At 35.1% G+C, this 576,716-nt stretch overlaps 1 protein-coding gene across 5 annotated transcripts; it reads right to left on the bottom strand.

Annotated features, from left to right (window-relative positions):
- Positions 1–215,651: 215,651 nt before the first annotated feature.
- GRIK2 (glutamate ionotropic receptor kainate type subunit 2) lies at positions 215,652–572,332 on the bottom strand. Of its 5 annotated transcripts, XM_071446488.1 has the most exons (18): positions 572,189–572,328; positions 566,605–567,009; positions 455,783–455,950; positions 451,595–451,852; positions 435,629–435,810; positions 431,793–431,846; positions 428,659–428,832; positions 383,782–383,925; positions 382,310–382,417; positions 375,372–375,485; positions 366,945–367,151; positions 352,301–352,524; positions 308,111–308,229; positions 304,185–304,402; positions 254,919–255,144; positions 235,076–235,326; positions 226,875–227,052; positions 220,412–220,573 (listed from the first exon to the last, which is right to left on the bottom strand). In XM_071446488.1, the coding sequence occupies exons 2-18, from the start codon at positions 566,717–566,719 to the stop codon at positions 220,560–220,562; spliced, it is 2,754 nt and encodes a 917-aa protein (XP_071302589.1). In that variant the 5' UTR covers positions 566,720–567,009; positions 572,189–572,328; the 3' UTR covers positions 220,412–220,559. The 5 variants fall into 5 exon arrangements, with proteins under 5 accessions (XP_071302598.1, XP_071302589.1, XP_071302607.1 ...); XM_071446497.1 differs by lacking the exon at positions 226,875–227,052 and having other exon boundaries at positions 215,652–220,573; positions 572,189–572,325; XM_071446506.1 differs by lacking the exons at positions 566,605–567,009; positions 572,189–572,328 and having other exon boundaries at positions 451,595–451,871; positions 455,783–455,944.
- Positions 572,333–576,716: the final 4,384 nt, after the last annotated feature.

The raw sequence follows: 576,716 nt of genomic DNA, 5'->3' as shown, positions 1-576,716 counted from the left end.
TATTTAATTAATTTTAAAAAATTGTGGGACTTGGTCACAAAATGCAATGAAATAATTTAAAGTTAAGCTGTTTTGCTGAACACACAAGAGCAGAAGCATTACAGAAGTAATTTATCTGAATTATTGTAGAAGACAAAATATTTTGAAACTTTCTCCCTTAAGAAAACAAAAATATAAACTATAATACAAAAAGAAGACCCATTTGGCTTTCTAAACAGTTTATAGAATTGTAGCTGGTGTCCAAATTAGAAGATATTGGAAAAGCCACATTGTATATTCTGAAAGTGTTAAAGTATTTTTTGGTCACAAGTATTAGAGTGTGTTTTAATTTTAGGTACTTCATTATACATTACAGTATATGGTACTATTTCTGCATTTTGATGGAGGCAGGGTTTGTTATATTTGCTCCCCATAGTAACATCCAAAACATTCCACTTTGTAGGCAACAGCCTAGAACAATTATTTCATCTATTTTTATTACTTAGATATTTCAATTTATCTATTTTTCTAATAATATAAATAATTTTCTATAGGTCCAGTATGTAATTATATTCTATTATTATATTTAAATTAATTATACATAACTTATTATAGAAATTATTGTAGAAATAATAATAATGCACAACACAATAATAAAGATCAATCTTCTGTAAAGTCAGATGAATGAAGAAATAGGAACAAATACTCAAACCTAAAATGGAGTATGTTGTAGGTGTGTTTTGTGCCTGTAACATGCATTGCAGAAATAGTATTTCCACTAATAAGTAGTGTTTCCACTAATATTCTTTTTCTCCTTAAATATATTTAGAATGATTCACTAAAAAAAAATTCTCTTTGAAGAATGCCAAGTTTTTAAACTTGGGGCAGAAATAAAAGTTAAATAAACAAATATCATTATAAATGCTAAAATGTGGGAACGTTTACATGTTTAGAATATGCATATATCTAAAATAAAAGGAAAATATTTTTGAAAACAGCATGAAACAACCTCACCTAAATTTTTGAACTGCATAAAATGTTTGATCTAATGTTTTTAAGCTATCCCTAATATAGTTCTAGTTCTATGACTAGAAAGGGATGCCTAGGTTGAGAAACTTAATATAGCTTTTCAGTTTATAGGAATCTTGAAATTATTTGAAAATAATTTTCCTGTCGTAGTTGGTTGTCATGGATTTGAGATCTTTTAATGTTTACAGAATTTAGTTGGCAAAACACTCTGCACTAATATCCATTTGGATGATTTACCAAGCAGCCTCTTTTTTATGACACGAAAGTAGGATTGCATAACACACAAATTCAGGACATTATGGCAGTGAACATTTCTGAAAAGTTTTGAGGATATATCAAAGGAAGTTACTAGTTACAACTATGTCCTTTAAATAAAAAAATATCAAAAAACTTTTAAAAACATTAAAATATTTTCTTTAAAAAGGCTGAGCATGTACACAAGATGGTTTTATTACGTTACATACAATCTGGTCATGTCCCTTTACTTGATGGTTAGTCTGTAAAAACAAATAATTGGAAAACCTTAAGATGCTAAATAGGATTTAATGCCTTATAACTCACAGATACAGGCGCAGCCCCAGACATACTGTCAGTAATGTTGTTAATTCTTTAATTTATGCAACTTGATTCTAACTCAAGGGAAAAATAACAACAACAAAAACAAACAAACAAAACAAAAAAAAACCAAAAAACTCCACAACCAAACAGATATTTCATATGTTGTTAAAAAAAAATCAAAATGCTGTCATTGCAAAAGCATTTGGATGGTAAGAAATTCTATCTAGGCAAAGGCAGGGCAATAAGTGAGAAGCATGTGATCATCTGACTCAATTAACGATGCTAAATTTGGTAAATCTCTGTGTAAAGTCAGGTCTATACTATGAAAACAATGTTTTTAGCCTGTAGACAGTAAATCTTTCCTATCTCCAATTATTTCTACAGCCCAAAGGCTTACATATGCACATGTATTTCAGGAATGATTTTGTGAGATTTGCAGTGAGATATGTTAGAGTCTGTCTTTCAAAGGAATTCTTTATGGAACAAGGATAGCAACATGTGCCCATCAATAATTAGCTTCTGTTAGGGACTATTTTTAATCACCTGGCAAATCTAGGACACCTGCAAGATCTACAAGTCCAAGATGATTCTTAGTCTGTACTGTTACTGTCACTTACAATTTGCACATTCATAGCAAAGCAGCATTTACTGCTTTGGCGAGCTACTCATTATGAGGAAAAGGCTTCCAGAGAGCTGTGTTTGGAAGAGCAGCCAGGCTGGGGCATAGGGTGTGTGAAGTCTTTACCAATGCTGGTTAAACATGACAAGAAATTATACACCTGGAAGTGGACTGTGTGTCTTTGAGAATCTCAGAATATAGGCATTGACTTTTACCTTTATATTATGCTTATCAAAAAGGTAACTAGTTATATAAATTGACATAGAACTGGAATTCGCTTAATACTGCTTGCTCCTGCATTCTTCATTCTCTGTTTTCTGCACTTTCCTTCATTCCTTAAAGCACAGAGGAGTGGATAGGTGTAAAAGTTTCAGTAGTTAAAGTAATAAGTTTGTAGCTAGAAAACAAGCATTTTTAGATCATAGAGGAACACTTGCACCTCGTTGAATGGAGTTTCTACAGCAGTTTGGTAACCAGTTCCCCTCAGCAGCTTCACAGGTTTCAGAGCCTGTTTGCATCCTTTTGCAGGGTAAGGAATAAAAAATAACCTCACGTTTTAAATTAATTTTAAAAAGTATTAAGCATTTAGTTATAAAACCTGATTTCAATTATTTAACATGCAAATGTCAATCTGTTCAGAGACTTGGTGGATGGCCACTTAGCAATTTGAATTATCAAGATATTAAGAAAACCTAGGGAAACATGCTAAATTCCATGCTAAATGAGGACAGGACATAAGAATTGCATTTTCTGTGTTGTATCAATTTTCATAGGGTGCCATGAGTCAATATTGCAGGATGGAGGAGGATACACAGGGAGAGAATTATTCACTAGGAGATGAGAGTAAAGGAAAAAAAAGAGGAAAAAAAGGAAGACTCCACATGCATAAGTCTTAATGATCACAAGAATTCAAGATTGCTCATCTCTTGAGGAAACAAAAAGTATCATTATTCCAAATTGATACTTGGCAACAGCAACAAAATTTTTCAGATGCACCTGAATTTCTTCTGCACATAATTGAAAATATTACAGTTTCAATTACTTCCATATTGAGGTTTTGGGATGAAACATCAGAGGCAAGAAACACAAACAGTTAAGGACAATAGTCATCCCAGTACAATATTGCCACTTAAAATAGTTACCTAGCAACTTTTCAAAGTTACTTTTTCCTTACAGCACAAAGACAAGATCAACAGAATAACTCAAAAGTCAGCTGAACCTTGCCTGAATCTAAAAACCACTCAACTCATAACTAATATGTTTTGACCTGTGGAAAAGTCACTGCAAAAAAATTCTCATACTCCTTTTCTTTGAAAACACCACTTTCTAAGAATAGACATTATTTTTTCCAAATAAATGAATGCATGTCTCATATCACTAGATCTAAGAATCAGGACCAATTATGATTTACATGAATTCAGAATACTCAGGACTTGAGAGAGTACTGAACAATTTGCTGTCAGTCTAGACTGAGACTAGAGTGCATAATATAACTAAGTAAATTAAAAGGATGAATGTAATTTTCAAGTAATTGTTTATAAATGAGGCATTGACAGAAAAAGTACTATATATTGCTACTATAGCTGAGAATAATTCAGCTTTCACAACAATGTCATTTCCCTGATTCTGCAGTTTTAGAAAAAGAACTATTCCTCTTAAATCCTCTATCAATACATACTCATGCAGAATATTGATCCCTCTAGCTGGACAGCACCCCGCAGGCTAGAAGCAATTTCACTGAGTGCATAGCTAAGGAACGAGAGAGCTGTTGAGAATATTTGAAACTTACAATAAGGAGCTGAAATTTTGAGTAGCTACAGCTCTAAACACACATGAAAGGATTAGAAAAAGTGGGACAAAGCCAGTCCAGCTAATAAGTGTACCTGTCTATACAGTACTGACATCACTGCTGACAGGGAACAGGCTTTTTTCAGCTTTTCACAGTTTTGAGACTGGACTTGTAGCTTTTGTAGCCAGAGCATCAGTTGCCTAATGAGTAGGAATCTATGACTGGAAAATGGCAAACATTGTCACAATTTTCAAGAAGCGAGGGAAGAATGTCCCTGCAAACTGCAGGCCTGTTAGTCTCAGTTCAGTGCCTGGTAAAGTTATGGAGAACATTGTTGTGGCAGGTATTGAAAAATACCTTAAGGACAACTCAGTCATCCATCACAATCAGCACAATTTCATGAGAGGAAAGGCCTGCTTATCAAATCTGATTTGCCTTCATGACAAGGTAGCCCATCTAGTTGACTGAGGGAATCTAGTTGATGTAATCTGTCTGGATTTTGGTAAAGTTTTTGATACAGTCTCTCTCAGCATCCTTCTGGATAAAATGCCCAGCCCACAGCGAGATAAACACATCATGCTATGGATGACCAGCTATCTCATGAGCCAAGCACAAAGGGTTATAGGGAATGGGGTGGCTTTGGGCTGGTGACCTGTCACTATAGTGGAGATCTTCAGGGCTCTATCCCTGGCCCTGTGCTCTTCAACAGCTTCATAAACAACTTGGATGCAGGACAGGAAGGGATACTACCCGAGTTTACAGATGATACAAAACTGGAAGGAGCTGTTACTCCTGTAAAGGAAAGAAGGCCCTGCAGGGAGACCTCAACATATTAGAGAACTGGGCAATCACCAACCATGTGAAGTTGAACAGGGCAAAGTGCCGGATTCTGCACCTGGGATGGGGTAAGCCTGGATGCATGGATAGACTGGGGAATGGGAGGCTGGAGGACAGCACTGGAAAGGGACCTGGGTGTCCTGGTCTGTGGCAAGTTGAACATGAATTAGTAGAGCCCTGGCAGCCAGGAGGGGCCAAACATGTCCTGGTGTGCCTCAGGCACAGCATCGCCAGCCGGGCAAGGGAGGGGATTGTCCTGCTCTGCTCTGCGGCAGCCTCACCTTGAATATTTCACGCAGTATTCAGCAAATCCTGTGTTTCTGTGGCTACCAACTTTATTTTAATTTGCTCTTGAATGTGGTTCCTGTACCCTATTTGTCCAATATGCCATAAGGCTGTTCTACAAGGGAAGAGAACGCAGCAGCCAAGGTGATCACAGCATATTAACTGCACCAGCTACACACGAAGAGTGACCATAGCAGGTTCTCTCCACCATCTGTGACAACTGAACAAAGAAAAGTAACAAGTCCAGGATCCCTTGAGGAAGCTCAGTGACAGTGTCCAGATGAGCAGAAAACACACAGCAAAATAAATTTAAATGGAGTTTGTGGGATGTGAGCAGGGGGAGGGAAGGTCACAAATAAGGCATTTGTAGTCCATGTTTTTAGAATAACAGATACGTATATTATTTTAATTATATTTAGATATTGTGTTGAGACTTATTACCATTGCAAGTGAAAAGAAAATAGGAACTCACTGTATTTTGATTAAAGTCAAAAGAATTTCAGTTAAAATTACAATGAATTCCTGGTTTCATATATAAGATGTGTTGCCCTTTTTGTGCATAACAAGTTTTTTAGTATAATGCAAACAGGGCTGTTTGCATTATAGCACAAACCCATTCCTTATCATTCCCCACCCCTCTTTTTTCCATTATTTCTTGCAATAGTTGCACAGGCACATTCACATATGAGTGTGTGCTTATATTTTTTTCTAAATTTTTAATATGTCTGCATTGCACGTGTTATAAACAAGGATGGAGAGGCAGTAAGAATTTTCTTCAATATTGAAATATTGGAACCGAGCTGGAGTGAAGGGAGCAGGTATTCAGCTCAAAATACAAAATACCTTGAGCTACAAACCACAGTAGTAGCCTCAGCTGGTTGGGAACATGACATAGTGTTGTTCTTCTATTATTTCTAGAGTCCCATATTGTTGTTATTAGATTTCTAAAGTCCATACCTCTCTGATGTATTCTCATGGCTGCAGATCTTCACAGACTCCTTCTGCTGCATGCTGTTCTCTCTCAGGTCAGGGCTCCTCCAAGGCTCTCCCCGACTGGCTTACCCACCCCCTTTTATCCCGGTCATCTTCATCAGTTACAGCTGCAGCCCAATTAAGGACATCACAGCTGCAGCCCATCAAGGGCAACCGGGACCTCTGGGGCAAAGCCTCTACACACATATTCAAATACATTTCCTCTACTATATTTCCCCCTTTGTTTTTACTTAAGTTAACAGTTGTACAGATCTTCAATTACAATACATACATTTCTCCATGACTCTCAGGTCATGCATAACACCCACACTTTGTCGCAGCTCTTGGCCACCACAGCTCTCGGCTGTCTTAGCTTCTACCAACTATCACCACAGCTCTTGGCTGTTCTGTCACAGCTCTTGGCCGCCACAGCTCTCGGCTGTCTTATGTTGTCGCAGCTCTTGGCCGCCACAGCTCTCGGCTGTCTTATGCTCTGCTAACAATCACGTCGGGATCACCACTTGTTATTCTTCTATTACAACTCCCTGACCCAAAGGCTATGTTCCGTTGCAGCTCTTGGCCACCACAGCTCTCGGCTGTCTTATCTTCTGCTAGCAACCACCCGTCGCAGCTCTTGGCCGCCACAGCTCTCGGCCGTCTTATGTTGTCGCAGCTCTTGGCCACCACAGCTCTCGGCTGTCTTATGCTCTGCTAACTATCACGTCGGGATCACCACTTGTTGTTCTTCTATTATTTCTAGAGTCCCATACTGTTGTTATTAGATTTCCAAAGTCCATACCTCTTGGGTGTATTCTCATGGCTGCAGCTCTTCACAGGCTCCTTCTGCTGCACGCTGCTCTCTCTCTCAGGTCAGGGCTCCTCCAAGGCTCTCCCTGACTGGCTAACCCACCCCCTTTTATCCCGGTCATCTTCATCAGTTACAGCTGCAGCCCAATTAAGGACATCGCAGCTGCAGCCCATCGAGAGCAACCGGGACCTCTGGGGCAAAGCCTCTACACACATATTCAAATACATTTCCTCTACTATAACATAGAACCTGAAACAATAGGTGTGGAAAAGGTTACACATAAAAAAGGAGTTATATGAGTTAGAATCCTGGAGAGGAAAGATATATCTGCATGAAAAAGGTAGATTGAGACAAGAATTAGAAGCCTGGAGAGAGGAAGCTGGCATAGGACAGAAAACAAAAGATTAAAGGAATCTTTGATTTTTAAGGAGGTCAACTTGAGACAATTATAATTCAAAAGAGGGAAAAACCACAAAACTGGAGGTATGGGTAAGAAATAATGGGAGACAAGCAAATTTTTTACCAGAAGTAAAACCTGGAAGTTTGTGGTAAAAACCTGAAATTCACTCTTCAGCTCTTAGGAGAAAGTTATAAAAACATTGGCAGGACTTTTGCAGTTAGTCTTCATTCTCCAGCTTACAATCAGTTGATATCTGCTTCTATTCCTATGATTTTTATTAGCTCATGTAGTACAGACCTTTGCAATGCATCTGACCATCCTGATGAATGCAAAGAAGACAGGAAATACATAACTTTGTTTTTAGTTTTGAACTTGAAACCTTTTTAGGACGAAGATTATGGAGGTTTTAAAGTCAAACACTCAAAGGTCTGTAAGACTAATTCAACACCCTTGTATATAAATACTATCAATACATACTTTAAATATGCAATTTTTTTTTTTGCCTTATAGCCTTATTCAGTCTATGAAATTGAACGGCATTAGGTATCAGTGAGGGTTGTGTAGGTTCTTCCTTATGCAATCTTGCTTAAAATCTCAAAAGGTCTTCATCTTTACCTGTCAAAACCACTACCATTAATTTGCACAACTTGTTCTTGTTTACAAGTCAGCATTGAGACCCTCTGAAAATTTAATAACACACTGATCTAGGCATTTTTTTAAACTCTTTAGTAAGAGTTTCTCTGCTGCACACTCTGCATACATGCTGAAACACAGAATATACCACTATTTTTCCATTTCTGAAACTGAACGTTACTAATTTTATATAATACATAAAATTTTCTCATAATCAAATGGGTTAGAATTGTTTTCATAACTTCCATTGAACCATTAAATTAAATTCAGATGTTATTTCATTAATTGATTCAGTGTTGTTTCTGATGTCTAATTAAATTTAGCAGAGGTCTCCTTATACAAATAATAATTGTCAGTTTATATCAGATCTAATAGAATTCGATGTGCAAGTACTGTAGACAAAGCCCTGTTATGATCTTATGGTTAAAAGTGTACAACATGAGCTCTTTTGTGGTGCCAGTTGTGTCCTGTGGTACCTCAGGCACGGCATCACCCCCTGGCTGATGGAGGGGACTGTGCTGCTCTGCTCTACACTTGTGTGCCTCACCTTGGGTACTGTGTGCAGTCTTGGGGGCCACAATTAAGGATACAAAGCTATTAGAGAGGATCCAGAAGAGGCTATAAAGATGGTGAAGGGCCTTGAGGGGAAGCCATAAGAGGAGCAGCTGAAGTACCCTGGCCTGTTCAGTCTGGAGGAGACTGAAGGGAGACCTCATTGCTGTCTGCAACTTCCTCATGAGGGGCAGAGGAGTGGCAGGCACTGGTCTCTTCTCTCAGGTGACCAGTGACAGAGCCAGAGGGAATGGCCTGAAGTTGTGTTAGCAGAGGTTTAGGTTAGATATTCAAGAAAGGTTCGTCCCCCAGAGGGTGGTTGGGTACTGGCAAGGGCTCCCCAGGGAAGTGGTCACAGCACCAAGCCTGACTGAGAAAGAAATGTTTGGACAATGGTCTCAGTCAGATGGTGTGACTCCTGGGGAGTCCTGTGCAGGGCCAGGTGTTAGACTTGATAATCCTTGTGGGTTCCTTCCAACTCAGCATATTCCGTGATTCTGTAAATTATTAAGTTTGTACACTCTGCTATGTCAAATTCTCTCATTTGCTTACAACAAAGTGTATAGACCCAAGAAATGCATGCAATCAAGACTTGTTTCTCTTTTCAATTTGTTAAGCCAATCTTTGGGGTTTTTTTAAATTATGTTTTAATTAAGTTTATAAGAAGTGATGAAGGAGTAGTGTCATCTGAGTTGATGTAACAGATTAGTTGGCATTTTCATGATCCCTATCTATCTTCCTGAGAACTTTATTATAGACATTATTGTCTGTGGAAACAAACATATTACATTCAGTCTGAGCCCCAAATGTCCCAAGCATTTGATTAGTAATCTTGGCTAAGTGTCATATTTTTCTAGCATTAGATTTAGTCTATTCTGGTAGAATTCCACTGTTTTTATATTTATTAAAATTGAAATTGGAATGCTATAAACTTTTATCTTCTTTTTCTTTCTCTCTTTAGACTGCATGGTATAGCAATATCTCTAGAATGTTCCACAAAACTGGCAAAAAATGGAAGGGAAAAATTTCTAATTCCATCTGCCTGCCTATATATGTTTTAGTAGAGTAGTATAAATTGTGTATGATATTCTGTCAGATAGATATGAATTTTCTAGATATTTGTACATATTCACATAGCTAATCATGCATACAAGTACAAATCATACACATCTGTGCACGGAGTCTGACATATAACCTCTCTATTTATACAGTTTCAGGTTTCTTGATAGGAATAAAATTAGAACACCTGTAGAGGACTTTCCAAAGAGAAATTAATCTCAATGCAAATATATGAAATAAATTATTTTTTTTCCTACAAAAACTGATCTTTCCTTAAAGAGGTCTCAGTTTTGAAATAAGGCTCTGAAGAGGGTCATTCAGACTGGAGAAGAGGAGGCCAAGGGGAAACTATTGGCCTCTACAGCTGCCTGAAAGGAGCTGTGACAAGGTGGGGGTTGGTCTCTTCTCCCAGTCGAGCAGTAACAGAACAAGGGGCCATTTCAAATGTCCATAACTTCAGGGGAAAATAGATAGTGTAAGGCACTAATTATCCTCACAAATTTGTGTGAAAAATTTTCTGTGTGTGCAGTGGTATGTAAGTTCTTTGTTTCCTCCTCTCATAATTGTATCTTTGGCTGTGATTTTAAGAAAATCCTTCTATTAAAATGTTCAGCTGACATAGCTTGACATACTCTATCGCAGAGAAATATATCAGCCTGAAGAATATAATATACATTTCAAAAGCTGTTGTTTACAAACCTTGTATGCTTCTTGTGGCTCTCTTTCTCTACAGGTTTGTTAGTTGAGGACATTTGTCCAATGCTTTTAAACCCAGATTTTGCACTGTATTGTACATAACCTTCAGCACTGACTGCATTCTCCTGTTCTGCTTCTAAAAATTACTCTCATTCCTAAAATACATAAAACTTTTCACAACATGTTTATTGGCAATCTGACCTGGCAGGAGACCCTTTCATTTAAGTGGTTAATGCTCAGTCTTTCTATACTTGCTGCTATATTGCCAGGTTTATTATTATTATCTTTTACTAATAACTGAGAAAGACTTTACATGTATAGTGTGCATCAATAGCTACCACCACCAATAAGCTTGTACCAAAACTCATCTAAGTAATTTTTTAATTTATAAGGAAAATCACACATAGTCTGCCTAGATTTTGGACTTAGCATAGAAAAAAATACTTCTCTGTATTTGCAATCTGTATTTTTGATGGAATGATTCAACAAAAATTTATCATTGTGAATCTGTTTTCACAGAAAATCAATTTGCTACTGCATCCAATACTTTTATCTTTAAAAAAATCTGGATAAAAACTCACTTGAAGACAGTTTTTTAAGTGAATCAGCCTGTTATAACAAAAACATTTCATAGTGTATGAAATATTTTATGAAAATCAGCATTATAATAAAAAGACACATATTTGGTTACAAATGCTTTTCTGTATGATTGATCAGAAACCAGTGTGTACACAAATCAGAATGAGCTCTCATAGACATATAAAAAGAGTGTTAGATACTTCATAACACGTAATATACTTCACAGGATGATGTAGGATATTAAAAAGATAAATCAGCTGCATTCTTTCAAGTCAAAATCTAATGAGATGATTTTCTGAAGAAGTAAAGATACACATTAAAAGAGTATGAGCAAAATGAGGAGAGGATATTGAATAAACAGAATAAATGACAGAATAAACTAGGTTGGAAAAGACCTTTGAGATCATGGAGTCCAGCCTGTGACCTAACATGACCTTATCAGCTATAGGAGAGGCAAAACCTTTCAGCTCTTGAAACAAAAGCAGGAACATAAAATGACCTTCTGGTCACCTTTTATTTGATGCAGCCCAGGATAAGGTTGGGTTTCAGGGTGGCAAATGGCATTGCTTGGTCAAGACAAGCTTCTCATTCACTAACACCAGGGCTGGCCTTCATCCATTCTCTGCCCAGCCTGTACTTGTGCTTGGGATTGACCAAACCCAGGTGCAGGACCTTGCACTTGGCCTTGTTGAAATTCATGCATTTTGCATGGTCACAACTCCCAGTGTCGTCAAGGTCTCCAGCCATGACATCCAGAGGGGAAATAATCAATTGTTGATAATGATACCTGAGAAACATTGAAAATGAAATCTGTCTTCTGCTTCTGCTCTTGCAGGGACAGCTCTCAAGTAGACTGCTAACTTTTATTCCCAGAGTACCATATGTGGAGCTAGAAATGACTGCAGAATATCAAAATTATCAGTAGGAGACATCCTTCTAGCTGCTTAGAGTGTTTTTGACTGACATGATGAAACAATAAGGACAGAGTTAAATAACTGAAAAGGTAAACATGTTTTCTTTTGGAAAACATATTTTGGATTGCTATATGTAGGTCTAAAGAGTAATAAGGAGGCGGCACATAAAATTTCATATGCAAAAGATTATTGTCTAAAATAGCCATATAGTAGTTATTTGTGATTTTCTGTGCTGAAAGAAGATCAGAGCAAGTGAAATAGAAATAAAAAGCTATACAGTGTTTTGAAAACATTTCTTTCTTATACAGCAATTTGAACAAGCAGCAAATGAGGTCACAAGGGCCATATAATTGAAAATCAGGCTATTGCTGTAAGATAAACAAGGTTAAAGTTGGAAAGCACGTAGGATACCATTATTATAATGTCATTAAGTTTGAAATGCTGATGGAGTTCTGTAGAGGGGTCAGTAAACACAAAGATATTGCACTGTAAGAAATGCTGACTTGAAGGAAATGTGAAACAAGTTGAATAAAAGTGGCCGAAATTCAATAATTCATGAAAAAATCAAGAGTGGAAAAGGGAGAATCTATTCTTGGTAGGTCACATTAGGAAAAAAAAAAAGGAAGAAAAAGCCATGTAAGCATAAATAAATGCATAAAGTTAAAAGAGCAGCAAAAACAATGTGGTCAACCCAAAAGTTTAAGTCCCTGTGTGACTGAGAACTGCATAAGAGAGAAAGAAATCCCAGAACATTTAAAGGAGCTCGAGAATGTTTAAAGATACTGAAAAAAATTGGACAGAGCAAAAAGAAATTACAATATAAACTTCAAGGCATATATAGAAGAAATCTCAGTTATTCTTTGTAACAGGTAAGAAGAAATAGTTGTTTCTCTTAAATCACCATAAGTATAGAATAATGTTGCTGAAGTCAATACACTTACTCCAGATTTACATCAAGATTTAGAAGAATAAAGCTGGTCCTGTCTGATAGGTACAACTGATTACCATTTTAATTAGGGCCAGGGATATGAGAAATCACTTTCTATGAAGTTTTTGAAGATCAACTCTCCTCTATAATTGTCATTGCTGACTTTTCTGCCTAATGGGAAGAGACGGAAAAAAAAAAGAAAGAAAACAAAAAACTTTGTCATTAAATTTTTCATTGGTATTTATCTTTTTGCCTCTTTGCTTCCATTATTAGTATCCATTATTTGTCTTATGGTCTATTATATATAAGATAAATAGATTTTCTTTGCAATCCCTGTATATTTTAGTCATAGGCTGAGATTGAAGTCCTTTATGTTGGCAATCCTAGGATGTACTAAAATATATTATCTCAAGAAAAATTAAACAAGACTGTCTTTCAAACATAAATATTAAAAAAACTAAAGTGACAAGTATATGACCTCACCCTTTAATGTCACTAATGTACCATCACTAAGCATCGGATATGAGAATTGTAGGGATTTTTAGGCAAGGCTGTTCAGGAGAAAAAAATCTTTGATTTTTCAAGACTGTCACAGGACCTCGTGCCAAGTGAAAGGAAAAAATGGAAGTTGGTTTCTTAAATTAACTTTTCATCCTACACTTGTAATTTTGCTGCTCTCTTGAATCAGAGGGATGATAGATGAATGTATCTATTCAGCCTGATTGACCCCAAGGCTTTCACTGACAATTTATATCAATATTCACTAGAAAGTTCCTGCATAAGCTAAATATATGATGACTATTACCAGTTTCATCATCCAAGGAATTAAAAAAGAGAAAATGTGAAGGAAATGTTACAGAAATTTTGTAGCTGGCCCTAAAACATTTGAATGTAATTTTTTTCTTTCCATTACAAAAAGAACCCAAATGAAACAACAAAACCAATTGTTGTACCAACCGCTGAGAAAATCTACTTCTGGTTATGGAGAGTATTGGTTGGAGTTTTGCATCCATATTTCTAGTAGCAGGAGAAAAAAGGTTATGGGTCATGTCCTTTATCAGTAAGATTGATCCCTGCTGTGCTGTCAATATGTAGTTACTATTAATCTTTATTTAGATGAAGTCAGTCGTATTTGTAGTTCCAGATGTTATCAACTTGCCTGATGAATTTGGATGTAATAAAAATGTTAGAGCCACTCAAGAGACTACAGATATGTCACGTCACAGATGGAGTGACACTTTTAAGAGAGAAGTAGCAATATTTCTATTGATATGAAGCAGATATTTAACAAAGTTTGGAAAATGGGAAATGCATCAGTGATCTAATGAGATTTCACTGTGAGGTACTGTCACCTACTGCATAAAGGACAGTCAGACAAAACTGTCAGGGAGAGCCTTCTGCCAAGTCATGAGGTTCAGAAAGGACACCCTTGTTTTCTAATCTCCTTCTCAGAGAGGAGTTTAGGTGCAGCTGGATCCAGACTTAGCAGAACCTTTGTCAATTGTTTATGTCTAAAGGATTTTATGTGCAGAACCAACCCTTTATAGTACTTAGTTAAGATTTAAAAGTTCAGTATGTTATTAATCACTTACTGATAAGCTGTTGCAGCAAGGAATCTCTTAACCTCAAGAGTAGCTTTAAGAGGTGTTACTCAAGGTGTGCTGACTGCTGCCAGGTAAGAAATCCTAATGAGCCCCCAGCTATCCACTATTTATAAAGAAAATTAATGGAATTATATCAGTATTTGCATATTTCCTACAGAAGTCAATTTTCTCCAAACTTAAGAAGTGCCACAATTTGGTGGACACATTGCTCAAATTAACCTTTGACTATTGTGCCTTCCCCAAATCCACTTTGTGTCTGGTGCAACCATCATGACCAGATTGTGTCCATTAAGACTGCCACTGGTGGTCATCACTTGAGCAGGGTTACAGGAAATAAAGGTCAGATTGGCATGGGGGAGGCAGGGGAGAGGACAAGGACAACGGACACAATCACAAGTCATTGGGTCTTTCTAAGAAATAAACTCTTAGAAAAGGGACATCAACAGGGGAGCACATTCATTGTTGTGACATCTGTCTTCCCAAGTAACACTTATGTGTGCTGAGGCCCAGCTTCCCAGGACAGCTGCCTGGGTGTCACACTGACCAAAATTCTCTTTTTGCTGAGCTTGGCTACGCATAAGCTGGTACACTCTTCTGGGCAGATCAGGTCAACTGTCCCAGCCATGCCCCCTCATGCTTTTTACCTACCCTCAGCCTACTTCCAGGTAGCATGGAAGAATGAGAAATAGAAAGGGCTTTGATGTTGTTCAAGCAATGTTCAACAATGAATAAAACATTGGCTTGCTATCAATGCTATTTTGGTCATAAATCTAAAGCACAGCATCATGTGGACTGCTGTGAAAAAATGTTAACCCCATTCCAGACAGACCCAGAATAAGTTTTTCCTCTTTTCCATGCTGATCAGAGACTCAGAGCAATGGTTTCCCCTGAATTACAAGCAGGATTCAGTATGTTGCAGTATGTTGTGTCTTTTTCTGAGATTTAGTACATAAAACATTTTTTTTAACAAAGAATACTGTGAATTCAAGACTGAGGCTTTCATGTATTGATCTCTGAGGTTCCTCTTTATTCTCAAGGGGAAAAAATATCCAAGCCAAACAATCTGCACTAAATCTGACATGGGAAGGTGTGAACACTTATTCTCTCTATTTTTCCTTTCTTTAGTCTGCTTCATGTCCTATTATGAAACTCCACGTAAAATGGCTCCACTTCACGTTGCACTATTAATAGTCAATTTTTGTTCAAATTACCTAAAGAAATAAGGTTAATGTGAAAAATAAGTGATTATTATAGTACATCAAGGCTGAATTTTTGTTGACTTAGCAATATTAACTTAGCATTACAAATTCATGTATTAATGAAACATTTATGACAGGAAAATGTAAATTTCTGATTCTCTACAATCTAAACCATTTTCAGACTTCTTTTTTCTTCAAATTTTTCTTAATCAACTGAACATTAGAAATATTTTCAAATGAAAATGAAAAGCTGAAAGAAAAAAGCTATCAAATCTAACTTTTCTATAAATCAGAAACTAATGTACTGCGCTCCTGTGGAGACCCATGTTAAACTGCTGAGGTCAGAATATGTTTCTCTCTGTCTGGACTACACTGTTGCATGTTCAAACTGTTTTCCAGATTATCAGTCTGAAAATCTGTTCCTCATGTTTGAACAAGTCATAGTCTTGTGCTGCTACAAATGGGTTTGCAAGCACACACATTTGAAACATTTTCAGTACTGTGACTTAACATAGTCTGGCATAACTTCTGTTTTGTCTGTAAAACAAAAACAGTGGCAAATGATGAAATGGTCAGGTTACAAAGAAACATAAATCTTTGGTCTGTCATTTCATTATACCCTGGAGGATTCCTGATCTCACTCTGTATCTGTCAGATGACAAGTGACAAAAATCTGGACAGCAACACCTGCTCACTGATTTCCTAATATACATAACAAATTCCATAATATAGTTCAAAAGCTCCAGCACTCAGAATTCAGTATACTCAGAGATCACATTTATAAATGTGAACTACTAAAGGTACTTTGTATATTGATTTTGTGTCAGTCAAGGAAATATAATGAATACTTACATCAGGGATAAACCTGTTTTACCAATCCATAGTGCTGCAAGTATAGAACCATTTTACAGAACAGTGATATCTGACACAAGCACTCTAACCTTTCAAAGGCTAAATTGTCAGCAAGTGCATCTGTTGGAAAAAAGTGTATCACACCATTACAGTCTCTCATTTCTTTGAATTTGACATCCATAAATATCTAGGAAGTGCTTAGAGATCCAAAGCAGCAGAACCAGTGACAGAAGATTGGTTAAGTAATAAACCCAAGTAAGGTAATATTCACAGTTCTATGTTTACTTTCAGTGAAATTTAAGAACTCCAGACTGGTTAAAAGTAGAAGCAGTTTAGGATAATCACCTCTCTGCTACATTATTGTTTTCTTTAAATTTTGTTTATTTCACAAACTTGTTCTTTTAGTTCAGAATTTCTCTCATGTGGGTTCCAGCTGCTTTGTTCAGCTATCAACCCTAGTTAGATACAAAGCCAATGAAATCTTAAGATACAACATCTGGAAATCAAATGGATTGCTACTTCAGATTTTTAAATTTTTTCAGTAGAAGAACATCAGGCTGAATTATTTTAAAATAATTATTAATAAAAATATTTTTTCTAGTCTAAAAATTCTTTTTATATCTATTTTCTTTATTTATTTGTCTTTACTTATTTGTTGATTTCTCTTCTCTACATTACTTTTTATCCTTAGTTTGTTTTCTTCTTTTGCCATCTGTTTGTTGTTGTTGTTTCTTTAAAAAGTACTTTATCACCCTGGAAACTCAAGCATTATAAAGTCTTGGCCAGCTAAAATACAATTTTCAACATGTTTTTTGTCAATTGCTCTCAACTTACATAAAGAACACCAATTAACAGAGAAGCCTATGCTGCCTGTCCCTTTCTTTTAAGGGTAGCCATACAATGACCCTTAGCAAGAAAATTATGATTATGAGCATATGGTGAAAAAATTTAATGTCTTACTTATTTCAAAGCCTTTCTTATTACTGCTATTAGTAGATCCTGCTGGATGATCAAGCAATAAATCATTTGACCGTGTAGAATTCATAGTCCTGTAATTGATCTTTTTCATGTGTTTTCAGATAAAACTGTGTAATACTTTCTAACTAAAGGTAAATGAGTAGATAAATTACTTATGTCCTTGAGGGAGCACAGCTGGAGAAATTGCATTCAGGCAATATAACTTACTTTCCCATCTTTCCCCTTTTTTCTTTACTTATAAGGGTAAAGGAAAAAGAGACACATTGGGGAATGAAAATTACAAGGAATTGCTATGGGTTAGACTATTTTCTATTTCCATCCACTTCACATCAGAAAAAAACCCCTTTAATTTTGTAATAATATTTTCCTATTTTATAAAGATGGCAGTGCAGTGGATGAAACAATTATACCTCAGAGGACACTAAGATCTAAATTTGGTTTTTATTTATTTCATTGATTTGGCTACATTAATATTTCTAGCAAAAAAATTGCCCCCTGGACTTCAGTGTCCAGAACAATAAATCAATATCAATTTCTGACTTCTCTGCATATTTAGATTTTATATATGCAGAGTGTTATAGGAATACTAAATGCTGCAAAAAAAATGGTTTGGCACAATATCATGGAGGAGCATTCTTTTTTATTCTATCTGAAACAATTAATATATTTGTAACCTGAGACCTGGAAGAATAATTCTTACAAATATTATTTATAGAGATGCTGGTGTACTCTGGGAAGACTTGACCCACCCAAGTGGTGAATGAACTGCAGAAACAATAAAAATATAGACCAGGCTGAAGGGAATTCCTACTCAATTATATGTAAATAAATGCACATAGCCTGGGAAACAGACAGAAAAAGCAACAATCAAAGCCTGACTTCTTTAGGGCTTTTTCAGGGAATATAGGTAGGAAAGACAAGTAGGGAAGTTTCTTTTATGTGAAAAGAGCAGTTCAAACAAAAAGTAAGCTGCCATGTAAGACATATGAGAGGCAGGTGAGAGCTTGTGAACTAGCATCAGGCCAGATGCCAGAGAAGGAACTCAGGAAAACTGAGCTGTAAAAGTCACAAAACTGTGAGGTGAATCTCCTGGATACTGTTAAACATCAAACTTGATATGTCTGAGTCTGAGTATAACGACAGGAAGATAAGCACATTGCCCTCTATCTACCAAACAAATAAAACATCCATCAAGCCAAGCAAGCACTGAAATAAATGGGTTTCTGGTTTCTTATTACCCACTTAGTAGTTCCCAGATCAGGTCCTAGTTTCATCAGGATTGGGTTCAGCTTACTACAATTAGAGACAATCCTGACCTCAGCAGCACCAGCTGCCTGGTACTAGGGAGCAGGAGAGAACCTACCCAAACCTGCCCACTTTATTGCTCCTTTTTTCTGCTTTATTTGTAGTGCAAGAAAATCGCTCTTAGCTGAAGTCCTTACTGAAGTTAAGCAGAACATCCTTCTGTAGTATTCTGTACACATGTATTTTCCATTTCCTTTTTCTGAGGCCACACATTTTATTCATTATGTGCCTTCCCTTCTGCAAACAGTTCAGGTTTAATGTTGTCCAATGCTAATTCTGAAAAAAATGCTTTACCTGAGAGAAAAGCAGCAATAGATCCAGAATTCACTCTTGTTTGTCCCAGTGGTTTCCAGTTCTCCAACAATTAAATCTTCATTTTTTCCCCAGGAGATGAAAAATTTCTGAGAATGTGCATCAAAACTAAAATAAAATGAGGAATACAGGATCATAGACATGAGATATGATGTAGTGAAGTATACACACTGCCTCTTACTAAGCTTATATTGCTGTATCCATCAGTTCCTATTAAAATTCCCTGACAGAAAAGTCATCTATTAAAAATGCAATTTTTTAAGCATTTTTTGAAGCAGATATTACAGCTGGTATAAATCAAGGTACCTCTTCTCATTTAAATGGATGTTCCAGATATAAATTTGTAAAGCTGACTCCTCTAGATAAGTCACTACATTTGGAAATATAGAATAGGCTGTGATTTTACTTAAACAAAAAACATATGCAAGAAACATATTTCAGTAGCAGACTTGAACTCTTCAAAATACAGAAGGGAAAATGGGAAGACTATTTAAATGCTTACAGATGCTTAACAGAGGTTATTAGTTATCAGATGGTATCATGGTGTATCTGCTTTTATTTTTAATTTCCACAAGGTTATCCTTGCTAATATTGTACACCAGTGAATATGACATGTTTTAATTTTGAAAACAGTTAAAAGGGACTCAATGGTCTTAAGGTCTTTTCCAAGCAAAAGAATTCTGTGATTGACTACCCTTAATTATAGACATGTATCAAAATCATAGCAGTATGCTTAAATAAAAAAAAGTTTTTGCTACAGAAATTAGATTTTAAAATACAGTTTACACTCACCATTTTTTAATTTGAAATTAATTTTTTAACACTGTCACTTCACTCAAGAAAGCTGAGTTGTATCTTTTTATTTCTTTATAAAATATTTCTTTATAAAATATAATATTTCTTTCTTATAATATTTCTTTATACTATTTCTTCTTTTCTTATAATATTTCTTTATAAAATATAAAATATCTTCAATCCTCACACATTGTTAGCTTTCACCTATCCAAGGCCATAAATTCACCTAATGTGTTGCTTATTCATTAAATACCTGCCATCAGTTCAATCTGGAATCAAATAACCAGTAGAGAATTTTTTCCTCTTCTCAAAATATGCTGAATCATTAAATTTATTGAGAAGTACTTCAAATTATGTTAAAATATTTTCATTTTTATTTAAATTCATTTTAGTACATGGTTCTGTGGTTTGGTTTTAGTTTTGTTTTTTTGTTTTTTATTTTTTCTTGTTTGTTTTTTTGTTTTTTACAAAACCTGGTAATGTAAATTTGTGAGGAAATCTGTACATTTCAACTTAGGCAGATATTTGCATACAAATCTGTGTCAGAATCAGACAAATCCTATGTACTGAACATCTGATTTTTGTCAGTTACACAGTATTCTGTCAATTTTAAAAGTCTTTGGTAAGTTTTATAAATTTGAGGACCACATCTATGCATTTCCCTCCAAAAAACCAAAACCAAAATGTAACCAACCAACCAAACCAAACTAAACCAAACCAAAACCAAGGAGCCAAAATTGCGTTATTTTTCTAATTTATTTAACAGAATGTTTTCAAGAATCTGGAAGATCTGAGGATAAGATAACCAGAAAGAAGGTTGAGAAGTATATGTAATTTATGCTATGTCTAAATAGCAATCATCAAGGGAAAAATGTGTTTTTCACTTCAGATGTGAGAAGTACTATGTCCACTGACTCAAAGCTGCATATAAACTTACTGTCTGCTGAAATAGCTCATTATAGATTCAGGTCTTGTCTTGGTACTGTCCATGTGTCTGAATTACCCCAATGCATATGGCATCTGAAGACCTCTTGAAAAATTCATGGAGTGATCATTTTGCTACTTGCTTGTTAGAGAGAACAATGACTTATGACACAGTCACCATTATTTGCAGTCATTTGCCTCTTCATTCTAATGTGAAGCCAGTGCTACCCCTAATATAGAAACTCATTAAAAGTTCTGGATGTTTCTTGTAATTTAAAAAACAGCTATAATCAGCTAAAAATCAAAAAAAATCATCAACATCCTTCAACTATTTTGCTGTATTTCTGCTTCTTGTTCCAAGTCATGATTCAGCTGCAGTTAAATCACTTGTCAACATTTGGAATTTTGGCAAAGAAATATCACTTAAATGCTTTCAGGCTTCATTGTGCTGCATTGTGCTCTGTCATTAAAAAATATGGAATTCAGATATTAGATCATATAGTTGCCTCACATTAACAGTATATATTTCAAAATGGCTAAGAAATAAATAGTTACTATGTATAGCCATAGCAACCAACCAACCAACAGCAACAACAAAAGTACTGAAATCACTATTTATATGTAGGTTCCAAAAGGGAGAGAAAAGCATGCAAATAAAAAAAGTAAACCCAAAATACATACCTTTTTTCTTCCTTAATTTTCCAAATTTCAAAATTCTAGAATCTAGATCACAACTTTTTTTTTTTTTGTAAATTGCTATGGTTTATTTATAATCATACGTATGGTTAATTATTTTAATGACATTTTTCTTTATAACTATCAAATATTATTAATATTCTTCATTGCCCTCTTATTAAATGGTAGATGTTATAGTCTTTCAGACTCCAGATTTCCAAACCCAAGGTTTTAATTCAGCTTTTGCTTTGCAAAGTCACAAATAGCAAGTCCATCAACATTAATTTGTTACATACTCCTTTCAGAGCCACCAATACCTATGCAAAGTTCACTGCAATGAAAGAAAAATAATTAGGTTGTGTGTTGTTACTCTTGTGAAGTGGCATTGTATTTGGTAAAATAAAAACTACTCCAACCTTACAGTTGGAAAGTGGTCAGGGAAAATCTCTCCATCGGAGTTCACCTGGTCAACTCTTTTGTATCTACATGAGGGACGCCCTTGTTGCACTTTTCCCTTGCTGGAAATACATTATGTATTACAAATTGTTATTGCAAAGAGACACTCTTTCATTTTAGCCATCCCTTTATATTTTTACAGTTGTTGATTTCATCTTTTGGAGTAAAGTGGAATCTTTCATAGAGTGTCTTATATGCCTCTGTATTCTTGATTTCACTCTGTCTTCCTGACTCACCCAAGATATGACAGCAAGAAGATAAAATATTGGGTTAGAAGTGGTCACTAAATACCCGAGGAAGGGGAGCTCTTTTTAGTTGTGTCACAAGAGTGGAAACAAAAACATGTAATGTTACATTCTTTAGATAAGCATAATACTAAAAATAAATTATAATGCTAAAAGATGCAAATCACCACAAACTTCATTTTTACTCAAAAATCTTATGAAGAACTGAGCGATTTTGATGTATTTCTACATCAATATGAAAATTTCAATATTAGAAACAAGACTAAGGAGTTTAATAAGAGATATTTCATTAAACACAGTGGAAGAGAGAGCTCCAGAAATGCATTGCACAAATCTAAGGATGCTCCCACTTGGCATGCTTTTTTGTAGGACACCTATTAAACTGACCACTCAGGTTGGGAACAAAAATGTGTAGACATACATAAGAAAAACATCTTATTCATTATATTACTATGAGGTCCTAGCTGCACGCCTCTGATTCTTCAAGTTCCTGTGGTCTATCAATGTCAGATCTCAAAAGAATCTTTTGCAGAGACAGATTCTGAGCTACTATTCAGTAAAAGAGGAGAATAACTAAGGAAAATACACTTCACAAGTTAATATTTGGTCACATATATGAAGGCAAACGGTATTTTATTAAGGAAATGTAGACACAGCCTCTCTATTACAGGTTTCTGGAAATAACTTCTTTTAAAATCTTTTTTATTGCAAAGACAAAAAAGGGCAAAATTGGTTAGTCAGAATAGCTAACGAGTTGAATGAACAGTACATCCTTAGTGAAATCTGTCTGAAATAGTGTCAGGTAAAAAAGCACTTATAAAACCCCAGTAAAATATTTTTAAATATCAGAGACATTCATAGAACAATACTTGATGAATACCTGATAGTTATAATGTCAACTGAGACAGAACAAAAGTACATTGAAAAAAGGAGTAAGTGAGTAAAGAAATCATATGGGCTTTTATCACAAAACATCATGATAATTATTTTCATGGGTGAAGTTCTTTCAGCATTAGAACTACAGAACTAAAAAAGCCCTGTAAACCTTTCAGAGAATCAAAAACTTCCTCAGAATGCAAATGGAAAGGATCTCTGAAGACTGTGTTGTCCAACTACCCTTTTGAAACAGAGCCAGCTAAAGTAGGTTGTCCAGGGCTGTTGCCAGTTGTGTTTTGAGTACTCCAAGAGCAGAAAACCTCACAGTGCAGCCTGTTTCAAACACTCTCACAGTAAAAAAAAAAATAAAATTCTTATGCTCAAGTGGAATTTTCTGTATTTTTGTTTGAGTTATTAAGTTATTAAGCTCTTAGGGAGTATCCAAAGGAGGGGTATGAAGATGAAGGGCCATGAGGGGAAGCCATATGAGAAGCGAGTGGTCTTTTCACTTGGTCTTTTCAGTCTGGAGAGGAGGAGGCTGAGGGGAGACCTCATTGAAGTCTACAAATTCCTTGTGAGGGGAAGAGGAGCAGCTGGCACTGATCTCTTCTCTGCGGTGAAGAGTGACAGGACCTGAAGGAATGGCCTGAAGTTGTGTCAGGGGTGGTTTAGGTTGGACATTAGAAAAGCATTCTTCACTCAGAGAGTGATTGGGCACTGGGCTGATACAGGGAAATGGTCACAGCATCAAGTGCCTCTGAGTTCAAGTGTTTGGACAATGCTCTCGGGCACATGGGGTGACTCTTGGGGATGGTGCGGGGCAGGCCTGGGCGCTGGACTCAGTGATCCTTGTGAGTCCCTGACAACTCAGTATATTCTGTCATTCTGGGGTCCTGAGTAGTTCATGAAAGTCAAACACTTTGCTTCCAAAAGTAAAAGAATATTAATTTCACTTCTTGATTGCTCCTGAAGTATTCGTAATATCGTCTTAGTAATTTTTATGTGATTATTCTGAATGAGTTCTAGTAAAAGACATGCATCAGTCTAACTTCAAGCTTACTGCAATCAACATTTATCATTATAAAACACATTTCTATTGATCATAACTTTGGAAATATTTGGCATTTGAGAAAAAAAATAATCTATCATCAATTTTAATAATTTCTTGCAAATACCAATAAAAATGCCTATTTTCTAGAACAGAGGGAAAAAATACAGAATCTTCTGAATACAGAAAAAAATTTTTGGACATTGTCTCTATGTAAAGCTCCACTTTTGGGCTGTTTCTAACTTAACTTCTGTTCAATGTTCTTTCAATAAAATCACCTTTGCTGTCCTGAAAATGTACACAAATTAGTAAAAGGTATTCCTTGGAAAGTTATAATGAATATATCACCTCAGGAGAGATTTCCTTGATGTCAGAAATTATTATCTCTGAGCCTTATCCCAGTGAATTTTTCAAGGCTTTTATTTCAGAACAAAGTGTGAAAATATCTTATTCAAAGAACCACTGAACTGGGTTCTTCTGGGAAGTAATAAAAGTAATTGCATAAATATGGATTTAGCGAATATACACATACTGGAAATTAATTTTCTGATTTTTAAGACATTTATGCATGACCTTAAAATATCCTTTGTAGTATAAATTTTCAATATGTATGTCTAGAACAACTCAATAGAAAACCTGTCCCTGGCTGATAACCAGACTTCTCAGTCACTTCATTTGGTCTCAAAAATACAGTCAGGCTATTTTTTTTCAACTTACCTAACAGACCTTAAGACTTTTGTATTTTGATCCCTTCAGATGACTCAAACTGCTGATGATTGCAATTTATGTTCTGTTTGGCTGTGAAGGAGTATGATGCTGAACATGGCTAAATTCATTAAATTTTCACGTCTGGTTGCATACACTTTATTTAATCCAGCTGAATTCTTACTTTAGAACTTCCTTTAAATTGAGAACACAAAAACATTGCCATTTGACCCTTCCATATCTAATCTATTTAAATTCTGCAAGAAAGTGATTCTGTATCAGATTAAAATTTATTTTGAAAAAAGGTATATGTAAATAGCAAAACACTACAACATCTGGTGAACGTTGTAACAGCTCCTCTATTTTAGAAGATGTTGAAAAGAATTATGACTTTAGGTATGCATTACCCTTTGATGATTATTGTTAGTTTAAACATAATTGTTCCATATACAAGCACTATACTGCACTGTGAATTGTGATTCACTTTAACTGTGGGAGAGGAAAAGGAGGGGAGAAAGAAAAAAGAGAGTAAATGAGGGCAAAAGGAAGGAATGAGGGATGGAATAAAAAAGGGAAAGGAAAGAGGGGAAAAAAAGGAAGAAGAAAGAACAAGAAATACTGTAGTCTCACTATCAAACATTTTATTACACTTTCGTTACTCTAATGCTGCATCTGATAAATAATTTAAAAAATAGCACCTTTATGACCTTTCATCTTTACATACTAAGCCAAATACTTTCATTATGAATCAAGGCTTGCTTGTTGCAGAGTATTAGGCCGCAAACAAAGAACAGATGGAACATTTCAAGCACATAGGCATTACGTGTTGCAAAATAGCTGTTAAAAACTTTAGGAAAAAACTTATATGAAATTCTCATATTGATAGTTATTTCTAAGATTATAGGGACAGAAAAAAGGAGTAAACCTGGTACTGAATACCTGACAAACTGAGTCCTGCTAAAGTTGCAACTGAACTCTGTTCCTCTGTTCTTTAAATATCACAAGAGATGTATTTGGGTTGTTTTGCTGGTGGTTTGGGGTTAGTTGTTTTTTTTGGGGGGAGAAGGAGTTTTAAATAGTTAAAATTAAAAGTTTGAAATATTTTTATTATCTTTACTTCCAATTTTTAATGGAGATTTTCTCAGTAGGCCACAGTCTTACATACAAACAGAATTGCAAGTTATGAGAGATTGAGATTTATTCAGTGCTTTGGCTTAGCTTAAGTTTTTGGTTAGACAAGTTTATGAATCAATGGTAAAACCTTTATTTATAGCACTGGGGCTTTGGGTTTGAAGTGTCCTAGATAAGGATTCTTTTTGTTTGTTTATTTTGTTCTAAACCAGAGCAAACTGCAGTTCATAAATAACCCCTAATAGACATTGAAAAGAATTTTTTTAGAAAAGAACTTTAAATAAATGTATGTCAGAAATCAAAAACAATCAGTGTCATTCATTAATCCACTTTTCTAGCATGTGTCTAGAGCACTCAGCATGGAAGGTAGAGATAAATTACTTAAGGGCTTTTGATTAAGGAGTTTTGATAAGGATATTAGAAAGCTGTAAATCCCCAAAGCTCATCTTATTTGCTTGCATAGCTGAGCAACTCTGGTGAATGTGGTTTTGTAAATATGTGTCTCTGAATTACACCAAGGATCCTTTACTTAAGTTCCAGATATTTAATCTTTCTGAATTTTCATTTCAGCCCTGGAGCTCTTCCAAATCTTATGATAAAATCTGTATTATCTTATTGTTTTCATTTTCCACCTGTTGTTTTTTTTTAATATATATTAAATAAGATATTTTTTGGTTAATTTTCCTGAATCAGAAGAAGATACACGTATCTATTTATTTTCAGCTTTTGAATGAAATTTTACAGGCGGAAAAATAGTTCTCTGTATATCTGCAAGGGCAATTCTACATCCTCTCAAAATCAACGACCTTTTTCCTTGCAAGAATAACTTTGTCTGATTAGACCATTTGACTTCCGAGGGTGCTCTAACTATAACTTTACTTGAGTATGGAATTGTTACTGAATTCTATATTGTAAAGTTAGATGACACAATGCTCTGTGTGTGAGACTGTCTCGTTAAAAGGATTTTTTTCTTTAAATGTAGCCTAAAGGGTTTGTGGTTTAAGAGACAGGGAAAAAAAAACATTAGAAAAAAAGCCCCACTGAGTTCCAGGGCCAACTACCATTTTTATCTTTTGTTTTCATTGTTTACCATAGCCTATCAATTATGCTTACTCAAAGGTTGATAAGGTTTGTGACTTCAGGTTGCCTATGACTTCATGCAGGCAACATTTATCAGATACACAAGCTTGACAAAACCCTGAGATTTTTACAGTAACAAGACTATTCCAAAAGTTAACTTTATGATCTCTCAATATGTTACATAGCATGTATTCATACTTGAAGTGGTATAGATTTTCTTAGATTTTCTTAGCAGGAAAAGAACTTTGTTCTTTAAAAGAAGATGGCTTTCAGAGGTACCATGTTCTTCCCTTAATGCTAAATACGTATCTTAACATTTTTTTCTTTTTTCTTGGTAGTCTAATTACTGCTAAGGGTAATCTCTGCAACAAAAATTGTAGGAGGAGAGAATATAAGAAAATAAAGATAGTGTAGAAAGTAATCTTACCCCTCAGGAGTTGCACCTGGGCCAATTGTCAAAGATGAAGAACAGGCCTGACTTTAACAGGCCACAGCTGTAACCAATGAGAAGAAGATGCTATAAAAGAGTGGGGTGCCTGGTTGAGAAGAGAACTGGAGTTTGTTGGCTGCTTTGTGAAAAAGAAAGAGTTAAGGGCTTGGAGGAGTAGCCTGTGAGGAAACACTGAGAAGATATGGAACTTTTGTGCTAAGGAGATGACAGTATGGAACCCCTGCAATAAGATGACAGCAAAAAGTTGTTTTATTAAATCAAAGAAAAGGGATTTACATCTGCAAAGGTGTTGATTAAAAGCTAGTGAGTAAAAGTCAAATATATTGTCTCTAGTAATTGACTGATTTAGCAATTTATAAATACTGAAACAGTTAAAATAATGGAAAGAATAGAAAACATCACTGCTATGTTTATGTTCAGAGGTTTAATCAATGAGTTTGCTTTCTTAAGATTCTTAAATTTTTGGAGCTCAGATAAGTGCGTCCCAGTGTTTGAAGCAGTCTTTCTTGGGTGAATAAATTTCAGCTGTCATCCCTGAAACCAACTCTTAATAGAGAAACTGATGGTAAGCTTTCTCAACATTATTTTCAGTAGTTTCACCTTTCTCAAAGATCCTCATGAGTTCAACCACAGATTTGTAAACTAATAGATTTCAAACTAGAAGAAATTCTCAGTCTTCTAGTCTGACCTCTATATTAAAGACTTTGGCATTTCAAGTCACTTGGTCTAGAACTTATTGACTGAGAAATTAAACAGTCTGTATTACACAGATCATCATAATATATCTTGTTTTGTTTTTTTTTTTAGTTTTGTCTTAAAACTCTTAAAAATGAAGGAACATTCCTGTTGTTAGAAGTCAGTATTGTTGTTATCATTACCATTATGTTTCTTACTATATTGTGAGGCAAATAGGTCAATTATGGTCTATAATAGTAGGATTGCTAGAAGAATATGACAAAAAGATGGTCTAAGATGAAAATAGTCAGAAATGTTCTGTTCTTTTCAGGTTTTTGATAATTTTATTGTGACTGAAACTAAAAATGTGCATGATATTAAAAAAATGTTTCTACAGCCACAGGTAGGGATCCTTTTCAAGATATCCCCATGAAGGAAACCCAATTTTCTTTGTTTTCATAGGACCAGAACACTAGCAGGTGTTCAGTGGTGCTGCTCTGGGACTAAGGAAAGGTTAATTAGCTGTTTGCTATTTTTATATTAACGAAGGCCATGTTGTAAGTCACGTCAAGTCCAGATGAAGTTGCACTTAAGATTTTTTATATCTGGATATTAATTTCATTAGTGCCATGATTTTTTTATCAGTACCAATTTTCTCTCTATTCTTTAGTTTGTTTCACGCTTTTTCTTTTCTTACACAGAAATATGTATTAAAACTGCTTCTTAAAAGTTGATTCAAGGAATATAAGCAAGGGGAGGTCAAACATACATGAATTTTATTTTAAAAGTCTCACATATACCCATATTTGCTTATTGTAGAGAGAAGAAATTCTTTTCTGTGTCTTCTGTTACATTTCAATATTCCTACAAAACATATCCTAATCTCCAGGGAAAAAAAATAAAAGTCCATTGTTGTTTTTCCTTCTGTTCAGTAAGAATGTTGTATTCAGCTCAGGAATAATAAACACTTTTTTTTATTGGTATATTAATAGAAAGGCAAGCAAGGCATACAACATGAAAAGGTCTGTGCTGAAGCCTACAATACACTTCTCATGGTATCAGGTACACTTCTCAGTTTTTTAGGATATCAGTATATCATTATATTAGAAATATATACAGGTATTTACAGGGAAAGGTTCATAACATTGTGGAATTTGAATTCTATGTATATATTAAGGTCCAGCCATGGGAAATTTACTATTTTTTTTATGTATTTAAGAACTGTTGAAAATGCCATCTATGTCTGCTTAGGAGTTTTATCAGGGCTACAATGCCATCAGGACACAACTCCTCACTTATTGACACTTTAGTCTTGCTATTGATCAGGAATATGACAAATAAAAAGACCTAAATTTAAAGCAAAATTAATGGTTTGGGATTAGGTAATTTCTAAGTGCACTTGAAATTCTTCTTCTGCCTGTTCTTGTCCAGTGCCATCTGCACAGCTTACACAAAGCTATCATCATATTACACTGAAAAAAATATTCTTTAACCTTTTTTCTCCTGTAAAACAATAGTTAAAAAAGCACTCTTATACCACATTCTGATTATATCGTCCATTTTTTTTTCTACAACAGGTAAGCATTTTCTTATAAAACATGTTTAATACCTCTTCCTGTCAGAAGAGAGGAATTATCTTTTTGATAAATCCTTTTTGTCTTTAGAAAATTAGCACATTTTACTATGTCTTTACAGTTGTTTCGTCAAAGATACAGAAAACAAAGAGATGCTAAAAAATTCAGGAACAAGCACATCTTGTGTCTAACAACCTAAATGGTTTTTAACACAACATATTTCTATGAGAAAATATTAGCCAACCAAAGTATTTTTTATGTACTTCAACCATTTTACCATACTCCATTCTGTTTTGAGATAGACTCATGTTTTCATGTTTGCTTGTTTGCATATGTGTTTACAAAATCTAGGGTTATTTCAGTGAAACTGAATATTTCTTTGCAAAAACTTTGAGCCTCATCTTAGAAATATGATTTTTTGCTTAAAATCCATCTGCTCTTTTTGAAATGTAAATCCTGCAAATTAAAGAAAGGAGAAAAAGAAAAGTACTGCAGAAGAATCTGAAATATTCAAACATTTAGAAACCAGGACTATAGAAAACTTATGACCACAATTGAAAGTATAGTTAAATTAATATGAGATCTAAAATCAAAATGAAATATTTAAATGCACTTAGCAAGAAATATTTTTCCCTAAAGCATTTCTAACACATATGGAAACAATAAGTCATAGGAAGGAGGAATAAGATGTATTTTTTTAACTTTGCAGTTGATTTCTGAATTAATAAAACCTGATCTTTGGGACAAAATAAGTTTTCCTTTATCATTCTGTTTGCATTGTATGTCTGAGTGGATTCAGATGAGAAGTAGGCATTTAACTTAAGATCCAGACATTCACACAATCTATTATTTTATCTACCAAAAAAGGGCATCAAAAATGTCATCCACCAGATAAGACTTGCTGTTTGATGGTTGTATTAATATAAGAGTATCAAGCCATATTTTTTCAATGGAAAATACTTCATTATCTTTGGGTGGGGAGGAAAAGCTAGCAAATAATGGGAATCATTTAGATGGTGATTTCAAGAGATACAGCAAGTCTTTTTCTTATTTTGTTTAACATTATAAAAAAAAGTTCAACCCTATTTTTCAGCTTTTACCAACATTAGCAATAATAAGACTATATTTATTTTTTGAACCAAAATATCAGAAATGTGTATGATAATTTTTTAAATTGAAATCAAAATAGTAACTTTATTGAAGAGAGCAGGTCATGCATGAAGGGACAGTTTGGAATTTAAGTGTTATAAACCAAATTGCTTTTCACATCCATGCATCTATTAAAGGTCTCTGTAGAAATGTAATTTATTTATGAAGTCTTTTCAATTTCATGCATTCAAATATTTTTAAAAAATTTGAATTCTTCTTTGAAATAAGGTAAAGCAAATGAAAAAACACCCCACAGATCTGTTTGGATCTTCAGGGCCTCAAATAGTAGGCCTTTTGGATACAAATAATGACTCAAGTAATGCAAACATTTCAGGCAGTTCTATTTGACATCAAAGATTGTCCCTAATACCTAGAGTTAAATAATTCAAATTAATTATTATTGAAGGAACATGTGGAATGAGATTACCAAATTTTGGTTTAGTTTCACAATTTTACTGCCAGTGAGAATTTTAAATCTCTGTAAGCATGTGTAACATCCTTAGCTTTGCTCATTAATTGTCCATTTACAAGTGTACCACTTTTGGTCCTTTTTACAGTTATCTTTTTTAAAAGAGAAGGTAATTAAGATTAGAGATTCAGTCCTATTTGTTGATGTTCAGTCTGCATATTTCATATTGTATATTTTCCTATTTATTCTTCCTGATACCAGTATGACTTGCTGGTTGTACTGCAGATTTGTTTATTCTACCACAGTTGCTTTTATGAAGCTAGCACATCATACTTTACATGCATGAATAATAGTATCTATGATTACTGACTTTTCAAAAAAAAATTTCCCAAATATCTTATCAAACACATTCTATTAGGAAGTAAGTCATGCTACAATGGCATGACATAAGAGTTTTGATTTAATTACCCTGCTTCTGAAAAGACTTAATTCAATTTAGTGATACTAAATAGTTTAGGGGATTAATATTAGCTATGTGTTTTACATTTCTGAATTTAAATGTGTCTCATATCACAGAAAGATGGAAGCTAATGTTTGAATATAATTTGATGACCTATCTGAAATAAGAACTGTAATATTTAGTAAAGATAGTGATACAGCTCCCTGTGGCAATTGAATGTTTCAGAATTTTTAAATTGTTTTTTTCTTACCACACATATTACTAAGAACTTGGACACATTATTGGTGAAGAATTGACACATACAGTATCTAAAAGAAGCATTTGAAACCTAGGCATAAAATTTGCATGCAGAGGTCAAGAGGTAAATTTGTTTTGACTGATAACAGCATGAGATTTAAGAGGAAGCCACCTACAATGTCTTATCTCAGTGTTTCCACCATTCTTAGGTTGTAGAAATGCTGTCTTCAATGGTCCATCAGCACCAACTCTATTCAGTTTATCAATAAGGGCAAATTTGGAGCAAGAATAACAGCTTTTAAAATTTTATTTTTATTACCTATTCTTAGTCCCTTAAATTATTAGTGCAACAGGACTCCACAGGAGATCTGAAGGAGAAAATTATTTAAAGGTGGAGGTTTTAATTTTTAGGCATAATATCCTCATAACATAGGATGTCATGGTTCAGAAATACTATGATGTCACCATTTACTGAAGCAGGAATAATTAATACCATTCAGAAACAGGTAGGACTGTGGCCAAAATGTTATCCATAAGATCTTGCATGTTATGCACTAATATGCTTACAAAACCCAGAAAAGCCTATGCCTTGTGAGTCAGTTAAGATGTGAAACTTTTAATGGTAGCCTCAGCTGCATAGTACTTTTAAAATATATCCTTAATTATATGTCTAGAGTATCAACTTTGACACAGTTTTCTTCTGTTTGCTTTTTTTTTTTTTTGAAAATCTGGACCTGATTTGTAAATTTTAACAATATATAATCTTAAAAAGAAATAAGTCTTCCTACTGGAAAGACTTACCTCAAGTTCAGAAGCTTTTTGAAGATGTACAACCAGACCTTTCTCCATTTAAAGGCTATTAATGTGTCGGTTGTGAAATCTATTCACTATTGAAAATGTCAGTGCATCATTTCACTACTCAGAAGTAAAAGCTCTTTGTAAGGCTTTCCTATTATACAGAGTATTATTCATTCCAAATAACAGGGGAAGTGGGCATTAAATTGTATTACCCAGTTCAAAGTAATTGTTACAGAGGAAATAAAAAGCCATAGGAACATAGGAATTGCAATAATGGATCAGACCAGTAGTTTATCTAGCCAAATATCTTAACTTTGACAGAGACTAAGACAGAAAAAGATACTTTTTAGCAGATGATTATTGAACAATGCTGCCCACAGGAGAATTTTAATACCTTTTTTGTTCCAGTCTGGCATATACTTAAAGTTATTTATTACAATAAAATAAAAGAAATACCAAACCTCCTTCCCTTTATTAAAAATCACCTTACATTTCTTTTGATAACTAGCTTTTATATATATAGTCCTCATTACTATTTTGTGTGGATATTATTCTAGTATGCAGAGGTTACCGCCTGGATTATGATCACATTTCATCATACATGTGTCCATATTTTATGATCTAATTTTTAATTTCCATCTTTTGCAATAAATTACAATCTGTCACTACAAAGCAGATTTTAGGTGTATTGTCAGGTGCTTCATTATGTTATTTAAATCAGAAAATACTATTCTTGCTTGGTATTTTCTAAGGTGTCAATACTAAACAGGAATGTGATTTGAATAAGTGTTTTCTGGAAAAATACTGAATTTTCCTTCTCACTGAATACAGGACACAAAAGCATCAAGGTTGTCTCTTGTACATTGCACAAAGATGAGAAATATCCAAGTTATGGACTCAGGAGCTGGGAAAGGATTCTTAGGGAAGGAAATGAAATGGCTTCTATGTAGGGATCTGACACAGCTGGTACACTGAACAACCACTGTGTTTGAAGCACAGCTGGGACATAGAAACTGGAGGCATCCTGAGATAATATCAGTAAGGGTGAAAGCATGGATGTGTAATGGGAACTTGTAGGAGCATCATGGTTGGGACAGCTGGAGACGAGAGGTCTCTGAGGCCAGGTTGTGGAACTTGGGGTTCATTGCGAAGGGCCTGGGGGCAGGGCCCTGCTGGGAGCTGCCAGGCACAGCTCGGAGCAGGACTGAGAGAAGAGAGGGGGAGAGAGGATGAGAGGGTGAGAGAGTAAAAGCATAAGAGAGTAGTAGTGCAAGAGCATAGAAAAGTAAGGGGGCAAAGTTCTTGTTACAATACAATAAATCATCTTCTGTGTTGGATATTCTGATTCTTGTTGCAGTGTGTTTTGTTAAGTTATTAGGTTGGTTTGTTCCATTCCCCTCCTGTCTGAAAATGGTTCTGCCCCAGTTCTCCCTTCCCGCCTTTGGAGCTGTCTGTCTTCCTGGCTCCACCCCAGCCAACAATGTATCCCCTAAACTCCGCCCTGGTTTCCCTGGAAACCCCTGTATTTTTTCTTCTGATCCCTCCCCGGTACCCCGCCAATCACTCTCACTCCCCACCCTTACTGCTAGAATGTTCCAGCAGGGGAGTTCGATGGTTGGCTGAGGAACCGGGGTCCCTCCCCAGAATGTTTCCCGTTGGTGCTGCCCACGTGTCAATCCCTTGGACCCCGCTGCACCCCCATTGGCCCAATGCCTGGCACCTCCCTACCCCTAAAAACCTGTTGTCAGCCCCCTCCCCCGGTCTTCTCCTGTCGGTCCCTCCGGGGTTCATTAAAGCCTGGATTAAGCCACAGTTGGAGTGTGCCGTTTTCTTTCCGCTGGCTGCAGCCTTTACCAGACTCGGTCCTGCACAAGGTGTGCCTGCAGCCGCAAGCTGGGCACTGCCTCAGGCGCTGTCCCGAAGGCAGCTCTCGGGAGAAGGGCCCCCTCGTGCTGCTGGCAGTGCTGGAGCCAGCCGGGCGCTGACAATTCAGACGCACTGCTGCAGATTCTCACTAACCAGTCTAGTACAATATATGAATTCAATAGCATTTACATACAGCCTATAAGAATCTCTACATTACCATACTGTGTTGTTCCATTTTAAACCCTAAAAGCTCCTCTTTGGGCCCCTTCTGCCAAGCTGGTAGGGTCTGCTTGGGCCCTTGGATCTGCCTGCAAGCAGAAGGTCTTGCTTCATCAAAAGGGGATTACCTTTAGCTGGCCATACATTTGTTTTCCTGTTGTTCAGTAACTAAGGGATCTCAAAGCTTGCTTTCGTTTCAATCTTGCTTATAGTTTCTATATTCTCAAAATCTTTTGCCAGGCACTCATATTTATAAAGCTTTCCTGTTTCATCTTCCCCAACAGTAATTTATCACCTCAAGAGGCAAAAAGTAGTCTGGCAAAAGCTGAAAATATTCTCAGAATGGAAGAACTGCTATCTGTCACTAGCTGTTCGAACTGTAAGAACAGGAAAGTAATCTGGAAAAATAAAAATTGGTGTAAAAAAAACCAGAAAAATTCTATCATCTATTGTTAAAAAATAAAAATTATTAGCAGCAATTGGCTGCTCTCCTATAACCTTTTGTGTTATAGGACAGCATTAAATAATATAATTTAATTTTTTTAAATCCAAAATGGAGCCTTTGGCTGAGAACTCCCCATTCTCCCTATGCTTCCTAATTCCAGTTATGTTCTTCGCACAGTGATGAAATCTTGTCCTAGAGAGCAAAATAAGAAGGAATGTGTTTTAAAACATCTATAAGCATGTGTACAAAGTACAAAATTGTAGACAATTTCCATTCACTCAAAGTTTGATGCAGAACAGATTTTATGCAGAAATTTGAACACTCCTGATCTATCTTAGTTTTGTAGTCATGTCAATATTCAGAAAATTAAATTTTGTGAGCCATTGCCTCAGTGACAGAGAAAAAGAGAAAAACACAATCTGAAGCTGGTCTTTATGACTTTAATTCTATGTCACAAGACTTCTTAATGCTCATGCTGATACATAGACACTTCTCCAGAAAATGCTTTTCTTTCATATGTCCATAAATAAAATTTCCTGTCAGCTGAACTTCAAGATGCAGATAAAGTCTGATAAATGTGTGCTGGCAGCTCTCTCTATAGAGAGTAGCAGGCACAACTTTCCCAAGCATTGTCCTGGGGAGGGCTGCGAGAAGATTAAAGAATAAGAAACAATTTTTGTTTTCATTTGTTGCACTTGTTTTTGTTGCTGTGGAGTCAATGCTAATTATTACATGGCATTATTACCCATACCATGATATAAAAGTTCAATTTTTTTTAAGACTACTAAATTTGATGCTTGATACACAAGAAAATGCATACTTGTCTTCTGTACAAATGGATACCTATAGGTTATATGAATAGTGTATAAATTGTATAAGGAAAAGGACAAAATTATATAATGTCTGAGAAATAGTATTTTAGTAATTTATAATATACCTACAAATATTTCAAATTGCCAGATCAATCAGTGCTCTCAAAAATACATTCTGAAAAACAGGTTGGGATTTTTACACTTTTCTTTTCCTACCTGTTTTTTTTTTCTTCTAGCAATAAATGCCTTACATATACTTCCTATATCCACTTATTTTAAAGTGTTAATTGTGTTAATTTGGGTCTTAGAATTAAAGAGAAGATCTGAATGCTTTGAAATGATGAGATGGACCATGGAAGGGAAGAGACTGCAGCTATACTTTCCTACATTTGACAGTAAAAGTGGATCTGGTGTGTTAGACTCCTAAAGGTCTTAGCATTAGAACAATCATCAATCTCCTGGAACAAAGCCATCTTTTCAATGGATTCCTAGCATTTAGGTCACTTAGAATGGGATTTAGAGACGTTTTGTCCCTGGATCACAAAGAGCTAACACTTGCTTCTCAGCTCTTCCAAGAGTTTGCCTTCATTTTGTGCGGTCAAGACTTTTTTTTTAATTCTAACTTTGGGCAAAATGACAAAGAAATAAGGACCAATTTTTTAATAGAAAATCTAAATATTTCTTTTCTGGCCTTTTCTCCTCCAGCTTGTTCAGTAGTGCTTTTGACTGGAATGTGTCAAACATTCCACAAAATGACAGACATCAGAGGCATAATTGCGACAATGTCCAAAATCACATTAGGATCTTCTGTTAATTTTCAGAATTAGACTATCTGAAACACAGGGTGAAAATCCATGAATGCATGATTGCTATCTGTGGTCATTTACAAGAAAAACTGGAAAAATAAAGGTAGTTTGTAGCATGTTTGAGTTTTTTTCAGAAAAAATTGTAACAAGCAGACTAAGTGTAACAGTAATTACCCTTGAATGATCACTAGCTCTCCAGAAAATTAGGCTGTGCATGCAAGAGTAAGTATACATCAGTTTCAATAAAAAAATGTGTGGTCAAAATGTATTGCACCAAATATCTTTAAAAATGCAAAGGATAATCTTAGCAAAAGTTTAATGGAAGTAAATTCCAGAAGACTAAGCAATAACAAGAAAACTGGGGCATTTGGTTTTTAACCATATTTGATTTCTTTTTTGAAATGCAACAGGATGAAGAAGAGAGAAAAAAAAAATATTCAAAGACAAACCAAAAAGGGTAACACCTGTAAAAGAAAATACACATGGCTACTAAATGAGGGAAAGTGAAGGTGAAAGAACTGTTCATTTTTCACCCTGGTTATTAATTATTTGTCCAAAGTTTTATGATGGAAGTAGCATCTTTAAGTGTTCCTCAAACCAAAATGTAGTTAATTTTCCTTCACAACTGTTATTTCTCAAGTTTTGTCACTGAAGTGACAAAAAACTTTTGTCACAAGTTTTAACACTGAAGTGTTAAAACAAATACCTGGAATTCAGGGATGAATAATACTCTTTGAATTCAATAGAAGTTTTACATTTTGCATCATAGGGAATAGAATCCTGGGCCATAGGTAAGGTAACTACTCTTATTAATCCTTTGTAAAAAATATTGATCAATATAAATATTAATAAACTTGTTTGTAATATTATTAAGCCTTTTCTCCTACCTGATGAAGATATTTTCACTGAAACATTTTTATAAACCCCTGGGCACCTTACTCAATAATAATTTTTCCAGTATTATGATTTTTGGCTACACCTTTTCAATACTTGGTCAACTGAATGGCACACTGCAATAAATGTTGTTGCTTCAAGCAGCAGACATTATAAACATGACACTAAAACTGTTACTCAACATCTATCATTCCATTTATATTCATTGCAGTTTTTATGGCACTATCTGCTGCATATCACTTTGTTTCTTTATAGATCATTAGGATATTTTTAAAAAAATTTCTGATATTTTATATATTCCACAATAGTCCAGGAAGATCTAGCTAGTCCTCAGCAGACTTGTCTTTCTGCTTCTAGACGTGATTAAGCATTTAATAGGGGAAGAAGTTAAAATAAACATTAAAAAGCATTCACTATAAAATTATGTAATGGCACATGTCATTCTAATTGTACTCTTGTGATTAAGGGGAGGTACTGGATCCAAAACATTTTCCTTTTTGGCTCTACAATTCAATATATGAGAAAAAAAGGAGGAGAAAATTGGAAAAATTAAATATGAAAATAAGGAATGCAGCAATAAGAGTTGGAAAACAAAAGCATTGGTATATAAGAACATTCTTACATAAGGAACATGGAAGAAGGGATTTTTCTAAGCAAAGAAAAACAAAAAAATTGCAGTATAGACTAATATAAAATAATAAATGCTGTAGAAAAAAAAGTAACTGGTAATTTTAGTCTCCCTCTAAGAATCTCCTTTACTAATACCATATAAAGAAAGGAACAATTAATTAAATTAAATTACTTCCAAACAGAATCAAGGAACTACTTTTATCCCATGAAGAATAGTTTTAGTTCAGAACTTAGTTTTTACAGGATTTTTCTTAGGCTGCACATTCAGTAAGTGGGAAAAAATGCATCACTTTACACATGGATGCCTGTGATGAATAGATTGACAACAGTCAATGTTAAAATCAATTTTTGGAACACAGCTCAGGCTTAATTCTTTCAGTCTTATACTAATCCCTAAATATAAAGTTCAAGAGGTGTCCACATGCTGAAACAGACCCCTGCATAACCACCTAGTGCTGGCTTTGCACCCTGACCCTGAAATGCGGCTACGAGCCTTTGTCAGTCACCAGTGTAGATATTTCCCCTGCTTTGGGGATTACTCTTAAGTGGAACCTGCTGTTCCATCTACAGATCTTCATGAACTATGTGCTCTGCTTTTTTAACAGGCCACAAGTGAGCATCAGCATTCAACGTGGGCTGTGCTGCTTGCCTTGACCCAGCCCCTGCACTCTGCATGGAGCAAAGGGAGGGGAGACTCTTCCTGACTCATAGGCAAGATGAATGTGTTCATCTAGAGAAAAAAAAAAATTATAGTGAATTTGAGGTGGGAAAATAAAATCAGGAGACAATGATATACTAAGGTTTTACAGAACAGCAATGTCTGAGAAAGAATATCTTCAGTCATTATAAAACAATAATTTCTTAGAAGCCTGTAAAAGTCTGGAAAGAGTTTGTTGGCAGCAAGCAACTCATTGGAAGTTGTGAAATTGAGAAGTCCTCGAGGAAAATACCCACCCTATAAAAGTTTTGTGCCTGTTGTGTCTAGCCTGCTCACTTTTACACAAAAAAGTTACGTGCAGATCAAATTGAGTATCTGATGGACTGGGGACATTAACATAGCTTTGTTCGTGTTTTTTATGGTTGTTTTGTTTTATTCTCCTAAGTTCTACACTTTCCATGCTAGTAATTGAAAAAAATAAGGAAAGGAAAATAAAATACTAAAATTGGAGCATCAACTACCCTTCTATGGTTTTACTTTAAGAAAGAAATTTTTACTTATCTGAACTAGTGTCCTTGATCACAGGATGGTACCCTGATTGTAGTTGATTAACTTAATAATAGTTTGTTGTTCTGTCTTTTCTTAAACTTACAACAGAGTTGGGGGTGTTTTATCATTCAAAACTTCACAATAATTGCAATTTTCCATCTTGATCTCTTGCTTTACCATCAACAAAAGTTAAGGTTATGTTTTTCCATAGTCTGACTAGTGGGATAAGGAAAATTACTAGTCCTGAGGGACATGTAAATCAGTAATCTAGAAGAATTGCTGTGAAATAAATGCTATAACACTCTTTATATAATTAAATTGGAAAGTTCAAGCTTTTCCACACTCCTAGCTTCAGTGCTACTACCAACTTCATTGGTTTCAGCTTCATCTCAGTCACAAGACCAGCCCTTAAGCAGTATTTACTAATTCCCAAACACTCAGCATCAAAGAAAAGTTACAGATGTAATTCTAAATAGCCTTGACACCCTTGTTTGCTGCCTGAATAGCTGAAATAAACAGGCAGACTGCCAAATATTTCTCCAGAGTAGTTATTTCCCTTTCAGCTATATAATTTTAATTTACATGGAAATCATTGATACTTTAAAGTGGTGCTTGTCCATCAAGTTTGTTTATTTCCTAGCTCCCTAACGTCTTTTTAATATAAATCCAAGTCATTGATTGGTTGAACAAATGTAATTGACTCAAACAAATGTTTATCAGATTGAGTGTCTCAATTCCTTCTGAATTGACTGAAGTCCATCCCATGAAGACAGATGCATGCCAGGCATAAATATATTCCATTGAGCAGTATTCCACTGATTTCACATTATACTCTTCTGTATAACATGGACTGAGTCGTGTGCAATTATATTTCATGAATGTTTTTTCATTCATTTGGATATTCCTGGAATTGTAAGATACCGGTGTTTAAAAACAGACAGAACCTATTGAAATTGCATTGGTGAGACTAACATGTCAAATAGCTATCAGATTTAAAGTGACAGAATTTTACTGTAGTTCATTGCTCTCGGCTTTTTTGCTTTTTTTGTTTTTCCATTCTTCATTTAGATACTAGAAACAGGATCAAACTGATGAAATACCCCTGAATGAGTCATTCAACACTACTTTTGCTGTCAACAGGGAGAAATAAGCACCTTGGGGTGCTTTGTGTCACCCTAAGGTGGAGACCCATGGAATATCATATAAATTACTCTTTTGAAGTCTTTGTCTTTCTCCATCCACAGTAAGCAAGGAACTCATGATGACAAGCACAGATGTCTGCATTACAGGCCTCTCAAAGTAGCTTATTCACTTCCTGTCTCAAATGCCTTCAGAAAGATGATTTTCAACTCCAGCTGAATATATAGAAGCCAAGGAGATCAAAACGTTCTGATCAGCAGGATTAGATACCATCCTAAAACCAGATTTTTTAATTTTCCTCTTACTTTTATCTCAATATAATGAAAACAAAAGAATCTGGATCCTGCAAAAGAGAACAATGATTCTGTAATATTTTTATTGGCAGTGCTAGTGGTGCTGAAGAATCAGCATGGTAGAAACTGGGGGGGAAAAAAAGCAGAAAAAGGTTCACTGTTGTCATGAACAAGGTCTTTATCTAAAGCCCTGTTGATTTTGTTTTTATGCAAAGTTACAGATGTGTTTATATGCACAAATGTAGATTACATACTCTTACAACTCATTAAAATGCATGGTGTAGTTGCAGACACATAAAACTAGAAGTTCTCATACCTCAAACAATATATCTCTTTCTTTTTTTTTTTTTTTCTAGTTTTTATTTTAGGTTACAGAAGGACAATCTTTTTAAATTCCAAACCACCAGGGACAAGAATTTAGTAGGGGACACCATTTCTTGTTTTCTTATGTTAATATTTCTCAAGATTTTTTAAATGTTCACAAAATCTAAAGATCTTTTATTATTTTTATTAATACATAACAGGCAGTATGATATATCAAAATATCACAAACATCTTTGAAAAGCTAGAAGATTTTAACCATAGATCTTAGGGAATAAGACTAATATTTATTAGCTCTGCCCTGTTTCTTTCAGATGTTGCTGTTCTGACTTTGCTGGCAGTAATAGTTAAGAGGATAAACACCGATGTTTTTACAAGGAGAAATAGAATCAGAACATATTTTGGCCATTTACTCCACATTTTAAAGGCAAAATTATCTCATTTATGAAATCTTTTCTAGCACTGCACTGTGAAATGAACTTTTAGTTTACCTCTACAATTCATATTTTGAGTTAATACTTTTGTTGAAGCTGCAAAGAGTATGCAGCTCAGACTACCATTGTTGATTCATTATATTCAAAGGCTGAAGAGAAAGATAAACTGTTCTAAGAAACCCATATCTAAAATTCCACAAGTGCCAAAGTCTATCTTCCTTAATAATTAAATGGAGATATAACATAAAATATTAATAACATTCACAGACAGGAACACCTGCTTGGATGTTTGTTTTCCCTTGGTTGCAGTAACTAATCTTATCCTGCTGTGCAGGCAGGGTTCATTTTACTGAAAGGTTTGCTTACATGTACAGAGGCAGCAAGTGGAGCTGTGAATGGTAGATTATCAGATTTTATATTTCAGAATTTAAATGTCTGTAGTGGCACCTGAAAATTTGAAATAGTTGATATTAAAATATTTAAAGTTCTCTAAGAATATACTATTTAACACTGCAGGAATTAACTCAGTCTAGCCTAAATCTGTATTTCAGCAATCAGCCTTATTCGGAAACTTTCACAGGCTTTCTGATATGGCTAGGCAGGGTTTTAGTACTCCCAGGAGTGGACTAATTATGCAGTAAGCCATAATTAAAGGCATTTACTTCCTCTCCCTGATCATATAAATGTTTTTATATGAGTTTAGGAAGGCCATATTATGGAACACAGACATAAACACCATTAATTTAAAGCTTAGCTGAGGATGTTTTTCTCCCCTAACCTCTGAGGTTAGTGTGTATGTAAATGCAAAAGACTTTGAGGTTAGACATTACAGCATAGACAGGTCCTCTACTATCAAAGTCTTTAGCTACCTTAAATAATGTACTTCCCTTTTTGTAGACAATACTTGAAAAATATCAGAAAGGTACCACGCATTTGTCTCAGTGGTATCCATTGTCAGGTGGTGACAAAATACTTCGCAATTAATTTATACCAGTGACATCAGAAATCACAAGAATAAAAGCCAATTACTTATATTCTTTAAGTAAAATAATTTTAACTCTAGAGCTAGTCAGAGAATGAGAAAACATTAATGTACACTTGATTCAGCAAAATTATTTCAGAGGCAAAATTTTCTGTCTGCAGAATTAAACCCTCAACTGTAGTATGTCTCCCCAGTGTTCAGCAGACCGATGCCAAGACTTACTTGCTGTAGATCAACTACACTGACTTTAAATACAAAGCCTCAAGGACAAATTTCTAATTCCTCATCCAATCACAAAAATACAAAAGCTTATTCCCACAGGTCTCTTGTTTTAAAGTGCACCATTGTGATGAGTTCTGAATGGGGTAGGTGAAGAAATTCTACATGCTCTTAAAATTCAATGATATAACCAGATTTGAAAAATTAATGTTGTGGAAATGGAGCTCCATTATTATTTCTTTTAACAAAGCTAAAGTTTGTTAATAGTTTTCTGATAACCTAGAGAAGTAGGGAACTTGTCTCATTTACTTCCAAGATTCAATTTGGAATTAATTCCACAGAACACCCCAGGGGTGTTTAGATTTTTTTGCAGAAAAGGAGTTCCATCCATTTTCACTGCATCAGTTCTTCAAACTGCATTGCATAATTAACAATCCGTGAAATACATCTCCCCAAAAAGCTACAGATACCTGACTCTGAAGTGTATAAAGAGCACAAACAAATCTGAAATAAGACTGTTTCACTGTCCTCAATAATTCAAACACATTTAGTTAATATTTGATACATGCCCTTTTATGATGGTCTAGATGTCAATATACAGTCAGTTAGTGAGAAAAAATTAAAGTAAACACACAAACAAATTTAAAAAAAAATTATCACCCCCCCCCAATTTTTTATCAGTGTTACCTTTCATATCCCTGCTTATAAAACCGAAATGTGCAGAAGTGTGGAACAACCAGGAGGAAAGATCTAATGGTTCTTAGATATATAGCATTTCTCTGTCTCCTTGCCAAGTCTCTATTAAAAATTTTTTTAAAAACCCAAAAAATTCACATTATCATCTTCTAAAAGCCATACTGACATTTACAAAATTTTCCTTACATATCTCTGTAGATGACACTAAAAATACCATAATTACTTATTATAATAACATCCATATATATCTTAAGTAAAAAAATTGAAATATATGCTGAATGCAGAAATCTTGAAGGAATGAATTCTACAGGTCTAAAAACATGTCTCTATTTATTAAGGTTTAAAATTTTATTCTTGATTCCTTATTTCACAACAGAGATTCACTGATACAGTCAGTGGAAAATATTTTCTTCTTCCCTTGACCCTGTAAGTGTGACTTTCTCTTCTGCCGTACAGCAAAGTCGTAGACCCGGTCAACTAATGATTTGATCAAAATAAAGTTGTGCCAAAAGCTTCAGCTCTTTTGAAGGGTCCCAGATATCTAGAACTGATAAATGCTTAATACACTACCAGGCAGATTAAAAAAAAAATCATTCTATTCGTGTGTCCAGTTAAGTGGAAAACTGTTATTTCTGACACCTGAAATGAACATATATTTACAATAAAAGAAACAACAATTCTCACTTCCACTGAGGATACATCTGAAAGCTCTCTCTCATACAGCTATCCATTTCTTTTTCCAGAAGAAAGAAGTCAGCACTTAAAACTTTTTGGCGACCTTTTTTTGACAGAATATGATGGTTCTTTTGGGCAAACTACACACTGTAAAATATCTGGATTGTCTAGAACACTCTATTTTATTCTTAAGTCCAAGACATACATCTTCTTAATTCATGTAATTTTCTTTATTAGAATAAAGGTTGACAGGTTGTTTCCCTGCTGTGGCTGGTACCATAGCTACTTAGGAAGCATTTTTTATGTTTACCTATCTAGTGAACAATTCTTTGCTGCAGAAAATTGAAAAATTCTTCTTCTTCCCCTAGGTCTGTTCCCATAAGGAATGCCTTGAACTAGACTTCATAAATATTTTCCATTCATGTTTGCTTCAAACCTATGAAAAACCTAATTCATAGAACTGCAGAAAGGTTTGGGTTGGAGGGGACCTTACAGGTCATTTAATTCCAACCTCACTGCCATGGGTAGGTACACTTGCCTCTAGATCAGATTGCTCAGAGACCCATCCAACCTGGATGCTTCCAGGAACAGGCTACCCACAACTCCTCTGGGCAAGCTGTTCCTGTGCCTCACCAGCTTCAAGTAAAGAATTCCTTTGTTTTATCAAACCCAAACCTACTGTCTTTCTGTTTGAAGCCCTTCCCCCTCCATCATGTCAACTGCACCACACAGCTTGGGTGTTGCCAGCAGTTGTTTATATTGTAGGGTTTTTTTTGATTTGTAATTCTTAATTGTTCGTATTTTATGATTAATTCTGTTTTGAAAGTTGGAGTTATCAACCTATTGGAGTGATACGGGTTGATTTTTTAGCCGCAGCCTCCTCTTTTGTATATCAGAGCTCTGACCTTTATAGAAGGAATATTAAGCCTAATTTTCATAGTAGGTACATTACCTTGAAAGCCTCAGGTTTACAAACATTTATTCAATGCAATAATAACCAAACTAACTAATAGTTACACAATACTTTTCATGGATACTTAGAATTTCATTTACCTTACAATTAAATGCAGGTGGGATCACCTCTACCTTTTCTACTAATCAGAATATTTCACCACAGATAGCTATCATTTCAAATCAAAGCATAACTTTCAATACTCAATTTTTTTCACACTTATGTAAAAGTGTGAAATTGCTCAAAATTATTCCATTGAATAAGATGCCTCAGAATTCTGAGATCTGTAAACTTGTCTAACTGATAAAAAAAAAAAGTAAATGGACAAACTTAAGTTTTGATATAAGTGGTTCAAGACAGCACTAAAGAAATAATCTTTCCTCAGTGCAATCCAGAGCTAGCACTATTCTGTTAACCAGCAGCATCCTAAAATCAATTTTTCAGTTACATAGTTTAATGTATCTGAAAGGAAATTCCTTCAAAGCCATCACTGTTCCTATTAGGCATCCATCCAAGAATTATTTTTGTCATTCAGCAATAAACCCAGTAATATATTCTAGAGTGTTTAGTCATGGATTTTACTGTGTATAACAAATCAGATTTCTTTTTCTGCCTAACCTGTAAGATTATACTTGCCATTAGAAAGTGATTTTCTTCTTTCTATTGATTTAGAATGATAATTAAAAAACCATATGCACAACACATCAACTTATTTTACAAACAGATACACATCTACTTTGTTAACACAGAAATAATCAGTGTAGATCCTGAACTGGGCATGTATTTAAACAAAATTTCCCTGGGATATAGAAGCCTTTGAAATATTATTCCTTGAAACATGACTGCATCTTATCAGTACTTATTGTAGATAAGTGACCTTATAATCCACTATTTTTTTTACCAAAATCTATTCATAGATCTTTACTGAATAAGACCAAGCTTCTAGCAAGTAGAAGTTGAGCAAGAAATTGCAGCTTCACTTTGTTGGTCATTTTTAAAGAAGGTGTTCTTAGAATATCTGAGTCTAAGCTCTATGACCATACATTTTCCCACAAATAATTGTAATTTATATTTATTAACCTAGAATATTAAGGCAAATGCAGATATTTTTTAAGGAGACAATATTATGCAAGTTTCCAGGGTCATCCATCCACTAACTCCTTTTGTACCTGTTTGGGTCAAAGTCATTCAGATGACATACTGAATAAGATTACAGAAAATGTTTTATGTGATACTCATTTTATTTTCTATATAACCACTTCAGAATCCAAGCATGAACCTGATAAATGTAGAGATGATCAGAAAACAGAAAAATGCAGATATCTGTGGTCACAGCACATCAACTAATTAAACTATCCTGTATATTTTAGATCAGTAGTGCATTTTAAATTAGTAATTGCATTTAAGATGTGTAGTTCTATGAGATTATTATGGGAAGCACTGCTGATTAAATGTCATTGCACAGCTGAAGAACCAAATTATGCCATTAGGCACTTCATCCTGTTTAAAAAAAAAAAATTATACTGTCTGTGTAGCATGACAACTACCTTCAACAAGAAATCCAAAAAGGGCTTCCTAAAACTCACAGCACACACAGGAGATGTGTTACTTATTCTGGGCATTCCAAGTCTTTATTTCACCATCTGTTATACTGTGCCTGAGTTTAATAAGAAATTTTGCAGCTTGTTAAATCCTATAATCCTGAGAAGTTTCTTATATAAGGATTAACCTTTAAAATAAGCAATATGGAAAGTGGAAGAAATTTGATAAAGGAAGAGAGAAAGTGACTACATTTTTTTACTTATCAATGTCTTAGTAGAAAGTTTCCATGAACAGAAAGAAAGATCTTAACTGGAAAGAATTCAACAAAAATTAGGTGATTTTACTGTGAATTGAAATAAGTGATAGATATTGTGCTTCATCCTATCTTTAGCCATCTGGGTAAAAGAACTCCAAGACAATGATTTCATGCATTACATTTTTATTTTTTTTAATAAAGATTTCGTTAGTATCTAAAACCTCAGCCCAGGAAATCTATGAGCTGTAAAATACAGGAGGGTCAGCAAGAGCACTGGACTGGCAGTCAATATCAACTCCTACTTGTTAGCTTACTCCATTTCTCTGGGATTTCTCTACTTAGTTCTCTTCCAAATAAAGCTCTAAAGAGTTAGCTAGCCTTCTGAGGACAGCTGTGACATAGGGCCATTTTACCTCAGTGACAGGGACTTTTATGGCCCCTTTATTTATATTTTTTAATTAACAGTATAAAACCATTCTAAAGTGTCTTGCTAATGTAGCTGAGAGACTGAAACAGAAAAGGAAAACTGAAAAGCATAACCTAACATTGAAGTGGCTTATCCTTTGATTTTTTCCTATTAAATTAAATAACATTTATTTCTAGTTTAATAGAATAAAATACTCTCTTGGATTTACATTTCTTATCTAATGATTAAGAGTCTGTGTGACATAAGTAACACTGCTTCTCCCTGTTCTGGGAGACTATGAAGCTACATTACTGAAGTGCCACTTGTACAGGTTTAGGACTACTCACAAGTGAGAGAAGGATTCTTCAACCAAGCAGACATGGTCTGGCATATCAGGACTGTGGAGGGGAGTATGCCACAGCAGATGTAAACCAGAATTTCCTGGCAATCATCACTGCCTCCCAAATCTCTCCCTCCAGGTAATTTAGATTTAATGGATGTCCCCATGCAAAAACAACTGTAAATTTGTTCTGTTCAATTATCAAACTGGTAAAAGATTTTTCTCCTGTCTTTCCTCCCCCAGAAATTTGAATTTTTAATGGTGAACCTAATGGGCTGAAGACTTCTTTTTATCATTATTTTCTTCTCTTAGTGGGTTCTGCTAGAATAAATTATATGATGAATACTCTAGGAAATTCCCTTGTCAAATCAGAGTGGGACCCATATTTGAATATCATAATTCATTTGCATTGAACTTTACACTAAGAACAAGAAAGAAGGTAAAATCCTTACTGCTGTGAATCTGTAGAAAACATGTCTGTGGAGAGAGACAATACAAAGAACAGGATGTTGACCCCATGCTCACCAGGGAATCCACAGCTAAAAGCAAAATCAGCAGTAAGTCCAAACAGTAGAGTACTTATTAAAAAGGGCAGGGGAAAATTTTGGCACCCATACATCATTACTGGAAAAATTCATTCAAGGGCTTAAATGCGTCCTGCAGCTTCCAAAGATTTTCCTGTGAGAAGTCACAGCAGCATGCCAGCATGCTGAGCAGAAAGGAGTGAGTGCATTACATATGGTCAGAAAAAAGACAAATCAAACTGAAAATTCAAGAGAGCACAGCCGGATGCACACGCCAGATTGCTCAGGGACTAAACAGTTATTTTAAGCAATGATGAATAGTTCCAACATTTGGCAGGTGTATTTGCTGTGGCACATCTGATTTTTGTTAACAAGACTGTGTTTGTAAAAGAATCCAGAGGAATTTTATGTCCATATATCATAAAATCTTACAGTTTTATAGCCCCTGATATAGTCTCAGGAGAGCATACTTTAAAAAGCAATAGACAGACTGGTCATTTTATATGGGAATTTCAAGTGAAGGCAAAACTTCAATGTAAGTTTTACCACTGACAAAACTTACAGCACACAAATCTCAGGGAATAAAGGTTTAATAATGTAATATAATTTAAATATACTTTGGTTCTGTGCCCAGATAGATTGAATTCTTCGTGTCCTTTCACTAGAAAATCTTGGCTTATCTTCAAATACAAAAAAAAAAAAAAAAAAAGGAAAAAGATTATTTTAGTTTCAATACCCAGTTTTTTAAAGAATTTCAGTTTCACAAAAGATTATGTCTATTTCAATTCTCCACCCCTTTTTTTTCCAATACTGTGACTGAGGGCGTAACCATAATGAATAAATTCTGAACTTGGTCATAAGAACTAATGACTTTTAGACTGATTTCTCCTTGAAAAAAAGACTGAAACTCAGGATATCTTTGCCCTTGTAAAATCTCTAGCCATAGCATATGCCAAGTTGGAAGGGGCCCACAGGGATCATCAAGCTTAATTCCTGTCCCTGCACAGGACCATCCCCAGGCTTCCCTTCTTGAGCTCAGTCGGGATTGCTGCTGTGACCCTTCTGTGGGGAGCCTGTTCCAGGGCCCAACCACCCTCTGGGGGAAAAACTTTTTCTTATATCCAACCTAAACCTCCCCTGACACAGCTTCAGGCCATTCCCTGGGCTCCTGTCACTGGTCACCACAGAGAAGAGATCAATGGCTGCCCCTCCTCTTCCCCTCACAAGGGAGTTGTAGACTGCAATGAGGTTTCCCCTATGTTCTATAGATTTCCACTTTCTTTCAAATGCAATATGGGTGCTATTAGGAAGAAAAAAAATAAATTCAGCAGGAAACTCACAACAACTGAGATCCCATTCAGGCTTTATAGAAGGTGTAGAAGGAAGCTTGAGTACTCTAAGTCAGTAAAGAAAAATAGATTTAGAGCATTATGTCATGGTAAACAATACTGACACATACTGACTATATCATATCCAGTAGCCAAGCTTTGATTAAAAAACAAAAGCAATCGTATCTTTATGACATTTGGAAAAAGATCGACTTGAGAAGAAAAATCAGGTAATGTATAGGATCCCTGTTAATTCCTAATTAATGTTGCTTCTTTGAAATTGGGATGTAACATTACCATCTCTTTTCAAAAAAATTATGGTCTCACAATTTTCTGTGCCTTTTTCTGATCTCTGCTTGCAACTTATTCTTCACAAATGGTAATAAAATTATATTGCCAATCTAATTAAAACAAATTTACTTATACAATGTTAGATTGAATTTTATTATATCTGTTGTTTCTGAATTTTCTGTGGTTCACATTTGAGAAAGCAAGTAATATCTGTAGCTCTTCAGGAAGTTCCAGTACACAGTTTAATAACTAAGAATAAAGGTCTAACTAGATATAAAAAGGGGGGAAATGTAATTTTTGAAAATCATGGAAAAAGAAACATAGTGTGTGTTTTTAACTGAGACAAAATTTGGCTTCTCTATTTGTAGCAATTTCCTAATCATCCTTCAGAATACCTTTTTACTTGTTGGCAAAGTGCAAAGCATTTCCCCATTTAAGGAGTAGCAATCCAGACAAAGTGTTTTGAAAATAGATTTTATTCCAAATGTCTGGTGATAGAAATAAACAATATCTATACTAGCATTAAATTTTATTTTTAAAAGAGTATGTTTTGAGAAGTAGGCTATTTCAGTAGGTATATTAAATTTTGAGAAGTAGGTTATTTCATTTTAAATGTTTATTTATTAAATCGATACATAGCACTTTAACACTTAGAGGATACATGCCATAAGCAGGATTACAATATACAACTCCTGTTTTCCTCAGGAAAATAGGTAGATTTAATGCAAGGTGTCAGAAGGAGTAGATGATCAGTAATCTTATGGTATATTTTAATGAGTTATTTTCCTGACTACAATGAAATTTAAAAGTTAAATGAAAAAGGTATTCATTTTATAACTGTCCATTTAGGCTTAGCCTTAGACTTAGATGAAAACACAGGACAGTGAAGAAATTTAAAAAAGAAAACTAAGGACTTCAGTTAAGCAACTCACTGGCTCCTTTCTTGAGGCAACACCTTCTATCTGGCCTGAAGGCTTTTTATCCATAGAGATTTCCATGCTTCAGGATGACATGAGAGAAGTTCCTTATGTTTCAGGAATTACACAAAATTTCATCTTTTGGATGAATTGGATAAAGGCAATATCCTTCATAAGGAAAATCCTATAATAGTAAGTAAATTTTAAATATTATGGGATATTTTGTCCTAAAGTTTCTATTAAAAGCATATGCTACAATCTGATTTGTAGTACCACTGCTTTATCAGATCTTTTTTATCTGATCTGTGAATCTCTTAAAAAAGCAATCCATCATGGAAGTGTGCACTAGCTGTCCACAAGCTACATCTGTAGAGCTATAACATAGCAGTATCATTTTAATTATGTGTCACAGAGCATTGGCTGGCAAATACATAAACTATGACTATAGATGACTAAAGGATTCTGCGATAAATGAAAGTCACTCTGGAAAATAGAGACAGACGTAGTAGAATAGTTTAAGGATATGTATCAAAAGTTCTTTCCATTTAGAAATACCTCTCTGAAAAAAACCTACATGACAATTTGAACAATTATACTTTCCCTTTACATTGGCCTGTACTCTACTTGTATAGCATCTATGGAAATTTGCTTTCCAACAGACATACCAAAAAAAATCTAAAATTAGGCAGTAAACATAATGACGTCATTTATCAATTAATTTAGCATTCATCAAAAGGAATCTTTTAATTTAATTTGTTTGACTTTGCCTAGGTCCTATCAGACTAAAAACTAACGTCATTACATATATTTATCTTTAAAATATTGAAGCTACAGAAATGTTGACTTGAACATTCTCAAAGCAAAAATGCCAAGTTATTAGTTCCTAGATGGAACATCATCCTTTGTATAAAAAGCCTCTGAACTCCTACAACTGCGGAGCTATACTGAATGAACCATATGCTTATCTTATATAATCACAGCAGCATTCAGATGCTATTCCTGTGAAAGGAGTTGGTTCTTACAAGGACACATATATAAGTAATACCAGCAGTGAGGTGTGCCTCCCCCCAGCTAGAACTCTTTATTATGAAAACACATGAGACTTTTGTGCAGTTTTAAGTAAGAGGCCATCAGACCAATGTGGTGTCATCTGTATCTCACTTTCTTACCCCAACTTTTACAATGACTTAAATTTAAAAATTAAAATTTCCAATTCTTACATGTAAAATTGATGACATTTTAAGTAATGGTACTCATTCTCATTTTTTGAGGGTTTTTTTTGCTGTACCTGTGGTTCAATACACAGGCATCACTGAATAGGAGTGTACTATGCATGGATACATAGAGAGCTAAAAAGTTTATTCATGGTAGTTTTCACAGTAGTTAAATTTCATTAAGTGTTGAAAGATATTGAAAAGAGAATAAGTTTTGTTGATAAACAATTTGACATCTTGGAAGTTAATTCACTTAGGTGTGAAATGTATAATGCTGTACCTTGCTGAATGGCTAATCTTCATTGGCCATCCTGAAGCATATAGCAAGCAGAGAACTTTTTTCTCTGTTCCGTGGCCATAAATAAAGTTATCTTCTTTTTCATAATTTATGGAAGTTGAGTGATTCCAGCTTCTATTTTGACAATCTCAGTAAATTTTTCTTGTGATGTCACTTAGAGTTGTATATATCATAAGACTCAGAAGCTATGAGTATAGCTCCTAGAATTTTGATGGATGACTGTGAGCAGAAATTGCTCATATTTATATCTTCATTTTCAATTCTGACCTCATAGGCTGTGTAAAATTTAAGGAAGGATTCTTATGGTTGTTTTCTCATTGAACTAGAATCTTAAGTATGCTTTCCTCATATGTATGTATGTGTGTGTATACATATATATATATATATATATATATATACACATGTTAATATATAAAAATAATAAATGCGTATTAAATAACTTGATTTTTTTTCTATATTTGCAAGTGCACCAAACCTGAACAACTTTTCTTCTCTTTGTTTATAAAAATTGACTAATGGTGTTTCAAAGTTGTATTCACCTGAGGTAAAGACAGATAGTTCTGAAGTGTTGCTTCTGCTTTGTTCTATTTGTTTTGTTCTGTTTGCTTTTTTCTATTTGTTTTGTTCTACTTGTTTTTTTCCTCCTTCCCCCACCCCAGGGATGAGCATATCTTTTTTTAATTCTTTCATTTTAGGGTTTGACTTCACTATTCTAGTGAGCAAGCTGTGAATTCTAAAAATAGAACCTTCTTTGTTGAGCACATAGCTAGTTTTCTTGGAGATTTCTGATTAGAGGTGACTTTGGGTTTTAAGACCACCAAAATTTAAGAGACAAGAACCTGAGAAGATGATCAAGCAAATGGAGGCAAATTCAAGTATAAAACATTTAGCCTTAGAATTATTGTAACATCAAAAGAGATCCCAATTTACCCTGAATAAGACTGAGAAACCATGAAGATATAATTCCAGAAGTGTCAGAAAATCTTTCAGAGAAGAGAGACCAGAAAGCAGAATGAAAAAAAGATATAGGAAATAAAAGCTTAGAAAGTAATGGCAGGAAACTTTTACTCATTTTCTTAAAAGGTTAAGCAATGGAAACAAGAATGGATTTCGGAACTGGAGTCAAGTAAATGGAAAGAGGTAGACAAAATCCCACAGGATTTTGAGCATCTATAACCTTCAGATATTTCCATTATACCCAAGAGAATAGCAAATCCTGCTTCTTCAAGACTTGATAGCACATTGTATCAGGTCTGGTCAGATTCCCATTGACATTTTTAAACAATAGTGGCAAATGTCATGGATGGGAAAATTTTTGTACCCTTGAGACCTTGAATTACTTATACCTCATCTACATAGAGTGCAGAGTAAAAGCCAGTTGTTCAAGAAGTCCTCTCACAAGGTGATAAGGGGAAATTGAGAAATATTGGGTAGAGAAATGAAAAAAAAATACCTGAGGAACATTTATCTATTCATTTATTCAGCTTTACTTTTTTGATATATGGGGTAAGAGTTGAGGTTCTGTGTTCCTCTTAAACTCTTCTTAACTGATATTCTGTTCTAGAAGAGATTTTAACTTTTTTGTTTGCTTTGTGTTTTTAAAAAACTTTTATTTTCCACTAAGCTGACTAAGTAAATGATCAAGTACCTAAACCTTTCCTCCTTGAAATTTGATGACCTTCTTAGGAACACTTGCACATGAATTTATGGTTTTCCCCTACCATTTCAGTCTTGAAATCCAAACATTCAAGATGCATAAAGTAGTGTTTTGGAAAAGCTGTTTTTCAAGTTGTTGTCTAAAAACTGATTCCATCTATATCTGAGTGCTGGGAATCATTTTTGTTTTCCTCTATGTTCTTTCACAAATATTTTATTTCTTCATGAATATGGAAAAACAAGTTTCAGATGCTTTACGGGGAAAAACAAAGGTTCAGCAAGGTTTGACAGTTCAACAACAATTGTGTCACATTAAAACTTTGCTGTAGTAGGGGATCATGGGGCTGTGTGTTTGTACAATTCCTGATGAGAGTTCTGTGGAGACATATAAGCATGCAGATGTGGGTGAATGAACATGTTGAATTTACCTTTTTATGTATTGATATGTATTATGGTACTTTGACTTCTTCATAGCCTCTAAGTCCCTAAACAGCTGGATGTGATTGTGAAGAATATATCCATTTTTCTATATGTAAATTATAATCTCTGTGTGTGTGTGTGTTCATAAGTATAAAATTACCAAATAAGACATGGAAAATAAAAAACATTTTTCTTGTTCCCTTGTTATAGCACGTTCATTTAACATATCCAGTGCTATCAATCTGTTGTTTTGGTCTTTGTTTGGGTTCTTGCAGAACAGCTTGATTAATATTTAACATATTGATCATCACAAGTATCAGTAGGCTCTGCAAGCGACTCTCACTGAATTCAGTAATTTAATGCAGTTTTCTATTTAAATAATGCTGGTTTATTTTGAGCAAGATTATGCTCAAAAAACTTTTCTGAAAAAAAAGCTGTGATATGTTCTTTCTTAAAAATTAGTAACCTTTCACAGATTTTCTGATGAAGTTACTCTCTGACTATATATATTTAACATATAATTTATTTCTTAAAAAAGGAATTCTAGTAGTTCTAATACAAGTCTCATTTTTCTAATAAGAATTCTAGAAATTACAGGACAAACAAAACTCGCATCAAGAGATTAAATCTTCTCCACAAGCAGAACTCTGGCTCAGCATGAATAATAAAAATATAAGTTTTTATCCTTTACCTGCACAAAGTCTGTGTAGGCAGAGTTATTTTGCTGCATCTTTATGCAGGTCAATTTAGTAGTAAAATTACTTTTTTTTGCAAATTATTGAACTACCTAGAGCTATATTGGCCATTTGAGAAACATGCAAATGCCCCTTAGCTGGTGTTACCTTGATTTGTGTCCCTTTCACTTTTATAATTTCTTAGTATAAATTCATTCTGCTTGAGTACACTGTTCAGGACAAGAGTTAAAAATGAGGGTGACTGATTTTTTCTGTAACTGACAGGTTTTCACTGCACATATATATTTTAGTATAACTCAGTGTCCCTTTCCTAAGCAGTGGTACAGTTGACCTTATAAATTCCATTAATAGTATTAAAATAAAAATATTGTTACAATCACTGATAAGAAAATCTCTCCTAAAACTCTGTCAAAATGAATATTTTTAAAAGGTTCATTCTGAAAGCAAGTGGCCAATAATTGACATTTATTAATAAATTGGAGTATAACTAAGGGTTTTTTTGCATGTGAAATTGGAACCAGTATTCTCACTCTCTTACATGGACTATATATATGCATTACCTTGTTAAATCAATTACTTATGACAAATATCTAAATAATTAGCTGTCATAGGTTTCTACAGGACATCTAGTATTTTTCTCTTCACTGGAAACTTCTCACACATAAAACATAGAAATTGATTTCTCACATGTATTATTTAATTAGGAGAAAAGAAAAAGTATGATTACAGCATTTCTTGATGTGAAAAAAAGAAAAAGTTGAATCTGTAATGCATGTGTCCCCAGGTCTGAGGTTCAGACCTTACACCAATATAATACTTTTTAGAAGTTACAAAATAGCTCATTAAGGGTCAGTGGCTCCTATGTTAACTACTTCCTGGCACAGAAAGACTGAGAAAGCATTAATTTATAAACCTGTGTGAAAATTCCTTACAGCTTTAGTAGCCTCTTCATTGGATCTCATCTTGGAACCATGTACAATGTACAACACTCAGAAAAGCAAAAAGTGGTGGCTCATTTTCTAGTGTCACTTGATTCATCTTTCTTTAGAATGTGAACTTTGGTGAAGAGATTAAAATTATAGCATTTCCATAGAATAAAAAGCTTTCACCAAACTTGTGTAGGAATGATGGAACTTTGAAAGAAGCTTTTGAATTAACTGAATTATGTAAATGAAAAAAGTAGATTATAACAATTTTTCTTACATTTTTAACCTTCTTGATTGCAATCATAATTAAAGGAGTATAGATGAAAAATAATTTAAAACATACAATTTCTTCAATGTTTTAGGGGTTTTTTTTTAAATCAAGTTTACCTGAAATGATTGCATAAAGCATTACTCATTTTTTTTGAGAAAAATTTTTGATTTTTAGATCATTGTAGGATGATTCTGCACTGCATACTACTGTATTGATAGGTCAGCAGCTCTTTCCTACCTAAAAGGAGATCTTTTCATGAACATAATTTTTTCTATATATTGCACATTTTAACAAGGACTAGAACCTAATTATCTGGACCACACTGTTAACATTTTAAAAGTTTATAGGATAATAAAAATGTTCACATATAGAATACATATCTAGATTAGATTTTCCTGTTAAATATTTATTTCTTTCCACTTATTTTATATTTAATCAACTTCAGTGGGCTGAGATATCATATATTAAATTTACATGCAACTATTGTAATATCAAAAAAACACCCCAATGGCCATTTGATAGGATTCCTCACAAGCTGTCACTGGTGAAAAAAGTTCCACTAAAATTCCACTGAAAAACTTTACACACTGTTAAAAAAAGGCAAGAAATAGGCCATCTCTTAACTTAGTTAATCAATAGGAAAGATTGTCTTTTGATGATCAATCAATGTCAACTGATGATCAGTCAAGATGACAATTTTCATGCATTCGAGTACTGAGAGGTAAAAAAAAAGACAAAGGCGAAACAGCTCCTAAATATTCTTTCTATCAGTTCTAGAACAAATTTTAGGCAATTTACATGCAGACTGTGCAATATAGACCTCATTGAAAACAGTGTGGCACTCAAGAGATTCTCAGTTACAGCATCTGTCTGACCATCACACTTGCAGGGTTACTCTGCATGTCTAGTCTTATATATTTCCTTTGCTCCTTTCCTGTTACTCATGACACCATCTCCTTATTACAGTGTAAAATAGCATCTGCCTTCTAAAAGGTCCGGGAGAAAAAAAATGCCTCAGATCATTCCTCACGAGGCAATCCCATTTAATATAGCAATATTGAGTATGGTCCATATAGCTTGGTGAAAATTTTAACCTATGGGTAAGATAAGGAACATCTAATGACCGTGATTTGCATTCAGGGGGTTTTGTAATTAAGACACCTCTTTCAATAAATCACCTGAGACTTAAATAGAGGGGTTTATTCTTCCATTTGCAAATCAAAACCTGTGTTCTATTCTCAAGGAAAATATAAGAATAATAATATTCAATTAATATTAATTAATATATCAATAATTATTTATATTAAATTATTAATTATTAATATTTAAGTAGTAATGGTTAATGACAATTAATATTTTCAGAGAAATTATTGTATATCAGATCCCATTTTGGTAAGAAATGGCAACCATACAATTTGATTTTTTAAAGTGTTCTATGTTTCTCTTCATGATTTAAAAATCAATACTATTACTTTAGTTTTGTTTTTGTTTTTTTTTAATACAGATTGAAAACAAAATAAAGTCTCTGGTGTACTGTGGATGTAAGATGTACAGAATTAAAACATGTGCAGTGAAGCCATCAGAAAATAGAATCTTCCCTCCCAATAACTCTCTATTATTCTAATACATACTTCAGGTCATAACTGGTTGAGGCTCTGGAAGTATTTTCAGGTTGCATGTAATATAGGGCTAAAATATATATCAGATTCTAATAAATAAATTCTAATAAATAAACTATTGACATTTTGAGTGCAAGCTCTAGTGATACAAAGAGCTACCATTACATAATAAACACCTCTGGTTTTATTGTAAAGCTGGGTGCTATTTCTTCATTGTAACATATACTAAATAGAAGTTTTATTTCTATTATGCCTAATAAATGAAGTGAAAAGACAAGGAAATGTTTTAAATGAAGTGTATTATAGAGATAAAAAATAAAGAAGATCAACTAAGAAGAAAAATCAGTATGATATTTTCCACATAAAGTGAATTCATTCAGAAACAAAGAAACTTGAAAGGAGCTGACTGTAGAAAACTCAAAGGTATTTTCTGTTCCCCAGGATATAATCTCTCTCCTTCCTTCCCAAGCAAAACAAACAAACAAAACCCTCTGTTATGACACTGTACTAAAACAACATTTGAATTCACTAGCATACCATAAATAATCTAGCATCACTCACAACAAAGCAGCTGATGCAGCTGTGTCTGTCACAACTGCCATTAATTTTGACAGGATTTCTGCACACAGACTGCTCACTGTGTTGAGGGTCTAATGTTGGTAAACTGTAACTTGCTCATTGCAATTATATTTTTTCTAATTATATTTTTCCATGTTCCTCAATCCTATTTCTCCATTTTCTTTTTCAATACCAGTTTCTATGGAAACTGCAATGACAAGCACATGAATGGAGTTTAATGATGTCAACTAGTGCTGCCTGAAATCATTGTATGTAAGAGATCAAAATGTACGTTATATGTGCAACATTTTTCTTTCTTAAGTAACATCAGTGCCTGCATCTTCCAGTTAACTTAAATGATGCTCTGTATATACAGCTGACAACATTCCATGCATCACAGGTTGTAAACTGCAGATATCTGTTCCTGGACAATCAAAGCCCACGTGCTGGAATTGCCCTAATACTACATTATGCTGCAGCTGCTGCAGAGGCAACTTTGCAGCACTCACTCACTTCTGCAAGAGTTGCCTGCACAATAACATTTTTCCTTCTCAAATCTGATGTTACAGAGGGGTTACTTCCATCACTGATGGGCTCAGCCTTGACAGGACGAGTCCATCTTGGAGCCCTCAGGCACTGCTGGACATGGGGGAAGCTCCTGGCAGCTCCTCACAAAAGCCACTCCTGTAATCCCCTTCTGCAACAGAACCTTGCCACACTGCCCCAATGCACCAAGGTAAATGAAAATCACAGCTTGTTCCATAAAGTGTTTGGTTTTTTTTAATCTAGATACATAGGAAGCACTGTGCAAAGTAGGTGAAAAAGTGTTAAAGCTTGAAAAAAGATAAATAAAATTAAAAGGTGAATAAGGAGATTGATAAATAGGAAGAAACTTTGTAACTTTTTTTTTTTTAATCACATACATAATGAGCATACTACAACAAAACTATTAAAATACTATTTGGAATTTTGAATTATTGAGATATTTGTGGCTTTACTTTTTCAGGATTTCTAGCCTCCTGGGTATATTTAGAAATGTTTTCCATCTGGTTTTAAATGGCAATAATCCAGTTTCAAACCTGCTATCAAAAACATTTTCTCATATCCCCCAAATCCTTAGTTATTTTTTATCTTTAGAAAGAACCAGAGGGAAAAAAAATAAAGCAACAAAAAACCAGGAGTGATCTGAAAACCCATGGAGAATAAAAGAAGAGATCTCATGGCATGCTATGTTTAGCAAACGTCTATTAGATTTTACTCATCTAACAGCAGAAATTTTGTCTTAATTTCAGCCAAAAAAAATATACCAAATTTGTATGACTATTTTTCCTGTCCCAACTTTTGTGCTTCAATTTAAATATTTACTTACTTTTCTTGTTTCTCTACATATATGTAAAAGGAATAAACCATATTAATTTCAACTTTTTTGCAAATTTCAATTTTGCAAAATTAACTGAGTCAGAAGCTTTTAATTATATTTATTTTAATGAATTGAAATATGTTGTCTAAAAATCTTAAAAGACTGACTATGTATTGCTTGATTAGAATTCTTCTTGAGCATGGTTTTTCAGAACTGTACACAGTACTCTGCAAAGGCTTTACCAATGTTTTGTAAAATGATATTGATGCTTTCCTGTATCCTGGCCATGAATATGAGCTTTTTCCATATTTTCACTTTTTTCATTCTTTTCTGTAAAATGATCAATAACTTCCACATCATTCTTTTTTTTTTTTCTTTTCACAATCAATTTGTAAATGGGTCATCAAACAATAATTATCTGCCCTCATCTTGTGGACAAGTGTAATAACTCCTAAATCTGCAAAGATATCTGATTAAGAGATGCTGACTGAACACAGTCCTCCCTGCTAAAAATAGCTTAAGAAACTTTGAGTGTTGTTGACAGCAGAGTTAGCACAACTTGCTTTCCACTTTGGATGATTATTTAGGCAAATGAAATATATTTGCAAGATACTTTTTTAATCAATTACTTTTCTGGTCTTCTCACTAGGTGAAAAAGCCAATCAAGTATATAACAGCAACAGAGCAAAACATTACAAAATTAAACTTAAAAAACTTTTGAAATGCTGAAATTGTCTTGCTCAAACTTAGTTTGATATTCAGTGCCACTGAGAAAGATCTACCTGCTTTGTGAGGCAGGAGCATGTGGTGGTTCTTCACCCTACAAGAGTGATTACCTGGCAACTAAACCTAACTTAGAAAATGGAACAGACCTATTGCACATGGAGACTTCCCAAACCACTTCAGTCTGCAATGACATATTGAGGAGGATAAAGGAGCTCCAGGGGAAATATTGCCTATTGCTATTAATACATCAGCTATCTGACCATATCTCTCACATATAGCTCTAATGTGTCTTTTTACAGTGGAAGATGAATTCAGGTGTGAATTTCTATAGATAGGAAAGAAAGTGATAATTTCTGCTTTCTGTGGGTTTGTGGGCCTGCAGATGAACAGAGGGATAGTGAGGATTGGGATTTAACTGGAAGCCACAGATTTCAGCAAGATTATATTAAGACAGGACTGACAAACTGGAAAACCTATCTTACTGTTCTAAATTTGAAAAACAAGTTTTGGCAAGTCAGACTAGATGAGGAATCATCCAAAGTGCACACTTTAGTACACCCTGGGGCAGATATATGTTTTCCCATCTGCCTTTTGATATAAATGAAAAATTGAGACTCATGATACATTAAAAAAAAAAGATCAATGAAACATTTGGAGATACTGAGATTTTCCACATAATTGCCGATGACATGCTTATACTAAAGGCAATTTGGGCAGATTACATTGAGATGCTAAAAAAGCTTAAGTCAAGATCCTAAGGATAAAACATCACTTTCAATTCTATTGATCCAGTTTTTGCTAAAAAATTATGTGTAAAGAGAAGGCTCCCACATGAAAGAAATAAAATCTGCTGGCAGAAGTGTTTGAATCATGAACTAATGGATATTACCATAGGCATCACACATAAACATTGGAATCACAAAATAATTATGAAGTATGTCAGGTGTATGAAAGTTTCCACGAGAATGTAACTGCACAAACTACATTAGATGAACATGACAAAGTCCTCAATCAGAGATTGCATTGACATTCTCCCTTACTCTGCTTCTATGACTTCAACAGCCAGTGGCAATTCAAGCAGATGTGTTGTATTTTAAAATGTTTATCAATATAACAGACCCAAATATTACCTTTGTTTCATAAACAGATGAGTTTATAAGTTCTGGTATAAAAAGAAGACTATGGAAAAACTACTGATCACTGGTCTCCTCACAGGAAATGTTGTTACTAGCTGATTCTAAGCAGATCTGAATCACAAGTAACTCAAAGACATTTTATTTGAACCTCTCAAAAATTTGATTCCAAATTCAGATGTCAATCTGCTGTATTTATTGTGGACAAATAAAAATGCACTATGAGGAGCTACAGAATAAAACTGAAAATATGACAGATGTGTATTCACTGTCCACTTAATAATTTTTTTAAAACACACTGAAGCACACATGGAAGTGTTCTGTGATGTAAAACTGTTTGGTGATCTCATAGCAGAGAAGAAAATACAGATGTCTATGCAAACTATAACAACAGTCTAACAGCTTGAATTTTCAAAGGTATAATTTCATTACAATGTCACAATTATTTCTAACTGAAATTGGTGCAAAATGTTATATGGTTTTTATGGGACACATCTGAGTACTTACAGAATGAAAGCTCAAGCCAGGAAAATAATATATTGGGGCTAGGTATGATTTACATTCAGCTGAGCTTAGGTGTTCAAATTCTATGCCAGAAACAGAGGCCAAAGTTGAATGTGAGTTTCAAAATATGCATGAGGATTCATTTCCATGCCATAAGGTTATTTCAGGGTGTGCCAAAGGACACTATGCCCCCTTAAAACAGCATGGTCAAGTTAGGATCAAACCAAGGCTCGTGAGTTTTGTTGGCTTGGGGAGAGTGGGAAGGAAAGGACAGGACATAAATTTGGATATAAAAAAGCTGAGCAATTGTAGGAAATTATGAAGAATTCTAAAGAATAGATACTTCTAAGAATGCAGAAGCCCTTCTCATTTTTGTGTCACCATGATACCTACATGCCTTTCATGTTATAGTTAGCAGTCTGAGCAGCAGATACTTCCTCCACTGCAAAACATTTCTTACAAGGTTTCACATAAACAGATGATACAAGACAACAGCTTATGGTATATGGCAAGTCAGGAGATAAACAGATTAAAAAAATGAGTAATTATATAAATAATGTAACTTGCTCAATATTAGGAATACTAAAAGGTATTAATAATGGATATTAAGATTATTTTCTGAATTCAGCCTAAATTGAGACCATTTTTCAAAACAACAGACAAGCTAAAGGCTTGTCCTTTCCCACCCTTTCCCACCTCATTCAACTGTTTCTTTCCTCAGAGGTTTTTTGGCATAGATGGTTCTTATTCTCGTTAGTGTCTTCTCAGTAAATACCGCAAGAGAGATGTAGCAGCTCCTCCAAATATTAGGATTACTGGTTGGTGTATAGTATTTTCATTCTTGTTCATGTCTGGTTTTAAATTAACATTGTACCACAGAATTAGGTTGCGTTTTCATATGATGCTACTGCAAATATCTAATGCTTTTCACTACATGAAATTGTTTTATCATATTTCATCCCAATAAAAGATGGATTATTGATTAAACAAGATTTTAAAAATACTTTTAACATTGACTGATTAAAAAGGAGTATTGATTTTAAAATTGCATACATTTAATTAACTTATTTTAATAAGCTAACTTCAAATGTCTAGATTAATTCTGATTTCTTTCCTTAAGTCAAAGAGACAAAATTGCTACACAGCACTAGCTTGCAATGAAGCAATAACTAGGTGGATTTGATGGTGTTTAAATTTATCACAATAAGGAATCTAAGTTTAAGAATTACAAATTTTTTTCATATTAATATATTAACAGATTAAATAGCATTATACTTTACTCTTAACATAAATGCAATACGAAGAAAAAGGCAGTACTTTGGGTTATCAGTAAGAGTTAGAATGTCTTTCCTATTTAGTTTTTTAAGTAAAATCTTAAAAGGAAAAAACCCTTACATTTCATATTTAGTTATCCTAAGAAATGCATTAAGTTGAAAATTACACAATACTTTGAAAAATGGTTAACTTAAACTTAAAAAAACCCCAAAAACTCTACATATCCTTGTAACACGTTGCAAGGAATTAAATGGTGCTGTGATAAAAGTAGTACTTAGGTAAATTAACATATGCAGATGAATCTTTAATTAAATGCACAGTAGATACTGAATTATTAACTAAACTTGTTTTCAATTAATTTTAAATATAGAACATTGTATTATTTTCTGATTTTCACACCCTATTATGGCAGCGAAATTGGTGTGAAAGCTATGTCACAAGAATAATTATGACCTCTAGTATTTCCAAAGAGTAAGACATACAGTATTGTGGTGGGTTACACTTAGCTGGCTGTCAGATGCCCCCTAAGCCACTTTCTCACTCCCTCTTCTCTTCTGAAAAAGGGGAGAAAACAGGTGAAAAGTCTCAAAAAGAAAGCAAAGAAAAACACTCAATTACCATCACAGGCAAAAGACGCTTGAGTGAGGAAAAATTAATTTAATGCCAAGTAGAAATGGTGTAGGATGGTGAGAAACAAAGACAGAAATAAAAACATCTTTCCCCTACCCTCCCCTTCTTCCCAGGGTCAACTTCACTTCTTTCTTCCTGCCACTTCTATCGCCTCCCTGTCTGAAGGAGTGGAGGGGAATTAGGGATGGAGGTTACAGTTAGTTCATAACATTTTGTCTCTGCTGCTCCTTCCTCCTTCTCACTTTTCCCTTGCTTCAGTGTCAAGTCCCTCCTACGTGATGAAATCTTTCACAAATTCCTCCTGTATGTATCCTTCCCATGTGCTAGAATTTCCCAGCTGCTCCAGCATGGCTCCTTTCCATGGGATGGAGTCCTTCAGAAACAGACAGTTCCAATGTCGGTCCCACAAGCTGTAATTCCTGCCAGAAAACCTGCTCCTGCATGGGCTCCTCTCCACAGCCCAAGGGTCCCACCTGCTATGGTGTGGGCTCTTCTTTTTTCTAGGGCATATCCACCTGCTCCAGTGGGGGCTCTTCCATGGCTGCAGGGAAATAGTTGGTTTGCACCTGGAGCACAGCCTCTCCCTCCTCCTTCACTGACCTCGGTGTCTGCAGAGCTGCTTATCTATCTGCTGTACAGCCATTTTTGCCCTTTCCTAAATGTTATCGCAGAGGCACCACAAGCATTCCTGGTGGGCTGAGCTTTGATCAGTAGTGGTTCCGTCAAAGACCCTGCTGTAACTGGCAAAATAAACTGCACAAAGAGAAAAGACTGACAAAACTGACAAAAAAGACAGTAACATAATACAACACAACATAACATAACATAACATAACATAACATAACATAACATAACATAACATAACATAACATATGTAAAAACAACCCACCATTTTCCTGTGTGTTTCACCTCTTGGCCTCCCCCTGCATATTACCAGAGGTAGTATATTTTAAAAGCTATTTTAACTTTTGTGTTTTAAGGTGTGTGAAATACATACTTTCTGTTCTAAAGGACCATTGCTAGAAGTTTCTCCTTTTTAAATAGTAGGCCAGATGTTTAACTGGAGAATTCCTAAGTGTAAGTTTGGTTGATCTTTTTTTTTTAGGAAATTGAAGGAAAAGGACTTATATTTTCCAGATATCTTTATTTCCTTTCAAACTAAAAATATTCTCAGATATAGTAGAATACTATATCTAAGGGAAAAGGCAAAGGCAAATTATTTAAATTAAAATAGTGGTGAAGACTACCAGGCATCCTCTGCACAGGCACAACATATTACCCTCAGAGATTCAGAGATATTTGCAAAGTTGCCAACACAATTGACAGTGAAACCTGAGAGAGCAGAGGCCACTGATAGAGAATTAATTTCTACAGCTTTCGTTTTTGGCACTCAGAACCTATTGCAAGAAAAAATAAAGAAAGAAGTGGTATGGCTGAAACAGAATGCTAGTATCAAGACCATTGGAAAAAAGTGTGACTAGGTTTTGATTAATATACTTTTAAAAAACTTTTCAAAAGTTATGCTAAATCACAGAATGATAGAAAAGTCTAGGTTGGAAATGACCTTAAAGATCACATAGTTCCAGCCCCCCCTATTTGCCTTTTATTTATATATATATATATATATATATATATATATATATATTTATTTATTTATTTATTTATATATATATATATATATATATATATATACACACAGTGTTTTGGCTGCAATAGTACTTCAAGCTAAGCAGAGTATTTTGATTAGGAACTAATTTATTAATTTAGTGAACACATTACAAAACCATGGCTCTATGGATGAACTAACCTGCTGCTCTGGAAATGCCAGGACGAAAAACTTAACTTTCCCTTTCTCCAAAATAAACTTTATATTCTTTTTTTCCTTTGTAAAACCATTATTAATCTCAGTCAAATGGCAATGAAATTCTTTCAGAGATGCTAGACTGCTTAATTTAGATAGAGAATCATTGATTTTAAGATCTATTACATGCCCTGAAAAGCAATAAGCTTAATGATACACTATGGATATTGAAGAGTATGATTGCACTCATAATTTAGACTATGAGTACAGCTACAGTATGGGAAAGTTTTCCCTTAGTGATAAAGCATCTGACACAGTAGTGTTCTTAGCTCTCTAAACTAACTCTGATTCCTGTTGGTATCTGAAAAATAATTCATAAAATGGTAACAGAAAATAAAGAGGAGAAAAAAGTGTTGGAAAAATCCAAAAATATTTTAAAAGGGAATTAGAATGATTATGTAAGTATACAAAAGAAAAACAACACAATGAAATGCTGTATGATTGTGCTATTCCTAACTGACAGGTAGGCTTTTCTCTGAAGAGAGTCAGGGTTTTGCTACTTTTATGTGAGTGCTAAGATTTCTCCATAAGTTTCTAAAAGTGATTCAGAATAAAATAACCCTAAACTCCTTTTGTTGGTAAATCAGTTGAATGCTTGAATTACACTCCATGATTAAATACAATTTATATAATCACAAATACGATGTTTCAACTGAAAATAATAAAATTTAAAATAATAAATTAATTGAGAAACAGATGTCCTCTGAGCTTTTTTAGCTCAGTAATCTTTGTCTCCAAAAGGTAAATCACACAAAGAGAAGTTAGAATCAACGCCAGTCCATCAAGCTGCTAAAACAAATAAGGAAAGGAAACCTTAGACATAATTCACTATTCTGTTATTCTACTTTTATACTAATGGAATCCACAGGCTTTTTTCCTTGTAGACATTTCGAAACTGGCTTAATTTATTAGCTATTCCAGTAGACAAAGCATCATAAACTACAATCACCAGCAGTTTCCCAGAATATCCATTCCTTGGAATACATAAGAACCTAATGTTTTAATAGAAACTTTCTCAACTTCTGTGTTTTAAAGGCAATTCACAGTCACAAATTCAAACAAAATAAAAATTCAAAATTGGTTGTCTGTGCATTATTTTTATCAATTTTAAACCAAACATGAGATGGAAATTTGACTTACTTATCTTTTATATTCTTTACTTTTATTATTTGGAAAAATTCACTGTCCTCATAAAAAGTTTGGGTTACATCTGAATTACTGTTGCAGCATTGCTTGTATATGAAAGGATCAAGCCATTGTGCCTTCCAAGTGCCTTGTACCAAGTCCTAGATTTATTGTTCTCCTCACATGAACACACATTGTATCACCAGCTGTCTTCAGCAAGACTCCTTCTGGTTTAGCCAACAGAGAATGATTCTGTGCTCCTGAAAAATGTAAATTTCAGTACTTAATCCTCAGAAATGTAAGTACTGAAACTCTGTATTTTACCAAACATAAAATGACCGTGTATATTAAGAATTTTATTTGTGATGGGCTCATTCTCAGCTGTCATTAGTGTCAGCTGTCAGCCAGGAAGACTGTAAGGATCTCTGAATGAAACTATAAAAATCTCTCCTTCATCTGCTAGGAGGCACCTGCGCTCCTATTTGCCATGCTTTCTACAAGTTAAACACAAATTTTATGTGCAGTTTTTTCCACTATTCATCAAGAAGTGAATTCAGGTTATTGCTATAAAAAGTTACTCAGTGGATAAACTCCTTGTCAGTTAAACAAAGGATTGTATTAATTCTGTCAAAGTATTAATTAGGCATATTATATTTTGGTTTGAAGATATGAAAATATGAAACATCTCAGTCTTATTAGAGCTGCAAAACTGATTCCACATGGAAACACCAATTTAAGTCTCATACAAAATTTATTCTAATTCTTATCATAGTGCATTGTATGGATAAAAGAACCTCACTGTCATCTCACTCAATCATCTTGAGACCCTATAAACAGCAGCATTAAGTGAAACCTTTTGAGCTCTTCAGGACCACAGTGGGCTGCAGCAGCACTTTCCCCTGAGTGAGATGCCTCTCAGAACCTTTTGGAGAGTTTTTAATACTCAGAGCACTGTTGACTGATGACAGAGCCTGGGGTGATATCCTCACTTCTCAAGGCTGAACCCTTCACCCACTGAGAAGAGCCAAAGCATTACATGTGAACATTTCTCTGACTCTCAAGTAAAACTTTTCAAAATAATATCTTTGTATGTAGTCCTTAATGTCTGTCTGTGTGTGTATGTGAAAGGATGAAATATCTTATAATAGGTGTATCATAAATATCACTATTTTGAATCTATAGTAGACCACAATACAGTTGTAATAAAACTTGTTTTATCACTTTGTAAATCAGTCAGTGGTTAAGTGCTGTTCTTAGGGACACATGTAATGGCACTAAATGGCATTCAACACCTGTGTTTTTTGCCTTAAATTCTACTCATTTTTGTAGCATATTTCTGCAATATTAAAACTGACACACACCTCCCACTAGCCACCCTGACAGTACAACAGTACAACAAATTTTACACCGAGGAGGGGAAAAAATTCACTAGAGATATACAAGAAGTTATTTTAGTCATTAAGGCAGATCTTTCTGGGAGAAACACTTCATACAAGTTCAAGTTCAAACTTTAGCATCCCTTTTGGAAAAAAAAAAACAAATAAGAACAAATCTGTCATTGGGAATCAGAATATCAGCTGTAACAACACTCCCTTACGAATCTTTGCTTCTGAGAAAGACTTTTATAGTTCCACCATACCTCAAACTCCTGTGAGGCAATTTGACAAGTGATTTCCAAACTGTCAAGACTTTTAACAGGAGTATGGCAGGAGCAGATGCAGTCATAATACTTTGCAGGAAATTTAAGTATTTTAAGCAAGTGAATATCTGTAGGCAGGTGTTTTACAAGGATTCCATGCAGTTTAAGTGAGTATTGAAAGTGCCAAAATTCTAAAAATTAGACATGGAATAAGAAGAACACTTCAATTTCAGAAGTCAATAGATGTTCTTTAAATTTTATATAAGATTTTTCTTTTTTTGCTTTATCTTGATATAAGCTTTTGTAATCTGGCCATTAATATCTAGTGACTTTCTACTTTACCTGTCCTATTTAGATAACTCAAAAAACCACTTCTCTTTATTTGAAGTATAAAAGGGATTAAAATCAAAATGGAAATTCAATTTTGGGCATGGATTGAGAATGAACTTGGAGGACAATTCGAACTTGAAATGACAAGAGGAAACGTAATTATTCATAGAGAAAAGTAATGGTTGAATCATTGGAAGAAAGAGACAAATTTAAAGGAAGGAATAAGAGACAAATTAAAGGAAATAGGTTTTGCTTTGGAAAGGGCTTTTTCTGTCCTCTCTCATCTTTTTTATCCCCTTCATCACTCCCTGATCACAACTTCTGAAAAGTCCTGCTTCCAAATTAAAAAAAAAAAAAAAAGAAAAAGCCCAAAACCAAACAAACAAAAAAACCCCTAAACCAAACAATAAAACCCAACCCACCAAAACCCAAAGCCACTTTTACCTGATCTTTAATAAGGCATATTATCCCCACATTTTTTCTTTTCTCTGTTTAACCATATTTACATGAACTTCCTCCCGTTAAAACAAAGTGAAGCTTTAGCATTTTGGCAGTATTCAGAGCCTTTGGTCTTTTGGATGCAGGCTTCAAAATGGAAGTCACGATGGTTAAGACATGAAACAGTCTTTTGAACTATGTTTGCTGCTAATCCATCTCTTTGTGTATGTACATAACCAACAGTGTCAGATGAGGATGGAGGGAAGCATCATGAAAAGATATAATTTTCACCTCCATTTGCAACTTTTCAAAAAGATATCACTTAGCAGCATCTTAAAAAACAAGTGTTAGACAAGGAAATTAAAGAGATCAGAAATGGTAAGCAATTAATAAGGGCATTTTAATATACTTTCTATGAAGTAGGAGAATTTTGATTTGAGGTTTTATTTTGTGGACCACAGAATCACAGAGCTAAAGAATGGCTTGGGTTGGAAAGGTCATTGCAGAACATCTGGTTCCAACCCCCCGTGGCATGAGCAGAATCACCTTTCACCAGACCAGGTTGCTCAGGGTTCCATCCAACCTGGCCTTGAACTCTGCCAGGGATGGGGCAGCCACAGCTTCTCTGAGCAACCTGTTCCAGCGCCTCACCACCCTCATAGTAAAGAATTTCTTCCTAGTAGCCAATATCTAAATTCACCCTCTTTCAGGTTGAAGCCATTTCCCTTGCCCTATCACTAGACAGGGAATTTTTTGTAAGAAGTCTCTGCAGCTTTCTTGCAGGCCTCCTTTAAATATTATAGGTCTCTCTTCCTTACTAACATCCCTTTTTGGTTGGGATACCACTGAATATTACACTGTCTGCTTCAAAACTTCTAGCTCAGAAGCCGGTTGTGATATCCAGGGAAAATCTCTTCTAGTTGGTTTTTGAAATCAGAAATAAACACTGTTGGAAAATAAAAAATTACATTAATAAAGTTTGCATTATTGGAAAACAAAACAAAAAAATATATAAATCGGGATGTATTTAATAACTGTACAAAGGCAAGGAAAAGGGAAAGGAAAAGGAAAAGGAAAAGGAAGAGGAAGAGGAAGAGGAAAAGGAAAAGGAAAAGGAAAAGGAAAGGAAAAGGAAGAGGAAGAGGAAAAGGAAAAGGAAAAGGAAAAGGAAAAGGAAAAGGAAAAGGAAAAGGAAAAGGAAAAGGTAGTACTAAAATGCAAATCTACCACTTGTTTCAGCCACACATAGCTTTTAAAAATTGGCATATCTACGTTAAAGCAACAAAATAAATTACAAAACAAAAAGCACAGTTACTTTCTAAGGACATCAACAGTGTGAAGAAGCACCTACCTGCCTCTTAAGATAAGGAGAAATCCCTGAAAATATGAGGATTTAAATACCATCTGATAATGCTTTTCTAATCTTCTGAGATTTTTATGCATATTAAGGTGAGTTCTGGGCAAAGATATAAGTTTGAAACAGATACTTAAGCACAGTTTAACCATCACAAACATAAAAGAAATAATGATATTTATCTCAATTGCAGTGGTTATGCTAGGGAAAAGATAACTACACAATATGTGGTACACAAGATAGGGCTCAGGCCGTTGTTTGGGACAACAGCATTCCAGGAACATGTATGCCTGGAAGTGAGCAGTTTCAGGGTTCAAATGTCAACAATATTCTGAGTTAATCTTTTTATGACTCTATATTATTGTGATCTAGTTGCAGGAGGATTAACCTCCTGAGGCAAATCCAGAACAAATGAATTGCTAATGAATTTCTGAGCACTATATGCATCAAGCTAGTGATGGTTGTCAACTATAGAAATAAAGATTTGCTGTAAAGAATGTTCTAAGCAGAAAAAATCCAAACACACAAACCAAAAAAGTACCCTCAAACCCTCACACACTTAGCTATGCCATTCATTAGAATGATGAAAGAAATTAGAACTTTCTTCAACAGTGTAGGTTGTTTAGAAAACTCAATTGAAGATAATGTAATAATGTTGCCTTTATTTCAAAGGCAGTAGTCAGTAAATAATAGAACCAATATTGTTGATACCCTTACAAAGATCAGGGAAAACTGAGGAGAGAGTTTTTGAAGGGCTCCTTAATACTTTTCTATAGGGTGAAGGTATTTTGGATTCTTTTACTGAGGAAAACAGGTTGCTGGAAGGAATTTAAATATCTGCTGTGAGGGACCCTCCCTTCTGTCACAGAAATTGCTTCTTTGTGGCATCAGGCTTCTGCGTCAGGCTCATGTTCAAACAAAATAAAAGTATCTTTAAATGAAGAGGAAGGTCTCAGATTAGTACTCCAAGAAGCTGAAATACAGGACTCTGTGCAAAAGAGTGGAGAAGCACTTGAAGATCTGAATAAAAATGCCAAATACCTGAACCATACCACACTTAATTTACAATGCTTTCACTTAGCTATGCACTACATGAAAGGTACAGTTAAGTAGGTAGATGTCCTCTCCTTCAGAGCAGACTTCCAGCAACAAAACAGAGAGGTTGAACAAAAAAAAAAAAAAAAAAGGGATCTACATTCTGATAGAAATATTAAAAGCAAAGAGACACTTAAATAAATCTTGATAAAATTAACTATCTCTCATTAGAAGGCAGTAGCTCCAGAAAGCACCTAAGCAAAATGCAAACTGCAAACTAAATTTTAGAAGTGCTCATGCCCACCTCTCTGACAGAAGCCTAAAGAGAAACAGATATGTTTGAATAACAAGAAATGTTTAACCCTGAGATGGGGTAAGAACACAAGACAGGATGAACAATAAAGAAAACAATAATGCCAATCACTATGTGAACAAAGTCATTGAAGATAAACTACTTCTAAGATACCTGACAACAGATGTTATCTCAGAAATACCTTGGAAATATCCTGGAGCTGAAGCATATGCCAGGAAAGAAAGTGTTTCTTTAAATAAAACCTCAAATGTTGCTGACCTAGTTAGTATTTGCTCTCCAAATTTTGCCACTTTTATCAAAGCAAAAGGAAGAGTCCCCTACATACACATCAATATTCATTTTAATAGTTAAAAAGTCTGTTTTTTCTGTGAAAATTTTCTTGTAGTTTGGGATGTGAGGGCTGAGGGGGTCTCTGCTTTCCTTAGTATTGTTGTAGAATTTGCAATTGCCAATACATCTTCGCCTTTTGGTTTCCTTTTGCTGTAGTGAGTTTATGATAAGAATCAATATTTATTTCTGGCAAGCTATGCCATTTGATGACAGGTGGCTTTAGTATTCCTGGATCTATTTTCTGAATTCTGTGAAGCTGAGGTGTCATTTTTTCCTACTCAGGAGAGTGAAAGGAAGCAACACTTTTAATATGCAATTCTGGATTATAACTGAAAATTGTATCCACAAAAGGAGAAAAACAAAAGTTTCTACTATGGCTATTTTAACAGAAGACAACCAATAATTTTCCAGGAATGGCCTTAACACTACTGATCCTGATCCTGATCCTGTGGCAGTAGAGTGCTTGCTATCTGAAGGTCTCTTCCAATCTTTATTTCTGTGATTCTGGAAAGATTTCCAGAATAAACATGTTTGGTTTAACACTTTGAAAATTTGAGGGCTGGAGAAGGTTATATTATTTTTCAGGAGATAACTAAACAGTTTATGACAAGTATTTTATAAACACAGGAATAAAGGCATCAATTTCTTGGCAGAAATGTTCATCCACTCCTTTAAATGAATAATTTTGAAACTATTTCTGGTTTCCTGTACACACTTGTGTGATAAAAACTCCTCTAAAATTTGTCATCTGCCATTTCTGTACCCAGATCGGATAATTAAATTTTTTTCAATTATAAATGTATAGACTGATAAATGCTCAATAATAGTTTGAAATTAATTATAAACATAGATTGGTAATTTAGGTGTAAAATAATATATGGATAAGCATTCAAAGTTCAGAGCATTTTCAAGATCACACTAACTAAATAGTCTGAACCCATTATGTGAACACATTAAAGACATCAACTGAGGTGCAGATGAAAGAGGCAATGACATTACCTTCCACTTTTGAACTTGTTTAAATCACTTGAAGTAGAGAAAGATTTCTGTGAGGTAAGAAAAGTATGTCAGGGAGAGGAAGAGAGGTAAAATGCAAATAAATATCTCCCTAGTCTAGTAAGAGGTAGAAATTTGGATTACTTTCTTTTATCCAGCATTTATTCTTTTGGGAATATAAAGTTTTGTGATCTTTCCTAGTGCTTGCATTTAGTTATAAACTCTGGTCAGTGACACAATGGCACCTTTCCATAACCCTTCTCCCTATTTATATTTCAACTGTTCATATACCATATATTTAATAGTCATGAGATAAAATATTTACACAAAAACAGGCACAAGCCTTGCCACCCCTTAAGTGGGCTCCATAATTCCTGGGCTGGTCCTAATCATAAAAATTAATATTTTTCTTACCCTCTCTCTCTGGCTTGGGTGAGGCTTTCATGTGTTTCATACAAAGCAGAATAACAGAAAAGAACAAGAAAAATTCTCTGATCTACTCATAACCTCAGAATTACAGGAATTGCTGAAACAGGTGCATTTGGGTCCCCTCAGGCCATACTGTCTCACACAGTATGGCTATTAGTTAACATTTAAAAAAAATTCTCTTTCTAAAGTGAAGAAAGGTTTTGTCCCAAATATATCACCCTGCCTCCACCTGCTTCAAAAGGGAATTCTGCCTATGAGTGTTTGACATGTGAGGCTCTTTGCCAGATGTCAACAGAATCTGAATGACAGACTTCAAAAGAATTTTAACAATAAATTTTGATTATTTTATCTAAAAATAAGAAATTACTGTGGTAAAAGAAACCAAGTGCCTTGCATCTCTTATTTCAGTTACAATTGCTTCTGTACTGCCCTGCCTAGAGGTTTTCTAGTACCTATCTCATCGTAAAAATGAATATTTCTTGACATTGGCTTTCTGCTCCAGACAAGATAAATTTAAATGCATAATTTCAAAAATCAGTCTACACTTGTGTCCAAATATCTCATAATTTGGTAAAGGAATTTCATGGACAACATGGTGAAATTTGAGAAATACTTCTGAGATTTATACAAGAATTTAGGAAGCAGAGGTAGAGTTTCTGATAGAGATGAGTGTTCTGCTGAATCTTACAAAACTCAAGGTAGCATTTAACTCAGGAATCTCAAAAGGATATTCAAGAACTTCTCTTAAGGCATGTAATTAATGCTGAGAACCTTCAATTCCTGAGTAAATCTCACCCTCATTTCTCTGTTTACCTAATCCTCCTTTTCAAAAATCTGGCATCTAAATATGCAGAAAAATCTCTCAATAAATCATAAAAATATTTCAAAATCAGCAAAATTGCATAAAAATAAGCAATATATCCTCTTTTATATTCTTAGTGCTTGAGAAAATGTCATTTCACAATGATAGTGTGAGTCTGAAATAGATGGTTGATTCATTTGAAGTTATTTTGGGGATTCTTTTTGGCTGCCCAGTTACTTGCTGAAAAGAAAAAACTGAGAATGGAGATTCATAAAAGGGATGTGTGGAAGGTGCTGTTGAGTGTGGCCTTCCAAATCTGAGATACTATCAGTTTCTTAGTTAATTGAGTGCCATTTTTGTACTTGCTAGCAAAGAGAGACACACCTCTTTCAGGTTTCAATAATTTTCAATATCAGCTGCATTAATATTTTCATTATCTCAGCATAATTTTCTGTTACACCTTCAGCTTATGAAATAAGTTTATTGCCCTCAACTTACAGATATGAAATCTATTTATATAGAAGGAATAGAATGGTTGGGTTGTTTGTTTGGGTTTTTTTTTCCTTTTTTTTGGTAGGCATACCTCCTTAGCTGTCATGACAGAAAAGTCACAGAAGTATTTTTGATAACAGACTTTCAGCTTTTCACTCTTCATTTGACATTTTGAGATGTCATGTTAGTTTCTTTTATGCTTGATAGACACTGTATTTCTATTTTAAATTATTTTAAACACCCTGAAATACTTTGGTATATTTCAGAGTTGAAAAAAAAAAGTTAAATAGTTACTTTAAATGATTATGTCTCAGCAGTCCTTGAAAAAAATGAATCTGCCTTTCTGACTGTCTGACAAGTTGCTTGAATCCTGCAGGGCATATAACCATTCCTACCCACATTGTCAGTGACAGCAGCCTGTAATTAAACTATTTGTTTGCATTAATTGCAAAAACTTCACATGAGTTTATAATTCCCTGCTGAAAGGAATGGTTTTCCACAGACAAGATAATTAAGTTTCACATATCAGACAACTATGTAGCTATTTATTCTTTTCACATACACCTTTGGCCTTCACTTCAGCTGAATACATTACAGGAGGTTTCAAATATGCTCAAACCACCATAAGTTAAGTGAAAGCTTTGTTTTGTGTTCCCAGTTGTCAATAGATAGTTTTGGTAGGGCTGGCTTTTGTGTGCCTGTGTTTGCTGCAGGAGAGCCTTCTTTCAAAAGTGACAATTTTACTATAGAATGCCTTTAGATGAAGAACAAAACCACTTCATTTACACCTCAATTGCATTTTTATCACCATTCCCTTCCTGGCTGGTGCAATTGCTTTTTTACTGTACACAGTTTCTGGTGTATATCTTATGCAACCCAATGAATTTCATGATCTTTTTGAAGCAATTTAGTGAAAGAGATTAAATTTTTTTTTAATTTGGTGATACATGCAGTTATCTGACACCTGCAATAGACACTGAATTGTCACTCTGCAGACTTTCATTCTTCTTGCTAATATATTTTTTTTCCTCAGAATCTCACTTAGGTATATTTAAAAAAAATTATTTCTTTGGATGATCAAAATTAATTTTTTTTAATTTGATTGCATCAAATCACTTCAAAATAAGCAATTTATGCACCTGAGACAGCAAATAATCATTGCTGGTGATATCAGCTAGATTATGAGATCTGGGTAGCATATTATTTCTGTTTTCTTGAGATAAATAAATACTAAAACTTAAATTTTCACTAGTTCCTGAGAAATTATCCACGAAGACTGGGAGAGCAATCTTCTTGTGGACCAGGATTTCCTGTAAATAATTAGAACTGAAATGATAGAGAGGCTGTTCTTCAGAAGCCTAAAGCTAGAATCTAAGTGAGAAAAATGAGAATTTCCACTCATCCAAAAATACAGATAGGTACATCCTTTTATCTAAGTAAGAAAAGGAAGATAATATAAACTGGAATTCAAGCAGAACTTTAAATAGTTCTTGTGAGAACTTTAATAAAGTTCTTGTGAGAACAAGAAATAATGAAAGGTACATAATCATGAATTCCTTGTCTTTAAGAATTATGGTTAAAGATAATAATCACACTCACTTTGTCACATTTATATATAAATTTCCTTTTTACTTTCTGATTTTTTCTGTTACATTTCAAAATACTTCCCATAACAGTATGTTTTAATATTTACTGAAAAAATAAAATTGTATGCAGATTAGTGATATAATTATAAAAAATAATAAAAAATTCCAGAAAATTACTGCATTTCTTCAAAGCATTAAGATAGATTAGAAGTATTTCCTTTGGAAGGTAGCTACAATGATCATCTCATCCAATTGCCTGACCAATTCAGGGCTGAACAAGTTAAAGTTATTAAGGGCATTGTGCAAATGCCTCTTAAACACGGGCAGGCTTGGAGCACCAATGACCTCCCTAGGAATCATCTTCCAGTGTTTGACCATCCTCGTGGTAAAGAAATCCATCCTAACATTCAGCCTAAACCTTCCCCCTGCAGCTTTGAGCCATTTCCATTCCTGCTCCCCTAGGCTTTGTTGTGATTCAGATTTGATGGTGTGATTCAGTGTGTCAAAGAAGCCAGATCATTCAATCATGGTGTGCAGCTAAAGAAGCCTTTTTCACCCATTAAAAAACATACTAAACAGGGCATAATTAATATTTCTTTATTTTTATCCTAGACAGGCTTATTAAAACAAAATCATTAGCAAGATGATTGAAACATTTTGTAATATTGTTCTTATTTTGGTTGATATACAGTTATTTTCCTTCATAGCAATTTGTATGGCATTGTGCTTTGGACTTGTGATGAAAACAATGTTGGTAACACAGTGGTGTTTTTTGTTATTGCTGAGCAGTGCCTGCACAGCCTCAAGGCCTTCTCTGCTCCTCACCCCACCTCACCCCAGCAGCAATAAGCTGCCATTGTGCAAAATGATCCACAAAAGGGGACACAGCAGGGGCAGCTGACCCCAAATAGACCAAGGAGATATTCCATGCTATGTGGCATCAGGCTTGGCAATGAAAGCTGAGAGGAAGAAAGGAGAAGGAGGGGACAATTGGAGTGCTAGCATTTGTCTTCCCAAGTGACCATCATACTTGGGGAACCCTGCTCTCCTGGGGGGGCTGAGCACCTGCCTGCCAATGGAAAGTGATGAATGAATGAATTTCTTGTGCTTTTCATGCATACACAACCTTTGCTTTCCCTATTACACTGCTTTTATTTCAACCCAGTGTTATGCTTTGGTTTCTCTCCTCCAACCCACCATGTGAGGATTGAGCAAGTAGTGGTGTGGGACTTAGTTGTTTCTGGGGGTTAAACCATGAAGAACAAATTTTAACATCCTAACAGCAACAATATATGGTTTTTAACACAACATAAATACAGCATAAATATTTCATTAATCTGTAACTTCAAAGGGATACATTTGGGATAGTTGCACAAATGATGTACAGGTCAGCTTGCTAGTAATATCCTCAATGCATAAAGGATAAAGAATAGATAGGAAAGTTGTCTGTGGAAACCAGGTGTTATGCTGCAGATTAATCAGAAATGATGTCTGGTGAAATCAGAAGAAGTTCTGGTCCTAAAAATAGGGTGAACTGTATAAGAGCAGATGAAACTACATCTGCTGAAATTTTATATTCTAAGGAGTGGGGAGAGGAACCCAGAGCCCAAAGGGTGAGGAAGATCCCACTTGCAGTACTGCATCCAGCTCCAGCATAAGGCCTTGGACATATTAAAGCAAGTGCAAAGGAGGATCACAGAGGTGATCCCAGTCCTCCCAGCAAAAGCACTCATCACAGGGAAAGGAAAAAATCTGTCTGCATTGTTCAAGGTGTGAGGCTGTCTTTCAGTCTTCTCAGCATCTTAGGTTAACTGCTGTCCCAAAGAGAAAAAATATTAGAGAGAACAGAAGATTGGATAGTGAGTGTTCTGTATAGGAATATTTCTTATGGATTTGTGAAGCAGATGTAACCTACTCAAAAATCTATCTGGATTGGTGTTAGATGTTAAAGTAGCAGGGTTAGTTGCTTGAACAGAGGAAAGCAAGATTTTGTGCCATAAACAAATTACAAAACATAAATTCTGCTTTGTCCTACCTTGACTTCTGCTAGGAAAGTGTCCTGCTTCTCACTCAGACAAAGAATTAATCCACCAACATCTGCTATCTATCAATAAGAAAATAGGAGTCCAGCCATATTGTGCAAAGTTTTCCTTAATAATATATACCTCAGGTTGTTTGTCTGGGGCATGAATTGTATTTCACTGCTCCCTATGAATTACTCAGCACAGAGCCCTGAAAACAAACCTGTCTTTCCCTTCTCTTGCCCTGATGAGCAATTAGCAATGCAGTGGGCTGTAATGGAAATTACAATGGATGAGGATGGCCTTTGTAACCCAGTGGGACATGAAGCATGAGTAAAGACAAAATGTTTTTTACAGGGGTTTTTCACATCATTCAATTCAAATGCAATTTTTTTAGTTTTCTGCTTCCAGTTCTCTCAGTTGTCTTAGGTGGGTAAAGGATTCTGTCTGTAAATTCAGCTCCTATTTTACAAAATCATATTAATTTCTCATTGCTGCATTTCTTTGTCATCCTTTAACCTTTTCCTTCCTTTCCCTTCCACATATGCATCTTCCCTTTCTGTCAAGAAAATTGAATGCCTACCTTCTGGGAATTGAGTTTTATATTAGAAAAGCTTGCTTAAAGTATGTCTTTCATAGAAGCATTCAATTAAGAATTAATAATGGACCTTCTCTCTTAATTAAATATTGAATGCTTTTAAAAATACTTAATGAAGATTCAGAGATAAATTCGAGTCTATGTCTGATTAATCTGAAGCTGCAAAAACTATATATTATGCTGTAATAAATGTTAGTTTTAAGAAAATATTAATTATCTTTTCAGTTAAAGTTGCAGTCAGAGAAAACTGAGCTTAAACCAAAAAGACCATACTAAGTTAAAGAATTTCATTAGCACAAGCAAAACTTCAAGTTATTTGGTACCAAAAAAATCCATAAAATCTACATTTGCTAATGTTTTTGGATCATCTGTTGGAGGATCAGGTGGATGTTGAACTGAGCATCTGACATTTTAAACTTCTAGAAGACCAAAAAACATCTGGTAATTTTCAAATTGTGTGGTTCCCTTTGCAAATGTTCTATATAAGATGACAGATGTATTATCTACAGAAATATGAATAAGGAATTTTCAATTTGAAAATCTTGTACTCACATTAAGGACATACATATTTGAGATTCCTTTTATTTTAAGAAACACATCCACTTTCCTATTTTAAATTTGGTTTAGATATAAAATTTTAGTTCCTTTGTGTACTCATATTTTTATATTGGCTTTATACTACATGATCAGTGCAAATGATAATCTAGAAATAGAGAATGATACATCCCACTGTGTGTGCACTCAAATTTATTTCTTATTTAACACAGTTTACATTGCTTTTGTGATTATAACACCAAGTGCAAAAAAGTACCACAAAGAATCCCATAGACAAATATATGTGCCACTCTTGGAGCCAAATTTAAAATAATAGCTAGTTATTAAATTGTCTCCTGAATGGGTAGAAAAAAAATAAAGCTACTGCTTTACCAGGCAAAAATCATAAATATTGTGATATGATAGGAGCAAGTTCTTCTGGGTTAAAATAAGTGATTTTGTTTCATAAAATATTGCACATATATTAAAAAAAAGGAAACAATATCAAGAGAAGACATTATCATCAGTGTATACCTGTAATATAGATATCAACATATTCCCATAGAAATATTTAAATTAAATTTTTAGTATTCTCTTCTGCAGGTAAAGATTATTAAGTAAGAAAACTGAAAACCTCTTATCTCTTGTCCTGGTTTACTCCAAGTTAACGTCTGCACAAGAGTTCACATTAGATTCGAATGGAAGGTGCTCTTTTTTAATTGTGATCAAACTCTGTAAGAGACATAAATGGCTACTCATACTGCAGAATAAGATTTCAAGATTGCAACACTTTCTAGGGAACAAAACAAGTGATATAGTCATTAATTCAGAAAAACTAAATATATGCATTTAGAAGAATAACAAACGAGGAATATTTAGTAGCAGAAATTAGTATCATATAACAATGTTGATACTCAAGCTGCAAATCAAGTACTTGGCTTTTGTTTCTCCTTGAACCTACATTAAGCCTGTATAAAAATATGGCACAAAGTTCTCAATGTCTCAGTAGAAAAGATAGAAAAATCTTGTATTGCAGAGCATTCAGCATGACAAAAATGGATAGAAAAAATGTGCAACAGCTCTGGAAATAATTTCAAAACTTTTCCATTTTCTGCTATATTTGATGTGTTCTTGTAGGAATGAAATGATTCAAAGGAAAGATCAGCTGTCATTATTCAAATATATATTTGTATTAAACTTAATATTTGGGTTATACTAGAATCAAATTAAGAGTTAGAAACTGATTTAGGATGTTAAAAGTTAAAAGCATCTTAAATCCCTACAGGAGTAATTTGGGAATCGATGTCTTTTCCTACTTAAAGACTGTACATTAGTCAGCATCATCTATATTTTAAGTTAGGGTTATAACAGTGTAAGGGAGACTTCTACATTTTTTCAATAGCCTGGATTTTCTTTGAAAGAGTTGTATTTATTTTTGCTTTTTGACTCTATGTGTCACCAACAAATTTAATTTTTGCTGTTGATAAGACTGTAGGAATTAACACCATTTGGCAAATGTGTCTCTTAAACTTCACTGATGACATTTAAATTATGCTAACAAATAAATCATTTCACTTTTCAATCTCGCTAGAGACTATGCTTTATACACACATTTTGTATTATAAATCTTTTATCACTCTGACATCAATTGAGATGCAGCCCCTGCTGAATGGTTAAATAGAAACTTTGAGTATGTAATGAAACTCTTTTATGTCTTTCAAGTTGCAGTACTCTTACCCTGCATTTATAAGAGTAAAGTGTCATCTTAACCTTCTATAATCCCACTGAGATATAGTTATATCCATTTGCTAATTTTTTTAAGTGACTGTGTTTAAAACATGGAGGAGTTTTTGAGTAGGGTTCAGTGACAGAATTTAATATAATTATAATTTCTAAAATAAGAACATTTAAATAATTCTATAACATAGCTTTTGTGATATACTGCTTTTGAATTGTCTGCACCTTACAACAATTTGACATCCTCCATCATATCTATCTAGGTTTCCACTGAGTAAGCAAAATCCTATGCCACATGACTATGAAAAACCTGGAAGAGGCCTTTGTCTAACTTTAAATTTCAAGTGACTGTCAGTGCCATTAATTGGAGATAAGAATGCCTACACAGAATTTCAGGCTGCAGGGGAACATGCGTTCTTTCAGAATTGTTCTATATCATAATTATCCTGAAGTGAGCAATTAAATCTAGCAATCTGGAAAACCATTCTACAAGAACAGGTGGGTGAGCTGTGAGATCAAAGTAAGAAACCATTGAATAGAGACAAGAAGTGTCTATTCCCACAAACTGATCCACAGAGTTTTGAGAAGTAATTTTATTTTCTGTCACTCAATGGTCTCAAAATAAAATTTACAGGAAACAGAAGTGTTACCAAAGGCATTATTTTGGAACAGACACATCATTTTGAAAACTCTTAGTGGTTTTGAAGGCAGACATAAAAACAGGATAAAAAGGGTATTGAGGAAAAATACAAGATATATTTAAAACAGTAGAAACCTGACAAGAAACAGTATGCAGTATTTTAAAGCTTAAGAACTAACAGTTCATTTCATTGCAAGAGTATAACAAGATGATTGTGCTCAGTGACAATGGACCTGAGAGATTTCCTGCTCTATCACCTCGCAACATCAGGGATGTTTGCAGTGACACTTGAAGCACTGCAGAAGTGGTGGTGGTGTTGCTTTAATTAAGTCACTAATCTAACAGAGGAGCCTAATAATTGTGTCTGGCCCCATGAGCCAGCCTCCAGTATGGGATAAGCACATGGATTTGATTATCACAATAACAAGAGAACTGGTAATGTAAACAGGAAGGAATAATAGTGTCAGCTATGGTGTGAGTTCTCCTGCAAGGTCTCTCTAGGTTCAGGCTCATTAACAGTAAAACACTGCCTCCTTCCTGGCCTTCCTGTGGGTCACAATCTTGGCAACTGCATTTGGAAGACAGACTGCAGCACCAGCCCACACATAAAATACAGAAAGACCACATCATGAGATATATTTTATAGGTTAGGCCAGCAAGTTCATAGGTTTACAATCAGCCAAGCTTATGCAGAGACACCTGAACTGCAAATAACTGAGAACAAATTGGAAGGAAGCAGTAACTGACAGGAGCAAGAAATCCAAAAAAAAGGTGGCTGAAAATATTTTTTCCAGGTAATATTTTCCTTGGAAAAATGAAATTCCTTAAGTATGCAAATATTCATAAAAGCTTATGGATTTTTTTTGGTGGAAAATTTGTATAAAAATATTATTGTTACTTTTGTGTTTCATTTCAATGTTAAATAAATTTGCTTCAATAAGATAAGTAGACTTTATTTCATTGTATTTATTCTGAATTCTTTTTTCAGATTATATTTTAAATTACATAATATAGATACATTAGGTATTTATATTAATTATAGCATTTCAGTATCATTGAAGCAATGCTTTTCTAAGATAAAAATGACTATTGAAAGTAGATGATTCAGCATTGTCAAAACTCTAGAGCAGAACATCATCAAACAAATGTTTAGAATTTCTACTTTAGAAGTTTTATGTTCTAGTTTTTCTTTCTAGTTTTGAGAAGGGTAACCCAAAAATACCAAATTATCAAAATTTACATCAAAATTATATTTTCATTTTTTACAGAAATTTGTAGATGGCAAACAGGGAACAAAATAAGTAAAAGATGTTACCTTTTCATGCAGTATCAATGCTGTCTGTATTCAGGTATATTGAACTGTCTTCAATCCTGGAGAAAACTTTTTGAATTAAAGGAAAGGTCAGCAGGTATTATGACAGACAGCAAATTGTTGTTGGAGGCACTCAATTCAGCTATATGGGGACTTCATAAATTCTTGACAATCCATATGTATAAAGAATTTTTTAGGTTTAATTTCTTTTGTCAGAATGACTCTTACTTCTCACTCTCCAGTCACCTTGCGTGAAGCTTAACAGTGTTTATTTCAGGATCTTCTAAAGCAAAGTTTCTAAAAAGGTAGGAGTTAAGAATGCATATTTTTCAAAGTGATGTTTTTACCCTCAGAATGTGATGAGGACTTGTACACCTCAAGAATTTATTTGCTTAGCTTTTAAATAGAAGGTTTCATCACCAACAAACATGCTTCAGTTTATACTTGGGAGCCAGCTAGGTGTAAATTCTTGAAGAAAATGGCAGAGCCAACTTTTCAGCAAGACTAGGTAGGCCACATACAATGACGTTTGTCTCAGGGTTTAGAGGCGTCAAATGTCATTGTATGTGGCTTATCTATATTTAAGACTGTTTATTTCTGACAAGCATGTCTTTCTAAATGTGAAATTTGTGAAAGTCAGAACATAAATATTAAGATAGAAATTTATGAAGCATAACTCCATAGTCAGGTTATCAGTAAATTAAATATTAAAGGAAAATATCTAACTTTGGGTTAATTATTCTGCTAGTATGATAACAGAAAAAGAAGGAATTCTGCTCTTGTTACATAACAAAAAAGATCCTCATTATCTGCTAGCAGGAAGTGAGTTTCCAAAATGTCTTAGCCAAAGCATGTATTTGGGCATAATGATCAGACAAACATTGTCTGTCCTTTTTCTGGAGTGTTTCGTTTGGTGAAGAAATAAAATCTAGATTTTCCTGAGAAATATATTTTAAATACTACAGTTTAATGAAAAGAGATATGGCTGTTCATGTGTTAACTGAATGTTGCCAGCATATGAATTGAGGATAGGATTGTTAAAAGACTCTTGTTTTTTTTGTATTCCATGATGCAAGTACCACACTAGTAATCTTCTAGACACATGCAAAGTTTAAGGTATATATAAAAGTTTTGTAGCCAGAGTAGAGTCAGGGCTTCCCATCAGTGGGGTAATGTTTAATAACTGAATTGCTGAGATAGATTTGGTTCTATTGATGGTCATTACTGGGGAATGTCTCTTTAGTAACATTCTGGAAATGCCATTTTTCAGGGTATTGCATGTACTGAAATCTGGGGACTTTAGGCACAGAAACTTTGATAATCTCAGATGCCAACAGATTAAATCAAACCTTGCCTGGATGCCTCTTCTGCTGAGGATATAGTTTATAAAGAGGACTTAAACAGATATGTCCAAGTCTTTATCTCATGATGGGATGCAGCGCACCAATCCTCAAGGTAACACTGTCATTTCCACATTATATAGCTCCACATCACATTCCAACTCTAGTTTAGGTGTGGAAGCACTATGGGTGGAACTGCAGCATCCATAAAATGCTGGAAAGCCATCCTTAGTAACTAGAATATTATCACAACTAAGCTGTTTGCTGGAGCAGTCTTTTCCAGGGACAGTTAGGGTTACTCTTTACAGCACTTCTCTGTAGATACATTCTACATCACTTAGATGTCCTGGAAAGGTAGCTTTAGTCTTGTAGCTTTGTGTAGGAGGGAATAATTTATGTGTGAGCTGTTTATGCTTGAATGTTTCAGTGGGAGAACTTCTCTTTTATAAAATAATGTTCACTAATTCAATTATAGAGCTCTACAAACAGTAGGATTGCCTTCCCTTTTCACAGTTAGAATGCCAAGATGCCTGCAGGTAGATAGGTATGTCTGTCAGTGATCAAAGCACCCAAGGTGCAGAAATGTGCTTCAGAATAAACATTTCAGACCTTGAAAGTCGACAGAGTTTAACAGCAAGATACAGACTATATGCCCTAGGCAGCTAGTTTTGGTATTGAAACACCTGAAAATCCAGCACTCTTTCTGGGCAGTACAGACCACCTTCTTTAATTATGTGGCCTATCTGTTTAGTCAATGGCAAAAGATTTGGTTCATCGAAGAGGCAATTTTAAATAGCTGAGTTCCCTGGTTTTTTCATTGACTGCACACAGGGCTTGAACTCTTTGACAGGAAAGATCAAGTAGGAAGCTGCCTGCTCAGGGGCATATTCTGAGTCTCAGGGCACAGACCTGGAGCTAAAGAACAGGAACCAGCCTGCAGAGACTCTTCTTTAGATTGCTTCATCCTTAACTAAGACCAAGGAAAAAAATTCACTTTATTAAAGTGTACAAAGAACTTGAGGCAATGTTACTGCTCTGTACAAAAGCCAAGTTGACTGCACAAAACCACGAAAGAGTCGAGTTTCTCAGCATTAAACCTCACCTCCCATTTACCATCATTTGAGCATATTATTCAGGCAAGCATGATATAGAAGATAGATACTGGGGTGCATGTTCCTCCATATTCTTTCTCCTTCACCCACATCTTGAAGCTGATATTGTGTAATGAGAAATGCAAGTGACATGGGGCTAGGCCAACAGCAAGCAAAGGTGAAAAGAAGGGTAAGACTGGTAATCTGCAATTAGGAGGTTCCATTCTGGTAAACAAAACAGAACATAGTTCTGCTCCCAGCACTGCTTGTGAATTTTCTATCAGAGTCATTGGACAAAACCCAGAAATAATATGAAGGACTAGAAAGTGGTTCTGAATAGAGGTTTCTGTGCTTTATAAATAAATTCATGTTGTCTGTCTTTTTAGACATACTTAAAGAATCTTTGCCAACTGGAGTCCCTCTGAGATTCAGGCTGAGGCTCAACACCTCCCTTTCATAGATCTCAAACACACAAAAGCTTTGTTGTCCACGGTGCAAGTGCTTACAGGGAGAGGCAGTGAAAGGAACTGCTTTAGGAATTTTTTTGAAATCCCATCTTTTCCATCGCACCTAAGTTCAACTCAAGCAGTCTGATGGTTTGCAAAACTTGTATTGCTTTGTTAAAGTGTAACTCCATGTTTTTTTCTAAAAATGAAGTCTAAAGAGACTGTTGAGAGAAAAAAATCAACTTGCACACATTCCCTGTATCTGCATGCTGGGCACACACTGTGCATTGGTATCAAGAGGAAAGTTGCACTGCATTCATGCTTTCTTTGTAAGAGCAGAATTACAGTTTCTTTGTGCTTAGAAGCTCAGGGATTAATCTCTGGCTAGCTGGATGCAGACAGTCTGGGACCCTTTGTAGCAGACTGCAACCACATCAGGGCTGGACAGATATTTGCTGAATGGAGCAGCAGTTTGTACAGGGGTGACAGCACAATAAGGGATGGTATCCTGCTCTATCACCTGCAAAAGCTTTCAGGGAACAATGTGAGCTGAAGTGAGAGCTGGGTTCTCTCAGCATTCCAAGGGGACCAGTACAATTTTGTTATGTGCAAGCCCTTACAATTTTCATTGAGACATCATTTTTACTTCATGTTTGTATTCATTCTCTCAGTCTGTGAGGGTAAATATTGGTTGCACCACTGTGTTACAATTTTCATATCATTTCTAGCAGTTAGACAGCTCATTGGTTCACATAATAACCTCTTTACCACGAGAAACCTGACCAGACCCACTACTAGCACATCAATAAGTAGGCAAGTATAATCTTTTAATCTCACAGCCAGTAAACTTTTTTATGCTGCATCCTTTATTCTATCAGAGCACTAATATTGCCTCATAAGAAGGTGGAAAAGTAAATAGTCTGCCATGTGTCACCACACGTGTCAGCAGCCATCAGCTCCCTAAACAGCTGCCCTCAAACAGAATGGGTTGGAGTATATACACAGCACACTATCCCCTTCTAAAGACTTTCCTGAGCTACTTTACACATAGCAATATTTTTCAAACACCTTATAGATACTGCTCCACTTCTGATTAAGACTACATTTTATGCTGTGTATGCAACCAGGCACAAAAAAATCATATGATGATGATGAGATTTTGTTGATACTTAGCACCCACACATCAGAGATTAAATCTGTATTTAAAGTCCACTTACTTGTCTTTACAGAGGGACATCTTCCCTCAGTAGTGATAATGGAAATGGATTGGAATTCCTGTCTTCAAGTTTACTAGTATTTCTAGATATTTACTGGTATTTCTGTGATCACATACTATGTGTGTGGCAGAGTTACATAGCAGTGTGTTGTCTGTAGTCTGCACAATTTTTATTGTTCTAAGACAAAGAGTGAAGAGGTAATACAAAGAGGGAAGGTTTTATTTTCTAGATGAAGAGAGACAGGATAAGCACTTTTATATAAGTAGCACTACCACAATATATGCAGTTTTGTCTGGAAGAGTTTACAGTGTGGATGTAACATTTACAGAGTTCCAGCTAGTATCAAGTCAGATTGATAAATTTAGCAAGCATCATGGCATCAATTTGGGTCCTAAAGCAGTATATGACGATTTGCATAATGTTACGGCAAAATAAAACCTCATCTTTCTGAAAGTACTTTCCTAGGAAAAGAAAACACAAGGGTAGTGAAACATACTTCAGCTAACTTACTATTTCCTTAGCTCATTACAACTACTCAAATGTGGTTCATAGAGAAAGAACAGTGAGAAAGATATTCTTCCAAGTGAAAGACTGACCTTGTTATATCCTTACAGTCTACTGGAAACTTCCTTTATTCTTTCTGTAGGCAAATCCAAATATAGTCTGTATGCAAATGAAGGGAGAAATGAAGTACACAAGGTCATATTCCACTACCTTTCCCCTTTTGGAGCATTGCACACATCATCAACGTGTGATCTATCAAGAAAGGTACTCTGCTATACTCTCATTTCTCTCTTTACTAGGTTATAGAGGGAGGAAATGTTAACTGTGGCAAATAAAAGGCCAAAACCACCCCAAAATTTTTAATATGGGTTTGCTTTGTTTGCTTTTGTGTAGTTTTAAGAACAAATAATCTATATGACTCGCAGCAATAAAGAGCTATTTGCAACATTTCCGGATTTCAAAGTTCTGATAAAAAGGGTTTGTCTGTAAGTGTGTCTGAACTTAACTCTCTTCTCCTTTTTAGTATGCAGTAGGTCATTCACATGTTAATCAGCTCTCTGCTTTCCAAATTTTGATTCTGCTACAAAACTCAATTGTTCTGATGAAGGCCAGAGGTCTGCAGATTTTGCACTCAGTATAGCCAAGGATTAGCTTGGTGACATTGTATTAGAAACTATTCTCCTAAAAATGGAGCTCTTTCAGGACACAACATCAGTTGTAAATCTGGTGGTTTATCTGTGAGACAATGGGTCATGCCAGGACACAATGTAAATTTAGTTTTGCATTGATTGACAAGGTTCCTTAAATGTGTTATTATCTTGTTCTTGGACACTCCAGCCTTTTCCAAGGACATAAAAATTATTTAAAGGGGTATGTTCAATTAGGACATATAAACAAAAACAGGAGCTTTTTTTATCTTTTTTATAATTTTTACTGAAAATAGAGATTGAGGAAATAGAGAACAGGCAATTGGCATTATCTCTACTGTTTTTATTCACCATTTATTTGAATATTTTTCAAGAAAATAAATAATGTGAAAGCAAAATCTATTTTAGCAATGTTTTTATATCACCTGTTTTTCAAGGGAATATGTGCTTGCAGGCATTGTAGTCAAATTTTTCCACTTGGAAGTCTAGGATCTTCTACTGAATTTCCTAACTGAGCCCTACAGTTTCAATTTTTTTTTTTTTATTTTCTAGTGGGAAAATAAAATTATTCTGTGACATTTCACTCCCTATGAGTTATGCTATGAGGTCAAAATAGATCTACTTGACTTAGAGAAAGAAAGTAAGAAAGAAAGAAAGACAGAAAAGTTATCCAGCTGTATTGTTCGGAGGATATATTGGCATGAGTTGAAAAACATTTATATTTAAATGAAAAGCACTCCTTTCATAAGAAGGTCTGATCCCTCTACCCCTCAAATATTTGCAATAGCTCTGATAATGCTAACAGCACTTCTCTCGGTCTTGTCAGCAGTGCTGACTGTGAGGAGGTCCCCGAACACCACTCCCCTTGAGAAACATGTGTACAAACACAACATGACTGCTAAGCCAGCTGCCCAGCAGCTAAGAGAAATCCATCTCTTAAAGGGTTTCTCTTAAAGCTGAATTTCATTGCCCAGTTTCATGTAAGCTTACAGCACATGAAAGAAAATATTGGAGCCATCTGTCTGGCATATGTAAAGCAGAAAATATTTGTCTTGTATCACACAAAAAACCACTTTTTAAAAAAGTTTTATCCTTAATATCAGATCTTGATAAATTTCTGGAGTTTATGATGTCTCTTAGAAAATGTAGTTCTAAAATCTCTGTGTAACAGGGTATTAAAAGCAGTATACTCAAAACAGAGGAGAAACTAGGAGAAAGGAGGAGGTGGGGAATACAAGGCAATTGAAAGAAAAAAAAAGAAGATAAATCCAGAAGATTTTTTTTTCTCCTATCATCTATTCCTAAAGACATTTCCCTTTGTGAAAGAAATGATTTAGTACTAAAATATGGGCTAAAGTGATTCCAACACCCAGGTTTAGGTTTTTTTTTAATTATTTTTGGAGCAGTATTTTAATTAAGAAACCAAACAGAATCCTAATTCATATCTAATGAAATGATACAAGGATAAAAAAGCACAGGGAGACTGGATAGAGGATTCAGTTCCTTGTCTTACTGTTCTGTTTTCACAGGAAACAAGATATTACTTCAGAATTATACAATGTCTAGTGAAACTACAAGTAGTTCTGTATATATAAATTATTAATATCCCCTTTTTAAACTATTTGGTTGTTTGGTTTGGGTTTTTTGGGGATTTGTTTTTATCACTAGCTCAAATAAAGAAGTTTACTGAGAACATAGCTACTATGGGGAAATACTAACACTCAACAGAAATCATCCAAAATGGAGAGAACATGAACAAAAAATCGTTTTTTAATTGCAGTTTTAAATCTTATTTTGTGTGCCTGTCACCATCTCAAAACTACATATGCCACTAATTGATTTTATTTAGCACATACTTAGTAACTACATTTGGTGTTTAAATCACCTAAGTCACCTAGCACAGAAAAACAGTGATTGGGTAGATATTGTGGTGTATCTCTGGATACTTCATGGCAGACCACTAAAAAGGGTTATTTGCTACTAAGACATAGCCACCTAACCTTTATTTGTAAATGTGTGGAGTAAGATGCTTCATCCCAACCAGCAGCTGGAGACACAAGTCCTCACTCTGCCATCCTAGACACTTCTATGGTCTCTGGAAATCACCCACCTGTGGGCTTGGGCACTCATGCATCAGGTAACATGGATGCATCCTATTTCCTACTTATTCATTACTTCCTCAACGACAGCAAATTCTAATTTTACCAGTTTCATGTAAGTTTTTCGTTCTCTTTTCTAGATTTAATAGCAAAATCATAGATTTATTTCATAAACTTAGGGTAAAGTTATAATGTAATTATATTACATTATAATTACACTCCTGTAATCAGATTAAATGTGTATGTTTATATATGTGTATATATAAAAATTCAGCACTAATTTAAATTTAATGGGACTTCCTCCTAGCACATGTGATACTTTTCACCTGATCTTTCCTATATAGCTCAACTTCATCCTGTAGAATGCTGTAGCTCCTTTGAATAAAATAGATACTTTAGAAAAATATCTGGTCCCAATCTATAGATAGTCCACAAAAAGAAAAACAAAGAAAAATTAGCAATATATAGCAATATCACAATAAAATGACAAAGACACGTTTGCATTTAATCCTCTTCAACAAAATAACATCCATTGTACTTCGACCCTTCCTCTTTTTGACAAGGTTCTCAGCTGTAACTCTATTTAGTTATGAAAACAGCCTTGTAGTTTTTAGCTAGATAAATAGTAAAAGATGGCACCAGTTTTGGACAACTTTTATCAGCTTGTTATGAATCTGAGGATTCATGAACTCCATCAAAAATTGTGAATCAGCAACTCTTCTGCTAACCATCATACACCAAAAAAAACAAAAAAACCCAAAACAAACAAACAAACAAAAAAAAACCCAAAAAAAAAAAACCCCTCAGTCAGTGTACCCAAGATAACAGGTGAAATCCAAACACAATCCTGAGATTAGCTCAGTTGGTTATAGCATGCTGTTAATAGTGTCAGGGTGGTGGTTTGATCCCTGTATGTGCCATTCATTTAAGAGTGTGACTTCACTGAACTCTAGCTTGAACAGATATGGTCACCCTGTGTGGGACAACAGACTGTGGAAGATCAGGAATGGGGCTGCAGCTGAGCCTCATCCCTGGTGGGATGCAGCTGTATAAGACAGGTGGAGAGCATTGAAGGAGAAGAAGCATGGAATACTGATGTGTATTGACCAATAACGAAAGAGTAAAAGGGCACACAGGTGTTATGCATGTGAGAGAAATGGTATAAAGGGTTAGGAGGAAGGAGGTGGTGTTGGTGGAGCTTACAGGTTGTGCTGTGAGAAGAGGGAGTTAGTGGTACAGCTTGTGGAATTGCAACAGAGAAAAGGCAGAAGGCTTTAATAAACTGCTGATGCTTGCTACCATCTTTGAGTCCAGCCTTTTGAGCCCATGCTCAATCAGGGAAATGTTTTTAAATACGGGGCTGATGCTTGTGTCAGACCGGAGTCCACTGTCAACTCAATTGGTGTCCCATGTAAGCAAACGACAACAACCCTGATCAAGCAAAAATAACCTAGGCCATATCTATTTATTTTCTTGAAAAGATATATTTCAGTAATTCTTCTCCTCCAGGAGTACTGTCACTAATAAGGAAGTGTCCTTTTAGAGAATTCAGGAGTATCTTATAGACACCTCATTTCTTTGTACAGTGAGGCAGAATTACGATGAAAAGTTTTAGTGAAAGTTAGCATTTGTTTTATGAGATTTCCTTTAGTTTCTTCTCTCTCACTGACTGGAAAATAACATTTTACAACATATTGCTTTCTTCTGTACTTTTATTTGAATACATTGGTATTCACACTCTCTACAAATACAGAGATTACATCTCACCCTTTTTTTTTTTTTTTGGACTAAGATTTTTTTTTTTAAGACCTCTGTTCCCTTCATAAACCATGAGTAGTTTTGTAGTTAATGAATTATCAAGAGGAAAGTGGGAGGGAAGGTAGAAAACTCAAATTTGTAGTCAGGCTTTGCTTTCATTTCCAAAAAAGTTATATTCATAATATTCTACTGAGTACAATTCCAGTGTATAATTACTTTAAATCACTCTGAAATAAAGTAGTTCAGGTGAATGGCTGAAGCACAAACCCAACCATAACTATTAGAAAACATCATGTTTTTGCAGGAAGAAAACCTCTTGACAGAATTCTGGGTTCCCAGAGACATAGAAGTTCAAATTAAAAGGTTCAAGGCAGAAGACCTGTACATACAAAATATGACCACCTGTTTCTTGCTATCAGATCTATGACTGAAAAATAAAGCTCATGATCCGATGCACTGTGTCACACTCTGATTATATCTGCTGCTCCAAACCTAGTATGATTAACTCTCATGTGACAAGAGCTTGAGAAATCAAATGCACACATGTGTTAGAAGGGATATGTGTCAAGAGGAGTAAGCGTTAGTTTTATTACACAGGACACTAGACTTAATTTAAAGAAACTGAGAAGTCACTGAGTAACTATGAATAAAGACAGTTGGGTCTATGAAGAAGACAGAGCTCTTAAAAAGCAAAAAAATTAAGATTCTTGGTAAAAAAAAACAAAACCAAAAAAGATGAGAGGTGATTTTTGTACATAAACCATTTTTGCCCATTAAATGCATGTAAAACTCAAAGTACAAATTCTTGGGTCCTCTTCCAGACAGATCTATTAATGTCATAAATGAGGGCTTTGCATGTAAGTTCAGAACCTGTAGTGTTTATGTATGCTATTGAAGGCCATGGGGAACAGCCTAAAGAATTCCAGGTTTGATTTCTAATGAACTATCATTAGTGTACATAAATAAACATATTTGTTATGATTACTTTCTGCTCACTGTCTATAACTGAAGAAGACAAAATTATAGTGAAAGTCCTTTTACTTGCTACTCTAGGAATGAAAAAGCAAATGGAATCTTTTTGGTTTTTATCACAGGAGAATAATGTAGCTAATTATGATTATGCATTAAATCTATCTATAAGAAATTTATGGTTCTGCAAGTATTCTCTCTCAGAACTTTTACTAGCTTAACTTATTTACCATCATCATTTTCCCTATAAAAGGTTTGCTGTAGTTTCAGAGAGCACTTCTAGGTTTCTAACTGCCTCACGACCTGAAAAGTAAATTCAGCTTAATATTTTAATGAATAATTAAGAACTGAAATATGATGCTGCTTGTATTCCTTAGTGTGCATCTATTCATTAAAAAAAAAAAAAAATCCTGCTGTCAGGAATTGCCTTCATATTTGACTTTTATACAATCGAGTGAGCCACCGGTGCTCAGCAGCCCAGATGGAGCAGCGGGAGGCCTTGTGTGAAACGTCTCACAGCAGATTACATTATTCTCTACATGGAGAGCTGAGCAATCTGTCATGCCCCTTTAAGGCTTTTACTTAGCAGCTCTGTTGGCTACTGCTTAACAGTGGCAGAAACCTTATTCCACCTACACTTTGGACAGAGGTTGCCAGCTGGGAACATATTTACAGCAACATAGGGGACACGATTTTATGGAGTCCTTTTGCACACTCTCAGAAACAGACTCTCTTTATTACTTGCTTTCTTAACTGTGTTTGGGGATCTAGCTCCAAATACATTATTCATAAAATGGTTTATATGTGTGTGTTAAATCAAATGTAAAGCTTCCCAGGAGAGGAAAATGTCCTAATAATGTATACTTATTATGGGAAAGGACATTACTAAGGAAAAGCTACCATATTTACATCTTTTAACATTACTCTAAGAAGCTCAATAGAAACTGGAAGGTTGAGAAAAGTTAAGAGAAAAAAACAAATGACTAGAATTCTAACAATTTGTTAGCTGAGTGTCTTTGCAGCTCAGGTTTACAGAAGCCCTGGGTTGTCTCTTTTGCAACTGCAATGAGAAAATTACAGTTATGAATGTTTTTGAGACACTAAATGCATGATCAGTGTTTATTGACACATTTTTAATGGAAGAGCACTAATCCATCTAAAATTCATAGCTCATAATCTGCACAAATAATTGTTTATTATCTGTTTATCAGCGAAGATTTGCTGAATAGCCCCAAATAAAACACATATACTACTTACATAGAATAAAACCAATATTTAAAATAAGCTAATAAACAAGAGGGATGATGTTGGCAACAACTTAAGAAGATCTTTGGACTATTGAAATTAATTGAATTCAGTCAGTATTTTTTCAATCCATCCCTGACCTGCTAGCTTACAATGGAACTAATATTCCATTTTGTTTTGCAGCTAGTAGAACGATTTAGGAACTGCATAAAACTGTGCAACTTTCTTTCCATATATATTCAAACTGTCAATGTTACCCATGTGTTTTACAAGCACTATGTACATAAAGATTAATAGACTTTAATCAACCGGTATTGAAAAATAACAGACCTTATTAGTGTGATTTCTTCTGTGTTCAATGATTTCATATAATTTTTAATAAAAGTTTTTGGAGAACTACTGTGGACTGAAATTTATGTTAATTTTAAAATATGTCAAAATACATTTCTATTTAATTATGCTTTGACTAGGAAGAATTTGTGAATGAAAATAAGCTAACCCATACTGTACAAGAGAAAATACAGTCCCTGTGAGCACAGGCTTAGGCACCTATACTTTAAGAAGCAACAACGACTGTTAGGACAAAACAGGTTCTTTTGGACATTAATTTCTTCTGTAAGCATGATTCAGATGTCAAAACTTTCCCGTTTTTAAAAGTATAGATCTATTAGAAAATGAATCTCCAATTCAAGACACATATAAGTTCTCCAGCTTGTTACCTGTGTGTGTCACAGTGATGCTTTCCATTAGAAAACTATTTGCATTATTAGTTCCACTCTGCAGAATGGGAAGAAAGGTCAAAACATCAGATTGCTAGTTTAAAATCTGAGGAAGTCTGCAGTAGAAAACAAATTTTAATCCAAATTTCCATCATGGCGTTTTAGTACAGTAACCACTGGAAAATCTGTCCTCCCCAGAAGTTCTTTCCTTACAATTTCAATAATTTCTTCCTGCCTGAATTACTAAGGGCATTTGAAGTCTTCCAGCTTGTCTTTCCAAAACTTGATTTAACAAGGAATGAAAGAAACACACTGGGATGAAGGGCCTTCAGAGGCACTTTTACACAGGGCGGTAGCATATCTGTTGTAGCTCTGCAGTGGCTGCAGTCTGCTTCACCCTCACTCTTAATCTTGCATCCAAATTTGTCCTAAAAAGTTCTGTGTCAAAATTACTTTCTCAGCTCACAATGGCTGGAGCTTTTTCATGTGCATCTGCGAGTGTGTGTGATCTTGTAAGGAAAAAAGAAAGAGCTAAGAGCAAGAATGTGGAAAATTTAACTTCTGGTAGAAGCAAAGGGAGGAGGAATACTGAATGAGGAGAGCTACCAGAATATATTTGCAAGGTTCAGGAAGTAAAACTTGAGTCCTTTTCAATCAAATCATCATAGAATGGCCTGGGTTGGAAGGGACCTTAAAGATGATGTAGTTCCAACCTTTCTGCAATGGGCAAAGACCCCTCTACCTATACCAGACAGCTCAAAGATTCATCCAGCTTGATTTTGAACAATTCAAGGAATGGGACATCCACAGCTTCTCTGGAAAATCAGTTCCAGTGTGTCACCATCCTCACAATTAAGAATTTCTTCCTCATATCTAATCTGAACCTACTCTCTTTCAGTTTGAAATGATTTCCCCATGTCCTGTCACTTCATGCACTTGTAAATAGTCTCTCTCTTCCTTTCTTGCAGGTGCTCTTCAGGTGCTGGAAGGCTGCAATTAAGTCTCAATGAAGCTTTCTTTTCTCCAGGCTGAACACCCCCAATTCTTCCATCTTCTCTTCGTAGGAGAGGTGTTCCATCCCTCTGATCATTTTGATGGCCCCTGTCTGGAATTGCTCCAACTGGTCCATGTCCTTCCTGTGCTGAGGACCCTAGGGCTGGATGCAGCACTCAGGTGAGGTGTCACCAAAGCAGAGGGACAGAATCACTCCCCTCAACCTGCTGGCCATGTTTCTTTTGATCATATGACAATAAAACAGTATTTCTGCATCCTATTCAAGAGATATCTAACAGATAAGTAAGTGGGGTGCTTTTCATCAGTTGCAAAACTGAAAGTCCAAATAAGGATCTCTCCTGAAGATTTTCCATTTTTATCAGAAAAAAAATCTGATGGTATACATGAATGTTTACGTCCTATTTTCTGCTTCTTGGCACTGTGGTCTTCCTTCTGCTACTTCTGGTAGAAAAATAAGTTCTTGTTACAAATGCATGATGCTGTATTTCAAAGGACAAGCCAACATTAGGCTTGCAGGCTGTATTAGTAAGGGCAAGGTTAAGTATGTTTAAAGAGATACTGTCTATCAGTCTGAACTGAATTACCGTGAAGATGTTGGATTTCTGCCTGGAGACAAAAAAGCAGTTAAACTACCTATTCAGCTACACTTGTATGTATTAGCATTATAATATGTATTAGTATGTATTGTATGTATTAGTCTTATTATTAATTGTTTGTGTTTGTTCATTTGGTAAAAATGGGAAGTTAGAGACAATTCTTTCATTTCGTAGTAAATAAATAAGTGAATCTATAATCTCAAGTCTACTGGGTAAACTCTATCTCTCTGATGACAGAAAATCTGTGATCAAACTACAGCTATGGATTCTGGCCATCACCTAGCAAAATGTATTCAACCTAAAAAAAACATTACGAAGTTTGTGCTTTGATTTCAAATAGAAATAATGCAGAAAGATGACTGATTATCTTTTCAGAATTATTTATCAGTTCTTAAGGGAAATTTTTAATGTGCTTTTGAGGACATATTTGTTCTCTTAAATGTCTGACTTGCCTAAGGTAATGATCTCTTCATTTCAGTGACATTTCAATTTGTTGGGTTATGATTTAATTTGATGCCTTCTGCTTTTCTTATAATGACAATTAGTGAATTATTTTTGTTAACCTACTCTATGCTAATTCATAATTTGCATTGGAGCTGCATTGTCAGCAAGGCTGTAGCATATCCTCCTTGAGCTGATTATAAAGGGGTTGTCAAATTTCAGTGATCAAACAGCAAGGTTATCCAGGCTGCTTTACACTTCTGATACAAATAATCTGAGAAGCATGTTAGGGCTTGACTCAGAATTTTGTTCAAGCTTTAAAATACAAAGTAATCTTTGGGACCAGATCCCTGTCCTTGTATTCAAGACTATTTAAGTCAGGGAGCTGTCTAACTAGAAATGGACGAGGACTTCAGAACCTGCTTGCTTTGAAAGTGTGAATGTTTAGACATTTATAGTTATCCCTTTTGCCATGGAGCGGGTAACTTGGTAGCATACATTCTAGAATTGTGATAAAATAGAATGAACATAAGGAAGACAACATCCACACGCTTCCATGTCTCCAAAAGTGTCTAGCACCACCAGAATACTTACATTTATCTTCTTCATTAGTTCCTCACTCTTTTTTTTTTCCTCTTGCTTACTTGCACAGCATATGGGAGAGGGTTGAATTTATTCTTGATTGCATAATCATTATAATTAGTCCCTCACCTCATCAGCCAAGAGGTTGTACAAATAACCTCCAATTTGCTATCCACAAAATGGATGATCTCAGAATTTTTCTTTATTCAAATGCTGCCATTATCATATTTCATTACAAAGTTGTCAGCTGCTTGTTTTAAATCCTGAGCTGTTCCAAGTCCTGGCACTCAGGAACAAGCAGTATTTGCTCTGAAGGGCTGTGCTGTACCATAGCACAGTGTACCACCAAGTCATTCAAGGCAGTAGGATCAATAGCTTGGTTAGTGCTGAAAGCCCTATATCTACATTTTTATATCTACATTTTACATTGTTTCCATGTTTTACCTCAGACAAGATATATCCTGTCCCCAAGGATAAACAGTCCTCCCCATGTAACTGATTTGAAGCTGTCTGAAGGACCAAACATGTCTCAATGGGGTAGAACTACATTTGTCCATCTGAAGCAGACATCCTGGTACAGTTTCCTCTGCAAGATATCTTCTTTGCAATCTTTGAGGCAATTCTGGAAACCATCCAATCTTCACTAAGCATAGCGATTTGCTTTAAAACACTTTGATTTGTTATTGAACCAAAACCCAGATGCAAATACGTCCACAAGTTTACAGATCATGTTATAACCCTTTTAGTGTTTATTGTAAAAGCACTAAACTTCTCAGCTATAAATTCTAGAATCAGAAGGCCTTACTTCTGAAATACTATATTTGTTTAAAAATTTTCCAGTAATTGATACAGACGTAGACTTTATTTTAAACTGGGATATTATGGTATATTTTTTTAAGTCTACAAAATATTTTAATCCCTCTATTCATCATTGTATCTGTGTTGAAAGTTCACTCTTGAACAACTGGATAGAAACACTGCCTTCATGGAAAAAAGGCCTAAAAAACACATTAATTTTTGTCAGTAAGGAAGAAATAACTACTCAATATTCTGTCCACACCATACAACAAACAAACAACATATGTTCACAAGAAATAATGGTGTGAACCATTAGTCACAAAATAGTTCACACATGAAATATATTAATTTTCAAAGCTGAGATAGAGTCTAAAATAAGATAATTAGTAATACCACCTACAGCAGTGAAAGAAAGTTCAGGAAAGTTCCAGATAAGCGAAGCAACTGAGCAAGAGAAAGCCTTAAAAAGAATTCAGAAGAGATCATGACCATGTAAAAGCTGCACTAAAAAGTGCACTTACTGCCTTTTCTCACTAGAGGGGAGTAAGTCTTAATACTCCTGACAAGATGCTCTGCAAGTGCACTGGTTGGAGAAAAGGTATCAAATGTTTATCGACACCTGAGTATGTTTTGCCATGTTTTCAGGACTACTTATGCACTTAATAGTACTTCACACAGTATCAAAAGTGCCACAGACCTCCACAGTTTAGCTGGAGGTCTGACACTAGTGGTGTCCCCCAAGGTTAAATATTGGGCCCAAGCCTTCATGACTTGGAGAAAGGGGCAGATGCCTCCTCAGCACATTCATTGATGACACAGAACTGGAAGGAATGGCCAATCCCCCAGGGTGCTGTGAAGGGTGCTGTGCCCTTCAGAAGGACCTTGACAGGTTGGAAAAAAGAGGAGAGGAACTGTCTGAAATTCAACAAAGGGATATGCAAGGTCCTGCTCCTGGGGAGGAATAACTCCATGCATTGCTACAGGCTGGAGACTGACCTGTTGGAAAGCAGCTCTGTGGAGAAGGACCTGGAGGTCCTCATGGACCATGGACTCAAGATGTCCATGAGCCAGCAGCCAAGAAGGCCAATGGTGTCCTGGGGCACTTTAGGAAAACCATTGCCAGCAAATCGAAGGAGGTGATGCTGCCCCTCTGCTCAGCTCTTAGTGAGGCCACATCTGGAGTGCTGTGTCCAGTTCTGGGCTCCTCAGGAAGAAAGAGACTTGGAGCTCCTGAAGCAGGTCAAGTAGAGGGTAACAAAGATGATTAAAGGACTGAATTATCTCTGTTACAAGGAAGAGCTGAGACAGCTAGGCCAGTTCAGAAGAGATGACTGAGAGGGGACCTATCAACATCTATAGGAGTCTCAAGGGAGGGTGTCAAGAGGATGGAGCCAGGCAATAGTGTGTGTTCCAAGCAATAGGAAAAGAGGCAAAGGCAGAAACTAATGCATGGGATGTCAGCATGAGCAGGAGCTTCCTTACTCTGCAAGTGACCAAGCACTGGAACAAATTGACCAAAGAGGTTGTGGACTCTCCCTCACGGGAAATATTCAAGAACCATACGGACACAGTTCCATGCAGAGTGCTCCAGGATGACCCTGCTTGAGAAGTGATGTTGGACCAGACAATGCACTGGGGTCCCTTCCCCTTCTGTGATTTTGTGGTAATTGATATGAGAGTGCAGTTGAGCACAAAGCAAAAGAGACTATGCTCAAGTTGAGCACTGACTACACAGTTGTTTGCACCAAGATTGAATAAGACCTTATGCAAAAGAAACCTCCTTCCTGTTATAGATTCTATTTCCTTATGATATAGATGTACCATGATCCACAAGGTCACTGGCAGCTATGATTTTCTCATGGGGGAATGGGAGAACCTGTGATTTTACTTCCTTTAAAAGCATTTGGCTACAAATAACACTAAGAACTACAAGTAAAAAAAAAGAACAGAAGTGGTTTTTATGCAGTAAGTCACTCATGTTGAAATTTTCTGCATATTCCCACTAGCATTCTGCTGGGAAGAGAGAAAATAAAGGAATCCTTGCAAATAATTAAATATCATTAATTAATTATGGGGAAGGCATGGTAATGTACCTCCAGAGTGCAAGTGCATTGCATAGCTTGCTAATTTTGCTCCACTCTTTTTGTTGGTTTTTCTTTGATTTAGTTACAGGGTTTTAATTTGGGTTTTGGGGATGGGAGGGGGTGGTATTGTTTGGTTGGTTGGTTTGGTTGCTTTTTTTAGTTATGGAATTTTTTTTTGTTTTAATTTTTACACTTTGTGTTCAAGCCTGGATTGTCTTTTAGTTTTAATTGAATCAGTGTATTATGATTAAATGCCTCAAAAAATCTGGATTTATGAAAAAGTCACAATATTTAGGTGTAGAAGAGTGTGATATTTACTAGCACGAATCACCTTTTGTCCCTTCCTGTGAGCAGCCTGAAAGAGGAGCTCCCAGAATTCCCATAGCATGACAGACACAGCTTTTGTCACTATATTCCCACTGTTCTTACCAAGACTTTCACTGAGTTTCATATCTAACCTCCAGCAAGATGTAAGAACAGCATTAATTTGCTTCGTCCACACAAATATGTATAATTAATGGTTCTAAAGCTTCATATGCTTAACCATTGGATTCCCAGAGTAAGATAAAAGCAAGCCTTTGTGTCTGCTTCTGAGGAATATTTTTTTTCTTTACAGTCTTTGCAAACGAATCCACCTTTCTAGTAAAACCATTCTATAACATATTTCTTTGAAAAATGTGAGGAAAGTAAATAAGTGGTGGCACGGCATAGCACAAAGAAATTCAAGTTTCTGTTAATAGCCTCTATATATCAGTTTGAAAGTGTGCACATTGCACTGAAGTTCATTTCAGAGGAATCCTGTCTTGAAGTAGTATTTATACTGAGCAGCTGGAGAATGAAGAATAAGAAATAAGTGAATTTTGGGTTGCTGTATTTGTTGCTACAAGAACTAGGTTGATTTAGCAATCAGATAACAGAAGAATACACAGAAGAAAGTCAGAAGCCAAATCATAGTCAGAAGTAGCTATGATGCAAATTACATTTCCTTTGGCTCCGTCAAGCAAAAGTAGCTTATTTGTAATGATACTAGAATGGTAAAACTTAAGCTGTGATCAAACAGGCAAGTCATCTTTTTAGAGTCCATTTTTCCTCCCAATAGTAACAGAAGCAGGAATAGTATGCTTGCAATGTAAAGAGGCTTTTCCAGTCAAGCATGTAAAGCAAAATAAAAAAGAACAGCTTTTCAGAGGGCAGGAACTCGATTTCTGTATATTTAGATTTAACCACCAATTTCAAAACGATCAAGTTCTTTCTTAGTTTCATATTTTAACATCATGAACTCTGTTTACAGAAACTTCAGTGAGATGATTAACATATATCCAAGTGGGCAATGATCCAGAACAGAAGGCACTGGTCAATATGAAAGTAACACCAATGTACTGTCAGAAATCTTCAAGAAATTTTTGGATGAGAATAAATTTCTTGTCAATCTCAGATGAGACAGAAACCTTTGAATGAATATCACACAGGTTCCCAAAGAGATTATAGCCTCTTGCAATCATTAGAGCTCAAGACTCAAGATAAATTACAGGTTAAATTTTGACATGAAGTATGGATTAATTTCAAAAAGACTGTAATTTTCATTGTCAGTTCTTTTCTCAAAATTTTTGTCTACTTCGTAAATATGGTTCTCCTCAAAGTATTCAATTCAACTTCTCCTCAAACTATTCAAATCTCCTTTTCCATGTTTATATATTTGCAGAGCAAAACTGAAGTCCAAAAGGCCTCTGTTTAAAATGGGTTTTTTTAGGAAAATGCAGATGTTATTAACACAAATTTTGCATTTGTTTTTCCACTAATCCCCAAACATATACATAATGTCTGCAGTTTTAGAGCCAGACTTCAAATTTGGTGAGATCTCTAGAGATACTATTGATGTTTATGAGCTTGTAAAAAATACAAGAGATACATTCTGTATCTTTCAGTGTCTAATTGAAAAACTTGGTCAATTACTTCCTTGCTATATTTAATGGGGATGCCCTCCCTATATTTATATTAATCCTCCCAACGCTCCATGAACAAAAGCAAAAAAAAAAAAACATTCTTAATGCAGCAGCATATCTTGCAGTAACTCATGAATTTCAAAGCACCACATGCTTACAGATCTAGCTAATTAGGCACTCAGACAATGCTAAAGCAAATCTCAGTGTGCAAGGAAACAAACATGTGAAGTGAAACATATTTGCCTCTGTTCATCTATTTGTCTTGTTTTGCTCTTCTCCTTTTTCTACCCCTCTGACAAGCTGCTCTTTTTCATTTTGTTTTTCATGCTTGACTGGAAGTGCCTACTTCACGTTGTTACTGTACTAGCCACACTTCTGTTATTATTGACAAAACATAAGCTCTTTTTACTGCCTTGTCTGTTTGGTTGTAGCTTAGCTTCTACCAGTCTAGTATCACTTCAGTTAAGCTGTCATGTTAGAACTGTCTGCACCTTCAGAAGCTGCTATATCCAGGGTATTAGCCAAAGTACTATGTGTTTGGGTTTGAAACTTTTGCAACTTCTACCTGGTTTTTAAACAGTAAAAATATTTCAACTCCATAAAAAATATAAAGCTTTTGTTTGGTTTCTGAATGTTCCCAGACTCCTCATGTCTAGTCAGTTTTTCAGAGTTTTTGTATCATTCTTTTTTTTTCTGTATCACTGCTGCTTCCATATGCTTGAAATTATAGTTGAAAATTTCCTTTAACAGAAACATTCACAACTTCAAGAATTCCCCAATTTAATAAAAGTGAGCCAGCAAGAAAAAAAAATCCATTTAAATTTACATTTCCTGCTATCAACAGTACTGTTCTGAATAAATTTGATAATCCATATTCTCTTCCCATACAAGCACCTTCTCTTGGTCTGCCATACAGTTAGAGAAAACTTTGGTGCCTGAGAAGCTCTGCCCCATGACAAGAGAACTTACTGTCATCATTTGTAAAATAAATTTCTGGATATAGTTAAAAACATGATGTATATTACCTTTCTTCCAGGGAGTTTTATGATCCTATTGCACTCAGAGTTCAAAATACAGTTTTGGATAATTAAATGGCATCAATCTGGATGTATCTAAATGGTAATCAATCAGCCAGGGCTGATTTTCAGGTCAGAGGCTGGGCTTGGCTTTCTCTGTGGATGCATTCTTCTCCCCCACCCTTGTTGACTCCTCCCTAGACCTGAGATAACTGCACAATAGTGTTACCTTCATCCTAGCTCGGGTTGCCTTAGGCAGCTTAACTCACAGTCCAAAGTTTCCCCTCAGGAAGCAGATTCAGGGAGGGGTGGGCTTTGGTGCTCATAGCTTCTTTGTACACTTTTACCATTATGGGCAAAAGTCCTTCCTAACAATATTTAAGCCACTAAACACAACATTTCAGTCTCTCACAATGAGTGATCTCCCTGTCTATCTCAGCCTATGAGCTTCTCTGTCATATTTTCTCTCCCATTCTCCTGAGAAGATGGATAGGGCACCTTGATGGGCACCTGGCAGACAGCAAAGGTCAATCCACCACAGTGCCAAACAAAGTTAACTGGATAAATTTACCACATGGAAGAACTTTTATACTTTCTTCTCTTCAAAAACTTCACTTTCCGCTTGGATTTTAGAGGAAATCCAAGTTGTCTTTTTCTTTCACTGAATGTCTAAAAATTGGTATTACTTACTTTTATACTTTAGCTAATTAAAATTCTGGACCTGTTTGTTCTTTTTATTTCCAATTTGCACATTACCTGCATTGATTTAAATTGTGCTAACTATCAAATCCTTCCATAAAATTCTGTCATTTAAGCAAATAAAAATGTGACATCTATAATTTCTGAAATGCAATTTGTGATTAGATTTAATTTTTTAAAAGTAAATTAAGTTGAGATACAGGTTATTCTTAAAGTATATGTAAATATTTTCATTTTATTATAAAAAGTAATTATGTTGACAAGCAATATGTTTGAAAGTGAAAGTGAGGTTATGAAAAATTAATGTAATCATTGAACTGCTTGATAACTCTTGAAAATGTGATAATAAAATAAATCAAGGAGATGTCATTTTGCAGAGCAGAAAAAGCAAGGTTTGGGCAAAAGTAAATGTAAGAAAATCAAATGCTGTTACGAAAAAGAAAATGCTGACATAATCAAATATAATCTTTAGACATTTATTTCTGGCAGACATATCACATACAATTCCCATACTTATGGGCCTGGAACATTTTACCAAAATAAAATTGCTTCAAGGTGATTATCTGGAAACATCCATTGGCTTAAAACGGTCCATTAATGCTTCCTAAATGCATGTTCTGTCATGAACCTGAGCTTTCTTAAGTGATCTTATCAATCAAATTTTTCACTCATTCCTAGATGTCATGTTTCCAGACCTGAACTTCAAAAAACTCATAGAAACCCAAAACAGAACCAAAATCAAGCTCCTGCATAAAGTCCATATATATCCACAGAGAAGAGTTAAGAAAGGTTCAGCCCATGGTGGCAGGATTGTTTCTACAAAAATATAATTTCTTTTTGTTGAACCATAGAACTGTAGAATGGTTTGGGTTGGAAGGGACCTTAAAATGGGCAGGGACATTTTCCACAAGACCATGTTAACTCAGAGACTCATCCAACCTGGCCTTGAATACCTCCAGGGATGGGGAGTCCACAGCTCTCTGGGCAACTTGTTTCAGTGCCTCATCAACTGCACAAATAAAGGATTTCTTCCTAATATGTAATCTAAACCTGCCCTCTTTCAGCTTAAGGTTGTTCCCCCTTGTCCTATCCCTACATGTCCTTGTGAAAAGTCCCTCTCCAACCTTCTTTTAAGCCCTCTTTAGGTACTGGAAAGCTGCTCTTAGGTCTCCCCCAAAGCCTTCTCTTTTCTAGGCTAAACTGCCGAACTCTCTCAGCCTGCCTCCACAGGAAAGGTGTTCCAGCCCAGTGAACAACTTAGCAGCCCTGCTCTTGACTTATTCCTCTAGGTCCATGTCTTTCTTATTTTGGGAGCTCCAGCACATCAGACAAAGGTGGTGATGTTAAAACAAGCAGTCATTCGGAATGTGGAAGGCACAAGATCTGTGCTATGCCCACGCTGTGAAGCCATATGTCTCACATCCCAGGAAAATGTGTAAGCAGAGAGGAGTGAAGCACACTCTTCCTGTTCAAACTACATATAGTAGATGGAACGGTCAGAAAAGGAGGAAAAGGGGAAAAAAGATCTAGTAGCTGTGCAGTTAGGGCAGTTATGTTCAGCTCTCCACACTCATGTTTGAGAAACTTTAATCCAATTATTTAGATTAAAACATATGAACAATAAGAGTGAAAGGAATGAAAGCACTACTTGTCCCTCTAAGCAAACCCAGAGTGTTACATAAAAATTAGCCTGCTAATGTCTTATACACCTTCTGAAGCAGCTCCATTTTCATCAGCCTTACAAAATAAAACTAGAAGGGGTACATCTATATGGCTATATTTAGGAAAGCAATCAGGAGCTTTGATTAAGAATCAGCTCTTCAGTTCTGAAGCCTAGAATAATTATATTGTTTCTTTTTAACATTAGACACCCCAGACCACAGACAAAGAGCTCCACATTTGATTGCAAGGAAACATGCCAGCACTGAGGAAGGGTGGGGAGACAGGAAGCAGCCCAAGGTCTAAGGCCAGTCTGCAAACTCATCTTCCCTGCCTCCTGGCACTGAAAAGCTGAGGGGAAATTGAAGGTAAAGGAGGAAGTAAATAATCTATGCCATTTTTTTGAGTAGGACTCACTGGATCAAAGACAGTGTGGTACAAGCGAGATGAGATACTTTGTCCCTCAAAAATGCAGCTAAGCTTCCCAAATGCATGATAACTGCCTACCATTGGTTTTTATATATAAAGCAAAATGTAATTGCCCAGAATAGAAAAAGAATTCTTTTTCTGGTAGAGAGCCAAAAATTTTCATGGAGGTCAAGACTTAGAGACAGCAGAGAATATTTAACATCAAACAGGCAAAAAAGCCTAATCTTCATTAATACTAGAACAGTGCAGAGGGTTATGCTATCAGAGCTCAGGCTACAGTCCCAGTGTTACTAGAGAGAAAATTAAATATTCTTTTCCTTGTAAATTGAAGTATCCATATCATATGGCATGTATTTAAAAATATGCATGTGGTTATGCACTTTGTAGGCAGCTCTAAATCTTGAAGTATGACAGAGTTTTTAATATTGTATATCTTAGTGTATGTACTATTTAATTGACTCTAGACAGTTAGTGATTGATGAGGTTGTATCTTACAGGCAAAACAATATTTAGTGTTACCTGTAGCTGAACTGTGCTGATCAGCATTTTATTACAGACATTGTTTTTGGCAGAACAATTTTCAAAAGGGAAAGAAAATTAAAGATAATAAAAAAGTAACAAAGGGTAGAGGGGAGCTTGTTAGACATGGATGACAGGGAAGTAACTCTAAATCTTTTGAAGAAAATTTAATTAGAATATACATACAGAAAGAGCAAGGTTTGATCTTTCAAAGGATAAATGACAAAGGTACTATACTTCAGCCATGCACTGAATTAAGGACAAATCTTCGGAAAGATGAATATAGAAAAAGATGGAATAGAGGATAAGAAACAGAGAATAAATAAGTACTATAATAGTTACAAATGTTAGGGAATAGCACCTCTAAGATTTTATTGGCTCCATTTTAGATGTGACTGAATGTTAGTTATGACTTTGAAATTTCAGGAAAATATTATAGTCAGTACAAATGAATGGGAAATGAAATAAAACAGGAAAATAAAAATGTTCATTTAAATAATTCAAATAAAGCAGAGGAAATAGAAAGAAGGAGAGATAAATCAGAATCTGATACATAATACAAAGGATGTGGTAGCAACTACTATAATTATGAGCGTATTAATAAGCCAACTCAACAACACTTACAGAATTACTGAACCACAGAATCAACTAGTTGGAAAAGACCTTTAAGATCATTGAAACCAACCTATGACCGAACACCATGTCAGCTACACCATGACACTAAATGCCACATCCACTCTTTTCTTAAACACCTCCAGAGGTGGTGATTTCACCACCTCCTTGGGCAGCCCATTCCAATGCCCAATCACCCTTTCTGTGAAGAACTTCCTGATGTCCAAATTAAACCTCCCCTGGAGCAGCTTAAGACTGTGTCCTCTTGTCCTATTGCTGTTTTTCTGGGAGAAGAGACCAATATCCTCCTTTCAGGGAGTTGTAGAGAGTGATAAGGTCACCCCCTAGCCTCCTCTTTTCCAGGCTGAATAACCTCTACCTCCCTCAGCTTCTCCTCAGAGGACTTCTGCTCCAGATCATTCATTAGCCTCGTTGCCCTTCTTTGGACACACTCCAGCAGCTCAATATCCATCCTAAACTGAGAGAGCCAGAGCTGGACACAGCACTCAGAGCAGCCTCACCAGTGCTGAGTCCAAGTGAAGAATCACTTCCCTCATCCTGCTGGCCACACTGTTCCTGATACAGGCCAGGATGCCGGTGGCCTTCTTGGTCACCTGGGCACACTGCTGGCTCATGTTCAGTCAACCAGGACCATCATCAGGAGATTTTCCTAGCCTGTCCTTTTACTATCAATATATAAAAACATTTTTATTATCCTTTATGGAATTGTCCAGGTTAAGTTCTGAGTTTTCACCTCTCCAATTTTCTTTCTGCATGACCTAACAGCATCCTTAAATACTTCCTGAGTTGCCCACCCCTCTTTCCAAAGGTTATATACACCCTCTTTTTTCTTTTTTTTTTTTTTTTTCACTGAGTTCCTGCAAATGCTCTCTGCCCAGCCAGGACAGTTGTTTTTCCCACCAGCTCATCTTTTGTCACATGAATTGATCCGTGAGGCAATCTTCTTGTTGCTAGACAGACTTTAAATTTAAAAATTCCCTGTTCTGCCACAAGACACAACATTACTTTTCTACTACTTATTCATCATTCCTACTGCTTGTTTCTTAGAGTCAAGGTAACATTTTTGTTGGTTTTGTATAGCATTTTGACAAAAAAAAAAAGATGGAGGACTTAAAAATATAGCATTGAAATACTATATCAAAGGTATAATCATCCTGGAACTGGATCTGGGAGCTGGAACTGACCAAATTAAACTCATTCTTGGATATCATGATTCTTTCATATTTCCCCTGTTATGGGAGGAGATTGAATGTCCTCTCTGCTACCTACTTGGGATCATAGACTACATTTGATTGAGATTTTTAATTAAGCAGTGTCTGTGGTAGCTCTATTATGAATTCATTAACATGTCAATAATAATAATATTAAGCAGTTTTCCCTCCTGAGAGTTCAAAACACTTAGTTAAGAGGGTAATAAACACTAGTATTATTTTAAATGTGGGTTAAATACAGCATAAAACATTGAACTGACACGCTGAATGTCAGAGTCGGTAATAGAGAGGCGGATAAATTCTGGATACACTAAACCTCAATTAAATCAGAAACACTGGTTCAGATTCCCTCCCAGGGCACACTATGCCATTTTATTATAGGGTTTCACTCTTTTTAGAAGTTTGCCTTTGAAATTGAAAATTACTTGTCATTGGACTAATTAGAGAGGAAACTAGTAGCTGAATACAAATATTAGAGCTAAATATTTCTGTATTGAAGGCTGCTGATTTCTTTGCACATTTTTTTGTTGCATATAAAATAATGATATAAGAAAATAAATCTGTGCTGCTGAATAAAAGTTAGCTTGCAGCTACAGAGAATGATTGCTTCTTCTTCAGGAATTTAATTCTATTTTGAGTCTGCCACAAATGTTCTGTGTGATCTAGAACTACCTTTCAGCCTCACTGAGATGCAATTTTTCTGTAAGTAAAAATTTTTAAATGTCTCTGAGACAGAAATAGAATTGTTAAAAATATTTTGGATCAATTGTTTAAAGGTTGCATGATATTTTTAGCTAAAACAGTGCTTGTTTTGCTTAAACAAAAAGGTTGCATCAATGCTACCCTATCTGCCTCCATAGATTTTGCATTGTTTAGAGATCTTTATTTTTCTTGGTCTGGTTAACACAAACAGACATTATTAATGTAGTTCTGTCAAACATTATTTGGAAATATTTTTATTATGTGATTTGCACATTTAAAACTGTATATATGTATTAGAATTTAGAGTAGATTTGTACAATAACTTGAGTGTTGCTAATGTACCATGAATATCTGAATATTGTTAATGCAATGATAGCAAATGTCACAGTCTCTCTTTTTGTAATTAAGTCACTTGTCTTTTATTTATATAATTATGAATTTTTCTTCTTGTCAGCTAAAAAAATATAGGGAATCTTTAATGCAAACAACTATGCCTGTAATTATGAACCTACAACACTGTGTTGCTTGTTTATCTTTGTTTTATCTTTACAAATAAAGATCAGAGGCACAATCCATAACTTAACCAAATATAGCATAATACCAAAAGTTACATCACAGAAAAATAAAAAAGAGTGACTGAGCAGAGAAAAATAACAACACGACCATGCAGAATTATAACAATAAAGAAAAATTATTAATAAGGTAAATTATAACCTTATTAGGCAGTCATTAATCCCCAAATACTTGCGAAGCATTTTCCCCATGAAAAATTGATCTGAAAATTTTTCATTACAGAGTTCCTTTCTCTACAGCAGATTGACCACTGGCATAATTTGGTCCAGCAGATCTTTATTCTGATTCTGAATGCAAAATAACAAAGATTTATTATTTCTTTGCCAGGTGAATGTGTATGCAGCTATATGAATTCAGGTTTTGTCCAAGTTACAAGTTTATGTTAAAATTGATTTTTAGGAGTCTTTTGACTGAAAGCAAGGAAGGACTTAGAAAACAGTTTGAAGGAGTATTATGCATTCAATGAAAAATATTTTTAGAGGAAATCTTAGTTTAGGCAATCTTGCCCTTATATATTTACTGGGGTTGAGAATACTGAACAAAAAAAATGTATGTGATGCTGAAATTTTACATCTCTAAACCATATTTCTGACAAGCTGGCAAATTAGTTTAGAATTAATTAGGACAAATAAAAAAGCAACATTCCAAAAGCTTTGCTGGCTTTTTCCTTTTTAAAGAGAACATTGGAAATTTAGAGTAATTGTTTGTTCCCAGGCCTAGAGAAAAAGCCAAGAAAATATTCAATGTTAATGAATCTTTCTGGAGGAATACAAGCAAGCCCATCATATATTGTACTAAAAATTCAAATTATTATTAGGCCTTAGTTGGTTGACCTATTTTTTTAAAAAAAAAAACTTGTGGGAAAAGTACAAGCCTGATGATTTATGTGTACACAGTCAATATAACAAGAAGCCATAAATATTTTCATAACAGAATAAATCTTATTAATATGCCTAACATTAATACAACACCAGAGAGGATATTTCCAACATGAAACATCAAGAACACAACCAAAAAAACTACAAATATATTTGGATCTTTAAATCTGTGATGGCTGTTGAAAGAGGTATTGGAATTTGATCTATATTAGGAGACAAAGAAAAGAGAAGACTAATTTCTTATCAGATAATTTTGTATCATGTAAATTGTAACTTTGCTTTAATTGTTAAACTGAAGTATTGCTGTTTAACGTTTCTTCATCATTTTTACAGTACTCAGATGAAAACTAGAAAGAGATTCTGCATGATTATACAGCATTTTATATACTGGCAGTGAGAACAGGAAGCATCAAGAGTCACAAGCTCTCTTGTATTTCAGCTGAGAGCTTTTGGATATAAATATAAATCTCCAAATACTAGTGGTGGATGCTTTGTGAGGCAGTAAAAATTGCTGCATACAGTGCATCATGAATGGAAACACAGGCCATAATTCCAACAGGACAGCGCCAGTCAGGGACCTTCAGATTTCCTCCTACTTGCCTCTGACAATCATCTAGGAGAAGCCTAAAGCAACGGGATGGATATAAAAGCATGTTTTTTTTTATAAAGAATAAGCATCTTGGTATTTTTGGGGTGTGTTTTTTTCTTTTTTTCCTACGTCTTTTAAAACACTTTTTGTCACTTTGACAAGTGACTTTAGAAGGAATCAATAAGTAATGCTTGGACTCAATGGTCTCCTTTCTTTGATTCGAATCTTCTGGCCTATTTCCAGTTTAAATAAACATTTTTCATACACCTACTAACTTTTTCAAAGACCCTTAAGAGGATATTCAGTCACAGAGCAGTGAATGGTTACATGCAATTGTCCACCAAAACCTTCTTCAGGAAGATCTAACCTTCCTGAACCCTATAAGATTTTCACATGCCCAGAATATTTTCCTCAGTGTCAGTTTTCCCCATCAGCAGCTCTGCATTCTCTTTATGAGAACACTGAATTTTTTGACCTTGACAGGATATACCAAAAAAATATTGTTTGATTCGTCCCTGCAAGAATACTAAAAGGTACAGGCAGCATATGTTAACATGAACAATATGGGTTTGTTACTGATCCTGAAAATTGTCTGGTATATTGCAAATTAGAAAAAGTCCAAAGAGTAGTGAGACTAAAACCTGGTTGCTTCCTTTTTTAAAAATAATGTTCTTATGACATGTTTCCTGAAAAACTGGGATCCAGCCACTACACTGGGCATTTAGAGTCATAGTCAGCTACACGAGGTTGAGTACCATTGAAGAAAACACCTTCTTCCCAGTGGCTGCTTTGCACAGTGGGAGACTGAACCCACTAAACTAGACCTAACTGTCATGCCAAGCAATTTCAGTGGCAACCCTAAAAAAACCAAACCTAAACAAAACAAAAACCCACTACACATCTTCTGAAGGTGTAAACACTGCAGGAATTTTCAAGGGAAAAAAAAATCCCATGATTAAAGACTAGGCACAAGAAAATTGGATACAGAAGAAAGACACAAAATGTGGGGGTTTTGTTAAAGGCTTTAAAATGTTCCCCATTGCACAAATATTTCTATTCTCTCTATTTAAAAAAATTCTTTATTTTACAAAAAAATTGCTGTCTTTGAAATTAGCATTTTTCAAGTCAGAATAGTAGATTTTAGTGGTTTCAACTATGACTGGAAGCAGACTGATACAGTTCATAAAATCACTTAATAATTCTTCACTGTCTCACATTGCACAAAATAAACTAGTTACAGTAGAGAGTACAGCAAGTTTGATAGGTTAAGAAGAGGGCCATGAGATAATACCTGGATGTTATATGTTATTTCGTTTAGAGATAGGATTAAAAAAATATTAGTCATGTCTAAACACTGAAATTAAGTTTCCACAGGACAGAACAGTGTATAAGTTAAAGTCTATCCTGAAAGCATTTCTAGTTCATGGGGGGAAAAAAAAATACATTCAGGTTTCTATTTCACTATAACAGTGACTGGATAAACAGAAGGAAAAAATATCTGGTGTCAGCATAAAATTTTTAGAAAAAAACCACAAGCAACTGCTAAGCTTTGTGTCTGAACTTTGTTATCGACCAAAAAGAAGTTTTTGAAACCTTCAATTAAAAGGGAAACCATTGCTCAGGATTACAGGAAGAGATTATTTTCCTCAGTTTGGAGAGAATTAGATTTGGGAGCTGATCAGTCTGTGTAAAGTGAAGGGACATGATCAAAATATGAAGTAAACTGTCTTTATAATTTGGAGGCCGTCACTGAGACCATGTGGACTTGGGGACAGCTTGATATGACATGCTTTCCCTTTACCTATCCTGAGGAAGGTTTATTGGCAATTCTCTCAAACTCTAGCTACAAAGCATGAGATTGCTATCTTAGATGCACAAGGTAATACACAAATAACTCCCGTCTGTCCCTAACATTTCCTAACATGCCAAATACCAGGGATCACTGATTGCAATGGAAATGCGCCGTGAAGTGGAACAAGGTGTTTAAAACAAGCAATTTCTTTTCATTACACTGACCTCTACAAATGGCCTCATATCTTCATTAGCAGCTCAGACAAGGTAGAAAGCTAGTTTTGCTTTGGAAGAGAAAATAAACTATCATCTTACACTCTCTCAGTGCCAATAGGAAATTCGGTCTCTTGGTTCATGGTTAGATATGCAAAATGGGCACAGACCCCAACATATTAGGCATGGTGGCACCACTAACCAAATCAAAGGGTAGAATGGTGCCTGAATGTGCTCATGTGTTTGAGCTGTGGGTTTTTTATAATAAAGTTAAATGCACCTGAAATCTTTTTCAAAGGTAACACCTAACCCTTGCTAGTAATAATTCTTTTCAATCACTCTTTTCTAATGAAAGCAGTAGTCCCATAACAGATAAAATGTCAGCTGTGCTCATGACAATGTCTGACAGCCAGGACTCCATCGGAAAGTGTAGCACTTTTTTTTTCTGGCCTAATTAATTGCAGAATGGAATCTTCACCCTCTTTGCCCATGTGTTTTGGAATATGGAAGATATGCTTTTGACCACTTCTGCAGAAGACTGAATGGATCTTAGATCTTCCAGTTCCTAGGTGTATTCTGCAGACATTATGCTGCCATATAGAAACTGGAATCTGATTTTTAATAAAAAGCCCACAGAGGATCAGCACTTGGGACAAATTAAGGGAAAAAAACCCAATCCCAAATCCCTAAGTACTATGATTTACATGCATATTTATATATATTTAAAAGCATAAGATGAAAAAGCATTAACATATAATATTCTTTTTCTTACTATTTTTTCTCCACTCATCTTATTAAAAAATTGACCTATTAGACAGTATTGACAAAGATGGTGATATATCATAATTACTCCTGATACACACTTTTTAATGACAAAAAAGTAACTATTTTCCTTTCGAAGCTAGTCACTGTGTATTATGATAAAAAAGCATTTTATAAGATTCTATTTGCCAAATTTTATTAAAAACAAGAGAATGTTCTAAATAGTCTCACTTTCTGCAAGCAAAATGGAAAAAGTACTCCAAAAAAATAAAATAAAACAAACACTCCCTAGTCTCCTTCAAAATGCACCAACAAATCTCCGACACGTGTGAAATGTGTATTCCAGCACAACATAATCATGGTTCTCACTTGCACTTTGTAACCAAGGCAAAAGAACCACAGGGAAATTATACTCCCTGTTTAGAAGTTTATTTCTCTATAATAATAAATATTAGTTCAGGAATTCTTTAAAAAATATGAAATACAGTTTAAAACAAATCAGTTAATAAAAATTTTTGGCTGGTGGAAATTCGTATAGCTCCACTGGAGACAAAGGAACCTATTTATATTAGCTGCAGATTTCGTTATGATTTGATATTCAGGGAGCTCAGTGATGACAGAGCTGTAAGGCAAACAGTGAAACAGATGAGAGAAAGGGGGAAGTAAGGAATGTAAAGGCATGCAGAATACATATTCATGCTGGTAAGGCATATCATCTGTCCCTCCAGAAATCCCAGTGAGCACTGAGAGGCCACATGGCCATTGGAAACACCTAACATACCTGCTGAGAACTCACTCAATCTCATTATAGTCCTTCCTGAGCTTTGTCTGCCTCTCTCATTCCAAGTCACAGAGTGGGACAATTATCTAAGCATATAACGGCGCAGGACCTCAGTCTCGCTTTGGGCCCTGTCAGCTGATTCGGTTCAGACCACAGCAATTAAAGTAATCATGAATTAAATATTGGGCTGGAGGTAAGCCTTAATTCTCTGAGTTTCTGCTTTATCATGCCTGGAATTTTTATGCAAATTAGTCTTCTGAAAAAGCAATACCTGCTAATCCAGAGAAAAATGTGTGCAGCACTCTTCCTGTTGAAAAAAAAATTAATATCCTCATGCTTGTAAGAGATTACTTAAAATGTTGCAAATACTGATATGAAAGCACTCTGTTCAAAATCCATTCATATGCTTTACAGTATGTTTTTCTTTCCATTTACTGCAATGAGATGGTAGGATAGGACTTAACACACTAAGGGAAATTTCAGCGTGCCTACAGATGTCAAGGGCAAGTAATCATGTCAGCTCTGCTCACAGCTGGAGCTGGCAGATGAGGCTTATTAGTACATCCCAGCTGTACATTAATGCTCCTGAATGCAGCTCAGAATGGAAACCATTTTATGACTACTGATATAAAGCAGGTATGCTACTCTATGCCAGAGCATATAATGTTTTCCAATGATCATTCCATGCACCTTTGAGTCCCACATAACTCAGTCAGCATACTCCTACCTTAATTTAACACTCCAAGTAGCATCTTTAGTATCAATTACTTGGTTTAGATTGGGAATCCACAGTTGTTGATTGTCACAGCTGTTATTTTCATGGATGAGTATACTTTATTCTTCAAATATGTTTTTGAAGATTCATAGTTCATATGTTATAAAAAACTAAAATATACTATTAAATCTTATTTTAAAAATTAAAGTTTTTTGCATTCAAGTTAGTTACTAAGTGGAGATGTCATACCTAGTATTACATGTTGCTAGGGAGGAAATCTTTCTCCTGTGAGTTCAATACAGCTAAGAACTTCCATTCTTGAGTATAAGTATCACTATTTCAGAACCACTAGGCTTTATCTAACACAAATCAGGCTTATACTTGTTTCTGTGTTTGGGGAACACAAACTGCCAAAAAATTGTGCAACTGAGCAAAACCATTTGCTCTCCATAGTTTCTTTGTGAACAAAAGAACCGGTTTGGCAGACAAAATCCTGCTGGTGGTTCTTCTCCTGGTGGAAGTCACAGCAGGTTGACACAGAATCTGCCTGCAGCTGTACTTCATAAGAATCTATGATTATAGCTATTTCCATCATGGAAATAGTACACTCACAGGTGTAAAATTAAGAATGTCATACAAACTTTTAGAACAAGATCAGACATTGTAACACTCCTAAAAATCCAGGGTGTACTTGTGTTTATTGTCTTCTTCTCAACCTCTCACTGATATTATAAAGAACCTTCAGTAATTTACTTCTCATTTGAAATTGCCTCCATGTAGCTCTTACCCTAGCAGCCTCATGCATTCAAGCCTGATGCACAGAGACATTATTAAAGTCAAAATCATAAAGCAGAAGTAAATAAAAACTCTGCAATTAAATTTTTTAATTAATTGTTGAAGACTTTTATTTTTGTTCACTTACCAATTCTTAAGCTCAAACTTTTCTGTTTCCATAGGTTGTGTGGGTGGACCTGCATTTTTAAAAAAAATCCTATATACTTTTTCTAGGCCACTATGTCAATAGTTTAAAATCAAACCCCTCTGCTCTTTTGAAGCTGTTGTCAAGGACTGGAGTACATTAAAAGGCTTTGCAACCTCTCTCACCCACTCTGCACTCTAGGTGTTTAACTAGCTCTCAGATGTGTTGAAATTCATGTTTTACATCATGCTGGGATCAGATGGATGTAAGCTTTACTATATTGAAGCTCCAGTTCTTGCCCTAGATCCTTGTCTGATCTATAAGAGCCAATCCAACACACCTGAGCCAAGTACCTTCTTGATTCTTACCTTGTGACATCGTTTCCTGGCTTGACCTTGGACCTGTCACATCCCTGAAAACATTTCTGGTCACTTTGGACTGTGGCTGAGCCTGGTTATCATCACTGGACTTGCTCTTCTTCCCCTGTTTGTGTGCTGTTAAAAGGCATCAGTTTTGCCTTGTCATGTGGCTTGCCTTCTCTTTCTTGTTTTTGCTGCAACTTGGCATCCAATATATGGATAAAAATTTAAATCTGAGGTGGTTTTAGCTACTCATTGGGAAAAGTAAAGCATTGCTTTGGGTTCCTTCTGAAAATAAAATAAAAAACTGAAAAACTCATTCAAATAACATCACAGATTCAGAACATCTGATCTGCAAAAGATAAATTGTGTTATTTTTGTTCCAGTCAAAATTGATGGATGGCAACTCACCTTTTGACTGACTGACCATCACTTGTATAATCAATAATACACATGAATAATGGTGATTTGAGGGCTTAAACTAAAACACACAGAAAAATAGCAAAGTGCCTTTGTATTTCTCAGGAATTTATCTCACAATAATGATTTGTACATTTGAAAAACTCTAGGTTATCCAATAAATTATGCAGATATAAGTTACATCACCAAAACTAATAACCATTGTTCATGTCCACAGTCTTATTTTACAGACAGAGATAAAAAATGCTGTTAATAAATATAATTGTTAACAGGAAAAAAAAAAAAAGAAATTAATGCATATAAAAAAAAAATTTCCTAGTAATTTTTATTCCCAGTATACTTTTGTCTATGCCAGCGGCACTCACACATTACTCACACAAACGCAATAAAAAATGGAAATTTTGAATATGTCTCATAATTTCAGCATATAACTACTGAGGATTTTTCCATTGCAGAGTTCTGTACTGGAGAGATTGCTAATAAGAATATAGACTCTCTAAAGAACAGCAGTGCAAGATAGTATAATAACAATGAAAAGTATGCAATTAAAATTTTCATTCTATAAATTCTTTTAATGAAATTCTCAAAGAACTACAAATGGTGTTAATGATCTTAGGAGTTTTTCCAACCTAAACAATTCAATGAGTCTATGAAACAAAAATATATTATGTCTGACAATACCTCCTTGTGTTAAAAAACTTTATGATCCTGTTAGCAAAGACAGAAATGATGTATTAAGTTGACTAATTTACTGTATTTTCTGTAAATAGGTAATGATCTCATTTTTTAAAAAAAAAAGAAAATATAAACACTTTTAAAAATACATTTGAGGAAACTGTTCTCACAAACTCCATAACTAACATTACAGGTTCAAAGGTTTTTAGGATATTTATATTTGTGTTTAAACTTCTTTATATTTTCAGTCATGAAGTTTATTTATCTCTAGTAGAGGCAGAAGCCTTCTTATATATACTTTCATAAAGTGTGAAAGATTTTACATCAGCAGTGAAGTAGATAGATTTTTGTTCACACTGAATTGTGAAAGGGTTGAGTGGAAAAAAATGCTTCTTTTAAATAACCTATTCTTTTAAAGGTATTGAAATAAAAACTACAGAAAAAAAACCATAAGAATATTTCATTTTTACATTATTCTAATTTTGTGGACCCACAGACAATAAATGAATTATTTCCTTAAGTCCTCCCAAAGAGTGTCTGAGACAGTTTGTTGTCTAGAACTCAAATAAATTTTGAAGTTTCATATTCATCTTCTTTTTGGACTTCTATCACTATCATATTGTTTGCCTCTCAACTAATACCTCTTTTACCATCAGCAATAAAACACAGCTTCAAAACCTGGACTCCTATGGCTCTTGGCAGCATTTTTAAAAGATTAATTTAAGAAAATGGGAAACAAAAGAGCAGCTGGAAAAAATCAACCAACCCCTTCCTCACCCTTAAAATTAAGGGGGAGATTTAAAAAAACTCATATATTTTGGAAGAAAATTATGTTTAATTTGTATGAACTGCATATTCGTTTGAAGTAGTCTGTTAAAGCCTTTACTGTGCTCTGAGTGTTCAAGGTGAGTGTAAATATTAATATGTTGTGATGACTGTTTTATGGCTTTTTCTTGATTTTAATAATAAGTTTTTCAATATAACATTTTTGTTGTGATATTAATATTTAAAGAGCATTTTAAATTAAATGTAATGGAGCTAATTATGAGAGAAAAAGCATTGCCTAAATCTGCTCTTTAAAAAGAAGACATACACTAGGAATTATATATTTCTTCCCTATGCATTTTTTGATAAATTTTACCAGCTTGAAAACTAAAAACATTTAGATAGAAAGGCTTTTAAAGTTACTTTCTTCTGCCAGATTCAGAACATGTGCCTCAGATAATAAATAAAATGTGTTTGGTACATTAATTCAATTTCTCATACTATTGTAAAATGTCCCTGTTAATGACATGGGAAGAGCTCTTTTGTCATATTAAATAGATAGAGACAGATGGATAGACAGACAGATGGACAGATAGATGGATGGATAGATAGATAGATAGATAGACAGATAGATAGATAGATATATACATATATACATACATACAGACATACTTAAATGTAATGTATTTTTCCAGTAACACTCTGTTCTTAACTGTGAAGAACAGAACTTCCAGATACTTTATTCTGCTATCTTGAACTTGCCTCTTATAAGGTCCATTATATATTATAAAATCTGTGAATGATGTAATGCATTTCTTCAAATTAAAGAATTTTACCCAGCTTAGCCAATAAAACAAAATATGTCTGCCAATTTCTCCATTAAAACCTTGCTGATAAGTCTTACTTAAATTATATCAAACTTCAAATTTTCTAAAATGATTCCAAACCATGGCTATGCATAGAAATAGAAATAACTAATAAAATGTAAGTTTGAAATAACACAATGGTTGAATTCAAGAGATCACTGTAATATTCCAAACAATTACTTATTATTTTTGAAACCTCAAACCTCAATTTCCAAATGAGTTGCAACATTTTCCGTAACCATGGTCATAATTCTAAGTGCTGCTCCTTCCAGAGAACCCAGAAACTTAAGCTAATTACTTAGCAAGTAAGAAGTTTTAACCCAAGCATAGAGGAGCAGATGCTATGCTCATTTTGTTATGTCCTATTATGCCTGTAAGAACCCATAGTGCTGAAGATGTATGAGATGGCTTTCATTTTCCAGATGATTAGTCTTGCTAAGGGCCACAAAAAAAAAAAAGAACTTTTATACTTTCTATATTTCTGCATTTGTATGAGTTGACTTGGTTTTGGAAGGAAGGAGAAGCCACATCATGAGTGCTAAAATTTGTCTATAAAAAGCATCCCACCGGAATTCTTAGCAAAGTCTTTATGTCAAGGACATGACATTTTAAAAACAACGTTTCTTTCTGAAGCTTGGGAAAGTTCAGATTAACTTGATATTAAAAACTAATCACCATTTCAAAATAGAATTGATCTAATTGAAATGAGAGGCCTATTCCCTTCACACTATCCTTTAATCGGAATTATTCCCTAGAATTTTGAAGATCACTACACTTGTCATTTTTAGCAGTGTGAGTAAGGGAATTACTTGAAACCTAAGTGCAAACTGACCTATTTGACAAATTCAGAAATCCTTGCAATCTGTAACTAAATTGATGGTGAGGCAAGGTACAGAATATTTAATAAGTTAATAAGATTACATTTGTGGATTCAATTACCAATGGATTAAAATACAGATATTTTCACTTCTGAGAATTACTGGCAGACAGTATTATATGGTCATTGTGTTTTTAACTAAAGCTGTTAGAGAACATTTTGATAGGAACACCTCTGGAAAAAAAGTGTGTTTTCCTAGGAAGAGTGAGCAGGTTTCATTTTATAAATGCTTTTAAAATCTAACCAAAAAAGCTGCCTAAAAGTGAGGGCCTGCAGGCATAGTCATTTAGCTAAGTTGGTTTAATACCACGGTATATATGTCCCAGCTTTTGAGAAAGATATTTGCTAGAAAACCAGTGATCCAAGAGTTCCAGGCAATTAAAAAAATGTTAGGATATGCTCTTATCATTTAAGTTAAGAAAATAATTCTTGCAAAATGGAAATGTGAATAAGAGAACAGCTATTACTTACAGTCAAATAGTCAAAGTAGACCAGATTTCTACCTGAAATAATTCAGAAAAAAACAGTAACATACCATAAAAATAAGTAAAGGATAAGAAGGAAGGTTATATACTGAAACTCAAACTACAGAAATATAAACCAAATTAAATCTGGTCTGAAAATAGAAATCTGACTGAGAATCTGTGTCAAACTGTCTCACAGCTATTGATATTAGAAAATTATAAACACTTCTAAATCAATAAGGCATGAATGCTACCGTGCACAAACCCAGAAAATTAAGAGCTATAACAAGCAAGATTAATTTATAAACTAAAAATCAGAGAGGATTTTACAAGCATGTGACAGTCCTTTTAGTACATTAATTTGAAAATCTGATAACTGCCAGAGTTTATATGTTCCTTCAACCTTTCAATGAATAAAGGTTTAGCTCACCAACCTGTTGTATGGCATGAACTCATAGCATGGATTAAATGATAGTAAGGTTTGCTTTGTCTTTGAAGGAGTGATAGTGACAGCATTACACTGAAAAATACTACAGTTCTCCAGATTTTAACATTGACAAATACAGCATACTTTTTCATGCTTTGCTACCAATAAAGCACAGTACAGTGCACTGCACTGTCAATTTATTTTTGCAAATATTGAGAATATTCTTTCTCAATATTGAGAATATTCTTTCTCTTAACAGACTTCTTATACATGGATTTTTTTCTGGCCCTTAGGTGTTTTATGTATCTATTGCAATGAATATTAGAAAAATAAAATTTATCTGTCTTTTAATCTTTACTCTAGAAAAATTCAGAAACAAAAGCTAATGTAAATTAGAAAAACTAATCAGCTAATTAGTTATCTGTGGAATATAATTTCATAATAAATTATCTCATTCTGAGATTCCCATCAAGATCTATCAAGGCTTCAGGAGGTATTCATATTTTGAAGATTTTTATGTAATTTCTGTTCACATAATCAAATTTAGCAATGAGGTAATTAACTTTAAGGTTATGCACTGTTTTAAATTAGAGCATACTATCATGCAGCAATTATACAATATATTTTGATCTGGATTAGGCTTAAAGCAACTATTTCTGAAAATGTGATGTGAGAGTTTCAATTTTATTAGATTTGTAAATACTTCAGATGTTGATAGATATGATGGTTTGACCTGTTCACAAAATATTATACCACGAGAACTTAAGACAGGGGGTGAAAGAAAGTGCAATCTTAACAGTGAATTTTCACAGAAGGCATTACATTGAATAAACTACACTAACAAACAACTGTTCTTAAAATTTGTACATCCCACACAGCTAAATGGGTCATTCTTTAGATTGATGTTGCCTGTGTCATCATCCTTTATGCCACTTCTGTGTATAATTTTAAAGAAATCTGAATATCTTCTCCAGAAGAGCTGGACATGACTAATGTGGATCATTATACTTCTCTTTCTTTCTCTTATCTCCCTAGAGAAGTGTGGCTGTCATAAGACATCTCCCAGTTGGATGAGCTGGTATTTTTTTCTCTCTTGCATTTTAAGCATGCACACTACCATTTTTATGTGCTAACATTTGTGTAATGTATAAATGTGCTGTACAACAAAACCAAATCTTCAGGTTTGAAAGCCATCTTATCCTAGCCTACTTAATTTGTCAAAGGAAGTACTAGCACCACAGACTGCAATCTTTCATTAGTACATTGACCTCCTGTGAGTAGTCACTAGCAAAAATGAAGGTAAATGAAACCATTTTATATCTTAATAAGAAGCACAAAAAAAAATTAGAAAACTGATATTAAATTAAATGTTATAAATTGTTTCCAAAATAACAAGCTTTTGTCACTATTTTAGTTTTCACTTAAAAATACAAAGTTTTTATTGGTTATTTAAAACTATATATTATCTGATTATCTATTCATAAATTCCGAGCTGAACAATGTGAAAATTATTTGCATCAGGACAATCATACCTGCTCTAAAAGACAAAGAGAGAAACAGAAGAATAATCATAAATAGCTAAATAAAGGCAAGACCAAAATTTGAATGAACAAGTATGAACAACAGATTTGCATTGCTCATTGTGAGACAAAATATGGAAAACGATAAAGATGACAAAAGCATTAAATGGATTTTGACACCTATAATTCAGAGCTAAGCAACATGCAGACAAATATCTGCAGGATTTAAAACTCCCAGTCAGAGTAATGTTCCATGGCTCTGGGAACATAAATAGTTGAATCAGGCTACATATTACAGCTGAATTACAGAGATGACCAAGACAGAGACCCCAACCACCAACCACAAAGCCATTAAGTTTGTTCATGGTAGAATAAATTAACCATCAAACTGAACTCGGAAAAAAACGTGAATTACTAATACTAATATATAAGAGATGAATCTTGAGAATTTACACTCTACTGTGGGATTTTATGTTTTCTCTCTAGATATTCCAGACAACATGAAATAACAAAAAGTCTTTTAAAGCACTGCTTTAAACTAGGTAAAAGTTGTACAGATATAATAGAGGTTCAAATAGTTTAAGATTTATTAAAAAAAAACAAACCAACAACCAGAAGTAAGAAAACTCCCCTTGCTAAATTATTTTTGTATAACTCTTCTAGCAAGCCAAATTTCAAATAATTTAACTACTTCTTTATTTACGTCTACTAACATAGTTGAAGTTATAGAAGCAAGATGTTATGTACAGAGCTTTATCAGAACCATGTAATTTGAGACCAGTTTTGTCTCCCAATACTGTAAACTAGCCCAACCACTAAAGCAAAATTTCATTGTACTGACATTTTCTGGAAGGCACATAGCTGAGACAGATGACCCAACCTGACAGAAGGGATAATTCTTACCATGTGCTGTCATATTTAGCATAAAGGTGGGAGGAGAAGGAAGGAGGGGGACATTCAAAAAGATGACATTTATCTTCCCAAATCACCATTACACTTGATGGAGCCCTGCTTTCCTGGAAATGGCTGAACACCTGCCTGTCCATAGGAACTGATAAATGAACTTCTTGTTTTGCTTTGTTTGTATGAGTGGCTTTTGCTTTACCTGTTAAACTATCTTTGTTCCAATCCCGTTTTCTCATTTTTACTCCTCTGATTCTCTCCTCCATCCCACTGCAGAGCAAAGGGAGTGTTAAACCATGACATGAGCGGAGCAATTTCTTAGATTATCTTTATGAAAGTATCTTTTCCCTTCTGGCAGTTCTCTGAGTAAACAAAGTCCTATGAGGAAAAGTGCCTGCAGATGGGAGGCTCTAGTGACTGTTGGTAGAATGCCTTATTTACCCCTCTCAGTCACGGGGGCAGGCTGAAGGAGATCCCTACCCAACATCCCTTAGGTTACTCTTCCCTGTTATCTTGACCTTGAGACTCAAAACTGGCAAATCTCCTGGCATAAACCTTATAGTAGCACACACGCATGATACAAAAAAGTCCCTGAGTAAAACATCTGCCTGATATTTGCTACACTTACAAATAAAATTCCGTTTTCCACTTAATGAATAATTTTATGAAGGAAAAAAAAAGCTGCCAGAAATATTCATAAAGAGTAAAAGCATAAAAGCCTTAGAAGTGCAAGAAGTAAACTACAGAATTTTATGTAGCTTGCTGTAAGCAAAGACAAACTTGATATTTATGCTGAATATTTCCAGGGGAATAAAAATATCTGAAACCCCACAGAGAAATTATAGAATGTGTCTCTCTCTCTTCAGTAAGTAATGAATATATAAATTGTTGAGCACACAGGTAAATACTTTGGGGAAAGCTGTTCTCTCCACATGGAATATTGTCCTAAATTGGAAGTGCCCTGGAGCAGGGTTATTTTTTTATCAGGTTATTGTATTTTCTGTTTAAAACACCAGTTGCATGTAGCTTATTTTAATAGTAATAAAGTTTGTTTTTTTTACTTTCTTTGCAAAGCTCTTTGAAATCTGTTGATGAAAAGTACTATAGGAAAGCCAGATGCTATTATCGTTATTATTTTACATGTAATTTAAATGAGAGGAGTTCACAAGGAATTATATGTTGTAATATATTAACAGTTAGAAGCAGAAAAATGAGGAACTTTGCAGGGAATTCTACTCCACATCTACAGAGAATTATTAGAGGAGAGGAGAGGAGAGGAGAAGGAGAAGGGAAATAAGTAAGCAACCCCTAGTGATTTTTCCACACTACTTAAGAAACTAAGGGGTCTCTCAGGGAATTATTTGTCTGCATATATGATAAGATAAATTTTGTAAATTAAGTAAGCATTATGGTACACAGGTCACTTTTAATTAGTTCATGTGAACACACTTCTGTTGTAACCATTTCAGGAGGGATCTAAAGAAAGAGATCATTAAAAATACAAAATTATTTGGCAAATTCTATTTAAACAAGATGCAATCAGTGTAACTTCGAAATTTATAACCAAGAGATTTATAAAAAAAAAAACCAAAAAAAACTTAACCAGATGCAGCACCTTTCTTTTTTCCTTTTTTTTTTTTTTAACTTCACTGGCACGATTTATTTCTGTGAAAGAACAGATGTTTCTTCTATTACCTCAGATAAGATTTGCTGAGAAGTGTTAAAAAGTGATGGTTATAGTAATAGCAAAAATATTAAAGGAATGGTCAACAATCAACCACAGTGAAAGACAATGGCAAGTATAGATAGCAATTTTCTCTATTCAGAAATCCAATGGCTGGAGCAAGAGTATGGAAAAGTATTACAGAGGTGCCTAACAGGAAAGAGCTGAATAGCAATTTCAATTTAGTAAATTGTGGGCAAAGCAAGTTCATGCTTCCGAGTGTTAGCAACAAGCCTCAGGTTTTAAGAAAATAAATAAATATAACATACTGCAGAAATGACCAAGTTGTCTGGACTTGTTTGATCTCTTAGCTCGATTTTATGCGTATTTCCAAATAATTTAAGAAAATTGTGCTGTAGTGCCAACTTTCTCTATTATGGGTTTGCAATTGTCTAATTTGGTCTACTTGCTATGGTAAAAAGGTCAGACCTATTGCTTGTGCTGTGATTTTGAGATTTTAAAGGCATATTATTGTCTAAATTCCTGCCTTTGGTTTAGTTTATTTCTTTTGCAACTGTAGGGTTCTCAGCCTAAAATAACGCACACTCTATAAAGATAAAATGAAAATGATCTTACAGGTTTACATAATCTTAGTACCTTAGTGTAAATAAACCAAAGGTGAATACAGTGTGTAATTTGTTAGCAAGTGTAGGTTGAAAAGTATAACCACAACCCTGAGCAACAATCCTCAAGAATGAGAAGCATAAAACTTCCTGTCAAAGCAGTAGATGTCTCTGTAAAAAAAAAATAGGGGTGCTGACAACGTGCCAAAACAGCATGTGAGTAGGCTGGGACTTATATCAGATAAAGGAATATAGGCCAGAAAGTCAGTGCAAAGCAGTTTTAGTTGGATCAAAAGAAATTGCCTCAAGTTGTGCCAGAGTAGATTTAGATTAGATATTAGGCTAATTTCTTCATGGAAAGGATTGTTAAGCTTTGGAACAAGCTGCCCAGAGATGAGGTGGAGTCACCATCCCTGTAGGTGTTTAAAATCTGTGTTGCTGTGTTGCTTAGAGAAATGGTTTAATGGTGTATTTGGCAGTATGATTTTAATGGTTGGACTTGAGAATCTACAGGTCCTTTCCAACCTAAATTGTTTTATGATTTTATTCTGTACAATGGCTTCTCTATCACAGTAACAGAGAAGATCCTGTTTAAATAGACTGACAGTATTTACCTGAATGATCAAGTAAAGACAGTTCCAAGACACAATCTAATCCTGATTGATGGTCAGCTTAACACTTAGCTCAGTCAAGAAAATTAGCAACATAAATCACTGGGTTCAGTCTCAGGTAAGTAAATCGGAAATCTATCATCAAAATAATACAGTTATAAGGAGGTTTTGAATTAACTACACCATATAACAGTCTTCAAAAATTAAGATGTAGTTTTTGTCCTAAAGACTTTATGTTTCATTTCAAGGCAAAGACATTTCCCCTTCTTCTGTGTAGATTACCTTCCTTAGTCTAGTGTTTCAGATAAGTCATAAATTTGATTTTTAATTTTTTTTCCATACCGATTACAAGTCTTTGAATTAACTCTCTTCTTGGTTTTATTTCCATCAAATTTATTTATGGTGTCTGTTTATTCTTTAGTAATGACAAAGCTGTGATAAGGCTTTGACTGCACACAAAGTCAAATATATAGTTGAAACATAGTCTGAATCATTTCCAGCTGAATGATTTCTTCAATGTGTGATTCCATTGCACTGCAGATCCTGGCATGCTCATCAATCAGCCGCTGTTTGAAGTTACCATTCCCCTGGGAAAAGGAAAATATCATATGAAATTGTTTGAGTGAGCTGTTCTGTCTGTCTCTGTGCTTTCACAAGCAGTCAATCTGGGAGTGGTAATGTTGGGAATCAGAACACAATGCTCTATTAAGACAAAAAAAAAAACTAGTCTGAGATGCAATGAGATGATTAGGTCAAATAGGCAGAAACAGAGTATGCATTTAAAAATAATGCATATTTTTTCCTGGCACATTATCTTCCTTATTTAGTATCATTGGATTTTTCACAGTTATGAGTGATCACAATCACAGATTTAATTTGGTGAAGTAGCTACGATAAATGGTTTGTATCTTCCATTCAACCATTCATAATTGCTACATCTATATAAAAGAGCATTCTAGAAGTTGAAAAGTCAGGCAAAGAAGAGCAATCTGAAAATTAAAATTAATTTTGTAGACTTATTTCAAAATTTCAAACATTTATATGTATTTTATGATATTGTCATATTTTTCTCTACCCTCTGCTTCATTTTGTAGAAAATAAACATTGCTTGCATGCACCGGATAATGCAATAATATTTTATATTTTCATTTAAAATATTTTTGCTCAAAGTATAGTTTTAGGGTTTACTTACTGGACACTATTTCAACACTGTTCTTATTGCAGATTATCAATTATCTCCCAGGGTGTTTTGAACTAGTCTAAGCACTACGGTATTACAACTTTTTAAGATATGTTTGGTAGATGAAGGAGCAGCATAATTTCATTTCATAGCTGGAGATCCAAAATAGAGGAAGATTGCTACATTTTGTGAAGGAGGCAGCTGGAACCTCTTATGACTAAGCAATTTTCATTATGCAGCATGTGATATGTTCAAGGCACATGTCCCTTTGTTTTTAATTGCTACTGTGAATATACAGCATTTTCAGCAATTTGTTGTCAAAGATCTCACATTTGACAATTGTTAAAAATGGGTGACCATTTTCAAAAATTGTTTTTTGGTTGCTCACTTCATATTTCACGAACTGTCATGCACATCAAATGAGAATTTGTCCCAATTTCCTTTTAAACACTGTATAAGTAGAGTATCCTTTTATCAGGAGAGGACTTTAGTCATTGCATACTTCCCAGGTTCTTAGGGACAGTGGCAACTGCAACCTCCAACACTGTTTTCTTGCTTTATCTACATCTGTCCTATGCAATGAAATAAATGCAAAAATATTGTTCCACTTTTAAAAAAACTTTTCATCATTTTATTAACACCCAAAGTACCTTATAATCTCACATTTTTCAAACTTTGAGTTTTCCCATATGTTCTTATGCAGTTTCTAACTTTAGATCTATCTTTTTTAACAATATTTCATTAAGATACCATCCTATTACATTGAGTGTTACCAAGTGAACAGGTAAATAACAGTAATATTATCTACTATGTGAATATTATAGAAGCATTTTGCCATTCTGTTTCTCACCTACATCTGATAAGTAAAATAATTTTAAAACAAATGGCATATTTCAAGGTACTTTGTTCCATCCCTAGAATTTTTTTCATTTATGTTTATAAAAATTTTTAAACATTTAATTGAAATCAAATTCCATATTATTTCACTGGTGAACAGAAAGATATAAGCATTGCTTTTCTTTCTTTTCTCTTCCAAGGGTTTTTTGGAATGTGTGGAACAAAACATGGAAATTCAAAGAGAGGAAAAGCACTGTAATCATATCTTGAATGACTCAACTGAAAGACTTGGGTGATTAGCACAGACTAAGCTAATATTGCTCATTTCTTATATCAATATGCAGCTCACTCAGGACAAAGAACAGCCTTGGGACAGAAAAAAGTGATTGCAGAAAAGCCCATAAAAATAATCCTCAAGCTGTATTACACGGTCATTTTAAGTAAATAAATCTCTCAAAAACTCTCTTTTTAATCTATAACCTCAGAAGTTTGTTGTGAGCTGTGTTCATTTGTAAAACTAGCAATTTCTGTATCAGAAAAAGAAGTAATACACAAACATAAGCTACAGAAACTTTGATATATCTTGTTTATTTTACACAAATGTTTTTAAAAGACAGACTTGATGGAGAGAACTTAAAAAATCAAATTTCTATAGAAATTTATCTGTAAGAATTGAGCTGCATGTGGTGTCAGTAACACAAAGTGCTTAATTTCCAAACTGATATACTTTAAGTCAGTCAAATATCCATCAAAACACTTATATCTGCTCCAATAAAACACACATTCTAACTTTTGTGTGTATTCATTAAGTTGAATATTTGTGTTATTCCCTAAACCAATTTTTTTTTCACTCAGTCTGAATTGTGAAATTAAGAAATATAATTTAATATTAAAATTGAAACAGAAACATAATGTAATATTAAAAAATAGATGATTCACCATTTATAAATAGAGAAAAATCAGGAAAAGTTTGATTTCCTAGCTCCTTGGAATGGCAGGTAGTCAAGAAGGATGAGATAGTTTTGTTTGTTCAAAAGAGATTATATGTAAATCACATCAGAAAAGTGAAGGTCAAGCTGCCCAGTGTTTGGCAGAAGTAGAGAATGAAACCAATAATTTTGTTACAATAAAGCTAAAAAAAAAGGAAAACAAACAAACAAAAAAAACCCCAGAAATATAATTTTTTAAAATGTATTTGTAGGAGAAAATTTTGTGATAATGATAAATTTGACTTAGTCATTACTTCAGAAAAAATAGGCAAGAAGGAAAATATGCCTGAAAGTTAAGAAAGTTAAAAGTTGATGAAGTTTTATTAAGTTGAGAAAATATAACTTCTTCTACCAAAATATATGAGTATTTTTATTGCTTCTTTTGTTTTCCATAACATAGTTTACCTTTGCACTAGCTGTCAGAGCTTTTCAACATTTTAGAGTGCACAATGCAGCACACCCTGAGCTAGAATATTTATTTTTACTAAGGTTTCATTTGTAAAAAAGTTTTAAAAAAGGAAGATGTAGAAAGAAAAAGAGGTGCATTATTTAACAGATACTTCATGCACAATTTATGTGGTAAAACTCAAAAATTATAGAAAATAATATATGATATGGAAATGATATTATGACTTTAAAGCAGTTTTCTGAAATAACCAGCTATTTGTTTTACTTTATTTTACTTGGCTGAAGTAGAGTATGTTCCATGACTAATGTAAATACAAAACATGTACTGCAGGAGATATTGCAATTGGAAGGTTTGCTATAAATTCTAATATGGTTATGATAAGAAGCCTGGTTATGACCAGACTTTTTTATCTGATATTTTACTTTTCCCTGTTGACTGTTGTGCTGCTGTTATAATAGCTGTCTCTCAACTCCTGATTACACAATAACTTCCATTGCCATATGTTACAAACTGTGCAGACATCCTTCAGGTGAAAATACCAGTTTGTCCTATATCTCCAGTTACAGTTCAGCTGGAATCATGCTTTTTTATTGTGCCAGAAGAAATAATTCCTAGATTTGGAAGAAAGATTACAGTTATATTTCAGGTTTCAATAAACAGCAATTTGGAGTGGGGCTTCCTTCAGTACCCAAGAATGTGGTTGGCATTTTACTCATCACTTCATCATCTCTAGATTCAGAATAGCCCCTCATTTACTCCCAAAACATTACATTGTTCTGCTGTTTGTCATAGTATTTAATTCTCTATATCCTATACTGAATCTCAGAATAACCTTACCTTATTTTGTTATTTCTAATGTCTCATCTTACTATCAATTTATTATTTCTTGTAATCGGTATGAAATTTAAAAAAAAAAAAAACAAACTAGGTGATGACACTATTTATAATTAGCAAAGGAAATGGCATAATTTCAACCACTCTAACTGTTGCTAACAGTTTGTGACCACTGCAAAATATTAACTTTCTAGTCACTGCAGGCATGTTACTTAGGAAGCGCAAAAAACAACAGTTCTTGTTCATTTTGGTTACATATAATTAAAAAATTATGGACAATTTATGCCTCATTCACAATCAATTTCTTCCATGTAGGTCAAATTACTATTTCTGGAACCAGAAATCCTAAAACTATTTTAATGTCATACTTAGTAGCTAAATTCATGTCTAGGAAAATATTATTGATTTTTTTTTTTTCAAGGGTGGTCTTAAATATTTAACAGCAGTACTGTATGAACAATATCATGTGGGTCTTTTTGGTTTATATGTTCAGATTTTTTGTGCTCAAAACAAGGAAATAGTTATTAGAATCCACTAGAGGACCCTATCTAAACATCAAGGAATGGTTTTAATGAGCTCTAAACACAAATTTTATTGTAAGAGATGGTAGAGGGTCTATCCAGATAGAGTAAACAAGATGTGCATATATAAAGAAAATCTTTTGTCCTTCAGGAGAAATTTCCTTTAAGATAGTGATAAAAGTATATTTTTGCTTATTTTACTTTTTTTCTTATCTGATCAATTACAAATGGGTGAATAACCAAGAAATAACCCTTGTATCTATTTTTTTTTAATGATTAATGAAGGTAATTATAAGTTACCACAATCCATTGCATATACTTTTTTTCCATAAAGAACTGTTTGCCAGTAATTGAAGAATATGAGATTTGCAGTTTTTGCTGAATGTTGGTATCTGTTTTCCTATTTAGTAACAAATTTTGGACCTTGCAGAAAGGAAAACATAATAATATGTATGAATCCTCAACCACACAGAATGTGATATCTAAACACCAGCACTTTATAAAATAGCCCTTTTACATTTGGAAAAATAGAATCAAAGCCACAGAGCAGAAAGCAAGCCATGGTCACCACTATAGTGTCCTTCAAGAGTTGATTCTTCCTAGAGAGAAGGGTCATTTATTAATTTAGCATCTCACTTTGGTTCCAGATGGGAGAACATAAAGACAAATGAATGAATTAACATATTATAAGTAGCAGCTACTGTAGCAGAGCACTGTTGTCATTCACTATGCATGGGTATGGGCATGGAATGGATGGTTCTATACTGATATATTCCTAATAATAGCGGGTTCAAAATTCATGCAAAAATTTTAAACAGATCTTATGGTGAGTGTCTGCTGTAAATGTCACCACAGCATGTGCCTGGGAAAACAACTGTGAGAAAACACAGACAAGTACTCCTAACATTCACAGAAAGATTCCATTAGAGGGGTGAGTTTCTAAATGAATCAGAGGTATTCGATTCCATAAGGAATAACATTATGAATAGCAAATAGAAAATTAACTAGTATTTTGAAGCTTCAAATAGATTCAGGTTTTAAGGATTTTTTTAACTATCAATGAATCAACTCAAAACAACATATTTTGGTTTTTTTACATAGTTTGTATTTTTTTCAAACCTCCTCTAATACAGAACTTGTCTGTGTTCCTTTTTATATAGCATAGATGTTGTTAGAGTAGCTTAATCAATTTTATGCCAAAACTTATCTAGGCTTTACTAATGCCTTCAACTGGAGTATTGCATGTTCTTTGTTCTCTCAGAGCCTTGGTATGAAGGGTTGGAATGACAGCATACAATTTCATACTTACAGCTCAGTCTTTTAATCAGTTGTACTTCAGAACTGTACAAGTAACATAAAATTTTCTGCTGTTTTAAAACATCACAAATGCATATGAAGATAATTACTTGCACAGCTATTCAGCAGTTTTAGTATCTTCTCTGCAGAATGCTTTCTTGTCATAGCATAGTCCTGTCAAAGTTTAATGCTTCGAATTCAAGTATATCATTTTAATCTAATGCACAGAACAGCTAATATTTCAAACATTGTGATGTGTGCACTGAGACAGAAATGTGTAGCTTGTTTAACAAACCATCTAGACTGACTAGGCTCTGTGCAATTATTTGACAACTTAAGTGAAAACTCTTAAATTTGTGTTATGATTTTTTGTTGTAGGTGTTTGGGTTTGTTTCTTTTTTTCTTTTTTTTTAATTAAACAAGGTGAACTAATTCAACAATACTCATCTTGGCTAAGGAAAATGCATAGTCATGCACCCAAACAATAATGAATGTTAAGAGAGAAGGGTTTGAGGCATGGTTTTCTCTTCTCTTTGCTTTCTAAAATAGCCATTTTAATAGGAATGAATTTTAGCATTCAACCTGATAACCTCTGATTACAATATTGATTTTCTGTAAAATCTTAGAGTCTGATCACAGAGGGCAATCCTTTCCATGATTCTGATTATGAATGTCTAGCTCAAAACATTACTTTTTGATAGGAATTCCCTGCCTTTACAGAACAAATGTAATCTGCCTTGTTTTTACCCCTTAAGACTTATATCTACAGAAACAAATATTAGCTGACAGACATATTATGTGTCAAGAAAGTATTTAACAACTTTAGTGCCTCTACTCATTACAGTATAAGTTTCCTTTCCTAAGCCCACATCTCAGTAATGGATAGAAAAAATGTAATAGATGTTTTTCTTGTACCAGACACAAAATAAGAATTTCAATAGAGCTGAAAATTCCCTCCTTGTTAGCTCTTATCTTTCCCCTTTTTACACTGCAACTGATTGTACAGATATAAGGAAAAAAATCAAACATTACAACCACCGTCTCCTCAAGTGACAGCCCTGAGAGCTGTTAGTTTTCTCTTCTTCTGAGTTGCAGTATTTCGTATTGATTGACGTACAGACAAGCATGTCAAAACCTAGCACGTACATGGGCTAAATTCATGATGTTTTCCACCTTTTGCTTGTTGTCAGTTTGATCTGTACTGAAAGGACCATAGAAGCCACTTATCCTTCTATTTGCCAAAGGGCATCTGTGCTGTTCGTTTACTTGGCCTTGCAGAGATAAATTCAACTTGCTACAACTAATAAAACAGCTGTTTTCTGGACATCATTTGTAGAAATAAATGTAAGTTACATCACTGTGCTATCCATGTATAGCTGGTAATATTGATCTAATATATAAGGCACTTTTCAGACAACTGACATAATCAGTATGTAAAGATTATCTTTTCAGACAGATTCCTCTTAATATATTTTGAAATCACTTAGAGGCAGACTCAAGAGGCAAAGTGGATTTCATGCAGGCTTTTACCAATTGTTTTTCTTCTATGACTGAGAATGAAAAAAAATATAGCAAAAAAACACTTCAATAATATTACTGAGCTTATGTTCCATAGCAGCATATGAAAGCATTGAATGCATTTTCTTTTTTAAGAATGAGAAGTCCATATGTTCTTTGTCACATGGAAGGAAACAAATGGAATGGGAAAAAAAGATAACAGTTTATTGCTGTGAAATCTCAAAATTATGGCTTTCAAGAAAATAAAAAAATAACAGCATAGAGGCTGTACTATACATGGTGGAACAAATCCAGCACTAGATTTTGGGGAGTGATTTTCTTTAACAAAGTAGGTAGATGTTTCTTGTAAATTTTGACTTAAGTACTTCATGGAGTATAAAAAGTCTGAAAAACACCACTACAGTATTTTAAGTATTACCTCAATTTAAATGTTTCTTATTTAACTTTTCATATTGCATAAGTGATTTTGAAGGGAAATAAGACATATTTCATTCAGAAAGCATTGAAACAGAATACTACAGTACCACTTCTCATTCCTCAGCTAAAAAAAATTTTGTATAAAATCTCCATAGTGTTAAAAGCACATTTTTCTTTGCACTGATCTATGATATTATTTATACAACAAGGGCTGTACACAAAGGAAGCTAAAACACATTTCACATCTCTAGCACTTCAAAAAAATGCTACTAAAATATAGCATTAACTTTAGTACATCTTGATTTTACTATCACCTTAAAAACACACTTCAGAGGTGTCCATCTTTTAATCTTCAGACAAATAACTCAACAAGAAAGTTTCCACATCAACTGGTATTTAGAAATTAAATTTTCCAGTTAAGCAACAACATGAACCAGAGAACTTCTCTTGACAGTGTCAAAAAGCAGAATCATAGAATTATCTAATTTGGAAAGAAAGTTTATGGTCTTCAAGTCCAACCATTAAACTAACACTGTCAAGCTCACCACTAAACAATTTTTACTTTTTTTAAGTAACACATCTACATGTCTTTTATAATCCTACAGGGATGACGACTCCACCACTTCCCTAAGTAGCCCATTCCAATGCATGACAACCCTTTCAGTGAAAGACATTTTTATCACAATATCCAAACTAAACCTACCCTGGAGAACTCAAGACCTTTATCTCTCATCCTGTCACTTTTACTTGGCAGAAGGGAGCAACACCCACCTCACTACAACCTTCTTTCAGGCAGCTGCAGAGAGTGATAAGGTCTCTCCTGAACTTCCTTTTTTTTTCCAGGCTAAACTCCAGCTCCCTCAGCTCCTTCTCATAACACTTGTGGTCCAGACCCTTCATCAGCTTTATTGCCATTCTCTGCACCCTCTCCAAAACCTCAGCATCATTCTAGGGGCACAAAACTGAACCCAAGATTTGATGTGCGGTCTCACAATTCTGGGAACAATCACTGTCCTGGTCCTTCTGGCCAAACTATTTCAGACACAAGCCAGGAAGCCATTGTCATTCTTGGCCACACGGTCACATGCTGACTCAGGTTCAGCTGACTGTCAGCCAACACCTGCAAGTCCTTTTCCACCAGGCAGCTTTCCAGCCACTCTTCTCCAAGCCTGTAGTGTTGCATGCAGGTCTTGTGACCCAAGTACAGGACCTGGCAATTGAGCCTTCTACACCTGACGGTGGCCCATTGATAAAATCACCAATTGTGAAATCCTGTTCCTTCAAAACAAGAACTTGCTGCAACTGAAACATTCAGCTTGCACCAGAATGGGAATTTGTAAATGCATAGGAGGGTCTCGTGAAGAGAGGAATTCAATATTTCTCTTAGAGAAAATGTGCATGTTCAACTCTTTTAACTCATCAGGCATTTATATACATACTTCTAGAAATATCACTTTTTTCACCAAGAAGGAATTTTAAAATTCTTTTTATGACTTTGACACTTAATTCATTAATGTTATTTAAATGCAAATTTTATATGTGCAAGACGATTACTGAAGCTTGGTTTTATTCCAAGTTATTCCACTGGGCCGTAATGTATGCTTTAAGACCAGTCTATTTAGACAGTTTTAGGATCTATGTAATCACACTGAATAATTCCAATTCTATTTGTTTCCTTTGAGGTTTCTCAAACACTTTGATGCATTCTACTTTTCTATCTTATCCTTCAAAGTCACAATGAATTCCCATTAGAGGCATTGTAAAAATATATCCTCAGGGTTATGATTTATTCCTAGGCAGATTGACTAAAACTTAGTTTTCTTCTTTTCCTATCTTACTATTATGCAATGGGGATTTCAAAATTCTAAGTCTCATTGGCTTAGTTTCCAAGGGTATTTAGGAGCTAACAGATCAAAATACCCAATTTTTAAGCACTTGTCCCAGGGATGGAATCATGAAGATCCCTATATGATTCATTAGTGAAGTTAGATATCTTAAAATGTTCTCCATAAAAATGTGCATATAGGATATTTGCAATATAGGGATCTATACCCACATTAAGTTCCTTTTTCTCTATTTTAAGAAGACACAGTCTGTGATTCTCATTTGTCCTGTGCCATCAAAACTATTCCATCTTGCTCGTTCTGGATGCCAGGATGAACATATTTGATATGTATTGAAAATGTTTTTATTTTACATATAGTAACATGTATCAGTCACCCAGTAAGGGCAGGCTGCTAGATTTTAATCTTGTGATAAGTGTCTTCAAGAAAGGCATGAGAAAGACTAAAAGCTGTATTTTCAAATGTTTTCCTCAGCATTTCATTGACTGACTTTCCTTTGGCTCACAGATGCTCTGTTTATCTTTATGCTGGTGAACAGAATGGACGAGGACTAACATGTGCATGACTAAATTGTCATTCTTCCCTCACACCCACCTCATCCACACTGTTTGGCAGGAGCACCAGGAATACTCTCAGCTCTCTTCAAAAACTTTGCTCTTCTCCAGACTACTTGGCACAGCCTGGGAAGGCATTAGCTAACATGAACCTAACTAGCAGGGATTATTTTAATGGTTAAAGACTCATCATGTACCCAACTACATGCCCTGAGCACCAAGTTTACTAGTGTGACCTGTATGATCTAGGATGAAAATGCAAGACCTCCTGATTCTCAGGGGAAGGTATTACCCAACTAGGAAGAGTTGCCTCTTATTTTCACCACAGCCTGGCAAGTTTACTCCTAGAATCAGAGGCAGGTGGTCTCTGGTTGGTGTGACCCTTCACACCACTCACCTTTACCTAGGAAATAGATGTGAAGCTGATTTGCTGTAAAGAAGAGCCAAAAAAAAAATACAATCAAGCAAGCAGCCAAAACAACTCAGCTTTCTCACATTTTAGATAAATGATGGAATGCAAAAGAGAAATTTCAAACCATGTTTGACTAAAAGCCTTGATGAGAAATAATCTGAGAAATACTGATTTTATGAATCCTAACGAGGCATGGGCAAGAGAAGTAAATCAAGTTATCGGGTTACAACTGACAAATTTTTAGCCATATTCAAAGCAGGAAAGTCAGTGCAGCAGATAAGACTTTCACCATCATAGGTCTGTGCAAACACCTATTTTCCAGTGATCATAATTTTGTCCATAACTTCAGCTTAATATAAACAAGGCCCACCTTCCTTATTTCAGATTAATCTGCACTTAAAGCAGATCTGATGAAGCCTTCTGCTATATGAACACACCCAAGTAGGAGAAGGATAAATGTGCATACTACTTGTGCTCTAATGCCATAGTTCAGGAAAAACTATCAGTTCAGGAAGAAGTTCAGGTGTCTGGGAAGAGTGAGTCACATATAAATAATGTGTATATAAGTAATGAGTCACAAAATGAACTGTCTCTGATTGTCTTATAACATGAATAACTTTGATCTGGAAGGCAGCTACTCTTTTCAGGTGCAGACAGGGCAAAGAAAACATTAGACACTGTGGAAAAAGTTATGTAGAGAGTGTTCTAAAAAGCTGCACAGTGCATGCTCCATTTCAGGAAGATACCTATAAGGGGGAAAAAATGTAGGAAACATAATACAGAGATTGCTGGTCAAAATGTGAAATATTATGTGCATTGAAAAACCTCTGAATTAACATTTACCAAAAAGCCCACTGTGATTAGAGTAAAATGCTAAGGGAAACATGCATGTAATACATATTTATGACCTTAGTGAGAACCGGCTCTATTAACTCGAGTACAGATGGTCCGACATTTCCGAGGGAAATATTTTCATTGAAAAGCATTTCACTGAGTCTGATTGCTTTGATTGACTCATCTCAGGTTTGACTACATTTTGCCAAATCAAAGGCAAATCCTCTAGTCTTGCCAGGCTGCTCCAGAGCAATCAATTTACTGCTGCCAAGTTTGGCAGATCTGGGACCGATCACCAAGAATGATTCCAGAGCAGGGAATCTGAAAGTTTTGATTGTCAAAAGCTGGGACAGGTTCACACAGCTTATTTGTTCTGGGTCAGTCAACATGATGAATCTGCCCTGGAAGCAGTTGGCTGGTGTTCCCAGTTCTGGCATGGATTGTCTGACAACTGAACAATTACCAAGATCCTGTAGCTTGCTTGCTAGTGTACACACACCGTGGGGCTGATGATTTTACTAAAACCTCCATTCTGAGAGTCAGAGAGGCACAGTGCCAAAAAGCTCTGAAGGGCTCAGGCGACTCTTAGTCATTGCTAGCTCTATGTAAAAAAGCCAGGACCTAAAAGCCCTTATGGGCTTCTCCATTCTACATTTCAAGTTTGTCTGCATGATGAAGCATACTGAAGACTTCCAGAGCTGCTTAACAATGTTATTTGTCAATTCCTCTAGTCAATATTATCCAGTGTCTTAGGCTCAAGTGCAGCATTTTTGGAAATTCTTCTTTCATAGATAGCTATATGTACATATATATATATAGATATATTTATATATATTTACATATACATGTATATATGTGACTATATATAGACACACAGATATGGATGTCTATATATGCACATGCAAAGGCCTACCTGGAAAAAAGATATTTTGTGTTTGTGTTTTTGTGTGTGTTTGTGTTTGAATTTAATTCCAGGAAGCAAGTCAGTCCAAGGGATCCAGTGATCAAGAAACCATTAAAAAACATAATATCCACAAATGTCACACTTGTTAAGAGAACTTAATGAATGCAGTAAAACACACCAAATAGTCTGTTCTATATAGCAATAGCGACACTGCTATACAGAGGATTTCTTTATTTGTAAGAAAGGTAAAAGACACAAAAGTAAAGAAAGCAATCCTGAATAAGAACCATGTTTTCCTTGTTGTTCTCCACTACATAAGTCTGCCAGGCCCATTCTCTATTTTAAAAATAGTTTTAATTGCTTTTTTCCCCCCTTTTATTATTTTATTCCTGCATATTTTATTCTTGATTTCAAATCAAATTTTAAAGGAATAATTGTCTGTCTTTTTGGTCACTTATCTCTGTTCACTGTCTTGCCAGGGTAGTCCATTTCTTAATTTAGCTTAATCAGCATGAATCCAGCTGTGAACTATAAAACAATTAAGGAAAACCATCCAAAATTCATTTCCATGTCTTTCTATCACTTGTCTAAATGGGCTTTTCTGAAGTACTTTCAGGCTTTTTACATCAAGCCTTGTGTTTCATTTATGGAAAAATACAGATCTAGTTATTAACACAATTATGCTGATGGATAATAGAAGAGCAAACAGGATTAATAAATTAATGAATATCAGATGACTCAGCAGGTTGGTGCAAAGCCAAACAAACTGAAAACCCTTTCTTTGATCTGGGTATGAGATCATTCTTTGGTAAGTGCCAAAGGTACAGCATCTTTTGCATCTCAAGGTTTGGTCTCAAAAAATGTGTAATGTTAATACAAAATGCAAAGTACTGCAAGGAAAACAACACTGAAAAATAGAGATGGTATCCTTCTGGGCTTGTGGGGTAGGAAAGAAAGGATGTCAAAGTTTATCAAGAAATTATAAAAATTCATTGGTGGAATATATGTGAGGTGGTGGGATAACTTGGAAATAAAAAAGGTAGGGATAAAAAAAAAAATCTTAACTGTTGTGGAATGTCTTGCTTTAGATAGAAATGGCATAGGAAATATGTATTTCCCATTTAAAACAATGGTAGAAGAATGATTTGAGAGAAATGAGGAATCTTCTAAAAAGTTTGGCAAGGCTAATTTAGTCTTGAATTATAATATTTTGCCTTCTCTAAAATGAATTTAATAAATGAACATTTTAAAAATGTGAAAAGTATCCACATTACTGAAACTACTTCAGACTTAAGGGCAAAAATAATCAGTAGACTACTATGTGTGCTCATACATTCTATGACAGTCCTATCTGTATGTTGCAGTGTCAAGTGCACCAAAATGGCATCATGGAAGTACACAAATGGCTTAGCTGATCTCATCTGGACTTGTGAAAGAAAAGTTTCTACAGGCCTGACCTGTGGTAGCAGATTGCAAAATTTAAAAGAGACTGAGCCTAAATATCAACAGCTACATAAAACTTTAGCTGCACATCTGAAGTTGGAGCCAATATGTCTAAATTTTTAAAATGGTCAGAAAGTTAATTGTTTGTACACTAAAGTTTTTTTTCATTACTTCTTGCCTTAGTGGTGAAAATAATAGCTGTTTTGGATCTTATGTCAGTTCAGGAGACAGGTGCCAGCCAAATGGCAGAGTATTTAGGAAAACTGGAAGAAGATCACATGCTGTGCAGGAGCATGAAGATTGTTTGATAAGTTTCCATAAAAGTGAGCTGACAGCAAGGTTAAAGTGAACGGGGAAAACCTCACCTGGCTGATATCTGGGAAAGAAACAATCAGTTTGACATTTCACATTATCAAAATGAAAGTCAAGTGTTCCTTTTTAAAGGCATTACAGCCTGTACTGGGATCACTCTAACTCGTTCTGGACTGAAGAAATAATTTTCTTCCTATGGTGAACATGACAGATGAAGAGTTTTCAAATTACACTAAATATAGTAAAGAACTATTGCTGCAAGTGTGCTGTATCCTGCCTTGCTGTATGATGATGTTCAAAGAGTGATCTAAGTGTTAAGCTATTATCTAAGTGTTAAGCTATCCATTTCTGATTGTTTTTCTTTTTTTAAATTTTAAATATTCTATCACAGCCTTATTAGCATCTCATTACTAAGTTAGCTAAGGAAAGGACAAAGAAGGAAAATTAGATGCAACATTATAGAGCATATTTTCACCTTGATGAGCAAGTGAAACTCATTAGGGGTTACTGAAAGTCATACTCATGCTTCAGAGGAATAATGCCCTCAAGGTATTTTGCAATTATTAAAATGTTAAAGCAACAATATTGATATTTTATATAAAAGAGGAAATTGTCAGTAACAAGTAGGAATATATGCAAGGCAAAGTCTATACAGATAAGAGAAATATAATTACACTCTTAAGCAATTTTTTTTTAATTATGGAGAGAGAAAGGAATTGCAAGAATAAGATAACAGCGTAATTTGAAAGCTAAAATTGTTGAATGCATACATAAATTATTAAGTTTCTTCCCTGCTATGCAGGAGACTTCTGATTATTGTCTTATATTTCTTTTTGGAGGGGAAGGAGGACATAGGTTTTGAGGCAAATAGCTGAGAGCTGACTGAACACCAAACAAAATGCATATGTGATCTGAGCAGGTACAAACTGAACACTGGGGAATCTAAAGAGTAATGCTGTAGGGTTTCAATCAAGAAAGGCACAGCCCCCATTTGCCATGTGTGTGCTTCTGTGCTCTTCTGGAAGAGACAGAATGTGCAGTGTATGGCAGGATCAGCCCCAGCTCCCATCACTCACATACGTATACACACAAAGTATGGAAAAGTTGTTTCCTTTACATTTGTGGTTCACTGACTTGGATTATGAAGCTGCTTCTAGGTTGCTAGTGACACATTGACTCAAACACCAAAAATATCATCAAGATCAGAAAAGCACTGTCAGCAAAATGGCTTCTTTATCAAAATGCAAAGAAACTGTTTCCCACTTGCTATCTCTAGCCCAGCCTTGTAGAGGAACTGAAATCACCCTTATCAGCCTAAATTCATGAAACAGGTAAGTTCCAAAAAGCATTCAGAAATATACATCAGCACTCTGGTGAACTGTATTTTTATTCACACATACTTCTGAAATCTGAAATGTTTGTACAAAGGTTTTCTTAGCTCTAATTTACCAGGAGAACTTTTAGCAGTCATATTTGTAGAGAAAGTAGCATAACCCATTCTGACCTTTCAGGAAAGATTCTTGAAAGAATCAGTACTTATGGGTCAATTGCCATGAGGTACACTGTACTTTTACAATGTCTTCCTAATACATATCTGTTTCCTTTCTGACCTATATATTTCTTTACCAGACACAGGATTGCCCTATAGTCCATTTAGAAGTTTTCTTGTTTGCTACTACATCACGGCTACAATGCTTTTGTAGCAAATGCTGTCTTTTTCATCAAATTCAACTTGAAGACTTAAAGCTTCGAGACTGCAACTGGGAGAGCTCCTCAGCAGCAGCAGTGTGTGATTTAAAGAACAAATTATGTTCCATTCCTCCTGTGAAAATGTTAATGGTCCTTACCTAGAAGCTTGTAATGCCATCAAAAGCAAAGGCTGCTGATAAAAGTTTTGGGGTATTAAAAGTAACAAGCTGGCAGCAGTGGATTCCCTCTGTAATCAAAAAGGAGGAGAATGTCTAGCTGTGTTTGCAGTATTAACATTCTGATGCCCAGTTACATATTTGAATGTTATTTTTGCCAAAGCTGTGCAGTTAGTGCAGCCATCCTTCCACAGAGGGATCTCTAGGAACATTAAAAAATCAGTGTGCAAGAACATGAGGATAAAAATAAGCTAAAATTTTAATTAGTTAAATTTTAATTGTACAAAAGTACCTACAATAACTATACGAATTAGAGTGAACTGAGAAAAATACAGAAGCCAAATGTAATCACCATCATCAGGTATCATATTTTATAATGTCAATGTTCTATGGTTTTAGATAATTCAAATAGAAACAGTGTAAATTCAGCAATAGAAATAAGCCACTGGAAACACTTAAATGTGTAGGTCAAACAGACAAATGCCACTCTGAGTCAGCACACCATCACTCTTGAAAAACAATGTTGCCATCAAACACCATCTCAATAGCTCCAAAAACAAAATCGCTCCCACAGTTTGCAATTCCACTTTCACCTCATTATTTAAACAAGTAAAAATCATGTCATTTGATTGGCAACCCTTCTGTACCTTCAAGAATTTAAAGACTACAGTATTGTACAACATTATAGATTAGTGCTGGGTGCTGCTGGAATAGGGTTCCTCATTCTATCTCCTTGGTTAAAAGCAGAACCAATTAGACATAAGCAAAATTAAGTCACACTCTAAATCAAGTTTTGTAAATGGGAAATACATGCTTGTTCATTCCTTTTGATTTAGTAATCATTTTGATACCAACGTGAATCAACAAAATAACGCTTGATATAGGCAAATAGTTTTCTTCACTAATGTGACCAAAGAAGCCGCTAATGATGTCCACAGGAATAATGCAACTGACCGTGTGTAAAATAGCACTGACAGTAGCAAAGTCTAGAAATAACTGGCTTGATATGAGCTAATTTGTTTGCCAGCTGATTAGCAGAGTTCTATGCTTGCTTTTTTATGTGAGAATCTGTGTGATGCCAAACCTGCATGGTTACCAGCACACTGCACATGGGCAGTCTCTAGTTTTCTCTGGTGCTTCTACAGCCACTTAGAATTGCAATCACATTGCACAGAGGGCAGGCTGAGTGCAAAGAAAGGGCTTAAGAGGATCCAGTACTTAAGTATGGTCTTTCTCAGAGTTCTCTAAGATTTGGGGAGGATGTCTGAATCCAGGATGGGTAATGTCATTAAATAATTTATTTGCACCCACCAATAGCTATTTCAGTGTGCACAGTCATACAGAACAACATGTGAAAAAATTCTGCAAGCAGCCTGCTCCCAAGAAAGTGCATGGCCTTAGGCTCCTGCCTGTCCTCTTCCTACTTCAATGAGATTGTAATCTACTCTTCATGTAAAGATCATTCACTGATCCTTTTCTAGTTCTTTCTCTGGGTGAATGGACTAGGATCCAATGTAAAAATATCTGCATTTCATGAATTGCTCGTTTTATGCAAAATTTGTATTCATCATTAATGGTGACTTAGAGAATATTTATGAATCCTCTATTTTAGAAAGATATCTTTAGCATCCATATTTTTCCACGTCTATATGCACATGTAAAAAAGAAAGCCAAAATCAGGAAGGATTTTTTATTACTATTTATTGGGAAATCTATAGGAGAGTACTATTATATATAAATCATGTAGTTACTATTTTTATGCCAAGCATAAGGTGATAAATGTCAAGTCATTAGTTTGAAAAGTTTAGAGTCAGCTCAATGCTGGCTCTTGGCCTGAGTGTTTTATCTTTTTCTATTTTTATTCTATGGAATATTGACAATTTGTGTCATGCATGGAGTAAGTAAAGGAGAACATAAAAAGAGCTGTCATTTGCAAAACACCTTGTTTTGAGAAGAGGGAATTCAATAATCTTTTTTTGGAAATGGAAAAGTGAACAGAATTTAAAGCCTTCAATGGAAAGGTGAACAGAATTCAAAGCCTAAAATTATAATGGTTAGCACTAGGGAGTAAGTTAGAATATTACTTCTCTCATGCCAGTTGGCATGCAGGGCTCCACTTAGCAGTAAAGAATGTTGCTAATGTGCCTCAAGTGTTTCTAAATTCAAATTAAATACTTCCTCATTCTATGTGTGTGCTGGGACCATCCTTTCATGGCTTGAATAGACCAAACTATGTTACTCTGGCTGCTGTACCCAGCTTGATGTAAGGACAAGAATAACTAGGATAATTTTAGAGGTTGTTTTTGACTTAGGGTTTTTGAGCTTGATAGTTTTACTTTAAGGAAGAACTTACTAGCTGGAAACATGTATGTATTAACAGCAACAGGAACTGCATTTTCAGGATAAGTTAGCAAGTCTTCATGTCCAGAAAGTCACACTGGTTAGTGTGGGATACATTAGAAATAGAAGTAAAGCCTTTGTCTGTTTAGTGATCACTTGAGATCCTTAGTTTTTCATTACAAATTCCTTTTATCCCTGTATATTAATATCTCAGTTTTCTTAAAACTGAAAATACTAATTTTCTCTATTTTGGGCTGGTTGAAAAGCTATGTTTTTCAGAACATACTGAGAACTTCCCACTCAGTGGTACTCCATTTTAAGTACAGAAAAAGATAGACATCCAGAATGACTACTTATCTCTGAAAACCTGGAAATAAATATCTAATATTCCCCCGAATTTTTTTGAGCATTTTCTTTTAAAATAGTTCATAGTCATGAACTAAATTTCAAATCATATGACTTAATTCAATAGACAAATTTTGATCCTCTATCCAGCATCTAAAGTGGACTGCTGCAGCTTGTCTGTGAGAAAGTGTTAGCTCAGAAAAGGCTAGAAACCCTGATTATGCCATTTTGTGGTTGAGTCATGCAGAGAAAGTGTTTTTTTAGTCTTCTGTTCTCCTCTTTGAGTGCATGTAAAGTGGTATGGCAGACAGAAAATAATTTTCCTTTCTGTTTGAATAGTATGTAACATTTTGATTTACCATAAATTTGCACAAAGCATCATCTTTAAAAGCATCTCTGCTCACCTCTGTCACTGCTAAGACTTTTCAGCAGAGGGAGACACTGTGAAAAACTGATCTTGCTTTATTTGCAGTATGGCTTGAAGGTCAATGAAGATATTTTGTCTCATTTGACTAATTGAAATTCCTTTGAACAGCCCAAGTGCAAAAGTTTAACTCATAATTAAATGCTGAGATCACATTTCCTGTGTAAGACACGGTGGGTGGAGAGAAATATGAACAAGAACAAAACGAAAAGAAACAACCAGCTAAAAATACTTTAGAAGAGAAAGAATTTATTTTTGGTCCGTCAATGCCTAAATTATGCAAATATTTTTATTTACTTATTTATTATTTATTATTTATTTCCCTGAATAATATAATTGTATGAATTTAACAGGTCAGTATGAAATTTTGCAACCTGATTGGCTGTTTGATACAGAATTTTTTGGAAAACAAAAGAGGTCCATGAAGGACATAAAAAACTGAGAGTTATATTCCCAAAGGTATTTTTTCATGGTTTCTTTTCTCAGCCTTTACTGAGCATGTATTTATTCAGAGGCAAAGCAGTTCATGAGTAATGCCAGGCACTGTAAGTAAGATTAGCACCATCACCACTCTGCAGACAATTTCTCAAAGGACACAGGAGCACTCAGGGAATCAGCGCAGTGTTATCAGCGTTGCAGTGTGATGCCATTTCCTGTTTCAGCTGTCCCAGTAGCTTCCCAGGTGTGGCAACACCTTCTCCCTTCCCCTCCCCCTTGCCTCCTTGCTAAGTGCTGTCAGTCAATCTTATCATTCCAGCAGGGGCCTCGTGTGATTGGCAAAAGTTCAAAAGATGCCCCTCAGCCCTGGGGTCATTGGGTTAGCCAAGTGTCATTGTCCTCTGAGCCTTCCCCCCCTCCCACCTGGTTGGTGGCACACCTGTCCCTTCCCTCCCCTTGCCCCCAAGCTTAAAAGACACGGAGACCATGCGGTCAGGATTCTGTGGAGCTGTTACAAGATTCAGACATATGTGACTCTGGAATAAACTCTGAATTAAACCCTCTGCAGAATCCCTCTCCTTTTCCTCTTCACCTAGCCTGGAGCCTTTCCATCAGAGGTAAACTGAGTTTCTACCATGCCTGGACTTGTTCCAAGTGCCTGACTGCAACTCCCAGCCAGCCAAGGGTGTTTCTGAGGGGAAATACCACAGCTGCCACCTTTGGCCCAGCAGCAAGGGTCAGACGAGCCCAGGCACGTTCCACCTGGTAACATTGGGATAATATTCCAACAATCAGAAAATCTTTTTGAGAATCTCTCAAAACAAGAACTAGGACATAGTAAAGAAAAAGTGTGGGAATAAACAAATGACAATAAGGAGAGACATAAGGTAAAAGTGACAGACCAATAAGCAAGGATAGAAATGTGGTCCACGTGTACCTCCATATCTATTTCTGCTGTGCATCTAATGTGTCAAGGGACAGAGAAAGCACATGACAATGTGACTGTCTAAGTACATCCTGCTCATAGGACAAAAGTAAATGCTTGAGTCCTCAATATCATCCTAGAAAAAAATATGAAACCAATGAAGTGGCTCTTTGCAAGCCTCTACAAAAATCATCTTCCTGTGCCATTTTCTACTTAATCTTGTTTCATAGAGTTTAATAATCTATTAATATCATCATTTGCTCACTCAAGCTCAAGGGGTAAAGGTATCTACTGTCTCTAAATGTCAGCATCATGTGTCTGCATTTTCCACAGACTTCTATGGCATTAACATTTTCTTTTTACTTTGTCAAACTCCTAGGAAATCACACTTTTAGCATATCATTGTTACTGAAGATAAAAAAGTCAAGTTCTGGGGAGAAATTGGAAGATTAGACTTGCATATGTAATCCTTATTTTCTGCATAGTTATATATGGAATATGAATAATTAAATATGTGATCACATGATTTTATGAACTGCATGAATATAAGATTTTTTCCAGTGATTTCTGTCTCATTTTGTTCAGAAAACTGATATTGCCTAAATGATAAGCATTTGCTTATATTTTGCTTCTGATTTTTAAGCATTTTATTTCTGACTTTCCGTAATATTGTACCTGCAAATGTTTAGTTGATTTGAGTTTATTTTTCATCTTTTTGAGCAGACCATTTTAAAGCCAAATCTTCCTCACTACCATATAACCATTTTTTCTAGAATTATAACTTCACACCATTCTAGTTACCTTCTGTATAGACAGTGGTTTCTAAGCTGGAGGTAAGCAATACTCTCCAGCACAATAAGAAAAAAAAACCACTTCAAAACTCAAAAGACAAATGTCAGTGTCATAGATGCCTGAAAACATCCTGCAAGGAAACTAACTGTCCTCACATATGCACCAACAAATATAATATATAGAATAAGATTATACTCTAGGAAACTTCAGGGTTTTTTTTTAATATGGCAATAAATAGATTTTTGTGATTTATTAGATATAGCACCTATTAATATGATAAAAAATAGGTTTCTTTACTAATCTTGTATTTGCTCATGCCCAACTATCAGAAATATTCTCCATAAAAACCACAATCATCTGTATAGTGGTGATTTTGTGTATTTTAACTTTTTTATTTTTTCTGCCATAATTAGTTAGTCATTTAGACATGAAATGAGTAGGAAAATAAACTTTTCTACCATTGTTACATTAAAAATAAATCACTCTCATAGCCATTTATTTTCCATGGGTTCTGTAGTCAAAAGAATTGAAGTTCATTTGAAAGATAAAGCTTTACAAAATACCCTTCACTGAGGAGCTGTGTCTTTCACTGTCCTATAGGAAATCTGTTTTGATTTGACAGAATAATAAGCCTTTGAAAACTGTGGACTGAAAATACACAGTAGACTTTTTGCTAAGCTCACAAAGTGCCCAACTAAGAAAGGATTCATTGCACATGAATAAGAGCTAAATTAGCTGTGCATTGAAAAGTCTCATTATATGCAAGTCCAGAAGTCCTTGCAGAACTTGGGTCCTGGTAAACTGTTTCTGCACCCTTTGTCACATCCTCTGTAGAGATCACTATTCTGAGGTTGTAAAAGGTCTCTTCAACATTTTTTGGCTATCTGAACTTTGCACATCTTATAGTAAATCTAAAAAATAGTTTTTTGTGGGTTTTTTTTTTTTGAGAGAGAGACTAATTTACTTAGTTTTCTCTCCTCATATCTTTTTTAAAGAGGAACTTTGTTACACAGGGAAGAAGGATTTAGAAGCAGCTGTACCCAGTTCTTTAGCGGGTACAGAATTGTGCTGTGACTTTTGAATATGCGGCAGTCATCCACGAGTTTGAAGAAGAACAGATATGTTTTAATTCTATTTGTGTGGGAAAAGATAGTTGCCATTCCTGTATAAAAGGAAAGATGAAAAAGGTGCATGAAGTAATTAAACAGCCAGGTAACAATGGGTTCCAAAAAATCTCACAAAAATAGCACTCTGTGTGTTGTTTCATACATGTATGTTGCTTCTGTGACAGAATAATGAAAACTGCAAATCTTTAAAATTTTGATGGAATTTTATAGAAAGATTTTAAAGAAAATACACACACATTCTGAAATGTCTCATGTGGTATATGTCCCTGTCATTCTCATAAGAATTACAATGTACAATTATATACAGTATATTTAATACATTGAACAATGTGTAATTATTGTCTTTAAAATATAGAAGCAGAAGAATAAATCTCAGAGTGACATAATGAATGCTACAGAATCAATATGCACTGAAGTAGTAAAATCCTATGGTAGAATTATTATTATTGAGTCATAAAAATATGAAAATTAAAAGAATCTCCTCACCCTGACTGACCTGTAATCTGTTCATTGACAATTTTATATGCAACTTTCATACCTCTGCTGCTAGTATTGAAAAACAATCTTCTAAATTCTTCATACTCTGGAAATAGATTTTTCTAATTTCCAGACTAAATTCTTGACAAGTTGAAAAATATGTTTCCTATATCAACTTTGCTTTAAAAATTTAATGCGCCTTTTTTTCCCCCATGTGTTTAATACTAGATTAATTTTTTTAAAGAAACACTTTTATTCTCTTTTGGTTTTTATTGTTCCTAGTTATACTGCATAAGCTTTTCTACAGTATAAGAATTTGAAGTTAGCTTTGCAATAGTTACTTCAGGTGCAGTTAGCAGCCTAGCAGTAGCTGCACTGAGATGACAGTTGCCTCATTTGCTCTGTTGCTAAAAATGAAATCTATATTTACACTGATTTTTCTCTTTAGATGTCAGAGGAGAGGAATCTGTGCGGAATATGTGAAAGTGGTGTCTTGTCTCTCTCCTGAATAGACTAAGTTGTTTGCACTAGGCTGAAAAGATCTATGAAAAAACTTCAGCTTTGCTCATCCCTTGGGATCTCTTTTAAGCATTAACTTGGCATTTCATAATATAAGAAGTATAACCTCCTTATACAAAGATGACTGTGTACATGTGTATGTGTCTATAAAGCTGGGAAAATATTTCCAAAAGTCAGGAAAAGACCTATTAGACAAGGTTTTATCTCTTTAAGAATCATGGATATAAGACTAGAGAAAAAAACTGGAATGACCTTCTCTCTTAATTTGAACTGATCAAGTAATTTTAAGATTAAAAAATTCAGTCATTGTTTCTCCAGGCTGATATACTGATTTTAATGAGAAAAGCTCTTCATTTTCAATTATATATGAAGCACAAACATATTTTCAAATACATTATTTGATAAGATTTCATGAAAACAAATGCAGTTAAAAACTATCACTTTCATGGGCATAGAAGAGCCAAACCAAGATAATGTTTATGATATATGCTTATCAATGATAGTGAAGTCCTGTCTTACAAATGCTTTATTTTTGCACGTGCGTGTGCCTTTGAACTTATTCACTGATGTGAAGTTCTGGTAAATACAGTAACTTCATAAGGAGGGTAGCTTAATTTCTAGTATTTGGCTGCCACAAACAAGTAAATATGTCTATAACAATCCCCAGAGTGAAATCCACACTGAACTGGTGAAGTTAGTCAGGTTTCACTAAATTTGTATGGAGAAGATTTTTTCTTTCCTCTGGACAGCCAACAATTTACACAATTTTAAGCTGTAACCAATGGGATTAGTTTTCTATCACGTTATTGGCTTCGTTTTCTGTTGTTCACAGGCATCTGCAATTTACACTAAATTATGTTTTAAATAATTTCATGCCAGTTTTACTTGTGAACTAGGTAGCATTGGCTTGCGAGGAGCTTTTATATCCACTAGAGCCATGTGCTTGGAACAAAAGTAATGTGACAGATCTCCTGAAATTTATGAATGCATTATTGCTGGAACATACAATACTTGACTTTTGTACTTTAATATCAATCTTTTGGCAGCATAGCTGCTGCAGATGAAAAAAAGTGCATATCAGCTTTTATTCTTATTCATGTGTTGACCTTAAATTACCCCCTTTCCCAGATGGCCAGTCATCTCTACGTTCTGAAATGCAAACTGGCACCATTAGGCTTGCCATACTATTGCAAACCTGTTCTCCCTGAATTCTGTACCATATGAAGTGTTTTGTGACTATGTGCCAAAAAAAAAAAAAAATTAAAAAAGTAAAGAACAGAGATATTATTTGCTTGACAAAAACAGGAAAAAGAACATGAAATATTATTAACCTAGAGCTTTTCAGGTATTATTCGCTCACTGATTGTTTTATTTAGATTTACTCAAATGCAATAAACTCTATTGTCATAGTGAAACAAGGCTGTGACTTGCATTCTTCTCAGTACAATTCATCAATCATTTTATCAAAATTGAGGCTGACAGAAAAAAACTAACTTGTTCCAAAAAAGAATTCTAGGGCCATCTATCTTGGCCTCCTGGTTTAACATAAATGCTCTAAAATGCTTTAGAGCGGAAAAAGGATCATAGAGCAATTTAGAAAATGACATGGTGAACACATTGTGCCAAAGGGCTTGACAACAGGAGGAAGTGTTTGCCTTCAGCAATATCACTACATTCTTCTCTGGGAAAAAACCCTAATCCACAGTTCAGCCAAGAAGCCTTTTCCACTCACAGAGAGGTAGCAAAATGGACAGAAGTGGAAAGGACTCATGTCATGACCCACTGAGGTGGGGGAGATGTTGATGGTAAGTTCTTATCAGTCTGAACAAAGAAACCAGATTCCATGTCAGGGAGCTCCTCTGCTTTTTTTATGCAGGCACCTAAACTTGAGCAACCAGCCCAATATTTAGACTCAAAAGGGGTTGGCTAACAAGCCCTGAAATTTTACAATACATTTCCACCAGTGGTGCCTAGCAAGCCTTAAATTTTACTGGGTTGAATATGATAGCAGTGCTTTTCCCAGGCAAAGCAAGGGAAGAGACAAATGAAGAGAGAATAGAGAGAAAGAGAAAAAAAATCCCCTGTCCTTAGATCCTATGTTGATCCTGCCATGTGGATATGGTCAGAACCTGGGATAAACAGTGAGAGTGAAAGAGAAAGAGAAAAAAGAGAAAGAGAAGAAAGAAGAAAGATATGGGGGTAAACAATTTCATTTTATAGTTAACCTGGTGAATGACTCTTATGCAAACTAGATTTTTTGTATCATTTCATTCACACATGCACAGAGAAGCTTTCTGAATGAGCCCTCCCTACCCCAGGAATTGAGTTAGAGGGATGGGACAGGATGGAACACTGTTTACTGGTGCACATGGAAGTGTTGGGTTAACAGTTAGACTCAATGATTTTAAACATTTTCTCCAACCAGAATCATTTAACTCTATGATTTATGCTCAAATTATTTCACAGTTTACCTCTTTAGAAGGAAAGTTTAGTGTCCTGAACATTTTTCCTCACCTAGTTCATCTTGGCCCCCGTGTTTGCCATTGGTTAACCAGATTCATTCTCTTTGATCGCATTCAATACACCAGGGAATTTCTTTATCTTGTTTTATTTATGAAATCAACTTTCTCACCCTAAAAATATTCATTACCCCAAAGTGCTTCTCAGTCCATTTATACAGTAAGTCTTCCCTGTCTTCTGTTCAGGTTTTAGTTCTCTTTCCAATTTTTTTTTTGCATTTTCTTTATCAAAAAGCATTTTTTTATCTTAAATCTCCCTACCTAAATAAAAAGAATTATTCTCATTCTTTACCTATGCAGGTACTGATCTCTCTCTGTTGTTTTTATCATAATTTCTTGGTTCCCATTCTATCAAATGAAATAAAAGACATTGTTTCCTTTTGCAATATATATGACAAACAGCTGTACTGATTTTTTTTTAATTCAAGTACATTACTTTTTTACTTGAATATTCTTTTTTTAACTTTTAAATGTTTCTGACTGCTTAGAAGATGACAAATTTGCTGTCCTTGCAAGCGTCTTTCCAGGCAGACTGATCCCAGCAAGGCTTCAAAGTAAAGATTTTTATCAAGAAATTCTCACATCAGAATCTGCCATATTGCAAATTTTTTTCCCTTATTCAGTCTGATCAGGACATTTTCTTTGCTTGTTACACTCCATTCATTTCTGATAAGATTCCCAAAGGAAATGAAAGCAGAAACAATGGATAAAGTAAAACCAACACCTCGAGTTATGAGAGTTGCCCACTGAAAAATGCAACTGAATCCCTTTTTAAAAAGCATTGAATATAAGCATCTCAGTAACCTGATTCAAGACAGAGTATAAAGATGACATTTTCCATAAGCCTGAGAGTGCAGGAACTTCTATCAATTTATGTGCCTCAGCCTGACTGATTAGGACTCACAATTAGTATCTTGTAGGCATTTGTACCTCAGCTATTTATCATTTCTATAGATGTAAGAAGGAATTAAGCAACCCTAGATCAAGTTTTAGATTTCTAGTTTAGGAAGAGATATGTACATCTTCATTCTTTTTATCACTAGCATCAAGATTGAAAGAAATATTTTTTTATAAAAATAATGATACTATTTCTGTTTAATATTGAAATAGTTTGAAATAGTCTAACATTATAAGAGTATAATCCCATTTGAAATACCCTAAACCAACAAATTCTTTCAGAGTTTAACCAAGAAGAAATACCTAGTTTGAAACTCACAAAAATACACTCTGTAACATATATGAGGAAAAGTGCAAATACTAAAAACCCACAGAGATATGTTTTTGATCAGGTCCATTTTCTTTTCAATCAGAGATACACTCTAGTGTGCTGTACTGCATCCCAGGGAGGGAAAAAAAAAAAAAAGCAACCAAATTCATTATTCTGCAAAAAAACCCTGTGTATTCACTTAACTTCATGCTTTCTGATAGTTCATCTAAATTTACCAGGACTGCTCACAGAGCATAAAGTTAAGGTCTGGTACAAATCTTCACAGTATCGAGATAAACATCTGCAACCATGGGCATTCTCTTAAGCTGATTCTGTGTCCTTTGTTTCCCCTCCACTCTGTCAGTGGATGTTTAGTACAGTCACACTGGCCTTTGCTGTGGACAGAAAAAGACTCTTGAGAACAAAATGTTCTTTTATATTTCCCAGGGAGCAAAGACACTGAATTACACATTAATTCAGTTTCTTTTTACACAATCAATGAAAACACCTACCACAAATCATGTGACTGACATTAGATGCAATTAACTTTGAAATTAATTCATTTACACACTTTTACTGGGGTCAAAATTGAAATAACATCATTCAAAATATATTAAGTGTATTCTTCCATCTAATGTAGTTCTGATTCCTAAGATGCACACTTTATCAGACATAGTCTGATAAAATTTTTTTTCTCTCTAAAAATACTGTTAACAATTTAAACCTCAGCAATTTTTGTGAACAAGAAATCTGTTTTCCCTCCTTTTACTCTCTCCAGCCCCTCTTTAAAAAAATCTCAGTGTAGTGCATATAAGGCCTTTGTTTCAGTACAACAACAGACGTATTGATCAATATGCATAGTTGGATCATAAATTACTATTTTGGAAATTACTTATAAAATAGATAATATTAAAAAAGTACTAAATTATTATTTGATGCTTTTAAATTTCAAACACACTTAGAATAAATTTTATATATATATATATAATTATATATAAATTATATAATTATATAATTATATATATAAATTATAAATTATATATTATATAATTTATATATATAATTTATAAATTATATATAATTTATAAATTATAAATATATAAATTTATATATAATTATATTTAATTATAAATATTATATTTTATATATATTTTATATATATAATTATATATATTATATATATAAATATATATATTTATATATAATTATATATATAATTTATAAATTATAAATTATATATAAATTATATAATTATATATATAAATTATATATACATATATATATATATATATATATACATATATATATATATATATATATATATATACATAAATGCTCCCCTGACTCATTCCTGAGGCCTTGCAGCACAGGACTGCATGTGACACAAAGTGATGCAACAGATGCAGAGTTCACTGCAAGAGGCGGTGTCAAACTGACCCCCATCCCCCCTGGAGGAGGTACCTGCACATCCCCTCCTGGCCTAAACATCCCTAAGCCACCAGGTCCTGTGCTTTTGGAGGGACCCCCAGCACAAGGAAACCGGCTGGAGGGGATCATCAGGATGACAGCGGGGTCCACAGAGTGGTGATATTTTCTTTAATCTGTCTCTGTCACTATCTTTCTGTCCCCCCACTTGTTTTTTATTTCTTTTTCTTCATATTTTTCTCTCTCTGACATATTTATTATTAAATAAAATCCATACCATTGACTTTGGCATGTGATCCTCTTTGCACCTTAATTTAGGCAGAGACATTTTTAATATTTTTAAGAACCTGATCATAACACCCTCATAAAAAATTTCTTCTTTGTTTCAAGCTTGATTGTAATTTTTTTTTGCTTAAAACCTTTACCCCCCCCATCCTGTGACTATAAAAATGTCTTTTAAAAACTGTATCCAAAGTTTTAATGAAAATTTGGAGATGTTTCAGCTGAAAAAATCTTGTACAAACCTTTGAAATAATCAAATCATAGTATTTGGGCAGTAATAATCTTCATACCATGCAACTGATTTTCTCACAACAAATATATATTAAATAAAAAGGCTTCAAAAATATATTCATTCTGGAAGTTCATTGAAATTGTGATATTTTTAATTAGTTTACTTCTGCTGGCCTTCTTTTGAGATATGACTGGAAGCTACTAATATATTTTCCAGTATTGTGGAAGAATAAAATATTTACGTAACATTTTTTTTCCATTTTCCTTGTCTAATTGGGATCCTGGGTGAGTGTTTGTGTCAGTCTTTTCCATTGACTCATAGTGCTCAATATACTTGGAGGGTACAGATTGCCATTTCAAAATTAGGGCAATTAATTAAACTCCCATAACCATTTAACTTTTACCATCTCCTCCAAATTCCACTTTCTTCCACTTTTCTTCTTTTGAAAAGAATGATAAACAAGATCAAGGATTAAAGATGAAATTACAAAATGCTGCAGGGTTTTCTTTGTTTGTTTCTTTGTTTGCTTTTCTTTCTTTTTACTTTGCAGGGTTTTACTCCAGTCTTTTGCCACCACTCTACTCCACCTGGAATCACAGCCAGTCTGCTCCTTCTGAAGCAGAGCTCCCTTTCTCTCTCCAAACTCTTGAGAGGGAAGGGAGGAAAATCTCCCTTCAGGAGCAGAGACTTTGACAGTCCCCCCTGAATTCTAGTTCTGAGCAACCTCTTTTTCTTTTTTTCCCTTATAATTTGTTTTTTCCGCAACTGACACTGTTCTTTGCTCTGAACTTGTAACATCCTGTGCATATCTATTTTTATTGACTCAAATCAGGAGACACAATGTAAATCCACATAATCAGCAAGTTCTTTCAAAGTTTAAGCACATAGAGAATGACAACCATCTCAACAGTTGCTTTCAATAGTCCCTTTAAGAGGTAAGGAAAAGCTTGAGGAACTGGGACTCAGTGAGTGTGTTTGTGTTGTATAAAGAGGCCATTTTTTAAAGTTAGCTTTTTTCCCCAGGAAATGAGCACAAGGAGGATATCAAAGTTTGTGTATCACACAGTATATCAAAGTGTTTCGTTCACCACAGATTATCTGCAAATTGTTTCTTCTACAAATGAATGAAGCATCATCACTGAAAAAATCACTTTATTATATTGTCACCATTGAGAAAAATTGTCTGTAAAAACATTGCAGAAATTGTTTCAGAATGCTTCTTTGGAAAATACTTAGTTACAGTCTGAAATAAAAGATTAATTTATTCTCATACATCTGTTTTCTTCCTGCGATTTAAATAGCCTATGGACTAATACAATGCTTCACTTTCAAAAACTGAATCAGTCAGTGTAAAATCAATCTATCACAGCTTTTCTCACTGCAAGGAACAGTGCAGTGAATAATGTTTTCACACGTATTTCATGGATTGTTAGGGCCAAACTCAGGAAATCACAAAACTTTATTCAATTTGTGGAGCAGATGTGCATCAATAAACTAAGTGTTGAGTATTGACACCAGATTTTTTACTGAGACACCGAGAAACAAATATTTGAAGGGGATCTTCCAGCACCTTTTATTAATTTTGGTCTCTGAAATGTCAAATGTTTTTAAATCTCAAAAATCAGATATTATTAGAACACAATCCAGAATGAGCCTTTTAGATGGGGAAAAAACAAAACAAAACAAAAAAAACCAAAAAAACCCACAAAAAATCCCAAATATTAAAAAAAGACAAAAAAACCCAAAAAACCAACTAAACAAAAACCAAAAACCACAATCAATCAAATAAACAGGCAAATCAACCAAAACTACCAGGCTCTAAAAGAGATAGAGTAGGCTTAGGAAACAAAACCAATACCTCACATTAGAGTACAAGAATATCATCTCCTTTCTTGTGTTTTTGCTGTGCAATATTCTCTTTTCCAAGTTTCCTCCCATCTACCACTTATGAGTTTTTCTGGTTTGCAACAAATTCTATAAACTCCTTTTGAGCCTTGTTTCTTTCTATATAAATTTTGTTATCTGTACATAATTAGCTGAAAAAAGTTTAGAATTAATGGCTTAAAACTGCAAAACCTTTCCCTACTACTACACTTTGCTGCTGACTATCAATAAATCAGCTTAGGTGCAAGGACTAGGCCAGGTTAATTAACATCTGGTTTTATTAAGACCTGCTTAGATTTGTCTTTACAGCACATGAATGTATGGAACATTGATGTATTCCAAATCATATTCAATATTATTGACTGCTCCCTGATGCTTGTTAGTATAGAAAGAGTAGAAAGAAATATGTGTTAAAAATGAAATTAAAATAAGAATTAAAAAAAAAAATTAGACATAAAGCTTGCATAAAATTAGATGAATTTGCTTCTCTTGCTCTACTTGTAATTGTAATTTCACGCTGTTTGTTTTTGTGCAGAAGCAATGCCTGTTGGATGATATTAACTTGCATGTAGAAGTGTGAGCAATCAAATCCTATTAATTTCAAAGAGGATTCTTAAAGGGGAATCTTTAGTTGATAGTTTAAATTAATTAAACCTTTTATGACAACACTTGCAAAAATAGATGTTATTAAGACCAAAATGTGTAAGCATAAGGAAAGAGAAAGGAGAGAGCTGATAGCAATGGTCTATTACAGTCTCAGGGCCTTTGCCTTCATCAGATGTTGTCAACTGCAAATTCAATTGAAGAACTAGTCCTCTACCCCAAACTGTACTAGCAACAAAGTATAATTCCACTGCAGAGCAGGAGTAAACCCTCTGGTACCCAAGCCAGTTCATCAGAGGATCTTACACATCCGTGTTGCAAAACCAAGAGTTCCTGCAACACCTCTTCCATCATTCATTTAATTTCTACCAGAGATATAAGTCTACATACATCAGCATAAAGATATAAAAACTTTGCATTATATTGACAGAGCTGAAGGAAATTTTGTTCTGATGATTCTGACTCACTAAAAATTTTGATGGGGATAGAGGGTTTTTTTTGGTTTTTTTAGCAGCTTGTATGGTGTTATGTTGTGCTTTTGTGACCAAAACAGTGTTGATAACACATTAATTTTTTAGCTGCTGCTGCTGAACAGTGCTAGCACAGCCCAAAAGTCTTTTCTGCTTCTCACACTGCCCTGAGAGTGAGTTGGCTGAAGACACACAAGAATTTGCAGAGTACACAACTGGGACAGCTGACCTAAACTGACCAAAAGGATACTCCACAACATATATCATGCTCATCAATAAAACTGCAGGGAAGATGGAGGAACAGGGGTGTTCAGAATTACTGTGGAATCATGCTGAGAAATCTATTTAACTTTTTGGTGTCAAAAGCTCATGACAAGTTTGTGTTTACACTGTTGCACTCTTAAAATCAGTTACGTACTACAAAAATTCCTTGTATTTGGTAAGCATGAGCATTAAAATATGCACCAAACTCTATTACTAAAGTTACTGGAATGGCAACAATTTCAGTTTTTAAAACATCGCAAGTAATATTAAAAAAAAAAAAAAAAAGAGAGGCAAGCAATACCCAGAGATTATTTCACCAGTGCCAGAAGTCACTGTCAAATCATATTATAATAGACTTCAAATGCAAAAATAACTTTGTTCTTTATGCAAGCAGTATATCTAATGATTATTTTCCCTACTGAAATTTTGTACAGGAGGATAATACACGGGTCATTTGATTGTTTGTTACAGGAAATAAGAATGAGGAAAGCAGACCATTACTTATCAGTTCATAGTAGCTCAAATGTTCAAAATTGTTGTCTCAATACTTTTTTGAGAATACTCTTACTTGAGAAAATAGGTGAGCCACATTTTCACTTAAAAGTTCAAATGTCAATTATCTAGTCTTTCAATCAGAATTTGCACAAATTGGACTCGGCATCTTGAGTGATTTGGCTCCTAATGGACTGCAGTATCAGCACAGACGAAGCAGAAGAGTAGCATAGGATTCATGGCCATAATTATTCTTGCAATTTGCTTTACTCCACTAGCCAGAGTGTTAAAAAGCTTAACTTCTAGATATACACAACTCCCTGATTAAAATTTAGTCATCAAGAATATCCTGTAGCAACTGGGAATTGTTTCAAAGATTATTTATCACCCCTGCTAACACATATTATCAGTAGCCCTATATGGTTATGTTTAATTTCCAGCCTTTGAAACGGTTATATTTCTTTATTTTATGCACAAGGAAGACTTCTTCTTCATAGGCAGGAACAAAATCATTCCCTAATCTTTGTACTACCTGCCTGCTTGAGAATTAGTTTTCAAACACAAGGTGTTAAGATTGAATTTTCACACTTACTTACTAAGATATTGTGGTGACAGATTTGTGTCCAACAGCCATCTCTATCTCCATTGGCACTGCCTCTCGCCAGGAACATTCCCTGATAATTATCTCTGTGACCAGGGAGTCCTTGCTGAACTCCCCAGTTGCATCAGGGTCACTTCTTTCAGACCTTCTGTTCAAAGTTAGAATGCATAAGGCTAGAAAAGTTGTGTTGCAAAAGCAAAGCTAAGCTTCACCTTGGATGAATTTCTAGCAATTAAATTATTTCTCCAAAACTCAGCAACATAAATAACACTTTGAGATAATTTTCTTCCTCATTTTTCCTGTTACATTGGACTCAATTTTTGTGAAGTAATGCAAAATCTTTTCAGGATCTTTCTTGTGTTCTGTATTTTCTTACAGTTTTTGTATTGCTCTGGTATGAGTTTTAGTTGGGATTTTTTGTTTAGTTTGTTTTTCTCAGAGGAAAAATTCTGATCTCTAATTTTTGGTTTTAACTTGTTAAATAATCACTTTAGTTTTTAAATGGCTGAATAAATATCACAGCTGCAAATCCAACTCTTAGGAAAATTTCTGGAAAAATTTTTCAGCACTGGCAAAATCATACCCTTCTTCACTTTCAAAATAGCTATTCAGTAATTTATGATATTTTTTTTAAATGACTACCTCATACAGGGAAAGAGAGTTTAATTTTCTTCCTTTTTTTTAAGTAAATGACATTTAAGACAAAGATACAGTAGAAACAGTACTGTCTAAAGTTATGGTCAACTTCAGTTTACTCAGACTGACATCCATACAAGTACTTAATTGATGTCATCATATCCCTCTGGTTATGACCTATTCAGTAGTCAAATTGAGTTTTGACACAGTATCTCTTAAGGCACATTTTCCTATGCCTAATTACTTACACTGCTCGTCTCTGAAACCTTTTTAACTGTTTCAACATCCTTTCTTCAGTGTCATCAGCTGAATTATAGGATTCAAATAAATTAGATATTACACTAGCATGATAACTTTTCTTGCTCCTATTAAATTTTCCCACTTATTTGTAAAACAAGAAAAAAATAGAACAAATAAATTCTCTTTCTCTGCCACAGCACTGCACTAGATATTCATATTAAGAAGATTATCCATCGCCACTTTTTCAAAATTTATCAAAAGATAGACTGCCTTCTTATCCCCATTCAGATCCTCTACTCTATTTATATTTCTGTGACATTACTTCCTTTACAATGGAAAACATACTGTTAGCTTACACACTGCCAGCTCACAGTTAGCAGTTTTTGAGGTGATATCATGAATAAAATATGATGGGGAGGGTGGAGAGCAGTAGCATATATAGTGATTGCAATTTGAACATTTTTAATTTCTTACCAAAATCTCTAGAACCAAGTCATTAGAAATTTGCAGCACAAACTGCAGAAAATCTTTTATTTTACACATCCCATGGCTTTTTGATTAATCTCAGACCTTGGAAATTTTCTGTTAAATGAATATTTACTTTTCCTGTCTTTTATTCCACTCTCAAATAGTTTACTAGTCCAGCACCTCAAACATGAGTCTTTGTTTCTACAGAAATTGAAGATATCTAAACTGATTATTTTTTTTCCCTTGGGGGGAAATAAAAGTGTAATGGGTTAATGATCCATAAAATAATAGTAATAAAAAAGAAATGAAAAAAAAAAAAGCCAATTTCTTCCTCCTTAGCCTGTAATTTTTTCTGATTCTTGGCAGCCAGATTCACACTTTCTTGATTTTGTGATTATGTTGCTTTCTGAATCCACTTGAGTTTTCCTCTGCAGAACTAGCTTCTGTTTCAGGATTTTATTTGAAAAGAACTGACATGAAGCTGTAAAATTTCTCTGTCCTTACCATAGCAGAAAATGTAAAAGACTCACTTTTTCACAAGTGATTTTCAGTATTTGCTGCAGATACCAAATCAGTGTCCGTTCCTACCGAAAGAATATCACGCACAACTAATTTCACATTGAAATAAACTAAAAATTAGATTTCACTGTTGGAACACTGGTGCAGTACACAGATTTGTCTAGGATGATTTCGCAGCCATAAAATAATTTTAAAATTTATGTGCATAATTATGTATTAATGGAATTTTTCTGTGTATGTATCATATATTTAAAATAAGACTTCTCTCGGTCGCTAAGGATCAGTACTGAAACTGAACTTATGAGTAGCATATTCAGCAATCATACAGTGCACTAGGGATTTATCCAGAAATCTCAAAGACAGAAAATAATGATGTTATGGTTTATACACTCTTTCTGTCCATCTGAATATTGAAATATTACATTGTAGACTAGACAAGTGAGTTGAAAAAAAAAAATAATGAGAAGTGTCTACATCATTTCCATAAAATGAGCAAGCTCTTTCCAGTACATTTGATAGTGAAAACTGGTTTTGATTTGTAAATTCTAAGTCAAATTTACCCCCCCAGAAATGAATTTCTACATGTATACCACTAAGCAAGAAAACCTATGTTTTATCACCACAGGAGAGAATGTGCCAGTTTCAGGCTATTATTAATGCTATTCTAGAGTAAATATCTAAAAACCTACAGATAATAACCTCACAAATGCCTTCTTTTTCTCCACTAGCATGGGAGACAAATATGTATAAACTACTATGAAGTAAAGCTCCCTACACTCTGGTGGAATATTTTTTATTATTATTTATTAACTTCTAAAGTAATTTTAAAGTAAGACATCCTATACAGGACGTGGTTTTGCAGATTCACTTTACACAATTAATTCAGAATCTCAGGAGGAAGAAAAATGAAACTGCATATTCTGACTAAGTCAAATATTAATTTCTGGAAGATGATGCCATTTAGCAAAGGAACATGCCTTTAAGAATTTGTTTTACACTTAAGTGTCCTGATGATCACATACCTAAATTTTCAAAGTACCACAGGAAGCTGAGCAATTAGATATCTGTTAGACCTTTCATTTTTTCCTGGATAAGGAATGGAATCCAGTTTTTTCTGTTCCTGACACTCTAAATCAAAGCTATTCTGTAGATGACATTTTTATTACCATCATTCTTAGTTTGTCTTATGACAAACAATTGTGAAACTTTTTTACAAAAAGAAAAAATTCAGCAGGAAGGGCTAAGAAAAACTTGCTAAAAATATCTGCTTGCTCTTGCAGAAGCTTTAGAATTACCACATGAAATGTTGGGAAAACACATACAAAAGTCTTTACTCCATGCCAGCCTTCTGATTTTGGCTGTACTCATATTTTAGATGACCATGTACCTCTGGGAGTAAGATATGGAAATCAGGAGATGAACACTAATAATGTATGCTTTGCTTTTCGCAATGGACACCAAAGTCTACAGAAAGTTACTGCTTAGTTTGGTATTTCTTAGTCCATTTTGCAAAAGAATAAACTCACAAAATGCTTCACACATTCGCACAATCACTTATTGCTGCAATTGGATAGGACTGCTGGAAATCACCCAGTCATCCAATGGCCTGCTCAAGGAAAGCCAAGTACAAAGTTTACTTAGGACATTGTCCAGTTTTGGATGTGTCCAAGGATGGAGACTCCACAACCTCTTTGGACGAAAAATTTCAGTATTTAGCCATTCTAACAGTGGAAAAGAATTCTCTTACATTTAAGCAGAATTTCTTGTATTTCAGCTTGTGGCCAGTTGGGATGGATGAAAGTTTGGCAAGAAAGTTTCACAGATATGTGCACTTGGCAGAAAGATTTCTGAATGTAGAATAGGAAGAAGGAATAGAAATGAAATCAAGTTTTGATATAGAAGAAAAGAATTGCTGAGCCAGTCTTACTGGATACTAAGAAGGCAAAGGATATGTTATTTAGAAGGGGTTTTTATGACTTAGAGCAAAGGATAAACCCACCTCAAACAGAAGAATCTTTTACCAAGCAGAAAGATTCCACAGGCAAACAAGATTGTTGGTGTTGCAAATAGAAAAAGGTCCCTGAATTTTCCACTGCAAGAAAACCAAAGAACAGCTTATAGCTTAAACTGTAACATACTAACTTTTAGTGATTGGAGAATAGTAACATAAATATGGTAATTATAGTACTTATGATAGGCTATAGGTAAAAGTAAAGGTATGGACTGGTTCTTATGTATTAAGATGCCCAGCAAGGTATATAATGCACTGTAACCAAAACTAAAGGGTCTTCAGGCTGTCTACAACTGGAGTTGACAGCTATAGGCACAGACTCTGTCACCCACCACCCTGGACTGTTGTAACGTCCTGGATACAATAAACTGCTTTTTGAACAGCCTCTTGTCATCCTGCATCTCTTGTTATGGCTCTTACACCCAATGACTCTTGTTTATGTGCTGAACATCACTTAAAAAATCCTGGCTCCATCCTCTTTACTTTCCGTGATGAGGTACTTATAGAGATTGCTTATTTGTGCCTTGTCCTTCTCTTCTTCACGCTGAACAAGCCCAGCTCTCTCAACATTAAGCTGTGACAGATACTCAAAGTCTTTATCTGGCCTTTGGGTAGGCTTTTGCAGTATGTCCTTGTCTCACTTGTACTCAGGAGCTCAAAAACACCATAGTGATCCAGATGTGGTCTTGGATAAAACATTTCAGATTAAATGAAATTCTTAGTTAAATTTATATATCAGCTCTCAGTACTGTCACTGAGCCAAGAAGCAATAACTGACATCATGTCTTAAAGGAAACACTGTAACCACTCAGTAATTAGGAGAAGTTAATATCCTATGATGAATAACTGAGACTCAAAAGCAGTGATCAGTCATACCCCAGCAGTCCTGCCTTGTAAAGTCTTATAAAAGCCAATAAAGCAACACTCAAGATTCACCTTTGGCCTTTTATATCAATATGCAAGCAACCCTATGATTTTGAGCTTGACAGCTGACAAAATATATTCCATGCTAAGGACTCCCTTCACCATGGTGCATAAATGGGTCTGCCTTCAAGAGCAGCCATTAGCACATCACATGATAGACTTTCATGGTCTTGGGTAACACACACTTGTGAGGTGTAAAGATGCCCTTTATTTCAAGAAGGCCAGTGATAACCTTTAGATGTCTGAAAAACTGCCAAATTTGAAGATGTATCAAGGAGTTAGCATTAGATGCAAATTAAGGGAAGGAAAATGTGTCATTTACAAAAAATAACAGTGCTAATGTTTAGTTGATATGCTTTCAATCTACAAATATTGGAAAAAAAAGGAGGCTTATCATTGCAACTCTAAGCTACAGATTTTACACAAAAGACAATTATTAAGGGTATCATTATTTATTAATTTAGTTTTAAACATTGCAGTTTTCTGCACTTCCAATTTAACATACTAGTATTCATTTACCACTGTAGGACATCACTGACAGCTGCAAAATGAAGATCCAGCTGGATGTTGGCAGACATAAACAGAAATTTAATGTTGCCCTGGGTTACAACTACAGTCTAATTTTGACTGATGGGTGAGTTTGGTTGTTTGTTCTTTGATCATTATTGGTTGATCTTATTTAAAATAATATTGATATGAATCCTTTCATTATCATTTACCTTCTACCTTTGTGTTTTACTTTTCATCCTACAGTAATTTTGTCTTGCTATGAAGCTGTCATGTATAACTTGCCTTTTGCATTTATCCAGAGCCACTTCCAATGTTTTTTCCCAGAAAGACAATTACTAGCTCTCACAGTGTCTATCACGTTGCCCTGATCTTTTCTGCAACACAAACCAGAGACTTTCAAAAATCCTCCTTTTCTGCTTTGCTACATTAGCAGTTTATGAACTGTGTCTCTAGTATTTTACTTGTTTAAATCTACATGAAATCCACAGATTATGAGCAGCAGCAGGACTGGAAAAAGAGATTCAGTGGAGAATCTCTTGGCACAGCAATAAAAATCCTAAAAATATGAATGATTTTGCAACTTCAATTTTTATATATTATTGAACTGAAAGAAAAATTATTTTTTTAACATAAACGATACTTAGTGACTGTGTCTACAACAGATAAATAATACAATGATTCTGTCTAATACTGCTGAATTTTGCCACCTTGCTCATGATAAGAGCTTAATTACCTGAGGAGACATTATGATACACATCATGGACTGCACAATTTACAAAAGTTATTCAAATTTTTGAACTCAGCCTCCAAAGGCTGAGTTTAACAGGTAAAACACTAATTCTGTAGCTGTTAAGGAACCAAATTTCTAGTTTGAACTTACTGCCTTTATTAAGGAAATCAAAACAGCTCCACTTCGTCTTGAGGAAAAAAGTTTATGAAAAGAATGCTTATAATCATAACAGATTAAAAAAAAAACAAAATCAAAAAACAGGAAGAGTTTGTTTAGGTAAACAAAAAGATCCAAGTTTCCCTACACATCTTTATACATCTCTTTTCTGGAGATCATCTGATAAATTTTAAAGTTATTTCATTGGCAGTTATGCTTTTCCTCACTATTGATCAACAGTTAGTTGAAATATATCATCTTGTTGCCAGTGTTAAAACAATTATACAGTCCTTAAAAAAGAAGACTTTCTTTCACCTTTTTCCGATTCCAGATAAAAAAAATGTTATAAAAAAAGTGGTGTGCCATTTTGTAAAAGACAGAAAGTATATACCTATTTTCCTGAATACTGGAGAGTTTGAAGAAAACCTAGAATGCATACATATTCGCATGCATATTTCTCTGAGCTTTTGCAGCAATGTTCTGTTCAGCAATAAAATGGACGACAGTCTCTGTTGTAAGCTGCAGCCTAAATGTTTTCCAGGGAAATTTCAATTTATTCATGAAAGCATATGACATTTTTTTGATGTCTTAGAGCAAATTATAGCCTAAGCGACACCAGAACAGTGGCAAACATATGGTCCATCCTACCTAATAGAATATTTTAGGCAAACGCCTGTCCTAGACGTCTCTGAATTTCATAGGCATTAGCAGAGAAGTGTCTGGACTTTTATGTTTCCGATCTAAATTAAATTTCTTCTTCCCTTCCCTTCCCTTCCCTTCCCTTCCCTTCCCTTCCCTTCCCTTCCCTTCCCTTCCCTTCCCTTCCCTTCCCTTCCCTTCCCTTCCCCTCATACAGAACAGAACCTATTCAGCTGCAAGGGTTTGCCAAGAATTTAACTTTTAAAATATGTCAAATCTTGTCTTGTTCAAATGTAATCTGCCAGACTGAAGAACAAATGAAAGAAGTTACAGGAAAGGAAGAAGGATAGATTTGGGGAAATTATATTAAAAAATAAAACAAATTTTAAAGTATTCAAAATTGTCAAACCAATAAATTTAAATTGTTCATTAAAATATTTTGGAAATCTGTGTAGAGCAACTGACTGTTCAAAAGTATAAATTACTTTCTAATTCATCCATCTGCATGTCATGCTGCACTGATTTTCAGCTGATTTATCACTGCATCTAAATTTTGAATCATCTGAAGAATAGATTTAGACTATAATCCATTAGGTGACTTATGTCTTGACAGTAGATGAGATTAAAAGGTCAAGGCAAACTTGCAGTACATAGGACTGATACGTGTTTTTGACCCTCTGTCCTTAGATTTATACTAATAAATTCAATATAATGAGGTCTGCTTTTTTATGTTAAGGGCAACTGGAATGGAATGCCATGGACTTATCAGTGTATGAAGCTCTCTCACCTCTTAGGATGTCTGCATTGTTATGGGACAATAAAACGTTTCAATCAAAAAAGGAAATTTTACAATATAGAAAACTAGAGTCTGATGCTTGAAAAATAGGTGAGGAAAGACTTGCAATTAATCTCACTTGGTACATATCTGATATGTGCTTCTAATTCAACACCTTGAAACACAGCCTTTTCCTCTGCTATGTGTTTCATTCACCACCACAGGAGCCCACTGTCTAATTACAGGCACCCCTTCTGGAGAAGTCTTATTAGCAAAATTTAAACAAACAAAAGAAATTTGTACTCCATTGAGATGTGCCTATGTACTTAACCCTAAAGGGAGTGGAAACATTATTTTGAAATTTGTCCTTTGAACCATTCTCTTTAAAATCCAAGTTATGAAGTTGTTCATCCCCATGGACATCATATGAACAAATTCCCTACTTGACATTTTACAACTAATTTTATTTTCCTTGAGCTAAACATAAACAATCTGACAACTGGCTTATGCAAATTTGTTCTGAACTTCTTTGAAGTAGCTATTTTTAAAGGCAGATATCATCTCTGCTTGGGGCTGAGCACTGGAATGATTTATATTTGTTTCAATAATGAAAAAAAATGCTAGAAGTTATTTTCTACATGGTTTGTTCCATTAGATACATTTATTCTGACAGGAAGTGCTGAAATGCTAGCAATAAAGTGCTGGAATTACACATTTAAGTTTAGGATCAAAATTCAGCAGAAAATTCCAAGTGAGATAAGGCCTGTACCTTTGAACTAAACTGGGAGACATATATTATTTAAACAGCCATACATTCAAGCACAGCTTGTCCGAGTCAAAAGCTGTTCTTTAAAGGGTCACATAGAGAGGAAGATTGCAAAGAAAAAGTAGCTGGAACACATGAAAAAAAGCTGTAGCCTTGGTTGAGGGAGGAAAAATAAATGAAATTTGAAAAGACCATTAAAAAGTTTTAACAGGGAGACCTCAAAGTGGATTTAGCATTGAACTAATTTCCAAGGCTCTGTGAAAACACATGGGCTTAGATATTATTACTCTATTTGTACAATAGTTGGAAACAAATAACAAGCTTTAGAATGTGCAAGTCCCTCTTCTGATTTCATAACTTGTCTTGATGTTTGTAGTTGATTTCATGCCATTTGGATGGCAGAAAAGTCCTGTAATTGAGCAAAAGGAAGTGCAAACTCCTACACCTGGAGAGGAACCACCCAATGCACCAGTATATTCTGAGGCCTGATATTCTGGGAAGCAGATTTGTGGCAAAGGATCTGGGGCCCCTGGTGGGCACCCAATCAAACAATCAGCAATTTACCTGTGTGGAAAAGAAAGATGGTATCCCAGGCTGCATAGTCTGGGAGTGCAGGTTGAAGATGAACGTTTCCTTCTGCTCAGCACTGGTGAGGCCATATCTAGACCTCTGGGTCCAGTTATTGGTTCTCAAGTGTAAAACAGATATGGGCTTAGTACAGAGACTCCAGCAAACAGGCATGAAGATGATTAAGGGACTGGAAATTCTCTTCTATCAGGAAAAAACTGAGGGAGCTGGGACTGTTCAACCTGGAGAAAGGAAGCCTCAGGGGGATCTTATCAATATATATAAATATCTGAAGGAATGGTGTCAAGGGTTCAGGTTCATTCCAGTAGAAAATATGCCTCAATGGCATTATTATAGATTTCCAAAGATCAAATTATCATTTGCTAGTATGTGATTTTGATTTCAGAATTATCACTGGAGAGGGGTTTTTTTTCAGTTTGGTTTGGTTTGGGTTTTTTTTTGCTTTTTTTTGTTTGATTGATTGATTATTCATTTGTTGGTTTTGGGGTTTTTTGTGTATTGTGACTGGCTTTTTACCCTTTAACTCTCATTTTTCAGCATCTGGTGATAACTGCAGTAGCACTTGAACAATAGAGGCATTCAAAAGCTGGGATGAGTAAAAAATTACTTTTTTCTTTTCTTGTCTTAAAGTGGAACCTTGTTCATTGACTTCACAGTCTCTTCTTTGATTGTTTCTTTTAGATTTGGTTTCGACCTGAAAAAACAAAGCTTTAAAAATCTAAAGAATTAAGACTGGGAAGAAAAGCAATCTTCTTTCCAGGTGAACTGGACTGCACAAAATTAAGCATCAGTCAATACTTACTTAAAATAAAGGCTGGGGAAATACCTTCAAATAGATTTGGTCAGAGTGTTCTCCACAGTGTAGATCTCACCACAATTTGCTTACTCTTCAAAATTTAAATAGCTTTCAAAATAAACTTGATTAGTTTCCTGCCACACTGTCAACACAATTCCTCAGCAACTAGACTGATCAGAACACTAAGAAAATTTAAAATCTGTATTTACTTTGAAAAATCTTTCTTTACAGAATTTTGACAGTGTATCACACTAAAGCCATTTCTTACTTTCTGGATTGTAATCTCTCTGAAGTATTCCACCTGCCTACTACCTCCTTCTTCAATCTGCTCTGGGATGTAGATCTGTTTTGTCTCATTTTTACCTTATGTATTTTGTTTTTACTGCCAGCTTTTTCTGCATGCAATGGTGCTGCTGAGCAATGCAGCGCATTGTCTCTAAAATGACAACAGGTAAAGAATGCAGGAAATCTTACTTGAAAGGATTTTTTTTTTTCTTCATGCTGGTCTAAAAGACACACCTATATACCTCAAACTGAAATGACTGTTTTCTCAGGCTTTATGTAAACAAACAAAATAAAATGTTATGTTTTCCAAACAGAACTGGCATGCATATTTATGTAAATCTACTTGTTTTACATCAGACAACGAAGAAATTGCAAATTCTAGTTGTCCATGAGAAAGGAATAGCAAATACCAGAGTTGATTTTAGCACTGGGGAATATCTACAGTACTCAATTACTATTTTCAGTGCTAAAGAAGAAAATAAACAAGCCAATAAAAAACAGAGAGCATACCTTAAGAACACAGAACTAAAGAGTCATAGAAATTTAATTGCCATGTTCTAAAATTCAAAAGTTTCAATTAAGACTTGAAACTTGACTTTCTGTGGATTGTTCTTTGTCCCAAACTATTATACCACGACATAATTGGCCCTTGAAGCAGTAGCCAAACTCACATGCAGTTAATTTATCATGATTATCACTCTGGCTCTACTAGTTCTGAAACTTGCTCCTTTGGAGTGATCTCAGCATGTCTGTGTGGTTCTCCCATTCAGCTATTCAGCTGTACTGCAAGAATTTTTGTTCAGCTTACTGTGCACCATCTGGAAAAATTATCTAAAGTCATAAATCTAATGACAGCCGCCATCCTTCCCTCTTGCTGAGAGGTGGTGGAGTCACTTGCAGGGATGGATTGAAGATTAACCAAGAATAACAGATTGAAGAATACACAGAGTTTCACTATACATGATGTCTTCTTGTTGGTATTTGACATATATCTTGTCTATCTCTATGCAGTCACAACATATGTTAGAGCTAGCTGTGGTCACGACGATACCATTTTCCCTAATTCTCAAAGTAGTCTCCACTTAGGGTGGAACCAGCAAGCTTGAATGAAGATAAATGTCTTTTTTTTCACAGTTATACTTTTATTTATGAACTAGTTACGGGGCAAGAATTGATGATTACATTCCACATATCAGAAAAGTAATCACAATGGCCTTGTCTGCCTTTTACATTCAGGAAAATAAAGTAATTAAGTGTGCTGTATGTTCAAGTTCACATTTTGGATTTGTTAAGTAAATACAATTCTTAAGGTTTTGTATTATGTATAGCAAATTCTAAGTAGCTATAGTATACTTGGATTAGCAAATTCATAACCTCCTTATATATGTTATAGCTTTAAAATTACTGGTTTTTAATACTAGTAGGAGTCAGTTAAATGTATTTTACATTGAAAAACAAAGCCAGATCTCTATAATGGTACACAGGGACATTCAAATCTATTTTATCCAGACCCACATGCACAGGAACAGAGGTCCATTAAGGAGTGACAAGACGAATATTCATTTTCTTTCCTAACCCTAAAAGCCTGTGTTTTCATCAGATGTTAGAGATGACAGAGTTCAATATAACAATTGAGTTATTTCTTTTTCTTAGTCTCACTTTCAGACCATAGCCAATCTTAAAAAGATTTGTCCAAAATCTTCTGGGTCTGTAATAGAATAAGAAATAGATCTAAAAGTCTTTGTTTCTTTTTTTTTTTTAATTATAATTTCTAATAATTTTTACATCATTTGTATTCTTCCTAGAAGTTTTAGAGTATACTTTAGAATTATCTAGTATTATTAATGATGATGTTATTGGTCACAATAACATGATTTAGTCAGTTTTCATTTTCTTTTCTTTTTGTGTAGGCAATCACTATTCATAACAGCCAAGGGTATATATGTCTGCACTATAAACAGACCTAAAAACAAATTGCATGAGATGGAAATGTCACAGGGCAGATAAAATCCTTCACTCTATGCTGCACAATGTCTGTTACATGGCATAGACTGTAATGATATGAGAATTACTTACAGCATGTCGGAACTGTGAATAGGTCTCACCTCTTCACTGTGAAAGTTTCCAGGAAAGAGGTTTATCTTTCACAGTTATGGAAAAGCACTCAAAGAAACAAGTAAAAAAATACAACAGAATTTTCACAAGTCTTTTTTTTACTTAAATAAAGAAAGCAATCATAAAACAGATGGAGCTATTGTACTGCACATTCCCTTCTAGACTTCTGAACTCTCTCACACACTTCTGGTGATGTGGCAGTGTATGAATATCTCTTAGATTCACATCATGAATGTCATTTGTCATCTTGTCACTTGAGCAGACAATGCTATGGCACCCCCAACCTCTTTGCCAACTAATTACTTGTTAGGGCTACTAGTCCTCTTTGGCATGTGGTGTCAAGGAGCAGACTATATACCAAGGTATGTACTGAAGAAACATGGAATAATGAACAAGCTTGGGAGTAGAATGGGGCTTGACTTCTCCAACTAATAGATGATGAAGTTAGTAAGAAACCAGAGACATCAACTAATATGCTATGTTTTACAGACCATTCTCAGTGCAAGGCAACAAAAAATATAATGTCTTAGATAGAGAAATTCTTAGCCAAGATGTATGATTTTAAAATGCCTGGTCAAGCTTAAAAGCTTAATTGATAGGAAGTTGGCCTATCAACAAGCATTCGATTGTGATATGTGCTTCTTAATTTATTTTTTTACAGTGGGCATTTACAATAAACCTTATTAATCATGTATGTCCTCTTCACATTTGTTCAAGTAATACCTTGAACTGCCTCTTTAAACACTGTTTTCCAGAAAAGGTCCCAAGCATCTAACCTTTAGGGGAAAAAAAATTAAAATTATATAAAATGGAGATTCTGCCATGAGCATGACTGCATCCCAAGAAGTTTAATACAGGAGCTAGAGTTGATGATTTTTGAAAACAAAAATATTATTTTTCTTAGCATTTATAGAAATAAAAGCTTTATCATACTGAACTGTTTTACTCTTTTTACCATTAATGTCTCCAAACCGCATGTCAGTCATGCATTTGGACCATTTATTCCACTCCTATACATCAGGTAAAGAAACCAACAGAGAAGAGTCCCAGAGAATTATAGGAGCAGTTTTAGACCTAAATTCTTCTAAGGGTATATTTACTCATCATACATCACATACTGTCTTTCTGATTTGATAGCTACTATACTTTCTGAAAAGATCTTTCCTGATGGAATATTGACAGTTGTCTCAGAAACCACTCAGAGCTTCATGCCTTGAAAATGCAGCAATAGAATGAGCATACTCTTCAAAGCAGATACTGTCAGCTTTTGATAACTTTCATGGAAAAAAGAGTGGAAAAAGTTGGTCTCACAAAACTTGCAGCTGCTTGAAAAATTCCTCCTCCCCTGCTCCCATCCCTGAGAAATAACATGGGTATTTTTTTAGATCTGAAATTCTTTTCTACCTGTGTTATTCATGAGTAGCAGTAAATAAAGCAAATCCTTGACCAGTCAGTCTGATAGGCTATAAAACTATTATATCTCCTCTCTGATTTACACTGTCCATTATTGCATTTTGATTGGATGACACTTAAAAAAACCCTCTTTATCTAAAAATATAAAGAGGAAATGAGACGTCATGGAAGTGAGGTAAAACAAAAAATATGTTAGCAACTGTGTTATGAAAGACTCCTCACAGAAATAGATCACCCCACAAGGCCTCTTTGTGTCAGTTGTTATTTGTCAGCAACATGAGAAACATTTATTCCTTCACAGTTCTCTTTTAAGATATAATTAATGATCTGCTAATAGTTCTGTTGTTTTCACAAGGGTACCAAAAAACTCAAAGTACTTTATAGCAATGACTTGAGGCTTTGAAGATGCATAAAACTGTAATTCTTAGGAAAAATATTTTCCCTTTTCCATATTTTTTATTAAATAATTTGTCTTCACCACCAACAACAGTAGAAGAAAGCAAAATTTCAAACTGAACATTCAGGAGTGAAAATGCTAAAAACAGGCAGAGGAAAAGCCCTTGGTAAACTTTGATTAGGAAGATTGGAACACTATGGTCTCAAAAATTAAGCTGTTCGAATTGTCTAAAGATTGAAATATTACTGTCTAGTTTTCATTACAAATTTGGTAAGATCCAAAAGTCATTCTCTGTTCAAAACTAAATCTGAAAAATAGTTATTGCTTTGGGTTTTCAGTCAGAATTGCCCACTATTTAAAATCATATATGCTACTTAGTTATTACTTGGATGAAGAGACAGAGGGAAAATTATGAATTAGTTTAGTCTCTAGACAATAGACAAAGTCTACTAGTGTGTTGTATTGAAAAGCAAAATTCACAAATACTCCCCTCTAGATGTGAACAAAATAGTTGTGGAACAAGACAATTGAAAATGAGAAGCAGAGCAAAGTAGAATTATCATTGTTGCTGATTCTAGAAGTCAGTTTAATAGGAAAAAAGTGCAACGTGTTAATGTTTTCCTATTATGAATTTAATGACCTCTTAGGGAACTAAGAAAACACAATAAGGCAAACAACTTTTAAAAATATTTGTAAAGAAATTAACTAAAAACTAGAGTAATTAAATGTAAAACTAATTTTTGTGTCTTTTTAAACTTTGGTTTTTATTCTAAATACTGAGCTTAAAACGCAAAAGATGAATTGTCCTGAAATATTTAAAAGAATAAATCTCTCAAACAGTTTTCCCTAGAAAGAGAATTTATAAGGGTGAAAATTGCTGTGAATTGCTCAATGGGACATATTATTGGATGCTAACTTTATGCGAACTAATGAACTATTTTATCTCAATATTATTATATGAATAACTTCTCAGTATTATAATTACCAATAATGACAAAAGCGCATAATTTAACTGCTTATTAAAAAAAAAAAAAAAGAATCCTATTAATAGGAGAAAATTATTTAATAGATTAAATGGCCTTAATCAACTTTGGGTTTAGAAGTCTATATATCATTTATTAATATGTTTCAACTCAGTGAGTTGATAAGGTTGTTCATATCTTATCTATAATAGTTTGCTTGATGAGAATATTTTAAGAGGTTTTTATTCTGCCTGAAGAAAATTGATTTTCTTTTAATTTTTTCACAGTTCTATTTATCTTTGCTATACTACTTATAGTGTTAATACTACTAAAAAAAGAGGGGGTTACAGACTTGATAAGTGCTTTTCTTCCAGTTCTCTCTCTGGCTTATAGGTTTTGCTATTTTTAGTATGGAGAAATATATTGGTCTGTTTAATTTTGTATAAATCAGTTCTCCTGGACAAGAAGAACATCAAAGAATAAACCTTTTATATATACGTACATGTGTGGGTGTGTGTAGTGAAATCAGGTAACTAAGACCAGGAAAACTGGATTAACCTCTGTCTTTGAAAACATAAAACCATTCCACTGCTCCATGAAAAACTAAAGATTGAACTCTGGCATTCTTTTAGTTTTCTCTCTGATCACAATTCACTTCAGGGCAGGTAGAGACTCTTGCCACCTTCTGTGGAAAAGATTCTCATACATACTTGAAGTAACTGGCATATTGTAGGGAGGAGACAAAACTGCCTTCTCCCTATGTGCTTTCTCCTGTGAATCTTCACAAGTGTAATACTTCTGGTCCTCTGCATTGTGCTGCTTCCTGGAATAGGGAAATACAGAGGCTCTTCATCCCTGCACTGAGCTGCACTCTACTCCATAGAAAAGGCAAGCTACAGTTGTGATTTTTATTGTGAACAAAGAAGCCTACACTTGGGAGAGACACTAGAACACGGACTATTCCTATTTGTCAGGATCACTGAACAAAAGTCTTGGTAAAACTGTATCAACTTTAATTTACAGAGCAAGTTCTTTCATAGTGCCATATTTTCCTACTTGTCTCTTCAGACCTGTTCTTGTGGAAAAGAATAATGTCCCTCACTGATAACAGTTAACACACTGGTAAAGGAACAATAAATACAGGTTCATTGTTATTTTATTTTTGAAGTATCTCATTTATTAAATAATAGGTAGGAAACAAATTATTCTAGATATCTTACTGTATAGAAAAGGGACGTACATGGGGAGCCAAAGTAATGAAGGCAGCAGAGGTGATGAAGACTGTTTCTTGAGGTTTAAGTCATTATAGATGGATGCATCATTTGAAAATGGAATAGCTGGTGTTCATTGTAAAATGTTACTGTGGTATGAGGATATTATATTTAGTAAACCCAAATAAACTGTAAGGAAGAATTTTCATTCTCATTGTGACAAAGATATCACAATGCTGTTCCAAGGAGTAAGAAAAAAAAATAACAAACATTGAAACCTAGCAAATTAAAATTTGTCCCGATAAATAGATCATGTCATTCTGATTCAAGAGTTTAGGAATAATAGCATAAACGAGAGAATACAGAAGAGTGCACAGGCAACACTGACCGGGAAAGAATATGAATCTCTTCCCATACCATTGTGTTTCTCTATCTATCTAACTTTGTTACTGGGTAGCTTGATGCGAGCCCTGGAAGCTCATGGTAAGTCATTTCACATCCCTTTTTGTCAATTTTCCATCTGTATAGTTAATATGTATTCTGCCAATATTAAAACTGACTTTTGGAAAAAGCTCCAGGAGACAAGGCCCTAATTTTTGAGTATGCTTTAATCCAATTCCTTTGAAGATTCGAAATAATGAATTAAAGATTTAAAGAATTAAAGCAAACAGGTGAAAAGGGAAATTCTTAATACAGATATTGCTCTATTCCTACTCTTCTTTTTAATAAAGTCAGCAGCGCCAAGAGCTCTTCTTATTAATGAAGTCCAGAGGTTTGGACTACCTGCTGCTATCAAAAAGAGTTTATCAATAAAGGAAAGTAATTATTTCCTTTATTATAAAAGTGATTAAAAAAACAAAACAAAACACAAGTTTAATTTTTTTTCGGAGTAGAATTTTCCAATAGTTTCAACAATTGTCAGCATTTACTAAATATTGTTGCTTAACCATCAGACGTACTTTCTATTCTAAGTCGTTAAAACATTGAGGAAATACAAGGCTTTGGGTAAATTGCTTTTTCATAGCTATACCTGTACAAACCCAGAGCCCAGAGTATTTCTATATTATCTCTTTTTATTAACCTTAGCAATGCAGTGACTCAAGAAAATTTCTAAATACAACCTCTGCACTAAGTTTGATCTTAGTTTTTTTCTTAGTATATATTTGTAATATATGAAGTCTCAGAACTGTTGGTGGTGCTTTGTTAGTTAATCTGCAGGTTTTCCATCTTGACAACATTTTCATTGCTTTCAGCTCCTGAAGGGCCATGTCATGAGATTGAGGACCTGTTGAAGAAAACTGCCTTAAAGCTCTTTAATAAAAGCTGGGGAACTGGAATTTACTGTTATCATGGTAAAGAAAGAAAGTGTTAACTGACAGTACAAAGTGAAACTGTGACATGACTCTCACAATTAGAGCTCTATCTCTTGAATGTAAGCTTAGGATAACAACTTTGGTATAAAAGTTAGTCGATCAGTCATTTTGCTCAGTAGGCGTTAGCAATATTTTTACTAAAATGCTCAAAGACCTCTTCTGATTGAATTCAAAGTCATTCAGCTGTGAACAGCTTATTGTGCCTACTAGCTCTTTGCTTTAAGGATCAGGGGAGAAAAAATTAAACTGAAAATATTATATTTTGCAATAACCAAAATTTTCTTTGTACACTATCTCCATGATGTAGACTAAGCCTAAGGCAAAGAATAGAGTATCTTGTTTTTCAGCGCTAAATTTACTATAACATGTTAGGTATATTCCCTGGAGTTGTAACTTGTATTATATTTTTAGCTTTCCAGCATTACAATTTAAGACAGACAGAATCAGCAGAGTGGCTATGCAGTAACTCAAAGATCTAACCTATGAGAATGCTGTAGAACCTACCTTGCATATATTTTACACTGAAAAATTTCTAGTTGTGTTTATGCTTATTCATCCCTGTGTGAAATGCTCTGGCCAAACTAATTTGATTTAGATCTCTATTTTACTTGTTTGTTTGTTATATTTCCCATTTGTATGGCAAAGATAACTTTAAGAAGGAGAAAAAGTTATGAATTATGCTTTTTCAAAAAAATGTTGCTCCAAAATATTTGCTAAATTATTGAATCCTGAAGACTCTTTCACTATATAAGAATGTCTGTCTATTTCCCAGTCCTGTCCCAGGAGGAAAAAAGTAATTCCCACAGGCATCATGTATGAAAAAACATCAGACACTTTAAAGTGGACTCCTGAGATTTTTTAAATTCCTTATATCAAAAACAAAATATTGTCTCTACAGATATCATTATTTTGTATGAAATATTCAAGCATGTTTAAAAACAATTAAAAATTCAACAGAATCCCTCATATATTTCTATTGTTGTTCTCACTGATTTCAATTTCATTTCACATATTTATGTCATTTTAAGATTGCAATTTATTTTAAAAGACACAATATTTACACTGGTCTTTAAACAGGACAGTACTCAGTGAGATCAGAGATGTTGAGATCTGTGATCTTAATCCATAAAAACTTCTGCATTGTTACTATCCAGCCATTATAGATGACTTATTGTAATATGATAATAATAGTCAGACCTTAAACTGAGGCGTTTTATGTTGATTTTGAGCTTTTTAAGGTTGGATCAGATGATCTTTGGAGGTTCCTTTCAACTGGTGTTGACATTCTATGATTTTTCACAAAGATGTAGAGAAGAAATCAAACAAAATTAATGCACAGACATAATTCAGATACCATTCAACACAAAACAAAAATAATATTTGTTTGCGGGGAGGGAGGAAACTGCACTTGGAGAACACTTAAATGAAGTATGTGAGCTGTCAGAAAATCTGAGGGTTATGGAAAAGATGCACTCAACTGAAAAGGTGACTGAGTCAGCCATGATGGATAAAAGCCTCTCCAGCCTAGAAGAAACAAAAACATCAGTTGCAGAAGCAGCTGTTTGCCTGCCTTCCCACGTGGAAAAAAGCCTTGCTATTAAGTGCTCTGATAAAATATTAGTGTGCCTATAAGAGGCTCAAGAATGGAAGTGCAAACTCAACAGCAACTGCTTTTCGAGTGCAGCTTTTGCTTGGTTTTACCTGAATTGAAATCAAAATTTATTCACAGTTTTCACCTATTTTTCATGAAAATGGTAAGAAAGAAACAAGGACAAGGCATTCCTTTTTCGGCAAGCTGAAGAGACTCTCTTTCCTCCATTTGACAGATTTCATTATTTCCAAAGGTGTTCTTTGCTTTTTATATGAAGAGCATTTCCCATAATAGTGCAAAATGTCAAAGACAAAAAGTGAGTGGAAAAGGATAAATTTATCTTCAGTACCACTCCAGTTTTAAAACAATCACATGTCTTTCATTTTACCTCTAGACTACTTCAGAGGAGTAACTGAAATCCCTCAAAAGTAGTATCTGTACTTACAGTATAACAAAATTAATTCCTGACTCCAGTTGGAGTCATTCCTATGTTAAATAATAACAGTATGAGCTGTAACTAAGACCCGATGGAAACCTTTGGCTATTTTAAGCACACTTAAATTATAATTTCTTTGCTGTCAGACTGCAAGGTACTCATAGCAGCTGTCTCCAGAAAAAAAAAAAGTAATTTAATTTTGCCTTATCACAGTCTTTTCCCAGATATTCTCAAAGATAGTTTAATTAACATAACAGTTTCAGAAAGGCTGAGTAATGAAAACAGACCAAGCAGTTTGCTGAAGCTCTATCAAATAAAATACACAATGGACAATAGAAAACTAACTGTTTGCTAATTGATAGTCAAATAATTGATTAATGCACATAGTAGTTCTCTGGATGTTGCACATGTACCTGTGGTATTTCACATACAATTCTCTTACCTATGACCATTTGTCTTTTTCCATGTAAAATATATCTATAAAATTAACTGGGAACAAAGAAGAAGATTCATGCTAAAATATCTACTTCTAATTGTTATCATCACAGTGTACTGAGAGTAAGAATTCATTCAGAGGTAAAACCAACACATTGAAACCCATCATAAAATCTCTTCACACTCAGCTCCCTAAATCCATCTTCACTGTTAATTATTCACATCAGCCTATGCATATACAAGAAATTGTCACTGAAAGATCCCTTAAAAATGTAATGAGTCCTGGAAAGGTATTTATTGAATATTGTCCTAATTTAGGAAATATATTTCCCATATTTCATCAGGGAAACTATGATGAAAATTGATGAAGCTTTCCTATATGGAAAGGCTTCAGTTCAGTAGGTCCTCAGACTTCTTCTGAAATTCGAGTAAATAATACAGAAGACCCAGAAATACATTTTTTACCCAATATGTAATTATTTGGATAATGTATTGAAAGCCTCCTTTGGAGGACATCAGGTAGAAGCTAGAAATGTAATTTGATCCAAAAGCAACATAAGTCGCTGTTGACTGATACTAAACAGGGAGGTTAAATGAGATGAAAAGAAATAATTTTTAAGCAAAATAGCCAGAGGTTATTATAAAGAAATAACTTGCAGAAACTTTATGTTTTCAAACAAAGCATTTATTACAAGAGTGAAACCATATCTTACTACAGAGAACCTTGAATTATGATTTTTGACCAAAACGAATTTGAAAGCCCACTACAGAGGTGTCACATGGTGTTGAGTCATTAATCAAGTGCATCAGGATAAAAAAGGAAAGGAACAGAGAGGGAAATATCCAGAAATTTAAAATTTATACTGATACTCAAAGATGAAACAGGTTTTGCAACTGTGAAGCTTACTGTTGTTTACTGGGTTTGAAACCTTTTGAGATAGATGGTGCTTGCAGGTAAGAAGATAAAATTGTTTTTTTACAAGACTAGTGTAAGAAATCTCAGGTAATTTTGCTTAGGTACTTCAAACTTCTTAACTTTCTATAAAAAAAAAATTAAAACAAAGCCACTTTTTTCCAAATATATTGCCCAGGTGAGTAGGGCAGGGATAATACAAGTACAAAAAAATCTTTAATATATCCTGTCTGATCGTTTCCCTTAAAATTCAAGTTGCAAATTAAAAAAAAGTTTGTATTCTCTCTGCTCCCATCCAGTTCTTCCTGGCTATTAAATCATAAATATTAGATTTTGTTGCCCAGTTTCTCCTTTTATGAAAAGCACTTCAGTTTCCTCTTGCTGTTGCCTATGGCTTTTTCTAGCATCAGAACTGTTTATCTAATTCTTTCAATATTGTAAAAATCATATTCCAAATTAAGAGCATAGCCCTGGAAGATGCAAGCCTGACTTAAAACAATTTGATTTTTTTTTTTTAATAAATAGATTTGTAAATATTACTTCCATTTCATATGTGGGAAAGACTGGTCACAACAGGCATGTTAAGGTTATAGTACATCCTGTGAGAATTTTGACATTTTATGTTGATGGTTTTGTTATGAGCACCATCAGTAAAAAGAAATGAGTCATTTTTCAATCTGTTGTTTCCAATCACTGTGACAAACTATGGATAAATCTGACCAGCATTTAGGCAGCTGCAAATTAGGAAAGCCATGAGCAGTAGCAAAGACAATGGATAGATTTTTCAGCACAGTGAGGAAGACAGTACCCCGGGCATGATCCATATTTCTTTGCAGTTTTAATGAAAAGGTCAAGGTCTACAAAGGCCAAGGGAAATATCTCAGGACCACTCCCTTATGAATAAAAATAATTTTTTATCTGTTGAAGATTTTTTTTAATCATATTGTTATTTTGCAGCAAGTCTACATAGTGTAGCACACACATACAAAGTATGAACAGTCTTAAAATAAATTAATTAAAATGACAGTAACATTCCACTAAAATGTAAGAATATGAGTCTTTCAAAAAGCCTTTTAAATGATGGGTTGTTGTTTTTTTTTTCCTGTTGGCTGGATTGATCAGAATTTTTTTGAGGTTTCTTGCTGCTACAGCTGTCCATGGACCACAGACTCTGAAGTATTTCCATTTATAGAGATATAATTCAGACTTGAAAGCATATTGTCTACAGAGTTCACATCTCTTTATTTGAAGTCTTCATTTTCAAAACTGCCCTTCTTTTCCAAAATACATACTTCCATGTATATTTTCACTGTCCAAAAAAGAGCTATGAGACAGTCACACCTAAAATGTTTTTGGTATTATAAAGCCGTGAAGTAATATTTTCAATGTGAGTATCCATCCTGGGTTTGATACTAGAATTTATTCTGGCTTCTTAAAATACTTTGTACTTAGGCTTAACAAGCACTGAGTGACATATCTTATTTTATTGTAGTTTCAAAAAGAATTATTTTGTTCTGTAACAAGACAGGGATGTTGAAGGACGAATTATGTTATTACCTCCACTGAATAAATAAAAATGGAGATGTTAATATGTCTAGTCCTATTATTAATAGGAAAGAGAAATGGCAATGGACAGGAAAGAAAGGGAGAAAAATAACAGAAAACCACCATCATTTGATGCAGGAAAATGTCCAAGGAATTTTATTTTCTTGCTGTCAGTTCCTTCAAAAACTTCCTGCTTCAGAACATGAAATGAATTCCAAATATGTTCTCCATTTCCAAGAGGAGAGGAGAGGTTTTTCTTCAATTAAATACTTCATTTTAATTTTGATCACATATTTAAATCCATTTATCTATGAATTTGTATATTTAATGAAGAAGTCAGATTAATTAATTTTGTACTTGAACAAGATTTAATAAAAAACAAAAAAACATCAATAACTTAGTAGGTTGCTGGATAAGGATTATTATGTGTACCTTCACAAAATAGGTCTTTAAATATAGAGGCTCTATTTTTGCATTGACTTAAATAGAAGAGAAAAAATTTACCCTTTTGCACCACAAAAAAACAAAATGAAAGTATTGTTTCCTTTTTGGAGATGTAGCAAATTAGGAAATCAAATTAAAGAGGGAACACTTGACTACTTGGCTACACAAGTTTAAATCAAAAACATATAGTCAAAATTTATTCATCATAAAAAATCTTAATCATAAACATTTCAGACACCTCAGATCATTGACACTTTTATTAAGTATTATTGAAAATTATATTCTTCTGCATTGGCTTATTTTTCATTTACTAGACTCAATGAAATACTCCAAATTGCTGTTTTAGTTAAAAACCTTTTTTTTTTTCCTTTGAAAGAAGCCATTTAATCAATTTCTGAAATCAATCAATCAGTCAATCTAGGGTCAATAAATCACAGAAAATTTTTAATTAAAGAAATAATTTGTGTTCATGTATCTTTTCAAATGAACAGTTAGATTGCAAGGAAAAAAAATATTTCAGACATATAAATTCCAAACTCATCCAAAAAAAATTTTCATGTCTGTGAAAACCTTGGCAGGTGTGAGGCACCAGAGAGTGATTGGAAAATACGCTCTAACAAAAAAGGAAAATACATAACAATTGAGAAACTGAGTTTAGGAGTGTATTTTAATAAAGTGATATTCTTCCAATTGGCATATTTTTCTTACTTGCAGTTGCTAGAGATGCAGCTGCTATTGGATTATTAGTCAGTGAATTAGAATCTGGACACCTACAAAGGCATGTATAGAAATCAAAATTTCTAATTTCAAAGCCTCACTATTTGCTTCTGATACAAAACTAGGATATATTTTACATATTCATTCATTCCAGTCAGAATGGAATACATAATTTCAGTCATTTTCTCTGTTCATTCAGTTGTATGGGTAAGCGAACTAAAACCCAAATAATCCCTTTAAAGTCACTGCACTGGGCTCCTGCATTAGTCATCTGTCATTTTAAGTACACAGTGTATGTACTGCAGTGCAGTTTCACAGTGATTCAGTTCCTGATAATTTATTATTTTCAAAACATTTAATTTAATGTGACTTCAGAGAATATATGTACATTTAAACAACCTGGACCCAGGACTGGAAGGGATACTGGGCAAGTTCACAGACAATACAAAACTGGGAGGAGTGATGAGTCCCTCACAGACATGGAGGCCCTGCAGAGAGGCCTTGGAAATAGGGGACTGGGCAATCACCAGCCCTATGAAGTTCACAGAGGGAAAGTGCTGGATTCTGCACCTGGGATGGGACAACCCTGGATGTACGAGCAAACTGGAAAGGGACCTGGGGGTCCTGGTCAATGACAAGTTGAACATGAGCCAGTGTTGTGGTGTGTTTTATGCTTGTTCAGTTTTCCCTCCATTGTTCTCTCAGAAAGTCCTGTCCTGTTACCAGTTTGTGTCAATCCCCAAACCCCTCCCCAGTTGTCTTGGTTACCAAATGTATCTTTCTTGTTCCCCACCCCTGGCAGCCTGCCTGTCACTCGACACCCCTGCCTCTTTTTCTAGAGAGTTCGGGCCAGGGTGTCGAGTGATTGGGTTAGGGGCCAGGGTCCCTCCCGCAACTGTGTTTGATGGGTTCTCCGATCATGCCAATCCTTAATGTATCCCTCTCTGATTTGCTATCTTTCACCCCTCCCACCCTCTGTAAAACCGAGGCTTTTTCCCTGCCTCGGGGCTCTCAGCTTCTTCCACCGAACCTGCACGTTTCCCTACCAATAAAACCACCCCCCCGAAGAAACTGAGGGTCGCCTCTTCATTTCATCCTGCGACTTCGGAGCTCTTTACTGCGGCCACACATCCGCAAGGCTTGACATCGCCTTGGGCACAAAGCCCTGACTCCGGGTTGGGGAAGTGCCTTACTGGCTGGAGGTTGGCTGGACACTTATCTAGCCTGGGCGTTTCACTTTTCACCGGCCACTGCTCCAGTTTTGGCGCCCGGCGCGGGGCCCCCCCTTTTCTCGGATTCGTGGACCCCACGGACGGGATTTCGAGAATCCCAGCGGTCGCGGAACTACCCTGTGGTGGAGCAGACCTTGTGCGCGAGGTAGCGCTCCCCGGGGACCCTGGACGGCAGCTCCTTGCACCTGGGAGTCGTCCTGTCGCAGGAAACCCCTCGTTCCAGCTTTTCGTTTGTCGCCTCCGGACTTCGTGAGTATTCTGCTACTCTCCCTGTCGCCTTCCCCTCTATTGGTGTTTCGTCACCACCCTTCTTTTTCTCTAGACAGGGGCCGGGGGTGGGCACCCTTATTTTTTTTCTTTCGCGTTTACTGGAACGGGGGGGGCTTTTCCGCAGCTGCCACTTATAACATCGAGCGATGGGTGCAAAGTTTTCGCTCTCGGCAGCTCAGAAGGGGCTGTTTTACCAAGTTGTGGGTATCCTAGTTGGGGGGGGTTGTTCCGTTGATAAAAAGGAAGTTAAAAAATTAATCCGATGGCTTTTTTCTGAGTTTCCCGAAGTCTCCCCCGATCTAATTAAAGATCCTGCCTTTTGGCAGAGGGCAAATGCCAAGTTATCAAACTTGATTAGATCAGGAGACACCTCGCTTTCTCCGTTAGCTTTTTGGATTTCACAAATTCGATCTATCTTGAAAGCAGGAGGAAACTCAGAAAAACCTTCGGTCAGTTTTAGTTCGTGCCCCAGTTCTTCTGCCTCTCCCTCTACCCCTAACCCTTCTTCCCGTCCCCATAAACGTAAAACCGGGATTCTGAAGGGTGCAGCGCGCTCCAGCCCCGCACAGGGTGACCATTCGTCCCCTGGCCCCCTTCAAAATCCTCGGCCCCCCCGCCCTAAGAGTCCTGGCCAGTCTCTTAGGGGCTCCTCGTCTTCCCCTACCTCTCCTGTTCCCGCCCCCAGGTCCTCAGTTTCTAAAACCCCAAAATCCAAAACCCTAATTTCTAAGTCCCCAGTTTGCTCCCAGTCGCCTCCAATTCCCCAAAATGGCTCCTATGGGGCCCAAGATGGAGGCAACCACATGGCTGAAATGGCGGGAAAGCCCTCTTCTTCTCCCCAGAATCCCTTTTTCCCAAGCTCCAACCCCTTCCTGCCAGTCGGCCACTCCCAGTGTTCTACCCCCTCGTCCTTCCCCCCTCCTGGTCCCTCCTCCTTTCCAGAAACCTCCTCTTCAGTAGTCCCTCCCCTTTCTCCTCCCACATCCCCGCCCATAGCTCCTCCCTCGGTCCCTCCCATACCACCTCCCATCTCTCCACCCCCTGCCAGTCAAAAGGTTCCACCCCTTGTCTCCGCCTCCTGGGAGGGTCCCTCGATATCGGATTGCCCTGCTCAAGTTCCCAGCCATGCCCCTACCTCCTCCTCTCCCGGTTCCCACGCTCTCCCTGCCGGCTCCCGCGCTTTGGGTTCCGGGGGGGGGGCAGCAGTTGGGAACCGGGAACCGGGGTCTGCTGCGATACCATCCGCAGCCCCGGTTGTTTACCATCCAGAGGGAGATGGTGGGGTGCGTCGCCAGTGGGTCCCCTTACACCATTCACAAATTAAGGAGCTGTGCAAGGCACAGAAAGATTACGGCCGGGACAGCGAATACTTTCGGGGAGTGTTGCAGGCAACACTTACCGAAGCCGATGTCACCCCCTCTGACATCCGGCGCCTCTTCACGTGTCTGCTCAATCCCACCGAGCGGGCTATGTGGGAGGCAGCCTGGAAGAGGGGAGTGACGGAGGCCCTCCCGAGCCTGTGGGAACGGCCCCACACGGGGCTGGACCTAACGGGCAATGTCCTGGCCATCGATCAACTCCTTGGGACCGGCAACTGGGCAGATGGGCACTCGCAGGCGAGTGCCATCCCCCAGGAAGCACTCCGGGAGTCAGCGCGGGCAGCCGAGAAGGCGTTCCTGGCGCTGCCGGGGGCGGCTCCTCTCCTTTCTTTTTCCAGAATCTTTCAGGGCGCCGAGGAATCTTTCCTCGATTTTGTCGAGCGTCTTCGAAAAGCTGTCGAGCAGCAAGTGGCGGACGAAGTTGCCCGGGAACATATCCTGAAGGAAGTAGCATCCACGAATGCAAACTCTGCGTGTAGGGATGCCATCCTCAGCCTCCCGATGCACCCACCCCCCTCGCTGCACGATATGCTCGAAGTCTGCACCCGGAAAGTCCTAATCATGCCATCTAGGGAGGGAGAGAAGAGAAAACAGCTGCCACCCCGAGTCAGCGCCGCAGAAGAGGCGCCTGAAAACACCTTCTCTGAAGCCACCTGCCGCTCGCCTGCTCCCGGTCCTTCCGCCGCCAAATCACCCTGCCATCTGTGCGGAAAGCTCGGGCATTGGATGCCCGACTGCCCGCTGTGGCGGGAATTTTATGAATTCAAAAGGGGGCAGGGACTCCTGGGGAAAACCCAGACAAAAAACTAACATCTGAGCGCAGTTCCCCCCTGCGCCATGATAAAAATAGGGCGGGACAACTAACACCACGCAGGGAGGGGAGATCTCAGGGACCGCCGCCTGCCAAACAAGACATATTCTCACCGGACTTGTCACATGTTGCATGTCTCCAACCTAGACCCGTGCTAACTACCTTTTCTGCTTTCAGACCCTTCCGGCTGCAGCTGACGGAGCCACTACATCTTAAGAACTCCGATTTTCAACTCGTGTCAGTCAGCCCGGAATGCCCAGGAAACTGGGGGCGGATAAGGTGTAAGTACGTCGTTGTCGGAGACACTAAGCACACACCTTTAGAGGTGAACATAATTCCAGGTCTTCTGCCATCTGACCCGGGACTGTTCGCCGTGGGGCTGCACTGTGTCCAACCCCCCACTTTCCTGCCCAAGGGACAGGTGATCGCGCAAGCGATCCCTGTTCCCGAAATAACTTGGGCCCTGGGGTTTCCTCCGGCTGAACTCCAAAATCCAACAGTAGCTTGGGCCCAGGTCCTGGGGCGAGAAAGGCCTCATGTCACCTGTCATATCTCAAAAGGGGGAGAGGGCAAGCCTCTTAAAGGCTTGTTGGACACAGGAGCAGATGTAACGATCATTCCTTCCCGGGAATGGCCGTCACATTGGGAATTGCAAAACGCGCCTGGCCACGTCCGAGGTGTCGGGGGTTTACAATTGGCACGCCAATCTAAGAGCGTTGTACAAATTACGGGGCCGGATGGGCAATTGGCTTCAGTGCGCCCATTCGTATTAGATTACACGGAACCCCTGTGGGGGAGAGACCTCTTGGCCCAGTGGGGAGCCCGAATTGACCTCCCAGCAGCTCCCCAGGTTTTTCGGGCAGCGGTCACTGATGAGCGCCCTACCTGGAAACTGAATTGGAAATCTGATAAACCAGTACAGGTAGTGCAGTGGCCGCTCAACAAGCAAAAATTAGCGGCGCTCAATGAGCTTGTTAAGGAGCAGCTACTCAAGGGCAACCTGGTGGAGACCATGTCAGAGTGGAACTCCCCAGTGTTCGTTATCAAAAAGCCCAACAAAGATAAGTGGCGGCTCCTTCACGACCTCCGCCAAATTAACAACATCATTGAAGATATGGGGCCTCTCCAACCAGGGATGCCGTCCCCAACGATGCTCCCCCAAAATTGGAATTTGGTCGTAATTGACATAAAAGATTGCTTTTTCCAAATTCCCTTACACCCGGACGATGCTCCGCGTTTCGCCTTCACGGTTCCTGCCATCAACCGTGAAGCCCCAAGCAAGCGCTATCATTGGCGAGTTCTTCCACAAGGCCTAAAGGCCAGCCCGATGATCTGTCAATGGTACGTCGCCTCCTTGCTGTCCCCAGTACGTGCAGCCGCCAAAGACACCATCATTTACCATTATATGGATGACATCCTAGTGTGCGCTCCGACCAACGACCTACTTACCCACGCGCTTGACCTAACAGTCGATGCATTGGTTGTTGCAGGGTTCGAGCTCCAGCAAGATAAGATTCAACAGATGCCACCCTGGAAGTACCTGGGCCTGGAAATAACGAAGCGGACCATTGTTCCGCAAAAATTGGCTATTAAAACTAACATCAAAAACCTGGCAGATGTCCACCAGCTGTGTGGGTCCTTGAATTGGGTAAGGCCTTGGCTAGGCATTCCAACAGAAGACCTAGCCCCCCTTTTCAATTTATTGAAAGGGGGAGAAGAGCTTAGTTCTCCAAGGTCCCTTACCCCAGAGGCCCAGACAGCGCTGGAGAAGATCCAAAACTCCATCTCGGCCAGGCAGGCCCACAGATATCACCCGGGCCTGCCATTTAAATTCATTGTTCTAGGTAAGCTGCCACACCTCCATGGGGTGATTTTCCAGTGGGATGATTCTATCAAGGGCAAGGACCGGGGCTCGGGGGATCCCCTCTTAATCATAGAGTGGGTGTTCCTCAGCCATCACAGGTCCAAAAGGATGACGCAGCCAGCCGAGCTGGTGGCAGAATTGATCAGAAAGGCTAGATCGCGGATCAGAGAGTTGGCAGGTTGTGACTTTGACTGCATCCACATTCCTTTAAAATTCGATTCAGGCCATCTAAAAAGAAAGATGATTGATAACCTTCTGGAAACAAATGAGATGCTTCAACTGGCTTTGGACAGCTACACTGGCCAAATCGCAGTAGATCGGCCGGCCCACAAATTATTCAATCAGGAATTCACATTGTCTCTAAAATCAGTTCAGAGTAGAACTCCTCTGAAGGCTTTGACAGTTTTTACAGACGCGTCTGGAGCATCCCACAAGTCAGTGATGACTTGGAAGGATCCTCAGACTCAGCGGTGGGAGGCAGATGTCACAGAGGTGGAAGGTTCACCTCAAGTTGCTGAGTTGGACGCAGTCGTCAGAGCCTTTGAGAGGTTCTCTGAACCATTCAATTTGGTCACTGATTCAGCCTATGTCGCGGGTGTAGTTTCCAGAGCCGAAAATGCAATTTTACAGGAGGTATCAAACATCCCTTTGTTTAACTTGCTCTCTAAACTTGTGAACTTAGTCTCCCACCGAGAGCAACCCTTTTATGTGATGCATGTCAGGTCACATACCGATTTGCCTGGATTTATTGCGGAAGGCAATAGGCGTGCTGACGCCCTTGCCGCTCCTGTTCAAGCTGCCCCACTCCCTGATCTGTTCAGTCAGGCCAAGATCAGCCACCAGCAATTTCATCAGAACGCCCCTGGCCTTGTTCGACAATTCCATCTTACACGCGAACAGGCCAAGGCGATCGTGGCTACATGTCCTCAATGCCAGTCCCACCAGCTCCCAACAATACCCTTGGGAGCTAACCCCAGAGGTCTATCTAGTTGCGAGGTGTGGCAGATGGATGTTACCCACATCCCTGCCTTTGGCCGTCTGCAATTCGTACATGTCTCAGTGGATACCTTCTCCGGCGCAGTCTATGCCTCTGCCCACACAGGGGAAAAGGCAGCAGATTGTGAAAAACACCTAGTTCAAGCGTTTGCTGTCCTGGGCATCCCCAAGGTCCTGAAAACAGACAATGGCCCGGCGTATAAATCCAGGGAGCTGCGAAGCTTCCTGCAACAATGGGGAATAGAGCATAAGACCGGCATCCCCTATTCCCCGACAGGCCAAGCCGTGGTAGAAAGGACCCACCAGAGCCTGAAGAGAGTTTTAGAACAACAGCGAGTGGCTGTGAAGGTGGAGTCCCCCCATATCCGTCTCGCGAAGGCGCTTTTTACCATTAACTTCCTAAACTGTTCTTTCGAAAATCTCAATCCGCCTATCGTGCGACATTTCGGGAGACATGAGCAGCTGCAGGCCAGGGTCAGGCCTCCTGTCCTGATTAAGGATCCGGAGACCTGGAAAACGGAGGGGCCTTTCGATCTCGTGACTTGGGGAAGGGGATACGCTTGCGTGTCCACCCCCTCAGGTCCGAGATGGATCCCCGCTAAGTGGGTCAAGCCCTTCCGCCCTGGGAAGACTCTGAGAGCAGAAAACGTAGAACAGGTCACGGAGGCATGTTGGCGGCGGCGGCAGAAGCTCCCAGGGATGGAGCCACTCCCAGTTTAACCCTCTCCCTGCCCCGGGCAGGACCTGATTCAGAGTCATTCCTTATGTCTGTCTCTTGTTTGTTTTTAGTTTTCCCCCAATGGAACGTGTCTACATCTTAGCCCGCTTGACAGCCGTCCTCATCTGGACCCTGATGCCATCAGTGGGCCCATGGATCGTCCCCCAGCCCAAGGCCAACGTTTGGCGCACCCTCGCGAGTGCCCTTGGCCAAGAACACATATGTTTAGATATGGGCTCAGCAGAGGACCCGATGTCATCATGCCTTGTGGGGATCCCTCTCTCCCTTAATGAGTTTCCCTCCCCTTTCAATACTTCCCTCACCTCCCTCTTATCCAAGACCCCTCCTCTAAAAATCAATGCACAAAATGCCTGGGGAGAAGGAGTCAAGGGGCTGGTCCCTTTGAGCTCTGAACCTCCAGAGCTTGATTTGCTCGGCTCAGCCAATGCTTCCCTCTGTATTTGGTTTCAGTTCGCCCCTAACCCTTGGGACAGCAGGTACTCGTGGATCAAACCATCAAGGCCCGAGTACAAAGCTGCCCAGTGGTGTCGAATGACCATCGAGATGCCACTTGCTTCCACCCTGGGTAGCCAACCGCTGTCCCTGCCCCGAGGTATCTTTTTCATTTGCGGAGACCGAGCTTGGGCTGGCATCCCCGCTCGTCTAGCCGGAGGTATCTGCACTTTTGGGCGGCTGTCGCTGCTTACACCCAACATTACCCAAATTCGCGATTGGAAAATGAAAAGAGCACAACCGAATTCGGCCCGCTCCAAAAGAGATCTCAAAGATCTCGACCCGGATTGTGACTCCCAAATTGAACATTGGTCGAAACCAAAAACTGTAGCCCTCACCCTGCTTTTGCCCTGGGTGTCTGTGGCCAAGTCTCTAGGTGAATTGGCCCACCTGGAGTGTTGGGTAGCTAAGCAAGCCAATTTAATGTCAGCGACGCTATCAGACCTCCTCACAGACGAGGAAATTACAAGGAAGGCGACCCTCCAAAATCACGCGGCAATTGACTTCCTGCTTTTACTGCATCACCACCGCTGCGAGGAGTTTGAGGGCCTCTGCTGCCTTAATTTGTCATCTCGGGCTGAGGACGCAAGGGTGGCCATAGATAAAATGCAAAGCCTTGTCCACCAAATAAAACAACAGACATCAGACTGGCTGGGGGACCTCTTTCAAGGATGGGGTCTGTCAAGCTGGGCTGAGTCCATCCTGAAAACTATACTTTCCACCCTTTTAGTTTTACTTATTGTTTTGATCGCCTGCTCCGTAGTCTGGGGACTCGTAAAGAGACTTATATCCAGGACCATCAATGTCCCAGACGTCAGCCGAGCGGAAGTCTCAGAAGAAGAAGGAGAAAGAGTTGACACCGCTTCATCAGAAAACTCCGATCCTGAAGACTCCAGCTCGGTTTCTAGCGACGCGGAGCAGGCTGAAACTTCATTTTGAACAGTGTTTGCCCTTACAGTTCTTTTATTTTTAAACGAAAAAGGGGGAGATGTTGTGGTGTGTTTTATGCTTGTTCAGTTTTCCCTCCATTGTTCTCTCAGAAAGTCCTGTCCTGTTACCAGTTTGTGTCAATCCCCAAACCCCTCCCCAGTTGTCTTGGTTACCAAATGTATCTTTCTTGTTCCCCACCCCTGGCAGCCTGCCTGTCACTCGACACCCCTGCCTCTTTTTCTAGAGAGTTTGGGCCAGGGTGTCGAGTGATTGGGTTAGGGGCCAGGGTCCCTCCCGCAACTGTGTTTGATGGGTTCTCCGATCATGCCAATCCTTAATGTATCCCTCTCTGATTTGCTATCTTTCACCCCTCCCACCCTCTGTAAAACCGAGGCTTTTTCCCTGCCTCGGGGCTCTCAGCTTCTTCCACCGAACCTGCACGTTTCCCTACCAATAAAACCACCCCCCCGAAGAAACTGAGGGTCGCCTCTTCATTTCATCCTGCGACTTCGGAGCTCTTTACTGCGGCCACACGTCCGCAAGGCTTGACATCGCCTTGGGCACAAAGCCCTGACTCCGGGTTGGGGAAGTGCCTTACTGGCTGGAGGTTGGCTGGACACTTATCTAGCCTGGGCATTTCACTTTTCACCGGCCACTGCTCCAAGCCAGCAGTGCCCTGGCAGCCAGGAGGGCCATCCTGGAGTGTCCTGGGGGCCATCAGGCTCAGCATCACAGCTGGGCAAGGGAGAGGATTGTCCTGATCTGCTCTGCACTGGGGCAGCCTCACCTCCAGTGCTGGGGGCACTTCTGGGTACAACAATGTAGAAAAGACATGAAGCCATTAGAGAGCATGCAAAGGAGGGCCCATCAGGATGGTGAAGGCCTTGAAGGGAAGCCCTGTGAGGAGCAGCTGAGGCCGCTTGATCTGTTCAGCCTGGAGAAGAGGAGACTGAGGGGACACCTCACTGCAGTTACCACTTCCTCAGGAGGGCAACAGCAGAGGCAGACAGTCATCTCTTCTCTGTGGTGACCGGTGACAGGGCCCAAGGGAATGGCCTGAAGCTGGGTTAGGGGAAGCTTAGATTGGACATTAGAAAAGGTTCTTCACTCAGAGAGTGCTCAGGCACTGGAATAGGCTCCCTGGGGAAGTGGTCACAGCACCAAGCTGGACTGAGTTCAAGAAGCATTTGGACAATGCTCTTAGGCACTCTCCAGGTGTGACTCTTGGGGTGGTTCTGTGCAGATCCAGGAGCTGGACTCAGTGATCCTCATGAGTCCCTTCCAACTCAGCATATTCTGTAATTTGATAGAGAAAAAAATAGCTATTAAGTGAAATTTTCATATTGAGGAAAATTATATTCAGGGATTATTTGGACTTCAAAAACAAAATACCAGATTGTAATTTGCTTTATAAATAATTTTTTTTAATTTTCTTTTCATACATGAAATGGCAATAACACTAATGTTTTAGTACTTAGCCTCTTTCCCAAAAGATGAAGATTTCTTATTTTATTTTTGTCTGGGTACATGTAATTCTGGAGTAATTCCATAATAACTGCACTGAATACACTGGCCCAATTAATGTAACAATTCCATCAAGTTCTCTCTTAAACTGAGAGCTACTCTCATTAAATTTCATGTTGTATGCAGTAAATATTAAGTCTGCTGGAATTTGACCAATTTGTTAATGTCAATAATTTATATCTTTGATTTTGTGTGTCATACCTTAACTCAAATGATTAACACTGCCCTGCACTATTAAAATTGTCCACAAAAACACTCTTCAAATTATTACTTTTTCAACATAGCATATTGCTGAAAATCAATTGCGAATAAAAGCTGACATCTTCTGTTGAATAATATGGTCTCTTACACAGGTATATTTGGAATAAATTCTATGTATCTACATTATGCTTTAAGCTGAATACTAACAAATCAGCTACCATTTCCACCTGAATGCTTTAACTACCACTTATGGGACTCCATATATAAAGTGTGAGAAGTCCTAAACTGAACACATGTTCAGAGCTATTCTACATTTTCAATGTGCAATATTCCCAGTTTTTATGGCCAGAATAATAACAGGAGACAGAGCTTTTCTTATTTGGGCAGTCATCATTTAATTATGCATATAGTGATGTGTAGATATGTGTATATGTATGGGTGGTTAAACATAAAGTAAAAAAAGACAACAAAAACCTGGAACAAAAGGTTAGGTAAAAACCTGTGTACTTCTGAGGATCCTTCGCTCTAAAAGGCAATATGTTCTAGATATGAAATCCAAAATCCTCTTATCATTCCAGTGAAAATCAGTCCCACAAATGGATCTCACAATGTGACTGCACTTTTAAATGCTTTATAGTATGAGAGCTCTTGTGGGTATGGTATTTAGTGAAAGGGAAGGTTTGTACTTCTGAAGTTACTTGGATGAGAACCTTCCTCAAGAGTGCAGAAACATTCCACACAATCCACAGTCTTCTAACTCATAATCTAAATTTTTAATCCGCAGTAGTTCCAGTATTATATAGTCTAGTATTAAACTTTTAATTTGCTTTTTTGACAAATCTTTTGTTTTATTTTTTATATTTGTACCATGAATTTCCACCCTTCGCACACAGTTTTAGTTTGTGGAGTTTTTGTTTTGTTTTCTTATGTTTTGTGGTTTTTTAGTTGGCTAGTTGGTTGGGATATTTTGGGAGTTTTGTTGTAGATAGGTGGGGTTCTTTTACTTTCTTCTTTCAATTAAAATTTAAAACTTCAGGATTGAAGAGCAAAGTTGAATCTTCTGTAATGTCTTGTCCAGTTTATTTCTCTTGAGAAATAATATTTAGTGCTGGTAAGAAGTATTTGCAGAATATTTTGTCCTAAAAGAGGAAGAAAGTGTTTTTTTCCTGTCTGCCATGTTTGAACTTGTCATGATTGTTTCATTTATACTTAGATAAACCTTATAGAAATAGTGGCTAAATATTTTTGCATGTTTAATATTCTTTTAGACATTTTTTTTTTTGCTTTTGCTATGTTAAAAGTCAGAAAATAAGTTTGTTGTAGGTGGAACTAAAAAGCATTAAGTGCCATAAAGATCAGTGTTACAAAAATAAGTGAATAATAGGATTGATTGACACTAGGTGGGAGTTTTTGAGTCAAATGGTGTATCCAAACCAGGGAGGGTGTCTTTCTTTGACCTCAGTTAGGTTTAGTCATTCTGACTGTGCAGAACAGAGAACACTTTTAAATTGACAATTTCAGTACTTTTTGCACTGAAACAATGTCATGTATAAAAACTGAGAAACAAACTCTCATTTGTGTGTGTGTCTGTATATAAATTCTGGATTTAAAATCTCTGGGTTTACTTGATTCATGTCTGGATTAGGAGGTGGACTAAACGAACCAATAGGCCTTTATACATTTTTTATTCCCAGAGATTTTATGAAAATCCCTCATTAGTCATTGAAATTCAAAACACCTCAATATTTATTTAAAGGAAAACCCCTTTAAATTTGTATTTTTAGTAGATGACCCTCATATTTCCTCTTTGTTGTTTTTTGGTTTTGTTTTGGGCTTTTCTTTGACTCAAGAAACTTGAGTTATTTCTTGGTTTCGTTTGTTTAGGGGTTTTTTTTCCAGATTATGCCTTATACCTATTTAAAAATAAACAAAAATGACATTCAAGAATCTCCTAAAGGTAGCAGAGGGTGAAGACAATAACTTTGTATTTGTAAAGACAAAAAGGTGTAATTTTGAAAATGGGACTCTCATGACCAGTAAACATTACTTACCAAAACTAGTGACAGTTTCCTAGAAGTGTCAAAGGAAAACGATTATGTTACATGCCAGCTACTTAGAAAATTCTATATAGCACTTTGCACATCTTTATTTCTACACCAAGCTGGAATATAGCTGAAGAGACCACTTTTCAAAAATAGAAATATATCTTCAACATCTAACAAAAGATAATCTAACATCTAACTTCCCTGACTTTCTTATAACCTTATGATGTCATGTTATTGCAATACTTTTGCAGTATTAAGTATTTGTTCTCAAATGGATTTATTGCAGGTAGCCATAGGTAGCCAAAAACCAGCTAGATTCACCAACATTTTATATACTCCATGATCAAAATCTATAAGAAAACCCAATGAGTAGATATTGTACATAACTTTATTCCACAATTATGAAGACATTTACATCTATGAAAAATACACAGTAGTCTCAGGCAGGAATTGTAAAATTTTACAAGAAAGTAAAGTGTGCACAAGAAAGCCAAATTTTACAAGAATTGCAAATAAATATCATTGTGATTATATTGAAATGCACCCATTGTAAGGATGCTTAGCTCAATATGAGTTTTAACAAAAATTCTAGAGAAACAGGATAGGATAAAAAAGCACAGTAAAGATCCTCAAAAAGGATGTTTTCAAAGTTAAATGATACTAACTGCAATATAATCATCAATAACTCTAATGCTAATAAAAACACTATATTCCTAATGCTATGCTACTACTTTGAAATTTAATTGGCTAATTTAATGTCTGTATTACATAAATCAAATTGCACTTGTAGGAGCAATGTAAATGCTAAACAGCTAAGGTGTCTTTTCTATTCAAGCTTAGTGACTTCTTTAAAATAGTCATTATAGAAAAGTAAAGAGAGAGGATGAATTTATTCACAATATGAATTATTACAGCTTTACCTTTAGCCTTTGGGACTTTATTATGGTATCTAAGTAGAAAAAAAAGTAGTAGGATACCACATCATCTCTTGAGAGCATTTTTTGTCCAAACATGCCATAATAAAATATATCTCCAAAAGAACTACAAAACAGCATAAGCATTTTAAATTACAACTTACACCTGCCTACATTCTTTCTGATGTCTAAATTTCGTTGCTATAATTTTATGAACCTAAATCCAGTAAAAAGGTTTGCCTAACATCCAGTGTTCCACTGATTTTTAGCGAAGCCTCGGCTACTGAGAGTTACATTAATAATATTGCATAGAGAGCTAGAGAGACTAATCCAGCAGGCATTGTTCAGTGTTACCTTCACCCTTTTTAAGTTTACAACACAACATCAATATCTGTGTGTGTGTGTATGTGTATATCTATATATCTATATATCTATATATCTATATATCTATATATCTATATATCTATATATCTAGATATCTAGATATCTAGATATCTAGATATATATAGATATATATAGATATATATAGATGTATATACTACCTCTACCCTATACCTTGCAGAACAGCAACACTATCAAACTTGGAGTTACTAATTATTTTTTTCTTATACAACTAGATATTTGACAAGTGTTTTCAAAAATATTTGTACAAACCCACTTCATCTTTTTCTGTACCACTTTATCCAGTGAAAGTATCACTTTGTTAGGGACATAACATGGAATGTGGAGGACTTGTTTTTGAAGCAGCGCTGTACAGGACTAAAGCAGAAATTTTCCCTTTCTCTCTCCTTCTTCTGTCATTCATCCTGCCTTGTCAGATAATTACCATTATGAAGTGGGAGTCAGTAGGCAGGGCATTCAATGTGGTTCTGGTTGTTACTGTTATGGTTAACTTCAACTGAAAAATTTCAGCACAATACTCTCAGAGAACCCTAAGTCACCTATAACCTCATGGCCATACTTGTCTAGGAAAACAAATCCTCAGGGGGAAGGGGTTTGTGAGCACTTCCATCTCCTGTATTGCTTCTTAGATTAGGGAAAGACGTGGAAGGGAGCTCACTATGCAGTCTGTGTTCTTTCTTTTTGTGTAATAATATCCATGAAAGAATATCCTAGACTGAAAGAACAGGGTGCAATAAATGTGTTAGGAATATCAACAGTTTTAGAGATTTTGTTCTAAACCTGTCAGTGTTTCAAGATTTGGATGCTATAATACAACTCTAACTTGCATTCCACATCACTGTGAATAATATTGTATAATGTAAAACTGCACACCACTGTAATTAATCCAATTAGTCCCCAGGTCTCAGTATACTGGTAAATTAAACATGATGAGACAGGTTATGACACTAAAGCCATTCATCACAGAGAGCTCTTTCCCATTAAAGAAAGATAGCCCATCCAAACCACATTGAGCCAGAACACGTCTTCCATCCTAATCCAGGACAAGGTTTGTTTTTGGTTTTGTTTTGTTTGGGTTTTTTTGCGGGGGAAGAGGAAATGGCTAAAAGACCATGCAAATCACTATGAGGATCCATGGAACTTTCTATTCTCTAGTGTCCAGAAATCACGTTTAACTTACTGGTATGAATATAGCCAAAGGATTCAATTTTAACAGAAGTATCTTGAAATATCTGGGAACAAAATCTCTACCTATAAAGCCTACCATACATTGTAATAAAATGAAAAAGTAATAAAATCCATTTTTTTTGTCCCTAGTAAAATTAGGAATATTAAATGTTAGTTTTTTAATTAAGATGGCTATAAATAAATTCATTACAATGTGCAAAATATAATTTGAACTCTTTTTTCCCTTCTTTTTTTAAATTTTGAGCAGTGAAATAACTCCTAGCTCTGGAGATGTCAGTGAACCAAGCAACTACCAGAATCCTTTGAAAAAGTATTAGTTACCTATTTGGTATAAAAGCTATTAAAACACAGCAAGATAGGCTTTGAAAGATATTCAACTCTTATCTAGTACTAGAATTTCCAATGTTCTTGAGCAGTTACTTTATAAAGTATGATGATATCATACTTGTTCACAATGCAGTGAATAACATGAATCTCCTTAAAATCTAGAACTGTCCTTTATGTTTCAGACATTTGGGTGAATTACAAGGATATAACAAAATCAGTGTTATAAAAAGTCTTGGAAAGATGTTTAGATATGGAATTTAGTTCATTCACTCAGATGTATTTTGACAACTCATGGCAGAGTTACATATCTTCCATGTAAATTGATATTTAATGCCTTAATGTAAGGTGAGTTGTCAGAATGTTACATTGTTAGTATTATGAAATGGTCTCATTTGGGAGGAAAATATGTATTAGTCAAGATATCTATATGATATGTGATGAATGTGTCTATATACTTTAATTTGTGAGTGGCTGTGCTTTGTTTATTTATTTATTTTGTCTTTTGGTGTCTTTCAGGGGTCCATAGAAAAGAGGCATAGAGGAACTCCAAAACAGAACAAATTCATCATTATCTTCAGCAATACTGAACATTTCTTCAGCAATACTGAACCTTTTTTTTTAACTTTTGCTGGAGAAAGCTGGAGAAAGTAACTTTTTAATTGAACTATATTTAGTATTTGGAGTTTTTTAAGAGTTAAGGTTCATCTTGCTTAAGTGTTAAGTATCATCTTATCCTTCTGCTTTCTGCATTTCCCTACATTGTCATACACTGAATTAACTTGAAAATAAATTTATTTTTCCTTTACTTTTAATTTCTTGCTCTTTGTTCCACAGCATGCCACATGAGCTATCATCTGCTCTCATCTTGCACCATGAAGAAACACGAGGGGTCACTATGAAAGGCACCTGGTGATCAGCTGTTATTGGCAGTGTGTGAGAGCTTTGTGTGGACCAGTAAGCCTACTCTCCTTTTAAACCCTATTACTCCTATGGAAAATTTGGTTTCAGAAGAGGATTGGATCACTAGTTCAGGCATGGCTATCAATAGCACTGTCATGTAGTGTTAGTTGAAAATAAATCCTTCCTAAGGAAATATATTGCATCAGTAGCACTGCTGAACTTGTGAGATAATACTTCATCAGCAAAGTAACATTGTCGAATCAGAATAAAGTCCTCTGAATGTAAATTAAATCAGGTTCCAATGAACAAGCCGAAACCATCCATATATCAAAATAAAAATGAATAGGGAAAAAAATGGAAATATAATTCATCTAAATGCTCTAAAAAGAAGAAAATCCTTTGGTCCCAGAGAAAGAACCAAAGAGGTGAGCCCATTATACCTTAAGGGATAAATATAAACCAGGTTATTATTATAGGCACTTAGTATGAATGTCCTACAGAAAAACTGAATTTAGCACACTCTTTAACTTATTGAATTCTTTTTCTAAATTTCCAATTCAAAAATGTAAGAAAAAGACGCACTTAATCCCTAATATAGTTTTGTTTAGATGAAAAAACAGTGTAATATGAAGGTAGGCCCCTTCAGCCTCTTTAGCCCCATCCCTTTTTTACTCAGCTGAAGCTCTAAAGAAAAAAAAGTCTAAAAAATCAAGATCATTCATTCAAATTAAACAGGAAGAATGAGGGAAAGAATGATGATATAGTCTTGGTTCTGTGTGCTGAGAAGTTCAACACTTTTATTATCTCTTGAGAATGTAAAATAGTTCTGCTTTATCAACAGTATTGAAAGCACTGAAGTCAGCTCTTTACCAGGTAGGTGAAATCCTTCTGCTTTGAATGCCTAGAAACACTCAGAATGATAGCAAAGTCTATGGGCTTTACAACATCGTAGCAATTATTCACTATCATGTTCATATCCAGGCAAAACCATGTGAATTCTATATATCTAAGACAATTCAAATGCATAAAACCCTCAGGTGGGGTTCCATTTCTGTCCTAACTGCACTTCTTTTCTAAAGCAATTGAAGAGTTTGAGCAATTTTCTACATTTTCTTTACCATATTGTATGCATTTTTCTTTCCACTGGTCCTTTTTTCTCATTTCCCTGTTCGTCCATATTGGTTATAAAGAAAAAAAAAAGGAACAGAATAATACTCACCTCTTACTATATTTATTACAAGGTGGCATACATAATCTCTGTGCCTAAGAAATTTATCTCTAAACACTTAAATTTTCTCCCCATTACTCAAAATCATTCAATTTCACCCATCATTTCCTGCATAATTCAAAAATTTGTTCTGCTGAAATTCAGTCTCCTTAGGTCTCACTTCAGTACTAGATATAAACCAAAAGAGATTGCATTACAACCTTAATGGTTACCTTTTCTCCCTATACTGTGGAGCAGTAGTGTACTCATATTTACAGAACCCCTGATACTTATTTCTTCACATAGTATGTTGCAGCTTATATCATTAGGCTTTAAAATATTAATTGTGTCAAAATTATATATCAGGTTTATAAATCCAATTATTTCTTCCAACATTAACACAAATTATCATTTTACAATGCCTTGAATGTGAAAAAATATGTAAATATCCCTAAAATTCTCTACCAGTATAAATTTCAATATTGGAATTTCAAATTTTACTTCATTTATCCTTCAAGGATTTTTCAGAATGTCCCAAATTATGAGTGCAAGTAGATTAAATGGAAAAGATAATTTATTTTCATCTGCAAGATGAAGTTTATTTCAGTTATTTTAAGGAGTTCTGTAAAATTCCTATAATGTAACTTTATAAGCAAAGGGAGACCTATATAAACAGACTTCCCTTTCCCCTTATCTCCTGCTAGATCTCATTTCTATTTCTCCTCTAACCAGAGAGCAGACACAGATGAGAAGTGAGACTGTCCACAGATGTCCACAGATGAGGATCCTCCCACCTGTACCAGCAGAAGGCTCACAGAGCTCCTGCAGCTCTAGGAAATATTTCTGTGTAACAGGATTGCCTTAGTTATCCTTGTGCCAGGAGAAAGAGCTGCAGAAACAGAATTACTGCAGAAACAGAGCCCCTCTCTGGCTAGCTGATACCTCAGGAAGACAGTGGCTTTGGGAGGGACACACTCCGTAGGGGGACAGTTGTGAGACCACCAACTAAAACAATGCACAGCAGTGATTTTTACTATAGGACAGCATGGTCAGCCATACAGGTAAAGTGATTACTAGGAAATCCATTTAGAGACCACCTTTCGCTCTGTTTCATGCATTTCATATAAAAAAATGAAAAAACCCAAAGTAACAACAAAAAAAGCGCCCACACCAGTCCATGAAAATATTTCTGTTGTAAAGTATGCCCTTACTGGGAACAGCTGTATTTCGTTGCATAGCTGAAACTCTCTTTCTAGAGTATTTCTACAGCTATATAACCAATAGACAGAGTCATTCTGTGTCTTGTTCCTCTTAAAGCAAGAGTTAAGATATATCTTTTATGTTTATCTTCATCTGCTGTCTCATTGAGGGTTACAGAAGGAAAAGTGCATCGGTTCCAACTGGATCGCTGGACCCAATGCTTGACCCTCAGAGAGAAAATGTGCAGCTCTAAAGAACCAAATGTTCCTATTCACTCTTTGTTGCAGATAACAACAGTTTGCACTGTTTGTTGCAGCACATCAAATGCTCAAATATTAATAAATATGCTCAAATATTAATAATATTAATATTATTAAATGTTTTAGTTACCTTGCTGCATGTATACTATGAACAAATGCATGGAAAGTCAGAACAGTTAGTAGGTTAGTGCTGGAGACCCATACAGTGAAGCTACAGAAGCCAAATCAGGAAAATGGGAGTGTGTGTGTGTGTGTGTGTGTGTGTGTGTGTGTTTGTGTGTCTGTGTGTCTGTGTGTGTGTGTGTGTGTGTGTGTGTGTGTGTGTGTGTGTGTGTGTGTGTGTGTGTGTCTGTGTGTGTGTGTGTGTGTGTGTGTGTGTGTGTGTGTGTCTGTGTGTGTGTGTGTGTGTGTGTGTGTGTGTGTGTGATGGTTCAGCTGCTGCCAACAGTCTGCAAACATCAGAGCATGTTATTCATCCTCACAGAGCATCCTCTTAGAACAGACTGAATTACCACATGTGTGTTAAATGCCACTCAGACAGTCTGTCTGCTTTTGTTTTCTCACCTTTTCTTTATTTCAAAGGGAGGGGAAATTGGAGCAAAGAGGATATCACATTGTGTGTCACATTTCTCATTTAAGACATTGCAGCTTTAAAGCCATAATAAATAAGGCTGAAGTTTTACAGTTTCATGAGTTCAGTGGGCTGTGTATGTCATGTGAAGTCACTGACTGGCTCATGATATCAAGCAAAAAAACCCCTTCCATGACACTAATTGTCTTGTGGCACCATCCAGTTTATTTTGTGTGCATGTCTGTCTGTTTACTTCAGAACATCCAAGGGTAACAATTAGCTGTGTCATTTCTTCTCTTACTTTCTGGATTATCTGGAGCTTTGTTAGCAAATAACCTTCACAGAAGGAAGCCTTTAAACAGTACCTCCACAAACAAAGTCATAAGAGCAGGTTGTGCTGTTTTGTGGTAGCTTTCTCAGCTTGCCTCTCTTAACAGTGAAAGATAATAACGTGTTTTTGTGTAGCTACCTAAAAGGCTGTTCCCTAGGTTATGGTAATTGTTTTACTGAAGTCCACAAAAAGCATAATTGAATGTAAATGGAATAATTAGAAAATGCAAATACCTGTGGTCTACACACGTGCATTTATACGCCTCACACAAAGGTAAATAAAACTTTTCAGCAAACAGGTGTCTTGCTCTAACTGTTTAATTATTCTTCCAATGATTCTTTTATATACACTGGAATACACACTGGAATACTGAGATAGAAAAAATTTAGCAAGTTTTGTCACATCTTCCTTGTCTAAAGCTCTCGTGACAATGATAGGCAAGGGAAATGGAGGGGGAGGATACAGTAAGGGAAAATGTCATGTCTGTTAAATAGTCTTTAAAATACCTAGCAGAGGGTTGGTTCTGTAAACAACATAAATGTTTAATCCAAAAACCCTTTATATCATTGTTGCCAATTTCATTTTCAATTTACAGCTTCACTAGCACAGTTTACATTTAGGTTTGCTGCAGTGTTGACAGGGTTTTCAGACTCTATAGGATATCTTTAAAGCTCTAATAATCTCTGACACTCACAAAGCTTGTATTCCCTCTTATTTGCCTGTTAAACTGCTTGTAGGTTGATTCAGTGCTGCAATTGTGATTTTTATATCAGACTCTCTAAACTCAGCTCCTCAGGCTCTTCTAAGAGGTGTCCCTTTGTCAGGGACCCTACCCCCACTCCTCAGCCGTTCTATGAACATCAGCTAAGAATTTCAAGGGGAATAAAAGATTGGCAAAGTTGAGCCATATTTTCTCTTGCATGTACATAAAGGGATATTTAGGATAGTAAAATGGGTGTTTGGCTCCATCTTTAAATATGAACAAAACTCATTTTTTCCATATTTATTCAGCTTCTGTTAAGATACATTTGTCAGCGAGATGATTATGGTGATACTGTCACTTTGCTATCTTGGACAAATAAGAGGCCAAATCACTTAGGAAAAGAACACAACTTATTCTACGTTTACATTCTTCAAAAAAGCAAAAAGAACAAGTGAATGGAGGAACACAAGACTTCTGTGTGCTGGTTAAAGTAGAAAAAACCTCTCTATATAAAGAGTGAGACAATTCTCACCAGTCTGGAAGAAAGGCATGATTATGGCCAGTCATCCACGTATTCATGGAGTACATTCACCTCTATGCAGTGTTTATTCTGGAAGGTTAAAAAACATAAGGTGAATTTATGTTTCCTTCAATTTTTTTCCCCATATTCTTATATATTTGGGAGTTAAATTTCATACTGTTAAAAAATTATGTTCTTCACTGAAATTTTGCCACAGTTATCATCTCACTGCATCACGATGCAGCATCATTCCCATAAAAGGTATCTGTTCTGCAACTTCAGTGGCACAATTTCATTAGCCTGTTCCTGTCTGGAATCTTCACAGAAGAAAACTCTCTTCTCAGAACAAGCCTTATAAACAAAATTATCAACCCCTTCTTTTTAAAAGGAGTTTGCTAGAAATATTTCAGAGAGCTATAAATGTCAATGACAGGGTAAACCTTGAATGTTTTGTGCTCACAAAACGTCAAGAGTATAATGCAAAATAATGTCTTCATAACACTATATTAATTATGTTGTTAAATACTAAAACAAACCAAAAGAAGTGCTTGGTCTTAAGGCTCATCCTCGGGATTTTCCACAGTTCAAACAACAGATGGTCAAAAATGGGGTTGAGAATATTTGAACAAATGACACAGTGAAAAGAACCTTCCTAATCTTTACTGTTTTGCATTTGGGGAATGAATGTTTAGAATAAGTTTTTAAGTGCTCTTCATATCATTCAAGTCAGAGCTTAAATGCTTTCAGCATGTTTTCCTGTGGTAATTCTCTCACAAAGAACAGTGTTATCCACTGCAATCCAGGTTAAACCAGAACTCCCCATGTTGCAATCCTATGTCCAACATCAGCTTCCTCTGCTGTTTGAGATCATCACTTGAGTATACATCTAAAAGGTTCTTCAGGACCACTGATTACGAGGACCACATATTCAGCATCTGAAGGTCTTATAAGACAACCTGTAATACCTGTTCCTACCTTGCTGAGTAAAATTAAAATGTAAAGCTACACCTAATGGGTAAGCTAGAATTCTCTAAAAATACCAGATGCAGTTCAGTGCTTTGATTGCCCCACAATAAAATGGGCAGAGTTTTAGAGTAAGTACGAAAATAGCATGAAGCCAGCCTTATTCACTAATGAGCCTTTGATCATGTAATAACCCCTCCTGCAGGGAATCCCTTGATGGCATGTTTTCTCACTTATTACCTTCCCCAGACAATACCTACACAGAATTGAGCTAACAGAAGACAAAGACAGATTATTAGACACTGATTCTAGTTTTCATTTTCTGCCTCCCTCTCTGCACAGCAGCTACACAAATCTCTCTTCACAGTCCAAAATAAATGTTCCGTGAATGTAATGTTCTTCACAGTAGAGGAAGCACAAGCAGCCCAGGCTAAAGAGGAAAAGCTTAAATGACACAATACTGCTTGCAAATAAACATCAATACAGACAGACTGATACACCATAGAGAATTACACAGTTCTCCCATGCTAAATAACTTTCTTAAAGAAAAACAAACAAAAACAAATGAACAAACAAACAGCAACAACAAAAAAGATAGTAAGCAAAGGAAAAGAAAAAAGAAGTTATAAAATAAAACCATAATAAAATAAGAAAGATTAAAAGAAGACTCGAGGGGAAGGACTCAAGGTTGGTTTCCATTTTATGGTAAAAATTGGTGTAAGCTGAATCAACATCAGGAATTTTGAAGTGGAAATCTACATGGTTGATCATACCATCAGGCAGATTTGGGTGGAGTGAACACAATTTTGGTCAGCATCTGACATATTTGTAATGTAAGCAGATTTAGTTAATCTTATTATGTGCTTTGCTGAGATTTATCCTCATTATTATTATTGGTTTCATCATTTCTGTACATAGAAATTTAACTACATTAAAAGAGTATCACTCCCACTTTCTCATAAAGACAGAGGGAAAATTATTTTTGCTTTATGTTTCTGTTGCAGAAGTTGTCACCATTTTGTCTCCTTTTTTCACAGAAATGAGATAATAATATTTTTTTTCTGTCTGGAGACTGAAATAATATTATGTGTTTTAGTATTGTTATGCATTAGCTCATATATAGCTTCTGAAAAGCTAAGGCTATCCATGTTAGCATCCAGAGCTAATCTTCAAGCTGGAGAATAACAGTAGACAAAACAATTTAAACCCAAGAGAGGCATCTGGTCTGTACTGAAGAAAAATGAATAATACTACATTTCTTTCCCAGAGAGTGTCTGAATATCAGAACCTGAAGATACCAAAACAGAATAAATATGGATATGGAATAAAAGTAAGCTTTCCACAACTCATAGTTTTCTCCTAAAGTGATAAAGTAAGAAAAGTAAAAACCAGGGTAAAATAGAGATAAAATCACAACAAAAAATAAAACAAGATCTGAAAAAAATGCACCTCCAAGTCATTTAGCAACACACTTTTCTGGGACTTTACATTCTTCTTTATTCTCTTATTGAATGTTCCTTATCTGCACTTGTAGATAATCATATTTCACTATTCAAAATATGAATTAAGTTACTGATAAATAAACACTGCTTTGGAAAATAGCATTACGTTTGAGATGTTTCAGAGACGGAAAATTCTGATTCAAAACATTCCAAAGTAGTGATACTTTTCTCTCTCAACATCAAGTATGGTGGTTTTCTCTATTCTATGCTGCAGTCTTCTCAGTTCACTTGCACTGCTCCAGCTGCAAATAAGTCAGAGGGAGAGCTGAGTCCTCACATGGAATGGAGCTGGAAAGTAGAACTTGGTTGGCTTGAGCACCATCCAGGCAGGGAAAGTATGCAGAGCAACTCTGGGTTCCTGCTAGCAGAGATGCTGGGGTCACACCTGCTGCAGAACCCCCCTTTCCAAAGAACAGCTAAAATCCATGAGGGCTGGCAACATCCAAGCTGAAAAGGCACCTCAGCCTGTAAGGACAAGGCCAGGCCTCCTGTTACTGAAGTTGTCTTAGAACAGACACAGCCCAGCATTGTTTTCCAATTCCTTTCAAGTACTGAAATTTGCTCTTGAACTATTTCTCTCTCAGCTTGGGGGAAAATGTAATTCTTATGTAAGGGAACACTAGATGGCTATAATTGCCTGCAGTTAGTTTAGAAAAGGTCCTTCTTATCATATGGTCAAAATACATAAATAAATAAATAATGATGGTCAAAGATGTTAAAAATCTAGAAAACAGGGAAAGAAAGAAAAGAATCTATCCTTTTGGCAACAGCCTGGATTTATGCTGCATTTAAATGGTCATTAGACTGAAGACAGAGACCTTCATCTAATTTTAGGCAATTCTCTCTTCATTCTGTCATTTATGCCACTCTGTAAATTGGAAAGCAATACTCTTTGAGTTCCTTATGAGGATGTAAATATTAATGTCTAATAGGAAATGAAACACTGTAATAAAGATCCCTACTGGAAATATATACTTAATAGATTTATTACAAGTGAAATTAAACTCAAAATTTTGTTTACAGTCATTGAGGAACACAAAGAAATTATCTGCATCTCCAACAGATGGGGATATAAATATATAAGTAAATTTAACCACAAGCTGTTTTAACAGTCTCCAGGATGAAAAAAAAAGAAAAGGACATTGGATACAGCTTTGAGAAATTTTTAAAACACCCTTAATTTTAAGCAATTATTTCAGAATTATAACAAAAATTATCTATAATTTAGTTATCTGAAAATCTTTACAGAAACTGACACACTGCTAAGATTTCATAATTAAGCTAGCAGACAAAAATGGAGTCAATTGTAACTATGAATCATCTAGATTATTGAAAAGAAATTTAGAGCATTAAATGATGAAATCTCTTATCAGTCATTTGCTGGTTATCTGTCAGATTTAAAGAGAACCTCATACAAGTTTAGAAATAGGATTCAAGGTTAATAATGAGAAGCAAAAAAAAAGTTTCACTCAAACGTAGGCAATCTTATCTGCTTTTTTATACACAGAGTTTTAAAGGATGTCTTAATGCTAACTCTTCAATGGATTAATTAGCATTTTCATTTTCATGCCATATTTAAAATTTTAAGATACATTACCTAACATGTTTCAAAATAAATTACTTAGGCTGCATTTGCTTATTCTATCTATCTTGACAATGCCACTTGTCACCTTAAAAAGAAGCAGCAAAATGGTAACATTGATATGACTAAGAGGCCAAGAAATTAAGCTTCATGTATCATTCAGTGCATCAATATATGGAGTTTATGAAAAAACCACCACATCTCATATAGGTAAGCCTTGAAGAACACTGGCAAGTGTGGGCTAATACATATCAATTCCCATATTTTACCAGTCCAAAATATTCTGAAAAAAATCCTATTAGTTTCATTTGTGCTGGGCAGGGTGCTAGGTAAGTGTCATGATTATTGCATGCTCACCTTCATAATGAGTTGCTGTGAAAATGACTGATAATGGACAGCATCCATACTAAAAACTAATCTGTACTCTCAATGGGGTAAAAATCACTGGGCTCAGAATCAACTATTTAGTTCTCATAGCCTCTTCTTGAAAAGTGGGATAAATAAACTTGGAAAAATTCAAAGTTTTGCTGAATTTAGAACATTCAAGCAAAGTTCATGCTGTTTGCTTTTTAGTGTAAAAGATGTCAATATTAATTATAATGCATTAAGAGCTTGACAACCTAAGAAATAGATGAAAAATTGGGTCATTTAATTCCACTCTAGAACAAGACTCCTTGTAGTTCATGTAGTATGTATGAATCATGAGTAGCTTGTTACAAAGGCCATACTTCATTGTCTCTTCTTATCTCTTCCATTTAAAATATAATGGCTCCTTGCAGTGTTTTTGTCAAAGTCACTGTTCAAGAAAAGCTGTTTGATTAATAAAGCTGGTTTTTAGAAGCTTCCTGAGAAATCCTAGTAGGCCCATAGGCTAAGTGTGTAGACAAGCTGAAGTCCTAGAATTTCCATAGCCTTATCTCATATTTAGAAAAAGACATGAGACATATTGTTGATGTGCAGCATGGTGGAACTTGGTCTTGTTAAGACAATGCTAGTAGTATAGATTTTTTCATTGTAGACAGTCCAAACACATTAAGAGGAGTTGAAGAACGTTTCCTGGAAGTGGATCCTTAGCTCAAGTTAATGTGACTTCATCACATAAAAATCTTGAACCAGAATATCTTGGAGGCAAGATGAATACCAATCTGAGAAAAAGTATTTTTGTTCTTTTGCTGTAACATAATATTTGCATTTTGAAAGAATTCTCTTTTTTCTTTTTCTTCTCACTTTACATAAATGCATCGGTTAAAACCAAAGCAAATCAACCGAACAGATCCAGTTACCAGGACTAAAACTAAAAGGTAGATAAAATTCAATGACATTAAAAGAAAAAATGTACTTGTTATCATGAAACTCTGTCTGCTAATACAACCTCTCACGGGTTCACAAGTAGAATCTGAGTTGGTTCACAGTTTTGTAGAAACTAAAAAAGATCTCTAGCTTCATAGACAATTTCTGGAATATAATGTTAGTTATTACTCTAATGTGAACCTATGTAAAAATGGAATAAAGAAAAGGGAAAAGAAAGTCTAGCAATTGGAATACCTATTGCCTGGAAAGAAAGCTTTGAGATGAAATGTGGACAACTGACAGAATCAATAGCCTGGTTATAATTGTGTTCCTTTGATTTTTAAGGGCCATATTTTGTCTCCCTCAGGCTAGATTCTAGCCAAAGATCATATGTCTGATCATAAAATATATAAAGAGAAGCAAGAGTCCAGAGCAAGAAATTAGTGGTAGATTTAAGTTAAGAATAAAAGCTAATTTGAAAAAGCCTGAAAAATTTTACCAAATAGAGGTAAATATTGGGCAGTACTGCAGACTTCTTTTTTCTGAATCTGAAGGACTGATTCAGACAGTGGCAATGATATCATCTTATGGACATTTGAGAGCTTCTGCAGTTGCCAAGTTGAGATGAGTCTGTGATTGAAAATCCTGTTATCTGAAAACTTACTAAATCTTATAGTATTCTAGTCTAGAAATAATTCCTGAGTTTTTCATAAACCTTGAACACAAATAGGTTTTGCTTTTTTAAGCTTGTTTCTTTGTTTCTTTTTTGTTTGTTTCTTTTTTTCTTCATTAGGCAACATTGCTTCAAAACTTTCAGAGAGAAAGATGAAAACACGTCAATTAATAAGGTATGCTGAAAATATCTCTTCATTTTGAAGCAACTGAACTGCCTGATATGTTTCAAAACAGAACAACAAACACTGCTTTCAGTGACCTTTCTGCTCACTCTAAGATAGTGAATGCTGTTCATCACATATGCAGAGATCTTACTTTTTACAGCTAATCAGACAACTCACTAGAAATTGAAGTCCAGTTGGAGAGATATATATGATTCTCTTGACAATGCTGAGCAATAAAAAATAATATTCAGAAAATAGCAATAAATCTGCAAAAAAACCTTATTTTTTATTATTTTCTAAACAGAGACAATTTTTTTTAATATTATTTAATAAGACTTCTAAGAGAATGAAGATGGAACTGTACAGCAAATGAAGATGAAAGGACATTTATAGCCTGATGTCTACTACAAAATTTTTCTTGCATATTTTAAATTTTGGGTACATTATGTCTTCAGACAACTGGAAGAAGCTTCATGTTCCCAAAGTCTTCAAGTTCTCATGGAGACTTGAAGAATCATGGTACCTGCTGAAGAGACAACAAACCAAAGGACAATCAGCCCAGGAGATTTCTAGAGCGGTTTGATGAAAATTTCCTGACAGGAGTGTTAGAGGAAACAAGAGAGGCTTTTTCTGCTTGATCTCATGCTTAGAAACATGGAAGAATCCGTGTGAGGGACATTATTGGCTGCAGGTGATCAATTTCAGGATTCTGAGGGAAGAGGATCTAGACAAAAAGTTGGATCATAATCCTGGATTTTGTGAAAATAGAATTTGATCTTTGGCATTCCAAGATCTGCTTGTAAGAATCCCAAGAAAGGCAGTCTTGTAATGCAGTCACGGAATGTAATCATGGAATGCAGTCACAGTTCTACAAATGCCAAAACCCACCTGGACTGAGTCCAGCAAGCAATCCAATCCTTCCTTGTGAAAGTAAACAAGAGGGGTTTCTACAGATATATCAGCAGAAGAGAAGACGACTAGGGAAATCATGGGATGGTTGTAGGAGGCGGGGATGGACAACTGCTGACAAAGGATGTGGAGAAGGCCAAGTACTCAGTATCTTCTGCAATTTGGGTCTTTCTGGGTAAGCCCTCAGAAAAGTGAAGTTTCTGAGACCTGTGGGAAAGTCTGGAGAAAAGAAGATTTACACTTGGTGGAAAAGGATCATGTTAGGGAATATTTAAACAAACTGGACATATATAAGTTGATAAGACTTGACAAGATGCACTTGCAAAATATGGGGGAGCTGGCTGATGTCATTGTGAGGTCTTTCTTGATAATATTTGAAAGCTTATGTTGGCTGGCAGAGATGCCTGAGGTTTGGAAGAAAGCAAATATCACTCCTCCCTTCATAAAGGGCAATAAAGAAGAGATGGAAAACTACAGGTTTGTCAGCCTTACTTCCATATCTGTGAAGATGATGGAGAAAATCCTTCTTGAAATTATTTCCAAGTATTGAGGTCAAGAAAATTCCCTATATTAGTCAGCATGTATCTGCAAAGGGGATATCATCTTTGGCCACATGATAGCCTTCTATATTGAGAAGACTAGCTTCATGGAAGAGGGAAGAACCGTGAATTTTATTTATTTATTTTTACTTTAGCAACGTTCTCCACATAATTGCCCATAACAACCTCCCAGACAGACTTATAATATATGAACTAGATGTGCGAAAAATAAGGTAAATTGAAAACTGGCTTGAAATCAGTCAAAAGGATTTTAATCAGTGCCAGCAAGTCCAACCACAGGCCAGTAACTAGAGATGTATCCAAAGGGTCTCATATTGTTTAATAATTTCATTAATTATGTGTGTGATAGAACAGTGTGCAAATCTGAACATTGCATAAAGGAGGAGTTTCAAAGAAATTTGTGCTGGCTTTCAGAAGGACTTCAACAGGCTGGAGAGATGGGCCAACAGGAAGGACATGAAGCTGAAGAAAGGGAAATGACAAGTCCTGCACCTGGGGAAGAATAGGTCCAGACTGGGAGCAAACCAAGTAGAAAGCAGTTTTGCAGAGAAGGGCATGGGGGTTCTGGTGGACTGCAAACTGAACTTGAGCCACCAGTGTGTCCTTTCAGGTAAGAAAATCAACTTAGCCTTGTTTGCATTAGGAAAAGCACTGCCAACAGGTCAGGAATCTTTCCCCTTCTGGTGAAGCACATCTAGAGTGCTGGGTCCAGTTCTGGTCTCCCCAGTATGAGACCAAGACTTTATGGAATATGGTCCCTAGTTAATGGCCACAAAGATGATTAAGGGATTGAGCATCTGTCACATGGGGAGAGGCTGAGACACCTGGGACCATTCAAATGGAGAAGAGAAAGCTTAGCAGAATCTGACAGGGGGGAAAATGGAACTAGACTCCAGTGACAGCCAGTGAGGGGATAAGAGACTTTGAATACAAGATAAAATGCAATATACTGCATATATTGAGCAAAAAGATATTCCTCATTGTAAGCATAATTGTACACTGGAAACAGGGGAGCTAGGGAGTCTCCATCCCTGGACAAACTTTAGTTGCCTCTTTTTTGTACAAGGGCATTGTACTCAAGAGTCTCCAGAAAGCCCTTCTACCTGAAGAAGGCCTTAGACTCAGCAATTCAACACCTCAATGATTCTGTGACATGATTCTTTTATGATAAGCCCACAGGCCAGTTGTACTTATGCCAAATTTGCATTTTTAAGATAGATGTTAATGCATAAAATTGCTTAGCAGGTGTACATATCAGAAATTTCTGTTGATTTACCTGAGCCCAAATGGCCCAGCTGGTTACTGTGGTTACAATATAAAGAGAATGATAATGGTTACCACTGTGTTAGTCTGTTTTTCATTCTCTGGGCATAACAGCCAGCAGTCTACTTATGGGTAAATGTCATAAGACAATCTTTGGCATAAACCCATAATAAGTAGAACCTGTACCTTCAAAACCAGATCCCTACAGATTTGGTCTGTGGTGGTCAGTGCTGCCCAAGGAACGCTACCTACAGATCCTTTACCAATTTTCAATGTTTTCATGCAATTTTTTCAGGTAAGTTTAATGTAATGTATCCTATTTCCACCAAGCAAAACTCTACAGTCATGGCAAAGAGGAAGCTCTATGATTTTCTATTTTTTTAACTTAGGACTCAATTTCCTAAGTATCTGGAAAAACAATACATTGTGTGATCAAGAAAGAAAGACAGGTAGTCTTTTGGCTCTGAGAATTCATGAAAGACAGATCCATGTAGAATTGTCAGTATAGACTTCAACATCCAGAAGAGCTAAGTTCAATGATACGGAACGTCACTCCTTGAAGAAGAAAAAGGTAAAAGAGAAAGCTGATATGCTTGTCCTCAAGACTGTATGTGTTGTTTCCTTCCATTTGTATTTCATTTTTCTTGAATTCCCAGTTTTTCATTCCAGCAGTCATAGAAAGAGAGTTCTTGAATAGAAGCAAGACTAAGTATTTTTTTTAATTTTGTTTAAAACTATATTTTGTAGAAAGTTTCTAATTACATCCATAAAATTATTAGCAAAATAGGATTGCTGTAGATTTCAGCAATGAGAGTCTTGTTGACTAAATGGGTTGAAATAATGAAAGAAGGAAAGGTTCCTCATGTGCAGCTTAACCAATCTCTTAACCATAAATTTTCCAAACTTTGACCAATCAAAATTCTCATTCCAAAGCTCATCCTTTATATCTGTGTTAACCTACTTATTTAAAAAAATTTCTAATGTAGATGATTAAATATATAAACCATTATAGAAGATATGTGAACATGACATTATCTTCCTATACCCCGACCATGTAGGGAAAATTCCAGTAAGATGAGTCAGTGTGATAGCCCCTTTGGGTTGGTTTTATCATTTTTATTTTTTGATTATTCTATTGCTGCTGTGATTAGGACTTCAGGCAATGAGCTAAAACAATATATTACTAGACTGGCAGTCAATCAGATCACTATCACTTCAAACATCATTTAAGAAGATCTACATTTTTTATTATTTATATAGCTCCATAGTTCATGGTGCTACATAGAACAAATCAAAGACAGATTTCCTGCCCCCTAAGAGCTTACAGTCTAGGCAAGTACAAGAACAACAGGAGAAGATAACACAGGCAGGGGACAGAGAGGGGTAGTAAATGAAAATAAAGACAATTAGATTACAGTCACATGAAAAGCTAATGTTTTTATCTTGGTGGATACAAACTGGGGAGATGAGGTGTTTGAGTAACTTTATTTTTAATTAGAACTATTTTTAAAGGAAGGCCAGAAGAAAAGGGCTTTAAAAAAAATTTCATACTGTCAGAGGTGCGTGTAGGAAGGCAGAGAGGTAAGACTGGAAGAGAACAGGACACTAGCACGTTTGAGGTTGGAAAGCAATGATCTTCTAAGTAAGAGAAGCCAACCTCAGCAACCCTTTGTTTTCCAATACATCCTTGAAATTCTGACAGAAACACCATTGCTTCTGTACACCTAGTTCTGCCTTAAATATTATATCTGTACATACTTGGGGCTGTATTGGATAAAACCTTGATTGCTTTCAAGAAGGAGTTCTCACACTTCTTTCAAAGGAGTATTTCAGTTATCCTATTTTGTGTTTGTTGATGTATTTGGAGACTAAGTGAAGTTGTGTCTGAAGTGCTTCCCATTTTTCTAATATCGTTAGCATCAAAACAATAAAACATTATTTTATAGCATAATGTTTTACATCTTAGTATGATGTTACCTCTGCTCATGATTCCTTTTCCCTGAAAATATTTTTATCTTGTGGAATATTAGGATATTTCTCCTATTGTGGCTTTGGATTTTGGCACAATATGTTTTCTTCTCTGATGAAGTACGTTTTTTCAATTCTGAAATATTAACAAGTTAGTGTAGTAGGACTAAACTGTGTTATTTTGGGGGTTGTGAACACTCTATGGATGAAATCAGGAAAGATTAACGATCAGAGTCTCAAGAAATAATAAAATGAAAGAAAAGGTTATTTCAAATCTATACTGAATTCTTCAACAGAAAATTGAGACAGAAATTTCAGAGAGAAATATCGCATATAAAATCTGACAGATACTCCCTGTATATGTCTGTACTTCTGTTTATATAAAATGAGAATACCATTAAAAAGGCCTGCTGATGTCTATAATTGGACAAATCCTCATTTACTGTAAAGGACCAGACATCTCTTGATTTCATCCAACCATTTGGCTCATTATTTTCATTACCAGTCCTCCACAAATTACATTAATCAACAACATAAAAGGGGTTTTGTCCTTTTTTTTCTAGTTATATATTGGTATACAACCATTCCAACATAACCTGAAGATATAAATAGTGTGCCTTTTGTGTCTTAAAGGTGTCTATTTTCATTGAAACAGACATGGGGGAAAAAAGTCCTGTTCAATTTTTACCTCCAATTGTCATCCACCAGGCAGCGCCATTTCACTGAGCTATAACTGCTTTAAAATTCTTCTCTAGAGTGACATTAAGGTCAGAGAAGCACCCATCATCCTGTCCTGAGAAATCAGCAAACTAATTAAGCTGTTTTATGAGACCAGATAAAGCAGTTATATATGGATTCTGAATCTTTGTGGGCCAGATCCTCTTTGATTTTTGGTGGGAAGCTCCATCAGTCTTAATGACAGTACAGAAATTTATACAGCATGAAATTTTTTGAATGTTGGCCTTTCAGAGGCCTTTCCATACAAAGAATTTTCCTTCAGAATTGAGGATTTTTTTGTGTAGCAGTAGAAAGAAAATGAAGCTTTTGAAGAAATTCAAAGAAATTGGGCTTTTTCAAGTACAAAACTATCAGTAGTATTTTCTACGCTTTTGGGGGTCAGGTCTTTATTAGTCAATTTTCTGTAACTGTCTTAATACAGAAATAATTACTAATGCACAACAGAGTAACAACATGAGTTAGTGTATGATTGTTGAAAAAAACCCATTTTACTACTGTGAATCTGTGGAGCCATGCACTTCTAGTCTTGATCTTTAATACAAATCTCCAGTTACTTTGCCTATTTCCCTCAATAAAGGAAGGCTGAAATTCTGACCAAAATCTTAATTAAGCTGTACTACCTCCATGATAGAAGTTTTGTTCCTTGGAGAACTTTGACCCAATAAAATATTTGGGACATATTCTGCATTCACTGTTACTTTGGCTCACAAAAAGCTTAATGAGAATTAGTCTTGAGCATCAAGATGAGAATGAAATCCTGCTTGTTTCAACATCCTCAATGGAGAAAAGAACAGTATGTTTGAATATAATACAGCATTTTATTACATGATTTTACAAATTTTATTGTAAATCATCAATCAAATGCAATAGCCAATTTTTTCCATTCCAAGCCATCATAATTAGGAGTTTTCAATGTGTTATGACAGTTACTCTTTTCCCCTTTGTGTTTTAAAGAATTAACTTAAATATAAATTATGTACGTTTACTCATTTCCAGAAAAATTGCTTAAAGTGTTTTTATCTTCTTTATACTTCAGACAAAGATAACCTGTTCTTTGTTATCACATAAATGGGGATGAAACTCACAAATATAAGAGAATTTGCTTTCTCAGTCCCTGCTCACAATGGAAATGGCCAGCTCAATCTCTATGAAGATTTATGATAACTGGGTAGTAGACACAAACCTCCCATTCACCCCCAAATTTCATTATATAATTTCTATAGTTTGGATTATATATTTTATATTTCTGTGCCATCATCTTTACTCGTCGATGACTTATTATTTATGATTATTTCAATGTTTTTGGGGGGTATTTTAATGGTTTTGGGGGTTAAAGTAAAATTTTTTTCCATGTAAAGACCATCTTAATAATCTTTTTTTGTTGGCATAACATTCCTACATAGTCCATACTATACATTTCTTGTTGAGATACAAATAAATTTACAGTAGACAGAGGTGCAAGATTCAGCATCTTTAGGGCAGCATTTCAAAATGTTATGTCCAGGAACTCACCACATTCAGGACATATAAGTTAGCTTTGAAGCAGCTAAGAGCCAAATCTTGCAAATAGTATCACAATGTGCTGTAATGGCTTCTGTCAGAAATCCCAGCCAACTCTCTTGTCACAAATTTAGTGGCAAGTCTCATCAGGATAGGGCACTAAGCTGAAGCTAAGTACCAGTACTGACACAAAGTACTGCACATATGTTGCTCAAATCACTCAGCAAAACCAAACCAACTAAAACTGACATAAATTTAATGCTTTTTTTCTTCTTTTTTTTTTTTTTTAATTTTGTGCATTGGATTCAAACAGCAAACTGAGTGCATATTAACTTCTATCACAATGTGGTCAAGAGGTCTGTGTCTTTTACCATTTACACACAATTGTTCATGACAACATGTTATCAGCTTAGTGGAAACCAGGGGTGTAGCATGGTAAGCAGTGGTGGTAGTGCACCTATTTTTTTATATTATATAACTTGAAAATATGTCTCTTCTAAGATTCCTTTTTCATGATAAAAATAGTTTTCACCAAACGTTGGTGGTGTGCACGCACTACCACTCATGCTTGGCATCACACCCCTGATGGAAACACATGTTCTTATTTTGTTGATAAAAAGTATTACAAAAATTTCCATACAAAAACTATTATCATAGAAATCTTGCATTTCCACAAATAAACCTGAACATTTTTTTTTTTTGGAAAAAAAAAACTGCTCAAGAATATTGTTCATTTAGTACTGTGACTGTATTGAAAAATGCAGTCCTCCTTTAAGTTCTTGACATTCACTTCTTTTAGGTGACCCATCCCTCTTCCAACATTAGCGAGAATCGCACAGGCTCCATTGAGTTCAATTAGTAGCAGGAACAAGTTTTTCAAAAACCATTCAGGCTAAAATGCAAGCCCTCTATGTGTGAAATACACTGCTTCCCACCCCCCTCCCTCTTTTCACAATTATAGAAAAGAAAATCAATTGCTTATATCTAAAGTTTGTAAGATACATTCCTTTGTACTAAGGAAAGTTTCATTCATCTAAAAATTGGGTCAAAATTCTGGAAATATTTTTGTTGTTTTTTTAGATCAAAGTTCCAACCCAGATAAATTCTTTTTTTTTTTTTTTTTGTAGTTATTATTTATTTACTTAGTTCAGTGTCACAAACAGTCAAAAAAAAACAAAACCAAAAAACAGGTGAGCATCCTTATATTTATTCTTCAATTCATGGGATTCATGTTTCTTCACTTTTAACATTTCTTGGATCCAGGAAGATCATATCACCTTGTCCAGATGGTAGTTTCAGTCTACCAGCAGTTACCAACTTTTCTGTGCTGGGAAGTTCAGAAGAACATATGGTTTCTTGTTCCACTACAGTTCTGAGACATTACTTTTACTAGACTCCTTCTGTGGTTTGTGTCATCTTGGGCATTTATTCTCCCTTTTCTGGCAACCGTTGAACTTCAAAAGGAACCTGCAACTTCTCACTGAGACTGCATTTGAAACCAGCCACAAAACTCACATGGAACATTCATTCATTCAGAATGATGGAAACCCATGACAAACAGTGTAACCCTGCATAACTTGGTTGATCCATGATGCTTGTGATTCGAGTCTGGCCATTGCAACTGCTGAGATCACAGAGTCTCTAGTTCATAGACACAGCGGCATGAGGTAACTCATTTTATTTTGCACTTGTTGCATATTTCCACAGGAAACATTCTCGCAAGGTTGTTTGGAAAAAAGACGACAGTTTGTGCTTGGGGTATTTGGCTTCCCAGCTCTATGCCATGGTTTCTTTGCCTGGCAACCTTCTGTCGTTAAATGTGTGCATGTTGATAACTTCTTCTGTTTTCACAATAACAGGGGCCTGTGGCTTGTGTTTCAATCGACGCTGACACTTCAGAGACATCCTTAGCTCCTCTACCATGGCACTACAGAAGGACCTCTACAGGGGGAAATAGAGGAACAAGAAAAAGAAATAGCTGTAAGAAATTACTAACTGCAGTGTCTAGAAGCAGATTTACTGTACTGGCACACACTTGTCATTCTTTGCTTTGTTCCAGTCTGAAGCTCAAAACAAATTGCCATGGTCTTATTATATGCATCACTATATATGCATATTATTATTTAATAATAATTAAAATTACTTATCAAACAGTGTGAAAATCACCTTACCTGTACAATTGTTTTTCTGGCAGGTACTAAGTCTGGATGTATATGTTACATAAAACTACTTCAAGCAGATTTTCTGTCAACATGTTATCTTTACAGTACAGTATCCAAATATTACATATCAGTTAGGCATTCAGTAGAATCTCCTTAGCCATATTTAAAAATGATAATTGCATTTCTATGAGACTAAAGTGAGAGTTCTTCCACAAAAACATGAAGTTTTAGTTCAGGGAGTTTACCTAAATTCATCTTTAAATACTGGTAAAATCCAGATGTATTACTGAAAACTGATATTTTCTCCATAATTTACAATATCTTCTGTATATAAAAACTTTTACCACTACTGACTATCATTTATGGATCATGTGTTTGCAAAAAAAAAAAAAAAACAAACAAAAAACAACAACTCAGTTTTGTTGATCTTCATGAAAAGTGTATTATTAAAAAAAGTTTATTAAGATGTTTACATCAAATCCTCAAAGCCCTTTTTCCAGTTTGCAGTGCAATTTGAAAAGTAAAATAAAATCTCCCTATTTCCTCAGTCTGACTGAATTCTCAACTGCTAACAGTGTGCTGAGCAATCAACCTTCTCTCCTGTGAGAATTGGAGTATCAAATGACATACAGTAGTAAGAGAAAAATGTCTCACTTTTGGGCTCTACATCATAGTTTAATTTAAGCATTTTCCAGCTAATGGAGAGATATACTAACTAAATAACCCATCCCAGAAGCTGAGATGTTAAGCCAAGCCTCTGACAACTGCTCTCAGCCAAAGCAAATTTGAGGTGTGGTCTAACCCTTTGCATTTTTCTCTCTTAATAACTATCTCCAGGCCAGGGACACAATCAGGAAAAAAAGGCAAGTGAACAAATAAAAAACAAGCAAACAACCTATCAAACAAGAACCAAAAAAGTCAAAGCACCTAGAATTAATCTAACTATCTCATGGCCATTTTTTGATTTTGTTCGATTACTGGTAGTCAATATATAATTGTCTCATTTAGCTTTCAAATAAAAACCCTGCTTTATTTCTGAACTGTTATGTCTTCATTATTCATACAAACCTGAAGCTTGGAGATTAGATCCATAAAATAATTAAATATTGCACCCAACCTACTTCACTGAGAACCTAGATTGAAGCTGTATTCATAAAAGTCTGCATTCAGCTTCCAACCTACAGGGCTGAAAGCAGTAAGGCACTCAGCATTTCCCATTAAATTTTACAGCTTTGTCATTTGGCAATAGTAGAAATTCTGTGAAACACACTGGTGCTTGGCTTAGTTGTGGATCCTATTAGAATTCACATTCCAGTTCTCCATGCATGGTTATCAATCCAATAGGTGTGCTCTGAAAGGACCTAACAAGCCACGTTCCTTAAAAAGTGTGACAACTGCTAAAGAAGAATATGTGGCAGATACCCTTTTCTTCGGTGCAGCCAGCAATCAGCTGGAGAATTATGGCTGAACATGAGTCACATTTAAGAATGTCAATATAATAGCATCTTCTGCCAGAGAGATTTAAGCTTGTGTCTCAGTAAACAGCTATAACCTACAGGCATTAGACCTGTAGGTCACTTGCAGTTGCTGCCTACTGATCCTGTTCCACTTGGCATGGTAGCAGTTAACAGAGGCATAGGGAGAGAAAGGGAGACAGGGAAAACATGAGCTGTTCTGCAGATTAGGGATGAGAGCACACAGCAGCAGAGGAAGGGCTTCAGTAGTAGTTCCTGTTTCACTGAGAACTTCAATAGTTTTACATAAAATTCCATTTTGTGCATGTGCAAATATGAGTTGTCTTAATTAGGAATTAGAGCTGAGCATGAATCCAACAAAGCCTGAACAAATGCCCTCTTCCCTAATCCTTTGCATGAATAAGGAAATGGGCTGGTAGGAATTGAAGGAAACTATAATCTCACTCTGGGTGTGATACACTTCCTTTGAAGCACTTCTTTCTCCTGCTGTTTGAAATAAAGCAATAATGCCTACTCAACTTACAGCAGAAATTATTTTGCCACCTACAACTAAGAAAAGTTTAAGTTGTGAATCCAGAGGAGAAGAAGAAGGTATATTTCTCTGGTTCACAGTCAAGTACATATCCTTCAGAGGTGAAAGTTTGGCATTTCTGGCTGAAGTGAGCTCTGCAATGTGCACTGGGTTGACATACAAGACATGAATGAGGTGAATGAGGTGGCTAAAATTCCTGATTGAATGGTCTGAATGTAATATGTCAGATCTTAATGCATAAGGTATCTTTGCTGACATTGTGCTGAAAGCAGAAAACTGTACCTCCTTATCCTGATATACTTTGAAAGAAAATATTCAGTTCTCTTAGACTTTCCCTTTTTTTCTAATAAAGTGTTGTTCCTTAACATCAAAACTGCCATTATGATTCTGAAATTGAAATTAACCCTGAAATATTTTAAAAAGGCAAGATTTAATTTAGTATTCCCTAATGGCTTCCAGGCTAAATTGCTATGGCTTGAAGATCTTGGCATTTCCACTATGTGTGCAACCTAGCATATAACCCAGGGACTTCATAGGGAATACATTAAGAAGTAAATGGTGCAACTCAGTGCTACACCACTTGTAGCCATGATATGGCTCTCACATCTGGAATTAAAGACCTAGCTAAAACATTCTGATGAGCAAAATCCTTCTAAATTTTAAAATTATGCATTAGCTCTTAAAACTTTCAAGACTGTGTTCCTTGTCCCATTTTTGCTAAGGTGCCTAAGATGAGTGCCGAATTAGAACAAATCCTTTTAAAGAGGAATCAATCCACCAAAACCTTTGCAAAAATCTGCAAAGGGTATAAATTTTTAGGTTATATCAGTAGGAAATGGATTACAACCAACATCCAAGAGGTGAGAAGATACATGTCAAAATTCTGAAATACCCTGAAAGTAATGTCTCAAGAAACTTGACAACACATTTTATCTGAGACTTTTACCTGGATATGAAAACTCATTAAAAGAGAAATGTTTTAATGACTGACAGTCTTAATAAAGCAGATACCATAACTTTGAGAGAGTTATTTTATATATTCCTCCATTCTATGTTTTCAAATTATTTTTTATAAATTTTCTTATGTGATCTTGTATGTGCATACGGGAATAAAAATATTGTTTCTGATTAAGAGTATTGCTACATATCTTCTGTTTGTTTGTTTGCTTGTTTCAAATTTCACTCACTGAAATAGTATGTATTTTAAAAATATCATTTCAAGGCTATGTAAGAGTTTATGATCCAGACCTTTTTTCTTCTCTGGGTTCTATCTAAGAAATATAAGGAAGAGTTTTCACACATGTAAAAAAAGTAATATTCAATAAATTTTAGAAAGGATTTATGATTTACTTTTTTAATTTTTTTTTTTGTCTAATTTCAATTCTAACCTCTGTAGTCTCCATTTTCTATACCATTAAACTTCATGTTCTTTCAGTGTTAGGATACAATTTTTTGAATAATAAGACATAAAAACAAGAAGCACCTCTAGAGTATTTTTTTTGGTGACAGATAGAACACATTTTCATGTATGATTTTAGAAAAGATAATCCAATGTCTTGGTCCTTGCTATTCAATTGCTAAGGGAAAACAACATTATGTTTACAGAACTGAAAGGCTACATTTCAAAACTGTTGTCCATCATGGAATTGAGCACTTTAGTATATATTGCAAGACTCTCCATTTAATTCAAAGAAAATAACCTCTTGCTCCCAACTTACCTTCCACACTGCAGGCATGTTACAAGAACATCGGTTATTATCGATTTTTCACTAACCCTTACAAAATCTTAAGTTGTCTTCTTAAATGCTACCAGAAAGTAAATGCAGCCTCCAAATCATCTTAGATAGAATCAAATGCTAGAAGAATTTAAGGCCAGCATACAGCTCTCTAAACCATAGTGCACGTAAGTGCATCTGCTTTGTTGCAGCATATCATGATAAAACATTACAAAAGACGTGTACAAAAGATCATTTAAACAGAACTGTAGTTCTTACCCTTCAAACACAAAACACTTCTGAAAAAAGTTCATCTCCTTAAGAAAAATAAAGTAACTGACACTTCTGATATTCTTTGCCACAGCTGACATCTCACAAGTCATGGAGAATCAAGATGAGAATTTTGAAAAATGTTACCACTGCTTACAAGCTGATTAGACAGCTTATGCATAAGCTTTACTGCATGAGAAAAAAAATGTGGTTTTGCACGTGTATTAATATAAAAGGTAGATAATACTTACACTGCTTTCATTATTTTGCTTTATGGGAATTTAGAAAGGTAATTAGAAATCATAATAGCATTTGTTAGACACATAATTATGAGACTATTACCACAGATTTTTCTTTTAACAGCCTAAAAAGAGCAACAGGAAGAGAGAACAGCATGCCTACACCACTCTAAACATTCTGATTTAAGTGATTATTATTCAGTGTGTTTAAATTTTAAAAAAAAATCTCCATTTTGCTGGTTTATATTTTTCCCTTCTTTGAGGCAGATAATATAAAGATGACTGTCAGCATTCAATAGAAGGATCTAAGATTTACTGAGAAGTTCATTACTTCCAGTCTTGTCTGTCAGACATTATTTGAAGATTTGTTTAATTATCTTAAAGCAGTAACAGTGGTAATCCTGTACTGTCTTCTTGTGTTATGGGTCATTGTTTTAGCATCCAGGAGGACATAGCAATCAAACTGCTTTTTGTCTTGAAGTTAGCTGAGAATGAATGCACGGTCCTATCCTGACTCTCCTTCCTAATCCCTTTCTGATTCCTATGCCACTCCTTCAGGGATTTTAAATATGTGTGTGGAAAACCTGTCAAACCCTCTAGGCAGAAAAACAAATTCTATCAAAATGTTGGCTTAGGATCAAAAGATATGAACAATTAAAGAGAAAATAACCTCAGAAAAAGTGAAATCATATATCACAGTATTTGGAGTACAAGCATTTCAAAGTTGAAATGTACATGTAATGATCAGATTTTTAGGTTGTTTAGTTATATACCTATTCTTAAGCATGACTGTAGATCAAAGGTTGCACATGGGTATACTATACATATCTATATATGCACAATATAGTAACATTAAAAATATTTTCCCACCGATTTTTCTGATGCAGTACAGTTTAAATCCATAGCAAGTACAATGCACAAGTACACTCCAGACTAAATTCACAGCAATTACCTGAACATATCACCAGTATATTCTCAGTTTTAGATTAAGCAATTTTTTGGGGTTTTGGTGGGAATGGAACAAGCAACCATTTTAGGAAGTTATTTTCAGACCAAAATGTATTACAGACCAAAATACATGTCACCTGTATGAAACAGAAATTTCACTGCCCACTCAAATGAAGACAATAATATCAAGCAAAGTGAAAATTTTAATTCCACAGATAAAGCTTTGTTTTCACCGTCGTATCTACAAAATGACCACCAGTAGAGTAGTTCCAGACAGCTTCATGAAGCATGAGGTGCTTTACCCTGTAAGAGAATGCTGGTTGTTTCAAGGACTTTAGTAGCTATTTGACAGAGAGGATCAAAAAAGTCTGATGGGACTGACCCTTCCTATAACAAAACAACACTGAAACAATTTTCTGCAGGCTGAAAATTTCTTTCTCGCTGAGTTTTAGAGTTATGAGATGAACTCAGGTGACATACAGGACCTCACTGCAGGCCACTTCTTGTGCTTATTGTAAGTGTCTCCCTGTGGGACAATAAAATTCCAGCTTGCCTTAAATAAATTATCAACTGGTGTCAAAAAAAAACCCATATAAAACAAACAAACCAAAAAAAACACCCACCAAAAAACAATTCTGCCACTCTCAAATTCTAAAATTTATTTCCTAACAGAACAAAATGCACTCTGGTGGATGACAGAGACTTCTAGGAATGAAACATTTGAGTTCATTTAAAGTCTTCTGAAACTATTTTCCTTGTTTCCAGCCCGACAGCTACCCTTCTTCCTGTGGTTGATGGGGAGCTTCTATTAGCGCAGAAAGCTTTTTTCAAAGTGTTTTTGTTTGGCTCTGCCAGCAGCCTTTCTGGCCATCACACTGACCATGATGTTTTTCTGACTCACCTGTGGACCTAGGCTGGGGCAGAAGGGATTGCACTTGTGTGGTTCCACTCTTTCCTCTCAGAGAAATCCCAGAGGGTGTCATAGGGCAATTGCTCATCAGCCCCGAGGGCTCTCTCTCATGCAGGATTCCACAAGGTTTCATCCTGTCATCTCTCCTTTCAACATGTATATGAGGCCACTGAGGAGATAATGAAATAATTTGGGCTGTGGTGTCATCGACACGCAGATGAAACACAGTCCTACTCTATTGTCAGACCAGGACTGTGCGGTCATTTTGAGCTTCCAGTGCCTGGCTGAAATAGGGGGGTGATGGCAATTTAATCCCAGGGAGACAGGTGTTGTGCTGGACAGGCAAAGGCAAGCACTCAGAAGGTATCTTCTATCCTCATTTTTCAGTTCAACCTCTTCAGGAAAAGGCTGACAGTCTCACATTTCTCTAGGTCTGGGACTGTGGTTTCAAACTCAGAGTGGCAATAAGTGTTATTTGTCAGAGGCAAACATTTCCACTGATGTAAACCTTGTGACGCCAGTCCAGATCTTCTTCCAGAACATGGTACTGCTGTCTCATGTCCCTGGACAATGGCTACACAGGACTGGCAGGTGTTTAACAAGGACTGAGATCAATTAATAGTACTTCAGCCATGTAGCTGTCACTGAGAAAATAAATAACAGAATAGATGGCATTGCCTAACTGGCTTAGAACAATAATCATTGCAATGTTAATGGGTGTGTATTTTGCAATCACATCTGGGCAGATATTTTTCTGCCTTTCAGCAGAGGTGATCTTGGTTGCACTGAGTCAGTCCATGGAGATCTGACATTCTCAGCCACAGGATGTGAAGGTTCATTCACCTGTTGAATCATCTTTGATCCTACATCTAAATTCATTCTTTTTGTCAAAGGCATGTCAGGTTTGTTGATCACCAAGCATGGTGAAAGGAAGTGATGATGATATGTAATTAATGCTGTGTAGTACCAGTCTGTCTGGATTAAAATGCTTTGTATAATATGATTTGAAAATAAATAGTCAATTTTACAGAGTTATTTTAGAAAATAAATATAACCTTTCTTACCTGAATTCTAAACAGCTTTTTATTTTCAAGGTTTGCTCAGATTAAGTCCTCTGTGCTTTATTCATTGCAAAAATTTATACTAGTTTTATAGTTCAGTGTGATAGTATGAACTCAGTGAGAAATCTGGCATGGCCTCAAATCATATTGAACAGAGAGAGACTGTTAGTATTAAATTAATGCCAAGGTTTTCTACTATTTTGGAAACTGTTACAGTCATGTTGCAGTACATAATATCAAAAGTTTTAGCTCCCATTTCTCTTTAATTATATGTCAAGGATATTTTCTCAGTCTAAAAGGTGGTAGGAAATGCTTGATGCTATTTCGCTGACCTGTACAAAAGTCAAAGTAAATAAATCAGCTGAACTAAACTGTATTTGCTACTACATTTAATTATGGCATAGCTCATCAATTAAAAATCAGAAGTTTAGTGTTTTATATTAAAATATTATACACTACAGTAATATTTAGAGGAAGACAATGAAAAAATATTAGAAAGACACAAATGCTTTATGATCTGACATTTTTTCTACTGGAATGAAAACATATTTTTATCAGAGGAGAAAATAATCATATAATGTGTTTCTTCTTTCTACTGATAAGTGAAAGTGAACCACATTTGCTATAAAGGAAACAACATTTAGACGTTTCCAAATTTTTTTTTATCCAACTTCAAATTTTAAATATTCCATAACTCAGACCTATAATTTAAGATCTGATCTTTGACTGAATGAATATGAAACTATAGTGAACTTCCTGAACTTGTGTACTTAAGTATTTATCTGCTTTACATACAGTCCTGTATTTTCAGTTGTTTTTTGAAAGACACAAATTAAGACATTAAAAATACCCCAGAAAAAAAGGTCCATTACCAAACAGATACTGGTTGAGCTGCAATCAAAAATCAAAATAGAATTCTTGGTTTCAGTATTTTATTGTTTGCAAATTACTTTAAAATGCTACAGTTGGTAACTTGTTTTTTTTCCATTTTTTTTTCTTCTTCTTTTTTTCTTCTGTTAAGATGGTTGGAGATGTAGATTGGACTTTGGTTTTGGGAAGGTTTGTTTTGATTTGTTGAGTTTTGTAATAATTCCTCCCCTTAGAAAATATTCTCTAATATATATTTACATGGTTGCCAAGAGGGTATTTAATTAAAATTAATACCTGAAATTCACGTAATCTCTACACCTACACACACACAAATCAACCATACAAGTTTGTACATACTCATACAGTGCTCAGGGGACTACAGGATGATAGAAGTTCCTAATTTTCCAACTGCATATCTGCAGAATGCAGTGTGCCTATGTTGGAAAAAACTTTTCTTCCATGACCTGTCCCAGCTGCTGCTTTTTGCAGCCAAAAGTACAATTTCTGAGGTTACTCCATTAAAAAATGTGACACAAAAATACAGAACTACATCACTGACTGTAGGTCATATAAAAGGTACTTGGGATATAAATCCCAAAGCTTTTACTTCAATTTACCAAGAATGTCCACATCCTTTTGTTTCTTGTAGCCTGAGGAGCAAGATTTTCAAATTTAAAATCTTTTGAATGTGTCTCCCCCTGGAAAAAAATCAGTAGGCTGAGATTTACTTTGGTATTGTTCCAAAACTATTAAAAATTACTGTCCCAAATTCAAAGGCTTTTGATATTAAACTATTAGGAATATTTTTGAACTCCAGCAAAACTGACATAACTTCATTTTTTTGAGAAAGTAAAGAAAAGTACTTTAGTGACAACTATTTAGTAAAATTTGGAAAAATAACCCAAACCACCACACCATAAAATATTATGGTAAAATAAGAAGGATCCTAAAAGCTTTTCAGTTTTTCATATAAAACAATTGAAATTTGATTTTGTACTGTTGGTGAGATAACAATTCAAACTAAGACTAAAATATTGACTTTCTACACATCCTGCTGACAAAGAAGCATCAAAATATTTCAGTAATTATTAAATTATTTCTGTAAGTCCTTAACACACAGGAAAAGCTATATATTTGCATTTGGTTGACATGAATTTTAAAAAGCAGGATTGTAAGACATAATGAATGAAACTTATCCTAGTACAAATAGATCATAAAGGGACCTTGGAAAATAAACTCTTGTTAGCATTTACACTGACTCCATGTATACAAACTGAGAAAAGTTAAATCATATTTGAGAGAAGCAAAATCAGGATGATGTGTAACTGTATATGGTCACAGTGCAGCAGCTGTTTCAACCTATCAGCTCTTGGCCCCTCCTTGCCTCTTGAGAAGGATGTGGGACCACTACCTCAATAAAACCAGGTTTGCAGACAACTTCTCCAGTCAATGTCACCCTCTCCAAAGAAATCCTGACCAGGATAGGCACAAGGACAACAATTTACAGCAGTGACAACAAGCAATGGTCTATATATCCATGGCACTGCCTTCATCAATACTGTGAATTTCATTCTAATGTTTTCAGCAGTGCACATGTAGTTTCTATCACACAGCTGACTCTTACAGTAGTACCTAATCACTGTGTAAGAGTGGTATGTAAATGGAAATAATCTCAGAGGATACTTAAAAAAAAAACCCAGAACACACAAAATCAAAGGAAAGGTCAATAAATTCTCAAACTGAGAATCATCAATATATTGTGCTAAATATTAATGGTTTTCAAGGTCAATGTTTTCCCTTGAATTTCTGAAAATAATATGAGTGATGCAAAACTAAATGTGTGAAATGGACATAAACCCATAATGCATTGATGCACATCAATTAAAAAAAAAAACAGGAAAGATATAGTAATTGTTTTAAATGGCTTCTGTTTCTAACCTTGCTTACTCACTGCCCTCTGAGTGCCTGTTAAAATAAGGGAGCAGGTCATTCAGTAGCAAAAGCAATTATAAAATGCAAATGACTGAGCATTTATTGTCAAGATTGGCTAGATAAAAAAGGTCTGATAATAACATGTTTCCAAGTAGATGACATAATTAGATGTTTGTATCATAAACAATGGGAAATAATACAAGCCTTTAGCATTTTCAGAAAGGCTGCAATTAAACAATAGGTAAGCATTTTGACAAATTTTATTAAAAAGTGACAATTAAATTTCCCTCTCAGAAATTAGAAGGCACCATCTTGTGGTTGCTCTGCAAGAATGCAGTCAGGTCAACCTCTGACCTACCATCTCCTCCTACCCTTTCCCAAAGCACTAACTGGAATATCAACATTCTGCCATAGAAAAGAATATGTGCTCTGCCATTCCCAGCACCTTCTCTGAAGGAAACAGTGACACTATGTATTAGGCAAGAGTAAAAGAGTTATCCAGTCCAAAACACACACCAGGTTATGGCATTATTAAAACATGTGTGTGAGGTAGAAAATTCAGAATTACTAGCAAACACAGCAAAACCACATTTCATTTCTAATAAGATCAAATTGTACCATAACCTAAAGACACTGAGCTCATCAAAGCTGCATGAATTTTTGAGCCAGTTAGGATCAGAAAATCTTGTTCCTGCTATCCTTACATTATAAAAATATGTTTTGAACATTTTGCAGAAAGTATTTTAAATTATTGTATTCAATTCATTTCAAGCAAGAGTCATCCAGATAAATTTGTACCATCTCCAAAGATATAGTCTCATATACAGGTCACAGCTCAGCATGCAGAATTTCTTGTTCCATGGAATCTGCAGTTGTAAGTAAAACAGTTCTGTATGTAACACATGTATATTCCTAGCTACTGATCTCTACTTTGGGCCCAGTTCTGCCAAGAGCTCAGTCATTGTGTCTTCTGAAATAAATTATCCACACTGATCTTTCTCAACTCAATTGTGCAGTTGAGCAGTGAATTATTTAACATGGAAAGTTCAATAGCTTTTGTCTTCCCTGTAAATGTATGTAAAATATAAACAACTATTAATGTCCTTATTGTTTTTATTGATTTTATAATAAATTATAAATAAATAACTATTTCAGAGAGGTTAATTTAATTGATGCTTATGTTATTATTTGATTGTGTTACTCCAGATATACTTTCTTGGCTGTATACTTACTGTTTCAGTACATGTTGAGACTGAATCTAGTACTTTTTACTATAGGAAGTGTATGACCTCATCTATTAACAAATAGTTAAGGTGTGTGTCTCGATTCACATTATTTGAAGTACTTAACAATTCAAAATTAATAAAATTTACATCTGCTAGTTTTACACAAGCATACCTAGTTCCATCTTGCTGAAGGCTCAATGAGTTTTGAATGGCTAGAAATGACAGCAAAATTCAATCCATATATAGCTGTTTTCACATTTATAATGACTGGATTTTCTAGAAAATAGTTAGTAATTTAGGATACTTATTTTTCAAGCAAGCTAGCTTTAGAAAGTGCCAGTGACTGGCAGTCTAACTGTGATAACATCCAGGCTTATCTTTGCTTTTGATAGGTGTCAATAAGAGAGGAATTTCCCTCTGTCTGGAAAGTGTTATGGTGGCATAAAATCATCTGTTTCACAGAAAATCTCAGGAGTGTCATACGTTTCTTTCTGACTTTTAAACACATCAGGGGCATGGATGTTTTGAGCCATCTTTTCTTACAAGATGCAACATTTTTTATTTTAGTGAATAACACCATTTTATCTGCTGTTTTTCTGAGCTTGATTCCTTTCAAGATTTCAGTCCTCCAAACAGGTTCACACCAGACAATGTCTTGTTTATGTGCAAGCTCTAAGAGCAGGGTGACATAAAAAATTCTAAAACCCCATATCTATATTATACAATTTCAATCTGTATTGCCTCCCTGCTGGAAGTACAAATGAAAATTTGGTACACATTAAAAAGCAAACACTCATGCCTACTTATATCTCAGGATACTCCATATACTCAGCAGCTGAAGTAATCTGATTCATTTTGCTTCCTTGGCTCTTAATATGACCTTTGATCTTCCCTCTTCCCAAATACTGACAGACACTATGCCAGAATGAAACTCTGACTCCTAAGGGATGAAACCACAAATGTTTCCAAACTGTTACAGGTGCTCCTCTATCCCCACAGGATATCCAAGGCAGCACTGTTTGCATTGTTCACTCATCTCAGCAGGACTTGTAGAGACTGACAGGATTTCTCATCTCGCCCTAGGCTGCTGTTGCTCTCTCTCTAGCAAAGGGGATCTGCTATACCTGGAGAGGTTGAAAGAAGATGTTTTCTGAAAGTCTTTGGGTGCTGCAAGAAGAGTGGGTGAGGGGATGCTGGGGAAGGCCATGTGTAGGGATGCAAGCATCATCTTCCTCTTAAGTTCATTCCATAAATAAAACTGCAGTGAAATTTCAATGGTCTGCTGATATCAGGGGATGTGGGAGCAGCAGGGAGGAGATGGAAGGTAAGTGATTGGAGGCAAGGAGGAGAGAAGAGAGAAGCCTGACTCAACTCAACTCAGCTGCTTCAGATTTATTCCTAACTTTTAAAAGTATCTAAATACTTGATTATTAAACATTTCTGGTACATTCCTCCAGTCATTGCTATCTCTATCCAACACTAATGAGCAAACAAGTGAGAAAAAAACCAAACAAAAGAAAAATTAAAAAAAAAAAATCAAATCAAAGAAACATAAACAAACTCTTTTCCCTCCCCCCCCCCCCCCGCAAAAATTAAAGAACTTAAAGGAAACAAGTCCTTAATTAGAAAGTTTCTGTTTGCTTCCCCTCATGCTCAACTTCCAGCATGCAGCTATTGTCACAAATGTATTTACACCCTGTAAAATACTGAATTCACGTAACAAAATTATTATCAAAGCAGTCCTATTTTTCTAATTGATTGTGTGCTAAAAGTCCAGAAAAACTAAACCAAATTTTACTGATATTCATATAAGATCCAAATCCATTTTAGGAATGGATAAAAATTATTGATATTTACATGGGTTTCTTAAGTAACCAGTATTATTTTTCCTTACAAATTCATTTCAGAAACATAACATTCCAATAGTATGTTAACAGAAGGAATTAGCCTGCAGTATTTTAAAGAAGAGGACCTAAAGGGTCCTTCAGCAATAAATGAATGTACCCATGTTCAAACAGTGTTTAGGACCTTGAAACCTCACACTGCCTTAGTGTGTGTTAGAAAAAAATTCTTAATATATTTATAACAGGAAACTTGAGCACCAAAAAGTTGCCTCAAAAGAAGCGAAAACAAATTGTAAATTTTCTGAGTAATGACTCAAGTTACAAAAGCTCACTAGCATCATCTGGAAAAATACCAATACAAATATATCTTTTGGATTTACTACTGATTGTTATAAATTACATTTCTAAACATAAATTTAAAAATTTTCATAGGTCACAATCTCCTCAAAAGTAAAAATCAAAAAGACATAGCAAAATCCAACAGTTTCTCTCAATGTTTAAAATTCAGATTTTGCCATAGCAATAAAATAAACTATTTTATTTTAGGTTTAGACATGGGCACATACATATAGAAAGATTTATTTAATTATTATGCAAAAAATTATAATTTCAGCTACAAATTTTTCAATAAATTGTTAGTCTTAGCACATTTACAGTATTCTGGTTGTATAAATTGCAAGTACACAACAAGTTAACAATAGAATTTTCAATATTGGGTCAGTTTGAAATTACAGGACATCATATCAGTAGTAAACCCACCAAAAAAAGAATCATGCTGATATATTCTTTTCCAGATGTTACCAGGACAACTTTGCAAGTATAAACTCCTATAAAGAACATTTCTATTGAGACATTTTTAGACTTTCACTTTGAGCTACAGAGAGTTTGTCTTTTGAAATCAGAATTATCTGTAGGAGATTAATTTGTTTCCCATTACAGTTTCAGATTTCTTCTTCATCCATAAAATTAACTGCAGTGAACTTCCAGGAGTAAAAAGCTGTCTTTTTTCAGGCTTGAATAAGAGGAGAAATAGTCACTTGTCCTGAAATCTGGCTACAATTAAACACATTGAAGAAAAATTAAAAGCTGTAAATGTAAAACTTTGGAGATTTTGCTGTCATCCTTTGTTATACAAATACTTTACTATAAGAATAAACAATAAGTATGCATCACCTACATTTCACTAAACATTACAAAATGTTTAAAATATTATTTAAATAGACCATAATATAAAATAAACAGGTAATGACAATATTTACCTTTTCCAACTGGGCATTTTTTTTTGATTTATACAAAAACTCCCCAACTGCCACAAAGACAGAAAGCACCAATCCTGCTGCCAGCACGATGAAGATTCCTCCAATATTCTGAACTCCCAAAGCACTGGCCTCTTTACTTTCCTCTTCTGGGCAACCATTGCCTCTCCACCATTTCTCTTTCATCATGTGGAGCTTGCCTTCTTCCTGCAGCTGAAGAATTGCTATAGTGATCTTGTCTCTGTATGGAGAACCTGAAGAGAACACAGGGAAGAAATATCACATGGAATATATTACATGAAATGTTAGCTATTCCATATAAGAATAAATAATAACTCATGAAAACTGTATCTTTAACAGCCATAATATTAGTCAAAAAGCCATTTGCTTCTCGAGACAATCACACTGGTCACATAAATACAAACCTGCTTGCTCACACAAGTATATATCCAGAAAACTTGGTCCAGCTGGTGTTTCCAGTAAGCCATGCCACTTGATGCAGCAATTCCTATCACATTTAGTCCCATGGTCTCAAACTTCTTCATGCCCAAATATTATACTCAGTCAAAGTGTATTCTTCTTTCATTTTTTTTCAATTTTTTTCCCAATAAGTTTCTAAATGGGCTTCATTAATTTAGTTTAATATATGTAAATCTACAGGCTGTTGCTTCATAGCTCGCTATCATAAAGCTAATAGAAGTTCTGATATTTAATGAATACTTCATCCTGTCATTTTATTAAATGAGGAAGAAACAATTTATGCTTCAGGACCAACCCACAAAAGTCTATATTTGATAGATTTTCAGGCACTTAAAACACTTTTCAGCATGCACTTACTTATTAACAGTACCAGGGAGCAAGAATTCAGAAGGATAATATTCAGTGTGTTTGGATATCAGGGATGTATAGTCTCATATTTTGATGTATTTCTTTCTCATGATTAATTATTTTAAAATTACAGGATAATTTTGTAGCTTTTTAATATTTCAATATTTCAAGGGGTAGTTCAAAGGCTGGTGTCATATCTTTGTATGTAATCTGTTCTCTTTTTCTTTACATTGTGCATAAGGGCTTCTCAATGGGTATTTTAAAATATACATTGATAATTGAATAATGGCAATGAAGAGGGCTTTTATTTTCTGCATGTTAGAGACTAAATCATGTCAGTTAGAAGTGCTTTCTCTGTTAAGACTTGTGCAATGTTTAAGTAGAGAACAAAGCCATCATTTTTCTTGTCCTTTGAAAACAGGAACAAAAGACTCTTCATTAAAGTGGTTAAGAAATCTCAGGAAAGGAAGAAAAAGAGTGGATGAAAAGGCATGGTATCCCCTCTTTCTGTTCATGTCAATGCAATTCTATAATGCATCCCTCCTCTTTTTCTCTCTATCATAGTAATGCTACTTACTGGCTATAGACTTTAGGGTTTCTTTCAGCTGAGTAATAAAATACATTTCCATTAACTTTTTACCTTTGGAAAAAATCCTCTGTATCTGCCAGAGAGATGCTGCCTGTTTAACTATTTTATGCACTGTGATCAGGTGTGAGGAACTGAAGAAATGCATGGATAAGATGCTTTATAGTCTTATTGGAAACTGTTGGAAAATATGTATACTTTTTTAAAAAATTTCTTTTAACTTATTCTTTATTTCTTCAAATTCTTTTTACATATCTAGAACTTATCCTGAGAAGAAGGCTTATAACAAAGAGTTGCTGTGCCACTATAGAACATAGAAAGAACTAATTACAAAATGCAAAAGCACCTTTTCCTTTATTCAAGAATAAAAGGTGTGAAGAGCCAACCTCAAAGTATTGAAATTGCAAGGAATTGTGCATTTATCATCTACGCTTAGAAAAGGATGATATTTTGTGCTAGGAGGTAAACTGTGTTTGCACTGGACTACACAGGAAGCATAAAGAAAGGAAAACAAACTCTCTTCTACTCTTTTGTGCATTCAGGGGCCCAAGTCACATCATTTCAGACCATCCTGATTATGCTGGAGTTCTGCAAAACCCTATTCTTGACATGTTGCTTCGGTCAGATGGAAGAAGGGAGTGATTAGTCCACAAGAGCCTGGGGAAGTGTAAGTGCATTCTGTAATCTTTTGGGGATATTTTCAACATTACACTGCATATAAATATTTAACAACAACAACTTAAATAACATTAGATTCAGAGAAATAGTCTTGGACTCAGTTTAAGCTGTCTTCTGATCTGACAGGCTGCTTTCTAATTAAACTGATTTGCATTTTGTTTCCACACTCTCTGTTGGTCTAAATATAGTGAGTGCCATCTACTCTTCATGTATTATTTATATTTTCTGGGGATCAGATTTTTACACTTACAATTCTAGTCTATTTGAAGAAGTTAAAAAATTAATTAACTGAGGAATTCATAGACAGAAACAATAAAGCATGGGCTAATACAGTCTACAATTAGTTAAGTTTATGAAGGTTGCATTAGAAACACACAGATAATAGTGATTCAGTACAATAGTAATTGTAATACTATTTGTGGTTTGAAAAATTTTGCACAAATTATTCTGGAATGGATTCCAGGGCCTTTCCACTGCAATGTTTATATTTGTTATACCTTATATACTGTCTGAGAAGTGATCCTGTCACAAGTCAGGATCAATGTGGGATGACAAGCATTATATATTGCTGCTGTTAAATCAAGCATTTAAAAATTTATACCCATGAAAAAGCTAGCATTGAATGCTGTAGTTCTATTGTGATTCTGAAGGACTTAAAATGTTCTAAATTCATAGGTTTTCATTTTGCAGCAAATAGTGAGTACACCTAATAATCTGATACTTTGAGAAAAGGAATTTTTAATTCTGTTTATACTTACTCAAGTAGACCTTAAGAGAACAAAGGAACTATATGAACAATATTATTTCCTCTGACTAGATTTTCTCCCAGCTTTTTTTCTCTTACAAACAGGACTGTAAGTCCCAGCAATGGAAAATCCACCCAAAAGCACCTGAAGTAGCTAAAAGTATCACAGACTGATCTGTGGATGACAATGGTAGCATAAAAATGTAAGAAGCAATAAATAGAGAATGTGGTCAAGGCACCTAGATTACACTCTGGGTGTAACAGCTGCTTTTCCTGCAGAAATGAAAAATGTTAGCAAGTAAATGCAAAAGATTTCTGACATTTTCAGGTAATTTTCTCTATCACTTTCATCACATGCCTGAAAGATGACTCAAGCCCTACCATGAGGTGTTGCAAGAAGCACATGTCCTACTTTTTACATTTACATTTTAAATCTAAAGTGTTTAATATAATTTTATTTAAATCCTCTTTAAAGAGAATTTAGTGTTCAAAACAAAAACAAAAAAGCCATAAAAGCAAAATAGAAACTCTAATACTCACAGTCAATATATATGAATGAATTTTCGAAATACCTACAGTATGAATAAGAATGAAGTAATAAAGCATAAGGGAAAAAAAAAAAGAAAGAAAAATAAAAGGAAGAGGAGGAAATAGGAACATGAGGAAATAGAAACTTCACATCTCAACCTTCAGTACAAAGACAAAGCAGTCGAAAACAAAACCAATCTTACAAGTCTGTGCATGGAGGGAAAACAGGGAGGGAAGAGAGAGTGATTTTTAAAATGCTGTTCCAAAATCAGGGGAAAAAAGTGAGTGCATAATATTCCACTGAGTGAAGAGACAGACAAAGGACCAGTATGGAAATATCTGACTTTTTCTCTTCTCTCTTTTGTTGGTTTCTACCTCTTTTATTTCCCTATCACCTGATTATTTATTACCATAAAAGACTGGAGGATCTACAGAATATAATCTATAAATTATATACTGATCCTTCTCTAGCTCCTGTTTGCAGGAATGGGAATTTCTGCCAGAATAATTTTAAGCCCTTCTGTTATAGATTATAGGGGTGTTTCTTCCTTCCTGCACAGGTTCAACAACCTCCAGAGGGGAAGCAATAATTTCTTATTGCAGTTACCTGCTTACAAAAGTTTAAAATAAAAATGAAAATTTGCATAAAACACCTTTTTCTAAAACATCTCTACAAAAATAACAGTCTCCCAGAGTTACTGCAGAAGCTATACATAGACATGTTTTCTGCCCTGAAGTCTCAACATGTAAAGATTTATGCATATAATGATATGCTTAAACATAAATTATGAACACATAAGATTTTTATATTGAGGCTTCACTGCATACAGATTAGTATTTTGAAATTCTGCTGATCTAACTGGTTTTGAAAAAGCTTCCTACTAGATTTTAACTTAGTAAAATCTCCTGCCTGGTTACTCTTAGTCTGTTTTACTCATTCTATCCTATGAAAGCAGTTGGAGCATTTTGGGACCTGTAGAACTGATTTTGACTTTAAGTAAATCAAAAGGAAGAACAACATTCTGCTAACTCCTTTGATAAGAAAATTTTGAGCCAGGAAATTTTTTGTTCCATCGAGCCAGGGGCACTTTACCAAAAGGAAGGACTATGAATTGCCTAGTGCTTTTAAATATGCCCACAGGACACACTTACATGTTACTTCTGATTTTCTGGATAGGAAAAATACATTCTGAATACACAGTGATAGCACCTTTTATTTCTGTTTTTTTCTTTTGTTATTAATAATCCCAAGACAGTTCTATTTATCTTGCAACATTATTTCTATTCTGTGTATTTGGCCTGAGCAAAAGACAAAGGTTGTTAGGAATACACCATCACATTCAGAACTTAGGTACAAAATTAAGATAATTTAGAACTTCTTTTAGTAGAATGGGAGAGTTATGTCATATTTGTTTTGAGTTTGTTTTTCAGCATGAACCCATTCCTGTTGTGATTATGCCACCTTGATCTATCTGTCCTAAAGATAGTCTGTGTGTAAATACAATATACTGCAGTCACAATCTCACTCCAGTTAAGCATGCCTGAAATTTCCATAAGAATGCTGATTAACACCATTTATACTACTGGGAATGGGTGAATCATTTAAGTTTTAGCTTAACAGCATCTCTCTTATCCAATCACTTAGCCCTACCAAGAACCACAGTCTAAATGTTGTGCCACCAAAGTTCTTGGGTGCTTAGTCATATCATACTTGAAAGTTTTGGGGTTTGTATTGGTCTGTTGTCCCCGCTCATCTGTTACTATGGTAAAGGTTTCCTTTTACTTTTACAAGACAAAATACAGCCCAGTCCTTTGGAACAGACAATCCTTCCTAGGACACAGTTGGTCACACACTCTGTGGAATTCAGTTTCTCACAAGTGTCATGCATACTGCAGTCATATGCAGGACAGAAACAACATGGAAAGTTTATACCTAACTGTGGAGTAGATGTTCAGATTATGAAGCACCATGGAAAACTATTTCCTACAGCCTCATATATCACAGGGACTGAAAAACCTTCCAGGCATATAGAGTATAGTCAGCACTCAGCAATAAGGACTGACAGTCACAGTTATTACATGCTGTAGGAAAGTATTAGGGGCTGGCTACAGGAGAAGCCCTTATTTTATCACCACAGAAATGTATTTGTACAGCCATCTCAGCTCCCTAACCTTCTTTACCTTCTCTAAGCAGGATGGGGAGGAAGCAACAGAAAGAAGGGTCAATGTAGCTTGGGTCATTCTTCCTATCTATGGGTTCTAAAACCTCCAAGAAATGCATGAAGAAAGAAGAGGAATTCTATCTGTTCCCAGTCCCTGGCTCTGTTTTCAAAATCAACTTTTTGATGAAAAAAAATCAGTGTTTGTAGATTCTTATTTTTAACCAAGATACTTTCTATTACCTAATCTATTAGGATTATAATATTTTAATACTAGATAAACAGTATTTTCTGATAAACTAGATAAACAATATTTTCTGGAGTAAACAGAAAATATTCATTAAGTTGCAGTTACTATAATGGAAAGTCCTCAGTAGATATTTACTGTCTAACTAGATTTTAGCAGTATAAATTACCCCATATCTAAATTAAAACTACAAACATTCAAGACAAAATCCAAACCAAACCTGCTCATTATACCTTTACACATATATATATATGTATCTATATATGTATCTGAACATGTACACACACACACATATATACATATATACACATATATATATTTATATGTATGTATATATGTATTCATCTTTGAGGTACATGTATGGCTTGGAAAAGACAAGTGTCTGGTAAATCAGGGAACACTTAAAATCAATATTTTATGCTAAATGTAATCAAAACACTTTCTCAGGTGGCGTATTCTCTAATTGTTTTCACTTCCTCCCACTCGTAACCAATTCCCAGCTGAGGCTAATTTCTGGTCATTTCTTTATGGAACCATTGGTTTAAAGTTTATGTAGGTATATAAAGCTGAAATGTAACCAAGATGGATGATGTAGTTGAGATTTATTAGATATTAATTTCCCAGACATAAATATGCAAAATATATCAAGGTTAGATGAATATTTGAGAGTTGGAAGTACAGTAGCCATTAAGTAATTCACATGTTCATAAGTGCTTATTGCTTTAGGACAGGGAAAAGAACATACTTAAAAATATTAATTTGCAACTAGATTAAAACAGAGCTGTCCTTCACAGTGAATATATTATAAAACAAAACAAAAAAGGATAATTGTTGCCTATAATGAATAATTCAAAGAAGACATGACAATAACAGGTTGAATACTAAATACACAGTTTCTTTTTGTAGCATCAAGATAACCTGAACAAAATGAAGAAGTTTATGGATTGTTTTTACTGTTTTAAATGCTCAGATCATTGTTAAATTATTTTGTTAGCCTTCCAGCTATATCTTTTTTATTTTCTGAAACAGGGTAAGTTTTTTTCAACCACTCCTCAAACTATCATTATAAACTGCTCTAAAGCACATCTCTTAGATTAAATAAATGAGTGATAGTAACATTTTTCATAGACTCTTCATGCCTTTTAACATCACAGAAAATTTGAAAAGATCATTATCATAATACACTATTATCTCTTTACCCCTGCTGGATTGCACAGCTGCAGAATGGGAAGATATCTTTGTTGAAACCTCTAGTGAGAAAATCAATGATATTTTTTGCCACAGATAATAGTATTTGATATTTGTACAGTGCTTTCTTTTTTCAATTCACCTTGCAAATCTGTGACACTCACATATGAATGGTTTGCAAATATAGCCTCCTTTGAAAGAAATTTTTGTCTAGCACTACCCAACAATAAACAGATGAATTAACAAAGCCTAAAGAAATTCTACAAGTGCTTCTGGTACATGTAAAGATTTTGCTCAGGCAGATAAGATTATGCTGAAATACAAGTGTAAGGTCATAACAAAACTGCCCCACCTGAAAACTCATTTCACACTCTTGCAGAACACCCCAATCCTTTGGCGAGCCATAAGGGAAATTCTCTAAACAATTAATATCTTGCTATTAACTGTTTCATCATGGGTATGAACTGAAGTGTGAAGTGGCCTTGGGTTCATCTAACTACAAACCATGGAAATACCATGTGCTGGGATGTTATCCACCAGTTTTTTCTAATTAAGGGCGTCTATCAGGCCAAAGAAATTTTAAATTTGTAGATGAGTCTTTGTCAATCCAATCTGTAGACTCATGGAATCATAGAATCATTAATTTTGGAAAAGACCTCCAAGATCATCAAGTCCAATTTTTTACAAAACACCACCTTGTCAACTAAACCATGGCATAAAGTGCAACATCCAGTTGCCCTGTGAACACTTTGAGGGTGATTCCACAACTTCCCTGGACACACCACTTCCAGCAGAGAAATTCTTCCTCATATTCAACCTGAACCTCTCTTGGAGCAGTTTGAAGCCATTTCCTCTTGTCCTATTGCTAGTTGCCTGGGAGAAAAGGCCAACCTTCTTAAAGGTCTCCCCTACGCCTCATTTTCTACAGGCTAAACAACCCCAGCTCTCTCAGCTGCTTCTCATATGACTCAGTCCTACCTAGACCATTGACACAACATTTGGGAATACCATACATTATGTCCTAGACACAATAACATCAACATGAAGTTTTAATAATGTGTTTGCTTTGGTTGTATGTGTTTGGTAAGTTCCTACTAGAAGCCTCTTCTCTAGTGCAGAGTCAGCCCACAAACACTACAGGATGTTAAGTGTTTTGGCAATTCCTTGTTGATATAAAGCTCAGTCTCAGCATGCCTCCCAGACAGTGCTTCAATATGCTCATAATCCTGAGGCAACTATAAAAAACAGTTCTTCCATCAAATCTGTTAGTTACACAGTCTTACATTTCCAAAATAATAAATTAACTGCTCAGGCAGTTGAAATTCTCAAATTAGTTTCAATACATGGCTTGACCTGCATAAAAATAAATAATTTGCCCCTTTTTTTCCCATTATGTTCAGCTAATGAAGACAAATGTATTAATTTGTTTTAGTTATAGGAGAACTGAAGCTCAGCACTTTTATGCATGTATAAGTGATGAATATTACAGTTCATATTGTATGAAGGATTATGGACTAAGTGCAGGCAAGCATAAGAAAAAGGTAGTCTGTCTTGGTACCTGGGTTCCTATTTATTTCTACAGAGACAGATTTGTTTATATGCCTCATCTCCAAAGACCAGTAAAAATTTCTCATGTTATGTAATATATATGGTCTGATGGTAACAAGTAGCTTCAAAAGATCTAGGGTGTCTTAACCATAAAAACAAATTATTGCCTAGAATTATTATTATTATTATTACTGCTACTTTAGGTCTTGAAAACTGTAGGCAGTGGGAAGGTGTTTGCATGTCCTATATTCATATTCAAAGTGATTCTTTTTTTTTTAACTAAGGGTATATGTATACATATACATAAGAAAATATGCACAGTTTTAAAGTAGAGTTCTGGACTGTGAAATGGAAACTTTTCTCCAGGAGCAGTGCTTTACAACATCTAACAAAGGTGACTCAGATATCCTGTGTCCCATAGAGTATCAGGGGGAAATACCTACAGATTCTGAAATCACAACAAAGATTAAATTGACAACCAATGTTGAATGGGTTTCATACTTTACAGAGGAAATCTGGGAATACATTTGCAAAAATGAAAATTTTAAACTTCCAAACTGTTCACTATTTTCAGATATGTAGAATTTTGTTTCAGTTACATCAACCAAGTATATTATTAACAACTTCAGGGACTAAATTGATATATAATTTATCTGTTATTCCTTTCAGTTTTGAAACTGCTTTTTGAAAGGTTTCTGTATCATTCATATTTGTGGCTATGCTGGTTTTACATAAATATATTTAATCATAGATGTGTAAAAAGAATAGACCTTCCATTTACCCACCGGTGTCAGACACAACAGAATTACAGGAAGAGTAGAAGAAAATCTCACTAGCTGTCTCTCTCTGGAGTCTAGGGTGTTTTTTTTCTTTTATTTCTTCAAGCAAGGCAACATAGAACCCTGATTTTAAAAAACTGTTGATGTTTAAGAGAAGTAACAAAAAATATTTAAAAAAAACCCAAACCTGTGTCTCCTGGAAAAAAAAAATCTAAAATTCTACATTGATCACTGACTGCTAAATGTATGCATTAATTGAAATAAATGTGCCAGTAATGCTCAGTGCTAGTCATTGTGCTCACTGGCATTGTTTTCTAGTCTTGCCTGAGATTTAAGGAAAGTTTTCAAAACAACCCTTCAAAATATGCCACCTTTTAAATTTGGTGGAAGTGTGAAAAGAGAATTATGTCAGGATACAGAAAGCAGCTTCAACTACAATCAGGACTTAACTTCAAAGAGTAAGGAATATTTATAAACTCCAAACAGTTACTTTTGAAAGGATCAATGGGATCCTTTTTTAATTTTATTTTAATGTTTTAAATATTAGCCAGTATTATAATTTCTTGTGGCTCTCTTGCTACCATAAAGTTCTTTGATTCTTAGCCTAGACCTCCAGGAGAAAAAAAATAAGATTAAAAAAAGAAGCACCAGTGTGAAGAGGATGATATTCAGGTTCCTCAAACTTTGAGATGGAATGAATGGAAGATATTGGGAAAATAACAATTTTAAACATATGGAGAAGTCACTTAGACACCTCCCCTTTGCACTGCATCCACTCACATCTGTTAAATTACAACTGTTTTGTTTCTCTTACTGAGAGATACATTAGACCTTTTTGAAACTACCAGAAAGCAGGGAAGTCTCTCAGGATTGTCTTCAGACTTGGCCTAACAGCTGCCCATGCAGAAATCCCATTTTCTCTTCCATATCCCTGTTTACTATCACTGCTTTCTTTATACTATGAATACTTCCAGCCTCATTAGCAGCTATGTAGACAAATATAAAGCAAAATAATTTCATGAAAAAAAAAGATGAACATTATTCTGCTGGTCCAGTTCACTAAAGCAGCTCAAATAGCTGTCAGCTTTTGCAAAGTGCAGCAGCCCAATGGCAGTTTGACATGACAGTGAAAATTCAGCCTTACTTTTGTATTCACATATGTTAGAAATAGAACTGTTATGCCTGGGGAGCTTTGTTTTGGTTGGTTGGTTGGTTGGTTGGTTTTGGGTTTGCTTGTTAGTTTGGTTTTTTTTTTTAATTTAGTAAATGATCTGGTTCACAAAATCTTTAAATCCTTGCTATCCCTATTCTATTCTATCCCTATCTATCCCTATCTATCTATTCTATCCCTATTCTATCCCTGTTCTTTCTAATAGAAGTATATTAAAACTAGAGGGATTGGCTGGAAATGTGCAGGAATGTTTGTGCAACTGTGCTGGAACAAAGAAAAGCACCATAGAATGGAAGCAGTACACATGTAAAAGTTTCTTGTCAAACACTTCTCTAGGTAAAAACATCTTTCCTTCAAGTCTGTCCTCAAAAAGCAGTTGGAAAAGCAACAAAGAACTTCATCTTCTTACTAAGAAGAAAGCACTTTCTCAGAACTGAACAGTGTAAGCATTGAAGTAATGTAATTGGACTGATTATGTGCATTAAAACATACTGGGAATACTGAAGTAAGTTGAGAACATTCAGTGATTAAAATCTAACATGCCAACCCAACCCTTTTGGTGTATCTAGAAACCTTCTCTAAGTGTAAAGGCAAACGGAAAGAAAATGAGGGGAAAAGAAAAGACAAGGGAAAAAAGGAAAAGTGAAAGGGAAAGAAAAAAAGGAAAAATAAATGAACTGTATAAAAAATGGTATCAAAGGAATAGAACAGAACAGAATATTTCAGTTTAAAGGGACCTACAGCAATCATTTTGTCCAACTGACTGGCCAGTCCAGGGCTGACCAAGTAAAAGCACATTGGTAAAAGCATTGTCCAAATGTCTCTTAAGCATTGATAGGCTTGGGGTTTCACCTCTCTAGAAAGTACATTTCAGTGTTTGACCCCCCTCTGGATAAAGAAATGCTTCCTAATATCCAGTCTAGAACTCTCCTGATGCAGCTTTAAGCCATTCCCACACATCCTATTTGTGTATGCTGTTGCAAATAACAAAGCTCTGGTCTTTTAAAAGCTGGACAAGACATCGGGGACAACATCATCTATAGGATGATGAAGTGCTAGTCATGCATTTACAGGGAATTTACTCTTATTTTGCCCACTTTTTACTTTGCAGGCAAGTACCAAAAGTAAACTAATTTTTAGACATTTACAAAAAAAAAAAAACCAAAAAAAAACCAAAAAAACAACCCCCTCAACCCCCTCCAAAAAAAAAAAAAAAAACAAACCCACCAAAAAAAAACCACCACAAAAACCCAGGCTGAAAAATCCATCTGGAATAATAAATGCAGCAGGGAAGGAGGATGGCTAAACTCTAAGGGGAATGTTAAGACTATTCTTTTCACTTGCCACTTGCTGTTGCATATTTAGGAAATGAATAATTTATTTGTTTGTATTTTTAATATATTAAACTATAGTTTTTGAAATTACAAGCATCTATTAAAAGATCTGTCATGAGTAATTTATATGCCCCACTGTGCCTGATTTATAATTTTCTACATTTGGAAACATGCCCTTAAAATAGACAGATAGTGAAATATTTTGTAAAATACCTGCATTAAGAACATGGTCAGGTCAGCTAAAAAAATCTGTATTATAATATAAAGAGTTTTACTGTGAATACTTCTTGCAGGTCACTCCCTAGAGACGGAACAGGTAATATAAATCAGCTGAATCTATACATAGTTACAAGATTCAACATGAGAATTAACTGTCATACAATCACTGATTAAACAATTTATTTGTTTAAATTATCTTTGAATCCAGCAGCCTACCACTGAGGTAGGAAGAATGCTATTTTATTTAATTTATTAATGGCTTAGATAAATATAAATAATTAATGAAGTCATATTCCTAGAGAAGCTATCAAGTAGCAGATCATAAATTATTGTCTGAATTACTTTTTTTCTGCAGTGGAATCTTTAATTTAAGTGAATGGAGTGTGAAATACTCTTTCTAGATCCTGTGACTGATGAAATTATATGAATGTTACTGTCTCCAAAATGCACAAACTCCAAACAGCATTTTAATTACATGCTTCACAGTTGACTGAAATTTGAAAAAATTATGAAAGAAAGGAAACTAACCCCACTCTTGGTTCTGATTTTACGAAAATAAAATTTTTAAATGTTAAGATTGTTTACATTATGCAAAAATATATAAAGAACCATAAGTGATGTGCATATTACATTAGTTGGCCAAAGAGATTTTTTGGAATTCATCTGTGAGTGGGCACAATTTTGAAAATCTCTTAGAACAATGTACTGTGAAAAATATGGCTTTTCGTGTGAGAGGTAAAAATTTCTGTTAAAAAAGACATTTTATTTGATATTTCATTTGAATTTAAAGAAAAGAAAACTGCTGGAAAAGGCACCCATGAGTCAACAGAACGTGAGAACTTAGAAGTTTTGTTTCATGCTTTCAACTTAAGTGACTGTGCTGATATCTGGGGTCTGCAGCCAATGCATTTCTGCTGGAATGCTGTTGATTTTACTCTTACATCTTTCTTTTTGACATGCGAGGTATAACTTTCTTACATCACAGTAGTTGCCAACTTTCTATTGTGAATTTATAAACATCCCCCATGGAGATATATCTTATGTACTTATATGAATTAATTTTCATAACTGTATCTGTGTTACTATTGCAAGTTATTGTAACTTTGTATAACGAGTATTTATATAAGACTTGAAATGAAATGATGGAAATGTTGACCCCAAAATACATCACTTTACATCATTCCTATCCTGAGAGATGTATTTTGTGCCAAAGAACAGTGAAGAGTCTCTATATAGCCAGGGGAGTGCAATTTTTTGGTTTTTTTTTAAACAATTTTTGAGTTAACAATTAGCTTTCAAAGATCTAAATCTTAAACCCTTTCCAGTATTTCTCAGGGTATCTTGGTAGTCCATTAATATGGAAGTGCCAGGGACACAAAGAGTCATATGCTCTGGAAGAGTCATGGTTTGATCCACTTGACCACAGCTAGTGAAAAGTCAAAAACCTTGCAAAAGTGAAGAGAATTATGTAATATATTCAAAGATTCTTCTCATTATATTTTGCAACTGAGGCATTATTGATATTAATAGCAGAATTTGATTGTATTTACTGCAAAGGAATAAAGGGTAAAGAAATGGGTATTTCACCTTTTTCTCAAATTTTTTTTGCCTCACCATTATCAGGTGTTTTAGGAACATCACTGCTACACCACTAAAGCCCCCTCTTAATCTAATTCTGCAATTTTCTGCAGCTTGGGGACAGAGAAACATCAGAGAAATGACCAGCTCTAATTTCTTCTATGCACCATAGCTATATACCATTTTCCATTTTGTATTTCTCAAGAGCTAGAAGAAATTTATGCAATTTTCAAGATTACTTACACACACCATTTGTCATTTTCAAAATGTCAAAGGCATTACTTTGCATATATCTCCACACGCACAGAGTTCGTCTGGCACACACCGACAGGATACTCCTCATCTGCCGCGTAAAGGCAGATCATCTGAAAGGTGCATGCTCAGTAGATCTATTCATGTGGAATCAGTTCCAAATATTCACTTGTCAGCCATCTATGTGCTCCAGGTTCAACACTGAAGCAAATGGCAATTCAGAAGAAAATCTGCCCAAGCCAGATGGGAAGTAGCCTGCTGTCAAACATGCTGAAGAGAAAGAGGAATTTAGAAAAGAAATAAGAACCTGAAACACCATCCCAGAGAGATGAAGTATGATTTTTCCAAAAGATTATTTCAACTGTGTTTCTTATTTGAAAGTAGAAAACTGAAAGGAAAAAACAAATGAAAAAACAAAAACAAGCAAAACAAAAAAACCCCAAAGAACTAAACAAAAAAACCAAACCAAAAGAAAAAAAAACCCAAACAAAAAACACCAACCAACCAAAAACAAAAAATGAAAAATAGGAGAAAGTCGCTTCACAGAGTATTAAGGCTTTAGCATAAAGCGTATAAAAACTATATTTCTAACATTCCACATGGTTCATATTAGCAAATATCTTAATAAATAGTCATTATAATGTAGCATTTGTCACTTAATATTACCGTGTTTTACAGCATGTTGACCATAGGAAATTCACATTAACTGTGTTCCAGTAAGACATAAAAAAGTAGTTTGCTGGATAGTCCAGGTTTTCTTGAAAATAATGCTGCAATATCTGTTTGATAGGATGACCATAAGCGTTTGGATGTATCATAAACATTTAGGAGCTCATTGCAATTGTAAATTTAGGCCCAACTGGGCTATATTCAAGAACAACCCAAATTTTAAACAAGCATGATGATGAAACGGGAAATTGAAACACTGGAAATGATAATAAACACTTCAGATTATCTGTAATGGGAAGCATAAGTTGCCCTGCATACCCAAAGGGTTTGTTCTCCCTCCCTCCTCCTCTCCCACTACACCTTTGTTAATTGTCTTTTTGTGTCTTTTCACTCTTTCTTCTTCCCTCCTTCCCACCCCTCATTCCTCCCTTGATCATCAATATTGGATGATGAGGTGAATGCCCCCACAAAGACAAATTCCAACCACTAAAAGATACTCATGTGCATTTCTAAAAGATAACTGTGGATAATATCTATACATATAATTATTATGTGATAGAAATTAGAAAGCAACTAAACACCATGTTGACAATAATATGCAAATAATTTTCCTCTGTCAGATTCACTGATAGAGAACACACACCTGACAAAATAGTGCATAAAACATGCCAGAATAAAGCAAATAAAAATCCCTTGCATGTGGATCTTCAAACTGGAAGATTAAAAAAAAATCAAACAAACATTCTCTAGTGGAGCAATTATTATACTCTTGGTTACAAAGCTATAAACAATGTTGCAAAGATAGACAACAAAACAAACAAAACCCATTACAAGGTTCTCCCTTATCTGCTCCAAAGTATCAGTTGCTATAAGGCATCTCATCCCGGGCCTGTTGTTCTCTTTTCCTTATAAATCAAGTTTGGTTTTTTTTTAGCCTAGCATCAGAAGTGGATGACCAAAAATTAATTCTGGTGCATACAAAACTTTAATTTAAAAACTTATATCGTGAGAATCAGTCATTGTATGCATAATTTACCAAATTCTCCCTAGCTCATATTTCACTCTCCCTCGTTTATATTTCACTACTCCAAAGATACCACACAGAATTCTGCTTTACACCTATTTCAAGTATCACTGTATCTTGTTGATTTTAAAGATGTGTGCTGATTTTGACAATCCTATTTTGCGCCAAAAGTACATTGTTTCCATTTTCCTCCCTCAAAGTTACATTTTAGCAATCTAAACTTTCTTTACTTCACTAATGCTTTTAGAGGAAATAAAATAATCATGTAAACTCATAGTTTGCTTCTCCAATTTTTTGGGAAGGAACTGATACCCATGTACTTCCTGATCCACGGGTTTTTGGGGTATTTTTTCTCCTAATCTTGTGCAACTTTCTTTCTCTAAATTTAAAATATTAGCATCATGAGCAAAGAACCTTTACTGCAGTACTCTAAACTGGGACTATATTTTCTTGGTTGCATTTTCCAAGTGATTATCTTGTCATAAACTGATAGAATACTTTTCTGTTAGGAAAGCTTTTAGATCTTATTTTTGTAGCTGCTTAAACCCAAGCAAATTATTTTCTCACTAATTATTATTCAATTATCTTCAAAATAATCAAGATATGTTGCACCTACTTCCTTTGGTGCTGTTCTCCAAAAGTAACCATATCCTTTCTACTGCAGTCAACCTAAGATCTGTAACAACTGCTTCCTGCAAATTTAACCTTATGTGCTAAAACTTCCGCAATTTCAAGCCACTGCTCCTGGTGATAAACCGGATTTTTTGCAAATTTTGCAGATGACATGTATATCTTACCAACACCATGCCTGTAACACTATATGAAGTTTAAAAAGGACAAGTGCTGGATTCTGTACCTGGGATGGGGCAACCCTGGTTGTGCGTAGAGACTAAGGATAAATAGTCTGGAGAGCAGCACTGTGGAAAGGGAGCTGGGAGTCCTGGTTGATGGCAAGTGAAACATGAGCCAGCAGTGCCCTGGCAGCCAGGAGGGCCATCCTGGAGTGTCCTGGGGGCATCAGGCTCAGCATCACAGCTGGGCAAGGGAGGGGATTGTCCTGCTCTGCTCTGCTCTGCTCCGCATTGCACTGAGGTGGCCTCGCCTTGAGTGCTGGGGGCAGTTTTGGACACTACAATATAAGACATTAAACCATTAGAGAGCATCCAAATGAGGGCCACCAAGGTGGTAAAGGGTCTGGAGGAGAAGCTTTATGAGGAGCAGCTGAGGTCACTTGGTCTGTTCAGCCTGGAGGAGATGAAGGGGAGACCCCATTGCAGTTACAACTTCCTCATGAGGAGAAGAGACAAGGCAGGGACAGATCTCCTGACTGTGGTGACCAGTGACAAGACTAGAAACAGCATGAAGCTGAATCAGGGGCACTTAGGTTTGATATCAGGAAATGGTTATTTACCCAGAAGGTGGTTGGGCACTGGAACAGGCTCCCCAAGGAAGTGGCCACAGCATCTAACCTGTCTGATTTCAAGTGTTTGGACAATGCCCTCAGGCACATGGTGTGATTTTTAGAGTGTCCTGTTCAGGGTCGTGAGTTGGACTCAATGATCCCGATGGGTCCCTTCCAACACAGCATATTCTGTGATTCTATGATTCCATAAATGCAAATAGTTCTGTATTGTTCTTGGAGACAAGTTGCCTCCCAAACAGGCAAAAGCAGCAGCATATACTTTGTATGTGAAGCCATTACACTGCAGTTTTCCAAGCACTTGACAAGTTACTTGTAGGATTATTAACTCTAAAAAGATATTACTCAGTTGCATGTCTATAAACTCCTTTCATAGTCATTAAATAATGATGTAATCTACTTCTATAGATATAACCAAGTCATTAGTTCTTTTAAAGTCTCCAGAATTATTTTTTCCCTGTAGAAATGAGATTAGCTATAATGCATGAGAATATTTTGCATTATCCACTGCTCTGTAATACTTTGTAGCTCCAATAAAGCAAAATATTTAACAAAACTATTCTGACAGACATCATGGGAATGCTTCTTCGTAAGGATTCCTTTCAAATGTATGTGCAAACTATGCATCATTCTAGCAGAGGTTGCACAATCCCTTTCTTCTGAGACTGTGCACCTAATACACAAGATATAAACCCATTATAAATGTCAGCTCTCTCAACAGCATTTCATAGATACTGCTGAAATATTGGATTAATCTCTTATTCTTAGATGTTTTGGGAAAGCCCTAGATCTGTTTTTTTCTACCTTCATTTCTTTTGTGAAAAATTTTACTTTACATCCTATTTTACATTCTGTTCTATTTCCCCTTATGAAGCTGTCATGTTTTTTTCAGATCTTTCTTTAACTGCTTTTGTTAAGTTTAAGACTGTTTTTAACTCTTATTTTACCTCCTTTGGTGACTGCTGATTCCTGCAGGTATGTCCTCTATTTGCTTCATCTTGATTCAAGACAACTGTCCGCTCACATATCCCCTTGTACAACACTATTTTTTCTCTTGACACAGGTAATTTTTTCTTACTTGGAATCTTGTGGATGAATAAGAGCTGAATAATGAATCTGATGTAACTCAAAATTAGTAAATAAATAGTGCCTTCTGTCCCCATATAAAGTAGGGAACAAAGACCTACAGAAAGTTTACTCAACTGCCTTGGCTCTTTACATTCAATATTTCTTCCCCTAAACTTAACATTCAGAATTCTGATCCTGAATTTGTTATTGTTTTAAAGCTGTTTTCTCTGGTGTTTATGATGCTTCTCTGACTTACACATAAACTGAACAATTTCTAGAGTGTTTTGTTCTCTCTGATTTCTATCAGTTTGACATTTCAATGTTCACTTAAATTTCTGGGGCATGCCTCAGATGCTTCACAAGTTTGCATGCAGCTTATTTAAAGATTATTATTTATTATTATAAAATATCCCTAAGATTTGATTTTTTTTCATACTAAACCTAAATGAAAGGTGGGCTTTATACTCAAAATAACACAAAGGTTTATAAATAAGAAAATATAAGATGCCAAAAAGACCAGCAGGTCTGAAGTTCAGTCCATTCTGTCACTTGCACATCTATAGAATATATTCAGCAATACAAGAGCCGCAATAGAATGGGGTGGAAAAATTGGTATGAATCAAAACTATATTCCTAACAACAAACTGTTCAAAGACAGAGGGAACAGAATCATAACTTCTTCAGCAGGTGTCTGTTACATAGAAAATTACTGAAATAGTGAAAATTTCAGAGATGTTATTGAAGTAGCAGTAAATATATCCAATATATAGGCGAATCTGTATTTGATAATACTAGGTACCTCTTTAAAATTTATTTCTTAAAATTACTTTCCATGTGCTTTAATTAAAGTACTGGACACAACTTTACCAGTGCAATGATTTAACATATGTTATTAACACAGATGAAAACAATACCAAACTTAAAGACCTATCTGAGAAAAAATAAAAATATATCCACATCAATGACAAAATGATAAATTCTTGTTCAAATTGAGGTTTAAATAAGTATTTACTTGATAAATAAGTCAATAGAACCACCTTATAATACTAAGTGGAATTATTGTATGGTACTCACACTCTCTGTGTGACACTATTTTCATTCCCATCTATCCTGAAATCTAATGCTGGATCTTCACCTCATGTCCTTGAATAAATCACTGCATTCAGTTCTTGCTGAATCCCCTTCTGTGGATTCTAGGAGCCAAGCTACAACCGAGCTAATACCTGTAGTTGGCTTTTAATCTTGCAACTAATGTTTTCTACTTAGTAAAAAGCAGCTGACCTGGAAAATACTTAAAGGATTGAAATATCCAAGCCAATATGCAAACACATATTCCACAAGGGTAAATCAATATTTGCTTTGTCTGTGGCATGGTATGGAATCTTTTCATCCTCTTTTAGCAATCTCAGCGATTAGCCCTCTTTAAAGACTCAGCCCCACTTGCTAATGCAAGCCTTCCACTACCAGGACTTCATTCTCTAAACACAGAGATCAAAATATTCAAAACTTTTTTCTTTTTATAAAATAAAGTACTGAACAGTACTGTGAACAGTACTGTTGTTATTGTTGAACATATGGAAGGCACCATGTAAGACAAATTTATCATATGAAAATATACAACTATTTATAAACAACTGTTTTCTTTTTGGAAAATACAATAAAATCCATAAAATTTGACAAAATATGTATTGTGCCTGGTTGGAAAAAAGAAAATAAAGGTGAATGCTGGCAATGTAGAGAAAGGAATGGTGTATGGTATGTTTCCCATGCTGGTGAAGGAACTAAGATTAATGAACAGAGAACAAGTGGCTGGCATATCACCTACCCATGGGAGTTCCAACGCCATAACCTTTGGAGTCTATCAGGCCTCCAATCTGAGTTAGGTTACAGTTCCTCTGTGTGACAAACTCAATGGTTGTCGACTCCATTAGAAATGCGTAATCAGAGGTAAGCACGCGTTGGATACCTTCTTCATTACTTTTGACAAGTACTGACTGCCTCCTGCTGCTCATGAAGGCCCACATCTTGTCATAAGTGGAGATTTTGGATTTCTGAAAGACAAATATTAAATGCAATATGAGTAAGAATAATATGCCTCTATGAGTGAAAGCAAACTCTCAATTTGCACATTGCCCTCCTCTCGGGTTTTACTATGTCAGGTTTTACCAAGGCAATTTTCTAAGGATATCTGTGTCTTTCATCTCATTTGTACTTCTCATCTTCTCCATTTAAAATTAGCAACTGGACAGTCCAGTTTGTCTAGACAGTCCCAACTGTCGAATGTGAAATATCTATTGTTGATCCATTTTTATTGTTTATATGTTTTTATGCAGGAGGAAGGCCTACAAGTGCTTCAGGTCAGTGGAAAACTATTAAGTATTTCACTCTAGCAAAGATAATAAACTATGTTGTTAAGTTTTGTAGGAGAATCTGTGGATTCTAGCAAAAGTGAAATTTTGCTCTTATTTCAATCACTCAGCTGAACAGTTCTGAAAACCTAATGCATAGTGTGGCAATCTGAAGTAATCAAAGCACTCACAGATGACAGTGTATGGAGGAAACAGTTGTGAAGGAGATAACATTTGTGAAGCAGATAACATTTTACCTATTGTACATGACAAAAATACTTGGAGAAAGATTTTAGGTGAGAGGTAATATCACTCTCAGGTCATAATAAGGCTAGCTTGCCCTACAGAAATGGACCACTGGAAGTCCTAAAAATTAATATGTGTTTTCTGATTTAATATTTTCAGAATACAAAGAACTGTTGTGGTAGGAAGGGTAATTTGGGACAAAGGAGTCAGTAGTTGATGCTGTGTAACTACAGAGGACATGCTTCCTTTTTTTCACCTGAGTTGTTTTAAAAAGAAGGTAATTATCTTCTTTCATTTTTTGTAAAACACAGTGCTTAAGAGATCATAATGACTGGATAAATTTAACTTATTAGACATACTGAACCTTTTACACCACATTTGTCCCATCTGTTTAATAGCACTGCAAACTCAAGATGTATCAGGAAATGTTCTGTAATGTTAAATTTTGCCTTGTAAATAAAATGTAGAAATATCACATAAACACTAGCATAATCAGACTTTTTAAGGTGTCTTTCCTCTTTTGATGTCACCCTTAAACATATTTCTGCCATCAGATCTGGAAGAATCAAAGATTGACACTACAAACATTTCTGAAGTTCAGGTGATTGACAGACGGAAATTCTGACCCAAAAGAGAATTTGAAGTGTATGTGGAATGAAAAAGAACATTTACTTGAAAACAAGAGATTACTATGTCCCCCTTCTGAAATACAATCCAAGAGCTCTTTCACTATGCCTGGGGACTTAAGAAACCAAGCATTTGGGCTAAGTCTAGTGTCAATCCTAACAAAACTGAGGACTTTTAGGGCTCTGAATTTTGCACATTGTTATTGTACTGAACATAATCTGGGCCTGATTGCAAAAGATTTTAGTTAACAATGAAAGGGGAAAGCATTTCTCTTCAGAGTATTCTGTGACCATATAGAATAGAGATGACCAAACAGGGTCTCTCCTCATAGGGTTTGTTTTTTGTTTTCAATCAAATAACTCTTGCAAGCATTTAATATTTCATTGTAGCATAATATACTTCAAGAAATGCATATCAGCTCTGTAGGAATCTAAATTAATGTATAATGGGTGGAAATAAATGTTTTTCAATATTTGCAAAATTTTACCAAGAACCCTTATTTAATTCCTTTATCATACAGTCTGTACCCCAGTAAATTTTTTAGCTACAATAAGTAATCTGAGAAATATAAAACAGTGGCAGAGAAAAAAATTCTAGCAAATGGTTAGATGCACATTGCTGACACATGGTGGGGGGAGCAAGGAAAAGGCAAATGAGATACAACAAGAAAAAAAAAATAGAAGGAACTGTAATACATATGTATTTTTCTATTTTTGTTGAGAAAAAAATAAACTCAAGGATGAAAAAATATTAGCAAGGGGAATGGTTGCTTTCTACTCAATCATTAGAACATGTGAAAAAAAATACAATATCCTTTAAAGGACAGAGTGTTCATATTATGATGACTGATTTAATCAGCTAGGATGAAGCCACTGCTACTATTGAAAAAAAAAGGGAAAAAGTCATCAACAAAATCAGAGAAAGCTCCTGCACAGGACAGCTCATTTACTGGAATAATTAAGATGAAATGAAAACATTCAAACAGTCTACACACAATTAATGAAGAAGAGAACACAAAACCTAGAATACCACTGCACATGACTCACCACTGTAAGCTGACGAGGATGAGAGAAAGCGCACAAAAAGTGAATGCTTTTGCACTACTTTCTTCCACCTCTAAAAGCTGAAATTATGCCAGGGAATAGGGCCATTCTAATTTTTAACCCTATATTTGCTTTTTTGCCTTTTTTAATGCACAAGAGCTTTTTTTTTCAATCTTAAATTAAAAAACCTTCGTCATTTGATTTAGGAAAATATAACCACAAATAGTTATCCTGTGTTTGCCAAAATACTCAGCAGACTCATTGATGAAAATCAAGAAGTCAGAACAATGAAAAGCATCAGGGGCCCATTTGACATTGAATTAAAGATAATGACACTCCAACATGCTTCCTGTGGTTATGACTGTATCATTCATACTGTTAGAAGCAGATGCTGTAATTTACATTATTTTTCCACCTTCTTTCACTATGTGCAAATCAATCTGGTTAATCAACCTATATTCTCCATCAATGAAGTGTATTATTTTATCTGGGTTAGTTCACCATATTGTTTCATCTAACTGGAAATCACTGTCGGGAAATCCAACCTAACTTGAAATGAACTGGAAATGATGTTTGTATGAGATAACTTGTGGTGACATGATTTACCATGCTTGCGTTCCCTCAGGAATGCTAAAGATGTAAGAAAGCTGCCTATGCCTTGAATTTCACTGGAAGAAAAAAGAGAACTAACTACTAGGAAACCTGGAAATGAAAAGATTAAGCAAATCTAGAAACTCAGCATCAAACCTGATGCATAAAATGTTAGCTCTCACAAATGACATTCAGAGGATACTGTCAGTGTCACACTCAGCATTCATGAATTAATCATTGGAAGATAACTGTGCTTGTCAGGGACCACAAATGGAACCATGGCAAAGGCTCTAAGTTAGTCATAGTCTAATGCTATGTATAAATATGAGTCTGGAAACAGAATGAGTCATTGTCAGTAATGTGTTACTTACTGCTCCATCCTGGAGCACTGGCTTGGAAAGAAATATCTGAGCAGCGGGACTCTGGACCACAAGGTTAGAAAAATATCAGAATGTTGAAAATATGACAGAATAAACAAGGATCAAAGTACTTTGAAGCAGACTTCATAATACAAGTCAAGAGCGGATAAATGCACAGTAAAAATGTGCCAGACTAATTCTGACATTTCTCTATGAAGGAAAAATTACAGATCCATTAATGGAGATTTTTATTTTAATGATAGCTTACAACTTCTTTCCTGGCTTCTAAAAGCATTTAGGTGCCACGGAAAATGCTTCAGCTTTGCTTTCACCAATGCAATGTTTGAACTCAAAAAAGTCTCTAGTAACTAAGGAAAGATTGAAGGTAATTAAGATAAAATTTTGAGATAAAAGTAAAAAAAATCAGCAACCCAATACTGATATATTTTATGAAAGCATTCTCCACCACATGAGATTTACATCATCACAATCATTATATGAGGAAAAAAAACCACAGATTCCCAATCCTACTACTAATACTAATAGTATTCTCTCTTTAAGAGTCTAACAGCTTTGTTACTTTTGTTTTCCTGAGCATTTCATGCTTAGTGGACACAAGTCACTATTCTTAAAGTTGATTCATGGATTTTTTTAAAGTTAAAGGAACAATGCCCATTCATGCTGACCTTATGTAATGGGCAAACTATGAAGTGTCACTTCTGAATGACTTCACCAAGCTCATCACTTTCACATTTGCACTGACAAAAAGAACGACATATTAAGAGAGATTTCAAAAAAAAATCAATACAAATGAGCCTTATCAAGGTGTTGAACATGGTCTCTCAAAATATCTTTGATGACAACCTGGAAGGATAAGCACTGGACAGATGGAGCAGCTACAGGTAGAGAAATGGCAAAGAAAGTCATCTCAAGCCAGATCAGCATCTTGTCAAGATTTGACTACTTCAAGGGTCAGTCCTAGACCTGATACTACTCAGTATCTTTACAAGCAGTTGGGAAAATGGTACTGAAAGCACCCTCATCAAGTTTGTGGATGACATGAAACAGAGAGGAGAGGCAGAAATACTGAAAGAGCTACCATGCACAAAAGGCTTGGAAATTAGTATAACAGGAAATGTATGAGATTTAAGAAAGATAAATTCAAAGTCTATGCTGCGAAAAAGTAATCCCAAGCATACTGGCTGGAAATTGGCTGATGAGAGTGAATCTTTGTTGAAAAGGATTTATGATGCCAAGAAGACAGCTAGCAGAACATAACTAAGCAGCCCATCTCTGCAGCAGGAAAGCAGACTGCAGGCAATATCAGCAGACTATAGCCAAACCCAAAACAAGGGAAGTGATTAATCCTCAATACTTGGAATTTTTCAAGCCGCACCAAGAACACTCAATACTTGGAATTTTTCAAGCCGCACCAAGAACACTCTGTCCAGTTTTCATTCTCTGAGTTCAAAGAAATGGTAAAATTAGACAGTGCCCACCAAAGTGATCAGAAGATAGGAGATCTTAATTTACAAAGAAAGATTTATATAAAATGGTGTTTTTCCTAGAATGGAAGGCTTACAGAGAATCTAATCACCTTCTTCCATTACCTAAAGAAATGTTAGAGAAAAGCTGAAGGTACTCTCTTCATTAGGATGTGTGGGGACAGCATAAGAGGCAATAGCCAGTGCTGCTAATGGGAAATTCTCTGAGTGAACGGAAAAAATTCTTCACAATGAGAAAAACTAAGTATTGGAACATGTAGCTCAGAGAAGTTGTAGAATCAGCTTACTGGAAATATTTGATACAGCTTAATGTAACTCTGAATAAATAAATCTAGCACCATGCACCCTAAATAAGTTAATCTCACTCTATGGTTTCAACTAGAAAAGCAGATCTCCTCTAACAAGAGTAAGGCACCTCTAGAGATCCCTTCCAACTTTGAGTTCTCATTGATTTCTTTGATCCTTTATCAGAATGACATTATGTACAGTAATTAACGAGTTTCTGGAGACTTCAAATTTTGACCTTGAGCAATTTCAAGAAAACAAATAAAAAAAGATAGCATTTCCTGTTTTGGGGGAAAAAAAAGTGAACACAAAAGAAACCAAACAAAATCAAACCAAACAAACCCCAAAAGCATTGTGAATTTATCTGGTTCATACATCAAGCCAAAGGCAAACACATTATCCAGAGGAGTGTGTTTTCCTGTCTTTTTTTTCCTCTCCATTCCTCTGAAACTCAAATGGACTCATCCCAATTTTTTCATACATGACCCTCTGGAAATCCTGAACAAAAGTATAGAATCCAAACTTAACTGTTCCTATAGTAAGATATTTTATTAATTCTTTATTCTTCTTTGTAGGTTTGATGTTTTGTCTTGACATATAACCTAAATCTACATAGCTGTGAAATAAACTAGAAAATACATTTCTGATGTACTTAATAATGGCAAAGCACTAATGTAGCTCAAGATTTTTTCTAAACATAAGAAGGTTAGATGTCAAATTTAGGTGAAACAAATGTTATAGTCAATCCTCTTACTGCTTATAGATGTTCTAAAACATCTGGGATATGTCTCCAGTATTTTAGGCCAGAGAAGATTAGCACCATTAATAGGGAGATCAACAAAGTTAATTATTAGAATAGATTTCAAAACATAGTGTGACAAGCTTAAAACTGAGAGAACAAACAGCCTAATGTATGCTGCAATTCTCCTGAAGAATTATAAATACAGCAAAAGCCAAAGAAAATGCTATCCAAAAGAATTTGAACAGTATAATAAATTAAAATAAATTGTACAGAAACATAAATACACTGTTCACCTGCCTCTAGTCTCACCAAATGTAAATTTGTAAAGGCTGATTGCTACTGTTAAAGTACCTATCAATGATGATGAGTTTTTTCCGTTGTGTACTTCAGATACTTTATTGTTTCTGTAATGCATATCTGTGTACACTGATCCACCTCTCCCAGTTCTTAATATGCAACTCAGTTCTTTGGAAGAGGTACTGTTTTCTCCAAACAACTCAATGTTTCTGAAGTGCACAGCAACAATCCATTCCTGGAACTTCTGAACTAAACAGTAATATAAGAATAGAAGTAATGATAAATACAGGAATCCAAATAAAAGATGACACTTATTAATTTTTTAGCTTTACACACTTAACTTTTAGTTTTCACTAACCACTACACATCTTGTTGAAGATAGTTTGTTTTAAATAGTACATTTAAATTTGTTTTAATGACCAAAACAATTTCTAGTTTCTCATAAGTCTTAGCTAATTCTACTCAAAAGTGCTTTTTTGAGGCAACTAAAGCATTATAATTACTGATTTTGACATAGCTGAGTTATGTGTAAAACACAATTTGGTCTTAATTGCATATCTGCACCTGATGCCTCCACAGGATAATACAATGCCATGCACAGTCCAGACTGAAATCAGGTTAGCTATCTTCTATCACCAAACAGATGAACTTAATTCAGGTGGGCTTCTGTGTATCATCTAATTTTTTGAACAGTTTAGCAAGTAGTTATAAATACCAATCTCTTTAATAAAATATTCTTTTCTTGATTGTCTCCTAGAACTATTAGCCTAGCTTCTTCTAAGTCATCACAGAAAAAGGCAAAAGAAACTCTCTTTTCATCCTGGTCTCCTTCACTATAACCCTCTGGCCTTAGAGTACTATTTTTCTGCTTTTTTTTTTTATTTTTTTCCCCCCTATTTTTTCAGAACCACTGAGGCCTGAAAACCCCTAAGTGAACCAGACAATTTAGATTTTGTTGTGTCAGCATAAAAACAATAAAAGTAATGCATACAGCGTTCTCTCCTCCATAACGGCAGTTTTTATGGTCCATAGAGCACAAATGAAAAGAGGAAAGGTGTTTCTGCCAAGAATAGAGCTACAAGGAATGAAAAATGTAGTGCTCAGAGAAAGACATTTTCACTCTTGCCCTGATTGTGCTGACCTTTTGTTTTAAAACACAAAGATTTTGAACAAATGTTAAATATTTCAAGTAACCTATGGTTAAAAACCCGCAAACTTTAGCGCTATTGAAATAAGTTTTTGCTATCAGCTTTGACCTGAAAATAGGTAAAGACTTCATAGCTCCAAAATCACTAATGGTTTTCAGAAGACTTTCTTGCCTTTTATGCCAGAATGATATATAGTCCTCTACTGAATAATAACTAACATCACAAGAGTTCTTCTTGTAAAATACTGTGGAATATGACAAGTGTCATATATCTCACACTTCTGCAGGTTTCTACCTTTATAAGTAGGAATAAGAATTTAATAAAACTTAAGTCTGTTTCTAAAGCATGTCCTATACTCTTGATGTTTGTAAAGATAAACTTATTTCTGCTTACTCTGCCTGTTCTGAGATACAAATTGCATGTACAGAAATCTACACTTCATTTGCTCTGTATCTGAAAACAATCTCATTTTCCAAAAGCACTGCCTGCATAGTTTTATCTTTGGAACTGTGCATGAAGGTCACAAATATTACTTTAAATATTACCTCTAAAAGAGCAAGAATTGTCACAATGCCACATTTTAACAAACATATTCTCACAGCATTGATACCTGTATGAGAGATGTTTGTGCAATAATCAAAGCACAATTAATATGTGCTATGCTCAAAACATTGTTGCTGTTGAGATTTGATAAACTTATTTGGCAACATTAGAATCTAAACTCATCATTTCTTTGGTCAAAGATCTCTTTGAATGAGCAGAAGAGATAGAAAGCTCATTAATTATTATTGGTCTTTTTCTTTTTTTCCCAAAAAAAGCCACATAGTTAAAAATAAATACTGTTTCATTGTCCACAGGTTTCAAAAATGTAGTGGAATTTCCACTGTAATTTTTTTTCCTAACAACACCATTCAAGCACTAGAAATAGTATTAACTATTGCTTGTAATGAGAGTCATCAAAATGAGCCTTTTTGCACAGACAGATTGCTGGAGTTTTTTCTCCCAATAAATTCACCTATCAGTTCTGTTGACAAACATTAAAAAACTCTTTACATTCAAAATGGCCAATAATTTTCTATATTTCTTCACCAAATAGCTCATGTAAAATATTTGCTTTCTACACATTAGCATAAGCCACCACTGAGGTATTTTGCAGTGGGATTTGGGTTTAGCATTCTGTACTTTCTTATTACACAAAGTAAATTACCAACCACATTGGACCATATGTGCTAACAGCTGAGTCTTTCTCTGTACTTTTCTGACCTTGGTGACTAGAAAATTGGAGTTAATTCAGGCGAACAGGATTGTTGCCATATGTGGTTTTTATCAAAGGTGTAGAGGAGTGGTGGGATACAGATCAGAAGATTTTTTGTTAGCAAATCTGTCAGATCTTGGAAAAATTCTGGCAGTTTTATCTTTAAACACCTTTAGTTTCCTGAACAACATACTTGATAAGCAACATAATACTTAAGGAACTGCTTCCCTCCAACAATAAAAATAATTTTTAAAAATAATCTAAATATCTGGAATTAAGAGATACAGTAAAAGACAGAGGAACTTTTCAGCCAGACTAGTTCCTGATGAATACATCATGAAGAATTCATCTACACACCTAAATGAATTTACATGTTTTCTGTTAATGATCTGTACAGAAAACACAGACAATAGCGAAGTTATAAGATGCAGTTTTGAGAACTTTTTAGTACTGATATATAGAGCGCCTACCCAACTTACTAGAAATTGATGGAGAAAATTGCATTGCTGATAAAACCATACAACATGTCAAAAGTTAGAGTAAAATACAATTAATGTGTTTACTTGAATCCTGCAATTTGGACATCTCTAAGTAAGTGAGTCCATACAAGCGTATGGCAGAACAGGAGGAAAGAATTCACTTTCCAGCATTATTGACTTCTCTATTTGAATTCTTTTCAGAAGAATTGCTCAAAATTAGCAGCAATAAAGTAACTGAAAATTTCCAATGAATGAAAAGGTGAAAACAAATTACCAGCTTGTTTGACCACCCAGTGATTTAAATCAGTCATGTTAATGTTAAATAATACACCAACACTCAGCCATAGATTATTCTAAGATTTCTCTGGCTAATCCCATGCCAATTACTTAATTATTGCTCATACAGATGCCTGAATATATAACTGAACTGTGCAGAACCAGTCTTGGGAGGAAAAAAAGTATCATTTTAAGTAGCAATCTCATGTGTGATCTTCACTGAACATTGATGTATTAATAGTTGCACATGGTAAAAGCAGTAAACTTTATAATCAATGCATTTTGGGGGCAGAGCAGACTTTTTTTATCAATAATGTAGCATTTCAAACATGGCTTGAAATAATTACTCTATGGCCTCTCACATCCAAGTTCTGAAATACAGTCAAGAGCAGTCAAGAGAAGGAACAGATATTTGAAAAGTACTGATGTGGTCTAGTGGAAATCTATGTGCCATCAGAAAAAAATTGTGTGGGCTGGTATGTGATAACTCCTAAAAAATTTACTGTTAATGATCATGAGGAATTGGAACTAGATGACCTTTAATGTTCTTCTAGCCCAAATCATGCAATAATTCTATGATTATCCTACTGCCAAGTGTTCTAGACATTTCCTTCATGGAATCGCTGGGTGTAGCTGTGCCTCATTCTGCTTCCCTTTCAAACTGACAACAATTTGATCAATTGGACAGAAAAGTAATTCTGCTATTCATCTAGTAAGCAGCTAATGGGAAACACAATTTCTGATGTAGTTTGAGAATCCATTAAGTTGAATTTAGCTAAATTTATATTATTATCTCTGCTAATCTGCTTACGAAAAAAAAAGCCAGCCTTTTCAGGATGCTACCAAATCATCTTCCTGAGCAGTTTCCACTAATAACAACTGGGACTACAGTGCTTGATTTATTTCCTTATTTTGTTTTAATTGAAATATTTGAGAAAATTTCATTCTAGGGAATTTTATGGAAACTAATTTATGAGCAACCATTTTAGAAACCTCAATAAACAATAAGTAAATATGTATTAAATTTCAATTTTAAAAGCTAACAACTTTAGTGATGACTGACTCAATGCATTGTTGTTCATATGTATTATATAAAACTGAAAAAAATGGCAGTGAAAACAAAAATAGAGTGAAAGCACAAAAAACTCAATTCATTCTGCATTGTTTATCATACTACTTATCCCACTACATCTAGCTCCCACATAGTTTGACAAAAATTAACAGTTGCACTGCTGGTGTTTGTGATTGTATTTTATCACACAACTGATGCCACTGTGAATGTGTTATCATGACTTTATTATTTTGTGCGACCCTTTGGTTGACCCCTTCACTACTCACAGATAGGGTTAAAGAGATCACCTATGAGTTCGAAAGCATTGTGTTGGAAAATGTGTTTTAGCAACACCACAAACATGATTTCCTTGCATATGCCATGAAGAAAAGCAGACAAAGCAGTGAAGCAATACAAATTTCAAACAAAACAGAGTGGATAAAATTGCTTGGGCAAGGAAGGAAATAGTTTCATATTTATCTTGAATATCAGTTATCTGCTGAGTTAGTTTAAAATGTGCGAATTAACATGAAACATTTTTGTAATGAGCACCTGGACCAGCAGTTGGACAGATATATCCTTAGTTTATTTTAGCATAAAGAAATAGCTGCAGATAAATGAAAGACATTTTCTGTCAATGAGTATATTAATAAGGAAAAATTACTTGCTTTAAAGTATAAAGCTCCATAAACAATTTTGAACTTGTCATAAGACCTGAATCAACTTTTATGGTTTCATCTCAGCAATAGCTAACTTCAGTAGAATGTATCAACACTGAGCAATCAATCTCATTTCTCAAGGGGACAGGTTTTTAATCTTATTAATTTCCATTTATATTCTTGTAATTTTATTCTAGTTTGTATTTATATGACAAAATTGCACTGAACCTTTTTGGAAGGTGACAACTTACTGAAGATGTCTGGGAAAAGTATATTCATGTTCATCATGACAGATGTGATAGCATCTGTCAATTAGCCCATGCTTTCTATTCAGATCATGACAGTATTTGCCATAATGCTATAATTGTTTTTTTCTAGAAAATATATTCTATAGCTAACTTTATCCCTTGCAGTGTTTTTACTTTAAATACAAAAGTGTAAGAAGGCAATCACTATGTCTAAAGAAACACCAAACAAAAAAATTATATACAAACCACAATCACATCATTATAATATTTTCTTTACATTCTAATTACTCTCTATTTGGTTTCCTCATTTTGAGCTAAATGTAAGAATAAAGAAATCCCAGTAACTTGCTTATTTGCTCTAATACTCTAGGGTTGCGAAACCATACAGCATGATATTTCTGGATTTGTTTGTTATCAACTATTGTCCTTACGGGACTTGTAAATAGGAGTGAGAAAATTCATGAGTTGAGACAAAGACAGTTTAGCAGGTAAAGCAAAAGCTGTGTGCATAAGCAAAGCACAAGGAGTTCATTCACCACTGCCCATAGGCAGGAAGGTGTTCAGCCATCCCCAAGAAAGCAGTTCCATCATGTGGAATTCCCATTACTTGGGAAGAAAAACACCATCACTCCAAACATCCTGCCCCTACTTTCTTCTTCTCCCCCCAGCTTTCTATGCAGAGCTTGGTGCCATAAGCTGTGGAATATCCCTTTAGTCTGTTGGGGTCAGCTGTCCTTGCTCTGTCCCCTCCCAGCTGTTTCTGCACCCCCAGCCTATTCACTGGTGGCGCAGGGTGAAAAGCAGAACAGGCCTTCACTCTGAGCAAGTACTGCTCAGCACTAACAAAAATATTCCTGTGTTATCAACACTATTTTAATCTCAAAACTAAAATATAGTCCCATATTAGCTACTGCAAAGAAAATTAACACTACCCCAACCAAAACCAGCACAAAGCCATAGCCTTTTAAAAAATGTCTAGCATGCATTAAAGACAGCTAAAAATTTGAAATGGCTCATCTATTCCAAAAGGAGTAGTACTGACACTGAAGTTGGTAAGGGAAGGGAGACCCAGATTGCTATGTTTTATTAATGCAATCACTGTTCCCTTCCTTAATACAGCTGGTTAAACTTCTTCCAAGAAAGGCCATTCGATCAAATAGACATAGGACATGCAAGGAAAATAAAACTATGGAAGTTCACACCTGTTCTGTGAGAGAATGGCCCATGTACCAATGTCCCAGATTACCACAGGGGTCCTGGAATCACAGAACTGTTGAGGTTGGAAGGAACCTCTGGAAATAATTTATCCCAAAATCCAGTTCCAAAGAAAATTTAGTAGAACAGGTTGTCTAGGACATTGTCTAGGGTTTGAAAATTTCTAAGGATGGACACCCCAGAGTCCCTCGGACAATATGCTCCAGTTTTTGCCCACTACCTTGTCTTTCACTGAAAACCACCAAGCAAAGTCTGGCTCCATCTTTTTTACATCCTCTTATCACATATTTATAAATATCAATCTATACACACAAATTTTCTTTTTTTCCAGGCTAAACAAACCCTGCTTTCTCAGCCTCACTTCTAATGATAGATATTTTAATTCACCAGGGGTTTGACGTTTTCTTTTTTTGAACTACATGAGGTTCCTGCCTAACAATTTCACCAGCCTGTGGAGGTTACTCTAAAAGGCAGCACAACCACTGGCCTGTCAACTACTCCTCTCAGTTTTGTATCATCCATAAACTTGCTGAGATATTACCATCCAGACCATAAGTGAATCTGTATGGGACCCCTATCTGATACCTCCATGAGAGCATAACTGTCTATAATTGATCTCCAGTTGGACTTCAAGCTGTTCATAACAACCCTTTGAGCCTGCCAGTTCAACCAGATTTTAGTCCTACTCAGTCTCCACTTAATATGGTCCATGCTAAATTAGATAGATACCTTTAACCAGTGATACACTAGAAAAACTTGTCCTGGTGTTGTCTTGGTGTTGAACTCTCCTCGTCATGATCTCCCTTTTAAACTCTAGTAAAGATATTCAAATAGCCTGTGAGAGTCCCTTTATACTACTTATCATAATGTTTTGTAGGTACAAAATTTAAAACTTATCTTCATTTCCCTCTATTACTCCACTGTTTTCTCTGCTAGGTACAATGACTTGGATTTAGACTCTACTTCTTATTTTAATTCCACCTCCTCTGCTGTTTACAGATGTTAGATTGCTAATATTTTGAAAAGACAAAACGACATCCCTGCTGTCTCCAACACAGGAGTAAAAGTAAATAATTAAAAAACCTTTTATTTTTCTGCAGTAGTTAGTAATATCAGTCTTAGTTCAGTACCTTTGTTCAAAACTGAGTTTTCATAATTCTGTTTGATCTTTTGTTAGAATTTTTCTTAACTCCCAACTGAAAAGACAAAAAAACTCATTGTTATCTCAATATTCAAGTCTGGAGAGCTTGCCTTAAAAACATTTACTGAGAAATCATTAAAACTTTCCCAGTGTGCCTTATCAATCTGAACCTGATTTTGTGACCTTTATGCCTCACTTTAAAATTTTCAATCTGTTTTAAATCACTGGCTTTTTTTCCATTTGCCTGCACCAAAATGCTCCTTGTTCGCCTCAACTCTTTTGACCCTCACTCCCATATAGTATGATTAATGCCTAGAGAAGAGATATGTTAAATGTTTGCTTTGACCAGATTATTTTTTCACTTTCAGTTTTTTTATTTCCTTTGAGTCTTTTTTTTGTTATGTATGAATTTACTTCAGACTGGAAGCTGACAAGAGGCTTAAGGCAATCTTATTTTCTCTCCCTTTAAACAGGCTTTATCTAAGCAATACCAAATGCCATAACTGCAGTGCAGTACCTTTTCTTCATGATTGCAGGGCAGCCCATTTACTTGAAATTTCAAATGATGGAGAAGGAACTAATACAAGCTCATGCATACATTTGCTTGTCTTTGGGATCAACCTCTTGAACTCCTTGAAGACAATGATTAAGCTATTTCTTACTGTCTACACAGCTCTCCTAGACCAATTTATGAGTTATAAGCTGGTCTACTTCTTCACTTTTATCATCCATTACAACAAATACCTAATGCTTAGAAAGATAATAAAACTAGCAAAGCACACACATCAATGGATATAAAATACACCAGCTCACTGAAACCATCTTATTTTTCAAAAATCCTGCCTAAGCATTGTGAAAGCTTATACTTCATTTTTATTTACTTCTCTGGATTCTAATAATCCCTCAGAACTGAAACTAAAGCTATTGTCCTTTTAATACTTGTGTCTAAATAAATTAATTTATACTTGTTCTTTTGATGTCTCAGGATCTTGATTTTTCAAAAGAAAATTAAACTTACAGACATTTCCAGAAATGTTTTCCCTTTAAAATTACTGTCCAAAAAAAGAGGAAGATATGTTACATATTCCAAACATTGTATATAATGCACACAATGTGAAAAGTTTGTGTAGACACTCAAAAATGAAATTTCCATTAGTATTCTAAATCTGTGATTAATTGGATATGGTGGACAATTTTATTTTCCAGTTGTGGAATATGAAAAATGTATACCTAGGTCAGAGATCTTTAACAGAACTCCAGACTGAGCTGACTAGTTTGGAATGAATTCTAAACAATGGTTACAAATAAACATCAGTGAGAAATAAAAGACATATTTTTTGTGAACACTCAAATATAAATATTATGAACCCTATGAGATCACACTCAAAGGTAAAATTTCTACCAGTCTTTCTGGAATATGCTTACCCTACTTGACTAATGGCATTCAGTATATTTCTAATTTTACTAAATGTTTCATTGATTCATTAAAAAATCTTATTCAGTAAACAAAATAATTAGTATTAGCAAATTATGTCATAGAATCAGAGAATTATAGAATCATTTAGGTTGAAAAAGATATATCTTCAAAGGCACACCTAGTTCAACCATGATTGTAACACTGCCAGGTCTACAACTAAAATATATGACTAGCTTGAAATTCATGCCTCCATGGTGCAAATTCTTTAAAACTTTATAATGGATTTTTTAATAAATTTAAGCTTAATTTTTAAAAATCAAATTTACTTATTTAAATAAATAAATAAATGTTATGAAGCTGTGTTTGTGTTATGTTTCAATTTGCCTGAACAGAATATTTTGCGTGGTTTGCATTTTATCCTATATAGTCTATCCATGACAATTAAGATTTTGCCTCTGTCAGAAATATAGTGTGAGGAACATATTTTGAAAACTAAAATATTTCTTCAAGGAAAAAAAGAACAGATTAAAGTGACAATCAATATGATGTTGTCATATATAGTCTCTAAAATCCTTTCTGATGATCCAGGACAAAGCTTTACTCCTATATTTAAAACATCACTTATTTTCAGAATGTCATTAACATTAAATGAAAATCTTAATTTTCCCTTTCTTTATGTCTCCCTGCCAACACTCCACCTTTATAGTCACTAGTAACATTCATGTAAAGAGGTACTTGACTCCCATAATCACTGTTTCTTCTTATTAAAGAAGAGGTGAAGTCTAAAAATAGTTTTAAAGAGAGCATAAAATCATAGAAAAACTCACTGAATTTGGATATTTGGATACTTTTTTTTATGATGGCACTCCTTCCTTCATTACTCCTAGCAACTCCCAAATCCCTAACTTAGCCAGTCCTTAGCCCTTTGGAACATACTATCAGTCCATGTATCTTTACACACAGATATAGATGCACCCCTTGCTCTGTGTTTTTGTGTGTTTATACATAAAAATACCATATTTCTGTGTGGTTTTATTTTTATAATGTATTTCTTACAGATTGTAGATGGAACACTGAATTTAAGTGGACTAGATAATTAGGTTTAATAGTCTCTCCATGTCACAGCTTCTCTAGAGCCTTCTATATTTTATGAAACAGTTAAGGAAAGCTAGGTAATTTGGACCTTGAAGAGCATAACAAAAACTTTCAGTAGAAGATATTGCAGCCATGCAATATAATTCTTAAAATTTGATGGATACTAATTCCAGTGAATCTCTACAATATCGATACTTACATTCAAAGATTTTCAGAAATATTCTGTCTGCTATATCAAACTAGCCAAATCACTTTTTGTCCATTTCTATTTCTGCCCACTTCTCAAAAGTATGCAGGAATTGATATCTCCTTATACATCTGCAATGATCTGCAAGAGAGAGGTCGTCTGGGAGGGTTGAAAGTATCTCCCTTGAAAAGTCTTTAGAAATAAACTCCTTGTTATCCTTTCAAATACATGACCTGTGGCTAGAAAGCTATAGGTGTTCTGATTAGATCAAGATGCAATCTATTCTGGAAAAAATACTGACATAGCACAATCTGTTCTTCAAGGAAGAAAATTTAAATTTTTCCTTTATCCTAAGTTAACATGATGAGCTAAGTGGTGGAAAGTGAGGGCCAATAAGGAATATGATGATCCTTCACAACAGCAAGCACTCGGGACCAATTTACTTGTATTAAAATAAAGAGGATGTTTCTTATGCTTTTGATGAAGCTTAAGAGCCTATTTCATTGCTCATAAATAATGTATAAATATTTAGAGAATGCTATAAATTTAATTTGGTTATAAAAGTAAGGTTACACAGGTGAAGTTCTCATTCACGTATTCAATTTGAGCTTTATTCTAACAAAGAAAAAAGTAATTCTCTTTGTTTATCTGTGTTCATAAATGTCTTCCCAGTTGCCAGCCACTCTCAGTATAAAATATAAGCTTCTCTATTTTTGTCAGGATTTTTGAGACAGGTCAAATATGACAGAAAAGCAGAGAGATATCGAGACAGAACCAATACACTAATCTTGAGACACTAATAATTTCAATAGAACTATTTCATTCAAGACCAGATGAGGATAGGAAGCTACAACCTTGTACCTGTACTACGAGAACTCTGACCCTGAGAAATGTCAATTAACTTAATCTACACTATCCTATCATTTTCAAAATTATACTTGTTATTAAGTAAATAATTTTCTTCACCATTGTCACTTTGTTTTTTTCTACAGCCCAGTAAAGGGGAGTGTATGGAAAAGGGAAGAAGTAACCATTTCTGGTCTTTGAGGAATTTTTTCATTAGACCTATTATTGCTGTACAACTTTGTTGCTAATAGCAGCTGTTAGCTGAAAAGTATATATAGTAGACATGTAATGACTGCCCAAAAATGAGAATACACCTGCTGTACAGTGTGACCTTGAGTCACTAAGAAAGGGAGTTATAGTTGGAAATAAGCTGGACAAGTCTGCTCACTAATACCAAGCTTTGTGGAGCAACAGATGGAAGAGGAAAGGCAGTTCTGTGATTTGATAGAGCAAATATTCAAGAAGGTGCACTTTAAACAGTTTCCAAGGTAACTACCTCTGTGGCTGGAATCTATAAATAGGGGTTTCAACTATGATACAGAAGACAATCAAATATGTAAAGGAAAATAAATAATTAAAGGAGTGGAAGGTTGAATGAAAGAATAAGGAAATTATGTTTCATGAAAAAAAAATAGTAAAATAATAGTATTTTAAAAAAATTGCAGTATATGAGTGGTGTCAGTAGTATGTTCACAGTGGCCTGGAAAGCATTGACAAAGAATATAAAATTGTCTACCAGAGGAGTATTTGGAACAAAACTATACAATTTTATGAGCAAATTGGTTGTGCATGTCTATGCACATCTGATTTATATAGACTGTATATATGTGTACATATATGTACACATACACACACTCTGCTTAGGTTATCTGATATTGCTAAAAGTGTTAGAGATCAAATTTATCATATAGTTGACATAAGTTTAATCAAGAAAATATTTTTAATCTGGGCTTTGAATTTATTGCATAAATATTCTCTTAGATTGTGATTATTTTTACTTTTATATTTTTACTTTACTTATCTTTATTTAAAAATATGTCTTTCCAAAGACCACATTAGTTTTTCCCTTATGATTTGACTGAAATAAACCTTGCTGGTTCTGGGCCAATAACTATTTCAACCCCTGTACTTTTGATGTTACCATAAAATGATTTTTTTCCCAAAGGTAGTAAAAAAAAGACAAAGAGCAACAGCTAGATTGTAATGTAAATACAAGCACCTTTGAGCCAAAACAGATTTGACAAACTTCCCAAAATGATAAGATGCAGAGATGATTCAAAAGATTAAAAATTATTAAGGAGAATTTTGTGTATCTGTGTGCTAACCACATGAGCCTAATGTGTGCAGGTGTGTTGATGAAACTGAAAGCAACTTGAAAAATTGGTGTTTGTTATCATTTAAAGATTTGTGTTTTCAAGAGTGACAGTTCTTTACATTTTTCTGATGCATTTAGCAGAATAGAAAGGAAAGAATAGAAGGAAAGGAAAAGGAAAAGAAAAAAGTTCTAAAATCAAGATCTCCTTTCAGACACTTCTGATTTTAACACCAAATGCTGTTGCAAATGATGATATGAACCAGCTCATAGGTGAGCTCTATGAAGTACAAATTACTAGAAAATGCATGTTTTAAAGAAAAGCAAGTGAAACTTGTAGGTTTGCCTAGATCTAACACTTAAGGAATAAGATTGATCCTCTTTTATTTGTTCTGAAAAAAACAGCCAAGAATATATCAGCCACCTTAGCCCAAATATAGACATTGCATCATCACAAGGTATTTGTTCCAAACAAGAGGATAAACCTTATTCCATAAAATAAAATTCATCCTTTTAAAGAGGCATGGTGTAAAACTGCCTGTTGCATCAAAGTACTTCAAACTGCTGGAATCTGGCTGCCTGAAATCCTGAACTCCTGCTAGGTAATGAGGTCATGCCATGGTGAAGGCCAGTAAATTATTATAGATGATAATATGGGCATGTATCTATGGAGAAATGAAAACTCATTCAGAATAAATGGTGTAGTATTACTTTGCAAATTTGTTTGGAAGTTCATCTTTATTTCATAAAAATTAAAAAAAAAAACTTACATGTATAATAAAATTACTCAAGCAAAGACTCTTTCATCACCTCAAAAAGACAAAACTTATCTCTTTACTGCCAATATCTATGAGTAATTCAGATTTTTGTTGAAGATTATTCTTTAACAGAAGTCTATTTGATAAGTTTTATGGCTTTCAGTTTGTTTTGGGTAAGGGATATTTTGCTTTGATATTATTGTTTAAATACATTTTAAACTTTCAGGTACACTTGTTCAGAATGGGATGGGATGGGAGCTCCCTGTTGCTGTAGGAGCAAAGACAATGCAGAGAAGGAAATCAAAAGGTAAAAGTAAATAATCAACTTCTTGACTATTATGAACAGTACACTTCCATGAGAATTTCTTATGCCTCATTTTTATGTTCAAAGTTTTAAAGCATAGTAGGGCATCACCTTTGCCACCTGAAGATGACATGAGCACAGAGGTTAGAGTTTGCAAAAAGTGCAGGAGCATCAGGTGTTTAGTGCTTGAGTACATAATACATGCAGGAGGATTCAGATATTTAGGTATTTTCATAGGTAGATATTGCACCAAAGTTCACTGCTCTTCCTAGTATGTTTAGAAGAGAATTTTAGACACATACTTTAACATACAGGATGTATTTATACAATTTTGGATTTCTGCCTACTGAATTTGAGGTAACAGGGGTCTCTGTGAAGAAAGCTGTTGTGTTGTGCTAAATCCAGCCAGTAGATCAGCAGGTGTTAACATGCAGTAAGAAGAACAAATAGATCAAGCAGATTTTAGGCATTCCATTCCAGGACACAGAATCTAACACAGAAACCAAACATATATTGTTTTTTCATAATAACTGATTATCCTAATATTTAAAGGGGACAGACAGCTGTTTGGAAGCTGCCATGTACAACCTATGATTAAAAAGTCCTAGAAATCTTGCTCTAATATTCTTCAGGAAGAATCGAAGTAGCCCATTCATATATGATAATTTTCAAAACAGTTGATCTTTTCAATTAACATCATATTTCCATTATATTTTTGTGTGCTTTTTCATGACCCCAGAGAACTTAGTTGCATTATCTTGCTCCTACTGTAACTTTCTACACTAGCAAAAAGTAACATATCAAGGAAAATGTGATTCCCAGCAGAAGATTAATTACAAACATCCAAAAAGCCAGAGGGACATAAATCAAGAGCATAATGTATGCATTTTTTTATTGTTATTGACTCTTCTCCCATCTTACTAAGTCTCTAAGATTTATACAGGAAATAAAGATGAAATATGGCAGTTTAATCAGATTTCAGCTTTCATTGCTTTTACCATGAACTTAATGCAGTGAAAATAAATGGATTGTAGAGAGTCATTTAAGCAAGGCGGTTCAACACTGCAAGTTTTCTGTTATTGCATGGCTTGAATCTTGGAAAACAAATTGACAAATCTTTGATATGATATTTTTTCATCATTGTGCAACCTGTGAACACTTACAACCTATGAAATAATCACCGTCTGTCTTTTACCAAAAGCACAATTAATAGAATTTCTACCTCTGAGGACTTAATCATCCACAATTTTTATTCTGTGGCAAACAAAGACTTTAAAACAAAGTAACCTCCTTAAAATCTTAACTTCTGTTGCATTTTAATACTAGCTCCTCTCTAATGATCACTAGGAGACACATAGTCCTGACTGTTGCATCAATCTTACGAGGTGAAATCAGGACCATTGTGCATGGCATCCTGAGGATTTTCCTGCTTGCTTCTCCTTACAGCTGTCAGAAAATAACCCTTCTATTACCCCTGACACAATGTTTGTCAGAAGCTGACTGGGAGCTGAGAAGGATGGCAAGGACAGGAAAAGAGAGAGAAGTAGAGAAGTATAAGAAATACACTTGCAATGCTAAATACAGGCAGCTGTCAAAAAGCCTCTAAAAGCTGTTGTGGTTTGTCTGCCATGCAGGGCCAAGCACAGATAAGGTGCCTCATCAAAATAAATGAGCCCCACAACAATGGGAAAACAAAGCTGATGTATTGAAAACAAAGCAAATGCTCAGAATTCATTTAGGGAGAGAGAAACTTTATCTAATGAGATATCAGTAGCTAATGAGAGGTCAAACACTTGCAATAGAAGTCTTTGTGATCAAGGCTTCATCCCCCACTTCGAGTAGGAGCTCTAGGGGCAGGAGCAGCAAGAGTGCAAGAAAGATTGAGTGAAGACATTCTCTACAAGCTACCAATTTTCCAGCTTCCTTCTGTCAGACACTGCCAGACTGCCTCAGTAGTCAAAGATACAGAGAGTATGGAGAGATAATAAGCTGAAAGTGAGCAATTTTCTAAGGGAAGAAACAAGATGAGGTGAACACCTAGCAGTTGCCAGTCGGAATTAAATGATACTATGAGGCTACCCAACAGCTGATGAATGAAAATTTAGCAGATCTGTACAACTTCTCAATCTGCACTTTTGTATATAAATTGTACTAAAAATATTGTTCAAAATATAAAAATTAAAATATTACTACTGAAGACTGCCTTTTCTCCAAATACCTTATTATTTGATAGAATTATTTTAAGATAATCATATGATAGGGTTTTCACACTCTCATTCATTGTTAGACTTGCTGTTTCAATTTATTAAATTTATAATGATTGTCATGTGTTTTTTCTGTTGTGTCTGGTGATTTTTTTTCCCAGTGAAACTGGAAGGAAAATCTTGACTGGAGACAAATAGCATAAACTATTACTCCTATTAGTAGGAGTCAGGTAAATTCCAGGAAATCAGCAGTAAATGCTCTCAACACCCATCTTAAAACAACTTTTTCATCTCTGCTAGAATTATGATAATTTCTGATGACAATCTGACCTGGTTTTTAATTTTTTTTCTCTGTAATGTATTCCTGCATTATTTTTAATTTCTAGAGTAATCCTTACAGTCTGCCTATTGTGAGGAGGTATTGTATTTTAATAAGAATGACTTTATACTATACTGAAGAATAAAGAAATTTTGTGGAGGCCTAAGTGAAAAGAGGAGCTATGATATCACCACTGTGATCTCTTTCTGATAACATTTCTGGGATTTGTTAAGATGAGTTTCTACTGCTGTGGGAGGATTCCATTTTCACTGCCTAATGTAATTTTACAGTAGTCTGAAATAATATATTTCCATATACATTTATGTGGTTTTTTCCCTCTTTCCTGTAATTTGGTGTTATGTGATTTCTATTAAAATGATGCAGAAAATTAAGGCATTGTGAACTGTTCCTTCCAATGGCACAAATTAAATATGAAACACCTTAGCATGACTATGGTCCTTGATTCAGAAAATGTTATTGTTTCACCTCATTGTTTTGGGTTTTAATTTTACTGACAAGTATATTAAATGACCCACCAAAATATGGAGAAAAATTTGTAAACTCTCCCCAGTTTATGGATTTTTCAGGGGAAAATGACATATATTGTTGCTGGTATTTCTGAAATGAAATGGCTCCTATGTGTGACTATGCTCCCAATACTGCCCTCTCAGCCCAAAGATCAGACATGTTTTGTTTTATTTCCTTGTGGCTGTAAGAACTGGAGATAGTTCCTGGCTTAGAATTCTCCGGTGAAAACTTCCTTACATTTTTAGCCTTTCTCCTCCTGCACATATAGGGGAAAAGAGTAGGATTTCAGCTTCTCTCTCTTGGGTCTAAGACATTGATTCCTTGCAGGCCTTCACAGATTAATGATGAAGATCCTGACCCTTTGTTTAGAAGAAAAAATGTGGGGAAAAGAGGTTGGAGAAGACAAGGCAAAAAACAAACATCTCATAGTCTTGGATGAGAAGGGTTCTCAGACAAAGGAAGAAAACAGTGCAGAATTAAACCTTTCATTTTTCAAGTGCTAATCAAATATAAACCATTCCTAACATCAGCCACTGAAGTATGTAAATATAGCTTCCTTTTTTCAATACAGAAACTGAAGAAAAAGGACACATTAAGAGGCCTGATTTGTAGTAACATCACTTGCTAAATAGAGACTGAACTCAGGAGTTTTGTCTTGGACTCAGGTGGGAAAGTTTGATAGGTCTAAAAAGGAGATGATAAAATAGGGTGAGCTGCTGTAATGGCTAATACAGTTTTCACATCATTAGCAGAGCCCACCCAGGTAGCAAAACCAAATAAATGCTGATAGAGGACCAATTATGTACATGTTCATTCACAGGCAAGGGTCTTTCCCTTTCAGAACAAAACCTGAGCAACCCTTTTCATATCCTGTTAGTAAAGAGCTACTCTGGGGAGACAGTAACAAGGACTGGTCCCTCAGGTATCATTAGAACTCACTGTTCCCCTCTCACTCCTCAGAAGGCAGGAAATGTGCACCAAAGCCAAGGGAACAGAGACCTATTATGCCCTCTCACCATAAGGTAAAAGTCTAAAGACCAGCACCTGACAACTATATATGTATAAAAGTTACAGGGCATTTTCAAGAATCTATATACAGTCATATTTTTTAAGTGAAGTCCACAAAAAACTTCATAAAAGAATCCTTCATGAGGTATATAGTAAACAGTTTGCACACATTCTAACTGTCAGTAGGCTGTGGTTACAGGATAAAATATAAAGATGCAGTTAAATATACAGTATGTGGTGGTGCTTTTCACTTTTAAGCTTCACACATTATAGGTACTTTTGCTGCAATGCATATTGGTTTTTAACTCAACACATTTTTTAACACCATAGTTATATAACAGGACAGATGAGCAAAGCCCTTTCTTAGAACCAAAACTCTCCAAGCAAGAGATGCAGGCAAATATAGGTCTAACCTCTAACATCATGAAATTAGCTTGTTAGTGTACATTTGACTGAATCTATTGAACATTTTGAGGAAGCCAACAGAAGTGATGAGACACAACTGCATTCCTGGAGTCCTTTACAAGGCGCAGACAGGGCTAGCTGCAGAATGATGACTAGGATAGATGCTATGCACCATTTGTAGAATGAAGGCAGCTGGTGAGCAATGTCCAAACTTGACCTTATCTGACAAGCAATCCAGTTCCCTTTCTTGTCAGGTGTGATCCCATTCCCTTTGCCAAGTCTTCTCTGGAGGAACAATCTGTCTGACCCTTCATCATTCTTCCAGATCTTACCTTCACTGCCAACTAGCCTCCCAGCTTTTATTCCACTATCAAATATTCTTGGCTTTTGCATTTGAAAACAGAGACCTGCAAGTCTATTAAGTGTTTTATAGACCTGTTTCTACTATTCCTGAAACATCTTGAAAAATCATGACAACACTGACAAGCATTTCTGCTACAAAAAAAAAAAGTGGACTCAGGTGATTTGAAAGACAGTTTGGAAGGCAAGTAATGTCACTGTAAAGCAGCAATCTTCACCTCTGCCTTTTATTTTGGCAATGTGATTACTAAACATAAATGGTGCTACTTTTAACTCAAGAAGGATATGAGCTACAAATCACTGCCAGTTCAGACAAGTATCACTATGTGCATTTCACTTTCTCATATTTCACCCTGGACTGGCTGCTGTCATAAACAACATGCTGAGCTGAGAGATTCAATGGTAGCCATGCTTGGATTATTATATTTTAACCACTTGCTATGATTTGTTTAACTTGGAGGTGTCCATATAAAGGTAATTTTTCTGGTTCTAGTCTCACAACTACCAAAGCATAGAGTATATTCTTAGATTTATTTTACTATTTCAGCTCAGATTATTTATATATATATTATTTATATACATATATTATTTATATATATATTGTTTATATATATATATTATTTATATATATATATTATTTATATATATATATTATATATATTATTTCAGCTCAGATCATGCCTTTCTAGACAAAATTACAAGATATATGTGTTTTAGGAACCATGTCTAAAGAGACAATATAGAAACCCATAGATTTCATTTAGCTAGAAATAACCCTAAACTAACATCAATCTTATTCTCCTAAGTAGAGATATAATCATAAATAGCAAAAAAATTATAATCTGTTAAAACCCCATGAAATAAATAATGTGGATTTAGTGTTGGAACAAAATTCACAAGTGGCCTACCATGATGGTGATAGTGAGCACAAGCCAAATTGCCAAATTCTAAACTTCCATATGGTCACTCGGCATGTCTGGAGTACTGGGGTGCTCAGGAAATTCCTTGCTACCAAAGTGCTGTTGGGAGCCATAACCAAGCAGCTGTCATGATTTAGACTGGGTTTGAAATAGGATCAACCTCAGGGACAGAAAGCCACTGTTCCTTTGTGCAACTTCTTTGTGTGTCTACAGAACTAATCTCTGTCATAAACAGCAATCAAAGAACAACCCATACATTAATTAAAAGCAGTGCCCCACCTGTTCTTTGGAAGTAGTTGATTTTTATAAAGCATTTTTAAAAATGCTTCAACATAACTATCTCATGTATATCAATTTCCTTACAAAGCAGTTCAATTGATATTTTTGGTGACTCATCATAGTTACTGAAAATTGCATTTTCCTCAAAATCACAGGGGTACCAGGTGAGTTCTAAGGTCTCAGAAGTTTACAATATTGAGGGTAGAAATTTATCTGAGGGGGAAAAAAGTACTATTTGGGGGTTTTCCTCTTTATTTTTAAATTTAAAATACTTTTTTTTTATAGTAGAGTAATTTCTAAGTGATCATGTTCATCCTTGTCATTTGGCTGTATTTTCTGTCACACACAGTTCCACTCTGAAGTTTACCTGTGACCCCTGCAAATACTTGCTAATGTGTGTGCTTTCCACTGAGAGGCAAAAGGCTCCCTCACTTGATTACTTTATTGTGCACAAAGAAAGTGATCCAAACAAGGTTATTATGTCTGCTGGGATACAGAATTCAGAGACATCTCAAAGAATGCACAGACATCAATCAGTGTATCTATCTGAAAAGACAAGTAACTGGGCATAATCTCCCATATGTCACAATGATCAGTTCAAGCAGGAGACAGAAAGAGACTGCACCAAACCTTGTATGTTTCTCTATATTAAGATCTGGGGAATGAAAAGCTATGTTCCCTTAAAGTATTCCCCTCATAATTAGATTGTAATTATATCATTCTTTTTCGTCATTTATATATATATATAATGTGTATATCCATATATATATATATATACAATGCGTATATATATACACACAATACAAATATATACAACATATATATATATGTCTGTGTATATTCTGAGTATATATATTGCATATATATATTAAATATGTGTTATATATAATCTTATCTGGCAGTTTGTCATGATTGAACTTATTTTCAAAATACTCTTTATGGACAGACCATACCACGTTACAGAAAATAGCTATAAAAGAGAAATTTAAGATTCATGAAGAACAGACTGTTGCTTGACAGTAATTAACAGTAAATAGCAGTACAGACTTAAATTCTAATGATTTTTACCATATTTTATAATAAGTTGTTGCTACAATATTTTTTTGGCATTTCCATTTTGTCATTAAATGCCACAGGGATTAGGGAGCTCATTTTTCTGGGATCAGATTCATGAGAAAGCTAATGAATGGCAATAATAAACACTGCAAACATAAGGGACAGCTAAATAAAAACCCAGTGCTCAGGAAACACACTCTACTTATTAACACCATCCTTTAGCAGCCTGGATATCCAAACAATTGGAACATCAAGGGCGAGATAACAAGTGAGGTGTAGTCATGAGGACTGTTGATGTCCTCTAATGTCACGTGTAAGAAGTGCAAGATCAAGCTTTGGGGTGTAAAAGGAATAACTCATCTCTGAAGTATAAATGACAAGTTGAGAAAGGTGTAAACAAGAGTGGAAGTGCTATGTGTGTTATGTATGTGCTATATTGTAAATAGACAAAAAAAATCTGAAGAAACCTTAAGAAAGCACTGTTTTGTTACTAACATTAAATGTGTTCACGAGCCACTCACCATGGAAATGACAGTTGCTTGGCTAGGTTTATTTCTTCTTATTCAAAGAGTTAAGCAAAACTATTTTAGCTACATTGTAAGACTAAATTTTAACACCTCAGAATAGGCTTCCTTCTGATCTTAACCTCAGTTATTAATTGATTTAATTAATCAGGTAAAATATTCCCTGAGAACGTAGAAAACATTAAACAATCTCTCTGGCAGGGGTCAGATTAGTTTCTACCAGTACAGTATTTTCCCTCACTTTACTTCATTTTTAGGGATACAATTGATGGAAGCAATAATCAGTTCCAGCTGGGAGGCTTCCTAATTTTTTTGCCTTAACTAACTGGGTATTTATGCTGCATAGTGATGTGAGCACTTCAGCATTATCACAGTAATATGCAAAATGTAATAAGTCACAGCAATAAGCAAAATTACTGTTTTGTATTTTAATATATACATTTTTAATTGCCTTTTGTTTTACTTTTGTTTTTTGGTTTTAATGTTTACTTTTACTAAATTGAAGATTAAAAATTATAATCAGAAAATATACTGTATTTTGCAGATATTAAGGCAAGGAAATTAGATTCTTTGCAGATGTGCTATAGCAATTATTGAACATGAATACTCAAGTAATTACTATGTTAAATACCTTATTCAAATAGGCAGAGTACAAATTAAAGCTATCCTAGTTTGTCTGAAATCCATAGCTTGCTATGAAGCAGCAATTTTTTCTTCTTTTATTTCCCACATTTTTCTTTCTGCTTTATTTTTGAAAAAGCAGTAACAAAAATTCACACTCAATGTTCTAAGTAGAATGGCCTCAGTTTTCTGTATCTTTCTATCATGGACATCATACCCAGAAGGAGAGGGCACGTCTATTGAAATTAATAAACGGAAACAAACTAAATTAAAATATGCTATCTAGAAACAAAATTTACACTTTAAACAGCACAAATAAGATGGAAATATAAGTTAGACAGAATATTTCTTCCATCCTGTATGCATAATTTTGGCAAAAAGACAGAAAATTTACAGTCCCTCTGGGTAACCTAAATAGCAAAGGGTTGTTTGGTATGAGACACATTAGCATTCCAGTGATACACACCCTGAATTTTCAGATTTGTTAAATGCCTTCTTTTCCTTCCCTTATTTTAGAATGTTAATCTATTTATCTATTTGCTCTTCTGTTCATCATGATACACAAAACTGGGACATCTTAAACGGTATGGACGCAAAGAATTCTCCCCTTCAAATGTCTTAGCATTAAAAAAAACCCATTTATTCTTTCTAATGTATTTTATAGAAACTGAATCACCGGCTAAAACCAAGTTATAGTAACACTGCTGTCACTGTTGGAATCAAGGAAGATCCAGTCATCCTGTTTCCAGACCAGTCCCTCGAGGATTGTTAAATCCCCAGTGAGACTTAGTCCCCAGCACTTAGCTGCTCAGAGCAGCCAGACTTACTGATTCTGCATCACATCAGAAAAAATCTTTCTTAGGAAACTAATGAAATTGCTGACTGCAGGGACAGGTGGCCATGGAGGATTTAAATGTTGTGCTTTGACTAAAGCAGCAATTAGTTACCTAAGTTATCTGTGGAACAGATGGCATCTTGGGAGAAGAAATGATGGATGTACAATTTTATTTGAGTAATTTAGATAGGTAAGCTTGGGAGGAGTACAACAAAAATTTAATGTAATAATACTTTTTAATCACTATATCAACATTGCAGTTTATTTTCAAATAAGGATACTTATTAAATTCATAATTGCTTCCTTCACTTTCTATTATAAGAAAAACATATGGTTATGACTAGCACTTGGACAGTATATTTAAAAACAGAGATTAGTATGGCATAGCATTTCTTTAATGATTCAGTAGAAGGAGTTTTTGCCCATCAAAACTAAAGTTTTAGTCAACTAGAAGGGAGGAAAAGAAATAACCAGAATAACCAATTTCTTAAAGTAAATGGGTGAGCTATCCAACTTGGATATAACCCAAAAGGGCAAAAGATTGTTGATAAAATTTCAAAACTTAAAAAAAAAAGTGGCTACAAAATTCCTGAATGAAAATAACACTGAAAATTAAATAAAAATACAGTTAGAGAGAAAATTTTAGTGCTTTCTTTAGACCTTCAAAAGTTATTCTTCTGTTAGAAGCTAAATTATCCATAGTGGTTCACTTTTTAGTTAACAGAAGAGGAAAAAGGGGATATCTCCACAGAACAATTCTCTAGCTGTGCCAATCTTATATTACCTACAGAAGTGAAATCAAAACCTCAGTCAGGTTATGCTCTGAAGCTTGGGTAAATGAATTACTTGGTTTAAGCCAGAGATAAGTGAATTCAGGTAAATTAATCTGGAGAAATTTGATAGCAATACCTACTAAACTGATGAGATTTTTACAATGATTTTTTTTTCTGTTAGAAACTGCTTTTCTGCATGTATAAATTTTTTCAGAGACCTTTTAATTGCAAGGACAAGTTACTTTCAGCAGGTGGTATGACTGGAACAGGATGATAACATTAGGAAACGTGCCCAAGTACTTTCCTGTCCATACACCTCCAGACTTTTGATGGGCTCAGAAAATGAAGACAGAAGTGAGGAAGGACTTGCACCTTCCACTTTTACCTGACCTTCTGGAAAATCCTGTGGGAAAATATGTCATTGGACCTGAAAAGATTTTTTGTGGGATCCTCTCACACCCTTCTGCATGCTCTCCACTGAAAAGGGAGAGACTAAGAATAAATTTATTTTATTTTTCACCTCAATTTACAATAGTCTTTTCTTTTTGTTTGAATTTTAGATATTGTCAATGGATGGATTGAAATTAAGTCACCTGAGAGCTAAAGAATGGCATGTTGTGGAATACCACTAGCCATATGTTATTTATCAGGATCTAAAGGAGAACAACCTGACATTCTGTTGTCTGGAAGGAAAGGAAGCACCAGATTAGACCATGAGAGAGTTGGGCAGCCAGAGTACATGCCAAGTAAAGCATCAATGTCTTGGGAAAATCATGTCATGAAATTAATCCAAATAATGGATTTAAACCATTAATCCAACCATGGCTTTAAACCATAATAAAATAACTTAAAAGGACCATAAGACTAATGGCAGAAGACTTAGGGCTAGATCTAGCTGTATTTAACAATGTCATTATAGTGCAGAAGTGACATTACAAAGGCATCACAGAGATTAGAGATACAATGAGGAAAAACATTGCATGTATTTTCAGAAAACCTAATTTTAAAAAAATTCCTGAGGAATAAAAACCCCACTCCTAAACCTCAGACCTGCAACCAAATAATCACAGAGATTTGTTCATCCTTTCAGAACTTTAAAAGGGATTTCAGTGTTCTGATCTCAGGACACATAATAAGCACTTATTTCTTTGCTGTCTGTGATAAATATCAATGCTAGGCAGACAGAAAGATATAAAATAGATGTTACATCTTCACAATAATGTCCAATGACAGAGGAGTCCTGCTGTTGGGGAGGAATCAACACTGAAGGCCTGTTGTCTTTAAATCACCAGCTGTGATTTAAAAGTGATAGGCTTATTTTTTACAAACCTTTATAATCAGCTATATCCATATATTAAAAAAAAAAAAAAGATAAAGTATTTAATTATAAAGATTTAAGCATAGTAATAATTTTCTTTGTGTACAATAATCTGAGAAAAATTCTAAACCCACACTATTATTAATATTTACACACCCAGATTATGTTAAATTTATGGTGAGCATAAATCTCTGTAAAACTCTTTTGTAGACAGATTTTGCATTATGAGCTTCAAAAATAAGATCCAAATATCAGATTTTCTGGTCACAGTTTGGTTTAATTAAGTTACTGAATAAATTGTTACAAGTTCAGGGTGCCACACAACAGTTAAGGGTTAATCTTATTTTACTTAATATTATTTTTTTGGGGTTTTGTTTTTCACTGGTTTGGGAGTTTGTTGGGGATTTTAGGTGGGTTGCTGCTGATTCTTTTGCATCTTGTTTTAATTTTTTTTTTTAATGAAGCAGATTTTTTTCTGTTCGATTGTCTCTGTAATAAAACAGCTCTGTACTTTGAGTATACAAAAGTATTTAATGTATAAACTTCACTACATTAATACAATGCTGAGGGCTGAGGAAGTGCCAGGAGATCTGGAGGCAAGCAAGCTGTTAAGATTCCAGATGGCCAATGCAGGGGAAAAGCTTTCCATGACTGGAAGATGTTTGGACATGTGAAAGCTGAATCACCTTGTTTACTGCAAAGAGTGGTAGCCAGATCATCACACTAATGCACGAGATTCTACTGCAAAGGGAAATTCTTGTCACTACATGAAAATTAAATCACTGGCGCAAATCCATTCATGGATTTGTGCCTTTTATGAATGGCACTACATTGCTAATTTCACTCAGATTTTAACTATTTGAATTCTCACCAGGGCTTTAATGTAAATCGACAATAATATAGTGCCTAGGTTATTGTAGACAAACAAAAGTAAGACAGTAAAACCAAAACAAACCAACAGATAAATAAAAACCACCAAAAAAACCAACCCACAACATGAGCCATTATTCATACAAAAATTAGATGGTAATAGAGTTTCAAGTCTCTGAAGCTAACATAGGAATTAGCATGGCATAACTGTCTTGTAAAAACAAGAGAGAAAAAGATAGCATTTTCATGAGAAAGTGCATAGTTGTACGATTTTTTTTTTCTGATTGTACACTAGAACTAAAATAATTTTCTGTATAGGTAGAATTTAAAGAACAATTAGTCAAAAGCATTAGCTCCAATGTAAGGAATAATTTTTCAGATTGTCCCAAGAGAACAAACTGACCTGGAGCAACCAAGACCATGAAGACAACCAGAAACCAGAGATGAATGTTATCAATCTGAAAGGAGTGGTATGATTAAGTAGTTGATGCAAAGACAGGGGAAGGATATTAGCAGATATTCTAGTAATATTCTACGCCTCCTTAGTATAAATAAGCATTTTTAAAAATCTATATATTCTTGAGGATCTTTCAAATCCCAGGCACAGTTAGTTCCTTGCTTCATTAAAACACAGTGAATTTAATAGTGCCCCAAACTTGTTAATGTCACGCTTTTGATGTCACTGGTAACAGCAGTGCTCTGTTTATTCTGTACATTTCTGCATCAGTAAGCTGTGAACATCCTGCAGCAAATTTTCATGTACTTTCTGTTGACCAATTTAGTAGAACACATTCTGGCAAAGTGGCTTTCTGTGTGTAATAATTTAAGAAAAAATTTATAGGAAAGAGCTTTGGATAACGGTACCTATATTCGGTGTGTGCCATACTGCATTTATTTGTCTATGAGCCCAAGGACAAGGGACAATTAATTTTCAATCCATGCTGGATTTCAGTGAGAAAGGTGCTTTTAGATAATTATTGCTGACTCCTTCTTTATACTGCCAATAAATATATTTTCTCTAAATATTAATCAACCAGATTAGAGGCGTAATTTCCATCAAGCAGTATTTTGATTTAAAGATCAATGAGGAGAGAACTTTGTTTCAATTTTTATAAGAAATATGTATCCATCCTTCTAACTAGAGATATTCTTAGAGAAAGATACATGATTAAAAATTGAGCTCCTATTTTAAAGAAAAACAAAACTCTGCATAATCAGTCTCAATCCCACAAAATCTCTAATTCACCTTCTCAAAAGCAGTCTTACAAGTTTGCAAAGTGAATGAACAAAACCATCCATCAATGAGTATTTCCCTGCAAGTACTCTATCCACCCTAAAACCTGCTCCTTTTCACAATTCCTCAGAAAAGCACTCAACTGCTATCAGAAACTTCAAGCTCTTACACTGACAAATACTATGATTCACTGACTTTCCAGTTTTACCATTCCTGGCAGGAAAATCTTTTTAAAGAGAATGAACTTGATTGATGTATTGAAACTCAGCTTTTTTTCAGTAGTTCCTGTGTGGACCAACATTGTTTATACTGTCCAGAAAAAAGAAACAAATATGAATATCCAAGGCAATCCCAAAAAAAGAAAGTTTCCGAACGAAAGTTTTTAAATATTTATACTCTAGAGAAATGACAACATGTTGTTTGTTCCCCATGAACAGCTCTGAAAGCAACATTTATACTTATCTACAATGATTACCTAGGGAGACAGTCCTTGACCCAGAGTCATTGCACTGGAACAGCTCTCTTCAGAAAGAGAACAAATTGCACCATTTAAGTCTAAAAACTAACAAAATCCTCTTCACTTGGTACAACTTCCCTGATGGATAGCTATCTAACTTTTTAATTGTTTTTAAAGTGACTCTTTCAGAGCTGGAGTAGTGAAAGCCATCATACTCTAATTTTCTGGAAGCTTGATAGAACCAATATTCTGGGTAGAGATAAAGAGGAATGAAGCACTTTCTTTCCCATAGGAAAGCTTTCCCACTCATATTCTTTGATGCCAACTAACCTTCACATCTGCTATTTCCCTATTGATTGCTACAACTTGGCACTTTTGTAGAGTGTCTGATGAGGAAATTCCATTCAATGACACCACTTCCTCTTCAACAAAAGAAGTGCAGTAAAATAACAGTGTGTTTCCTATACCTTCAGGGGAAAGGCTGTTTGCAAATTATGCACACGAACATGTAGTCATCATTTATGTGTGTGTATGTGGAGAAGAAGAGCATTTGTTCCTTTAGACTGAACTGTTGTCTATGTAAAATTATGCAAAGTAGATCTGGGTTTGAATTTTTTAAGCAAATGAGGAGCCATTCTGGGTCCCACTTAAAAAATCCATCTGAAAATACAGTGTGTTCACTATGGAAATAAGCTTGGAATTAGTCATCACTTAAAATACATTCCAAATATATGTTTACAAATCAGTAATGTGTATTAGACAGCATCAGAACTAAGAATGTGTTTGTTTTGCTGTCCTTGAATATGAACAAATCAGATCCTCTTTTCAAATTAAATGAAATTATTTATTTTTGACACATATTACATAATGAAATATTTAATTTAAAATTAAAATGGTAAGCAATACCAACTACATAGTAGTTCCATTATGACGTGGAAAACATCAGCATGACAAAAGAAAAGTAGTTTTTAAATTCAAGACCAAACATAACACCTTTGTTTCAAACAGATTGAAACTGTGAAATTATTTGTGTTCTAGTTGCATTTACTTTGGTTTTCCTCTAGCCCCTGGACTTCACCATTTTTTGTTTGTTTATTGATTTGTTTCATGGAACTTCAGGTTCATTAAGCTTTAGAGGCCACAATTAATTCTGTGTTTAGTTTTACTTGGAACTAGGTCCTTTGTTTTAATTTATATTTTAGGTATGCCTTTAGACCTAGATTCACAAAGGTATTGAAATACCTAATACTTACTGGTATCAATGGGAACTTATGTATAAAAAGTAATCATAGAAGAATTAAAGATTTACTTCCATTTTAGGATTTTCAGGTTGTATTTGTAACTTAAATTATTCTCACAACAATTAATTTGCACTAAGTTGAACCAGCACAACTAACAGATTTTCTTTTGTGAGCAGGACAGAAACAAAAAGAAAGATAACAGTTCAGGAGATGTCAAATACAACCAAAGACTGTTCCTAATGTGGTGCTTCTACATGGCTGCCTAATATTAATGGAAAAGAAAGTTTAGCCCCGTGACCTTGGTTTTAAAAATCCTGTTTTATCCTGTCCTATTTTGCTTACTATTAAAAGTATAGTCTGAATGTGTACAAGACAAAGATATAGAACACATTAAAAAAATATACTTGAAACTCCATGTAAAGATTCCAGTATACATTTTACTTTAAACAATCCACTTCAAAGTTTTTGCTTCAAAATCAGGGGTGAGAAATCATGATTTTTTTAAGCAATAATTTTTAAAACAGCTTTTGGGCACTGGAACAAGCATGCTAGAGAGGTGGTCAATGACCAAAGCCTGACAGTGCTTAAAAAGCCTTTGGTTAATGCCCTTAATAATTTGCTTTAACTTTTGATCAGCTCTGGATTGCTCAGGCAGTTGGATTGGGTGTTTACTCTAGATGTCTTCCATCTGAAATATTCTATTCTAGCTCTAATAATTTTCCTGTTGTAATTTGTAACTAAGAAATCCAAAATTATAGAAAAATAAAATTTGCAAAACATAATTAATGATTCAGAATCTGTTAGAGGGTGTAGATTGTTCTGGATGTCAGCTAATTTTATTTTTCCTGTAAACAAGGTTGTTAATTTTGCTGTGTCATCCTACTAATCTCCCATATGCAAGATGAACTGTAACCTTTAATTTCAGATTTCCATGAAAATTTTGACATAGAATATGTCAAGACTACCACATACTTCCTACAAAATATGCAAACAATGCAAATACATTACTGGTGTACATATCAAAAGCCTGCACCTGTCACTCTAATTTAATTTTTAAAAAAAATTGAATTTATAAATGTAACAAAAATGACAACTTATACAGCAGATGACACAGCAACACCTGCCCTGCTGCTGGAAGATAAATGTACTGAACCTCTAATGTAATCAAACACATGGAGCCATATAAACAAATCAAAATGTTGCATAGTGTTTATTCTTTATTTTTACTTTTTTTTTGAAATACAGGCCTTTGTGTTTAGTGGTAAAACCACAATGAGTGGTTTACTCATTGTGACCAGCACAATCTCTCTAAATGAAACATTTACATACACATACCATAATTTTGCCAGTATTTCAACTCAGGCTGTAAGTCAAACTATGAATTTTTTCTATGATTTAAGAGAGATATTTCCTTTTTGTGAGTGTGTGTTCATTTCAGCGCCATCCTGTTTGAAAAGAATTTATTTGCAGTTTTTAAACCATTAATCTAAAAGAAATATTCCCACTGTGATAGTTAAGTCAGTCAGTTTTACTATAGAACAGGAATTACGTATATTATTACTTGTAAAATTAATTAATTTGAGTACAAACATTTTTTTAATCGTCACCTCTCCCTATGGTCAAACTGTAGTTTATACATATATGAAAAATGTTTCATGCTTAAAAAGTGACCATAAATTTTATGAGATTCTTCTTAAATACTTTTAGCCACCTACACATTAAGTATCTACACCCAAGTACTAACCTAAGTTTCTCTTCTCACAATTCAGGTTAATTTCTGTAACTCTGGAGAGCCCTGTCTTTCCAGGACATTTGCTTAGTACAGAGGAATTACTTTCTGGTGCCTTTCAGTTTCTTTCCAGTGTCAGTCAGGGGCACCTAGATGACTCCTGAAGAGGAAAGCAGATATCTACATTTTGTAGTGAGGAGAAACCTGCCTCACATGTTTTAAAACCTACATCTTTCCTACTCAAACAAATCATTGTGTGGGTGGGTGTGTGTTTTCATGGCTTTGACACCAAACCACAGGATATTGTTATGCCTTCCTATTAAATTCTCTCAATCAACAGTTCATATCCTTTCTATACCAATATACCAATTCACTAATCTACTTTTAGTACAGTCCTACCCTAAGCACTTGGAGAAACTTCAGGAATACAGCCTATTCCTGGCTTTTACTCATTATTATTTTCTGGATGCCAAACTTTATTTTACAGTTCCTATATCTACAAAGAATAATAAATTGCCTTTGCTAAACATTTTGCCCATGAGGCAAAACTAACTACCAGGAGCAGTTGATAACATTAATATAGGGTTTGTGTAATGCAATACAGTGCAAGAAAATAAAATATTTAAAAAAATGAGTGACAAATACATAATAACAGGAGGTTTTTAATTACCTGATTCCATCACTAATGTCAACAAATTAAAAAATTTAAAAAAATGCAAATCATAAGTTATTGCAACTACAGGCTTTGTCAGTGCTGGTGGTTTTGCTATTATATTTATTCCATTAAAAGTTAGAGATTCAATTTACGAAAGTAATTCCACATTTCAGAAATGAAAATTGAAAACCTAAAGATTAAGACCATAAGTATCAGTGATTTTTTGTAAGTGTTAAGGCAGTTATTTGAAGTATATAGAAATCAAGCTCTAGCTTGGAAAGAAATCTAGAAACCCTTTATGAGTGAATAAGAATGTAAAAAAATAATTGGCCTCAGTACTTCTGTGAAACGAGCCCTATAGCTCCCCTTCAAACCTCCTTTCATCTCTGATGATCTGATTTGAAAAGACAGTGACTAAAACTGCTGAATCTTCTTCATTATGAACAGACTGTGACTGGAAGAGGAAACTGAAAGATCAGTGCTTCCTCCATTAACTTCTGATTGCAGGGGTAGCCCTGACTAGAATGGCATTGTTGGATTGCACATCTATAATGAACTATGATAAGCATCTCTGCTCTTCAAGGAACAAAAACCGCATCAGGAATACAAGGTGTAACCATAAAATAAATAAAGAAACCAAGCTGGTTTTTTATTCAGTTCAAGTAAGTTTCTTAGTAATTCAGCCTGAATAAAAATACACTTGAATGATAACTACCTGGATAGGCTTAGATAAAAGTCTTAGAATCAAAGAAACTGTCCTCAAAGCTTCTTTGCCAGACAAGGTAATAGGGTGAAGAAAGAGGTAGAGACCATTCCTATCAAATCACAGAAAATTTTTGGTACTAGTATTCCTTCCTCACAGAAAGTTCCTTTAGGGAGCATATTCCTTTTTAAGAAGGTGGAAATATATGTAAGAGTTCATGAAACTTCTATCAGAAATGTCAAATAGAAGCTTCTAAAGAGTTCTGGAAGAGTCCTCATAACTTAAGGAAGGTATCACTAGTATTAAAAAAAAAAGAAAGACATAGAAAGACAGTGAGAGCTAAAGAAAGAGTAACAGAACTGTTTCTGTCTTGCCATTGGCCTGCAGCAAAGCAAAGTAAGAGTTCTTCAAAGAAACACCCAGAAATTCAAGTCTTCAAAGGCCTCCATGGTATTTGCTGTTTTTAATAGTTTGTTGAGAGGTAACAGATTCCAGTTTTCAAATGCAAATATATGCAAACAAATATTTTAAGGTAAGTTATATCTTTTGCCAGTAAATAATAGTTTGCTAAGAGTATGTATAGTAAAAGCTCTCATGTTTCCTTCAAACCACAATAGCTCACATGATAACTTATCCGGATTTTGCTTGCAAATTGCTTTTCAATATCTCTTTGTGATCACTGACTACTCATGGCTTGGATGGGTATACTCTTTGCTGGGTAAAAAAATGTCTTTTGGCCGAGCCCAAAGACTGATGAATAGAGTAATATATTATCCTTTGGCAGCTGATCACTACTGGTGTTCTCCAGGGCTCAGTATTGGCCCCAGTCCTGTTAAACATTTTTATCAATTATCTGGATTAGGAGATCAAATGCAAATCTCAGTCAGTTTGCAGATGACATCAAGTTTCTTGGGAGTGTTGGTCTGCTGGAGGATAGAAAGGCTCTGGAGAGGGATCAGAACAGGATGGATTGATGGGCTGAAGCCAAGTGTACGAGGTTCAACAAGGCCAATTGCTGGATCTTGCACTTGGGTCCCAACCCCATGCAGAGCTACAGGCTGTGGGCAGAGCAGCTACTATTCCAGAAAGTTTCCCGGTGGAAAAGGACCAGGGGACGTTGGTTGGAAACTGGCTGTATATGAGCCAGCAGTGTCCAAGACCAATGCCATCCTGGCCTGCATCAGCAACAGTGTGGTCAGCAGGACCAGAGCAGTGATTGTCCTCCTGTAATTGGCACTGATGAGCCCACACCTCAAAACCTGTGTTCAGTTCTGAGCCCTTTACTACCATAAAGAAACTGAGGTACTGGAATAACTAGAGAAGGACAACAGAGTTGGTGGAGGGTCCAGAGCACGGCTCTTATGAGGATCAACTGAGGGAGAAGGGGTATTTAGGCTGAAGAATAGGAGCCACAGGGGACATCTTTGTGTCAATTCACTACAACTACCTGAAAAGAGGTTGTAGCAAGGTAGGTATTCTCTTCTCCAAAGAACATGCAACAGGATGAGAGGAAATTACCTCAGATTTTGTCAGGGTAAATTAAGACTGGATATTAGTAAAAATTTCTTCCTGGAAAGGACTGTCAAGAATTGGAACAGGCTGCTCAAGGCAGTGATTATGTCATAATCCCTGGAGGTGTTTAAAAGACATGCAGATGAGGTTCTTTAGGACATGGCTTAGTGGTGGACTTGGTAGTATGAGGTTAATGGTTGGACTCAGAGCTCTTTTCCAACCTAAACAACTCTGTGATTCTGTGACTCTAAAGCATACTTTAGTATAGTTTTTTATAAACTAGTTAAGTATATTGTGCAGATTAAGGATCTTTGATACATTAAATACAAGTTCAATTAATGCATGGATAAAGAAAAATGCCTAAAAGGCAAAAAGCTTGCATAATTACATAATTATTACCATAGATCTACTGCAAAAAGGATTGTTTAATCAATCTCAACAGGCACTCTGTTTGGAGAAATTAATAAATCTGGAGAAGAAATTCATCAGCATAATAAGACTCTAGGTGATGTCTGGGGCAATTCTGGCACTGAAAATATTTCTGTACACAAAGCAATGTTAATGTAGTTGGGCAACACCTCAGTACTGTGGTATATAAATTGACAGGCAGAACTAAGAGTTCACCACTGCTAATGAATGGAGAATTTCAGGATATTTTAGCAGGCAGGAATTCAACACTGAAGGTTACTCATATGGCAGGATCTCACAAAAAAAATATCTGAACCAAGGGCCCATTCACTCCAGAGAATTGCTTCTGAATATCATTCCCAGGATGAGTCATAGATCAAATCTGGAAAACTTTACATGGCTACTTGGTGACAGATCTATTTGCTTTGAAGAACAAGGCATTTTTTTTTAAACTCTGATAGTTAAAAATGTTCAGATGTACTCTGAATTTCCTAAACAAACCCTGTCTCTGAATTATGTCTTTCATACAGAATGCTGTTTGCAGTTAAAGGTTTCTTTATGATCTGGTTCAGGTCCCTTTCTCACCTTGCTCAAGATCTGAAGACAAACATAAAGGGGAAAAAAGCTGAAAAGAGAAGAGAAAAAGAGAAGTGTTCTCACCCTGCCCCCTGAGGAAAACAGCATGAGGAGATAAAGGTGATAAGGAGAGAGAGCAATTAGGTTATGCATTTCTGAGGAAAAAGCCTTGCAACTAAACTTATGATGAGAACCCAGAGATCAGTAATTCTCTTACAACTTATCCTGTCATCAGTGTCATTACAGGCCCTGAAGAGGCCAGAAGGTAGAGAGCATCAGGTAAGGGAAAGGAAGAAAAATGGCTTACCAGTTAAGACAAAATTTACATTGGTACATAAATAAAATGTTTATTGTAAGTATCAGCAATTTCAGTGTTGTTGATTTTTCTCATTGTCACACTTTCAAATGTCTAGGTGACATAACTCTCTTCCCAAAGGGTTTGGATTCCCAGTGTCTTTCACATTTAGGAGGATGATATGAGACTGCCCTGCCCTGCTCCACTCCAATCAGTTCTAGCTTTCTAGCAGCTAGAGCAGTTTTCTTCACAACCAAAAATAAAAATGCAACAAAAATGTTCATTTGCAGCTGGATGATGTAGCCAGGTTGACTCTTGCCACAGGACTAAGTCATGTGCAGCCAGCAGTGCTTGAGGCTGAAAGTAGGAGAAGAGGTTGGACAACTTGGAGTTGGACTGGCTTAAAATAAAACAAAACAAAACATAACAAAAAAAAAAAAAAAAAAAAGCTATTGAGAAAAGCAATTTACAGCAATTAGTGGTGATTAAATTCCATCTGACTTCAAAAGAAAGTAAATGGTATTTTAGGATGCATTAGCCAAAGCATTGCCAGCAGGTTGAAGGAGGTGATCCTGACCTGAGTGTTGTGACCAGTTCTGGGCTCCTCAGTACTAGGGAGACAGGATGCTGCTGGAACAAATCCAGAGGAGGGCTATGAACATAAGCAAGGGCCTGGAGTATCTCTCTCATGAGGAGGGGCTGGGGGAGCTCAGCCTGTTTGGCCTTGTGAAGAGATGAATAAGGTGGGACAACATCCATGTGAGTAAGTATCTGAAGGGGCATGTCAGGAGGATGGAGCCAGGCTTTGCTCAGTGCTGCCCAGCAGCAGCACAAGAGGCAATGAGCAGAAACAGATACACAGAAAGTTCCATCTGAATATGAGGAAAAATTTCTTTACTGTGTGAATGAGTGAGCACTGGAACAGGCTGTCCAGAGAGGGTGTAGGGTTCTGGAAATGTTCAAGAACTGTTTGGACACAATTCCATAAAATGTGCTCTAGGACGACCCTGTTTTAGGCAGGGAGGTTGGACCAGGTGACCCACTATGGTCCCTTCTAACCTTACCCAGTTTGTGATTCTGTGATTGTTGTCTTCTGTGGCATCACTGTGTATTCTCTAAAAAATGAGGTAGAGTGGGTTTCTCTTAATTACAAAGTGTTTTTTCAAATGTCTAGATTATTACATCCCTCTGAATTATCTCCATTTGAAAAAATTCTTGTCTTTTGCTGATAAATAATCCTGACACAATTTCAGACTCAAACTGTGGTTTAAGTAACATATGCATATCAGAATTGACTTTCTAAGGAGAAAGGTAAAGTTATTTTTTTACCCAGTCTTGGCTCTGGTTTCTTGTATCCCATATTTCTATCCAACTGGAAATTAGATTAGATCTTGCTATATTTTATCATACCTTATACACTGAGAACGATCAATTTTATTCAGATCATCTCCATCATGTACCTACAATATGGATTATTAATGCATACACACTAATTAATGCATATTGTTGGATGCAATTTTGAAAAATAATGCAAATGCCAACTTATTTTTTGAATGTTTATTTTGCCTCTGTAATAGTAATACTCAAAAATATTTATGGGACCATAGGGTAGCCTACCTGAGATTTCACTGGGGAGATCAGCACAACGCTTTTCTTTTCTGAAGAATTTTGGTAAGGCAGAAACTGATACTGAGTTATGGAAATGTTTAATTGATTCAAAGAGAAACTAGAATTTTCATCATGCCCACTTTTTATTTATTTTTGATGTCTCTCTTAGACTTCATTTCAAAAATAACTAGTGGGGATCCAATTCATATCTTAATGATTTTTTTCAATATTTTAATTTTTGTGAATGTCTACTCTTGTTTTCACTGGAAAGTTGTTTTGTTTTTTTTCCTTGAGAGGACATCAAAAGGCATTTCTACATGTTTCATCTATTTCTAAGAGGTGTAGCCTGAGACAAATGCAAATGATAAATATGAATCCTATAGTTTTTAAGTATAACCAAATGTTACCCAGCAGCTTACAAAGAGTACTTACTATCTGGATATATAGAATAATCTTTGTAGAAATGAAAAGTTGACTAGTCATGTTCATCTTTTTTAGTCCTTATTGAAGGGTATAAGAAATAAGGAACAGGGAAAGGAGAAAGGGAAGGAAAAAGTCATGGATGGGGGGACAAACATGAGAGAGAAAAGATACTGAATTTCTATGGCACTCCATCTATTTTTAGTTTCATGACACAGCACTGAAATGCAACACAAAGCCAAACATCTGCTCTTATTTACTGTAGGAATAATAATCACTCTAAGGGTCAAGACAGCATAAAATCATTGTCCCCATAAGTAGACAGTTACTTGGAAGGAAGCACTTTCTGTGAATTTGTTCTGCTTTATGCCTTCAATTTCAAAAGAAAGACAGTTCACCCCATAGAACTTAATGGTACTAAATTTATTGTAATTTCTTTAATATAGAATTCAAATGAACTGCTCTTCTTGTTGTAGTCTCTGTTAATGTATCATATAACCTACCTACCATTGCCTAACTTCCCTGACCTTTTACAAAAATAAGTAGAACTCAGTGAGGCAGAGATGTTTTAAGATCTCTGGACAAAGCCTATATCTCACTCTCACAGGCTCTGCTATTGCAGATTTAGGTCTTATAACTGTATAGAGTGACCACAGACCTTTTTTTAGAGATTTACAACTATATCTGCCTACTTTATTATTTTTTTTTTTTACATTAAAAGAAGCAATGGTTAACTAAGTAGTGTTCTTGCAAAGAGGGAATCATGACTAAGAGGAAATTATGAATTTCAGCTGTAGGTTTTTCTGGCAGTTAGGTACAAACCAGCATGATCAGAAAGAAGAAAAAAATATTTACATGGTATTTATATTCAATTCCCTTTTTAGCAAAATGTACCACATGTTTTTTTCATGCAAGGACAAGTCTGTTACATCAAAAGACAACTTTTCTATGAAGTCAAATATTATAAGATCAAACTGAATATGTATCTGTTACCAAATATTTTTAATGCATTATCAAAATTAGTACATGGAAGTTGTGACTCAAAAGATTGTTTTCTAATAGTCACTGTCAGTCACTGGATATTTGAGAAAATCGTTAAGCGGCACTTCCTCATCATTGACTTGCAAAAATTGTACCAAATAATTAGCACTCACTGCCAAACTTCATGGCGTTTTATTTGAAGCGTTAAACTAAAGGTTCTCTGTGTGTATACACCCATGTGTTTGTACTGCATCTTTACTTGTTAAACAAATAAATATCATTTGTTTAATACAATGTTCAAACCCAGACTTGAAAATCCTACTGAAGTACTGGCTTTGTGCACATCAATGCCAACCTCACACATGACAAAAGTATGACATTGATACCTTTATTCTTGCTGCTGTTCTTCTGTTTATGTCAGAGAATTTGTCATTTGTACTCCAGTTGCAAGCAGTGGGAAAATTCCCCTATAACTCCTTCCTTCAGCTTTAAAAGACTGTTTCTGAGACTTTATAATGTAGAGCTTAGTAGAGCTTAATGCCATTTCTTTTAACAACAGGCTGAGAATGTGGAAGGGCAAGACAGACATAAGTGCTTAATTGTTGCTTCTCTAAATTTCCTCAGAGAGGTGGCAACAAATAGTCTAGGGTAAAATGTGTGGGCATGGGAGAAAAGGAAAATGACTAAAAAAGATGAGCAACATGGCTCTTTATAGAGAGAAAGCAGCGCAGGATGAAATTAAATATATTGTAGAAAAGTGGAGCTGGAGTATAAAACCCGATCCTAAAGAATAAAATGCAAATATAATTGGTAAACAGAATAGTCTGATAATTCTAAGGTATGTGAGTCAGCTTTCCTGAATTAGTCCCGTGTCTACCTTTCACCAGAATTAGTTTCCTATCTACCTTTCACAAAGTCATCTTGAAAAAGATGCAATCCCATTTAGTGCCTCAGCTTCCTTATCAACAAAACTAGAATATAAATACATGTCTCACAGAAAGCTAAGACCTTTTATTTGTGATAAAAGAGTAATGGCACTAATTTACTGCTATTAGAGAATGAAAAAGTACTTTGGTTTTTATTATTTGGTATGCAGATGCTTAGTAACCATAAGTAAGAAAAATTCCATTGTACCTGGTACTGTACAAAAACCTAAAAAGAAAGAAATTCTGACACTGAAAGTTACAGATATGAAAAATTATGGGAGAAACAACAGCACTTGACAACTTCACAAGAAATATTTTAACATTGTAGACCTCATATGTGTATTGAACTAGGTTTTTTTTGTGTGTGAGAGTGGAGAAGTGTGGTGCAAATAGAAGCTGGGTAGAATTAATATTGTTCTTCTTAATTTCAGAATTGTTGTTCAGCAAAAAAACCAAGTGAGAAACATAAACTGAAAGACCCAGAAATTAGAGACAATGAAAAATCTCAAGTTTTTTTCATCCAAGAACAGTTAGTGTGAGATGACTACCTTTCATAAAAATAATAAATTATTTTTATTTTATTCCAAACAGGAAAAAAAAAGCAGATTTCTGAAATTTGAAAGTGGTCAATAGTGATAATAGCAGCCAAGAGGAAGGAAGAGATTTTCATAACTAAGGAAACATACATAATCTGAGAAACATCAAAGTATGTATTGGTAATGGACACTCCCAGCCTAAAAGCAGATAAGGCTTAGAACTTACTTTCACATATCTTTCCTTCCAATTCTTGGACTATACTGAGGTTTTCTTTATTATTCACAATGAATTAGCCAAGCAGACCTACAGACACATAATGGACTTGTAAAATTATTTCCTTTCCATGCTCAGACCAGATAAGCAGATCTTAAGAGGAGAGAGCACTGAAATTTTCCTTTCCTTTCTGGCTTCTGAAAGAGCTGTAATTCATGTTTCTCAGACCATGAGGAGGCATGGGATGAAGGACCTAGTAAAACCCTGAAGATAACATTCTCCTTTTTCATCAAAGCTATTTCACAAGGATATTTGACTCACAAGAGTAACAGCATTTTCAACATATATCCCATGTGCTCTCCAAGATTTTACCTTCAGAAGGTTTGAATCCAGCAGTTAGCTTGTTTGTCTGATGCCCATTTAGGTTCCCCTTCATAATGGGTTCTTTTTTTTTTTAACACCACACAGCTTTGGCCACACTCCAAAATTTTTTTCTTAAGAAAAGAATTGAGTAGACTGCTATATAGCTAATTTATGCAGAAATTATTGTCAGTCTTATGGGCAGCTACCAAGACTCACTGTGATTGGAACCAATAACTCTACCAAGACATGATAATTTCATTTAACATTAGCAAACCATCTGGTGTCCTTATAGCTTGTTGTAACACAGTGTCACTGTTTTACTCAATCCACTCTCATTAAAACAAGACAAAAGTAGCTAAGGATAAACATACACACAGATGATAAATTTATCCTCTCAATTATCTTTGTGCAACCCCTACTCCCAGAACTCATACCCTCTTAGATTTTTGAAGTACAAGGCTACTACTAAAACCTAATCTGATCTCCTGTATAATGAACGCTCTCTTTCATCGAGTAACCTCTAAATCAGAAGAACAACATGCTTGTGCTATGCTGTATCTATCTTCCTCATAATGGCTGCCTTTGATGGATGAATCCAACCCACTCCTAGATAATTTATACCAATGGTTAATGACTCTCACTCTTAAAATATGCACCTTATTTCTACTCTGAATTTCTCTAACTTCAGCTATGAAACATTGGATCTCATTATGCCTTTTTCTGCTAGATTAGTGAGTCATCTACTGTCAAAAGCCTCATTCCCATTAAGGAATTTGCAAACCATGATCAAGTCACCTCTTAACCTTCTCTTCAGCAGATTAAACAGACAGATCTTTAGCCTCTAACTGCAATGATTATTTTCAGACCTACAGTCATTCTTTCACCTTTAATGAACCCTTTCTAATTTTAAGCATATTTTCAAAGTGTGATGACCAGAACAGGACACAAAAGTTCATTAGTATTTTCCTTAATGCCATACAAAATGGAACTTCCTACTTGATATTCAGTTATCTATGTATCAGAGGAAATAATACATACCATTTAAAACTGTTTTATCAGTGTCCTGTGCTTAAATGCTCTTTGTATTTTTTAGCATTCTCTATGAGATATTCAATTCTAGCAGAACCTTGTAATGCAATTCCACTTAAAGTGTTATTTTAAAATATTTTCTTGCATTTTTATCTTTTTTATGTAAGGAAATTACATTCTTGAAGTAATTAGCTTTTGCTGACTAGAAGTATATTTTGAAAATATGCAAATGCAGATATACTATGTTGACCAAAATTATAGTACGTTATTTTCTGATAGCTCCACATCATTAGGGAAAAATACCTAATTTTACCAGGAATTTAACAATTAAAGACTGTATATATACATATATGTTTTTGTTTATCTTTTATGGAATACATATGCAATTAACCTCATTCCTTACAGAGTCAGCTCTAGTGAATAGCACTTACATCAAGACAACCCTAATGTTCTCCTGGAGATTGCTTCAGATACTGAATGAATCAAATGGGATTGTATATTTTCCTTTACTTTCCTATTTGAGCATGATTTTCACCTTTTGATAATCTGCAAGAACAAATGCAGCTACGTCTAATGCTTAAATTTAAATTTATTTCATTAGGCAAATAATATCCATTAATAATAAAAAATCTTAATAGTAGTAGCAAATAATATAAATTAATTTTCTACCAGATGAGATAGTAAACAACAGAAATTTATTTCAAATCAGTTGGTTCCAAGTTGGAATGGTTTTTAATTATTGTTTCCGTTTCATGTCATAAAACACTTGCTAATATAGATCTGTTCACACAATAATACAGAAAATAGGTGTTTTCAATAGAATAAACCTTAATTTAACCTAAAATTTAGCAGATGAATATATAAATTCTATGTTTTCTTATGATTTCTCTTTTTCATTCATAATGAAGGAGGAAAATTCATTAATGTAAAAAAAGTAATGCTAAATTATGTGATCTGACATCCTAAATCTGTTGTGTTTAAGTCTAGGGTTATTTCAACTGCAGATAAAAATCTTCAATGAAGGATGTGAAAATGCTATTTCATTAGACATAAGGCCTCTTTAGTTCTTGGATACAATACATTAGATAATCACAAAATATACCTGGACAAATATAAACAGAAGAATAAAGAAAGCAGAAAGGAATAATTGTGCAGAAAAGGGAGTACTATATCAACAAAAGGGAAAAAAGTCCATAGAAAGAGGAATAGTGTCTTTGCACTTAGAAATTTAAAAAACCCACATTAGAAGTATTAAAAAAAAAAGTTAATCAGATAATTAAGGATGAGAAGGAAAACTAAAAATTTACAGTTGCTTCCTAATATTTCTACAACGTCCACAGTTTGAATCTAAAATAGAATTAGATCAAAATTTTCTGCCATACTGTAATTTAGTTAAATCCTAGAGTGTTTTCTGGTAGTTCAATAAATACCTTGTGTTATTTCTTTATGTCTCAAGACAAAAATAATTTTGACATTTTTAAAACACTCAGTCTTTAAATTTTCAATGTTGTTATTTTAACTACATTGAAAACTATATTTGATTATAAAACTATATATGAAAACTATATATGATTAACTATATTTCCTGACACAAAGAGATCTCTAATTGATTAGTTACTTCTATCAATTTCATCAGCTCCTTTTCCAATGAGTATTCAGAGGAGAATACCCAGAACATTCCCAATGCAAGGTTTAAGTTAAGCAGTCTGAAACATTCTGAGATGTTGGAGTTGAATGATTTTATTTCCAAGCAGAAGCTGAGAGCCTTAGAAATTATTTATTTTTTAAATTAAAACTATTTGTACACTTTGATTGGGTACAAGGTCAATGGTCATAGGATTAAATAGAGATTATTTAGCCTTGATATGTAAACAAATCTTGTGTTCTCTAAATTTCATGAGAGAAACTGAGCACACAGTCTTCAATTTCTGTACCAGTTTAAAAGCTACCTCGGTACTTTGCTGATTACAAATGCCAATGTGACATCCAACACAGAGCTTTAGGTGATAGCATAATAATTCTTAAAACTAGGCTATATTAGCCAAAAAGTCTTCAGAAATCACCAAAAATCAGGCAAATATTGTTAAATACCTCTCTGGAAGATCTGAGACACCCCTGTGCTATCCAGCATCAGGAGTTAGAGAATTAACGATCTTCTTTCATAAATATTTATCACTAATTTAAGTCTGCTTAAATGCCTGATGAATCTAGACAAGAAATATTTTCCTCTAATTCAGTATCTCACTTCACTATATTTCAAATTTAATTATCTTAGTAGCAGGTTAAGAGAAACAGAAAAACTGGGATAATCTGAGCTTTTTATATGGTACCAAAATTTCACTCAAAAGTTTCTCAAAATTATTAAGTCCAAAAAGTTTTCCTCAGTACATCCACTAATACCCTTAGTGTTTCTTGAGTAAAGACTACAATTAGGTATAATGCCATTGAATTAAATCTAACTTTTAATAGGACAAAGTTTAATCTTGTATGCAGCTATAGAAGATCTGAGGAAAGTACTCAGGTTTCTTCATGTACTTCACTGCTATAAATCCAATTCATTAATAGAAAATCATCAAAAAAACTGTGAGAGATTTTTCATTTGATTCCTTTGCTATCTTTTTAATTAAAAAAAAAGGTTTCCACTTGTTTTTGACAGCATCAGGAATGGTAGTAGCTGCCCTTCAGCAAGGTGCAAAAGCTTTCCCCCCCAAAATCAGGATATAACATCCCAAACAGAATATAAAACTTACCTTGAAAAAAGTCATGGTTGCTCCATCTTCAACTGCCCCATACTCTATCTTTGTCTGCTTGGCCAAGTCATCAGCAGAATCAATAGGGGACTCCATCCGTTCCACTGTCAGAAAGGCGGCTAGGTTAGCAGTGTACGAGGAAATGATGATAAGTGTGAAAAACCACCAAATGCCTCCCACTATCCTGGTGGAGAGGGCTTTGGGCATGAGCTCAGAACCTAACGAAAACCAGGGGAGAAAGGTGAAACGGATGCACAGAAAACAATCAATAAGTGTTCAGCACTTTTTGCCACAGTGGGGAAATGGAATCACTGTGCAAAAAAAATCTTTAAGCTACAGGTTTAGATGTACTGCTTGTAAAAACACACACAACTGAAATGCAAAATAACTGGTTAAATTTATAAAGACATATCTTTTTGGAGCTGTGGAAATCAAAATATAGTAATGGGAGATTCGCTGGTCAGTGCCATTTTAGAATTTCTAAACATATATATAAAAATACCAAGAATAAAAAAGCAGTAACTTCAACTTGCTTTCCAGAACAAATAAGCAATTGATGAAGGTGCCAGATATGAAATGAAGGATTTCATATCTGAAAAACAAAACTTTAAATCTATTATAAATATGCTTTTGAGTTTTTCCATTTACATTGCTGTAAATGATAGTTAATTAAATGTTGAGATAAAAAAATTCATATCTCCCATCTCTATGTTTAGCCCCACAATTTCATTTAAATATGGGTGGCTATGCTAAAAACTTCAATTTAATAGAATAGCAATAAAAATATTAGACTTCTATACATAAGCTTCATAAAGATAGATTATAATTCATTGCTGGAGTTGCCTGCTCATGGCACGAAAGAATGGAGGGGGAGACAGACACTGTATAGTAATTTGCATAATTTTTAATGCAAATTTGGAGCCTAATGAGACAAATTGAAGCACATAAACTCCTCTTGTGTTTAATTACAAAAAATAGGAATAAATTAAATTCACTGTAATATACAATTACAAATATTTGTCATAAATGAGCATGTATGGATTTTTTCCATAATGTTATAATTGAATGAAATGAAATTTCTAATGATGTCAAATAAACAATTTCAAGTTTCATTTTAAGAACTTTATGTAAGATCTTTTAGAAGTATCTGGAAACTTGTTTTCAAGGAAACAGTTTCATCATATCCACTATACAATTGTACCGAAACAACCCCTTTTTGTTAATTGGTTACTATGTTTGCTTTTATATCTTCTGGGTAAAATGGAATGAAGGCAAGATGGACTATTTTATTCCTGTTAAATTTTAGTGCTTATATTGAATTAGTTAAGGAACTGGTCCAGCAAGGTAACACATCTTCATATAGGTGAAAGATTATGTCAAACTTCCAAACTCAATGTGAAAAAAAGAACAGAAGGGCTGGGGAGAGAGGGAGGAAGAAAACATAAGAAAGGGAAAAAAGAAGTGGTATCATAACTGGACTACTGTATTCAAAAACAGCCCATCTTACCCTGCAGTTCATCTTACCCTTGCTGTTTCAAACAAAAAAGGCTGACAGACTTGGACATGACAGCCAACTCCAGCGCCAGACTCTGCCTAGAATTCTGCAAGGGAAAAAGTAGAAAAGTACCTGTCTGATGGAGTTGCTCCTAGGCCCTGTTAGTCAGACACTTAGACACCATAACACTAAGAGATTTCCCAACAAGCCCACTATCATTAACTCTTTTTAATTGCTCTCATTTCATTTTAAAAACCAACACCAGTAAAGTCAGACAGGACTGGAAAGAAGAGAAGAGTGGAGACATTGGCCACAGTTCCCCCAGTTCCCACGAGCTCGTACCTTACCAGGGACAGAAACCGAGTGCCACCTGGGCCCATGAAACAGAGCCTGGTCAGGGGCTGACTGTCATGTACCCAAGGTAACGCCATGTCCAGCACTATATCCCACAGTTTCCTGGGAGCGAGAGGTGCCAGCAAGACATGCATGAGTTTCCTCTATCATGTATCCTCCAGCACTAAGCAAATCTTTTGTAAAGAAGCAGCACTTAATATGCTGATATGAGTATGGCCCAAGTGCTTCTATATTGTTACTGCTATTAGGTGAGAACTTCCATGCTTTTCTGAAAGCCTACTTTTAGATGACTTTAGGTTTTTGAGATTTCTTTTTAAAGCAATCAACAAAATCAAGACTGATGCTGCATCCTTACAATGGTGCCTTTAAGGTTTATTAAAGGTTGAACTGAGTAAAGGTAAAACAATATAAGGCAAGGACAGAGGGTCAGCCTTAATTCTAAAAAACTAGTTTTCCTTCAAGGAAAACTATTATCCTCCAAAGATATATTTTAAAATGAAGGTTAGGGTTTTTTTTTTTCTTATTTTGATTCTCAAAAACAATGTTTAGATGTTATGGACTAAAAAAACCTTTTCCTTGCAAAAAGATGATACAAAAATCTAAATTGCTTTTTCCATCATAGAAGCATAAAGCCACATAAGAAATAAAACTCAGCATTGATAGAAATTCTGACAATCCTGAGAACTGTGAATGGAATTTGAAATACCTTCTTTCATTCAGCATCCCTTTTTTTGATAGCTTCCTTAAAAGCAATCATTATCTTGCAAACATGTATTTGGCAATTGTGTTTCAACTATATAATTTCTTGACATGTATACTGACAACCTAGTTGATAGTAAACACTTAGCCAACTAAAGACATATTTTTATCTCTGATTTGAAATCCTGATTTCTTTTTACCCATTAACTCATGTTTTTCTGAGCACAGTACTCTTCTTGCTGAGGCATTAGGGAATTTTTAAGCCTACAAACTTGATATATGACAGAATATTTACTGCAGTTACAGGAAAGCTTCATGAAATCATTTGATGAGTTAAAACCAGGATTTATTTATAGCTGGTGTACTTATAATGGTAAGCTTTAAAAATGATTGCTCAAGTATATTCATTAAAACAACTCTACCAATATGCACTTGTTCCTGCCAACATTTTCTATGATTTTTTGGGGGAGATATGCAATGGTTATTTTTCCAGAAAGGAAAGCCATTCCTTTTAATGGCTCTTTAACAAGACTAATAATCTTTTGTATTACGCTATACTGCCCAATGAAATGTCAGTGCAAAAAATGAAACTGTGCTATTCACATGTGTCTGATATTATATGACTGTGTTCAAATCCTTATGGAAAAGGGCAATAAAATGGTGATATATTTTTATGGATCTATATATTTGGTATGCTTTCAAAATAAGAGGAATATGACAAGGAAATTACAGATTTTTAAGAATGTGCTTAAGCATTTTACTTAGACAGTTATAGTTAAAACTGAACGTTGGTTTTACTCTGAGCAATATGACTACACAGCTGCCAATTTTATTGTCAGCAATAGCATCAGTTTCTCAGTGCATGGATTGTTGAATATAGACATTGTTGAATGGTCATTCTGATTTTAAAAATATAAATTATGACTGGACAGGATTAAATCTCCTATATTATTTTATTTTATAGGTTCCAGCTACTAGATAAAATCTTTCTGTATTTGAAAGGCTTCTAGACCAAAATTAACCGAATTATAGATTTTTACATTATAGTCTTATCTGACAAAGGTATACTCATTCTTGGGTTGTTTAAATGGAGGTTTTTTAGGTAATGGACAGATTAGCTTGTTTAATTACGCAGTAAGGGTTTCCTGTTTAGGCAATAAACTGTATGGCTATGCTGTGCTTTTTTATGTCTTAAATTTTTTATCTGTCCTCAGGCTAATTCGTAAGGTGTTGGGAATGCCTGGATAATCATAAAAAAAGCTGGTTTATGGCTACATGCACAGAGGCACCCATGCAAGTGACTTGCGCCAGAGAACTGTGACCCCCAGCAAAAAGTGGGACATGGTGCCCAAGAGAAAGAGCAGACTGAGTCGTATACCTTGCTGCATGAGAGCTCCAACTCCAAACCAGAAACTATTTAGCAAGGTAAAATTGTTTTCCACCACGTCTGAATCAGGGTTGCAAGGATGTGGATTATACCACTCATAGGGACTAAACCTGTGGTAATTGACAGAAGAAAAAGAACAGATTTAAAATGCAGCCATCACAAAGTCTATCCAGCAAAACTGCTGCAAAAGAAAAAGAAAAACAAGAGAGGTTATAAAGAAAATAGTGATTGAAAGTTTTTACAGTGTGATTGCATTACAGTTAACAGCAATATTAAGAAAAAACAATACTGAAGATTAACATTCTTAACTGTTGCTGATACTGATAAAGTTGCATACAGATTGGCTCTGAAAGTTTCCAAGTGCCACCTGTAAACATCAAAGCACTTATTCTTTTATTGACACCAATAGAATTCCAGACAATTGGTCCCATTTAGGATTAGGCTCTTATAACCACTGTGACAGTATTTTGCATCTTGAAAGAAAATTAACACCTGTTAAATCACAGAACTTCACTAGAAAAAAAAAATACATCAGGCAAAATGTTTCTTTCTCATAAAAATTACAAATAATGAATATAACAGAAAATAAATAGTTAGCAGTGAAAGTGACATTGCTAATCACCAAACACTACAATTCACAGAAAAAAAATACTATAGCAAATTAAAGGAATTGCATCCTGTCCTGTGAGGTGCACAGTAGCATCCCTGGAAAGGTTTTCCAAAAGAAGCTGGGGACACTCACAAGCACCTTGCAGGGCCAGGCTCTGAGAAAAGAAAAAAAAAAGAAAGAAAAAGATAAACATAAAGGAAAAGACAATTTAATTAATTATCTCAAAAATAGAACAGAGATAGTAGAAAGATGCCTGAGTCTGGCAATAGATTACAAGCAGATTATATACAATCAATGTAATTCATGGCTTTGCAATTGCTGTGCATTATGATGAGCTCATATCTAAATGCTATTTTATTAATTGTAGCTAAAACAAGCAAACATGTCTAGATAAATTATTCTTTGTTACAATTTCTTTTGTAAAATAAAGATTTTCAGTTCTCTCTTCCTCATGGTGCTTTTGGAGAACTAAATTTTAATTGCAATGTGCAAGATTATCCTAATAATTTTAGAGTTTTAATCACCATGCCTGGACTTGGAGGCACACTGTTGAGAGGGATTTTTATTTTATGCTTAAATCATATCTTCAAATCTTTGATAATGAATACATGTGTAATAGTTGCATGTGCATAATATATTTGAGTGAAAAAAATGAAAATCGCAACAACAGTATAATGGAACTAGCACAAGACACCAGCACAATAATTTTTAAAATTACAGATTTTTAATTATTAAATCAATATTAATGTATTTTCATAATTTCTCAAATCATTAAAGCCACTCTGTTAAAAACCCTTGGATAGGCAGCCTTTATGAAAGAACTTTTTTGGTGTATTTTATAATCAAAGCTATCTGAACTATTCATCTGTCACTTTGAAAAATAGAATTTTCTTCACAATAATATTTCAAACACATTATAATACAGAAAATCAAATGTTCCACTTTGAAGCTCTTAATGTAATGTTAAAGCACTTCTCGTCTTAAAAGTGTCTACTTGACAAAGAACTGTTTCATTTGAATCTCCAAATACTGATATGCTCTGCAAAAATGTTGATTGGGTTCTAATTAAACATTGTGACCTGAATTCTTCTATTACTTTATAGTAAAACTAGATCAGAAGTTTACTGTCTCATTAAAAATCTAAGTATCTTTCATGTCATGTTTTTGTGAATCCAACAAAACCTGGAAACCAAGCACTTGGTGAAACTGAAGCAGGCTTTTATACTCTTTTGCTGAGAGATATTTGAAAATTAAACTGGAAAATACCTGAGGACAATGTTTGCTAGACAAAACAAATATATTTTTTCTATTTAAATATATATTTCAAGTGTTATTTACAGTGATTGTGACATTACTGAAAAATCTAAAACATAACTTGGCAGTTTTACCTTTTTGTTCTGATGGCTTATGTTATTTAATAATTTTATTTTACTTTGAAGCACAGAAAAATTGTCCATAGTTATAAAAAAAGGAGGAAACTACCTACAAGACATACAAGATGGCTTTAGAAGAAAGAAACAATGCAATCTAAGTCCTGTAGTTTTGGAATTCTCTACTTATAAAGTAAGAAAAATTAATACTGGCTTATTATGGATAAATATTGTTCCTCCTTATTTTAAGGATGCTCTATGATATTAGATTGTCTAGTGTAAAAATCTTAAGGTATGGATCCTTAATCATTTTTTTTAATGTACTACATGTGTGTATAAGTTTCATGCTGTTTAGCCTATTGCAATAAATATTCACAAATCACAGAGTTACAGGTTCACCTAGCAGGATTTATAAGCCAGGATCATGCTCAGGGCAGTGTCCATCATTTCAAAACAAGGGACTGTTCAGTCATGTCTCAAAAACACACAAAGACAAGAATTCCACAGATTCTTGGGAAAATCATTCCCACGTTTAGTTATCATGACAACAACTTTTTCTTTAAGTCAGGCTAGAGCCTCCCTTGTTTCCAAGCATCAAGAATACCATCTTTTTTTAATCAGCTTCTCTTATTAGAAAGTGACTGTTAGGAAAATTCCTTCTGCCTGATCCCAGAACTGCTCACACTATTTAAATGTGTTATTCTAAATGATATTATAAGAATAATCACTTTGCTTGATTAATGGACTACCTTCCTACTAATTTAAATGCAGAAAACTTGCTCAATCAAGAACAAGCATAAAGCAAAAAGAGAACTTCAATGAACAGATGCAATTTTGAAGATTGATTTTTCTGACCACTGATAACAGGTACTCTTCCCATATACCATTTCTATTAGTGTTTATTCTAACATTTCCGATACAGCCTCTTAATCTCTAACACCTTCAAGTATCTGAAATACTAAAAAAAATGGATTATAAATGAACTGCACAACACCTGAGTTTCAGTTTTCCTAATTGCTGCTACCCACTGAAAAGGTACAAGTACTCCTCAGAAATTATTGGCTAGTGCAAGTAGTGTTTAAAACTCAGCTATCTCAGCAATCTACAGGGAAGAAAGATTTGTGTTAAATTTAATTCCACTTCAGGAATATGTATGATATTAGAAATTAAAATTAGTATGCCCAATGATCAGACAAACCTACTTCAGAACTGCAAATTATTTGAGACGACTATAATTTATTATATTCTGTATTCACACAGCATTTGAAATCATAGTGTAGAAGCCCAGAAGACATGGGATCTTATGTGTGTGTCTCAAACACCTGTAGTTGAATAGCCATGGAGCCAACCAAGTGTTGGTAAGAGCATGTTGTGGTAAAGAACATGATGTGACTGGAGAAGGAGTACATGGGAGATATGGCAGCATTTTTTTTGAGAAATGCCCTTGGTCTGGCTGCTGAAATAAATGCAACACAGTCCAGTTCAAGCACAGGACAGAGGTCAAAAAGTAGGCATGGACTATTGATCAAAGGCTGACCCAGTACTGGTGGATCAAGACCTCAAAACTATTTTCAGAAAGGTCTGGAAGAACTGTCTGCATATGAAAATTAATTTGTATAGAAAGCAAGAAACTCATCTCCAGGGTGGGGAAACATAGCTATAAAAAGGTATGTCCATAAAGCCCAGATGGTGCCCACAGGACCCTGGAGACCCTACCAGCTGGATCAGACTGGAGCCAGCACTGGTGATCTTTTTAGGCTCCTTGAGCCTGTTTGAATCCAGAACCTGTCATAATATTAACTGTGATCTACTGCTAACATTTCTGCTTCTCTTTTTATTTAGGAGTTTGATGAGATAAGATTCTGTTAATTCTTGACCTGCAGGCACTCACTCCTCCCTTCCAGTGTCCAGTTTGAGACAAACTCAGGAAGAGATGTGACTTAGGATTTACTAGAACAGCTTCTACAGTTTTGGTCTGTGAATAAAAACACAGTCTCCTAGAGAGTCATGGGACTCAGTCTAGAGGAGCTTAGATGTGATTGTAGACACAGGGTATTTGTACACCCACTACACTCAGAGCAGTACATCCTGTCACACACTGACTGCTGCTTTCAGTTGCTTTCATAAAAGGTGTGTGGTCTAGCATGCTCCATACAAATCAACTCAATTCAAAGCTGCTGAGAATATGTAAAGGACACCCTCCACCAATTTCAATAGTTCTCAAATCAAAACCTGTCAGTTTATCTCTGATGATAGCATGAAGATAGTATTATGTTTTGAAAGCAAATTAATAGATATGCTTAATACAGACTGTAATATCTGGAGATAAAGACATTTTTAATTTAAGCTGTATCTTCTGGAAGGCAATGCAACTTGTTAAAAAGAGCAGAAAACCCCAAACTACAATTTAGAGAGAACAGAAAATGGACTAGTGGAGTAATATTTGTAATTGAATTTTCATTATACCAAAACACAGCTGCCTAGGAATATTGCACAGAACTGAATTTATACCAGTAGGGATACTCCTTGTGGGAAAAATGTGGCTTGGACCCATTAGTATTACATATAGGCCATTTGAGTTTTATGTGTTGATTTCAGATATTTGCTAAACAGGTACCAGGTACTGTCATTCAATCATATTCATCCTGTTACCTGTTAAAATCTTATAGAGAACTTTTCTGGATGGTCTAAAACAGCTTTTTTCTTTTTTTTAATTATTTTATTAAAATAATTATTTTTCTTTTGTCTCTCAGGATCAAAAAAACCAAAACATAAGGGATTTTTAAAACACAGGTTGGTACTGAATATTTAGCTAAAAATCCATGAGAGTTATCAGCTTCCGTTATAGCACCTGGACTTCAATTCTTACTTAAAAATGCATACTGACAAAATTTTTCGTCCTTATTGCTGACATGATACTGCTTTCAGCTCTGACCCAAATAGGAGCTACATAACAACTATGGAAAGGCTAAGAAAAATCTGTGTTCTACAAGATCGTTGGAAATTACAAGACAACAATCAAACACAATAAATTTATTTCATGGTCTGATGCAGTCAGATAGAATACTTCCCTATACTCATGGAATTATGAATATAGGCAAAGGAAATAAAGAAAACACAATTGCAAAGAAGTATGATGCAAGTATAATTTAAAGGACTAATGAGATTATTTACTGGTAGCTGTGCTTAGTTTATTTAAATTACATTCTTTTCCATGGTATTTCAAACACCATGTAACTATTGTGGGTTTTTAAATGAACACATAAATAAATTGAGACTAAATAATATTACAAAAATATTATCTAAAGCATGATGTGACCAACACATTCCTCATAGCCAGCAATATATGCCACAGACAGCATAAAATTACACTGTGCATACTATTCCAGCATTAGTTCAAACCTGTCGAATTTCCTCCCTTTTCTTTGCATCAGGCCTATAAAGAAAAGTAAAGAAAATATGATTACCCACTTACATGCACATAGACATGTGTTTTGCAGTCAGACCAAGAAGTGAGCAGACAAGAGCCAGTAGCACAAAGATTTCACAAGCTGTAAAGCTTTATCTAATGACCAGAAATTGATAAATCAAAAGAATCTTACCCTATTTTCTTCATGAATGTGAGCACACTTATCCAGTGCTGGGTATCGCTGAACACAGCAAACCATCAGCTCTAATCTCAGCTCTAGCAAATTACTCATTCTCCCATTCGTTAGAGCAGAGTGTAGAATGATTTTTCTAGTCATTGTTTTATAGGGTTTCTGTGCAGGACTACACCCTTAATCCATATCTTACTGCATAAAAACTGACAAATTACAATATTTCGAAATTTTTTCAAGAATATCCAGGATGCTTTATCAAAACATACTACACTATTTAAGAACAAAACATGTTACTGCTTCTCTTTATTAAAGCCTCATTTCTTTTTTCCTAAATTATGGCTTTTAGAAAAACTGAGATTTTTTCTGTTTGGATCCTTCATTGTCCCACCATGTGGCATTCATTGCCACACCTGATGACTTCTGGGCTGTAAACAGAGATCATAATTACCAAGACACCTGCCCTGCTCAGATACATTTTTCAGTACAGTAATTGCCTTGCTTGCACTGTTGTCATCTTCCACATCATCTTCCCTCATATAGCTGCCATGCTTTTGCTGCTTCCTGAGAAGAACTAATCACCTAACACTTATTTTATATATTAAACAAATCCCCATCTAAAGCAGTTGCATTGAATCATCACCTCTCCATTGACTAGAAATTCAACCTAAAGGACTTTTTACATCATTAAAAAATATCTATAAATCTTCTCAATTTGGGTGATATAATTCAATCCAAAATCTAGAAAGGCACCAAGATTCATGTGGAAGTTCTATACACACTTTACAGAATTTTGTTTTATATGTTTACCCTGTATACCTTTAAATTGCTTATAGGTACTATTAATTTTAAACATCAACAGGATCTTGTTAAATCCCATTGAGTCAGAGATAAAATACCAATACACAAGCTACTGCAGGATCAGAACCAAAATCTTCATTATATGAATGAATATATCTTGTCCCATTTTTACACAATTTAAGCTTTCTGGCTAAATGAAAAAAAACCAAAAGACTAAAAAGACCAAACACAATATTATCTTATTAGGAAATAATATAAAAATTTTTTCATAAAATTCTACTATAAGCAACATGAACCATACAGGAGTAATATAACCCAGCAACAGGGAATATGTAGTGATTTTTGGAACTTGTCAGTTTGTATTGCCCTATTAGCTACTAGTCCTGCTCTAAAATCCAAAGAAATATAGGCTAGGGAGGTACAGAAATGCGTAGATAAGTCATAGGTCAAATCAGAACCAAAACTATAAAGGCTTTTTTGTTTGATGAAAATTAATTAAATAAATAAATTTAAATAAAATTAAATAAATGATATAAAAATTCTTAACTATTATGTGATAATTATAATAACTTTATGATAACTGAAACATTTGTTTTTACAGATGTGAATTAAGAGTTTATTAAAATTCATTACTATTCTGGATTAAAGACATAGCATATTACCATCATAAGTAAAGATTAATGTATGATGGAAACAAGTGTAAAAGGTATACATACAATCTAATTTTTGAAGCACTAGTCAGGTATTATTGCTTAATTTAGTATATACACTGGTTTCAGTTCTTACATAACTTTTCAGTTTCCAGAATATTAGTCCATCCATTTCTTGAACAGAAGAAATGTCAATAGAGTTATATATTAAATGACAGTCAAGAATCTGAAGAACACTTATTTAAAATTACTATATTTTAATGCATGTGAACTTCACAATGATTGTAGGCTTCTCCCACAATCAGTGTCCTGACTGCTGCTAAATACATTGAAGTCTTACAAAAAATATTCTAGGAGATATTCTGAGATATCTCGAGTATGGTATGGTAGGGGAGATGTCAAAAGAGTTGCTTTCATTTTAGTTTTCACAAGATTTCCAACCCTTCCTGAGTTCTGAGTGACAATTCAGAGAACCAGAGTATTTGTTGTGTTAGAAAATATTTTGCCCCTTTTTGGCAATATATATAAAATGATGCCTCCAACATGATTTTCCCCCTTTGTATGCTTTGCTCTTTAGGCTCTTAGCATACCTGAGAATCTTTGAGCCTTCATTTGTACTCCCTCATTCCTCTGACTCGATAGTGATAATTGGGTGCCATTTTAAAAAACAGGTTATTCACAATACTTCTAATATTTTTAATTTGCACTTTCTGCCCAACTAGCCTACATTTAGCTGTTTCATATAACATTCTTACATATTTACCAGAAAATATTATTATTGTTTACCCATATATGTCCTCCCTAAGTATATTGAAAAAAAAATGGAAGAAATAAAATATTGGCTACTTTGGAAAATCCTCATCCCTATTTTTAGAAATACTTAAATTTCAAGCAATCTGTAAATTCTTTTTCACTGGGATAGAGTCAATTTTCTTCCTAGCAGGTGGTATAAGCTGGTATGAAGTTCAGTTTTGGATGTAGTGTGGTAGCAGTGTTGACAATACATTTATGTTTTTAGAGGTTGCTAAGTCATATTTATATGATTTCATCCTTTTCTGCCTTCAGGAGTGCCCTGGTCTTGCACATCTGTCACTATAGGACACGAACACAAGCTCACACTGCTGTTCTCAAGGTGAAGAAAAAAGGGGAAGTTTATTTTCTGCCTCTAACATTTATAATATTCCAAAAGTGATAGCAGGTTGGAGGGTGACAGTGACACCTCTCCAATGACACTGGTCAAAGTAACAGTCTATCAACTCTCTCCTCCTCCATAAATGAATGCAAAACAATGAGTTATTTACAGAAAGTGTGTGAGAAAGTTCACTACAAGAATGTCAACATCAGAAGGCTTAGAAAATCTTAAAAAACCAGGGTGATACACATCCTTTCCTCATGATTTTTAAGCTCATCTTGAGGGGTATGCAACCATATAACAGAAAACATTTAGAAACAGAGGCTGAGCATCATCAGAATATGCCTTGTCCAGGGATGACTCTGTCCAGTGTGTGCCTCTGATTAACAGTGCTGAGCCTTCTAGTGAGTCCTGTGCCTAACAGAACAGAAAATCTCTTTTAATCAGACTAATCAGCCAAGTGACTTTTGTATTACAGGCCCTCCTCAGCTTTAGTAGTTTTGAACTTGGCTTCTGACATGGAGGGCACTTCTCTCAGAAGTTAAAATATAGGATAAAAGTTCATCTACTGAACCTTGGCCAGTAGTCATGAAAAGGGTGGCTAAGGAAGATGGAAAGGGGAAGCTGGGGGAATTATATTGGTTATAAATTGCAAGGACTTATATCTGGTCAAGAAGCAAGAGAGAAACCATTATGTACTGACTACAAACTGCCCCTCAAGCTCCCTTCTCTCTCTGGGGGTGGGCAGAGGAACCTGGAGTGAAGGAATAAAGTAAAACTTGGAAAAGGGGGGAAGAAAGGCATCTCAGTGTCTGTATTTCTCACCTTCTGAAATTTTTTCAGGTGATGACAACAACTGGTGAGCATCTCCCTGCCTTTATCTCAACCCAGGAGCATGCTCATCCTATTTTCTCTCCTTATCCTGCTGATGAAGGGATTTATTCTCTAAGCAAACATTTGGACCTCAGTCAAGGTTAACTCCCCAAAACAGAATTGGCTTACTTCCTATATTAAGAATCCTCTTTTTGGAGATGTGATTTGAGTTCTGGTCAACAGTTTGAGGACCTACCCTCACACAACACAAAAAAACCTGCCCATGCTCCATCCAGGAGCTACAATAAGGTTTAAATGGTAACTCTTTCACTGGAGTTATTCTACAAAGCTCTATTTACATATCCAGCAAAAGAGAAAGTCTAAACTGTGCCTCCACATGGATTACACAGATTAGTCATCATCTGAATATCTTTTGATGGCTAGAAGGTCACAAAGAAAAACAAAAGAGCATTCACACAAATATAGACTCTTATTTTCTATATGCAATTTCTTCCCTTTATCACCTCTTTTACTTCTGCTAAATCTTAGACACACTTCTTCATCTTTCAGCTGCCTCTTCAGATACTTCTGGAATACTTACAGAAGCTTAAAAAATGTCATATACAAATGGAACTATGAAGATATGCATGAAATGAACCTAAGTAACCCTGTAATCTCAGTGTGACCCTCTTCAGCTTCCACCCTTCCACACTATTCCTTGTGCTCACTTGTTTTGTCATGTCTAAAATTAGACTTGCCTGCTTCTCCAGGAGAAAACCTGTCTTATTTGCTTTGTGAAGTCTGTACCACATCTAGTCCTGGATGAGAAATCTCTGCTTCAGTTCAAGATACGTTTTATGTTCTCAAATAAAACTTAATCTGAATAAAGAAAAATAAAATTTTTCAAGTTGAGAGCCATAACCTGTTGTGTTTATAGGAGTGTACTCCAGAGAAGTACTCATGTGGACTTTCGTAGCTTTTAACTCTTCTGTACACATCTGCTTCTGCCCACACTCAGAAATAAGTACTTAACTAAATTAATTAAACCCCTACTGCATTGTTAGTATTTACCAAGGAGTAGAGAAAGGCAAAAGTCAAGTTCTTGTTTTCCTTCAGTCAGTAACTGACACAAACAGGACCAAAAGTTTTAATTCCTTTCAAGGGGCACCTCTTTCTCATTCTATTGCCTTTTAATTTTTATTACTGTAGTAATAACTTCTCCTACATACAAATCAAGCCTTACCAGCTCATGGTTGACATGTGAAGACAGCCATAAAGAACAGAAAAAAATTACAGCAGGAGGGTGTTTTCAGACACAGTATTACTCTCTGTATTGCCTTTTTATTTATTCAAACCAGAGTAGCTGCAGCTTTCTGTATCCTAGAATGAGACACTTCAGTTTTCCTTCTCTCTAAAAACACTTGCTTTATAGCTTAACACAAAAAGTGACAAATATTTCCTTTCTTATTCAATAGTCCTGCTGTACATCCTGTAATAGAACTGAAGCTTCACATCAATTTTTAGTTAAGGTTCTGCAAGATAATACAATTGTTATCTGCCTTATCTAATTTTTATAAAATGTAAACTAGACAGAACACCATTCCTTGCTTGGCTCACAGTACAATAAACTCAGAAGACTCTCTAAAGTTTATTGTTTGTAAAATATACTTATTTACTTTTTGCCAGAAAGACAGGAGATATGCTCCTGTATCACAGTGTCTTTATTGATCGATTCAAACTCTTAACAAAAACATTACTTACCACCCTAAACTATGCCTACAGTACATTATGTGTTTTTTGAGATCTTCCTGCCAAGTATTGACAAGCACATGTCTTTTGATTGAAGTATTTTAGACAGCTTTGCAGGCCCAAACTGATGTTACCCAGAGAAGCAATTTCCATTTCCCTAAAGGGTCACACTGGACAGATAATGTACTTATTCATCTTCAGAGGTGATTAGTGCAATACATTATATAAGGCCTCCATTCCCTGAGTGCAGTAGCACTGTACAGTATCATTGCTACTGGAAGTAATTAGTATAGCATTTAGAAGGTGGTTGCCAAAGGAAGAAAATGTTTAAGGATCTTTTTCCTTCTCAAAGGAAAAGAAGACATTTTACAATGACCTGTGTGTAACTATGAAAACCAGACTCAAATTTACAGAGACTCAATTCAAAGAAAATGTGGAAATTGGTTTATTCGGCAATTTGAAATAAAGGTTGACCTCTGTTTAGGAGTGAGAGGGAGCAAGGGGGAAACCTCATTTCTCCCTGGAATTACCTGAAAGGAGGCTGCAGTGAGGTTGTATGAGGTGCAGTCTCTTCTGCCGTATATCAAGAGAAAGAACAAGAGGGAAGGGCCTCAAGCTGTACCAGTGGAGGTTCAGGTTAGATATTAGAATTTTTTTTCACTCCAAGAGTGCTTTGCCATTGAAATAAACTGGACCCAGATGTGGTGGAATCAGCATCTCTTGAAGTGAAAGTATCTAAGAGACATCTAGATGTGGCATTTTGAGATAGAGTTTTAGGGTGATTTTGGTAGTTCTGGGTTGATGGTTGGATTATATGATCTTGAAGTTCTCTTCCAACCGTGATGATTCTGAGTACTGGATATTTTGGTATTTTTAGAAGAAACATAAATTACTCTATTTAAATGTGAAATTAAAATCAGTAGTAAAATTAAATCAGTCTTTTTTAACTGCATGGTTAAATCTTAAAGCTAATCATATATTGTTCTGTTGGTGACCTGAATATGCAAAAGAGATAATGATTTTGTCACAAGCCTGATCTCAGGAGAGGATATAAGGCAGTGTAGCTAAGAACATTCTTTTGCATCATATGTCTAAAAATATGCACCAGATGAAGTGCTCTTAATGCAGGAGTTAATAAATCTTTCTGCAACGTACCTGGGCTTATATATGGGTACAATTTAATACATTAAGGTACAATTTATATTCTATCAATACTCATGACTGAAGAATACTGTTTAAATTTTTGTCTTTAATTCTTTCTAGTTGGGCACAAGAGATAAAATTTCAGGTATGCTGTATTCTGGTGTGAAACATTCCAAAAGCTCATCTTTCTAATTATATCAATTACAATAAGTACCAGCCAGAAAATTCTCATCTCTTATGCTAGGATTTTACTCTAATCTCACAGTTTGTCTATGCTGTTTCTATATTATAACAATTACTTCCCTGCTGATTTTATGGGTTAGTTTCATAACTTTAAAATTAATTTAATGACTATAATGTCAAATCTATAATAGACAGTCTGCCAGTAGAAGATCTATTTTTAAAAAGACCATAATTTTAAAAAAATATTTTAAAGTTGATGGGTTTCTTAAACATGTTATCTCTGGAAAATTACTCAAATATCTCTGAGTCTGAGTAACTTCAGCAAAAACCACAGAGAATATGTTCTTTCATACAGTGGGAGGAACTTTTCAGGAACTGTAAAAAACAAACACAATTCCTGATTTCTTTGTTTCTGAGATATTGCAAGGTGTAACTGTCCTAAAGATAAGCTTGAATACACAGAAAGCATGGTCATTCTTAACAAATGTGGTTCAAGTTTTCCAATTGATATCCTACTGCAAAATAAGAATCAGTCACATCAGAACTGGAAGAATCACACCTTTCCACAATATTCCTTTTGAAGAGCCTTATTATCTTTGATAAAATTATTACTATTTTGAGAACTAAGAAAAAAATGACAAAAGCATACCATAACTTTTAAAGATGAAAAATCCACACGCCTGTTAACATTAGTAGCTCTTCTTGCATTTCCTTGCCCACCTTACAGAAAAAATCAGGATTTGATCAGCATGGATTTTACATCCATTAAAGCTGTGTGCTATGAACTATTGAAATATGTAGACTTTGCACTCTCCTGACTAATAAACCCATAGTAATTTATACAAGAACCCTGTCAAGTATGGATAAACTCAAAGTTACACAAGTACAAACATACTCAGTTGAGTCCTGGCAAGGTAATATATCTTTAACAATATAAAACACAGTTATCTTTGCTAAGATTTATTTCCTTTACCCTTTTAAAGAGGAAATTTTATTAAGAGAAACTATCCCAAAGATATGATTTCCTTGTCTGTGATGGCACAGATAGCAAAAGAAAATTAGGGTGTTGAATTTTCTAGCTATATCTTTTTTGCTCCTGCTTACATCAACATTCCGTATCTCCAAACAAACCGTGTAAACAATTCACTGAGCTGTAGTGCTCAAACAGTTTGAGCATAAATAGATATTGTTTTTTTAGTATATTGTGAAACAAGAAAACAATTGAAAATACTTTGCATTCTCACCACTACATCTCATGGAAATACTAAACAAATGACCAGCATTTAAAAAATGTCAGATATCCAGTATGAAACCAGAAGATATGAGTACAATTTAAAACCAGTTCTGACCACATTTGAGTGAACTCCAACTGTTTAGGTTACCTGACAGGATAACTAGCTGTCTTTAGGCCACTCTTAATATGGAAAGAATATTAGCAAGGAAGACAAACCCCCTCAAACCAATGTCTCTATGAGTCTTGCGTACAAGAATTTGTAAGGATGCTGTTGTACGCTTAGAGGAATCCAAAGCATGTTGTGCATTAGACCAACTGCAGAGACAAGTCTGAAGTTTCCCAAGCTACAGAAGTTTATACAATGATACATAAATAAATAAAGAGGACCATTTGATGAAAAGTAGAATTAACTTGGATCAAAATGGGCAAGGGAAAGCAAAATTTTGAATGTAGAGTGTAACAACAGCCATCAGCAGATTAAAAAAAAGGAAAAATCTCAGAGGATGTGGGATAAAGTTGTGCATCCCTAACTGACTTATCTGACACAAAAATTTTATCAAAGCAAATAAAGAGGACAATCCTAATTAATTCAGTCTTCATTCTATCTTAAAAAGTAGCATCCACCTAAGAGCAACTGTTCCTACACCTGATGCAATTCATAATAACTTAAAAGTTTATCCATTTTTCATAGTAAAGAAACCCACACTTAACACCAGAAAAATTTTACTATTTTTCCAGGTAAACATAACAAGGGAAAAGAGATGGAAGAGTAATGGAATTAACTGTTCCAGAACTCTCTTTGGATAACTTTTAATTCATGTAAAAAAAAGAAAAAAATATACATTTACATATAAAGTTTACAGCTAATAGTGTTAGCTCAGTTATACATGCTAGGGAATGTTACAGACCTGAAGACCTCAACAGGACTCTGTTATGTTTCTTGTTTCACCAGGGTTCTGAGATTCAAACAGAGAAATACCTGTCTGATGGAGATATAACAACTTAATCAATGCTTGTAGAAGTCCAGAAAAGCTATCACCAAGTACTCTACACATTCCTGCAACTGAATCTATATAAAAAAACCTATGTTATGTCTCTAAGCTTCTGTATGTGTTAATGAACTGATTTCACTTAGGGTAGTATACCCACCTACAGAAGTCTGTTACACTCCCCCTCTGAAGTGAGGAGTGGTTTGCAGTGAATCAAGGCCAACCTTTACAGTAAGACATTATGTATGCTCACTCCTGCCTGGTATCTGTTAATAAAGTAAATTTACTGTTGACTGTTGAGCCACCTCAGTTTGACACATTAGAATTTGTTCTTGGACAGTCCAGGAATTTTCTGTAAACAGCATAATATAAACAATGCTGTGATGAAAATATTAATGGACATATCAACATTATTCCATGTAAGAACACCATCTCCACTTGTGGAATGCTACTCTTTTTGGTATTGATTGCTGAATATTGTTTGAGTAATGCTCATCTAACATAAACTAGGAGATTTCTAGTAAGAGGGTCCATGAAGGCAACTCCATTTGATACTGATTAGTTGTGACAATTTCATTAAGCAAAACTCTTTATTCATTGTTTTCTTTACAAAGTGAGTATTATAGCATAGTCTAAAGATAGGCATATAATATTCAGGAATTCCTCCAAAAAATGCAGTGTCTCATTCTAAAGTTTGCTTTAGTAAATGGATAGAGAAAGTTTGCAGAGACAGATCTCTTCATCAGGCCACATTCGAAGCAAATCCTTGATGTCTAGAAAAGAAAATTGACACTTCTAGCTTCAAAGAATTTCAGGGAGAAAGACTCATAGAATTACAGACCAATAAATCCCCCCTAGACTCTGGGAAGATAATGGGGAAAATCCTCCTTGAAACCACTAAGTAGAAAAGACCAAGGTGTTTTAGAATAGCAAAATTAGGTTTACAAGGACAATAATATCTAACCAGCTCAAGTATTTTCAGTGATGAAAAGATTAACTCTGTGATTAAAGAAAGAGCAGGGGATGTGAATTTGATTTTAACGACTGTTTATCAGAGTGTCCTACAGCAAATCTATGACCAAATTGGGAAGGTAATGCCTGGATGCCAGTAGATTGCTAGGTGAAGAAAAAATTTGCTGCATTTCCATTTTTGGAGAAGAGTGGAAATACTTCAAAATTTAGCTGATGGCCAGTAATGGAAAATATTTCTCATTGGGTTGATATAGGAGCCAAAACTGTCAAAAAGCTTCATAAGCAACCTGGATAGTGGAATGGACCATACACCTCAGCAACTTTCAGCCTGTGTGTCAAGTGATTGTTCCTGCCCATTGGACAGTCATGATGCTGCATTGGAGTAGTGTCCAGTTCTGGGCCACCTGTGCCATAAAAATAAAATCTCAGAGTCCAGCAGAATGAGACATCTGCAGAAATGATAACAGGGTAAAATCTACTTTCTGTGTTCAGCTACCTGAAGAGTGGATGGACTCATATCCTTCTTGAAGATGTACAGAGAAATGACAAAAAGCAGAAAAAAGAGTTCTCTCTGCACATAAGAGTTTTTCATAGTGAGAGTACTTTAGTACAGAAAGACATTACAGAGAAGTTATGCCATCTCTATCTTTGGTGATCTCAAAAACTTGACTTGGGCACAGCATTGGGAAGCCTTCAAAGTTCCCCAATTTCTGTTATGGAATGTTGGGGATTCACGTGGATGACAACAAAGTGTCTCTTCCAACTCAGTCTATTCTATAATTCCATCATGTTCTCTAGGAGAAATACATTTACACCAGAGGAAAAGACCTAGGTGAGCAGCCTTTGCTAGTACTGCTCTAGTGGGACTAAAAGTTGTTATTCAACTTGTCTGAAGGAGTTGATACACATTTCCTTGTGTGCAATGGTGTAGAATATACACAATGTGTGTATATTCTAGTTTTAAGCATAAGCTGTAATTGTGGGCTTTGTAATGGAACAGACATAGTCAAGAAAACTATAAGAGCCTTTTTAACAGGTTTGACCCCTGAAGTATTAAAAGATTTACAGCTTTCATTTTCCAGAAGCTTGATATGAGATATCTCAATCTTTAAGGTATGAGATATTTTTAAGGTTTTTAATATAGGATTGTTATGCATCTTAAGGCAGGCATCTTAGAAATCAGGAACATACAATAATTTGGTTTTGTATAGAAATATATATTACTTAGTATCTCAATATATATAAGAATATATATTGCTTATCACATGCAAAAATATTATTATAAAAAAGTAATTCTACTAAGAAAAATGTTTGCAAGTTTATACATGAGAAACTAATCTTTTATTATGTGTGTATGAGAGGGAAAAATAGAGCTTATTGTTCATTCAAACAGATAATTATTGCTAATATTTATCTACATAGAAACTGATCTCTCAGGAGCACTGTTCTGTTTTGAACAAAACAGTTCATGTGCAAAATAAAAACCATATTTATGATGAAAACACTCCAAGTTTGTAACGTCTGATTTTGTAAAGTTAACAAGTAAGGTCTCAGTAATAAACATTAGACCCATTCATGGATTATCCAATAACCTAAATACAACTGTCAGCAATTTGAATCACAGTCCTTTCTTACTCTATTTCAAAGCATTTCCAGCATTATCCTTTAATGCCTACTAAATATGCAGTCCCAAAGCTGAAATTATTTCTTGCTTAAGACTATTTCTTCTCCTGTTTATTTTTACTTTTTTATTTTGAATTCTGTTTATTTTCAGTAGCCTGTAATGAGCAACCACTTTTCTACTAAGAATTTTGAAGCAAGATAATGATTTTGTAGAAGGTAAGCAGGCAATAAAACACAGCATTTCAATCTGTGACACAGCAAGCAGATACTAAACATCCCAAGGGAGCTTTTACTTAGGCTAAATGGGCTGTGTTGCAAGTGTGCATTGCAAGTAGTCTAGCAATTGGTAAGGGTCCTGATACACCACTTTTCCTTTTTGAATAGTAATCATTGTAATGTCCAGCATACTTGCTCAGTATACCTCTGGACTACCTGACTTGGTTTTTGTTTATCAGCTGTGCAGTGACTTTGCTTCCAGATGTGAAATTAAGAATACAGACCCCAATCAAACCAAATAAATAATCATTTATTAATGCCAGGCAGGACACTACATTCATTGTATATCCTCGTTTTGTCTATCCAACTGACTGTAAGGTCAAATCCCTCTGTTTAAACTACATTCACTGAATTTAGGCTAACATATAATATTATGTCATAAGGATAATTTAAGAAAATTCATAATCATATGAGTATTGGCTGCAGAGGATAACTTAAGAAACAAAAAAACATTGAAAAAAAAGTGTAATTGTATGTCCTTATCCTTATGGTCTGGAATATATGATGGGAATTTTGCCATTGACATCAGTAGTTCTTTTAACTCTTTGTGCGGCTGTATTTCAGACTGTGATATTTGTATGTTCTTCCTTTAAATTTTGAGAGAGTTATTCTTCTTGCTGTGAGCATGCAATGCTCTGTGTACTGAATGATACATTGTATAAATGTAAAATAGATAAGCCACTGATTCAGCATAGATACCAAATAAAGATATTCTGTCTGAATCTAGGCTCATTCAAAGTGTATCTTAGTAAGGAATATTCAAAAATTCTCTAAGAGATTTATGAAAAATCATGAAAGGTATTTAAACTTGTTTCTTTTTTATATTTCTTTTACAAGCATAAATTTTGTTTGCTTAGTTCAATCCATTATATTTAAATAAACTTGCATTATTTTCATTTTGTGTTTAGAATAGTCCAAATGCACCAAGTTTATCACTTGTCTCAAGAAACAATCACAACCTGAAACACAATAGCTTTCTTATGACTTCTGCTGATTTAGCTTTCCATCCATATTAATTTCTAAAATAAGAGAAACATTTCCCATTAGAAAAAACTGCTTGATGATCAAAGAAGCAATTCAGCTACTTTACAACAAGAACTATCTTTATATTTTACTTGCTTGCAAATAATTCCTGCTGAACTCCAGGCTATAGGGTGCTGTAAACTAATTAGTACATGCAAAGAGATTTTTCCTGTCATATGTAGCTGCAGGGAAGCACCTGGTTATTCACTGCTATACTGAGGGGAAAACAGATTATGGTGGTACCTACTCTGTTTCTTAAAAAAAACAATGCTCTTTACTTTTTTTCCAAGACAGCTAATACTATGTCTTTACTTCAAAAAGACACATCTTGAATTGATTTTGTCCATTAGGGTTTTCTTGGTAGTGTGTAATAGCAATAATGAAAATCCCAAAGCAAATTAGAATATTTTTATGATTTAAGAAATCATTTTACAGCTATATGTTTGCTATGTTAGCAATTTGTGCTAAATTTCTTGAGCATCCTTTCCCTCTTTCCTTCCTGAAATAACATTTGCAATGATTATGGTCAATTTCTTTACTATAAAAACTGATATCCACATATTTCACTAAGAATAAATTATAAATCAGGTATTTTTTTCTATAATTAAGAAAGTGGCTGGTTGTAAAAAGTGAGCTGTTTCAGAAATACAAAAAAGAGTATTATTTTATCCTTCTAATGCTTACAGAATCCTTTTAAGCTCACTGCTCAAAAGATAAGTACAAATGAGACATAAATGTCATCACAATAATGAGCATTATTATTTTATTGTAGCAGTAAAGATAGATTAATTTGGAGCAGAAGCTTTAGCTATAATATGAAAAATTCAGTAATTAAAAAAAATCAGCCATTCTTTTGTTTCAAAAATGCATACCTTCATATATCAGGTGGCAGTCTTACAGTATAAAAACAGTCTAATCCTCTTAAAAATAAATAAATAAATAAATAATGATCCTTTAATATTAATTTAAATTACATTCTTAAGAATTCTCACTCATTTTATAATTGATATGGAGTCTAAATATCCTGAACAGTACTGGCTGAACAGAATGGCAGCAGCTACTCACACTGGTGTTCCATTGGATTTTATTAAGATAGCATTCACACATACAAAGTACCTCTTCATGTAAAACCACAAGGATAAATTTTGAAGGTAATTTACTGAACACTTGGAGGCTACTGAGGCTTTTTCCATGAAAATTATTATAATTTAAGTCATATATTTTACCTCCAGAAAGGTGGGTTTCAGTATGGGGTGATATGATATTTTGTACCGAACAACACTTTTACATTATTATATTCTTTGGGGATAAAATAATCCATGTTTTATATTCCTGATATGACAACTGGTTGCTTTCCAGCCATATTTAGAAATATATTAGCCAGTTCCACCAAGTCAAAAGCTTGATTCTTTTCCTAGCAATGACATTTCTCCCCAATATTCTACTTGGAGTACATTTCACCAATTTACATTGAAAATTTTCTGGTCCATTTTATTTTTATGGAATTCTCTAACTATTTTCAATCAACAAATAAAATGCATGATATCAAAATGCAAAATATAACTGCATGATGTGATATAATTCTAAATGTATTTCTAAGAGTGTAGAAAGAAAAGACCATATGGCTTCAGTGAACATTTGAACTGCTAAGCTGAATCTCAAATTATTTTCAGCTTTTTTCATAACTGATTGTCTCCTGAGGTTTGAACAAGTCATTTTAAGAGATGACACTACAGAAACCTTCAAAGTCAATGCTTGACAACTACTGTTAGTAAAACAAATTCTAAGGACAATTGGATGGCTCTGATGTACTGCAACAATAAGTATAAATTTACAGCCTATGTAGGAAATTATCTGCCCAAGAGGCTTATAGAGAATTTCATGCCTTAATTGAGAAATAAGAAAGAAGGAGAGAGGTTATTTCACTGACAATTGGGATCAGGGAGATAGGAGTAGGGAGACGTATTCATATCCACTTAAACTCTTAAAAATGCGTTTCAAACAGTAAAATTATTCTTTAAATATATAAAGCACTTCTTTTAGGAGAAACACAAGGACTGATTTTGAGGTCAATTTACCAAATGCTTTGAGGTCAATGGAAGATAGCAGTAGTTCATTCCCCAGAGCCTGGCTTCAATCACTCCCTGTTACAATGCTTGCCATGGGAACAGTAATAGTAGTCATCTTAACACTGGCAAGAGACCCCAGAGGATCTTCTCTGTCCCTGTAAATTGAAATGGTAACAGGGAAATTGTAAGTTGGCCCTGTAAACTAACTAAAACCTGTCGTCCTCAGGTTTTAGATCAGCTGCCATGTGTACAGAGTATTCAGACTTAACCACCACTACACCTGTGGAAAAAACCTCAATCCTTGAGGCTCAAGAAAAGGCCATCTGGCCATAGGATTGTAAAAAAAAATCAAGATACTTGAATACAAATGACACACACAGCCATTACCTACCTATATACACACATGTAGATATAAATATACAAATATAGATTGAATATGAACAAAAACTACTAGCTGCTGGAAGTGCATTTCAATTGCTGCCTGGGCAAATGTTTCCTAAGATGTAAATCAGACTTTCAGATTAATAACTCTACAAATGTCCAGTGCACAATTTTAGTTCCATTACAACAAAAACAGAATATAGTCTCAAGACCCAGACCCCATTTAGATCTCCTATACTTCAGCTGAAAATTTATTTTCTACTACATGACATAAGCACAGTGAGTAATATTCAAAGTTGAAAAGGAAAAACTATTAATATAAACAAACCTAGCTACAAATATAATTAAAAAGTGTTAACTGGAAGTTAACAGAAAGAAAACCTAGAAGAGTTTTTTAAATAGATGGGATATGCTCTAAGCAAAGGTAAGCTAACAAAAATTCAACATTCTCTTCTCAAACACAGTCCTGTAATTCGACGCTGTAACTCAGTTCTATGAGTACTGCGAAATTGGATGAAAATGCAAAGTTCTAGAAATACCAAAAGTTCCAAAGGTCTAGTTCTAGAAATACCAAAATAGTTTTCTTTGGAAGGGGCAGTAAAGCAGAGCAAAATAGTGCTTTTATGGAAGCTTGAGTATTGAGTTTTGACACATATTGCACAATAAATAAGTTTTATCTCTATTTTAAATTGTTTTATGCACTTGAATGCAAATGCAAAATATTCCAAAAAACCATTCTTTCTGTTTTCAGTTTTATTTTTATTTCATAACACACTACTCATTCAGGAAAGAAAGAGTCTGATCTCTTATTATTTGCGTCTTTGTTCTTGATCTCTTGCTTAGAGTGCAAATGAAAAGTGTAAGAAGGCCACATGCTATTGTTAGGTGTAGCTGTCAGAAATAGGACAATGAGTCACTTGAAGACTGAACTGCCTTCTTGAATTCTATCAGCTGCATCAGAACTTCCCTCCCTTCATTCCTTCTGCAACACTGCCTGTAAATATGTTAAGAATTTATGGGGAAGCTCTTCCCCTTACTCATTGAAGATCTCTACTTTTTCCTTTTGTTTCCTTTGGTTCTGGAATTATGTCTCTTTGTCTAATTTTTAAATTTTATAAAATAAAGAAACCAACGCTGACCAAAAATGGCGTACTTCTATCTAAATGGAAGTCAAACAATGCTTGATAAGAAGACCATCAAAACAACAGAGAAAAGTGCACTTCACTTATGTATTTTTTCATTATGTAGTCTATGCTGTGTGTAAGAAAGAGCCTGGTCCTACTTGCTTTCAGATTTCTAAAGTCAGAGAGGATGCCACAGCTCCTCTCAGTAAGTGGAAGGAATCCATAGGGACAAGCCTACTGCAAAAAACAAATATAAAAGCTGGACTTCTTATTATCATGCTGAAGTTGTTTAGTTTAGTTTTGGTTTTTTTTAACCTATAAAAAGTATTTACTTTAATATTAGTTACTCTTGGGTTTTTTTTCTAGGCTATAATTTCCTAATGCATATTTCTAGAGAAAGAATGGAGAGAAAGCACTGCCATGCATCTGGAATGAGTCTAAGCCTACCACAGAAGTCACTCCTTGTCAGGAGAAGCAGGATTTGAGTTCTGGTGCACACTGTATCCTTTTGAACAATCTCACTTTTTTTATCATTCCCTAACAATTTTTTTCATCTCTGCCAGTAAGTTAATTTCATTGTATCTTTTCATAAGTATGCATTTCCTGAAAGTAAATTAGAAGACAAAAATGTTAGCTGTTCTACATCTACCAGGTTCTGTCTTTACTGCCATCAGTTAAAAGATACTGAATCTCCATTAATTGCTTTGTACGGTTTTAGAGAACTATATTTTGTAGGTTGGATATATTTTTTTCAGTTAGTGGCAATGAAAGCCACAAAACAATGACAAAATGCAGAAATGCACTCATACTCTATCACTTTAATGAAGGCATATTCATTAAATGTCTCTCTCTCTCTCGAAATTAAACATTTGGAAGCAATCTCTCAGTGTAAAAATGACACTTGATCAATTCATTACATAGTTTAGTGAGGCTATAGTTTTTAAAGCTCTTACTTAACTGCTTATTTATCCTGAATAGGCTAAGACCTGCACTCTTCATTAGCATTCAACAGAAAAGCATGAGAAGGGCTAGGTATCTGTAAACAAAAGATTAAAATGCATGGATGCCTTACATGGTAGACTAAATGGATGCAATTATCACAGGATTATAGAGAAAGATGAGGCATTCAAAATCATCACCACTTGCTGATGAAAAGCAAATGAGAGCTGTTTCAGTAGAAAACTGTGATCTGCCCTTAAAAGAGATTTCTAATAAAATCTAGGGTTCAGTTTTAATCCCTTTGGGATGAGAGACGTGGTAAATGAACCCATTTTCCTCAGAAAAAGTAGAGCATTTACTGATTGTATATTTCACAGGAGTAGATATTATATAAATATTATATATGGATTTTTTTTAGTATATAAGTATGTTTAACAGCTATTACTATCAAACTGACCCATAAAAAATATAAAAAATGTTTCTGAAAGAACTTGATAATTAAACCGAATTGAAAAATCCCTTATGGAACAAAGACAACAGAATATTGTCTGCATAATGGAAGAGTTCCAAAAAAAGAAAAATCAAAAAAAAAGGAAAAGAAAATGCAACATTCCTTCCTGCAATGGGAAGAGAATAATGGGGGCATGGGTGTGAGTATGTTTGTTACTTTTCAGAGCACACTCACTGTATTGCCTGACAATGTATAGTTTTTGCTATTGACACATTTTAGAGTACAGGAATACTCTTGATGGATGGACTCTGTAATGGATTGTTACTCCAGAAACCAACAGACTGCAGAACAAATAGCAGCTCAGTTGTAAGAAGAAGGAAACACCAGCAGGAATGCACTGGAGCTTAGGAAATATTGCTGTAGGTTCTGTTTGGGTGGCTCAATTATATGCAAATAAGAATTTCAAATAAAATTACTACAAACTTGGAAGAGCCAGGGATTGCACCTATATCCATTGTGAATGTTCTGGTTTCATACTATTGGAATTGTTGGCATTGTTTTTTTCAATTTAATTCAGTTTCTGAAGTTGTAAAAATCATTAGCAATAACATTGTTATCATGCCAAACTCATATTGCCTTCATTTTACAAGTAGTTGTGCTCACAATGTCTACTAGTTTTGGTCACAATGGAAAAAATAAAATAAAATTACAGTGCAGTTCATGTAGCCACTCATCCTGAAGTGGTAAACACATTTGGTAATTTGTTCTGACCCAGTTACATTTATTCAACTGGGGTGATCTAATCTCAAGCTACTACAAATGGCAATGATCCCTTTCAGTTCTAAAAAGCAGACAGAAAGTGAAACAGGACAAAATCAGTTCTATTATTAACTCAAGCAACAATCAATATCAGTAATGCATAATCACTAGATCTCTTGAGTAAATGGAAAAAATAAATCACAGGTATATAAACCAGGTCATGAAGTCAAGTTCATGCTCTTAAGAATCCTGTTTTGTTATATATAAACACTCATTCAGCTATGAAATTCCTCACATTCACAGGCAACGCAAGATTTCTCTTTTCTGTTATATTTATCTGATAACATCAGTAAAATCAAGCTGTTCAAGAAATACTGCCTAGTCCTTTCAAATTTGCCTGAGGAATTATTGTCTAACTACATAAAACAGTACTAGTTTTCCATATTTTACAATCCAGTAAGAGGAAGCTGGCAACTATAAAAGCATATGCTGTCAAATACTTGTTTAAAAATTTTCAGTTTGACTCTGTACTGTAAGACTTCAAATAAAGCATTTTCTTTTCACTACAAACAAGGAAAAAAATGTTCAGCTTGATAAAATATAAAGGTCACTACATTGTCACAAGCACTTCTCATGAGATCCAACTTGATTTTAATTTTAGCCACAAAAAATTAACTCAGAGAGTAAGGAAAAGATAAATGCTAAAGAGATGTATAATATTTCTTTCTTGTTCATTCTCATATGGAAAATATTTGTGCTTCTGAAAGTTAAAGACCAAAAATCAAATTGTTGCTGTTTTGATTTGGATACATTATTTAAGAGCACACCTTCCTGAACAAACTTATGTAGAGTTCAACATCCTGCACTTTCAGCCAAGTTCAAATGCAATAATGCAATCTTTAAGTTATATTCTCTCTGTAGAAATACACATGCAATTCATTCTGGTTTATCCAAAAAAAAAAAATCAAAACAAAACAAAAACCCTCAAACATTCATTAAACAATAAACAGAGAATAATTATGGAAAAACTTCTTTTTCTTTGATTAAGGACTGACAGAATGGACCCAAAACTTGCTTTAGCTCATTTGGATATAACAGTACAATTAATCCATCTGAGTTAAAATTGCTTTATATTATGACTGAATTTTCTTTTTTGCTGCTATATGGTAATTTTTTATACATACATTGTTGATGGCAGAGTGGCTTTAAATTTGAGAATGAAGAAGGAAAAAGTTCATGCAAAAGAACGGTATTGTTTTCTGTAAATGAAATAGCATTAATACATTAGGAAATTCAGCAAAAAAATTTTCACCTGACCACAAACCCTCTTTTCTTGCTGTTCTTTAAAATAAAACCAAAAATCAGTGGTTAAATTATTGTACTGATTTTTTGACCTGAAAATAAAAGGTTGAATTTTAATCAAATGAAAAAATATATTAAAAATAATGCAAAGAACTAAATATTCCAATGGATTTTCTTGGGTTAATTAGGTGAAAATGCAAGCAGGATTATTGTAAGCATCAAACAACTAAGCCACATGTTGTTTTTATGAAGTATTCTCAAGGGAAAGGATGTCACTAACAATTTAACTAAACATATTTGCTTTTATGTCATAATTTAATATAATGTAAGACTGCATGAGACACAGCAAATTCATATGCCCCTAGCAATATTTTAAATTTATATATGCTATTTTTACTGAGTCTACATAATCAAATATAATATATAGATAAATATATTTTTAATTTACTAAAATATACTCATTATAATTATAAAACATATACATTCACATTACATTTTATGATTATTTATATATATGCATGAATTATTTATGTGCATTTTATGCCTTTTTATAAATGGATATCAAAATTACATGCAATAAATGAAAATGAAATAATATTTGTCTGTGAGGTCTTTAATTATGACAGCACAGTAAACAGGTAGAGACACTTTTAAAGATATCTGTGTACAAAATTTTTTCGAGCCTCTGACTTTAAATACAAAAGTTGTCATTTATTATTACAGATAGAACGGCCTAAACATCAGCAGTTATTAAACGCACCTGAAAAAACCCCAAACAATAACCATTACCAAAACTGAAAATTATCTGTAGATCATTAAGAATTAAATTTGGTCTTTTTTTTTTCTTCCCACATTCTTGTCTTCAACCGACAACTTAAGTAATATTTACTTAATAAGTAAATATTAAGTATTAATTAATATAAGTATTAATAAATAAGTAGCATTAAGTAATATTTACATGATTCTTAAAATTTCTTTTTCACAAGAATAAAAGCCTACCTGTTTACCACTCTGTCTGGCATGATTTATAGCTATTTTAATCAACAACAACTTTCAGTCTCAACACATCATTTAACCTAATTGAACCACTAGACATAAATTCGTAAATCAGGAATTATTAAAAGGGAAGTAGGGAAAAACTTACCTAATTGTCACTTACTATAGTAAAATAAATATTCAGGTGCATATTCTGAACCAACTTAGATGACAGTTGCAGCTTTTGTTTCATAATGGTCATGATGCCAGTAACATTCATAGAGGCCCAAATTCAAGGCCATATTTTTCACCATTGCTTCAAATACTAACTCAAGAAACTCAGGAGAACATTTTATCCTATACCTCCTATATTTCATCCTATATGTGTTCACCTCACTGAAATATCCTTTTCTACTTAATTGCATTCCATGTTGTTTGCTGGTTTATATGTTCCAATGGATCTTAACTAACACCTACAGAAGTTGATGGAAATATTTTCCACAATCTTTGGGGATGCTGCAATAGACCTACAGTCTAGAGTAAAATTTCCCAGATCTATGCATTGACCTGTGGATGTATCTGATGCACAAAGAATTTTCACAACAGACAGTGTAAACAGGTTAATGAAATGCACAGAACATGAAAATAAAATGACATTACACAGCACCATCTATAAGATAGGTTTACTATTTTACTAAAATTTTCATAATAGGTATGACTGTTACCTTAGCAAATATTAACATGAGAAAATGAGAATGCCTGCTATTTACCACTCTGGGGATTTTTTTTTCCTCAACACTATTGCTCTCTGAAAAGAGATAATGAAAAGTTGCTACAAAAACATACTCTGTTTCTGACTAGTACTAGTACTATCATTTCATATGAAGATGCAAAAAAATTTAAAGTTGAAAAGCATGAAAATTGAAATTACCGACATGCTACTGAGAAAGTTTCTTTATAAACTCCACCCCTTGCTTCCCACATGAAGAACTACCTCAGATGCATTTGTATGTCTAATCACTAGAGTTTTATTGAAAAGCACTCATTTTTTTATTTTAGCCTAAGAAAAGTTTCAGAGGTTAATTAACAATCTACAGGAGTAAAAGTAATTAAATTATCTTTTATGTTTTAAATTTGTTATTTTCAATTTGATTTAACATTCTTTCTTTTTCTGTAATCTGAAAAAGGACAAATAGTAAAGAATAATTTATCTTCTCCACATAATTCTCTCTTCACTGTAATTCCATCATTTCTCCTTTGTGTTCCTGTTCTCTAATTGAAAACTTTTACTGTTTTAAAAGGACTTATTTTATATAGCATAATTTACTTTTTTTAGCCCATAATAAAGAATACTTGGATTTTTATAATTCTAGTAAAACTGCACATATTTGAAGTAAAACAATCTGTCATGTGGCAACAAAAAAATAATGTTACTGTGTGTTATGAAGAGTATTATATTTAAAATTGCCATGCCTATGAATGTCAATGTCAAAGTAAACACTTTGACATCCTGAAACCATGAAATAGCACTCTAATTTTTTTTAAATAAAATGTATATATTTTTTCCCAAATTCTAAATTCTTTTAATTTATGCTAAATATTTGAATAACACATTGTTTATATCTGTTCCAAGAAGTATCTATTATCTTCATTGCCTTTAAATTGTTCCTGAATTAAGAATGGCTTATTAAACAACTCTAAAATAATTGTAAAAATAATACAGTTCTGCTAAGTTTAATATGTAAAATAACTTGACTCCTTCCAAGTAAATTCATTTTTCTGCTCCTAGAGCCTAGACTGTTAAATCTAAAGAAAAGCAATTTTAGCATGGATTCTCCTCTATGTTCCCCAAAACACACCTTCAAGAAGGTTTTAATAAATCCCTAAAGTGGTTTACTAAAACTGAAGAAACTGGAGTTCTGGTATGGAACTCAGACACTATTGTTAAAGAAAATCAGCAAATCTGGTCTGTTAACATTCAAAGAATATTCAAAGAATATGCACAATATGCATGAGCAGAATGTTAGCAATATCTTAGATCAACTTTTTGAAATAACACACATTGATATTTAGCCCATGCTCTAACACAATGGGGAAAAGAAATGCTTTCATGTTTCCAGGGAAGAAATCATATATGTTACATAAGAAATAACAGATCTATGTAAACCTAAATGATTATATATATCTTTACAAAGGATTTCTTCATTTTATGTGGAGAATGTTACTCCTTGTGTTTGTGATAATCTAAAAGTATCATGTACTATCACTGTCATGGACTTCACTAGGTTTTGTAATGTTCCTAAACTGCAAGGGTGGGCTGAGTTCTCAGAAACTACTTTACATGAATACTTATCAAGCTGACACATCTTCAAAGACTATATTTAGACAGTTTTCCTACCTTAAGAAATCTCAACATCCTATATAAAGAGCAAGAGCTGCAAACACATTGCATTCATTCTACATTTGATTATTTTTAAATAAAACCAACCATTGCCTCTGAAGGATTGCCTATAATTCTTAAACTTCATAATATAATATCCTGTATTTGTCCATGCCTTTAAATATGTTTTATTAGGAAACCCAGTCTGTAAGTGTTTGATGTAATCTAGTCCAACAGGGTGTAACTCTCTACTAGGCCTTGCAAAGTTGCTCATATTGCTGACTGGCATGTTTGCAATAATAAGGATTCATATGCACTACTGATCAGAAGATCTTGCTGTCTTGGTCCAAATAAAATTTTTAAGATGGTTATAGGGTATCTATGAATAAGACTGTAAATTTTTAATAAGAAACAGTTTATTCTATAATAGTAACATAAAATTATAATAAATTGATAATTATTTCTCTTTAAGAGAATAAAACATGGTATAAGAGAGAAATGTACTTGAGAAATTCAAATATTCCCTCTTTTAAAAGTGAAGCACTTAGTGATTTCTTCAGTTTATTCAAGAGTTTGTCACAAGTTGCAGGGAAGTGATAGATACTGCAGAGGACCCTCTAAATGCACACAATAAAGTGTGAAATCATATTTTGTAATGCAAAATATATGGGCTTTAAAAAAGCTTTTCATTCAAAGGTTGTATAACAAATCTGGCCTTTCTATGCAATTTGTGACTACCTTCCTGTCTAACATTTAACATCACAGCAAAGGAAATATCTAGTTAAGAGTGCATAGCAATTCAGTGCTGCTCTTCACCATACATTAAATGTCACCCATCAGAATGACATGAATTTAAAAAAATTATTACACTAGGGTCACTTTATAATAGGATATCTGTTAATATAGGCACATTGTGATTTTTACATAGAGAATAAGAAATAATAGTAATATAAAATATAAAATAATATAAAATATTTTCAAGACCAACATTATGCTTCCTTCTGCTCTTAAAATTGTCAAAATAGAACATCCTTTAAATAAAACCAGTAAACTAAAACTTGAATTGTGATATATTGGGGTCATGTGGAATATTTTGGAGTATTTATTTATAGTGAGTATTTTGTGCACTTATATGTCACGCTGATTGCAAAAGTTTTGTCATCACAAATTAAGACCTGGAAAATTGTTGTTTTATGGTTTGGTTTAGAATTTGGTTAGTTGCCTTTTTTTTTTGGTGTGTTGTTCTTTGGTTTTCCACCCTCTCCATAAAAAGAGAGCATAATATTTTTGTTTAATATTTCTACATAATATAAATATATCAATAATTGTTCATTTAAAGTGCTTAATTAATTTCTCATCAAAAATTTACAATAAATAGGAGTCCATATATTCTATGAACTGCTATGGTTATGTCAGTATCAGTAAGTGAAGGGAAGGACTCAGACTTCAGCAGTGGCATGTGATCATCCACACAATTTATTTGTTAGAGCATTCCTGTTCACAGTTTTGGTTTAAAGATGTGGTTTAAAGAAACAGGAAATCCTGGTAAGAACTGTGGGTGGGATAACTGGGATGATGGACCGTTTAATCATATGGAATTTTCTGTCCCTCTGTGCCAGAAAGCAAGCCCTGAACTCCAGCCCCCACAATGTTCATGTTTCCTCCTTTCTGATTACACCATTACAATTTTCAGCTTGTACAATTTGTACTAATAATTGTACAAATATGTCTGTTGCTGCTAATGGAACACACAGGCTTTCTTCAGGAAAGATCATGGTTAAAGGAACTCAAACACAAGACACATTTTAAATTTGATAATAACTGCAGCTGAACTACAAGCACTTTCTTCAGGGATTGTGCTGAATTGCAGCTCCATATCCTGATCATGGATAAATATTTGAAGTTGTTTTGGGTTTGGGTTTTTTTCATTATCTAGAAACACTTCTCTCACCTTCAAATAACACCCTGAGGCCTGGATATGAGCTAGCTATAATATATTCAGCTCAATATTAACGAAATACCAGTGCTTCTTTGATTGACAGCTCTGATAGTCAGAAACATCCTCACATGACCACCACCAAGATGCCTCCTTCACAGAGCTCTCAGTCAGATGGAATTCACCCCTCCAGCTCTCCAATTTAATAAAACTCTGTTAGGGTACTAAGTATTTCAAGTCTTGACTCAGCAAAGTATTTCTTTTAGATGTTTTTCCAAGAAACTGTGATTCTAGAAGTAGTATTTCAACAACATCGAGACTAGATCCAAACTGTTCCTGGTAATATGCAGCAACGTTCTTTTCAACAGAAACAGGCCATGCATAGGCCTTTATCTTTCTTCTTTTTTGAGGAAGGTCAATTACATCAACTTTTTATTACCAAGGATCACTCATGTGACTTTATTCTGTATTGTGTACAGCCCTATCACTGGACTCAAAACATGCTGCCACTAATATCACATGGCCTACCTGAATTTAATCTTTCTTCCCTCTGACGAAACTCTCAAAACAAACATGTGAGTTAAAGAACACTGGAGAGATTCAGCTGCTCTAATACCAATGTCTCAGAGATAAAGGCCCTAGAGGCAATTTATATGTTTCTGCAAAGGCAGTAAATGCATACTCCTGTCCCATATATCTGCAGATCATTCCATCAAGTTTCAATACTTTCAAATACTTACATTCCTTTCCACATAAACTAATCTGAACTTTTCAGATTTTCTTCTTTTTTTTCTGTTTCTTATATCCACTGCTCTTCTCCAATACAAAGACAAACTTTGAAGTGATTTTAATGTCACTGCCATAGGATAACCTGTGTAGCTCTTCCACCAGTGCCAGTTGAATCTTATTCAGACTCCAGACTGAGAATAGCCTCAAGGCAAAAATCAATACCTCTCTTTCAAAATCCTCCTCAAAGTTCTATTGCTTTATAATGTAAGCAGCAAACTGAAATATTCTCCTGCCTACATAGCTGAAGAACAATAACTGCTGAACCTAACTTCTTAAGAAATTTACTAATTTTTTATTTCATTTTCTTCATAATTTATAGAAATTTTACTCCTATTTAACTATTTAAATTATCTAAATACTCTTGCTGAGCTGCAAATTGTTTAAAGTAAGTATTTGGTGTTGGCTATGTAACAACATGCCATGACCCTGCTCAGTGATGCTCTGAAAGCTGTCCTGTGTTACAGGAAAGCCCAATCAAGCCTCCCCTACCACCCAGAGATCTTCACTGCTTTCACCTGTGGAGTCATATAGATTTGTGCATAGAGGCACAACACCATCATTCTTACTGCTGTTGACATTTGCTTTTGTTCAGGCACGAATGACTGTACAGCACAGAAGGCAGGATGATGAGGAAGGCGTTATGAACATTAAAAACCCCCATCGACCTTTAAGCTTAAATCAGAGCTGAGCTTCTAGCAGCAGCTGAACAGAAAGTTATGAGGAGCCTCTGGGATGTGTCTACCTAGTAACTTATCCCATTACAGTTACATTTGAAGCAAGGTGAAAATTCCTTTCGTTGCCATAAATGAAGGGCACACTGACCAGATCTTGACAAGATTAAGTACTGACTCTCCTCTAGCATGCTCATTTAGAAGAGGAGAGCAAGAGAGAGAAAATAAGAGAGAGAAGTGTGTGGAGGATAAATATGACAAATTTGAAGCCTTTTTCAGGTATTTTTGCAACTTGGTGTTAAATTTGCCACGCTCTGTGAGCACAGCAAAGCAGTGCAATGCAAAAAATTCTGCAGCATGCTTCCATTTTTCTTCTGGACTGGGCTCATTGGTTACATTATGTCAGCCACAAAACCAGAGAATTTTCTAAGCAGTGGAATTCCTTCCAAGGGAACTTCTCTGAACATTCATTACACTATAAGCCTTTTGATTTTCCCTCCAAAATATCTACCAAGAAAATTTCTCCAGAACATGAACTAATTGCTGTACTACCTGTTAGCTGAAAACTGTTTGATATCCCTGGTGATAGTTCTCTAGTACAGAACACTATATCTTTACTTCTACAAACAAAATAAGTTAAAAAAATTGGCATCCTGTTCTGTGTAAAGCTAAAATCATTTCTCCTAAGAAAGAACAAGAATATCTGGAAGAATGGAAAGAAATTATGTAACCTTCTTTTGCTATCTACCACTTCACTATTCACCCCATAAGAAGTTTTCCACACAGCATTCCTGCCCCACATAGTTGAGGAAAGAAGACAACAAAATGGAAAGAGGCAGTAGATCTGGGTGGTTTGCTATTTTTAGTCCTCTGAAATTACATTAATTAGCTCATCAAGCTAATAATAACATCGTGTTTCTCACAGCTAGTGGCTATCTGTTGTAAAGAGTTTAGGAAAATCCTAAATGGCAAGTGAGGGTACCACATGTCTAATAGCCACACAAAACAAAACAAACAGTATCATGAGAGTGATATGCCAGAACAACCCTATTTAATAAAAAATTACTTATATTCAAACTATTCTCTGATGTTCTGTAAGAATTATTAACGACATAGTTTTTTGTATTTTAAACATTTACTATTTTCTAATAAAATAACCTATATCATCAGCTGATGTGGGATTTTTAACCATGGTGCTCAAAATTTTTAATATTGTTGAAAAACTTTCCTGTAAGAAGGATACCTTTGTTGCCTAAGAAAAAATTTCTGATAATACTGTAATAAATTACAAAAACCAACCAAATAAACAAACAAAACAACACAACAAAAAGGCATCCACTATTCTTAAGCCTGAAAATGCATGACTGGATTTACACAAAGCAATTTCATCATGATTGGAGTAAACACTGAGTGACTTCCATACATAAAACAGAAATGTTTGAAGGACACACTACAGATTTTATTTCAGTATCAAAACCAGTTATCATACTTGTTTTGTCAGACTGATTTCTGATCAAGCCCTTTCAGTGCTTAAATGACTAATACTCTCTAATGAGTTACAGGCGGAAGTCTTGCATAAGAAAGGTAAACTGAAAACAGCTAAATCAGAAAGATCTAGAGATAAATAATTCCCATATGCCTGTCTATAGGAACTTGTCTTGAACAATCTTATTTTTCTAACGCTTAGAACACTTAAATTCAAGAAATATTCACTTTTTAATTCCTTACTTCTTTTAAAGATATGCTTCTGGTTTGAAGTCTAATGTTTAACCATTAGCTAAGTCTAAGAAGTCCTTCCTCCAATAAACAAATGCTCTATCTTTCAAATAGATAAAGTTCTGTTAAGTTTATTTTGGTTAGGGGGTGTTCTTTTTCTGTTTGTTTTCCCTTTGATTTAGCTGTACTTAAAAATATACTTCAATTTATTTCTCAGAATATAATGGATAATGATGATTGAGAGAAAAGAGATTTAGAAAATTTGCATTAGCTAAATTTGCAAAAACTAAATTACTTCTGGTTCTGAAGTCAGAAACCTATGCTTAATTTAAAAAAGAAAGAAAAACACAAACAAATAAATAAACCCCTTAGATTCTAACAGGCATGTTCCACCACTCCAAAAAATTTGAAAATTGACTATTCAGTTACAAATATCTAAAAGTACTTGAGAATTGCATCTGCATTTTTAACATTATGTAACAGGACAAGGTCTATTTTAGAAAATAAATGAGTAAAATTCATAAAATACTTTTGTTACCCAAGTTTTCCTTTCCTTCAAATAATCCTGAAACCAATAATCCAACAGAGAACTCTGAAATACTACCCTGCATAACCTGCTATTTAATTTCACTGAACATCTGTTCCTAGAATTTTCTACAAGGTTAATAACCATTGTATCATCTTGACTTTTCTTCCAATGGTTTACCTCTCCCTCTTAATGTAGATCAAATAAAGAAATTTATAGCATGTGGGTCTACATATTTTTCAAAAATATAATAATATTTTTAATATGTTTGGCTTATTTAGCATAAAGAGTGCTTTTCAATCCTTCAGCCATCTTTGCTCAATGTTATTTTGTTTTTCTGGGTCCTCCAGAAGAAGGGTAAATAGAAACCATGACTCCTAACATTAAATTTTCCATCCCTTCACCATAACCTCTATTTTTATGAGGAGACCATTAGTTAAGTGTTCCAAGCAGGATGCATGCATGAAATTACTTCAATAAATAAAATGTCTCCTACATCAGTTTTCTGGTTTGGCTTTGGGGGGAAAAAAACTTAAACAAACCAAACCAACAAACCAAATCAAAGCAAACAAGCAAACAAAACACCACCAACAGTTCAGCTGCTGGTTGAATTAATTTTCTAATATATCAGGCACTCTGTAAATTCAGACACTGGTGCTAATGGAAAAAGAATCAGTCAATAAGCTAACTTGCACGTTTTCAAATTAGTACTCACACCAATTATTAATAAAATCTTTTGAAAACACTGTGGTAACTTCTTGGATCCTTGACTCTATTTCCATTCCAGTACATCCTTGGGTTCTGTTCTTTAGGTAGGGGATTACATATCTCATGAGAATAAGGTTTTGCATATCTCATGAGAAAATTGCTGCTGTGCATTATGGTGAGAGTTACAGTTTCCTTCTCCCCACATATACTATACATGCCAGAGTAAAACACATGAAATAAATAAAGCCCCAATTAAAGCAAATAAACCTTCTGTCTCCTAACTCCAAAAACATAAGAGGCACTGACTTTTCTCAAAAGGATAATTTCAGCTTTAGAAACATTCAGTTTCATGTACAGAGGAACCCTTCTCTTTAGGCACATTTAATGTTCCCTGCTATCAATCTGCTAAATAAATATACAAAGTGCCAAGTCTAACCTTGCTACATATAGAGGAAGAAACTTTACACAAAACAGAATTAAATTATCCAATTTCATAAAAACTGAATTTACAACACTTTTTCTGGAGACTCAACTTATTTAAAGCAAACTACTTCATAAAAGCAATCCAATATTCTTCCCGTGTACTATATATATGCTGGTAATTAGCAAGGGCTGATTAAAAAAAGGATGAACCCCTGCACTGTAAAGAATCTTTCAAAACTAAAAAAATTTTTTCCTCACATGGATTTTTATAAACATGGACTACATCCATTATTTGTTAATGGATGTTAATATAGTACAAAGAAATTAACAAATCACTGCCCATAGTAGATATGAAGCATTCATTTTTGTGATGCCATAGAACTCTTGACAAAACAGTCCCCAGATCTTGACTCACTTATGGAAAATGTTTATCCAAGGCATTTGAAAATACAAAATTAGATAGAGGACATCTACTTTGCTTTCAGTTAAACCCAATTAGCTAAAGACAACTACAAGTATTTTATGAGAAATATCACTGTTTTGACTGCAGAGATACTTTCAAAAACAATTTTCAGAGTATGTATGTTTATAACATTTTAACTTGGCCATAGAGTGTGCAAAAATAAAGTCACAGGAAACTGGGCATATAAACTCAATTATGAGTGTATAAGACAAGATTATGTGTGTCTGAAAAGAAATGACAATACAGTGGGGCATAACATCTTTCAGCCTCTCCGAGTTTGTTCTAAAGATGAAGGGAATGCAAATGTAATTATTAAACTGTCACAGGCAGTTAGAAATAATGATTTAGATAAAAAGTGAATGGCATTCAGACAGATGTCTAGCAATGAACTCTGTGAATCCTAATGAATCAAATAGAACAATTCTAGTCAGTCAAAAATCAAAATGGAAGGCCACTGAGTACACCCATAATTTCATCAGCTATTCACCAATAAAAACTTAGAAGATTTTACTAGTGAAGATTATTTATTGAACTGTATTCTCTCCAAAAGCTTTAGTGAACACCCTTAAGATCTTAAGATTCAAGATACTGTTGAGATTCAAAAGTATATTTAGGATTCTGACATGTTTGGGCAGTCAAACACTCAGTGAAATATGTAAATGAGTAACTGAAACAAAGAAGAAATCACAAAATGAAAAATTCAACATGACTTTTGAAACACCTTTCCATAAATACCCTCAGATTCTGTGAAAGACTGCATAGCAATGCTCTATCAATATGCAAAGGAAATATGTGTTTTAAAATATGCAACACCTCCATGCAACACTCCCATGTAGGGAGTCACAAAAGTAAAGTCAGAATGGGTGCTTAAATAATGTGTGTGTGAGAATGAAGAGATTGAGTTGCTGGTAGTAAGAGACATAAAATTCCTTGAGGATGAACAGAGTTACCATTCAGTTCAGCCATTAAAAACACCTAGGTTCTTGGGTAATGAGAAATGAATTGTAAAGCCTTGTGATGTCTTCCAGAATAATGAGAAAAAAAAACAACAGAAAGGATGGAGTTTCAAGGCCATCTTCAATTCTAGACAGCATCACTAGGATACTTCTATACTCTTCATTAACAGAAAAAAAAATCTAATTAGGGTAATCTACAAAGGAAAAAGAATTAACATAAAACATACTGGTGAAGCAGCTGGACAAAAAATGCATATTACAAGGTGCTTTCCTTGAGTCACCAAACCTACTGCTTTCCTAAAATCCTACATCATGAGAGGTGCAGGAAAAGAACTCAGTTTTTTCACATAGGAATCCAGAATTTTCCTCTCTTCAAGTGAATATATTTTCTTCTTAAACATGCATATAGAGATTTAGCCAATGGGTAGTACTCTATTTTCTGCTGGACTGCTAAAGCAGTTGGTTATGATTTTTTCAACCAGCCTCAGTAAAGTCGTTCCAGTTATTTTGCTGGCAGTGGTTTCTTCATAGTTTTGATGCACAGCAAGTAGTACCTGGGATTTCAGATTGGTCTGCCACCAATACAGCAAGGATTTAGAGAACTGGGGATTTCTACCCATAAAATGTAAGGAGGATTTATATGTTAAGAAGTTTAAAAGAAAAGTTTTCTCTTACTGTGATCTCTAACAGTATTATAATAGCGGTTATTATGTAGATGTTGTGCTTGTGTGTAGACTCATTGACCTCCTGTAAGTCTTGTCTCTTCTGGAGACTGGAAGCATTGGAAGAAGTGGTTCAAGCAAACCTTGAGGGTTTAGGATGAGGATCCATACTGGGTTGCTTATTCACAAACTATAAATTTCATAACTAACATTAAATTTCTTCTGGAGGAGTCAGAGAGATCAAAGCATTCTTGCAAGTGTCAAAATGCAAAGTGAGAGATTGTTGCTTAACTCATTGCTATACATGTCCTTCTTTAAGCCACATATCCTCATCCAAAACATTTAGATTTTATAGCTCTGATGGTGATCTAAATCATGACTTCTCAAAATAATTACACAATCCAGATGATGACTATGAGAAGGAATTACAATTCCAGGTTTTTTGCAGTTTTTATATAGAAATTAGATGAATCATCAGCTCTGTGTGCTAGCCACAGAAAATTACTTAATTACTCCAATACTGTTACTAATTATAGATTTATGCTGATATAAATGGCATACATGAACTATTTAAGCAATAACAGCACAATAAACTATTTAACCAATTTAAAGCTTACTTAGAAGCATCTGAGCATATTTGAAATAACATGGACAAGTCTTGCTCACAAAATTTCCAGTTACTGCTGTCCAATTAAGATGACTGTACAATTTCATCATTATAACATTTAGCAGGATTGACTAAGTAAAAAAATAGTTCTTCATAATTTGCTTATGAGTGTAATAAATTAAGATATAACTGCTGTGTCTTCTTTATATTACCTCATTTATTGAAACTTCATTTAAAGGCTAGAATTCAAAAATTAAAATTTCTCAGTTCTCACATAAAGGAGAAGAAATTTAGTTCAGCAAGTAGGTTTTCTAGAACATTGTCATAAAGGATTTCTTGGTATAGGTACACAAATATATTAATTAATAAAAAAAGCTTAAAAAGTCAACAAAGAGAGAGAAAAATTCTTGTTATGCAATCTGCATGACAAGGTACACTTGATAAAAAAACTCAGTGTTCCAGAGGCTGGCGCAGTTAATTTTATTTTTTCCCCAATAAGAATGATCTTTGGCATTAGCAAGAATGATCTTTGGCATTGCTTTTCAACCAGAAACAAAATTATATGAAAAGAAGCAGACTATATGGAATCTTTTGGAAGCAATCAGCTAAGGGTCATGAGGTGCAACTTGATTTCAAAGAAATTAAATTTTCTGATTTTGAGATAATTGTTGAGGAACAATTTTGGTAAGTGTGAAATTTTTGGCATACTTTTAGCCTTCTCTACTTGTACAGCATTTTATAGCAGAGTGAGAACTGCATAATACTTGCATTACAACAGAGGAAAAATTAATACTTTGCATTAAAATTTAGCCAAAACTATCTTAAAACTCTGTAAGAGAAGCAGATTTCAGTGTTGACATCTGGATTGCCCTATAGGATGATGAATCTATTCCTGAAAACACCTCATAGCATATGCTGTAGTTCTCTAGGGAGACTTCAGGAGATAAAATTCACATAAAAAGTATGGTTGTTAAAAATAAAGGGCAAATATCCTAACTTCCAACTTGCTTAACTATCAACATAGTAATTTAGGAACCAGAGCTCCAGAGTAACTGGAATAATAGTTTCCTCTCATTCTCTCATTCATTCCTTTCCATCAAGGTAGTTTTCAAGAAGTAGTTTCAAAATCAATCAGGCAAAGTTAAGGACAAAAATCAGCTGATCAAAAATATAAAATAAAAATGAAGACTGATGAGATGTAAAAGGATATGCATGCACTCCAGAGAGACTTAATGCCCAGGCATCTGTTACAGTCTGAAGCAGCAGGCTATTCCCAAGCTTTGTCACAGAGAAAAGATTAAGATAAATGTGTGGAGACTTTTTAGGACTTGTCTCATTTAATTATGAGAAAAATATAATTTGTTGATGAAGCAATGTTCATTGTGCTCTAATCAGTGCTTACAAAGAAATGGAAAAATAGGTGATAACAAATGCTTTGGCAGCTGGAAGCAGCACAAGAGCTTGACTTAGAAGATACAGAATAGAATAATTCCAAAGGGAGGATAAGGGAAGAAGTCCTAGCATAAAAAATGTGTTACAAGTAAAGGTAAATAAGCCCTTTAAAATGACAGCCTATGATTTAAAATTAGCAATTATGGCAGTGAGCAAAGTTTAATGTATACTTCTGTGACAGTGGTCACAGGGGTTCTTGGATGAGGGAAGAGACGAGAATGTTGACTCCATGTTCAGAAGGCTTGATTTATTATTTTATGATATATATATTATATCATAACTATAACTATACTAAAGAATAGAAAGAAAAGCTTCATGTCAGAAGGCTAACTAAGCTAAGAATAGAAAGGAATGACAAACAAAGGTCTGTGTCTCAGACAGAGCGTCTAAGCTAACTGGGCTGTGGTTGGCCATTAATTGTAAACATTCAAGACAGGCCAATCACAGACACACCTGGTGCATTCCACAGCAGCAGATAACCATTGTTTACATTTTGTTGCTGAAACCTCTCAGCTTCTCAGCAGGAAAAAATCCTAAGAAAAGGATTTTCATAAAAAGATGTCTGCGACATGCTTCCACAATAGACACTGATACTTTGGACAGCTCAGTGTGAAAAGCACAGGAGCTCAATAGTGGACAGTCCAGGATAGGTTATCTGATTCACATCTGATCTGTAAAAATGAAATACCTTACTAAGGCAACTATATTTCTTCCAGTTTTGAAGATAGGTCACATAAGAGTGAATTTCTTTATAACAGACAGATATGTCCACAGCAAAAAAAAAGACCTTACTACACAGAGAAATCCATCAGTGTTCAGGGAATAACTTGAAATCCAGTAAATTAGGCATAAAATTATTTTATAAAAACATTTAAGGAATTTAGTCTCCAACCTACGTTTTCAAAAAAGAAACAAAAAGACATGGAAGTTTAAAATTCTGCACAAAAAATGCAATATAGACATAAGAAAACTTAGCTGAAGATTAATTTTGAAAGTAATTTTTAGGAAGACCTATGCAAATAAAACACATTAAGCATTTTTCAAAGCATAAAACTGGTTTTGTTCATAGAAAGGGAAGGATCCTCCAGTAACTAATATATTGGATTTTGCAGGCCAAAAATAGGAAGCATCTTTTTCTTGTACACAGACTGATGGAAAAGAAGGGGCAATAAGTGTCTATGAAGTTGATACACAACACTGTAAGAAAACAGCATGTTGCTTAGAAATGGTACAATGGTTTGCAACAACAGACAGAAATAAAAACAAATTCCACTAATTGAGATTTTTTGATTATACAGATCAGAAAATGTGTAATTGACAGAAGTCCAAAAAACAGCTGGTGTGCATTACTGAGGTTCTAGTTTTCCTTCTAATCACATCTAAATTGTGAATTTAACTGGTATTTTCAGTCAAAGAAACTAGTAAAGGCAGAGGCATGAAGGTATGGTATTTGAATGCAGCAGGTTTTCAGATGACACAAGACACTGCTAGCAGACAGAAAAAGACAATGCTGTCTAGCAGCAGAAAGATCTATTACTGTTGCCACAACAGGAAAAAATACTCTATGAAATTCTCAGTTCACAGAAAATGAATAGACATAGTGTCAAGCAGACTGGGTTTATAGATCAGTCATCAGTCTGTACAACAAAGCAAGGAACTTCCAGAGACTAACCATCCTAACTACTGAGATTCAACAGCAGCAACTAACAAGATTAAGAGGTGCAATGCAGAATCTGCCGGTTCAAAAGTAGAACTGTCTTTTGGGGGGAGCTAAAAGAGGAAAATAAAATAGAAAAGCCCTCCAGCTAACACATAAATCTTTCCTAGCTTCTTGTCTTGTTGAATGTGTGAACATTACAGCTCTTTACAGATCATTCTCAAATTGGAAGGAAAATCCAGTGCTCTTGCAAATTAAGAAAAGGACTGATATAGATTTATATTTCTCTTTCTATGGAAGTATTTCAAACAATTAATTCTTAAAGATTCTTGAAGCTTTTACTAATTTCTTCATCTTTCCTAAACATCACAATACCACTAATTAATGAGTGAGATCCAAGAAACACAATAGAATGGTACTTTCCATTTTCGATGTATCAAGCTCTTACATGCCAACATTGTTTGGAAGACATGGTGAAACAATAACACCACAAAACCTTTGAGACAAAAATGGAAGGTTTCAATTTTAAAATAAATATTCTATACTGAACACTCTGATGATGTGCAATTACAAAACATTATATCATAAAAGACATACTAAGCACTGCTCCAAACAAAGGCACACCTTACTATGAAACACAAAGTAATTATTATGAAACACTGCTAGATAAACAACCATTATGGAAGAATTGTTACAGAATAGAAATCTTCTTAATAAGAAACTCTGGGTAGACCCTATTAAACTAGTGGCACTCAGTCTAGGAGTTTCACAACACCAGGACTGTAAAATACTTCATCAGCTGTGCAATACCTAACCTATAATGTGTACTGAAAAGACATACCACTATGCTGCAAAGTCCTCTTCACAAACACACTTTTAAGTATCTCTCTTTACACGACAGACAAAATTTTTGAATTTTATTTGCAAACAGGTCTTTATCTTTTGAATAATGTTCTTCTTTGTTTCTGCTTAGTATTCAGCAGGAAGTTCAACTTTCTATTTAGACCTGTTTCCTTTTACGAGCAATAATGTTAGAAAATGTTATCACTTACTATTAAGTCATTCTGCATTATGAATAAAATCTGTAGATTGTCTTACATAACCCTACATCTTTTATTTCTAAATGTGTTATCAATATTTGATTGTACCAGTTAAGAAGTATTGAAAATCTCTAGATGTGAATGCTGGTATAAATTTATGTGTAAAAAAGATACCTTCGACAATTCTACAGAAACAAAACTTCTTTGCTCAGTATAAAATATATTCTGTATTGCTTTACAATTAAGATAATGCTTCCAATTAAATAAGGAATTTATGGTGCTCGTCACAAAAACAGAGAAGTGAAAAGAAATGTCAGCATTCTTGCTCTATTATCTGGTGTTTCTATATAAAAATAAACATTCCTTCCTGTTCTGCTAGTAAGCTCAAGTGGACAAATAGCCTAATTAAAAAAAAAAAAAGAAAGAAACAAAAAGCTTCAAGAAAATCTATCTAAAAACATATCAAGGCACATTCTCAAAGCATAAGTAGGAACTCAGCCATACAAATCCTACTAAAATTAGTGGGAGCTACCTGTCAAAAGCACTGTGCATCATGCTGAATATGTCCTTCAGTGATAACAGTAGGGTTAAAACTTTTGGACATATGCATAAATATTTTATGTTTCATATTTTACAAGATAACAGTTGTGATTTATGCTCGGATGTGCTTTCAGAGGTATCTGTATGGCAGAAATACCTCAGAAAATATTGTACTCTCTGGAACACCTCAGAAAATATTGCACTCTCTGGTTATATAGTCCACTAAAATAGGGGTCTTTCAAGAAACTTTCATGATAACTCTGGCTCTTTAAAGCAGACTTTTCAAAATGGCACACAGTAAAGTCTTTCATTACAAAATATGTTTCAGTTTCATCTATATTACTTCAATACTTCATGTACTTCATCTACAGGTGCTAAATTACCTTTAAACTGGATTCTAAAAATATTACTTCTTCCTTATATAGGAATGATACAACTTCTCCAAAATGAAACAGAGAGAATCCTGATACTAAATACAGCAAAATAGAAAAAGGAATATATGAAGATTCTACTGTGAACCACAGCATGAAATCATGGAAATCTCAGGACTGAAGTGAGATTTCATTATCAACTCAAACAAAAAGACCCCATCTTATTAAAGAGATAAAAGCCAATATAGTTCATATGCATTTGATTAAAATAAATTGCAAGTGACTACAAGGGGAAAAGATATTTCATACACTGCTCTGAGCTATTTCTGCTGTTATGACAAACACCAAAGCTACATGTAAGTCTGTATTTATGTGAGCATCTGAACTCAGCCCTAGTGAGTTAAGAAGGAGATGGTAAACATATTGGGATTATTTGACAAAAGATGTTTTTCTGCTCATTTGGGTTGAACAAAACAGATAAAAAAGTGAGCCCTATATATAAAATCAATTTATAATTTGACAATTGATGTATCAAGTTCCTTAATTCTAAAAGCTCAACTAAGCTTCCAAAAACATTCCACTCAGAGACTTTAAATTCTGTGAAGTATATCAGGGATTTCAACTAGCATAAAATTAAAAAAACAAATATTGTTATCCTACTTCAAAGATACTAATCTCCACAAACTTTCTACTGGTAGAGGTCCAGATTGGACATCTAGAATTAGCGTGGGCAGCTAAGTACTCAAATTGAGATTGAGCACCACAGCATAAAAACAAATCAGAGTAACAAAATAAAACATGCAAACCCTGGGTTTCTAAATGCAGACTTATTGGGAAAAGCTATTTTAAAAACTTTCTAGTGTCTCTATATTTGTAAATAAAACAAACAATCTAGCTAGCATACTCAAGACTTAGGGAAAAAGTCCAGTAACAAACTGGAGACTTAGTATGGCAGTGGAGAATATTAATAGTGAGAACCCTCATCATTATTCTTCTGTAAATCATGAAGTTTAAATATAAGAGTATGAAAGTAAGAAAAGTTTTGTGACTTTTGACAATTATTAGTAAGAAAAAATGGTAACAATTGCCAAAAAAATCACAAAAGTTGACATGTTACCTGGCTATGACAAAGAGCACACAACTGACACCCAAGTAAGCCAGCAGAATATACATCCAGATATCAGGGGAGAGAGGATTCAGGAAGGAGAAGACGCCCGGGTTTGTACCATTGGGCTTGCGGTACAAAATACTTATTCCAAGAGTCATAAAGGGCTTGGAAAAGTCGATGACCTTCTCACGAACATAGGTAATTGCCAATGGTGCAACTGCAAGGTCAGCTTTCTGTTGACAGAAATACAAAAAGAGAAAAAGGCCATAAGTCAGAAGAAACAGGCTGAAGCAAACAAGATTATGCAAAACACAAACTTTGTTTGGAGGATGTTTGTTCTTGTACTAGGTTGCCTGAAATTTAAAACTCCTCTCTCTATAACTAAGAAAACAGATTTATTCTACTTCCTCTTTGCTAAACTGGCATTGCATTTAGAAAAAATTAAAAGCACTAGTACAGGGATACAAGTGAAGAAAAATATTGCATCTTGCAGAAAACATAAACATCTATTATCACATACTTTAAAACTTTATTTATTGTGCATTTCAACATATGTCTTCTCTTTGTCATTCCCTCACTGTGTTCTTTAGAAGCAAATGTATTTGTGAAGTAGATGTGAATATGTTAGTACAAGTGCAGGGAAAGGACCAGGAAGCAGTTTTTCATATTTTAGGATAAAAATGGTAGAAAATGAAGATCAGTTTAAAATTGAAAGTGCTACACCAGCAAGGTTGCTGAGGATGTTCTAACAAAGTACAGCTGTCCTTACTCATTTGTGGGAATCACTGCAAAACTTACAGACAGTTATTAATTAGTTGGCCTACATAAAATTAAATCATCAATTGAATGCATTTTGTCAATTAACATTTAGGTTTACTTATTATAAAAATAATTCATAGGAGAATAGTAATGGCCTATGCTATTCTTTTAATCAAAACTTAATGGAAATCAGAGTGACCAAAAATCTACAGAATCTACCTCTTAATCTCTGTTAAGAGCTGTTGAAATACTCCTGTGTATGTATGAATGTGTATATGTGTGTGTGCATACGCACATAAGAGGAAAGTTCAGAGTGAGAAAGTTTACAGGACAAGACCTGGAAAGCTGTAAAATAAGAATTCTTTATAAACCATACCAAAATATAGGTATGTAATGAGAAATGAAATGGTATAGCTACCATGGAGTACTGTTACCCAAGTAATATATACTAGTATAGCTGCAAATGATACCATTTTCAGAATGCCTGTTTTAAGATAGAGAGATGTGATTCCAAATAAAATAAATTCACACACTTATGTACTTTTTGATCATTTGATATTGTGTATACTGTGTAACACTCAAACTTCCATGCAGTGTAGCATTTCAGTGTTCCTTTTTATTTTTATTTTCTTACCTAACACAGTTCTTCTATGGTCTACTCTTGCTATGAATATTTATATGATTAGATCTACAGTAGTCAGTTGCAATGTGAAACTTTGTTGACACTGTTCATTTTATTTGGTAAGGGTTTACTGGTCAAAAAAATTACATGCATTTCATTTCCATTGGTATTAAGAACTTATAGATATTAATCAAAACAGCAAGGCTTAATTCCACAGTGGATGACTTTTTATAGATTGCATATTATTGATGATATTCCAGCTGATGTAGAAAGAAAATGGTAAAGTAAGAAACTAAAACTAATTTGAATTAAAAGTTATAGGTCATCACGAAGAAGTTTAAAAAACATAACAACCCAATATTAGTTTGTGAGGCAAGTAGCAGACCTTAAACAAAGAGTCTGAAGGCAACTGACTAGAAATTGTTAGAAGAGGCAGCTTCCCAAAGACAGATGAATTAGACCTTTTGGAAGGCTATTGGTGGATCTGAATGTTGGTCTTATTATATTAACAGAACCTTAATGAATAACAAATAATTTATTTAATAAATACCATGGAGAATCCAACCCTTCATCATTAGATGGAAACAAAAACACATGCAAATGAATATAGGTTGTAACTATCTCTATTGGAGCCAAGTTGCAGATGAAATTAGAAAAATAACTGATCAAGAACTAATATGTTATATATGACAGAATAGAACAGATATCTGAACCTGGGAGGACAGATATAAAATTTATGTACATAACTTGACATCTGGAGTCTTTAATAACTGAGGAAATGACTAACTTAAAAATGTAATGCTACCACACACAACTTTTGTTAATATCATTTATCTCAAATCATTAATTCTCCTGGAAATTCTTTCATTTTGAAAAGAGCACTATTGCTAAGTATGAGAAAGCAGGGGCCAAGTTTCTAGAAGTGCAGTACCAGTTTCTCCTATGCTCAGCTATAGTGAAGATATACAAGGAAGAGAATCATCTTTAGTTTACTTCTAGCCACAAATAGGGGAGGAATAGTGTAAAATCAGTATTTTATCAGCCGACATTTAACAACATTAACAAATTAGTCTATCCTAACAAGGCTTTTTGATAAGTTCCATTACAAAGAATATTTGTCTCACTTGGCAGTGAACAATTATTCCATTTTTTGTTATGAAGGTATACATGCTTCTATTCTTAAAATGAATTAAAGGTATATCTATCTGAAAACACAATTCATAATAGCACTTAACTCTTTCTTGAGATGAAAAAAATTTTTATAACAGCATCCAAGGATTGGTGAGGTAAGCTAGTTGCCACAAAGAAAAATTCTGCACCAACGAAAGATTACAATAGTGATTAGAAACAGTCTGATGACATTCCAATGCAAGGCATGGTCCTGAGCCAAATGGAGTTGTACAGCCTAGTCTATGATATGCTAGAGGACTGCATTCCCTCACTGTGTTCTTTAGATAATGAGATGCAGTTGTGCATCTTCTCCCTGCCTGTCCCACGCCACCCCTCGGGAACTCAGGAGCTCCTGATAAATCTGGACCAAACCAGCTGAGCAATGAAGCACCCCCTTGATCATAAGAGTAAGGCAGTAAATCATCCCTTGAAAGAACCAGAAGCTCATCCATGATACAGGTAGGAATAACCCTGACCATAACACCTACCTGACCAAGGTGGAGACAAGGGATAAACATTCACACATGTATAAAGCTTCTCTGTCCTGCTACCATGTGCAGTTGTAGGATGCTCATTCACCAACATCCCAAGGTAACCTTGATTTATTTCTGATACAGAGGTGCCTAAGGTAGGCTGAAGTCATCCTCTTTTGCTTCTTCCCTTACATTTTACTTCCAAGCAGTTTGTTCAGTGACTGTTTTACATCAAGTAGTATTCAAAGAGAAAAAGGGAGGACATTTTTCTTCATTTCTACAGGGCTGTAATTTGGCACATAACCTCTCAAAAGAGACTTTAAAATCGTACTGAGTTCAATCTGTGCTTGCAGATACAACTAATTTCAGCAAGAAATCTACACTTTAATGCTGAGTAGTGTATGGCCATAGCATGCACAGAAATTTGGTATTTGCAGAAATTGGTGCTTTTTCTGTGAAAATTAGCTCTATAAAACCTGGAGAAACAATCACAATAATTTTGGGGGAAACAGAATTTTTAAAGGATTTCATAGCTTCTACTAGTAACACCAGGGAAGGTAAAACAAACACCAGTTGAATTTTCTATTGTTGACAATTTTATGAAATGCTTTTTTCTCACCTATTTTGGTCAAAAGAATAAAGAATTTAAATACAATCTAGACACAGAAACAATAAAATGGCTAATAGCTATTTTTAATTAGACACTACAATAATGCAATATTTCACCAAAATATCTGAGTATTTCAGACAATGTGAATGGAGTCTTCTGGCAAGAATTTTGCTCCTAACATTTTTCATTGATTTAGCAACCATTAATGTTTATACTAAAAATGCAAAGGGAATCACACACTATTGGTTCTCAGTTGTTTATTCAGTCAATCAGTACAATCATATTGTAATTGTATAATATACGCAAAACTACACATATACTGAAAAGACATTTAAGTAACTTTACTTCTCTACAGGCAGCAATGCACTTATTACCTGCAATTATTCTTGAAAATAAAGGAATTTGCCTTTTTTTAAAAGAAAAACTTCATAAAGCTTTTGTTTAATCTGCTATGTTTCCTCAGCCTAAAACCTTCAGTCAATATGTAAATTTCTTCAGGTCAAATTTTTGAGACCGTTGAATTTCAGTTACATTCCCTTTGGACAAAATGCATCCTCAAGATAAAAGAGGAAGGTTAAAGCACAGCTTCAATTCTTTAAACCTGTCTGACACACTCCTAATGCACAGAGACCTTATGCATTATTCTTGTTCACAGAAGTGCATTTCCCGGCCACTGATTTGAAAAGATAAGATCTGTAATTTGCTTTTAAGCTTACAGTCTATCCTAAACTGCCTTGTTCATGCTGCTACATTATAGAAAATTTTATACCCCACAAGAAATTTTTAGTCTTATCACAAGATCTTCATTTCCTTTGAAACCACTAGGAACTTATTAGGGCTTTATCGCTATTTTTATTATAACTAGCCACTTAAATTACTTTGACAGAAATTGTTCCTCTACTGCCTTTTACAGGATCATAGTAGAATTCAAGTGGGGAGAGATCAGGAGGTGTCTAGTGCAATTTTCTGTTCAAAACATCTACATGGATGAGACAGTTTTCTTTTGCACTTTACCCAGTCAGTGTTGAAAAACTCCAAGGAAGGTGACTACATGACATTTCTAGATAAGCTGGTCCCCCACTGCTTGTCTATCCACAGACAAGCAGTGTTTCTACAGACAAGCAGTGGAGCAGGCTGCTCAGAGAGCTTATGCAATTTCCACCCTTGGAGGTTTTCAGTTTATGCTTGTTGCCTTTGGTCTTCCTGCCAGGCTCTTTTCTGTGAAAAGCCCAGATGGAGCTTCTTGATAACCTCCTCACAGGTCCTGGAAAGCTGTTACTAGAAATTATTACCTTTGCCAAATTTGAGTAACATACCATAAGGTAAAAAAAAAAAAAAATCCAGATTTGATAGCTGAATTTGTCATAACTTCCTATTTTTGGTATCCTGATTGGTATAATTTAAACTTAATTGCTAATAATATCCCTTATAGATGGAACAGTAGCACTTGCTACTTTATTAACATAATAAAGTACTTCAACATAAGAAAGTGACATATGAAGACAGTTTCACTAGATACTGGCTCACCTAACACATATGTTTGTAGCTGCTGAGATGCTTCTCAGTATTTGTTCAGCAACCAACAAGAAGTCACTGGAAGACAGGTGGTTTACTCAAATTCATTTCATTGACAGTAATATTACACAGTGATTTCATTTCTTTAGAATCTCTTGTGTCAGCATGGTTAATTCTTTTCTTGGCAAAGTCTTGAACAGCAGTGGTAACTAATGGTTTTTTCATCTGCTCTCCTTTTAGAGAGGATCCCGATCCAGAAATCAACAGGATCACTTACCTAGAGGCAGATTTTTTTTTAAAGGCAAAAGGTTTTGTAGAGGAAATTTGCATTCTGTCCGCTACCAGAAAAACAGCTTTTGATATGAATTCAACTAGACTAAAATGGAATGTATGGAATGCATGAAATCTTTCCTCCAGTGACTTAAACAGGATAAAGCATATGTTTTGATCAACATAGTGTTATCTAGAACTGACTTTTGGTATTGTTTTCTGTTTGCTCCTTTGTTATTACATGAATGTTTAGAAGAATGATAGTACTAAACCAGCAGGAGCTCTCTAATTAGTTAATTTACATTATTTCCTCTTATTCAGGGTTACGCTAGTCAATTCTCATTTGCCTATGCCAGTATGGATAAGATTTAAGAGCTGAATAGATGTAATATGAGTACTCATTAAAAACAGATATAGTTTTTGTCTGTTGATTTATAATACACTTTCACTGAAGTATTTTGAGCCAACTTCAGTCTAGTCAACAGGTAAGCAAATTGTATGTAAAAGAAGTAGAGACAGTAGACCATGAAACTATATGTAGCAGGAACTCGGGTGACTATTCATTTCAACAGTAAAAAAAAGCTTTCATCACTTAATTTCAGGAATTTTGTACAAAGGTTTCTTCTAATTGTTAGAAGAGCAGGATTCACATACCCCCAGAAAGAAGAAATTGTCAAAGAAATTTACAAGACTGTGATACTGTGGCTCAGAATTCAGGAAAGGGAGACTCCCCCATTAAGAAAATAAAATAAAATTAGAATAGTTACAATAAAATGTTTCAGTTCTTCTTTGCTGTTTTACACACTCTTTCTAATGTTGTATTTATGTACTAGAGATATTTAACAAACATTAAAATTACTAGACATCATGCTGATACACACCTTCTTGAAACAAAGTACACAGGTAATGTTGATTCCTTTTGTGTAGAAAAGATTTTTGTTGTTATACTTCCCAGATTTACTGCAACTTCCTGGAAGTATCAGGTTTTTTCCCAGTTGCTAACCAGCTTTCACCTAGAATTTCAGTTACTGCACTCAGGGCAGAAAAATTCCTAGGTTTTTTACTTTTGACATAATTTCTGTTCTCAAATGGATGGGATTTTATCAAATTGTTTTAGTGAACTCATTTAATCACACAATAAATTTTAACTTGTGTCAAATTTGACTTAATCTCATTTTTCTGTATTACTTTGTCATCTGCAATTTTTCACAATGGAATCAGATAACATTTTTGCATATCATTTGGATGGAAGTAGATCACTGAAGAATATGCCACCTCTTATTGATTAACAATACTCAATTAACAATTTTTGAAAGCTATAGTTTCATCAGTTTAATTAATTAATGAAGTAAAAATTATTAATATGAACAAAATCAACCTCCTGGAATTCTCAATTAATCATTAGATTCCAAGGTCTTAGACTTAACTAAAATTGATCATTACTATAAACAATAACAAAAAAGGTCCTTTTAGAAATAGAAATCAAATAAATAAAATAAAAAATAGAATTAACATGATTTTCTTCCTAAGACACACATAATCGATTTCATTTCATGTATTTTGGACTTATGTAGGGCTGCACCCACTGTCTTTTTCTAACTATATTTGCTATTTGTATAATTTTCTTAAACAACTGAGTTATTTTCAGTGCCCTGAGAATGATAGTACTAAACCAGCAGGAACTCTCTAATTAAACTTTGTTTTTCTGGATAGAAAAATAATTGAGCTATTTCAAATATCATGTGCAGCATTCAGCCCTGTCACTCCCATGTCTTATGATCTTCAATCTAGGTTGAAAGCAATCCTTCTGGCCCTCAAAAGGTCTATTGAAATATTGTAAATTTTCCTAATTTCAAATTATAAAAGCAAAAAACTATGGGAAGATCCACACTTATATTATTGGTAAAGTGTTATAACAAAGACAAGACTGTTCAGTTAAGAAAAGTGGCCACAGAAACATCTTTGCTCTTTCCTGAAGTAATCGTGTTGCCCTGAGAATAACAGATCAGACTTGATACTTTGCAGTTCCCCAAACAGTATGGATGATGTGTTTCAGTCATCATTCCCAGAGACACATCTCCCACAAGCACACCCTGAAACTCTTCTACCAAAATGGTATTTCCATGAAAATTGACATACTCAAGGTTTCCACAGCCCCTCCTCCCTATCTTTCATGAGATATGTTGAAATTCTTTGGAGATGATAAAAGATAAATTGCAGAATTATTAATAATCCCTAATAAAAGGGATAAGCCGCAATGGAAATTAACTCTGCTATTAGAGAATTCTATTTTTCTCATGTACTTCACTTCAGCAGGCATACACATAGAAACAAAAATCCCAATGTTATTTTCTACCATTCTTCACTATCATTATACCACCAAAAGTAAAAGATCAGGTAAAGGTATGAGGATATGAAAAATGTAATACTATCATGAATACAGCCCTAACCCTGGATCCAATCAATTCCTAATCATTACTGTAAGCATAGATGATGCTGGAGCTAAAGTATTATTGTTTGGAGTTTAATTTGAAAAACTTAATGCCACTTCCTTGATTGGCTATGATTCACTTTGCTGGCAGCATGGTGAAAGTTAATTACAACTATTTGCTGTACAATATTTCTCTGTAATTGAAAACTAATCATTATATAAACCCAAGTGCATTAGCAAGGGGTGTCTATAATACCCTAACTGTAAAAAAATACATAGTCATATCGTAGCTAAACAAACAAGAAAACAATATTCACTTACTTTTAGTGTCAAGAATTTCAAATAAACCACCCCTGGAGTACAGATCTCCAGAAAAAATATCCATATGTCTCAGAGCACTTTGAAGAAGTACTGCCAAAGTCCCCTGCCACCTTTGGTGTCAAATCACTGAGAATGTAGTAAAAATTTTTCATCCAGTTTCTTTAGGAAGCATAGAACACGATTAGCTCAAAAAATAATGAATTAACATTTATAACCCTTTCGGAAAAATTTTAATACTTTGTTACTCTCTATGCCTTACTGCATTATTGGAAATTTTGCTGGGCCTTTCTTTATTAAATGCAGACTGTCTGGAAATTCCTTGTTCTTTGGAAAACAAATTGCTCACTTAAAACTGCTGTTATATTGGAAAGTGCATCTTCATCTGTTCTGTACTTGAAATCAGTAACAATTTAATAGGGAATTCATATATGCACATATGTATTCCTTACTGAATTAATACATAGTTTTGAAAACTAGGTCTGAACTTCTGGATTAGTATTTCTTTGGCATATTAGATTACTGACTTTTTTTTTTTTTTTCCATTTCCCTGGGAGTTTTTGTGGATTTATGCATCTCTACCTGAAGTTTACTTTCTGCATACCTTTTGCTGAGTTAGGATCTGTTTGGACATTTTTCCATGGAATATCATATATAACCTTTATTAGAGAGTGACAAAGTAGCCATGAAAATTGTCGACTTGTGAGCATAGAGATGGATGCTTAGCTCTTGGTTTGAAATGAGATTGTCTTGTCATGTAGAAGACCATCTCTTTGATCCTTTACTTTAAACAAACAAATAAACAAAAAGAAACAGAAGGTGCATAGTATGGCATATCTGAGTGAATTACATTGATAAATTCAGACATGAGAAATATTTGAAGAGGGGTTTTGTGAGTCTATGGATATATGCAGTTCACTTTAAGTTAAAAACAGGATCTCAAGCAACAGATGAGATACAACTAGTTGCTTGTCAGGGACGAACTGGTGCTTATTCAGCTTGAGACAAATTACTTTGGAAATAAAAGGTCAGAGCACTTGAAGTTGTGGATTAATGAATTAGCCATTAGACTGAAAAGCACTAAAAGGACAAGTGATATTTTCTGGCATATTACAAATTATCATAAGAAATTATCCTATGACCCCAGGACATGTTTCACACAGAAATGAAATGAGGAAAGAAAACATGCAAACAATAAAAACTGGAAGCCAATATGAATAATTAAAACAGCAAAAACACATATGAAAGGTATGTTAAAGGCACTTAACAGTTAAATAGTCATGGGTGCTAAATCATAATACAGAATAACTGGAAGAAGTTGGAATATATTTTTAAATATTGAATAATGCAGATTAGTAGCTTTATTTAAAAAGACAGTTGTGCCTGACTTCCAACATAGATTAATAAATGTACCTAATAATGATTACTGGAAATTCAGAGAAGAGACCTTCATCATAGAATAGTAATGCTTAATCTGCAAGGTAAATAAATAAATACCTAAATAAATAAATAAGGATAAAAATGCATTCATAAGAGATGGCTTTCAAATAGCTAAACAGAAAAATGGGGAAAGAGATAAATTATAAATAAAACATGAAAAAGCTGAAAATACAAACCAAGAAGGAAAATAAAACTGAAACAAAACAGTAGCATTTATTTTGTTATACTTTTTTTCTTACAGAGAGAACGCGAAAAAGTGAATTGTGTCTTATTTTTTAAGAGAAGTAGTAAAAATAAAATAAAATGCTGAGATACTAGAAATACAACAGTAAAACAGGGTTAATGGAAATCAGTAGTCATTCAGCTTACCATCTATGTATATTTACCAGAGTTGCTGGTTCAAGCATCAATAGCTGAACTGCAGACTTGCCAAAACACTATGTTATTTATGGTCTATTAACCCTCAAAGCATCAGAGATAATTTTTTTTTATATATAGAAAACCTTTAACATGAGTGAAATTTTCATCATTTGACACCTGAGATGCAGTTGCAGATTCTAGTTCCACTAAGAAAATGGGGAAGCCATGAATGTGACATGGTGCTTTAAAGAGCACTGATAGTCAACCAGTGTTACTGCTGAGCCAGTTTAATAATGATGAAAAGAGAAATATTGTCCTTCCTTCCTTCCTTCCTTCCTTCCTTCCTTCCTTCCTTCCTTCCTTCCTTCCTTCCTTCCTTCCTCTAAAGATTCTCTAACTGCCTATTGCCATCAAATCTTCTGAGATTTTCACTAATAAAAGAGTCATGGCTAAATTATCCTCCTTTGTACTGAAAATCTCAACTGTCAGACCTTTTCCATGAAAATTACAAGAACAAAGAGGGGAGAGATGTTCTGTAGCCTTTCCTTGTGAGTTTCTACATGGGAGGGTTTCCTGTAAGTATGAAGGAAAGAGGTAGACTCCAAACAATATGATGAAATGACATTTGAAATGGAAGAATGTGGAAAAAACAAGGTGGAAGAAAGTAAAATTTCACTGGCTCAAAAAGGAAGGAACCAAACATCTACACAATCAGTTACCAGAAGGTGTTTTTTTTGACTTCTACGCAATAACACAAAGAGTTTGGCTACAGGTGTTCAAGATCATAAAGATCTTAATTTAAAATAAGAGAAAGAAACCAATGGGTTACTGGAGGAAAAATCACTAAAAGTATTTAAACCATCTATTCTGTTATTAAAAGAATAAAAAGCTACTACTATTATTTTTCAAAATGTATTTGATGTGTATTTATTTTGAAAAATTGATATTGATTATGAAAAATTCAAAATATAGTGAAGTAAAAAACATTATGTCTAAAGTTAACTCAAGCTCAAAAGTTCTTTCTAAATGTTCAACTGTGTAAAATTCCTCCAAGCTGAAATTCCATCGTATTCTTAGAGACAAAGAAAATTCCAATTTAATCCTCACATATGATCAAAGATCATTATCTAAAAATTTGACCTTTTCTGTAATTATTTATGAATTAAAAAAAAAACCTGTAAGGCCTGAAGTGTACTCTTAATGCATAAGCTTTGTGCTGTAGAAGAATCATTCAAAGAACCCCTCAAAAATTGTTATTTTTAATCATGTATATATAATAACAAATTATTTCCCAGTGGATTTTTCATTTATAGCCTTGTCAGAGTATAAAACAGTAATTTTTTCCTGTTTTGGAACCCAATGTTAAGAATTTTTTCAAGTACTTTTGGATCTGTAAAGTAGGATGTCAAATTTTCTACAAATAAAATTATATATTTTCATTCTGTCTGTGCTAGCTATATTGGAATATAACTTGCATGCTTAACCTATATGTCACATGCAATATAAGACAGTGACATGACAACTTTTAGTACTTAAGAACAACCTGAAATTCTCCAGAATTTATGATTCAGTTCAAAACCCCTTCAATAAATCTGTCCTTTCATAAGGTTTTTGAACCAAAGGCAGCAAGAAAGAATACTTTTTTATGAAGAATTCATCCATAAAGAATGGAGATAACTGGAACTTAGCTCCTCCTCCCTTAAAAATGTAGCAGTCATATCTTGAACTAACCTGAGAAGCGGATAAAATACTCAATGAAAAATTGTGGGAAAGAAATCAGAGCATTTAAGTGGAAAAATTCAATTCAAAATTTATTCATAGGAAATGTCATCTGGATTTGCTGTCCTAGCTAATATTTGTCTTACATTTGCAACTCCTGAGACCAGTGTGTTTTTTCCAACAAGAATTCATTGTCAGTTGCCAAAGGGAAGGAATCACTATATAATTTTCACTGACAGCATTTACCACAAATTCAAAAAGAAACTACTTATTGCTTGGAGACTGATATAGAATGCAGGTGTGAACTCTAAATAAAACAGTCAAGGAAAGAAACATAAGCAAACTATGGAAAAGCAGATTGAACACAAACAGAGCCTGATGTAAACGCTTCAGACTCTGCTCATACTATAAAATTTAAATCCTGAGACTGACATCATATGCTAAGTTCAACTCAGATAGCATTATCTTTATTTTATTTAGAATTTCAAGCCCCAGCAATTATGCAAAGTGACTAAACGCTGAATTAAACAGTTTATTTAAATCTTAGATTTATTTAGTACTTTTAATCTTTATATAAATGGTTCATTTTCCTGTCTATGCACATAATATACCAAAATTATCCATTTAATTTATTCTTGGATTATGCATTTTACATGATACCCTTGAAAACATATATACTACAGCATGGTGACCTTTCTCTCTGAACTTAACTGACAGATAAAACAAAAAAAAACAAAAAAAAATTCTAAAAACATCTTTCAAAAGATTTAACTGCTACGGCTAAGAACCATCTTTATTGTGTAGTCTATTTTAATTAGAAACTCTAGTTGAAAAATATAGAATCATTTCATCTTTCAAAAATAAACAAATTGAGTTTATTAAATTACTTTATAGGAAAGAAAACCTTTACAACAATTTAAAAATATTCTCTAGGGGGAAAAAAAAAGACTGGAAAGCTAATGGAGCATGTGAAGTACCGACCATATGGAAGCACCCAATGTGGTAACTGCCTGTCTGGAGTCCTTCACTAAATTCTTTTGCCTCACTTTTGAGGTCTGAAGTGTTGCTTGCTAGTAAAATGCAACTAATTTTACTAATAACATGGATGTAAATAAAGGGCACAGATGTATAAATAAATTACATATATTCAAATAGATTGCATGCATTCAAATAGATTATAAAGTAAGAATTGATAAAAAGACAAAAAATTAAAGCAAAAATTTTTTAATTTAGAGAGACTAGTAAAAATTATGGTCCAGATTAGGAAGTTGGACTACATTTTCCATGTGTACTAACACAGTCTCTAAATGTTTCTGACTCCTAAGTAAAAATCATTTGAATAGAACAAAAAGAAATAAATAAAAATAAATTTTAATCTGTGTTTAGTTGTATATAATTTATGGGGAAAAGACTACTTGTTTCATTCTGTGTTATGAAGAGGAAAGATGGGGAAAGCTACTGTTTCTGACACTTTATTTCTGCAACTTGTTCAAATGCTTTTTTTTTTCAAGATTATCTTAGTGTAAAGCTTTGGAGGCCATACTAGAGTTTTCTTAAGAATGCTTTAAGGCTGAATAATAAGAGGTGGATGAAACTGTGATTTATATTTGATTATGAACAAATACTTCCACAATATCTACCTCAATCATGGAACATTAGTTCCAGATGAGGATGTTACCTAACAAGCATCAAATCTAATAGTTTAACAGGCCTTTGCACTTATTCATGTGTAAAAATGCACATTTATAGCGATGGACAGAGAGTCCAGCTAAATAAATTTGCTTTCTATGTGTGTGTACTAGGTATTATAAATACACACATTTAAAGATAACATAACCATAATACTCCCACGCATTCTTCTTAAATGTGTGAAGCCAGGCATAATCAACATCTGTTGCAACACCAATTCCAGATTACCATTTACTAGAAAAGCATGAAGCACAACCTTCCTAGTAAATATGAATAATTTGATTAGCACATCTTTCATCCCATCTGCTGAAATCTTAAAGCAAATTGAAACAAGATCAGTAAATATTGTTTCAAGTGATTCATGCAGCTTTTGCCATCATTAAGAGGTTCCACTTGAATTAACTACAGTCTTCTATCTATTTTAAATGTCAGTGATGTGCAGAATATGTTTCATCTCAATCTTTGACCTCATGTCTATAGAGCAAATGCTATCAAGCAACTCACCCAAATAAGTGCAGAAAGGAGCAATGACATAATTTTTAAATTTATCAAAATTTTTCTAAGAGACAGAATTCAACTGGCATGACCAACTGAGAAAGCATATTTTGAAGAACCTGAAGTAATACCTCCCCTAATCACTTACAGTCAATTCTAATGATATCTGGTGTGACATTGTTTTGTTCCATCAGCATATGTTGACACTTTTGTCTTACTTCCTGTGCTTTATTGTAAAAATTTCAAGAAAGATGAAAATATCAAATTATATGTGTGCTTACACTATACACAGAGAAATTTCTCTAAGACAAAAATCTCAGATTCACGATCAGAAAAGGAGACCTCACTTGTATTGCTGTAGCAAATTTTGTTATAAACAATAATTTTGTTATAAAACTTCTTACATATGTTCTCAGAAATAAATTCTGAGTACTATTTATTTCATATTTTGACTTAGACATATGCTATGGAAAAGCGAGACCAAAAAAACCACTGCCTATGGGCAAAACAGAGATGCTTTATTTTACAAATTCTACACTAAAGAAATAATTAATACCCATCTACTTGCATCAATTCTTAAAACATCTGCATCTTGAAAACAGTAGTATTCAAACAGAATTATCATAAAAGTTTTACAATTTTTATAGAAAGGTTTGAAATCTAAATTTATATTTAATATATAAATTAAATATAATTTAATATATAAATTAAATATATAAATTTATATTTAATATATAAATTAAAATATAAGCATATTTAAAAGCTTGTAAAACTTGACTTACATGATCAATTAATTCACGAACCATTCCATTCCACTGTCCGCTGGCATCTTCTTGGGCTCCATACTTTCCATCTTCCACCAGTCTAATCTCATAGGAAAATCCAAGGATAGTAGACAGCTCCCTGAGGAGGTCAATGCAATAACCTTCAAAACGATCATTTCCATACAAGGGTTTGTCAGACTTCTTGAACATAACATATGGCTCTTCCTGTAAGAATTAAGACAGAATGGATAATGAGTGCCCCCACACCTTTCTTCTCATTTTAGCCTAAAGTAGTAGACACTCATGTGCTTACATATGCATACACTCATGACATCACTCCCTGTAAAACAAAATAATGTGAAAACCAGAAACCTTTTGGCTTTGTCTGTGTATGTCTGATGTCTTCATATATTTTCAAAGATTCACTTTGTCTTTTTTTTTTTTGGGAAAAAATACACTCTCAACACGTCTTCAAGGAATGCATATACACACTAAATTTAAGTGTGTTCCCTAACTATTTGCATTATACAGTAATATAAAATGTATTGTTTGGATGGACAACATAAGCCTTTTAAAATGCAGAAACAACGTGCTTTGGCAACTGAAAAAAATTCATTAAAACTCCAAACATTGATGAAATATTTTAGATATTAGATTTTACACTTTCATTTATACAAGTATTTAAACTGTTTTCTCAATGCTTTGTTAGGCAAAGCATAAAAAACCCACATGGGAAGGAAAAAGTCAGTGAAAGCACCTACTTCTCTGTTGCCTCAAGTTATAGGCTACTATTTACAAGACTGAAGCAAAACCTGAGAACATTTACACAAAAAGTAAGTTCTATAATAGGCATTCCATGAAAAATGAATTAAATTTCTTTAAGCATTTATCTTCTAATGTTTAAACCAAATTACAATGTAATATTTTTTTGCATTAATTGATGCACAGACAGCAAACAAATTAAAATGATTGGCAGAAAAACCATAATTATAGGAAGAAAATTTACATTTTGCAAAACAGTATTTTTATATCTGTTTCTCAGTACAGTGTGACCTTTCTCAAGTAGAAAATTAAAGGGAAAATTACAAAGAACAATTGGTAATTTTCCACTGCAATATGGAACCAATATTCAAGCTGTGTTTGTTAGGTTAAATATGCAACTCGGTCTTTGCTCATTTTTGGGAGAGATTCTTTTCATTTTTTATAATTAAAAAGGAAAAAAAATCAAGTAAGGTAAGACAAATAATAGTATATTCAATCATTGCACCAAACACAAGACTCAGTGAACATTCAGATAAACTCTCCAGGACAACTTAAGAAAATTCTTACAGTCCTAAATCCCCACGTCAGCACTCAGTGGGGTTAAAGGCACCTGATTCCACAGGCGCCTGACTGCTTTAATAAATCAACACTCCTAATGTCATCTTCTGCCTTGAGTTTTCCCATGATTTAAATGTTATATCCACATATAACTGGAATTTTAGTACATAAGATTTTACCCAAAGAAATGAAAAGGAGAATGCAGGGAAGAATCTTGTTCTTAAAAGAGCTGCTATAAACTCCTATTGAAATAAGTAAGGTTACAGCCATATTTTCAGAAAGTACATCACAGATCTTTATACAATTAGCAAAGAACAAACATGAAATAAATTGTCCAGCCAAACTACTAGGATGTTTTGACAGAAATTTCTCAAAAAACAGGTAAACAAATGACTCCAGAAGAGCTCTTCAAGATGTAGTACTGACAAGAACAAAGACCTAACAGAAAACGTGAAAGTTGAAAACAGTTTAAATGACAAGGATCACCGAATAATTCTTGAGAAACAGAGATGGTATCAGAGCAAAACCTATGTGTGAAAATAGTTGTTAATAAACTTGGGAAGTTTATATTAAATATCTCAAAGAAAATAACTGTAAGAAAAACAATTTTTCAGGTGAAATTACAATTCCTTAAAGAAATCACACGCCTGGGCAGGCAGAAGCTATGCTATGACAAAACGTAGTGTGCTCTTTATTTCTGGGGTAGCAGCAATTTTCTTCACATTAACTAGTATGGTTTGGATTTGTGCTCAAATCAGGGTTATAACAGAGGAATATTTTCATTACTGCTGAGCTAGTGCTTACACAGTGTCACGGCCTGTTGTGTAGGCATGAAGGAATTCCAATGTAGCTTGGAATGCTCATACACACAGATCCAAGACATTTGCTCTCAGAGTTGTTCAGATATCTACAGCCTTACACATCCCCCGATGTCTGGAATCCTGGCAAAATTCTTGACAACATTTTTGTCTCTGTCTCCCATTCCAAGCAATCCTGAGTTATCTGGGACAGAATTTAAATATGTGCAATATCAGGGAGGACATATATTTGTCAATTTATGCTTTTAATTCTCCTTTACTTAATAATCACAGCAGGATTTTCTTCATTGAGCAATTCAGGTCATTGATAAATTCCTACATATTTTTCTATCAGATCACTATAGAAATCCTCAGACATTTTATCTGTTCTGCTGGTGCTTTTTTAAATTTTGATAAGGAAAAATAAAAAATTCTTACAACACTTTCTGGAATTCTTAGCTCCAACTCCAAATCATTTATAGTCTTTACTCTGGCCAACTTGGATAAGGCCTACAATAGTATCTGTACAAATGATTTTTAATTTCTATTCAATGATTTTTAATTTCTGCTGAGAAGACTGATCAATAAGTTATTAATACTCTCTTAATGCTCTTCCTATCCTACATTAAGTAATTTCTTACTGCTACTTTTTCTTATAGTCTTCTACTACACAAAGAATTAGGGGTTTTTTCTCTTCAGACCTTTTACTTGCTATGTAAAGTGATTTCTGATGCAACTTGAGCAGGGTTGGTGTTGGCAGCTTCATCTGTAATAGCTCTTATTAATCCCAATGTTTTCTCTAATTTGCTTTTTCCTCGAGTAATAAACATTCTAAATACTGAGCATGGCATTCAGGTATCCTGAACAAGTGCATGCAAAGGATTCTACATGCTTCATTTGCTCAAGCTTTAAACTTGTAGAATGGGCTACCATAAAACTGGTTGCTAAACCCACTCTCAGGAAAGTCTCTATTCATTAAATGTACAATCACCATTGCTTCTTGGTGGATTATCATTTCCACCAAAATCGTTCACTAGGACAATTGTCATTGATTAGGTAGGCAGAGTTTTTAAACTGACTGATATGTAGATTGGCAGCTGGTTTATATTTACTTTAACATTGTTCACAATTTCTTTTCTTCCTTCAGTTCCTGAAAACATGACCCTTAAAAATTCCTAGACCACATCACAAAACCAGTCCTCGAAATCTTCCAAACAGCTTCAGTTGAAATTCAGTCTTTCAACGGGACACATCTCCCCAGGAAATCAGGGGAACAGCTTCCATTAGCGCTTTTATTATTGCTTGGAATGACATGAGTAGCTTGGAAACAAAAGTCAGTGATTAAACTCTGACTGTAGACTCCAGAATGAATCCTGAGGAAGACAAAATGTTTCCAGGAAACATTGGTACTCTAAATTAACAACAGGTTACAAATTTTGTAACAGCTTGTTACAAAATTTTAAGATCAAAGTCATCATTTGATGTCTCATTAGACTAAAATATCTTTGGTGAAGAGGGATGCAGAAGAGCCCCATCCCAAGCCAGATAAGCACTCCAAGTGAGAGTGCAAATAAAATTGTAAATGCAACAAATCCTTTTTCTGAGAAAATTTACTGAAAAGTAAACTTAGCTAAAATACTGCAAATAAAGGTATGGCTGCAAGGAACAGTGGAATCACAGGTAGATTAAAAATCATATCAGCAAATAGAAGATAAATATTTGAAAATTAATTGACTTTGTAACTTTACAGTCTGGTTTTAGTTTTAAAAATGTACAGCTAATGCTTGAATAAAAGCACACATTCTAAAAAACAATTTTCTTCAACTTCCTCTTTTTCTTTTCAGATTTGAATAATAAATATTTACTTGAATTATTCCTGTGAGTTATATTGCATTTCAACTACAAAGATATTACTAGAAATTCCAACAAATTTTACATTTCAAGTTCTTTAATTTGTTATTAATATTAATCAAACATATTTTTTTCCTTCATAATTTCAACACGGAATAGCATATTTTTTAAAGAATCTAAAATTTATTACTGCCAGTATTGATAAAAGAAAAATAAAGCAAAATAAAATTAATAAATCAACAAAAGGAAAGTGGAAGGCCTGATGATGAAAAGAGGAGAACCATTTGAAAATTTGCCACTGTTAGAACAGAGATTTTGATGATTAGCTTCTGCTCACCAGAAGGTTGGATACTGGAGTGTTAAAAGACTGCCACATTTTCTTAACATTTATATCAGATAGAAGGAATACACAATAGGTTTTCACAATAGGCAGTCAAAATTCTAGTGGGAGAGGTGAAGCAACTAGTTACTATCAATCTAAACAATTGATGGGTGATCCACCTTTATAAAGATAGCAAGTAAATTTATTCTTTTAATTTTAATATTCTTTTAATATTAATTTAAAATTTGGCCACTGAAAATTCATACTTGGAGAAAAGGGAGAGAAATTATGCACTACCCATTTGATAAAGCAGTATATATCAATAAAATACAATGTGGGAATACTATACTTTGAATCAAGTAAAATTGTTTAAAAAATTTTATAAGTATTCCTTCTAGTTCCTTCTAATTCTATTCCTTGAATTTGAATTCCTAATTCAAACCATTTTTTTTAAGGGAAGTACAATAAAAAAGGTAATCTCACTTTTCAAATGCGAAGTAACAAAAACTACTAAATTGAGAACATCACACACCTTTCATAACTTTCACACATTCCTTGGAAAAATTAAACTTGACAACTGTGAGCTTTTCTAAGCTTTGATGTAAGCAGATACAGAAAAGTACATAAAAGCTACACAGGAAAGGAAACAAGCATTTATTTTAGCAGAACAGGGCATATGAACCAGTATGATAATATGTACAGGCTGGTATGAAATTAGCATCAAAAATGCCCTAAGTACCATACACATGCCTTTATAAACATGGAAATTGAATTCCAAAGTTAAAACTCTCTCAAGTTTGAAGTAGAAGATATACAAGAACAAAAACATTTAGATACTTACATCTAAAGTCTAGAGAGAAGAAATGTTACAGAGTTCTGGTAGGAGTCAATTTAGGAGAATCAAATAATAATAAATCCTTATTACTGAAGCTGAAAATTTGTTTTCTGTAGGTTTTTTGTTTGGTTTGTTTTTCTAAATGCAGAGTATTCAAAAAGTAGACTTTTTAAATGAGAAAGAAATTCTGAAGTTTCAATGCAGATGGTTTTAAAATAAAGCAAAGTAATAGTATCAAAAGGATTGATATATTAAAAGCTATGATTATAAAAGATAAAAAAACAGCATACTTATTATCTTTCAAAAGTTTCCCCCCCTTCCCTAAAAAGACCTATCTCTCCAGTGGACATGCTCAGTTGGTGCTTGGGGCTGCTATGGGTTCAGAACTTGGAAATCAGACAGGTTTCTTCACAAAAACTACATGTAGGTTGATTTCTGAGAAAGGTTGGAGTCCTGAGAATCCCTGTCCCTGTCCAGAAGAGAGCATTGAATTGTTGAGAAACCAAGGAATAATCTTGCAGCTTGCTGCCTGTGAAATGAAAAACTCAAGACAAAAAGGAGCACATAGTTCTGTCCTTCCTTAAAGTAGATTAATTTATGAATTACAGTTTATATTTTATTACTTTTCCCATCAATATATTTTTCTTCTTCTAGAGACTCAGCCACCAGTAGAAATGCAGGGTATACTTACAGCTGTAAAGATCTAAATGACTGCAAAATATAGGAGGAAAAAGATATTGCTCCAAATTTCAGAATTAAAAATAAAAGAAAGACTGGGATATTTAAATGAAAAGTGAGCATTAAGGCAAACTACAGAGAAAAATTATTAAGGCTCCCCAGCTGGCAGTCTACTATAGACTATTGTAGGGAATTTTCAAAGTGAAGAAAACATCATAGGAAAACCATATGAATAGCTTAAATCATAGAATTGCCTTTTCTTTTTTCATCTAAGCAAGATTTTGCAGACTTAAAAAAGGAGAGAAAAGCTGATGATGTAGGTATATTTCTAGGAGCTTTAGCATTTTCTATTGTTCCCTTGCATTGCTACAAAAATGAATATTCATTAATTTGCTTTCTGTTCAACAGAAACATATTCTTTAAGCATAAAAAAGATAAAACTAGCAAATACAGCTAGTACATATGTTTCTGCACCAAAAATGGTTTGGGTTCTTTTTACTATTCCAAGTACAGCTCTTCCAATTTGTACCACTTCTTCTGAGTACCTTTCTTCATAGCTGAAAAGAACAGCTGCAATTACCAAAACTTTTACTAAACAATAACTGAAGTGAAAAAGGCAGCTACAAGTGAGCAACTTGTGACACCAATTTAAAGTCTTTTTTTTTTTTTCATGCATTATTTAGATACCTGCAAAGAAGATCGATACTTTTAAAAGACCACTAACCAAAAGTTAGCTCTTAAGAGAAAGGGTATCCTTGATTACAGAAAGCAGCTTTTCTCTTGAATCTCAGGAGTCTTCTATTGTGAGCTTTACCAGATTAAAATCAGTGCTCACTGACAACACTGGTATTTACATTTCTGCTATTTACCATTTCTTGAGCTAATTATTTCAACCAAAATCATGCCAGTATCACTATATAAGAGCAATATGATACTTGGAGTATACTAACTCAAACCTCATCAACAGGCAGATGTTAAAACACAAACAAACTTGGAACACCCTGAATTATTGAGTGTTTCTTATGTAATCTTGTGGGGATTGATGCAGTTTTGTTATCACAGTCTGGAATCAAGCACACAATGATGGCTACTGAAGAGTGCAGATGCAAAGGCTGGTTCATTACTGAGTAACAAAGGGAGCAGGTCACTGGCAGAGACAGGACTTTGTTCTGTAAAGCAGGAATTCTAGCAGCCAGTAGGTTCACATGAATTAAGGTTACAGATCAGTGAATAGTATCAAGAAAAATCCTAGGCAGGATATCGGGTACAAAGGAATAGCAGTATAGAGAGCATGGAATTGGAATTATTAATCAAATTTACTTGATAATGCAGTAGTTTTTACATGTAGGAAACATATGAAAGTCAGTGGGAAGAAAATTGACAGAATAATACTCTAGAGGACATGCTTTTAATATAAGAGAATACATGACATTCATTTACATTTCATTAAGATAAAAGAATCAAGGAATTATAAATTTATAAACTAAATTATAACTATAGCAGACCATCACTATAATAAATGGTACAAGAGGAAGTTGTGGTAAATCTGTGCTTGTCTTAGCATAACAAGAAATTACATCTGAAAGTGAGTCAGTCGTGTTCCATTTTGTATATCTGCTGTGTATTATTCAATTAGTAAAATAAATGAAGTGAAGGATTACAGAAGATTTTCTATCACTTGTAAACAGACCTTATAAGCAGTGAAAAAAGTACCCACTGGATGAAATTATATGACTTATGTTACATAAAAGGTTAAAAGCACACTGGCATTTGTGTCTATACACCTGTAAAAATTCATTCTAGTTTGAAATGTCATAATACACATTGGTAGGTAAAAGATTCTTAATAAAGTATACAACCACCAGGAAGCAGATTATTTTTTAATATCTGCAAATTCATGATAATGGGGGCAACAGACAAATTTACCAGACAAACTTCTGGAAAATTTTAAATTTGTATTGAAATTAAAATTACTATTTCAAAATTACTGTGAGGAAATAAATGAACATGTATTTTTACATAAATAAATGTATTTATTTATAAGTAAAAAATACCTCATTCACTGCTATGAATTTGTCAACAGTGAAAATAATACAGAAGTTACTCAAATTGTTTCTTCTGGTCTAGTTTGAAGGATCAATTATATCTCTGTATAACTAAAAATTTCATCTCAATAATTGAGCAAGAGCAATTCTAAATAAATGTTAAATACTTTGTACTTTCCTTTGAGGTGTTAGAATAGCAAACAAAAGCAATAAATTTTTGCTGGCTAAAATCATCAGGCTAACAGACAAAACGCACTTTAAAACCAATTATCTTTTGTGATCTCATAGGGCTGAAAAAAGCAGCTTTGTAAAGAAGAAAACATTTCAGCCAATAATAAGAAAAGTTAAATTACTAATCAATTAACGTAACTCTAAAATCAGGATAACCTGCTCACAATGAAGGTAAGAGTAAACGTTCATGATTAGTTTATCAACTGGTGTTCACTCCTGACACCATAAATTCCAAGTAATTCCAAGTAAATTCTAAGTAATGGTAACGCACACTGCAGACTGTTCACTACTATTGCAATTAGTGTGTCACACTCTATCAGTTTTTCTGCATAACTGTATTTCAGGGAAGCAAATAGAATTGCTTACCAAGATGGTAGTGACAATTAAAGAGCGATTGGACAGGGAATCTGTGATGTTTGCTGGTTTTCCTTTCTGATTCTCTGTCATGTTAAGGCCGCTCAATGGATCCCAAGTTCCAACCTATAAAACAGTAAATTACTGTGTAAATCACCCATTAGTTACAATTCAGCATCTAGAAAAGAACACTTTAAGAAAAAACAGATTGTTACAGGGGAAAAAAATTGATTGCTAAGAATTATTATTAAATTTTGTTTCAGTTTTCTCTGTCATTACATTTAAAGTCTGGTTATTTAAAATATGTTTAGCAATACCCTAAATTATGTTTTGTGAAGTGTGACATTAGGTGTAAAAATGATATAAAGAATATCTAAAGCTGCTCTTAATACTTAATTTTCCATTTCTCAAGATAAACCACATCTGAAGATAACTGGGAGAAATTAATTTGCAGAGAAGAGAGCATTGTCTCTTCAAAAGGATTTACCCTTTTCTGTGATCAGAGAGAACAGCAGGACAAAATATGTTTTTGGGAAAAAGTAATGGAGAAGACAGGAACGGGCAATAACCCAATTTATTTACAGATAAATCTTCAACACATGAGTATTTTGACATTTTATACTTCAAAATAAAATCTATAGGATTTTTATCTAAGAACATACAAGGTTGTGCTTTAAAGTTCAGGTCAAGGACAGACTTTCATGCTAAGTAGTAAGTAATGAGGCTTATCTGTAACTTATCTGCATTTTCATTCCTATACAATTATAATGGTAAATATAACTACTCATTTTAGAAATCAGAATGTTTGTATTACTCCATTGTCTAGGAAAATGCCCACAAATATGTCTTATTTTGGTTTTAGACACAATTTTAAACATAATTGTAAGTACTAAGTAATATCTATAACACAAGGTAAAGCTATTTTAAAACTAAACCTAGACAAAAATTAAGCATTTCTATAAGGATTCATTGCAAATATATGTATGTATGTATATAAACACACACAATTTGTTAAAATTATCTTTTCAACTGAGCCTGGAAAGACTGTATACTTTCAAGTGATTTGTTGCCACAGAGCTGTAAAGTAAGTTTAGGATGAAAGGTGGTGTGGATAAAAAAGAGTTCCATTTCTAAAACTGAGACTACAGCAGAGTATGAATCAGTGGATGCTTTAATAAAGAAAAGACAAATTTGTTCTCTTTTTCTACAATTTTCTATCCCACAGGAATCAATATTTTCTCTGTCTTCCTTGCTTAACACTCAGTTTCAAGAAGTCACTCTTTTGAACTTGGCCATTCAGTACCTCATAAGCTGATCAAAGAATCATGAAGGGAAAAAAGAATATGTGTGTCTCAGAAATACAATTGGAAAAAACCCATCTAACACATCATTTCAAAGTATTGAAATCAAGCCTTGCTACCAAAAAATCTCTCCTTCATTTACTGTTTTAATACAATTTGATTTAGTGAATTGAAAGGCTTTCAGAAAACACAAAATGTTCAGCCTTGCAGCTTGGCCGCAATCAAGAAATTTTAAAAGGGTTGCTAACATTTAATTGCAGTGTTCTGCTAATTATGACAATCATGGTGTTTGCTTTACTTCAAAGATGAAACTAGAGTAGAATAACAAGGAATGACAAAGATGAGAACTAGAGCCTGATGCTACATAACTGAAGCTGAATTAATCTCCTCTATGAGATATAACTTCAGGTACACAAGTAGCACAAAAATTTCTGAGGAAACACCAACATTTTATATGATCAGTTTCAAATCCTAAATTCATTAAATCATTTGCTTTGTTCAAATTCATGTTTATAATTCAAATTTATATTGGCAAAAGGTAAGACATTGGTAACTAAAATACATCCTCTACTACTTTTTGACATAGTCAGAAGCACAAGCAAAAGAATATCAACTGTTAGAATCTGGATTTTATCTAACTACAGATTTAATCTACTGCAGACCTATAAGAATTATCAACAGCATTACTTTAAAAAGAAACTTCTGTCTTGATAAATTGATTTATTATTTTTCTAAATTAGATTAATTGTACTTTTGCTGCTGCTTTTGTTAACCAAAAATCTAAGAAATGGACCAAAATCAGAGGTTCAAAATTAAACTTTCTTCGGATTATCTTTGTTGATGAGCTCAAACCCAACAATTTGTACCACAGGTTCTTATATGTTACTGATGTGTTTAGCTCCCAAATCACAGACATGTATTTTCAAATCTGCTTCTTACAGAAAAGTTTTGCAAAAACAATGCAGCAAGTTAATTATTTCCTATTTGTTTCAGCACATTGTTTTAATTTGTAAGTAGCTTTTTGAACTGAATAGAATTGCCAATGTGTTTTTACTAGAAAAGTTTAAAAGCCAAAATGAAGAAAAAGTGCATCAAGGTAGTCTATAACCGAAATTGAAACAAGCTATAATTTAACTTATTGCATCCCTTTTGTTTTAAACAAACTTACAAATTTTCTTAAAATGTGAAACAGGTATTCATATATACACTTTAGAGAGAACATTCACACAGTAAATTTATTGTAAATATTGACTATATTGTCAAGCCCTCAATCTCCTATTACTCTTTCCAATTCTCCTAAATGGCTAAACTATTCTGAAGGGACCGTGCCAATCTGAATATTTTAACACTTATTATCCAAAGTACAGGATCCAAACCAGGTGTACCCATTAACATGTGCTCCACAGTGAGACAAAGAAAAATGATTGAAGGAATTAGCTTAGGCAAGAATCAGCTTATTTAAGCTGAAACAATTCCAAGAGCTACATTCATCATTAAATATCATAGAGTATTCTGTAACGTGGTAATTGCGGTGGTCCTCAGGAACATGGAATACAATTTCCCAAATTCGTGTCAAGTGTTAAAAACTTGCATCCAAGCTTCCACATATTTGCATAGTTACTTCCAGGTAACTATCAGGTTACTGAAGTCCCTCGAGACCAGATATTCCCACCCAGCTGGACATGCCCACCCAGCATCACTTTGTCCCTCTGCAGGCTCCAGAGGCCTTCACTCTGTACAAGAGCTGCTTAGCAATTGCTCAAACATTCCTGTTATCAACGCTGTTTTCAGCTCAAATCCAAATCACAGCCCCATACAAGCTTATATGAAGGAAATTAACTCGGTCCTAGCCAAAACCATCAAAATATTTCACCATCTCCCTCAAAAAAGAAGCACTGCCCACTCGTGAAACTTAAATTGTGCTGAGTTTACTTGTGCTCTGGAGCACTTTACAGAGATTCAGTTTCATGAGCTGCTAGTCCCAAAAATTCAGTAGCTTTCTTACTTCTGCATGTTTCAAAAGTGATTTATCTTCAGGAATAGATAAGTATACTTTCAAGTATTATTCTTTTTGATTTTTCTTCAAAGTTCTCCTGAGAAAATTAACATTATTTTTGCTCTGAGTCAATCAAAACAGTGAATATGACTCACAGTGAAGTGCCACAAGCATTGAATTAGGGAGGATCATTGCCTTTCTGCAGTGCTACCCACTGACTAAGCAGCCAGAACCATGCTCAACTCTCAAAGATTTTTCAAATTTATCTATACCTTCTTTATTTAGTTTTGTGGAGTAATTAGTAGTAGTGGTGATTACATCAAGGAAATAATTATACTGCATTAAGGGTAGTAATATTTTTTCTTATTTCTGTATTTCCCATTTGCAAATTGCTTAATTAGTTTTCCTTTCTTCAGTAATATTACTATTCATGCCTTCTTTGCCAAATATAATAGAAATAACAATACTTTAATACTTCTGGATCCCACAGATTTACTACGTCTTTCTTTTTTTTTCCCTCTCTTTTTTTCTCCCTTTGCCACCCTGTGAAAGTTTCTGAACAAGGCTTCAAGCCAGTTGTAACATCTCTTATTCAGGATATGTGATTCTTCTTCAGTGACAAATTTTCATATCAAAAGCGATATTAAATTCAGGTATTTGCTATCTCCTTGAAGTATAAAATAATTTTCCTCACAATGCAACCTCAGTGTAAAGACTGATTGACTGCAATTTAAATTATAATTTATTATACTGGAGTGTCATAGTTTTGGATTTTCACTGTGCTTAATCATGAATAGTTTCAGTCTGTCCAAAGTGACTGTAATAAAATTTTGAGGTATATTATATTAACAGCACTCCAATCATCTCCTAATTTTGTCATGTTCATCTTACAAGGAGCTATCATTTTTGGCAGACATGAAATTTTATTTGGAAACACTTACTTATTGACTGATGCTTGATTATCACCTTTCATTCAAGAGTTTCAGGAACAAGTATTTTATGTAAAAGCTGAGATCACACATAGCATTTTTTTAAATCAGTGAGGAATTGTTCTGTTGTCACTGACTTCAGCAGTCATTGAACTTATAACACATGATTTAGGTAATTTCTCAGTTATACTGGTTGTACTAACAGGTAATTTAGGACATTTTTGTACAAAATCTAAGTTTAAAAAAAAGTCTTCTAGCAATTTTTCACAATATTTTTTTTTCTCCCATCCATCAATATTTTTCTCTTCAGGGATTACTGCTGAAATTGTTGAGCTAAACTATTGTCCTTGACAAGAGAAATATTTGGAAAGAGGTTAGAAGAAATAATAACAGTTTACAGTATGGGAACAGGGCAAAAGAATTCTGTGCACCATAATATGCATCTCCCCACCTTTTCTCATCACACAAGTGGAAGGATGTACAGGAGAAAAGGAAAAAAAAAAACCTGTTCAGCAACTCTTACCACATAAACAGAGATGTCTGACAAGATGGTTTGGGAAGAACAGTGAAAACATATCAGATAAGGACAAAGATGCAAAAAGGCTCCTGAAGGAAAAAGAGAATAGAAAGGGTATGGAAAGAGATTAATAGGCACAAGGGAGAAGGATTAGATGGAAAGGGAAACAGGCAAAGAGGGTCTGGGAGAGGGGGGAGAGGGAGAGGCAGAGGCAAAGGGTAAAAAGGAGGAGCAGAAAGAAGGAAACAGAAAGATGGAGTGCACATGTGGATGGAGGTAGGGGACTGAGAGAAGGGTGACTCATCACCACTTTAACAGAATTAAGTCTTGGAGGAAAAAATCCTCAAAACTTTGAGCCAGCTCTTTTAAATCAAAGAACTGGCTAAAATGTACGTCTTCATCTAGGAAGTGTCCTGCTCCAAAATTTAATCATTCACTCTGGATTCAAGAAGAATAAGGTTTGCATTCTTTCAGAATAATGAAATTTTGTTCAAAGAGAATCATTTCTCTGTGGGCATTGATTTATCTTTCTCAGTAAAATACACCGTATGTTTCGTATGTTTAGTAAGCAATTCAATCGAATGCGCATACACTTGAATTTTCCTTTTCCTGATCTCATCTCCTTGCACCCCAGAGAAACTGCTCTGGTTTTGCTCATATACAGTAGCTGATTCTTTCTGCTCATTCCAAAGATTGCCAACATTTTTTGGTGAAAAAGTGATATTATCACTTCTACTTATCACATGACCAAAATAAGAGATGAAGACTGTAAAAGTATCTTTTCTATGAAAATCTTTCTATACAGCTCAAGCACATACTGGGCTTTTTAAAATATCTTTATGTTTCAAAAAGTATTTCTGTTTTTGTCTCTTACTTAACTTTCAATATAACTTTTTACCAAGTGACTTTTTTCTATTATGTATTTTAGAGTACTACTATATTTCCTGTTGAATTTTATTGTCTTCCACATTTCTCTGTAGACCTTTTTTGCCTTATCTCTATATTTTCAGTGATGTATATATCTCCTAGTGTATTGTCAACTGAGATTTTATTTTCCAAAAATCTCACATTGCTTTGGAATTCCCAAATATCACCTAATGTTCTTAAAGCCATCCTAAATTACAAAGACTTCCTTTCCACATTTTCAACACTTGTTGCTTACATGCAAACTCTTCAGCCACTGCTGACTTATTTAGCTATTACCATAACATTAATTCTTCCATTTCTGTTTCCAGTAAAAAAGACAGGTTGCACTGTACTTATTCTACTTGTACACAATACTGATTTACTTTTCAAGTCTAGTCATTCTTTTCCCTGGCTAAGTTGCCTGAGTTCACTTCATGGGACACTTCATAGAAGAAATCTACTGTCAGTGTATTACTGAACATTTTAAAATATAATTTAGTTCTTGAATCACAGGTTTTCCTCTAGACAACAAAAATGTTATTACCTATGTAAGTGTTTCAAGACAAGCTCATGGTTTCTGAGCTTTTACAAATCTTCCCAGTAAGAGAAAATTAATATTTCAAAGCTAGTCTTGTGAGACAAAATTTTGGGAAAATATGTTGTTTATGCTAGCATCTCCATTCAGTGATTTACAGAAGAAAATGCAACTCTGCAGTATGGTCCCTTCCCTTAATTTCTATTTTTGTTTGTGCCCACAATTACCACCTTGGGGCAATAGCTGACAGAACTTGATCTGAAGATGAAGAAAAACATAGTTCTTACAGAGCACTGAACATCAGCTCTAAATGCAAACTTCAAGACAGATGCCAGTTGCAAAACCTTTGCCTGCTGGTCACAGCAATGTGAGGCACTGTAGCTTCCTGCAATTGCCTCTTCATGGTAACATGGCCGGAGGGAAGATGATCTGACTTCAGGTTAGGATGGTGTCACATAGGCAGGCCAGATATCTGTACATGCTTCCTGAGCTCTTGAGTTCAAATATGGACAATACTAAGCTACATGGAAAGAGCATTTCCAAATTCTTTGGGCTCTCACTCCACCTCTGTACAAGAAACTTTAATGTCAGAAGACAACTAAACCACTGATGATACCAATTCTTAACTTTTTAGTACCACTTATACTGACTTGAGAGCAGGTACACTGCTTTACATAACACAAGAAATACTGTTGTAAATGTTTCTAGGGGTTAAGTTTTGTTTTCCTTTGTTTCCCACTCCCTTGCAGGCAAATGTCTTACACACCTTTTCAAGACCTTCTTCCTTGAGGCTGATGACATCCAAATCAAAATCTGTCCTTAAGCCATTCGTTTTGTTGAAAGTTATCCTGCCTGTGAGGCCTTCCCAGTGGGCCTGTGAAGAAAGAAAAAACAATTTCTAGAAATAAATACCTCTTCCTTTATTTTTTTTTTTCTCAGAAAGAGCAAACTGCTCCTGTCAAAATGGGATCATTAATTATTCATTTTATGTAAATAACTTACCTTGTGGCTGATATTTTGTTTTTAAATATTTTGTATTTATTTTTTGCTAATGAAATCAAACTTTCTTTTAGTCTTCATAGACAATTTTTTAAACTTCCCATATCAGGCAATAGATTCTATTATTCTTTTCAGTTCTTTTACTGAACAAGATATACTGAACAAGATAAAAGGCTGGGTTTTTTTCATTCGTCCATCATTCATGCATGCATTTCCCCTTCTGCTTCCCTACATACTTCCCCATCCCCAGTCCCCAAGCTTCAATCTCTTTCATTAATGCTGGACTTCCTCTTTTTTCTCAGGAAATTTCATTCAAATAAAAGCTTACTTTTGGAAGATGCTGATTCCCCTGAAACCACACCGAGACAGTAAAAATTGAGGTCAGTGAGCCAGCCTTCCTAAGTTTATTCCTCACTTTTAATAAAGTGCAATACTCTCACTTTTTTTATAACTTAAATCTACCCTCGTTCTGAAACTATACAAAGTAGGAGAGAAAATGTGGGAAATAAAATTATTATTGGTTCCTAGAAGGAACCAATATTGGAAAAAAAAAAAATACATTCCACTGCAAATTATTCTCCTCATCAGAATATTTTGTATATCTGGATTTAGAAACACTGTATGAGGAGTTACAGTATGGGAGATTTGAATATTCTACAGTCTTGAATTGAATAGTCTTTAGCACCTTAAATCTTATAGCTTTGCTGTCCCTATCTGTCAATATCTAAACAGCATCTTGGGTAATCAAAGAGACATATAGTAATTCACTATAGAAAATTAAGAAAAAAATTAGTTTTAACCAGGAAGTAAAATTAATTCCTGGCCCCTTTTAACTTATGCCAGTATTTAGTTGATGGATTTCTCATAATCAGTCTACGGTTTAGAATTTCACGTGTTTGGGTTTTTAATGCCACGAATGCTCCACACAGACCCAATTATCTACAAATATAAGTTTTATTTAGAATGCAGTTATTTCATCTTTCCAAATTTTTAGTTCCAAGTAATACTTCAGGAAATTTAGTTCCAAGTAATACTTTCAAGTACTTTAGTTCCAAGTAATACTTTCAAATAAAAATGCTGTTTTGCTTGTCAAACTCCTTATATATAACAAGATGAGAGACGATCATCTAGTGAAAAAATAACAACAAAAAAAAAAAAAACTAACGGGGTGAAAGCAAAAGAAAATGGGAACTGGGAGAAAAGAAAGCAGGGGAGCAGGACCCTTTATTAGTGACTTACCTCCTTGATGAGGCTCATGAAGCGTGTCCCGAAGCGCCATGGCTTGTGGCGGTTGCACTGCAGCGAGCTGACGGTCATCTGCGGGAACTGCTGGACCGCCACCGACACCACGTGCACCGCGTCGTACATCAGCGCCGCGTCCGTCTGAAACGACAGAGAGAGAAGGAAACAACAAATTAGCACTGCTCGTTCTGCTGAAGGGAAAAAAAATGGCCTAGCTGCTTGTGCAGCACTGTAAAATGTAGGCTTGTTGCCATGTCATACATGAGTTATGCCAGGATCTTCAGGCAGTCTTAGCTTTTCTCTTTTTAATGCTGCAAAAAGGGCTCAGATAGCTACTTTTCAGGATCATGGGAGTACACGAGCATCTATGACTCAAGTTACTTTAAAAAGCAGTATGTTAAGGAGCTATATAAATCACTGTGTGCATGTTTGATTCAAGTTGGTTATTTTCATGAGTGATGCAAAAGAAAAAAGGAAACAAGTTGAGAAAACCTTAGCTATAAAGCAAAGTGTACAGGTTCAGGAAGTATTGTTTTTTGTTTTGAAATTACAGACAAGATTCCATCCCAACAGTATTCAATTGAATCATTAATAATTTTTAATGTGCATCAGTTCAAATCCCTATGGCAGAACTAATCAGTATCTTCAATAAATCAGAGGTAGATTAGAAATACATCAAAATGCACATTAATTTTATTAGTTTTCATGTCCCATCCTAAATAAATAGACTTAGACACAGTGTTTGTAAGAAATGTTGCATTAGCAAAGGACAGAGACAGCCTCTCAGTAACACTGTCATGCTGCACAAGAAAGTGATATCTCTCTCCTGATCTTGATAAACAGAGGCCTGGTGAGTCTCGGAACCAAAAGCACGAGAGGACCTGAGATTCAGCTGGTGGAAATGAGTGCCACGCCATCTGCTCAGCATACCTTAGAGAAAAAGGACCTATTTCCCCTTCTCATTCACGTAATTAGTGAGCTGTGAAATTAGTTCTTTAATGGATAGGAAACCTGGAGATTATTGCACTTGTCACTATACAATACAATGCAATACAAAGTGAGCTTATATAGTGCCTTTCATGCAAAGGCATCCTGAGGCTCTTTACAATAAAACTAAACATAAAAATGCAAAAATATTCTACCATTATAGCCCATAAGCTACTGTTAAAGAGAAAAATACACACTCACATTTAAATGGCTTTCCCAAGGAGAGATTTCAGAATTCAAACAGAAATAAATCCTAATTTCAAAAAAGCCAGCATAAGAGGTTTCAATGATCTCAGGCTCCAAGCAGTTTATGCAGGGGGTCCAAATCAGTCAGAAAATATTTTTGCTGCCAAATTGTTCATTATCTTCAAGGCATTAAAGTGCTTTTAAGGCAAGCTGATATTTGACAAGGAGGCAGTGAAACACCAAAAAGCTGGAATGACATGCTGAGTAAGCGTCATGAAAAGTTTAATATTCTAGAAGCAAGACTTGGCAGTAGTCAAAGTCTAGACAACAGCTTTTTAAATAAGTACAACACATAAATCTGACTCAGAAATGCAAACTGGTTTTTGAATCAGTTTAATTTCTCAAACTGAAGTGCTTGTACCAATGAAGGAAAGTAGAAATTGCTATGAGACTTTAACAAAAATATCCTACCAAGAAGAAATCAGAAATTGAAGACCAGCACCAACTGATTAATTAGATGCAAATTTGGAAGCAGAACTGTTAAGACTCATCAGAAGGAATCAAATGGACATTATGCCAGATACAGAACAACATGACTGTCAAATTCTACAAGCCACTGAAGTGGAAATCTGTAGAATGGCAAAAAACACCCAAAGATGTCAAAGGCACACAATAAGCTCCAGCAGATATATGTTGTGAGGGACTGGAACAAGTTGCTCAGAGATGTTGTGGATGTTCCCATCGCTGCAAGTGTTCAAAGGTAATTTGAATGGAGCTCTGAGCAACCTGGTCCATGGCAGGCAGGGTTGGGGTTAGATGATTTTTAGGGTTCGTTCCAATGCCTTAACATTCTATGATTCTGAAAATATGTTGTCAAAATCTGTTCATCAGAGACAAAGCAAATGAGGAAGAAAATGCAATAGTGTAATGTCCATAACTCAGCTGACAAGCCTGGTCCTATCAGATGGATAAATCTGGACCCATATCTATCAGTTACTGCTGTCATCAATATAAAGTTACAAACATATCACAAATTAAGTATATCTAGATTTTCTTGCAAAGACAAATATGTTTCTAAAATTCTTTTAAAAACTCTGAACAGTTCTTAAATATTCTACTAGAAAATGTCCTATTCAAACTAAAACAGAAGTAAAAAAATTAACTTTGATACATAGTATTCTTATTCTCTAATCAGTTTTGTACCAAACTGAATTGGCTCATTAAAAATTGTAATGGAAGCTATTGTACAGTTCACTTAATGCACAGCATGAGTCAAGCTTATTTTGTTGATTAGTAAAGTATGCATAGACTTCATTACATTTTGGTTCTTATGCTATCTTTACCTTCATATTATCTGAATAATACTTCTACAGTAAGTAGAATAGCTTATAATTTTCATATGCAGCTCATTATTCTCTTCAAGATCATCTTCTTCTTCCTATCTTTAGTCAGAAAACTTTTATACTTGTGAGATAAATCCAACTATATTTCAAAGGTCAAACTGTTCATAGCATTTTGCTTAGTGTCTGATGGCCACTAATGTATTCTGAAAAATTTTGTGCATTAATTAAAATGATTCTTATGTTCTTTCAAGTGTGACTTCCTTAGCTGCATCAAGAATGAAAAGAAGCTGCAAATGCTCACAAATGTATACCTGCATTTGTTTCCTAGGTGACCACGACAAAAGTATTCAATAAATGCATAGAAGTGAAAGAACACTTTCACATTTTATTGACATAGTCCTTGAAAAGGTGTGAACACATTAAAGCAATGCATATAAAGTCTCTAATCAAATGTGAAGCTTATTTCATCATATACAATAAATAGTTTGTTATTGACTGGATTTCATGGTATCATCAGAAACAAAATTAATTCAGACTGACTGTGGTCACTGGTTTACGTGTTAACACGCCCATTTCATACTGCAACAAGATTTTCTTGCTAAGCTTGTGTTTATGGCACTTGGCCTTCCAAGGCTTTAGAACAGAATGAAAATGTTTCAATCCCATTTGAAAAAAGTAGTATAAGCACACAAGGCGGGGCATGTTCCATATGGAATGAATTTTCCATTAGCCCTTAAAAACTGTATTTTATTTCTTACACAAGATTAAAGTCTGGGATAGAACACTGGATGCAAAGTCATGTTGTTGGATTTGGGGTTTTTTTACTCTCAGTATATCCAGTTTATTCATAGTCAGGTTTATGAAGGACAGAAATGACGTAGTACAACGTGGAGAGTAAGAACGGCAGCTGTTCTTTAATCTAAGAGCCTGAGCAAGTAGTAGATACTGCAGGTACCATGAGCAGCACAGCTTAATTAAATCTCCTCCCTCCCCAGCATAACTGTTTTAGGGAAAAGGAACATTACTTAATCATCATTGCACAGTAAGGACTTGCAGTGGAATACTTACTCATTTCAAAACCACCAAAAATGTCCTATAATCACCTTAGTCTATGAGCAGTACCTCTCCTTTGATAATTACCTACTCTCCTCTTTTATATTTAGTGACAATTTAACACACAATACATAATTATTAGCTAGAAAACCTTGAATAAATGGCATATTTCATAAACAAACAAAACACTTCGATCTTTTTGTTCTACCACCTGTCTTTCATTTTTCTTCATATTACTTTTGTATTTTAGGTAATTTCCATTGTGAGCACAGTGTACAGAAGTAGCCCTCTGTCCAAGGTTTTTTTTTATTTTATTATCATTATTTTCCTTTGAAGACTGATTTTCTTATAGAAGCTTCCTCTGCTTTCTTTCTTTTGAACAACTTAAAAAACTTTATGTCCAAAAAGTCAGATGACACTTGGAAGTCAAGAAGCAAAGACTACCTACAGTGCAGGAGAGCTCCTCATTACTGGCACAATTACCTTCCTTAAACTTTGTCCTGTTTGACAAAAAATTAAAAAGTTGAATTTAAAAATTACTAGATATAAACTACAGAAACAATGATAGATTACTTATAAAAATAAGATTATTTTTACTTATAAAAAATCTGTAGTTCCTTTATTATAGAGTCTACTAATGCTTGATCAGAAAATTTTAAGGGCTAGATCTCCAATTTTGTAAGGACAACATGATTTTAACCCATGAAACAGAGTAACTAGTAACATAAGAACATTTTCCCCTAAAAAATATAATGTGGTGCCAATGGTGCTAACATCACTCTACTTAATTCACTACATATTCTTGATCAGATACCTCCAAACTCTACTTTCAAATCTACCCCACAAAGAGATTTTTCAAGAAGGTCCAGAACAAGAGATTAATATTGAAGAAAGAAATTTTACTTTGTGTCTCCCAGGTGTGTTAAAAAACACAGAAATGAAGCATGAATGAAAAATATTACAAAAATAAAACAGCTCTTAAAAACCCAATAGTGGTCATTCTATCTTACTGATAAATGTGTAAATTGTATTAGATTTAAATATCTTTAACAACCATGAGAGGAACTTCTGCACAAGCCCATCAACAAAAGACATTTCAGTTAGATGATGCCTGACAAATGCAGCACTATGCACACAAATTCCAGAGACCAAACAAACTACTACTACTCACAGAAAGCTCTCCCACACGCAAGGCAATTATAACAAGTGAATGAAATTAAGAAGAAATGGCTTGCAAAACTAGTTCCTCCCCAACTCAGCTAATAAAATCTATTGCCCCTGAAATCATTTCACTTAATTCTCACTTGCTAACACATCCCACAAAACCATTTTGCTAAGTGAGATTTAATAAATCTTTCAGCCTGGGATTAAATTTTACTGTTTTATGAACTGTTAAATTGCATTGTATGCTTATTAATGCTCATGTTTTCTTACTTCTTGACACATTCCTAATTCCACTCTAGGGTACAATTATGAAAAGAGTACAGATATGTTTTTTCACCCCCAAAACTGCATTCCAATAGGGAACAAGATATGAGCAGCAGTAAGCTATAAACAATGTTCATCTAACTTTAAAAAAAAATCTGTTAGCTTTTTTTTCAAAATCCTCTAGTATTTTAAACAATACATAGTGGATTAAATTATTTTTTTAACTTTTAATGGTCTAGTGAATTTTAACAGGGGGTTGGTTTGCAGTGATTTTAAGTAGAGACAAAATAGATGCAAATTATTTTCCCCATCACCAAAATAGTTAACATCCAAACAAAGCAAGTTACTTATTTCATATAATATCAAAGAAGACTTTACACTAATTAAAATTCTTGAACTTTTTTTAATCTAGAAAAGTGAACTAGTCAGGTAGTTTTATGTTTTAAAGTGTAATCTTTTCCTTACACAAAAAGGCAAAAGAAAAGAAAGGATTTCCTCTTTTGCCTCAATGCCTTCTAGTTTGATGTACAATTTGAATTGAAATAGCAAAGTGGAACATGAACAGAGACAAATTTTTAGAAAATGCCAAGAGGATGAAGGAATAGGAAAAACATTCCAAATGATAGGGATATGGTTTCCACATTTCTTGTTATCACATTGTCATTATATAGGAAAGAATATACATTCTTTTATTGGCAGAATAAGCACATATTACCTGATATAAAAGTTTGAAGTGGTAGAACATCTCTCAGAACATTCTTGGATAGTAATGTCATTGAATAGAATACTTAGGTGTTAAGAAATTGGAAGTATATGAAAATTAGTTAGGTGGGTAGCCACTTGTTGCAGCTTGATTTTAACTCATTGCAGGTGAAACTTTCAGAGAATTGATATTTTGTCAGGAATAGACACAGAAAATCTGTTCAGCAAGTAGCTTAAACACATTTCCCTGAAATAACAACAGCAGAAGTATTTCTCTCATCTGCTTGATCTTTGATTAATACCAGAATTTAATTTTACCAAATAAAATGTTAAAGACTAGGAATATAACCTGAAGTGAATAGGAATTTTGAGTTATTTTTTCTGACAAGGACACATTGTCATTCTTGTGAAGCAAGAGCCAAAACCTGAATTATGAAAGAAAATTTCATTTAAGGTAATTAGAAATCTTAAGGAAACCTCTCTGTCTGAGCAGCTACTCACACCACCTGAGCTGGGACAGAAGCCCCTCTGAAGCCACACCTTAAATCATTCAACCTATATGGTGATCTGCATTTATCTGGAATAATGGAATAAACACTAATGGAATGGCAATTTGGAGCAGGGCGGGAGGAGACGGAACTAAAAAAATATGTTTCTAATTATATTTTTTTGAAATGTATTTCTTAGATATTCTATTTTCTGTGATTTGATCCTGTAGATGTCTCATCATGTCATAAACTCTACTAATTCAAGAATAAAATTACCTTCGGTGTATTGCTTGCAATAACAAAAGTCAACTGATTGCATAAACCTTTGCAGAACGTGCCTATAATATACAATTAGGAACAAGATGTTATGATGTTTTTATTTAAGTTCTATAGTTTTATATATATATAAGTTTCTACACGTACTTAAAAATGAATGGAACATTTCCAGATCAAAGATATTCTGAACTACTTTCTCAACCTTCCTTCTGAACTTCAGAAATTATGGTATCAGCTATAATTTTTTTTTTTTTTTTCCAAAAAATACCCCATTACAGTCTTATATACCTTAGGGACAGATAGCAAAAACCTAATTACAAGGAACAATGGGTCATTATTTAGTCTTTGGTAGTCTATTTCCTTTCATCTGTTCTCAAATTCAAAAAATCAATATGATTGTGATCACTGCAACTCCATCAACCACATCCACAATAAAGACCTGTCTGCTACTATTATATTAGCTCAGCATTCAAGACTTATCACACCCCATGAAAAGTCCTTCTGCATGAGCAATTCATAACTAATTACAGAAAGGTCTTACTCAGCATGCACAGTGAATACCTTTGTACCCACATGCAACAAGAAAGTACACCTGGCAATGGAAATGAGAGGCATAAAGCTAGTATAACACAGAGATTAAATGTAAATCTGATCAAAAATAGAGAGAAAACCCCACACATTCCAAAGAGTGAATCTCTAAATCTTCTATTTTTGTATCCTGTAAAAATAGTACACTGTTTAAGGATTTCAGACCTTTCACATCTTCAAATTTGGAAGGTAAAATGACAAAAAATAAATGTATATTGGTGATTTTGCATGCAGATAAAAGAGTTATGAGTATTCATAATAAATGTCCTTCTCCTGCTTTAAATTTCTCTTCTTTTACAAAGGGCTAATGATACTGACTTAATTATCTTCAGTAAAAAAGATGATTATATGTACAGCATTGCAAACTTCAGGTTTGCAGGAGAAAACAAATTGTTAAGCAGTATAAAACATAAGTAATCCATGAAAGAATATACAATTATTTCAAAATAGAATTCTGCTTTATGCCAGTCTTTCATAATTATTTTATTAATTTATGTCCTATGGCTCTGTTCTAAATAAGTAATGTTTTTTTCTTTTGAACTAACTTCCCCTTAAAATCAGTAATACCTAAAGAAAAAGGTATTAAAAGATACACTGCTGGCCTGTGATTTACAAAATCAATCTTTTTTTAGATTTTAAAAGTAGATATTTTGTGTAGGGATTTTTTGTCTTTGAGATTGTTTAGAGGTTTGGAGTTTTTTTGGTTTTGTTCTGTTTCATTTGAGAAGCATTTCTATTTTTAGATTCTTCATTGCCTTTTTCATAAATCTTTGATCAACTTGTCTGTTATATGCAAATGATAGTCTAGACAGATTACAGAAAATCAAACTGATCTTGCAATATTACTCTTTTTTTTCTTTGCCAGTGTGCCTCCACCAACTGCCTTTCACTGTATAATTACTTTTTCATTTCAATGAAGTTCTCCATTAATTAGTATTTATTTTAGAAAAAAACATTTTTTTCATGTTATGATGCTAGTTCTAGTAATCAGATTCCCATAAATTGCTGATTCCAGCTTCACGGACTAGACACAATTAAATACATTGACATATTTGCATTAGACACATTTCATTTCTATCAGAATCTGCTTACAGTAGGGCAGTTTATTCAGTTATTGAAAATCTGCATTCTGTTTTGTGACACTACTTTTCTGGGCTATCTTCTACAATTGCCCTCACAAAAGCAGCTATCATTGACTATTATTCTAATATATAGGCTCACAAAAATTTACCAAATTTAAGAACAGCTTCAAATGGTGGTGGTTCAAGCAAAGCTGAGTAAGTTTTAATGGGATCCTCCATGGCTAATGAAGAGAGGTGTCTTGACAATGAAAGCTTATTTGAAATTTTAGTACTTAGATATGCTTGAATAGCAAAGCACACAGACATTAAAAGTGCATTAAAAATAAGGGTATACAGATAAAGTAAGAAAAGAAAAAAGAAGAAAAAATGTTAAGAAAAGAAAGAAAAGAAAAAGGAAAAATTGTTGTGTTGAGTTTATGTTTATGAACTTCTCAAAACTTACAATTCACTTGTAGTGATTCAGTGCTAGAAGGAATACAAGCTTGTTAATCAGAAATCAGACTGATATTGCTATCATGTTAGACACAGATGCTCTTTTGATGAACATAAGAACCACTTCCTAGTGATCAGGGGTTTTTTTCATATATATTTGAAACTTGGTACATTCAATAAAATTTGTAGCAATGTACAGAATTCAAATTCACAGTGATCCATCCTGAAAATTTTGGAACTCCCTAAGCACAGTTCACTTTCAAAGGGATATTTATATCGTAAAGCCAACTGATAGTATATAATTTTCATAATTACTAAACCAAAAATAGGAATTGAAAAACTGAATATTCTTCCAGCTTTTTTCAATACTCCATCAGGATTCCATCCATCAGGGTAACAGTCAAATTACTTCATTGCATCTAAATCTACATTTAAAAATAAAAATGTGCCCAAGCTTATGCAGAATTTGTAAGAACTTCTTTGCATGTCTCTGACTAATCTGGTGAGAACTTATTTTTCCTGAAATGTACATGTACCTCTTAACTATGCTTGGGCAAGATTTAAAAACATATTTTTCATACCATTTATCTTATTTTGTCAGAACATTGTCTATGTCTGAAATTGCAGACTGTAAGAAACAAAAAAGAAGAGAAAGAGAAAGAAAATCAAGGAAATACAGAAGTATTTAACCTCAGTACCACAAGGAATCCTAGTTCTCTCATTCATACTCACAAACAACTCTCCTAAATAAATGGCCTTTGACAGATAAAGCAATACATTGGACTAATAGTCCTGTATATAAAACTAAATGGAAGAGATTATTGATCAGGTGTGGAAAATTTGAAGGAAATAATACAATATTTTTATGCTCCCTGGACAGAGAGCAAACTCAAAATATTGTGTCACAAAATTAAAATCACAAAGGATCATGTTTCACCTAGATGCCTAATGTTATGGTCTTATCCAAACAGGCTGTTGCGCAAAGACTCCTACACAGAAATAAACTCAATCAAGTTAAAAATTTTATCATCTTATTTTCTTCATCTTGTAGTTCCTATCAAAATTTTCATGGACAGTGGAATGATGCATATTCATAGAAGGAAAATTGTTTTTCCTGATGCTCTTAATTTAAAATGTTAACTTTGGCCCTTGATAAAAAATTTCCAGATATCATGGAGTGCAGTAAATGTCATGGCTGTTTAGAAAAACCTTTCCTGAGTGGTCATGAATAGGTCAAGGCAGCAGGCAGCACACAAATGATATCTGCAAGACAGTAGTTTCTTCCTTTTAATGTGATTATCTATTTCATCTTCTATTCTAATGAAATTGGGAAGGCCTGAGTAATCTAAAGCTCAAAAGGTAGCTATTTTAAAGTCTCAAAGTTATTAGCAGTTGATTTCTTTACAATTTTTAATCTAATATTTAATTAAAAGTTCAACAAAAAATTATCCAGTTATAAAAATCACAAAAAAGCCTTTCAGTTTCAAGGAGGTACAACTATTTCCAATTTGTCAGAAAGAAAGCAATGTCAGAGAATTATTTCTGCAGAGAATTAGCTCTGCATGAGTTCTTTATATTGAAATATCTGAGAAGAACCAGTCCATCCGTACAGTGTAGTAACTTAAGAACCTCAATCTCACAGAGCTCTAGTTCACTAAGAACTGACACAGGAACAGTGAAATTTGCCACCAGAGCCATTAGTAGGACAAGACTGCCAACGCATAGGTAGGAAGCACCTTTTAATCACTTCTCAATTCTCATAACTTCATATTATTTTTCCATAGAACTGCTCACTTTCTAAATTATGTGGAAGAGCTTTCCTCTTGCAAGTGTGTTTTCACAAAGAAGTTGATCTATAAGAGTCTACTTACATAAGCATTTAGTTAAATTAATTTGATTGAAACAAAATGCTTTTAACAGACTTGTTTTGATATTTTAAACAAGTATTAAATCTATATTACTTACATTCTCTATATAGCTTTTTCTATGTCTATTTTTGCTTTAGTCTGTCACCAAAACAAAAACAACACTTGCCCACTCATTTCCCTCTCATTAAGATTTGTTCTCACAATAATTTTTGAAGGCTTCCTTACTGTGAAATACTTGCCCCAGATTTTACTTTTGAACAGCAGTGAACTTTTGAAGTGAGTCTCCTGATGTGCAACACCACAGAGCAGTGCTCTGGCGCACATCATGAAGAGGTCTCATAATGCATAGGCTCTCTTAAAACAAAATTCACTGCAAGATGTGATTGAGAGCTGTACTTTACGTGCTCCATCTGCTAATTGGCTTTGTCCAAAGGAATGGACTAGCAAGAGTCTGGAAGCAAAGTAGCTGGAAATAGAAGAGTGTGAAATAAGAAGTGTCAGGTTCTTGGCACCAACAGCTTTGCTTGAGGTTGCCTCCAATGGGCCTTTTCATTTGTTATTGTAGCCATGCCATAACTAAATTCCATTGATCACTTGAGAAAATCTGGTGCCGTCTTCAGGTGTGATCTCTTTTGTTACTATTCTGAAAATATTAGTCTGATCTTTACACCATGTCTAACTCAAGTTTGCAAATCCTGACCCTGTTTACTCAAAAAAACCCCACCTTTGATTTGAAACAAGCAAATAAAAACTTTCTGCCCTGAAAGGATGGTGGCTACTCATTTAAAGTATGAAGAAAGGAAAAATAATAAAGCATTTCCAATGCTACAAATATGAAGAATGGAGAAGCAAAGTGTGTATGCAATTTATTTATAGAAGATAATAGCTTTTTATAGTGGTCAATAGAAGGTTGGTTTGGGAGTCATTTGTCAGACTGCACAAATGCATAAGAATTGAAGATGGAAATGGTTGCCTTTGGCTCTAACTGTTAAAAACCAGTTATCAATCTTCATCTAAGTCTTCAAGGAGCTTCTCTTGGTGAGCGATCAATACTGCATTTGCCACAATAGCTTATTTAATTATTTTCATCCTAAATATCCTGTCAGCAGGGGGAAGTCTTCCTGATTTTAATTAATTTTGAGATCATTGATTTTTTGCCTTTTCCTTTCCTGTGGTTAGACATGCAGACACAAAGGCACAGACACACATTTTTAGCCTGCAGGCTATGTAAGATGTATGACAAGTCCTTGGTGAAAACCCTGCATATAACTGTAGTATACCTAGGTGATATGCAACTTTACTTTTAAATCTTTAACCTTCAACTGCTGCAAATGAGCCTCTGGCATCTAAACCTAGTTGGGCAAAACAGTAAATTGAAAGTGTGTTTGCTGAATATTTTTCAATTAAAGAATCTTTAAATCAATAGGCAGTAAGGCTATCACAGCAACAAGCCTGCTATAACTTACAGAGCAACACAAAGACAGCAAATGGAAGTCAGAGAACTGAAAATAGTAGTGGAAATCATGAACTTACATTATATTTGCAAATAAATAAAGATGTTGTACTGAGGGATATCACTAACACCCAAAATAAAAGTGCTTTAGCTCTAGAGTGCTATGTCACATTTCCCCTGTGCTAAATAGTAGAAACTAACAAGACAGAATGCAAGTCATTCAGAACCGAGTCTAAAAATTTGTAAAACACAAGCTCATAACAGAAGTTAAAGAAAAAGGGTTTAGTCTGTACACCTAGAGAGAGAATAATGCATCATCTACATGAGAATCCTTGCCTCCTATTCTCAGAGAAAACTGTTAACCCTGTTAATATCTATATTGTAAATAGGTGACATGAATGCTCTTGGGACGCCCAGCAAAAGCCTGGGATTCAGGAAATGGAACGCAGACAGAAGTCCACTTTTTCTCTTAAAGTAACATTAGTATTTCTGTATAAAAAGTGTTGCCAATCAGGTAACAAAATATTATCTGAACCCCCCAAAAAGTTTAATTGCTTCTTGGTCAACTGCCAGAGCTCAACTTTATTATTGTAGCTAATAATAAAGCAGTTATATATGATTATTCTTATTTAACATGACATGGAATAATTGTGGACTTACTTTAATAAAAAGAATATCATTTCACAAGATGCCAATACGTCAGAAACAAGGCAAAGACACTCCATTTTAATGCCACTGTACAAGGGACAGAATTTTCTGGATCAACAAATGTCAGAAAAGATACAGTATTGCAGAAGAGAAATTAGAGCAACATTAAAGGAATATATGATATCATTAATTACCCTGATTCTACCTGCAGTCTTGAAAAGAGAGGCTGCTCACAATTAGAGCAGTAACTTATAAATGTTTTCTATCAATATTCTTAGCTTAGACCTTGGACAGTGTTTCTATGTACAGCTCTTCATCACAAAATGGTTTTCTCCACTATCTTTCCCTGGAAATGATAAAAATTGCCTCTAGAGTGAATCTAGTAATTTCTTTCTCTAAGTCCATGAAGCTTAAACACATTATGTTTAAATCTGAGAAGCAAGTGGCATTATTTTTTCATTACAAATTAAAAAAAAAAAAGGGCATTTAACATTATTTCAGTTTGTTAAAATCTGAACAAAATGATCAGATTAAATTACTAGTAAAACACCATCACTGTATTGTCCTTGGATGAGCTACTGTTGTATAAATAGCTATGTATTAAAATTCTGAGAAAGTCGCTCTCTCTGCCACAATCCATTAAGCACTGTACAGTATTAACACAACTGAAAGAATTTGGAAAGTAGATGTTTGTTTGAAAAATGAAAGGTGGGAAAAACAAGACCAGGAAGCAGTTCTGTACTTCAGAGACAAATGCAGTTCCTCTCACAGATGTTCCTCAGGGAAATAAACAGCAGCAGCAAGGCCAAGTCAAGAAAGCTCTCTGGGAAGAAAAGCAAGATTGCAAAGCACTCCACCACATGCTCACATTCCTCTGGGAACTGTTATCTTGCTCAAACAAATCCAACTCACTAAAACTGACAGTTGTGCACTGCTCTTTATTCTTAAAGGATTAGCATTAGGGAAAAAATATGAAATGGAAGTATCTTTCAAGATGCAAACTACATGAGAGACTATCTAATCACTGCTGCTAAAGAAGGGAGTATGTGCTGAGACTCCAGTCTCTTTTCCTTGTGCATGACTGGCACAAGAGATCTGCTGAGACACTGCTTTTCAAGATAGTTTACATTCTGAAGATGAAAAAAATAGGAAACTGAGCCATCAAATTATCCTTAGAGAGCAGTAATATATGAAAAAACCTCTTAGAGACTGAACACCTGTTTACATACACATTTATGAGCATTTCAGAGCTATTATTTGGATGTACATAATACACGTGGCTTTGTGCATGAATATTTTCCAAGCGTACTGCCTTTTAAAAATTTCATCCCAGTGAACTGTAACTTTACAGAACAAATTGTTATAGAATTCATTTCTATAACTTCAGCCATCTAAAAACTACTAAGAGAGCCATAAATTAAAAATTATGATTCCTCTGGATATCCTGAGATTAGAGGAAGCTTAGAGTTGTAGCTTATGCTGCATACCCTTCTTGGAGTAAAATTCTCTTGACAGATTTCAAGCACTTCATCTTATAAAAACCCAAGATCTGAGTGGAAACTGTACTATGCAATTTCTATGAAACAAATCAAATTATCATTATATAATTATACCAAACTCTAATCCACCCAAGTTAAGTCCAAGGGAGTAAACTGCTTCATTGGATATTACTGTGCTACTTTTAGAAGTTAGACTACTTCTAAAAGTAGCACAGTACACGCTACTACACACAGTACACACTACTACACACTCACAGCGGTGGTGATGCACAAATATGGATTCCCTTTTCTGCTAAGCAAATGGTTCTTTAGGCAAGCTTCAGCAATTCTTTTTCTAAAAGGATTGAAAGTATGTTGTTGCTTTATCTAAAGGGTGATTTCAGATATACAAATGAGAAGCAACAGATCAAAAATATCATAAAGATAGTATCACAAAAAAAGAGTAGCTGAATGCAATTCCAGTTTTCTTAAACCCGTTCAATCTTTACTGTGAGAGGTGGAAAAGGGAATAGGAGATGTCCCACATTTAGCATTTATCTGAAGTACTTGGATAATAAATAAGACATATTATGTTAATTGTAACAGACCTGACAGAACAGAAAACACACTTGTGCTTACTAGTGTAATTCAAGCAGTAGGGGCAAAACATTTTTACCTCAAAACTTAGTGTTTTCCTGTTTAATTCAAGATTATGCAAAACAAAAAGAAGACGCAGGATATAACTTAAGAAATGTGGAAACTAACTAGGCTTGTAAAACTGAAGATGCAATGCCCATTGAGACCAGTCTATCTTTGTTTATAACCATTTTCATTTTCAATAGAGAGTTAGACAGTATTTCACAGGTAGTATTTCACTAGCTTTAGCATGCACATTGACTGCCTCATCAGCCATAAACTCATAAACACCTACTCAAAGTATGAGTAAATGTAGTATGAGTGTATTTCCTAAACTTATTTTGCTGTCCGGACCTCTTATATTCTGAACAATCAGCAGTTCAGATTGTTCCACTCCTGAATTTCAAAACACTGCACAATAGTTTATTGAGATATTTTAGCAATATTTTGAAATTAGCACCTGTACAGAGGCTTGTTTCCTTGGACATTCTTCCACATGTTCATTTAAGCTCAACTTCTTAACCCTTATCTTGAAGAGATTTGCCGGTAGGATCACACAGAAACCCCAAAGTGACAGGCAACTGCCTCAGGAAATGGATACTGGACACATTCACTGGTGCTAGAGATCTTTGAAACAACTGATTAAGATTCACAAAGGTCAAGTGCAAGAGAAAAAGCTTTTCTAGAAGGGGAGGATGGAGAATGAGAGTTCATTATCTCTGCTTGTAGTGCAGATGCATTTCTCTGCCCAACCTCAACAGTACCCTGCCCCGCTCTCCCCCTGATTACTTTTACTTGCTGAAACACTACTAAAATAGTTAACCTCTAAGGATTATAAGAATAATATGTGAAACATACAGAGAAGTAAGAAACTCTATCAATAATGCAATTTAAATGGGTTCAAGCTATGTTAAGCAAAAATCATTATATCAATACATGCACAATAAATAAGATACAGAGCTCAACAAAAACAGAAAAGGACTCAAGGAGTCCTTTTTCTATTTTTCTAATATTTTCTATTTATACTGGAAACCTTTCTTACAAAAGTATTAAAAGAAAAATGAAATTATCAGAAGGGTTAATCTATCCTTGCTACTTTACTAGTAGCTCCTCAGGGTGAGTGCAGTAGAGATACTCATGTACCTAAACTTTTTTCAGCTGCAGGTACAAATAAAGTGGCAGAATAAATGATTTTCAGATTAAGGAAATTTCAAATTGCAACACAAAAATGCAACACTTGTGAAACATATGCAGTGTGGTTTTTCTATCTTATCAAGTTCACATATGAACAACACAGATATTAACCACTGCAAAAAAAGATTAAAAAATTAAGCCAATTTCAAGTTCTTCCAAAACAGATTACATAGAAGAAATTTAGTAAATCCAGATTACAAAGGGAAAAAGCTTGCACTTTTCTAATTAAATGCATAATCATAGATGCAGATTCATGTTAGCAATGCTAAATGTCTTCTGTTTTAATGAGCCATTTGAAATGAAATGGTTGCCTACAATTAGACATCTGCAGCCCAAGGACAGCAAGCCAACTGTGTAGTCTGTCTGCCAGAATTACAGTTGCATTCCTCAGCAGGACAATAAGGAGAATGGATAATTGTAATTATAACATATACATCCCTTAGTGTTCTGTGGTTAAAAGAGTGTGAACAACAAGGGCTCTTAATACATTTAATTGCTGGCTGCTAATAAAGGGTTGTCAAAAAAAGAACCATTTTTAAAATGCATTCCAATTCCACCACGAATTACAAACCAAGGTCACTAAGTACCCACCTGAGGACAAATCTCCCAGTAAACTGTTTCAGACCCTGTACATGTCTAGTCACACAGACCTGGTGTTCAGAAAGTTGAAAGCTCATATGAAAGCAAGTTGAAGTGATGGGAGACAATGGAGATATTATTCTAGAGGGTTTAGCACATGTTGCAAATTCTCTACTCACATTCACTTTGCAAGCTTTTTTATGAAATCTTGAATGAAGATCTTAAACACTTTTTAGGTGTGTGCATTTCTGTCTCTTTCTTTATATATTTAATATATCTGGATATTTCGCTTACCAAAATGTTTCCATTCCCTTATAGGAATAAGAGAAAAAAAGAAATTTAAATTTATCTATTTAAACTCAGGGCAGAAATCATAGCTGCATTCCCTGAGAGAATGCTTCTCTCACTTTGCCATATTATAAAAAAAAGTAAAATAGAATTTAATTAACTTCAGATTTTATCTTTCATTCAGTGCTGCTCAACTTTACACTTTGCTGTGAGGATTCTAGAGCAAAGACCTTATTATTTCTTCTGTCTTTGCTATATATTCTGAACTGGGATTGAAAATTCACTGTGATACTGTGATATTACTATAAGTTTTTCTGCAGCAAGCAGCTCCCTGATCTGCTCTATTCTGTGAAATCACACTGATTTTTTAAAATATAATTCATTAATAGTATCGACAAAATAAGTGAGAGCATTGTACAGAAACAAGAGTTCTTCCAAGCTTATACACAAGCTATCATGTTTAAGTAAGATTTCATGTTGTGTAAGATTTCTTTAATGCAATTGCTTTCCTCCAATCTTATTTTCATTGGTTCCTAGATGAAGCTGAAACTGAGATTTTACACTTCTTGAATTGAATAGATTCAATTTTCCAAACGTGACACTTGACTAATTCATTGTATCCTCTTAAATACTTCTCTCAGGTCAACCAACCAGCTTGCTGAATTCCTATAATTTTTGAAACCGTGAAAAAGATCTTTATTCTTATACTCAATATTGTTACACTGAACCTTTAGGAACCCAGACCTCTGACTGCAATCCACATGCCTTATGGAACTCCATACCCAATGCACAGGCCATTTCAGAACAAAATCCATCTTAGTCAGCACTCTAATTCAGCTAGCCAGTAGCAACTGCTCAGCACAAAATAAAACCTCTTTCTTTTTTAAATGTTTGAGAAAGTGTCAAACCTCCATAACACAGGCATCCAAAGGTTGCAAACCTCTGCTCCTCAGCAGGTCTCAGACACTGATTTGTAAAGAGACAGACAACTCACTCCTATTGTAAACTTTGCTTCTATTTAACCAGAATATAGAGAAAACTCACATTCTCCTTTGACTGGCAGATGGGAAGCTGTTAGAGTACAACAAATAAGGAAAAAGAATACTACATATTTAGTTGTGGATGAAAACAATAAGTTATTAGATTCAAGTCTTCTAAAAGCATAAAGCCAAACTTTGGTTTCCAAGTGCTACTTAGGAGTGGTTGAGATACTCATCCTGTTCTTCTCTGACAACACCTGTCTTCAAAGTAAAGATAAATAAAATATAATGCAACGTTGGAAAAAAATGATTTAGTATTATAAGATTCTGAACAGAAACAGCTAACATTTTCTAGATATTGCAACTCCCTTTTTCTTCTTTCAGTGAAGAAAATATTAGGAGGACATCAAGTTGCAAGTCAAAATCTAACTGGGCTTAAAAATGCTAAATGTAAGACATTATGCTGGGCATAAAACACAAAAAAAATAATATTTACATAATTATAAGTTCTCCTTAAACTTGACGTTCAAAAAGTTCTGCAAATTTCTTTCTCTGCAAATTTCTGCAAATTTTCTTTCTTTCTCTCCCATATACTATTTATTACCTTCAGTTCCCTTGTCAATTTTTCCAGTTAAAAACCTCTGGTCTTCTCTAGTAATCACCATAATCGCTGTGATTCTCATGCTGTCTGCACAAGCAATTACAGATGTTTACATTTTATGCTGTCATACTTCATTCCTTATTTGTATGTTCCAATGAATGACATGGCTCCAAGCAATTCATGAGGACATGACTCAGCTAGTTCTTTTTAAAACACAAAAAGAAAAGCATTACTTACAAAAGCCATCCCTATTCATTAACTTTCACTAAACTTCTGGATTATCACTGACATATTGCTACAAAGCCAATCAACAGTTTATTTCACACAGTTGTTCTTCATTTTCTATTAAAAGTACAGAGCAGCCAAGTAGAACTATATTTAATGAGGACTGGATCTCTTCTTTTGACATTTTCATTATGAAGTGTTATTCAGCGTACAAAAGTTATTTCTTTTATCCGCCTATAGAGTAGAAAAGTGCTCTAAAGAAATTCTTTGCTTCACAGAATGACAAAATGGTTTGGGTTGGAAGAGAGCTTAAAAACATTCTATTTCCAAAACACCCCGCCATGGACAGGACATCTTCCACTAGACCAGGTTTCTCAATGCCCCATCCAATCTGGCTTTGAATATTTCCAGGCATGGGGCAACTTCTCTGAGCAAACTGTCTGGGTGTTCACACCCTCACAGTCAAGAATTTCTTGCTAATATCTAATCTAAATCTACTCTCCTTACAGTCTGAAGCCATTCCCCCTTGTCCTGTCACTACATGCCCTTGTGAAAAGTCCCCCTCCAGCTTTCTTGTAGGCTCCCTTCAGGTACTGAAAAGTTGCTCAAAGGTCACCCTGGAGCTTTCTCTTCTCAATGCTGAATAGTCACAGTTCTCTCAGTCTTTCCTTTTAGGAGAGGTGTTTTACTCCTCTGATCATCTCTATGGTCCTCCTCTGGACTTAGTCCAACACGCTGGTGTCCTTCCTGTTCTGGGGACACCAGAACTGGATCCCAGAACTCCAGATGGGTTCTCAGAAAAGAAGCACAGAGGAGGAAAATCACCTCCATCAATCTGTTGGTCACAATTCTTCTGATGCAGCTCAGGATACAATTGGCTTTCTGGGCTGCAAGCACACATTTGATCTGCATTGCTTGGATCAATGGGACAAGGCATATTGTATGATGTTCAAAAAGGCAAAATGCTGGATCCCACACTTCAGTCACCACAGCCCCATGCAACAATACAGACTGTGGGAACAGTGGCTGGAAGGCTGCCCAGCAGAAAAGGACATGGGGTTGCTGGTCAACAGCTGCTGAACATGAGCCAGCATGTGCCCAGGTGGCCAAGAAGGCAAAAGACATACTGTGCCAGCAGAATAGATAGAGATTGTCCCCCTGTACTTGTCACTTGTGAGGCCATACCGCAAGTACTGCGTCCCATTCTGGGCCCCTCACTGCAAAAAAGACATTGAGGTGTTGGAGCATGTCCAGAGAAGGATGATGAAACTGGTGAAAGGTCTAGAGAGTAAATCCTACGAGGAGTGGCAGAAGCAGCTGGAGTTTAGTGTGAAGAAAAGGAGGTTGAGGGAGACCCCTACAACAACCTGGAAATAGGTTGTAGTCAGATGGATGTGGCTTCTTCTCCCAGGCAGCCAGTGACAAGAGGAAATTACCCCAAGCTCTGCTAGGTGAGGTTCAGGTGAGACATCAGGAAGAATTTCATCACTGAAAGGGTAGTTTAAGAATTGGAATGGGCTGCCAGGGACATGGTGGAGTCACCATGGCTGAAAGTGTTCAAGAAATGGCTGGACATGGCACTTAGTGCTAGGATTTAGTTGGCATGGTGGTTTTTGTTCAAAGGTATCTTGGAGGTCTTTTCCATCCATAATGATTCTATTGCCAGCTCATCTTCAGCCTCTCATCCACCAACACCCCAAGTCCTTCTCAGCAGGGCTGCTCTCAAGCTCTTCAACCCCCAGCCTGTATTGATAGCAGAGTTGCCCACACCCAGGTTCAGCATCTTGTACTTGGACTTGTTAAATCCCATGAGGTTCCCATGGCTGCACTTCCTGAGCATGTCCAGGTCCCTCTGGATGGCAACATGTCCTTCAGGTGTGTAAACCGCACCACTCAGCTCAGTGTCATCTCGAATTTGCTGAGGGTGTACCAAAGGACACCACTTGTCACTGATGTCCACTGGGCTCTGAGTCCTTGGCCTTTATCCTCTGGATGTGACCATCCAATCAGCTCCTTATCCACCAAACCATCCCCCCATCAAATCCAATTCTCACCAATTTAGAGAGGAGGATGTTGTGGGGGACAGTGTCAGAGGCATTACAGATGTCCAGACAGATGACATTTTTAGCACCTCCCATGTCCACTGATGCATTTACTCCATTGTAGAAGACCTCTAGGTTGGCCAGGCAAGACTTACCCTTGGTGAAGCTGCCCTAGTTGTCTTGAACGACATCCCTGTCCTCAATGGCTCAAAATAAAATTTTTACATCTGAGTAAAGCAGAATAAGCAAAATTTCTTCAAAACTTAAAATTTATACAAATAGTGTGCACTTTTTTTTTTCTTTCCATTTTTTCTCCCAGCATTCATTGAACCTAATCAGAATGGGACACAGGAGAAATATTAAAAGTCTAATGCCCAATTTTAATTTTGTCTGTAAAAGATTTCTACTTTCCTAGCATTAATTAAGAATAGTTTTCATATCAGAAGGAAAAATGTTACTCCAAATTTGGGTATAAAAATTTTTTTCTTTTTTTCTGAATTTCTTAATAAAACAATCCCAGCCAGACACACAAGATTTAATTCTCTTGTTAACAATGTTCAAATTAGTAGATAAACTTTTCTGATTATATGCATTATATATTGCCATTATATTATATAATGGATTTAATGTATATTTTTAAACATTAGAAGAAAATATTTGCTCTTCTCTGAATGGTTTTAGCCTTTGAAGTGTGTCTACATCTGCACCAGACAGATATCTAAAAATGCACTAAAAAAGGTAAATAGAGAAATCATTTAATGATACAGAACTGTGGACCACCAGAGGGGGTTATAATATCCTTTGCTAAAACAATGCAAAAAAATTTTTATGCTAGATTGAAAGATATTCCATTGGAATCCATGAAATTAAAAGTTTAGCCTTTTGAAAAGGGCATTCAGTGCAGAGCTTCAGCTATCTACTCAATTTTTCAAAGCTCAATCTGTGAAGAAAAACCTACCAGACTATTAAAAAAAAGCCTTCATTCTATGATCCTGTTAGATATCCACTCTACACTTAGACATAATTATTCATAGATTTGAATAACAGCTTTGTGCACTGTCTTTAGGGGGGTTGTGTCTACAGAGGATAGCTGACTTCTATTAGTAATTTCTAATTTAATTTCTATAATGAACTAAACAAATGAGAATTCCACACATGAATAATACATATTCCAAGTAAAAACCTATCTCTACTCTCATAAAAGCAGCAGCCAATCACTCTTTTATTCTTCTTGCTTCCTATCTCTTCCAGGTAAAATTATATTTGAATAATATATTATTTATGGCTGAGACAAAAATAATTTTAAAAGTCTTTGGAAAAGTAATAAATTAAATACTGGTTTATTTTCACAGCCCATAGCAAAAAATGAAAAACAATCACAGCGTGTTTTATAAATATCTCCAAAGAAAATACATTGAAATTAAGGTCTTGTTGGCACTGACAGACCTGTGCCTAAAGAACCAAGTACATATCTGGACCTTATACATAGCCATAAACCATGTTTTATGATACAGTAGCTAGAGTAATCTGACCTGAATTTAGGAAAAAAAATGCATAGAAACTTAAGTTAACATGCAGCTCTAGCTTTCTCAGGTCTCAATATTTTTTACCACTCTCCAGAAATCCACCAGTCTTTAAGCTTGTTTGTTCAAGCTATTCTGTCAAATATCAATTCTGATTTTTAAAGGTATGTCTCTAAGAAATAGAGTAAAAACTAAAAATATACATTCAATTTAATTTCACAAAAATGCACCCAAATCCTAATACACCTTTAACATATAAGTGAATTCCTACAAATAAATAATTTTTGTGTTCCAAATGTTTTTTATTGCACATTTTAGGTTTTAAAATAGGTATATGTCAAAATCAGAAATATTTTTACAATTTTCCAGACTTCATCTCTCTCTGTTTTCACCTACTGTCAGGTTCTTTAGGACAAAGTCATTAGTTTGGTGATAATTATTGAGAGGTTATACATCTACACTGTTCCTCTCTGAACATAAAAAATCTGTTTTTGCAAAGGCAGCTTTCTTCAAATCATGGCATGCCAGAAAGCAGTCCAGTCCTATTCAAAGCCAGTACCTTAAAACTCCAGTTTCAGACAGGTTTTTGAGACTACACCTATAGTCATGTCTATGCCACTTTTTTGTGTTCTGTGATTCAATTTCATATTCATCAATCACATACTGAAGGAGTTTACAAGTTCACAGCAAGCAAGGAAGCTGGATAGCACACATTATGGGTGTGGAAGAAAACAGCTTCATAACCAATGGGGATCAAACAGTAAGCCCTTGTCCTAGGGTGACAGTGCCATAAATCAAGTGAAAAAAATTCACTAATTAAATTTTGCATATTCTGGGTCTGGGCTGTGAGTGGGTGGTATTTTCATTAATAGATGAACCCCAGATTTTAAAGGAAAGTATGGTCCCTCTGACCATTAACTGCTGTATGAAACATTATAAATTCATCAGTAAACAGTAACAGAAGGTATAGAATATACTTCTATGTAGAGAAATTTATTTAACTCTCATTTCTCACTTTTTTTAAATGTTAAATGTGTAATTCTAGTGATTAATAGCCTGTAAAAAAATATCAGTATTTGTATCATAGGTGAACAATTACAGCACATCTGCAGGGTCACAGAATGGTTTGGGTTAGAAAATACATTCAAGATAATGTTCCAACATCCCTGTTGGGGGGTCATTTCTGAGGGAAGTATCAGGGACACTTCTCATTAGACCAGGTTTCCTAAAGCCCCATCCAACGTAGCCTCAAACACTGCCATGGATGGAACATCCACAACTTCTCTGGGCAGTGTGTTCCAGTGCCTCACCAACCACACCATCAGTAAAGAATTACTCCCCTATATGTAACATCCCCTCTTTCTGTTTAAACTTATTACTGTTTGTCCTATCAGTGCAGTTCCTGATGAAGAGTCTTTCTCTGGTTTCCTTGTAAGCCCCATGAAGTACTGGATGGCTGCTATGAGGTGTCCTCTTACTATCAGTTACAGCATATTTGCCAAGGACCAAAACTATAGACAGTATATGATAATTATATTTTCCATCTCTGAGTAGGTATTAGGTCATTTACAAGACTCAGTGAAGATATAAAGCAATTCTAATACTAAACATCTGACAGTTGTTAGGAAATACACAATAAAATAAATATTATGTTTTCAAGTCAAAAGAGACTAGAACAGATCTTAGTATGTGGAAAAGTATTGAAAACACTAGAAAAAAATTCTTAGTTGAGCCAATCATAATGTGCATCTATTCTTGTAAGTCTTAACATTTCAGTTTATTTACTGTTAGTAATTTTACTGTTTCAGTTTCTTTTGTGGAAAAAACATAAATAGTTTCACAGTATAAACACTTAAACTCTAAATAATCAATCTCTCTCTGCACTCCTACTCCACTTCTCTCTTCCAACTGTAATAGCAACGTTCAAGAAATATCTATCAGTGTAGACAGTTGGAAAGAAATTTTTAATGGCTCTATATATAACATAAAAATATTTGGCATCACTATTTAAAGCACACCCAAGAAAAAGCAAAAAGAAGAAAACATGGATAAACACTTGGCATTGGCTCTTACATGGTCAGCTGTCAAGAGCTGGATTGAAAAGAGAAAGACCAACAGCAGTGGAGTGGCATGTGTTAGAAAAGAAGGCTCCACTTTCTTCCAGATGTGATATTAAGAGAGGGACTTCACACATATGAAAGTCCTAGATGAAAAGAGGCAAATAAGAGAAGTCTGGCAGAATAACTCACTGAGGCAATGGCTGACTCATCAGTCTTGACTTCACAGGAGATATATAAAAATTCACTGACAACTGCTACTGCCTCACTTACTTAAAAGACACAAATCCATAAGAAACAAGCTTTTCCTACAGATAATGCTCAAGATTCTACTTATACTGTTGTAACAATGAAATGAAGTAAAATCAATCAAGCAGCCAGGGTCACACTACTGGCGACAAAACGAGTACAGCCATTGTATTATTTCAGTGCCAACTCATAATGGTCTTAGCAGAACACAAGAAACACAGTCATTTTCTATGTTATTTTTGGAATTTGAAGCACATTTACGTACTACTTGAAGTACAATGGTTCATAAAATCTACAACTTGCTGTAGGGCAAACAAAGTTCAGTTCATGCAAAATTCAAGCTGTGAATATACATAGTGACAAATACACACTACTCAGTGTTTCTACCACTACAAGCAATTCTCTGTCTGAACTTCCACCACGAATTATGTAAGCTCAATATAGTCATAAAACAGAATTAGCTTTCAGTATAATAAACATTCATAAAATATAGGTTGTGTTTTCATCTTTAGGATGGACAAATGTGTAAGGGTCCTTTTCTGTTGGTATTTTAAATACAGAAAACATCTTCTTCCCCAATACGATTAAAACACTTTCATATGCATTTCCAAGTATTTTTAATATAGGAAAGTTTTATTTTACCTAAAATATTCCCAGTGAGAAGAAAATAATTCCTCAGTGAGAACCTATTTAATGCTTCAAAAAACAAACCTTTCTCAGACTTTTCTGAGTTGAAATTGTTTTGGATTTGATTCCTATTATTAATTCCTAGATATGGATTTGCCATGGCAATTTTTGTTCATTCAGATAAAAGGGAGTCTTTAGAATTTTATTTCAATGACTAGTGATCCTGGTGAAAATTCAGATCATCTTTGATGATCCATTAATTGCCACAGGTATATTTCCCATGGCAGTCAAAGTAATATTGCTAAGAGGGCAATGCATTATAGGAAATGCATATAACAGAATTCTGGCACTTCCAGCTGCCACTGCACCAGGAGGAAGTGCAAAGTTAATTCTGAGTCTGCTTTATTCCTTTATTTTCCCTTTATCTCATGAGAAACATCTGCCTTTGTATACAGTTCCCTCCTCTTTGTACAAAACAAGAATCTGAAGAAAAGCCAAACCAATTATTAGTAACATAAGCATTTAAATCCAAAAACATGATGAAATTCAGCTCTCCAAGGAAGAGTACATACACTATTCCACAGGGTTTTTTATCTTCAATTCCTTGCTTAAGTGTATGATGCGAGGTTCATACTATGTGAATCCTTAGAACTTAAATCTACCACTATTCGAGCCATTTTCTGAAAGACCGTGTGTAGAAGAGAACAGATCTCCATTTCATGAGCATAATCTTATTTTAAAAAATCAATTTAAAAAATCATGATGTCTAAGAGAAACCAAATTATCAATCCCAACAGAAAGAACATTTTTTTAAAGTAGCTGAAATAGTTAATTCACTCTAATTAAATCTTTATTTTGAGATATTTCAAACTTTTCTTCAAGCCATCACGAAAATATAAATTTGATTTCTGCATCCCTAATCCATACTAATGGGTGCTGTATTGATGCCCATTAAAGTTCCATGAATGATTGTTGCTTCATGCTCATTTAAGTACAAATTACCTTATGGCTCAGCACATTGTTTATATTTATTGGATAGACATATAAATAGTTTATCTACCAATCAGGTATTCCCAAATTATTTCCATTTCTCCAAAGTAAAATCACTAGCATTCACAACCAGCAAAAGATTGTTCATAAAGGCAACACTAATGTAACTGAAGATTTACTTCCAGTAAAAAGTCTATTATCTACTGAGTATTTTTCTTTGTGAAAAGAGTTAATCTCTACTACCTTTAGTGCTACAAGAAACCACTGAATCTACCCTGCCAAAGAGACAAATTATACTGCTCAAAAACCTACTCTGAGTATTTAAAGTTGCATTTTTGGAGTAGGTGTAATCTAAAACTAGTTATAAATACTGGCATGAGAAACATATTAAAGAGAGGGCACAGAACAAAAATAACATATAGGTATTAAAGGAGATAAATATTTCAATGGGTTTACAATCTCAAGATGGAGAAGCATCCTACACGAAGCACTGAAAATCAAAAAGAACTTATGCAGATTATCCTCTATCTGGTTCTATGATATAGTTCTATGTTTCAAAGTACTTTTTCTCTAGTCAAAAAGAGAATTGTGCACCTGCTCTTTACTTCTTGTCCAGTTTACAGCTCTGCTGGCACCAAAAGGAAAGATGCCTGCTATGCCCAGGTACCAGAATTAAAACTACATATGGATTATGAATTAAAACTGCATGGCTACAAAGGGATGCACATTGCACATTTGTGAAAGGACTTTGCACTTTATAATTGTTTCCATTCATAAGCATGACCCATTATATACATATATAACACAATTTAATTAGACTTTAGAATTTAGAATACCTGTATATGTTTACAAAAGAGGTTTCTCACAACAATTTTTAAGACAATTATTTAGACTGGATATAAGGGAGAATTTCTTTACAGTGAAGTTGTTCAGACACTGGAATGGTTGCCTAGGGATGTGCTGAATGCCCCACCACTGGAAGTGTTCAAGGGCAAGTTAGATGGTGCTTTGAGCAGCCCACTCTAGTGAAAGATGTCTCTGCCTATGGCAGCAGGGTTGGACTAAATGAGCCTTGAAGGTCCCTGCCAACACAAACCATTTGATAATTCTATAGATTTATGTTTACTAAAGTCCTGTTATCTACTTATTATGTTACTCTAGATACAATCCCTTTCTTACTATACATACTTCTGAAAACTACAGAGTCTTTATCACAGTTTTTCCTATATTGTAAACCAAGGCAAATCTGATTTTATAATAAAATATCAGTTAGTGATTCATGGGTAGGTTTTATAAAGAAATTGGGGCAGAAACTTTAGTATGCACAGTAGATAGAGAATATCTATTCCACTCACACTGGACAACATCTACTTTTCAGTGTTATTTGATATATGGAGCTTATTTATGCCTTTTATTCCAAGCATCTTTTATGGACTGATAGAATGAATTTTTTTTTTTTTTTTTTTTTTTTTTGCAGAACACGGCTTTCTAAAAAAGGAGAGATTTTGCTATTGTAGTTGAGAGAAAAACAGGAAAATTATTTTGCTAGTCAGAAATACCAGCAGAAGAGTAAGAAAGTTAGCACTACAAAGAAAAAAAGAACATCTTAATCAGGTTTTTTCATTTTTGAAAATAGTGTATCAGCTCACCTTACACCATAAGCAGTAATAACTTTATGCAGTTTTAGAAGAACATTAATATGTTTATCCTTCTAAAAGCTCAATAATTAATTACAAAAAAACTAATTACGAATGCCCTTCTTGTAGAGTCACATAATAGAACTATCCAGGGAGTATTAAATGTTTGGAGACACAAATGGATACCAGAAGATACTGAAACTTATACAGAAGACAAGGTGAGATTTCCGGATGACAAAACTGAATAAAATAATTGCATGTATAATACAATTATACAATAATCTTGCCAAGTCAGATTAAAACAGCATGAGCTTGATTAGGGAATGAAAATAAAGACCATAGTAGTCAGGCTGGGAACAACATCTCTAGGAGGAAAGTCAATGGACTATTAAATAGGAAAGAATGTGTTTTCAAATTTTACTTCACCACGAATACATCCTTCCAGTGAGCCACTGTCTGGTAGAGGGGGCCTGAGTTTTCTGTCAGAAAATGCCTATCCCTCTAGCACATCTATTTATATCATAATGTGCAATCACCTCTCCATAAGAAATTCCATAGAAAATGTATGTTTTCCCAGCATGGTGCCTCCATTAGTACTTTCAACTACCTAGTGATATCAGAAGACTTAATTCTGTTCCATTACTGGCTGTTGAAGGTCTCGTATCTAATCTTGACCTATTTAATGGCTCACACTTGCTCAGAAAAAAAACTTTCTCCCCTTGTTTGCCTTCCCACAGGGCACTACTTGAATTGTGACTAAGTCACAAATAGATGTAGATAAATAATATTATCTTGCTAACTAGAGATCTCCAGGTCATATGAGGTTGATAGACTAGTGCTAGAATATATATGGGTTTTTTTCCTTTTGTTGTTTTTGCTTTTATTTGGTTTGGGTTTGTTTGGTAAAAATAAAAAAACAAACAACGCTTGGATTTTTGTTGTTGTTCACACAATGGAAAGACATATTGAAAACAAATAAATTGACCCATGAAGTTCTGCTTCTGCAGAGCAGCCCCTGGCTAATCTGAAAATGCTAAGGAACTTCATAAACATTTTTAGTATACTCTATACAATTAGGGACTTATCAACCCCAAAGTTCTGGAGGTTTGTCTACTTTTCTGACATACAGAACTGCTATATCTGTTTTAAGAATTCAAACCTACTTCCTCCCTCTTTCCATCTCTATCAAGAACGAAACTGTTCAGATTTAGAGAAAGCAACATGAAGATGATTTCATCAAGTCTCTGCAAAATATGCTCAGGTTGATCTGAACAGGTAAGGAGCGACAGTCTTCACTAAATATTGTCAGGAAGTAGTGTAGAGTGATGTAGTTCTAGATATGGTTTTTAACTTTACTACCTGAGCCCTAGCCAAACAGATGAATTGTTAAGAAGTTCCTTCATTGGGGGTAAAATCTGCTAGAGTTCACAATGAAAACACACTCTTGGATAGATTGAGAGAGTTCTGACAACTAACCTTCTGTGATCAGCCTTAAAAGCAGAAATGTTCTTGTGCTTTAGGCACAAAACAAGTAATGCTATTTACTTAAAGATTCTATGTATTCTTAGTGTATTTTTAGTTATTTTGTCAAAATATATCACCATTTTGGTGTTCATGTAATAACTGATTCAAGATAGGGCACCAAGGTAATTTAGTCCATATTAAATAGTGTCTCCTTACAGCTGCCGGCAAGGCAGATTAGAACTGTAAACACAATTTCAAATGTCGAAGAACAATAAAATAAAAACTGTGGAGAGATCTGTATGTGCAAAACTCACATACATCAGAAAGGAATAATTTCTTCTAAATTCAGCCATTTAAAATGGCCAGTCAATCTTTTAGGCTCCCTATAGACTCCTCCTCAGTAATATAGTCTATGTAACTGCTTTAGGAAAAAAATTCTCTATTTTTCCTGTACTGACTGAAAAGGCAATATAAGCAATTACTAGACATTTGAATTTGACATGGATTAAGTTAGGAGAGGCAAATTCCACACATACTGTTTAGGCATCTTCTTCATTAGGAGGTATGTATGTACAGTTCACTCTGAAGCACGGGCAAAGGATATTAAACTTGCTCTCTGGGCAGTTTATCTGCAAACAGAAACAAATGAAGCCTAAGACATGGCTGCCACCATTAAAGAATATGTCTGAATATGCCAAGCCACTGCTGGAAGACTTAGCAGACCACTAGTCATTCCTGGAAAGGTTCTACATGGTTTGCCACCAAGCTTTCTGGAAGGTTGCCAATTCAACAGCTGCAAAAAGGAGACAGGCACATTGACCTATGTCTGTGCAGCACAGACAAGCTGAATTCGTGATTCTCCTTATAATTAAATACAGCAAACCAGTCATGTTCTGACGAAAACCTGGAATTATTAGGTTTCTCATTGTTTCTTTTAATGGTGTGCTCATTATTTTAAATGCTTGGACCCTTTTAAATTCTCAGTACTTTTAAAGTTCATTTGTTTAGGACATAATCGTGTATGTGTGAATTGATAGCCGTAATGATCACCAATTTTAGCTTTCTTAAAAAGCTCACTAGCATGCCTTGTAAACATCAAGCAAAAGGACGTTTTAGAGGCTTCTAAGAGAGATATAAATATCACTGTATTGTTGCCTTGACTGAATGTGTTCACTGTGCATTTAGGTATTAGCATTAGTCTGATAATATCTTGACTGATATATTCTAACATACCTTCTGTGATATTGTGTTAGCTTAAAAATTGTATTTGAGACCACACTATATTAGATGAGGTTTTCTTGGAATTTGAAAAATTCACATGTCCCTTGAGATTAAAATTAATAAAACCTGCAGGAAGCAATGCAGATACTTCCCCCAAAATAAGAGGGTAATTTCTAGAAGAAAATTAAACATTGGTACTCTGGTCTACAAACTGTATTATATCTGTGTGATCAAGCTACAATTCATCATGAATATGAGGAAAGTTTTCAATTTCATGACTCTTAACTGGTGTTCTTTATTAAAAGGCTCCCTCAGATCTAACAGTGCTCTTCAAAGACCCTGGAGATTAACCTCTCAGAGGACAGCCACAGTTATTCAGTATAAAATAAAGATCATAAAGCAATTCAAGATGAAGAGACCACAGGACTTCCCTAGTCAAACACCTTGCACCTTTTACATTGTTTTCAGTAGACACCTGGTTCAGAACTTTATCAGGTTTTGAAAACCTGCATGGATGGAGACTACAACAACCTCTCTGAGCAATCCTTTCCACTGCTTTACTTTTCTTACAGTGAAAACATTTTTCCTTAAATCCAGTCAAAATCTCTCTCCTTGAGTTTATGCCTTTGCTCTCATGCTTATGCTATGCACTGCTGGAAATATCTTGTCTCTTCTTCTTGATAATCTCCCCACAGATGTTAGGGGGATGCTATTAGGTCTTAAAGAGCCCTTCCTTTCCACATACTTGTTCCCTCAACCTCTCCTCATTGCACAACTGCTCCAGCCCCTCGGTTCTGAAAATCTTGCTTACTGCTAATTTATATTCCCAGAAAAAGACCTTCAATATTTTTCTCTAACCAATATGATACCTAGTGTTCAGATAGTGAAGAGCCTCTCCTGGTGGTACTTTATCTCCCACTGCTCTACTGATGGATTTTCTCCCTTGATCTTACTTGAAAATCAATACAGGTCCCTGACACTCAGATTCTATCCAACAGCATTGAAAAAACTCAATGTAGAACATACAACCATTTAACTCAGAAAAGATCTTCAGCACCAAGGCCAGTCACTAAACTATGTCCCTTAACACCAGATTTACATTTTTAAATACCTCCAGGTATAGTGATTCAACCACTTTCCTCTGAAGCCTGTTCCAATGCTTAACAACTATTCTAGGACCAAATGTAAAAGGAACATGTGCTTGTATCCAAAAGATAAAGAAAAACCAACACACGCACATACATATATATATGTATATAAAACTCACTGATTTTCTACCAATGTGTTTTTTCCTGATTTTTTTAATGTCCAAACTAAACTTTGGTATGCGTACACTTTATTATGGCGTTCCACACTTTACAGTTTAACTATATTAATCTCTCAATTGTATATTTCCAAGTGTATCCCATCTGAGTTTTGTTGACTTTTTTATTTTTAGGAATGAGCCCTAAATGAAAATCTGATTTTATCGAGTTCAGAGTAATTTATTTATAATTAACAAATAATTCCATTTTTAACCTAACATAGCTGATTTTTTTAAATGAACACACGCACTACTTTATGTGGGTGCAGAAAATAATGCAGTTCTCACATTTTCCTCTTTCTCCAGACAAATTGTATTCATAATTTACTTTTTTACATTAATTTAAAATTGTACTTATAAATACTAATACATTTTTTTCCTAGCTAAATAAAGTATTTTTTCTTAACTCGTGCTTTATGTTCAGCTTTGTAAAGCTACCTGTAAAGCCCCTTTTTTTCCAATTTATAAATCAAATAAAAGTTTGCTTTATATAACACAGCTGCACTTGAGCCCTTACGACTTACTTTTCATCTAAAGAGAACATATTTCAAGATCTTCACATTTAAATTGTTTCAAAGCAATTTTCTAACATTGCTGGTGTCTGTCTCTAAACAATCTTTATTTAAGACACGTATTTAGTAAATGAATAGGCCAAATGTGCAACAGTAAAGTCAAAAAAATCTAAGCATGTTCATTGCTAAAATAAACACAGAGACAACACTCTCTGATGCAACCTAAGATAAATTTCATTTCTTTCATCTAGAATATTACATTAAGACTAAACCTAGCAAATTAAGGCAGAGAATCCTACTTCTACAAACATTAAAAGAAGAATATTTAATTTTTAAAAATAAGCTTGTAATATTATTTTCCTAGTTAATTTCCAAACTGTGGGAAATCTAGGCTAATCAAAATCATTAAGCACATCTTTGCTTTAGACAATGATATGATGACCTAACCGTTCCAAAGAAAGTGAAGCTTTTCTAATTGCTCCCAGATGTTGCTATAAATCTTTCACCCAAGACAGAAATGTCTCCTTACATAAATATTGACTTTAGTTTTGAAATTCGTGATCGTATAACAAACCTGAGGCTGAGGACTTTACATGAATGACGGTGGGCTTTGAACAGAAAGTGGTATGTCAGTATTTAAGTTTCTCTATTCAACTAGATGTTGAAAACAAATTTGCCCAACTCAATTTACCATGCAATTTAAGAAATAGTGCAAAGATGACATAATCAAAGAAACCAGTACTGATTAGAATCTTCATGAATGGGGAGCAGCCTTGCTGAAAGGGACTTGGAGGTCCTTGTGGACAAATAGCTGAAGATGAGCCAGCCACAAGGTGTTGCAGTAGCGGAGGAAAACTGGATCCTGGGCTGCATTCACAGGATCATTGCCAACAGAGATAGAGATGTGATCATCCCGCCCTACTCAACATCTGTCAGGCTGCATCTGAAGTACCCTGTCCAGTTACCATCCCCATTATTAAAAATTTAAAAAAGACTAAGCACAATGGATAGAGTCCAAAGGATCACCACAGAAATGATCAGAGGACTGATCAGAGGAAACCTGCACTCTGAGGGAAGACTGAAGGAGTTAGGGCTTTTCTCCCTGGAGAAGGGAAGGCTAAGGAGGGATCTCATAACAATGTTTCAGTACTAAAGGGGCAGCTACTACTAAAGAGGACAGAGATTTTCTTGGCAAAGACCTACATGAGGAGGAGGAAAAAGGACAATGGGTAGAAGATACAGTGGAAGAGGCTTAATGTTGAGAAAGAATTTGTTTACAGCAAGAACAATCAAAGGAACAACCTCCCCAGGGATATGATGAAGTTCTCACCACTGAAGATTTTCAAGACACAATTGGACAGAGTGTATCTTAGCTCCCTTTCCCATGAAAAGTTAGACAACATATTTCAAGATCCCTTCAAACCTGGGCCGTTCTGTGATTCTGCAAAATTCATTTGGCCAAAAGATGTCCATAGGTTTCCAATTTTCTCAGATGAGTTCAGAATAGACCAGTCAGGAAATATTGTGGACATCACCTTCTAAATTAGTCTATCAACTACATTAAATAACTAGCCAGCAATCCTCCAGCTGCAAAGCTGATGTTCCCTGACTTCAATTCTAGATGAACACTACTGCAAAACTGTCCACTCAGGAAGACCTCGTTCCAGCACCCATGGTAATATGAATCCCACTGTGTGAAGGGCCCAAAGGACTATAACAGAAATAATGAGCACTGTAACAAAAAAAATATGTTTTTTTTTAAATTATCATTTGAAGATTAACAAGCAAAAACCAATGCTTATTTTCAGTAATCTTGCAAAGATTATTCTTTTAAATACAGAGTTACTTTTATTTGAATTCTACTCACAATCTTACTCACACTTTGGAACTACATCAGAATAACCATCCTGAATTTTAAGCAAACAGAAGGTGAAGAAATCCAAAATAGTTTAAAGCTATCTAAAGTCTCATGCTGTTTCTTTTATGTAGACAACACTGAGAACAATCATGTCATCAGGCATCCATAATTTGAAAAATGGTGTTTTCTGAACTATGTCTGCTATCATGAAAACACTGAAAAAAATTGTCCCTTGCCATCAGAAATACCTTGAAATTCTCTCTCATTTTTTCCTCAAAATACGAAAGTGAAGAGGTATGACAAAGTAACTTACATAAAACATTTTTTATGAGTGACCTTTGAAGTCCCTTTTAAACTAATTATATACTTCACATTAAGTGTCAAAGTAGTCCACTTAACTTCAGCAGAACTACTTGGCAAGCTTTACATTTCTTTTTCAGCAAAAAAACAGTGAAGAGTTTGTTGAACTGAGGCCTCAATCAACAGCTCAATAAACAGACAGAATCATTAACATATCTATTGTTACATATGACAAACAGATAAAATGAAACTTTGTTTTTATAAGCAATAAATATAGAAACCTCATGCACAGAATATACTTTACAAAATAATGCTTTCCCAGTAGCATTTCACCACAAGGCTTGAACAAATTATACTACAGGATCAAAATAAGGAAATTCTGAAATTTTAGTGTTTATTTACAGGAAATTGCAAAGATTCTCGTCATCTGAATTAGGTTACAGCATTATCACTAGTATTAAAATACTATGCATATACTCAGGCCTTAGCAAGTGGGAGTATTAAATCTGAAATCTCTGTTTCACAACATCATGACACTTAATTCTCTTTAGTGCATCCAGTACATGTTTCTCACCTATCTCCTAGGCTCAATGTGACTTGGGAGAGTAGAGGCCTCATGTTCACAGAGGAAATATAGAAATGAAAGCATGTTAATTTTGTTTCCAGCCTGACATAAAGGTATTCTCATGGAGATTTGGGTGGATGCTTGAATTTTCCTAGGCGCTGTTTAACAGCTCTGTATGTGTGCTTGTGGCGCTTGTATTCCCTCTAGACTCCTTAAGTGGAAAGTACATTTGCTGCTACAATTCTACTTAAGGCTTGACTATGTCAAGCATATGGCATAATTTGAAATATGAAGAGACAAAACATTCACTAAAGGTGGGCAGACATGAATTTGGACTTTTAGGAGACTTTTGATCTTCTGAAGGGTCTGAAGGGTGGAGGCCAAGAAGAATACCCTGTGAATCTCTAAAGCTCTAAAATGAAGTCCATGATGTTCCGGACAGGAAATAACATTATCCCTTAGGAAAATTAATTTAAGAAATAACTACATATCTGGTCTTTATAATAAAGTCCCCATGAAGTCAATATGTACTATATGAACCCCCTAAAATGCAGAAAGTGTGCTGTGACTTGAGATAAGCAAAAATTAGGGAAAGTAATATCCCTTATCAGAGATAAATATATAAATATCTGGAAATTGGGAAAAAAAAAAGAAAAAGGCAAAAATTCAAGCAGATACAGGTCTTCAGCAGAGGATGTGGTATCCCCAGAAGCTTGTTTATTTCTGCCAGCTCTGTCAGCTAGTCCAGTAATTAACAAATATTAATTGGTAACAGACACAAAGAGCATATTCTTGGTTTTAATATATCAGAAGCATATAATGAATGAAAACTGTTCCAGCCTACCAAACAATATCCAAAACAACCACCTGAATATTCAGAGACAAATATTAACATATGATTTTCACCCTTTTCTGCTCCATTGCAGTATGTAGTGTTTGATACTTCAGTTTAAAATTAAATAAAAATTTAAAAGCAGCAGCTCTTCATCTGCTTACCCTATCTGAGCCTGGAATGCATGTAGCAAACTAAAGGTTAGCCAAATTACGCATAGGCTGATTTCCAAAGGGCAAGAATTTACCCAGAACATTCTTCTAAGTGTCACTATTAAGTGTAGTACATTGCCAGTCCTAACAGGCAGTGCCATTGTGAAGCTGATAAGCACACAGTACAGGCTAAATTGATGGCCCCATTTCTCCACAAATCATATTATTTACCTTGCTGCTTAACCTAGCATGCCCACACTGTCATCCTACAATGGTAGCCATAATGAGTCTTAGAGTTATTAATTCCTGCAGATAAGTCCACTGATTATCAGTTCTAATTTTTTCTGCCCCTCAAGGCAAGTTCTAAAAATTAGAGCAAAGAAGGAGAATGAAAGAAATATTTCTTTTGGTTCACTTTTCTTGAAAATTTACAATAACATGGTATATACATAAACTATTTATTTCAGAATGCATATACTGAGAAAAATGTCTTCATATTATCATGGAATTGCTTAGGTTGGAAAAGACCTTTAATATCAGCCAATTATTAATCCAGCACCGCCACTTTCACCACTAAACTATGTCCCTAAGTGCCATATTTACTAGACTTTAAATGCTTCCAAGGATGGTGTCTCCACCACTTCTCTAGGCAAGTTGTTCCATTTCTTGATCACTCTTTCTGGGAAGAAATTTTTCCTTATACACAATCTAAACCTCCCCTGGGATGACTTAAAGCCATTTCCTCTTGTTCTGTTGCTTGTTACTTGGCAGAAGAGACCAACACCCACCTGTCTACAACCTCCTTTCAGGCAGTTCTGGAGAGCAATAAGGCCTCCCCTGAGCCTCTTTCCCTCCAGGCTAAACAACTCCAGCTCCCTCATACACTCCTCATAAAACTTGTGCTCCAGACCCTTCACCTTCTTTAGAAACAGTCTTTGACGATTACAGTTTCTTAATTGCAGTCCTCAGACTAAATTTAATGCAGTGCAGACGTGTGCATATTTCCTGAGAAAAGGCACTCAGGTTCTTATCTCAAAAAGCAACCTATGCTTCAGCTGCTCTTCTGCACTGTGTAGGAGATCCTGCAGGTTGCACAAGCTCTGCCATTTCCCTACTTGCTGTTACTCTGAATTCCCTCTATTGCTTCGTAAAGACGTAGCAGCATGCAGATTGCTAACATGAAAGCATGATGTAAATCAATGGTAATCTTAGTATATTTATAAATATATACATGCATCCTCAAAAGACATCTGGAAGAATTCAATGAAATCTTCCATGGAAGAGAAACTGCAATTTCTACTAAATGCTGTATATAGCTTTCCTTTGGGATAGGATGATAGGTTTCTGATCTATCCTGTCTCTTAAAATTCTAAAAGTTACTGTATACAGTACTCAAATATTTAATAATGCAATTAATTCCCAAAATAGCTGACAAATCATTTCTAAAACATCTTACAGCATGAAATCCTGCATAGTCCTTAAACTCACAAAATTAACTGTGCCTAGGGGAGATTCTTAGCTTGTAATGCAGTAATGAGTAATTGTTTAGTATTTCCTTTGAAGTACACATTTGCTGCTACACTGTTACTAAACACATCTCATCAGCAAATCCAGAAAATTCTTTTAGCTAAAGGGATAATTACAAAGCTGTCTACATAAGAAGACATCCTCTTTGAAGCTCTAAATCAGAATCCAAGACTGTATTTCTGTAACCAGTATTTCTTTTTATTTTTATTGATCTTCTCACCCTCAGGAGCCTTAATAGCATCTTCTTTTCATCAAATCCTCCTGTCCAGTCACAGTGCCTGATAGCAGTTACTAAATTATTATTTAAGTAACTATTCCAAATACAACTGTTATTTCCATATTGTCATGTGCAGATAAGAGAATGAAGTTTCACAAATATCCTTTTACTATTAGGAAAACTAAATTACTAATTTGTATCAAGATATTCGACAGTTTGTACTGTCACTGAAAATACTGACATCAAGGATAAATGAAGTCAGACAAGCTCCAGAGAGAAAACCCTGAACTTCACCATAATTTTTTTTTCTTCCTTTATGAGGCATGCAAAAAAAATGGATTTTGGAGACCACAGATCAGAAACTATGAAATTAATGTAGAAAAATATTAGGTTAAATATATTGAAATAAATTGAAATAATAATAATAATAATAATAATAATAATAATAATAATAATAATAATAATAATAATAATAATAATAATAGAGTATATTTCCAGTTTTGTATCTCCCTGATTTCTTGAGTCAATAATTAAGAGCATCATTTTAACTCTATTTTTGTTTAATTGTAATACCTACACTTATTACAACTTCACTTTTTTTTAATTCATGCTTTTCCTTGGCTCATGCTGTTTCCTCAAATCTTGATTAAAATGGATTAGCAGCAGCTAGATAAAAATTACTGTGATGTGAGGGGGTAGGATTAATTTTTCTTTGGATGGTTGGATTAGGTTTTTCCTTGGAGTTTTTTGTTGTTGTTTGCTTGTTTCAATGTGGAGCAAAGAATCTGGGAAATTTACACATAGTTTTCAGTGCAGTATAACAGTGCCCTCAGTATTATTTAAGTCCAATTATCTGACACGGGAGTTATTTATTTCTTTCATGAAAAACATCATTAAGCCTTGGTTATATCATGATAGAAGAACTGAATCCCTTTTTGTAAATTTTGGATGTTTATGTTACAGACAATTCTTTCAACTTCAGGAGTCCTGGTTTCAGTGCCATAACTCTCCTAATCCTTTCAAAGTTTATAATACCAAAAAAGTACCCTTTCCAACATTAGTAGTTTAACCAAGCTAGTTTAACCAAAAATAAGCCAGAGAAATCTGTTGATTAATGTGCTCTTTCACCTGGTTACAGATGGCCATTTAGCATGGTCTTCGTGCATTGGTCCAATGCCTCACAAGGTTTTAGGTTTTTTGAACACATTATATCATTATTGTCCATCTATACTCAGTGTTTGACCACTTTTTAGCAATTCTTTGGCTTGACCTTGGATTCAAAAAAATTTCTGAGAATATTAAACTAACATACCCATAGAGCTAAGAAAGAGAACATTCAGATAAATTAGATTTTACAAAACAGTCATAAGGTTTAGACATAGAGAGGTTGCTTACTGGAATCTTTCTTGCAATCAGGGGAAAAAGAGAATAAACAAAGAATATATTGTATAAATGCATCCCCCAAGTCTTAAGGTGTGCAAATATGGAGACCTAATTAAGGAAAAATAGCTACACATTTACAAATCCAACATTATTCTCTCTTTCATTTCCATTCTCAAATACCAAAGGAATTGTAACTGATTTTTACTGTATCTCTTAAAATGGCTAGTTTCAAAATGAATTTCCTAGGCAGCTCTGTGAGTAAATGCATTTGTACATTCCTTCAATTAAGGACAATTTATGAAGGTATTAGAATCTCTCCTCATTATCTTTGCATTTTCTTTGCAGTTACATACTTAAAGAAAACTGAATCTATTTTCCTTATCTGAGGAAGTCTATACACCAGCTTTAAAAATTTCAAAACTTTATGAATAAAATTTCATCTCCCTTTTTTGAAGCAAATGAAAATCCTATACACAGAAATGAACCATAAATCCATTCTCCATATGCAAAAAATCTCTAGCATTTTGCCAACAGTATTTAATATCATTCTAAATTTCAGGGGTGTTTTTCAACAGTCATTTTCATTTACTGAGAAGATAACCAAGAAAAAAAAAAGGCAAAAATAATTAGGAATGAAAAGAGAAAACGCTCATCTAAATAATGCTCCATTCCACCAGTCAGTACACAAAATGCATCAGCTGCAAACTGTGATTTTTCTGGGGTAAACACTTAAATATTGACCTTGGCTCTTGCATTCAAGAAGCACCACAGTGCTTCTCTGCACCTCCCATATATAGCTACTAAAGTGGGCATTAAAAAATAGAAAAAAAAGAACAATCTTTTCTATATAAGAAGAAAGCTGAGAGCTGAATTGGATGATAGGCAAAAGCAATTAGTAAGGAAAACTTTATGTTAATTAAGCAGCAGGGCTTGTTAGGTCATCTTAATTATGCATGCTAAATTCTGACTTGAGGCACAGAAAACTGTGAAGATTAATAGTTGAGGAGTAAAAGAATTCTGAACTCATAACACTTTATTTATGCTCTATTTTGCTTGGCGTGAATCATGGTTGTCATATATAAATGTGGAAGTGTATTTATGCTCAGGGTTTTATGCGTTTTTTCTTCTATCTGTGTAATGCTTGTACAGACTCAGTAAGTAAACAATACTAAAGTTTCTTTAAAATATTATGTTGCCCATCTGTTTTCCAGAATATTTTTCTACTTATACAGTACAGAGGCCAATATTGTTAGAACTTAATAAAAATATTGTCATAATAATTAAGTATCATTTTTACATTTTGCAGGAAAGTTCAAAATTGATTTTTTACTCCAGGCTTAAATAAGGATGAACCCCTACAAATCTAAACTTTGTAAGGAAAAAAACCAGCTGAAGTTACACTAATTAAATATTTTTATTTCATTATGGTATATTTGGGGTTTTTATTAACTTGTAAGTTCATTTTTCCAGAAGAAATCATAATCTGGTTGAAATATAATCTGGTTTTATTAATGCCAAGTCATTCCATTTCAGTGGTTGCTAAGTACCAATCACTTTCAAATTTCAGAATTCATTATGAAGTTGGTGGAAAATAACAGTAATTAGTATATAATATATCAGAGAATTGTTTAAACAGCTTCAATCTAGTTAGAAGTTGCTTAATACTGGGATAACACAAGGTTCAAATGCTAACAACCCACCCTGTCCAGAGTCTAACCTTCTAAAAGTGCTTTTTGAACTGCTAAAAAGAAAGAATATGTGGTGAGAAACAGGGAAATGAGTGAATGAATTGATGTTTGCCCATTTCAATTTGGCAGAGTAGCCATTCTGGAATTTACTTGGAAATATGTAAGTCAAATTTTAAAAAACTTGCTTACATGTATTGCTGATTCAAGTCAGGAAGTGTAAGATCAAGTGAGAACTAATTTAAAAGTTTGCCTAGTCTGAAAAAAAAAAAACAGATTTGGATTTAAAATGGACAAAAATGCATTTTTTCTTTCCTTTGGCTTTTTCCACTCAAGTAACAAGAAGAAACAAGAAGAAACAGATAAATAGATACTGAAAAGTTAGATACAGTTAATTCCACTAGAAATAAAGATAAGGTATTGCAGTTTGACCTTTGACTCTTCATTTCTCCTGCAATTTTCTAAAGGTATGGTTTATTACCTCTGGCAAAATTGTTACTGTATAAATTCCTGTAATTTTATTATAAGAAATAACAGCCATGGCATGTACCAGTTTCATTTGATGTTTACTTTTATAAGCACTATTTTTCTTTATTCCTGTTAGTAAGAGTATGATGATACAAAAAAAAATGGTCAAAGTAAATACAAGACTGCTAAGAATACTTAAAATAAAAGACTTAAAATAAAAAGGAGATTACTAATTTAAGAAATAAATACAACTATTTAAGTAGCTTTATAAGCTATACCATGTCTGCACATGCATACATGCATAAGTGTGTGACAGATAAAAGGATACAGATACACTTGAATAGCAACACATTTTGATTATTATTTCTACATTATGAGGAAAAGTATCATTTTGATTGTCCTCAGACATTAAGAAATATGAAAGAGCAATCAAATGCACAAATTAGGTCTATAAGTATGTGAATGATGATAGAGAAATGTCTTCAATCAGAGTAGACCCGTGAGTTTTCCACAGGACTTCTATGTATCATATTAAAAGTACATTCACATTTTTCTTTAATATAAATTAGTTTAGCCCTTTAAAGAAATAATTTTTATAAACATTTACACAAGCACTTTTATCTCAAGAAGACTGTGCAAAGTGTGAATAGTCTGAAACAATATGGCAAGCAATTTTCAACATTTCTACAGGTATGGTGGAGCCATGGAAAAACAAAGCCAATTGTACTGTAGTTACTCTCCTAAATCATAGAATGCATTTATTTTCTTTGATGTACCAATAAGTAAACATTTATTACTAGAATTTTTCAATATGGTAGCATTGATTGAATAGTTTAATTTTATTTTTCCAAAGTGAATGCAAAGAAATTCTTAAGAAATCCTGAGAGTGAAATGTGATTGAAAATTTGATTTTGATCCTTTTTCCCCTCAGGTGTGCTAAACCATCACCTTTTTCAGAGCTATGCTGAGGAACAGCTTAGAAACAAAGAAAAAACTATCATAACTGAACTCAATAGGATTCAGGAAATTTTATACCAATTTTTATTCCATTAGGATGCTAAAAGGTAAATTAATTAGGAGAAAAATTATATACTAGTTAGACAATTATACAAGCCTGGAGAAAAGACTTTGAAACAACAATTAATACTGGGAACTCTATGAATCATAAATAAGGAAAAGCAATGTCAGAATTACATTGATAGTTCTAACTGTCATAAGGGCGAAGTCAACATGGTGAAAAAATCTGGCATAGAAGTACCTTACACAAACACCACTGGAGCTTAAAAACTTTGCAATTCATAACTGCCTGCTTTTACACCACCAGAAAAGAGCTAGTCTTCACTAAAGTCTCTAAATGCTTTATACAAACTTCAGAATTTTATTTGGAACAAGTTTTAGGTGTTTTAAACCTGATTAAATGGCATTTAGCTGTGTGGTTCAAGCTCTCATTAAGCAGTCTTCTTGCTAATTTTTTCTGATTAAGCTGTAGCCATTATCAACCAGTGAAAATTAAACACATTTCCAGTCCAGCCCAGCCCAGATCAGTTAGAGTACTCCATAGCACCTTTATCTGTGAAGAATCTTTGATTTCCAAGTCTATTTTTGACTTTAAATACACATGAACAGTGACATGAAAGTCAAATTTTACACACTCAACTGATTTTACAACTTCCCTGATAATAAGTCGATAAAATGTTTTATTCTGGGCACAGAAAGAACATTGCGCAATGACATCATGATTTGACTTTCCTTCACACCGCCCAAATGGACACGCTCTGGATGATTTTTTGTATCTAAGGACCAGATCAAAAAAAATCCGTAAACTTATAATGTTTGCCAAGATTATTAGCCCTTTAAATAAAATTTAAATACTATCTGCATCTCTCAGGTACTTAAAACCCAGGTAATCAAAGCACATTTAAATGCTTAATCCACAAAAAGAATGACCATAAAATATTCATCACAGTCTGTATCAACACTTGGTTCCACTTGGAGCATAGAGGGCTCTTACAGGTCCAGAAGAGAAGCCACTATGTTTTTCATGCACTTTTTTGTACTTTTCTATCCTGAGGCAAAGTAATGATGTAAAATATTATTCTTACAGAGTCGTATAATAGCAATTATAGGGTTCTGCTGCACATCAGAAGGTTTTCTGAGAAGAGCACCTTCTTTACAGCACCACAGGAGATGAAAAACTTTCAACTGGCCCGCAGAACTCTATTCCAATATTTATTATTCCATTATATTTCACCATGGCCATATGTTCTCATAAAATAACTATCACTACTGATCTTTGTAAATATCCAAAGGTCTGAGATCAGTCACATCTTTGATCAGTACATAAAATATACAACTACAATGAATGAGAAGAAATTATGCAAATTTTAAATTCAAAAAGGTAAAAAAAAGAATTGAGAGTATTAATGCAAACAAGGAAGCATGAAAGAATGACTTACAGTAATAAGTAGCAGCTATATATAAACCAGATGTGGGCTTCACACAATTTTCAGATTTTGGGGGTTAATTTGCTTTTTTGAAATTATTTACAGAAATGAACAAAATAATTTTAAACTACCATGTGATGCAGTCTGTAAAGTGCAAGGAAATTAGTAAACAAATTAAATTTAAAATGTTTCAAATTATCATGTTCAAAACATTATATACAGCAAGTACTTTAAAAAAGTATTTTTCCCTAAAAAGGGTGATTTTCTAGAAAAAAATTAAACTAACTTAATAAAATATTGATTGCAATTTAGTACCTAATATCTATAAGATCATTAAATCTTATCAGTAGAAAAAAAATGTTGATTAAATGTCTTATGTGGAATAATTAACACAATCTAGGCATCTTATATATTACTAAAATACCTGTCTTCAAGAAATAAAATTTTCTATTTTTCAAATTGAAAAGCCTAAAAAAAACCAAACAAAAAAACCACCTAACAACAACAACAAAAAAAAAATTACCAACAAATAAAAAACAAAGTCAAACAAAACCCAACTACCTAAATTGCTAAGGGGCCAAAGCGGAAAATCTTTCAACAAATTTGAAGACTAAAGCTGACCTAATGTAGAATATCTTTTAAAATAATTTCCTTCCTGATATTATAATTCCAGATCGAATTCCAACTAACGAGCAGAAACTCACCAAAACCTAGCAATGAAAGTTTGTTTGCAGGAATATAGCTGAGATTTTTATGAACTGAAGGGAGGCCAAAGACTAGTGACAAAATGGAAGGAAAAAAATGAAAACAAAAAAACAGATTAATTATCAGATGAATCTGAAAGAACAGAAAGGACAAAAGATAGTAATGAGGTCCTGTTCATAATATTAATAAAATATTTTAAAACCTGATTCATGCAAACATTAGAAAGTACACATTATTAATGATTGAATCTTAAATGAATAAGGCACGAAATGTAGAGAAAGAGATAATTTTCATTAGCTTGATTTTTTTCCCATAAAAAAATTTCACCAGCAAATTAAGGAAATTAGGTGAATCTGATATTTAGAATATGGCATTATAATTTGAAAAAAAATACAGTACATGTAATTTTGAAAAAAAGTTAATATAATCATGTACTCCATCTGCAAAACATTAACAGAAACATGACAGTTACTCTCGGACTTATGTTTACAGTAATATTTGGTTACATACCTCTAAACATTTTTAACAGGATAAAGTTATATTTTTTTTTTAGCTTCACAAACATATTATAAAAGGAACCAAATACTGGTATTCATACCGTCATAAATCCATCCAGCAAACCTGAATCAGGCTTCGGTGGTGCTTGCAAGCGCTCCATAGACCACTTCTCAATGATAGATGACACCTGGGTGTTTTCTGTGTTTAGGATTCTGAATCCAGTCATGTTAACACCACTGTACCGATAGGGTTCCACATCCAAGGCAAACAGGTCCTGAAAAAGTCACCATTGTATAAATTCTGTAATACACTGCAATTGTTATTTCGACTGTCGGACCATCTCCCCAGATGAGAACATGGTAATTTTTCAGTGCTATTTATGCTAGGAAATGTGTTCTGCTTGTCTGGGGGCCTGTGTCTGTGAGCAAGCAACGTGGCTGCCCTTGTGGTGGGAGTAATCTGATTCTCAGAGGAAGAAGACCAGACTTTCAGGAAGTGTTAGTCCAGTTACAGAACTGTACCTACTATGAGGTAGGCTAAAATACTACAGTAATTAATAACTAGAAATTTTCAATTTCTAGATATTAATATTAATTGCTAGTTCTTGAACTTACCAGAAACTAAACAAACATGAAATAATGAAATAAACTGGACAAGTTTCCTTGAGCTTTCATTTTCAGTGAAATTTAAACATGTTAATCTTAGGAGGATAAATTGGTGGAGGAGAGTAGGCAGGGAGTGGGGGTGGTGGTGAGCAAGGAGAAGGAGAAATGTACATGGCTTTAAATTTAATCAAAAACATTTTTTCACTGTCATCAACATACTTCCAAATATGGACATTTCTTTGGTTAGGAATTCATCTTTGCAAGAATAACTTTTGCCAATTTACATGTTTTCAGTATATCTGTGTGTGTGTGTGTGCACAGTTAGCCCTCAAATATACACAGGGGGAAATATAATTAATAAAAAGTAAAACAATTCAAATTTTAGCTCAAGAAAGTAAATTCAAGGTTATCCCAGTGCTTTGATCAAATCCTAAGAAGCAATATAGAAACAGTACTAGACTTCAGGAAACTCAGGTCTAAGATCAAGTTTTGACCAGGGGGGAAAAAAGATGTAATCAAGGTTATACATAATCTATTCTTTCCCTATAACATAATTTTAATTTATTGAAAATAGAATTTTTCCCCATAATTCATAGGTATTCATTCATCTAATTTTTAATTTAATTTTTGCTGTCAGTTGGCTTTAGGTGTAACACTTGTCTGAATCCATTTTGTTTACTGGCTAGAGCTAAAGATCAAATATTGTACTACAGAAAATCCAAATACAACACCCATTGTTAACATCACAAAGCCCATAAAAATATCAACCCAGTTATCAATCACTACCCATTTTTAATTCCATAGTTAGTAATATGATTTACTTTCCCATTCACAATATCTAAGATATGCAGGTTTCAAAATTAATTTAAAATAACTTCGCATCCTCTTTTTAAAGAAATAAAACATTTTATTGCAAAGGAAATGTTGGACATAACAAGAACTACACTACATCTTTCTCTTTAAAAAATTCTCTCAGTTTTTACTGTGCAAGAAGTCAGTACCTCGAATGCAATTTTTTAATCCAAACACATTTATGTTTATACTGGAATGTAATAAATATACACAGCATTATGCATTTATTACAAATGCACACAGGTCAGTGTATTAATGAGCCAGTGCATTACATCCTGAATCAATCAAAAGGAGATTACACAGTAGACTGTTGTAAACACTCTGACTGGAAAATTTATTTGACAGGACTTTCACCATGTCAGGTAAGAAGCAATTAATATATAAAAACAACTAAATTCTGATTCTGTTCCAGAGCTACGTTGCAAAATCAAAATCTCTGATATGTTTGTGCACAGTAAATTATCTCTTGATAATTCCAAGTCAATATAATACTCTTGTCTCCATGAAAATATAATGTTTTAATAAGTAAATAGGAATGACAGAAAATTCTGATTTTTAAACAGAGCTTTAAGGATGAGAATTCAATGCCAAAGGACAGCACAGTACTCAAAAAACAATTTTCATCTATGGCAAAAATTTTTAAAAATTAATAAAAAACCTTCAAAACACCTATAATACACTTTTATGGCAGGAAATCTATTTAGTGAGGGAAATTCTATCGCATGAAATCCTAAATCTGTAAGTGACAGAAAAATTTACTCTTCTAAAATAGGATAGGTATTTGTTCAGGGTGTGCCTTTTAAATTCACAAGTTATTTTGCTTTCTATCCAACTAGCTATTTCATGTTAATACTATACATGAACTTCTGTTTTGTGCTTCTGAGGTGGACTCCTACCCTACCACAAGGGATTTATTTTCATAAGAGTTTAAACATGTATGCGATTTTAAACATGGGTCAGTTCAAGCATGGTTTTGCCAAGGCACATCTGTCTCACGTTTGTCTCATGCTTTTCTTTTAAAAAACATCATGAACTGCAATCTAATTAGACAAAATTGAATGTAAATTCAAGGCAGACAAATGTGCACAAATCTGGAGACTGTAGTCTCTAGAATAATATTTTACCAACTTTTAAATTGTCTCTTAGTTAGGCTGTGATAAGCAGGAAAAAGGTCTTCACATACATGTTTGTTTTGTAAGGGCATTACATTTTAAATGTTCATTTATTTCAAATGATAGATCCAAGAAAGATCAAATCCCTTCTAAGTTACATTTACAGTGGACACCAAAGAACGTTGCATAATTCATGTGCCTAAAAAGCTCATATGAATTGTTAAATAAAATGCTGCTCAGATTCACACCAAATTATTCATGAATCATATGACAGAGAAGAACTACCTTGTAAAATGTTGAATCAAAAATATGGAATATATGAGTAAATTTTAAAATGTCTTAATCTTCACATACAAGCAGCTAAAAGACAGAAAGGACAAAATGCATAAAACAATGAATTATGAATTATACATTTGACCCTCCTTGATAGTTAAAAGTGCCACAGCCAGATGCTTTTTTCTGGTCTATCAGTTTTCAGGGCACACTGCTGAAAAATAATTAAACCATCCTGATGAGTTTTCACTGAAAGTAAGAAAACTCAGCAAAGAAAACATCTTGCACTCACACCCCATTCCAGAGAGACCTTATCCACTTTGTTAAGCAATATAATTAGGAAAGTAATGTCTTTGTTGGATGGCATCACTATGTTTTCACAAGCCACTTACCAGTGTGGTAAAGATATAGTGATAGTATTCTGTCATCATCCCCATAGCTAAAGCCTTGAAAAAAATAAACAAAAGATTAATGTTTCTGAGGCCATATAATACATTTTTATCACACTCACATGGCAAATGAAACACTGCAAAAGAACACTACTAAGATGAGGCTATTGGGTTGGAATTATGCTAAAATTAGGTCAAGCAAGTAATTTCTTAGCAGTTAGAGAAGATTACTGACTATTAAAGGAATTTATGAACCAGATCTTCTGATAGAAAGAATATTATTGGACTGTTTAGTGCAGTAAATGTGAAAGAGGCTTGTATTTTTACATACTAATGGATACATTAAGTTACAACACATAATTTGAGTCGACAATATTTTCATTCATTATTGAACCTTTTCTTTAAAATGAATTACCTAATAGGATTTTTTTCTATTTTGATGAATGCGTTTAAAAGAAGGAGCCAAGCTTATATTATACATGTGTACATTTTTCCAGCCACGGAAGAAAATTCTCAAGTCAAGTTCTGAACAGCAAGAGAGATATTACTTAAATAAAAATGAACAAATATCCATAGAATCATTTATAAATTCAGGTATCTCTCAAGTACCTTCATCGCTCTTTCCATCTATGTAATACGAAGTAGTTTTTGATAAACTGTGCATTTTAAAAGTTCATGCTTTCCTCTCAACTGCATAAAAAAATATTTAGATTAAAAACTACGTTTCATCATGTTTATTCACTAAGGGCATTTTCCCCAGAAAAGCATTTATCTTCATGCTCTTCACAAAAGTTGTCTTAGTATTTTCTTCCTGTCCAGGAACTATCAAAAGAATTCTTCGCCAAGTTGCTACCAGATGGACTCCTTAAAGACACTGAAGGCCACAATTATACTACTGTGACAATACCAGAATTTGTATTAAAAAGAACTATCAGCATTCTGAAGGCTGTAGGAGCCTTTTTACTTGTGACATTGTCTGAAAAATGATGAAATTAATAGTCTATATGATCTTTTCAAAAGAAAAAAATCGAAAACTAATCCAAACACAAGTTGTAAATCAGATTTTATAATATTTTAAACCAGATTTTGAAAAAACATCACTTTTCCAAAGAATGCCTATACTAATGTACTGACAACTCCACAACAGTACTTAGAACTAGAGTACAGTGTTCCAGTAGAAATTAAAGTCTCGAACACAGGAAAACCACATTCCCATAAGAAATATCACAACTTCATTAGGAACTCTAAACTACAAATATTCTTAGCTTTTATAAGAACTTTTTTTTTCATAAAACTAAAATGTCTTCCTCTATATGTGTATAGGTGACTGATTTGCAGTCACCTATATCAAAACTGCTTCTAGTCAAGTCTTTCATGCTCCAAAGTATCCCTACACACCATCCTACAGTTGTTCCTTATTCTGCTGTGCAATGATGCTGTCTCTTTTCCAGGTCTTCCTGCTTTCACCTTCTCACTTCTCTAAAGATCTCACTTCTTTTTCCTCTTCAAACATTTTAATTTCTCAGTTCTCATTATTACAGTGCTTCCCTAACCTTTTAAATTATGTATGGTTTCCCTGGTTGCCTGGTGATGTAGATAACAATGAGATTCGCCTTAATTTAAGTATGTTTGTCTGATTGATGGGATTTTTTTTTTTACTTTTCATTATATATTTTTGGCCAGAAAAATGTAGTTGCTGTTTCACTAGGTTCTCAAGGTACTTCGCTTTCTTTATTTTCAACTTGTGTAGTCTTCCACCAGCTCCACTGTTAATCTTTCCAATTATCCTCTCAAAATGAAACTCCTTGTCATGTCTCCCAAGATTCATCCCTCCATTAACAGGGAAAAAAATCTGATCAGTCAATAATTGAGAAATGGATATATAAATATTTTTTTTAATAATCACTTTAAAACACTATATTTGGAATATTAACATTAAATAATAAATATATTCTCAACACCTCTTGAGTCAATTTCAGTGGCAAGTGCTCACATTCAGCTTCAAAACTACAAATTTTGGGCATATTTAGAGCATTGCAGTATAGGACCTGAATGGAAAAGTAAAAATCTACAGAATCTGTATAAAGATCTAAACAAAGATTTTTTTCTGTATCTTCCCTCTGTAATCTTTAGGATAACCTGTGTGCTCTGATGAAACAGTCCACTATTTGATTTAAAGAGGCTTAATGCTTACTCTTGGGTCCTGGGACATCATTGAAGATACAATGGTTTTAATTTTGTTCCCATTTCCCTCTATTCATACATTTTTCACAATGTTGTATACTGTGAAATAAAAGAGTTTTTTCAACTAAAAATTTCTAGGTAGTGTATAACTAATGTATCTCAATGGAGTTATTGTTGGTATTGCAGCTTAATATTGCCATCAACACATTTCCCATTTGCATTGTTTAGATTTTAAATATTTAAAATAATTAAATGTACATTCAATGATTTGGTCTAAACAACCAGAATAACTAGGATGGCTTATGTTTATAAAAAACCACTAGCAGAGGTTTAAAATGACTAGGAACTAATAAAAGTTTTTCAATCAATGAACAATAAAGAAAAGAAATTATATTATACATGTAGATTTATTAGCAATTTTAATTATACCCACAATAATACCTGTAAGTACCTCTAATGAGACACATATTTCCAGCTCTTAAATACATTTTGTTTTCAATTTAGACCCTGCAGTTTTCTAGCAAACATAGAATAAACTTGAATTAAAGTCAGTAAAAGCTATGCATTAGAAGTGCAGAATACTGTTTCAGTTTAGGTATTCCTCCTATCCTCTTTATTGGAAGTCATAGCTTAACTAAAAAACTATGGGGAAGATCATCTCTGAGCCAGTTAAATATTTGGAATTTTGCTGTATCTCACCTACTCATTTAATCTGTGCACAATATTTTGAAAGCATCAACCCAAATGTACTTGGTTGTTTTGCAGTTCCATTATTAGTGCAAAGCAAATATGGCTCTGAGATATCGATTCTGTCTGTGATGGTGTTCGCAGGAGTCCCAGGATGAGGGAAGAGACAAGAATGTTGACTCCATGTTTCAGAAGGCTTGATTAATTATTTTATGATATATAATATATTAAAACTATACTAAAAGAATAGAAGAAAGGATCTGATCAGAAGGCTAGCTAAGAATAGAAAAGGAATGATAACAAAAGCTTGTGACTGACCGAGAGAGTCCAAGATAGCTGGACTCTGACTGGCCATTAATTAGAAACAACCAATCACAGATCCACCTGTTGCATTCCACAGCAGCAGATAACCACTGTTTACATTTTATTCCTGAGGCCTCTCGGCTTCTCAGGAGAAAAAATCCTAAGGAAAGGATTTTTCATAAAACGTCTGTGACATCTGTCCTCTCAATGGAAGACATCAAAGTGGTCTTTTGATAACATACTGTTCAGATATCAGTCTCTGATTAGGAATACACATCCTAGAGGCCTCAAATAAAAACAAATATATAAATACATACATACATAAAGATTTGATGTATAAAATAACATTAATCAAGCATTTAAAACCATGCTTTAAGCATCAATTCTCCAAAGTACCAGTTCTTCATAGTTGAAAGATTAATATGTCTTCATGTTCCTCCTGAACATAAATTATTTAAACTCTTTCATTATAAAAGCATAATTAAAGCACCTACCTTTTGTGTCACCAATAAAACTGCCTCTGAAATCCTTGGCTGATTTTCAGTAAGGCCTGAGTAAAACAGACATACACTTTCCCTGCTTGTTAAATACCAATAGGTCTGGATAATACTTTTATTTATTAGGGATGAAAAAGATTAAGACATCTAAAGCAGAATGAGGATTACCTGTTTCAAGATGCCTGCTGCCATTTCATGGCTGCAGTCAAAGATTACATGGAATTCTTTGCCTCTTTTCATCTCCTTTAGCAATGGCTTTGCATCTTTTGTGTCAGCCGGTAACTGACGGATTTTTAGTCTTAGGTTGTATCGTGATGGAGCCTTGATGAGCTCTTGTAATCGAATGAGACCTTAAAGAAAACAGGAGTCAGGAAAATTATCACAACAAGAACCTGAATTACTAGCAGGAGAATATACTATAAGCATTCAAAGTTTCCAGATTTTTTTCCCTTTCTCATTTGGTTGGAACTGATACACAAAAATGTTGTTATAAAGAAAAATTAAGAAGTATCTGTACTCCCAACACTTTAGTACAAGTCTCTTTTCCCTTAATATTAATGGAGAATAAGGAGCCTCATTTAGGATTACCTTCAGACAGACAAATCTTCCTCTAGCCTTATCATGCAACTGTGACATTCCTCTTCGAAGAACATATTACTCTAATTCAATTAAAGCCATATCCCAGACTAATAGTTTTTAATCAGACTAGACAGTCTCCCAAATAATAAATCAAGTTTACATACAAAGTTGTGAATCATTTCACCACTGTATAACATTCTCAAATCTCTTCTCATATGTCTATACTGAATCACTTTTCAAGAACAGCGAGAAACAGAAGTAGCTTTACACTACTCTGCCAGTTTTGGAATTAAAACGACTCCAGAACAAAACTTACTATGTTTTTGGAAGTGACTTTGAAATTAATTTGATTGTATGAAACATTACAGTGATTCATGATGTTCAAGTTTTCTGTACAAGTACTGAGTATTTTTAATATACCAAATGTTAAAGGGAAGACTAACCGTTCTTTCTTGAGTGCAAACTGCTCTTTCAAAGCATTCTTACTCAAAAGGGCAGAGTCCCTAATGTGCGTGTTTTAAGCATATTTTCAGGTGTTACACCAATCACCTTTGTTACACCTCTGGAGATGGGATGGACAGTTAAGCTGCCAAGAAACTTTGAAATGGGATAGGAAGAAAAGGAAAAGAGATGTTGCTTTTTTTTCTGCAGCAAGTTTAGATTACAAAATTTTTGTAAACAAATGTAAGAAAATACAAACTGACAGGTCCCTTGATCTATCCCCACTGGTTGCACCAATACAATACAGTTTTGGTCTTTTACTGTAGGTCCAAGATTTGTTACAGCATGGCAAGAAGTGTTTTCTTGCCTACAGGAGTTTTTGAAGTAATTGTTTTCCAATAGCCTAATGAATTAAGCATATAGCTTAATTAGTTTGATAACCACAGAATATTCTGAGTTGGAAGGAACCTGCAAAGACCATCAAGTCCAGCTCTTAAGTGAATGGCCCACACAGGAGTTGAACCCATAACCTTGGTGCTATTAGCTCTATGCTCTAACCGTGATAACCTCAGGAAATGGCAGTGAGCGAAACCCAATGATTTCAAAACTTCCAAACTTTGTTCTGTTCCAGAGAATTACCCAAGAACATAAGTCCTTAAAGGTCCTAACTGGGCTATACAAGAATTTAAAAAAAAAAAAAAATTTGTAATCTTCATAAATTTTATCATTATTGGACTACCTCAGAGAAAGAAAAAATCACACCAAAATTTGAAATAGGAGATTGACAGATGCAGGAACTAGTGTAATTAAAGTCTGACAAGGAGAATGCTATGATAGTGTCTGCCTTCTGGGTTACCTCTGTATCTGATAGAGAAGTGATAAGAAGTGATGAGGAATAAACAAAGTACCGCATTGGAAGGCAGTACAAAAGGTAGAAGGCTACCAAAGAAACCTGAGCGTGAGAATGTGGGGAAGAAAACCTGCAAATGCATATTTCTGCAATGCACTGACTGGACCTCAGTGCTGGGACAGTACAGATGTGCAGGCAAGCACAGGAAGAAGTATTTATGCTTTCAATAACTGTCAATTACAAATAGTAACCAGTGAGATTTCTCAAAATATATTTTAAGATAAATTAAATCTGAGACACAAGAAAATTCCAAGTTTTTCAAAGATATGTTTTTCTCCTGTCCTCATCAATGTGAAATAAAAATAAACCTTAAACTTTCAATGGGTAATATTTTTCATAGCTTCTACATGTAGCAGAATATTTAATTTTAGTAATAGTTAGAGTGAGTACATCCATTTTTAAGATTTTAAAATATATATGTCATCATGTTTCCAGCCACCAGTAAAGTTGTAAAGTTGAGATGGATTATTACAGGGAACAAAACATGTTCCACTCTACTAAATGACTCACTTCAGTGGTCCACTTGGCCACCCACTATAAGGAATAAATTCTTTACTGGCATATGTTCAACAGTTTCCAGCTTGCTGGGCTCTCAACAGGATGATTTTGGAAAACAAACCCCCCTCACTTGCAAGGGAGTGACGACATGTGTCTCTGTGGAGCGTGCGCGGTGTGGGGCGCTGCTGTGAAGGTGCGTCACAGGTGGAGAGTACCACTGCCACAGTTACCCTACAGCTCCTTGCTGCAGAGAAACACCTCACAGAACAAAAAAATATCAGACAGTGCTGAGCATACCTTACTCTGATACTTTTTATTTCTCTGGTAAAATGTTGAGAAGCAGGATTTTCCCATTCAGGCATTAGTGGGAGCTGAGATCAGAGGGAACTGATTCCAGTTCTGGATCATACTTCAAAAGATGGCTCTTTCAAATACTAATTAAAGGCTAGAGGTTTCCTTGTACACTGCATCTACCATTTGGGATGTAGCATTTGTGTTTTTAAAAGTGTGCAAAGAATAAATCAGTTTTACTGAAAAGTAAAACCCACCAAAATAATTTCCTGAAAAAGAACAGAATAATTTATCTAAAAACAAACAAACAAACAAAACCACCACCATACACAAACAAAATCTTTTCTAGATTAAATATTGAACAGTGGGTCATTATTCGTAACCAAATTAAAAATTAAGCACTGGAAAGATATAAACCAAAAGAACAAGGTCCTGTTCTTGCAGCCCTTGGGTTCGTCTATGGAAAGAACCATAGAAGGGCTTCTTTCCAACACCTGCCTGCCACTGATCTTCTCTTCTCCTGAATACCCTAACATCCTGGCTTCTGCTGGAGTAGTTTTTGCTGTAACAATGGCCAAAAAAGTTCCTGGAGATCAGAACACTAAATAGCTGAGGACTAACCAGGCAATACATGTAGGATATAAATAAATTGTTCCCCTATCTTTATAGTAACAAACTGTTTGGAGTTCAGTTTTTTGCAGCTATCAGATATCAAATTTTAAAGGCTTTTAACAGTAAAACTAATGCCTTGGAGTAACAAAAAATGAGCTCTTCCTTATTTATTCTCCTCAACATTTAGTCCTGAATACACCAGGTGTAATCAGAAAAATTATTGTTTGCTATCATTTTTAGATGTTACCAAAATTTCTTCTCTTTTTTTCACTTTCTCCATCTGGATGATTGGGATTCCTAAGACTCAAAGAAGATTGGTTGTTCCTACTATGTGCAGTTTGTCTGTGGGACTCAATTTCTATTCTTCTATCCTTTGTGCATATTGTTCATTTCAAGTCAACAAACATATTTACACATTGACTAAAATTCTTAAGCTACTGATAATACCAAAGTTTCATTGCTGTTGTCTGACATCAGAAGAAATGTCATAACAAGCTGGTTATGCAGGATAAAAGTAACGAGTTATCATGAACTGAGAAATAAAGTTTCTGAATCAGTAAGGGACAGCTTCAAAAGGACACATACATAGCTTATCAGAAGAGTATCAGAACTTCCAATGAAGGGAGGAATATAATTCAAGAACTACAAGGGCTATGATGCTAAAAACAAAACAAGTCTTTTCTTGACCATGATTTTGAGGATATCTAGAATATTTTTAATTGAACACTTGTGTAGAATAATTTTAAAATAATTGTTTTAAAATATAATATGAATTGCAGTCCTCATATGAAAAGGTGACCTCTTATTTTACTAGGATTTACAAGATTCATATATAATGAAAAAAAAACCCAAAAGAAACCCCAAAAATGCAAACAAACAAACAAAAAAACCCACAAGAAAAACAAAACAAAAACAAATAAAAAAACCCAAAGTGAACAGAATACAACCATTTGTGTGTATAAGCCCCTAAAAAAAAAATCTATTTTACAACAGTATAGAAATAATAGCTGCATTTTGGGAATGTACTTCCTGCATTTTCTTTCACCAGGGACACCTTTTTCCTGTCCCTTCAAACTCTCAATTCCTTCTTTTAGCAGCCACTGTGCTAGAGCCCTACCTCTGAATGGCTGGGAAGAGTGCGGTGTGAGTAACTCTTTTCAGAAGCTGCCATCAATTCATCGTTAAGGAGAATCCTGAAGGAGCAGCTTGTGAGCTCTCCAGCTGGCATCTTCCTCCAAAGAGATCAATCACATTACCTCCTCGACATGTTCAACTTCAACCAGTCCAGGAAGCAAGAACCCCAAGTTTGTTTTAAAACCTGTCTCCAGCTCAGCAGTCTTGCAGGCCATTGCTGCGCCACCTGGCCTGCTCATCAAACTATTTATCATTCCCATTAATGCTGCCTTTGTGCTGCACAGGAAGAATGCAAGCAAGTGCACTTTGCAATAGGCTGAACACATCAACCTTTTTCTGTAAGAAAACACTAATGCTCTTTTAAAGGCTACTCTTTATCTTAACCATGTCAAAAATTTCAAAACTAATAATATACTGCTTTGCAGAACCGCCAGAAAGCAGTCTTTCTATTTTTAGCAAGTTGTTTCCTCTCACACCTCTCTGTACTCTTCTCCTTCCCTGACAACCCCCTGCCCAGTTATTTTAGTTATGTCTCAGAAAAATCTCACTGCGTATTAGGCTTTGAAAGGGGTATGGGTAGAAGGGAGGAGAATGCTGGTTTATTAGCATTGATAGAATGTTTCACGTCAATTGGAACAGTTAATTGCTGCAAAATGACTTGCAGAGATTACCCATGAACTCTAAAGTTTAGTTTTATCATCTTCAACTAAAAAAAAATCACTAGTGAAAGGATTAAAAAGGAATTGCACTAGCTGGTAGGGTTTTTCTAACAGTGGGCTGTTCTGTGTTCCTTGTGCTGTTGTATCTAATACAGCAACACCATTGAGAAAAGCACAGAGGAAATAGAGACAAAGGAAAAAGATAGCTTGATGGACCTTCCATATTTATTCATATTCAGGGTTTGTAGTACATTAAGATCATGTCACTCAATTCCAGCGGTGTAAAGCATCCTTAAAATGATCACCAGTTATATTTAATCCCATTTAAATACAGTAGCAATGGTTTCTTTAATGGAAAAAGTTCTAAGATATGTAGTCCAGAAAAAACAATTGTCTTTTCATAATTAATGCAGCTTCTTATTAGTAGCTTTAGAGTCCAACATTTTAGCAGGATTTTTCCATCTCATAGTTAAAGGGTTGGAGAACAATCCAAATAGTATATGTGTATGCATGTATATATTTTATAAGTATTAATCCATTAGAGTCTGATGCCATTTGCAACTTACAATATTTAAAATGTGCTATGATTAAAGGCAGGGACATGAAGAGGAGTTCAATATAATATTATGTTGACTTATTTTGCTGTTAAATGTGACTTCTACAAGGGAAACAATAGTACTATATCAGTAAAAAGAAGGAAATGTGTCTGGTAACTGACTTTTAAGAAAATTCTATTTAACAAGCCCTTTGTCAAAAGTATAGCTGTTCTGTTTCAAATGTCTTTAGCTGAAAATTTAAAAATTAGATTAATGAGGGCAAGCCAATACACAAGAATCATCCATGATAATAGTAGTATTTTCTCAAATGAGTTCTGGAGGTGTATTTGTATGACATAATTTCCTTCTGGGGGAAAAGTGCAGATGTAGAAAGTGAGCGCAATGTCCAACTACCCATACCTATGTCCCTATCTCCTTATCAAACCATACAGTGTGACTACTCACCAAACCCTTCCTCAGAGGTACAAAAGAGATACAAACCACTGTTTATAAATCAGGACAACCTTAGAATATATGGACATGTTCTATCATATCTTAAGGAATTAATTCCAAATGCCACATTGCCCATATGTGGCCTTTTGGCTATACAAACGCATTCAAAGAATTTACATTGCAGCAGTTTATGCTTTAGGAAAAAAATAATTTGATCAAGTTGGGATTCTTGAGAAGAGGGGAAGGAAAGGGTGGGGGGTTTTGGTAATACAATTCTTTTGAGCATATCACTAACTAAAAGTACTAGTTACCCTGAAAGGCAGTTCTGGACCACTGAGTATCAGGGGGCAAATAAAAGTTACATTATTTCCTACTGAAAATACTTTTGAAAACTATCTCTTGGATGGCAGCCATGCCAGTAATCAGAGAAAACGTTTCAGGATAGGTAGTTCTGACTTTTTTTTCCTAGACTGTGTAATAGAATAGAATCATAGAAACATTATCCAAGATCACAGAGCCCTACCTTTGACCAAAGACCACCACACCAATTCAAGCATAGCACTAAGTACCAAGTAATTTCTTTGAAAACTTCCAGGAATGGTGACCCCACCATCTCTCTGGACAGCCTGTTCCAATTCTCAGTATCTGAGAAAAATTCTCCTTTCTAAAACAAGCAAACAACAAAAAAAAGGCAGAACTGCATTTTTAATTACACATGTCTGTGCAGGTACGTATATGCATTTGAAATACAAATCTCATTATAATGAAAAAATTTATAAGTGTCTAGACTAGGCCAGAAAAAAATAAAAACCAACCCAAACTAAAATCCCAATCCCCCTTTCTTTTAGACTAAAAAAAAATAGTAATTTTTAAACAGTTACTTAGTACAGGAAAGGAGAAGTGTTTAAAATTATATTCATGACTAATACTGAAGTTGCAATTACTAAAATAGCATCTATAGAACAGACTAGTTTTAGGGTTAAAAAAAATCACTGAACAAGAAAACCATGGATCTAGGTTTAACTCCATAGACAGTCAAGATTTCTATTCTGATACTGTGCATATCACTTAATTTTTCTGCATCTCGGGTCTAAGCATCAGAATGTTAAATCCATTGTACTGCTGTTTCAGCATAACCAGCTGTAACTGAAGAGCAAGGCAATAATCAGCTTTATTGTTTTCCTTAAATATGCTAAGCAAGCACATCAGAGCATGGGTGCAAACATCTTTTATAGTTGCAAATAGCCAATCCCAATTCAGCTTATTTCCAGTAACAATTCTTTTCTAATAAAGGCTTTGCAGTACTGCAGTGAAAAAAGCCCTCTACCCCATCTCATATAGTTCCACAAGAGAGAACTGACGTGCCACTAAAGTTCAGAAAAGACCTTCAGTTCATGGAACAGTTTTGATCTTGAAGATCACCATAAAACTTTTTCTTTTGCCACCTGAGTACTTATCAGATGCAGCATATGGCAACTAGAAAAAAATAAATAAAAAACTGAGTCCTGTCCATCCCTTCCTCACCTTTGCATATAATGTGTGAAAATATAAGAAAAAATATCATAGTTGAAGGAAATGCTGAAAATTAAGACAACATTATGCCTTATCAATATATTAGATTTGCCATCTTTTTCTAGTCTCCAGCTACATTTGACATTTATGCTCTATTATGTCAAATGCTTTGTTATGATATGACTGATTTGAAATGTTGTTGCTATTCTGTTTTCTAAATACGTTTTTTTGAACATTTTCATAAAGTTTTATCATTAATTCAGTATTATGATGGTGACAGCAATAAGAATTAACAGTCCTGGGCATTTCAAATTAATTATCATAATTGTATGAAATATGATCTCTCAAGTGGATGATGTATGAGCAGTGTAATTTAATGAGGGTAAAGAGTGAAAAAAAAGAGCTATACTACTGTCAAAAGATAAAAGATTTTGTCAAAGATGTCAGAATCAATGACAAAAGAAGCAATACAACAAGTTAGCAATTCTAAAATGATCTTAACTTGAAAAGACGCATAAATGAACATCCTCAGACAGAATTTACACCAGCTTAGCACATTTACTCTTGGAAACAAAAGCAGTTTCATTTTTGCTTTAAAAGAAAGGAACTGGTAAGAGTGCAAGAGAGAAAAAAACTCTCTAATTGAAGCTGAAATGAATGAAGACAGTAACATTTGAACTGAGAGTGACGCAGCAATTCATGAAGGGACTGACATCACAAGTACATTTCACAGTGTTCTCCCAGCCAGAGGATAAAATATGGAATCCTTTTACTTTACTATTACTAAAGTATGTAATATGAAATAAGAGTAAAACTGTACTGTAGTTTGGATAAATCTTAAAGTTTCACATTCTTGTATGCCCCATACAAGAATGTGAAACAGATCTTGTCTCAGTTTTCCTCTTCATTTTTCACTTAGTTTTCCTATCATATATTTCTGAATTTGGACATATAAAAAAATTTCCAGTCTTCATGAAACAATTCTTTTGATAAGAAGTTCCCTAGGCAGTTTTCTGTAAGGTTTAAATTCTTAAGTTTCTTCAAACCCACATTAGCAAAACAATTAAAGCACTATTTGTAATATGTTAATTGTTATAACTTATGGAAATATTACCTCCACCTCTGTTCCTTAGGCTTATAGAAAAATACTATAAAACATATTATGTACTTTTGAAACTTATTTATTTTAAATCCCTAGATTTGTTTTTGTGACACTGAGTCTTATTGCAGTACGTTCAAATTCAATTATTGGTCAAAATATGGGTGAGAGCTGTAGCAACATGTTTTCCTGAAAGATGGGCTAGAATCATGCATTTTGTTAACTTGTTAACATTTACTTTGCTTTTAAAAAAATTAAATGGAATCTGTACAGAGTTATTCTCAAAGAACAATTACAGGCCAGTTTGCCATAAAAGAATAACAGAATTGAACACTTTTTCTTCAGACAACTAGCTAAAGTAATCATGAACATCTGCATAAGGACTAAAAGTGCTTGAAAGTGAAATTTTAACTTCACAACATCCTCCATATTACTGATATATTGATATAACACTACAAAAAATATTTCTGGACTTTACAGAATAAATGTGCAATAACTGTCTTAGTAAAGGAATACACTAACCAGCTACATCCAAATACCACAATCAGGTTTAGCACAAAACTACTAATTGAAACTTCCCGTGAAACTACTGTGCACAGCACTTGAAACATTCTGTATTTAAAAGACTTTATGGAATATATAATCATTCAGGATAATATTCCCTCATTGTCCAAATTATTCGTGTTATTAATTATTATAATTTTACCAAATTTGAATTTATTAAAGAAGGCTTAAAAGTCTTTTTTCCTCAATAAAAATGTTCAGTAAAAGTGCTACAAATGCTGTAACCTCTCTGAACTGGTGATTGAAAAGATGTGGAACAGAACTACATGCCATTCCAGCTTGTATGCATGGGAAGCTTCAAGTCTACTTTGTTCACAATGGTAAATATCACCCTACTTTAGGTACTCATTTCATTCATTCCACTAAAGCAATATAGAATAACTGTTAATTGATAATGCACAAATTAGGAATTAATTAGTTCCATTTAGCATTCTGTGCTAAGCTATGCACCCCAATTGCTATCTTTGATATTATTTATACAAAAATTTATTCATTTGCAGAAAAAAATACCCACCTAGCCATTCATAAGCAGCCAGTACTCTAAATTCTGCTTCTGCTTCATAGAACCAGAATAAATGCTAGCTAAAACTGCACAAGTCAAAACATTATAAATATACAAAAGTACACACGGATGCAATTAGATAGAGTTTTCATCTATACATAAAATAAACATAAATCCAATTTGAGAAATCAGTATCAATGGCAGTGGAATAACTTAATATTCATTTATAATTTAATGTTTCTGCACATTTGATAGAGACATTAGCACCAGTGGTAGTAAATAGTCCTGATAGAGACTTTTGAAGATTACTCTTATCTGTCTTTTCTTTTTCTGTTCTGTCTAAGAAGATCAGTATGAAAACATTGATGTTGAAAAAATTAAAGAATAAAAATTAATGATAATAAAAAACATACAAACAAACAAAACCAAAACAAAAGAAAAAAAGAAAACAAAAACCAAACCAAAACAAAATTTTAAAAAACCACCACCCACAAAAAACACCAACAAACCACCAAACTCATTAGGTGGATTTTCCCATGCCTTTCAAGGACACCTGTTATTTTGTTCTAACCTAAATGTTCCTGGTTATCAACTTGTTCTGTTGATATATATTGATATCCCACAGTCCTCATAGGACATCAAGCCTTCCAGCCCTTTCACCAGCCTCGTTGGCCTACTCAAGACACATTCAAGTACCTTAATAATATTTTGATTCTGAGAGCCATAACTGCCCACAAAATCAAGATGAGGCCAAAATAACACCAAATACAGCAGTAATTAGATAATGGGAATTTTAATACCAGTCCCAAGAAAAAAATTGTCATTTTATAACAAATCAATGCCACCTGCATACTAGAGTAAATATAGCAACAAAATGACATCTTTCAACTTCCTTCATTTCAGTTAAAGCACAGGATTCACTGCTAAAGACCAACACAAAACATTTTTATTTCTGAAATAATTTTTCAGCATTTAGTTTGGCTTCTGTTAATGGATGTAACAGATTTTTGGTGTTTATACTCATTCACTCAAGACCAAAACAAAAGTTAATTAAGAAAAAATATCCAGAATGCTGTTTATATCAACTTCTTCTGTTGATATATAAAAGTATCAATATATTGATATCTCTACAAGTGCTTCTACAATTTAAGAGCTCATCATCTAATTATTCATGCATTTTTTCTCTTTTTTTTAATTGTCTGTAATTAAAAAACTTATTTACAGTTTACCTAGTCTGTTTTCTTCAGCACAGAGATTAGAATACATACTCAAAATTAAGTTATTGTTTTGAGACCAATTAAATCCATTAGGACATGCAGATGACAAACATATTGTCATTTTTCCACTTTTCTTTCGTAAAAACAATTGACTGTAGCAAATCTGTAAATCTGAAAGGACTTAATTAGTGTCCAGGGACAGTTTAGTGGAATTTAATTAACAAAGAGACCATAAATTACTTTAAGGGAGAAAAAAAACTAACCGGTCCCTCATTACATCCTTCTAGGATTTTTTTTAGATTTGGGTTTTGGTTGTTTTGTTGTTTATTTTTGGGGTTTTTTTTATTTTGTTGATTTTTTTTTCTTTTTTTTGGGGGGGGGGTGGATTTTTGCTGGAGTTTTGTCTGTTTCCGCATTTGTTTTTTAACACGAAATCCTAGTTAAAAGAAATATGCTTTTCCATTTAAAATGACCAAAAGAAGCAATATTTATCTTTTTTAGCAAGAAAAATGTTTTAGAGCCTTACTACAATTTTTTTGCCTGTACAAATATGGGCTATATTAAAAAAAAGTCTTGATAGAAAAAAAAGGAAATTAAATCAAAGAAGGAAGCAGAAAGTAGCTATTATTTAATGTAAAAGAAAAAAATTAAAATAATGAAAGTCAGTGCAGGACTCTTAAACCAGAGATCCACAAAAAAAGGACTCACACATTTCTAATTTCCTGAAAGAAAAAACCCATCAACTTAGTGCAACAATACCTACGCCATACAATTCTACCAGGGTAGAGGCTTTATTATAATATTAAAACCTTTGTCCCTTCTATGTTCATTTTTATTTCTATTACCATATCTCCCCAGTAAAAACTGCATCTCTTTTTACCGAGTCAAGGTAGAATTAACCTCTCTAGTTTATTCATCTACTTCATCTTATTTGTACAGTCTTGAGTCTTCCTTATTACACTGTACCCAACCTGATCTTTGCTCACTCCACGGTTATTGATCATATCCCTCTAGAAACTTCCCTGTACCTATTTCAGCATGGCACAATCTCTATTTTCTTCTATGGCAAGCGATCTTGCATTCCTCATTACACACTCGTGAACACCAGGAAGGTCTGATCAGCACAGAACAAACCAGCACTGTGAGTCTGAAATGAGGAGCAAACGCTCAACTGCAGACATTCATCTTCTCTGGCTCAGCCACTTCTGCATCATAACGCACGGGCCAGGGTCCATGTGCTACCCACAGTGTATTAAAAACAACTTATGCCTTTGTCTCAAATTAGGAATGAGATGTACAGCTATTCCTTCTCTGAGAATATAGGGAGAATGCTTTAAAGAGGGAGACAACAAACTAATGTCTGTTCTTAGCAGTAATCTCCATTATTACAAAGGGAGACTGGGATTCCAAATTTTCTCTCTTATTTCAAACTGGGCTCTAAGCACTGACTTCCCCTTTACCACCTTCATACCACCCAATCTCAAATCAAATTAGATCCAGACCAAATACAAATATCTATTTCATACATCTCACAGAATCATAAAATAGTTTGGGTTGGAAGGAACCTTAAACATCATCTAGTTACAATCCTGTCCTCAGAGGCAGGGATACCTCACCTTAATTTTTTGAAGGCATCTACTCTGTGGATTGAAAGACACAAAAAATAGTATGGAGGACTTCTACACTTACATGGATCAGTCACATAAATGGCTTTCCTTCATACAAGGTAGAAACTCGGGGGATTGAATAGAGCTGGACACAATGTCCCCACTGTCCAGGGGCAGTTGGACTGTGCACTTGGAGTATTGGTCTCTAGCATACCTCTGGGAGTGACACTAGAGTTAACATGGCCTTTTATTGGCTGCAAAGTGACAAATAACCACACAGCTTTTACCATTTGTTTTTACCCTAGAAGATATATCCCACACTGAGATGAAGAACATGGACACAATTTTTTTTTTAGCTCTGAAGCAGGTGATCTCTCCTTTATTATTACTAAACATGAGCAATTCCTTAGAAAATTCAATAAACTGAGCCCTAATATTTAAGGAGATAAACATATTTTTAGAATATATTTATCACATGAAATCATGCTTTTCCTCAGAGTCAACCTGCCATCTTGCAGGACATGTGGGAAATTGATAATTTCTTGGAGAAGTATCCAGACCTAGTTTATGCATGCTTTATACCTTTTCTTCCTCTCTATAATAAAACTATCAGCTGCTTTTGTATCCATGTTTACAATACTACTAAAAATACATAAAGCAAATATGAATCTCCAAAAAATATTAGTTTTAGCAATTAAATTATCACTGTAGCTGCTATACCAACAAATTATTGTCTTGACCAGCATAGCCTTTGGGGAATTGTCCATTCAGATAAAGGAAATCCATAGCTCTAAAATCATCATTAAAAAAGGCATATATCATCATCTTCAACAACCATCCAATAAAAGAGTGCAAAATGTAGGTGATTAAAAGAGAAACAAAGAAAAAAGAAATTAAGAATTGTATCCATCTTTCATTAAGGAATCACTGATCAAATGGACAAAACAGACATAAACAGTGATAAATATTTTGCATTCATTGCCTTCATTTTAATGATTTGTAATTAGGTCTTAAAATGGCACAAGTCATACAACACAATTTCTAAATCTTAGTTGAAACATCATATTGAGTCCCAGACTCATAACTGAATATTTGTCTTACCCTATGACAGGAGAGAGCCACTTCCCAAGATCAAGTGACTACTTCCTTTCAAAAGGTTCCTCTCCCCCTGCCTCAAAAACCACCAGTTTGCACTTAAACTCCAACAGATATATAAAATCTGCTTCTTTAAGACTAATAGTGTCCCATAGCTGAGAGTTGTTCCTGTATGTACTCCAAAGGCAAGTGATGCTGTGCACTTCCCAGCAGTGTCATTTGCTTTTAAAGTCCTGGAATTATCCATAGGAGATGTTACTAACAAAGAGAAGTTGACAGTCTTTAAAAAGTAGAATTTAAGTTCATTTTACAGAAAACACCACCAAAAAAAAAAGACAGAAGATAACCTTTTTAAAACAGACTGGGGTTTTTTTCAGCCTCTTCAGACAGAAAGAGATTTCAAGAGAAAAACAAAAAATATTGTAGATGAGATTACGGGAGCAACCACTCTTACAATATAAAGGGCCTGGCCACTCCAGAAAGAAATATCATTTTAAAGAGATTATATCCTGGAACAAGTCTTTATGCTTTTCAAATAGATTAAATAACTCAATCTAATAATTCATTGTGAATTTTATTTTAAATTTTTCAAAAAGAGGTTATGTTTGGGGGTTTGTCTCTCTCAAATATTAACAGTAATACCAAGTAGAACAAGTAGATCAAAATATATACAAGAAAACCTTCTTTTTAATTTTCTTTCCCATTTCTATTTATGTCCTGCCTTCAAAACATGATTTATTGAGATCAGGCCTATCAAGGCTGCCAACAATATATCTCTGGATATGAAGAGATCATTAAACACGAAGTATTCTTTTGGTTTACCTTTTCTTGGACAGTAGAGAATTACTTGACATTATTGAGCAAAGCAGTTTCAAAGTATTAAAACATGAATTTTCTAATGGAATTGACTTTTTTAAGAGATAACCTGTTCTTGAAAAAAGAGCTAGGCTCCAAAGGATTTTAATCAATGTGAAATATCTCCAATTTGCACAAATCTTAATCACCACAACTCACTTATTTCTATCATAATTTGGTTAAAATTTGAAGATTTAGCTTCCCTTCCTATTTCAGAAAAATAATAGATAAAAATTTAGAAAAAAAAAAGAGGGAAAAAAAGAAACCAAACAAGCTACATATTGCTTGCCTTAGGTCTATAAAGCTGTAGTTTGATTTTAAAGCTTAAACCAAAAGTTTGATTACCTGAAACCTTTGGTAAGACCAGCCCACAAACTTGTAATGAAGCAGCCTCTAAATGTCCCTGCCTTACGATTTTTTTTTCTTTTACGTAAAGGAAAATATCAGTTATAAACACTTTTATGCACCATTTTCTCTGCTCCCTCCTCATCTTTTGGTAGCTACACATCCATCTTATCTGAGCTTGAATGCAAGTAGGTCTTATGTCCTGGTGTAGTACCTGCTGTTTATCTAGCACAGTTAGTCTTCCCTATAGGTAGCCTCACTTTGTTTCCTGATCCTAATTTTTTTATTTCAGATTTGGATAGAGAGTAGCATCATGTAATGAGCACATCAACAGCCTTCCAGTTCAATGAACCACAAGAAGAATTTGAGGCTCCCTATGCTCTTTTCATGACAATGATGGATCAGCCAGCATGGAAGAAGTTACCAGCATTTCCCATAAGATTTAATATGTCTTCTTTGGCCAAGCACCTTCCTTCTATCTCCCATTACAGTGATATTTTCCTCTTAACCAAAGTCTTATTTCTAACCACCACTAGACCTCAAATGAAATGTAAGTTTTACAGCATTTTTCAAAGGTACCACTGTCAAGGTGAACCTGAAAGGCAAAAAAAAATTTAAGATGACTAAGGGAAAGGTAATAACCTAGTATATTTCTGCTGGAAAATTCAGGAATTAATTTTAACTCCTGTAATTCCTGTAAAACAAGCCTCCAAACTTCCTTTTGGTCCGACTGCCAGGAGCTGAAACCAGGGCTCCTTCTTCACTTCTATCTGAAGAAACAGATACTAAAATTCCAAACAAATATGGCATCTGTTTTCAAACTCAACCAACACCAGAAGCAGCACTAGAATTTAAGCTTTCTATTTCACTGAGCACACTAGTGTATTTTTCAAGTTACCATATTTTTCTTCCAAGTTTAAATTTTAAGTAAAATCAAAAGACATAGCTGTTAGCAACTGTTAAGACACTGCAGAAAACACAGACAGAGTGTGACCAATTTATTGACAGCTGTGAGCTCAAACACACATAATTCAGCAACTGAAGCATACTTATGAGAATACTTATGCTAATAAGTCCACATTATTTGTTCTACACTGCCTTACCCATAAAATTCTTGCAAACTATTAAAGATTTCTTAAATTATGAAATATGAGTAGTGACACCCTTCCTCCCTCTCTTTGTGTATGTGAATAGATGTGCACACAGCCTGATGCTTTGGCCTTACCAGTGCTGTCATCGTAAACAACAGTAACTGTTTTCCACTTGAAGAACTGCACAAGGTCAAGGATGGCACGGCTGAGTGAAGAGAAATCCGGATAGAGGCTGACATAGAAGGAGTCCTTGTTGTCTGACACCTGATGTTTCCAGCGGGTCTGGATGTGCGGAACTCCCAAGGCGTTGCAGATGGACTGCACGGCGTTGGCTGAGGAGCTGTGGGATGGTCCGAAGATGGCTGCCACCCCAAGGGACAGCTGATCACAGGCTGAAGAGGAGACAGAAGTCTGTCAATGATGAGAGGAAAAAAGGCAGTGTGCCAAAAGGTATTGCACAATTCATATTAAACAAAAGGCACTCCATGAAATATGACTGTCTTACTGACAGAGCTTCCTTCTTGTGTAACACTTTCACTTACACATTTCAACTTCAGAATATGCTTCCAAGCTTTCATTAAAAACTGATGAATATTGACTCTTAACATCTAAATAGTGCTCAGCTATGTTTAATAAACATTGCTATGTCAGTGGAAGCTATAAAGGCCAGTAATCATCTGTCTTTTTAAAAGTACTGATGAATAAAATAGGTTTGTGCTTAGCTGCATCTTACATTTAGAAAAGGGTCAAATAGGACAGTATCCTAATTTGGGCTGTTTAAGTGATAACTTCCTCCTCAATCAGTCACCACTACTTCTACTGAAGTCCTAATTACTCAGAAATTTTACATGTGAAGTACCCCAAAGTTAATTATCAGGCACATTTTAATTTCATTAAAATGGACATTTGAATTTCTGTATCTGAAATAGGTATGTTGGTTAGTACAGTTAAAGGACCAGTCTTTTCCCTAAAATTAAATTGCTGTCTGTTAGTGAAAAAAAATTAAGTGTCCCTTCTTAAAAACAGGAAATGCTCAGTTTTGCTATACTTGTATATAAAACTGGCCCTGGGAGTCACTGACGTAATACTGCTGTATTCAAGTGGCTCAGCTCCCTGGTTTCTGATACAGGGTGGCCCTACCTGTACTGTTCATTAGCAGTCTCTGGTCTGTATAATCTCCCACAGTACACCCCAGTATCATCTTGTTGAATATTTGTTAGAACATGCCAAAAGAAGGCAGGAAAAAATAATCAATACCAAAGACCAGAGTTTCAGCCAAGGCCCTGCTTCTATCTCGTTCACTACCATAGGCATAACTTTTACAAGTACACAGCTCTGAAAAGCAAACTCTCCCTTCTGGGAAAACGACTCATTTGGTAGAGAGAAGTAATGAAAACCAAACTAGACATGAGTATTTATATGGGGTTTGATTAATTCTGTTACTCCACCATCAGTGTTCCTGACAGCTGAGGAAACAAGCAGTAGAAACACATCTTGCTGCATTGCTTTTCTCATCAATTCAAAATTAATTGTTGTGCACATTCTTTTCAACTTGATGAAAATATGGCTAAGTCTTTCAAGTGCATTCCAGAAACTATACTGGCACACCTTTTTATTGCTGCAGAGCACCGGTGGTTTAAATAAACTTGTCAGACACACAGGATCTTCATTGCTATTCGGTGTGTTGCCTAAATGACTAGCTCAATAAAAAAACATTTATGCTAATATTGCCCTTCCTAAGAGTAATCAACAAGCTTTATGCAAATGTCAGTAAATGGGATCACTAACAACAGCAATAGCTACCAGATGGCTTTTCAATGGACTTTTTTTTTTTCCTCTTTCTGAGATTTGAATAATGCAATGCTTTCACACGTGATTTAATATGGCACTGGCTCTATCAGATGCATACCAATTTTCCTAGAATTTTGAGGGATATTTTGTTGCATTTACATTATTCTTCACTGAAACTGTAACTTGGAAATATCTTCTTGACTTCAGGTTGCTTATTCATATAGTACCTTTAAAAAACCATTAATATTTCATCTATATTCAACTTCAAAAGTATGTGTTAATAAGAGGTCTAAACAGGCTATTTTTGATGCAGTGCCTGCCTGCTCACTAATGGACATGATAATGAACCACAAAAATGAGTCAAATGCTTAAACTTCATTGTTAAAATTCTGCTTTGTATCCATCATAATAAAATGAACCATTTTGTGTTAACCTTTAGCCTCTGATTCTGAACTAAAGCACCTGTGAGCACAAATGCAGTTGTCTGTATTGTGAATTGATGATGCAAAAAGCTATTAGTACTAGAAGATTACACAGATTTTGATGTAGCCTGAGCAGTTACAAATAAAATGTTGCTTTCTCATCCAAGATGCAAGTGGGAAAAAGGAATATATGCATTCTATTCAATATGTCTAATCAATAGCACATTGTCATTCTAATTTCAGCTATTATAGTCTAACAAGAATTAGCAACATAATATTCAGGCTAGCAAACCCCAGGTAAGGGCTAAAAGTAGTTGCATTTTCTCAGGAAAGAATTAAAGAATTAGAGATCTCAGGAGAAATTTCTGTGCTGTCTGCATCCTCCCCCAGGAACAGGGAGAAAATGTCTCATTAGATTTCACAGGTCAGCATGTGCAGGAGTCAGGAAGCAGTTGAATTTGAAAGGTGAGAAGGAAAGGAGAATGAAAGAAACAGAATTAAGATTCAGCACTTTTATTCACTGTTGGCTGAGATGGAAAGGATAGAGTAGCCTCTCTCAAAACCCACTTTAATCCATCACCCAAAACACTAGAATTACAACTCAAAGATACTCTATTAAAAGTGCATTTTTTCCTCTTTCTTTTACCATACATGCTACTCTGCAAAGAAACCATCTTACTAGGCATAAATGTTTAGCCTATAATTTTTCATACATGAAAAATGTCCAATTTTCATGACAATTTTTTGTAATAATCTTTCAATGACCAAACTGTATTTCTGTACAAATAAGGATACTCTCTTTTCATGCCTAACAAGAATCTATATTTGAATTATTTATCTGTCTAATAAACAGATAAACAGATTAGCAAGATTGTCTGTTATTCTGTTACAGTAAAAGCACTAAAAATTTCCCTTCAGTTCTAAACTGAATATTTAATTAGCATTAAATTCCACTTTTAAGGTGTCCTTCATGTACATTAATCATGCCACAGGAGCTTTCCCTTATGTATAATATCTAATGTTGTATCAAGTGCTTTCACTCTTAGCCCACCATAACACCAAAAATACCTTGTTGTATAAAGAATTTTGTCTTTAATGCTTGGGAGAGACATGTTGGGACCAGATCACTTGAGAGATTTAGGCTAGGAACCTGCCATAAGAAACGCAGGCTGACCTCCAATTCTTTCACCCTTCTTATTGTTTTGTTGCATATAGCATTCACATTAAATTAGCTCTTCAATTTATAAGAAAAGTGGTTTTAAAGAGCATGTAATACAGTGCAAAATTCAGTCTTACGGAGTTTTGACACGAGGCTTTGTACTTTCTTCCATAAATACTTATTGAACTTTTTGGTGTTTCCACTTTCTAAGATACAATAATGATGCAGAAATTTGTGCCTATTGTCCCTGACTTAAAAGTAAAGCAATCTGAAAATCTGGATTTTTTTTTTTTTTTTGAGAATCAAAGATTTTAAAATTTATGGAAAATGTTCAAACTTAATTTTTACTCTTAATCCTTCTGTAAACATATAATTTATAGTTAGGAGAAAAGAGCTTAACTCAGGCTGAGTCATGTATCTGATAGTGATAATCTTAAGCACAGACTTAATATTTAGGCTTATTTTTATGCCATGCTGGTATAAGACACACAAAATTACAACTACTACTCCCCTTTCAAAGTCTGTGATTAACTATATAAAGGAATTTGTGAAAATGTACTTGAAGTGATTGAATGTTTAAAATTGAATCCCATTTCCAGTAGAATTTGGGGAACTTGACATTTTGCTGGATAAATTTTGAAGACAGTGAGATTTCTCACTCCAAACGAGCTGGTATAAGAAACACCCTAGTCACAATGTTCAGCAAAATTTATTTCAGATTTTAAATATTTAAGGGAATAGCTTTTAGATAGGGTTATAGGGAGCAAAGGTGGCAATGTAATTGTCAAGCAATTACCATTACAACCTTCAATAAATCAGCTCTTTAATGCCAGTGACAATAATGTCAGTCTCATTGCGTATGGCTTCATCAGATAGACATTTTTTCAGGTAAGTAAACTAAGTGAGCCTTAGTCCTTCATTAAAAAAAAACTAAATATGCAAAAGGTTACCTTTTTTGGATGCTTCAAAACTGTCATAAAGATTAATCTTTTGTGTGTCGTATGTTAATGTGGTGTTTGGCAGAAGAGTTCTGTTTCTGTTGATTGTGTTCACAGCAAATCTGAAGGCTAATTCTTCTGCTCCCATTGGACCAGATTCCACGCACTCAAAAATGCCTCCTGGTAGAGGAACAAAGAAAAAAGAAAAAAAAAAAACACTAGTAAGCAAAAAGCTCATAAAATAGCATCTTTAATAATCCTTTTGGAAAAGATTCATCAGCCCAAAGTATTTAATTCCATAAACCTGATACAGTGCAACTCATGATTTGGATGAGCTTTGAGTCAAGCAATAAGTAAACCAGCAACACTTAGAACTTACCTTAAGGAAAACCTGTTGCTTTTTTCCATTCAATACTCATTTAATATTGTGAATAAAAAAAAAGTGAAGCATTATATATTAACCACACATTTAGAAGCAAAATAGGAATGGGATGAAGTATATTTAATTATTACATAGCTACTATCACTATTGTTATTATTTTATATAATCAAATTTGAAATGAATACATTTGTCCCTTCCAGATCTTCCACGACCTATGTGTGTGTGGCAGGTGGAAGGGAGACTTATGGATTCCTGCTTTCTACTTACAATATATTAATAATGAACTTGGCAGCTCACTGAAAATACAATATACAAAGGAGCATAGAACTGGGATGCCTCAAATTGTCTCCAGAAATTTAAATGGAGAGATATTTTAGCATGACTGTTTGCCTGAACTGATAAATATGTTGAGCAAAAAGTTCAGATTTTGCTCTTTTGCCCTGAACTGCAAGTAGAAGTTAACTTCATTCTCAGTAAATACAGGAATCCAAGAAACTGCACCCTGCATAATCTCTATCCTGCAATGAAAACATCCCCAAACAAGGCATGCTACCAGAGTAGGCCATGCCTCAAATAATAAACAATTTCTAGAACACTTTTGGGCCAACCTTCATCTTAAATGAAGCAAATATGTTTGTGAGAAAATGCTGTGCATCAGCTTTTCTCATTAATGAGATATCATTGTCCATAGAATGTAAATTTATACACACTTTGACGTAACATAATTTATTCTTGGATCTGAAAAAACCAAGGATACTGTGACAATAAAAGTAATTTGAAGATGTGTCCTTACTCTGGTGACACGGAATGCCTCAGAAAAAAGATCAGTGTCCTTATTCTCCCTTCAGCCCTCAATTTAACACAGACCTGTCAATTCTAATGGACAGACAATGGCCATCATCACAGGATCACTAATTACAAGCCAGGTATTGTTCCTCTGAAAGGAATGTTGTTCATTCACTCTCTCTTTGCTTGTATTTATTCATTTCCGAAGTAGTGTTGCTACTTGGACTTGTATTGTCTAAAAAATTCTATTTAACAGTGCTACTTTCTCATCAAGAAGTTCTCAGAATCTGAATATCCAGTGACTGGATCAAACTAAACTTCAAAAACTGCAGTCAGCTTGTAAACAGTCTTGTGAGTAACCAAGCACATAAACTGTTGGTAAAGCAAAAATGTGTATTTACTATTTACTGACAGTATTAAATATAAAAGGCTGTTTGGCTTTGCAAATATTCTTCCTCTTGCAATACATTTCTCACTACAAAACTGAGGTATTAACCTCCCTTTCCTGCAGATCAGCCTTTTAATTTCTGGCAAGAGCCATAGGAGCAGATGCTCATATAATATTACTTTAAAAGCACAAGCCCTTGCCACTGAGATAAGATGTGACTAATAATTATTTAAGCCTTAGTCATTTCAAACTAGAAAAGAGGCAATGAAGGGAAAGCAGACTCATAAGAAAAATTTCAATATCTTCAGTAACCAATATTAACAAAACTGACAGAGCTCAAGCCAAAGAAACTTAGATAGTGTTCAGTAAATATATAAGCCTAGTACACTTTAAAACTCAAAAAAGGACCATGTTTATTTTCACAATAATCAAATATGAACATGAAAGGCAACCTACTGCTTTTGAAGTTACTGGAGTGCTCTGTTCAGGGAAACATTCCAATAGACAAGCTTTTGTGCTGCTAAAACTTACAGAATCTAAGCATTGCAATTCAAATGGTGTCATATAGGAGGAAAGTATTTTGATTTGGGGAAAATACTATTAAATTGCTGCAGAAATCCAAAAATTAGTTAAATTATAAGTATAGCTATTCAGAGACAATCAAAAGACATTTCCATGAACAAAATGAAAATTAAGATAGATTTCATAGGCTTTCCTAAGGCATCTGGAGGGCAGTTATTCAATTATATTTGAATAAACCAGTATCACACAAACAATTAGGAAATCCTAAGTATATCCTGAGCTAAATGGATTAATTAAAATAAATAAACATTACAGTTTCTTGGTTCTCCTGAAGTTTTTACATTGGAAGATTTATTCTCTAATTTCCATGTGTCTGAAGCTCAGTACAACCTTCCCTCTTTAAAAATCAGCATTTTTCATTATACTGATTTCTAAATCCTTGAGACTGGAAATTCTCTGTCAAAGATTCAGCCACTACTCTCAGCATAAAAAAAAAAGGGAGGAAGAGAAATTTTATTTTGACCTTGCCTATTTAGGTAACTCCTAATATTAGTGACAGTCTGTCATATAGCACGACAATTTTATGAAGATGACATGTCCTGTGAGTGTCCATGATGTGTAATCATGGTCCACATACACCATTCAGTGATTTCTTCCCTCACTCACTGACTTATTCTCTAACCCTGTGATAAAAAAAACCCCAAACCTGGCATCATATGGTCTGTCTGTTTCAGGGTATATTTCCAGTCCTAAGAAAAAGAGAAGTAGAATAACCTGTTTCTATTTTTCTATGATTAGGATATTTTGCTAGGAGGAAGGAAAACTTATTTTCTGCTCCTGAATATTTTCACATTTTGCACTAGGTAGATACTGAAATTAAAAATAAGAACCCTAGAGGAATAGAAAGTAGACCATATATTTGAAGATTCCTAGCTATTTTCTAAGCTGTATGTTGCCAAAAATCTCCCAGGTTCCTTTAATTTCAGTTTAGTAAAATATATAGTAAAATACTTTGGATGGTGGCAGGTTCATCATAACTTTCACACTAAGAGACTCAAATCAACTGGTTCACAAAAGTGTTTAATGTCCTACTAATATGCAAAATGGCTGAAAATGCCAGGTTCCTCACAAGTGAATACAGCTCTGGCCGAGCTGATACAGCACATACTCACACACCGTTGTTTAATTGAACATTTATTTAGTTTAAATTGAACTCAACCGCTAAGACCAGGAACTCAGACAGACACACGTCTGAATTCTGAATATCAGAATATATTAAAAAAATGGATCCTCATCCTCCAGATGGAGAAACCCTGTAAGTTTGCTTGGAAGTCTACTACGCATTAGATGTTTCCAGGATGCTCAGCAAAGACACATAAATGAGTTCAAGCATTGACAAGAATGAAAAATTTTAAATGGTGTTTTTCCACTGCTGCATAGGAAATAGAAACTTATTCACTAACTTTAAACTTACTATTGTGTTCCTATTTGTTACTGAGTATGCAAAAATAGTAAAAAAATTAAAACACACTGTTTTTAAATACTATGTCATGCAAATCCACTGGCTTAATACTGGGAGACAATCCATTAATTACATTGCATTTTTTTTATAAAATGGAAAGGAAAATAAAAGAATTGCCTTTTCAGTTCAGATATACTCAATTATGAAGGGATAGTGGTATCCAGAAGCTGTCATAGCATACTGTGTCATGTTGCTCCCTCCCAAGCAGGCTTTTCTTTACTGCTGCTTTACTTTGTATTCAGGATAGCCTTATTAATAATCAAATTGAGGAATGCACTGCAAGCCTTTAGATAAGCAGACAGAAGAGTCATAAATCTTGCCATTTGTATGGGGACAAGCAGCCAAACCAATGCCTATCTCTGTCTAGCAGCTTGAAAAATGCAGGTGTTAGGATTTGGGGTTTTTTTTTAACAGAGTTTATAGACCCATGGTAGGCAGAAACATTAGTTCTCAGATGCAACCAGCAGCACATCCTGGAGGAATAGCCTGAAATTCCACTACTACCCCAGAACAGAAACAAAAAACTTAAAAGCAGTAAAAGAAATGTGTATGTTATTCTTAACTTGCTCCAATGGTCTCATACACGGCTTCTTCATTTACAGAGTTAATGATAAGGCAGCTTTTCTCTGCCCCATAATAGTAACACCAGAGAATATGGGATCACATTTCTACAGCTCAGTCTGTAGCCCATGAAGTTTTATAGGCTGTGTACAGTAGCTGATAGCTGTGTAGCTGAGCACTTCCAGTTTTTACTATCACAGTAACCATTTAGATAAAGCTTACTAGATTTTCTGGGGGGATCAACACCTGAGGAATATTTCAGACATGCAAATCCAAGCCAGATAAGCCAGAGCAATTAAAAAATATTCTTTAAATACGCATCTGTGAAGTGACATCTGGGATAATTCAATTTTCCTATTAATATTGATATGAAAGAATTGCTTTTAATGTACCTGAAATCAATTAGGATTTTTCATCAATTGACTCTATTAAAAAACCTTTCTATGACCAAGCTCTTTTACCATAACAAATAGGAAAAAATCAATCATCGATGTAATACTGATGGAATAACGGTTTCTTAAGAAACACAAATCATTGAAAAAAAAAAGGATAGTAATATTTTACTAAAAAGGATAAAGTGCAGATGTCCTTAATATTTTCCAAGGAAAAAGAAAATCTAAAATAGTTCGTAATTATATAAGTCCAAAAAAATTGTCATGAAACTGTTCAAACTGCATTTTCTGTCAAAAAAACTGTAGTAGAATTGACATTTATTGCTTACAAGTCATCCCATTTTCCCCAGTTTTCAAATAATTTTATTAAACACAACATCTGGAGGGGAAGAAAAAGTAAACTTGTTACACATCTTGGCAAAAATTATCCCCCCAAAAAAATGTTTCCTACTCTAAAGTACCTAATTTCAAAAATAATAGGCTAACCCTCTGATTCAATTTTCCATTTCCATTCCACAACAGGGTCCCCTTTGAAAATCACCCTCTTGTGTGTTTTGTATTATCATCTCCATGTAACACCTGACAAAACCCAGCAGAAAGAACAAAATTGCATGAATCACTAGATAACTATAAGTTCCAGACTGAGTTATTAGGAAATCTCTCCTTCTCTTACATATAGAAAAGGAGAGATTTCCTAATGTAGAAAACTTCTGTAATAGCAGCATACCATGAAACCTGAGCTTCTGTTACCTACTTGAAAAAATCCTCATTCAAGCAAGCTTCAAAAGTATCCAAGTAGGACTTCCTACAAGCTAATAGCAAATCTGGCTAATATTAAATCAAAGAGTTTCTCCTTTGTTTCTGGTACAGTCACAGTCACCTGTTTAATTTTTTTTAATTTCATGAGAAATTAATGCCATCTAATTACAGTTACAGGCTACTTTGCAGTCTGTGCCCTCTGAAAAATTAAACCCTTAAACATGTAACAGAAGGCCACATTACCTCAGATCATAGTCTATCAAATCAGTCATTATGAAGCTTACAGACTACTTGAAATTACTTAGCCCAAAATAACTAGTTCTAATGATATTGTAAATGTACTATATACACAGAATTAAAACTTCTGTGGTTTTTGAATGTGAAACCTGGATACAAAAATTCAAAAAATCATTCACACATAACATTTTTCACATTAACAAAGTTATGAAAACAGCAACATTAATCTTAATTTTAATTTTAGCTGTGATTTCCTTGTTTGATGATATAAAATTAAGTTTCTTTTTTTCTAATATCAAACCAGCTGGATAGAGGTCTTGCACATACACATATTAGCTTTTAATAGCTATACATTTGTTAACATTTTAGCCATATTATCAACAGACACCAATCTGCACAAATTTACTGACAGCTATAAAGGTCTTTACTAATGCTTTATAAAAACTAGCATCAGTCACATGTGACATGAACACTATTTTTTTAATGATACAATAGCTCTTTAAATATATCAATGAAAACCTCTTTCTTAAGTACCATTAAAATGGGACTGAGAGTTTGGAGAAAAAAATATTTTAAATCCCAGTAACATTTATTCCCACCATTTTACTTTGAAAACATATAAATATATTTAAATTTTACTACTAAATTTATATTAAGTTCTCTAGGAATGATTTGTTTTTCTTTTCCTTCACCTCAGGTCAATACTTTGAATCTAAGGTAATTATGCTGCTCAGATGTAATCCTGATGTGACAAATAGCAATCTCTTTTTTTGACTGATTATTTCATATTCAGAAAACATTATCTCTCAGACAGACTTTGCTCAATTAGCTGCAAAATTTGGGAGAAAGGAGTGGCTAGTATCCGTGATAAACAACTTTCCTAAAAAGTGTGTCAAGACAGAATGAAAGCAATTCTGTCAGGTATTATACTAATAAAATATATGCTTTTATCTGACATTTTCCAATTTCAAATTGGCCATTTGGTAAGTGGAGCCAATGACTGTGCAAGGAGGTACCACATGGAGAAGATAACAAGTCAAAAGCACATTATTGAGAGTTCAGAGGAAGTATTACACTATAGACATTTGCAGAGATGGGGATGATGGCTTTTTGGAAGTGTGAATGGACTACACTTCTCCAGCAGAGTTACAGCCAGAAGGCACTGAAGGCTCATCCCAAAACCCCGATATCACTGGCACGGCATGCACAGCACTGCCAGGAGGAGGCACAGTAGGTGCTGAGCTACAGGGACTGATAGAGGCTGCTGGCTGAAGGCATTTTAGTCCTAATCAAGTGTGCTGTGCACTGCACTGATAATCCTCTTTCAGGTCCTGTTATGGATTTGAAAGCTACAGAGATGGTTCAAAGAACTCCTTAAAGGTTGGCAGCTTAGACTTTGTGCTTCCTACAAATACAGTAGAAAATTACATCTTAGCCACTTACTTCTGTCTGGAACAGGATTTAAGAAATTGAATCACTCTCAAACAAGATGTTAAAAATGAATGAAAAGTTTTCTTCTTTACAACGTTTTCCATAAAGTAATGTAGTTTATGGAATTATAGATTTCAAATACAGTTGTGTGAATCTGAACAATACCACATTTTTATTACTTCTTTTCAAAATTATATTGAAAGCTTTCTGAATCTCACAACAGGAAAAAAGTTGAAAAGGATTACTTGTCAAAGAAAATGCTGGTTATTTGACTTTGAAGCCGGTTTTATGTGGATACAGCACTGCAGAAAAAGATAGCACACTTCAGCAGAAACCTTTATCCATTCTGAGTGCACACATGGTTTGGAGGAAGGAAGCAGGATCAGGAATTTCAGGGGTTGGCTTTCATTGCTACTGATTTCCTGCACATTATTGGACAAGATAATTTTCTTTAAAATAAATATTTCATCCCAAAACATCTCAACATTGCAATACAGGCACAATTATTGGAAAATCCAATATGTTTTGAAATGAGATGTAATTTCTGTTCATGGCATCAGTGTATGAAGCCACAATCACAGGATCCTGCAAATTTTGCTGTTTAAAATGCATAGAACTATTAGCTTCAGCATCTAAGTTATACTTTGACTGACATTTTAGTGACATGAAACTGCCAACTTTTAGGTATGCTGAAATCCTAAAAAGGATTTGAATTATCCATTGATTTAATAATAAATAAAAATAAATAAAACTGTATCTTTTTTGATTGCACAATATGGAACAGGCTAAATAATCAGTCAGCATTATGTTTATATTGTCAATGTAAAAATCAAATATCAAAAGAGAAAGAATTTGGTTCGTCTTAAATGCAGGGAAATAATAAGGAACATTATGAGGAAATAGTAACTGTAGATCTCATTTGAACAAAATTTTCCTTACCTTATAAAACTGGTGAAAAAGGTTTTAAAAGCTAAGTGCATACAAATGATAAGTATCCTCAAAGTTATTTTGAATGTAACTGGGTGGATTCTAGCATCTTCAAGTCAGATGTGACAAATAACACACATTAGTATCTTTCCTTTCATCAGCACAAATATGCTTTGAAAATTAATAAATGAAACACAGCTTAAAAATATTACTAGGCTGAAATATGCAGTATATTTATAAAATACTGCTTTTGATAGCATCTCTACAAATAATGCTCCTTTCAGTCAGAACATCAATAGAGCACAAGTAAGGATGACATATAAAATAATAATACCTGAACACGGTCATCTACAATGTTAGAATGTACTATCCATAAGATTTCTTCCCACCTTAAGGGATGTACATTATCTTTCACATGCTAAGTAACGTATTACAGAATACACTTGATAATATCAGTGTAATTATCACACTCACATAATAATTAGCCTCCATGATTCACAGTAACAAAAGGAAACAAAGTAATAAATTAAGTCTGACTACAAAAATGGCCTCAGGAGATTTTGCTGAAACATTTTTTTCCTTACTTTGGGTAACAAAATGTTTTGAGCTGCCTTAAAACAACATGTTTATTTCTTTCCCTTGTTTTTTTCTGGAGATAGTCAATATCCAGATGAAAAGTTTCTCAACATTCATGAAGAAAACTTTTTTCTCCAAAACATCTTTAAAGAAGATAATATGCAAACTTAAATGCCTAAATTTTACAGAAATAGTCTTACACTGGTCCTCAGGAAATTTTTACGTCTGTTAATAGGCTACTAACTGGGCAGTTACCACCTTCTAACTTCCCTACTTATAAATCCAAAGACAGACAAATCAAAACCCATTTATTTTCATTCTAGAAAGAGTCATAACATGTATCAGAACATTGATACAACCAGTTCTCTAACCTCATCATAAAGAACATAGAAAAATGCTAATAATATTGCATCCAGGCCGGGATTTTTATTTTCCATTATGATGCATGTTATTTGTCTTCTTAAATGTCAGTTTGTGTCTGGAATCTCATTCAAGAAGCCAAACCATACACAGACAATGAAGGAAATGGTTTCCAGGTTTTCACTTACTTTTAAAAGAAAAGTGACTCACTTAAAAGAAATAACATTAAAAAAGTAAATTTATTTTGAACTTAACTCCTACAATATTGTAGTATATTTTACTAATACATTCATATGCATAATCTGTAGAAAAATGTGGGGATTTTTTGTTTTGGTTTGGGTTATTGTGTTTCATGGGTTTGAAGGGACTTTTTTTCAGTTTTCCCTTAATAAGGTAAACAAAAGTCAGGAAAGAATGTCAAATTTTACCACCATCCTTCAAGCAGAGCTTAGAAAAGTTGCATATCTAATTTTTCAGAAGAAATTCAAAGAGACCATGGTTCAAGAGTTACCGGAAATCGCTTCAAAATTCCTGGAAAGCAGAAAGGTTTTCCAGGAACTAAAGACATCCAAGCAGGTAGGATTATACTTCTTATACTGCATTATTAGACACTCATGCTTGGATCTCTCAGCATTTAAAGATGAAACAGAAAAGGGCTTAAATTTCAAAGAAGTTAGAATACAATTAGTAAAAGCTAAATGTGCAGCTTACATGGAAAGACAACTTCAAGAAAATATCCTGCTTTTGATTATGTGATTATTGGGTTTTTTTAAAGCAAACTTGTTAAAGCATGTGCCTATAAAGCAAAAAACAAAATCTATCATACACAGTGTTCAGAATGATGTACTAACCATCAGACAGCACACTTTCATATAAGGTAATTTTTCATTTTGACAGAAGACAGGCTACCATGTAGGAATTTTCAGTTTGCAAGAATCAAAAAACAAGAGCAACCCTGAAATTATCTTATATTTCTATATGCCTCTGCTAGTTATAAAAGAGGGGCCATCCCACAATTTCTAAATTATTTGCTTCGTATCCAACCAATTTATTGTAGAAAATGCTGAAATGGGAGAGAAATTCAGGGTGAGGACTCAGGTTTTCTTCTTGAGTAATCAATAGTCCCAGCCTGTAGCTTCCTACTTGCTTTCTTAATTCTCTGATTCCTGCCACAACACCAGTGCACCTCAACAGACTGGTGTCATATGGTCAGGTCTCCTTCTGCTTGCCCTTTCTGGTTAGGTAATTTCTAATGCATCTTCAACATCAAATATCAGCATGTGCTAGCCAGAAGTACCTTCAGGGTCAAATCCCAGTTATCCAGATAATTTCACTCACTCTGCTAAGACCAAGTAGGTAATTTAGAAGCAACACACCAAACACTGCAGCGTTCAGCAAATGAGAATCACAAAATATGCAATTTTTTTCAATAGGAAAAAAAAATTCTCACACTTAAACCTATCTAAACCTCAAAAAAAAATAAGGTCCATTTCCTCGTTCCAAAAATATCAAAGAAAAAAAAACTTTCTTAAAAGTATTCACAAAAGCCTGGAATTGGGAAGATGCCATAAAAAATCCATTTCTTTCTTAAACTAAACTTTAAGAATACTCAGTGCCATGACTTTGGACATTAAAGAAAGCCAATAAAAAGTTCATTTACAGTCACAAAAGACTAAAATTTGAATCTTGCAAATGGATAAACAAAAAAAATAAAGCCTGATTTAAGGCCTTCTGGATGCTGTGGCCATCATTAAAGTAGGTGAAACTTTAATAACTGGACCCCTACGCAGAATCTTCTTCAGAAATTAAATGTTTAAATGGTTATTGTCAGCTTTAGGATGGTTTTTTTTTTCCTTTTAATGCTTAATATTTAAGTGATCAGATCTTTGTAGATATTTGAGTGATTTAAGCAAGTTCAAAAACTGCATTTTCATATTTTTCTTCCTTCACTCAAGATTGCCATGCATAGAATTCTTCAGTAACCTGAAGCAATTCCTATTATCTAATTTAATCAAGGGGAAAAGAAAAAGGACAAGACATATGTAGACTACATATATATATATATATATAAATATATATATATATATAGGTATGTATATATGCACATACATACATCTGTGTAACAGATGCAGGGCACCAATATAATTCTATGAGTGGTATGAACTTTAAATATGAACAATCCCTATTCTTTATAAAAAATATGAACTTTATAAAAAGTACGAACTTTATAAAAACATGAACTTTAAATATGAACAATCCCTATTCTTGCATAAAGTAAGAATGGGGTTTTTTCCATTATTTTTTATATTTCAAGAAAATACTTTCCAATTTTTAGTTTGCTGCATCATGTTTTCCTTACTTAATAGTAATTCTACAGCTGCCATATTACAATGCATTCACTGGAACTGTTTATTGATTCCATTTTCCCCTTAAAGCCACTGAAACAGAGCTTTTCTTCAGTACTGCATGAGGCATTTTTTCTTCTTTCCAAAATGTTTTCTGACTGTATTACAATTGAACCATTTGAAATCATTGCTATAGAAATGTTGTGAAATACCAGAAAATTTTATATTAGTCTTCAAAGATTAAAAAAACCCAAAAAGAACAAAAGAAAACCCTTCAAAATCAGACTGATGGATGAGTTTTAAATGTGATAAACACTGTTAAAATTACTAATGTTCCACTTCAGTATTCAAATGTTCAGCTTCCAAAAATGTTTACATTAGAGAGTTGCTTAGAAATTAAGTCATTATCTTTTCATCTTATCAACAATCTCATCAAAATCACTTTTGTCAAGAGTACTTCTACCCTGGTTAAAATATGGTTTTGCTACCATGAGCATATCTGCTCTAGATACTTAGAAGCAATTTTCAGAAGACCAACGTGGGTTATTGAACGTTATTGGAAAAATCTTCATGGTTTCTCTCCCTGATGTATGAACTTGGACTGCAAAAAAATGGGTACTCTTCTATTCTCTCAATGATTATCTTTTTGATTCTTCAGCCATGGAAGGAAAAATTAAGGGCAAAGGGGGAGGGATGTACTCTGAATGCAGAAACAAGCAAGTAGTATGACTAAAAAATAATAGTAGGAATAATAGTAGGTGCCGATGATAAAAATGCCAAGTAAGAAAGAGATGGTTCTTCAGTGTTATTGTAAAGTGTTAGTGTTGATAAAAGAGAAAATTGAAAACAAGTCTCTTTTCAAAAGCGGAGATATTAGGTGCTTCTGCCACTAAATTGAGCAGAGTTAATTTTAGTTTTAAAAATATTTATATATAATATATAAATATTTATATTTATTATATATTATAATATCAGATTTCCTGAACTTGCCTATTTCATAAGTTACAGCAATAGTGAAGCTTACACACTTTGTAATGTGACCCAAGATAAATAAAATCTCAATATGACTAATGCAAACAAGCCTAGCAAAAGGAATGTAGACATGGCTAACCAAAAAAAAAAAAAGAAGGAAATTTACTATATCAATTCCATAAATAAAAGAAACACAAATTTAAATTCTCTTCTAAATCGCAACATCAAATGCACAAATTTTGCCACAGATTCATATTCATAAAGTAATTTAATTAATTTGATAAATATCAATAAAAAGCATGCCAATGTATATAAAATTTGAGTGTGTCAGAAACTAAGAATTTATGGCACACTCCTGTGAAGAACAGATTCCATTGGGCCCCTGAAGTAAAGAAGCAAAAATGTTTAATGAGGCACAAGAGGGTCTGTTTCAGGATGCTGCATATCACAGATACTGATTCAAGTCTCCAGTGATAATCCAGCAGTGCTTAATTCACAGCCTGCAGTATTATTATTGGAGGAATAATGGGAAAGTGACATACACAAGCAGAATGTAAAAATATTTGATCTGAAGCACAGAGATACTGAATACCTTACACTCCTCTGTAATTTGCAATAAATTTGACTGTCACTTGTATTTCTCAATAATTACCTAATTAATCTTTTCCATGAGAGGGACAGTGTTTATGTTCCTAATGACTGAAATGCAATGTGCAAATTATTGTTGCACAGTATATACTTTTACTCTGTTCCCATCTATATGTGGAAATTCAGCACTAGAGATATCCAGAGTTTGGGTTTAGATTGATCTTCAATTAGATGCAGACATTTTTTTTTATGAACAGTCTAGATGCTAAGAAGTTATTAGCTAATGTGATAATTATGCTCTAAAATGTTGTTCACTAATTTGATAATTACATCTTAATTACTGAATTAGAAACCTCTTGAGAAAAATAAAAAGTTGTTTTGGCAGAAAACAAGAGTTATGCACCCTCCCTTATCTGAACCCTGTATTTGGATTAAATATTAACTGTTATCTTATCCAAAGAAACTCTTCTTTTTTATTCCCTCTTCTATATATTTTTCTAGTGCATGGCCAAACACATACATCTTTAACCAGAATACCATAATCCATGACCAGAATACTTGCTTTTCTTTTTTTACAGTGATATCCTTAAAAAAAATCTAAAATGCTTTAAACTACTTTGACCACAGTGAAGGTTTGCATTTGTAAGAGACCAGGCAGTATCACAGAATTACACAGAATGTTCTGAGTTGAATGGACCCACGATGATCACTGAGTCCAACTTTTAAGCAAATGGCCTATGCAGAGATTTATATAGGAACCCACAGCCTTGGCCTAATTAGCACCATGCTCCAACAACTGAATTAATCTCACTGGCCATGTTTTTTTCTAATTTACATGGTTCAAGCACAAACTATTTTTTTCATCCAGTACAACCATCGTCTCCCCATGCTGAGACCTTTTTTTCCCACCAAACACCTCCACAGAGAACACAAGTTTTTTAAAAGGAAAAAAAAAAGTTCCATGAATTATTTATATGATAAATAATAATCATATTTTTAAAATGTGTCTTCAATTTATCTATGTCTTACAACTGGATTTACTAGTGCCTAACAAAAAATAGTATCTTCACTGACGATCATTCTAGTTTAAGCATATGAGCATATAGATATGAATATGTAGTTGCCTTTTTCACAACTCTTTTCACAATTCTTACTTTCACAATTCTTACTTTCACAATTCTTACTTTCACAACCTCTATTTTCAGGTATTCAAGCAAGGAAGCATACTTAGAAAGCAGGTAGAGTATTGACAGAATCACTCCAGCTATTTCCTAAGGAAAACAGTCTAAATATCAGCAATGAAACAGGGGAGAAAGGGTGAAAAGAGTAAACTGAAAGATAAACCCTGTACTAGTGTATAAAGTGGAAGCTTTACTTTCATGACAATATATTGCACACAGCTTCAAACCTCTCCTCTGGGGAGGGGGTTTGGGCAGAGCAGGGAGGAGGGGCTGAAGTTCCAGATTTAGAGAGTTATGTGCAGGAGCCAAGAGATGTGGAAGCCAATAGGTGCAGAAGGCAGTAGGTATGCCAGGAGGACAAGCTCCCATTGCACTCATTTGATCTGGCAGAGCAGCTGGCCTGAGCACAGGCAGTGCTTATGCTCACATATGCTGACCTTGTTGAAGCTAGCCCTCCTGGCCTCTGGCACAGAAAAGGAATGTGTCTTTGCCCAGGTCTCATGTCTTATCTGCATGGGAGTCTCTGAAATGCAAATAGATCTCAATTTTAGTCAGCCCTTCCCAGCTTATCAGTTGGCCTGTTTTGTCTGCTAACTTCCTTTGACTAAAAGGAGAGTTTGGGTACTTGGCACCCATATGTATCTGAACCTTGAAACAAATCCTGCTCATTTCAAAAGTTATGTAATAGATCTGGAAAAAGTATAGAGGATGGCAACAAATTTTGTGACAACTTTCACATAATGAGTGAACAGGAAAGGATAATTCAACCTGGTAAAGAGACAGCTTGAAGTAAGGTAGAGTTCTGCAAAAACATATATATCATGCAGATGGTGGGTACCATTTTCTTATTCACTGTTTCCTCACTCACAAGAACTAGAGGGCCTTACTTGATGCAAGTGTTAAAGTATTCAGTGGTAATTGTCACTTTTTTTTGCAGAGGTATGAATTGGGGAAAACAAACAAGATTTCAGTGCTGCAGACAGTGGATATAGGTTGCCATCACCTGAGGTGGCTTTAAATTCAGTAGCATTACAAGATATATATGTCTTCTTTCTGAAGCTGGGGAATTTTTCTTCTTTCTGATGGTGTGAACTTGTGATATTTGCATGAGACAGCTTCATGTAGTACAGGTGGTTTGTATGCTGAGACAGGATCTCTCTGAATTTGGTATTTAAATTTTCTCCATTTTATGTTTATTGTGAAAAGATGTATTTGCTCACTAGTTATATAGTTTGTATAAAATATTTAGCATTTCTCAAGCACAGCTGACAGATAAAGGTCTTAATAAATTTACCTTTAGTGCCACACAGTACAGCTGAAATGTGTTATTAAAATTAATGGAATAAAAGGTCAAAGAAAATTATATTTAATATTTTGGTGGTCAAAATACAGTGATAGTTTTTCATTTCTAGGCCCCAAACACATTCCTTCTATATCAAAGAGCAACATGATTGACCTTCTTTGGTTTCTTTTTCCATTTAGGTCTTTATATTACCATGAGTTTTGCTGTTTTGAAGCATCCTTTTTTGCCCATCCTTTTGAAATATTGAAAAAATTTAAATCATTTTTATATTTGAACAAAGCAACAGATTACTGATGTTAAAAAAACACCTCATTACTAGCTTTTACTTACAGTGTAATGTTTGGGTAGCACTTCAGACCAAAACAAATCAGCTTTTGGAGTATTAAACTCTTGTGCAACAATTGGTCATAGAATGCAAGTAAAACCTAAGTCACAATTAGGAGCCAAGGGGCTCATAATTATGTTGCACTGGTTTCATTGATTTTTTTTAAATTGTCTTATGTTTGGTTTGGTTTCTATTCTTGGCCTCATCAGCCCAGTAATTCAAGTTTATTTGCAGTCATAATTAAAATTTTAATGCTGAGGAATTTTGCAAAGAGGAACTTTAGGGAGACACAAAGCAAGATTCAGTTGTCTGAAAACAGGCATCTACTGCCTTTTCTCACTTCCTAAACCTGTCCTGGGGTGCAAAGTGTAGAGACTGGCAGATACGGCAAAGGACTCACTGGAGTTGCAGATGCTTTTGTAACTGTAGCTGGAGGAAATACATCTCATAGCACCTACATTATGGCAGTTGAATCCCATTCACTGAGTTTGATTCAATTTCACCTACAATTAATGTTTTTTAGGATGGATGTCACTTCTGAGTTTGTTATTGTAATCAGCCTTTACAATCTTCCTGAAAATTAGATTAATTGTATGATGAAAATGATATTCAAAAGAGGTCAGATTTCCCTGCTGCTCCTTGTTAAATACACATATCCAACCTTCCCAAATACTCTTGCATAATCCTCAATGACTTCCTACAGGTGAAACTCATTAACTGTTTCTCATTTAGAGAAAAATTAAAATCTTATTTCAGCAGCCCTGTTGAAGATGATGGACAAAACAGGGCATACAAAGAGGTATTAGTCATTTTCAGCAACACCAACCTGCATCTACTTCAAAAAAAACCCAAAAACACATATTTTGTCTGATTTTTTTTGCTTTTCACACATTTCAGAAAACAAAGGCATTGATGTTTGACAATGACTGCTCAAATAGTTAACAGGAAACAGGTGACATAGAAGCAGTGACTCACTGATACAGCTAAACAGAATTTACTCCCTAAACTAGAAATTAACTTTTATTAAACCAATACACACCCATTGATAAAAAGTAAAATTATTCTTACACTTTTGAAAACTATTTTCTTGCTTATCTTTTGGAGGTATGCTGAAAATATCTGAAAAGAATTTGCCCACTAAAGGTTTACAGGGGATTCAGAACACACACGTACAGAATTCATCCTACTGCTGAAGAGTCAGACTGTTGAAGTTAGTATGATAGTTCCCACTAGAGTAAAATAGAAAGGCATGCGTAGAGACTGATTCAAAGAGAGTAGGCTGGAAAGCCCTTGGAATCTGTCCTTTTTCTTCCTCCTCATTACAGAGCTCAGATAAGATGAATCAAAGACCATCCCTCAAGCCTCTTAATTATTGGTTCTTCTCTGAGTGGATGTATCCAACACATGGAGATAAATGCACATCAGCCAGTAACAATATGAGGCCCTACAGCAAGAGTTTCCCGAGCTGTTTTCTCACACATTCATAATTACTTTTGTATTTACACACCAATGTGCTTATCTCTTATTCTTTACCAGTTTCCCTTTACTACCACATCGCTACTGAACAGCAATGTAAATATTTATTCTCTTATTACAGAATACTGCTTAAATTGTTACTGTGGTTTATTTACTGTTAACTGCATTTTGAAACAAGCAGTCATCATAAAACATCCTTGATCTTTTATAGGAATTCTTCCTTATAGCTCTTTTTCCCCAAATAATCAAAAATTAAGTATTCCATGCAGTGATTTTCCCCATGAATAGTATGTTGCAAAATGTGCCCACAAATTATAGCTTTCCATACCCACTCAGAAGCAGGAATTTCTTTAGAAATGACACAAGCAGAAGCATATCAGTCTACAGAAAAAAAAAAATAAACCAAAACCAGACAGGATTAAGTTGTCATATATATATATAAAGAGATCATGTAAATTAGATTTAAATAGCATTGCCTTAAATTATTAGCTTGTCATTGTTAGTGACCACTTTTTAGAAAAACAGGTTTTCTAGCCTTTCATATTGATTTATGTTAACCACTAGCCTCAGTGTCTTTATAATTCAATTCAAATCTGTAATGAGTCAGACCTGTGGAAAGGCCTGTTCAGAATGAACAGTGACAACTTAGTTGAAATGCTGCTCATGCCATGGAAACAATGAAGTGTGACATTTTGTCTTTTACATCTGGCACAGGTTTACTGGGAAAGAAGAGTCATTTATTCTGTTTTCCAGAAAGGCAGTAATACAGGTAGGAGAATTAAACATTTACTTTAAGGGAGGGCAAACTATTTCTTTGCCTTTTTCACAGATGTATTAAGCTATTTTCTAAATTGATTTGGTACCTTGAATATTCATTTATTTTTAGCTTTTCCTGCATTGAAATCTTTACACAGCCCCCTTTGAAAAGCTTTGCTGTCATTTAAGATACTTCTTTTAAATATTTTTCCTTCCGTTGAAGTCTGTCTCCAAAATTTACCTTTACCTTTGAGTTTGCCTGTGGTGAGGTATTTACCTATGATTACAAGAAACCAGAAGCATGTGTAGAAAAGAAGACAAATGTTTCAAGAAGTTCAATGGCCAGTGTTTTGCTGTCATATAAATTGATCTAGATTAAACAGTTGTGCATTATTTCTTTTAAATACACCTTAAGGTCAGCACAAAATTTTATATACATTTTGCTCATGCTATTTTTTAATAAAATAATATCCTTAGATCAAATTTTTATGCACTCACTTTCCAGAAAGATTTTAATCTTTGACTCAGATTTCCTCAAGCCTGAGATGTTTTTTAATACGGTACTGATTTCTACTGTAATGTAGAGCTCTAGAAGTTTAGATTACTCATTAATAAGGGCTAAAGTATTAGCCTGCATTAGTTAGCATTGTAAATTTTTACACCTTCGATTTAAAGACCGTTTTCAAAACTTGCAAGGGCCTAAAGTCAGATCCTATCTTCTCTTAGCTCCATGATATAACTTTTCATTAGACATGAGGCAATAGAGGGAACATCTCTGCTCAATTATTTCAAATGAGTAAGTTAATGAAGTGAAATAACTTAAGACCACATGTGGAATGCAGCATTGTTTATGTTAGAGAAAATTCATGCAGGCAGTATACTGCAAAAATAACTAAAAAATGTATAACCAAATCACTGATTCAAATCAAACAAAGAATATGAATTATCAGCTGGTCACAAAAGCCTAAAATAAGTGCCTTGCTCTAATCCTCATTTCTGCAGGCTGTTTCTTGATCCCTCAGAATTAAAAAAAAACATATGTTGGCAATTTTGAATTTATAGATCTTCAGAAGCAAAAAAAAAAAAAAAAAAAAAAAAAAAATTAAATAAATATATTCTAAATATGTCTCAGGCCAATTCTCCATTCTAAATGGTTCAGCTGAAAGGTCTCATGATCCACTGTACAATTGCTTGTTGACGGTGCCTTGTAGATGGCTTTAGCAAACAATAGACAACCATAATCAGGAAGGGCTCTAATCAGACAGACAGTCACACATGTTATCCCTTATGCATGCTGTTGCAGGAAATAACTGCAGCTGGCATTAGAGAAACCTTTAAATAAAGTCTTGCTCCACTATTTAGTTGCATATAAACAAAAATAGTCATTTAGGCTTCAAGTGGTATGTTATTGTATACTTACTTTTGCAAAATTCAGATTTGACATCCGTAATATTTACTATTTTGAGCAAATTATGCTAAATTAAAAAAATAGTTTGATTGAAATTACATCTCAGACTTTTACATTTCCCCTTTTGCTCAAGTTATTTTACACTTAGACTTATGTCAGCTTATGTCCTTTAACAAAAGGCTTAACAAAATAGAAGTTTCAAACAGAAATTTCAAAATATTCATGTTTTCTTAAATTTGGTATATAGTAGTCTAAGATTAGACCACTCTTTCCCACTGTTCAATGCTGCCAACAAAAACTGGGAAACCCACAGATTTTTTAATTTTTCTAGCTGGAAAGCAAAGTACTTGAAAGCTTAGAAGCAAAACAACTGAACATGCTTGTTCAGTCATTTCCTGGGTTTGGCTGGGATGGAGTTAATTATCCTCATAGCAGCATGGAGGGTGCTCAGGTTTAGGTTTTTGGCTAAAGCAGTGTTGATAGCACACCAACTTTTTTGATATTACTGAAGAGTTTTCACAGTGTCAAGGCCCTCTTTGTTTTTCACTGCACCCCAGCAGGAAGGCTGGCACAGGGCAAGAGGCTGGGAGGGGACAAAGCCAGGGTGGCTCACCTGAACTGGCCAAAGCAGCATTCCAAAGCATCTAATACCATGCTCAGCAATACAGCTGGGATGGAGCTCTTCCAAAGTAGTTTTTGCACAGGAATTGGCTGGGAATTGGTCTACTGGTGGTGAGTGATTGCTTTTTAATTTTTTTTCTTTCTTACTTTTTCAGTTATTTTTGTTTACTTTTGCCCTTTCATTTCTCTCTGTTTGAAGAATCTTTGAAGGGCTTGGTTTGATAGGCGTGCATTTGTCCTTAAAATCAGCCACATGGGGTTTGATTGCAAAAGTACAAGTGCTTCCAAGGTGATAATTGCATATTACAAGTATTTTTCTTGGTTCTAAGTGCATAGCATCTATAACTGTTTTATTCCACTGATTCACAGATTAGATTATGCTGTATATTCCTTGTGTCTCTGTGTTAGTTAAATATACTATTGCATTTTAATTTTTATTATTACTGACAAACAAATTGTCCGGAGACCTGCAGTGAAAAGAAAAATTTATATGATTGATAGCCTAAACACTGATAAAATAAATAAATTTAAGGTTAGACTACTCAGTAAACAATATCTCCAAGTATCATTAGGTATGATCTTTCTTCTTTCATTTCCACCTAAGTGATTTTATGGCACTGCCTTTATTTTCTGTAAGCAGTTTATTAACACCTCTGTTTGCCATTCACTGACATTCCCTTGCCAAAGTAAGTTGCCAGTATTCACCAATATCTTTGTTAATCTATCTGAAAATTATTTTAAGAACTGATCATTTGATCCAAAAGTCTGGATGGTATTTGCTCAATATTTTTGAAAATGAGCAATGAATTAACTGATTAATTATTTTACAAATCCCAAATAAACGAAAGAATTCAGGAATTTAGAAGAAGAAGAAAAGCAGACCAACCCAAAACTAGTCAAAATTTGTATCAAGTCTTCCTACCTCACATTTGTGAAGTTTGAAAAATCTACAGTGCTACATGCCAGAGTTGAAGTGTCAAGTCAAAGCCCACAGGGGTAAATGGCTGTCAGAAGAGCTTACCTGACACTGTGTGCAAAATTAAACACTTAGGAAGAGAGCAGAGGGTACATAGGAGAAAATTAAGCCCAGGAAAACTTGAAAAGCTTCAAAACAGCAAACAGGAAAGTCAAGAAAAAGGGCAAAATTCATGAATCTGCAATCATAGTGCAGTATTTTCAAAAAATCTCAGAGCACATTATTTTTGCTTGAGTGCATGGGATTTGACTCTCAACCATGGATGAAGAAAATACTATGAAGGTTAGTTTGTTTGGTTGTTTAGAAAACCTTCTTGTAAAACCCAAGGCCAAATATCTGAACTCAGTGTCACAAACAGAAGGAATTTCCTTCAAACACATACATTCATTTTAATTCTTCTGTATCGTTCAACTATTAAAAATTTTTAAACTTGAAATCTGAATGCTTATCTCTAATGGACAGATAATACTTGCCAATTGAGTCTCTTCTAGCTACTTGCCCCTGTTGGTACCTGCTTTGCTCCCTCAGTGCTTTAAATCCCTGCACTTCTGTCCCAAAACTCCCACCTCAAAACTCCACTCCCATCTGCATCCCAATCTTTCTCACCATCTACTCTGCACTTACAGTATCCAGAATGCATCTTCTAAAGCCAGAGATGACAGCTGCCAGTTGCTCAAGAGCTGTGAAACATTTTTCTTGTGTTTACTTCATTATTCTAAGCTCCTAAAACATGCATCAAGTATTGAAGAATGAGTTATTATTGGGAGGAATAAGTTACATACCATGACAGCAAACTACAGTTCATTAGCAATGATTTATCCTCTCTGCCTAGACCATGTTTTCTCGAAACAGAGAAAAACACGTTTCAGGCAATACTGAGTGAGCTTTTGATAGTGCTACAAATTCAGATCTCAAATTTGCAGAGAAGTCAGCAGCTCCTGCTCTCTTTCTCTTGTATGATTGATAGACATTACCTTGGGGGAATTCAGGTTTTTCCTGATTTCCTTAAAAATCAGATCCATACTTTGTTATGACTTAAAAAAACCAAACTTAATTATTGTCTTTTATCTCTTAAAAGAAAAATCCCAGAATATAATTCTACATAGACTTGAGCTAAAATTTTTCAATTAAAAAAAAGAAGGAAAAAACCACATATTTTGATTTTCTACTTACAAAGCAGTTAGAAATCAACTTTTTTATGAGTGCTTTGAATTAATCTACAGTAATAATCTATGCTTATTGACTTTACTCTCTGATAATCCTAGTTTAAATTATCACCCTTATAAATTCTCACTTTTTTGTAACATACAGGAATTTTCTCCCACAAAATGTTTCTATGAATGCAGATCTGTAGATCTGGAACTAGGCTCACAATATACCTGACTAGCTGGATTTTCACTGATTATAAAAAATAAACAAAGACTAGCAGTGATAGTGGCTCTTTTAGAAGAATGTGGTTGATAGTATGGTAGAAATCACTAGGGAAACAGTAGTCTGCATGAGATGCTACCAACCTGGAGCACAGATAAATGCTGAGATTATATGAGAGGTCACATACTCTGAAAATTTGAATATTTTTATTTTGTACAGAACTACTGACATTTTGTATTCTAGTTGTTTAAGTAAGTGATTAAGATATTAACAAATTAAATAGATTAATAACTTGTATATTCCATGTTTCCAGCTTCCTCAAGTATTTCAATGTTAGTTATGTTTTTTCTATGTCTATTTTCAGTGTCCATAGGAGATGAATGTTCAAGCAGATATTAAATTGTATTAAATTACCAAAGTATTTTTATACATATAGAAATATTGGTATTTGTTTACTGAATCTTATTTGAATCAAATGAAAAATTACTAAGAAAAATTAAAAGTTAATTAATTCATAACACTATCATTTAATCACAAAGTGCAGTGAATATTCCTCCCCTAAGAAGATAAATTGGTTAACACCTTTGCACACTGTGACTAAACACTGTAAAAACTTGCATTCCAGTTCCATATCCCAACAAGAGACTTAAGAGCTCTTTATATTCTGAACATTTTTTAAACAATGAGTATGTTAACAATTTCTTTTTTAAATTCCCTAGCATGGTATCTAGGAACAGGAATGTGATTTAGTAAGGGAAATTTTACTGTATAAAACAATTTTTTTTATGCAAGATGATTGTGATGATCTCTTACTGCTTTGGCCCACTGCTTCTGTATTAATAATGAGTTCCCTTTTTGGGTCCCCTATGGGTTATTAACAGCAGTGATATGTTTAAAAAGGCATCCTAAGGCAGGTATCTGGTGAAGCTTTTTAGTAAACAGTAAGTATATTTTCTCTGAATGTATCAAAACAGAATGCTCAGTATATAGTGTTCTTTAATTCCCCAGTATAACAAGTTTCACATTCCAGACTCAGACAGCAGAGAATCAAATATTCACAGGACAGCTTGTGTTGAAAGAGCCCTTTAAAAGTCAGCTATGCAATGCCTCTGTTATGGGCATGGACATCTTCAGGTTGACCAGAGCCCCATCCAAACTCAAATGCCTCCAGGGGCAGGGCAACCAGCACCTCTCTGGCCAGGCTGTTCCAGTGTTTCATCACCCTGAGGATTTATCACTGCAGCAGTCACAGGCTAAATGCAAACACACTGCTACACAAACATTGTCACTGTTAGAGACCCAGGATCAAAGAACAAGAGAACTAATTACTTAATAGAGGATTTTTTTTCTCTTTTTATACACTAGGGAAAACTGAAGTGCCACAACTCAGCTCAATACAAATATAAATTTAAAAAAACTACACTGTGGGATTTTCTGTCTGCACAGGAGATTTTTTTAATGATGTCTGCATGATCACTAAATATAAGAGTTTTTAATTAGTAAAGAAAAATACATGCCCTCAACCTAATCACAAGTCCTACTGTAGTTCAACTAGGTTAAGAATAACAAAGGAGAGAAAGCAGTCCTATTTGATTTTAGCCTAAGTGAAAAAGTAGATGCAAGAGCTTTCTTCTCAATACAGCAGCTAAAGGAAATATTATTAATAATAACTACCTAATGGCTTCTGAGAAGCATTGATTGATTGATGCTATCAAACAAGCTCTGCCTAGGGAAGCTTCCCTTCTTAAGAGTTCTTCTTTCTTTCTCAGCTGAATGCAAATTTTGCCTAGGAAGAACCTTCCCTAGGAGGAACCATCCCTGTAAGGTATAAGTCCATAAACAGTGTTTTTCTCCTTAGAGTGGTGGGCAGGAGCTCCTAAACCAGAAAAGCTCCTAAACCAGAAAAGCTTTTCTACCAAGATCCACAGCTCTCCTGACCTCCCAACTTTCAGATAGCATTCTTTCCTAGAGTGTTTTATTTGCCAAGCACTCTCCTCCCCCAGAGGGCTGAAAATGCTTCTGATGCAGTCTCCTGGTATCTGCTATCTCCCTAGATGAAACAGAACATCACACTTCAACCTGCTGTAGGCCTTATTTCTCAAAAGTTAAAATTTATTCCTGACTTAAAACACTTTTTTTGCAAATAAATATAAAAATAACAACCATTCATATTTATTTATATACAGTTCTTATTGTTTAAATGAATAACACACAAATAATATTTAAAAGGTAAGGTCACTGTTCTTTAAGCACAATAATAGTATAGTGGGTCTCTACTAATGCTTTTGTTACAGGTGGGATGATCCTAAAATACAAAGAATCAGTGCCATTCAGTTGCACAAGTGCTAGGACAGAAGAAAAAAATATATCTATAATTCTGAGGACACTGTAACTTCCCACAAACCTTTGACTGCTAGAGTACATAAACTGACAAGACAAAAATGACAAAAGCATCACTCCTCTAGGGATTCAAATAGCAAGCATAAAAAGCTATCCTGGGTCAGGTTATAGGTCTGTCTAGCGCAGTATATTGTCCCCACAAATGACCAATCTTGATCATCCTGGAAAAAACATATTCAAGGGAACACTCATAGGAATAATTTTATCCTTCTCAAATAGTATATATGTTAAGGTCTTGACATGAACCAGAGGTCCAGTTTGCTAAAGAGGTTCTTTGGGCAAATCCATTGAATAAAGGCCCATTGAACGCAGTCACTGCATGAATACCCATGAACTTCTAGTGCCTACAATGTTTCGAGGCAGGAATTTCCACTGAACTTGTTCCCTGTTCAAGTCATTTGATGTATCATGGTTCTTGTATTGGAACAAAGAGTGAGCAGTCATTGTGCATTCACCTTTGTATTCACCTTCTCCATGCTGCTCATTATGTTACAGTCCTATGTTATAAACCCATTCAGTTGTCCCTTTTTTCTTAGTTAAGAGAAGTGTCCTACTGAATTATTTCTGACATGGAAGTCGTTGAGCATCTTTGGTCGTTCTTTTCTGAAGCGTGTTTTAACCACCTTTAAGGTGCATTTCCACTCTTGCCAATGCTCTTGCCATTTTAGCCCCTTCCACCTTTCAATTCTCCTCCATAATGAACAGAAATATTTTTTTGCTACTGTTTTGCTGCCACCACAAGTCTACCATTCCAAATCCTGTCAGACTCAGTGCATCAGACAAATGCCTTCAAGCCCCTCATGATAAAGCACCACTGAAATGTTTAGCTTGGAAAAGACCTCCCAAGATCACTGACTCCAACCATTGGCCTAGCATTGCCAAGTCCATCAACAAACCATGGCCCTCAGTGCCATATCTACACATCTTTTAAATACTTTCAGGAATGATGACCCAACCACTTCCCTAGGCAGTTTGCTCCTTTTCTCTGAAGTAATTCTTTTCCTAATATCAAATATAAGTTTCTCCTGGCACAAGTTGAAGCCATTTCCTTTTGTCCTGTCACTTGTTACCTGAGAGAAGAGACCAGCCCCCACCTGGCTACAACGTTCTTTCAGGTAGGTGCAGAGAGAATGAGATCTCCTCCTTTCCTCCAGGCTAAAAACCCCAGCTCCCTCAGCCACTGATTACAAGACCTGTGCCCCAGAGCCTTCACCAACTTTATTGCCCTTCTCTGTACAAAATTTAACGCCTCTCTGTCAGATACTAACAACAATAATAGAGGTTTTGTTGGCTGTACATATTGCAGAAATCTTTCACATATTTGCCTACTGAAGAGCAACCAGATTTCTAAGCTTATTGTTCTCTAATTACATTCCACTCTAAGGTCAGAGAATCACAGATGCCATAGACATAAGTGACATGGGCTGCATGGTTTTAGGGCCTGTACCCTGTGATCATCCATTAGTTAATTCTCCTGACTGAAAACTCCACCTCCAGTTGTCAACCATTTTTTTCTTTTTAAATACTGACAGCAGATGACTCCTTTTTCAGGAATAAGACAAACCCATTTTGTCCCTGACAACCCACAGATTTCTCCTTCAGAGGAGAAAAGAAGAATAAATGCTGCAAAGCACCTCATTGCAGCTTTGTGCAGTTGTGATCATGAGCAATTATGTACTGGTTTATTGCTAATTAAACATTTCCATCTTTAGTATTTTGCTCTACTAAAGTTCTTTTTATCATCCCCAGCATCACAGACTTAAAGCATTATTCTTTTGAACAGTTTTTGTCATATTTCCCTGTCACTTAGGCAGGGGGAGAATGTTTATACTCCCAAGCAGAAACCATGGTTCAAAAAAAGAAATTGCTTCTTGTAAAAATTTCTGTAGAAACAATCCTCTTGTGCCGTCAGTGTGCATGTAGGTTTGCTTTTTATTGATCTGGAAGTATTTACATAGGTCAGTTTCCTATGCAATTTATGCAATGGCCTCACACTCAGCAGTGTATTAAGAAAGACATTAAACTATGAGACTTGTAGGCTTATTCTTTATGTAAGAGTTGGAGAGTTATTTTCTGTCACTTGCTACGTATTTTTAACTAGAAGTAATCACTGGGGTTTTTTTTGTAGTCTTGACATATAGTGACACTTAATCAGCATTGCAATGTTCATAAAAAGTACAGAATTTTAAAAAAATCCACAAAACTAGTTGCAAGTAAAAGTGGTCCTGGAATCTTTAATTATATTTTAATTGCACTGGGATAGAACCACAGTGTCTGCTACAAATATGTTTCATTGACCTTTGGGTAGGAGAGGGTGAACCTCTGCACAAAAGATGTAGATGGTTGAATGTGTCTTGAAATTAGCAAGAGGCTCCATGAGATATAGATCTGGGGTATTTAATAAAACAAGCATCCTATATAAATAAGATTTTCTCCATTCCTAAGAGAATACTAAACACAAAAAAAGAAAATTTCATATATAAAAAAGACTTCTCAATATATAGAAGACAGAAAGCACACGATTGAATAGGTGGAAAGCTCAAGACATCTATATGTGGAGTTGAAGCACTGCTTTAGAGTTGATTTTAAACATGTTTTAAAATAAGATATTTAAAAATTCTTTCTTTGTGTTAACATACAAGTAATTTGTTTTAAATTCAGCAAAACATGACCAGAATAATCAGATATTTTTTTGAATCATACCAATGCAGTAGTGATAAAGTGTTACTAAATAATGTTTGCTCAAATATTATTCACACACTGAGAGTTAAGCAGACAATAAAATGTTTTACTCAATCTCTAACACTAGGTCTCAGGTCAGGCTTAAAAACCTCTCCATAGAATTTCCTAAATGTTATTATCCGTTAAATTTTACCAAAGGAATTATGGAGTTCATTTTCTAGAACCTACAGAGGAGCAGAATTATTAAAGAAATGTAAATATCAATGTCACTTAAAAGGCAGTTTACCTGCAAGAAGGGTGTAACTCATTATTACAAGGGTGAAAATGGATTTCCAGCTTTGAAGATATGGCGCTGCAACTGTTGAATACAAATGGATTGTTCTGCACAGGAAGTCACTCAAAGAACTTACAAGAACATTATGTTCTAAAGCCTGAAGAATTTGAATTTGAAAAAAAAATGTGTCAGTCATGTTGATCTTTAAACAAATAATAATAAATTAAATTTTTTTAACCAGTAGAGTATCATCAAACATTTAAATTCTTTTAATAATATTAAGATCTATATACAAGGTAACAGAAATCACATGTATCTATTAACATTTAAACCACAGCTGCTGAATATAAATTTAAACCTTAGGGAATAGTCTATTATTATTTATTTATACAGCTAAAAAACCACATTGAAATCATAATGATCCCAAAGGTTACACATAGTCAAGATCAGTTAATTGTCCTTTAAATTTCATTTTATTACTCAAGTGTTTTTCATGTCTTTAGGATTTCCTGCATAATATGACTGAATCTTTCTTATGAATTCATGAGTTGCTCTGCAGACTTTAATATCTGACTCATACTGATCTGTATGAAGAGTTTCTTTTTTTTTTTCTGTGCTGGAAAGAGAATGTTTTGCATGAGACAGAATAAAATCCTGCTATCCCAGAAATGGCACCGCTTATATAAATGCATAGCAGTTACAACCAACACGGAGACAAATAAGATGTGCCCCTATCTAGATTTAGGCATGATACCAAGATTAAAATTCTTAACACATTTTCTCATCCATTTACATTCTCCTTTAAAACATAACTTGAACTGTCACTGTCAGCAAGAATTTGACTAATTCTCTGCCAGAGTTCAAAGTGAAATAATATTAGATCCCGATTTAGCAGATAGTCAAAATCACCATTAGAACTAGTGGGCTCTGTTCAAAACAGTCATTTTCTATGAAAATAAATGGGGTGGTTTTCTTGGTCAGTCTACTGAAGATAAAATTGCCTGAGATGCAGATTCCAACCTCTGCTTTATGCCAAAAGTTTGAGGTCCATGTTTTTTCCCTTGCATAAGAACACCATCCTGGAAGATGATCTAGGCTATCACTATGTACATGAGCAGCATCCTTCTCCTCACAGCAATAGGGCTTCTACAGAGGAATGGAATAAACATGGCCAAAGAAGAGCAGGAGGAAGCACAGCTCTCCCAATCTATCAGCTGAGTCATCTGAGAATAATGAGGGGAATCTGACTGCTGGTCCCTGTTCCCCTGTTCTCATGCAAGCTTGCCTCACTTTCTCAAGGAATGGTTTTGTACTGAATGTTAGGAGAGTTTCAGACTGTTGAATTCAATATTAGTCCCTCAAGACCATCTGATATAGGAAGCCATATTAAAAAAGCAGCTCTGTAAAAGTTGTTTTTCACAATTCTTTTGTGGTTGTTGCTCCACACGACATTTGTTTTAAGTATTAAATGTAGCACTTAATACTTCTGATTATCATTTACTGGGCAAGGAAAGGTTATATGATCCTTGATAATGGCCTATGAACTAGGTGCCTAAACCTCTTTTAGTGTTAGATCTCATTTCCCTTTCCTCACTTCACCTTTGTCCTGCATAACCCAAACATCTATCCAGGAAAGCAAAGAAGAAATGCATTCATGAATCTGAACACACTAACTTTGTTTGCCACCACACTGATGACACTCAATTCTATGGCCATGGAAACAAAACACCCATAGCCTGCAAATCCACCCTGGTGAGCTGTGTGAACATGCCCACTGTGACAGAAATATTGAGCCAACACTAGCTTAGGGAAGCTGACAGCCATTGTGTATTACTTCAGATTAAAGACTTCTTTATCTCCCACGAACACTCCCATTGTGATTGCAGTTTTCATTATGTAATAAAATTTTTGGGGAACTTTAAAAAAAGAGATTGAGGATGGGCATGTTATGGCAGAGTTCTTGGAGGTTTAAGTTCCAGATACTAGGAGGGACTCCTACAGGTATAAACAAAAACCACAAGTGCTTAGTTCCAAGACACCAAGGAGTGCAACTGTGAGCATTAGTGAAACTGATTTTAGAGCACAAGAAAAGACAAAGAATACAACACCTTATGTATCATAAATACATACAGGGTACAAATAAATAAAAATCCAATATGAACAAGGGAAAGGAAAGCAGCAGGGACTGCCAAAGCATTTTTTTCTCCTCATAACAATGTTGCATCATATCAACACTACATTTTAAAACAGCAAATTAGGTAAAGAAAGAGTGCTTTTTTACTAGTCTTGTATCCTAGGGTGGCTGGAATACTACACATACTACAGAATGAGCTAGTATCTGTGTTTTCAGTTACAATCTTTTCCACACTTTGATTAATACTGCAGTACCAAGCCTAAGTCAGCCTGAATGCAACAGAATTCTCTGTATCCCCTCTAACCCCAGACCAAAGTGTCATGTGGAACAGATTTTGCTACACTTAGTATTTTTGCTGAAGCTGGAACCATCCAAGTCCATTTGACATCCTTTGGTGTATAAAAAAAACAAAATATCAGAAGTTATTTCCAATTTTTAAAAGGCAGGAAGAAAAAGTATGACTTTTTTTTTAACCAGAAAAGTCACAGATAAAATGTTTAATGACATCTGGTTGCATTCATCTGTACCTATGGAAAAACCTAGGCTTAACCATCTACATCAGTTTGGTGGCTTAGCTTAAAGGGAAATTCAGGCAAGAGTTAAAAAAAAGGACCACATGACCATGCAGAAAACATGGGGAAAAGACAAACACAATACTCAAATTCATCTTATTCACTGCATACTTAGGGATGTAATATAGGTGCAAAATTTGATTTTGCAATGCAAAACAGCAGGAAGATATTTCAGCTGCCTGGCTAGAAACCAACCTAAGACAATATTAAAAACTGCAAGAAAATCTATGGCAAAAGTGAAAATGAGAAAGCACTGCCATTAGTCACTGCCCCCATGATTTCATCAGTGTAGTGCTGTGATGAAGCAGCAACAAGACCAGGCAGCAAAGCCCCTGCAGACAGAAGATTATAATGTACATTTTACAAAGTCAGTTTCTCACAGCTGATTAAGTAATCACACAATTTTTGTTTGCTTGATCATCTGTGAAAACAGAAGGCTTCAAGACAATACAAGAATGTTATGTTTCTGATGAGGCTGCTGTAAATCTCTGCTGCTAGTCTGGCCAACTATGAGCTATTTTTCTGGAAAACATATTTTTATGTTTGCCTGCAACAGCCCCAAAATGCAAGTCTGCCAGTGAAGAAAGTCACTTGAAAAATAGTGGAAGATGTCTTCATTAAAATATTTGAACCAACCTCTGCCTGTTAACACATATAGTTCTACACCTGCATGTGTCATACATGGTACCATCTCCCCAACTTGTAAAGAAATTAAATCAATATGTATGCTTTACAGGTGCTGAAGGTCCTTAAAAACAGAAACTAGGAAACAATTAGGAAAAAAATATTTCTTGTCTAGAAGGTTAAAAAAAAATCAGACAGCTCAGATCTAGTGCTTTGGTTTATGACCAGCAATAGTTTTACCTGTAAAAAAAAAATTCAAAAGAATCCTGGTATTTTCAGACATAAAAAACTGTCCCCTCTGGGGAAGGTAAGTACTCAAATATTGATTTAATATTAATGAACAACAGAAATACCAATCCCCATATAAAAAGCATATATTTATTCAAAATTAATGTGCAATCATTTCATATTTTGCATCGCAGTGCTGAAATAAAACTATCTAGGTTTAAGTGCTTTTAGCTTTTAATGGAAAAACATGTCAACTAAGGTAATGTTTGCTTCTTATTCTGAACAGCATATACTGTGTAAACAGTGAAAAACACTGTCTCCCTGGCAACAAGTAATTCATCTACATACATAGTAGGAAATAAGTAACTGCTGATGAAGTCTTTGAGATGTGTGAAAAAATTACTCCACATGGAATGGCTACAGAGGAATCAATTTTTTATCAATATATTTATGCTAAACTGTACTGAGTGGCTATGCCTAGTGGGGCTGCAGGGCTGGCATCAGGGGGCAGAGAACGGGGAGCCGAAAAAATTGGAAGAAACAATCCTGTCAACACAAATATAAGAGCAGCAGGGGACACGATGTTCCAGGTGCAAAACCAGAGATCACCCAGCAGCCCAGGGAGGACCACATGCCAAAGCAGGGGCATATTTCCTGAAATAACTGCAGCCAGTGGAGCACCCACACAGGAGCAGTTTGTGAAGGACAGTATCCTATGGGAAGGATCCACACTGGGGCAAGGAAACTGGGAGGAGAAAGGAGCAGGAGAGAGAAACTGATAAGGAATACACAGGTCTACATTGGAATGAACCTCAAAGACAGATGGTTGCTTGTTTCTCTTAATTGCACATCTGGTTAATTGGTCAGTAGAAGAATTTATGTGTGTATAACATACAACTGAAAAGCTATTAATCAACCAACATGACATGCTTTCATCTTCAATCACAAAAAGCTACCTGTTACTTAATTGCTAACTGTAATGTTAATTGTTGACAATTACAACAAACGCAGCTGAAGTTTCAATTTAACATGGCAAAGAATGAAGAATGACAGCATATGATCCATAATGTGTTAGAGAAACAAAAAAAAAATTACTATCTGGCAAAACATATCTAATCAAAGATATAAAGAAGAATAAGTAAGAAGGAAGAGATAAATATATAAGGATAAGGAAGGAAAAAGGAACTGTCCAAGATCAATGGCAATGCTAATGATGAAAAGCACCAGCTGCATCAGGGTAACAGACAAAATCAGTTCTCAAATTCCATCTCTCCCCCTCAGAAAAACATAAAATAAATAAAACTTTCAAAATAATTGTTAGATTTACAAATAAATATGTAGATGTAGATCTTAAAACATAATAGAAATAAATTCATTATAAATTGCCTGTCAACTTGATAAAATCTGCCTAGGATTTCAGGACTCCTGGTCACTTAAAGCTATTTTGCAACTCAGCTGGTTGCATTTTCAGAGAAAATAATCACAGATGGGAAAAAATGGGATTATGCCTAAAACTTGAAATAAATTTTCCTTTTCATGTGATGCAAGCAGAAATGTACATGTCTCTAACTGACAAGGCCTGCACTGCTACAGTGCTGATACAGCCTGGGTTTCAGCCCATTTCATCAATGTTGTTCATTTCTATGCAGCATTTAGGGATATCAAGAGTAAATGCATGATCTACGGGATTGTTTTCTTTCACTTTTAACTTTGACTTTAGAGTTTCATTTTGTAACTTCAATGTCATTTCTATTTTACCATATTGCAACATTAATTATTTTATCTCAACGAAATTTTCATCATTTCTTTTACAGAGAAAGTGCAGGTTTTTACACTATGAGAGTGGAAGTATTTCAGATTCAGTCATGAGCAATATGTTAATGATGTAGTACAGCGCTCAGTGAAATAATGTCAACATTATCTGCAATCTGCACAGCAAAAATGAAATGTCAGCCAATTCCACCAAATGGCAAATGATTTTACTGTTCAAGGAACTGATTTATAAATCTGTTAGTTCAGACAAGATGACATAAAATAGAAAAACAGAGACTTGGGATGGGGAACAAGAAAAGTAGTGGCTCTATTGATTTTTCTATTAAGGCTTACTCTACAGTAAATTGTAAAATTTTGTAGGTCCTATTTTTTCAGTAGTAAACTTCATCACCATATTGGGTAAAGGTGGAAGAATCAATATAGTTCAAATGTTTAGAGAAACCTATTTTAAGAAAAAGTTATTTATTCTTTCCATAAATGCAACCTACTTATATACACAATAAACTCTGCAAGCATTTTTAAGCTCATGAACTTTTACCAAAAAATCCATCTTTTATATTTAATAGCAATAGGATGTATAAGCTGAACAAGCCTGCAGCTCATCCAGTCTAGTTAGTGTAGTAGTTGCATAGGATTTGCTTCCTATAGTAGAATACTCAATATGACTGAGTTGTTTGGATAGCATTTACATACACAAGTGGATTCCCTATCTCTCTTTTTAACTAAAAAGTGAATAGATTTGCATCTGGTATAGGGATTCTCACCATTTACTAAAGCATCTGTCACACTAGTCACAATGATTACTAGGAATTGTGAAAAATTTCCTTCAAAATCTCTAATGGTGTTCAAGTATGTCAAATTAAATCTTTCAAGCTAGGTTACTGAGGTGCATTTGACAGTTTAGGCAAGATGGCAGAAAGGGGCAATCATTAAACCAAACCAAATAGATGTCATTAAATAAAATAATTATTATTGAAGTAATACCCATTGTCTATCTAAGCTGGAAACAGCTCAGGATATAAATGCCAATAAACAACAGAACTGTTTTTCACTGTACTACATACATTCCTTGATGCATCTCTGAAAATATCACACTAAAACTCCATAATTAATGAATCATAAAATTACTGGGTTTTTAATAAATTAAGCCATTCTATAGAACAGACAGAGATTTTCTGAAAACTTTCAATAGGATTTTTCTTATTCAGCTTTGTCCCTTATTTAATGCAAAAAAAAACCCAGTTTGTAGTGCTGGAATTTGTGGACACTGTTTTATTTTAGTGTTGTTGAACACTGAGAGAAAGAATAAGCACAAAGTCTACATGTTTATGACCTTGCCAGTTTACCTCTTGGCAAAACTGAAGTGACTTGTCTCTGCAGCATTTTCACAGTGCTATTAGATGGCTCACACATTTTTCTAGCCTAACACACAAAAAGAGTCCCTGTTCAGCAGTTGGAGTGAAGCCTCAGTCAGAAGAGTCTCTTCTTTATACTGCATTTATAAAAATGAGTGAAAGCTCACCATAAAATGCAATGGGAGAAAGAGGGGATAGGGAAAAATTCTTGTGCTACTGCTTTCCTAGTACAGCTGAACCACTACCTTTCTTAACACATTTTCTGCCACTCAGTTGCTATACCAGCCACTGCAGAAGCTGCTGTGTGGATTAACTCAGAGCCATTCTCTTTTATACCAGCTGAGAAACTGACTCCACTTTCTCTAGTGAGAGGCTGTCCAGCTCACCCCAGAAGACCAGCACTCCTTCAGCTTGTCAGCTTACCTTACACCTCTGGACTGCACAATGTCACAAAAAACATTACACAAAGGACATGAGCAGCAACTCTCAAACCCCTTAAACCTTTTGCCAAAGGAGGTGGATCGGTAATTGATTTTTCAACCTATAGTTTTTCAGCTTACTAACTTATTGCTTAGTACTATTAAGCTTTTGCTAAATACTGTGTGAGAGGTGTAGACCTCATTCCCTCTTCCACCAATGCACACTGGAACTCCCATTCCCATTTCCCTAAAGGCAGTAGTATCTGCATTACTGAGGGACAGGTTTTAGCAAAATGAAGTTGCTGGTATAGGTGCAGGAAATACTTTAAGAAATTTAGCTACTATCACGACTGTCCTTCTGTCTATTTTTGTTCTATAAATACATATACTAGAAATCCTACACCAAAAACTCGTTATAAAATTCTCCCTGGTATTGTAAGCCTATGTACCTATTTCAGAACTGTGAATTCTTATCAGCAGGTGTCTGAAAATTAGGCAATATAATGTTCAGTACTGTGATGTTTCAACACTTTTAAACTTCAGTCCTTTTATAGTTCTGTTCCTGAATCCATTACTAGATACCACACAGAGTTCTGAATTCACTGGGTTAAAGTTTAGGAAAGAAAAAAAAATCCAACCCAAATCCCCCATTTTCCTACACATCCCAAAATACTCAGTGGGAAAGAAAACAACAGAGAAACCAAAACAGCTGTGAAGAAACCAAGGTGCTGTTGAGAGTTAGAAGACAAGTACAGCACTCTGGCTATTTGGAAAGCAATGATTAATCATCTATTTTAAAGTAAGCAGGGGATCTGCTTAGTGCTAATGTATTTCCCAGGATCACCATCCAGACCTTCACAGTTATTGAGTAAATAGCAGCAGATGTTGAGCTGTAAGACCACATCATTCAGCTAAGATTAGATATTTAATAAAAATAGACATGCTTGACAGAATCTTGCACTTAGTTTAATAAAGCTCTACTGAAAGGGTAGGAGGAACTGTTCCCAGAAACACACTGTACACTGTCTCTTCAAGCCTAAAAAACTGTTCCCTTCTGTGACTTCATTGCAACTATTATGTGTTAGATAGGCTCAACACCTCACCTACGAGAAGAAACTTTATCCAATAACAGCTAAAAGATTTCCAGGTAAATGAGAGACAGCTTGAGAGACAGCTTCTGTCTGTATAGACATTGTTTCAAAAGAAGGAGAAAAGAGTAAATATTTTTCAAGAGTAGTCAAAGTACACTTGCTAATAAATCAGTCTGCAATTATCCAACCTCGTTCATTATTTCCTTACATGTAGTAACACTGTGCACCCTTTCTTGGCTTTTTGGGAATTGTGAGTCTGCAGCCAAATGAAGTGTGGAAGTTGAGTGACTCTTGGACTGACATGAGGACATGGAGTAAGCTGGGATTCATGTATCAGTCCAACTTACAAGATCAAACAAACAAAAAATCTGTTTCATTGCTGCCTTTTATAGCTCCATTGTTGCCTTTTATAGCTCCAACTAGACAGGAACCAAGCAATTTTTCTTAATGCATAGAAACTTCCTAGAGAGAAAACAGCATAGAGGGGGAATTCAAATAAAACATTTGTAAAAATCCTATACACAAAAAAAAATTCCACTGCACCTTTGACAACCTATTTAGAATTTAAGCAATACCTACACTACAGCAGACCAATCTTAGATTATAAATATTGACCCATACATCACTTGGTTGAAGCCATCTAGAACTTTGTGTCTTTACCCCAAAACTAAGACATGAAAAAAGAAAAATTGGGTATATGAATAAGCTTACCCTCCAAGTTCAGGTATTTATTCAAAATTTAAATTCATGTTAGATGAGTAGTCTAGATCATAGCTAGTCTATAATCAACTGCATACAGATTCATGTTCAAAAGGCAAAAAAATGTGCAAAGATCTCTCCTAGAAAGTTCCCACCTCCCACTCCAGGTTCTGCAGTCTATTCAAAAGCTGCTTAGTATTGATTATATAAATAGCCTTTAAAGAAGATCTGGAATTCATATGAATGCTTTACCTTATGTAAAGTATCTTATTTGTTTCAAACCATGTCATTTGAGAATAAAGCTATTTAAGAAAAGAAAATTAATTTAAACACTTCTCCCTGTGCATCCCCTTAAACAAATCAAATGTCTACTCTTTGAGCCCTCTCTGGGATTTCTAAGAATTTGAGTCCTCAGAAAAAAGAATCTTAAACCTGAAGCCTATGGTCAAACAAGTAAATAAAATATTTAATATAAGCTATTGACTAGAAATGTCATAATGAAAAGAACTCTTTCCTCTTGTCAGTGTCTTTGGTGTAATTTTCATGTTGTACTGGGAATAGAGATGCATAACTCCCAACCAGATTTCAGCACTAAAGTAAACTCATCTTGAGCTCTTGAGCCCATAGAGGATTTAGCTGCATTGCCAGAAAGAAGGCTACCTAATCTGCCCCATCATTTAGTAGCAGTTAAAGAAAGCTCAAAAATAACAGTAAAACAGATAATCTCTATAAGTGATTGTAGATATAAGCTGATACTTATTCCAGCATTGCACACCACATACACAAATGCTACTTTGCATCAGGAACAAATACAAATTTCTCAACAGAATGCCACAGTTATGCTAGTGTGTTGTTTTCACCCTCAAATAGCTCAAGCACCACAGTAAATCTCATCCGTATTGATTTACAATTAGCCAAATCAATAATCTCTGTATGCAAAATTATTTTACATCCTATGTCAAGTTGAACCATCCTAAGGGCTTCCATTTTTGTCAATAAGGTTTCCTTGGAAAGTAAAAAAATCTGAAATATCAAGTATGAAAATTTTGAATATATTCATATACATCAGAAAGTTCAAGCTCAATTCTAAGCTCTCCTAGAAGACAGAATCCCTAAACCATTAATCACTGGCTTCAAAGGATGTAAGATTAGATTGCAGCAAAGGAAAAATCTAGCATGATAGATTCATATCCACAACCATCTGAGTTGTATTTGAGTATTAACTCCATCACATCTCCTCTGAATGTTTTTGTCACAGTGTAAAACTAGGTAGGAGTTATTTAAAGGTGATTAAACAGAGTCACCACTTGCACCACTATTTGAACAGCATTTACTTTGCTAAATTATTATTATTTAGTGACTGTCAGATTTTTCTAACAATGAAAGATAAATCTATCAGCCAACAAATCCCCAGAATGCAATTAGAGAAGCAGTTAATGAATATTAGATCTTAGTGAACAAAACAATAGCCTTTGTGTTGTGTAAGAAAGAAACTATTTTTAATAGCTGTGAAAGTTTCATCCAAAAACTAGACAAAATTGGGTATTGTAACTACCTCATCCATCAGGCATGTCTAGGACCTTTGAAGCCTTATGTTCATTGAATGGAATTACTGTGTTATCATCAAATAATTCAACTTTTTAATCACATATAAAACGTAGAGCCAAGAGATTTTGATCTAGCAAACACCAGCAAATCTCAATGAAAATTTTCATTAAAAAGAGAGCCCACATATTTGATCCTTTCAAAGATTGTGGGTCAGATATTTTCCTCTGTTTTCCATAAAGTATAGCATTTTCTGTCAAAGAAGCCTCAAACTATTTGCACAATAGTAACAACACTTTCTAAAAGAACTGTGGACACCACTTGACTTAGTCTTTTCATGACACTGCTTTCAAAATGTTTGGCACTTCCATTGGCACTTCTATTCCTATAGTTATAGAACTGTTATAAAGCTTTAGTCTGAAAATGATAAACACATTGAACAGTCACATGTAAAAAAGAAGGTCAAAAATTAATTTTTCCATGGCTTTGTATGATTTTCTATGAAAATACGCATAGTGTGGACACGTAGGGGTTTTTTTCCTACTTTAAGAGCACTCTGTGGCATTTTTGCCAATTTTGTGTATGGAAAACAAATCCCAAAGTGAGAAACTAAAAGCATCAGGAAAGTACTTTAATTTCTAGACCAAATTTTTGTCTAGAAATTGTGTGATTTATGTCATGGGATCTTCACTTATTTTGGTTGGAAAGTGATTTTCAGTCAAGAGCCATGTAATTTATATTTTATTTGGACTCTAGTGAAATACCTACACATATGTAAGGTAATGCTCAAAAAGGACAGTTTTGTTTAGACTATGGCATACAAAATACAACTACATTATAAAGAAATTCTCTAACAGTCATTATATATTTGAGAAATCACTATGTGTAAAAGAGTTCAAACAATATGGTACAAGGCTGTTCAAATCCAAGAAGAGGAGAACACATCAGTAATTGTTTTCTTTTATTTTGTGCAACAATTGTTTGCTTTGGAACAGTGTTTTCATTGTTGTTATGAGAGAGCATTAATAGACAGAAACCTAGCCATGATGAAGAAGGCCTCAAAAGAATTATCAAGTATATAATTTAACAAATTATAAACAAATAGAATTTATACCCCACAAGTGCTTACCACATTCTATCTTGATACACTAAGTTTTTGTTAAAAACAGTCTAGATGACTGAAATAAGATTTAGCATTATATTTCACAATGTACATATATCAGAGATAATTTTAACAGATGCAAGTTTAAAAAGATCTCAGATGCTAATTTTGTGCCCTTATTACCTACAATCACTTCAAAACTGTTGTGTTTTATTTAATAAATGGCCTGATAGAATTTAGTGGTCTTGGGGTCATTGACACAACCCCAATCTAAATGTCAACTCTGTCTTTTACTTTAAGGTTTATCATACTAAAAATAAGGCACAGATTTACATGAACTCAGTGCTAGTTTTACTTGCCCCACTAAAATGAAATAGTTTGACAAGAGGTAAATCTTATTTTATTTCTGCCATCCTGGAAGAGACTTATTGTGTCCCTAAAGAGAACATATCGTACAATCTGAAAAACATTTTGACCAATGTTTTTAATAAAATTGATACATTTTACTATCTACTACTCATGACATCCTAGTGATGAAGAATTGCCTAAACTTTTGTCCTACTTTAGCTTGCAGTTAAGCTTCAAGACACCCAATAGGTAAGATTTAAATATGAAATTTATATCTAACAGCATGTTGTGAAGTTTACCAATCTGTTTTGTTTATTTTTATTTTTTGTTTCAAGGAGAAATAGACCACTCTTATATTAGCATTTCTACTCTCCAGAGCAAATCTGCTTTCTGGAGTAATTTTGTGAAGTACATAAATTGCACATCATTGCTGCTAGGTGTAGGTACAAAAGGAATGCACAACAGATTTTAGTGCTTTTAGTAGGCACAGAAGAGATGCTATTAGGTAAATTTTGTGTTCAAACAAAATATGTTGGCTTAAAATTAACAGGCATGGGGGGTAGAGGGCACACAGCAATAGTTTTGGGTAGCGGATTTTATTGCTGTTTTGCTGCTGTTTAAGAGATACAAGGCATAACATATTACAATAAATATATTCAGTCATGTTCAAGAAAAAGGTAAAGAATGATGCATGTAAGAATGAGTTCAACAGACCAAAGGAGAAAAGTCTGCAGAGAAGTAGGCGTTACAGCTGCCTCCAAAAAGGGAAAGAACAAAGCCATGTTTATAAAGTTTCAGTGTAAACTGTGATATGTTAGCTGTGATAATTTTGACTCAAACACTAACAAATGCTGTGTCATATACATAAATTACTACAAACTAAAATTTAGGAGGCACAGCTACAAGATAATGCTCAAAAATCACCTGCTGTGTTAATGGATTAGAGATGTTTCTAGCAGTCATACCAAGTAGCCAAAACAATAGCAACTTTCAAAAAATATGCATATCTACCATAGATATAATGAAAATATTGCTATCAACCAAAAAACAATTATTTTAGTAAAAATGTAAATTCAGAAAAATTTTCTCTTATATGCAAATTAAATTTTGAGTGCAACTTTAAAATTGTACATACAGAAATTCTGTTCAAATGAAAAAAGTAACACTATTTTAAACAGAAGACTGAAAAAACATTCAAGAAAATGAAACCATGAAAAAATTTTTAAAATAATGCATAATAGTTTGAAAACCTCTTTTTAAACATTACTTTAAAAGCAATTTGAAAATAGGAGGTCTTTGTGAACTTAGCCATAGAACAGCTCAATTACGAACTGCAAGCTTATCAGTTATTACATTCATATCCATGCTACCACTTGAAAATCTCTAAATGCAAAGCCTCAAAACCAAAACCAGTCCACAGTACACTATGTGGGTTTTTCCTGTCTTGATTTCATAAAAAGAGAGAAAGAGTGCCAAAACCTTTATTTACTAACCCAGAATTACTGTTCAGCACTACTCTGTTCAAATCACACATAGTCTCTTTTGGATAGTCATCCAAATGTTGAAGCTGATCCTGCCAAGATTTTAGCTTCATTGCAAAAATTCTCTGTTACCTATTTAGGACCCAAAATCATGGCATTCATGTACAATCTAGATCTTCAACAGTCAAATAAGATCTCATCAACAATTATAGTTTTCTTACCTTCCCTACGTACCACTATGCAGTTGGTAAAGACATCTGTGCATCTTTTGCTACATCTGTGTAGAACCAAGTGTTTTTTGGGCTCCATAACCAAAAGCATTCCCAGAGGAACAATATCAAGCAGCAGTTGACCCCACCAGCATGGCACTCAGTTAATACACTAAGAGCCACAGAGAGCAATCAATGAAGGCTTCAAAACTGCCCTTCGCAACAATCCCACGTGGAACAAAGGTGAATTTTACTGCCATGACTACGATTTTGACCTAGATCTGTCACAGATAACATTTTGCTGTCATATGGCAGCTGCCAACTTTCATCCCTAAGGATTTCAAGCACCTTTCAATATGGCAATACTGCCACAAAAAGTAATCGGGAAGACATTTTAAGAAGTATACCTAACCTTTGACACTGAACAGACTAATTTTATTTTCAAAACTGAGTAAGAGGTTTGGGTTTGTGGGTTGTTTTTTGGGTTTTTTTTTAATAGCCCTCTAAGGAAAATTCTAAAGATAAAAGCTACAGAAGTTTAACAAATTAATAATGACTTTCCTTTGAATAGTCAGCCCTGAAAAGTATTGCAATAAGACTTGTGTTTAACAAGAATATATTTACTTTCAAGGGCTAATATTTTGAAATCACATAATATTTTTAACAAAAGGTATAAAAGCAATGTTCTGAAGTACTCATCTTTCATTTCCAAGGAAAAACTATGTTTTTCAGAGCTTCATGCTTAGAATAAAAGGGGTCTTATTTGATAAACCAATTTTGAATTCTGAAGGTTAGGTCACAGTTATGCCACCCACATAACAGTACGTGAACGTGTGCCATGTCTGTGGATGCTGGCAAACTTTGTGGATTCTAGCTGTGGCTGGTTTAGTTCTTCCAAGATAAAGGATATAACAGACCTTGCAGTCACTTGGAAGATAAAGCCCACAGGAACCCAAAATAGAGGTTGAAAATGATCCCTTGTCCTTCCATACCACCAAAGACTCATGCATCCACAATTTTCAACAGACAACGCATCTTTCAATGTTTCTTATACCACAGGAACTTGCAGAATTCAAACCATAACTTTCCTGGCATTTGCTGTTGTTCTGTTAGAGCTACACAGACGTAGCCAGAAGTTATTTCCCTTTACAGCGATACCTTCCTTAAGAGAGGCAAACAGTAGTAAAGCAGTGTAAGGAAGGCAATTATCTGGGCTAGTTACCTTCCACCATAGTCTGCAGGGGTCAGCCTCTGCTGTTTGGCCCTCTAAATATCTTCATGGAGCCAGATACCCCTGTGTTTAGCTTAGAGCCTAGAACTCCTAGCAGCATGTGCATTCATTTAAAACATGACCATGCCAAGGGTTATTTTGCTCCTTGGAGACAGACGAGAAGGAGCACCTCATATCAGCCATGCTCACCAACGTGCAAGGAGAGGGCACAGATTAAAGGGAAGTGCAAGGGAGAACCTCTTACATGGTATGTAGCAAGGATATATTTTGTCTTTCAAAAGTGAGTAAAAATTTGTATTTAAATGTTCTGAAGTCAGGCACAGATCAGAAAAATAACATGAACACCACGGGTACATATACTTTCCCTTAAGTGTTAGCAATAACCATATGGACTTCAGCCTTGCAAAAAGATTAGAATTAACTTTGTCCATGTAATAGCAGCTACATCAATATCCAGTCCTTTCAGCTTGACCTCTAAAGACAAACCTAAGGCTGCCTGTGATTCAGGCAGCTTATTTGTACCAAGCAACAAAAAAGCTCCTTGATAAAATAACCAATTCTCAAAACACAACTCATCCAAAACAGTTGCTTGCTAACCCCTCAGCTCTAGAAATCTAAAAGCTGGGCTTCTTCTAGGGTTGCTTCAGAAAGGCTGTTTCTGTCACAACTACAGAGAAAGCAATGGCAACCTTCCCTAGACTTATTAATACCTAGATTTTAAAAATGCAGTTGATCCTATGGATCCAATAATTAAATCCAGGGCAACCTATTCTTAGGTTCAAAGCACCTGCCTCTGTACAGCATGAGAACTATTGTGACTGTTCCTCTTACATTTCTGCTTGTAAACTTGTCCTCCTTCTGCAAGGGAGACAGGCAAAAAGACCATAGATGTTCAAAAACTTCCTATGCTAGAGTCTTACATAAATTTTTTGTAGGGCAATGGGTATGTTTGACTAGCTCAGCTGTGAGCTCAGTCCAGGAAAAGCAGGGCAGGCTTTATAGACAGTGACATTTACCATATTTGGAAAATGCTTAGAAAAATCTTTCATGTGCTCCTTCTTTCACTGTCCTGAAACAAGCAATTAGAACTGATCACAAATACAAGACAGGCAACTATTTCCACTCCTGCAATGCTATTGCTAATTTTGGATAGACATCATTCAGCAGCTTCACATAATCATGCTTTACTTTAGATTATCATCAATGGGGTTTTTTTTCCTCCTAAGTGTTTAGCTTCTAAACTTCTGAACCAGTGAAGTTCATTTGAGTTTACATAACTACAACTAAGGGACAGTTGTGGCCTCTAGTTATTTCTTTCACTTAGAGAGATTTAAATCAGACCTTTTGATCTGAAAAGGGTCAATAAACATGACAAATCCTGAGAAGTGCCTTCCATAAAAATAAGTAGTACTTGCAGGTGTCTATCAGCTGTCAGGAACTGACATTGCCTGCAGAAAAAAGGTGTTCAATAGAAAAACAGTCTTTGAAATGGAATTAAAGTCCACAAGGAACTCTGCTATATACTTTCAAAATCATTGGTTGTACTGAAATTCACTTGCAACCAGAACCATAGCTTAAATGTCTCACAATATTCTTGGACCTTGCTGAATCAAAACTGATAAGCTATACCCAACATGAGGGGAGGAGAGTAAATGTGGTTTGGGGTTTTGGGGTTTTTTGTTGGTGTTGCTTTTTAATAACTTGGTTTAAGTAATTGGATCCTGTAGTAACCTGGCACCTTCCCTATCCAGGGAGCAAGAAGTGGTACAGCTTAAGCAAAAAATATCCTTTGAGTTTAGATTTAATGAAATATTTTAGAGAGCATTTTTTCTAAATTAATCTCTCACATGATGACATTGACTAGATATCCCGCTGAACAGACAAAACCTAAAACAGGAATCAGTACCAAGTAGTTTATCCTTAATAGGTCTGGCATGCCATTCTATAGAAAGATACCATTAGTGTCTGCTGGCATTGATTTAATTAATTACTAATCAGAAGCCATGCCAACTACTTGACACAAGTCAGGGTCAGAGCCAATTTTTTATAGGCACATGCTCAGTAAACTGCACGTCAACATTTTCTTTTACCATCAGGTAGATGAGCAGAATTTCTATAAGTTTATGAATGAAAAGATAGACGGGTGGACAAAATAGGAAAGAATTTATTTCACTGAAAAATTGTTTTTCAATATTTGAAAATAATGGCTACTAGAGTAACCTCTCAAAATTTCATCAAATTGACAACTTCCCTGGTTCAATGATGCACAAATATATTTTCTTTCCATTTTGGACAGGCCAGGTGTAAGAAGAATCCAACAGTCAAAAATTTCTGCAGAGCTGCTTTGTTTCTCCCACTTATGTTACAAAGAGGTTGTTAAGTTTCTTTTATTTTTAAGTCAGTTGTAATTGTCAATTTCCGCTATTTTCCCCTCCTACAGTACCAGAACTTTGGCTTCCTTTTCTTTATTCCTCTTTCTTCTCTACCCAACCAAAAAATAGAAGGACAAATTTTATCATTTCTTCTTCATTTTCACCACAGTGGTCAAGCTAAAGTGTGTGGGCTGTTGGGTCTTTTCCCCAGTTTATCCTTGCTGATTTGTTTTGCCATGTTTTCAAACAGGAGGGTGAAGGTGTCAAATTACATTTAACAAAAACTTCAAACAATATAGAGGTTGAGAAATAAAGCAAGCACAAAAGCAAAAGATCCAAGCCAATTTCTAGCTCCAAAGAAGGTACTGCCTGCCTCTGTAACACACAAAAGTGTTATTAAATGTCGCTGTACATTAACAGTGACTGTTTTCTCACCAGACACAGTTAAACAAGCACTCGCTGTAGCACTTTGAAACTCAACATGACTGACTTAAGAAGGAGGCACACTTTGATCTACAGTATAATTCAATATTAAGGCTGCAGGTTAGTATTCCTAAACTGTTATATTATACTAGAGTATTCCTTTCAGTATGTTTGTCAATAAAAGTTGACTTAGAATAAGGTAGCTGAACCATTAGTACCAATACTTAAACCAGGAATGACATACACCATGGGGGCCATAGTTTACTGCAGAATAAAACTACTAAATACTTAGATCTTTACAGACTAGGAGAAATAAATTATTTATGCTATACTCACAGTAGCTGGACACCCAGACCTGACATTTTTCTTAAGCAGTGCATGAAAATATTCAATAGTTCATGTGCCTCAAAAAAATCCAATTTGTAATTCAACAAATCTGTAACCAGTTTAATTAAAAATTCTCAGACTCCTATTAAAATATACATATTTCTAGTCAAGTGACCAGAAAACAGCACATTCAGATTTTAGCATGAGCTTGAGATTTAAGTCTGTGATTAATTGTGTGGGTTTGGGTGGTGATTAGCAAGAAATCAGCCCTCATAATACAGAGTGGAAATAGAGCAACAAATTTATTAACACATACTATAAGGAAAAAGATCCCTGGAGAGTATATATTTAATTCAGGCCAAACCCAAACACCTTTCATGTACTTCAGTTCAGCACAGCTGTTTTGAATGCTTACTCTAAGCTCTGTGAAAGTTTCAAGCAGGGTGCAAGGGCTTCCTGAGTGGGTGTGTATAACAAAAATTAACATCTGCTATGCTTTTAACATATGATCTTTATGGTACCTTATGTTAGGGCAGCATCCAAGGTTTTTTTTATGGAAACTGAAATCAGCTTCCTATTTTTAGTGAAAAACCATATAACTACTTTTTTTGCATTATGTTTGATAGAGAATAATGCTTAACTAAAATGCTTAACTAATACTTCTTGTCTGACTAATTAAACACTTTCCAAATATGAGCCTATGCATATAGGCTGGAAATGCAAATGTATGCACATTGAGAAGGACAGTTTGCTTAGAAAATAAACAGAATATTGTAAGCAATTTTTGAATTTGCAAAAAAAGAAAAGAAACAACAACAAAAAAACAACATTAGAAAAGTCCGTGTTTGTTTCTATATAACTGAAGTTTAAAGTATGAAGCAAATTAAATTTTTATCACAAAACACATACCAGTAATACTGTGGTTTCTGGTCAGCTTTAATGTTTGCTTTGTGAACTGACTGTATCATTTAAGTTCAGGAGCTCACGATTTCTTTCTAAATCAATACAGGAATTAAACTAAAATTTGATCAATTTCTTCTTTAAAATTCTTTGTAAAAGTTATTCTTTTACATTTAATATAATGCTGAAAAGATTCATGGCTACGGAGAGCAGTAGAGAGAAACATTTATGGTGTTTTGTAACAAAGATTGGCTGTAAGTAGAACTATTATTTTTTCAGTTCAATACTCTGAAGTGTTTTCCAAACTCGTTTTCTATTTGTAGCAGTTTTTATGAGAATAGTATTCATAAGACTATAATATGTATGGCAATAGTTTGCACTAAGGTAACAACCTGCAACTAGAGCCCTGACAAAACAAAATGTTTGTTTTAAATCAGTACTGCTTGTAAGATGAACCTGCCATTTAACAACTTACTTATCAGTTTTCTTCTTCTTCAGCTTTGAATTTACAAGTTTACTAGCTCTTTTCCATTTTAGTCTTTTCCTGACATGCTACCTTTTCCTGACATGCTACAAAAATTTTTTTCTTGTATGGTTGGTGATATGGTAAGAAAATGAACATATTCATTATTCTAAGTTCTATATTTATTCTGCTATACCTGAAATTACTTAGCTTGTCATGTGATATACTGCACTTGGAGGAAAAATCTGACCTGAAGAACAGTCAAGGGTAAATAAACATGGGATTCTGAGCAAAGAGGAGGAATTCAATTAAAGACAGTTTTAAGACCCTGCTATTTCTTTTTGACATATTACAGATCCAGATGTAAAACTTTCATATCAACTTTTATTTGTTAGCATTGTAGAGACTACTAAAACCTGAAATCAAGAATACCTTTTAGTTCTTGTAGTAAAATAACTGCCTCTTTTCAACAGGAAAACAAAATTTATAACACAACTATAACCAGACATATGATTGGAAAACCTATTGCTACAGCCCAGGAATATTATTTTTAATAGTAGGTAAAAGCATAGGACATACATCAGCCACTACTGGATATAGCTTCCTGCAAGTAAGTGTCAGGTTAAATAGCTTTGTTCTGAAATAAGTGGTGAGTGAAATGCTTATAATTCTTTCACTGACAGAGCTAGAAATAGGGCTCCCATTTTTTTCTTGAATGCTTGAATGAACACTGAGTGGTATCAGATAACTTTTCTTACATACTTATGTACAGCAGTGACATACAGTGAACAGGCAATTCCAACAAGGCAGTTTTGTACTGATGGGTTTCCATAAAAAAAAAATGAAAAAAACTATGCACAAAAACAAAGCAAAAAAGAACCCAAACAAAGAACCCAACCACATTTTGTCAACTTCAATGAAGTAAATATGGAATTATTTGTCTCAGAAAAGCATCTCACTAATGCACTACTTAGATTTCATATTTAGTTAATATGCTAAATATTTGGCTTCTGGCTAACCATGTGAAAGGCAACCATTAGCTTATTTCATAAATATTTCATAATATTTAACATTCTTTTATTTTGTGTTATGTTTCTAAATAGTCACAGAGCTTATCCTAGCCTACTGGCAAGTTGTAAGAACTAACAAGTAGACATCTTGAGTCCACTAGGTCATGAGATATTCCTAATACCTTGAACTCATCAGTCAATCACTAAGGAAAAAAATCTGTCATTGTTGAGTCTCCCAACCAGCATTTTCTGGCTGCTGAATGGGACAAGACCAGCAAGATTGCATATTACCCCATCTGTCAAAAGATCTGATTGATATTTGGAACTCTCAAGAGAGGACTATTCAGTGCTGCATTTGGGAAGTGAGAAACTTTGCAGCAAACAAATTAGGTTATTTAATGAAGTAAATACACATTTGTGCTCCAGCTACACTACTGCTTATTTGAGGAGAGACTTCAAGCATGGTTTTACAAGCCACTATTTACAAAACAGTTTTCATTTTTGAGGGCAGCTAGACTGACGTCAAGGAAGACTCCAGCTGATGTGAACTTTAAAGAACAGAAGAAAAAAAAATCTGATATAGAAAGAACATATAAAAACCTCTTAACATTTTACATAGATCTGCATTTAGCCCAGCAATGGGATTTTTTGAGCCCTAAGTAAAAAAAATAACAGCTGACACATTCTCCACTGCAAACTACCAAAAATTGTTGCATATTCTCCAGAAAAGTGTTAGACATGAATGTCTAATGTGCCTGTGCTAAAAAGTTATAAGAAAATTTAACTATAAGTGGATGATTTGACCAACTCACCAGTTATTTTGCATTCTTCTGCCTGAAGAAGAGACACATGCTGACTGAAATTTACTTCCTGTAGCTCCCAGAATAAAAAGAAAACCAAACCAAACTTCGATGAGTATCTATAGAGAGCTGTCTACTTTCATATAGCTTTACATATTTTTAGCTGAAACCCAAGTGCCATAACCAGCTCCAGCAGACAGCACATATGTATCAGTGTTAACAAAATCTCAAAATTTACATAACTACTGTGTTCCTTTCCTTGATCTTATGAACTCGTATCTAATTACTGTTTAATAAATACTAATAGCTCCCTGTAAGTAAAAAGTTACTTTGTATATAGAAAACCTTCTACAGCAATGAAAACAATTTACATGAAATACTGTGATGTTTCAAACTCTTGCCAGTAGAATGGAAATCATCTTTCTGTTTCATTTAAGATAACAAGGACCATGCCACTCTGAAATATTAAGACAAAACCTGCTTTGTTCTCCCTTCTACATTTTAACATGCATCTCTTCAGTGGGTTCAGGTTACCATTCACAAAGGGTGGCAATATTAAAAGCAGGAGGATAAAAAAATAATCACGGTCTAGCCAACTGAAATGTATTTCTTTCTTGACTATTGAAATTCATTACTTACATCCAGCATAGAGAGAATCTCAAATGTTAAAGCAAAAAATTTCTTGACACAGACTCATTATCTTTTCTTACTCCCCATATCAACCTCCTTAACTTGTGGCCTTTTTTTCCCCCTAGCTATAGAGTGTGGTTTGCTCTCTAGCTGATGTTCTGTTCTTTGGGTTTTTTTTTTCATAAGCAATAATGTTTAATTTGTAGTCTAAGCAGAAGACAATGAAATGTTGAATGGAATTCTGGACATTCTCATTCGCAATTTAACCCGTTGTCCAACAAATAGTTCAAAAATGTATAATTAACCATATATTTTTGCTATCTTTGATTGTTGTCACTGTGGATAAGACTCCATTAAGTAAAATGAGTTTCAGATCAGAGAAAAAGGTATGATCAATATTTGTGAAGGTACTTAAAAAGTGCATATCTGTATCATATCAAAATTTTATGCATCTTTGCGGTAGCTATATGAAATTTGGTGATTAGCCTATTACCAGAATGGTACTGTAAAAAGTCAGTCCTTCAGTCTTGACTTATTGCTGCTCAGCTTTTAGAATGAAGGAGCAAAAGGAATACTCTGAATGTCATTTACAGATTTGCTTCTACCTTATACTCTCACAAAGTCTTTCTTGAAAATTATTCTTGATGTGCCATGCAAAGTTAATGGCTGTAAAGAAAGTTAGTTGCCAGTGTATTGACCAGAAGTTTCTAAAATGTCAGTGTGATTTGTAGTATGGATCACTATCTCATCTCATGAGAGAGAAAGTACGTTAGCAAAAATTGATGAAGCCCAATGGTAAATTCTACTCTCTCACAATAATATAAAGCTGACTCAGTAATGGTGCCAAAAGCAGATTACATATTAGGGTATCAAATAAACCTACAGGTTTTAAGAGGAATGTGAAAAGATACAAAAAAAAATATATATTAAGATAGCAGAAAAAGCAGGAAGAGCAGTAATGATACTGGAGAATCACATTTGTAAAAAGAATGGCTAATTGAGACATTACCTGTAGTAATTGAAAATTGCTTGCATAACCTCATATGAAAAAGGGTAGAGTTTAGGACAGATGGAAAACACAAAACCAGACTTCACACATTTTATGATATGTGCAGATAGAATAATTCTAACCTTGCAGGAAGCCAGACTGGATGACTGCTCTCCTCTCATGTTATCCAGGTCTATTCATGCCCATTAATTGAAATTTTCCCTGCATGGAGAGGCTTTGATTCAAAGCTGGCTCAGGTCTATAACAGCACACTCACTAAGTAAGTGAATTTCCTTAGCTAGAATTTCCTAGTTCAAACCTACTGTCAGTATCACAAAAAAAAAAAAAAAAAAATCTGGTAGCAAGGTTTCATTAAAATAGCTAATCATCATAGGCCCAGCTTTTCCCCTCGTTTGCTATAGTGGTTTCTTGCTCCAACTTATTTTAGCAACTTCTGCTACTGCACACTAACAAAAACTGAACATATTCAAAACCAAAATTCAGAATTCTATAATGAAGAATTCAGCTACAATCTTCACTGTACCTGTAAGGCATAATCTACCATAACAAAGTATTTACATTAACTGAGATTCCATAACCTAGTGATATCAAATCTCACCCAGACATTTACTCTATTTCTAAACACCAGAAAACTACTTATTTCACCTCCTGTTTTAGAGATGACTCTCAAGATAAGCATCTTTCAATGTCTTCTGAGGAAGCCTAGAATTTTGCTTGAAATTAATGACAAGTTTTATGATGGTGAGAGCTAAGCAAAGTAAACCTCATCCTGTGTTTCTAAATCTCTGATAAGTAGAAATTGGTCTCAGGAACACACCTATTGTACCTTGTATTCCTTTTAACACACACAGTTTGAATAAGCATAGCTCAGGTATGTCATAACCAACTACAATTAAAAATCAAGGTGAGTTCTACAATGGTCTACAATTATTGTCATCCTCCTGTATAACCAATTTGGACAAGATTAGAAGGCAAAATATAAAAAGGCAAGATCACTGTCTCATTGCGGAAATTGTACTGAAATTAATGGCCATTTTCTATCAAGAATTAAAGATCTAAAGTAAGACTGGAATGCTTTCATCTATAAAAACAATTTAGACAAAAAAGTCCAATCAGTGCTTGCTTCCTATTTAACACATAAATTGGAAATGGAGTTATTTTCATCTAGCAGGTAGAAAAAAAGGGTGCAGAAAAGCCAGCCTTATCCCTAAAGGAAGGTCATCCACATTTCTGTGCTGTGCTTCCATGCTGCTGACCCACTGAATGATTTTGATACATTCAAAAGAACATTCAGTGCAACTCCTTCAGCAAGAAGGAATAGGAAGTCAACAGGGAAGCCTTCTCTGCAAAGGAAAAGGATTTTTTATAAAAGAACAAAGAAGGCAATTTGAAAGGAAACGTGATGCTACCAATTCAATAATGTATTGCACTGCTGAATTATGTACTGTGCTTAAAAATTAATAAAACAGAGCAAGTTTTACTTGCTCCCTGTAAGTAAATAGGTTATGCAGTTGTGTATATTTTGTGAGCTAAATGAAACCCATCTTAAATCATAACCTAGGGGACTGGCAAATGTCACTACACTAACAGAGATGATCTTTAAGTGCAAGTCAAATGAAGGTTGTACTAAAAACTTTAAAGGTTCTTCAAAACAACCTTGTTTAGTTTTAGTCACAGAAGTAGTCCTTAGTATCACTTTTCTCATAGTATTTGCATACTTTGAATTTAAGCAGTAACATGCTGATAATATGGTAGTTGTTTCAAAATAGGACTCACAACATCTCACCTCTCTGTTTGTATCCTGTGAAGATAAAAATCTCCCATGTATAAAAAGCCTCCCGTTACTTTTTCTTTTACCACCATCTCAATATTTCAGTTTTGCACAGTGGGTATAAACATGATATATATATATATTTATTCCATCTGTCTTCTCAAATATATTTCTTAATTATTGTTTTTTTATTAATAAAATGCCACTTAACCTTAAATGCACTACATAGACAAGTTTATCTGCTGAATTATTGATATAGTAATTGGTTAATTAGCTCTCCTACACATACTCTGAGGACAGCATTAATACCCCAAACTTACAGAAGGGAGGAAGGTAACAGGGCAGGTGACTGACATGGCCAGGGTCATTGGAAACACTAAAAATTAGCTGGCTTCTGTCCTGTGCTTTGACCATGTCACTCACTAATGCAATTCTGTCAAGAAAAAAAAAAAAAAATTACATCCAGAGCATATGGTGCATCACAGCAACTGTCTGCAGCAGTTCCAGAAAGCTACTTGGAATAATAGCTGTTGCATGGGGTGGAACACATCAGATTTAATGACAGAGAATGAAAGCAACACATTTTGCTTAAAGTGATTAGCATTATCATCTTTGGTTTAGTAAACATTTTTAGCATGAAGGAAGCTAGCATATTTTACAAACAAAAGGCTGGCATAAGGCAAGAAGTGATGAAGTAATGCTATGGGACTAGAGGGTTCATGCAAATGACAAAATTGCTCATGGTTACGAAGGGTGTCAGGCCAAAACATACCCAAACACTTGAGCAGTTTGAACAGCTTTGGGAGATGTAGCTCCCTCAAATCCCTGCACAGAGGCAGGCATAAGTAAGATAGATGTGTTTTTCTTGTCTGTTAGTTATTGCATTTTGAACTAATGTGGACAGAGACATTTAATTTCTCCTCTTAGCATGGCTGCATTGGTAGGGTTGAAAAGTCCTCAGTGACCCAGGTGGTTCTGCTGCCTGCACAAAATTTTTCCCCAGATCTGGCCAAGTTCCCTATAGCATCCTCCTAGGAACCTGGAGCAAAATGACAGCAGATCAAAATGATTGAATACTGGTTCTAAATGTTACATCTGAAATAATAACCAGGTCCAAGCAACTGCTTTTCTGATTATTTTAATATCTGATTTCTTTTTTTTCAAATGAGGTCCTGGAGTCATGTGACTACACATGACGTTTAAGAAAAATGTGGGTTTATCATTAAAAATTGCAAGCTCCCAATTCTCTTGATGGTGTGTCCATACTGCACTCTCCTAATACCAGCAGGCAGTAATGTACACTCAGACCTATTTCTCACTTTTTGGGGCTGTTGAAACCATCTGGTTGACCAGAGATATCAGATTCATTTCAGAACTGAAATGTCTGTGCATCTTTTTCTTCATTCTTATTAGTTGTTTGCAATTAGTTGAGTGGTAAATCAAAAGTTACAAACAGAAATGAGATCAGCAGTGCCTGGAGGAAGACAGGCAAGGACAAGCAAAGTCTGCAGAGCCCCCACTGTATGATTCCACAGATTCACATTAGTGGGTCTCACCCAGCCCTTAGGGATTCCTATCCTAAGCTTCCTTTTTCAGTATGTTATAGGCAGACATAATTTCTAATTGCCTCACTGTCTAGACCAATTCTGCAAAGGTCTTGGCTGGATTTGTAGATCTAATTGCATTAAATAAAAAATTTTAAAAGGTACTGTCTTGTCTGATGCACCAGATTTTAATATGAGAAGCTTGATGTAATTCATATATTTATTTCATTATTTATGCTATGATTTTTAGGCTTAAGTGGAGTTAGCACATTCTCCTAAATTATTAGGTCAGAGATATATACAGAAAAATGTTTCTCCCTCTTTATATAGGCAAAACATTGGCATGTTTCCTCATTATAGACCCTACAAATAATTTTAGTAGTCAGTTGGCCATCATACACTAATTATAGAACAACATTTTCTGAATTTTTTTCTCCGCAAAAGATTTTACTGTGTTCAGCAAAATAAATTAGAAGCTATTTCTCTGAGTATCACTTCATATGAGTTTTATTAGGCAGCTCTGCAAATCTCTGGATTTAATAGTAAACACACATGTGTTTCTAAAATTTAGCATAGAAACAATTACAATATTACAACAATTACAAATACAATGAAGATGAGGTATAAGGTAAGAAGAATAAAACAATTAAAAAGTATATGACATTGAAGAGTCAAGGACTGTGAACTCACTGAGATCACTCAACAAAAGAAACAAGAATAAGAAATATATTTCTCACCTAAGCTAGTCAACGTGATCCCATGAAAAGGTTCATACACATTGTACAGTCCTTTACTTATGTGACTGCAACCTAAACTAGTCCCCTCTGAACACTGGTAAAATAATCCAGACTATAATCTAAAGAGTGCCAAATGTTATGTATGGTGAGAGAATAATACATTAAACTGTATCTCTTAGTGACAGAAGCACACAAAAAATATATGTCAGGAAAAAAAAAAAAACAGAAGAAATACATAAAATTTTTAAGTCATAACCTCTCGTGGGTGGATCTTATTTAGGTAATGTAGTTACTTATCCACTGGACTGAAATCTGAACACCAGAGTATGCTCTAGATTGTTTGGGAGATGGAGGGCACAAATGCATAAAGTGAGCTAAGAGTTAATAATTGGCTGTTGCCAAAGGCAGCTGGAGTCCTCCTCCTCCTCCCTTTGTGTCTTACCCAGCCTTTTTATCCAGACTTCCAAAGTCTTGATTCTGGCACTTGTTTGATTCTTCAGTGAGCTCATTTAATTAATTCATTAGCAGAAAACCAACCACAGAAAAAACCCTAAAACTGCTGGTTTGGCAAGTTGCATCGACTCACTGGAAGCAGGGACAGACGAGGGCCAGGAGAGGCAAAAGGGGAAAGGATAGGTGCACAATGAACCTTGGAAACAGGAGGCAAAATTCAGCCATCAGCACCAGGCTACTAAGCCACCATAAAGGATAATCACACATGACCTAGACATAGCAAGTAAATACCAAGTTGTCCTAGGGTGATGTTATGATGCTTGTATCCCCATTCATGTGTTCTGTTAATGTTGGATATTATGTTCTGTACCTTTAAGACTGGCTCTGAAGAGGGAAAGTTTTGTTTTGGTTTTCTTATCAGCCTGGCGGGACACAGAGACTGCAGCTTTTGCTTTTTCTGCTTTTGCTCTTCGCTTTGCTCTCTCTTGCTCTTGCTTGCTTCGCTTCTGCTTGCTTTTGCTCATTAGCTAGTTTAGCTAAACTGTCCAAAATTCTTCCTGGACGGTTTCTCCTTTCCTTTTTCTGACCATTTCGAACCTGTTTCAGATGGGGACCTGGGAAACACCAAGAGTTTGCACCTTGTGGCCTGCAGCAGCAGCCCCAGCACCGGAGGGACTGAGAACAGAGCGACCACCCCTGCGAGAGACTTTCTGAATTTGTCATCTCTTTTCAGAGCGGTGTCACCCGGTATTGTTCATTTTGTGTGCTGGGGGGTGCTGTGCCTGTTAAATGAACAGGTTCTTTCCACTTCTCCCCGAGGAATTCTTCCCAAACCAGCTGGGGGGAGGGGCCCTAATTTGGAAATTCTCCTCCAAATTTCCCTAAACCAGGACAAAAGTGATTGCCTTCCCTTAAAATACAGAACACCAGCTGCCCACCGTGCCAAACTCTTCCTACTTCGAAAGCATGCTACAAAGCAACCACAGCACTGAGCAATTTCTTTGTATTGTTGTCTGCCATAGTGGAAAAACATTTCTTCATTGCTAGCTATGAAATGAAGCCTGTATTGCAGGTAATTGTGTGGCTATAGAAAATAAGCACTATCTGACTAATCTAGTGGAATGTTACAATGGAATAATCACATGAGTGGACGCAAGAACTACACATGGCATCTAGTTAGACTTCTGTAAGGCCTTTAACACAGTCCCTCACAATGTTCTTGCTAGAGTCTATCTCAGTACTGTATATTACACTCACAGAATATTCTGAGTTAGAAAGGACCCAAGGATCATCTGGCCCACGCAGGGATCAAACCCACACCCTGGGCATTATTTGCACCATGTTTTAATCAACTGACCTAACCTTAAGCTTAAGTTCTAATACCTGGAGAGTATCTACTACAAGCCCCCTTTCTTAACCAGACTGAAGGCATATATTCTGTTTTATATGATATGCCTCACCTTTAAAACAACACTAATGTTTTAGAGATAATTTTGCTTCAAAATCAGAAAACATAGTCTGCTGATTAATTTACCACTCAAAGCAGTCCATTTTACTCTTTCTAAATTGAGAGACAACTAGATTTATAACATTTCCTGTTTCATATTTAACCAACCATTCAGTTTCCCATTCATCAAATTGCCTTATACCAATTATCACAGACTCATGCTTTCATCCAAAGGTTCCAATTTTACACTTTAGCAAAACCTGTCTGATTTCCAGAAAAAGCTTCTCACCTTTTATTCTTGAAAAACCTTTGTTGAGTTCCAATGAGAGATGGAGCTGTGCTGTTAAAAAAAAATTACAAAAGGAAGAAATTGACAAAGCAACAGAAAAGGAACATCCCTTTGCCTTAGACAAGAACAGAGGTTTACAGGCTAGGTTATAGGAGCATGCATGATTTAAGTGTTAGCTGATAGCATATTATCTGCAATTCCGGAAATCCAGTGAAAATCCAGTGAAATCCAGTCTGAGTTGGAAGGGACCATCAGGATCATTGAGTTCAACTCCTGGCCTTGTGCAGGACACCTCAAGAATTCTACCATGTGCCTGTGAGCATTGTCCAACTGCTTCTTGAACTCTGTCAGGCGTGGTGCTGGGATCACTTCCCTGGGGAGTCTATACAGTACTCAACCACCCTCTTGGTGAAAATCCTTCTCTTGATATCCAAACTAACCCTCCCCTGACTCAGCTTTATGCCATTTTTTTGAGTCCTGTCACTGGTCATGAGAATGAAGAGATCAGTGTCTGCCCCTTCACTTCCCCCCATGTTGAAGACCACTTTGAGGTCTTCACTCTCCTTTTCCTCAGGCTGAACAGACCAAGTGACAGAGTCACTCAGCTTCTTCTCCAGACCTTTAACCACCCTCATGACCCTCATTTAGACACTCTCTAATAGCTTAATGACTCTTTTATGTTGCAGTGACCAAAACTGTCCCCAACACTGGCTACCCCCGTGCAGAGCAGAGCAGGACAATCCCCTCCCTTGCCTGGCTGGCAATGCTGAGCCTGATGATGCACCCCAAGACACCACTGACCCTCCTGGCTGCCAGGGCACTGCTGGATCATGTTCCACTTGCCATTGGCCAGGACCCACCCCCAGGTCCCTCCACAGCATGGCTCTCCTGCCTCTCATTCCCTGTCTGTACACACAACCAAGGTTGCCCCATCCCAGATGCAGAATCTTGCACTCAGCCTTGTAAAACTTTGTATTGTTGGTGACAGTCCATCTCTTTAGTTTGTTGAGGTCTCTACCCTCAAGGGAGTCAACAGCTCCTCCCAATTTTGTCATCAGCAATCTTACTTAGTGTTCCTTTGAGTAGCTAATTACCTGCCAGTTGGTATCATGTGAAGGTCATTAGGGTTATCAGCAATCAGAATAATAAGAGAAAGGTGAAGCCACTTTGAAATTTAAATTTGAGTTGGTTTACTATAGTCTTTTGAAAGACTATAAGTATACCTTTCCTAATTAAGAAAAAGCTGTCATATTTACAGACTTTCTTAGATATAAACTATGTCCTGAAAGGAAATGAAATTAAGTTGTTCATTCTATAGATATATGCATAACCTTTTTTTCATTCCACAAAAAAAATACTTCCACCATCAAACATTAATTAAAGAATGACTTAAATTCTGACATCAGTTTCTAGATTTATCCTAAAAGGGAATAACCTGAATCCATCTTTTATCCCTTGAGAATTAAAAGAGTTCTTTTCATTACCATTTTCTCCCCAAGGTTAAAAACTGTTTTAAAATTCAGAACAATCCTCATCCTGTTCCCACCAGAATCCTCATCCTTCTGCTCTAGTCAAGGCCCAGGAAAAACTGTTTTGGCACCTATAATTAACATTACAATTCCCCAGAATAACGAAACACTCAGTGCTTTTGCTCTTTCTCTGTTTCATCTGTCAGACTTCTATCTTAACATTGCCAAATCAGGTTTTTCTTTTTGTATGAGATAAAAAAACTAAAAAAATCCAGAAGGTTATTTAACATTTTGCAGACTATAATGAATATAAAAGCAAATTAAGAAATTTCAGCAATGTGCAATGCAAAGATCAATAGGAAGGCATAGGCAGGCACTTTGAAGCAAATTCTCAAAAAATCCTCCTTAAAACTTCCACAGACACCTATTCTGAAATTAATTGACTATCGCATACTAAAGTAATGGAAACCCAGAATACCATCCTCAATTTTTAGGGACTGATTCCGAATTTATGTTATGCTTAATTAAAATACAAACATTCTACAGACCTCTCACTATTAAATGGTGCACTGAATAATTCATCTTTCATGAACAGTGTGATATTTTGGAACTAAATGCATACTGCTAAAATGGAGATTGTGGGTGTTCCTCATTTCAATTGCTGCAGTAAATCTGAAAGAAATGAAGGAAAGATAGCAGCAAGAAAAGACAAAAAACTGTCCTACTTAAACCAGTCTAAAAGCCAGCGCTGGTGATATCTTTGGTGTGAAACTAACAAGACAGCAGTGATGCACCTCTACTATGTATCACAAAAAACTGAAAGTTACTCATTTTTAGATCAAAGCTGTATTATTTTTAGTAGGAGAAGATGGAGACTTGTTTGATTTTTTGTGAAACAGAGCTGTGGTTGAGCTTCACTGGACACTGTCCTATCCTTATACTTTTAAGTCAATTTTTTTCACTTAAATGAAAGCCTTTGTTCAACTTCTCTGGAAATACAGAGGAAATACTAAAGTAGGGAAAAGTGCATTTGGTGTTTTAAGGTTCCTTTGCAGAGCAACAAAAACACAAGGAGAATTTCTTGTAAAAATCTTCATTTAGCTGCAGGGGAAAAAAAAGTGTTATTAAGTATAGTCATATTCCATTTCTAAAGGGGAATGCCTTGACCTATCTGAAATTACGTTCCCTTTCAAGGAACAAGCTTCTTCAGTGTCTGATTATATGCTATGTTCTAAGTCTATGTTGAGTTCAATTCCTTGCAAATATATATCTTCTAAATTTCAGAAAATCATTTCACTTAACAGCGAAATATTTGTTAATATTCATATATCTTTTTCTTTTAACTACTTTACATCAAGGTCGGAAATTGAGGTCAGAGAGAGGATGGCCATACTTGAAGAAAATGCATTCTAAACTTTCCATTTTAATTAGTTTCAGAAGAACTCTGTGCCTTTCTAAATCATAGATCACTTAGTAAAAAATACAGAAATTTTTTCATTGTAACATATTTACATTTATGAGTATTTCCTTTAACATAATCTCTTAAGCACCAAGAATGTAACCTAAACTTGATTTTTGACTTGTACCCTGCAAGTCTGAACTGTGTTTTACATCCTGGAGTAGTGGTGTTAAAGAGCTGTTTTGCAGCTTAATTATGCAGCTTAAAAACTCCCTCCAAGAGTTCATAATATTTCCTTAGAATATATTATTGAATTTGGACTAGCATTTTCTACTACATTATTTCACACAAAGCTGCAGAGATAAAAATACTGTAACTGCATATGTTCACATTTGAGTATCATACGATTCTGACAGGAAGAGGTAAATATGTGGATTTCAAAGGCAAACAGACAGTAGTATATCTTTCTGTCAAGTGAGAATTTTAAGAACTTCAAAGTTATAAGGAAGAAAAAAATAGAGATAATTTCCATTTAAGTCTAGTGGCTATGAAAGCAGACCTCTGAGAGTAAAAATACTGTTCAGAAGTGGCTCAGGGTTGATCCCTTTAAACTATTACTACTTTCTGTCAGAAATTCATAAACATGGGTCATGTAGACATGTCTAAATGCCAGCTGCATAAATCAGTGTAATAACATGAAAATAATAGATTATTGAATGTTTTCCCAACAAATAAACCCCTACAGTCATTTACCATGTATGTCATGGAAGACATACTCCCATTAAAAGAGGCAAAATATATTCCTGTGGTGTTTGCCTGATGGATGCAGGTTTCTCAACTCATTCCAAGAGCTGAGAAGAAAGAAAGTAGCAGGAAAAAGAACTCATAGGACAGACATTTGCTTCAGGAAAGTCACTTAACACTTTTAATTATTGTGAAATATAGACAGAAGGGTTTTTACCATGAAAAGAAATAATGTTTTAGGTAGACTTTGGAAGGAAAAGCACTGAATAAGTGGCCAAACTGGAGCTGTAACCAGAAATATGTTAAGTATGACCACCATAGCTGCATATTTACAGTTACATCTGTATGAGATCACTGTCCCCTTTTTGTCTCTTTTTCTTTATTGTATTCCTTTAAAGAAACTGAGAAATAGAATTTTCTTTTTTTGGGGGGGAAGAAGGGGAAAAGGTTATTGGAAAAGTTACAATAATATTAACTCATTATGCTAATTAGAGGACAATTATACTTTTTTAAAATTAATTGCATACATTGATTCTTTCTTATTTTCTAAATCAGTCCCTTTCATGGTTTCAGGTATCCCTGCTCTTTTAACTGGAACAAAAAAACAAACTTCTGCTAGCCCCACACAGGGTTAGGATAAGAAAGGATATCCTATCTTATCCTAAAAAAGGATAAGATTTGAAATTACACTCAGCAGCTACACTCACATAAACATATTCCAGACAGTAAATCTGTGTTACTGCAGACGGTAAGGACACAACTGAAATCTTAATTTGACATTCAAAAATTTTTTTCACTTATGACAGCACAAGGGAAAAACACAGCTTCTCAGACCTTAAATTGGATGGGTAGGATTAGCAGTTAAAATATTTATTCATAAAATGAATATATTTGTTATAGAAGTGAAATGCCCTAAATATAGAATTACACCATTTCTAGAGCCTTTTTTTTATAGCAGAAGCACAAGCAGTGCTGCACAAATGTTAATACATCTTTTTTTTTAGGGTGAAATTTTGCTCTAGTTTGTTTCAGTTCATATGCATATAGGGTCAGGAAAGATGGGCTGAAAAGGGCTTACCCTTAATAGGTTTACCCATACTCCTTGTTGAAAAATACATTGTAGCTCCCACTTAAATGCACAACCAGGCAGCTGAAGCAAATCCATTATTTTCCTAAACAGAGGTTGGTTCAAGCCATAATTTTAATTATTTATTAATGAAAGAAGAAGTTGCTATTTTGAAATGTTGTTGAACTTGAACTAGAACTAAATTGGAATGACTTCAGCCACAGCTGAACAAAATGAAACAATATACTACTTCATCTCCTAGCACATAACACTGTCATTCAGATATGGCTATGGCCACCCTTGACACAGTTGGAAGAAATGTGAATAGGAGCAGAGACTAAATTGAATCTGCAGCCTGCTCCTGGAATCATGCTGAACTGGGGAAGGATTTCATTGCATTGTAGGAGGTTGCTTTTGCTTTTCCTGTGAGCAGCAGGACTGTGTGCCCCCAGCCAGTGGCTGCTGCTGACTACAGCATACACACAAGCCAGGTAGAAAGTTTGATTTACCATGCTTTCTTAGAGCAATGCTGGACTTCACTATTAGTCTGCTCTGCTGATAAATTATGCTGGACTGATGTCTACACAATTGTGGAAGTGTAACCCCCATTAACTGCTGCTGCTGCAGGAGACTGGCTTTTGCTTCCATGGGTGACTGAAGTGTGATTCTAATAGCTTCTAAAGTGTCACAAAATTATGTTAAGGAGAAATACAAAGAAATGTTAGCAATATAAACAGGTATATCAGTGTCCTTAATATTTAATCGGCAAGTCCTCTAGGATTGTTTTTTCACTATTTTCTACATTAACATGCCAAAATATATTTGTTTTTATTTAGGTGTTGCTCATTAAGAAGTAATTTTCTATGGCAGTTCTTCCCTTCTTTTTTTCTGTCTGAAGAGCAAGGGCCAGGAGTATCCCTGTACCTGGTGTTTCTATGGACAGCACAGTTTATCTACATCTTATGGTGCTCAGTCCACCCATACTGGTATGTACAAAGTATGAGATAGCTAAAAAGCCCACCTGCCTTTCTTTGCACACAACCTGTCACCAGGTACACAGCGTTGCCACCAGAACAGATTGCATTGGGCATGACAAATTTCAGACCCAGCCCAGGTACACACCAGGTAGTGCTTGCAGGGTCAGAGGTACAGGAAGAATAGCATTCATCCATGCTCCTCTTTACTAATTACATCTTGCCACAAATTTAAAAGTACTCTCCTAAAAATGAAGAAAGCTTTTAAAAAATGAACATGTGCTTTTCCTTTTATCATCTCTGATGGGATTTTTATTCACCATAAAATTAGGAAGGAAGTTTAAAAGGTGGAAGTGACCAGTATGAAAATAGAGCCTTACCACCTCTAAAAGCATCTCAGATTAAAAAAAAAAGAACAAAAAAAACCAAACAAAAAAAAAACAAAACAAAACAAAAAAAAAAACAACAAAGGAAGAACAAGGGGAAAAAAGTTACAGTATTGAGAAACAGTATGAATCAAGACCGCAGCTGACAAAAAGTTCTGTTTAGTTCGTAACAGACAGACCACAAAGAGTGATGGAAGCATACTTGCTTGGAAACTGATCACAGTTACATATTTATTAATTTGTTTTCACTTGTCAGAATTTTAGAGCTGTAAAATATTTTAAATAATAAGTATAACAATAATTAGAAAAATGTAGCACCTAGAATTAAACCATGAGGTCATCTGGAATATTTTGCTGAACATAGAGCTGCAACAAATGAAGTTGGCTTTACAGCAGCTGTAACATCAGAGCCATCAATAAAGAAATTAGCTACTCACATTTGAGATAAAGGGCAACTTATGCTTACAATCACCCGATCCAAAAACTGCTGTGAGAGCAAAGCAAACATCCAGCTCATAAACCTATCAGTATAATTTTTTGGAAATAGTTAGAGGTCAGCATTGAAATTCTGATTACAGCCAAAAACATCAGTGGCTGAGGGAAGCAATTTAAGAAGTGGTGTCAGTTTTCATTGACCAAATAGTAAATCATCCTTTATTTTTGAGCTGATGTTAGGATATATAATATGACTAAACACAAGTCTAGAATTCTGTAATAAGTGAGGTGGAAACAATCTGTCACAATTTTCCTCTGTCCACAACGTGTTTTTGTCACTATTAAATGTGACTTTCATCCCTTCTGCTGTCCTCAGGTTGCCAATCACCAGCCTGACTCTGTCCTCAGCTTGTACCTTTGTGAATTGTGTGTTTGAGAAAGAAGAAACCAGTCAATGATGAGGAGATTTGTTATTTTTAATTCCTGGATTCCTTGACTTTCCCAAAATGAGAAGATAACTGTATGATTAAAAAAAAAATCAATATACAGCAAATGATTACTAGAACTAGTGATTGAATATATTTATGTGGTATATTCAGTTCAAACAACCTTATCACTACCAGACACTCTGTAAACTAAGGATATTTTAAAAAATAGCCAAATGTAAATTTTGTTTTACTGTTTGGAAAGACTGCAAAACTCTGAGTATAATTTTGAAAAGCGGATGTTTCCAAATTTAAGTTAGAGAGCTCTTCAACTCCTTAGATAGAGTTGCATTTTTTAATCTCCTTTATTAGAGTATGAACACTCTGGTCATGAAAAGGCCATATTCAATCATTCATTCTATAGTCATTAATTATGTGTTTATTTAGCACATGCACTCTGAATAAATAAGTGTAAATAAGTTCTTTATAACTCATAGAAACTGTAGAGTTTTGTAACCTATTTTGGTAGAAAAATGTTATGATATATATAGATATTTTTCAATGTTCTATAATTAAAAGGTTTTAATAGAGACTATAAATTTGTAACAGACTTTTTTATCCAAATATTTCAGTGTACACTTATATGGATTAGATAGTCTAAAATAACTGAGAAAAATCAAAGCAGCCATGAGTGCTGAATCACTCAACTTAGGTAAGAAAATGCTCTATTGCCTTCATGCTTGGGGAAGGGTTTCCAAATGCCTATTATGTATAGTCAGATATTCCCAAATGTGAACAGAGCTGAAAATAAGAATATGGTCTATGAAACACTCATAACACTATACGAAAAAAAAAAATACACATCTACAAAACTGAAAATCTGATACCTTAACATTGTCCTGTAATCTGATAGATGTCAGAATCAATTACCATTTTTCCTATTAAGTTCCTTCTGAGAGTGTCTAAAAATGAAAGACACTCTCTTTTGACTGCTGCTCATTTGAAATTGGCATTTTCATGTGGCAGATGGTGACCTTATCCCTGTGCTTTAGGAAAAATGATTTTTATTAAGCCTAAACAAGTGTGAACAGTGCTAATTTCCTGCAGCAGGCAGAATTTGAATGAGAGCATATAATGATTGGAAGAGTCCTGCCTCACCATATGGAAAAATGCACATTGTGCCAACACAGTAGATTACTAACAAGACAGTGCCTTACAAATAAATCCAACTTTCCATTTTATCAGTAGTCATGGAAAGCATATTTATTTTAAGATTTCTAGGAGCTGCTGAGGGTTGTTTGCAGCGACTTCATATCCTAAAAGCTAAACACTTAGTAACAGTGACATTGAAATGACTACATGAAACATAAATTGTAGTTAAAAACTATCAGATTAAGAGAACAACTTTTCATACCTGTCAAGACAGACTTGGTATCTCAATAAAGACTATATAAAAGTACAGATGTTTTGAAAGTATATGTTTGATATCTGCATTGTAGAGTTATTAGTAAATTTGATATTGTGGATAATTATCTTACCATTGCCTCTAACCAGTAGGAAAGTATAAAGGAAAGAGAAAAGAATATATATAAAATAAAGGGTCTTCTTGAAGGTGCACAGTAACAGGACAAGCATTGAAATCCTGAGTAGATTACAGTTAAAAAAAAATTTGTCAAATGGACAGCCACCAATCCACAGGCCTGAAATTTGCCCTGCTTTGAGATGGAGATTAGATAAAACGACCTGCAGAGATTCCTTCCAATCTAAATTATTTTGTGTATCTCTAAGGGCAGGCACTAATCAAGAAGGAAGACTAGAAGCAGCATGACTTTCCATGAAATATCAGATTTCACTTTAGGGTTTCTGACTGAACCTGAACTGAATGACTTTAGGAATTCTGGCTGAATTGGAACATCAATTAACTGATGCCAAGCAAGAAAGGTAGCAATTAATAATGTGTCTTAGGTCTTCTGAAAATTTTTCTTAATAATACTCTCTAGACTTTTTTAATATTTTGAAATATATAAAGGAAATGTAAATAAGACTTCTAAAAATGAGAAATATTAACAGAAATTAAATTTAACTATTTTAAAAAATAGTACTTTCCTTATAGATTTAAATTTCCAAAATTTGAAACTGACATTGTGAATCTAATTCTGCAAGAAAATCATAACAGTGTTTTCCATTCATTGACTCTGAGCACATGACCTTCTCAAAGAGGAAAGATAACATATTTCCCTCTCTTAACATGCTAGGAAGAACAGAAGGAATAAAAGTCACACTAGAAACTGGAATCCTTTTGCCCATTCCCTTTAAAATCAAATAGGATTGCCAGTATTGGCTTCAGCTGCTTGGTAGTTTGTGAGAGAAAAAAAATATTACAAACATACTAATGTTTATTTTTGCAGTAACTCTCTGATGGCTGTGACCTCTAGGTGGGACTGAGGCATCCTCTGTTTGATGAGGAAGTCAGGAGCACTCTTGAGGGCATTGAAGGAACTCAGGCTCAATAGAAAACTAAAAGTCACCACCTGACTTTAAAATGTCAGTGAAGATGAGACGGACATTCCTTCAGGGAAAACAAATAAAGCAGCAGAAGAGGAAGGTAGAGAGCAAAGCTGAACAAACTCACCCAAGGGGTTTTCCTCCTATATGATAGTTTTATTTTTATTTTTATACACAGACACATTATTTAGGAAAGGTTTCACTTCCAAGAGTGAAAAATCTACTTCACTCTTATATCTGTTTCATTATATAAGAAATATATAATTATATCTGCTGCAGTACCTAAATACCTGATTACAAGTGCCTGAATTATTAAAGAAAAATATTATTTAGTGACACATCATACTGCAATCTCTCTCACATGACATTCATCTCTTAGTTGTTTCAGGGAAAGCTTGTATAATAATTTGATTAAGATTTACTCTTCATTCAGAAGTATAAATGTTATATGAATATTCCTGGATACTGGGAAATATAAAATCCACATTTTGCTCTAAAAAGAGACACATCTGATTAGTGGAAGAATTAGAAATGGTCATTCAATCACCTTGCCACACTACAAAGGATACAATTTCTTGTAGCAATCAGACACTTCCCTTCTCTGGTCATTTCCCAGGTTGAAGTGAAGCTAGATCTATCCTCCCCTCATATTGTTTAAATGCCAGTCTCCAGTTTATCTCAAACCTTTTCTGCCTTCTTTTACTAGTCTTATGTCTGTTGTGCAATTCTTCTCTTTCTTTTATAAAAATTCACATCTTTCTTCCCCACCTTGCTAGAAATAGCTGTAGGTTTATACAAAAACAACAGGAAACAACCTCACTGGGAGTACAAGAGACAAGTTTTGTTTACTTAGAGAAATCAGAGATTACAAAGTCAACTGTTTGCAGTTTACTCAGTGTTGCTCAATGAGTTTGTACCTTTGGCACCTTTGCACCAGGATGGAACATGTTCACTCTGTGAAAGAACTGCATTTATTAGTCACCAGCGATCTCAGAGAGACCTAATGAGGCCCAAAAGTAGTTTCTCCCTAGTATGAAACTGCAGGCAACCTTAAAAATAAGTTAAAATATAACTTCTTTAGTATGTGTTTTGATATTTTGGGTTTATTGCCAAGAGCACCACCTAGCCTCAGACTAATGTTGGTCAGGCATCAAGTTGACATGACAAGAAAGCAAGGTCAAGAGTACACAGGAAAAAAAGAAAACCAAAACAGGGAAAGACATACTTCTAGGGCTTTTTTAGCAGTAAGAAAATATATAAATAAATAAAGACGAAAAATTAAAAGTTTTACCCCTAAAAGCCAGTTTTAAAATACTACTTGTAGCTAAGAAAAAACTGAGACAAAAAATAAAATAGACTTGAATAATAAAATATTCACTTAACTAACTCTTCATCCAAAAAATTAATATTTCACATATTAACTGTTGGAATGCATTATAGTGTAAATGAGATGCTTAAGCATTTTTTCCCTAAAATTCCTTTGTTTTAAACGAAATTGTTCATTGTGAGGAGTCTTCCAAGTTTAACTATGGAGAATGCAGTAACACTGCCTTTCAAAAATAATATTGGATCTCTTGGTTACAGTACTCCCAGCTTAAGCACATGTCACCTTTAGGATGCCTTGCTACCAGTCATTAGAAATAATTAAGGCAGATAAAGCTTTATTTCCATTTTCTACTTCTCAATGCCTCACAGCCTTACATTACAGAGCAATGTAAGGGTCAGTCCTTTTAGACATCTGAAAAGAACCAATAAGCCACATACTATAAATTGGTTAGCTTTTTGTGCATGCTGAAACAGGGAAGGCTACATTTGCAATTAGCAGGACTAATCAGTGACAGGACTGAAGGAAACAGCATGAAGCTGAGTCAGGGCAGATTTAGGTTGGATATTAGGAAAGTTTTTCATCCAGAGGGTGGTTGGAAAATTCTCCAATTCTCTCATCCTCTTTTCCCCAAGTTCAGCTTCACTCCTTTCCCAACTGCTCTTGCTCCAGTCCACACTGACAGCAGCACAGGGGCATGGGCAGTGAGGGGTTATGGTCAGTACTCAACAGCTCCTCTCTGCCACTCCTTCCACCTCACTCTTTTCCCCTGCTCCAGCATTAGTTTTCTCAGCAGGCTGCAGAGAAGATAAATCTGCTCCAGTGTGGGCCCTCCACAGGCCACAGTTCCATCAGGGAATGTCATCTATTCCTGTCATGGTCCTCTCCACAGGCTGAAGGGAATACCTGCTCCACAGATGCCCTTTCCATGGGTGACAGGGTAACATCTACAACAACTGGAGCTCTTCCTCCCTTCCTCCTGCCCTGCTGTGTCAGGACTGAGTGGACATGCCTGACTTTGCAGATGGACTCAGCTGTGTCACGTGGTGGGTCTGGTGGGGAACTGCCTGAAACCAGCTGTGCTCAGTACGTGACAAGACCCTGTCCCAGAGCCCACCCCCTGCTCACCAACACCTTGCCACAAGTATGAAGAAGTTTCAAAATGTTGGTCTTGTTTTGTTGATTTACGGAACAAAGTTGAGTTAGCTGCTGATAATCAAACAAAAATAGGTAGGTTTTAATGTAAGACTAAAAGGAAAGGAAGGAATTACACTGAAAGGAAGTCAAGACTTGTTTGGGGGAGAAATCACTTTGCTGTAGCTTATCTTGAGATAATTGTATTGCATTACCCAACTGTGTAACTCTCCTGTGTACTCTGCTCTGTAGAGAGGTTACATACAAATCTTGTGAGAAGTTGCATACAAATATGTTCCTTTAGTTCAGGTTTCTTCTCTTCCAAATTCCCTAATATACAAATAAAAACATGTTTTGACAAGCATGTATTCTGCATGAGAATATAGGAATAAGTTGTAACATTCCCTGCAACCAGAAGGTCTTCTATGACTGTCCTTCAGTGTCAAAATTAGATGAGAAAGCAATGAGGGAGAACAGATGTAACCCTGTTCCTTTCAAAAGATCATGCACTCAATTCTCAATATGAATGAGAAAGGAAAACAGGGCATAAACTGAAAGGAATTGTGCTACAGCTGCCTGCATGTTCACAGATGTCTTCCTTCCCTTAATTTTTTTATACCAGTAATAGTCCATCTATTTTCACAGAAATATTTTTTATTTACATTCTTGTCAATGATAATAACATTCCTATATATTTGAAACTTCAAAAGCCCTACTCCCATAGCATGTTGGTTGGAATTCAGCTTGATAACTTTTTTAAAAAGATATCGTTGGCAGTGACTCAGCCAAGGATTCAAGGAAGTTGTTCATTTAGATGGGATTTTTCTAGACCCTGGAAATGAGACTGTGATTTTTCTCACTAAGCACATGATCTGCATACAAGGAAAAGATAGAGATAACCTCTGCATTCCTAGTATTTTCTTTATGCACATTGCCACTTACTCTTGTTCAGCAGTTTGTGAGATGCCACAATGGCAGTGGCTTGAATGAAGAAATTCTAGAATGGAAGGAGCACAGGTCAATGAGACAGAATGAGGAAAGGCTTTGATTTCTCTGAAATTCAGCCAGGCAAATCCCAGTATGCTTAAACCAGGGTTTTTTTAACAGAAGAAATATCATCTTAGGAAGTCCTTCCAATATATTTTCTTACAGTAACCCTTGCAGAGGTCAGAGACCTGAAGACGTCTGTAAGCAAACAGTACCATCTAAATATCCCAGAGACAGATCTTCAGATTACAGTGAGCAAATCCAAATTGACAGGTTAAGGAGGGGAGCTAAAGGTGGAGCAATAGAATAATTTCCTAGTTTGAATACTGACAGTTGCGGCTACAGTTTTAGTTTAGACTTTGTAAGGCAAAGCAGAATAGTTGAATATGTTACAGTGGCACTGTTTTGCACTTGAGTGATTGATCACTAAACTTGCTTTCCTGAAGCTAAAGGACCTAAGTGCTTTTTTCTAGAACTAAGCTGATAAATATTATGTCTAACATACCTAAGGGCACAAAAGGTCCTTTAAAAATGTCACTAGAACAAAGTGTACACTGGGAACTAATAATAGCAAAGAGAGGCTGAGCTGTTTTAGAAGCGCTGCAAGGGCAGTAAAAACAATCTGCAGAAACAGTCTTTATTACTTCATCTGCAGATGGCAAACTAGGTTTTGAAATATTACAAAATTTGGCATGAGTTTTTTTAGTTTGCTTCTTTGTATAGAACTAAAAAAAAAACAATAACAAAATAACTGAGAACTACTGAAATACAAAGAAAGAAACCATGTTAATATAAAATTTAATTCCTCAAGATCAATATCAAGAGACAAATTCTCAGCAACATGAAATAAATAGAAGTCTTTATTAATCACTGAATTATGATCTTTAACATACTGTAAAAATTAAGCAGGCAAATAGTTCTGTGAAACATGAAGTTTGTAGAAATTACACAGTGTGAATTATGCCATAAATTATATAGCCATCCTCTCTGCAACAGGATTTCCAAAATTTGTTTTAATGGAGTAAAATTGACTTTAATTTTTACACCTCAGTTCTTAATTATTCCATCCCATATAATGGGTAGAAGTCTATGTGTTCTGTATACAGACAGAAACATTTAACAGACCACAGGATAAAAATCTATTTCTCAGTTGAAATAAATAAAAATTTCCTAGGAATAGTCTGCAAAAATATGTCCCAACAGATCATCTGTAGTGGTCAACATTATATATCAGACTTTTCTGCATTATTCATCATGCCTAAAGAGTTAACATTCAAGTTTTAATAGAAATGCATATGAGTATTATTTTTAACTGTTAAAGTCCCTAAAGTATAACATATCACAAAGTTTAAAATTAGCAGTCATGTAACTCTGGAAAAGGGATTGTAGAACAAAATGTATAACATTTTAAAATCACCATCTGAAGGACTGCCAATCAACCAATTATAATTACATATTGTGCTTTTTAAAAAGAAACCCAAAATAGAAATCTGTCCTCATTCATACGCTCAAGTATGTCATTTTTAAAACTCTGTAACTTCATGAATTTTGAACTGATGTACTGTCTTGTCTTGCATCTTAAATGCAGAAGACCTGAGTTATATAAAGCAAAGTAGAAAGACATAAAATACATATTCTTAGAAAAATACCTGTTGTTTGCAGGTGAATAGCCCTACCTGGCTTTCTTTACAAAGGACCCTTGAATTCTTTTTAGCGTATACGCTCAGAAAATTCTCCAACAGGGTCAAGTAATGAATATTTAAGTGTAAACACAGACCTTTGGAGGTTTTGGAAAATAATACAACAAACAGCCAGTTTGTTGTATTGTATTTGTTTGTTTGTTTTTAAGCCATCATCTCTTTCTGCATATGACACAAGGAAAAGACATTTTTGTGAAGATAAATCCTCAAAGGTGTTAAAGTCACCAAACAAAAATACCTTCTCAATGAGAAGAACATCAGAAAAAAAAAAAAAACTCATTTATCTTGGGTTTAACAAAGTGAAACAATAATTCATAGATATTCACCTTCTTTGTCCCTCCAAAAGAGTCCAATGGAACCTATCAAGCACTGAGGATCTAAACCTACTCAAAAATGCCACATCTAAACAGAAAACAGTTGGGTTTTTTGCAATTTTAATTAACAAAATATGATGAAGTAAGGCATGAGGAACAAGGGGTTTTAAATATGCTAGTGAATCTCTGCCATTTATATTTTCAATACTGCCAGATGTATAAATAACTGAGACATTTACTGGGTTAAAACCTGATAGTTGCTTTACGTAATCTACGTCAAGTTATAACTTTTTCTGGGAGCTAAAGCATACTGGAACTTGTATCTTACTCTCAAATAGTCAACTAGACACCAAGTGTGTCAGTTTATGTATCAGCCAGAGAAAACTTATGTCTTCATCCAAATCACATTTACTTCCCTCGTTATTAATGTCACCCATGTTGTAGAATAGAACTTTTTAAATGCTTTGTAAAGTGGATGGAAATTTTATAGAAAAACTTGTAAAGCACCTTCATGTGCTGAATGTGGAAGACAATGAACATCAATGAATATTACTGAAATAAAGATTAATTTCCAGGTTTGTGGCTTTCTGACAGCACTTCTACTCTGCACCTGACAGTAAAAATCACTCTGGTTGAGGTAGTATCAACACAAAGAGTAACTTGAGACCAAGGATATAGAAAGGTCCTAATGCTCAACTTCAGCCTTCATATCAGGATTCCCTCAAATCCATGGGTTTTGCCAGGAGGCTAGGAGGAGGAAAAAAGATATCCTAATGAGCAGAAGTTTCAGGGATATGACAGTGATATTTTCCGATGGAATATCTGAGCTATCAAGAACAAGTCCATAAGAGTATGCCATCTGTGAAAATAAATGAAAGGCTAGCACAGACTCATGTCTGTACCAATATCAGCAAGCCATTTTTTCAATACAGCCCTTCCAGACTCTGTGGGTTAATCCTGTTTTTCCTGTAAAACTTCCCCTCCCAGTTCTCAATTGCTGCCTGACCAAGCAGGAAATCAAACTAAAGATATTGTCCAATTTTACATGTCCCTGAAGCTGCAATATTCATTTTCCTTCTACCTTTCATTCTAGCAAAGGGAAAAGTGTCATCCAGAAATAAAATAAAGTATCTTGATTCTTCTTTGTCTTTGTTGTCTATTATTACCATATCACTATCCATTTACAATCAGCAGCTACAGGTTCTCTCTCCATACCTCTTTCATACAGGTATTATAGCATTTTCTATAGGAATTATTGGGATTTTTGCTCACCCAAGGGTGGGGTTTTTTTTGCTTTAAAATTACATGACTGCCATATCAGCTATGCAGCATAATATTCATTATTTGTATTTATAAACATCCCTGCAGAACACCTGCTGGGAAATAGTAAATTCATAATATTCTCAAGATACTTTGCAATCAGTGAACTCAGATTTTTTCCTCTAGCGATACAACAAAAAATGTCGAGCTGATTAAGGAAGCTTTATGTCTTGTGGAACTTGTTTTGATTGTCTACAAAGACAAAAAATAAACATGTGAACATTCATTCTATGTACAGTACACACTCAGTTGGTCTGATTACCCTACATAACTTCCAACCATTAAAATAACAACACGACATACAAAGTTGTGGAGAATCACACCTCAATTTTCAAATTATACATGCCCAAATAAATTAAAATTATAAGTGTTGGTTAAATTCTTTTTCATGGGAAGTGATATCATTACCATCTTGTTAAATTTAATACCTGTTTTAATGATATTTACTTTCTTTTATACTTATAAATCAACCACCATAACCTAAAGACTAATTTTCATAATTGCTTGGTTGATGGCTAAAAGCAGAACTCTTAAATTTAATTTTCCTTTGTGTATAGCAGAAACTTTAATGGATTTTGAATTTACATATTTAATATGCCAAATAGGTACCCACATATTTTAGCAAGATTAATTACAAAATGTCAGTGATTTCTATATAGAAGACATAACTGTCATTCTGTGGAACAAAAGGTTCTTTAAAGAATTCAGTAAAATCCTCACATTTCACACGACTTCAAAAGGCAATGAAACATTTGGTACTGATTTCAAAGGAATTTGCAGAGAAATATTGATCCCCTTGTCTTTAAGTGACATACATGACATATTGTGATTTCTGTTGGATATTTAACAGAAGCATATCATCACATTGTCACTTCTTCATTTTGTAGTTTGTGGTGCCTACTGTACCCTTAGCTTACTTGGGGATGTAGAAACATAATGATATTTCCTTAACAGATTTCAAATTCATTTTCTCTAACTTAAATATACATACAGTTCTTTTGAATCAATACCTACATTTAGAACAGTAATCCTTACCCTTTACAATCACCAATTTTAAGTTTAAAAATAAGTGCTAAGCTCTGGAATAGGATTTTTTTTTAGAATAGAATGCATTTCAACTACTTCTTGTAAAGGAAAATCAGAAGAAAATACAGTTTCCTAAAGATGGTCTCAAAGCTCTGTCTAGATTCTCATGCTGGATGCAAGGTAACAAACAATAAAATTATAGAACAAAACAGATTGAGTTTATATGTCAGATGCTTTAGAATTCTCTTCCACAAGGGATTGAAGTTTACAGAGAAAAAAGAGTTTTAAAGCATGAAGAGTGAGCAGGAGGGGGAAATTAAAGAATGCATTTTCAGGACCAAGAAGCCACAAAATAATGTATTTGTTTTGATAACAAGACAGAAAAGAGAAAAAGGATCACACTGTCTCCGTCAGTCACAGCCCTGCCCTGCCTGGCCAGGGGCCCCAGCGAGCTGCGCTCCCACTGTGACTCAGCCTCTGCCCATCCCCAGAGAGGTGCCCCATAACCAGGACTGGAGCTGCCCCCGGGCTCCTGCTTGCCCTGCTCCTGGCTGGGATGGTGGGACTGGTCCTGCCTGCCTGGCCCTGCCCTGACAGACCCTGGGGGACTCCTGTTGCTGCAGCATCCTGACAGCAAAATGCAGACTAAAACATTGACTTTGTTGGATTTGAACCAAAAGTGTCTGACTGCTCATTGCTTTTCTGGACCAGACCTACCGAGAATTTAATTTTCTCCTCTTTTATATCCAAGTACTGCCATATTTTAGTGATCTTCAAATCAACAAACTGCACATAAAAAAATTTTAAAAGGCCAAATTCTATTTTCAGGTCAGCAATATCAAAATTAGATTGTGTATTTCAAAATGGCTCTACCTACTTATCTTTTTAAATTTAGTTTAGCTTACCTTAGCTCAGTTTATTTAGGGCTGCTTCTTAGGCAGGTGTTCCAAATGATAATTATTATTTTTTTTTTTTTTTATCACTAAAGAAAACTTCAGGCTTCCATTTCCTTAATAACAGCTAAGCTACAAATCTGTGCATGTCTTGAATCAGTTGGACTTCTTGTGAATGGATAAATCACAGTTACAACACATGTGCAGCAGTTTGGAAGATTTCAAAGGGCCACTTCTCCAGGTATGTGAAAATCTCTGACAGGTGTTCAAAGTCCTGAAATTCTGCCTAGACAAGATTTCCATTTTACCAACTACAACATGGATCCAACAGACTGGGCTTAGCACTGCACTGAAAGATTAATACAGGCAATTCAAAAAGTCATTTTTGAGGCTTCAGGTCTCAAAGGGAATCCTCATGAAGGTATAACAAGCTACACATGTGTGACCTGAGGCTAAAAGTATCATCACTTCATACCCAAAGCAGAGAGCAAGAACTTGAGTGCAAGGAGACAATATGAATGCATCTACCACACATGCCAAAGCCCTGGTCTCTCTCACATCCTCAAACAGCATTAAAAGCACTGGAATCACATGCAACATAACCAATGGCAGATTTCACAAGGTGAGTTATATCTTGTGTCAATTGCACAGCCAATAGGTATTTAAGGAAATTAAAGAACACACTGAACTCACTGAAACTTAGGGTTGTATGTCTAATCTCCTGTATTACTATGATGTTCTAGTGAATGACTTCATAAGAGCGCCATATAAATGAAAAGATTTTGCTTGGTGTATCTTGGTGTATATTATCAAAATATTGGCACTTCTAGGAAGCGGATTTCACAGATTCAGGACTCAACTCAGAATTCAACTTCAGAAGTTCAAGCCCTGACTGGTAGCTGCTATAATTTTACACATAAATAAATAACAATTATTATTAAAATTTGTATCATTGTGTCCAGGATGTCACTAAGGGTAGAATTTCTCTAATAAATAAAGTAATAAAGTATAAGCAATAACTATATAGGAATATAATAAATTATTATTAACACAATGAAGTAATGAAGCCGTGGATTGCTTTCTTTAGACTAAAAAGTTTGTGAAATAAATAAAATTGTAAAAGCATCAAATATTGAAGAATTAGGAAACAGTGATAGCAATGTTCTGAAAACAGATCAGAACAGAAAAAATGAAGAAGCACAAGGACTAAACATAAAGTGGATGCATATTAAGATATCTATAGAAGGCATTGAATACAAGACTAAACAAGCAGTGAGAAATGTAATTTACTAAAAAGTCAGTTTAATAAACTTCTGTCTACTTAAATAGACTTTCTAATGAAGCAGTAATATTAAAAAATTGAAAGCAAACTGAAAATACATTAACAGAATTTAATCAGAGCTCGTATCATCCTAAATTCACTGTGTTTTATACATGCCATTGTATCCTTGTTTAAAGAGGCACATACATAATAGTTAGGCCAGGATGACTTCGTATTGTAACAGTTTCCTCCTAATTGCTGAATAATTTATGCAAAAGCATTGTATCCATGCTAATTAATCAAAAAAAAATCCCCTGTGAAATGCCTTATTTAAAGCAAGAGAAATCCCTATTCCAACATTGCACTAGAACCAAGTTAAAGATGTCTTCTTTTTTTTTCCTAGACAACACACTATGTTTGCTTGTAAAATGAGTAGACCATGCTACGAGCAGCCCTGAACAGTGCATTCTGGACTGGGGTTTTTTGTTTGGGTTTTCAGGGCTTTTCTGAAGATTTTATATGGAGGCAGAACAGGTTGCAGGCTGAAAAATGCTTAGAAACTACAGGACTAAACACAGAAAATATTTCTTACCCAAAACCCACAAACCAGAGTGCTGGAAATTCCAGCAGACTCTCATAATCTTTCAACAGCTCACTGATAGTTTATAATGACAGGAAGAAACATATAGATACATTAAAAACCCTAGGAAATACAGCTGTGTTTACACCAGAGTATTAAATTACTTTCTCGATCTGTTCAGTGAGGGGTCCAAGGCTGGAGCACTCTCTCCTTTGAATCAATACAGCCAGACTTCAAGAACATTTAAGTCACATATATCTGATTTGTGACCAGCTTGAGGTACACTTGAACGCACTTATTTTACCAGTCGTATAATACACCCAGCAGAGACTCTTCCAGAATTTGATCTGCACTCAATACATCTTGCATCATGGACACCTAATAGACTCAATTCCTGTCCTCTGCAGAGAGGATGTTTCTTGCTAACAGTATGTTTCTTGCTAACATTCACAATAACACCAAGCAAGAGAATAATATGCAAGAGAGGCCAGGATCTAAATGGAGCCAAGACTATCCATCTACCCTGCTCCTTGCCAGTGCTCTGCATTCTTTGGTCATTGTTTCCTGCTTGGCCTAACTCAGGATATTCTGGGAAACCTAGACAAGAGAGAACCTGAACACTCAGTCTCAAGTGAAAGCTTTATTAAAAGAAATATCTTTTTCACAAAAGAAAAGTCACTGATTTTTCCATGCTTCAGACTGATTACTTCTAGCCCTACATAGTCAAGAAGCCACAAATCCATACTCCACAAAATCCTTTGAACTCAATGATAATGTGAGACACTTCCCTGTCAGTGCAAAAGCAACAGATGTTTGTAAGAGAATCCTCAACTCTTTTCATCTACCAGGGTAATAAAGATATACACACACAGAAGAAAAACAGTACTGGACAAGCAATAGCTGATTTATTTTACCCATACTCATATAACATCAAAGGTCTGTATCACATTTTCAATGGCAATTGTGAGGGACTTGAGATACATTTTGCATGAGGCCTCACTGCTGGCTCCAAAGAAAATAACATTTTATATATTTATTTTGTTTTCAGTACCCAGGAATTTTAACCAGTAGATGGGACTTCTCTTATTCAGTAGAAAATAAATAGCTGTACTGACAAAAAGTTCTCCATCACCCATCAGCTATCTGGAAAGGAATGCGATAAAAAATATTTGTTGCCTTTACTAAAATGAAGGAAAGAAAAATACCCCAAACCTGAATCAGTATCTAAAATTATTTTGCTCTTTTAGGGGAAAAAATCATCATATATTTCATATCCCTCATCTCCATCTACTGGGTTTTCACTCTTCTTAAGTTTCTCTTTCATTAGTCTCATCTTATTTCTTGTGTAATATAAATGTGCAACCTTGGCTGCGAGTAGCAGTACCTAGATTAAAATAATGACCAGCCATGGGGGTCCCTCCCTTCTAAATACTTAAAGTTTGGAGAAGTTTATTACCTGAAAGGCTGATTAGTTGTTCTCTAGGAAATAAACAGATGTAATCAGACTCATGTTGAAACAAGTGGGACATAGTCTGCATAAAAATAAGTGTCTGTGAGGGTTTAATGGCTACTTCCAGACACAGGATATAATCTCGTCTTCTTCCTTAACATACCTTTTAGACAGGCAGTACTAATAATAATAATAAATATTAAAGGCATTTCACCCACATCTTAGGAAATTATAAACCAAGAAGAGAGATGTGTCTACAGTTTTCCCACATAATGCAGTAAATAAGCATTTACTAAGAGCTGACAACCATCATTTAGCTCCTTTGCATAGAAAACCATGGCAAATACTCTGTGCTGGACTTAGTTACCATGGACCTCCTGTGTTGTTAATGCCATGTGCTTCATAATTTCTTCTGAAGATGGGAGACCAAGAAACCAAATTGGCTGAGGTATCAGGATCTAGGATTTGCAACACTTTGATATTCTGCATTCTTTCATTTCAAGCAGAATTTCATCTTGACTCACCATTGTCTTTATTAATCATCTTCAGTGTCTCCTGACACGGCAAGAATTAAGGACAATTATATTTGGGGAAAATATTAAAACAAATCAGGTGTGTTTTCTAAGGAGATATACACTTAAGATTTCATACTTTTCTTCAGTTCTTGTGGTCATAAGTAGAAAATAATTAAAAGAGAATTTTTAAAACAATTGAGAGCTTTAATGCAAATCACAATTTGCCCCCCTCAATTTGCCTTCCTCTTCAAGCCTCAGCTTTGTTGGTTGGTTCTCCTTTCTCCAGATATTTCATATTATCTAGCTATTGGATATGAAAGACTTCTTGCAGTTCTACTAATAGAACACATCGAGATTACAGAGTCTAAAGTGCAAATAATATGTTAAATTACATATTAACATTTGGGCCACAGAAACATTAAGATTTGTGAACAGAAGTGAGATGGTTTAGATATTTCATTTCTAAAAGTAAATATTTATCAGACTTTCATAAGTAAAAAAAAAAAATCCACTGGTTAAACTCTGTTGTCTTTCTTATTGTTGACTTTTCTCTTTTGCCACCTCTGTCTTCACAGCTCAAGGAGCAACATAGGTATGGCAGGTTTTCCCCATGGCCTTGAGAGCCTGAGGCAAGAATGGGTAGTCCCAGTCTGCCCAGTCCTTTTCTGTTCATCACACTCTGTGATTATTTTGCATTGAAAATGTTTGTACTGAAAATGCTTTTCCACTTTGCAGCAGTTGTTTTTTAAAACCTTACTGTCTGGGTGACTTTGGGGGCATCTAATTTTACTTCTTTTTATGACAAAGCCTCTAGTTCTGCTTCAGATATACACTTTCTTACCAACTTCTGTAGCTTCTGGCAGTTTTACAAACCAGACAAAAATATGCTGAAGGCTCAAAATTAATAAATAAATAAGTTTTGCTATACAAACAGAGCAAGTGTTTTATTGACCTTCATCTTGTGAAGACTTCAATTTTAACAGTGCTGTTCTTCATTTACATTTCACTTTCTCACTACTCAGTGTAGACACAGTGTTTAATTCAAGATTAAAATGGATGTTGATTCCTTGATGACATGGATGCATTTAGTACTTTGTGGCTTTTGGCTAAGGACAATAAACTGGGCTTTGTTAAACACAGATACGAGGAGCTTAAGTACACCTTACTCCATAGGCTGCATCTCTGCAGTATCTGAGAAATTGTGAAAAATCCAATTGTTTTTAATTCCTTACACGTTGCTGGATTGATAATACACATATTCTACTCCTGCCTTGCACTTCGTGCATAAAGACTAAACTCTTCCCTCAGAATTTATGTCTGTGGTTATGCAAATGCTGATGGATGCATAAAGATGTTAAATTTATATTAATTATGATTGATCAGGAATGGAATTCAGTACACACATTTTCTCACAGGATGTTCCCAGAGAGTCACTCAGGGTTATTATTGCACAACTGCTATATTCATATTAGCAGTGTTAGAATGCCAATAGTAACTCTGGGGACTGATTTAACTTAGGAAGCTGTGACCAGGTAGATGAAGGACCAAATCTGGTCACAGCTTCCTAAGTTAAATCAGTCAAATCAAATAACCAAATCAAATACTGTCAAATCAAACACTGTCAAATCTGACTTTCTGAGTGCCTAAGTGCGCATTTTCCAAAGAGATTATTGGCAATGCTGCAAAGCTAAGTTTGAAATTAAGAGCAATTTTTTATTAATTTAAAAATAAATATTTTTATTTTATAAAATATTTATTATACAGTGTCAATTAAGCAAATGAAAACTGGGCTAAGCCAAATTGTGTACTGGTTTTTAAATTCTATATCAAGACAGAGATGGTAAAAGCCATACAAGAAAATGTCAGACTGAGGAAGACTTAAGGAGTCATCTCACAGAAAGGCCCTGTATCTTTTGCAGTGTTCCATGAGGCTTGAATACTCATGTTTTGCATGCTATTTTCCAATAAATGATGTAAATTTAGAACACAGGAATAAAGTTGAAAACAGAAAGACAACAGTGTTTTTATAGTTACTTTAAAACAAAAAAGGCAACACTAAAATAAAATAACATTAAGGAAGATACAAGCTGATGTAAAGTTTACATTCTCCCAAAATTTATAGTTGGGTGACTTTGATTCTAGCTTTTCTCATATTTGAGTTTGGCCACACAAAACATCTGGCTACAATTTAGGGAAATAAAGCTGTACAAAACTACAGTAGTTTAGTAAATGCAAAAATTGTGCTGTGATTTTGGCCTAAGTTCACCCTACCAATTTGAATGGAATCTTATCTGAAGGTGTCCTAGATAGCCCATTTAAATACATTGGATAACACAGGAGAAGCCTTTGTTCCCTCTCTGAGCAGACTAAGTAGCTGATTGATGTGCTGATACACCTACCTAACCTTCTTACACCTCCTTATCTTGAAGCATACATTTTTTTTCAGCTGTACAATCCCTCCAGTTCCCTGTTCCTTTAGCCAAAATATCTGAAGAGCAGAAAAGCCCTGCAGCTATTTCTTTATTTTGTGTTGTTACACTTCCCAAAATAGGTCAGTCTTCCAGCAGCAATGAGCTGAAGGTTTAACATAGGTTATCTCACAATTAATTGCACTCTAAAGCAGTAGCTGGAGTGTTAGTGGGTATTTAAGTAAAACAGCTGTGTGATGAAAAGATTTCATTTCTATGAGCATTTTGAAGCTGAGGAAAGAATTAGAAAAACCTCATTCAAAACTTCTTTTAGCTGCATACTACATCCATAATGAATATAAAGCAGGAAGCCATACTACACTACAAAGACTTTCTCTTCCCTTTCACATACACTCAATTTACACATTTGAGAGTTCACATTTGCAAAGTCCTAGTATGAAAATCTGGTCACATTCAATGTCACAGAAATATGTAAGTAAAAAGGCAAGAAGGAACATTTGTCTCTTCTCTTCTAAGAAGAGTAATTCTTCTCCTAGATTCAAAGTAAAATATATATTTCTCCAGCCATTTGAATAAAAGCCAATTTTTTTGCACATAATTAAACATTATTCCAGGTAACGAAAAAGAAAAAACTGTAATTGCTCCAAAGAGTAGAAAGTTTTGAAGAAAACTCACTTTGCCTCACTTTCAGGCAAATTATTGGCACTGCAATTCCACTACAAAATAAAAAAATGCATACACTAGTGTTTTCTTAGCCCATAGTGTGTTTTGGCCACCTTCATACTGTTCCTTCTTTCTTTTCCTAGATTTCAGTTAAATCAGTCACTATCCAAACAACGGTAACATTTTCAGAAATTGTATTAAAATTATTCCTAAATGAATCATAAAGGTTACATCTATCTCCAATAAAAAACTTCTATTTTAAACGAAACATTAGTCTTTTGGATTACAATTCAGCCTTTTCATTCAAGTTAATAAAAAGGAAGGGGCTCTTCATTCTCTAAAGAGAGTAAAAATGCAGTTAAACTTGGGGAGTCTCACTAAGAAATTGAAGCAGGCAAAGAAGGGAGGGAGGCTTGTCTTTTGTTTTTAGATTAGTGTCCCCTTAATGTTCAGAATAGCATAATAGTCATATCAATACAGTTTAACCCAGTTTATGAGAACAGGCATGATTGGCCTTCTTTTAAATTTAGAGAAAAAGAATTGCCCCATTGGTTTAAGAGGTAAGAATTTCCATAGGATCTGAGCCTCCACAGACTTGAAACCGTGTATTCTCCCTTTTACAATTGCTCCTTCACCTGTTCCTACTAACCAGACTTAAGCTCTGTGTGAATAAGAGCATGGGACTGGACCCTTTAGGAAACCCCTCTTATGTATCAGATCCCAGTCACATCTGCTTGCCAGCAGTTTGGTTTGTGCAAGTGATGCCCTTCACATGATCATTCTCCTAAGCTCATGATCACTTGATGCTGAATTGTGCAGTACACTTTTATTGTTTTTATGCCCATTTCCTACCAGACTTCTTAAAAGAAATGCAGTACATGCCTTTATTTACATATGATTTTTTATTTTCAGTATATGATTATAGCTAAGTTTATAAACAGACTCAGACCAGCATAAAAGCACTGTCTGACCAAAGAAAACCAAAACAAAAAAAAACAAAAAAAACCATCAAAAAACACCCCACCAAACCAAACAAACAAATAAAAAAAAAAAGCTAGAAGAAAAAAAAAACCCACAGAACCTCATACAAAGCAGAAATCCCCATAAATACACCAAAGTCATTATTTGAAGGGATCTATGCAATGACTCTTCATCATATCAGCTGCCTGCTGGAGAAAAAGAGTGTCTTCCACTCTTTCTTCCACTGCAATAATATTCAGTTTTTATCCTTTTATCTGTTGAGGTTTTGCCATAACATAGAAATGCAATTCAACAATATGACATTTAATTCTGAACAAAACATTAAATAACAGAAAAATATAGAAAGTTACACTTTCTGTATTTTAGAGTGCAACATATTGGTAAATAATAACTAGGTTCCTATGCCAAATATTATTATATCAATTTTCTTTATTTTTAGCTTTGCATATTCACTGTGCCTGCAGTTTCTCCCTGCTCTTGAAACAAGATATAGTCCAGTGTTGTAAAAATTTATGAAGTTATTTATGGCATCAGTGGAATACAAATTCATCAACATAGTACTTGGACACCTGGTGGTCTGGGACTATCTTATTACCCAGAGTTTAACAAGGGACATATCTATATCCAGCTAAAGAATCCATTACCAGTCCATTTCTTGGGAAAAATAAAAGACCTCATGAAGAGCAGATAGCATGTTGTTGTTCAAAGATCAAATGCAAATTCAAATCAGAGGTGCTCATCTTGCTTTCACATCACCAAAGACAAAATCATTAGGCACTTCTAAAACACTGTAATACAATAATAAAGCATTAAGGGTAGAATGATAAAATCCTCTTTTAATGACATTGTAAATTTTTTTTACAATACTTCTTTAAATTATGAAAATACATGTTGTGTTGCTACACGTTGCTGTCCAGAGCTAGAAAACCATTAAATGTGAAAATTTTCTTTTTCAGTTTCAAAACCTGATATTCATTGATCTCCATAAAATCCATACATTGACAGACCATGTAGCAAGTTATTTTCTGTTTTGATCTACAAATAACATCCGTGGTCCAAAAGTCAAAGCTATTGATTAGACACAAGCACCCAAAGAGACCAAGACAATGTTGGACAATTAGTCTGCAGTACACATTTATGCAGTACAAATGCACAGCATTTCCATTTAACTTTCAAAGTGCCACTCAGCGTTGAGAGAAAAATTAACAAAGTAAAATTATTTCTCCCACTGTCCATGCTATCTAGACTGCATCAAGGAATAATAAAGCAATTCAGCCTCCATGCCTGTTACTATGGTAACAAATTCCCTTCAAATATAAAGAAACAGTGGACTGGAGGGGATCTCTGAAACCTTTTTCATCAAACACAAGAAACTTGTCACAGATTTACTGTCTATTTTTATTTGACTCTGCCTTAAGTATAATTTCATGCTTTACCCCACTGTTCCTATGGAAGGTGAATCAAAAAACCCTGAAATAGACTCCTGACAGTCTGAGATCAACTGTGCTCCTATATTAGCATTCTTCTTTAAGGTAGGTAACTTAGCCTCTCAAAAATTTCACTTTGTGTGTCACATAGATATAGCCTTGTATTTCATCAATAATGTTTTGACTGGATAAGACTATCTTAGTTTCCTAATTTAAGGCAAGTTTTGGTTCACTGACTATTCCCACTTCCTTTTCTTTGCACTGCTTTTTCAGTTTCTGTCCATCTTTACTGAATATAGGTGACCATAATAGCCTATCCCTTTCCAAGTACATTCCTTGTACTCTGGCATTTCCTTCCTGCATCTCATCATTTCTTTTATACACATATTTATGCCCTTAAATCATAGGCAAGCTACATCTTTCAAATTCCATCTCATTCTATCTCATCTAATTTCCATCTTTCAAATTCCATAGTGATGACACTATCCTGTCATTAGGATAGTCCTTCTTGCTTTATGTAGATTTCACCCTCACAGTTCGCTTTTTCTTGATTATGTTAGTAATTAGGAAGTTTAAAAGCTCTTGTCAAAGGGTAACTTGATACACCAATGCTACCTTTTACTCTTGCTCATCAGCACAGTCCACATCACCTCCTCTGTGATCAGTTTCTTAGGACATCAACTCCTCTTTGATCAGTTTCTTGGGATAATGCTCACCATTTCTAGTCTAACTACGGCATTTCCCATGTAGCATCTTGTCAAATCACTTTGTAATTTAAAAAGATTAGATATACTTAACCTACTTTTTCTAATAAAAATAAGTTTCTCAGATTCAGGAAATGAAATGTACAGTGCATAAAACATTTTAATAATTCCTATTTTCTGTTTAAATCTAATTTTTGAGGGTTTTGTTTCCTTCCTAAACATATATGGCAGTTTAGCATGAACTATCAGAGATTGTACATCTAGTAGTGCCCTCTCATTTGCTAACATTGACATATATTGTCCTGTTTTCAACACATAGAGAGACTCTCTAAATCCTTACTATGAGATTATTAAAGGGCTTCGACTTTGTTTTCAGTTTGTGGTAATTTTCATTTTCAAGTTTTCTGTATAAGTTACAAGTCTTTTCTTTTTTTTCTTCATGTTGTACCCTGTACTATGACCATCATAAACCTTACTCAAACACTGAAGAAATCATTTAGGCTTTAGATGTCCCAGATTATATACTCCTCAACTCATCTTTACTAGAAAGCTGTACACATCATACTTTTTGTTTCAGTGGGTATTTTTAACTTTATATTTTATTATTTTTATTTACAAACCTAAGAAAACTTTGCATATTCATTTTCTTTGCAAGGTCTATTTCATCTTGACCTTGGACACCTTTCATTTTATGCTTATGCTGCCTTGTTCCAGGAAGGCTCATATTCCAGCTCACTACCCCTAGCCAATGCTCTTACTTCACCAAAGGTTACCCTTTAATATTGAGAACACTGGTCCTCTTATTTAATCTTCAGCTTAAATGTCAGTCCGTGTGAAGTTCCTGCCACTTCTAAAAGAAGGTATAGCATAAAATCCTGTCCTGCTGGTTAAAAAAGGGTAAAGAAACCTGCTGGCCTCTGCTTTTTTCATTATTGGTAATACATTTCTAGTAATTATTACTAATTATTTTCTATGAGAATATAATACATTTTATAATTAGAATTCCTGGAAAATACTTTCTCTGTTTTATAGCATGCCTGTTGCCATGTCCATACATAATAGGGAGCACTTCAACCATTATCATACCACTGCAATATCTCCTGCATAATCTATCTTCAAAACAGACTTTAAATCAAGAAGCCCAACTAATGACATCATTAATGCACATTATGCAGTGTGACACTTCTAAAGTGAAGGAGGATTTAGGCTGTTGATTTTTTTCCTAGCTCTTAAAATTGCTCATAAGGGTTTTCTGAACATTATAAAACAGGAAAAAGGATTAATAATTATAATAAAGTATTATTAATTTTTTTAATTACCTGTATTTCATTTCTGTGTAAGACATCAAAACAAGCCAGCAAAAAGAAAAAATTTCTAATCATTAGAGAAATGTTTAAGCATAAAGTTTTTCATTATTAGTTTATATTCTGTAAAAGTACTTTTTTCTATGTCCTTCATAACCATCAAATGACATTTCTTATTATAATTACAACTTTTAATGTATAATCTCAACAGAGGATTGATTTACCTCACATAGGAAGTTAATTTGGTTGCCAGAAGATTTATTACTTAAGAATGTAAATAAAGAAAGTAATATTTTGTGATTTGTTGAGTGTTGTAGAGATACAGCATGCTTTAAACATTTTTACTGGATTGTACCAGTCACCTCAATGAAATCACTCAGTCTCACCTACATCTATAATTTAACCAGCTTTGAAATCCTTTCCCAGAAGAGATAATTCTGGGGTGTTTGTTTTTCCAGCAAAAGCAGGTTTTTGCCTTACTGTCAGTAACATTTGGTATTCATATTTCTCTACATACCTGGAATGAACTGCACTGCTCCCCAAAATAATCTTCCAAATATCAAATACATAGGTAATATGAGAACTTGCTTTTTGTCTAGACATACAATATATAATTTCAGAGAAGCTGTCGTGTATTGCAGTCATCCGTAAAATCTTATTTCAAACATCTATTCAGGCTATGCGAAACTGATCTCTTATTTTGACAATCTTCAGGGCAACAAATCCCTTAAATAATAATAAAATAGGATCTTTTATGCTACACATAACTTTTTTTAGACCTTCTCCTGAGAAAAAACAAGTATGTCTTCATTGCTTTATGCTTTTATGTGTGATTTCCTTATCAAAGCTAATTATAATTGTCCCCTCTAAATTTGGTTTGAGGGCTTTTTCCCTTTTGATATTTTAGTAGCTAATTCTTACATGGTTTATTTCTATAATACTTTGTAAACCAGGTTTGTCCCAGCAAGTGAAAACCTCTTAGTAAGTACCCAGAACATCCAGGAACTCAAAAGAATGGGCCCAGACATTGACTGAAAGCCATGGAGTTCTGAGGCAAGGGAACATCAACCTGTTGGAGTCCAGAGGAGAGCCATGAAGATGGTCAGAGGACTGGAGCACCTCCTCTATGGAGACAGGCTGAGAAAACTGGGTTTATTCAGCCTGGAGAAAAAGCTTCTGGCAGACCTTATTGCAACTTTCCAGTACCTAAAAGGGGCTTTTAATAAAGTCAGAAGGGACTTTTCAACAAGGGCATGCAGTGATAGCACAAGAGGGAATGGCTCTAAGCTGAAAGAGAGTAGGTTTGGATTACATAGTAGGGAGAAATTCTTGACTGTGAGGGTGATGAGGCACTGGCACAGGTTGTCCAGGCAAGTTGTGGGTGCCCCACTGCCCTCTGGCAGTGTTCCAAGCCAGTTGGGCATGGTTTTGAATAACATGGCCTAGTGAAAGGTGGCCCTGCCCACAGCAGTGGAGTTGGAACTGGGTGACCTTTGAGGTCCCTTCCAACACAAGCCATTCTCTGATCCAGTTATATTGGTGACTATGGCTGTTGCTAATATTAACATATTGAACACCTCGTGAGAACACTGCATATGTAAGGCTTTGTGGTTGTCATTGACTCTGCTGATTACAGCAGTGTCAAAGCATATATCAGCTTCATAAACGAGCTTGAAAAAAACTGCCCAACCACTGTTTTTATAACAAAGAAATTACGAAGCTTCTTACTATAAAAACATGTGAACATTGTTACATTTTTTTTGCTTTCTTTGGTTCAATAAAAACAACACCCTCACTTTTATTTTTCCTTCTAATATATAGGTCTAATAATTACCACACCCCAAGCTCAAATGCCTCAATTCTAGTTTTTCATCCCACTCAGTTTCCTTCTAATTCTATCACCTAATCCTTTAACACCTAAAGCCAGTAAAGCCTGTTTCTTATTTTAACGTTCCCAACCTGCCAAAGGTTCTGCTTTTGTGCATGCCTGGAAGCACTTAAGGCTCAACAGTAGCAAGAGAGCAAGACTGTACTCAAGTCAGGCTTAGACCTGCTGGGGTGCATAGAGATGAGCCCTTCCTCCTCCTGCTTTGCCTGCAGTGCTTAATCTGATAGCTGGTGTTAGAGCATGCCTATTGGATTTGGTTTCACACAAAATACCACAACAGCCACAGGAAGAGATGACTTCCCTAACTTTTTGCAGGGCTCAATACACTCACCTGCCTCAATCTTGCAAGAATTAAAATCTATGCTTTAATCCTGAATCTGATTGTATTAACCATCAAATTATTGAAAATTCAAAGGTCATAGAATTGGTGAATGCCTTTAATCCCTGCTTCTGTTGAAGCATTTCTGTTGTACATTAAAGCATTCAAGATTCAAAAGATCAGCAGAGGAAGAAAGAGCAGTATAAAACTCAACAGATTAGGAGGAGTCATGGGGCTCAGTCTTTTGCCAGAAGGATTATTATGCCTTTAACAGTCAAGGGATAAAAAAAGTTATTTTATGTCTAGAAGAGAACTCTTGCAAGCAAGTCTGTTAACTGCTAAGCTAGAAAGTCCTTTTCCTTCTTACGGTGTCTGCCTCAATACATTATAATACAGAAGCTGAAACAGCATCAGCAGCAGGTTTGCAACAGATGTGTATTAAATCCCCATCATACATAGCAAAAATTGGCCTCAGAATTACAACATCCTGTAAGAATGAATTAGCTACTCAATAATTCTATTAAAAAATGGACATCTTCTCTACTAGTCTTTCAAATAAAATGTGATAAAACAGTTTGTAAGTTTTTTGGGTTTCTTTAAAGCCAGTTTTACAGACAACTGTAAAAATAGTTCCTGAGACACAAAGCCACCTCTTCATAGCTATGAACAAAAACCAGTTCGAGGACATGAGTCATTCTCCATTTATCTGCTAATTTTTGACTATTCACTGTTCCACATGTCAGTTTTTGTGGCTTCCTTTCCCTGTATACCCAATACAGATTCTGAGTACCTAAATCAGGACATTGTTTTCCCTTTTAGGATGCAATTCCCCAAATTTAGTTATTGAAATAAACAGTTAAACATTCATGTGACTGATTAGTGTAACCTGTAACGAGATCTGGACACATTGGAAAGAACTAGTCAGTATTTCCACTTTTTCTCATAAATCTTTGAAATTAAAACAATTTGACGCTGTTCAAATTTCTTGCATGTACATCTGGGACCTAAAACTTTCTGTTTAATTGAAAACATTTACCAGTTTAGTTTGCATATCACATCTATTACAGTGGTAAAAAACCCCAGACAAACAACCAAACCCAAACAAACAAGCAACCAAAAAAGCCTTTGCTGCAGTGCTTAAGGTAGTCTTAAGTTTCTAAATGACAACACATTCTGCCCACACAGAACATGACTCAATCTCTTACCATCACTGACATTGGAAGAAAATTATATATATTCAAGGTATAAAAATATATAAAATAATGGAAGGAAAATATAAAGTAATAAGAAGCTCACCTTTTAAATGGTGTTAGAAATCTTCACAGGGCTATTTGAATACAGAGATTAGGTCAGCTATTTAACAGAGAGGTACCATTTCCTTTGTAGTAGGTTTGTGTTTCAAAGCATCTCCAGGGAAGCTGGTTCCAAGAGTCAGCATTGGAAATCCTGCCAATTGCCTCAGCAGGCATCTTACAACCATGCGAATTTTGATTTGTTTCTGGAAGTGTCTCATATTTATCTCGCTGCTCCAACTGATTATCAAAATTTAAGAGGCTGTTTGACCTGTGTGAAAAAATGTGGCTAAAAACTACATATTAAATCTGAGCATACTGTTGGAAGAAGAAAAACTATGACTTTTTTTCCCAATGCCTTTTCATGATTTATACGTGTGTAAAGCAATGAACCAAATGTTTTCAAAGATTTTCACTTCTTTTTTGTCATACCTATAAGATACAGGAACCTCACATCTCAGTTTTACATTTGTTCAGGGAGCAGTGGCCATTCAGGTCTGTGCAAGAAGCCTTTCAGACCCTGAGCTTTCGCTGAAGTCAGAAGACCTGCTTCCTTATGTGAAAGCAGAACTAGAGAGAACAGATCAAATAGCCATCATGTAATTTTACTATGTCTTACTCCATTTCCATTACATTCAGCAGAAATTTTGTAAGGAGATTTATTTCCTTTTCTTAAATGATATTTGCTTCAAAACACTTAGCCTTGGAATAATTTTTCCTTTTCCTGGCAGAAAAAAAAAGTAGTAACTACAGCAGAAAGTGAAACTGCAAGGGTTTATTCCAAAAAGAGGAACTAATAAGGAAATATTTACTAGGAGGACTTTCTGGCTCTCTGTGTTCCATTGGTTTATTTTTAAGGGTGATGCTCTGAACACAGATACAGAAAGAAGAGCATTGACAGCACAATGGCAGCAAAAGGACTTATCACAAGGAGCATGTATCCTATCCTCCAAGGACACTTATTCATAAATAAAAGTAGTGGCTGTGCAGGTCTTCACAATGTATCTATTCCAGAAATCCAGAGCAAGTGGATTCTTTCCACCCTATCAGTGAAATAGTGGTTACTAGAAATTAGCTGAACAAGAGAGAAATACTAAGCTCTACATTAAATACATATATACACATATCATTCATTAGAAGTAGTAATTTATCTAGTTTTCAGATGCCATCAGTGTGGGCTACTATAGCCATATACACTGTTTAGCATTTGTATGCAGTAACCCAGAAAGGAAATCAAAGACTAACTGAAAAGTGGTTTTAAAGGTGAACATAATGTGAATGAAATGAAACACCCCTTAAAAATTCTGGATGAGTTTTTCTTTGATTTACAGCAGTGCTGCTGTCATGCCTGCAATGACATTACATGTATAATGAGGGGAAAAGTGCAACCCAGTGAAACTGAGCATTCATTTTGGGAGCAAGGTACAACTAAGGGCTAGATCCACATAGGGATTTCAGAGCATAGCCTCAAGGTAAAGTTCATATCTAAAATCCCTGCATAATTTAGGGAGTCCACCAGGTGATCATGATCAGCAACCTAGTGGTTGTTAACAGGTGGCTGATGGGATGATATAGCAACCTTGCAGACATTTTTTGGGGAGGCAGACATCTAGATTCAATATTTTCCTTATAGGGAGGGGGTTAAAATCTCCACCTTCTATCAGCCTTGAAAGCATATAAATAGAAGCTTTACAGAACTCAAAGGACAGCCATAAAGGAATTTTGCTGAAAATGAAGGGGAGGAGAGAAAGAAATAACAATGTTCCATGGATGGGTTGTAAAATATGAGCTAATATGAGGTACTGACTAGAAACTTCAATTTGCATATACGTGTATGTAAGTATAATACATCTAGTCATAGAGGTGAAAATACAGATTCAAAATTTCATTTAAAAAATATAAAATAAGATTACATCAAGATACAGGAGAAACAAAAATAAAGTGTTATGACTATATATGCACACATGTCCTTATTTGCAAATACACATATTTCAGCCTCAATATGTCTGTGTCCACCCTTCTCCCTTCCCCACATGGGATAATCTACCCTGAGCTGGTTTTCCCTGAAAAGAATCACAGAATCCTGGTTTGGGTTGGAAGGGACCTTTAAAGACTATGTAGTCAAACCTTTCTGCAGTGAGCAGGGACATCTTCAACTAGATCGGGTTGCTCAGAGCCCCATCCAACCTGACTTAGAATGTTTCCGGGGATGGAACATTTACTGCCTCTCTGAGCAATCTGCTTCACCACCCCCACAGTAAAAAACTTCTTCCTTAGATCTAACCTAAATCAACTCTCTTTTAGTTTAGAACTGCTACCCCTTGTTCTGTGGCAAGACACCCTACTAAAAATGATGTCCCTATCTTTCTTACAAGCACCTTTTAAGAACTGGTAATTCAGGAACTGAACAGGGCTTGGTATTAGGCCTTCTTCCCCCACACATCCCTACTCATTATTTCGTTTAGGGTTTCAACTGTCTTTTTCTGTATGAGATGGACAGACAGACTTGTGAACAGAAACCTACACAGGCACACTGTAGAATAAATATAGAGTTTTATAAGTCTCAAAACAGAATTTGCTTTTTCTGGGTTCTGTAGCAATCAGGAGGCATTTGTCCAATCATGGATGAATAAGTTAAACAACACTGGGTTCAATACTGAGCCTTGGGGAACAGCACTCATGACAGGCCTCCAACTAAACCCTGTGCCACTGATCACAACCCCCTGGGATCTGCCATTCCCTTCCAGAGTTTACCTATGAGCATATGAGAGCAACGCCAAAAGCCTTGCTGAAGTCCAGGTGGGCAATATCCACTGCTCCCCCCTCATCCATCCAGGCAGTTGTCTCATTGTAGAAGGCAACCAGGTTGGCAAAGCATGATTTGCCTCTGATGAATCGATGCTGACTACTCCTGACCACCTTCTTGTTTTCCATTGCTTGGAGATGACCTCCAGGATGAGGCATTCCATCACCTTTCTGGGGACTGAAGTGAGGCTGACTAGGCTCAGGAATACTAAAATTTCTGGGTTTGTATCTCTTACAGGATACCATGCTTGTACCATCGTATTTTTAGATATTGATCTTTTGTCTTACAATTTAAAAATACACTGACTTTTGAATTAGTGAATTGTTTGAATTTGATATTCAAAGTTTCCTGCAATACATAAAAATGTAATGCATAAAACAAATGTATTTAACTGTTCAAAGCAGACATGGATTAATTCCTCTTCTCAAAGCTGTTTTCAGTTTAAAATATTTCTCTTTACATCTATAACTTGTGCAGTTGCATTATGCCATACATTTCAAATCATGATGATCAATTGCTAATAAAACTATGAAACCATTCCCTATTAAACAAAGTTAACAGTGACTATCAATTTAGGCTATATGCCCAATGCATTTTTTGCCATAAAACAGGTTTGCAAGTCTTAAATGGTTTCACATTCCTCTAAACCATACTAAGAGCATAACATGAATATTTTAAGTAGCTTAGCTTTGATTTAAATATATTTACTCAGGATATGCTGGCAGCATCCCAAAATGCAGTGTAATACCTTTAAAGCTGGCAATCCCAAACTCAATTTAAGAGAGCAGATAATATGGGCTAGCAGCATTAAAGCAAATAAAGTCAATTAATGGGAGTTTTTTTCCTTAATTTGTTTTCTCTAGCTTGAAATTGCAAAGGATGGATAAAGCCATGGGATTAATGAAGAAAGAAATTAATGGAAATGGATTATAAAATAAAAAATTGAACAAAGAAGTCCAGGAGCTATTATTCATTACTCAGTTCCTAAGGTTTAAAATTGTATAGCAATATTCTTTTATTTAAAGCAGTCACAGTGTAAAATTGAAATTCCACCTTTGGAATATTTCAGACATTCACCAGCATATTCTAAGAGAAGCAATATGTTAATTTGAAAGCATTTACTTCCACTGAAAAATAAATTATTGAAAATGTATTTCTAGTTATAGAAAATAATGTTTACTGTAAGAACCCTGCCAAATTATCTGTTCCTGAGATTTCCCTCAGACATAAAAACTAATTCAATTCATTTTTAAAGGAGTTATTCAGGCTGCTGTATGTGCATATTGAGATGTTGGCATTTAGGTGTTCCAAGATCAAGACAAGAGGAAAACAGCCAAAAATAGTCACAGAATAGTAACACATTCCACAAGTGAAAACAAATGCTTACATTATTTAGTTACTGCTTGAAGATATTTCATATTTTCCTGCCTACATTTCACCCAGCTCAAGAACAGCAAAAAAAAAAAAAGTTCTGTTCATATGATGTGGTCTACAGTTACACTGGAAACCTTTTACTGAAAGTACTGCTGAAAACATTACTAGCAATTTCCCAGCACCCACTGAAATTATGTTGTAAACATAATAACAGTAAATTTTTGCTGTTAAATATCTATATTTCCAGAGATATCTAAAAAGACAAAAACAGTCATTTCACCAGGAGAGCATTTCCCAACAATTCTATAACACAGCTCATAGGAGGTTCATTCTAAAGAACATTCTAGGCATATGTATACCCATATGCTTTGTTTCGAGACCCATCTGTTTTGATTTGATATATATGCTTCAAAATAACATTTATTTTATGAAACATACAACAAGTGAAAGGGTCCACAATACTTGCTTTGAACAATACAGAGATTCCTTGTAAATCAATTATGTTATTTGGATATATTTTCAAAATTTGCCAAGGAAATTGCAGAATCTTTTCTGAAGCTGGAAATTACATTAAGCTTCAAATCAAAATTGTCAAGTTAAGATGTAAAGCAAAGTTTTTATTATTATTTCTGTGAATATTTAACTTCTGTACTACTAAAGTAATTCATTACAGTCTGTAAGCCATTGGATGTTGTAATTCTAAGTGGATAGGTATTTGACTAGTCTCAAGTAATCAGATTTAAGCATCTTTGCAGAATTGTTTTGTTTCACAGTTATCCAGCCATGTAGGGTATACTTTTCTAAGTCAAGCCTGTAAGCACACAGAATCATCCTGGATTCAAAAAAGCCCTGAACTTGAGTCAAAATCAAATAAATAATTTCCAGATTCTATTTGTTTATAGATGCATATTTCAACTTGTTATTAGCATTTCCTGACTCTTTAATATAATGTAAGAAGTTAATCCATCAAAATCTTAGATTCCTTAGTAGACAATTTTTTCTGTTTACAGGTCTTTAGCCAGCCATAAAATCTCTTGCAAGCAGACTGCCCATCTTTGAGGTTACTTCAACAGTGTGCTAAAATGTGAGGGAAAACCAACCTCCCAGCAATCAGAGATTCAACATGGCAAGTCTGAGTGAAGAAAAGCTTCAATAACAAAGTACCAGTAAAATCAACTACTGTCATATATGCCAGTCTCATCAGCCAAACATTAATAATGGAAAAAATGTGGAAGAAATAAAGTCAAATGTTAACTTTTAGGAGTTCTCTCCTTTCAGAAAAAGAATCAGATGACGTATGATCCAGGGTGGCTGCACCCCCAAGTGCATGCCCAAGCACAAATAGCAAGTGTAGAAAATGCAGTGTAAGAATAAAAGATTATTTGTGCAAAAACAGAAAAAAAAAAATTGTAACCAGATTGGGGGAGGAGAATTTGGTTTTATCAGGAAATAGATATCTTATTCATGATGACAGATCCTCAGAATGCTGACTCAAAACCAAACTTGAAGAATTTCATTTAATAAAAAAACATTATGAATTTATTATGGATCTAAAAACCCCAAACAAACAAAGCACACCCAAAATACCCTAAAGAAGACCTACCAAAAAAAAAAAAAACCCAAACAAAAAAAACCCAACCTAGAGATTCCAAGCTTACTCACATTTAAAAGCCAAAAGTTTTTAAATGCAAAATGTACGGTCATTAAGCAAAACCTATGATTATTGACCAGACTTTAATTCATAAAAATCAAGTTTATCCACAAGTAAAAAATTGTTTGTTATTTTGATCAGACCAAAAATTATGTATTGTTCATTTCCATAGATGTACCCTAATTCAAGGGGAACAGCACAGGCACATGGCACAATATGTGCCTCCTATTTCCATAAGCAAAAGCAGGACTTAGGCAATGTTTTATTTTCTATGTGAGCTTTTTTCTTCTCGAACACTTCAAGTGGAATCCTGTGACCTACCGCAACACCTGTTAAAATGCGATTCTAATGCTTCGCAAAGCACATGCAGGAATTTTATATCACTACTATAAGAAACTGAACATTCAATATTATTATTAAGCAGGATTAGAATGGATTTAAGAATGTTTTGAGAACCAACATGAAAGTGAGACACCCAGTTCTGAAACACAGCCTTTCCCATTGTAATCTGACTGATGCACCTGTAAAAACTAATGTAAAATCCAATTGTGGTGCATGGTTAACATTCTTTCTAAAAAGATAACTTTATTTATTTAATAAATTTTCAGCATTTACCAGCATCCTAAAAAATAACTTCCATAACTATTGGTAAATTCCCAAGAACTACAGGTAGGGATTTAGTTATGGTATTCACTTACATTTGCATTCTTTTAAAAGTAATATTTGGTTTTAACATGATTGAAGTTTCTCTCTCTTGTGTTTGTCTGGTCATTATCAACATTTATCTGTTTATCAGAGTTGTACCCAGTCAAAAAGGCATGGTCATGGGAGATCCATTTCAAGAAAAGATAAATTAGATAGATAACACAAGATCCTTGACCAAGGTTGCTTAAAATTTATTTGTAATGAATCATCTCATATTTCTGTCATCAGTTTTATGTATGGTTATACTTACAGCTCTTTCTTTTGAACAAAAGAAATAGTTCTAGAAAACTGACACATGAAGAATCTTGATCTATGGATGAAAACTCCAACAGCCTAAAGTACGCAAATACAATGTCCTCAATAAAATATCAACATTAAAATACTGAAAAATAAAATAATACAGCTCCATTCCATATAACCAGCGAGCTGATTGTCCTTCTGAGCTTTGGGCTCTCAACAGCTACTGGGCAGCTGTGAGATTACTTTGAATAATAAACTTTCTCTGATCCAGGCAATGATCAGAATGATCTACCTATTTGACAATGGCCAACAGTTATTTTCTTGGGCCACAGTAACATTTCTCAGCAGCACTATTTGAGTATAGCATGAAACTACGGGCTGTAGTTTCTGCACTCTTAAAATAGTATTTTCCAGTTCTTTAAAACAATTATATCGGTGCCCAGAAGGAAAGACAGTTTGGTTTTGGTTTGGAGGAATATTTTAGTTTGGGGTTCCAGGATTTTTTTAACTTTGTTTTGGTTGGTCTAATAAATAAGATCAAAGCACTCAACTCCAAATTTCCTATAAACTTTTTCACATTTTTACCCCAGCTGAACACATACTTCTTTTGAGAGAAATGAGACAAGAAGCTGCCAAGTTAGATAGTAGCTTGTGTAGCTAAAAACACCATCCTCCATATCTCTTCATACCCAGAGGCCATATATTTCTGACATAAACCTCAGAGAAGCAAAATTGTCAGGACTCTGTTTAGTATTTTACTAAATTACACTGGAGATCTCCAATGACAACTTCAAGTCTTTAAATTAACTCTTTCTTCTACATAAATGCTGAAATGCCAGTAAAAGATGTCATATGGCAAGGAAGAATATGGAATACTAATGGAACAAGGCAAAGTTAATACTTGGTAAAGCAATATTCAGGCAAAGACATTCAGCCCTGCAGTAGAAAAGATTGTGGAAGTGTAGTAGGGAAATAGGATCATGGAAATACAGATCATTTGTCTCTTTGCAGTTTTCAATGAAAATATTGGTGAATGTAGTGACCAATATTTTTTTTTAGATATAATAATTTAAAGCACTTTTTAAATGGAACTTGAGTTTATTTGAAAAAGTTTTGTGCCACTTTGTGTTACTGAACAAAGTGTTTCCATAAGACAAAAAAGAAACCATTTGGTTGCTACTGAAAAAACTATTATAAATATATATAATGCTGTAATCAAGATAATGTTATTTTTTAAAATACAATAGCATTTTACAGTAGTCTTAACATTTTTCCTAGCTCTGAAATAATCAATGTGTTAAAAAAAACTCTTACCTGTGAAGCAAACAAACCTGTTTTCTTAAAAATATGAAATTCTATTGAAAGGTAACTAATTTCTAAAAATATTGAAAAAAAAATTTTTTAAGAGAAGTAATTATAAAACATGAAAATATGTTGAAATTATGTACTTAGGGCATATAGGAACTCAAAGAATCTGGAAATCTTAGCATACCCCTATTCCTCGCCAGCCCTGAGAGAAATTTTTTTGAAATTTCGTATAACAGCACAAAAAAGTCTTCACCAACCATAAAATATTTCATTAAAACCTAGACTAACCCTTTTCCAGTTTTCCTCTCTTTTTGCTTAATACCTCAGCTACCTTTATGATGACACCAAAGCCAATATTTTCTGGTTATCAGTGGGTTTACTTTCTCACAAAATACACAAAATTAGTTTCCATTTATTAATTCAATATCAGACCTACATGAACATGAACTCTAAAATTTGAACTACTATTTTATTACTACTTCAGCTTCTTGGTCTTTAAAATTATTGTTCAACAGGGGATTCATGGAATTAAAATCTCATCTGGCTTTCAACCTACTAACTATGTTTGGGCAGTTACCCATGTGGGTAAGGTTTTGTAGAAAATGTGTCTAATGAAATAGGGGAGTCAAATACAGAAATAATGATAATAATCTTCTGCCTCCTCAGGAGTTCCCATAATTGATCAGCAAAGAACTAAAAGCTCATGGCTCATTATGGTTAAGTGTCATGGTTCCTTATAGTCAAGACCCAGAAAACTCACCTAGAGGTTTGTTGCAGTACTGTAGCTTTAATCCAACTATCTAAGAGATTAAACTGTAGCAGAAATGGACTTCACTAGGCTCTACTGATTTACAGCACTGCTAGCTGTACCCTGAAACCTTGGCATAATTACCTCCTCTTAAAAGGGTAGTGAAAGGAAGTTGCTATGGTTCTCACACAGGTAAATCCTCTATAAATGAAGATTCAACTTACACCAAGAATATTGGTCCATGGCAAACAGAGTTGATGCCTTAACAAGAACCACTTCTACATTTTAGCAGTTGCAATGCAGAATTGTGGGTAGGAGCATATATACATCCACAGCTTCATTCACAGAAGGAATGAAGGAATTCCTATTTTTTTAGGATAGAAAATTCTAGTGTTCTCTTTTTTTCTGTCATAAATATGCCTTACTTAGTGGGTTCTTTGTTAAATTTCATGGTTTATTGCTTGAATTTTTTTTATTTTCAAGACCACTTTGAAAATATTCATGAAGATCACACCCTGTGAGGACACATTCTGCCACCTTCACAGCTCTTTGCTATCTCAGGCTCACGCTGCTTGTCAGGAAGCAGATGGACAATCATTATGAGTCCTTCCATCAAAGACCCCTGATGCACCCTCAGGGACTTCTCCTGGTTTACATTAATGGCAACTCCAGCAAAGGAAACATACTCCCACTTTTTTTTTCTACATTTGGGTCACCACAGCACAAAAAACCTGTGTGTGTGTGTATGTTTGCACACATTCACACAGAGCTGTACTTGTAAAATCATTGCTGCTTAGTTCCTTTGTTCAAGTCACAAAGAAAACTTTGTGATATTACTTATTTTTGGCAATAATTTGAAAGGGACTTATCAGAAGCACAATAACCAATTGTTAACATGGATTAGTGAAAATATTTTTAAGTATACAACCACAGTGGAGTAGAAGACAAAGAGCTTCTAATTTTCTATCCTTACAACCATCAGATAGGTTCTGGTGAGTAGAACACCAGTTGCCTGTAGAAACAAAGTGGAGAAGGCTTCCAAAAATATGTGTTACAACTCCTATAAACTAGAAGATGACAGTAAGGACAAAAAAGGAAATTATTGTGAGCAGACTGCCTGCGGCCACATGACAGCTAAATACAACAGCTTTATCCAACTCAAGCATCTTCCCATGAATGAAAAGAGTAAAAAATACTCTGAAAAGCAAGCCACACTCCTTATTTGACAATAGAGTATAGCTTTACTTTAAATTATATCAAAAGCAGTGTTTAATGAACACTGATGATCACAGAACAACAGAAATCTACAGCTCAATTTGAACTCTCCAATGTCTAGACACAAAAGGTCACAAATGGAAAACACTGAACATGCTCTGACTGACTAACATTGATTTGATCTTTAAATGTGACTTTTCATTGTTTAGGCAGGTTTGAAAAGACATTAGAAAATCTGATTTAATGCATTTTTGAACACATTTTTCTTAGCTGTATCACAGTCACACAGTCAGTTTCTGCAGGCATATTGAATGTCGTGAATGATAGAGTCTGTTAAGATCTGAAGAGATAAGCCTTAATAACACTCATATTTTATAGTCTTTCCTTCTCAAGGACATCCAAACAAATACATATAGCATTACTGGAAGGAAGTCACATGTATCTTTCACAAATTTCCATTTTCTTCCCTCAGTTGCTTACAGATGAGGTATGCGCAGGCCTTACCACTTTTCCTGAACTGACCCCATGCATGCTTCTTTCAAGGCTAAGGAAAGATCAAATCTAGGCAAAACCAGATTATTTAACCATGTTTCTGCTCTTTATGTATGCATCATACTCAATACTCAATAACAAGCAGAGGGATTTAACTGAACAAATTCTTGGTTTAAAAAAATAAAGCAATGCTTATGTTGTTGAATTATTTGATCATTTTGTCAAATGTTATCTTTATGTTTGACTTTGACTAGACAGAAACAAAAATCTTACTATTTGCACAATTGTATATGGCCTTTTTAAGCAAGCAGCATTTTTTTTTCCATTAACTCTCATCAATTCCTTTCTGTTATTTGTTCAGCACTGATGGCCTTCAATTCATCTGCATTATTTTTCTCAAACCACCTCCATCCCACTTATCAACTTTTTTCTTTCAACAAAATGAAGAGAACAGTGTTGTCAGGACTATCTGGGAGCATGTCCAAGTAGTTCATTGACTGAAATAGATCAGCACCTCAAGGTATGAAGGAAAGCACCAAAAACTTAGCTTTGAAAATGGACTGGTTCAAAAGCACGGTTGTGAAAAAGTAGCAAGACATACTTCTTCAATAATTGATATTTTCTTTTAAAAATAAGAGTACCAAGTTTCCTCTCAAATTAGCTATGACCAGTCATTGGCCTTGCATTTGAATTTTGCGCAGTAATATTTTCAAAAATCAGATTTAGAGAGTGAGACACCAAACTTCCATTGCTGAAGGGACTAGAAGCACATATGGGTGCCTCAAAACACCAGAGAAAATAGGTATTTATAAGCAGTATGTAAATACTTTTTTAAAATGCATAATCATTAACTTGAAAATGTGGCTGGGGTAAGGTCTTCTTATCATTTGAATAAAAAAATCCCAACTTTGTTAGTATAACATACATGAAAACTGTAAACATTGCTGAAGAGTAGAAATCGGATAAGCAAAGGGGTTTCAAGTTCAATTCTCTAGGACTCAGTCCTGATATTGGTCATTAAGTGGCACAATAAGAAAGTTGAATTTTAATACTCAAATGCATGCTGATAATTCATTACAAGTTCTCCATGACATTTTAAAGCATTTATTTAAATATTTGCTATTAAAATGCATAAAATGTGAACATACATATTCCCATTAATATATAATATATAAAACCTAAAACCACTGTGATTAAGCATTTTAAAAGAAAATTAGTTCTGCTCTGTTAGAGTACTCTTTGTCATTCTAATTTTTCTAAAGTACCTTTTTACCCAAATTCTTAACAAATAAGTATCATGGAATTTCTTTTAAAGATTTCCTACCTTGTAGGATAAATGTTCCAAATATCAGCGAGGTTATTGCTTTAGAAAATAGTTTTGTCTTACAAAATATGTCATCTTTATGTTTGCTACTGTTATTTACATATATTTCTACATAGTACAATGGTTCTGATTGTGTTACAGCATTTGATCAGTAAAACAAATTATTCTATTATTGAACTGCAGTAACAAGTAAGTATACCATTTTCAACTTAAAAAAAAATCAAAACCAAAAAGCACCATCAGTCAAATATTTTTATCATGTTGAATTTGTTTTATAGTACACGCCTCTATATTGTTAAGGTAAGTAATAAGTGAACAACAAATGGAGGTGCAAAAAAACAGTAGCGTAACTTTAAAAGAAAATTGGGGAAAAAAATCACAAGGAAAGACAGGTCCTGGAATTAGCACCTTTGCTAATGGTAACCAGCACAGGTGGTTTGACTGGAAGAGCATTGTATTCAACATCTCTATGGACCTAATCATGCAACTTAGGAAGAATACTCCATCACCAGTTCATAGAGGCAATGGCTGTACCTGGGATAAACTGGCAAATACCCACGAACTTTAACACAATTTCTTCCTTTTAGCATGAGAGAAATCTAAGCCACTCTTTTTCTAAACAGCATGCTACAGCTTACAGCTTTGATTCTTATTTCACTTCATATTAACATAAGCCACTGAGCAGAACAAAGAGGATAATCAGACCTCAGGCATACAGCAAGTTATCTTATTCCAATATTTGATCCATAAATTGTTGTTTTGAATCACTACATATAAGAAACTTTACATAATTTCCTCTCATCCATGGTGTAAATATAAAAGCACACCATCATAAGTCAACTTTGCACTAAACTCTCAAGGACTGTACATCTCTGACAATCTCAGTATTTGGTACTGACTGATGATTGAGCACTCACACTAAAAATATAGGTAGAAACAGAAGAATTAATTGGTTTCCAAGTAAGTATAAGAACTGGCTTCATCAAAGTTTTGCAATCTGAACAGTTGGGGCAGGACTGAAAATATTTGCTTACATGCTTTAAAAAGTGAAAGTCAAATTTTACCATTGTGAACTGTGAGACTCAGATTTTCTTATAAATGTTTCATGCTTACTAGTGTAATTATTTTAATTATGGACTCTTTGGTAAATCATGTCCTAATTGTGCAACTTCTAAATAACAGCATAAATGTGAGTTGATTGATATAGCTGACATATGTTTAGCTCTTGAGCTGATTGAAATAGTTGGTATATATTTAGCTCCCAGGGAAGGACAAAAGCCCAAATGGATGGCAAGTCCCATAAACTAATATTTAATAAATTTACCCGGATTATTACCTAATCATGTATATGTTTCATTTTTAAGAAAAGTTTTTTACATTCAGTATCAATTACCTTAGGACAAAAACACTTTAAAGTAATAGATATTTCTATATTCAGAGTAATGTAACAATTTAAAACACTGTACTGGACATACATAAGGAACTATGTATGAAGATGGCACAGTTTTTCAGACTGAAATATTCCTGCACCTTTTGAAGAAAGCTTGATAATCTTTATTCAATAAATTTCTGTAAAGTAATCCGTTAAATATATGTGTTCACAAACAAGTCCTTATTTACAGGACTAACTATGATTATCTATTGTGAAAACAAGCACCACCCACTTGCTGGCAAATTTTTAGCAGAATGAACAAGCAGTCTCTGATTCAGCATTTTTGTATTTTTGTGTCAGGAAGAAACTGATAACACATTGATATATCATCATCATCAATTTCCATCTGAAAAAAATTCAATATGTTGTGATGGACACCAAAGCCTGGGGAGAAATCAAAAAACCCCACTTTGACTTCCCCATATTGCTGATTCCATGAGAGACATGGTTCATCTAGCCTAACTTAAGCCATCTTAGAGTTATCCAGCTTAAGTCAACCTTGTCTAATCTTCTGCCTCTTTCACTCTCCAAATGCTGCAGAGCAGCCCTAAGGCATGGCTTAGACTAGGAGTTTAGTTTCAAGACAGAAATGAGGACTTCCAGATTTTTTACTTTTTCCATGGATTTTCCCAGAAAGTTAGAAAAACAAAGACTTTCCAAGAAGTCCAAAAAAAAACATATTCAAATATACATTCTGTTTTCATATAAGTAATCACTTTCCATTTCACCATTTCAAAATAAATAAGGAAAAAGACAAAGTACGAGGAAAGGATCAAATACAGGATCAAGGTACAAAAATTAAAAAAAACCCCAACCAAACAAATATTTTTCTCTCAAAATTATTCTGCCCATCCATGAAACCACATTTTTCCATTTGTCTGTAAATATATGATGTTAACCTTCAGCTATACATACTGAAATCAGATAGTATGTTTTTCAAATTAGTAAACAGAGACAAAGTAAAATATAATGATAAAGAAAAAGAAGAGGGGGGGAAAAAAGTAATCATAATTTGAATTTAACAACATTTCCTGGCAGAAAAATAGGAAAGTTCTCCCTGGACTGTTCTTCTGTCAGTTATGAAGCCTTGTACAAGAATTAATGATTCTAACAATGAGGGTTTTTTTTCATTACAGAAGACTGACGGAGACTTTCAACACTCCTAGTTCAATTGACCTCAAATCCAAATAACGGGGTTTTTTTGGGAAAAAAATTAGGTTTTAAAGAGTCTGTGAGTGGAAATACTAATATAATAAAACAGACATTCAGTTAATGTGCTTTAATGTATTTCTCCAAAAATTAAAGTCTCTAAAACCCATAAATGAATTTTCCATCCAGTGCACGGATAACTAAGTTTACTGTGAACTAAGAACTAACTTTGTGATCTAAACTCTACAGTGCAGCTGTGCTTTAAACTACTCCTACTGTAGCCTCCACTCACAATACCAACAGGGAACCTCTTTTTCTATGCCCCAGGCAGAAACACCTGGAAGTGGAAACACCTCAAAAAATTTGTTACCTAAAAATGTATTTCATTTCAAAGCAACCAATCAAACACATTCCTAGATGAGTTACTGTGTTTCAATAGCATTTTGGAGTAGAAGAATAATATTCAAGGAAATCTGAATCATAACTGATCCAAGTCACTTGCAAGTTTTGATGCAAGCACGGCTCTGCAGCAATGCAAAAAGAGAAGACTTGAGCATTTGCACCCATTTGTCACTTCTAAATTTTGCCTAAAGGAAAAAAGCATGGTGGTTTTAATTCATTAAGAAGTACTCTTTAATGAAATTTGGATTATGTTTTTTGAGTTTGCTAAGTGTTTTACATAGCTCTACTTCTAACATCTGCTTTATCCAAATCTGGCTGAGCTCCACTATTGGAATAATGATCATCACTTATTCTGTATTCTTTGCATTACTGAGAGCTTTGGCTGTTTAAATTGAAGGTACCCAATACTATTGTTTAATAACAAAGGAACCAAAGGATTTGGGGGGAAATGGGGCAGGAGTGAGGAGAAGAAAAGGGGGAACACAGCATGGATGGCACGGGACACACACAAAATTGTAAGTATTAATATGGCAGTGATCTTTGATTCTCCATATTCCAGTTCAGATGTGACAGCATAATGACATTATGTCATTATGTTATCATGCTGTTTAATCTAATCTTCCAACATACATTACAGCATAACACTATAAAAAGCTTATTCAGGAAAAATTAATTTGCCTTGCAGATTGGGGAGTATGGAAATAAAGCACCCTATATTTTCTCTTTTGCATTATTGACATATCTGCTAGTAATTGTTCCTCTGAAAGAGATTAAAGAGGATGAAGGTTAAAACTCAGAAACAGACAAGGTAAATACATTAAGTAGAGTACAAAGATCTGCTTTATTTACAATGACTACAAAATGTTTGGTTTGCTTTTTTCCCTAAATTGAGGGGATTTTCTCTGTTATAAAATAAATACATAAATAAATGGGAAAAAAAAAACCCTCTGAATCTTAACTAATAAAACCAAACGCTAATATCTGAGTTTAGAAAAATCTCCTTTTCTCTAGTTTTTTATCTCTGGTGGCAGAAACCATTTATTTCAGCAACCACATTTAAACTGGAGCATTACTTGAACATTGGATCTCTTCAAAGGACAAGTAGCAGTCAGTAAGAAGCAAGTTATCAGTAAGAATAAGCAGTCAGTAAGAATGCAAGCTATCAGGCAATTGTGTGAAAATCATTTTATGAGACTATTGGTGCTCCAAACACTGGGTGAAAGGATCTGGGGATATTCCAGAAAGCCCACACAGATGAAAGCTTTCTTAACCTACATTAAATTTTGATAATGCAATAATGAGTATTTTAAAAGGATAAGTCTAATTCCCCTATCTAGTGCAATAAAGACTGTATACAGCTAATCAGCTTTGCCCTTTCAATTAAACTCGTCCAGGACGTTCTATGTAGTCAGCACCCTGAATGAGTCATTAAAATTCTCGTTCTGTAAGAGTTGTGTGCAGTGCACCGTTGTTTCTAAATTCCATTAAATCCAAACGGTCTTTATCGCCCCATGACCACTGTGACTTCAATCAGCCAATTTAATTACCTTACAAAATTGTCAGCAGAAGCAGCAAAGAAAAACAGGAAGGGTTGTGACGTTATCAAATTGAAATCTTCCTCTGTGCTGTTTAATCTAGACCAGTCAATAACAATGCTTCTCACCTCCTTGCTGCCTTCCCGAGGCTCTTAACCTTACTCTTCTTTCAAAGATTCCTGTTGTTGTATCTAAGACTGATTTTGAACTCATCTTCGTGAGGATGTTAACAGATATTGAAAGATGCTTCTCCTTGGCAGTAAATTTTTCATTGACTCTGAATGCTGGACTTGCCAAGACACAGACCCCCCGAGGGCTGCCATGAGAGTTTGGCTTGCAGATTTTCATCACACTCTTGATCAGAAGGCAGACTGCCTTCCCCACTCAAACAAGATATGTACATTTTTTTGTTTCTCTCAAATAGAGGCAGAAACCTTACCTTCTCCCACTAAAAGGATGTCAATGAAAAATCCAAAGGAAAGAAAGTACATATCCAGGAGGTTTAATGCAACTCACTTAAGAAAACTGCACTCGATTACCCAGCAGGCATTTTTCACTTGACCTCTTGTCTCACACATCTGCACAGAGCTCGTTCCCACTGCTGTGCCATGACTTCGCTGGTTTTAATTGCTACAATTTTAAAATGGTCTCCTGAATCCCAGAACCATGTGTTTTGACACCCAGTGTCACCTCCACAGGCAGTGGATGCAGTGAGCCAGCCTCTTCTCTGGTTTTACCACCCTCGAGCTCATAAAAACAATTATATGGAGATAAACTCAATCTGTTTGAGACAAAGGAGCCCAGCTAAGGAGTGCCATGTCAGATGAAACCCATGCTAAATCTTCACAGAGGAAGACTCAAACGTCTAGCAATTCCCCTCTGGGGGTTCCCACAAAGAAGTTGAAAAATGAGGGGGATTTTTTCTAAATCATGAAGAGTACATTATTTTATAATGCTTGATTTGCTATGATTATTATTTTATGTAGGGCAACAGGAAAGTGCTAGCCTTCATGAGGACTTGGCGTAGTATTAAAAAAAAAGAAATTAAAAAAATAGTCACTAGTAAGAAATGCTTCTGGTGAGAGTTCAAAACTCTTCCTTTTTCCTTTGAAAAGTTTTTTCTATCTCTCTCGACTTTCTTTTGCTTTTAAGCTGGAAGAAGCCGCATGCACGCACACACCCTTCCTTTGTAGCTCATTGTAACACAAAACATCCAGCTCCCTCTCTCATCTGCTTCAAGTCAGGCAACTCCAAAGCACCAAAAAGTCAAAACTACAGGTATATGCCTCTACTTGTCTTTACCCTTCTTGAATGTCCTGAAGAAAATAAAACATCACACAAAGTGGGTTAAAACTTATCAGGTAAGTGAGCACCCTGCAGTGTAGATCTTTAGTCTTTCACCACATTTCCAGGAATAATGAGAGCAAATACAGTGGCCAAACCTCTTTCACCTTCCCGTCACAGGTCTCTCTTCACACCTTTGCTGTAGGAAAGAGGAGCTGCTCACAGCAGTAGAGACAAGGCCGGAAACGAGCAGTTGAAATTTAAAAAGGGCATTTTAGAGTGCTCCAGACTTCAAAGTACTGACAGCCAAGCTCCATATAGTGGTAGTAGATGGGGAAAAAATGGGGTTTAAATAGTCCAGGCTCTTACTGCCTTGGGCAAGACAAGGGATGGGTTTCTGAAAACACAGGTGAGCAATTATAGGTGTTTGACACCTCTTAATGGGCTTGTTAATTCAGCATTTCGGGGACAAGGTGTTGAGATGCCTTTAGGAGGTAAGGGCAGACCGAGAAAAGCAGCCCGACATACCCTGCCCCACGTCGTGGGCAGAGGGGCCGATCGGCTGGGTTCTGGATCCTCCGAGTTCCCTGGAATTTCTTGGGAGCCGCTGCCATGGGTCTGAGTATACGTAGGAGCAGTGAATCGGAAAGCTGCGAAATGTGATCCCCGATAATGTAAAAGAAGTGCCAGCGGTCACGTATTTTGGCTTTTGTTCGGTGCCAAGTGATAAGGAAAAGGTTTCCATCACACTTAGCGGAGAGACAAATACTAGGCTGCTGCTTTTCTCCCTCGTCAAGGTGGGACTCATCCTTTTATCCGCATCAGTGGTTTGGGGCTGGTCGCATCTGACACCCTCGGGTATCGTATAGACAAACCTGACCTCCAGCGCTCCCTGGGCTCGCTTGTGGGAAACTGTTCAGAAAGGGCAAGGGAGGGAGCTTGGTGGCATGGCCCATGAAGCAATGTGGCACTCAGGAAGGGCGCCTGGTGTGATGCCCAGCTCCAGCAGCAGCAACAGGCGGGTGTCCAGATGCCTAAGCAAGTGTCGCTGTGGAGGGAAGGGTGCCGTCGCACCAGCCTCTCTCCGTGTTTGCTCCATAAGGTACAGACAGAAATAACCTCCCGAATCTGACAAATAGCCCAGGCGCTTCGACTTCCCTGTGTGGTTGCTAAAAGGTAGCTTTAGAGAGAGAGGGAGGGAGAGAAAGGACATGCTGGCTAGTCCCAACAATGAGAGGAGCCGTGGGAAGGACAATGCGAATCCATGGTGGCTAATTTGCACAGGAGGAATGAGGGGGCTGCAGCTCTGGCAGGCTTCAAGCTCTCCCCTGTTGCCATAGCACTGCTGGCTGAGGAAGAAGAGCGGGGGCTGGCAGGCTGCCTTCTGGAGGGAATCTCCTCAGCTCCCCCTTCTCCTCGGGAAGGACTCCACGGCATTCCGTCCTCCTGGTCGCAAGGACATCCCAAAGGGACTGATAGCACGAGAACCCAGAGGGGGCGGTGGGGCATTCCCCCTCAGAAATAACCAAAGCTTTTCCGCAGCTCAATCCCTGCTCCCTCCCTCCACCCTGCTATGCCCTACGTAGAGACAGAGATGTCAGCCTTTGGAGAAGGTGTGGAAGTTCTCCCGTGGTCACAGACAGAGTGAGTTAGCCTGGACTAAGCTAAATCCAGATTCCTTTAAAACAGAGATGTGCAACAGGCCCGGATAAGCAAGGCAAAAGTCTTCCTGCTCTTTTCACGTCTAACATTCTCCACAACAAAATAAACTTATCAACTGCTCCGTACCTACTTTTAGTGTTCAGTGATGGTTTGGCGACAATTCTTTTCAAAGACAGGCAAAAGCAGGCAGAGATGCAGAAACTGATTTCTACCTCGCTAATTCAAACAGTGGAGTGAGCACAACTCGTTGGCCAGCTGTGTGACCGGGAGACAGCTGGGAAGGGAAGTTAGCCCAGTAAAACCTACGCATGCACCACCATGTCACTGGGTAGCAGAGACGCGCTGCATCCCCTTTCAGCCGCGGGGTTATTTATTGCTCTAACGCTTGCCGGAGCGCTGCTCTCCAGGGCTGTCTCTAGGGGTACACCGGACTGACACTTCAGAGGGAATGCCGCTCTAAAGAAGGAAAGTCCACCTCTCGCTAGTGCCGTGACCAGGAGGATGTTTGTTTACACAGCTATAGCTGAAAGTAACTCGGGCTCCTAGAGACAGACTCTCGGGGCCCATGGAAAGACAGACAGCCGGCCACTGCCATATTACAGGCATCCCAGCGCTAAATTCACGGCGATGATTATGGATCAGACTGATTGCAAAACAGACCCCGCAGTGATATACGGGCCCATTTAGCCATGTCCAAAGAAGCAGGCATTCCTGAGGACGGTTGCTAAGAGCAACGTGCCATAAGCACCACCTTTAGACCAGATGGAAGCAGAAAAAAAAAGTGCTGCTAGGAATTCAGAGATTGGTAACAGCCTGGTGACTTTTTAATCATTACTCACCTTCCCCTCCATATAAAACTGTGTGCGGGGGTGCTGAATTAAATTAAAATAGATACAAACCAAAGCATTATTCCCAGGCAAAGGCAAGAGATTTCTGTGCCCCAAAGAAATGGATACAGTGGCTGCCTCAGTTTATCGCGGACAGCGGGAATGCGGGAGACCCGCTCTTCCTCCGGCCACCCGTGCTGTCGGCAGGCACAGAGAATGCTGCTTGTATGGGGGAGCAATTCTCAGCCTGTCCCTTCCTGGCCGCCCCCCTCCGCGGCTCACCCAGGGGACCAGGAGGATGCTGATGCGGGGCTCCCATCGTATCTCGCCCCGGACTAGCACCGAGGGACATCCCCGGCCGCACAGACCCCTTCGGACCTGCTTTCCGAACTTTCCGTCCTGCCCTTCCTCGCTGCAAAACTTCTGTAGGGGATGCAGCGGCTGGAATTTGTCCCTCGCTCGCTTGCTTAGACACACGAACATGCGCGCTTGCACAGGCAGAGCTCTTAAGGTTAGTGCCCTGGTCCAGCTGGGATATAGCCTTTAAACTGTAAACCCTCTCTATTGTTGAAATGCCATTCTGATCTGCTTGCTTTTTTTTTTTTTTTTTTTCTTTTTCCCGGGAGCGGGAGGAACTCCTACAACTTTCCTCGCATAGAAAAGCTGTGCTTTTGAGAGGTACCGCAAAAGCTCTTCCCCGAGCACAGCTCAAGACATAAATCATCTCTTCTCTAACCTTAAACGCCACTCAAATGTCAAGCAAACAGACAGATACTTCAAAGGAAATCAGCCCAAAGGTCTCAAATCACAGCGTTACGCCCGCACGGGATCGGCTCGGGGGGATCAGAGACGGGCGGCCGAAACTTAACAACTACTTGACAGGTTTTCAACTGATCAATCACCGCATTAGCCCTGCTTTCCCCTGCTAGGGAAACAATAAAGCAAAACAATGGAAACAATTACGAGGAAGCCACACAAGCTGCGCAGAGCCTTAGGCAACCACGTTCGCCAGTCTTTTTTCTATTGTTATTATAATTATCATCACCATCGTGCCGTTACTACGGCTACAATGAGCAGCAGCGACAGAAAAAAAAAATCACACAGCAATTCATCCTTCCGGATGCAAAATAAAGAGGGACTTCGCTGCCCGACTCCGGCAGCACGTCCCAGCTCTCCCCCAGCATCCCCTTCTGAGTCAATCCTACGCACATCACATTCAGGCTTAAACACACAATGAAAAAAGTGTCGGGAAATCTTACCAAATCTTAATACATGTGTGGTTCCTTGAGAATATCCAATCCACAGTAAGCAAAGAAGGAGTCTAATGGTGCATCTGAAGACTGAATTAGTTACAATACGGGAAATAATCTTCATGATGTTTCTATGCACACACGCGCTGCCTTACTTCCCCCTTCTAAGCCGTCAGGTTTCCCGGTAGGGTGAGAATGAGGATACGCAAACTGGTGGCCCTCAGACACGATCACGGCATGGTCACAGAGAGAGCAGAGAGTCTACGCTTCCCAAACCCATTAGCAATCCCTGCATGTTCTTCATTCACTGCGCCAAGGAGCAACCTTCAACTGCAAGGAATGGTGGGACATCCATGTTAGTCGGGGGAGAATCCTTGAGAAATCCAAACACACACAGCGTCCAGCCGAGTAAACCTGGGAGGCGAGAAAGGAGGAAAATCAATAGGTAATCCAGCTCGAGAGATCGCTGAGGTACCGCCACATAGCGAGCGCCCGCGTTTCACTGGCGGAGCTTTTGCCGTGCTCCCATTCTACTGCACTGCTGCACAGCTTCTGACGCGAAGCCAAGATTAAGTGAGAGAAATTGAGATAGCTCTTCTCTGCTTAAGGCTGCCTGCCAGACAGCCTTCCCAATTTCTATTATGCAACCGATCTGATCGCCCAGCTTTGTCGGAGGGGAAAAAAAACCAAACCCAGCTCGGTTATATTTACATGCTTCTTATTGTTATTAGTTATTCAGTTGTTCTGAACAATGGCTATAAGGAGCGGGGGGGCAGAGGGGTGGGGGGGAGTGCTGCTGGAAGGGAGAAGGGAATCGGTTGTGTGAAAATCAATTCCTGTATTTCAATAGCTGACTGCTTGGGTCGAGATCACTTAGTTTGGAGTTGTGAAAGAGAAGGCTAACAACAAAGTCATGCAGGTTATGACAGTAACGTTCAGGTTTGGGGAAAAAAAAAATTACAATCATTAACTGTTACTCATTTTAGTGCATGAAGTAGGATAAATGCTATGGCTTGTGTACTGACTGTCCCTAGGAACTTGCTCCGGACTCAGTGATAACGGAGCACCAGGCTGCTTTTGCAAGGTAACAGGAATCAGCAGCGCTGGAACAACCTTGTTGAATGCACAGACCTGTTTCACTAAACTTGCTTGAAATTGTAGTGTTGCTTAAAAGACAGTAACTAGGGGATTTACTAGTTTGTGATTTTCACTTTATTCTGCCACTCTTATTTTGCACTCTGCTTTCCCTTCACTCCAGTGTTGTGGAAATGTTGCTGTGCCTCCCTACGTAGTTTGTCATTTTGCTGTCCTCAGTGAGAACAACAGCATTTCCCAATTTGATAATGGGATACTGAGTTTATATCTGGAAATACAGACACAGATTTTTGTGTTTTGATCAAGTGTTCCAAAGAAGATAAACCCATTCTGTGGATACTTTAGATTTTCCTTGGAAATGCAATTAGTTGTGTGTCTGCATCCACTGAAATACATTAAACCAGGACCGTCAGACTTTGCAATCTAAGTCAGGATTTGCTGATCCTGCTTGAGCTTTACTACGAACACTGAAATATAATTTCTGTATTTCCCATCAGGAAAATGAATTAATTTTTTTCCACACTCCTCCTACAGACATCTTTTGTCTCTTTTGTCTCCCTCCTTTGCTTTTCATTAATAAAGAAAATATCACTAGGAGTCTTTCCCCACAGATACATACAGAAGAACATAGAATAAACCTGACTTTACAGACGTAAATACCAATGATGCCAAGCTAATGAGAACACTCTGTGAAATCTATCAGAAGCAGAGCATGGCAGAGGTCAGTTACAGTTTATTCTTAATTAACACCTGTGTGTTGTAGACTTTTAAATAAGTAACAGCAGCATTAGGATTATTACTTGTAGTGTTTGTGCTCTGTACCCCTAGAAGTGTTAGCAATTCTAAGTAACTTTTTATCATTTTGCCTTACTGATTTCCTCTGCACACTTTTACTTAAAATACTGTAAAATGCTGATGAAAAGAAATGTACAGTCTGCGAGAGGATTATTAAACATCATTGATTTTTTTTTTCCTTAAGATGGAGGCATAACTGCAGTGTCAAAAATAAGTATCATGAATGGCTAGTTCTGCAGCCTAGCAGGGAATTCAATCAGACGATTTGACTATTGGAGCACTTTAAAAAGAACACCTAGTGTTAAAAGCAAGGATATCTAGCGACTCCTTCAGTTCACACTTAGAATAGTAAAAAATGCAGAGAGCTGCTTTTTCTTCTATTTACTATTTCATTTATTCTCTTCTACTGGTTTCTATTTTTTCATAGTCCAAGGAGAAATAAAACCAACCCACGTGAACACTGTGAAAGTTCATTGCCTCCCTCCCTGTTGTTGCTCAAATAAAGGATATGATTGAGATAGGTTTTTAATGCTCAGGTGCAGCATGCAGTCTAACCGGATTTTTTTATTTTTTAAATTTTGTTTTGGTGAGAAGTTTTGAAAATATAATATTCGTCATCAGGTTTAGCACATTAAACAATACATGAACTTCGGACAAAGTGACTCCTGTTACCAGTTTGATTTTCTAAGCTCTCTTGGAAAAAAAAATGCAGCTACCTGTAATCTCAGCCCAACAGGGCACCTAACTCACGGAGGCGTTTAGAACTGGAATCATAAAACAACTTGTGGTTAATTCATTCCTGTTACTATTAAACACTCAGCAGCCCACGCTGCAGCCCCTGGTCTGACGCCTGAGGCTCACACCGAGTTTCCTTCCCCCCCGCCAGCCCCCGCCGCCGCCGGCGGCAGCGGCCTCAGCACCGCGGACAGCGCCCGGAGCGGCCCCGGGCGGCCCCTTCAGCACCGCGGACAGCGCTCCCGGCCGCCCCCCGCCCCCGCTTCAGGTGCCAAAAACGCCTGGGGGTTTTACCCTTTCCAGTCATGCCACAGTGAGGAAAGGAAATTAAAATCTGTTATCGGGTTCTTTAGAGATGTATATTATGTCCTCTATTATGTTAGCTAGCCAGCTATTTTATGGCATTTTATGGATCAGAAAAAGTACCGATGTCCTCCTTATCTACTATGAGACACCACCTAATGCTCTGTATTAACATTCCTCCCCCTTCTTTCAAACCCTAGCTCCCACCTTGAAAAAAAGTCGTAGTTAGCCCAGATATATTTTCTCAAGAATACGAGTCCCTTATATAAAAAAATTAAATCTTACAAGACATCAGATGTTTAGAACTCACTAAATATTTGGTGACTGAAGATCACTTATAGACTAAAGCTCAGTCTTCTCCACCCTAGACTCCTTTTCTGTTATTTGGACTTTAACTCCACTTCTTCTTGATGAAAAAGAAAAGGATACTTTCTTGCATCCTCCAGACTGGTTTCAATGTGAAAACAGGTAAATATTCTTAGTGCCTTCAATATTTCTTTCCCTGTGAGATGTGCAATTCAAAGTCTGGAAATCCCTAATAAAATGTCATGGTAGATAAGCTGGTCTTCTGTTTTGAGATCTTGTCACCACTCTTACACAGCTCTTTTCATATTAAAGTCTGTATGAAACTGCCCTCTCCACTTCAGTGATCATCAGCTGGGAAATCTACAATTCCTTGGATATATGTTTTGATTTGTTTGGTCATCTACTGTAGACATGGTGGTAACACATCTCCAATACACAAGGACATCTTTAATACACAGGGCTCTGTTCAAGTGTAGCTGATATGAAAAATAGTAATCCAGCTATAGACAGGGAGAGAAGAGACAGTCTGAGGCCTTACATCTTTTCTGGGTAATAAAAACCTGCTGCAGTTTTAGCTGTGTGTCAAGTATAAATGGTGTACATTATGTACATAATGTTTCATTTGGAAAGGGGAGATATGTGATTCTGATTACCTTACTATATCAGGAGCTTTTCCCATCAGATCTAATTTTTATGTGCTGTTATCATTATAAAAGTTAACCAGTTCCAGCTAGCTGCCACCTACTGGGATGTATAGTTTTATCATATTACTTTAAAAAGGAATGGGCTTTTATTTTCAGGTCATAGCTGTGCCTCTAAGAACAGATAGTGAGGTTTTTATATCACATAATGTACTATTTTGACCTCTCACAACAACAGCTGCTATAAATTTAATGTATGTACAACATATGGTCCCCCAAATGTTTCTCGGACATTTTTCACCAAATCCTTGCAAACGTTTCGGATTCACATGCCACCACAGTCCTCCTGCTGTTGCAATCTGGTGTGAGGAGAGCCACAGCTTACTGCAACACCTGACCAGCATCTCTAGATCTCTAGAATCAAGTATTGCAGCTTTGCTGACAAAGCAGTAACATAGTCCTCCCTTCTAAAACGTTTGCCAAAGTATTCAAATGAATGTTGATATTATCATTTAAAACAAATTGCGGCCCACTGGCACTTCACTCCCACCAGCTATTAAAAAAACCCCGTAGGTCCTTCTCTGTTTGTTATTATCTCAGTCCAAATTTACAACCAAGTTTCTGCTGCGCCAAAGATTAATGACATTTTAAGACGGTAATTAATTTTTAGCTAGTGGAAAGACTTGTATTCTAATTAATGAAGTGAGTGTGCAATAGACTTTCTTGTTCAGGTACTTTTGAGTATCACAGCAATGCACTTTCCTAGCAAGTTTTAAGCAGCAAAAACAAATACTTCTGACATGATCTACAGATCAGCCTTTGGTCCCTTCAGCTTCCTTTGGGGCTGGGGAAGCTGTGCAAGATTTTTGGGGGAAAATGATGATGCTTTATGCTTTTCCTGCTGTACTGCCCCAAAAGTTTCTAAGGAGAATGTGAAGAGAGGTTTCCATTACAATCTATTCATTCCTTCTCGGTGCACGCAAGGCTCTTGCTATCATGCCTGCACTCCGTAGGCAGGAATGCCTCTTACTTTCCAGAGAGTGTCAGCGCCCTGGCTACTTTAGCGATGGATGCTCCCCCAAAGAATGCTGATTTTGTTCAGAAATAAATGACAGGGCTGCCCGTAAGCCGAAAGGGGGACTGTCTGCGCTGTACGGTGGGGGCCGGGTAGGGGCAGGAGGAGACCTTACGGAAGTAGAGACTGCTGTCCACCCACAACTCTAGCGAAGTTAGAGCCCGGTTCTCACCTCCGCTCCCCCATGAGAGCGGGGGGCACGTCCTCAATGCAGCCCGTTCGGCCTCCCTGAGCCCGGCTCGGGAGCCACGCTCCGGCTGCGGGAGGGAGTTCCGGGCCACCCGGAGAGCACCGGGCGAGGGGCATCGGGGGGCTGCGCTGCCCTGGCCTCAGCTCCACTTTCAGCGTGGGGACAGCGGCGGCTCTGACGATGCGGAGCAGCGATGGAAGGAAGACAGGAAGCCGACAGGTCTGCTTTCCCCTCAGTGAGGGACAGACCCGGGCGGCAACAGCGCTCGGGTCGGCCAGCTCAGCGCCCGCCTTTGCCCTGAGACAGCTGGCCAAGAGCCATCGTGGTGTGCAGCCCTCGGCGCGACGCGGCCACGGTGCATCCCCCGCCACCCCCGGCCCCCCCGCAGCCCCTCACTGCCATGCAACCCCTCCGGCCGTGGCGGCCAGCCGGAGACCCGGGACATTCTCCTACCTTGAGTTGCGGGAGGGGAATCGGGGAGGGAGAGGAAGGCGGAGGCGGGGGAGGAAGGGCGGTGGCAGGACGCCGGGGACAGCCCGGGCTGCGGTGCAGCCGGCGTCCGGGCACCACTGACGGTGGCGGCAAGCGGGGAGGGAGGGAAGGAGGGAGCGAGGGAGGAGGGAGAGCGAGAAGGAGGGAGGGAGGGAGGGATGGAGGGAAGGGAGGAAGGAGGGAGATCCGCCTCCCTTCGGGAGCGCTGCACAGCGCCCTTTAAAGGAGCAGAAACCGCTTTCTCTACGGCCGCCAGTGCCCGCTCCCCGCACGGCCAAGTCTCGCCGGTGCCCGCCGGCCAGCGCTGGGCGCAGCGCTTTCCCCCCGCGCCGTCGCCCGAAGAGCCCGAACTCGCCGGGCAGCGAGTATTCGCGGCGTTAACAGTCCAAGCTCCCACCTGGGGTCCCCGAGCCCCTTTTGTGAACGCGGAGAAAGTGGGAATAGGATCCTGCCGCCTGTGAAACAGCTTCAGAGACCCCTGCCCGTCCCCATTCTTCCCCCTGGATGCGGGGGTGAGTGGAGTGCTCCTATCTCAGACTGCGGGGGGGCTAGGAAAAGCTTCGGCTGCTTCTCGGCTTGTTGTCATGCTGAAACCCGCTTGTCCCCACTCCTTCCTTGAACTAGCGGGTACTAAGCTCGGGCACTTCCCCGGGCTGGAAGAGGATCCAGGGAGTGGGTGACCACATCTGCCCCAGCAGCCCCCGTCCCCCCGCCCCCGACTCGCTCCTAAGCGTCAACGCTGCGGGAGGGGGGCTCTGGTCGAAGGACCAAGGCCTCCCTGGTGAATTGGGCTGGGAAATGTGCCGTCCGCCCCGCCTTGCGGGAGTGCCAATGATTTCCTCCCTCGCCCAGCCGCACTCGCCCCCGCAGCGCCACAGGCGTCTCTTCGCCTCTTGTGAGCTCCCGATTTTGTTTCGTGACTCGGACATGCCTTGAAGAGCTGCAGGATTTCCCCTGCGCCTCCCCCTCCAGAGTGCAGCCTTCTCGAGGTCTGACCTCTAGGCAGATGTGATGAGCAATTTGACAGGAAAATCCCCGTGTCCTCGCCTTTCCCTCACGGAAAATTCCTGTTCCCGGATCCGCCGGGGGAGCGCAGCCCGTACCCCACAAAGGATGCTCAGGCGTCGCCCCGCTTCATCTGCCCAAGCGACAAACCGGTTATCAGAGGCGGGAGGGGAGGGCTCAAAAAACGCTGAAGAGATGGGGTTGGAGCGGGTGGGGGTGGGTGACTGAAAAGCTCCTATAATTAAATAAACAGCAGAGTTGTTGTGCGAAGTAAATAAATAGTCAATGATCCCATTGTGGAGCCGAGCGCAGGCGGCACAGATTGCGACGGGCTCGCAGCGATTGGGCTCCGGCCGCTGTGACTTGCAGCTTAATCGGTCCCACAGCACATCCCTTAATTACTTGCAGCACACTTCCATGGCCGACAAAAAACTCATTAGTCAGTTCATTTGCCTGAAGCGGTAATGGAGATAACTCTTGTTAAAAGCAAACGCAGTGCTAAAGCAAAGCGCTTCATGCCACCCAGGGCGGTGAAGGGAGCTGGGCAGGAGGTTGTTTCTCCAGGAGTCCAGGACTAAGCGGGTCGCGGGTGGAAAACTGAGCAGAAGAACGTCGTGGAAAGCTGAGTTCTGTGCGATCCTGCAGGAGGGAAAGGAGTGGCGGGGATCGCCACAGGAGTAACCAAGTCATCTCCGCGATCTCCGGGGAAAGCAAGGCAGGTTAACGCTGCAAGACCAGCCACAGGGTGGGAAGTATATGAGGTCGGATGAGCAAATGCTTGTGCAAGCACTGATTCGGTGATTTCGTCCCTTTTTGTTTTATCACTGACTGCTTTTGCATTGTTACTTACTATCCAGAGTTTTCTGACCAGAGAACAAACAGAGAACAAGTCAAACATAAAAAATACATGAGTCAAAGCTGTCACTCTAGGATGACAGAAAGGAAGGCAGGGGAAGAAAAGGGGTATGGTTCTAAAATTGTAGATGGATTGTGTAATACCCTCATGTATTCACTTCAACTCAACTACATTGATGTAGAGCCTTTTCCCTTGTTGCCTGGGTTACATTTCTGTCCAGACATTAAATTCTCAATGCTTTCCTCAGCCAACAACAGTTTACCAAGAATTAGGTCCTCTCTAACAAGAAAGAGCTTCCCAGTGCCACCAGTGCGGTTGTCATTAGCTATTGTTATCTATTATTCAGGGTATTCAGGGTATTCAGGGACTTTACATATGTCTCATTAGTACTCAAATGAGGGATACTGGAGCAGGACTGTTGGATGAACGAGCCTAAGATCACGCTGCAAGTCAGGGACATAATGGGAAGACAGTCTGTGATTGTAATTTCTCAAGTGTTGACTATTGCAAAACTACTTCATTTCAATATTGACAGAACTTCTCATGTTTCTTCCCAGTTACACTGAAGGAACTTTGAACTTTATCAGTATTGACTACTAGAAAGAAACAGGAAAGTACAGACTCAGTTTGTCAGTATCCAAAATGAGATGTGCCTGAGAATTTGCTACACAAGGTCCTGGACTCTAACAAGAAAAAACAAAGCAAAACAACACAAAAACAACAACAAACAACCAAAACAAAACCAAACAAAAAAGTCAATAAACAGACAAACAAAATCTCACAACCTCCCCAAGCCAGCCCCCAAACTTCTTTTCTTGCTTGCTTGTTTTATTGTTGACTATTTTAATTGCAATTTATAAATTTATCAAATACCAATATACATGTCAACTTTACACCATCCATTTAAAACAATTTTTATAAAAGCCAATAAGAATTTACCCCATTAAAAGTAAACACATCTGCAAAGATCTTTGTGAGAATGGTTTTTTGAGTTTGTTTGGTTTTCTCAGTATTATTTTTAAACATTTTAAATGAAATTATCTGGGTTTATTATATTCCCATTAGATGCATTTACACCTCATAGTTAGGAGTAATGTAAACTTGTAGCCTAATTCCTTTAAGCCTCCCAAAATGAAATTACCAAAGGATGACAGATTCATCCTTTCCTTACAGAAATCTATCACTAGTACCCAGTAAATCTGAATATTCAATACTTTTTTCTTTACTGCTTTGTCTTTCCATTTAGGTCAGCTATGATAACACACACACTGACTGAATTTAAGATCTTTCAAAAGAGTTTCCATCAAATATTTTTTATAATGCCAGATCTCAAAGCCCCCCCAACCAACAAAAACAACAATATTTTAGGGATTCTGTATGCTGTGGCTTAACAGCCCTAAACAGATTCTGTCCAATTTAATGACCCAAATCTGAGTACTGACATTTGTTCAAGATGTGTGGTTCACAGCTTGTGCCCTGCCACAGAAAACACTGATTAAAACCTTTGGGAATTCAGATTGCAGACAACTGAGTTTTTTGTTCTTTCTGCCAGCCACTGTTTTAATTTTTTTTACCCTCCTGCAGTTGTGAACAATATTGTGTGGCCTTTCAGGAAATCTGTCTCCTACTGCTATGACAAAGATTTTTGGTACATCTCATGGGCAAAGAAAGAATTATCCTCCCAAATGTTGCCTTTTCACAGCTTTTAATAATGACTTTGTATACTCATATTCTTGGTGAAGCTGGCTGCATGTATCAAGCCATGTCTCTTCAAACAGAAGAATGAGTCAAAGCAGGATGGAATAAAAACAAAAAATCTGTCTAAAAGAAACAAATCCCTTTTCTTGTATTATCCACTTGAGGGAGACAGTGAGCCATAGGTTATATCCATATGTCAGTTTGACGGATCACATACAATATTGATGAGGAATTTGTACCTCATCAATAACCTGCGTTATTCATGTGTTATTGCTAATTTTAAAAGTACCATCCTGTGTGACATAGCAGGCATGATGTTTCACACAGTGCTGCATCGATCTGTACATCAGACAGTTTTCTTCTCTTTTCTTCTTGCCTAGCAAGGTGGAATCATCCGATGACTTTTGCTGATAGGAACATCCAGACTCTTTCAAGATGATATTCCATAACTCTAGAATTAATATCTTGCATTCGGGCTACCTTACCTTATTCAAGACTTACATTTGACTCACTTTATGATTTAAGAGACATACTAAAGCATATTACATTACTAAGAGGGCTAAAATAGACACTACCAGAAGCCATAAAAGATTAAAGCTTAACCTGTGTCTGAATGCCTTTGGACATACATACATGGCTAGGAAGTTTTATTTTATTTGGTGCCAGTCATGATGCATTGTACAATATTCTCCAACAGATATTTAGCCCTCCCAGGAAGACTTTCATGGCTTAGCTGTTGTTATTGTTAGAAAATATTCTGATGTTTGCCTCAAACAGCCTTATGGCAATTGATAATCATCACTCTTACCTGCAGACAACATAAAGACAACTTTTTATTCCTCTCTCTAAAAGTATCTTCTGAACAACTGAATAAATATTATGCAGGAAGCTAAATGTCACTCCTTTCTTAAAGGAGGACACAGGAAGCTC

Source organism: Agelaius tricolor, unplaced genomic scaffold, assembly GCF_023055355.1.
Source record: "Agelaius tricolor isolate 1412-34295 unplaced genomic scaffold, bAgeTri1.0.p SCAF_1, whole genome shotgun sequence".
Taxonomy (NCBI): domain Eukaryota; kingdom Metazoa; phylum Chordata; class Aves; order Passeriformes; family Icteridae; genus Agelaius; species Agelaius tricolor.
This window is presented reverse-complemented; position numbering and strand designations above follow the sequence as displayed.

Excerpts from the sequence above, each read along its gene's own strand:
- GRIK2 (XM_071446488.1), bottom strand. The coding sequence starts at position 566,719 with ATGAAGATTATTTCCCGTATTGTAACTAATTCAGTCTTCAGATGCACC. Across the intron at positions 382,418-383,781 it reads TCATGAGCCTCATCAAGGAG|GCCCACTGGGAAGGCCTCAC; the intron begins GTAAGTCACTAA and ends CTTTCTTCACAG. Across the intron at positions 227,053-235,075 it reads AAAATGCCCAGTTGGAAAAG|TGGCCTCATATACATGTTGA; the intron begins GTAAATATTGTC and ends TTATCTCCTCAG.